Source organism: Schistocerca gregaria, chromosome 2, assembly GCF_023897955.1.
Source record: "Schistocerca gregaria isolate iqSchGreg1 chromosome 2, iqSchGreg1.2, whole genome shotgun sequence".
Classification (NCBI taxonomy): domain Eukaryota; kingdom Metazoa; phylum Arthropoda; class Insecta; order Orthoptera; family Acrididae; genus Schistocerca; species Schistocerca gregaria.
Genome location: NC_064921.1, coordinates 402,522,760 through 403,051,701, shown reverse-complemented (window position 1 = coordinate 403,051,701; position 528,942 = coordinate 402,522,760). Strand labels below are relative to the sequence as shown.

At 41.9% G+C, this 528,942-nt stretch overlaps 3 protein-coding genes across 12 annotated transcripts in view; 1 reads left to right on the top strand and 2 right to left on the bottom strand.

Annotated features, from left to right (window-relative positions):
• Positions 1-14,532, top strand: part of LOC126322655 (inositol polyphosphate multikinase-like) — a 347,524-nt gene extending 332,992 nt beyond the window's left edge. For 2 of the 4 annotated variants that reach the window (XM_049994513.1, XM_049994520.1), the window contains one exon: positions 13,595-14,506. In XM_049994513.1, the coding sequence (XP_049850470.1) occupies positions 13,595-14,289 (695 nt within the window). In that variant the 3' untranslated portion in view covers positions 14,290-14,506. Of the gene's footprint in view, positions 1-13,594 lie in introns of all 4 variants that reach the window. The other 2 variants (XM_049994508.1, XM_049994509.1) reach the window with 2 other exon arrangements.
• The window catches only part of LOC126322700 (uncharacterized), a 45,312-nt gene extending 17,815 nt beyond the window's left edge, over positions 1-27,497 (bottom strand). The window contains exon 1 of the mRNA XM_049994539.1: positions 27,219-27,497. The gene's annotated coding sequence lies outside the window, so the exon portion shown is untranslated. The remainder of the gene's footprint in view (positions 1-27,218) is intronic.
• Positions 27,498-42,603: 15,106 nt separating this feature from the next.
• On the bottom strand, positions 42,604-328,355 carry LOC126322600 (GTPase-activating protein skywalker). Of its 7 annotated transcripts, none has more exons than XM_049994473.1 (13): positions 328,090-328,314; positions 197,483-197,506; positions 120,743-121,127; positions 111,604-111,792; positions 108,563-108,687; positions 98,231-98,338; positions 97,894-98,067; positions 94,128-94,346; positions 79,309-79,395; positions 70,211-70,237; positions 60,928-61,086; positions 45,387-45,616; positions 42,604-44,148 (listed from the first exon to the last, which is right to left on the bottom strand). In XM_049994473.1, exons 3-13 carry the CDS (start codon positions 121,062-121,064, stop codon positions 44,007-44,009), a joined length of 1,782 nt encoding a protein of 593 aa, XP_049850430.1. In that variant the 5' UTR covers positions 121,065-121,127; positions 197,483-197,506; positions 328,090-328,314; the 3' UTR covers positions 42,604-44,006. The 7 variants fall into 7 exon arrangements, with proteins under 7 accessions (XP_049850430.1, XP_049850439.1, XP_049850447.1 ...); XM_049994482.1 differs by lacking the exon at positions 328,090-328,314 and adding an exon at positions 197,901-197,950; XM_049994490.1 differs by lacking the exon at positions 70,211-70,237 and having other exon boundaries at positions 328,090-328,330.
• Between the last annotated feature and the right edge of the window lie 200,587 nt (positions 328,356-528,942).

Genomic DNA, 528,942 nt, shown 5'->3' with positions numbered 1-528,942 from the left:
TAAGAAAAAGCTACCACTGAAAGCTATCCTTATAATTGACGATGCTTCCAGTCATCCTTCAGATGTTTCTCTAAAGTCTGATGGTATACAAGCACTCTCTCCCACCGAGTGTGACAGCCGTAATTCAGCCCATGGACTAGGGAATTTTGGAATCGGTTAAACGTCAGTATCGACATTCACTTCTTGTCTCCTTGCTGAATGAAAACGAAAACAACTCCATAGAGACTATGCTGAAGGTGTGGAAAACAATTAACATATGTGGTGTTGTTTTCCACATAACCGAAGCATGGGGTAAAGTGGAGAGCGCTACCATAATGAAGAGTTGCAGAAAATTGTGACCATCCATTGATGCCGAGTTGGATCCAGTAGTGAGTGACAGCGATGAGCCAGTCAATTCGGAATTATCAATTACTTTGTACACTAATATGTTCCACAACCTTCCAGGAGGAGCAGAAATTGATGATGAAGATGTTACTAAGTGGCTGAATGAGGAAAACTGTGATATGGACCGAACTTTAACAGATGAAGAAATAATCAAAACTTTGAAAGAAAGTAATGATGAAAGTGATGATGAAGAGGACACAGGAGGAGAGAGCATGAAGATTTCTCAACTGCTGGTGCTGAAGCTGCCGAGGTGCTCCTGGAGTACATTATGCAGCAACCAGATACATGCAGTACCGATGTAATGCTTGTGAAGCGGTTGCGTGATAAAGCATGCCACTGTCGTGTATCATCATTGCGACAGTTAAAAATTAGGGACATGTTTCATGGTGAGTGATACAACTGTATAATTATGTACAGTATACACTCAAGGACTAAGTTCCCTTTGAAAAATAATGTATTTTTGGATTTAATAAAGCATATCCTCTGTGTTTTAAAATTGTATCTTTCGGTTTAATTAAGTACAGTACACTATATCCCCTATGTTTTCAAAATAAATGAATAAAATAGATTTCAGACACTCAGTAATCCGGCACCCATAAGTACCAGGAATGGCTGGATTAGTGAGAGTCTAGTGTAGTTAGAAGAGGGGCTAACTGAGCCACAGATTCAGTATAGAATCTGACAGATTCCATTGAACCCTGGAGCTTTGTTCAATTTTTATGATTTCTGCTGTTCCTCAATACCACTGACACATCCATCTTTTCAGTGGTACAAAGATTAAATTGGGACAATTCTCCTGAGTTTTCCTTTGTAAAGGAACATTTGAAAATGGAGTTGAGCATTTCAGCTTTGCTTTGCTACCCTCAATTTCAATTCCTGTCTCATTGGCTAGTGACTGGACACTAACTTTGGTGCCACTAGGAGCCTTTACATATGACCAGAATTTATTTGCGTTTTGTGAAATACCATTTGACAATATTGAAGGCATTGATCTCTTGACACTCAACACTTTTCGTTCAGCATATCTCTATCTATAGCCCCACACTTTGTTGTACACCTATAATGCAGTATCCTCTGTTTCTTTAGAAGTTTCTTTACAGTGACTGTTTACCATGGAGGCTCCCTCCCATTATGAACTGTTCTGCTGTGTACACAACTATCCAGTGCTTGGTCAACCACAGTATTCTTCTAAACTTGAGCCATAGTTCCTGAACTTTCAAGGTTCCTCATTCAGATATGAAACTACTGAGTTTTTGTCTTTTACTGAACGTATACATCTTTCTATTTGTTGTAGTTATTCTTTGTAATTTGGTAAAGATTGTTGCCACAAATGCATCATGGTCGTTGATACCAGTTTCGATGTGGACATCCTGAGGTCAAATCTGTTTATTGCCTTTAGATCCAATAGATTTCCATCATGATTGGGGTTCCTAACTATCTGTTTAAGGGATTTTTCATAGAAGGCATGTAGTAACTGACAGTCGAGAACAAAAAAAAGGCGAGAGTGAGGCCGGACTAACCAGTTTGTCATCAACAGCAGTCTGCCAATTTTGAACAGGAGGTAAATAATGAGGATCATAACAAGTGAAGACAGCACTGCACATAAAGCAAGCCTCATGAGCAATACAGAAGGAGAGAACCTAGGACATAATAGAAGTGGAGGCAAAGATCTCTCCCATTGGAAACAGATGCTTATGGTCGGAACCACCTTGGACAATATTTCAGCAGGTAAACTGGTGCTGTGGTTGGTGCCCAGGCACTTAAGCTTGATGGCTGGTGTGAGAAGCTGGGAGCATCTGGAATTATAATGAGATATATATCGATATGGGCATTTCTGGGTTTGGTTGCAGATGTTGTGTGGAGATCTCCATCTTTATGTCTGTGTCCAATGAAATTGCCACTGGTTTTAATGGGTGCAAATTATATCTGTGAAGTTCTGGAACTGACAGTGGTGGACTTCCCAGTTCAAAGTGTACTGCTGGTGATGATTTAGGTGTGGCAGAGGTGTTTTGTACGATGGCACTCCAAATCATTTTGTGTGTTGACTGGCATGATGTAGCCATGGGTCTTAACGACTGTTGCTGGTGTACACTTCTTTTGGTCTAAGAGAAGTGTGACCACACTACTGTTACCAGCGAGTATCGCCCTGAGTACCAGGTTCAGGATTCCTGGGGCTGTGGGGCTAGGAAAAGGACCTTTCATGGTTGGTCCCCATAGAGGAGTTCTACCAGCCTAAGATCTTGGATGGTAGTCTTTCTGAACTTATCCAGGAAAAGTATGAGTGCCTGTATGGTTCCCACTGCTTAGCATTTGCTGCTTAAATCTCTGCACTGCATGCTCCACTTCGCCATTGCAGGCTGGCTGAAATTGTGGACTAAAATGGTGTTCCATGTTATTTGGTGGGCAGAATTGTATGAAAAATATTATGTGCAATGGAGCCCATTGCCCAATACTGTAATTTGGGGAACCCCTTTGACTGGTAGAGTCTGGAGTAACATATTTATTGCGGCTTCTCTGGTGGTGGACCAGATAAGGGTACTTAAAGAAGGTATCCATGACTATCAGCCACATACAGCCTACAAATGGGCGCACTAAGTTCAAATGAATTTGGTCCCAAGGTTGTGGCAGAGGTCATATGAAAAATTGGGGTGGTGCTGCCTTATGGCAGGTACTGACTGAACAGCTGTGCACTGTGGCTTCTGCAATCCTGTGTAAGCTTGGCTAGTGAATGTGTCATCTCACTAGAGCTGTCACTTGTTCTTTACCCCATGCCTGTGATGAAGTAGTTGTAAAATATGAATGTCGCAGGGTGGACGGGATGACAACATGATGTTCACCTGCCTCAGCATCTGTTTGGAGGATATTGCTGATTACTGACCGATGGTGGTAGATGTATGCAAAGTCTGGAGCTCTTGATTTTGGTGTTTTGAAAGTGGTGTTTCCTGCCCTTGGAGCATATAGTGCATTACTTGTCATAAGATCAGTTTGCTGTCCATGTCTGCAGAGATGCAGCCTTAAAGGACAGCCCTTAAAATGTGTGTGTCCTTTCTGCATCTATGTGGAAACACCAGATTTACTGCTGGTCAGAGGCTGGGTCTGTCACAGGGAAAGGCAAATTAGATTGCCTGTATTTGCATATTGTGCTATTGCCTTGTACATAGCAACATATCTAAGTACAGAACTTCGTAAATGCAAATATAACCAATACCTCCTTCTTCTCTGTCTGTCAGTAGCTTTTCAGTATCAACATTTTTGATGCATATGTGATAGATTGTTCAGTACCGTCGTCATTTCTATATGCCAGTACTGCTCCAATGACACACCCAAAGGCGTCCACAGCCAGAACCAGTGGATGTTATAGTGTAAGGCAGAATGCTAAGCACAGCATATGCTTTTAACTGTGCGAAGGTGTGCTTGTAGGCAGCTGTCCACCTTTACTGAACACCTATTTTTGCAACTGGCTGAGTGGTTGGATGCTATGGGACAATTGTGAGAGGAACTTTTGAATAATAATTCACTTTTCCAAACAAATTTTGCAGCTCTTATAAGTTTGTTGATAGATGTCAAGTTGCGATCAGTGGGCTAATCCCTTTTTTGTTTAGCAAATGTATGAGATGTAATCCTGGAAAACTGCCATTTATCTAAGCCAGTAATGTAATAAATAGTGCACAATGGTTTTGCAGTTGGTGTTCTTGATGTATAGTGCCTTTGACAGTTAAGTCATCTACCTAGGGCATGTGGTTGGAGATATGGTTAATTGTTCTAGTTACGTGTGAATATTGCAGGAGCCAAAGAGATCCAGAAAGGCAACAATTGCATTGGCACAAGGTGAAGGGAGCATTGATAAGTTCGATGTTTTGTGACTCCTCATCCAGTGGTATTTGCAAATATGTGTCAGCAAGGTCAGTTGAAAATTATTGCCATTTGACAAGTGTTATGATGTGGTTTTCTGGATGTGGCTTAGGGTAGGTTTCTGCGTGAGGCTGGACACTGACTGTTGATGTAAAATCATTGCATAGAGGGAGGAAGGCACTGGATTTCTTGACTGTTAGCAGCGGCATGGCACAGGCACTTGTTTTAACGTATTCAATCAGCCTAGCTTTGTAGAGTTGACAGAGTTCCTCTTTAAAGGCTACCCATAAGGAACTGATATGTGCTATATTTGGCAGAAATGGGGCACTGAATCTGGTTGCAAAGAGATAATAGCCTGGAAAACTGTGGTGCACCCTGGCCAGGGTTGAATATTGGTGTGAATGTGTGACAAAGATTATTAAGTTCCTGGAAGAGAACTGTGTTAGAGACAACCTTAACTTCGTCATTGATGGAGAATCCAAACAAGAAGAAGGCAATCAGACCGAAAACATTCCTTTCTTAGTAGTTAGTGGCAATTGTGAATTGACACATTCAGTAGAACTTACATGTGCATAAATGTGAAGGTTTACGGAGAAAGCTGTAGCTACTGTGTCCATCTGGAAACCATCGTCTTTGTTCAGAATTGTTTTGCATAGAAATAGTGGTTCATGGTGTGGGTTCCTGTTGTGATGTCCTAGTTTATGAACCACGGGCAACGTATGAGTGGCCAAGTAAGTGGTCCTGACAGTCAGGATACCAGTTGCTTTGGAATAAGGCTGGTCATCTCGGACATTTTCTGAGTCGTGGTCACCTTTGTGCTCAGACAGCAAAGACTACCAAATCCACCGGTTAGTCCCTCAACCTGTAGGGGTAAAACCCAATGGGACCTGGGGCAACTAAGGCTAGCAACCTGCTTCCCTGGTACTTAAAATATGATGCTGGCAACAAACAGAGCAAAATGCCTCGGACCTTTGGAGGTGACGGAGCCCCACCTCCAATTGACAAACCAGGGACTCCTAAGATACAACTCACCAAACGAATGGTAATGAGATGGGGAGCTATTAATATCAATGGGGGCTACTGTGGGAAGAAGGTAGAGTTGTCAGAGGCTGCAAGTAAGATGGGGTTGGACGTTTTAGCTGTTAGTGACATTCGGGTAAGGGGTGAGAAAGAAGAGGAAGTGGGAGAATACATGGTTTACCTGTCAGGAGTCAAAGAAGGAATAACACAATGGGGTGTAGGGCTTTACATTAGGAAAGAAATGAAATCCAGCGTAGTTGCAGTAAGATACATAAATGAACGACTGATGTGGATAGATTTGACAGTGTCTAACAAGAAAATTAGGATTGTGTCAGTATATTCGCATTGTGAAGGGACAGATAAAATGGATAGTTTTTATGACGCACTCAGTGACATAGTTGTTAGAGTAAAAGACAAGGACAGTGTTTTGCTCATGGGTGATTTTAATGCCAGGATTGGAAATCGAACAGAAGGGTATGAAAAGGTTATGGGTAAATTTGGAGAGGATATGAAGGCCAACAGGAATGGGAAACAACTCTTGGATTTCTGTGCCAGTATGGGTTTAGTAATCACAAACTCATTTTTTAAACATAAGAACATTCACCAGTATACTTGGGAAGGCAGGGGAACCAGATCTGTCATTGACTATTAAATAACAGAAGGTTGTGAGGGATACACATGTATTCAGGGGATTCTTTGACGACACTGATCACTAAATAATCTGCAGTTAAATTGGTATTGTGAGGCGGAAAGAGCAGCAGGCCAGGTCCATATGTAGGAGGGTAAGAGTGGAGAAACTTCAGGATAAGGAAATCAGGCACAAGTACATAACAGTGATCTCAGAAAGGTACCAGTTAGCTGAATGTAGGCAATTACAGTCATTGGAAAAGGAATGGACAAGGTACAGGGACACAGTACTAGAAGTGGCTAAAGAATGTCTTGGAACAGTAGTGTGTAAAGGTACGATGAAGCAAACAGCTTGGTGGAATGACACAGTGAAGTCAGCCTGTAAAAGGAAAAAGATGGCGTATTAAAAATGACTACATACTATATTTCAGGTAGACAGAGAAAGGTATGTTGAAGAAAGGAACAAAGCCAAACAGATAATTGCAGCATCCAAGAAGAAATCTTGAAGACTTTGGAAACAGGTTGGAGACTGTGGGTCAAGCTGCTGGAAAACCATTCTGGAGTGTAATTAGCAGTCTTCGAAAGGGAGGTAAGAAGGAAATGACAAGTATTTTGGACAGGTCAGGAAAACTGTTGGTGAATCCTGTGGATTCCTTGGGCAGATGGAGGGAATATTTTGAAGAGTTGCTCAATGTAGGTGAAAATATTATCAGTAATGTTTCAGATTTCGATGTACAATGTGATAGGAATGATGATGGAAATAGGATCACATTTGAGGAAGTGGAGAAAGTGGTGAATAGATTGCAGTGCAATAAAGCAGCTGGGGTGGATGAAATTAAGTCAGAACTCATCAAATACAGTGGAATGTCAGGTCTTAAATGGCTACACAGGATAATTGAAATGGCGTGGGAGTCGGGACAGGTTCCATCAGACTGGACGAAAGCAGTAATCATACCAATCTTTAAACATGGAAACAGAAAAGATTGTAACAACTACAGAGGTATCTCTTTAATCAGCATTGTGGGTAAAATCTTCTCCGGTATTGTTGAAAGGAAAGTGCGAGTATTAGTTGAGGACAAATTGGATGAAAATCAGTGTGGGTTTAGGCCTCTTAGAGGTTGTCAGGACCAGATCTTTAGCTTATGGCAAATAATGGAGAAGTGTTATGAGTGGAACAGGGAATTGTATCTATGCTTTATAGATCTAGAAAAGGCATATGACCGGGTTCCTAGGAGGAAGTTATTGTCTGTTTTACGAGATTATGGAATAGGAGGCAAACTTTTGCAACCAATTAAAGGTTTTTACATGGATAGTCAGGCAGCAGTTAGAGTAGCGGTAAATTGAGTTCATGGTTCAGAGTAGTTTCAGGGGTAAGACAAGGCTGCAACCTGTCGCCACTGTTGTTCATATTATTTATGGATCATATGTTGAAAACAATAGACTGGTTGGGTGAGATTAAGATATGTAAGCACAAAATAAGCAGTCTTGCATATGCGGATGACTTAGTTGTGATGGCAGATTCAATTGAAAGTTTGCAAAGTAATATTTCAGAGATAAATCAGAAATGTAAGGACTATGGTATGAAGATTAGCATCTCCAAAACGAAAGTAATGACAGCAGTAATGAAATATAAATGGATTGAGTGCCAAATAGGAGGAACAAAGTTAGAACAGGTGGATGGTTTCAAGTACTTAGGATGCATATTCTCACAGGATGGCAACATAGTGAAAGAATTGGAAGCGAGCTGTAGCAAAGCAAATGCAGTGAGCGCTCAGCTATGATCTACTCTCTTCTGCACTGTTCAATCTTTCAATCAACTTTTTTGTATGGGATAGAAAGCTGGGTGGATTCAGGTTACCTTATCAATAAGGTTGAGGTTACGGATATGAAAGTAGCTAGGATGATAGCAGGTACTAGTAGATGGGAACAATGGCAGGAGGATGTCCACAATGAGGAAATCAAAGAAAAACTGGGAATGAACTCAATAGATGTAGCAATCAGGGCGAACAGGCTTAGAAGGTGAGGTCATGTTACACATATGGGAGAAGCAAGGTTACCTAAGAGACTCATGGGTTCAGCAGTATAGGGTAGGAGGAGTCAGGGTAGATCAAGGAGAAGATACCTGGATTCTGTTCAGAATGATTTTGAAGTAATAGGCTTAACATCAGAAGAGGCATCAATGTTAGCACTGAATAGGGTATCATGGAGGAATTTTATAAGGGGACTATGCTCCAGACTGAATGCTGAGAGGCATAAACAGTCTTAAATGATGATAATGATGATGATGACTGATTATGATGATGATGATAAATATCTTGTTAGCAAAAAGGTCACCTGGGGGAACCTGTTGCGTGAAGCTCATGCTCTGTTCCTTGATGCATGCACATCACCCAATGTAATAGTCCTGACAGTTTACAGCAGACTGTTTGGAGATGTCCATCCTTTCCACAGTGGATGCAGTGAGTGTGACCAGCCATATGCATGTGGCGTGAAGCAGTCTGGGAATGATGGAATTCCCTGCTGTACATGAGGATGGAATAGGACTGGCTTTTCAAAGGCCACTGAATATTTACTATTGATCCATCATGATGAAATAGTTTTACATGCGTTTCACATTCATGGGCTCCTGGACCATAACGACTGTAATTGTACAAGAGGTGCTCATTTGCTACCTGCGTGATTTTGAAAGTGTGTGTAATTGTCATAATATTTTCCATTGATGGATTGTATAGTTTGAGAGCTGACGTTAACTTCTGGATCGGGAGTTAATTGGACCAGTGTCTAATTAAAGTGCCTTGTAGATCAGGTGTCATATGTATGTGAAGTTTTTCCCAGCACTACACAGGTAGTATTCACTAATTTCTTGTAATCTGAATCCACAGCCTCTATAAATCTTTTGAATGAACTTGTCTTGTTTCCATTTGTCAGTAACATGATTTCATTGTTTTATTTTAAAGGGTAGTATTCATGTCTTGCACACACAAAGTTTTAATTGGAATATGAATTGTGTGTTAAGCCTAACTATCATTTTATATCAGGAATGGCACTTTTAAAACACTTCGCTGCAGTATGTTTTTCATGAGGTAGAATTCCAAGTTAATATGCTTGTAAAAATTGCTGCAAACCAGATGCACATATAAGAGTATTGGTGTTTGGGGTTGATTCAGATTGTTTTGTCCGCACTTAGACATATGGTAAATGCTGTGAAAATGTCAGAAACTTCACTCCAACACATACAAATAATACACTGTGATATCTGTTTTTGAGACTAGATTATCATGCGTATTCACATCATGTAACAACTATTTTAGATAACAATTCCTAATGATGTAGTCCATAGTAAGCCAGAGAGCTACCTGCTGAATCACACCTGTATCAGCTTCACTTATTCATGATTTGAATTCAGTATTGTAATAACTTTTCCAGCCAGTGTTGGTAATATCATACTGTCCATCCTCCTTGTTAGTATGGAACAGCTGGTTAGTTATAGTGTTCTTACTACATCCCATCAGTCGAAAAAGTTTGAGACTGGATTTAAAAAATAATAAAGAAATGTTAGTATGGTGATTTTAATGCTTTTAATGCTTCAGGTGTTATACATAGTCTCCCCCTCCCTCCCCACTTGAGTACAATGCATAGAAAGTTTCGTACAATCGTGTGAAACATCAGAAAAGTCCTTCTTTGGGATGTTGTTCAACTCGTATGTCTCATTGACTTTAATGTTAGTTATGTTGTCAAAGTATTGACCCCTCATGAGAATTTCTGCATTTTATTGTTTGTGGCAGGTATGTATTCATAACAAGTCTCGTTGCCCATGATGACCTTTTCCAGAAGAGAATTGTGTGTGTTTTGCATTTTAGTAAAGTGTCCACGCACCATTGTTTTTCTCATCTTCAAAACATTGTGAGTTGTGGCTATCAAACACTTCTGTCAGTAAAAGTCGCAACTGTAAGTTGACAAATTCCGTAGGTACACCTTAGTAATAAGTTAGCAACTCTGCTAAAGGAGTAATTCAGCAACTTTAAGATAAATACAGTATTTAATGTTCTCTTATCATACAGCAAAACACTGAGAAGTCAAATGCACACCTTTTGTTTGGTCACATATATGAGTAGAGTGAAAAAAGACTCCCTATAAATTAAACAATGGATTTTTGCCTGAATCTTCCAGCCAAGAGGAGTGTGGGAAATGAATGAATTGGAGTATCAGATTGACCAGTGTGAGGTCAAGTTTTGCAACAAAAATATTCAGTTGCTTATAAGTAATCTAATTAGTTATTTGAGGGATAATTGAAATATTTAATGAACAGCTACTCCCTGATTTGAGTTGGTGCATAAGTACCTAGCATTTTCCCTTAAGTTTAATAAGAACAACAGATACACGTAACAGGGACTTTTAATATATTGTCCTCCACAATTTATAACAGTCTGCCAATGCTGGGGTAACTTTTCAATTCCGTAACTGTAGAAATTGCATTGTTTTGAGGCAAAGAACCTTATTCAGCCATGTTGGGAGTGCATTTTCATCCAGAAAGGAAGTTCCTTGAAGGTTATATGAAAGAGAGCAGAAAGCATAAAAATGTAAGAGTGCATGATCAGGCGAAAAAGGTGGGTGTGGAATGACTTCCCAACCCAACTGGTGTACAGTGTGCTCTGTCAGTCTAGTAGCAGAATATGGGCAGGGGTCATCATGGAGTAGTATCATTTCACACAATCTTCCTGGTCATTTTGGGTTGCGTCTGCAAGATGTCCCAGCTGTCGACAATAATTGTGAGCAGTGATGGTTACACCCCAGGGAAGCAATTCATACTACACCACACTGTCACTGTTCCACCAGATGCATAACATTATCTTTTGTGGATGCACACAGGTCTTTGTATAGGGAGTTGTTGCATTGTTTGGGCTCAGCCATTTCTTTCTTTTCCTTATGTTATCATAAAGACACTATTTGTCATCACCAGTAGCTTGTGTTTTTCACGAGCCAATTAATGATAAGCAAGCAGAGATGCACATATGACCACCCACAGATTTTAGTGTAGTGCATGCAGTGCTCATGCACCGGATTTTTTGACCTTCCCAATTGCATGTCACAAGACGGTGGAATGATCAGAATTCTTAACTACATTTATATGGAGCATTGTGGGTTAATTCGTTTAAACAATCTTCATCAAACCACAAGGGTAGTCTTGAATGTGAAGAGTCACTAACGTTAACTCAAATAGCAATAGTAAACTAAAAGTCAAAAATGGTGGTTGATAAATAAACCAATAGCAAACTGAAAGCCAATATGCAAACAAAAACACTATGAACTTGAGCACCAACCTAATAAATGAGGTGTCAGAAATTTAATGTCTTCAATGCCTATTATTTTGTGCAAGAAACAAACAAAAAAGTCGATGTGATTAACGATCAAAAACACTTCCTTTGAATTTAGTACTAAATCCAGGACATTTCAAGAATAGGAGGGCAAATGAGGTGTTGGTAAGAATATGCTTTTTGAATGAAACTTGAAAGAAAAAATTAGTAAAAGGTTTGTAAATTGATTTCTCTGAAAGTTGTTGTTGTTGTTCTTGTGGTCTTCAATTCTGAGACTGGTTTGATGCAGCTCTCCATGCTACTCTATCCTGTGCAAGCTTGTTCATCTCCCAGTACCTACTGTAACCTACATCGTTCTGAATCTGCTTAGTGTATTCATCTCTTGGTCTCCCTCTACGATTTTTATCCTCCACGCTGCCCTCCAATACTAAATTGGTGATCCCTTGATGCCTCAGAACATGTCCTACCAACTGATCCCTCCTTCTGGTCAAGTTGTGCCACAAACTTCTCTTCTCCCCAATCCTATTCAATACTTACTCATTAGTTATGTGATCTACCCATCCAATCTTCAGCATTCTTCTGTAGCACCACATTTCGAAAGCTTCTATTCTCTTCTTGTTCAAACTATTTATCTTCCATGTTTCACTTCCATACATGGCTACACTCCATACAAATACTTTCAGAGATGACTTCCTGACACTTAAATCTATACTCGATGTTAACAAATTTCTCTTCTTCAGAAACGCTTTCCTTGCCATTGCCAGTCTACGTTTTATATCCTCTCTACTTCGACCATCATCAGCTATTTTGCTCCCCAAATAGCAAAACTCCTTTACTACTTTAAGTGTCTCATTACCTAGTCTAATTCCCTCAGCATCACCTGACTTAATCCGACTGCTTTCTATTATCCTCGTTTTGCTTTTGTTGATGTTCATCTTATATCCTCCTTTCAAGACACTGTCCATTCCGTTCAACTGCTCTTCCAAGTCCTTTGTTGTCTATGACAGAATTACAATGTCATCGGCGAACCTCAAAGTTTTTATTTCTTCTCCATGGATTTTAATACCTACTCCGAATTTTTCTTTTGTTTCCTGTACTGCTTGCTCAATATACAGATTGAACAACATCGGAGAGAAGATACAACCCTGTCTCACTCCCTTCCAAACCACTGCTTCCCTTTCATGTCCCTCGACTCTTAAAACTGCCATCTGGTTTCTGTACAAATTGTAAATAGCCTTTCGCTCCCTGTATTTGACCCCTGCCACCTTTAGAATTTGAAAGAGAGTATTCCAGTCAACATTGTCAAAAGCTTTCTCTAAGTCTACAAATGCTAGAAACGTAAGTTTGCCTTTCCTTAATCTTTCTTCTAAGGTAAGTTGTAAGGTCAGTATTGCCTCACGTGTTCCAGTGTTTCTACGGGATCCAAACTGATCTTCCCCGAGGTCGGCTTCTACTAGTTTTTCCATTCATCTGTAAAGAATTCGTGTTAGTATTTTGCAGCTGTGGCTTATTAAACTGATTGTTAGGTAATTACTTTCTCTGAAAGTAATAAATCAAACAGATTAAAGAAAGATCTGATGTTATGTACCTTTGATGATGCTTGATATCATGTACAGCAAATGAGGTGGGTCAGATATTTCTTCCTTATAGACGAATCATTTCATAAAAAGTTTGATCTCTTTTTACAGTGGTTTTTAGTTCAAGCTGCCATAGTTACTGAACTGACATTGCTTATCTGCCAGGAATAAAATCAGTGTTGGAACTTTTTGGATGGATGATATACATTACTAAAAGTGACCACTGGAATTTTGTTGAAACCAAAGTAATCAGTGAATACCCTATAAAATACTATACATGTATCCAGCATTAAAAACAATTGGAAGCTGTTTAATGAAGAGTGAGATTGTCTAATCTGCAAAAAAAAAAAAAAAAAAAAAAAAAAAAAAAAAAAAAAAAAAAAAAAAAAAAAAAATTAGACAGTTGACAAAAAGATAAAATATTCTTGCTCTATTTAGTAAATGCTACTGTGTCTTTAAAGAAAGTAATGTTTATGTAATGCCACAAGCTGTTTGCTACCAATTTCAATTTTTCAGATCAGGCATCATAAGAATTATTTAGCAACCAGTATAGGATCATTGACACTGGGGAATCGAAATAAAATAATAAGATGCTGTTATTAATCATTTGAAATATGTTAGTATTTTGTTTGTTTCCTTATTGACTGCTGTTACGTGGAGGGCGTGCCACATAAAAATTACTTTCTTTAAATGTTCATAAGCTGTGCAGTCATCATGAGAGAGAGAGAGAGAGAGAGAGAGAGAGAGAGAGAGAGAGAGAGAGAGCGCTCTCTTATGATTTGTGCATTGTGAGGATTTATTCGTCATTATTTGTTCCAGCATTCCGTATGTTCCTGAATGCTGACTCGGGGTTGAGTAGACACTTAGTGTTGCAATTTGTGGCAAGACTGTGGCGTATCCTATGCTGGTGCAGGTCTCAGCGACTCTACCGGTTCTATTCAAGTTCTCTGTTGCTGATTTATGATGCTAGACGTTTACGCCAGACATTGGGCACGGGGCTGGCACGCCCTCTCAGCCCAACACTGTCAGCCAGCTGTAGTGCCAATGGCCGTTTCAACAGTCCGCCTGCATCTCCACTGTTTGAAGCTCCACTGACGCCAGATCGTCTTGGACAGTCTGTATTTTTCCCAGATAGGTCGACGCGCCTGTCCTCGTGCTCCAGCAGTGCCAGTACGTCTGCGTCTGGCACACCTACTTCATCTCTTTCCAGGCAGAATAGTTTCCTCAGTGATGACAGCTGGCATCCAAGTTTTGAAGAAATATGTAGGACACATTCACTTATAAATAATTATGAGAAAGATCTACAGTCAATGAAAGAAAATTACACATTCCAATTGGAGGATTTGCTGAGTGCTGAGAGGCGAGGTACACGAGAACCGTGGGTGAAAATTAAAATGATTGACTTTGCACACGCTTTCCCAGGGGTTGGGAGTGATCCAGATGTGAACTACTTGGAAGGGATTGAAAACCTTGTTAAAGTTTTTGAAAGCTTACTTGAGGAAGTAGTCTGCTAACATCGAATGACTGGATTATGAAATATGGTAGAGATTGAAGCCATTGAAACCTATTGAACTGTTTCTTTAATACGAATAATTTTTATCACATTTGGAGTACACTTTATAAATAAATTTTTAATATTAAATATTTTTCTGTAAATGACATTTTATAGTTCAATATGCTCTTTTATATCCTGTTACATTATTTTATATATGAGATATATATATTTAATAAAAAATATATTTTTGTACTCTGGAAAATATTTTGTTTTTTTAATTCAAGAAGAAACATTTACATTGCTTTTAATGTAAGATGACATTGTTTCAAAGAATATTTTACAGTCTGTTGATTCATGGTGATTTTGTGGTAAATGGAAAATTGATGGCTTCCCGACAAAATATTCACTAACATGAGGAGCACGTTTCAAATATGAGATGAGAAACCACTATAAGCAATAGGAAACCAATTTTTATTACACCAGCTAACTTACAATTTGGGGGAGGAGTGATTTTAGCTGTGGCCTAATAAGATGGTCAGTGTAATGTGCGCCTCTGAGAACCTTGATTGTTTGCCTTTGGCATTGAGAATGAGGGGAATATCAATAATATATGAAATCATGCTGATAGTACACCTTATTCTGTTCAAGCCTTCAGTCATAAGTGGGAGGGGAAGTAATGAAAGACACTAAAACGTCCGCACATACAATGATTCCTGGATCTTGTTTACCTTGGGTTATTAAAAATAAATACTGGTCACCCACACAAATGTTTTTTGTGATTGGACAGTGTTTAATGACATAAGATCGATCATAGTAAATGTCTCGCACAGTGTTCATGTGACATAATGAAGATGGACATGTGACCTAATATTAGTCCAATGTAACAAGATTTTAAGAATAAATCCATGGCAGCTGATGTCTGTTGGACCGTAATGAAGGCCCTGAGGTTAATGTGAGCTGCAATGCCCCACATGCATTTAACAAAAATTACATTGAAGACAACACCGAGCGAGGTGGTGCGGTGGTTAGCACACTGGACTCGCATTTGGGAGGACGACTGTTCAATCCCGTCTCCGGCCATCCTGGTTTAGGTTTTCTGTGATTTCCCTAAATCGCTTCAGGCAAATGCCGGGATGGATCCTTTAAAAGGGCACGGCTGATTTCCTTCCCTAACCCGAGCTTGCGCTCCGTCTCTAATGACCTTGTTGTCGACGAGATGTTAAACACTAATCTCCTCCTCCTACACTGAAGACATTAGAGTTAGCACTTTCCCTAGCTCATATTTATTGAGAATACCACCTCTTAGTGAATAGTCGGTGTGACTAGAAAACAATCCAGGTAACTCATGTTTGCAAAAATGTGTAGGAAAGGTTTATGAAATTATCAGAGAGTTTGCTACTGTCCTCATGTTACAGGAATGTAAGACATATTTCAGCCTCAACATTATGATCAGAGTCGTCATTCTTCTGGAAAAGCAGGAATTCTCTGGGAATAACATTTTACCTTCCCCCACCGAAGGGGGAGAGGGAGGGGGGATTACACAATAGGTGATAAGCCTCTACTGCCCACGACATCATATAGGCATAGTAGACACAGTTACCACTGAAAAGGCCATGTGATGTTACGCATATCCATGTGACACTCTTGTTCTGGCTGGAGAGATGCAATCGGCAACAGGCAGTATGAATTGCATTCCTATCTTGGTTTCAATAATGAGCACATTATTGTGGTTTACCATTATTTAAAGCTCAGAAGACTGGAAAAGAAAAGGAAGCAATGGGTGCACCTATACAGTGCTATAAATATCAAACATAGTTCAGTTGTGTTTTCTCATAAACTCTCTGTTCCAGTAATTCTCCTGAATAAGTCCAGACAGTTTTCACTTTTTGCAGTAACTAGTATCAGGTACTCTTACAAAGCAGGACACAAATTTGACTTGCCACTTCTCTTGCTGAGAAGCCCTCGTTGCAATAAGGTAAGTTGGTGCAAGTGTTTAACTATAAAAATTCCACTATCGAAAGTTTAATTTTTGTAAGACCACCTCGCGTGGCACTTTATTCATTGTGGTTCATAAGGTGGTATTTCTACAAGTGTTCAGTTTTACAAAAGTATAAAATTAGCTTCAGGTGTCTTGCTGGATTTGAAGGGAAACTAATCACCATTGATGGTGTAGCAGTGGATGGTGCACACTGCACAGGTGCAGACATCTTCTGAGCTTGAAAGCACACATGCAAGTGAAGGCTTTGGTTTGTAATGGCAGCATATGAAAAATATATAAAAAAAAGGTAGCACTGTGTAGCAAGCAGAAATAGCCTTGTATTTGGTGCATTGCTGTTAATGTTGTTGCAGAGACAATCTTTCATATGTGTACCACATAGTTAGTTGAGCCTGGAAAGTGGTATGATTCTTTTTAGTGTTCAAAACAAATTTGCTATATTAGCTACAAGCAAGGGGAAACTACAGCTGTAATTTTTCCCGAGGGCATGCAGTTTTACTGTTTGGTTTAATGATGATGGCGTCCTCTTGGCTAAAATATTCCAGAGGTAAAATAGTCCCCCTTTAAGATCTCTGGGCGGGTGCTACTCAGGAGGACGTTATCAGGAGAAAGAAAACTGCTGTTCTACGGGTCGGAGTGTGGAATGTCAGATCCCTTAATCAGGCAGGTAGGTTAGAAAACTTGAAAAGGTAAATGGATAGGTTAAAGTTAGATATAGTGGGAATTAGTGAAGTTCGGTGGCAGGAGGCACAAGACTTCTGGTCAGGTGAATACAGGGTTATAAATACAAAATCCTGTAGGGGTAATGCAGGAGTAGGTTTAATAACGAATAAAAAGATAGGAATGTGGGTAAACTACTACAAACAGCATAGTGAACGCATAATTGTAGCCATAAGATGCCCACGCCTGCCACAGTACTAAAAATTTATATGCCGACTAGCTCTGCAGATGATGATGAGATTGATGAAAAGTATGATGAGATAAAAGAAATTATTCAGATAGTGAAGGGAGACGAAAATTTAATAGTCATGGGTCACTGGAATTCGATAGTAGGAAAAGGGAGAGAAGGAAACATAGTAGGTGAATATGGAATAGGGGTAAGGAATAAAAGAGGAAGCCGACTGGTAGAATTTTGCACAGAGCATAACTTAATCATGGTTAACACTTGGTTCAAGAATCATAAAAGAAGATTGTATACATGGAAGAAGCCTGGAGATACTGACAGGTTTCAGATAGATTATATAATGGTAAGGCAGAGATTTAGGAACCAGGTTTTAAATTGTAAGATACTTCCAGGGGCAGATGTGGACTTTGACCACAATATATTGGTTACAAACTGTAGATTAAAACTAAAGAAATTGCAAAAAGGCGGGAATTTAAGGAGATGGGACCTGGATAAATTGACAGAACCAGAGGTTGTAGAGAGTTTCAGAGAGAGCATTAGGGAATGATTGACAAGAATGGGTGAAAGAAATACAGTCGAAGAAGAATGGGTAGCATTGAGAGATGAAATAGTGAAGGCAGCAGAGGATCAAATAGGTAAAAAGATGAAGGCTAATACAAATCCTTGGGTAACAGAAGATATACTGAATGTAATTGATGAAAGGAGAAAATATAAAAATTTAGTAAATGAAGCAGGCAAAAAGGAATACAAACGGCTCAAAAATGAGATCGACAGGAAGTGCAAAATGGCTATACAGGGGAGCTAGAGGACAAATAAAAGGATGTAGAGGTGTATATCACTAAGGGTAAGATAGATACTGCCTACAGGAAAATTAAAGAGACCTTTGGAGAAAAGAGAACCACTTGCATGAATATCAAGAGCTCAGTTGGAAACCCAGTTCTAAGCAAAGAAGGGAAAGCAGAAAGGTGGAACGAGTATATAGAGGGTCTATATAAGGGTGATGTTCTTGACGACAATATTATGGAAATGGAAGAGGATGTAGATGAAGATGAAATGGGAGATATGATACTGCGTAAAGAGTTTGACAGAGCACTGAAAGACCTGAGTCGAAACAAGGCCCTGGGAGTAGACAACAGTCCATTAGAACTACTGACGGCCTTGGGAGAGCCAGTCCAGACAAAACTCTACCATCTAGTGAGCAGGATGTATGAGACAGGCGGAATACCCTCAGACTTCAAGAAGAATATAATTATTCCAATCCCAATGAAAGTAGGTGTTGATAGATGTGAAAATTACCGAACTATCAGTTTAATAAGTCATGCAAAATACTAACACAAAGTCTTTGCAGACGAATGGAAAAACTGGTACAAGCCAACCTCGGGGAAGATCAGTTCGGATTCCGTAGAAATGTTGGAACACCTGAGGCACTACTGACCCTATGACTTATCTTAGAAAATAAGGCAAACCTACGTTTCTAGCATTTGTAGACTTAGAGAAAGCTTTTGACAATGTTGACTGGAATACTCTCTTTCAAATTCTGGAGGTGGCAGGGGTCAAATACAGGGAGCGAAAAGCTATTTACAATTTGTATAGAAACCAGATGGCAGTTATAATAGTCGAGGGGTATGAAAGAGAAGCAGTGGTTGGGAAAGGAGTGAGACAGGGTTGTATCTTCTCTCTGATGTTGTTCAATCTGTATATTGAGCAAGCAGAAAAGGAAGGAAAAGAAATTCGGAGTAGGAATTAAAATGGATGTAGAAGAAATAAAAACTTTGAGGTTCGCCGATGACACTGTAATTCTTATCAGACGCAGCAAAGGGCCTGGAAGAGAAGCTGAACGGAATGGACAGCGCCTTGAAAGGACGATATAAGATGAACATCAACAAAAGCAAAACGAGGATAGTGGAATGTAGTCCAATTAAATCGGGTGATCCTGAGGGAATTAGATTAAGAAATGAGACACTTAAAGTAGTAAAGGAGTTTTGCTATTTGGGGAGCAAAATAACTGATGATGGTTGAAGTAGGGCGGATATAAAATGTAGACAGGCAATGGCAAGGAAAGCGTTTCTGAAGGAGAGAAATTTGTTAACATCAAGTATAGACTTAAATGTCAGGAAGTCTCTTCTGAAAAGTATTTGTATGAATGTAGCCATGTAAGGAAGTGAAACATGGACAATAAATATTTTAGACAGGAATACAATAGAAGCTCTCGAAATGTTGTGCTGCAGAAGAATGCTGAAGATTAGATGGGTAGATCATATGAGGAGGTATTGAATAGAACTGGGGAGAAGAGAAATTTGTGGCACACCTTGACTAGAAGGGATCAGTTGGTAGAGCATATTCTGAGGCATCAAGGGATCACCAATTTAGTATTGGAGGGCAGCGTGGGGGGTAAAAATCATAGAGGGAGACCAAGAGATGAATACACTAAGCAGATTCATAAGGATGTAGGTTGCAGTACGTACTAGGGGGATGAAGCAGCTTGCACAGGATAGGTTAGCATGGAGAGCTGCATCAAACCAGTCTGGACTGAAGACTACAACAGCAGCTACATTTCATATGCAGCAATGTGTGACCTAAACTCCACCAAGCAGACTGGCTAGAAACTTCATTTTTCATGGCAAACTTTTCAAAATGGGCACCATGGTTTAATGTTGAAGTGACACAATAACTGTGGGCAATAGTGAGGAGGGGGGGGGGGGGGGGACAGTTCATTATCAAGCTGTAATGAAAGACATCTATTAAAAAATTGCTGAGTAGTTTCCTTAGAACCCAATGAGGGAGACTGGATTGCAGAGAACATGCAAATTTAAAGACCAGGGTTTTTAATTTTTTACTCAAGGTGTAGAAAATTTACAGAAAAACTGTGTAGACTCGTGGATGTAACTTTGTTTCATTTACATTGTGTCTTGTATGACGCATGGTGCAACCAGCACTGTGTATTACACTGCATGGTATGACTGACAGCTTGTCAGTGTGCTAGCACTGTGTTAAACAGTTAAATTACTTTAACTGTATTTCTGTGCACTCCACCAACAAAGGCTGCTTCAACATCTTATTAAAACTTGCATTGCATGTCGTATCACCTCAGTGGGTAAACATAAGAAGTGGGATGAAAATGTAAATACTTATAATTGTTGGGGGGGAGGGTGTTCTAGAAGAGTACAGTGGCACCTGTCAGGGAACATACAAACAGAATGTTAGTGTGCCCAATATTCTGAATACACTCTGGTGAAGAGTGCTTTTATCAAATAGTTATACCAGCAGACTTCAAACAAACTAATGCACACTGCTAGAATGATTGCAGGTCTTTATAGCCTATCCAAAAAAAAGTAACGGGGATGCTCAGATATCTTTAATGGGAACCTTTGCAAGAATGGACAGGTATTTGTGAAACCCTGCTGGGAAAATTTAGGGAACTGGTATTTGAAGAACAGTGTATGGTAGCAGAATGTGGTTATGATTCATGGACCTACATGCTGATAGTGTGTGCACATTTAATAAAGTGATGTAATTGCTACACTGTTAACACCCCCAAGGGGGGGGGGGGGGGGGGGAAGGTGATGACAAGTGACACTATCAAAAATTAAATGCACCCAAAAGAGTTTAGACCATACAGCAAAAGTATTTTAAAAACGCAAACTATGCAAACTTGTTTCAGAGATACCAATAATTATTTAAACACGCCCCAAAAGGAGTTCATTGCGCTTCCAGAAATTGTTGTAAAGCACCAGTAATAGTTTAAATCACAACACAGGGTTTACCAATGTAGAATGCCAAGGCTTGACCTGAAAAGTCGATCCAAAGATAGTATTTACGTTTGGCATTAGAAGCCAGAGGTCCCACTAATTTTACATGGATAGGATACAGTTTGTGTTTTAGAGCTCTAAAACATTCTGGCCCCCTTTCCACTCTAAGATGTAACATGGCAGGTGGGAGCTCACCATTAACTTCTGTTATATACTGGTGTCCAAAATTAAAGCAACAAACCACTGTTTCCTCTTCCTGTGTAATTTACGATATGATCATACAAACTGTCAATGGAGCCAAGTACAAGTATTGTGAAGCTTGGGAAATGTTTTTTGCTGTAATGAACGATACCATCGTGACAAATCCAACGTGTTGCAGTACCTCTCTTTCAACAAAGTTGAATTTTGCAAATCAATAATCTCCAATTGAAGTGATAAGTCATCGGGGGAAGCTGAAAAAGGAGTGCTGAACACCTTAAGTTCCATTTCCAAACTAGTGAGGTCTCGGAATCGTGTTTCAAACGATTTGATGAGCTGCTTTAACTTTGCTTGGTAATCGCCGAAAGTAGTACCTTCAGATAGTTTTAAAGAAGCAAGACTATTGAAGAACGTTAAATGCCCTTTACTCACCTGCCTCTCAAATAAACGTAACTTTACGATGAACGCTTTGATCTGGTCGTGCATATCAACGAATAGCTGCCCTTAGCCTTGCAATGACAGATTTAAATTATTCAGATGCATAGTTCTGTCAACTGGGAACACCAGGTCTGATATCCGTTTTATATCTTTCAGACAACGCATTTCTTCCCCTTTCATTCCAAGAAAAAGGGATATTTCCTCACGAATGGCAAATAAAACATCAAGAACTTTTCCCCAACTCAGCCAAAGAACTGTACTAAGGTATATCCCCATACTCCGCTTCCATATCTTTCAGGAACCTTTGAATTGGCGATGACGCTGCACAAAATTCACACACTTCACGACAAAATTCACACACTTCACGACGTCTTTCATTACGCCACCTAGCTCTACTGTTTCAGCACACAATGCCTCTTGGTGAATAAAACAATGAAGAGTCAAAATGTCTTTCCCGAATTCGTCCCTGAGTTTATTTTTCAAACAAGAAGCAAAACCTTTGTGATGCCCGATCATTTGTGGTGCAGCATCTGTCGCTACAGAATGGAGCTTATCCGACGGCGAATTCATATTGTCCACTGATTCACAAACAGCTTAAAAAATGTCACGTCCTGTTGCGGTGTAATCAAGTGGTACCACATCCAAGAGTTCTTCAGTTACTCACAGCTCCACGTGGACACCACGCACAAGGAGTACAAGCTGAGCACAATCCGATATGTCGGTGCTTTCGTCAAGCGCTAGCGAAAATGCAACAAAGCTCTCCGCTTTTTTCCTGAGCTGTGTCTCTAAATCCGCTGTCATGTCCAGGATGCGACGAGGCATTGTTTGCTTCGATAGGCAAACCCCTTCAATTGCCTGCACCTCCCTTGGAAACAAACATTTTGCAGCTGCTACCATGTACTATTTTACGAGTGGTCCCACCGAAAACGGCTTGCCACTCGTTGCAATGATGTGAGCGACCTTGTAGCTTGCTCGAATTGCAGATTCAGTAATATTTTCTCCGCTCTCATTCACCTGAAAATTATAAACGCATTACAGAGCACGAACTATGTTGGATGTTTTGATACCCTCCGTAATAGGAAACCGTTTTTAATCTTATGTCTTCTGGTATCTCGTTCTTAAGCCTGGCTACCAGTTCTCTGCGTGCAACGCCTTCTACCTGATCGTAGTGCGCTGCGTGAAGACGTGTATAATGTCGTATATTGTACCTCTTCGCAGAATTAAATACTTTATGACATACAAGACACGGCGGACGACTATCCCGCTCAATGAATAGAAAGGTATCCTCAATAGAGGTGCAGGGTTCCCTCGGCTAGTCATAGCTGTCATTGAACACGGATTATTGCGTCAGTTGTGGCTGTATGCGGCCAGGGGGCAGTGAGTTCGCTTTCCCCCTCCACGCGGGCTCGGTTGGAACAGCCTGCCATAGAGCATGTCTGGGATGCACTAGGATGATGGATTGCATCACACCAACCACTCTCTAAGACTTGCGAGCAGTTCTGCAGGGAGAAAGGTGTTATTGCCTGAACATGAGATTTATAACGCCATTCACAGCATGTCCTGTCACTGTCAGGCCTGTAATGCTTTCAGAGGTGATCACACCCCATACTGAGCTTATTAACCAGTTGCAGGAATGTGTGTGCAAGTCCTTTAAGTTGGAAGAAACGAAGAATGCATTAGGTAAACCTCGATGAAGTAGGCTACATTTGTGCTAGAGTCAACATCTGGCTCCACCACATTGAATGTTTCACAACAGTGATGGCGATTCCCAGAAGGAGTGACTACTTTATATGTGGCTGCCCTTCACGAAGTCACCTCCAAACAGAAAAACTGGTGGCCTTCAAAACCAAAACTTTCCACTGTCTGCTAGCAAACTCATCCCCACTGTACTGCGCAAGCCCCTCACTTTCTTCAGTGCTTATGTGTCATCTCCTCACCAAATGTTAGCAACAGTGCACTCTCACAGTGTGCCAAAAAACTCCAAATCAAAACACTGCCGCCTGCTTCCCCAAAACGTATCAATTTCTAAGTGCAGTATGAGCTACATTCATAAATGATTACTAAATGTTTTGAACGCCATTTTTCTTCTACTAATTGTGTTACAAACAACATTCTCAATTAAATTCCATATTCCTTGTAAAACAATAAAACATCCCCCTCCTCATATCCCCAACTCAGCAGAGACCACACTACTTACTCCTCTGCCCCTAAGGTAAGCGGTACATTTTACTTAGTTCACAACCCAATTCACGGACATCAGTTCAAATTATGTTCATTTTAAAACATTACTATATTTTTGTTTGTTACTGAGCAGCAACAACACACTCTTAAGAAACTTTTGACGTTATTTGACATTTCTGGATTTGGCTGTTAGTTGCTAAATGCAGATGATTGTAAAATATAGCTGAGAACAGCGACTGCATGGGTACTTGATCTGGGCCGCATACAGCTCGTAGGTCACAGTTTCATGATCACTAATGTACATTGTAGCAGCTGATTACAATGCATACTGTGTGGTCATCCATGAGGAATTTTCTTTACATTATCAATAATATTATAATTTTGACAGGCAGATGACACACTAAACAAAGGGTAGGTGTCTGGAAACTGACTCATTCTGTAATACTCCCTTGAGTTGCTGAGAGTTAAGAGAGTGTAATCAACGTGCTTGCAGAAGATACTATTTTTGTGTTCTAGTTCACCCCACTAGTTCTCCCACAGTTATATGGAAGTCTGGCATCTGGTTTCTCTACAGGGTGGTAATACAAATCATAATAAAGAAACTTTGGCAGACAAACCACAAAGATCGTCATTTCCTCAGTTCTTTCACCATCCTTTGAGGTCTCCTCATTAACTAGTATTGCCAATCAGTGTAAAGACCACACAACACTATATATCTACATCCAGAAGAAGTAAACAGTGTAAATATGGCATTGGTTTCCTCAGCATGTTATAGTCTTAGGTGGAGATTTCAATTTACCAGATACAGACTGCGACACTCAGATGTTTAGGACAGATGGTAGGGACAGATCAAGTGACTTTATACTGAGTGCACTATCCGAAAATTACCTCAAGCAATTAAACAGAAAACCGACTCGTGGAAATAACATCTTGGACCTACTAATAACAGACTCTGTAAGCGCAGAACAGGCCATTACAGCATCCCTGAATATGGAAGTAAACAGGAATATAAAAAAAGGGAGGAAGGTTTATCTGTTTAGAAAGAGTAATAGGAGGCAAATTTCAGACTACCTAACAGATCAAAACAAAAATTTCTGTTCTGACACTGACAATGTTGAGCGTTTATGGAAAAAGTTCAAGGCAATCGTAAAATGTGTTTTAGTCAGGTACGTGCTGAGTAAAACTGTGAGGGTCGGGAAAAACCCACCGTGGTTCAACAACAAAGTTAGGAAACTACTGCGAAAGCAAAGAGAGCTTCACTGCAAATTTAAACGCAGCCAAAACCTATCAGACAAACAGAAACTAAACGATGTGAAAGTTAGCGTAAAGAGGGCTATGCTTGAAGCGTTCAGTGAATTAGAAAGTAAAATTCTATGTACCGACTTGACAGAAAATCCTAGGAAGTTCTGGTCATATGTTAAATCAGTAAGTGGATCAAAACAGCATACACAGACGCTCTGGGATGATAATGGAATTGAAACAGAGGATAACATGCATAATGCTGAAATACTAAACACTTTTTTCCGAAGCTGTTTTTCAGAGGAAGACCTCACTGCAGTTCCTTCTCCAAACCCTCGCACAAACAAAAAATGGTTGACAGCGAAATAAGTGTCCAAGGTATAGGAAAGCAACTGAAATCGCACAACAGAGGAAAGTCTACTGGACCTGATGGGATACCAGTTCGATTCTACACAGAGTACGCGAAAGAACTTGCCCCCCCTCCCCCCCTTCAAACAGCCGTGTACCACAAGTCTCGAGAGGAACGGAAGGTTCCAAATGATTGGAAAATAGCACAGGTAGTTCTAGTTTTCAAGAAGGGTCTTCGAGCAGATGCGCAAAACTATACACCTATATCTGTTGTAGAATTTTAGAACATATTTTTTGCTCACATATCATGTCATTTCTGGAAACCCAGAATCTACTCTGTAGGAATTAACATGGATTCTGGAAACAGCAATTGGGTGAGATCCAACTTGCTTTATTTGCTCATGAGACCCAGAAAATATTAGATACAGGGTCCCAGGTAGATGCCGTTTTCCTTGACTTCTGGAAGGCGTTCGATATAGTTCCACACTGTTGCCTGATAAACAAAGTAAAAGCCTACGGAATATCAGACCAGCTGTGTGGCTGGATTGAAGAGTTTTTAGCAAACAGAACACAGCATGTTATTCTCAATGGAGAGATGTCTACATACATTAAAGTAACCTCTGGCGTGCCACAGGGAAATGTTATGGGACCATTGCTTTGCACAATATATATAAATGACCTAATAGATAGTGTCGGAAGTTCCATGTGGTTTTTCGCGGATGATGCTGTAGTATACAGAGAAGTTGCGAGCATTAGAAAATTGCAGTGAAATGCAGAAAGATCTGCAGTAGATAGGCACTTGGTGCAGGGAGTGGCAACTGAACCTTAACATAGACAAATGTAATGTATTGCGAATACTTAGAAAGAGGATCCTTTATTGTATGATTATATGATAGCGGAAGAAACACTGGTAGCAGTTACTTTTGTAAAATACCTGAGAGGATGCATACGGAATAATTTGCAGCGGAATGATCACATAAAATTAATTGTTGGTAAGGTGGGTGCCAGGTTGAGATTCATTACGAGAGTCCTTAGAAAATGTAGGCCATCAACAAGGGAGGTGGCTTACAAAACACTCGTTTGACCTATACTTGAGTATTGCTCACCATCCTTTGAGGTCTCCTCATTAACTAGTATTGCCAATCAGTGTAAAGACCACACAACACTATATATCTACATCCAGAAGAATTAAACAGTGTAAATATGGCATTGGTTTCCTCAGCATGCTCACCTGTGTGGGATCTGTACCAAGTCGGGTTGACAGAGGAGATAGAGAAGATCCAAAGAAGAGCGGTGCATTTCGTCACAGGGTTATTTGGTAAGTGTGATAGCATTACGGAGATGTTTAGCAAACTCAAGTGGCACACTCTGCACGACAGGTGCTCTGCATTGGGGTGTAGCTTGCTGTCCAGGTTTTGAAAGGGTGCGTTTCTGAATGAGGTATTGAATATATTGCTTCCCCCTACTTATACCTCCCGAGGAGATCACGAATGTAAAATTAGAGAGATTCGAGCGTGTAAGGAGGCTTTCCGCCAGTCGTTCTTCCCGCGAACCATACCGACTGGAACAGGAAAGGAAGGTAATGAACAGTGGCACGTAAAGTGCCCTCCGCCACTCACCATTGGGTGGCTTGCGTGGAGTATAAATGTAGATGATGCACTATACTAATTGTGAACTGAACTGATGGAAAACTGCTCTATTATTCCTAGCCAACAGATAAAGTTCCTGTAAGTGGGAAGCAGCTGTCACTTGGCAGCCATCCATTCCACATCAAACGCTCCCTTCCCTACAGCCTAGGTATTCGTGGCAAACGTATCTGCTCCAGTGACGAATCCCTCAACAATTACACCAATAACCTGACCAGTGCTTTCCTCTCCCGCAACTATCCTGCAGACCTTGTCCACAAACAGATCTCCCGAGCAATACATTCCTCCCCGTCCAACAACAATATTCCTACCCTCAGACCACACAGAAGCATCCCTCTTGTCACCCAATATTATCCTGGCCTCGAATACATCAATAAATTACTCCGCCAGGGATATGACTTTCTCAAGTCAACCCCTGAAATGAGATCATCCCTTGACAAAATTCTCCCCACACCACCCAGAGTTGCCTTTCGTCGTCCCCCTAACCTCCGTAACATCCTTGTTAAACCCTGCAATATTCCCAGACTACCTTCTCTACCCAGCGGTTCCTACCCCTGTAACCGACCCCGCTGCAAAACCTGCCCCATGCATCCCCCCACAACCACCTACTCCAGCCCCGCTACTAGGAAAACATACACAATTCAAGGCAGGGCCACGTGTGAGACTACACATGTCATTTATCAGCTGACATGCCTGCACTGCACAGCCTTTTACATTGGTATGACAACAACTAAACTGGCTGAGCGCATGAACGGACACAGACGAACTGTCTGCCTAGGAGATGTCCAATACCCAGTAGCGGAGCATGCCCTCCAGCATAATTCTAGGGACCTAGGAACCTGCTACACTGTATGTGCCATTTGGCTTCTCCCACCCAACACCAGTCCCTCTGAACTGCGGAGATGGGAACTTGCACTCCAACACATCCTTTCATCCCGCCATCCCCCTGGACTGAACCTACGTTAAACAACCTCACTCCCATTTACTTTTCAGTCTTCTCCTCTTTCCCTTTCCTCTTTAGCCATTCATGCATCTTTCCATCCTACATCTTTATACTATACACCTCTTTACTTCTGTATGCATCCTCTTTGGTTTGAAGCTGGCACAGTACCTGCAGTAGAATATCTTTGGCTTCCCTCTGGCAACCATGCCTCCATCCTTGCTACCTTCCCTGTTTTCCTTTCCCTGTTGCTTCATAACCTGGGTTGTGAGTAACTAAATCCACTTTCCCTTCTTCCCTTTCTTTCCCCTCTCTCCTCCCTGATGAAGGAACATTTATTCCGAAAGCTAGGAACTTAAATTTTCGGTTGTTTTTTGTGTTTCTATCGGCTGTACTGAGCTGAGGTAAGTACTGGCCAGCCCCTCTATCTCTTTGTTAGTAATTAGTTGTGTTAATTATGATATACTATGCAATAATAATGAGTGAAACTTTGTGCCGGACCAGGACCCAAACCCTGATTTATCACTTATAGCTAGTGGTCACCTTAAATTTTCACACATTACTATTGGATATTACCTGTATACCTAATACATATGATGTCAAGGAATTTGCAGTAGAAAATAAATTTCGAAGCAAGTAGATATAGTTACAAAAGTAACAAGAATGGAGAATTGTGGGAGTATACACTACTTGCAGTTGTTGTCACTGTAGAATAATTCATCCTACTGAAATGGAAAACCAGGTATGTTTGAAAAAGGAAACAGTCTTTCTGTGATAAATGTGGAGGGATTAAAATGGTTGTGTTTATGTATACACAAAGAATGTAACAAAACAGTTTGGAAAGACAGCTGTCATCATAAGGTAAGAAAATGCTGTTTTGGGTAAGGAAGGGATGCATATGACAGTGCTACTACTTACATTACACTTGTTCAATAAGTAAAACAAGATTTTTCTTTTTTCTCTTGGCCAATTTTGGTTGAAAAAATGCGTAATTTGTTGTGGGACATCGCATATAGCCCTTATAGTATCATAAAGTACACCAGATGGTGGCACTATACATAACCTACAAAAATGGCATTTGTGAAGGAGGTGTGTTCCAAGCATTGTGTTGCCATTGAGTTGCCGACCGGTGTGGCCGGGCAGAGGTTCGAATCCTGCCTTGCGCATGGATGTGTGTGATGTACTTAGGTTAGTTAAGTTTAAGTAGTTCTAAGTTCTAGGGAACTGATGACCTCAGATGTTAAATCCCATAGTGCTCAGAGCCATTTGAACCACTTTTGTCATTGAGTTTCTTTTGGTGGAAAACCTAATCATTGCTGATATTCATACAAGCTTACATAGTGTCTACAGAGCCTGGCAGTGAACAAAAGCATTGAGAGTTGTTGGGCAAATCCTCTGTCATCATTGCAACAAGGTCACGCAAACCTGTCCGATCTCCTGCATGCTGGCCAGTTGCCCAAGGCTGCGACACCTACAATTTTGTAGTGCTGACACACTTTCCACCAGTTCGGGTATTCAAAAGTGTCGAGTCTGCTAGGTTCGTGCAGAATTGCTTGTGCGTTACAAGACTGATCATGGCAATTTTTTGTCAAAGTTCATCACAAGCAATGAGATCAGGAAAAAAAAAAAAATTCAATACACGAGGTGATGCCACACCACTTCTCCTCCAAAGAAAAATTCCGTAACTGAACTCTCAGCTGGCAAGAGTTGAGGTGATGGTCGTCGAGCCCACAAAACTTCATTTAACTGCTCTTCCTCATTCTCTCTATAGCCCAGATCATGCACCTTCTGACGTCCATCTGTTCAACACAATGAAAGATGCATTTCACAGGAAGCAGTATATGGATGATAGGGAGATTATTGATGCAGCAAGATGTTTACTCCGACGTTGACCAGTAGAGTTGTTCCATGAGGGCATACAGAGTACTTCCCAGTAAGGTGGCATCAAGCCATCGCATTGATCGGAGATTGTTGAAAAATGGGATTTTGTATCCAAAAGAATCGGGAATAATATGGTGTATTGGGATCCTGAACAAAACCAAACTGATTTCAGAAAAAAAAGTGTTGCATAACTTTTTGAATGCCGCCGTAGCAGTAGTAGTAATTTTGTTTTTATATCCTTGGGTCTTATTACAGAATCTTATATTTGTCATGATTTAGCAGAGAGAAGTCCAGGATGGAATAACAACAACATGAAAAAGGTAAAATTACCATTCACCACATACAGGAGATGCAGAGTCGCGGAAAGGCACAATGAAAAAAACTATTAAATTAGACAGCTTTCTTTTGAAATAGAAAACACACACACACACACACACACACACACACACACACACACAAACATACACACACACAGTCTCCGGGCACTGCTCCTGTCCTCCACTTACTTATCCCCTTACCTGCTCCCACACCAGCACCCTACACATACCATCTATTCTGCCGATGCAAAGTGCGGAATGTAACTTCTAGAAGTCTTTGGCATTTCCTAAGAACTTTCCCCACATAGCAGTTCAATGTTTTCTTGGACCAGGAATGGCTTCAATATGTACTCGAAGACCTGTGGCAGAGAGCACACATTACCAGTTTGCACAACCGAGATGTCTCATCACTAGAGCCTCTCTTCTTTAGCACTAAAAACTGGCTTGCCATCTTGTGTTTTACCATGACTGCCATGAATCCTGTTTATCAGGGTTCCTTTGGAAATTTTATACACTCTGCCAGCTCTGTTTGATGCTAATTTTTCCATTTAAAATTTCTTAAGAGAGACAATTGAGGGGTTACCGGCAAAAACCTCACTTGTCAGATAACCACAGCTTTGGGTAAACAAAAACAGTAGCTAATTTATTTTTTTGTCCAAATATTCTGTAGGCATCAGAAATGTTATCAGAACTAATGCAGTGAAACCAAATCATATTCCCTGAGTGTGGAGAAGGGAGATTACTGTTTAATGTCTCATTGACAATGCAGTCGTTAAAGGCAGAGTGGAAGCTTGGATTAGGGAAGGTCGGGAAAGGAAATCAAAGGAACCATCCCGGTATTTGCCTGAAGTGATTTAGGAAAATCTAAGTCCAGATGGCTGGACATAGGATTGAATAGTCATCATCCTGAATGCAAGTCCACTGTGCTAACCACTCTGCCACCTCCCTCGATCGTTGTGGAGAAGGAAAATGGATTGGACTATATGTGCAATTAACTTTTCGCAGCTCATTGAATGGTCTATTAGATTTCGGGTATGCAGCCATGCAAATAAAATGTCTTTCACTAATATTTTGGCCGCATACTGTCCGGCCAATCTCACAGTTCTTCGGCCATTGTCCAGATTAACTGTGAAATAAAAGTAGGAAGCATTTAAACATTACTGTGAAAAGGAAAGCTGCTACTCTCCTTATAGCGGAGATGTTGAGTCGCAGATAGGCACAACAAAGACTCTCACAAATTAGCTTTTGGCCAGTAAGGCCTTAGTCAGAATTAGACGGGTTTGAAACTCACACTGTGTGTGTGTGTGTGTGTGTGTGTTTGCCGTCTAATACTGACAAAGGCCTTGCTGGCCAAAAGCTAATTTGCAAGAGTCTTTTTGTTGTGACTATTTGCGACTCAGCATCTCTGCTATATGGTGAGTAGCAACTTTCCTTTTCAGAATATTGGTACATTCCATACTGGATTTCCCATTGTTTGATTTAAGCATTTAATCATCATACATACAGGGTGGTCCATTGATTTTTAAAAAATAGGAACCCCCGTTTTTTATTACATATTCGTGTAGTACGTAAAGAAAAATGAATGTTTCAGTTGGACCACTTTTTTCGCTTTGTGATAGATGCCACTGTAATAGTCACAAACGTACAAGTACGTGGTATCGCGTAACATTCCTCCAGTGCGAACGGTGTTTGCTTCGTGATACATTACCCGTGTTAAAATGGACTGTTTACCAATTGCGGAAAAGGTCGATATTGTGTTGATGTGTGGCTATTGTGATCAAAATGCTGCTTGGTATCCTGGATGACATCATCCAAGTGTCCGGACCGTTTGCCGGATAGTTACGTTAGTTAAGGAAGCAAGAAGTGGTCAGCCACATGTGAAATGTCAACCACGACCTGCAACAAATGTTTATGTCCAAGTAGGTGTTTTAGCTGCTTTTGTAGCTAATCCGTGCATCAGTAGCAGACAAAAATGCACGAAAATCTCAAAAACGTTGGTGTTGAGAATGCTACATCAACATTGATTGCACCCATACCATATTTCTATGAACTAGGAATTGCATGGCGATGACTTTGAATGTCATGTACAGTTCTGCCACTGGGCAGAAGAGAAATTACTGGATGATGACAGATTTTTTTGCATGCATTCTATTTAGCGATGAAGCATCATTCACCAATAACGGTAACAAAAATCGGCAAAATATGCACTACTGGGCTGCGGAAAATCCATGATGGTTGCAACAAGTGGAACATCAGTGACCTTGGCGGGTTCATGTATGGTGCGGCATTATGGGAGTAAGGATAACTGGCCCCCATTTTCTCGATGGCAATCTAAATCGTGCAATGTATGCTGATTTCCTACGTTATGTTCTACTGATGTTACTACAAGATGTTTCACTGCATGACTGAATGGCGATGTACTTCCAATATGATGGATGTCTGGCACATAGCTCGCATGCGGTTGAAGCGGTACTGAATAGCATATTCTATGACAGGTTGATTGGTCGTCGAAACACCATACCATGGCCTGCACATTCACCGGATCCGATGCCCCCAGATTTCTTTCTGTGGGGAAAGTTGAAGGATATTTGCTATCGTAATCCACCGATAACACATGACAACATGTGTCAGCGCATTGTCAATGCATCTGTGAACATTATGGCATACTGAGCTGCGATAGGTACAATAAAAAGATTCACACAATTAAAGCTTTCGGCCATTAAGGCCTTTGTAAGTAGCACACACACACACACACACACACACACACACACACACACACACACACACACATATATATAAATGCAACTTGCACACACATCTGCTGTCTCAGAGAGCTGAGACCACACTGCAGAGTGAGTGTGTGTGTGTGTGTGTGTGTGTGTGTGTGTGTGTGTGTGTGTGTGTGTGTTGCTGACAAAGGCCTTACTGGCCGAAAGCTTTAATTGTGTGAACTACTTGCTGTTGAGAGGAATGTCGTTACACGTATTGCCAAATGCATTGAGGTTGACACATTATTTTGAGCATTTATTGCATTAATGTTGTATTTACAGGTAGTCACGCTGTAACAGTATGCGTTCTCAGAAATGGTAAGTTCACAAAGGTACATGTATCACATTGGAACAACCTAAATAAAATGTTCAAATATACCTACATTCTGTATTTTAATTTAAAAGACCTACCTGTTACCAACAGTCCGTCTAAAATTGTGAGCCATACGTTTGTGACTATTACAGCGCCATCTATCAAAAAGAGAAAAAAATCGTCCAACTAAAACATTCATATTTCTTTACATACTACACGAATATGTAATAAAAAATGGGGGTCCTATTTAAAAAAAACACAATTGATATCCGTTTGACCTATGGCAGCGCCATATCGGGGGCCAACCATAGTGACATCTGGTTTCTCCTTTCAAGCTAGACAAGTTTCATTCTTTGTAGTTTTTTAGTTTGATGCTTATTTTGTGGGATATTTGGTCCAGTCACGATCAATGGACCACCCTGTACATGTAATTTGTTTTGCAAAATTATCTTTATAGTAAAAATAAAAGAGGATCAAACAATGGAAAATCCAGGGTGAACAGTAACAATACCAGGGAAGGAAAGTTGCTACTCACCGTATAGCGGAGATACTGAGCTGCGATAGGTACAATAAAAAGATTCACACAATTAAAGCTTTCGGCCATTAAGGCCTTTGTAAGTAGTAGTACACACACACACACACACACACACACACACACACACACACACACACACACACAAATGCAATTTGCACACACATCTGCTGTCTCAGAGAGCTGAGACCACACTGCAGTGTGTGTGTGTGTGTGTGTGTGTGTGTGTGTATACTACTTACAAAGGCCTAAATGGCCGAAAGCTTTAATTGTGTGAATATTTTTATTGTGCCTATCGTGACTCAGCATCTCCGCTATATGGTGAGTAGTAACTTACCTTCCCTGCTATTGATAAATAAGAGGTACATTTTCTTATGACTTAAATCAAAGATAAAGACAAATACAGATAACACAGAAGTATGAGCTATTTCAAAAGAACTAGCTTTAAATTTTTTTAAATGGTCACCTTATGATGACGCATGTGATACCTATGTCTAATGACAATACAATAAGTACATAATATTTGGTACCAGTTTCCCGACATTGTTCTTCCACATGCACCTTAGCATCACTGATATTATCCTCCTTCATCGTCTTTCTAGCTCTGGACATTTTGTGTCTATATTACCATAAAAACTCTGAGAATAGAATAGGAGTATAGCCTAAAAGAATGAGGGCAGTTGTAAACCAAGTGTAGGTTATAATTGGTTTATTGATACTTGAGCAGAGTGCTCTTGGGCAAGATGCTTGAAGCACCACTGACTATGACTGTTCTTGCTAGCAACAGTCCGGAGCTGTGAGGTTTTTGCCGAATCTCCATAATTTTGGAGACTATACAGTACAACTTTACTTGTTTTTGACAGAAGCGGCAATTTTTTTTTTTTTTTTTTTTGCTAATGAGGTTTTTGCTAGCATCCCCTTAATTGTAAATCATGCCGGCTATACTTCTTCAGTTCACCCGATTTATGTACACATGCCAGATTTTCTCAGTTACAACTCTTACTATCGCAACTGCATGGTGCAACAAACAGAACTGTGGGCCTTTGTAACAAGTTCATAAGTTAATCTATATAAACACTTGCAACAATGGCTTCCTCACTCCATTACTAGAGTGTTATAGACAACTGGTTCCACGTCATGTAATATTATTGTTGGGTTCATTAGGTTACATTCTTGCATCGTTCAGGAATATCTGTTCATAAAAGAACAGCTCAAGAAAAGACCATCATCTTCATCCCAGGTTTCTCCGGTGGTCAACTTCACTCCAATTTCGCCAAGTAATTGCAAAGTTTTATTTGTGTGTCTATAAATAAGTAAGTATAACAGATTAAATTTTATTGCTGCTCTAACTGTCATGAAGAGTCAATGCAAGACATAAATAAGACTTAGACACAAGAGTTGTTTTATGTCAGTCATACGAATAAGTTTTAGCTTATTAAAAACTGAAAAAGTCAGTCACCCTGAAAACTATTAGTATTCAGATAGAAGTTTGGAATACTGTACATTTCTCTACTGCCACAAATTAAGAACTTTCAACAGTAAATACAGTAACAAAATTAAAAGGATTTATCATCATCAATGCGTAGTTACTTAACACAAAATGGTTTCTTAACTTTTCAGTTAACTTCATCCTATTTGATAGTATCAAAAACCAACGTGTTGTTCTCTTTGAAAATAAAAATCTTAAAACATGATTTATGCAACTTGTCTTCAGGTATACTCATCACTTTTATCAGTCTGCATATGCATGCAGAGTTTAAGTGATTCAGATCAGTTTGAAATTGTGTGTTATTATAGTGATCTTCACTTTTAGTTTCCTACATTAGTGTGTAGAGTTTTCTAATCCTGTGTATTATAATTTTATGTAAGATACATGCTTGCAGTCAAATTTTACTTTTTGATGAGTTGCAGTGTCAGTTACTGGTGCCGTATGAAATGGTGCATTTCGAAACCTACCACATTACAATTTCTGTCAAACTGAGTTACACATGCCACATAGGTATGCCAAGCCAAGCACACAAATAATTGCAGACCCAATCTTGGATTTGTACACAATTCCAAGTTATGATGAGAAATTCCCATGCAGAAAACAAGCATAACGACACATATACCACAAAACTGACTTTTTTTTCCAAAAACAACTTAATCAATGAAAATATCTTTGACATAAATTTTTATTCTCAAGGAACAGTAATGTATGTGCTATCAAAACAAACATTTTCAAGTTGAAGACAATACTGTCTCCTTGTACATTCATTATGTCTTAGTATGAACCACTGACAGAAAATGTACACTCTCATACTTTTGAACTAGATGTATACACTTTACACTCAGTCTTGTCAGGATATTTTAAATTTTATAATCAGTTGTTTAGAAGCATTGTCACAAATAAAAATATTAGTAATTCCAATTAAAGAACACCCATATTTCACTCCTTGGTCTTCTCTCAGTAAAACACGTGTCTAAAAATTACTGGACTGCATCACCATACACTTCTGAAATAAGTTACATGTAATGTTTGTACAATATCCACAATGATTGAACCAAAGATTTATTGGTTTTAAACAAAATCAACTAAACAAATATAATTATGATCCAATTACTTTTTTCTGTTGTACACTCTGTTGCTACATCTACCTTGAAAGATAACGTGTATAACATTAATGGCAGGTTACCTTACCTATCGCACATAACACCACTAAAAATTTAAAGCTATAGTATCAGTCACCAGCTAATAGATACAAAATGCAATTTCTTTATAACAAGTAATTATATTAGGCCCACCGTATGTTTTACTGACATAACTGTCAATGTAAACAACCTGGCTGATTGAAACACTATGAAGATTCTTGATGAAGCGATACATGGGAACAGCTGATCCTACAGAAATCAAACAATACTGTCCAATCCTGAATGACTTAGTTGCTATCAAGTTCAGCTAGCAGATTATTTAATACTCAATGACACATTCCATTTCAGAGACCATAACTGTGTGTGGCACTTCTGCAGTGGATGCACTACAAACAATGTTGTCAATGACTATAAAGGTGTCATTCGATTTTTATCTTTTCAACTACTTCCATCATGCACCGGTGTTTACTCAGAGTCTACATACAGTGCAAGGGTGTATGCGTTACCTTTTCCTTCATACCTGAACTGAAAAGCCATGATATATTTCATATGATGGATGTTAGGAAACTGAATTAATCCATTCATTACAGATGAATGTTGTTTACTATACACAAATACATTAGCTATGCTCGACTTTCAAGTAAATAGTTACCAAGCAACAATAAAGTAGTAACAAGTCACAACTCTTGACAGCACTGTCACAGAATTAATGTTCCTAATCTCTGGGGATTGTGTATTGTGTGAAAGGACCAACTTAATGCAGCAGGTTTTGTGCTGACAAGTAAAAAGAAATGCACCCAAAGATGGTCTTATATCTTAACATAACTGAGGAAATAAAATTTTCTTACCTTACAAGCCACATCATTTCAATTCACACAGCATTATGAATTTTATTCAAAATGGTGTGGATTAATTTCGAGAGGATTTTATTTAGCCACGCCACAGCAAAATATTTTGGGACACACGTCTGAGGGAAGCCTAACCTTTTATGTGGGAGTATGATTTATGTATGAACTTTTGATCTTTTATGAATGAGCATACAGATTTACATCCATGGAAGGTATAGTGGATTTCAATAACAAATAATTTAACAAAAAATATGACTGTGCACTGAGTAGTACCCCCTCGTAGCACAATGCAGACAAAAGCTAAAATGTGGGAAGTACTCCCAGTTTTTTAATAATGGTTTTTTCCCCTCCATGAAACATCACAAAGTGATTTAATAACTGCACTATATTACAAGTATCCCCTGTTCTACAAGACAATTTTACTTGTCACGTGACTAACATTATTCTACAGTTATCACTACTTCATAAAACTGAACAGGGACATAGTTTCATACATATTTCAAATCATAGAGAACTAAATTCAGTTCTCAGCACCCATTTAATTGGTGGTGTCTTCACAGCATAATTTTTATATTACTTTAACACAAGTGTTGATGTTTTATACTCACTGCAGGATGTAACTGAGTCTAACTTCTCAACTGAAACATTTCAATATTTGTTTTCTTGTGGCAGTTCACCAATTAAATATGACCAATAATATAAACTATCCATGGAGTTCTGGTTTTCCTCATTATTGAACGATCTGATTCTTAATACTGACACTTATTTCTAAGGCAAATCTCCTACATCTGTTCCTTCAGGGTACATTTTAGGATTTGCTGCAATAAAAGTTCCATGATTTTTGTGAATGTACATAAAAAACAATATTTCACAGCTTCAGTGTTAACATCAATCACTGTGAATACAAGAAAACCCTGCACTTTGCTGAAGCTACAATGACTCATCCATTTAATTCCCCGCAGAGACCATATAATGGCTGTGATTGTGTAAGCAAAGGAATAGTACAACACTGGTAAACATGTCAGGTTTGTATGTTTTGTTTTCATCAACATGCAACTGTTGTGTACATTCAACATAGTTACCTGAAATGGTATGTTTGTTTACCTATATGATGAATGAATGGTCATTCCACACTGCCCTGTTGTTCCCTGCAGCATTGTAATGTTTGCTGTGTACTTCCAGCAGTCGTCCAATACATACTATTTGGTTACTCAACTCCAGTTCATTAGTGACAGTTTGCACACCATTATTATGGTTCCAAGAGTGGAGATTTCCACAGACAAAGATGATATGATTGTACCACTCAGACAAGCAAGTCTTTCTATGCCCCAAATTGCCTATAAGGACGACCTCATAACACGACTCAAAGTCCTGACAAATTCATCAGAATTACACACAAGAGAAATGTATTAAAACAGCAACACAAAGTACACAAAACTGGTACAAATGAACATGAAAAACATATCTACTGCACCAGTAAAAAGGAGACTGTTTGGTGCTGGCTTGAAAGGGTGTGTGATAGGGAGGAAACCCCCTCTACAGACTGTAAATAAAAATAAGACACTTGAATAGGCTAGGTAATATAGCAAGTGGACACACAATGGGTGGAAGAAATCCACGATTCTTGGTACTAGAAGGAGACATTTGTTCATCAGTCTGAAGGAGAAAAGATGACCAGCAGTGCATTATACCTACAGTTAAACACAATGGGGCTTCCATTATGGGTTGGGCATGTTTTGCAGTTGGTGACATTGTGAAATTAAAAGGGTGTATGTATGGATCAGAAGCATTACCACTGCACATTTCAGTATCTTACAATACAATGCGGACTGTGCTCAATAGGTGGAAGGTTCACAATACGGCAGGAACATGACACAAAACTATGGTTGGTGTTATGAAAGAAGTACATTCCATCAAAGGAAAAACAGATAGCACTGAAATATATGGTGTAGCTGTCCCAAAGCCCTAATTGTAATCCTACCGAAATGGTCTGGGATGAAGTGGACATACACATCAGGAAAGTTTACACAAAAAGCAAGGAACATCTCTCAAATATTGTTAAGGATGTGTGAAATCATACTCAGAATGTCTACAAAAATTTATTGATCACGCCTCGAGTTTGAGGACAGCAATTAAATCCAAAGGTGGACACTGAATGTATTTGTTTTTTGGAGAAATAAAGTTTTGTTTGTGTTCACAATTGAAATTTCAGATAACAGTCACAGTTTATTGAAACTAATGAGTGGTACTGTAAATAATGGAAACAAACTTGAGGACAATATTACAGAAAGAGAGTAGAAAGTTAGGTGGAGATGAGATGGTACATAAATAGCAGTGCAAGAAAAATCTGACACAGCATTGAAAGACATACATCAAAACGAGGTGCTACGAGTAGACAACATTTCCGCAGAATTACTGAGAGCCTTGGGACCTAGGCACGACACAACATTACAAAATTGTTTCATCTGGTGCGCATGATGTACAAGAGGAACAAGGTACCCTCATGGCTTCAGAAAGAGTAAAAATTTGTCTTCCAAAGGAGGTAGGCTGTGACAGATGTGATACTATTGAACCGTCAGTTTAACACCTATGGTAGAAAGATACTGACAATAGTTTATTTACAAAAGAATAAAAAAAATGGTGTAAGCTGACCTCGGCAAAGGTCAGGTTGGATTCTAGAGAAATACAGGAAAATGTGAGGCAATACTGACCTACGTATTTTCCAATAAAAGAGTGTGAAGGAAAGCAAATGTACATTTATAGTGTTTGTAGATTTAGAGAAAGTTTTTGACAAAAGGCTAAACTCTTCAAAACTTTTAAGATAGCAGAGATAAAATACAGGGAGCAAAATGTTATTTGTAACTGCAGTCGCAAAAAGTCAAAAGGACATGAAATAGAAGCCCTACTTGAGATGAGAGTGAGACAGGATTGTAGCCTCTGCCTAAAGGTATTCAATCTGTACAATGAGCAAGATGTGAAAGAAACAAAACAGGTATTTGGAAAGGGCATTTAAGCCCAGGGAGAACTTAAAAGTTTGCCAATGGCACTCTAATTCTTCAGAGATGAATAAGGACTTAGAAGAGCACTTAAACATAATGGATACTGTCTTGAAAAGAGAAATCAGATGAACATCAACACAAGTAATTGAAAGTAGTTGAATTAAATCAGGCAATGCTGAGGGAATTAGATTAGGTAATCTGAGACTAAAAGTAGCAGACTCGTTTCCAAAGTAGAGAGGACATACAACAAAGAATTTATGAAAATGAACAATTTGTTAACATCTAATAATGTCAATTTAAGTGTTATCCTGTTTTCTCTGAAGGTGTCTGGAATGTAGCCTTGTATGGAGTGAAACAAGGATGATACACAGTTCAGACAACAGGATAAAAGAAATTTTTGTAATGTGGTATTATAGAAGTATACTGAAGATTAGATTGGTGGACAGAATAAAAAATAAGGTGGTACTGAGTCAAAAATGGAAAAAAGAAAGTTGTGGCATTGTGGCACCATTTGATTAAAGGAAAGGATCAGATGGTAGGGTACACTTAAAGCCTTAACAAATTGTCAATTTGGTACTGGACGAAGCCTTGAAGAATACAGTGCACAGTTTTAAGTGGATGCAGATTGTGGTAGTTATGCAGAGACGAAAAGGCTTGTACAGGGCAAACTAGTACAGAAAGGTGCATCAAAACAGTCTTTGAACTGAAGATGACGACAACAACAACATTACCCCGTAGAGACCAAACTGTGTTGGCAAAGGTAAAAATGCTTCTGATTTCATAAAGACATTAATGCATGAACTGGTTTCTGAAACAGCTTCACAACCACAGTATTCCACAAGTGGCTCTTTATGACCTAATGGCTATTATGCAAATATCTTTTCTGAAGAAATAAAAAATTTGTGTTTCACTGGACTGAAGCATATTGTGTTAGGAAATTTCTATCTTTACAGATTTGTGTAAAATTTTCTTATAAATCTGCCTTTATATATTGGTGAAAAATTTAAGAGCATACATTAAAAAACAAATATATTTATCACCTTCCTTTCCTGTTCTTTCCTCTTAGACAAAAGATATCTAAGTTACTGGATATTTGCACTTCAACACTACAATGGGATTCTTGAAGATTTCCCTGCTAGCCCCGGCCACCTCCACTTTGCCCCATGTTCCTAACTTCACTCATCCTGCACCCACAGCATCTTCCTTGCAGTCTCTCTTTCCACTATCTGTTACTTCCTCTTAAATCAGTCCTCTACATCACTGTCATAGTATACTCCATCAACTCACCAGTGCTGCTGCACGAGTCATATTCCTGTCCCACTCAACTACCTCCCTTTTAGCCATCACTGTGTATTTAGCCAAACACTGTAGCTTTGCTTCTCTCTCTCTCTCTCTCTCTCTCTCTCTCTCTCTCTCTCTCTCTCTCTGTGTGTGTGTGTGTGTGTGTGTGTGTGTGTGTGTGTGTGTGTGTGTGTGTGTGTGTGTGTGAGAGAGAGAGAGAGAGAGAGAGAGAGAGAGAGAGAGAGAGAGAGAGAGAGAGCGAGCGCGCACGCCCGCATGCGTGCACGTGCACCAAGGCCCACGAGAAGGTAGGCCCAGCAACCATCTCTGGCTGAGAACAAGTAACTATTTAAGATGAGTTACTAAATCTTGTCTGTGCATTTAAATGTATGCAAGCTCTTTATTGCACATGGCAAAATTAAGACCTTTAGTGGGTACCTTTTCAATTACATACTAGTTTCCCATAGGCCCTTCACGGAGCACAGCGTTCGCAAATTGTGGCAGACAACCTGACTAGTGTGACTTCAGAAGTTCATTGCAGGGCTCTCATCTCTTGCGGGCCCTGGTTTGCACCAAAAAGCATAGCAGTGTTTTCAGTCTTTGTTTCTGTGCTCTAAATCACTCAATGCCTCACTGTACAATGAGTTGTTATTTTTACTCCTTTCATCATTTATACTAATGTAAGAGGGAGACAGGCAATATTACCAATTCCTAAAACAATAAGGCCATTTTTATACATTCTGCAGCCATGTATACAGCACTACTTTCGAGGTATTCTGGATTAAACAGCTCATAACATAGGACACCAATAATATCTTATTATTCTCATTTTCTGGAAGGAAGTACTAGTTGAATTTCACTTTTCCTGTGCACCATGCAGGAAGGAAACAACTACAAAATCATTTACTACTTTGTAGATCAAAGATTTAATTTAGTTGAAGGGCGACAATTGGTACGAAGATCGTGTGTAATTTCAGTACAATGTCCGTTTAACTCCAGAGCCAAGTTATTTAAAAACAGCCCTCTACTCTCCATTTTCTACCAAGTGCAGTAGAAGTACAGGCAACTGTACAATGAAACGTAAATTAAGAGCAAGTAAACCACAAAGCAGCACCATTGCTATATTCTGATAGGTTTTTTTATTTGACAAATATGGAGAATTTGGTAAATAAACAGAAATAGGTAAATTGTCCTGCATAAAACAGAAAATGATCCCACAGAACCTGGCTGTTCTTATTTTATTAACTTTTTGTGAGCCTTTCCACATTTTTATCTGGTATTCTGTTGTTAATCAGAATTCTTTTGGAATGGATTTCACAGAAAATAGTCACATCACAGAAAACAGTTGATTTAAGCACTAAAACAATAGTAGGCGTTAAGTGACTGCTCGTTCCAAAATATGAACAAATACTAACTCGAGGCAAATTCCAGCAACAAATAGTAAATGTTTCATAGTTTCATCTTACCTTTTTTGTTTGCTTCCAGTCTCTCTCTTCATTCTAATTAAGTAATAACATTAATTAACTCATTACAATTAATTTTGTACTGTTTGAGAGATTTTTTTTTTGATAAATTGAATCCAGTAAGAAAATAATGATCTTATATTGTGGTAACTCATTAGCATGACAGGCTTGATTTGTGCACCCAGTGCAAATGAAATTTGCAATTACTACAAAGAAAAAAGTTATAGTGTTTCATTTGATTCACACTACTTGTAGTACTAAAACATTTATAAAAAATATATGACAGTTAGCTACATCATTCTTAGGTGCACACTACCCAAGCAATTATAGGCAATACATAAAGACACTACACTGTCCCAGTCACAACTTGAATGGTGGTGTTCTATTAGTGCTACATTATTGCAGGGAGACACACACCCTTAAATAACTCTCTCTCTCTCTCTCTCTCTCTCTCTCTCTCTCTCTCTCTCTCTCTCTCTCTCATGCCAATCTCAAGCGCACAAAAACACAATGGTCACATAATATACCAGTGGTAAACATATATTATCTTGCACAGCATTGAACTGCTGCTGAACTGTACATATATCTTATTATTTTTTTCTAAAAAAAATAATAATATTTCAATCGATAAGCGTGGCTGTGTAACATAACAATAAATTATTTATAGATACACAAATATGTAAACAGTCTATGAAAAAATGTACAAAGCATTTACACCAAATAGAAAGCTCATCAATAAAATAACTGAATAACACGCATAAAAATTGTATGGATAAACAATACAGCAACAGAAATATCTAACAACACTACAAACTGCAACAATTACAAAACAATAATTTAAATTATGAAACATATGTTACAAAAGAGGTCATAAGTAATGGCCATATAACAATTCACTATAGGTTTAATATTGAAACAGACTCCCAGGGTAATAACTAAAACTGGGAAATTTTCTTATAATAAATAAGAAATATGTACCATTTCACTGTCTGTGGAATGCAACATTTACACAATAGTTTGTACAAACAATTTCTATAACCTGAGATCAAAGAACATTAAAACATTCAGGCTCCAGAAAACCCATAAACTTCAAGCACTCTTATTTCGAAGTCCCCACTGGCACACAAGGGAGGATTGTTGAATGTGAGGCAACGATCTGTTTTGCCAAAGCGAATATTTTCATCCATCCAAATGGCTTGTCCCTCACTGTAATGAAGACAGAGAAATACATTTAACAAAGACACAATCTCTGAGATCAAAAAAGTATATGTATATTATGTGCAACTTATTTTGAGAAACACTGTCCCAGTTGCCACACCATATTTAATGAATTGACAAAACATTATCCTAACCTGATTATCTCTGTACCGGCATAATAAAATATTGCTCAGTTTGTTTCCAATGGTTTCCCGTGATATTTAATGTCCAATGATGGTGTAGTGTACAATGAGCAGTCACACAGAGGGATATTAAAAATAACAAAGAAGTGAATGAATAATAAATAAGTGAACTTACATCTGTTTTACAAAGAAATATAAATAATGAAAAAAGGAAACTCAAAGGCCTGGAATATTTCTTATTTTAATGTATGACAAAATAATCCTGACACACTTTTGTCACAAAAGCTGCGATATTTGACACTTTTGCCAATTATTTTGTATTAAACAGGTCATTGGAGGCCAAGTACAATGTTGGACTGGACCAGGATTCCAGTAACCATTGTAAGTGATATAGGGAAAGTAAAGGTAACTTAAGATTTAGATGACTGAACAGGAAATTGATCCCCACTGTTTCCATATGTGAGTCCATTGTTTCAACCACTGCAGCATCTCACTTGGTGTGAGCAAAAAAAGGAATTCGAATGTGATTATTAAGACTTACAGCACCAAGTCATTTTTGTTTGTTAAACCACAGGTTCTTCGTATTTGTTGACAATAACTCAAGAGCGTCAGAATATGAGACTTCATATTGGATTTAAAAGGAAGTACAAAGTACCGATACAAATGTTTTTGAAATGTTTATTATGGTTACACACATTCCTTTTACCACTCACCAAAAATCACAAGTATTAAATTATGAACACATTGCATTTTTAACAGTATCAGTGTTCTTCAAGAAGTTTCTGCATGGTGTCCATGTATATGCTTAAAGCAATCTCTCTGTAGGTTCAAACAACCTGACTACTAGATCAGGACTTGGAACATTAAGACCTTAGCATTTTAATCTACCAGGAAGTTTCAAATCAACACACACACAGCTGCAGAGTGAAAATCCATTCTGGAAACATCACTGTTGTTTATTCCCAAGAATCAACTACTTTCTCGAATTTTAATGGACTATCTAACTCTCAATATAGTAATCCGACATTTAATGAAGCTGGTTATGTTGGCATGTTTACAGATGTAACTTAGGGTCTATCATTACTTATGGATGTGTATACTTACCCTCCACCAATGGTTAACATTTTTGAATCGGCAGCCATGAAGAGCTCTGCTGAATGGTCAATATTAGGATCTCCATTACTGCAATCCATGCCTACCCACGGGTATTTGGCACGCTCTGGATATAAACTAAAAAGGAAAGTCTCACCGGTCCCAAAGTAGGCTTGCCTGTTGCCATGATTATCTTTGAGATTTCGCTCATACCACCGAGTTGAACAATATGCTCCAAACACCTGTAAAATGAAATACCCAAGTCAGATTTTTTAACTTTTCCCAGAGTGATTGATAAAATGGCTGTATCCGGATATTCATTTTGTTTGATGTCATTCTTCTTCTCAATATTCAACAGAATTTAGTCGGAATTCAGACAACGAATATATTCAAAACCAGCGATTGCAGCACCTAATAAAGACAACTACATCTGAAATGCTGTATAAGAATAAGGAACTTAGTTTGACATCACATACACCATGTTTCAAAATACATGGCTCATCGTTTCTATGTCCAAGAATACAGACCAAGCAAGAATATAGAGGTATTTGTGGAGAAAATAGAACGTTTCTTAATTGTGTACATCTAAAATGACACCCACTGAAAGGAAGCGGAATGATAATTAAAATTTATAAATCAGCTGCCAGGAGACTGTATCGAAAGCCAGTGTTTCAGTTCTCCCTATTTTATTCGGATATTTTCTACATAGCTCAAGTTATGTGTAAGTTCTCTAACTGAAGAAATTAGATTGATCTGCTTTCTTTGTTGTATTGCCGCCCTGAATGCATTTTCTAACAAAGAATGTAGCACATTTGTAGTTTTATTATAATGTGTATGGCCCCCACCATCACAGACAGGACACACTCAACATCAAGCTAGATTAAAAAACACCACTTATCAGGGAAAATAAATACCTTTCAGTGGAGTTGCTTGGCTAAAGTCACTAGTGCCATAGCTGCACTAATGGTGTCAAGCAGCTGGCACAGCATTTCATCCTCATGGTGATCCAGTTCATAACTTCTGTAGAGAAAGCTACCATAGTGTTACACAGAGAAGTAACATTGCTCTGCTGCCACCCACTGGAGCAGTCTTCAATGTCCACCACTGTATGGCAGAGCCTGCCATATGGTCCAGTGTCAAATTTTATGGCTGAGGGTTAAGCTAGCACCCTTCTAGTACACAAACTGATTAGTGACTACTGTCATCAGGTGCTGCCAGCCAGATGTTGGGGGTTGAAGTTCACAACCTCGGTGACACATTCTTTACCACAAGCCATTACTGGCTCAGCCAGCACTATCATTCTGCTGTGGTTATGCAGGACTGCATGACAAGCAGCAATTTAGCACCATCCCCACTGGGTGTCTCTCAAGCAAGCACACTGTTCTAAGCCACACTGCACTGTTTACAGCCATAAGTGGACAACAGTGCCAACCTGTGAGAGACTAAATTTACCCCCTGCTTCCATTGCAGAATGCGGACGCCTGGGACTGGAGGAATAAAGATCCTGTGAACACGTGTCTGCACATGCATTGTTGCCATGGTACATGGCACTGATGACAACAGTTCCTGTGACGACATGCCATCAGTTTCCTGTGCGTTGCAGGCTGTGTCATTGATGCAGTGTACTTTAAGCAGCAGAATGGTCTGGTTTTCATGTCAGGAACGAGCCGAGATAGTGTTTGTGTATGGCCAGGCAGATGGAAACAATTGAGAGGCAGCAAGGGTATACCAAAAAACAAGTACCCTCACAGACACCAACCACATCACACAACATTTCAAGCCCTTTTTTGTGTTTGTATGATCATGGGTTCTTTCAGAGAGACAAATGTGCAGGGAGCTGGCAAACTACTTGTACACAAGATATGGAGAATGGGGTTTTGCAGGATATCGAGATGAAGCTAGTACAAGTACAAGCTTCAGGCAAGTGGCCTGCCAACATTGTCTAAGCCAAAGCACAATTACTGTAAGCCAAAGTACAATTAAGTATATCCTGCATGACAATCACTACTATCCCTATCACCTGCAATCCCATGGAGGCCACTCTGAACATCTGTTACAAGGTGGTTGCGATGCAGCTCTGTACTGTATTCTGGGATGATTTTATGTTGTTGTTGTCACAAACTGCCCATGTTCACAGGACCTTTTCCCCCCATTTCCAGTCATGAATCTGCCTCTGCAGTTTGTCGGGTTTGTTAGTGTTCACTCCGTACATCATGAATGCTGAAACAGCCAGATGGATTTGGCTGAAATTTACAACGAAGACACATTATACCCTGTGTTAACAAATACGCTAATTTTTACCCCTAAAAAGTCACTGCTCTTGTGGGATGGTCATCAAGACTATTATTCCCGTTGGTTGGTCAACATGGTTACTGTTCCCTTGGAATGTCCAATGTGACTTTTTAGCCATCCATGAAAGTCAACTATCAAATGAATGCATAAAGTTTAGCACAGAGATTAGTTTTTAACTGTTTGCACAAGTGAAGTAAATATGTACACACATCCAGGACAACAGAAACCCTCCTGTAGGATAACGTCATCACTAAACTCAGTAACAATTTAACATATGCTCATGATACATTTCACACCATGTAACATGTTGTGGAAGTGTACTGAACTGTGATATTATCAGGATTCTTTAACACTGAATCGATCAAATCTGGACTGAAAATCCAAATCATAGTTTTTTGATGATTTTGTTTGTTTGGCTTATTTCTGGGATTTTTATATTTATATTTCGAATAGGTTTTTGGTTGTATATTCATAGACAATTCTTGGATTAATTATATTATTTTAGGGTTAGTTTAGTCAACAGGTTTGGTTGTTGAGGTAGGATATCTTTTGACATTAGTTCTCTAGTTTAGGTATTACTTGCAAATTCAAGCTGAATCTTTTGCAGAGCTCACAATGAGCTTGAGCTATAAAGATAGTCAGAGAGCAAGAAAGGTCAGTTCAAACTGAAGAGAGAAGAATCTAGCCGGCACAGCATCAGGCAGATGCTCGAGCAGCTGAAACCTTAGCATAGGCTGATACTCCACGTTAGCAGAATGCTCACTGCATTGCATCTCAGAATGCTGTTGAGATACCAGAGCAGTGTGATATTTTGACGACACAACATTGCAGAATGCATGACCTCTCAGCATGCTTCAGAGACAAGAGAATGTAGAGTGCATGGCTTCCTAGTGTGCCTCTGAAACAGCCGAAGAAGCAGATGCACACCAACTTGGTGCTGCTCAATGACAAGCTGAACGTTGGTAAATATCTGCAAGGAATACCTGGGGACTTTCTAAAATGTGCTTTCAACTATGATCTAAGTTTTAGATTTAGATAAGCTGGTTGATCCTTTAAAGAAATTATTTTCTGGCGAGATTGATGAGTCACAGCTGTTCCTAAACTCTAGGAGTTTATTCAATAATACAGTGACGGCATTAAATGGTTAATTTGACAGTAAATGTGTAATTATTACTACAGACAGTGTCAAACTTCAATAACGATCATCACGTACTGTTGCAACAGGGTCAAACTGCGAACTGTATTGTTTCCAATAGTTACTGTATACAGCATTTTCGTATTGATATGACTGTTAGACTTCAATGACAGTTAATTTAGAACTTTAAGAAGTGACTTAATTAATTATTTGTTTGCCACACATGAACTTTTGTGAATAGGTCAGTATTAGGCCACTGCATTCGAAAAATGATATTACAGAGCATAATCGAGTGTAGTATGTGGGTGGTCGATTATCTGTGCACAATTTAATTAAGAGAGGCTATCTGGCTATAAACATTAGTTCATTCAGCAATCAAAGTACACTTAAAGTCCTGGAGCTGTAACCCTACTTTTGAACATCAACTTTCCACCTAGATTCAACAGAGGTGCAACTGCCGAGGTCATATTTGTACAGGTGATGGTTATGCTACACCATGCTCGCCCCTCCTTTCCAAAATTTGTGATGCCCACATTAACGTGTTGTTGTGTAACATGGTCCAGGCAGTTAAATACATCTGTAAGCACATACACAAAGGCAATGACCAAATGATATTTACTATGCTGCAGCTACACTAATGCTGATTTGAGAGACGGAATGTAGATGTTTAGAACATGTGTAAGCAGTAACACAGTGGCATGGTGGATACTGGGCTCGCCGCTTCATAAGGCACCCAGTGACACCCCTTGTGGTGCACCTTCCCAATAGTGAGCGCATTTACTTTATGGAGGCCAACTTGCAAGACTGAGTAGTGACATTGTCCATGCACAACCACTCTCATTATGTTTTTCTGTCTGTAGCAGACGGATGACTTTGTCCAGATTTTGTTGTACACAGATGTGCTAAATATTACACATGGAACTTATCAGACAAAGAATGGGAGCACCATCTGCAGTGCACACACCCCCCCCCCCCCCCCCCACTAACAGCTAGTATGGTGTGAAGGCCTCAGATGCCCTAGGCAGAATTTGAACACAGTGCACATAACACACTTTCAGTGTTACAGTGCACAGTTGCTGCTGACATGCATCCGTAGCCCCATCAGTTTTTAGGCCTTCGAAAAAGTCGAAGGTCAGGTGAGATGATGGGACTATTGGAAGATGGTGGCCTATAGGATACTACAATGGAGGATGCTTATTGTGCCGGTCAGTGGCCAAGTGAAGATAGCTCTTTGTTATAATGTTGAGCACCTGTGGACCCTTGAGCCCCATATAACTTTGGGACAAATATAAAACAACATTATTGGGAGACATCACACACAAGTACCAAAGGACAGCACAGGCCGCCAACGGCATATATTTTAATCAAGCACTGAAACTTACTGAGGATAAAGTTTTCTCAATGGTGGGAAAACGGCTGTCTGAATTCGGCCTGCCCATTCTGCAATGAACAAGAGGTTTGTCCACTGATTTGATCAGGGAGCTCCCTTATGACATCACACTCTTGGAGGCTCTCGAGTCGCAAAAAATAAGCCGCACCTATTACCAGGGCAAAGGTAAATATTTAATAAAATTGTAGAAAGGCGTCTTTACTTCTTGGATGTCCCAGGGGGCGCTGCCAAGATGTTGCCGAATTTTCTGCTGGTGCAGTTGTGCAAGAACAGGAATGTCGCCCTAGCTGCTGCATCACCTGGGAAAGTCACAACCCTGCTCAGCGGAGGAAGAACTGCCCACTCGGTTTTCAAACTTCCACTGGATATTGTGAGGAAGAAAATGCCCTCTTGCGATATAGATAAGAGCAGTTTTTGCGGTACTCTGCTGCAGCAGTGCAAATTGACCGTGTGAGATGAATGCTCGAGGTCACACAAGTATTCTATCAATGTACTTTCTGAATGAAGAATGTTGATGGGTGGAGTGGTGGTCTCGTTTACAGGTGGCTTCTGACACTGTTCGTCACGAAATTAGCCACCGTGATAGACGAGATCAATATGTGCCTCAACACTTCACTGATGTGGGCACAGATAGAGAGATTGCACCTCACAAGTAGGATGAGAGTACAATCCTTCAACAACCAAGAGTATGTGCTCTTTGCTCAAAACCACCTCGGGATTGGCAAAGGCTGCAGGGCAACGAATGTGGAAGGCCTAATAAAATTTGAAAGGTGCTCCTGCAATGTTAGAAGCTTGGAAGGTAACATAATTAATGAAGTTTTTCCAAGCTTACAAACAAACTTGAGCATCAAGAAGTAGTTTACATGGAAGAGCAATTAGGGCCCCTAATAATGAATTGGTGAAAAACACCAATAAAAACATTATTGATCTAGCACCAGGCGAGGTGACCACCTACATGTCAATCAATACAGTGATGAGAAGTGATGACACAACTACAGATCCTGTATAATTTATGGACTTGTTTTAGTTGTCAGGAGTGTCTTCCCACAAGCTGGGGCTGAAGTTGGGTGTGCCTTTAATTCTGATTGGTATCCATGATGGACCAAGTTTGTGCAGTGACACCCAGTTACACAGTAAAGAGTTGAAAAGGCACATCATAGAAGCTCTTTCACCCGAACAGGGTCAAAGGAGAGACAGTATAGAAACCGCGAATTCCTATTATGCCAATAAACTCGCCTTTCCAGTTCAAATGCTTACAGTTTCCTCTGAATGTCACATTCTCAATCACTATAAATACGAGCCAAGGCCATACATTAATAGTGGCAGGTATTTATCTGGGCATACATTTGCTGCTCGCATGTATTGGGGAGAGCCAGAAATCTCCACATATTCACATATAACAACAATCTTGGAACTTTGTTTAGAGGGAGATATTGCAGGAGATTTCTGGCTCTCCATAAACACCAAGATAATTATGATCTTTTTTGTGTTGAGCACGTCACAAACAGTCGTGAAATTATTTACTCCCTTTCTTGCCACATTTTGTGAACTGCTACTCACTCACATAAAAATGTTTTCCATGAAGTAATTTACATTACATGCCTATCACAATCAGAAGTATGGATAGTATGGTCTCAGCGGAAATTCTAGATATACATAAACCATTAGAAAAACTAGCTGAATGAGCAAATAAACTAGATGCGATGCCTAATAAAATGGAGCAATTGGATGAACTATCTCAAAATAATAAAAAATAGCCAATTTACCTATAAAAATTTAGTACTGTCACACAAGTGGAGAAATAGTACAATACCTGATGATTGGAGAAGAGGAGACATAGTTCTCATCTTCAAAACAGGCAACAAAGGACTTGGTAAAAACTACAGAGGAATAACCCTTACGAGTCATACAGCCAAGTTTTTTGAATGAATTTTACTAAATTGAATAAGTGAAAGATAGAAAAGGAGCTGAGTGAAGAACAGCATGGGTTTAGGAAAGGAAGAAGCACAGTGCCTGATATTTTCTATCCGTCAACTTATGGAAAAAAGTTGGGAGTATAACAAAAGGGTGATAATGGTTTTTATAGACATATAAAAGGCACACGACTCAGTTAACAGGGAAAGACTCTGGGAACAAATGAAGATAGTTACAGAAGATGAATACATTAATGAAATAAAGACAATGTACAGGGGACACAAATGTAGAATTAGAACAACAGTGGGGAACTCTGAATACTTCGAAATAAGACATGGACATAAACAAGGAAGAATTCTACCTGCTGCACTTTTTAATGTTGTGATGGAGGGAATGAACAGGGCAGTTTAAATAAAAGATATGGTAAAAGAAAAAGACAAATGACGATTTTTGCAGATGATATGGTAATACAGGGCAATAAAGAGGTAAATGTACAGTTACAACTAGATGCTTGGAAGGAAATAATGAAAAGATATGGATTGAAAATAAAGAGAGATAAGAGTGAAGTAACAGAATTTGGAAGAGACAAAGGGTTCAATGGGACTATTACTCTGAATGGAGAACCTGTCAAAGTAGTACACAGTTTCATTTATTTAGGGAGTGAAATAGCTACTAATGGAAGAATAACCAATGAAATTAGCAGGAGGTTACTGAAGGGAGGCAATTTCTACCAAACGATAAAACACCTTATTTGGAATAAGGAAGTTTAAGAAAAAACAAAACTCATGTATAAGAGTCATTACTTACCTATTGACACGTATGGAGAAGGAACATGGCCAATGACAGAAAGGGACTGTAGCAGACTGCAAGCAGGGGAAAAGAAATTTCTCAGGGCAGTCAAGGGAAAAAGAAGAATGGGCAGAGTAAGGAATGTAGATATTACAAAGGACTTTAAACAAGAAAGTATGAAAAAGAGGTTAAGAAGGTACGGGCACATTAAGAGGATGTGTGGGCAGAGACTTCCAAAAATTATGGAAGAACTAAAGATGGATGGAAAAAGAACTAAGGGCGCCCAAGAACATGGTGGAAAATGGGAGTGAGAATATCTGTGGGAAGGAGACGTGTGACCTGGTAGCAAGTGGAGGAGGAAAAGTGATGGGAGGACCGAGCCAAATGGAGATGACTCGTCAGGATGCACCCAGACCTGGCAGTAGCTGGAGTGGGATCTGGATACCCATAAAAATAGATAAAATTTCCCAAATAGAGGAAACTTTAGATAATCTACCTAAGGAGTTTGAAACAAAAACAATCAAGCATTGTGATATAGCTAGAGAAGAAGTGAAAACACTGTTTAAAAATTTAAATGATAAGAATACACAGTTAGAGAAATCATCTTTGAACAATTACGAAACAATATGCAATCAAGTCTCAGAGATTCAAGATAGGGTAGAAATATTAGTACTATACAAAAAAACTTATTGAAGTGCTTCAAATACTTTATAACTGATTTGGAGAAGCATCTAGAGAAACGGTACAGAAAAAAGTAAATGAAAAATTAGGTACCAACAGCGTTACCTCTAATTCTATGGGCGATACTATTTACAATAAGGGTGAGTTACAGAAATTATGGAATGAATTAGAAGATACTAAACAGGGACTTAGAAGCACAATAGTTACATCTAACATAAGATTATTGCCCTTAGTATTAGAAGAATTGCAAATAGGAAATGGAGTTAGTTGTGCTCAACATATTTCATAAGAGTATTTTCTCGATCTATGCCTCAGAAATGGGGAGATGCTAAAAAATCAATTTTGCACTAGAACATTTACAATATAATACAGTGGAATGGGGAAGAATTTAAACGGTGGGAGAATTTCCAGGGAACATTTAAGAGAAAGTGTCGGTCCTCAAGTTAACAAGAAAAGTTGACACTACAGTCGTTAGGTACTAAGCACTACGATACCTTGTGGGGTACATTTAAATACCATATTGAGTGGCATCTGACTAGGTCTAAATATTTAGCTAACCCACTAGATGGAGCACACTTGGTCCAAGTGCTGGTAAGGAGACTGCCTTATTTCACATTTAAAGAAATATTACATAGTGGGTGGACTACTGTAGAACAATTATTGACATTTGCAGAAGGTTTGGATACCCTGAATAAATAAAGAGGCCATTTTAATCATGCAGAAAATAAGAATACAAGAAATGGAAATACAGGGAATGTGTTGGCAGTTACACATCAAAATTTTCCAGGAAAGGAGGGAGGGAGAGAGAGAGAGACTAATTTTTGTTGGATAGATAGGAGACCAAATAATGATTACAACAGAAAGAGAAATAATAGCAAAATGAATAATTCACAGGTTTTTGTAACCAGTGACTCAAGCGCCATTAACACTACAGTAGCACAGAATGCATCCCATGTCAAACAAAGTACATATACAACCAACTGTCCAATAATAGTATTGGAAAATGGGCAACATGCAGGGATGTGGGAAAAGATCCAGGAAGTAACAAAACTATCGTAGGCCCATCACCTGGAAAATTAATTGTATTTACTCATATGATACCTACAAGAGAATGATTATCACTAAGAGATAACATAAAAGAGGACGAGCAATTAAAACCAGTAATAGGGGAAAGGTATTACATATAAATGTAGATATTTATACAGGCTCAGGAGGTAAAATTTCATTAATTTCACAAGAACACCTGCATACTGTTAGAAAAAAGAATATATGTCCCATATTACTGTGACAAGGGCATTTATTGTAGGAACAGTGGATAGTAAAGGAAAGCAAATTAAAGGGGAAACTCGTCTGTCATTGGAGATAAGTGGTGTTGAATTTATGCAGACACTATTAGTAGTACCCAATGTGAACCTCCAGATACTGCTAGGCCTGCACTAGTAATTAAACTATAGAGGAAAACTTGACTTTATAATCAAAGTTTTATACTGGACCAAGGACAGTTCTAATCATATTACACTGTTTAAAATAAATAAGTTATTAACTAATAGGGATTTATTACTAGTTAGCAGATGATGACGAAGAAACAGAAAATCTGAAAGGGTGTTAGAAAAAATAATGACTAACTCTCAGCAATTTAACCTATTAATTGGAGAGCAACAACATGATTTGTATATGATCTTAATGAAATATGAGAGTATATTTTCTGAAAAATCAGCAGTGATTGGGAATTATGTTTGTCAAATTAAGATAAGAAATAAGGAACCATTTTTTGGAAACCTTACCTAGTTCCCTTAAACTTAACACCAGCAGTGTATGAGGAAATAGAGAAAATGACAGAAAATAAGTTGACAGAAAGAAATGTAAGTGCATGTAACAAACCTTTGCTTGTAGTATAGAAACCAGCGGGAGGGGTGCGATTAGTGGCATTTTAGTTTAGTTGTTTTGACTGCCCAGTATTGGCAGGTTAAATTACATGAAACCTCACAAAAATATACTGCATTCCGTTTCAATGAAAAGTCTTATCCATTTAAAATCTTACACTTTAGGTTCAGTATTTCAGTATCAGTGTTCATACAAGCACTAGATGAGGCACTACGTTAGGAACTGCTATAAGTATTATTATTTATGTAGATGATATATTAATAGTATCCAGGATGTGGGAAGAAGACCATGTATTATTAACTACAATGCTAGAAAAGTTTCAGGAAAAGGGTATCACAATTAAGATACTGAAATTTCTAGGAAATTTAGTACAAATGAAGAGAGAAAGATCAGATCCCAAAAGAACAGAGGCAAAGACCATCCAGAGCCACAAAATGTGAAACAATTACACTCGTTTCTGTGTTCAGCCGGATTCTATCGTCGCTATAGACAAGGCCAACTAATTATTATCATTACTAAAACAAAGACAAAGCAGCATCTGAAGCACTCTGTAATATTAGGCAGGTATTGATAAATGTACCAATTTTGCGACATCCAGTTATGCATCAAGCCTTTACGTTAGCAACTGACGATTCTGAATTTGATATCGCATGTGAACTTTTTCCAGGGTAAATGGAATCCCAGTCTTGATAAACTTGAATTAATTATATAGAGACAGTGAAGGAATTATCAGCTGTTATGTGGAGTATAAAAAAGTTTAATATGCTCATTTGGGAGTCCAAGATCCTAATATATTAAGATCATTGCCATTCTCTTTCCTTATGGAAAGTAGATTACTACACAACACATTAATGAGACGGGGATTATTGCAATAGGAATACTAAATAGAACTTAAATACAAAAAGGGTTGAAAAATTGTACTATCAGATGCATTATCATGAATACCTACAGGTGTGAACAATAAGTTCGCATTAAGAATACAGCAAGATATAAGCACAGATGTATATTTTACAGACAAACTACAAAAATGTGGAAAAACAGCACATTGGTAGAAGATAAATACATTTGGACGATAAGGGAAGAAGCACCATTCTGGAAGTTATGTAACAATAAAGCACAGTGGAAGCTATGTATTCCACAAACCCTAGAAAATGAATTAATACAATTCACACATAAAGAAAATGGACATTTTGGAACACACAAATGTCTTAAACATATGAGTAAGTTTTATTACTTTAAGAACTTTAATAAAATAAATAAGAAAAGTAATTAGAACATGTGAGATAAAACCAAAAAGTTAAAGAAGATTGCAACCATGTACCATTCAAGATAATACCAAAAGCTCTGTATGATCTTGCAGCAGCAAATGTTTTAGGATAGCTAGGAGGAGGAGGAGTAACAAATATTTTTGTCTTAGAGGAATGATGGCCAAAATATGAAAATTATATCTTACAAAGAAGGCAACCACGGGCACTAATAAACTGCTTGGAAGAATATTGTATAGGTACAAGAGAACCAAACAGATTACTGACTGACAATGGGTCACAGTTTATGAGTAATAGTTATGAAGAATTTTTAGTTTGCAAAGGAGTTAAACATGTATGTATATCAAAATACCATCCACAATCAAACCTGTGTGAGAGGATTAGGAAGCAAATTGGTCATTTATTTGGACTGTATTGTTCTGATAAATACACAACTTGGCATCAGAAGAGCCCAGAGTTCTAAGTAATACTGAACACACTATCATACATCAAAAGGACTGTCCCCTTACGATGTATTAGATAAGAATTTTACTGCAGAACTTCTGCTAAAGCTATTTAAATAGCCATCATTAAGAAATATAACTTCTGAGAAGCTACTGAGATAGTAAATGACAATTTGAATAGGCAGGCTAACTTAACAATATACAAATACAATGAAAGGGCACATGTACCATCAATTAATATAATTGATTAGTACTAATAAATGAGTACTGTCAGAGTTCAAATATAAATAAACAGATGAGTAAGATTTTCCCAAGATATGCTGGACCTTTCAAGACAACAGGGCTACCACATCCCAAAGTAGCATTTCTGATTGATTCCAAATTGGGACACAATAAAGAACTTGATAAAAAATAAATATTTAGATCCTCAGGATGATTTGCCCTCTTTGCAGGTTACGTGGAGTTAACACCCAGCAGGTTCTGGGTTAACTGCCTCATTCCCCCACCCCCACTCTACTTCCATATGAGGCAATTTCTTCCTCTTTAACTACTGTATTGTCTTTCATCTTTCTCCTACTATCTTGGAGAGATTTTTCTAACGTGAAGGGTGTCAGTTAAAAAGTTACAGATATACCTACAGAATTTAGAATATGTAAGTATAATGTAATGAATATAATAGAGGGAAACATTCCATGTAGGAAACATATATCTAAAAACAAAGATGATGTAACTTACCAAATGAAAGCATTGGTATGTTGATAGACACATAAACAAACACAAACACACACACGCAAAATTCAAGCTTTTGCAACCAACAGTTGCACGTCTGCAAGTTCACAGGTTGGCACTATGACACCAACACAGACGCCAACACTGGCACTGTGAAGATCTACGAGCAATGCTGCAGATTCTGCCCATTTGATGCCGAGCAGACGACCAAACAACATTGTTTCTATTTCATAGTGGGCGAGCCACTACTTGTAACTTTGTAACTTGATGTGCAGCTTTGCACCTACCTGGTCAGTACACAGCAAATCCACTTTTAATTGCAGTACCAAGTGTTCTACCTCACCTGCTCCTCCTAGCTTACTAAATTCAGCCTACCCTTCAGTTAACAGAAGCACACACACGTGCTGCCTGCTAGGCAGTATATAAAAGTGGTGACCCCAATTTATCCTCAATATGTTGGCGAAAACATACATTTAAACCCAGGGTATACTTAAAACATCATCCAAAATTGTGCAAAATGCATTTTCTGAAAATTATTTCAAGCAGTTAGTTCATGAGCCCACACAAATAGTAAACGGTTGCGTAAACACACGTGACCTCTTAGCACCATATAATCCTGAGCTAGTAACGAGCATCAAAACTGATACAGGAATTAGTAAACACAGATTTGTCATAGTGGAATTGAATATTGTAGCCCCCAAATCCTCCAAAAATAAACAAAAAATATACCTATTCAAAAAAAAAATCAGATTAAAATTCACTTGAGGGCTTCCTGAGGAACAATCTGCACTCTTTCCAAATTAACAATGCAAATGCAGACCAGATGGGACTTGAATTCAAAGAAGTAGTACTGAAAGGAATTAAGATATTTATACCAAATAAATTAACAAACAACAGAGCTGATCCCTCTTGGTACACAAAACGGGTCGGAACAATGTTGCAGGAATAATGAAATAAGCATGTCAAATTAAATCAAATGCTAAATCTCAGAGATTGGCAATTTTTTACAGAAGCTCAAAATTTAGTGCCAAAATAAACGTGAGATATTTATAACAGCTTCCACAATGAAACCTTATCTCGAAACTTGGTAGAAAATCGAAAGAGATTCTGGTCATATGTAAAGTCGGCAAGACACAGTCAGTACCTTCTCTGTGCAATAGTAATGGAAATATTATCTAAGACAGTGCTGCGAAAGCAGAGTTACTAAAAACATAGCCTTTCAAAATTCCTTCACCAAAAACGACAAAGTAAATACTCCAGAACTTGAACCAAGAACAGCTGCCAACATGAGTAGCTTAGAAGTAGAAATCCTCAGATTAGTGAAGCTACTTACATCTCTTATTAAAAGCAAGCCTCCTGGTCCAGAACGTACACCAATTAAGTTCAGAGTATACTGATGCAACAGCTCTATACTCATCAATCATTTAACTACCACTCACTTGACAAAAGATCCATATTGAAAGAAGTAGAAAGTCACACAGGTAGTAGGAGTAATCCACTAAATTACAGGCCCATATCATTATCATTGATATGCGGCAGGTTGCTGGAACATATATAGTGTTTGAACATTATGAATTACCTCGAAGAGAACAATCTATTGATGCACAAGGCAACACAGGTTTAGGAAACATTGTTCTTATGAAGCACAACTTACTCTTTATTCACATGAAGTATTGAGTGCTATTGACAAGGGATGTCTAATTGATTCTGTTTCGTACAACCTTTACAAGCGGCTTGTAGTGAAATTGCGTTCTTAGGGAATATCATCTCAGTTATGTGACTGTATTCGTGATTTCCTGTCAGAGAGGTCACTGTTCATAGTAATTGACAGAAAGTCATCGAGTAAAACTGAAGTGATTTCCGGCATTCCCTAAGGTAGTGTTATAGGTCCTTTATTGTTATGTATCTATATGAACAATTTAGGATACAATCTGAGCAGCCGTCTTAGGCTGTTTGCAGATGATGCTGTAGTTTATCGTCTAGTAAACTCAACACAAGATCAAAATAAATTGCAAAATGATTTAGCAAACAAAAGGTATGAAAATTGGAAATTGACCCTCAATTATGAAAAGTGTGTAGTCATCCACACACATGCTAAAAGGAATCCATTGAACTTCGATTACATAATAAATCATTCTGATCTAAAGGCCATAAATTCAACTAAATAACAATGAATTATAATTAGAAACAATTTAAGATGGAAGGAACACAGGAAATGTTGTGCGGAAGGCATACCAAAGACTGTGTTTCATTGGCAGAACACTTAGAAAATCTAACAGATCTACTAAACAGACTGCCTACACTAAACTTGTCCATCCTCTTTAAGACTACTGCTGCACAGTGTGGGATCCTTATCAGATATGATTGATAGAGTACATCGAGAACGTTCAAAGAAGAGCAGCACATTTCGTATTATCACGAAATAGGGGGGAGAGTATCACAGACATGATACAGGATTTGGGATGAACATCAATAAAACAAAGACGTTTTTCGTTACAGCAAAATCGTTTCATGAAATTTCAGTCACCAAGTTTCTCCTCCGAAAGTGAAAATGTTTTACTGACACTGACCGACATAGAGAGAAAGGATCATAATAAAATACAGGAAATCAGAGCTCACACAAATTTATATAGGTGTTCGTTTTTTTCCGCGTGCTGTTCAAGAGTGGACTAATAGAGAATTATTGTAAAGGCAGTTTGATGAACCCTACGCAGGCACTTAAGTGTGATTTGCAGAGTATCAATGTAGATGTAGATATTGCAATTTGTGAAACATTCACAGTAACTGTTCTCAGGAAGGAAATTTTAAACTGAGTCGTGTATGTGTATGTGACATTGGAAACATGGACAAGAGTGAGGAATCAAACTGAATGAGTTCACTCAGCCTCAAGAACACGAGAAAGCAAAATTCAGCATAGAAGAAAAAAGGATGTTTTTCTTCATAATTACAGTAAAGTAAATGAACAATGCAACACAAAGTGAAAAAGTTTTATGAAAACCAAACAAAAAAATTTTTGACAGTACAATAATACCTCATTGTTGCAAGTCTTTATCATCAGAAGTGTGGGTTCATGGTGTTCCACACGCACGAAGAAGGTAGTTAAGCTACAACCATGTTCCTCTGTAGTGTATAAAAGAACTGGCTGGTACATTGTTATTCTCACTGGCAGCCAAGACCACAGAGTAATGAGCTGTAAGAAAGAAAGGATAATGTTACGTATACATAAAACCATAGGAATTAATCCAAATACAAGTATAAAACACAAGTTTATTTCTTAAATTTCTAAGTAGGTGAAGACACCCCATTAATTATGAAGAAAAAATTTTTTGGGCACTTATGAACAAAGAACAGTTTAATCGTTTAGAATAAAAGTGTTTTAAGGTTCCAAAGATTTAGCTTAGCTTCAATCAACTGGATTCAGAATGATATAACAAATATGGAACTTCTCCGTATGAAAGGTTTTCATTCCTTAATGTTTTATATTATATACAACATCATATTATATACAGGGTGGTCAGAAACAGTCTGTAAAGCTTGTGCAAGTATTGCATGGTGTGGTGTGCTCAGAAGTAACTGTTAGGAAAAAAATGTGGTATGTTGCACGGTTTTCGAGTTAATTAGCATAGAAGTTAGCCAATCAGGACATTGCACAGGTAAATTAAAACAGCTCACCAGAGACAGTGCCACCAAATGTGTTCTTTAGTTGGTTTCTTAAACTCAACCAAGACAGGGATACAAAAATTGGACATGGGACTGTAAAAAGGATCAAACCTAAACCAAAGGCTGTGCATCCTCATGTGCTATCATCTACACTAAGAGTCTGATAGGCCAACTTCAAAACCAATTAAGTCTGAAACGACACAACATAGAGATTTTTTTTTCATAACAATTATTTCCTATGACAACCTACCCTGCAAACACCCCTACACGATTTTCAGGTTGTTTCTGACCACTTTGTATATACGAGGGTTGACTGAAAGGTAATGCCTCCACCTTCGTAACTCTTCAACAGTTGGCAGGACCGGTATGTGGAAGGTACTGGCTTGTTCCGTAGCCTCTTCTCTACAGCTCCAGTTGGTGGGAGGCTTTAGCATTGAACGGTTGTGTTGTTACAGTGTAAAGTACGGAACCCTGTGCAGATGAACAGTCAATGTGATTTAAGCAATGTGCAGTCACTCAATTCTTGACAGCAGAAGGTGTCACCCCACAGGAGATTCATCAGAGAATGAAAGCATTTTATGGTGATTGTGTGGATGTGAGTACTGTGCGTCATTGGGCGAGTAAGTCTAAAGATGTTCAGGTGGGAACATCTGACCTGTGTGACAAACAAAGAGTTGGACATCCTGTGACAGCAACCACTGCGTTTCACAAGCAAAATGTTGACAGACTGATTCAGAGAGAAGCTGAAACCAAAATCGGCATTTCACAAGAACGTGTGGGTCACATTATTGCTTTGCTCGACTATCTGAACACCTGTGCACGGTGGGTACCCCAGATGCCAACTCCTGAAATGAAAGCACACGGACTTGAAATTTGCCAGGAACTCCTCTTCATTACAACAATTAAGGTGACGCTTTCTCCATTCAATTGTGACAAGAGATGAAATGACACCCTTATGACCTGGAGACGAAACGGCAGTCTATGGAATATCGACACGAAGAATTCAAGACGCAGCCCTGGGGCGCAGGTGATTTTATGCATGTTGATTTCCTTGATTGTGGAACAACAATAAATTCAGAGCATTACATCACAACACTGCAGACTTTGAAACAACGACAAGCAAGGGTCCAAAAGGAAAAGGGAAATGTTTTTCTGCAGCATGACAATGCCAAACTACACACTTCATGTGCCACCACATCAGAACTTCAGGGACTGAATCTTACCACCGTACGGCATCCTTCATACAGTCCAGATTTAACACCGTCTAACATTCACCTGTTCCTGGTAAATGAAAGACAATCTGCGAGGTCGTCATTATGCTTCTGATGAAACTGTGAGACCGTGGTTGTGGAAACAGTGTGTCGACTTCTTCAGTGACGGCTTCAAAAAACTTGTTCATCGTTGGCAGAAATGTATCCAATTGGCTGGTGATTATGTGGAAAAGTTAATATTGGTAATTAAAGATCACATTCTAACAATTACTTCTGCATTTGATTTATTAAAATACTCCCATCCAAATCCAATTAACGAATGTGGAGGCATTACTTTTCATTCAACACCCGTACTAAGAATGATTATCTACAGTAGTATCCTATGTCACGTGATAATTTCAGTGACTCCAACAGAACAAAGTCATAAATGTGACGTATCAAGTAAATTGCAGATTTTGATACGATTTTTACACAGAAATATCCACCACAAACTACTATGTCAGAAAGAATAGCTACAAATAAACCACCTGCACTAACAACATGAAGCACCTTGTTGCTGAACATCCTACAACAACAGTAACACATTTGTTTACGTCATCATTTGGCTCATAAGAAATCCCTCTCAGCATTTGTGCTTCCAAGCTCCAACAAGTATTTGGCTCCTGATATACACGTATCTTAAATAATGCTACTGTCTGCTGAGAAAATGTATTTCTTAATTGTGCACAAACAATTTTCTATGATTCTCCACAATATTCCTTTCTCACTGTTTCTATTTACAATCTGAATTACGTATTTCACTGGCACTGGATCAGTCTGCAGTGGTTGTTTTTGTTTTCTCTTATTTTGAGCCCCTTGTGCCATTTTTCCATTATGATGCTTTTCTGCCGATGTTTATCTTACGTTTTCTTTTTATCCTGTAGTTTCCTCAGAGTCTATTTCTCACTTTGAACTGCTAGTTCTGGCAAATCATTGTTAGTTCTCTGGATTCTGAAGCTACAAGATTAGCCAAACCTAACTTCTAAACCTTTCCCTACTCTTTGAATCATGAAAATCCCCCCCCCCAGAAACCCACGCCCTTGGATGCTGGTCAGCCACAATCTTCTATTGTCTCTTTATGGTAGTTGTTAAGATGACAATCCTCAGCTGTTCCAGATACTGAAAATAATCAATGTTGACTTTCAACTTAAAATTTGAAGTGAAATGTTATTTGCAATGCAAAATAAATTAATGACAATACATGTTACAGCTTTGTACATTTATATTTCAATGAAATATTGGTAGGGAATGGCTCAACTTACACTGCACAAGAAGGTACTGTTTACATTAGACTGGTACAAAAATAAAGTGAAACAAAAAGATAACCACAGTGTGCATCACAGTAATAAACACCCAAGTAATAACACAAGCATGGTACAGGTATTATGATACCTGCTACTATTTTTGTTGAGTGATTTCAGTACACTTTCCCTAAATCTTTGTAGTTGCCTTGCATGGGCAAAGTGTATAAACTGGCAGGAATAATGAATCAGCAGGGAAATTCTGGTCAAACTCATGATTGCCCAACGGTGGCTTGGATTACAAAACAGATACAAAAATATTGGATGAACAGTCATCAGAGGTACTGCACAGAGAAAGTCTTGGAAGAAGAGACACCTAAGATACCATGGCAAAAGCAGTTCACAGCTAGCAATGCAAGTAAAAATATGGCAGTTATACAACCATTGTGTGAACTGGAATGGTGAAGCAGGCTTGGCAAACAAGTAGAAGTAATTGTATTTACAATGTTGCTGATGGAAAGTAAGCAGTACAGGTTGACTAACTACAAACATCTGAGGAGAGTGTAAGGAGGGATACAGCTGCAATAAAATATAATTTGTTGTTATATGTATCAACGAATGTGTCTGAACTTCTACTACAGGAATAATCTTGTAAGTCACCTATGCACTACTCATAATTCACCCACAGATGAGTGGTTGCCTCATGTAATTTGTGTCTACTGCTATTACAGCAGCAAGGAAAGTGCTTTCAACAGGCAAGCTTTAAGACTCTTCGTCAGAAAACAATTACACAGTCATGTTGCTGCCTACAAGAATACTGATAACAATGAGGAGGTAGTAGTGATAGATAAGGACATGGACATGATACCACTGCAGCGGTGCATCTACATCTACATCCATACTCCGCAAGCCACCTGCAGTTAGTATAATGTAGAAATGTGGAGGATCTTGACTCTTATAAGAAGAGAACGTAAATGTAGTGTCATGTCCAAAATAAAAAGACATCATTTTAATCCTGCGGCCACTATGAATCAAGACACAAAGGAATTATAGACAATGGCTGCCAATTGGGATTAATCAATGAGGCAAGCTCAAAATTCCACTAAGGTAGCCATGCAGATGGTGCAGTGGCCAGCTCATCTGCCTAATAAATCGGAGACCTAGGTTTAAAATCCAGGTCCGGCACAATTTTATAACTTGCCCATTGACATACACCAATGCCCCCGGCAGCTAATGTCTGTAATTCCTTTGTGTTTTAGAGGAGTGAATGCTCATCAGCTGGACTTGATCTTAATTTTGATCATGCAATGCTCTCTCCTACACCTTTAACACTTCAGTGTTTATGGCGGTACCATGATTTCTTTATGATCTTGTAGTCTGAATTTTTCTACTACTGCTGGTGTTACATTATGCAACAGACTTGGACACACTCAGACTTTCTTCAATTAAATTATCAGGTGCAATATCTGTACCACCCTTGCCCTACCTCAACTGCACTGACACTGTTATGTAGTAATGTGTCTTTTGCTTGAATGAATGATGATTTTTAAGTGTCTCCATCTGGAACAAGTGTTCATTATATTGTCCTACATTGATATTATAAGTATTCACACATGAAATAATGATCTGACGAATAATGTCATCAAACTGGATATTGGATGATTCAGGGGAGGGGACCAAACAGTGTGATCGATCATTGGTCCCATCAGGTTAGGAAAGGATGTGGGAGGAAGTCAGCCATGCCCTTATGAAGGAAACACCTAGGCATATGCCTGAAGCGATTTAGGAAAATAATGGAAAACCTAAATCAGGATGGCCGGATACAGATTTGAACCATCGTCCTCCCGAATGCAAGTCCAGTATGCTAATCACTGCACCACCTCGCTCGGTATCAATCTCTGGACATGATCTATATGTTGCAGAACAGCTTTACTCATCACCATCCATTTGTCTAATAGCTGGTATCACAGTTGCGAACTCTTGAGGTCCAGACTCATTTTTCATTGAGGGAATGATCTGAAATGAAGTCAACTCAGCCTTTGTGCACCAAATACAAAGACGGATAAAATGTTCTACCTAAACAATCCGTGTCAAATTTGGATAAAATTGTAATTTGAAGTGCCAAGTTTACTGATGACTTTTCCTCCCAGGTCTCTGTCGCAAAAGACTTCATATAACCATACAAACAAGAAGCTTCTTGACTAAGTGACTGAAGTGACTTGTAATCTGACAAGATGTCATCACACAGAAAGAGTTGCATAAGGCTGTGGAAACTACACGACAATTATTTATTTAAAGTTGTTTTTTAGTCTTGGAAAAACACAATATTTATCATACCTCAGCAAGGCTGATCCTCAATATAGATATTATGAGGTTACCAGGGAAACATGGTCTGTGTGTGAGAAAAAGTTAAGCAATACATTAGGAAAAAGGTATATTAGACAAACACAACACACACACACACACACACACACACACACACACACACACACACACACAACTCGTACCATGATGTGTCTCAAGAGTTAAGCTACTTCCATCAAGGAAGAATGCCATCATCAATCATGGTCTGAAAGAACATGCAACAGCTAGACTTGAAGTATGGGTTTCTAGTTTTCATCTACAGAGTTTTTATATTAACCATTTCTGCCATCAGCAACCCAAGGATTCTGGTTGAAATTTTCATGCCAGTGTTAGATTTCACAAACAAAACTGACAGGAGACATGCTGAAATAGTGGTAAGTTCTATTAACGAAGGGCTCATATTTACTCTGTTGCATACAACTACAGTTCTCTATTTTGTGCGTATGTCTGTATCCATGAAATACCTATTCATTTATAACAAACATAGAAGTTTGAATGACAATATTATCATTATCACTAAGCTAGCAATGTGCACGTGAGCAATAGCACACTACAATCTGTCTTCAAAGTAAGGAAAATTGGCCCCCCCCTCCCCCCCCCCCCCCCCACACACACACAGTATTACGTCAACATTGTTCTAAATTTAATGGACTTTCTGAAAAGTTCAGGATTTATTTTAAGTGATATACTACTTGGGACATTACAGAACTTATATTACAAGTGCTCCACACTGCACTGAAAAGTTTCAGTGCATAACTGGACCCTTGTTTGGGACATTCTCCCAAACACATTTAGAAATATCATGCCGTAGCAAGGAGATCAGAAGGTGGAGGGGCGGAAAAAAAGAGAGAGAGAGAGAGAGAGAGAGAGAGAGAGAGAGAGAGAGAGAGAGACAGGGTATGATAACAAGAGAATGAACTAAACATGTCTGTGGTGTCTGTGGATCTATAAGTAACAAATATAATGTTCTATTACAAGTACAGAAAAAGAAAACACTTCTCTATCATGGCATTTGTGCCTCATAGGTGAAGCGATAACAAATGTTTATACCTACGACTAAGTCTAATGTATTCAAAAACAAGATTTAACCCTAGAACGGACAGGCTGTCTCTCCCAGACCCAGGCGATTTATGTTTTAAAAATATCCACAAAAGTACACTACTTAAAAGTACGCCCATCATTGTAGCTTTTAGTTTTGATGCTCCTAGAGACCACTACTTGTTTTATAATTCCTCTTTGTTCATCAGTTGATCAATAGCATTGGAAGAAACATGTTCTGGGTTAGAGAGACGAACCCATCCGTTTACATTAGCTTTTTCTATTTAGGCACTTTTCTTGTTATAGTGACAGAGAGCAATAAAAGTGCTCAAAAATGGCTTGGCAGGGTCCACTAAGTGTGGAAGAAACTGAAAAACTGTTATTAAAACGTGATAATGACAATTTGGATGTAGATCCTAATTTTGTTCCTGAAAGTGGCCACAACAACAAAAGTGAAATGAGTTACGAACAAATGGACAGGAAAGATGATATCGTTATTTGCATTAGAAACATGTGTACACATCATCATCTTGCTATCTGTCAACAGACAGACAAATTAGATGGCTGAAAATGTTTCTAACCCAAATTTTTGTACCAGATCTCTCAATACAATTATGCATGTGTCAGTGGGGAAGCCAGAAATGCTACAACCATCATTGAGCTGGAAACTGTTCACTGACAATTATTTGCTTGGTTTGAAAATAGAGAGCACAAATACTTATTCTGATCATGTAAAACCTCTTCATAAAAGTGACTCAAAATACTGCAAGAAACTTGGAATAAAAGAAAGAGTACAACACATTTTTTGGTATTTTGTACATTTCTGGCATTCTTCACAGAGGTGAAATGAATAAGAAAGAATTTGGGGACACTTGTGGCAAAGGGACAGAAGTCTTCCCTGCAAGTATGTCACTTAAAAAGATTTAATTTTCTTTTGGGATGTGTCATATTAGATAATATTCACACAAGAGAGGAAAATAAAAATGTAATAAATTGACTCCTGTACATTATATTATGGAAGGATTCACAAAAACTGTATAAGGCCTTACACAACTTGTTAATACCTTACAGTGAATGAAATGTTACTATCCTTTTGACGAAGTTGTTCTTTTAAAATGTATTTTCTTTCAAACCTGGAAAGTAAGAGATCAAAATATTTATCACAGCAGATGCTAGAACATCCTCCGTACAAAATTTGTAAGTATATCTGGGACTACAACCTGCAGGTTTCTTCCAAGTGAGTAGCACAGCTGATGATGATGTGCTCAGACTTGCAGAGTCAATAAACAGTACAGGAAGGAATATTATCCTGTACAACTGGTTCACAAGCAACACTGTTGCTAGGAAACTTGTCAGAGATTGTAAGCTTACACTTGTTTGAACAATGTGCAAAAACGAAAGATAAATTCCTTTGGAATTCTTGATCCACAAGGAAAGAAAAATACATTCATCCATATCCGGATTTAGCGACAATTTCGGATTGGATGTGCCAAAGAAAAATAAATGTACAATTTTCCTCTCATCAAAGCACACAAGCAATGAAACTGGCAAAGAAATAAGTAATTTGAAGAAGGCAGAGACTATTATGTTCTATAATTCAACACAGAGGTGACTGCATGTTGTTGACGAGATGTGTTCACACCAAAATACTGGAAGGCACACAAAATGCTGGCTACTGCACATGTTTTATAGAACTTTGAACATTGCTGGTATAAATGCATTTGTAGTATAGGAAGCAAACACAGGACTGGTACTTCAAGAAGGCTACTCTGTAAGCAACTTTGTTTGGAACTTATAAAACCACAGAGAGCTAACCAGAAGAATTTCCTACACAACATTCAGCAGCTGACAGCATGCCTATCTAGGATTACCACTGAGAAGGAGGTAGTTCCAAAAGGCAAATGAGGTCATTTTGATAACTGCAAAGACAATAAAACTAAATATTTTTGTAAAAGACCTGGAAGGTGGCTGTGTCTGCCCCATTCTGCAATGTTATGCAAAGACTGTTGCATAAAGTACAGTTAAGTAACATGTATATCCTAATGAGTGACAACAATTTTTTTAGATCGTACTGTGCACTAAAATGTGTAACATTGTGTGACAATCCTAAATTCATAACTTGTAAGAACGTAAACTTCCAAAAAAGTTTTAAATGTTCAAGAATTTTTTTAAATGCCGAATAATCAGATTTTTAGGTGAACAAAACCTTCTTTTTAAATAAATGCATGGTAAATTTAAACACCAATAAACAATAAAGGAAGTATTTTTGGTGTTGTTGTAGAAATGCATGTCCCACATCCTCCCCCCCCCCCCCCCTCCCCACATGTCCGTTCTAGGGTTAAGAGAAAAGGGCTCCCTCGAAGCATTTTTTTCCCCCTACCACCCTCTGCAGGTAGAAGTGCAAAAGACAAATTGCTACTTAATTTTGTTTTGCAGGTACCAGTGATTCTCTATTATTTGATCCCCTTTTTTCTTAACGAGAAGTTTCATAGAAAGTGCATTACTAAAGTTAATTGTGGCTTCAAGCTGATCACTTGCAAAGGACAATGTGCACACTGAAACCAATATGGTGAAAGGTAAATTGGGGAGAAATAAATGGGTGGTATCAACATACAGTACACAAACTGAATTGTTAATTACAACATCCTCTCGCATCCTAGGCTTGTTCAGGGCTCTCTTTTCACAGATATCAGCATGCAACAAATTTTTAAATGTTGCAGGATCTCACGTTTGATTTATAATAGCATGAAATTACAACTACCTGCATGTTCCTGCTGTTTTCAGCACCCTGAAACAAAAGATTTTAGAGTGGGTCTTACTCACTAAGCAAGGCTTCTGTTAGGCACAGTATTAATTGCTGCTTGTTCACACAATAATTTGCTTCCCATGTTCCATGCTTTCTCAGATAATATTCATGTAAAATCAAGAATAATACTTTGAACACTTGCTGCTATCTCTTGGGTTCTGTTTCTTGTGACCAATAAATTCTTTAGTTCTGGAGGTGCAAATTTCAAATCTTTATTAATCAAGGTGTAAAAATATTAACACACTCAAGGCAGCAGCAAAATTTATACATGAACTTTAAAGACTTTGTAACCTATGATATTTTCTACCATACATATAAGCAGGAGACAATACACAAAAATAAAACTACAAGCAAATTACATAAAAAGGAAAATTAAGTTCAGAATATTGTTCTATTAACAAGGAGACAGATGACCCGGTCAGTACTTACCTTCAGAAAGAGCAACTCTTTATACAGACTACTGTAATACAGGTTCCTTTTCGAAAAAGGGAACAGGGTTGGATTGGGGAGTATGGAGGGGTGGAAGAGTAGGGGAAAGACAGGTTATTCAGAACCTATCTATAGGAGACCTACCTTGTAAAAGGAGGGTGAGACCAAAGATAGGGGAGGGAGAGAACAAGAAGTAAAGATTGATAAGAATAATGCAAATGAAGTGTGATAAATTGAGAATAAAAAAGGTGCATCTTTAGGGGGGGAGATAGATGCTAACAAAAGATAAGTTCAGGAGGATAGTGGATGATGTTGGAGAGCAAATTCCCGTTTCTGGAGTTCAGGGAAACTGATGTTGGGAGGGAGGATTCAAATGAATGGTTTCATACAAGTATTCAGATCTCTTGAATCTAGTTGTAAAGCTGGCTCAGCAACAATGCACTATACAATCTTAAGGCAGACAGTTTGCTTCCATTCAACATTCTGTCAATTGGTGATGGTGAAGTAATTGAATCTTCGGAATATTTATTATTTCTCTATTTGTATGCTACCATCTGGTAGCTGTAATTTGCTATATGGGAAACTATGTAGTGTACTTGTATGAACTGGCAAACAATATGAGTAGGTCGGCTTGCCCATGTGGCATTTCTTTATTGTTATGCTTACTGGTATGTTATCTTCAATCTATTCTTTCTGACACAGTTGTATCATTTTTGGCTCTCTTCTTCCTCGTATATGGCAAGGTAGGTTGTCCTCGGCCAGAGAGACAAGTTAACGCCCCCCCCCCCCCCCCATTTTGTTTCCACTCAACAAATAACCTTTTTTAGAACTGAAGGCAGCAACCCCCCCCCCCCCCCCCCCCCCCCCCACACACACACACACACACGCACACATACACATTCCACAGAAGTTCCCTTTCTCTTTCAAAAAGTCTCTATCTCAGTAGCTACCCTTGAGTTTTAACATTTGAAGTAATTGCATGTTCTGAGTATTTATTATTCCTCCATTGTATTTGTGTCTTATATACATGCTACCATCTTGTAGGTGTATTTTTTTCACCCATATTTTAATTTAATCTGAAATTTTGATAATGTTAAACTACTGCTTATCACTATTACTCATTGAAATTCAATATCTATGCTTTTACTGTAGTATCCATAATGTGTAATCTACATTTAGTGAATAAAATCTGTACACTCTTGTAGGCAGCTGTGCACTAGATGCTTAATATCAAAGCTTCATATAAAAGCTGCTAATTACAATTTCTTATTGTCACAATATGTTACTAGAAAAACTTCTATAAGCTATGGACACACAAGTTCTAGACAATGCTACAAAACTGCATTGTGCCACTTGCAGTTAAATTCTGATGACAGATTTAACTAATATTTTTCACAATATTTACTCAAAGTGTAATTGTAACTACACTACTTCATAACAACTGTTAGTGCAGTGTTATCTACCTCATGAAAAAACACCTGTGCAATTTTTTGAGCTTACAAATCACATTACAGTACTGAAACTAAAGCTGCACTATGACGTAAACTTAATTTCATTCCTCATACTTGAAGTTTCTGGAAGGCCTTTGACTGTTTCATTCACAATTTAAATAATGGAACACTGTACCAGTTATGTATTTTTTCCTGCTTAGTGCACAACTTGTTTTGAGAATTTATTCTCATTGTCAAGTGCAAATATTTGAACAATGCAAAATAAGGGAAAGGTAATCACTCACTACAGCAGACTGATGTGTGTAGCACAGAAACACATAACAGGAAACATTAGTCACACTAGCTTTCAAGCTCTTGCTTTTATTCTAGTTTAAGTTCAAACCTTCCCATGTACAGACACCCAAAGGCACAGTCCTGTGGCCACAATGAGACTAATGCGAATAATGTTCCTGCTATGTGTTTCTACACTCAGAAAATCAGTCCACTATAGGTGACATGTTGCTATTCCCTCATTTTAAGTACTGTTCCATCCAGGAATTCCCTTTAGTCTTAAATATTCACTTAAGTATGTTGTATGATGTTTGCAAGTGTGTGTGTTCTGTCTCTCTTGTGCTGAAATCATCTTTTTGTGTTTATAAAGTACTGTATCTCCTCTATGGCACAGAAAACCACAGACACACAAACCCTCACTCACACTATGTCTGTGAAAATATGTTAATCACAAAGATCTTATCTGTTACAAAGACCTTATCTCCATCACCAAACAGTGTGTGTGTGTGTGTGTGTGTGTGTGTGTGTGTGTGTGTGTGTGTGTGTGTGTGTGTGTGTGGTTTTCTGCATAATGGGAGAGAAAAAGTATATTATAACCTCAAAAGGATGATTATAGAGCAAGAAAGGCAGAACAACACACATGTAAACATCACAATGTTTGCTTAAATGTATGCACTGGACAATGAACATTAATTCTCCAAACCTTTCTTGCTAAGCATAGAAAAATATGGAGCTGGTGCAGTGTTTAAACATATTTTTGAAAGCAACACTGATTTAATATGCAAGTCACTCAAGACTTTGTAATTCATCATAAGATAACCCAAATGCGGTGAAATAAAATAAAAATTAAGTGTGTTCAAAGAAAGCACTGAAGTCCATCTCCCACAGCTCATTCAATGTATTTGGGTAACTTACATTCAGTGAGACCAAGGCTTGACCTTCTGCTACAGGATAATATGAATTGTCCAATATTTACGCCAAATTATTACCTAAGTTTCCATAAAAGAAGACAAACTATATTCCAAAGATACATTCACATATATTTGCAATATTTCTGTATGTACCCCGACATTTAACACTTCTGCCTAGAGTCCTAGACGAAAACGAATAGTAAGGTACTCTTCCTTCAGTTCACTGTTTCTGTTTCAATACCTGCCTGCAGGCAGCAGCTCAGTCTACATGACTTTTTTCTACTGTGGCAAATATTTCCAGCTAATGTAACTATGTACATAAGTCAGATGATGTCTAGTGTTATAATGGTTATTATCTCTTCAGACTTGTATTTTTTGCCATGCAATATCTTTGGTGTGCATACAATACGTGTCACTAGGCACACACTTTTTTCTCCGTTGTTCTCAGTTCTGTGTTATCTTCGATATAAGAAATTCTGAATAAAACTTTTTGGTAATTACCTGTAATACCTGTTTTCAAACCATAGTCCCGACAGTTTTCAGGATCAGCAAGGGTGACAACTTTCAGTCAGACAAAAGCTTCAACTTGCAAGTCAAACAGCACATTAAGGGGGGGGGGGGGGGGGCAGAACAGAGAGAAAAGAAAAGAAAAGCAAGCTCGTTAACATGATGAATATGGTGCATATGACTGATGCACACAGAGTTCAACTGTATACGCTGTCATGAAATAATTGTAACATTTTGAGAATACATGTTGAAGCATGACTCATCAAAAATGACACATGGGGATACATATCTGGAGACCTAGCACTAACTGGTGAAGGCAAAATGCTTGCTGTTGCAGAAGGTGGATACAAAAAATGGCTAGGGAAAGGCAGAAAAGAAAAGGCAGACTTCAATCTAGCCATCAATCCCACGGAGCTGAAACAATTTAAGAACTGCACTCGTGTCAGATATGGCTTAAACTAGAATCAATCGATACATCCAAAGGATCTGCTCGCAAAGAAACACTGTTGAAGTGTCTCGAGCTCCACAAAATGAAATCTAGTGGTGCTGCAACACCACACTGAATTCTTCAATGCTGCGGACAAGTTATAAGCAATGCAAGTCAGCATAAACAGTGGTCTACTGTCAATAAGATTGTTCCACAGTCTTCCAAATAGCTACTAAGATTTTAGATGTGCTATTGAATCCCATAACAATCTACCAAATATCAAGACGTTAAAAGTATAAATCTTGGAAGAACTTAACACAAATTCTAGAATGCTGAAAAACACATCTTCGTGCTAATGGTAACTTGTTTTATATACGAGAAAATGGTCCAGCAGCAATATGGCAGCCAAGAGTTAAAAAAAAAATTGATATGCACATATCAAATGTTCAATTTAGCCACTTGAACTCATGAGACAGAGACAGAATGCTCAAAATAAATAACTGATTTACCTGAAATTGCTTGATTAGATGCACTATGTATCTTTAAGAAAAAAATCAAGTCCACTGCGTTCATCAAATGAGAAGAGAACATCTCAAGCTGGAATGATTTATTTATTTATTTATTTATTTTTTGTGAACATTACAGATGACCACACGCAGAAGGTGTCAAGTCTATTTCCCTCAAAACAGAAAGGAGAAGTGGTCGACAAACTTGTTGGATTCAAAACCCTAGTTAAAAATCAGACTGGTCATAAAATTAAGACCTATCACTAAATTTTATCCATAATGAGTGTTGTGGAACTCCATGACTGTCACTTTATGGGTGTCTTAAATATCATCCTCAGTTGTGACTGGTCGTGGATTTTGTACTAAATCCTATAAATCGTCTCAGTCACACAATGCTAAGGAGTACTGCAATGGAAGAATGGACTCCTTTCTCAGAATGGAAGAAATACAGTGATGTCTAACAGTTTCATACAGACTGCAGCAAAATTATGGCACTAAACAAAACCATTCATTGGTCAAAGCAGCTCGTTGTATGCTGCTTGAGTCAGAACTACCACGTCACTTTGGTGAAGCCATCAACACAACTAACTACACCCAAAATCGTTGCTTAACTTAAGGGCTGTCTAATGGAACTCCACATGAGAAGTGGCTGAAGAGGCAAACTGACAAATCTCATCGTTGTACATTTGATCAAAAGATTTCCATTCCGGATAAATAATCAAACAAAGTTAAGTTCAATCCTAAAGCCTATTATGTGCGGGTAACCAAGATAAAACAGGATTCAAGTGTTGAGATGCTTGGTTCTTTGATCATGACAGTTCTGAGCTCATGTGGACTTCTATGAAGAGGAAACAGGTCACCACCAAAGAGGTGGCATCGACACGAATTCTAGGGAAGGAAGATTTCACTGGTGATACGAACACTGAATCAGAGCTATTATCAGATGACAAATCATTCACTCCTGAAGAGTCAGACTGGCTTAATGGTTTGTAGCAGCTGTAGACTCATCAGATGTTTCAACTCAATATATATTAACTTCAGTGCAAATGCAGTAGAGGTCAATGTCAATTACGCATTATGTATATGATAAAATCAAGTCAGTAATGAAAAATTCTACCTTGCACATTGTATGCAAATCAACAAATGAAAGGGTAATTGACAGCAGGACTGTTTTGAAGAATAATTACTGACGGTTCTTTGTTGAGGAGAAAAGAAGAATAATAGCTTGAGGATTCAACACAAGGCCTGGAGTTGACTTTGTGGAGAGAATCACTTGGCCTACTCATGGCTATGTCAGTCAAATTTGACTTGCATCTCCCACACAACATTTCTGAAGGGTCAAATTTACACAGAAATATTCAACAGCCAGACTCTCTGGTCGACGAAGAAAGATAAGCATATAATCAAGGATGCCAGCGACATGCTCCAAACATTGAAATCCAGTGATGTGTAAACTTAGAAAAGCCATTTATGAGCAGCGCCAAGCCGCTCAGTGGTGGTACACTGAGTTGAAAGTATACCTAACATCAATTGGATTGTGATCCATAGATTCTAATCCCCGTGTCTTTGCAGACAGTATAGAAAAATGTCTAGTCTTCCTAACCAGTCATGTAGATGCATAATAATCACTTCAGGAGCCCCAGAAAGGACAAAACAGATCAAGGACGAGTTATCTAACAGATTTGATATCAAGAATCCTGGTGCCACAATATGTGAGCTGAGTTAGAGGTAAACTAATCTGTTGAAAAAATTACATTATGTTTGACAAATTGGTTATATTAGAGAAGTTTGACACCAATTTAGAATGTATGCTGCTAGCCAGTATGGACTTCACTAGCAAATGGGTTCAAGTTAGATGCAACAGCTATGTATACATACGATGACTGTTGTTATCAATGCAGAGCAATGGCTGGAGCATTGATGAACATTGCCATTGGTACTCGACCAGACATACAGTGTGCCGTTAGTAAGCTAAGACAGTACAGTAACAGCCACAAATTTGTTCACTGGAAAGTGGCTAAACAAATCAATAGATACCGCAAACGAGCAATAAACAACAAACTGACCTACATGAAGGATAAAGAAGGAATCTTCAGTGTCACAGATGCTGATTGGGGAAGTTCTGATGGTGACAGGAAATCATATAAAGGCTACAACTAAAACTTATATGTATCAGCAAGCTCATGGTGTTCACGCAGAGAAAGAGCTGTTGCTATCCATCAACTGAAGCCGAGTATATGAGTGTCACTGAAGCAACAAAGAAAGTGATTCCCCCATCAATATGCTGGGTTTAGAGCAACTGTTACACATCATCTTGTTCACTGACAATCAGACAGCTGGAAAATTAGAACGTAATTCAGTTTTTCACTCACAGGCAAAACACATTCATATAAAATATCATTTCATACATCAAGCTCTACATGAGAGCTCACTGAAACTGGAATATCAGCCGACAGAAGACGGCATATATACTAACAAAGGCTTTCCTGCACTGAATCGTGAGAAACTTGTTGAAAAATTTAGACTTCAATTCTAGAGCCATGAACTTAAGACTTTATTCTTAATTTAGAACACACTGTAAAAAATTGAGGTGTTTTGAGATTCAAATTTTACTGCCATGTAATACCTTAAATTTCTATAGATGTCGCCATGTGCATGTTTTCATATCAATTGTTAGTAGTTTCGGGTTACTCTCCATACAGTAAAACAGGGCTATAGTAGTTCAATAATTATGTCGTACAGTTATCAGAACCTGTCACTAAAGGTTTGTGACAAGGTTGCAGTATATCACCCATCTTGTTCAGTTTATATGTAGAAGCGGCTCTCCGAAATTGGAAGAACAGCTGCACAGGAATGGGAATCACTATCAACGATGTATAGATATTTTCATTAAGTTTTGCTGATGATCAAGCTATTATAGCGCAAGATGATTACGGCCTTGAGTTCATGATATGGCGATTATATCAGGAATACAACAGATGGGGACTACAAATGAGTCCAACAAAAACAAGAGTATCTGGTGGTGAATAGTGATGCTAAATTTGATGTACACATCAACGACAAAGCAGTTGTACGGCAAGTAGAGAAATTTAAATATCTCAGGGCACATATTGATAAAAATAGTTTGGGCCATACACAAATAATATATAGACTACAGAAAAGCAGAAAAGTGTTAGGGTGTATGAATTCTTTTTGGTGGGATAAGAATATTTCCAACAGCAATAACAAAAGAGTAGGTAAGATAATGGTTGCTATGCTATGGATGAGAACTATGGATCTTAAATGCGGATTTCAAAAGATGATTAATAGCTGTGGAAATGGATTATTTGCGTAGGAGTGCCAGAATATCAAGAATCGAAAGAAAAACTAATGATGAAGTAAGAGCTAGAATGAAGGCAAATGATACACTGATTGACAGAATTGAAAGAAAATCATTAAAATGGTACGGACATAAGATGAGAATGAACGTTCTTGGACACACCACATAAATGGAGTAATGGAACATGGCAGCATCGACAAAGAAGATGCGCTGGATAAAGAGGCTTTGCAGATGATAACAGGAATACAACAAGATGTTATTTATTTGTACTGATTAATCCTCTAATAATAATAATAATAATAATAATAACAATAATAGTAATAATAATAACACAGCAAACATTTCAAAAGCAATAAGTTTCTTGAGACCAAAATTTCACTGAGACTGTCAAAAGGAAGAGAGTTGTGAGGAATTGTTCTGCTAATTGCATCGATACCCATGGCTAATATAGTGGATAATCTGACTGTCCCATAAGAATGAGACTGAAGGACATACCTGAAACGTCCAAGTATACTACAGCATTACTCATGAAATCAATATTAATTCATTAAGAATATGATACTAAACCCCTCATAAATTGAAGGGCGAAGAGAAGCATAGCGATGTTACTTCTTGTTATTGCTATTTTTGGATTGAAACTATGTAAGATCAAATGTATAGCAGACACTGACTACGAAGAGAAACAGTAGAACCACAAACCGTTAGACTGACCAGGAAAAAAATAAATAAATAATAATCAGACCATCAAATTATTATTTTTCAAATGGCACAATATCTAAAGGAAACCACTGTACAAAAAATGCAGACTATTCCATAAAAGTTAATTATTGACAGTATTCACTATGTTTCAGTCTCCCTGTACTTTGGTGGAACAAGGATGCTCTGTGGTTTATTTACTGTTCAACTGAAGAATGTAGCCTTAAACGTGTCTGAGCCATGAGAGTCCTCTCCTTCTTATTCATTTATACAGTTTTACAACCAATAAGCAGAATACCAACAAGTGGCATAAGTAATCAAACATACATACCATCAAAGTCTACACCTATGGGCAAATTAGCTGGAATTGCAGCATACACAGACAATAATAATGCATAAATTAACCTACGCAGCAAAAGTACTACACAGGCACAAAATTTACAAATGAAACAACAAAATAAGTCTGATTTTGCCAATTTAAGAATCATGCATCCAAAAAATAGCTGAACCTCACATTTAAAACATGCTCTTACTTACTTCATCTTGGTCTAATACATGAGATCTGATGTTATATATGGGATAAACACCCATAGAAGGGACCCGAGCACCAGGTGAATGAGATCCCTTCACAGCAGCAATAAAAAAACAACCAAATACATTCCCATTACCACATTACCTTTAAGAACAGTATGCAACCATAACTTTTTAACCCAGAATAAAATGCAATGTACCAGAAGCAATGTTCCCTGAACTCAATGGCAGAAAGATAGCCATATAATTTTTGAGTTAAATGAACTATGTTACTACCAAATTATTAGAAAATTAAAATCTGGCAACATGAATCACTAAATTTGTGAATTATTCATTTTTGGCGTGTAAGGACTTTTTTGATTATTTATTGTTAGCAAATAAGCCAAAACATGATCACCTTACTTCAGGTTTTCATTTTTACCTTTTAATATTTAGATGTTCCAATTTGAAACAGCAACTTCATGTACTGCCATCAAATCATGCATATGGGCGGAATTATGATTAACTATGCTGTTTATAAGTCCACACTATGTTTTTACTGGACAAAAAATTAGTCAGCCTCAGGAAACGCCATGTTAATACTTTGTACATATTGACTCTATCTTTGACAATAGCCATTCATTCACAATTAGATTCTGCAGAGCAATAACATTGTTGGGATTGTTGCATACAATATTTCATCTGCCATTAGAAATCTCTCAGATATTTTCTATGGGATTAAGATTGCGTGATTTAGCAGGTCAGTCAAGGTGTCATAGGGTGTCTAAATGTTTGTCAAACCAGTAATGTATGCATTCTGAAAACTGTTGTTGCCATTTTGGAAGATGGGAGCATCCCCAACATGCTCATCAAGAAGATGGGCAACACTCAGTCACCACAAAAACACAGGAAGAGAATTAATGCTACCTGACCCATTGTTTAGCATATATATATATATATATATATATATATATATATATATATATATATATATATATATATATATATATATATATATATATATATATATATATATTTCTGGACTCTCTCTTCAAACCGAGGTTTTAAATTCACTTGCACAGCACTTACCGCATTATTTTTGCCTTGAAAATTACAGGGTGTGCATCTGTCAAAATATTAGCAGTTGTTGATAATGTGACCTGGCTGCATTCCCAGAAATTATTTGTATATTAAAAATCTGCCTCCTATAGGGAGAAGAGGCAGTTGTGATAATTAATGTACTGGGAGTAAGGTTCCAAATGTCTTCCCCAGCAACACACAGTGGCTAAAGAATACTAGCTCCAGCATTTCTACGGCAGACACTGACAGGAAATATTCTCAGTCCAAGTACAGCAGTTATTGGAGACTGGCTACGTTAGTGTGTTCCAAATAGGTGCCCACAATTCATGTACCTCGTGAAATGATTTCTTGAGTCCTGCTATGACTTTTTTCTGCTCTCTCAGATTATTTTTCATAGTGATGCCCTCATGACCTGCAAGGCCAAGAGATTCTTAGTACATGGGTAATATTTGAAGTATTGCAGAGCTGCACACAAACCAATTGCAAAGTGTGATTTGCCAGACCACCATGGAACGGACAGGCTCCTAAAGTATACTGGGGCCTTTGAGATGGAAGAAGCATCACTGGTGTAGTGGATTACACTTGTAATGTAGTCCACCCAGTTGGATTGTTGTTTTTGTGCTGAAACATGGCAATTAGTTACATGGATTGAAGTTTTCTCTGCTGATAATACACCATGGGTGTTTCCTTTAGTGGACTGCCATGTCTGTTAAATGGATTCGCATGTTTTACCTCATCAGACATTCAGAGCACTCCTCTTGAGGTTCAGGGGTTTTGTAAGGGAGATGTACTACCATCACACCTAACAGTGGTTGCTACAGTTGGCAGTACTAGAGAAGCAGTGTCATTGTGGATCCACCAATTCAGTTCTCTTAGTTCACTCAGCTCATACCCAGCCATCAGCCATCACTGACCGAGGCCCCTGAAAGGCTACACTTAGGTTGATGAACAACAGTGTTTGGTTCATTCTAGTGGATTAAGTTTACAAGTACAGTCTTGTGTATTCACAACACAACAGTAAGTTTACTACATTTTATTTAATTACATTAACTCCACTGCCATGTATGCAGTGTTGTTTTCACATGTGGTGGAGCTATAAAAATAATGGAAATTCCTTGATGGAACAATACACAAAATAAGGGAAAGGCAACCACTCACCTATATCAGATTGATGCATGGAGCACAGTAACACATAACACAAAACAGTATTCACACTAACTCTTTTTCCAGCAGTAGTAAACACATTCAAACCCACAAGCATACAGGCACCCAAAAGCAAACTCCTGTGGTTATGGCAATACTAATTATTGATACTCGATTACTAAAAGCAGTTGGCTGAGCTGATGGATGTGAGGAGGGGGGAGGGGGGGGAGGGGGGAGGGGGGGGGGGGTAGGAGGTAGGAAAGGACGCAAGGAGGGGTAGCAAGAAAAAGGCAGTTCAGATCTTTTCACGGCCACACAACAAGACAGAGAGGAAGGGAGGAGAGTGGCGGGAGAAGGCAGAGCATGGTCTGGGCGGAGAAAGAATGTAGAGAAAAGAGAAGGAGAAGGGCAAGGTGAGACAGTGTGAACAGGTCCAAGGAAGGTTTAGGCCAATGAGATTGTGAAAGCACAGGATGCATTGGGAGAGAGAATTCCGATCTGCATATTTCAGAGAACCTTGTGCTGGAAAGAATTATCCAAATGGCCCGCATAGTGAAGCAGCTGTTCTAGTCATTTGTGTTGTGGGATGCAGCGTTTTCAACAACTGGATGGTGAAGTATATGGTTTGCCACAGTTTGGCAAAGGTATTCATGCAAGTAGACAGTTGTTATGTGTTACTGTGCCTACACGGTATGTTACACAGTAATTACAATAAAGATGATATATAACATGGCTGCTTTGACATGTGGCCCTGCCTTTTACTTGGTAGGAAATGCCTGCAACTGGACTGTGATGGGAGGCAGTGGGTAAGGGTACGAGACAGGTCTTGAAACTGGGCCGACCACAAAGGAACAATCAGTTGTGTGTAGAATTTTGGGTAGGCCATGATACGAGGTAGTTGAAGCCCTGGTGGAGGATGTAGGTGAGCTTTTCAACATTAATGTGATACTGGACGATCAGAGGAGTGCTGGTCAGTGGCTGGTTAACAGGTTTACTGGTGTCAGAGGAGGAGATGGCAGTGGATACTCATTTATGGATAGGCTGGATAGGATATTGTTTCTCAGTAAAGGCCCTGGTAAGGTTACTGGTATATTTCAACTCCTCTTTCTTTTCACTGTAAATGGTGAGGCTGTAAGAAAGTTACTATTTGACAGCTGTCAAAGTGGAGGTATTGTTTGGTCGGTGTGCTTGATATGGAGCCATCTGAGAGCTGGAGATTGACATCTAGGAAGGAAACTGAATGAGTTATGGAGTAGATTTGAGAATTATTGTTGAGGTTATAAAGAAACAAACAAAGGTGGTCCTTGCTTTGAGCCCAGATCATGAAAATGTCATTAATGAATCCAAAACAGACAAGAGGTTTCACGTGTTGCCTGGATGGAAAGGTTTCCTCCAGATGGCCCATAAGTAAGTTACATATGGTGGTGCAATGTGAGCACCCATGGCAGTAATGTGGATTTGTTTGTAGATTCGGCCTTCAAAAATTAAATAGTTATAATTCAACATGTGACTGGCTAGGAGGATTACGAAAGAGGTGGTGGATTTGGTATCAGGACAATGATGGGGGAAAGGGGTGTTCCGTGGCCACGAGCATGAGGTATGTTCTGCGTAAGGCCATGGCATTCACAGTGACCAACAAGGAGTTTGGTGGTAACAGGACAGGAACTGTGGAGAGGCAGTAAAGGAAGCGAGCAGTGTCTTGAACGTAAAGGATGTGACACCAATGTCTTGAATGTAAGATGGGAGGTACTGGCCAGCAAAGACAGAGGTTCATTCTGTGGAAGCATCGTACCCAGCCACAATGGGACAGTCAGTGACAGACATCTGAGGTTCGGTTTGTCGAGCTCGAGGAAATAGAAAAAAGGAAGGAGGGCTTGGGGTTGCTAATGTGAGGAGGGAGAGGGATCCTGGTATCACATTTTGGGATGGACCTAAAGGCCTTGAGAAGTATGCCTTACACCTTCACTAACCCATTCCCAATGCTCATCTTGCCTTTCCCCTTGTCTCTTCTTCCATACAACTTCTTCTCTGTCCAGATCATGCACTGTCTTCTCCCACCAATCTTCTTCTCTCCCCCTTTTCAACCCCTCTGCCTTCTCTCTCCTGTCCCTCTTAATCTTCATTGTTCTCTCGTTTTCCCGATCCTCCCCTCACTCCATCACCCTCTTTTTACCCTCTGTTGTAAATTCTGTACTTTTTCACCTTGTTGTGTGACAGCAAAGTCATCTGTCCAAAGACCCGACATCTTTCCCACTACCCCTTCTTGCCTTCTGCCCTACCCCCCTCCCCACTTCCCATCAGCTCAGATAACTGCTTTCAATAACCCAGTACCAATAACACCAGCCAACAGTGAAAATGTAAGTGAGATAAAATACACTACTGGCCATTAAAATTGCTACACCACGAAGATGATGTGCAACAGATGTGTAACTTAACTGACAGAAAGACGATACTGTGATATTCAAATGATTAGCTTTTCGGAGCACTCACACAAGGTTGGCCTGTGGCGACACCTACAACGTGCTGACATGAGGAAAGTTTCCAACTGATTTCTCATACACAAACAGCAGCTGACCGGCGTTGCCTGGTGAAACGTTGTTGTGATGCCTCGTGTAAGGAGGAGAAATGCGTACCATCATGTTTCCGACTTCGATGAAGTAAGCGTGTATTCACCATTGCCATACTGGCGTATCTCCCGGTGTGATGGTATGGGATGCCATTGGTTACACGTCTTGGTCACCTCTTGTTTGCATTGACGGCACTTTGAACAGTGGATGTTACATTTCAGATGTGTTACGACACACGGCTCTACCCTTCATTCAATCCCTGCAAAACCCTACGTTTCAGCAGGCCAATTCACAACAGCATGTTGTAGGTCCTGTACGGGCCTTTCTGGATACAGGAAATGTTCGACTGCTGCCCTGGCCAGCACACTCTCCAGATCTCTCACCAATTGAAAACATCTGTTCAATGGTGGCCGAACAACTGGCTTGTCACAATTCGCTGTCACTACTTTTGATGAACTGTGGTATCATGTTGAAGCTGCATGGGCAGCTGTACCTGTACATGTCATCCAAGCTCTGTTTGACGCAATGCCCAGGCGTATTAAGGCCGTTACTACGGCCAGAGGTGGTTGTTCTGGATACTGATTTCTCAGGATCTATGCAACAAAATTGCATGAAAATGTAATCACATGTCAGTGCTAGTATAATATATTGTGTCCAATGAATACCCATTTATTGTCTGCATTTCTTCTTGGTGTAGCAATTTTAATGGCCAGTAGAGTAAATGTTAGTTAACTATATCGACCACACTGATAACGAAAACGAGAATGGAATACATGAATTAGCTCTTGTTTCCAAGTTAAAGACAGGTGCATTTAATTATAATTAAATTTAATAGCATTCACTGCCAATCCCTTGCCATATAGGCTTTGAAATCCTGCTGATGACAGAGTCACGAAGTTTCAGGTAACAGCAACAACTGTGTGTATTTTGTTGCTTTAGCTCATACCAACAAGGGGAAGGGGAAGGGGAAGGGGAAGGGGAAGGGGAAGGGGAAGGGGCGGGCGAAGCACGTTTCATTTAATTATAGTTTTGGCCTGTAATAAGTTGTGTTCTGTTTGTATGCCAGAAAAACTTGTTACTGAAGTGTAGTTAGTGTGTGTTGTCATTGCAATTCCTGTGATTCAATATGCCTCGCAAATGTGTAAAGAGTGCTGACAGTTTTTGCTACATCTGCGGACAGGCTACATTGAAATCGCAAAGGAGGTCAATAATGTCATATATTAGTAAGGCATACAGACTGTACTTTGGCTGTGAAATTGGGGACCAGAACAAGAACTGGGCTCCTCATGTATGTTGCACATATTGTCCCAAGTCTGCAACTGTGGTTGAATCATAAAAGACCTTCATGGGCTTTGCTATACTCATGATCATGAGAAACTTCGAACCATGTGAATGATTGTAATTTTTGTATCACAACTCCATTAACATGATATTTCCAAGAAGAGAAAGTCTTCTCAACGTATCCTAACATACTGTTGACGCTGTGAGCACTGCCTCGTGGAGACGGACTGCCTGTTCCTGTCCCACTTGATGATGATGATGATGATGATGATGATGATAACGGCAGTACTGAACCTAGTGCTCCATCATCTACTTCAAAACCTAGTTCTTTAAACAGGGTGCATACGTGGATGAGGAAATAATAATAATAATAATAATAATAATAATAATAATAATAATAATAATACCTAGATTTTTCCCAGATTTCCCAGTTAAAAATTCTCTTTCTCCCAGGTGAAAACACACTTTTTTCATGTTAAGTGATAGTGTATTTTCCCCTGGAACCGCAAAACTTATCAATCCTTTGAATGGTTATGGATTTATACATGGGCGTAGAACTTCCCAGCACTTTAGAAAATGACACTCAGGGAAAAAGACATGTTTTGGAAAGATTTTTGATGTGCAACAAAATGTACCCTACGTATTTTCGTATTACGAAAGTATACATTAGAATTCCACCAAACACCATGTTACTTTCCAAATCATTGAAATCTAGATTTCGATCCGCTTTTGTAAGCCAGTCATAGCTCATGTCACGTAATCCCACCAGCAGATATTCAGAGTACAGGAAACGTGATTTGTCAGCCAACAGCAACATCACTGTTAAGTAGCATGAACACAAAAATAGGGAAAGTTAATAGTTTAAATTAACATACATAGTCTTGCTACAAGAAAAGCAAAGCTTTCACATATAATATTTGTCTCTAAGGTTAATACGCTGCAAGATGTAATGGAACTGGGAGAGGTGTTATTTTCTACCGGGTTTGTCGATACCAAATCTAATGAGGGAGGTTGTAAATGTTTTCTTATGTTTTTGTCAGAATATTTTTTGTGAATTGTAATTTGCCTTATTTTATGCTAATTTGCTTATATGTCCGAGAGTGACAGCATACTGATTAATATTGGTAGATGTGATGAATAATATCAAAGAGACTGGTTACAAGTGGAAGCTTGTGTGTTGTGTGAAATGTCTTTGACACTGGAGTCGTCTTTGACCATAGTCAGTCGGCAGTGAATGCTCGGTGTGTGATGGTGGAACAATGTACAGGTCCCCGTTATAATAATTTGCAAGTGACCAAAAAGGAAGCACTTTTTGGAAAAATGGTATTTGAAGCACCAAAAATGATGCAAACACACTGAACCAGGACATTTCCGCAGCCGACGAAACAGCATTATGGAATCATACTTTCACTAGACGACTGAAGCCAACACAAAAAAGTCAAATATCATCTTATAAACATCCACGGAACAGTGAGTACTGTCACAAAATATGCTAAATTCAAGTATATAAAAATAGTGAGCATATTTCAAAGAGAAGCTAGGCTTTTGCATATAATGTAGATCTTTTTTGCGTGTTATATTAAAAACAAAGATTCCAAGACTTACCAAGCGGGAAAGCGCCGGCAGACAGGCACAATGAACAAAACACACACACAGAATTCTGTGTGTGTGTTTGTGTTTGTTTGTGTGTTTTGTTCATTATGCCTGTCTGCTGGCGCTTTCCCGCTTGGTAAGTCTTGGAATCTTTGTTTTTAATATATTTTTCCCATGTGGAAGTTTCTTTCTATTTTACTTACATCATCATTAATTTTTTTGCGTGTTACACGCAAATGTGCCAGTAAAATTTTTAATAATTGAATAAAAGTCTGATCTTCAGGGTTTGAAATTCTTCGAAATGGCTAGTCATCAAATAGTTGATTTTTAAATGAGAGTCAAATGCTCTGGGATTTAAGAAATTCATAGTACATTCTTTCACACAGTTCAACTTACCTAAAAGGAAAGTTACTTTGAAAGTAATGCTTTTCAAAGCACCATTCGCAATATTTTCCTGCGACCTGTAAAAACAGTTCGTTTCAGCAGTTGCCACAGCGCAGATCAGAGGTGTCATTATGCTTGCGCAGCTACCATGATGTAGGTAGCCCGCATGTACATACGTGTAAAACATTAACAGACCATACATTACGTGATGAAAGAAACAAGACATCAGAGGATACTCCAAGGGCATCGGAATTTTGTGAACCATACTAAAATGCGTAATTCAGCTTAAAGTGTACATTTATGTGTCCAGATTCCCAATGAAGTAGGCCTCAACCTGATATAATGCTTTTCAGTGTTGTTTTTGGGATGTAAATTTTCTTGGAGCACCAGTACTGAATTATATAATGTTTGGTTCTTTATTATGCCATTCGTGCTAAAAGATGAAAATGTGCACTTGGAATGCAGCAAACAGTTCAAACTAGCCAGTACTGTGGGTTTAAACATTTAGTTTCAAATACACTGACTGCCTCTGTGGAAAAGGTTAATAAAAGTCAAGTTTCTTTGGCAACCAGACAAAAATTGCTTCATTGTTCTGGCGATTAATGCTTGACTGTCAGAAAGGTGGAAATAAAATAAAATCTGAAATTAATAACATATTTCAGCCTTCCATAATTATGTGAAAGTATTTTGATTCCCTTGATAGCTCCCGGCCACAGATATCTGTTTTGTTTTCATTTGACATGACAGTAAATGAAGGGGAAAACAGCAAAATCACTAAACGTGAACACGGGTCACATGGGGAATACCCACTATAACTCAGACTGCTCTGCACATCAGTCCCAGATCTACGATATTTGCGAACCGGGTCAATAGTAAAAAGAATCCAATTTTCAAATATATGTTCATCTTGTAGCGCACATATTTCTGGAAAGTCAGAACCATAAAACGTGTGTTCAAGGAAATGTAAGACATGTTACGAAGGTTAGAACTTAAACAGTAGCAACTATTTATTCACAACCGATGCAAAAAGAGTTACGTTTGCACCTGTTACTGTCTTTCAAAGTAGTCACCAGCACTGCGTAGAAAGCATTGCTAGTGATGTGGAAGGTGTAGTACAACGTTAGCAGAGCCTGTTCTGTTGATGGTGCAAATGGAGCCGTCTACTGCCTGTCGACTCACTGGAACAGTTCTGAAGTGAATGCCACAAAGTGGTTCCTTCATCTTTGGAATCAAATCAAAGTGACAAGAAATTAAATCCAGGGAGTGTGATGACTGGTACAGTACTTCCGAGTCCAATCGACTGTACAGAGCAGCCACAGCTTGCGCTGTATGCGCCCACACATTGTCGAGCAAAATGATGAGTGGGTTGCGCAAAAGTGTTGCCGCTTCTTTCGCAAAGCTGGTCACATGTGATGCTCCAAAGACAAACAGTAATACTGTGCATTGACAGTCTGCCGTAGAGGAACGTAATGCATTAGGATAACACCATCACAGTCGTACACGAGAATCACCATAACTTTAGACTGCTCCATTCGCACCATCAACAGAACAGTGTCTGCTAACGGTGTATTATGCCTTTCATATCGTTCCCAATGGGTTCTACACAGTGTTGGTGACTACTTTGAAGGACAGTAACAGGTGCAAGCATGTAACTTTTTTGCATCGGTTGTGAATAAACAGTTGCCACTATTTAAGCTCCAACTGTAGAATTATGTCTTATGTGTGCAGTGCAATGTCTCTTCATACAACATTCTTCTGTCACGCGTCACTGTATTTCGCTCTGTGAAATTAAAATGTGTATATTTTGTAATGGATGCCATCAAACTATATTCAGGACAGTGGAAATTGCAATGTCATGTGGTGCCTCTCATGCTCCCCCCCCCCCCCCTCTTTTTTTAACATCTCGCAATTAATAGTGTATGGGATTATTTGTAATCAGGAGATCAAGAACTCTTCAGAAAAGTTGCACTCTTTATTGCCTACTAGCTAATAACTTGCTGTTTTGTGTGACATAACCAATAAAGACAAGAGACAAGGAAGAAGGTATATTTCTTCAATCCTTAGCTCCTAGCATTTTTTTTCTCTCTAATCTTGCTACAGCTTTACATGGCATGCTTTCCTTTCTGTGAAAGAATCTATTACCTCATCAAAGTTCATCAAAAGTTTTGCTACATGAAAAATCGAAATGTCGTTATCTAACACTGAAAAAGTTGTTAATACAAATAATACCCAAGACTGATGTGGTTTCTCGATCTGATTACGTTTATTTTGTCACTGTCTGCTAGATAAAACAAAATAGGCCTTTCTAATACTGCAACAATTTTGTAACACACACCAAATAAATGAAACTGTTTTGGCACAAATAGACATTTTTATAACACTACAGAATATAATTCATGAAGTACCAATATCAAATGCCTATTAGGCCTACTACAAGCAAAAAGCTTTATGTTAGGAAACAGTTTCACATTTCATTCATAGGCACCAGTTTCTCAAGCATAAGATCGAAAAGTAGTATTACAAACTTTTTATATAAATTTGGAATCAACTTATTCTTCCATAATTTGTGTGATGTCCCTGTTTCTTTTCCTCTAACAAACAATCTTGTCACCAAAAATTTTGTAGGTATTACTGCCATTTTCAAAATTTGTTTGCCGATTAACTTCACTAACCCTACCAGAACCACGGTTCAGTTATCCCACGACTATTCTCTGGTTATGAGTTTTTACATGTTCCTACAACAAGTTTTTCGCATTACTTCCAGAATAGAACATAAGCGGCTGCTAGCTAGCCAGGGACTGTACAACTGGGCCTTACTAGTGTAGGGATATGGCCAAAAATTTTCTGTAAAAATTTCATTTTCTTGGATACACCAAGAAGACAATACGTAATCTTTCTCGCCTGTTATTCCTGTTAGTCATTTATTTCCATTCTGGTGGTCTGAATCTACGGATTTCACTAGTAATTATAACAACGCTGATCATTCGCTAACCCAATCAACCACATAATCTGACAGCGATTGGCATTCATCCGTTCGGCTTTACTCCACTCAGCTCGTATAACCCCATCCCCTTTTGTCTGCACAAAGTTTATTTCTAGATGCGACGAGGATTCACCTCACAGAGACATCACATATACTACTCACGCATTCAAAAATCAACTTATGATTCATTCAAAGATCAACTTAAAATGTGTTTAAAAATGTTCAAAAGCAAACAGGGATGCGTTTCACAATAATATGAATAATCAATAGACCAACGTGCACTGGATGCTTGGCGCTTTGTAGAACAAGGTTTTTTTCCCCATGTATATGAAAAAATTTTCGCGGTAGCATCTAGCTGCTTGTTGTAATTGCTTGCACAGCCAACAGCCACATTCCTGTAGCCAGAAGCGTGAGAATCTACTACTCAAACACGACTTAACTGCGCATGCGCACGGGCCCACTCGTAACTGCTAAAACGACTAATGTAAACAGTTGTGACTTCATGCTCATGGGAGGCAATATGTTGTTATGAAGCATTGCATAGTCTTCCTATAGCCTCTGACACATTTTGTTGTTGGCAAACGCTTGCGTGAGCACTATGTGTCGTTGTATATGGCGCATTTCCTTTGAAATTTAATTTATTTTTGTTTTTTTTATCTCGTTTATGTTTTATTGTTGAAGTACTGTGCTGCACTAGCAGGATACAGTAATGTCCTTCGTTAGAGTATTGGTTCTTACCAGTCAAAATTACAAAAATTTAACTGAAAACTAAAAGAATGAAAAATTCCCGGAATTCTAAAAAATTTCCGGGTTTTTATTCGTTTTCTGCCGGATGAAAAAATTCCCAGGTTTTTCCCGGATCTCCAGGTTGTCCCGGATTGCATACACCCTGTTAAAAGACCCTTATTTTGTGTTTAAAAATGAGTGTACAAAAATTCATAAAATAACACAGTGTGAACTTAGAGACCTAGTGAGAGATCTGGTATTACGAAAAGGAAAACCTGAAGTGTTGGCATCATGATTACAACAACAGTGGAATTGTCTTGATAATACAGTAATGTGACTGAATTCTGAAACTGCACATGCCATTCCTACCATTTTTCTAAAACGAAAAGAACTTTGTATTTTGTAGTGGGACTAATGGCAGCTATGCACATTGACTATAATAGTTATCAGTGGGGCTAAGTGTGTGCTACTGCATAATGGCAACATCATTCTTACTGGGTATGCACCTTACATGGAGGGGGAAAAAATAAATAAATAAAATAAATAAAAATACGATAACATAAAACAATTGTTATTGTGATTGAACAATGCCAAGTTTAATTGGTAGATTTCAAGGAATTTGATAGTCATAGGCATATTACTTAGGATACAACATGGCACCTCCAAATTCTGTTGCTTCCTGTGCCTCTGGGATAACTGTGCCAAAGTATTTCATAATAAAAAATAAGACTGGCCACACTTCAATCACTTGAAGCAGGCTCTCACAATGTTACACTGGCAAATCCAAGAACTTTATTCTCCCTGTTCTTCATATAAAATTGGGCCTAATGAAAAACTTCATTGAGGCCATAGACAAAACTGGGGAAACATTTCTCTATTTTCAAGAGAAATTTCCACATCTTAGTGAGACAAAAACAAAAGAGGGGTTTTTTCATGGGACCCGAGATACAGAAACTGTGCACAGATAAGCATTTCAACACCATCCAGACAGGAGGTGAAAAGTTAGCTTGGGATCCCTTTGTTCAAGCAAACTTTCTAGGAAATAAGAGGGCAGAAAATTATAAGGATTTTGTGGCAAATCTTCTGCATTGCTACAAAAGACTGGGTTGCAACATGTCTTTAAATTTATATTTCAGATTCTTTCCTGGCAACTGTGGTACTGTAACCAATTATCACGAAGCAAATTTTGGATGTGGAGATAAGATACTAGGGAAAGTGGAGTGCATCAATGTTAGCCATTACTGCTGGACACTAATCAGGGAATCACAAGCAGAAAATTGCAAATGCCAGGCGAAATGATTGTGCTTTCAACGACCTCCCTCTGAGGGTTAACACCAAAGTAAATACATGCATATGCTTATTTAGGAAATAATGTAAAGCTATCATAACTTAAAAATTAAAGCTAATCTTGCATTTTCACTAACATTTTTGTTATCAGCACACCTGAAACATAAAGATTGGCTGCTTTCATGACAGTTTCAGATAAAAAGTAAAATGTTTTTGGCTATTGTAATCAGTCTTGCCTTGGTCAAGGGAGTGTGCGTTTGGGTTTCTGTGTGGTTGTGTATGTGAATGTGAGTACCATTGCTAGAGAGAGAGGTAAGGCTTGAAAGCTAGAATGAATTCTGTTATGTGTTACTGTTCTCCACACATTGATCTACTGCATGTGAGCAATTGCCTTTCCCTTACTTTACATTGTTATAAACTTAAGATGATTGAGGAAAACTTGTTGACATTCAGCCAAGTTGTTTTGTAATTTTACTGCGTACTTTTAAATATGGTGGAATCATTGCAACTAATCTGACACATGCATCATCACTCTCGTTAAACTTGCTAAGCAACTACAGAATAGAAACTGTCTTATAAAATGTTTACTAATCATTTAAGGATGCAGAGAAAAATATCAGTTCTCCTGGTTAATACAAATTCTTGTTTCACTTTCAATTATGGTTAGGTAGTTTATTGTTTGACTGTAGTCAGGCAGCTGGGCTCATGTCAGATAACTTAATTCCATATGGACAAACATATTAGATCTGTGCATCAAACAATGGAAACTCTAGGTAGGAATATCAACAACACAGGAAAAGTCATCTTACTACTTACTGTAAAGAAGACATGTCAAGTTGCACACAGACACAAGTGTGTGTATGTGTCTTAATTGTGCCTGTCTGCAACTTGGCATGTCTTCTTTATGGTAAGTACAGATCTTTAAATCATTTACAGTTTGTGGTAATGCTAGATGTACAATGTAAAATATTCGGAAATTCTCCAGATTTAAATTTTCTGCCACTGCATGAATGAAGAAAATTGAAGCTTTGTTCATTAGATACATAACCAAGATAATATTAACTAATGATTTTTCTTACTGTTTAGATGGGTATTACAATGCAGTACTTCTTTCATTGTCAGATCTGTATACCAGAATAGTGGAGGCACTGTCGAAATGTAATAACAATAGCACATAGTTTGGCTCAAATGGCTCTGAGCACTATGGGACTCAACTGCTGTGGTCATTAGTCACCTAGAACTTAGAACTACTTAAACCTAACTAACCTAAGGACATCACACACATCCATGCCCGAGGCACGATTCGAACCTGCGACCGTATCAGTCGCACGGTTCCGGACTGCGCACCTAGAACCGCGAGACCACCGCGGCCGGCAGCACATAGTTTAACAGACTGTAAGAACAAAAATGGATCCCTCTCAAACATTAACTACGTGGATGTAAAGGAGAGAAGGTAAAGCTGCCATAACCAATATGCCTAAAGTTAAAAAGCAATATGATTTTGTCTCATTTGTCGGCCTCATCACGGTAAAACATGTATTAAAAATTAACACAACCTAAGTTATAAGAACAGCCCCAATATAACAGCATTTTATTTATGTTTTTTTTCCAGTGCGTTTGGCTCTATTTTGATTATCAAAAATAGAAGTTACTCCTGCCATGATAAGTGGAACATCGTGGGAAAAGGAATAGCACAAAATAAATTTATACCATTTACACTCTTCACAGAACACACACAACTATTGAAATATTACTACCATATTAACAGAGTTTAAGTTTACAACATTCATGTCTAAAATTACCTCTCTGATAGTAAGCGTATGAGACATCATTTGAATATTAACTTGAGACTGACTCGTTGGCAAGTTCTCACTAGAACGTGACCTCACAAGTTGGCGGGAACTGCTCTGAACAGATTTACTTTTCAAAATCATTTCTGTCTTCAAAAATACTTTTGATATATATGCTGAACTAAGCCCTCGAACACCAAATGCTGTCCTTAACATTTTTGCAGGAGTCACCTATGTAAGACAAACAGAAAAAGCTGTGATTAAAATAAACGTACTTTTTTCACACATATTCTTTTATATAACATCATCTATACATGAAACTAACTAAATCACACTATAGTATGAGAAGCCATAGATGGCACTTGCATGTGTAAGTGCCGACTATATGAATTGACACTATTTAAACGCTGAAAGTGAAGAAATAATTTCGCAGAATTAACAATGCCACCATTTACGACAGAGAATACATTCATTTAATGAATCATGCTGGTAAAAATCTAGTTACTGTAGAATATGTAACATCCTATTCTAATTTGCTGGTTGATCATAATGGAAGTATAAAACAATAGAAGCAAGAACATTCCAGTAAATATGGGTCTGTCAACGAGACATTTGTGATATTACAAGCCATTACTGAAGTGTTGTCCTAGTTGGCACAAATGTATTTGAAATATAAACTTTTCGCATAAGTCCGGATCCAAGGGAACTAAAATTTCACCCATGATTGGGGAATGAGATACATGCACCATGGGGCACAAGCACATTTTGCTGCTGATATAAAACAATATCTAATGTGCCAATATACTTCTTTATGGACAAGTGCCTTTTCAGTTTGACGATAAGCTGTGAAAGGACTGTGATCCGGTGAATGACATTGTAAATGGAATTTTCTCTTTCAAGAGAATGGAACAGTATATAAGACAACACTTTACTGAAACCCTGCTTTTTGTTGTTCTTTTTATATGTGACTTGGGCTCGAACATGGGGGAGATGGGAAACTAAAAGAGATGTGATAACGTAAAAGCTAGTGCCACAAAGCCAAGTGGTTAACAGATGGTTCCAATATTTCTGCCCTGATCAAAAACGTGATGGAACTGCACTGATTCAAACAACAATAAACTTATAAAAAGATTTATTTGAATTATTGTAAAATTGTTCTATTGTGAAAATACTTGCAGTTACATTAAAGTTATATATTGTAACTGCAGGGAAAATCACTCTTCACTTATTTGTTGAAAGACATTTTACTTGTGCATAGGCTGCAGTTTTGTTTACAAATAATCGGTTTACATCATACCTAGCACTTAGGTTACTTTGCCCCTGGGGCATTATGAAACTACATCGCAGTAAAAAGTTATGTATATAGAATGGTATACACGGAACAAAAACTTCTCAAAATTTTAATTCAAACAGTCCCGAATGAACTACTACACTATATAGATCAATAGATCACATTACATGGCATACTTAAGCAATGAGACACTTGTCATTATCGTAGTACTTCCCCCTTTGTGGCACTGAAATCAGCCTATTTTTCCATAAAAAGGCAAAACAAACTAACGGTTCACTGTCACTCCCCCCCCCCCCCCCCCCCTCCGCCTTTCTTTGTTTTAAATATCTTTTCTGAGGATGGTTGTTTCTCATTGCACCTTTATCATGTTCCACTATTCTTATCCATTCTTTGAGCGTGTTCTATTTCTTCTATTTTTACTTCCACAGGTCACTGATTAAATTCTTCTCTTTCCTCAATAGCTACTGTCAAAGTCTAAATTATACTTGTGTACTAAATGCTGTCTGTTTAATGCAGCGTCATATGCCTGTCTCCTCTAATTACAGCATCCATCATTTTCCTGCAACAAACATGAAATTACGAATGCCTGCGATACCCTTTTCTTTCATTTTACTTCCCTCCATTTTCTAATCCTTTGTCTTTCCTTGCAACAAATAAAATGTGTGACTCCTAAGCGCATTTCCAACTTTTTGTGGCATAATGAATATTCTATTAAATTTCGGGCATGCAGCCATACAAATAAAATTTCTTCCACTGATATTTCAGCAGCATATTGTCTGGCCATCCTCAGAGTGTGGCGCAAGACTGAAGACAAGGTACCAAACTCGGCCTTATATGCTCCACTGTGGCAGTATGCGCCTGTGAGTCCAGATGCTAATCGGCAGCAAAGAGATACGCTTACACATGCGCCACCTGTGGTGAAGGCGTACAGACATTCGATTTGCTTATCGATGAATGTTCAGCAGTGATCACACCATGATGACTACTCTGTAGTTTAGTTACCGCAAGAGCTGGATTCCACGCTTTGTTCAAATTAAAACTGTTATCTCTATTTATTAACTTATTAGCTAATTCAATCTCAAGGAAACTAGAGAGATTAGATTAGCTAAAAATTTAATAAAGAGAGATAATGGTTTTAATTTGGTCAAAGCATGGAATCCAGCTCTTAGGATAATTAAACTGCATGAAGTCATCATTGTGTCATCTCCATTGAACATTCATTGATAAGCAAATCAAATGTCTGTACGTCTTCGCCACAGGCAGCACTTGTGTAAGTGTATCTCTTTGCTGCTGACCAGCGCCTGTGACTCGCAGGTGCACACTGCCCTGGTGGAGCATGTAAGACTGCGCTTGGCACCTTGTTGTCAGTCTTGTGAGTCGCTCTGAGGATGGCTGGATGATATGCTGTTGAAATATCAGTGGAAGAAATTTTATTTGCACGGCTGCACGCCCAAAATTAAATGGTTTGATTCCTATCACTGTTACAATGAATTACTTAGTTTTGAACACAGGATGTTCAGAATTCCTGTTACAAGCTTAAAGGACTTGTATAGAGGAATGAATAGCTAATATTCTGAATTGGAATCTATGTTCAGGAACATACAGTTTCTGTGCTACAAGCATGTGAAAACATGCTGGTAATGTGACCACTTTTAGGAGTAACTGATTAGGCGTGATTCAGTACATCGCTTGTTTTACAATTCCACTCATTAATAGCCCAAGAAATTGCTCATGGACTTGTTGATGGGTTCTCTTCAATGAGATGCAGTATTGCCTCTTATAATTCAAGTGTACAGCGTCTCCTTGGAGCAATACAATCGTGCCTGCTGGCACTGAAGGTACCCTTTCTTGAAGCCGTTGTGAAACTGTGGTGAAAAGTGTACGCAATGGAGGTGAATGTTGTGGAGAACGATATTGATAAAGGTAATGAGCAGCTCTCCCATTACCGTGAGCTTCGCCATTCAGAAAGATCATTTCAGTGTATTCTGGAAATGTGTACTGAACACTGTAACACTCACAGATGCGTCAATGAGGCTCAAACTAGGTCAGAGAGGGAGGATAGATGTCAACCAACACCAGCCAATCTGATGTGAACAACCTCCTCCCTCCGCCATGCCAACCGCGACCACCCAGCAAACATGTTTTCAAACAGCTGCAGCACACAGATACAGTATGTTTCCAGACTTGGGTTCCTTTTCAAAATATTATGTACTCACTCCCCTCTTTAAGTCCTAGAAGGTTGTAATCAGAATTTCCAAATACCTTATATTTCACTTTTAATGCTATACTCCGAAAGAAAGCAACTGTCAATCCAACAAGTTATTTTAGGAACAGTTCAACTGAGGAATAAACACTTGCTTCCCTTGATCTTTTAACTTAAAGACATTTTGCTCATCAAATGCTACCTCTTATCAGAAATTTACTACTGAAAGATGATGATCAAAAGGAAAGCAAAGAATCCTTCAGATACAAGAAAAATTACTGTACCGGTATGTGCTTGCAGAAATTCATAAATGCTGTTTCAATTCCATGCTTCAGTATCTGATTCATCCACTCAGAGTTTTGAGGAGCAGAGTATTTGTAGAAAAGCAGCAGAAGAGCCATTGCCACACGGTACAGCACTTTAATACCTTCATTTAAGAAACAATCCATTACACGCACCTAAAATTAAATTAAAAAAAAGTACATATATACATGGAAGATAATCAGTTTACAACCTGATAACTATTGCAAGAGTGTTTGAGAGTAATATTTTTAATTGCAGTTTCTAATTCAATAATGACATTTAGTTCAATAAAGAGCATTAAACAGTTAATCAAGTTACCAAGTGGTTGAATGGAATCCCCTGCAGTATCCACCACAACCAATTTGAATATATGCGTTCAGATTGTGCATCAGGGCAGTGTCGAGCAAGATGAACAGCAGCACTTTTCTGTCAAGCACGAAATATGTATTACTTGTATTATTAGTGCCAGTATTGTTACAACTAGAAAAGAACACACTATAAAAGCAATTATTTCAAAATATGACAAAATGCACATGACAACTACTCCAGTTACTTACTGAAACCATGAAGCATATGAAAAGCATCTTACACAGACCAAATTTTGATATTATATAACAGCAAACACAAAATCACTTGTAACAGGTATTCAAGTATACAGTCCTTTAACAGAAAAATTATTTTAGGGCTACGGACTCCCCCCCCCCCGGAAGATATTCAGGAAATTATTATCTTTGATCTTTATGAATACCAATGCTTACTAACTTTCATTAATCGTTATCATGCTGTCAGATCTCAGGAAATGGTGTGGAGGTACACTGTCTACTGCAGTCAAGATCAATTAAGCGTACAGTGGAGCATATACAGGGCGTACCAAAAGCAATCATCCAATTTAAAGAAATCATAACTATTATGTTATTTGAGATATGTGCATGAACAACGTACTGTTGGAAAGAGTAAACTCTCGAGTTTTGCATAGTTCCCGCTAGTTAGCAGCAATCTGTGTCTGCTTCAATTCTAGTAAAAACGGTGTTGGGACAACAGAAAGTGTTTTATGTTCTACATTTTGCGCAGTGCAGGTCACTAATAACAGTTCAGCGTGACTTTCATACTAGGTATGGTGTGAATCCTCATACAGCACAGAGTATTAGCGATGGTATGAGCAATTTCAAGAAACAGGTTGTTTGTGTGAAAACAAATTGCCAGTCCATCCTCGAGTGTCTGACACAGATGTCGAACGCATCTACCATATTTTCACAAAGAGTCTGCAGAAATCTGTTTGCCGTGCAGCTCAACATGCCCCTGACATCTGTCTGACGTGTGTTGCACCAGCGTTTACAGAAGACCATACAAAATTCAGCTACTGCGAGCTCTTTGTGAGGGTAAAAACAACCATGTGTGGAGTTCTGTAATTCTGTTCATGGTAATATGGAGGATGACAGTTTTCTTCCACACTTAGTGTTTAGTGATGAGGCGACATTCCATTTAAATGGAAAGGTGAACTGTCATAATGTGACAATCACATGTATGACAATCACATGTGTGACATTAGGAAAATTACAGCAGGAACTACTTGTAAGGTTCATCCCCACCAACTTTTGGAGTATCAGTTGCCTTATCTATTAATGAACTTGGAAAAAAAAGTCTAAAATTGTGATGAATATAGTGACATACTGATGAAGAACACAAAATCTGTGTTATACTTGTAACTTCAGTTGACTATCCTGAGAGAAATGTTAGATGTATGAGACTCTGTATAAGCATATTATTGCATATGTGAAGGACACACTGTGTCCAACCAAAACTAAGGATTTAAAAATGCCTATCATAACCCAAACTGTAAAACTGTTCTTGTTATAACATGAATTAATACCTCTTAACAGGACTCATGATAGTTGACATACATACAGCATAATGACTTTTTAATTCCTTTAAGTAACACCTAGTGATGTTCTTTAAGCAAAACCTTTCATTTGAATGTCTTTCCTATAACAGGACCATCTGTTATGAGATTCTATGATTGACTATACAAAAACATCATGATACATTGTGAAGCATGATACAGAGCTCAGCCACTGCCTCATATATCAAAACACGCAGTAGCTTACACTAGAACTACAGGTATTATTTGTAACACATACAATGTATTATTTCTCAGAAGACTTTAATCCAGCAGGTATCTTCCTATTGGCAGGCACTATATTATGTAAAGAGAAAAGATTAAGATAGGGTAGTTAACTAACTCTATATGGTCCTATTTTAAACAGTCAAATACTTGTAAGTTTTACAGTTTACATTACCATGCAACATGAAAGAATGACAAGGCTAACTTGGGTTATGTGACGGGCATTTCTAAATCTTCAGTTTTGGTTGGACACAGTGTGTCCATTACATGTGCGAAAATATGCTTACACAGAGTCACATACTGCTAACATTTCTTTCAGGATAGTCAACTGAAGTTACAAATATGACACAGATTTTGTATTCTTCATCAGTATGTCACCATATTCATCACGGTTTTTTAGACTTTCCCTGTAAGTTCATTAATAGATGAGGCAACTGATACTCCAAAAATCAGTGGGGATGAACTTTTCAACAACAAGTTCCTGCTGTGATTGATTTTCTCTGCAATGACAACTGATCTGTCTATAATTACTGTTACTGCACTTTGGTTCACACATAATCATCTGACACCTCTCTTCAGAGCCATCTACATAAACCCTTTCTATATCATCACATTCAGTCCCACAACTTTGTTGAAATTGCACTAAGCTCAACATCAATGGATTAATCCTTTTTCTAAATCTTTCCACCCACCGTGACCATTCCTGAAACCAAAAATTCTTGGTTTTGGGCACTCAAAGGTAAGTTTATTAGGAGCATTACAATAACATTCTTATAAGAAACATTCTTATAAGAAAATCATTCCAATCACTCACTCTCTCTCTCCACACACACACACACACACACACACACACACACACACACACACACACACACACACACACACACACAGACGTGCAGTTGATTCTGGCTCTCTGCGAACCCATGAAATAAATCATTAAGTAATGCTGCTACAGCTCAACTCAACGGCTGGAGGGAGGAATGACAACAGGTTTTGGCATAACCATTTGCATGCCCCCTCCCTCCGATTTGATGTTCTACCACCATTCTTCCTACTGACACACTGCTCTGTTCTTGTGCCAGATACATGGGCTGGCAGCACTTCTGCTGCCTCTCCACTTGCCCATGAAGTCAGTTTGTTGTTTAATCAGACTAATTCCAGGTTTCTAGGCCTTACTAAGGACGTAGCCATTATAAAAAAAAAATGATTGGTGTTTCTCTTCTTTGAATCTTGACAAAGTCTTTAATGACAAATGCCCAGAAGTTAGACACCTGTGTCAAAACCTCTGTGTTGTTATAACCCATTCCATGTACTTCCAACAGGCAATGCTCCACAACTGCTAACTTATTTGGCTGCTTCACTTTGGTTTGGTGTTCTCAGCAATGATCTTTGACAATATGCACTGGTTGACCTATATTCATATTGCCACACTGGCAAGATGTCTTATGTACCCCGGATTTCCGTAATCCGATGTCATTTTTGATACTACAAAGCAGTGCCTGTGTTTTAGCTGGTGGATGGAGGTCCATCTACACTTGGTTTTTCCAGGTAATATGTCCTACCGTTCCAGATAATGGGCTGCAAAAAGGAATAAATGCAGAGGCAGCATCTTCGTGAAGTCCCTCTTCTGTTTCTGCTTTTTGTGCAGTGGATATAAGATGTAGAAGACTCTGAATTTGCTACCTCCTGCAGCTGATCTTGCAGAACACCATCCTCAGATGTTCAAGTTCTTGGTTCATGCTTACATTTTCAATGCTTCGAGAACACCATTTCTCTGGACCTGGTGGTGGCAGGTGCCTGCTTGCGGGTGTAAGTCAGTGTGCTTACTCTTCCGGTGCAAGCAGTGGCTCGACGTGCTGTCCGCACTTCTTTATACCATCACATACAGGAAGATGAAAGAACATGTATCAGACATACAACCTTCAGGTGCTCCATGCAAGACTATCACCAACCTCAGAACCAAGCCAACTGGATGAGGATGGGATTTTGGTTCTTAAGAAAGAACTCAATTTTGCACCCACTCCTAAATCCACTCCTATCACAGGCTTAATCAAGACAGTGGAACAACAGGCAGCTGCAACACTTCAACCTGAACACGTATGTCATGAAACCTATCATGCTCTCACACAAACAAGAACTATTAAAAAGAACATCTCTAGCAGGTACACGAGGGGGAGGAGAAGGTGATTAGCGTTTAAAGTCCCATCAACAACGAGGTCAGATTAAGGAAAGAGAGGGAAAGAAATCAGTCTTGCCCTATCAAAGGAACCATCCCAGCATTTGCCTAAAGCGATTAAGGGAAAAACAGAAAACCTAAATCACAATGGACAGACGAATGTGAGTCCAGTGCATTAGCCACTGTGCCACCTCACTCGGTCTAGATGGTAGAAGGCACCATACGGAATCTAAGAGAACATCCAGGTATGGCTGTCTTACCAGTATATAAATGCAACACAATTGTGGTCCTATCTCACCACGACTTCAAGTAGACAGTGTGTACTGAAAGACTGATATTTATTTTACCACGAGGGTGGAGAGGCAGACCAAGGTGCTCCTCAAAGAATTCAGCTTGCCAGAGGAGGTTGTTAAGAAGCTACGACCGACTGCATCAGCTCCACCAAGACTTTAAGGACTGCTGAAAATTCGCTAAGATAGGGCGCCTTTGTGCCCCACTGTTAGCATCATTGGTGCCCCATTTACGCATTCACTAAGTACCTGAAGAATTAGTGTACCCCTTACACCATGAAGTGTTCACACCACATTCGCAAGTACATGGATTTTTCGGGACACCTTAACAACTTTTGAGTTTAAGGATACTGACTTCCCTGTGCCTTTTGACATTCTCTGTCTTTTTACTGGAATGGCTTTACAAGAAACCCTAGTTGTGGCCATTGCATTTTTTTCCTTTTGGGGTACATTATACAGAAAGATGGTATGTATTCTCCAGACACAAGAAGTGAAGATGGTCTTCCACCCACCAGTAGATATACTGGCATTGCTTGGTAATGTTAAACTCAACCATCGACTAAAGAAATCTAGGGTCCATCAAAAGCCTTGCCAATGTTGCAGCACACATGTACATCAGACGGTGTGTACTGGCTAAGATTGTTGCAGATAACATCAACAGTGCAATGGATTGCAGCAGCTTAACAAGTAGGCAGTTGCTAAGCATTACCATTCGGCAGTCCACATAATGGATACAATGATACTAAGATTCTGAGGTAGTCTTCTAACTTTTGGGAATGTGCCATTAAAAAACCTATCTATATTTGAGAAAGGGCACTGCTAATCAACTGTGATACATCCTTAGTGAGATCTGGGAATCCAGAATTAGCCTGATTAAGGAGATGTCAGGTGCAGACGGCAGGTAGAATGTGAGATTGGAGGTAGCGGGGGAAGAGATGATAGCAATACATAAGCACCAAGTGGCCAATTCATCAGCACACCAGGTGATGGCATCATAGCACCAGCCTAAATATTGTGACCACTGGACACTAACATGTGGCCATTCAACCGTGAACTATTTCATCAAGTAGTACAACGCAGGAACCTGAATAATCACCTCTACTTTCTTTTCTGCTATGCAAAAATGCAAACAGATTTAAGTACACTAAGGTAGGTAGACCTCTCTGGGGGACACCACCTTGAAGTAGCACTGTCCGTGCGGGTGGAGAGGCTTGTGTGTTCACATGAAGCTGAGAGCTATGCCATCTGTGGGAACCTTCGGTCAGTAAGGTCTTGGCCGATAGACCAGACTAAGTGTGGCTCACACCAACCTGTCATCCCACATCCATTCCTTGTCCTTTCTCAACTCTTCAATACCCAACCCAAGATGTGATGAGATCTGTGCCAAGGGGTGCGTAGCATATGGGGAGATATATCGTGAATAGAACCTCAGGGATACCAGGCGACCTCCCTGAGTGATTAGCCTTGTACTACTTGGGGTTTCCATGATATGGGCCCATTAGCTCCCCAACTCTCGTGGGACCAAAATGGACACTAATAAAGACAGCAATACTGAGGGGCAAATTGAGATCTCAGACATCCAAACATGGGGGTTGGAACTGATGGAATACATCCCCTCAGCTGAATAGAGGAACAGCCTGTTCCAGAAGTGGTAATGGTTACTGAGAAACTGGATCAGATTAAGACCAAAAACTTACCAGGTGCTCAGAGGAGGAAACTTCTTAGAGAACAAAAGCTAAAGGAAGGAAAAGAGTGGCTTCCTAAACAAAAGTGGAGGGAACCAAAAGGGCTTGAGCCCAAGACCTCCCACAATCCCCTTCCACATCAATGGAAGGCAGTAATAGAACAAGGGTGGAATCTAAAACTCCCACTTCTCAGGATAAGTGCATCCAGAAAAAGCTGAAGCAAGAAATACGAAACAGACCTATAGTACTGCAGTCTCCGTTTTTAGGATGGCGGTTATCCTGCAAGGCTATCTACTGGCCAAGATCACCTTGTAGCAGGAGCAGCTCGTGCAGATGGCTCTCTTTGAGGAGACTGGAGGGGGGGGGGGATGCTGCTTCAGGTCCCAAAACTCCTTAAGGATACCTCTCTGGAGACTCTGATTGAGAAAATAGAGTCTCAAAACCTGAAAGTCTTGACAGACGTACAAATAATCATTTTTATCTACCTCATTTACATAGATAACATGACAGAATATAATTCACAAAGTATCAATATCATCAGCCTATTATGCCTACTACAAGCAAAAAGTTTTATGTTAGCAAATAGTTTCACATTTCGTTCATATGCTCCAGTTTCTCAGGCATGAGTTAATTTTTTTTTTAATACAAATTTGGAATTGTCATATTCTTTTATATAATTTGTGTGATGTCCCTGTTTCTTCTTCTTCCTTGTTCTAACAAACAATCTTGTCATCACGAATTCTGTAACTATTTCTGCCATTGTCATAACTTATTCTCCAGTTAACTGCACTAACCCTGTCAGAATCATCAATTCAGTTATCTCGCATTTATTCTCCATTTTGGCATTATTACAAGCTCCAACAACAAGTTTTCCACTCTACTCCAAGAACAGAAATTAAGTGGCTGCTAACTGGGGACTGTACAACTGGCCCTTAGTAGTGTTGCAATCTAACAAACATTTTCTGTCAATTTTTTTTTTCCTGGGATACACTGAGAAGGTTATATATTACCTTTCTCATCTGTTATTCCTGTTAAGTCATTTATTTCCACTCTGATAGTCTGAATTTATGCATTTCACTAATAATTATAACAACACTGACCATTCGCACACTCAGTCAACCACATAAACAAACTGTAATTGGCATTCACTCATTCAGGTTTGTTCAGCTCAGCTCGTATAGCCCCATCCCCTTTTGTTTCTAGATGTGACGGGGATGGCCCTAGCAGAGATATCATGTACACTATGCACACATTAGAAAATTGACTTACGATTTGTTCAGAATCAAGATAGAATGTGCTATAAATGTTCAAAAACCAACAGGGATGCATTCCAAAATTATATGAATAATTAAAAACAAAGATTCCAAGACTTACCAAGTGGGAACGTGCCGGTAGATAGGCACAATAAATATAACACACAAACACACACACAGAATTTCTAGTTTTCGCAACCGACGGTTGCTTCTTCAGGAAAGAGGGAAGGAGAGGGAAAGACGAAAGGATGTGGGTTTTAAGGGAGAGGGTAAGGAGTCATTCCAATCCCGGGAGTGGAAAGACTTACCTTAGGGGGGGAAAAGGACAGGTACACACACACACACACACACACACACACACACACACACACACACACACACACACACACACACACACACACATCCATCTGCACATACACAGACACAAGCAGACATTTGTAAAGGCAAAGAGTTCGGGCAGAGATGTCAGTCGAGGTGAAAGTACAGAGGCAAAGAAGTTGTTGAAAGACAGGTGAGGTATGAGCGGCGGCAACTTGAAATTAGCGGAGTTTGAGGCATGGCGGATATCGAGAAGAGAGGATATACTGAAGGGCGAGTTCCCATCTCCGGAGTTCGGATAGGTTGGTGTTGGTGGGAAGTATATAGATAACCCGGACGATGTAACACTGTGCCAAGATGTGCTGGCCGGGCACCAAGGCATGTTTAGCCACAGGGTGATCCTCATTACCAACAAACACTGTCTGCCTGTGTCCATTCATGCGAATGGACAGTTTGTTGCTGGTCATTCCCACATAGAAAGCGTCACTGTGTAGGCAGGTCAGTTGGTAAATCACGTGGGTGCTTTCACACGTGGCTCTTCCTTTGATCGTGTACACCTTCAGAGTTACAAGACTGGAGTAGGTGGTGGTGGTGGGAGGGTGCATAGGACAGGTTTTACACCGGGGGCGGTTACAAGGGTAGGAGCCAGAGGGTAGGGAAGGTGGTTTGGGGATTTCATAGGGATGAACTAAGAGGTTACGAAGGTTAGGTGGACGGCGGAAAGACACTCTTGGTGGAGTGGGGAGGATTTCATGAAGGATGGATCTCATTTCGGGGCAGGATTTTAGGAAGTCATATCCCTGCTGGAGAGCCACATTCAGAGTCTGATCCAGTCCCGGGAAGCATCCTGTGACAAGTGGGGCACTTTTAGGGTTCTTCTGTGAGAGGTTCTGGGTTTGAGAATGATATTAAAGTAAAACTGAAATGATAGCACATGCTCAATGATTAGTGGGTATAAATTTTCAGAGTGGATATGAATCTCTAGGACTGTTCCCAAGAGACAGTAAAGGAAGTGTCCCAAGTTGCTGCTTTGTTTAATACAGTTTCTTTATTTCTGCATATAGCGTCAATTGGTAATTAAGATTTCCTGTATTTTCCATTCCTTGGCATACACATTACAGGTCTCTACTCCACTCTGGATTGTCATTCAAGCAGTTAAACAACAGGCAGGTCAGCAACATTCAGTTTCAGCTTAATTTGCAAGTTTACAGTTCCCTCGAGTAGTCTGTCCACGAGATGCTAAGTAGGTATGGGGAAAATAGCAGTACCACACTTTAGGAGTGTAAGGATCATCTGCAACATGGAGAAATCTTACCATTACGTAGGAATACTAGCAAATTGAATTCGAGTATGAAGGCGACTGTTCTCCCTAGATCCACATTACTAGCTTCATTGTGTTTCATACGTCCATTACTCCTTAATTTAGACACACCTTTCATCACTGCTTGTTGTAACTTCTTTATGATAAATAGGCGCTTTTTACATTATTATAAGACACCTCCCAAGAGTAGTTGCGATCGACAGCTGTGTTGCCTGATACACTGTTACCATTTCAATTTGGCGAGTACTACTGCAAATCTTATGGTAAATTTAAAGGCTCCTGCAGTACTCTGTAACACAGATTATGTTCTGTAACTATTATTTTCTTGTACAACAGGACAACAGGACAACTTGACACTCTGGCTCTCTTAGGCCAGTGGGTGTCCGTGTTCCCTGGTGGTTCATTGAAATTTTTGGAAAAACTTTTTATTTCTGAACTCCATTTTTGTCCCACGAAATAGTACGGCAATGTAAGTCAACTTAGAAAGAGTTTCACGTAAATGAGCAAGACTGATACAATTGAGGTGTGGTAGATGTCTCAGCAGCTAATGAAGGTTTTGTCTTGGCAAGCACTCACATTACTGGTGTGTAGCACAAGCCATGTCTAGTTTCCTTGTCTCTGTGACACACACACACTTAATGTTCCACACCCCAACCTAACAGTAAGCACTGAAATACACCCAGAGCTAATGGCTACAGAAGACTTGTGGCGTTGACCACATTAACTTTGGAAACCCCAAGGACCTAAAATCTAAACTCTGCCACCGAAAAGTAAGTGCTCATGAGTTATACATAGCTAGTGGAACGCTACAGACACGGCAAGCCTTAACCCAAATGGTATTACTTTGGGTACAAAATGAGTTAAATTTAGTGCTATTATATGTCTCCATGTATCACTCACCAACATGCTGCAGGTGACTGCTTGCCTTTCTTTATGGAATTTCTATAATAACAACATTTTTTTCTTTTACTTAAGACTATTTGATGTTCACATCAAAAGGAAAGTATCATTAAATACTGCTTGTTAATATTTAGAGAGCACAATAACATAAAATGTTTGGTAAATATGCTGAACATTAAGGCAACAAAGTGCAACCCAGTTATCTAGCTGTACTGTGCAATCTTCACTTTCAAATTTATCACATTTTTGGCCAGTTTTTGAGAAAGAAGACTGCAAAGCTGAATAAATCACTACACTACTATTTTTTTTAAAATAAGGGTGGGGTGGGGAGGAAATGTTGGTATCAAAAACATGAAAGTCCATTAAAGTATGAAGACGCTTCAATAAATTTATGGTTGTAAACATTATGAATGATAATCATCCAGTTCAGCCCTTTGTCTAAAATTACTTGCATGAAGTCTTTATTTCACATATTTAACCATTTACAAAATATCAGGGACATTTTACAACTGTACACTGCAGGAGACATAAGTGTATACAAGATTTTTTTTAAATCTGATATTTATAAATTTGCTTTCAACTTACCACATGTTTTTTTGTAATCTGCATGACTGTCCGCCAGGTTACTTCATACAACTGTTTGGTTTGTGTCATGAACATCTTGTTTTTTGAAGCAATAAGGCTGGTTATGCAGTTGTAACACTCTTCTTCTGCAAAAACAAAAATGGGAAAAAATCAAACAAGGAAAGGGATGAAATCTTTGAAATGTCCATCAACTGGACAATTTTGGACCATACAAACAACACACAGTGAAGATTAAATGTGTATAATTACAAAGTAACTGACAATACAATAATGAGAATGTAAAAAACTTGTAGCTTGCACAAATTATCTTCACAGCATGATAGCTAACGAGGAAGGCACAGGAGTATGGAAGTGTGAGTTAAGACAAAAGACATACACATGACTTAAGAAGCTTAAATGTTTTACTCTTCCAAGAGATCACAGAACTTAATATTTGACATGACTTTCAACTTGATACTTCTACCTGCAATAAGAAATAAAAGAACAAACAAGTGAATCCTCAAATATCTTAACGACAACTAAATCCAAGGTATGAACACAGACAGAGCGGCACTTGCAAATATTTGTGAAATACTGAGTAATAAATAAATGTGAAAGGTGCAAATAGTCTATCTCAGGATGGCATACACAAATCATAGATATGTATTGTGTTTCAAACCAACTGGAGTAATGACAACTGATGTTAAATTATTTGGTAGCATTAGTAAACATTATTTTACAACAAGTAGAAACAATGAATAATTCTTGAAATCACCATGGCATAGCAATGCTGAAGAACTGAAATATTCATATGAGAGTCGTATTCATCACATAAAAACGATGAGTTTGATAATGTTTGAAATGTTGGTCACATGAATGCTAATACTAATATGAAGACCCTAGAACTGCTTGTACATCTGACAGCAGAGAAAACGAAAATGGGGTGTTAACATATTTATAGTTTTATTTGTTGCAAACGAAGTTTATCTTTGCAGTTGTTCTCCACTTGCCTTAAAGAAAGAATACTCAGGTAATCATTGATGATGAAGATGATGTCCCATACTTCGTGACAGAGCATAGGGGAATGATGTGAGAGACCTACACTGCCGTACTAGGCAAGGTCCTAGTGGAGATAGTTAGCCAATGCCTTCCTCCGAGGTAATCATTTGGCGGCTCAAAAGTGTACTTACTACAATCAAAGAATTTCTGTCTTTATAAAGCGATCCTTCTCTCTGTGCAGCATTCTGGCACTTTCTATCATCATAGAAGTCTACATGGATTTCATCTGGTCCTACACATCTTTAAAGTTACTGGATGCTTGATATAATAATTGACCTTTCCTTTCTGATAGCTCTATACAGTTCAAGATAATCTGGTTTTGCAGTGAATCCTCGTTCAAACTAAGTGACCTAGTTCACAACCAAGCCATCACAATGTCTAATAATTATGACCCAACTTCCAGTGTGCCATAGGCACCAGAGCTGCTCCATCCAGTGATAACACAGACATTAGCCTTCCTTCATTAGCACCAATGTCCACTTGTGGAATAACAGAAAAGTTTATTGAATGGAATGTGTCCTCAAAGCAGAAGTTAACCCTATGAAATATCTAAATATGGTGCGTCAATGTGGACAGTCATTTTGAAAGGGAAGGTATACTTCTCACTAAAGCTATGGATCTTTATTGGCCCTTGAGAAAAATATAGGGACCTCCCAACACACACACACACACACACACACACACACACACACACACACACACACACACACACACACAGTTTCATTTGAGACAATGAAGCTTGTCCTTTCACCTTGATAATAGTGACTCCTCAAGCCTCTGAGAGCCATACTGATCCATGACCGTACAATCACCACTCACAATTCAAGGAAACTGGGTGGAGATGTGTCTTAGGCTTTACCACCCTGCTCAATGACGCCCTAGGTACACTGAATATCGTGACTGTCAGGTGATCTAAGGGGAAAAGAAACACCCTGGGAAGCCATGGAATGTTTCTTTAAGGGTGTACCATGAACGTGTGTGTTTGGATGTCTTTGTGGTTGTGTTTGTGAATGAGTGTACTTCTACTAGAGAAAGAGCGAGAGCTTGAATGCTAGTGTAAATAGTTTCCTGTTGCCATTTCTAAGCACCACACAACTATCATCTATAGGTGAGTGGTTGCCTATTCCATCCAGAAATTTCCACGGTAATTAACAGATAATTGTTTACAGGACATCTACCATACCAACAAAAAATCGGAGAATGAACTCTTTAGTCATCCTTCTGCTCTTTTCACCATTATCATATAGCTGTGCTATATCAAATATTCATTAGCATAATTCTGTATCCAATGATATTTGCAGCCAATAACCTTACTGCTGTGGTTTATTTTCATTGTGTATTTTTCTTTCTCAGTGCAACAATTTTACTTTAAGCAAGAAATTGTCTGAAGCTAGCAATGAAAATGATAAAGTTATTATGAGCCTGCAAAGGAACTAATACCATACATAAACATACTTTGCACTGAAATGGACAGCAGTTGCTGCAACTGCTATACTGTGTGCATGGATAATGGTGAACCAAGAACATTACCTGCTCTACACTCAACTGTTACTCTGACCTTGGTGTACAACTGCATTTATTCAGTATAAATATTTCTGGAAATCTTTAAATCCAGTGATTTCTTCTCCACCTTTTAAGCACCTTACCTTAATTTAAAATTAATGACTTGGTATCTACAAAAAAAATTACACTCTTCCCATCTTAGCTTCTCCTTTTTCTTCTGATAATTACTCAGAACACAGTCTCTGGTTCTCTTACAAATCTAGAAACTCACAGTTTCTTATAATTTTTCTGTGATTTTTCCATCTCACTTTACTGAATGAAAGAGACTTAAAATCAGCTCAGGACAAACAAGCCACTACATGTCATCTAAGTACAAAAATGTGGCCATTTCCTCTGACCTTTCATCCTACACTCTCACTTACAGTATACACCACCTGTAAGTAATTACAGCATACCTACTTCCTTTTAACATCTTAGTGTTCTCCAAATGTTTCACTTACCAGTCATGAAGTGCAGCAAAATGGCAGTAACTGGATACAAAGCTGGGCTAAATGTAATATCTGGGCACGCATAGCCCACAACACACACAACTCTGTCCACAACACCACGTCCTTTCCTTGTCAAATGGTATGCCATACAATGGCTACTGTCTACAAAAGTAGGCAGCAGTATAGGCCTGTCTGGGAGTTCTGCAACAATATATTTAGTACCACAGTTACTGAATACTGTAATGATACAATAAAAGCAACAACAAAGTTGCACAACAGAGAAACAAATTTAAAATTACATTGTCACTAGCAGCAGAAACAGGTATTTTAATGGAGGAAACTTATTTCTTCCTGACACTTGTGTTAATGGCTATGAAAATATTAAGAATCAAAAAGTTCCCAAAATGCTTTGCTCCCAAGCCCATAGTGTTACACTCAAATCATAAATAAACTGATACTAGCAACAACTACATTAAAACAAAACACATTCTGATGAGCAGAGCCTTCGATTTCACAAAACCTGACAAACTAATCAGAGCGTGACAGTACCACTGAAAAAGCATTTCATATACAGAGCACAATTCTTTTTCGTCACTGACCTTTGCACTGGTACCCCTGTCATGCTCATTTGAAGACTATCTGCCAGACCTTTGTGCTCATTCGAAGCTTCAGCTTGGTGAGTGCATCACATACGGCTGTTTAGTCACTCTTCAAGCTCCTGGAAGGAGATTATTTTGATGACAGGGGGGAAATGAGTGTCCTCTGTTGTCCTATGAGTGTACTTCTTATAGCAAATGCATGAAACTATACTACAGTAATTACCAGTAATGATGGGAGTGGGTTAATGTTTATTCATAAAGAGAATGTCAAAGCTAGACAACAAATAATATTTTATGAAGATCAGACCACAACACCATAATACAGACTATGTTTAATTCAAACCAGGGATGTGTTCAATTAAACATTCAAGGAACTTTTTGATCCTTAACCCAAACAAGCAATTCTTTTTCCAAAACAAAATTGTATCATGCTAGTGAGCTATTTGTAGAAATAAAATGCTGAAAAATTTTGTTCCAAACAATAAAAGAGTATCTCCAGTGAACATCAATTTATGGAACACTTAATATGTTCACATTTAGTTCACATTCAGAATCCACCGAGTCAAATATGACTATTGGCTTCCTAATGATATGACTTACATCTTTATTCTTTTTAAATAATAGATCATGTCTTTAATGTATCTTCTTTTTTTTAGAGATATTTGGAGGAACATGTAAAGGTAAATATATTTGCAAGATACATTCACTGTCTGAAAGATGATCTCACTTGCATTACCATGCTCTATTTGGTCAACTTGTTAAAGGACATGCAGATCTGTACCAAAAACCCCATGTTACAATGTACACGGAACAGACTGTACAGCTTATATGACCTAATAAATATTAATGAGAAACCCATTTCAAGAATAGAAGTTAAAGGGATTTAATTCTATTTACAATAAATTTTCAGGATTAAAAACAATGGGGTTTATACAAATTCATTTTCTAGTTATGAAACACAATTAAGCATTATTGCTTCACCTCTGAGGTCCACAAAAAAGAAGAAAAATAGGGAGGAGAGAGAATTTGTGTTTCTTTTGTTCAGAGTTATAAGTGAAGATGTGGTATGTTGGAACATATTTTCCATATACAAGTTTCTAAGTAACATGCAAACTAAGCTACCAGCTAGTAAAATATCATAGCTGCAAACAAGAATTACTGCAGACATCACAAAATTTCAGAGGCAACAAAGAAAACAGTGACAGAAAAGCCAAACGAGTAATACAGGAAAATCTGACTTCTTCTACTTCTCAACATCTTGACAAAATACTCTTCAAACATCAAATCAAACAGAATAATAAGATTCAAAACAATTAGGGATAAACACAAATAAAACGCCTCAGTATTCCCAAAGAGACACTTAACTTAAAAAGACCTTTACTCAAATCTGAACCATAACTGGCTGTTGTAATAAATCCACATATAGCAGTGCTGAAGTAGACCATAAACTACAAAATCGCAAATTGACAGTCCAACAAAAGGAATATTCACAAAATGGCAAAAAATTAATTTAATGGCATATTTTAAACAAATTTCTGTACCTGCATGAAATGAACACCAATAGGCGTGGTACAAAGAACTTAATGAACGTTGGTTGGATGGTTGGTTTAAAAGAGAGAAGAAGGGACCTAACTACCAGGTCATTGACCCCTTGTTCCTAATAAAACAATGCCAAAAAGTGTGAGAATAAAACAAACGAGACATATAACACAAAATGGAAAGAAAGGAAAAAGCACAAGAAAGAAGGAAAGGCAATGAACATTAAAAGGAAAAACAGAAGACAAGAAAACAACAGAGATATGCTAGAAAAAGAAGAGAGTAAAACAAGAAATCAGATTACAGTGGCTGGCCGACCACGAGAATAAAAAGGAGAGGACAGCCACTCTGCAACATCATAAAACCTCCACCCTAAAAGCACTAGGGTGGAGGACACAGAGGGACAAAGGAGATCCGCTAAGACTTAGGTCAAATGATAAAACCCACCCTCACGAATAAAATGTAAAACTAAATCAGCCAATGAGGCATTGTCAGATAAAATGAGCGGCAACGAGTCTGGTAACCCAAGATTTTGTAGCTGGACGGTCAAAGTGGGACAGCGCACCAGAATATGGGCCACTGTCAACCGGGCGCCGCAGGTACACAGAGGTGGGCCTCCACGGCACAGGAGGTTAACTGTGGGTCACCCAAGCATGCCCAATGCGAAGCCGGCAAAGGACAACTGATTCCCTGTGAGAGGCCTGCATGGAAGACTTCCTCACATTCGTACTCTCCTTAATGACACGCAGTTTGTTGTGGGTACTGTTATGCCATTCCATCTCCCAAAGCCAAACAACCCTGCGGCGTAAGTCAGAACGCAGATCAGGTTCAGAGATGCCCATCTCCAGAAGCGGTTTCCAAATAGCCTTTTTGGCCAGCCTGTCAGCAGGCTCATTACTTGGGTTGTCGACGTGTCCTGGGGTCCTCACAAACACCACTGAATGACAAGAACCGATAGAAAGCGACAGCTGAGGACTGCAAGGTTAACTAAGTCCTTAGAGCCACACGGAAGATCCAGGCGAAGCTTCGGCCTACAGCTACACTGCGGAGGGGAATGTGAATGGACCTCGAGAAGAGGTGGTACAGGCAAGGACTCCAGTTCAGACAGAAGTGATCGCACATGAACTGCAATCGTTAGCCCTGGCCTGGGCCGCCTATGCAGGAGGTGAACTGGAATGCTTGGGAAAAGAAGACTGTAATTAAGATGTTCAGGAGAGCTATAAATGTATGCAACGTAACTGGCGAGCAGTTGTGCACGTCTGAGGGACTCCAGCCTCCACCAATACGATTGTCACCGGAGTTGTCCAAAAAGCTCCTGTCACTAGTTGAACTCTGCAATCGTGCAATGGGTCGAGCAAACGCAATGCTGAAGGTGCAGCCGAACTATAAATAACACTCCCATAGTCAAGGCGCGATTGAACAAGAGCTCAGTAGAGCTGCAGCAGTACGGAGCGATCTGCACCCTAGTTAGTGTTGCTCAGGCAGCGGAGGGCATTTAAGTGCTGTGAACACTTCCGTTTAAGCTGACGAAGATGAGGAAGTCAAACTGGCATTGAAAACCAGACCTAACAATCCATATGTCTCCACTACAGTGTGTGGATTGTCAATAAGGTGAAGTGCTGGTTCTGGATGAATGGTACGACGCCAACAGAAATGCATGATACACATCTTCATGGCAGAAAACTGAAAGCCGTGGGCTAGAGGCCATGACTGCACCTTGTGGGTGGCTCCCTGTAGGCAATGCTCAGCAACACAAAATGCTGAAGTCTTTTGCATACAGAGAAGGTGAGACAGAGGGCCCAACAGCTAATGCTATAATGTTAATGGCCACTAAAAATTGAGACACATTCAATACAGAGCCCTGCGGGACTCCATTCTCCCGGATATGGATGTAATTATGGGAGGTACCAACTTGGACATGGAAAGTACAGAGAGACAGGAAGTTTTGGATAAAAATCGGGAGTGGGCCCCGGGGACCCCAATCATACAATGTGGCAAGGATATGATGTCGCCAGGTCGTGTTGTATGCTTTCAGTAAATCAAAAAAGGTGGCATCAGGTGTTGGCATCCGGAAAAGGCTGTTCGGATGGCAGACTCGAGGAACACGAGATTATCAGTGGTAGAGCGACCCCAGCGGGAAGTCACCCTGACATGGAGCCAGTAGGCCACATGACTCGAGGACCCAACCCAACCGCCACACACCATACGTTCCAGCAGCTTACAAAGAACGATGGTGAGGCTGATGGGCTGACAGCTATCCACATCAAGCAGGTTTTTACCAGGTTTGAGCACTGGAATGATGGTGCTCTCCCACCATTACGATGGAAAGATGCCAACGCACTAGATCCGGTTGATGATGACAAGGATAGTAGTCAAATGAGAGATGTTTAATAATCTGGCTGTGGATGCGATCAGGCCCAGGAGCTGTGTCGGGGAAGTGTGCAAGGGCACTGAGGAGCAACCACTCTGCAAATGGGGAGTTATAGGATTCACTGTGGCATGTAGTGAATGAGAGGACTTTTCCTTCCAGCTGCCGTTTGAGAGTGGAAAAGGCTGGCAGCAATTCTCTGATGCAGAGGCTAGAGCAGAGTGCTCAGCAAAGTGCTTGGCAATTGCATTTGGGTCGGTAGATAAAACGACATTTATGGTAACACCAGGAACACCTGTTGGGGTCTGATACCCGTAAATATGTGATCTTTGCCCAGACCTGGGAGGGTGACATATGGCACCCAATGGTCAAGACGTATCTCTCGCAACACTCCTGCTTCCGTCATTTGATAAGTTGGCGAACACGGGCATGGAGCCGTTTAAAGGCTACGAGGTGTTCCAGGGAAGGGTGCTGCTTATGCCGCTGTAGAGCTCGCCGACACTTTGTAATTGCTTCAGCGACTTCCGACAACCACCAAGGGACTGCCTTATGCTGGGGGCACCCTAAAGAGCAAGGGATCACGTTTTCTGCTCCAGAAACAATTGATGTAGTCACCTGCTCAACCATTACATCGATGTTGCCATGTGGACGAGATTCAGCAGTTGAAGCGGCGGTGAAATTTTCCCAGTCCGCCTTGTTTGAAGCCCATCTGGGCAGGTGACCATGGGCCTGACGTTTGGGCAGTGTCAAGAAGATGGGGAAATGCTCACTAACACACAGATCGTGATGTGCTCTCCAGTGGATAGATGGGATAAGTCCTGGGCTGCAAATTGATAAAGCAATGACCGAGTAACTAACTCAAGCCACACTGAAATGTGCGGTGCCCGCAGTTTTTAAGAGGCAGAGGTCGAACTGAGACAGTAAAGTTCTGACATCTCTGCCTTGGCCAGTAAGCACGGTGCAACCCCACAAGGGGTTATGGGCGTTAAAATCTCCCAAAAGTAGGAATGCTTTAGAGAGTTGATCAATCAGTGCAGCTAATACATTCAGAGGTAATGCACCATCTGGAGGAAGATATACATTGCAGACAGCTATTCTTGTGTCGACCTTATTCTGACAACCACAGCTTCAAGAGGGGTTTGAAGGGATACAGTGTCACTACAGACTTAGTTTAGGACATACACACAAACTCCACCTGACACTCGATTATAGTCACTACGGTTCCTGTATTATCCCTTATAGCCGCGGAGGACAAGGGACCGCATTGCCGGGAACCAGGTACCCTGGAGGGCAATGCAGAGAGCAGGTGTAAAGCTTAACAGCTGCTGTAGCTCAGCTAGACGGTGGAAAAAACTGCCGCAATTCCACTGGAGGGTGACGTCATTGTGAGCCTGGGAAGGCATGGAAAATTCAATGAGGCATTTTATGCCTCAGGGTCACCTGATGCCACCAACTTTTTGCCTGAGCAGTCTATATCCATTGTGTCTGAGGGTATGGCGAGATCTAGGTCCTCAGTGGGCGCCAGAATCTCCACCCCGTCCTCAGACGCAAGCTTATAGGTAGCAGTGGTGTGGGTGCACAACAATTTTCTTGGTCTTAGGGGTCTTCTCTTTGGATTTCTTTCACTACTCCTTGGGTTTCCCTGGCTGGGAGACTTCACTCGCTCAGTTTCCGGGACTGAGATGAGGGTGAAGCTCTACAACCAGCTGCTTATGAGCTCTTCAGCCACTGGTGGGTGTCATCTTTCCCGTTAGCAGAAACCTGGGAAGGGAGTGGCCCAAAGGACACCTTCCTAGCAAGAGAAGCCAAAGAAGACTTATGCTTCTCTGGCTTAGAAGTGGGGACAGATGGGATTGACGGAGGACATCGAAAGAGTGCAAAAAAGGGCAGCTCGTTTTGTATTATCACGTTATAGGGGAGAGAGTGTGGCAGATATGATACACGAGTTGGGATGGAAGTCATTACAGCATAGACGTTTTTCGTCGAGACCTTTTTACGAAATTTCAGTCACCAACTTTCTCTTCCGAATGCGAAAATATTTTGTTGAGCCCAACCTACATAGGTAGGAATGATCATCAAAATAAAATAAGAGAAATCAGAGCTCGAACAGAAAGGTTTAGGTGTTCATTTTTCCCGCTCGCTGTTCGGGAGTGGAATAGTAGAGAGATAGTATGATTGTGGTTCGATGAACCCTCTGCCAAGCACTTAAATGTGAATTGCAGAGTAGTCATGTAGATGTAGATGTAGATGGTTGGGGGGGGGGGGGGAGGTGTTGCTCCCAAAATAGGTGGTGCGGGAGCAAAAGGGAGGAAGTGCCCTCCATCATCAAGGGCGCAGGTGTAGCCTTCTGTCTCTGAGAGGTGACTGGGGTCGGCGGAACTGATGGTGCCAGAACTGTTGCAGTGGCGGCGCGAGACGATGTCGTACATACAGGATGCAGGCGTTCAACTTTTCTCTTAGCCTCAGTGTAAGTTAGTCAGTCCAGGGTCTTGTACTCCATGATTTTCTTTTCTTTATGGAGAATCCTGCAGTCTGGCAAGCAAGGCGAATGGTGCTCTCAGCAGTTGACACAGACAGAAGGCAGGACACATGGAGTATTGGGATATGATGGGCGTCTGCAATCACGACATGTGACACTGAAGTACAGCAGGAAGACATATGGCCGAACTTCCAGCACTTAAAGCACTGCAACGGGGGAAGGATATAGGGCTTTACATCACTGCAGTAGACCATCACCTTGACCTTCTTGATGAAGGCACTGGTGGCAACCTGACTATCATTCAAACCCCGGTGGACATGCCGGACAAAATGTACACATCGGCACTCGTAAAGTGGCGCGCAGCTCGTTATCAGACTGCAAAAGAAGGTCCCTGTGAAATATGATACCCTGGACTATATTTAAGCTCTTATGGGGCGTGATGGCTTCAGAAACATTCCCCAGCTTGTCCCAAGCCAGTAACATTCGTGACTGGGCAGAGGATGCTCTTTGATCAAGACTGCCCCAGATCTCATTTTGGACAATCCCTCGACCTCCCCAATCTTGGCCTCTAAATACCCAATGCAAAACTGAGGCTTCACCATCATGAAAGATTCCACATCAGCTCTCGAACATACAAGGTAGCGGGGTGAAAAAGATCCTCTGCCATCCTTAGCCTGATGTTTCTCCCTTCCCCAACTGGCTGCTCTTCAGGAAAAATTTGAAGAATGGAGATCAAACCCTCACATAAAGGCCGAAACAGGTGCAACTCCTTTTAGTCACCTCTTACGACAGGAAGGAATACCCTGGGCCTATTATTACCCCCAGACCCACAGAGGGGACTTAATAGAGGTGAGTATTCACTATATAGAGTACTTTTAAGTAGGCATATATGTGACCTTAAGTATAAAAGAATGTTTGTTAGCCTGTCTAAACTGAAACAACAGAAATATTGCACATTTGGGCTTCTGAAACTACAACAGTAGTTAAGAAAAGCACATTCATATACTTCCATTAATATTTCAAATAATTTTGTGTGAAGTTAATAAGTCAAAATTGTGAAAGATGCTTTAGTTACATTTGCCAATATGTGTGTGTGTGTGTGTGTGTGTGTGTGTGTGTGTGTGTGTGTGTGTGTGTGTGTGTGGGTGTGTGTGTAAGGGGGGGGGGGGGGGCCTTGTATACAGAGGCACTAGGAGAGCAGGGATTTGTGTGCAAGTGCTGCCAAAACAAAAAATGTAAGACAAATTCCTGTTAATAACTGCTTCATCTTTTGCCTACACAAGTGAGTGGCTAAGTCGCACATTGAACCACTTACGTAATTCTTCTGCAACTGTGCGTGTTGAAAGAACTGTGCATGTTTCAGCAACTGAATCTGAGAGCAATAATTTAACAACAATGATGTGTAAGGTAAGCACAACTTTTAGAAGTGTGTGTTGTACAAAGCACAGAAGCTTTGCATACTTACGAAAATTAAAATAAAACAAATACGATATTTTCAACAGGTTGATACCACTGTTATTAGAGCTGCAATTCCAGCACAGTTTAACATGGATGGGTAGCACAAACAATCAGCCATGCTCTTATAAAATGAAACATATCAGATTTTACACGAGATTGTCAAAATGAGAAAGAAGAATATGACATATAAGAAGAAAAATAGAAAAAAGTGTTATGAAGACATCTGCTAAGGTGGTTAAATATTATCACATAAACTGAAAAAAACTTCTTAGCCTCCCAAGTACAAGAATGTGTTGAAGAGATGAAATAGTGTTTCACACGACTTACCTTAATCAACTTACTACAATGTTTCCCATCCTCATAAGGAATATGTAGTAGCTGCATTACCAGAGTTGTCAGTGACACTAGTATAATATTCACTATGCGACTGATGAAATACACTAAAATTTTAATCATGTATTTCTAAGATGTTTCATATTAACTAAGAGTTTCTAATGTGAATTAGCTATTACATAAAACAGTCTGTAAAACAACAACATATTTCACCACATATGAATAATAATAGAAATATTGCATTAATTCTATGAAAGTGGCCAACAGCAAACTAATTACTAGAAGCTGTGGTTGGCAAATGGATAAAATAGGTGCACTACATCAACATGTTGATCACAGAAGTTGAAGCATAAGCAATTTGTAGAGGATTTATCTTACCCGTAGTACCAAATAGCTGATTAACCATGTCCCAATAAAAGCCCTCTTGCATTGACCTGTCTGATCCATGTTGCTGACAAAGAGTTGGCCACAGCTGTGAGCGTATAGTGCTATTGATAGGCCATGCATTCTCGCGAATAATTTGCTTTACTTCTCCTTTTCTACCCAGCTGCAGTAAACTGTGTATGTCATTGTATGTCTTTAATGCTGGCTTCTTGTTTGGGCTATCAGCTTGGAGTGGTATGCTACTGGTGTCTACATGAGGCTGGAAACCCTCATAGATGTCTCCCTCTTCTTCAAGCACTGACAGCATATTGGGCATCACTTCTTATGAGCTCACAGTGGCTCTGCCAACTCACGTCAAGTCTTGAATCATCTCTGTAATCTGAAATGATAACCATTCAAATTAGTACATCTGAACAACAACATGAAACTAGTAAATCAGAGCCATATAGTGTTGTTCCTACATATCAAGTGGATGCCAGTGTTTGCAAATGTGGAGGACTGCATTTATTAACACAAAAAACTTGCATGATAAGCAGAACGTTTTAGTATTAACAGGTTATCGCATTTGTCCTAATGTAGATATTCGAACTGTGGGTTGTTACAGACAGAATGATATCTAAAACATCTTTCCAGCACTTCAGCAAGAAGATCTCAAACATCAGATTCCAGTTCTCTTTGTGAAACATATCATGGATGAGAAGCATGTTATCGATGAGAACAAAAACTGACAAGCTACATATGTGGTACCTAACACAGTAGTAAGTAGTAAAAACAAGAAGTAAATAAGTAAAAACAAGAAGTAAATAAGTAAAAATAATAAGTAAGAAAGTAAAAATAATAATAAGTAACAAAAGCAGTTTCCATACAGGCCACATGTTCTTGCCTACGGTTTGGAATGGGGTTTTACACTCTGGTGCAACAATGCAAAAACACACAAGCAATAAAAATTAGGGAGGAAATTGAAAATCCTTAGACATTCAAAAATAAAGAAAATACCAGTTTATTAGCTACCTATTATCATAAATCAAAATACTGGACTCAGAAATGTAAATGAAGGTTAATATTTATATGAAACTGGTTAGTACTTTTATAAAACAAAAAACTTCTCAGCTGCTGCTGAAGCTGCACAAAAAATGGTTGTTTTATACATTTTATAATACAGTCGCAGATCTCAACAAATTCCTTGCAATGTGGTCATTTGAGGTTTAGACCAGTACAGAGACAGCTGATTATGGAAAGGATAAGATTGCTGCTCACTGTAAAGATGGCATGTTGAGTAGCAGACAGACACAACAAAAAGACTTGTTACACACTGAGCTTTCAGCATAGCCTTCTTCAGTAAAGGCAAAAAGCACACATTCAGACAAGTAGGCGCATTTATCTCCTACCACTGCTCTGGTTGATGTTCCAATATGGTCTTTCCACTGCTTGAAATTAGAATACATTCTGGCAAGTTTAAAGTGAGACACCACTGAGACAGTAAAACAGTGTTATAACCAAGTTTCAGATTTTTGTTCTTCACAAATAAAGGTCGTGGTTCATGGTGTGGGTTCCTGCAGTCATGTCCTAGTTCATGAACCACAGGCAACGTTATGAGTGGCCAAGTAAGTGGTCCCGACAGTCGGAATACCAGTTACTTTGGAATATGGTAGGCATGTCGGACATATTCTGAGTCGTGATCACCTTTGTGCTCATACGGCAAAGACTACCAAATCCACCGGTTAGTCCCTCAACCGTTGGGGGTAATACCCAATGGTACTCATGGCAAGTAAGGCTAGCAATCTGCTTCCCTGGTACTTTAAATATGATGCTGGCAACAATCAGAGCAAAATGCCTCGGACCTTTGGAGGTGGCGGAGTCCCACCTCTAACTGACAAACCAGGGACTCCTAAGATACGACTTGGCAAACAAATGGTAATGAGACGGGGAGCTATTAATATCAATGGGGGCTACTCTGGGAAGAACGTAGAGCTGGCAGAGGCTGCAAGTAAGATAAGGCTGGACATTTAGGCTGTTAGTGACATTCGGGTAAGGGGTGAAAAAGAAGAGGAAGTGGGAGAATACAAGGTCTACCTGTCAGCAGTCAAAGCAGGAATAGCACAATGGGGTGTAGGGCTTTACATTAGGAAAGAAATGGAACCCAGCATAGTTGCAATAAGGTATGTAAACGAACGAACGATGTGGATAGATTTGACAGTGTCTAACAAGAAAATTAGGATTGTGTCAGTATATTCGCATTGTGAAGGGACAGATCAAGAAAAGAGGGATAGTTTTTATGACGCACTCAGTGACATAGTTGTTAGAGTAAAGGACAAGGACAGTGTTCTGCTTATGGGTGATTTTAATGCCAGGATTGGAAATCGAACAGAAGGGTATGAAAAGGTTATGGGTAAATTTGGAGAGGATATGAAGGCCAACAGGAATGGGAAACAACTCTAGGATTTCTGTGCCAGTATGGGCTTAGTAATCACAAACTCCTTTTTTTAAACATAAGAACATTTACCGGTATACTTGGGAAGGCAGGGGAACCAGATCTGTCATTGACTATATAATAATATACCAGGAGTTCAGGAAGGCTGTGAGGGACACACGTGTATTCAGGGGATTCTTTGATGACACTGATCATTATTTAATCTGCAGTGAAATTGGGATTGTGAGGACAAAAGTGGAGGTGGTCAGGTCCATATGTAGGAGGATAAGAGTGGAGAAACTTCAGCATAAGGAAATCAGGGACAAGTACATAACAGCGATCTCAGAAAGGTACCAGTTAGTTGAATGTAATCAATTACAGTCATTGGAAAAGGAATGGACAAGGTACAGGGACACAGTACTAGAAGTGGCTAAAGAATGTCTTGGAACAGTAGTGTGTAAAGGTAGGATGAAGCAAACAGCTTGGTGGAATGACACAGTCAAGGCAGCCTGTAAAAGGAAAAAGAAGGCGGATCAAAAATGGCTACATACTAGAACTCAGGTAGACAGAGAAAGTTATGTTGAAGATAATTGCAGCATCCAAGAAGAAATCTTGGGAAGACTTTGGAAACAGGTTGGAGACTATGGGTCAAGCTGCTGGAAAACCATTCTGGAGTGTAATTAGCAGTCTTCGAAAGGGAGGTATAAAGGAAATGACAAGTATTTTGGACAGGTCAGGAAAACTGCTGGTGAATTCTGTGGATGCCTTGGGCAGATGGAGGGAGTATTTTGAAGAGTTGCTCAATGTAGGTGAAAATGCGATCAGTAATGTTTCAGATTTCGAGGCAGAATGGGATAGGAATGATGACAGAAATAGGATCACATTTGAGGAAGTGGAGAAAATGGTCAATAGATTGCAGTGCAATAAAGCAGCTAGGGTGGATGAAATTAAGTCAGAACTCATCAAATACAGTGGAATGTCGGGTCTTAAAAGGCTACACAGGATAATTGAAATGGCCTGAGAGTCGGGACAGGTTAGGTTACTGGACTTAGGTTACTGGACGAAAGCAGTAATCACACTAATCTTTAAACATGGAAACAGAAAAGATTGTAACAGCTACAGAGGTATCTCTTTAATCAGAATTGCCAGTAAAATCTTCTAAGGTATTGTTGAAAGGAAAGTGTAAGTATTAGTTGAGGACCAATTGGATGAAAATCAGTGTGGGTTTAGGCCTCTTAGATGTTGTCAGGACCAGATCTTTAGCTTATGGCAAATAATGGAGAAGTGTTATGAGTGGAACAGGGAATTGTATCTATGCTTTATAGATCTAGAAAAGGCATATGACCACGTTCCTAGGAGGAAGTTATTGTCTGTTCTACGAGATTATGGAATAGGAGGCAAACTTTTGCAACCAATTGAAGGTCTTTACATGGATAGTCAGGCAGCAGTTAGAGTAGCGGTAAATTGAGTTCATGGTTCAGAGTAGTTTCAGGGGTAAGACAAGGCTGCAACCTGTCGCCACTGTTGTTCATATTATTTATGGATCATATGTTGAAAACAATAGACTGGCTGGGTGAGATTAAGATATGTAAACACAAAATAAGCAGTCTTGCATATGCGGATGACTTAGTTGTGATGGCAGATTCAATTGAAAGTTTGCAAAGTAATATTTCAGAGATAAATCAGAAATGTAAGGACTATGGTATGAAGATTAGCATCTCCAAAACGAAAGTAATGACAGCAGTAATGAAATATAAACGGATTGAGTGCCAAATAGGAGGAACAAAGTTAGAACAGGTGGATGGTTTCAAGTACTTAGGATGCATATTCTCACAGGATGGCAACATAGTGAAAGAACTGGAAGCGAGGTGTAGCAAAGCTAATGCAGTGAATGTTCAGCTACGATCTACTCTCTTCTGCAAGAAGGAAGTCAGTGCCAAGACTAAGTTATCTGTGGACCGTTCAATCTTTCGACCAACTTTGTTGTATGTGAGCGAAAGCTGGGTGGATTCGGGTTACCTTATCAACAAGGTTGAGGTTACGATATGAAAGTAGTTAGGATGATTGCAGGTACTAGTAGATGGGAACAATGGCAGGAGGGTGTCCACAATGAGGAAATCAAAGAAAAACTGGGAATGAACTCAATAGATGTAGCAGTCAGGGTGAACAGGCTTAGATGGTGGGGTCATGTTACACGCATGGGAGAAGCAAGGTTAACCAAAAGACTCATAGGTTCAGCAGTAGAGGGTAGGAGGAGTCGGGGCAGACCAAGGAGAAGGTACCTAGATTCGGTTAAGAATGATTTTGAAGTAATAGGTTTAACATCAGAAAAGGCACCAATGTTAGCACTGAATAGGGGATTGTGGAGGAATTTTATAAGGGGGCTATGCCCCAGACTGAACACTGAAAGTCTTACATGACGATGATGATGATGATGACAAATAAAGGTCACATAAACAAGAGTCATACCCATGCTGCACGTTCTTCCTTTCTCACAGGGAGTGCTACTGCAGCGAGGTACGGGTGAACACACATGTGGAGTATGGAAAGCAGAAGACTTATATTAGCAGGCTGAAGCCCTTAGTGCAGGCTGCGAACAGTGCTTGACAGCTCAGTTGGCATCAGGATTACATGTGATGCAAGGGTCCATATTTGAATACCAACCTGACGTACAGCTTTGACCAGTCACGAAACAGAGAAAAAGAATCCATCTGAAAAGTGAAAAGACTGAACAAAATGACTGTAAGCAGAATAAGACTAATAAATTTCTATTCCAAAAAGACTGGATTATGATGTATTAAGGCTACTCTAACACCAACACTAAACAGAAATATCCACTAGATTTTCATAGAAAAATTTGAAGGTTTTTTGTGAGCTATCAGTCTTCTGACTGGTTTGATGTTGATCGCCTTGAATTCCTCTCCTGTGCCAACCTCTTCATCTCAGATTAGCCTTTCCACCCAACAAGCTCAATCATTTGTGGGATATATTCCTACATCTGTCTTCCCTTATAGTTTTTACCCTCTACAGCTCCCTCTAGTGCTCCAGTGCCATGAAATTATTCCTTGATGTCCTACCATGCTGTCTCCTCTTCTTGTCGATGTTTCCCACATTTTCCTCTCCTTGTTGATTTGATTGAAAACCAACTCATTTCTTATATCGTCAGTTCACATAATTTTCAACATTCTTTTGTAGCAATATATTTCAAGCAATTCAGTTCTCACTTTGACTGGTCTTCCCACAGTCCACAGTTCATTTCCACACAATATTGTGTTCCAAATATACATTCTCCAAAATCACTTCTCAAAATTGGTGTTTGGTACTAGTAGGCTTCTTTTAGCCATGTAGCCACGAATGTCCCTGTTTGCTTGCTAGTCTGTTTTTTATGTACTTGCTTTGTCTATCATGTAGCATTTTCCTTCCAAACCAGCAGAATTTTTCCACTTCATGGCTTGAAAACACCCTTTTCACTAATCTCATCTCTGCTACTCATTATTTTTATCTTACTTCAGTTTACCCTCAGTCCATATTCTTGTGCTGAGTAGACTGTTCATTCCACCTAACACGTTCTCAGATTCTTTTGTGCTTCCACTTACGATAGTCATGCAATCAGAAATATTATCTGAGATATCCTCTCATCTTGAATTTCAATAGCACTCCTGAATCTTTCTTCTCCATCACCAATGTGTAAACTGAACACTAGATGCAAAAGACTATACACCCGCTTTATATATTTTTTAATTTGAGCACTTCCATGCAGCCATTTCGTCTTTGCTTCCTACACTTCCTATTTCCTTCACTACACTTACGCTGCTACTGTGATCAAAAGTATCCAGACACCCCAAAAATCATACGTTTTTCATATCAGGTTCATTGTGCTGCCACCTACTGCCAAATACTCCATATCAGCGACCTCAGTAGTCATTAGACTTTGTGAGAGAGCATAATGGGGCACTCCACAAAACTCATGTAGTTCGAACTTCGTCAGGTGATTGGGTGTCACTTGTGTCATACGTCTGTACGTGAGATTTCCACACTCCTAAACATCCCTAGGTCCACTACTTCCAATGTGATAGTAAAGTGGACACACGAAGGGACGTGTACAGCACAAAAGCGTACAGGCTGACCTCGTCTGTTGACTGACAGAGACTGCCGACAGTTGAAGAGGATCATAATGAGTAATAGGCAGAGATCTACTCAGACCATGACACAGGAATTCCAAACTGCATCAGGATCTAGTGCAAGTACTACGACAGTTAGGTGGGAGGTGAGAAAACTTGGATTTTATGGTTGAGCATCTGCTCATAAGCCACACATCACGCCGGTAAATGCCAAATGATGCCTCGCTTAGTGTAAGGAGCATAAATATTGTATGATTGAACAGTGGAAAAACGTTGTGTGGAATGACGAATCATGGTACACGATGTGGCGACCCGATGGTAGGGTGTGGGTATGGCAAATGCCCGGTGAATGTTATCTGCCAGTGTTTGTAGTGCCTACAGTAAAATTCGGAGGTGGTGGTGTTGTTATGGGTTGGTCGTGTCTTACATGGTGGGGCTTGCACCCCTTATTATTTCGCTTGGCACTGTCACAGCACAGGCCTACATTGATGTTTTAAGCACCTTCTTGCTTCCCACTGTTGAAGAGCAATTCGGGGATGGCGATTGCATCTTTCAACTCAATCGAGCACCAGTTTGTAATGCACGGCCTGTGGCGAGGTGGTTACATGACATTAACATCCCTGTAATGGACAGGCCTGCATAGAATCCTGACCTGAATCCTATACCACACTTTTGAGATGGTTTGGAATGCCGACTTCGTCCGAGGCCTCACCGACCAACATCAGTACCTCTCCTCAATGCAGCACTCTGTGAAGAATGGGCTGCCATTCCCTGAGAAACCTTCCAGCTCCTGATTGAACGTATGCCTGTGACAGTGGAAGCTGTCAGCAAGGCTAAGGGTGGGCCAACACCATATTGTATCCCAGCATTACCGATGGAGGGCGCCTGAAACTTTTAAGTCATTTTTCAGCCAGGTGTCTGGATACTTTTGATCATACAGTGTATATTCCTCTTTTTTCTTATAGATTTTTCTACTTTCTTCTTTCGTCCGTCAGTTGAATCATTTCTTCCATTACCCAAGATTTCTTCAGTTACCTTTGTGGTACTACACTTGTCTAACATCTGTGACTGCCCCTTTTATAAGTGTCTATTCTTCTGCAACTGGCTTCCTACTGTGGTATTCATTATAGCTATATTTACCGTCTTAGAGAGATTCAAACTCACGTCATTTATCCTACTTCAGTCACATCCAATTTCTTTCCACATTAACCAAATCGTCCGTAAGAATTAAATTTCAGTCTACTCTTTGTAATTACTAGATTGTGATTTAAGTCAGCATCTGCTCAGAGGTACTCCATAGAAGTTTTGCTACGCTCAAATTGAAGCAAATGGTGATTCCAGTACTCGCCAGGAATACTGTAAGGGAAATCACTGACACACTAAAAAAGGAAACACAGATAATAATTTCAAACTCCATTCACCTCGAGTGTGCCATCTCATTTTGTACCACTCAGTTCTTTTATATGCCGCAAGGGATGGTGATGTTACGTTTGATTGGGAGTTTAGAGGGCAACTGGCCACCTTGCTTCCGGAGTCGTCCCTGCAAGAGTATAATCAGAATAGAAAAAAATCACACATCTTTTTATGTGACTTACTCCTGACATTAGCCATCTTCTGATGGCACTGTTACTGATAAAATCTGGATGGACCTCATTGAATTCGGATTTTAATTTTATTTATAGGTTCCAAGTACTACAAGAACGAATGATAAGTCAAGCCACAGTCAAATGTGCTAAAAACAATATTACCGCCTATCTTACAACCGACAGTACCTTGGGTTTCGAAGTTCTGTCTGCGGTCAGTCGCGTCAAGAAAGCCTTCAATTAGCAGGAAGACATGGATTCGTTTATGTTCACAATAGACAAAAAAAATTGTATGTTTTCCATTGTCTATTTCGGAACTGATATTTGTTTTCCACATCGCTCTTTTGGCTAAACAAGTTTTAAGATGTGAGGATTTACACTTCTATGAGAACGAAGCACTGAGGCGCGCAGGTTACTTTATCGCCAAAAGTGGGACTGTTTGTTACTAAGAGAGAGAGGGAGAGACTATAACACGATAAGAAGCTTCAAGCATCTTTGTGTGTACAGAGGCCTAGCAAAACAATGTAGATAATCGAGTATGCCTATTAAAAGAAACTGTAAACAGCCGCGGATTATTATTAACGAGTCTGCTGGAACTAGCTTTCAGTCACACACTAATTCGACATAAACATTAATTTACACACGTAATTCAATTCGTCACATTATGATTCTGATACGTAGCGTGGATTCGCCGAGTTCAGCTTCTGGTGCACAAAGTCAAGGTCGCCCGGTGCATCGTAACTGCTCTTTTTTACTGTAATTTAGGAAGCTCCATTTACCTAACAATTCAAAGGGACTACGTGATAGCTGTTGTAAAACTGCAACTGTATTCTTATTTGAAGCACAACAAATCTTAAACATCGTTAAAAATGGAAGATAAGTGCTTAGTTCCTCGTTATCCAGCAATATGCTCTGTACCATTGCAGCTGAAGAACAAATCAGGCATTCGAATATATCCTTTCTTTTTGTCCCGATAGAAAACCATACACATCACATATTTCTGTCATAAATGCTGCAGCGTTACACGTTTCCATAGAATATCATAGCTCATTCAGCAGAAGCGTTTTTTCCCCCTCTTTTTTGGGTAGGGGTGGGGGGTGGTAGCTGGTAAAGATTCAATACAGCGATTTATTATCCACGAAAGTCGCAAGTAACGTATCCACCTTCGGTAAAAAAGTGTTAAAATTTGGTTAGGGCATCTCCGTACAAGTCGCTTCCCTGTGGAAACCGGAAAAAATGTTTTGCTACAGCACTTTCAAATAACAGTACTTCTCGTACCGTGCCTCTATTGGGTCGGCAGTGTTATATGGGTGGATGCAATGTTAGTTACAGCTGGTGGCGGTATGCACTTTCTGGCGCCACCACTTGCAAATTTGCAATTCGCTTATCTGGAAAAAATGTTATCTTACGAACTAAGACGAAACTCCATCTCTCTATCTATCTATACCATAGGCAAAGTAATACTGACTGTAGAGAGAATTTGTTGAAGGATACGAGTATCATTATTTCAGATCTAGTCAGCGCTACTGATATACATAGCCTGCCTATTCCAAAAAACGAGAAGCAGCAATCAGCAGGAGCAGAAGGCAGCAGCGGCGCTAGACGAAGCGTTCCGGCTTGTAAAAGACGCGCTCGCGTCCACCGTGCCGAGTATCGCAGGGTTATTTATACGCCTGGCTGCTGACCTGTTATAACAGCGGAAGCTCCGCGGAGACTACAAGTCGAATGTTGAAATTATTCTAGACGTCAGTGAACTGATTCAAGACTGTGACAAATAATGTTTCTGCACCCTTTTCGTCTAAACAGACGCAAAATCAAACTATTAGCAATTTCCGAAAACTTACTGTGATCGTTTACTTTTCATACACTTACGGAAGTGGAAAAAAGTCGAGCACTGTTTAAATATAGTAAAGAGTAACCAGTTGCTTCAGTTCTAAGTAGGTAGGTACAGCTGTCTTAACATAATACATAAGTAGGTACAGCTGTATTGGCAACATAATACATCGAACAATCGACAGATGTATATATAACTTAATAAGCTCGAGGACAACTCTGTACTGCTATTCCGCGATTCAAGTTACATTTCGTTGAAGAGTTCTCACTCTTGGGTACTATTCTTGGAACCAGATGAAATTTAATTTACATTCTTGCTCGGAAACGCAATGCAGTGAAACGATTTTTTCAGCCGATGGCGCAGGTCACACAAACGGCAAAGTCGTGTAAGCAAAGACCGGTGCAACAATACTTTATATGTTGTCATTTTTGTTCTGAGCAGCGCAAGCATGTAATAACTTGGGAGAAAGTGTACGGCAAATTCTAACGAATGCAAAGCGAAATGCATACTTTTCAACACTACTGCACGCTATAAATAAGAACTATGGTTGATGGCCTTAGTACTAAGAGTGGCAAGAGGACACGAGGGTCTACGAGGATGAGGAGTCTCTTGGGAATGTAATACTATTTGACGAAGTGCAATTCAAACAGGACGGTGTAGACATTGGCATAATTACACTGACGAAAAAGATCCCAAAAAAATAATTTAGAGTAATAAAATTTAGGGAATACATTTGTCTGAGTAACATATGTAAGTGATTAATATTGCAAGATCACAGGTTAATGTAAGCATGAGATAAGCCACATTAGTGTGAAATGCTAGTACATTAATAATTAGTGTAACCGCCGCAATGGCGAATGCAAGCATGCAAACGTGACAGATATCAGTCTGTGGAATGGAGTTCTCTGTGCACCCTCGCCAACTCGTACAGGTTACCTTGAACGTAATCCAGTGTGTTTATTTCAACATTCTCTGTTACCGTTTGCTTGCCCTTTGTTCTGTACATTGAGGAGACAAAGGACAAGGTAAAGTGACATGTGGCGGTAGTATCACGTACACAAGGTATAAAAAGGCAGTGCACTGCGGAGCTACCATTAGTACTTCGGCGATTCACTTGAAAAGGCGTTAGACGTGATTACGGAATTAACAAACTTTGAACGCTCGGAAAGCGGGAGGGATTTCAATACTCTAAGATCCACAGTGTTAAATTCCAGATACTACCTCTCACCGCGGACTACGCAGTAGAGGCCGGCTTCACTTAAAGACCAAGAGCAGCGGCGTTTGTGTAGAGTTGTCTGTGCTAACAGACAAGCAGCAGTCCGTGAAACATCGGCAGAAATTAATGTGGCACATACGACGAATGTATAAGTTAGGACAGTGGGGCGAAATTTGGCTTAAATAGGGTATGGCAGCAGACGACCGACGAAAAGTGTCTTTGCTAACAGCGCGACATCGCATGCAGTGCCCCTCCTGGGCTCGTGACAATATCGGTTGGACACTAGATGACAGGAAAACCATGGTCTGGTCAGATGAGTCCCGATTTCAGTTGGTATGAGCTGCTGGTAGGGTCCGAATATGGCGCAGACCCCACGAAGCCATGGACCCAAGTTGTCAACAAGGCACGGTGCAAGCTAGTGGTGGCTCCATAATGATGTGAGCTATGTTTACACGGATTGGACTGGATCCTCTGGTGCAACTGAATCGAAAACTGACTGGAAATGGTTATGTTCGGCTACTTGGAGTCGTCCTGCAGCCATTCACGGACTTCATCTCCGCAAACAATGATGGAACTTTTGTGGATGACAATGCGCCATGTCATCAGCCCACAATTGTCCGCGATTGGTTTGCAGAACAATCTAGACAATTCGAGCGAGTGACTGGGCCACCCAGATCGTCCGACATGAATCCCATCGAATATTTATGGGACATAATCGACAGGTCAGCTCGTGCACAAAAACCTGCACCGGCAACACTTTCGCAACCAAGAATAGCTATAGAAGCAGCATGGGTCAGTATTTGCACTACGCCGGATAAAAGGACGTCCGACACAATAATAGAAGGTATCCAACGACTTTTGTCACCTCAATGTATATAGTTCTGGTCAGAGGTGGTTATATTGTGGTTTGGGGATTGTCTTTCACACAGTCGCTTGGAAAAACTCTTCGGGTTACCGAGAACATAATCCAGGATGTCTATTTCAACTTTCTCAGTGAGCAGTTGTTTGCCCTTTTTCTACATAGTCATGATGAAGTTGTGTAATCTTTCAAGACGACAACCACCTTGTTCACAACTCACAACTCTCTCTCTCTCTCTCTCTCTCTCTCTCTCTCTCTCTCTCTCTCTCTCTCTCTCTCTCTCTCTTTCTCACTCACACACACACACACACAAATACTTATTGATGTGAATCCCTTAGAAAATGTCTGAGACTATTTGGAACAGCGGGTGAAACGTAGCAATCCACATCCATGCAGTTTGGTTTCTCTGTGGGATTGAATCAGCAGGAGTGCCTGGGGCTGGATGTGACAAGAAATCCGCGGCCCCTCTTCAACCCACATTTTGAAGACCATTAACAAAGGTACAGGGACTGTTGCACGGCATTAGCGTGATATCTCCAGGGAGTAACTAATTTTTTGCCCAATGAGCTTATATGACATAATGAAAACTGCGCTAGACGGGGCTCGGAATGCATTAAGCTACCAATCGCGCTATTCGAACACAGCTTACAGACTGATAAATCTTCAATCTGCTAAGGCTTCTTACCATTGTTTCTAAACTCTGCAACTAATTTGTTCCTAATATGCAGTATTTCTATGCAAATGTTACTCTATGGTAGGTACAAAGAATTTATAGGTGTCAGTGCATGGCCCTTAAATATGAAACCGATCTTTTAATTGGGGCTCCTTAGAGCGACGTAAATGTCCATGTTTCACTGCCTTCTGCCCAGTCTCTCCCCTAATCTAATTTTTGCCGGTTAAAAATACACTTTCTCCCCGATGAAAGTACACTTTTACCCTGTCACGTGACAATTTACTTTCCCATGAAACTATAAAACTTTTCAATCTCCTTTGAATGGTTAAGGTTTTACACACTTCATCGTACTTTAGAGAACGAAAACCCGCAAATAATAATAATAATAATAATAATAATAATAATAATAATAATAATAATTTACGCTGAATATTTACTATTGCGATGTGCCGCATATTTTCATATTACGAAAGTATAAATTCGAATTAAACCAAACACAGCACATTACATTCAGAAGCATTGAAATCAAGCTTGCGATGCCTTTTGTAAGCCAGTCATAGCTGTCACGTGATCTCGCCAGCCGATGAACAGCAGATGTTCAAGGTATAGGACACATGACGTAGCCAGCCAATAGTAACATCACTGTTAAGTAGCGCTAACACACAAACAGTGAAACTTAATGGTTTAAATTAATATACTTTGTGTCGCTACAAGAAAAGCTAAGCTTTTACATATAATATTGGTCTCGAATATTAATACGCTAGAAGAGAAGCTAAGCTTTCACATGTAATATTGGTCTTTATTTGCGTGTGTTACATTTTAAAATACCTCACACAAGTGTGCCAGTAAAATTTAAAATAATTACTTCAATGTCTGGTCTGCTGTGCTCGAAATTCTTCTAAGGGGCTGGTCCACAACTTTCAAACGAGAGTCAAACACTCAGTGATTTAAGAAATTCATCGCACATTCTCACTCGTAACAATTCATCTTGCGTAAAAGGAAATTTACTTTGAAAGTAATGCTTTTCCAACCAACATTCGCAATATTTTTCCGCGACCTGCTACAAACAGCAACTTTTCAGCAGTTGCCAGAGAGCGCCAGAAAACACGCGTTACTGCGCGCGCGCACCTACGATGACGTAGGAAGCCCGTATGTACGTAGATATAAAACATTAAGAGATCTTCATTACATTATAAATGAAACTTGACATCAGAGGAAACTCCAAGTGCATCGGAGTTTCGTAAACCATACTAAAATGCGTTATTCGGCTTAAAGTGCACATTCGTATGTCCAGATTAACAATGAAGTAGGCCCCAAACTGAAGTTAAGCGCTTCGGCGTGGTTATCGGGATGTGAATCTTTTTTAGTACCAGTTCTGTATTATCTCCTACTTGATGCTTTATTATGGTATAATGCCATAAGTGACATGATGAGAACATGCACTTGAAATTCAGCGAGCAGTCGAAACTAGCTGATGCTATGGAATGAAACAGAAGCACTTAATTTCAAAGAAATTGACTGCCTCTGCGGAAAAGATTAATGAAAGCCAAATTTCTTTAGCAAAACTGACAAAAATAACTTCAATGTTCTGCAAGGTGATTAAACTGCCAGAAACGTGGAAATGAAATAAAATCAGAAAACTAGAAGTAATAACATATTTTAGCCTTCCGTAGTTATGTGAACGTAATTTTAATTCACTTGCTAGCTTCCGGACACAGAAATCCGTTTTCTTTTCATTTGACCTGAGAGCTGTCGAACAACAGGGAATAGGAAAATCACTAGAAGTAAACATGGGTTACATTTAGTGTTCCTCACTACAACTCAGACTGCTCTGCGCATGCGCGAATCTGACAGCTTGTGCGCGCCAGAAAAATTTTTTCTGGTCAGCATCTGGCTGCTTGCTATTACTGCCAATACAACGAATAGGCAAACTTTAACTACCCAGAAGCGGGAAAAATTACTGCTCATTTGCGACTCAACTGCGCATGAGCCCACTGACAACTGTTCTAATGAGACTAATGTAAACAATTGTGACGTCACGCTCGCTGGAAGCAATTTGTTGTTATGAACCATTGTATAGTCTTTGTCCTACGAACTTCGACACATTTTACTGTTTTACTGATGCCTGTGTGTGTACTGTGTTTTGACGTTGTAAATGGCAAATTTTCTTAGCAAATTTAGTTTTATTTTCTTTTTTTCTCTCATTTATGTTTTATTGCTACAGTATTATTCTGCAATAGCAGGATATGGTAGTATTCTTTGTTAGAGAATCAGTTCTTACCTGTCAAAGTTACAAAAAGTGATACTGTACATGGTTGCAATATAAGGAATCAACGCTCATGGTATCTTTGCTACGAAACACATGAACATCTGCTGCCTCGTCACTGGAAATATGAGATTAAATGCAGCGGTCATCACCTTCAGGCAGCAATTTGGAAACGCTCCACAATGCTGCAAACTCTTCGTTTCCATATGTTGCAATGTCTTCCACATTGTCAATAAGAAACACCGGCTCTATCTTTTATTTCAACCATCCTTCATGATGTGGGAGCAGCATAGTTTACCATGCTATGTCCAGATTTCTGTGAAAGCCACTGGATCTAAACATGTTAATGTCAGTTCACCACCTGGTACAGATCTCAAAGTCACCATGGATAAAACAAAATGTATGGCGATGTACAAAGCTGTAGTCATACACTGCTTGGATGTGTTACAGCAGAAAAAACAATGTATCAAACTGCTTATGAAAGAACAATACAGCGACGCTTTCTTACAATTTTTAGTCTGTTGGATATGGTCCTCCTACAGCAGGGGCGAAAAAACTTTACACTGGTCTGTGTAAGCGGCTTCAATAACTCGCCACCGAATGGACCTATACCTGTATATTTAATAGGATTGTCACATATGCACGATGTCAGTATGCAGATGGTATTTGTTGTTGATATACTAGAAGAGAGAGACACGGTAATGTGTTATTCAGTTACCTACTGCGTGACGTTAGCGGAACATTTAGATTTCGTTGTTTTTCTCTGTTGGATGGTACAAAATATCGACGATAGAGATAATATTTGGGCGACAGGCATGAATGCATCCTGAGGGACGCAAATCTCCTTTGCACTGCAGCAGCTTTATATAATTTGGAGACGCACCGCAAACAGTAGGTAAATCCTCATCCTCCTTCCAGTTCTCATTTGATGTAGAATCTTCCTAATTTTCCTGTTAAGAAAATCTACTACAAACTGCTCATACTGCCTTCTCTACTAAGTTGTTTTGCTGGAGAAAGCTTCATTTGATGCTGTCCTTACACATTGTACACGGTTGGCAGAGTTCTGACATGTTCTCATTTTCACCAAGTGGTCATAACACGATCCAGTTACAAGAGGCAGGGGGACTGTCCACAACCATGCTGTATGTGGCCGTTAGCGGGAAGGTTCGAAAAATGTGACTTGTTTCGAGATATGAGAATGCCACGAATGTGATTCACTAGTGGCGGTAATCATTGAAAAGGCATCTCCATAGGATCCAACTTTTATTTCATTTGTTGCGAGTTGTCACGGCTAACGGTGGTAGTAAGCAACACATTCCGCTTAGGCAAGAGAGAGAGTCGTAATTTGCAGCATACACGTTTTCTTGAAGTACAGAGCAAATATATAAGTTAACTGCAATCGTCACATGCAACCCGCAAGAATAATATTCCTGTTCGTGTCTCAAGCTGCGCGAACCGCCATTGTTCGTGAGACTATAGTCGCTTTGGAGCGCCGTAGACGATTGAAAGGAGAGACTTTATTCCAAATCACAGACAGCAGTACTACCAGACAGCTAACACTATGGATCTGAAAAGCTAGTGTATTGGTCAAAAAGCTAGTGTATTGGTCATATGATTTAGTACATTTCTTATGACCTCAAACTTGAATTACATCTTTTAAGTGATTTTTCACATAGTACGCCATCCACTGTATGTGATCTTCTCAATCAACCATTATCCTCCCTCGCCTGTAACTTTGTACATATATTGCAGAAGTTCTGTTACACTTTCTACATGGCTATCAAGATAGAATGCTTTAGAAGAACTGTTAATTAGCGTGGGAAATATCTAGCAGCGGCAAGAGGGAGTTGGAAACATCGGCATATCATCATCTTCCTTAGCCGCATCACTTTCTAAATTCGGTGATACGGGCGATTTTATTAAGGGCTTACACTGTTGCTGACGTACACCCGCACTTTTGGTCTGTTAATACAAACCCCGTGATCACCATTCGGAAGCAGTACCATATATCGATTTGTAAAGCATGTACAGTTTACAACGTGGATATCATTAGCAATACCTCTGCGTGCCTGTAGAACAAAGAGGGCTTTTTAAAAAGGGTGACAGTGACATTCGTTGCGATCATGTTTTTAACATCTAGTTGCTTATAAGATGATTATGTCTTTCTTCCTACAGCACACTGGTACTACTAGCAAGAAAAACAAATGAGGAATGTCCATCCATTGTGGATTTTCGCTCAATATTGTTTGGTGCCACCAGCATTCAGTTATTGGCGAAGTGTTATACTTAGTAGGGGATATGTGATAAAGTCACTGTGATTGGCAGGCTTATAAAATTTGTGTAATGGTGTCATTGTTCCGACATGTGCAAAGAAATGACTATGTACGGTCTTAAGGCCTGCAAAGATTTGACATGGGAGTTAGTTTCAATGCACTGATAGCCGTAGGGGTGGGGGGGGGGGGGGGATGAAGGATTTTACAAGGAAAATTATGACGATTCATAAGAAGGATCTGGGCACTGGTATTTCCACAGCCACAGCCATGGGAGGGAGGGGTTATTTCCGATACTTTGCGCATTGTTGAAAGTCGCCAGTTTGAGGCTACAATAGTAATATTTAATTGTAATTACAACGATAAATATGTTGCTGATTTTCTAGGACGATACTGTCTGGCATGATCTGGATATCAATATCAAAGGGTTGTCGACACTTTGCGCTTTTGTTTGAGATCAGCTTTATATCTGGTCTGCCAGTTGTGGGGCCGGAGAGGGTGTAGTATGGCTTGCACGTGCTATAATATAGTATGTGAAGCAGCCGGCCCAGCGAAGAAGTCGGGGATGTGGCTGCACAATGTCCTGTGGTTGGTGCAAGAGATTTTTAACAGCATAATTACGAGCATTGATTTATGGTGACAGTATTCCTTCCATGTTCAGGATGAAGAAAGTTCTGCAATTGTTTAAATATTTCAAGCTACCTTGTCACTCTCAAAAGGGTTAAGTAAACAGTATTCCAGACACTGCACTCTATTTGCCAACAGATTCTTTAAATAGATGAATTATGACAATATTTCACATACTGCCTTGTCAACCAGAAATTGTTTAAACAATATTCCATACACTGCAACTGTTTCCCTACCAAATAACCAACAACTACCAAATAACCAACAACTGAGTCTCTTTGCCTTCAATCTTCAGAAGGGGGAGGGCTGAACGGTTTCACAGAGAGGGAGGGGTTAATTAATTGAGTCAATTAATTAGTCAAGCAAATCGGTAAAGTGGGAGGGGACTATTCAAATAACAGTTCTGAAAGTGACTTGTATCGGCAAGGGGGAGGGAGGGTTGGAGGTTTACTGAGGGGTGGTGAGAGGTGGGGGAGAGTTGGGGGCTTCTCAGAAGAGATTGTCATCCACTTCGCAGAACAATGGGTTAAGAACCGGTCAATGAAAAGAGAACAGATGTGCCCCTGAATATATGCTTGCCTCTGATATAGGCAACCCGCACAAACAAAATGCATTAGCACCCCGGTTACAATACTCCTCACGTGGCACTACCGAAAGTGAAGACCATGGTGGTCAGGGTATGGCTCTGGCGCATCATACTTCATCCACAGCAGCAATCTGAATGTCAGTTGGCTCCACAGTGCATTACACTGAGTACAAACCAATGCCATTTGCGACTTTGGTGATGTCAGGCAAGAGCTCACTGTAATGCTGTTATGTTTTCCGATGAAAGCTGGTTATGTTTCAGTGCTAGTGATGACCGTGTGTTGGTTAGGAGCCTTGTAACAAACCTGTTCTGTGTACTTGACACATTGAACCTGTACCTTGAGTTATAGTCTGGGGTGTGATTTTGTATGACAGCAGGAGCACTCTCGTGGTTATACAACACACCTTGATTGAAAATTTGTATGTCAATATGGTGATTCAATGTTTTGTGCTGCCTTTTTGGAACACCATTCCAGGGGGCGTTTTCCAGCTGGATAACACGTGTCCACATATCACTGCCTTAACCCAACATGCTCTACAGGTTGTCGACATGTTGCCCTTGCCTGCGCTATCACCAGATCTGTCACCAATCGAGCACATATGGGACATCATCGGACGACAACTTCAACGTAATCCACATACAACATTAACCGTCCATGTGTTCTCTAATGAAGTGCAATAGGCACAGAACAAATCAGTCGAATTCATTCACAGCACAGCAGTGGACACGGCCAAGCAGCATTGCTGCTCCTGCCTTTCTGCCAACTTTCCACATTGACCTATCTTACTACACCGATTCCGTACAAGCGACTGCCACATACAAACAACATTACGGGCTGGTGCCAGTTCTACACCGCCTACGGCGCTCCAAAGCTACTATAGTCAAATCCACGAACGATGGCGATTCGCACAGCTTGCGATACGAACTGGGATTTTATTGTTGCGGGTTGCATGTAACGGTTGCAGTCAATTTATATGTTTGCTCTGTGCTTGAAGAAAACGTGCATGCTGCAAATTACGATTCTCTCTTGCCTGTGCGGACTGTGTTGCTTACCACCACCATTAGCCGTGACAACTCGCAACAAATGGAATAAAAGTTCACAGAATAACTCGCTACGATCGCGTTTAATGCTCACGTTGGCTACAACATTCACAACAGAGTGCTGGGAACACTACTGAACGCTCGTTGGCTGTCGGAGAATACGTGTCGCACATGCGCACGACAGGTCTAAATTCGACCACCATCGTTCGGAAATCCAATTGTAGTATGCTCTTTCAAGTGTTGATTAGTATTTTGTTCGGTGAGCTTCATAATCAATATTTACATGAAACGCTTTTTTGCAGAATGAGATCTGCGTGGACATAATCAGGGCCAACACCAGAACTTCCTGACGGAGATTAATGTTCATTCTGTCCAGTCCCCTAGTGGTGGGGCAGAAACGCAGCAGTTCTTTGCTGCGACGCAGTTTAAACGTGGTGGATCGTCGCGTCGGTAATGTAAAACAAGCGGCACAAGTAGTTAATAGACAATTTCCTCGCTGGGCGAATGGGTGCGCTGGGGATGTCAGTCAGCTTACCATCTTGTGCGTCAGATTTAACGCTATGGGGCGAAGACTTCTCCCAGTCGCCTCAGACCAATTTCACTTTGTATGTTTTAGAACTTATAGGCAGATGCTGTCATCCAGTATCCTCGCTTCTCCCTTGAAGCTACTGCTCGCACTTCAATGAAAGGTGTTCTCACCTGCCTGAAGCCATTGCTTGTTACCAAAAAGTTGTACCCTTACGGGAAAATCGTTCCATCACAGAGGATATTGTAATCTTTTGTTTGCTATCAAAAGGAAACAACCTGGCTCTTTTAATTAAATATTTATTCCGAGAGAATGTGATTGTAAAATGAACGTTTCAAGGATCAATGCAGCGAAACACATTATGGAAGTCGGCGTAGACCTGCCACTAACAAACTATTTCTCAGCAGAAACAGCGACAGTCGAAAAACGAATACTAATAATAAACGAACAGAAACTGTGTCACTCACATCCTTAACGAAATCTTTCAGTATTAAATCACAATGTTAAGGCATCACAGTAGCCCAAGAGAGAGCAATGTAAATGGTTGTCACCTTGTAAGATATCTCCTGTCGTTGCAAATGCTATCACATCTTGTAAATATTTTTTTTGTGTGCAAAAGTTAGATAAGGATGTGATTTAGTCTATTCCTAAAACCTAAAATAAGAAACGAGTGTCAACGTAAACTTTCTATGCATGGCCATTCATTAAATGATTTCCAAGTAAGCTTTCGATGAAGTTCATGTATGCCCATTCCCGTGATCACGACGATGAGACACAGGAGACATTTTAACTAATGTGTATTTATTTATCACTGAAGAGTGTACTATTTGATGAATTATGCCAATGGTAAAAAAGGTCTTAGCTTTGCAACGAAGTATATCACCAGAATTTCCTGTGAGCATGAGCGTCACTTTCTTAAGGAAAGAAATTGATTCCATCTTGAAAGAAGAAGAACACACTTCAGCATAAGACCCTTGTATCTCCAGGGCATTGTCCCAATATACTTCGATAGTTGTTACTAAATAGCTTACACCATTAACCATAAAACTGAGCACCACACAGCATATAGTATGACGATAATATGAAAATTCGCTGTGGTGGTGTAATTCACTATAAAGTACTTCTGCGGAGAATAGTTCTCTAGTGTGTGAGTGAGTCTGATTTCTGTTTTTCTTGGGTTTACACTGTTGAATAGAACGCCTCTCGAACACTAAAGTGGTTTCGACTTTGAATTAGTTTTAAAATAATTATACTGATGGTTCTAACAAAGAACACATATTGATTATCGGGGGCAATGTGCGGAGAAATTGACCTCTGGAATGTACAGTATTCGAAACAGAGGTACAATAAATGTTACATTCCACTCAAGCATATGAGCTGTAGCCGTGTAATGACTTTCTTCAACCGATTCGACACGCTGAGTACTGCTTATACTATTCTGAGATGGTATGTAACTGAACACTGGTCCAGGGCAACTCCTTCAGTAGCAGTTTGAAGACAGCATCGTTCTTCTGCTTACCAGATTGCGAGTGTTCCCAAGTGCTGGAGGACGCAAACTGCCTATGTTCCCCTCTTAGGCGACGGTCCTAGAAGTAATTACTACACAACGGGGGTTATGCAGAACCATGGCTATTCAAATAGTATTTTTAGTGAAACGTGGATGTAAGTGTGATATACAGGGTGTCAATCAGTGAACTGTATGAAATAAAATCGTCATAACTTCTGAACGGTTTGCTTTAGGACGTTCAAACTGCACGGTTGGCCGCGGGGCATAATGTGAATTAGTATGCGCATGCATGGTTTGGTTTAGGGACGAAGCCCACCTTCATGTGGATAGGTTCGTCAAGCAACATCGGCGCATTTGGGGGACTGAGAAAGCGCATTTCGCGATCAAGAAGTCTCCTACCCTAAACGGTTGACTGTGTAGTGTATAATGGCCAGTCACGGAAAAATCTATGCGAACCTTCCTTAGTGGTATGGTGACTTCCGAACGGTACGTGAAGGTTTTGGAAGATGATTTCATCCCCATTATCCAAAGTGACTCTGATGTCGACAGGATGTGGTTCATGCAAGACGGAGCTCGACCCCATCGAAGAGGGATAGTGTTTGATGTTCTGGAGGAGCACTCTGGAGACCGCATTCTGGCTCTGGGGTACCCAGAGGACAATGACATGGGTCATCGATTGGTCGCCATTTTCTCGGGACCTGAACATATGCGACTCCTTTTCGTGGGGCTGTATTAAAGACAAGGTTTAGAGCAAAAACCTCAAAACCATTGCTGAACTGAAAACAGCCATTCAGTAGGTCATCGACAGCATCGATGTTCCGACACTTCAGCAGGTCATGCAGAATTTCGCTCTTCGTTTACGCCACATCATCGCCAATGATGGCAGACATATCTAACATGTCATAACTAAATCCGAATATCTGTAGTGGCGTTTACATGTTGAATCAAGTGTGTGCACGCTGTAGTTTGTAACTAATTTATGTATTTTTTATATAGTTCAATAATTGTCACCCTTTAAATACCTAGGGCAGTCAATACCAAGGGTAACTGACATAATGGAGGATAAGTAACAGTTAAAATACATGATATGTAATTTTCTGAAATGATAAAATCACTCATACGCTGAAACCTATTATCAAAATTTGAATATCAATAAAATTTTAATGTACCTTTACCATTCGGCCAGTTATGGTATGCATGCAAGTGGGCACACTGTACTCAGCAAACAAATGCAAATACGTCGGCATCCACACAAACACTCCACAAGCCACCGTACGGTGCGTGGCGAAGGATACCCTGTCACTATTAGTTATTTCCTTTCCTGTTCCACTCGCAAATAGAGCGAAGGAAAAACGACTATCTATATGCCTCCATATGACCCCTAATTTCTCGTATCTTATCTCCGTGGTCCCCAGGCCCTATGTTTGTTGGCGCCAGTAGGATTGTTCAGCATTCATATTCAAATGCCGGCTCTAAATTTTCTCAATAGTGATTTTCGAAAAAAAACGTCGCATCAGCGTCCTATTTGCGGTTTCCTCTACAGGGCAACCACTCTTTCTCCCAATGAACCGAAGTCGACCATTTGCCTTACCTATCACCGTTTTCACATGCTCGTTCCATTTCTTACCGCATTGCAACGTTACGCCTAGATATTTAAAGGGCTTTTGACTGTATCAATCAGGACACTAGTAATATTGTATCCGAACATTAGTGGTTTGTTTTCCCTATTCATCCGCATCAACTTACATTTTTCCTCATTTAGAGCTAGTTGCCGTTCATCAAACCAACTGTAAATTTTGTCTAAGTCGCCAAGTACCTTCCCACAATCACTCAACTTCGACACCTTGTCGTACATCATTGCATCGTCAGTAAACATCCGCTGACTGCTGCACAAACTGTCCGCCAATGTATATACAAAAGAGTCGTACTATCATACTTCTCTATAGCACTCCTGACGAGACTCTTGTCTCTGATGAACATAGCCGTCGAGGACAACGTTCTAGGTTCTGTTACTTAATAAGACTTCGAGCCACTCAAATGGTTGTCAACTTATTTCATATGCTTGTACCTCCGTTAACAGCCTGCAACGGAGCACCGTGTCAAGTCGTTCCCGGAGATCTGGAAATATAGCATCTGCCTGTTGCCCTTCATAGATAGTTCGCGGTAGATCGTGTGAAAAATGGGCAAGCTGAGTTTTCGCACCAGCGACGAACAGCTTGGCACTTTCCTACGTATGTACGGTTTGTTGACACTTTCACAGAAGACGAGGAATTTATGTACACGGAAATGTAAAATCATCGAAAGGTAGTGGAATCGCCATTATGGCTGACACGAACTATGAAAACCGTAGTCTTCATCATCCTCGTAGTACCATCAATTCGAAACACAAGCGGGAACACATTTATTGATATTTTTCTAGTTTTTGTGGGAAAGGCGTTTTTCTCATGGTTCGAGGCGACATAGTTCCCGGGGCACTCGACTCGTCCTCAGGATGATTCTGGTTTAAATCCCCAGACCCCATCCAGACTTCCGCTTTATATGGTGATTTGAATTTGACAGACAGAAATATTAAACCATGCGATTTTCGTGACTATTCTGTTTTTATTTTAAAAAATATTCTTAACTTTACTAATAAATCACATGTGGTTCTTTTCCTAAGACGAATATTTCTTAATGTAACTCGGATGCCAATAATAGCGCTAAAGCATTTTTGTAGAATTTAAGAAAAGTTACAAATACCAGCTACGTCGAAAGGTGTGCGTTAAATATATAATTCTGGAAGCACGACACGGTAAAAGTATACGAGCGGAGCGGAGACGAACGGGGTAACCATTTGTGGGACGACACGGCCGCAAATGGCGAAAATCCACTGGCATAAGCGATTTTAAGAAAGGGCAGATTGTTATGACCCGTCGCCTGGGAACGAGCACCTCGGAAACAGCGATGTCGATTGTTCACGTGCTACTGTCGCGAGCTGTTACGGAAAGTGACTGAAGATAGGTGAAACCACAAGAAAGCGAAAAGATTGAATACGTCCACGCCTCATAACGAACCGTGAAGATAGAAGGCTTGTTCGTTCTGTAAAGTAGCATAGGCTGCGATCAGTGGCAGATCTAACGATAGATTACCATGCTGGTGAAGGTGCCAAGTGTATCGGAGTATACCGTTCAGCCACACTGTTAGAACATGGGGTTCCGCAGTAGACATCGTGTTGCAGCGAACGACAACGTTAATTACAATTGCTGTGGGCGCGGGAGCAATGCTATTGGGCCGTGGATTAAAGGAAACGTGTCGCATGGTCTTGTTACGTCAGATAGATGGTCATGACCTAATACGTCGTCGTCCAGGTGAACGGCTTCTCGAAACATGCACCGGCCACGGACGGTGGCTATTGGGAGCTTTATTATGGAAACTAGAATATTCGCATAGACTTTCAGGAACATGTGCCAGTAGTAATCAAATAGACTACCTGACAACTACTGTCTAAGACTCGCATCCCTTCTGCTTGACGTCTTGCCCCAACGCCAGAATCGTGCTATAATGGTTTGAGGACCGTGATAATGAACTCACTTCCCTGATCTGAACCAATGGAACACATCTGGAACGCTATTGGATGCCAGCTCCGCGCTCACAAACCATCGGCCTGTAATTGACGGGAATGGTGTAACCTATGCATAGACATCTGGCGCCAGATACCGCCGAAAACCCGCGCCAAGCAAAATAGCTACTATAATGCGTTCCAAAGGTGAGCCAACACGCCAATAAGAAGGTGGTAATAATGTTTTGACTATCAGTGTATGTTAATCCACATGCCACCGAAACTTTTAATTTCCTTAACGGATTTGCGACGAAATGGCGTCATATACATACAATGTAATAATGTGTGATCTGTCAACCCTTACTAATTTCAAAAAATGTACAAATGGTGACCAAAATGTCCATTTTCGTCCTTCTGCATTTATTTTACGAACTGCAAAATATGAACAGCTTCAGCGGCAAGAGCGGCAAGAGCGGGCAAGAATAATCTGTGTAACAACAGTGACGGATACTGTTGGATACAGTCTGGAACCGCACGACCGCTACAGTCGCAGGTTCGAATCCTGCTTCGGGCATGGATGTGTGTTATGTCCTTAGGTTAGTTAGGTTTAAGTAGTTCTAAGTTCTAGGGGGACTGATGACCTCAGACGTTAAATCTCATAGTGCTCAGAGCCATTTGAACCATTTGATACTGTTTGACTATGTTACACTGGGTTACTATAAATGACTCAGTCGTTTGCAGAGTTATATACTTTCCAAAGTAGCATGCACAAATATGATTAATGCACGAATAGATCCGTGATCTCAAAAGATTGCATTTTGCAGTCCGCAATGTTCTATGAGTACCCCTTTGGTCACACGACACATGTCCAAACGGTAGTCAAATTCGTTCAATACCTTACGTAGTAATATCCTGTCTTCTTCGTATAGGTAGCGACGAACGCCGATGATCCAATGGTGGTGGTGGTGGAAGGGGGAGGGGGAGGGAGGGTGTGGGGGTGGCCCGTCTTGTTGGAAGATCCTCGGAATCAGTAGTCAGTTGTGAAAACAACTGAAATTGCAACATATCGAAAGTAAAAGGACTCGTCACAGTCTTCCACCACACTCTGTGCGGCTGCATCTGGCATACTTGATCGACTGGGACTTTTCAGTTTACACAGGCAACCACTGTCTCTAACCTGCCGATACTAAAGCACAATGACCTATTTACATGGCGATTCTTTTTCAAAACTCCAGAAAGCACGCTGCACTGTTCTAACGGATAAATATCTCGCATATTCTAACATACAAAAGCTCTGCTCTCGTAATTTCGACTGGTGGGCACACTGCCAACACAGGAGTTCACGATTCTATTCACGAATCAATCATATTTTTACATACAAACTTTGGAATACAATACAGAGCTTTGAAAACGAATGAATCATTTATAGACGCCCTGTTTATGCAACTGTGGCTAAATCTTAGTGAGGAAAATTCGATGGTTTCGAAAAATGTGTGTGTGTGTGTGTGTGTGTGTGTGTGTGTGTGTGTGTGTGTGTGTGTCCGAAACTCTTTCACACACAATTTCAGAGCTTTAAACTTGCCACTGGATCCTCCCCATTTATTCGAAAGTCCATAAAGGCATTTCAAGCTATAGTCAACCTAACAACTCTCAGAGAATTAATACAGCGTGGAGAGTGACCACCGCAGCGCCCGGATTATAAAAGAGACGATACCAGGGAGAAATTGGTGGGAGACAGTGGCAAGTTAGTCGGTTCATCAGGTGTACCTGGATTGCTCACAATATGACCATAGCTCGAGAACGGCAAATGCTTCAGCTTCCACCTATTGCATTATAACAGGAGAGCGTTCAATTAGTAATGCAATACATTTGTTTTTTCTGCATCCACGTTAGTTTTATTCGGGTTTCCAACACACTAAATTATTTCACATTCCTTTGGCTACAAAGCCCTACTTTTCAACACATCTCCGTTCAGTGCCACGGCCTTACGCCACCTTACTGGGAAAGCCTGTGCGCCCGCGTGGTAGCACTCTACCGAACGACGTCGGGACCAACGTCTTACTGCATCAATAACCTCCCCATCATCCACGCACTGTTTCCCGCAGAGTGCATCCTTCATTAGGCTAAACAGATGAAAGTCGGAAGGTATCACATTCTGGCTGTAGAGTAGATGTGCTCTCGCATGTGAAGACTTGTTATGCTCATGGAGAAGGGAAAGTTCGTTTGTATTTCTGTGGCGACGAACACGCCGAAGTTGTTTCTTCAATTTCCTGAGGGTAGTACAGTACACTTCCGTGTTGATCGTTGCACCGCGAATCAAGACATCTAACAAAATAACCCCTTTCAGAAGGCCGCTGCCCATGATCTTACCGGCTGAGGGTGCGGCTTTGAACTTTATCTTCGGAAGACAGACGGTGCGGCGCCACTCCATGCACTGACGTTTCGTTTCCGGTTCGAAGCGATTACGTTGCTGTAACTTTAAAGTATGTTTCTCGAATAATAATGTATGGAACAGTGAGAAAACCACTGAATGCAAACCGGAGATGCTCCAAAAGGATATTAAAAATTAACGTAGAATAAATTCTGAAATGAAAAGTTTTCATATAGATTAGGGGAATTTTTTTATATACATAGATAGCATCTTCGAAAAGATGGGGGATGGTTGGTAACAAATGTCACAGGTGGAGGCAAAAGTCTGTTGTTAACGAAGACTGAAATACGTTACATTAAGGCCAACCTAAGAAGGAAAGCCTTCTTTTACAGACTTTTACAAGCCGGCCTATGATTCGACAGACAGTTCAATCTTGATAAATAACTAAGAACAACACATGCTAATACAGATACGACTCAACAATCAACACAAGATCACAGAATTTCTACAAAACCTCTGTACTCTTCGGCATCACAACTCTAGCATGGCCACTGTTATTTAGAAAACGTAAGAAGTGGATGGAGACAAGCGCTCAGAGGACGTAAGCAAAACCTATACTCCATTTCAGACACCTCAGAATTAGGTTGGGTGGGTACTGTCTTAGCATTTGTGGTTAACCCTGCGATATCGGTACCTTTACTATAGTGCTCCAACAACAGCCAGAATAACTCTACAAACATAAGTGAAATAACATAAAATTAGAGATAAAACGACACAGGACAAAAAGGCGAATTCTAAAAATACCTTGCAGTGGATGGATATGAGAAACACTGACAAATATGGCGTGAGAGAACAAGTAAATGAAAAAATTTATGTGGATATCAAGAAAGGAGTATCTTGCCGAGATATGACATTGCCAGAACATTGTACGCTTTGCGGGTCGGACACATTAGAATACTGCGCTGGATGTACAAAACTTAGATACAGACAAATTAAGATGCTCGAACGAAGTATGATTGGGCCTTCCAAAAAACGAATACTGAGTCCCGGGAATAATGACGGAGTGAACAAGGATATAGAAAAGATTGTAGATTCCTTACGCAAAGGAAGTCTAACTTCCTACGACAAGTTTGGGAGCAAACTGGTAAAACTAGATGGCACAAGAAAATGATTACAGATTTAAAGCTGAGTACTGCGACATATCAATGTACAGTGATCAGTAGAATCTTTAAGCGGCACATCGTGGACTACAGAACAACGGAAGCCAAAGGGAAGCCACCAACGCACGGGATGCGGCGCGTGTGGGCAAAAATACGGGAACAGAGTTACAAACTGAAATAAACACGATCCACATAGGAATCAAGGATTAAGGATGAAATTGGAAGCCAAGGTTTACATAAGTAATAAATCTCTCATAATAAGGCATCAGTAAAATGTAATTAATTAAATGAATGTCGCAAACGAAACATTTTTAATTACACATTGTTAGTAGCAATCAGTTCCCAGTATATATCTTCAGAATACATATTTTCAAAAACAAAAAATGATATATTGCAAACAAGACAAGAACAATTAGAAAAATAGCCAATTTTCATGAAGTAACAAATATCAGTAGCAATTCCGTGAGGAACAGCAGTATTCAGAAGCGCATTTACGTTCCGTATATGTTACTGAACCGAGATGAGTTTAACCTTAACAACACCAATGCATTTTTTTTATGACGCACATTACCATGGAGAGTGTACTTTCTGCCCCGTATATTATTGACGATTTATATTAGCAACATACCTTCTAAAGAGATACTGATGTGTTGGTGGGGTCCAGAATATGCAAATATATTTTAGCACACTCTTAGCAACAACATCAAGGCATTTTTATTAACGTGTACTACAGACTTAGAGGGGGGGGGGGTAATTTACGCACACCCTTAAAATTTTAGAAAAGCAAATTTAGTTAATTATTGTTGGTTTTTACGTACAAAATACTTTTTATAAAGATACTGATGTGTAAGGTCCTGAACCTACAAATATTTAATATTATGTTCACTGGGGAAAGTGACATCTACTATTGAGACTTACATTTTTGGGGCAATTTTAACAGAAAAATTTTAAACATTTGTGGAATCAGGTGGAAGAATTCTTTAGAAGCAATAGATATTTTTTCAAAATTTTAAAACAAAATTAGCTTACTAGATTACAATATTTTCAAAAGGTATGCACAAAGTACACCCACACCACCACCCTACTCGGTATTGCGAGGATTAAGAGAAGGTAGGCAACAGACTACTGCTATAAACACAAATACGTTTCATGGAATGTTATTATACAGAAACTGAGTATCACAATGTAGTTTTTACGAAGCAACCGACGAAGTTCAAAGTTTTTCCCCATTTGTTACAGAAACAAGTCCTTCCAAAAATATCATGTCAAAGCTTTACAAACATGTGATTCTCAAACATTTTCGAAAACACTTCGCAGCCATTGGCGCTATTTAGCAACCCTTCGTCAAAGAAAAGACCAGCAGAGCGCGAAGGTCGTTCTAGAGTCTTGATTTGTGTACCGACAGCTTAAGTTTACAAATATGCTTACGTCTGTGAGCTGTTGATATTACATCGTCCGACTTGCAGATGTTGCGCCCACGAACATCTGCACACAGCACTAAGCAAGAAACATCTGTTTCAGAATTGCATCTGCTGCAGGAAACTTGCGAAGCGAACAAGTAAAGCATTGAAATTCTAGCCGTAGCCTAAGGTAAAGCAACATATATTTCCACTAACAAAAAGGGGCAGCTGCGCGGTTAAGAGTCCGCGAACATGGACACACTAGCGAAAGTCGGACACTATTCATGTCCAATAAATAAGGCGCTGTTTGGAAACATTGAAACACCTGGTAGCACCGAGATTTCTATAGTGCCGTTTACAACGTAGCTACCTCACACTGCTATCTACACAGACAATACCAGATAGTCTGTTGTGTGTTTATTGCAGAAGCTTGAAATAATTAGGCAAGCACATATTTAAAGTTTTGTGAGTGAAACTGAAGATACCTAAAAAAAAAAAACAAGCTACAGTCGATTACTGAGTTTTGTGTTTGGTGCTGCTACCTTTGGGCCCCCATTGCCCGCTGCAGTCATTATGCGAAGATAGCTGCTGTGTTTGCGGAAATACTAGAGTTTGCAAGTTTCGTCATCACATCGTGGAGGTCACTAAACACCTTACGTCTTTTTCGCATCAACGTATTTTTCAAGGGGAAAAAATCCGAGACTGTTCTCTTACATTCTCGAGCGTTTGATAATATTAACGAATATTGTACAATGTTTTATAATACAACTGAGAAACGGGAACATTTCGCATTATTATGCCGTCCAGAGTAATTTAACCGATGGGTTAAGTCAAGTAACACAGACGGAGGAATAATTCAGCGAAAAAGTGTATCCGCTTACAGATATTACGTAAGCAAATAATGGTTATATGAGCGAACAGTTTTAGAAACTTTTTCACGGAACTAATCAGCAGATGCAGAATATTATACCAGGGCAAAGGAAATATATTTAATTTCACTGACATCATGAAGAACCAGGACGAAAGCGTGAACTTCGCAACAGAACTACAATCGCACAACGTTCCCGGCATGTCCTCACTAAACAGCATTCAAACGAGACAAATCCGGAAATATTAACATGAAAGAAAAAAGGCAAGTCAGTATTCGTAGCAATAATTTCCTCCAATTAATTTACTCGTCATTCAGACCGAGCGGGTTGGCGCAGTGATAAGCACACACTGGACTTGCATTCGGGAGGACGATGGTTCAAACCCCCGTACGGCCGTCCTCATGCAGGTTTTCCGTGATTTCCCTAAACTGGTTCCTTTGAAAGAGCACGGCCGACTTCCTTCCCCTCCTTCCCTAATCCGATGGGACCGATGACCTCCCTGTTCGGTCCCCTCCACCAAACCAACCAACCAATCATCATTCAGCTTTAAAAAGCTCCAGTTCCAGTAAAGTCAGCGTACAGTTCGGCTATCAGTAAAACGCAAGGGCAAACATTCCAAAGATGCTGAGTAAATTTGAATGACTCCTGCTTCTCGCACGGATGACTATCTTAGCGTATTGGACAGCAGTCGACAGCAAAACAAAAAATATAGTTTAGAATAATGTACTCTGAATAAGTTAGATGTCATTTTAATCAGATTATTTACTGAAAATTTTACTTCTATTCAGAAAACAAATGGAAAAAAGAGCAAGCGAAGCGGGCGAATGTTTTTCAGCTTGTAATGTTATATTGTATATGAACGCACCATTTCTTTACATGTGTCTTTCAAATGAGGAGCCTTTCACAGGTGTATTGTTCTTTGTGTGTCAATTACAGTTTTGTTGGAAAAAAGCAACATTAAGCTCAATGCAACTCTTGCGGAAACGTTCACGACGAAATTAAGAAATACGCGAAACACACCCCCAAGCATTTTTTTTGGTGACAAATATCTGGATATAGTAAAATGAATTACTTGAATTAGAAACAATGGGAAATATTGAGTTTAGATTATCTTACAAAAAAGCTTCAAATGACATCTTTCTTTATTATTAAGGTGCTCATGAAACACGTGGATCCGAATCTTGCAGATGGTGCACTGCAAAAAATAAAAATAATAGAGGCGCCCGAAACACTCAGGAGAATGCAGCACTTATCAGAGGTGTTGGTAGCTTCATCCAGAATCAGCATCTACCGGCACGCGCTCAAGAACAGTTAGCCTTAGATTTATTAGCACAGCAATGGTATGATGCAAGTTCATGACATTAGGCGTTATGGGGTAAAACGATTGCAGGGGTGGATCCCCCCTCACACGCAAACCTAATGCTGATTGCTGCCTGTCCTCAACATCCTTGCCATATCGCCCTACCATCTGACTCCGAAGTCGTTCAATAAACATTGCACAGCACTCCGTACAGGTGCTCCGAAGCCCTAAATATAGGTTTCTTTATATGATATCTTTAACGTTTAGCTTAAGCGGTGACATGACATCGTGAACTTATTTCATCAACTTGCGTCCAAAATGGACTTCGTAACACGGGGGTCGGGCGAATGCACTGACAATGACAGGCGTGCAGGTTTGCGTCAAGTTTTAAGGAACAAAATTTTGTAGGAGGATTGATCGGTTCTGCGTAATTGTTTAGCGATAGACTGTCGATTCTATGCAACATGCCTTGGGTGGACGACGAGCCTATCAGCTGGGAATTATTTCGCAACACTTTCTCTTTTGTCAGATACTGTCAAATTGACGTGAATATGCAACCAAGTGTCTTGACACCGAGCCTCATTGAGAAACGAAAACAGTAACTTTTCTAACATGCACTCCGAAAATTATCTTATCGACAATCAACTCTTTTTCAAACTAAGAAAATTACTCTTACTGGAAGCCATCGTCCAAAGCACTTGTATATGGGTATTGAAAACATTATCGCTGAAGATACCAGTGGCTACCTCTATCCCTATAAGTACCAATCCGTTCCTTTTGCCAATGCATGCATACTTCGGCTCCTTTCAACAACTGCCAGCGGTGCTGTAGCAATACCCTTATTTAAATTAGTTGTCATCTGAAGTTTGGCGTCTCTGCAGACAACCTACACAGCGCACCGCTTCCCGGGTCGATAGGAAATCACTTTAAAGCCTTCATCTCTTTACGACCAGAGTTCTGTTTATTTTTTTTATTATTTTTTTTAACACGTCTGAAGCTTACCAGTGCGGAAACTGACTTCAAATGTTTCCCTTCAGACAACGAAAAAACACTGGATTCATTAAAATATTTTTTCTTTGATTAACAAAATACTTCGTTTGGCGACTGCGTTGCGTAACACTTTGCGTTTGATACACTATCTGATCAAAAGTACCAGACACCAGTGCCTAACCGAGACCAGGAATACCTCCTGTACTGACGGACTGGGACCGTCGAGCATAGCGGAGGGGAAGAACAAATCGACGGAAGGGTACAGTCGTGAATTCTAATGCGCGACCAGCAATCCAGCATAATAACTATACATATGTTATTAAAAAGAACTGGGGGGGGGGGGATGATGATGTTTGGTTTGTGGGGCGCTCAACTACGCAGTTATCAGCGCCCGTACAAAGACCCCATTTTTTACGGAGTCCAATTTCTTTCACAGCCCAATCTAGCTAAGGACACGAATGATGATGATGAAATGATGGGGACAACACAAGCACCCATTTACCGGAGGGGTAGAGTGTTTACAAGTGTCGAGCGCCTCCTCAAAGGCCACACATTTCTGTAGTCATTGCTAAGCAATGTTTGAGGTGGTGTTGAAGAGCGACGTCGCCACTGGACAACTGGAAAAAGTGATTTGGATTGATGAATCCTTTATATCTTGTAGAAACCGATGATATGGGTATGGTGAATGTCTGTAAACATAGCCTACCGTCATGTGTAGTGGCAACTGTTAAATTAGGAGGAGATAGTGTTACGATATGAGGGTGGTTAGAGTGTCGTACCCTTAAGGCACTTAAGAAAATGCTAAGTGCAGAAGCACAAGAACACATTTTATAGCATTGTGTACTGCGTACATTAGCGGAACAGTTCGCAAACGGTAACGAGTGTATCACATGACAATGCACCTTGTCAAAAGGCAACATTTTTGAAACAATGACTTGCGGGCAAAAAAAAAAAAAAAAAAAAAAAGGTTCAAATGGCTCTGAGCACTACGGGACTTAACATCTGAGGTCATCCGTCCTCTAGACTTAGAACTACTAAAACCTAAGGACATCACATACATCCAGGCCCGAGGCATGATTCGTACCTGCGACCATAGTAGCACCGCGGTTCCGGACTGAAGCTCCTAGAACCGCTCGGCCACAGTGGCCGCCGATCTGAGGACACCAACATTCTTAAAATGGTGGTGGTGGTTGTTGTTGGGATGTTTAAGGGGGACTAAACAGCTAAGGTCATCAGTCCCCCATTCCAAAAACAGACGAGACGAAAATTTACGGAGCAGGTAAAACCCCAAGGGGGGAGGAGACGCCCCTCCCCCCAGTCACTGAAAGAACACCAATGTGGCAGCGAACGCTAGAGACAAGAAGAGTACAGACGAACACTGGACAGAAAGAAACGGAAGAAAAGAAGAGGGCCGGAGACTGGTTGACTGACCATGAGGGAAAAAAAAAAAAAAAAAAAAAAAAAAAAAAAAAAAAAAAAAAAAAAGGAAAGGAAAGAGTCAACCATCCGAATACACACTAAAATCTGCAACCAATCAGAGACTCGAGGACAAGAGAGACAGAAAGGGAAAGGGGCAGGACCCCCCTAAATGGAACCATAAAAAGGACTACCACGGATAAAATTTAAAACGTCGTCAGCCATGGAGGCATCGTCGCTTAAAACCAAAGGAAACGTGCCCGGGAGATTAAAGGACTGCCGGAGGGTACACAGTCGGGGACACTCCAACAAAATGTGGGCGACCGCACTGACACGGGGGGGGGGTATCCTCCTGACGCAAAAGATGTCCGTGCGTCAGGTAGGTATGGCCCATGCGGAGCCGAGACAGGATGACAGAGTCCCTGCGAGAAACCCGCAGGGAGGACCGCCACACATCGGTCGTCTCCTTAACAGCCCGCAGTTTATTCGGAGAAGTCAGGCTACGCCACTCGTCATGCCACATCCCAAGCACCTTACGGCGCAACGCCAGCTGCAGATCACGAGCCGGGAGGCCGATCTCCAAAGTGGGGGCGTCGATCGCCCCTTTGGCCAGCCTGTCGACACGTTCGTTCCCCGGGATGCCAACGTGACCTGGCGTCCAAACAAAGACCACCGAACGACCAGAGCGGGTAATGGCAAAAATAAAGGATACCAGAGGAGAAGAGGTATAGCAGCGGTCGATAGCCTGGAGGCTGCTCAGGGAGTCACTGCAGATGACGATGGACGTACCTGAGGAGGAACGCATATGCTCAAGAGCGCGCAATATGGCCACCAGCCCTGCAGTAAAAATACTGCAGCCAGCCGGCAAGGAGCGCTGTTCAACATAGGCGGCGTGAGGAAAAGCGTAGGCAGTACGACCATCCACCAGGGAACCATCAGTGTGGACAGGCTCACAGCCTGAAAATGAGGCGAGGAGCGCAAGAAAACGGCGACGGAGGGCCACATGCGGAACCGAGTCCTTGGGTTCTCGTGCCAAGTCCAGGCGGACGGACGGCCGGGGCATACACCAGGGAGGCGTGGGTGCACGGACCCGGAAGGGTGGCAGAAGAGGGGACGACCCCAGTTCCGACAGGAGGGACTGGACGCGGACAGCAATGGAAAGCCCAGACCTAGGTCGCCGGTTGGGCAGAGGGAGGACCCTGGCAGGGAAAAGCAGGCGATGATTGGGATGGCCCGATGAGCAATGCACGTGGACAGCATAGTCGGAGAGCAGTCGGTGGCGGCGAATCCGCAGCGGGGGAACCCCGGCCTCCACCAGTAGACTATCCACGGGGGCTCGTACGGAAAGCGCCAGTTGCAAGCCGAACCCCACAGTGGTGTATGGGGTCCAACAACGTCAACACTGAGGGTGATGCAGACCCATAGGCCAGGCTCCCATAATCAAGCCTGGACTGCACAAGGGCTCTGTACAATCGCAACAGCGTGCTGCGATCTGCACCCCAAGACGCGTGGCTCAGGCACCGGAGGGCCTTGAGTTGCCGCCAGCACTTTTGCTTCAGCTGAGTAATATGAGGAACCCATGTGAGCCGGGCATCAAAGACGAGTCCTAAGAAGCGGCTAGTGTCCACCACTTCAAGTAGGTGACCGTCGAGGTAAAGTTCCGGATGAGGGTGGACCGTCCTAGAACGCCGACTTCACTCCAGAAACAGTGTCTCCCGTCTCTGGCTTCAGCTCTTGATAAGTAATGAGCTGCTCCACAGACATCCCGACACCTCATTTGCATTTGCAGTGTCCCTACAGAGTTCAAGCCATCATAAAGGCGAAGGATGGACACATCCTATACTGATGTCCACTAGAGGGTGTACAAATACTTTTGATCAGGTAATGTATACGTAAAAGCTTCGTCAGATTTTTCTTTTTTCAATTTTGACGACATTTATTTCTTAACATGCATAACGTTTTTTAAGTCACATCTACAAAAATCACGTAAAATTCTGAAATTTATGTATGGGATAAATATCTACAGTGTATCGCCTACGATCGTCTTTCAACTACTTTCATCGCACATCACACACAGTCAGCCTCCCACTGGTGAACTGATGAGTAGTAATCCAGCCATATAGTTGTCAAATGACAATCTATTTAAATCGGATAACAGACGATGATTCAGGAAATTTTTTATTGTTATTGTTGCTGCTGTTGATAACTATAATACAATTTAGAGCGATCGGTGTCTTTGTCTCCAAAGCCCAGTTACGACTGATTCAGACCATGAAACACAAACAGGAAAAGCCCGTGTTTCAACGCCGCGAGGCTCACTTTGATAGCATCAGAGGCACTTCTCTGGAATGGGTCACCAGCATCGCGTACTGTCCGCCACCCATCAAGAGGCGCTCTCTGAGTGGGGGCCGCCATTTAGCACCGCCATTGCTTCCTTGAGCGAAGAAACAGCAGTTAGCGCGAGACGCCTCTGCGAATAACACTTGGCAGCCAAGCGTGGCCACTTATCACTGCTAACAGACGGACGTGTGCTACGACGCCGCTTCCTACTGAACACGACGCTGTATCACATAGTGTTACCGGTAGCTCTAGATTGCTGTCTCAAGGTCTCGGGAGGGAACATCCCACTTTACAATCTTTATTAGTAAACAATATCACATTGCTTAAGAAAAGACTTGCACTACTTGCGTATCTGCCAAGATGTTTGGGCACAGATCCAAAGGGAAAGGAGAATGAAAGAATAAGCCTAATAACAGACAAAAACATAAATTTACTGTACAACAAAAAACTACGTAAGAACCAAAATAAAGATCGTCTGTCCGAAACCGTGCACGTCTGACGCGCGCGAAATAAAAATACGCAGCTGGTTAACATTCAATACCGCGTCGCTCCACCACATGCATTGAAGACGCTCGGATCCTCCTTGGCATGCTGTCCACAAGGTGGCCGGAACGTTGCTGAAGTCGTTTCACTCTTCGACGGCGGACCGCCTAACGTCATCCAGCATGAGAGGAGGCGTTTCCTGCGACGACGCACTGCAAATTTCAACTGGTCAGTGCATGCTTAATCGGGTTCATGTCAGCAGACACCGTAGGCCATTCCATTCTGCTGATTCCTGCGCGCTCGGTCTAAAGGCCCCGTAAACAACAACAAAAACCTTACTACGTTTGCCAGATACTTCATAGAGTACGGCTCTGTTTTGAGATGTTTGTCAAACACAAAGTGTGTGTGACAGGTTTGCAACAAATTTTGATTGGCGGAAAATTTGACAAGATGGTGGACTTCGTTTATGTTGATCTTTCGCTCTATATGTTTAATGAAAGAGATTATTACTATTTATTTCACTGTAAAACAAAGGCGTTTTTCGGCTCAGCAGTATCTTCTCATGACATTTCAATCACCAACTTTCTCCTTCGAATGCGACAATATTTTATTGGTATCCATCTACTTACCGAGAAATGATCATTGTAATAAAATAAGGCAAATCAGAGCGTGCACGGAAATATTTAAATGTTAGTTTTTCCTGCCAGCTCTTAGGGCATGGAACGGTAGAGAACTAGCTTGCAGGTGGTTTGATGAACCCTCTATCAGGCACTTAGTTCTAAGTCGCAGAGTAGTCATGTACACTACTGGCCATTAAAATTGCTACACCACGAAGATGACGTGCTACAGACGCGTAATTTAACCGACAGGAAGAAGATGCTGTGATATGGAAATGATTAGCTTTTCAGAGCATTCACACAAGGTTTGCGCAGGTGGCGATACCAACAACGTGCTGACATACGGAAAGTTTCCAACCGATTTCTCATACAAAAACAGCAGTTCACCGGCGTTGCCTGGTGAAACGTTGTTGTGATGCCTCGTGTAAGGAGAAATGCGTACCATCAAGTTTCCGACTTTGATAAAGGTCGGATTGTAGCCTATCGCGGTTGCAGTTTATCGTATCGCGACATCGCTGTGAACGCACATTCTGCGTGTATTCGTCATCGCCATACTGGTGTATCACCCGGCGTGATGGTATGGGGAGCCATTGGTCACCTTTTGTTCGCATTGGCGGCACTTTGAACAGGGGACGTTACATTTCAATTGTGTTACGACCCGTGGTTCTACCCTTCACGCGATCCCTGCGAAACCCTACATTTCAGCAGGATAATGGACGACCGCATGTTGCAGGTCCTATACGGGCCTTTCTGGATACAGAAAATGTTGGACTGCTGCCCTGGCCAGCATGTTATCCAGATCTCTCATCAATCACGTCTGGTCAATGGCGGCCGAGCGGTTTAGCTCGTCACAATACGCCAGTCACTACTTTTGATGAACTGTGGTATCGTGTTGAAGCTGCATGGGCAGCTGTACCTGTACACGCCATCCAAGCTCGCTCTGACTCAATGCCCAGACGTATCAATGCAGTTATTACGGCCAGAGGTGGTTGTTCTGAATACTGATTTCTCAGGATCAATGCACCCAAATTGCGTGAAGATGTAATCACATGTCAGTTCTAGTATAACATATTTGTCCAAAGAATACCCGTTTATCATCTGCATCATCGTCTAGTACCCTTCTTCCTCATAAATGACAATGCCGCAGTCAGTGGCCGGCCGCTGTGGCCGAGCGGTTCTAGGCGCTTCAGTCAGGAACCACGCAGCTGCAACGGTCGCAGGTTCGAATTCTGCCTCGGGCATGGATGTGTCTGATGTCCTTAGGTTAGTTAGGTTTACGTAGTTCAAAGTCTAGGGTACTGATGACCTTAGGTGTTAAGTCCCATAGTGCTTAGAGCCATTTGCACCATTTTTTGAACCACAGTCAGTGCTAGAAATACAGGGTGTCCCACATAAAACCGCTACCCCTCACGTACCGGTTAATCAACTTTAGTTGAATTGCTTGTGAAGTGGCCTTGATGCCCATGGCCACCACTTCCAGCGCCTCTTATAAACAGGTAACCACATGTTTTTAAAGTTACTATTAACTATTCTTTTTTAGTTAGTTCATTATCACTTGAACCTCGGGGGCGAGGCGTAACGGTTTTATGTGGAACACACTGTACTTTATCTGCATTTGTAGTCATTCCTACTTGTGCCAATATACAGCAAATACGATGAGGGTCTGCTTCAAAAGTCTGGTTAATCTGGCAGACTTGTTTGATCGTGTACCAGGTTGTCTGACAAATCCTTGGATAGGTAAGAGAGAATTTGACAAGTAGGTCTAATCGTATATGGGGGGCCTTACGCTTGAAATAGCACTTCTAGGTACAGGGAGATACTGAACAGGGTACACAAGCCGCTTTGTCACTTTCAGGATTGAAGGTGCAGTGCAGTCTACTGAACTGCACTGAAAGTGTCAATTATTCTGGTGGCTGTATGTAGCGATTCTGTGCTGAAGAATATTCGTAATGAAGTCTCCAACAAATAAACTGTAAAAAAAAAAAAAAAAAAAAAAAACGATGGAAGTCAGAAAAACGTGTAAAACTATCACAGAGCAGTTTATTTCTAGATTTGAGAAAACAAATTATCCTACTGAAATAGTTGTAATTTGTACACTCGACTCAAGAAGTTTACAGATGGCGCAAACGAAGACAGCAGCAGAGGATAATTTAACCTAGACAGGCTGCTCAGTGGGACCAACAAGGGTAAGAAGGGGGAGGGGGAATACTTGTCAACTATTGTTTTGGATGAATAATACTGACATTCGCCTTTACAGATTTCGAGAAACCAAAGAAGCACTACATCAGAGTGGTCGGGCAGGGATGCGAAGCCCGCTTCGCTGAAATGATCTACTTCCAATAAGAATATTAGGTTTGCAATTTATTAATTGCATAATGCAATAATACACATGTACTTCGTTTCTCATATTCTACGACCTACTGAATGAATGAAGTACCGGCAACTCCTCAGCGACCGATTTGAGACATAACTCCTTTTGTTGTTAGGAGGTGTTCAAGGATTGTCGACTGCATGCACATTAAGGGCTAATTTGATACGCTGTTTTTCGGTTTTCTGATACTTCTTCTAAAGGAATCTGATACGTCGTCAACCTATGTGTTAAAAATCGTTAAAATCCCTGCATACGCCGACTATTTCTAATTAGCATTTCAACTGGACTCGCAATTTGCCATAACTTGCTAATGCATTCTTTCCTCGCTGTTTTAATACGATGCAATACGACAAAAAGTCAGGTTATCACAGAACATTAATGAAGGCAACACAAGCCCAATTTTGAGTCGATGGTATATAGAATTAACTCTAATTACGACATCAAGATATTACTCAAGTCATCGGAAAACTCGCGTTCTATTAATTATGGTACAAATATACTAACGATGTGACAGGTCGTTTAAGGCCTTTACAGCAAATGTATCAATGTACTGATATGTATCAATGTACTGATATATCTTAAGTGGTAAAAGAAAGCCTGAAGTACGATGAAGGTAATGGTGAATGTGCATTACCAAACACGCTGATATGTTGGACTTAGATAATGTTGAAGTTTTTTTGAAATTGACAGCACGAAGTACAAGAATCACAAAAAATTAAAAAATCGCGGAAAGGATCTCTGTGGAATGAAGAAAATCGTGAAATTACTAGAGCAGTTCCACGTAGAGTAAAACTGAATGCAAATTCTGAATCTCTCGTCTGCCATTATGGATTAGTCCCTAAAAAACTATTCTCAAAGCCAGTAATGACGAGGCAAGTTTTACTGTACGCAGGCCCTAATCAGTTGTGTCGGACTGCGATTTTTCTTAGATTGTTCAAAGCAACAAACATTCCATCTACTTTTTACAATCTTATTTACGACAGAATTCCACTTTCCTCCACGTGACATGTGTAATTCAGATATAACTAATAGAGAGTAACTTCAATTACAATGGGTTCTTAAGCCACGTAGATGTAAATCGCGTGTGCATATGTATTGCTTTAGCACTGCTGTAATTTTGCGCTTCTTAGTGGCGTATTAGACCCCCTCGATCCTCTCCAGATGCAACATACAATAGCATTATTTTTCTCTGACCTCCTTAAACCTGGCATTGCCTCACCTGATCCTCAGCTCTCGCCCCATTCGAAAAAGTCTGTAGAGTACAACGCAAGGCACAAAGAATAACACAATCTTACGGAACATCAAGAAGTGATACATGGAAAAGAATCACGGTAAATATTTGTCAACGCCAAAAGGTGAGTAAGAGTGCTTCTAATAGCGGCTTGTCAACCAAGTACAAATCATGCTCATATTGGACAAAGTAAGGCCTTTGATACGTTTGTCGTATCTCTGTCAAAGACTTGTTCTTTTTGTGGGTTCGAATTTTTATGAATTTGCCGCGACAGTCGTTTCGTGGAACGTACACATTCGGAGCAGCGTGGACGTTCCAAGAAATCAAACTTCCTCATGCAGTGACCATAACGGTGTAGTCAAATTTACGCTTACACAGAAGCCCACCGACCCCCACTCCTTCCGTGTGTCATTCGCTAATGGAACAGAAAATGGGAATGGGATCATAGTGGCAAACGATTTACCCTGTGGCACACACCACAATGAAATTTGTGACGTGGAAGTGTAGATATAGACTTGGTACTGATCTTATTCTAGACACAGATCTGCATTCGCCTAGATACGCCCCTGCTACTATTGAATAAGACTCCTCCTTTTTATGTTGACCTCAGCTGGAGAAAAATGAGTTAATAAAACCTGTCTAGTAGCGCCTAGCACGTTCTTTCACACTGATGGTAGTATCGACTGTTCCAGATACTGAAAGCGCTAGAGGAACCATACTGACACACCATCAATGAACTACAGCCCGAAATAACATATCTTCGGAGCTCTGTCCAACATGGGCCCACTTCGCTGTATGCCATCCGCATTTTGCTCATAAAACGTAGGTCGACTGTCCAAAGGCATGGGGTGGGCGGACGGAATAGAACCTTAGTGCCCACGGAGAGCATTTTGATAATATTCGGGATTGATGGTGGCTTGTGTTATGTAGTGTGTTTTATGCGAATAAAAGCTGCACGTGATCTGACTAGAGATTCGAGTATAGCTCGTCCTTTAAAGACGTATAATGGGCTCTTTTTCAACCTACGTTAACATCTCCCATATGCGTTTAACTACCTGCCTGGACGGTACAGGATTCATAACCTCATGTAATTTTCTGCGTACTCGTACCTTAGTTGCAGATCTGACAACAATCCTATCTTGTGATCGCCCGAACTATTCTTTAACGTCCTGGCGACAACTCCCTCCCCCCCTTCAAAACATCAGCTGTCCCTGATTAAATTGCTTATGAGTTCATAGCTATGCTCATCTCAGAGTAACAAAGTAGGCCAAGCACGTGTAATGGAAAGTCCTCCACTACAGAGTACTCGAGTCGTGATAAGTTGTAGAATAAATCTTCACTCTGCAGCGGAGTGTGCGCCTATTTGAAACTCCCTGGCAGATTAAAACTGTGTGCCGAAACGGGACTTGAAACCTTTGCCCTTAGCAGGCAAGGACTGAGCTATCAAAGGACGACTCACGACTCGTCCTCATAGCTCTGCTTCCGCCCAGTTCGTCTCACAGCTTCCAGACTTCACACAAGTTCACCCTCATACCTTTGCGAATGATCGAGAGTCATACTTGGATAGCTCAATAGGTAGCGCACTTGCCCGCGAAAGGCAGAGGTCCCTCAGGTTCGAGTCCCGGTTCGGTACACTGTTTTAATCTCCCAGGAAGTTCCGCGATACGTTCATTGACGAAAACGTTGTTTGTTACATACACTGCGACCTACAGAAGAATTCAGAAAAGCTAGAAGATGAAGTAACAACCTTCTAGATTAGTACACTGAACAGCAACTATTACACATTGCACAGGGCGGATACCTGAGTGACACTGTACACGTATGGGTAACTTAAATTTCACATAAGGACACCGGCAAACGTGAAATCAAATAACGAAACCAATCGGTTTCCTCACTAACAATAGGTCGGCCTCCTGCGCAAATTGGCAGCACACACGGATCAGAAGACATACTGTTCTTAAAATAAGTTAGTAAATGTTATTTTAAAAAGTATCTCGCCCTGTCGACACAGGACTCCACTGCTGAAATCTACCTGTAGTTATGGTGAATACCATGTCGTCGTGTAACAGCCAACTGAAACAATATCCGCACACTTTAATCAAGGATGAGTAATTGGCGACTCGTCAACAATAAGGTAATTAGATACGGAACACAAACTCGGACAATCGAAGGATGGGGAAGGAAGCGATCGTATTCGTGCTGACCGTCCCAATGCTGACCAGAAACTGCTCAGGAAACTTCTGTCTCGATGACAGTACGAAGCTCCGCTTCGGCAGAAGTTTATCGATAAGCCTGCGAAATATACAAGGTGTACACCTCTGCTTCCGCCGTTTGCCAATAGGTGGCGACAACGGTAAGCAGCGGTCGAAAGAAACAGGTCGCAGACGTCAGGCAGTTAGCTTGGACCTCGGTCAACATAACCTCATTCAAACATTACTCTATTTCTGTCTACATCATAAAGTTGTTCTTGATTGAAAATGTCAGTTTACGAGCGTAATCCTAGTCATCTGCGAGAGGTGTTACTGTTTTGTTTCAGTGTGAATCTCTGAAGTCCGTATGGTAAGGACACTATTAGCGAAAGAACGTGTCGTGAGTGATTTCAACACTTCAAGAACAGTGATTTTAACGTCATAGACCGGCACAGTGGTGGAAGAGTGAATGTTTTCGAAGATGCAGAATTTGAGAGATTGCTGAGTAAAGACTCGCGTTAAACTCAGGGCTATGGGCATGATTCAGAAAGAAGGAACTTGGATCCCGTGTGAGCTGAAACCAAGAGACATTGAACAGCGTTTGTGTGTTTGTAAACAGTTGGTTCAGAGGCAAAAATGGAACGGATATCTGCATCGCATTGTGAACGAGAACGAAAAATAGGTTCATTATGATAACCCTAAACGCAAAAAATCATGGGGATATCCCGGCATGCTTCCACGTGGACGACCAAACCGAATATTCACGGCTCCAAGATCATGCTCTGCATTTGGTGGGACCAGCTCGGCGTCCTGTACTATTAGGTGTTAAAACCAATCACAGGTGCTCGTTATCGAACGCAATTAATGCGTCAGAGCAGAGCATTAAAAGACAAACGGCCGCAATACAGCGAGAGGCCCGATAAAGTGATTTTGCACCACGACAACGCTCGACCCCACGCTGTAGAAGAGGTCAAAACGTACTTGGAAACGTTAAAATGGGAAGTCCTAACCCACCGCCGTATTTTCCAGACGTTGCTCCCTCTATCACCTATTTAGATCAGTGACGCATGGCCTGGTTGACCAACACTTCCGATCTCATGAAGATGTCACAAACTGCGTCGAGTCGTGGATCGCTTCAAAAGATGAACAATTTCTTCGACGCGGGATCCGTACACTGCCCGAAAGACGGGAGAAAGTAGTGGCCAGCGATGGAAAATACTTTGAATGATACATGTGTAACCAACTTGTTTCATTAAAGCCTCAAATGTTGGGGGGGAAAAAACGACGTAAGCAAAGTTGTACACCTTGTAATCATCTCAGGACAACCCACAATGTTCCAATATTCTTCAAGGATTCAACATAAGGCAGCAATTTTATGTACTAACGTTTTGTAAGCAGTCTATTTCATGACCTACAGTATCCTAAAATCATCCAGGCAAAGTACAGGATTTGTGTAATCTGACTCCCGTGCTGAATCGATGTTTTAGTCAAATGCTAGGCTTCACCACATTCTGTGATGCGTTCACATTTATGTTTCTGTGATTGCCTGCATGTGCATTAATTCATCATTGTGTTCAATTTGAACTGGATGTTACTCTAACAAACTTTTCTTGAGGATAATCTCGGAAACGACTGAGATCGCGTTTAAGACACTCCACTATACTATTGATATACGACTTTAACATTAATTACCCTCTTAAACTACCCTGGGTAAACGTGAAATTACTTTCACTACTGTCCGTTGACTCTCCACGGAGATTTAACGTGCCATGTTCTATCAGTTTTCAGCCGATCCGCAAACCTGGCTACATAACCCTTATGACGTGTTTTATTTAGGAGGCACGGGTGTAGAACCGCTCTTATAGCTAAATGTGCAGCGCGCTAGCTAGCGAGACAGGGATGTGAGCCAAACTCTGATTGAATCCGCGTGGCGGGTTAACGACCTTTGGTCTTGTACACTGGCCAGGCTGAATATTGATTTTAGAGCGGTTTTCCACGCTCGTTTGGACAAATATTGAACTGACGCCCAATCGAAGCCCAACAAAATAAAGACACACCATAGTTAAAATACTTTAACACACAGAACGATGTTTACACGATTTATAGACAGCTGACGCATAGGAGTCCTATCCTTTGGGTTAACTGCCGATTGTGGCGATAGGTTCAACCACAAAGTTAAGCTAAATACATTTTCCAAATCATGAAAACAGCGAACCACGTACGGTGGCATGAACGGTATGAAATTCAATGGTGCAGTAGTGAATAGATAGCTTAAAACCACACACAACCAGCCAGCCAACGATATTCATACTTAACACTTAGGATGTTATGTCGTCCGCAAAGTATCCAACCTGGATACGACTGTAACATAATTTTATACAAGCAGGTTCACAAGTAATTTTGGAAAACACTGGATGCATTTGGAAAATACACGGAATGCTTATAATAACCATACGCGTCCAAAATACACACTGCATTATTTCCACAGCTACAGACGGATTCTACTCAGGTTTAACATTCTTTGTGGCTTTCACCGATTGTATATGTACTATATGACACCTCCCCTGGTTGCGATATAGTTTCGTGGCTGTATGTAGCATCTTCATTTTTCTCGTCAACTATCGGTTATTTATCAATTAGGTGCTGACTTGAGCAATTTTATCTCTGCTGCTGCCTCATTTTAGGTCGTCTTGAAATAAATGAGATGTGGATAAGCAGACCTAACCTGTCTTCTGCTGGGTTTTGAAGTGAGCGCAAGCACAGGCGTGCTCGCATCTGTTAACACATTATCTTAAACTGTGAATCTGAAAACACAATGGCCAGGACTACATTAACTAACAACTTTTCAACTATTTTACATTTATGCTATTAGGATGCTGAGAAAGACCATTTCCAAAGAAGCAACGAAAAGATTTTTGAGGCAAGTCGCACTGAAGGTGATCCGAGAAAGATCAACACGCTACGACCTCTCCTAACACATAGTTTTGTACTTCTACTATGGTATTTATTCAAGCAGTGCTTTCTGTCTAGGTTTTAGAAGATCCGTCTACAGAAAGGACATCTCCAGGACAATTAATATAATCCGCTGGGCTTCGTCTTCAGACTCTGTTGCATCATAAAAATCATTTAAACAACATCCACTTTCAAGATTCGGTTCGTCTAACAACGCTGCTCGATTTTCATTTTCTGTTGTTAAAATATGATTGCTACGCGCCATATTCACCCTATAGAATTCAAACACTTTTTAGTTGAAGAACGACGTCTTAGGGTGCCAAGACTATTTACAAAAACAATAAAAAAAGACAAAGACACCGCACGGTTCGCATTTTTTTTTTGTTTTCCCAAACTCTCACGGTATGTCCCTAGTCTTATACATTTACACAAAGACTTGAATAGTCATTTGGTTGGCACTTCCCCCTCTGAGTCTAAAATCTCGAAGGAATGTTATCTATACCTTCCACCTTAACTAATCTTAAGTCTTCCAAACGTCTTTAATTCCGACCTCAATAATGGATCCCCAATGTCTTCTACATCAACTCCCATTTCTTCTTCTGTAATGTCATCACAGAGTTCGTTAACCTACGTCTCTAATTATGCGAACCGTAGTTCATCAGCAGCGCGAACTGTGACTCTCAGTAATTAGATGTGGAACTGAAGATCACCTGTAACAATGGTCGAAACCTGTATCCGAGCAAACAAAGAAACTGTGCCAGACAGCGTCTATCTTTACTCATTACAGTTAGCAGAGAAGTTACTAAATATGTAGACCACGGTCACACGAACCCTTCAGTAGTTGTATCGTGTATTTAAACCGGGGACCTAGAAACGACGGAGAGGCTGCGTCCCGCCGTAGCCCTCAGTGGTTCACAATCCCAAAACAGGCCACAGCAGTCCACCCCCCCCCCCCCTTCCCCATACCGAACCGAGAGTTATTGTGCGGTTCGGCCCCCAGTGGACACCCCCCCCCCCCCCCCAACTCCTCCAGGAACGCCTCATACCAGACGAGTGTAACCCCAAATGTTGCGTGGTAGAATAATTATGGTGTACACGTACGTGGAGACTGTTTGTGCAGCAATCGCCGACATAGTGTAACTGAAGCGGAATACGGGGAACCAGCCCGCATTCGCCGAGGTAGACGGAAAACCGCCTTAAAGCCATCCACAGTCTGGCCGGCACACCGGACTTCGACACAAATCCGCCGGGTGGATTCATGCCGGGGACCGGCACGCCTTCCCGCTCGGGAAAACTAGCGGCTAGCTAGGCGGGCCATCAGTAGTTGCTACTACCGAATTAATATCAATAAATGGATGTTTAGTTAGACTTAGAGGACCAGTGTGAGCCTGGTTCGAAGTGGAACGTCAGTGGGTGCAGCAAGGGTGAGGGCCCGGCCAGCAGGTCTGGGCTGGCCTGTTGGCCGCTGCAGCGCGGCGCGGCGCGGCGCCGGACGCGGGGCGTGCCTGGCCGGGTGGCGAGGGGCGCCGACGGGTCGATTTGCCCGGCCGTGGCTGTGGCTGCCACAGCCGCTCGCACTCACTGCTGCGCCTCGTGCTACGGGTGAATGCGACTTCCGCCACTGCACTCGAGGCACACATAAGGTTGCGGGACTGGCTGATTTATTCGGTGAAGAAGAGGCCCGGGACAAGGGCTACAAGAATATAAGGTTCCGCAGAAATGTTTTACTGAAAATAGCAGAAATAAACAAACACAAACAATAAATTGTTCACGTCAAGAGGAGTCACGGTGCGGCTGTTTCGACAAAAATCTGAAGATATGTAGGACTTCGGACCCATATTGAAGCGGCCCCTGGACGGTCAATAATATTGACATTTCGCGGATGCGCAATAATACTGAAAACAAGAAAACCTTTGGAAATACAGGGTGTACATAAGTCTGGGAACACTTTCAATTATTTGTTGCTCAAGAACCAAACATTGTACGAATATAATACATATGTCATTTTGAAGAGAAACCCTAAAGGTTTCTTTTTCCCTTCTTCATGTACACCGCCACAGCGTAGTTTAGTAATTTGCCGATAGTCAGCGCTAGTCGCAAACAAGGCGAGGTCAGGTGCGGAGCGAGCTTTCTGAGTGTTGGAGTTCGACAAAAGCAAGTGTGCTACAGCTGTTCAACGGATGTTCAGAACCAAGTACGATAAGAAGTCACCAACAAGAAAGGCCACTTACCACCGTCACAACAAATTCGTTACGACGAGTTGCTTGTGAAGCGGGTACGCAAACACACTGAAAAGTGTCGTCTGCTAGCTTAAGTTGACTGGTATCTATCCCACGTCAAAATAAATGCCTGAGCCGGAATAGCTAAAACAAATTAACGCAATTGTTGTTTGCTACCTCCATGAATCACATCGATTTGTATTTCTATTGTACTGATTCTTATTAATTCCTTACTTGGCATCTCCGAATTTTTATTACTTCTTTTATATCAATTTATTTATTTATACTCTATGATTTCTGTAACCCATTTTTCCCCAAACTTTCCCTTCTGATGAATTTAGCCTTCGTCTTGTTCTCATGTCCAAGAGTTCTCTTACGTTCTCAACTTAATTGATTATTATGGATATGTTTTAAAAGTTTAAAGATAGCCATATGGGTGTTCTGTGACCTTTCTCTTGAGTCGTTATCTTACCAGTTTTTGATCGACCTAAAGCTAAACTTTTCAGTTAGCGGTATTTTGTTTCAAAATAGTCGGTTAAATGACTTTGGTTATAGTGGCGTCAATAAATTTAAGTAGACCCACCACAGCTGAAAATGTACTTAGCAAAAACATTCCACTGATTGTTTTTCTCTTGTAATTCTTCGTTGTTACTCTCCAGTTGTAGCATTGTATATACAGAAATATTTTGTCATTCCATTTATTTTCTTCTCATTACTGAAACAGATCAGCTGCTATTTTAGGCATGCTCAGGTAACCATTTTGCCTTCACCTCACACTCGACGAAAAGCGTTTATCATAAGGCTTCTGCGGCTTTTATCTCTGTGGCAAAGGAATAGACATTCATTTCTGTGATTTTCTTTGAACCTGGGTCTATAAGTACTAAGAATTTGTTAATGATTCTATACCGCTCCCAACCGTCAGTTTGTGGCCTACTTTTTCCAACTTATAATTTTGGCCCTGCTCCATTTTCAGTTACCTACGTAGATTTGCTGGCTGTAAGATTATCAAAGATTTGCGATGCCAAATATTGCCATACTGGTTTCTTATAAGTGTTGTACATTAAGCACGGCTTTAGCTTTGTAGTTCTGAATGCAGATGTCACATGTATAATCAAAACTGTACACCTATTAGTACCAGTGCGATGGCAGGATGTCACGAGGTTAACATCACACGTGTTACCAAATCATACTCGACAACATAGGCTACACTTCTCCCATTTTTGTACCGATATAATATCGCAACCGGAGAGTTGAAGAATTGCACACTTTTCCTGTTCGAGATATCCATGATAAGACAGCTATTAGACTGGAGACCTAGAAATGAAACGCAAAAATGGTAAATAAAGGAAGAAAATGGCTTTCACAATGTCAGTGGCCGGATGTTAAATTGAGGTAACTTGGTACCACTTAAATAACATGAAACCTTACCTGTAATAGTATGTCAGCAATTTAGAAAAAGGAAATAATGTTTATGTATACAAAAAAAGCTTTATTCAAACCATCATGTTCTTCGTATCTCATTTATTAATATTCTGAATGATCTACAAAAGTCTTATTGTAATGGGATTGTCACTACAGTGAGACACTGACGATAGGTTCAGTACCTACTGGATCCACAAGTGAAAAACATGTGCTAGCTTTCGCGTAATATCTCCGATAATTTTCTCACCCTATTACACCCCATTAGAGCGAATGAGGAGCGTTATGTTCTTTACGCATCTTGCTCTCTACTCCTTTTATTATTTCATAGTCTGGGAATGAAGATGGATAAAGAATCTTAAGTGAATTGTGAAGAACCAGAACCTTCAAATGTTGCATATTTAGGGTCATTGGTCATCATCCACGCCAGTTTTTCTAACGCTCAAAATGGTCCCCTCGGGTATTCAATGCACCATCAATACAACTTTACAATGCCATTTGCCGAGATATAAAACAAATAATGTCATTCTGTCTTCATGGTTAACAATGACTTGCAATAAGTTGTAGCGTTCTTAGACGTTGATCTCCTTCACAAGCAAGACATTGATCTCCTTCACAAGCATCCATCAGAGCCTGGAACTATGACCTTGATTTTTATGAAGTGTATGACCGTACTACTAAAACTAGACCGTACTACTAAAAGTACAATATGCATTTAAAACGTTCTGTGAATGCTATCACAAAGCAATAACAGAAATAATGGAATCGCACTCTTAGCTATCTCCATCAACTGGACACTATGAGAGGTTTCTTTTGGAGTATGTCGCACATCAAAAAATGGTTCAAATGGCTCTGAGCACTATGGGACTTAACATCTGTGGTCATCAGTCCCCTAGAACTTAGAACTACTTAAACCTAACTAACCTAAGAACACCACACACATCCATGCCCGAGGCAGGATTCGAACCTGCGACCGTAGCAGTCGCGCGTTTCCGGACTGAGCGCCTAGAAACGCTAGACCACCGCGGCCGGCCTGTCGCACATCGAATAATGATACAGACAAGTGCAAACTGCGACCGTACTGGTTGCATATTCTACTTCGTATGTAACTGGCGGACCAATTCCTCATCCGCTGTGACGACAGTCTGTAGAAGTTACGAGTCACACATGTCAATGAAATTTCCAGCAATTTCAGTCCAAGTTGCCATCTAGTCTTCAGTCAATTCATGCAACACAAGTCAGGAGCAGAACACCTGCTTTCCTGTATTTTTGCGAATGGAAGCGTCAGCTTCGTCCCTGCTAATCCGTAGTGCTTCAGATATCATCTTTTTCCTGGCCTCATCCCGTATCATCACGGGCGGCACGTTATTCTCGGTTTGCCCACGTCTGTGGCACATCGTAGCCGGATGCCCCTCCTGTCGCCAAGCCTTCCCCTCCGGACGGAATTTCGTGTGCCCCACCCTGTCTGTGTCTAGGGTTATTCCATGCGAAAGTGTGAGAACGGGCTCGAAATGTCTTGCGAATCGTGTAACAGGCTACGTGGGCTTTTCGACTGTCGTGTTTCAACCCTTTTGTAGGCGCCGCAGGTATCTGGACTTCCGCCCAACTAATGTGTTGTCGCCGTCAGTCGGTCAGTGCCCTCGCCGACAACCTTGGTTTCTTCATAATTTCGTAGACCTCGAATTCTATGTAATGTGAGTACGGAATACAATTGCAACAACGAAAGGGAAACAGTGGCTTCTCTAGGATGCCCGGGAAATGTGATGAGTATACGAACTGGTTATGCATGAATTTCGAACGGAGAATGTGCCGAATGTGCAGTCCAGTATAATGGCAGGGGCACTAAGAATGTAGTGTGTGGACTGTTAAGTTGAGAATGTTGGTCTCACGGGGAGCGTGCCGGCGATAAAACCCTGTAGCCGCACTACATCTACATCCATCCATACTCCGCAAGCCACCTGACGGTGTGTGGCGGAGGGTACCTTCAGTACCTCTATCGGTTCTCCCTTCTATTCAAGTCTCGTATTGTTTGTGGAAAGAAAGATTGTCGGTATGCACTAGCTCAATAGGCTCCTTCCAAATCAACCACCTCACCTTGTGTTTGAAGAGAAGTAGAAAGTAGAAAAAGTGTACGGCCGCCTGGGGATCTTAACTTCGCTTTTGTAATATGAATTGTTAAGAAACCTTATTGTGCGAGAGATTTGGAGTTTAGGACATTTTAGTGGATGTAAACCGTGTCTGCAGCAGGAGTTACCCAACTGAGAATCGGCCTTTGATACTTTGTATACACTGGATAAAAAGATGAAATTTTTTTTATCCTACTTGAGTTCAGATTTTTCGAAATGCTACCAAAAATATTGTGTGCTAAAATGTACGTCTCACTGCATGATGCCGAAAACTGTTGAGAATGACAAACAAGCGGCTGAGATATAAGGTGCCATGGCTATCACTCGTCACGCATCAACGTAGGTAATTGCAAGAGCTACCCTGCGGTTAACTTCAGAGATTATGTGGGTAACTACGCCTGGCACTAAGTCCGTCTCGGTCATTCACCTTCTCAGACGTCACGGTATTGATCTGGATAGAACGATGAGTAAACTGGAAGTCGCCCAGACAGGAAAAGACTACAAATAAAGCCACGAAATGACATCTTCACGAACGAACAGTCTAGCTCAGAGTAACGTAAAACCTCGCTGACCTACCTAGTTATGTTGTGAATGTGAAATTATTACCACGCACGAGTGAAGGTAAGATTAGAAAACTATATTAATCCTAGATACCCTTAGTGTCTGTTTTACTGTAATGTAACAAACTTCCATGGCGAAATCGTCAAGAAGCTGAAACAATGTAAAAGGGGTACGAGTATTGATCGTTTTGGCACGGTAACTCCAGATATTTTTACGAGACACCTCACACTGCTTCTTTGCTTTGACATCCGAAGCGGCGTGACGGAATACAGGAAAAAAGGAGTGACATCTATTCAGTAATCCCAGGGGCAGATGGCTGTAAAAATACATAGTAATTACAGGCATTCTGTCATCCCTCTAACCTAATTTCTGTGCGCAATGTTATAGTCATCCAATCTCTCGCTATATCTATTCTGCTAACACCTATGCCTTAGCATAGTCTCCGATAAAGAAAAATCACTGAACAAAAGCAGATGGGTCGGATTAGGAACTTCGTGGAAACTTTAAATTGGACTAATCGATCCGTATATGGGAGGCTATTTCTGCAAAATAGGATTCACGGGCTTAAAACTTCCGCTACACTGACGCGTTAGCAGCTCTCAAAGTGATTCTGCATTCTCCTATGACAACACCAACACAAACGCAACACTACAGTACACCATCACACATTAAAGATTTGTTTAAGGAAAAAAAAAAAAAAAAAAATAAACGGTTACACATAATGCGGCGGAATTGGGAATAGCGCACACTGCGTAGTTTCAGAAATACTGCGCCTTTTGGTTTGAAAATCATCAAAGCTCCTTTTATCTCCGACAACAAAGGATTTGTGTACGAAAGGTTCTGACACACTATGAATAGCAACGAGTGACGTACTTCGTGGCCATGGGCGGCGAACTGTAGCTACAGAATGTGTGTGTGTGTGTGTGTGTGTGTGTGTGTGTGTGTGTGTGTAACACTGATACATTTCTTCTAACTTCGATTATGCACTGTAATCGTAGTGTCTCACAGTTACATCTAAATGCTCTCTCCGCCATCGTAGTCCATGTAATTTGCGTTTGCCCAGCAGTGATGGTACTCGACTCTATAAAATAGAAGTGGCGGTGGCGTTTAATTTCTGATCAGCAAATTGTCGTTTCAGCGTTTTCTGTTTCTGTCCTTTGTAGCTCGTGGAGTCAGGGTAATCTGTTCGTCGTATTGTCGGTACATAATTTCCTTTTATTTCACACTACTCCACAAAAATACCATCACAACACTGTAAGGCACAAACGGTCATCCACAGGATACATACATAAACTATAGTCCCAGCAGAAAAGGGTGCTGGAGTAATGTGTGATCCCTCATGTGATTGGCAATTTGTTACAAGAAAACAGACCTTAATTTCCTCCTCTCCTTCTTCCGATTTTGCTGTCAGAATACGCACTAATTATTTCTATGGTGATATCACGAAGATCATCAGAGTCATAATTAACCAATGACAGTAAACTAAGGGTAGACAAGTCAAAAAGCCAGGCAATGGACCAACGAGTTACTTTATTAAATACCACGAGATAAGGGTAGACCGAGACGGCGATGTAGTGGAAGGTTTGTGGATGAAATAAGGAAGCATGCTGAAGTAACTCAATGACTAAGTTCATCAGCTGAGACCGTGAAAGTGTCTTCTTTCTATTCAGCTGCAGATGGTTTGTTTGGGTACCTGCCATTCGAAATCACCATACTTTTTAATTTCATCGTCAGTCAAAGCATGTTAAAACGGAAGGCTGTCATCAGTCCACAGGTTAGCTTGAAAACCAATGTGCTGGTCTCACTGGTATCACCTTGACTTCCGCTTACCTGGGGCTGTCTAGTAAGTTACAAAATTACATAAAGCTAAACGTGAAACTTAGCGTTTTCTCTCTTATAAGACTCACTGCCAAGTTCTAGGACCGAATGGGCAGTGAACTTCAAAATTTTGGACTTCAGTCTGACACTTCACAGCAAGGGACGTCAAGTAATCATCACACACTTATTTTAACGTTATCTACCGCTTTTCACCTAAAGTTACAACAGCGGAAGGAAAAAAAGGTAATTTAAGCCCTGGGTGATAGCTTTAGAAGTGTTACCTGCGTCGTTCAATGAACAATGCCCACCCATTTTTTTCTAAGGACTTATTTATTCCTAACAGTTAGAATTTGGAGACCGTATCAGTCAACATTTCTTTTACATGTACTATTTTTCTGCATAGTTGTATGGCCGTGTCGTGTGCTCGTAGCACATCTACTACGTGAATTACGTTCTTATCGTCTAAGAGTGTTCCACGACCAGAATCCTTACACGGGCCCAAACAGATAGAAGTCTGAGAGCGCCATGTTTCGGTTATACGATAGATGAGGCATTCGTGTAGAACACAATTCTGAGATGTGTTCCCGGGGTCTGAGACTTGTGTGTAAGGTGCATTGTGTTTGATCAAGATTTCTTTTTGTTTCTTGTAGAACTGAACGCGACGGAAGAGGTTCTTGCGTTTGCTCAGAGTCTTCACATGTGTGTCTCAATTAAAATGGTTCGCCCTTTTGACACCCCATTCACTATTTCAAAAACACTGTCACCATGACTGTCAATAGATGGAGCTGCCTTGAATTTCTATTTTTTTGCGATTACTTTTTTGTTTCTGGCTCAAAATTATGCGCCCAGGTTTCGTCACATGTGAAGTTCCATGTCACAAACTCATCTCAGCTGACCTCAAACTTCTCCAACGGTTCAAACGAAATGAAATTTCTTTAAATCTTGTGCTCTCTTATGAGTATTCGCAGAATCTATCTTGTACACACCTTTGAATCATTGCTCATGCAATTCCAGTGCGCATCAATAACTGTAGAGTCAATTATCGAGTTGTGATTCGCCACTCTGTATGAATAATGGCGTCTGCACGAATCGCCATGTCGGCTGTGACTGGATGTCCAAAGCGTGTCCGATCATGGAGCTCAGTTTCTGCACTTCCTGTCGCGTTAACTCTCGTTATCCATCGCCAAACAGTAATCATGTCAACTGCATCATTAGCATACACTAGCAAAAAACGTTTATGAATGTTTTCCACGTCATCTTTTTCCACAGCCAGGAAATCAATCGTAGCGCGTGGTTTGTAACGAGCGTCTTGCGTAAACGTACTTCTGATGGTTCACTACGGCTGAATTCAATTTTTTGTAACGTCACACACATACAGAAGAAATATCAAAATTGAAACCTACACCGAGGTGACAAAATTCATGGAATACCTTCTAATATCGTTCGGACCTCCTTTTGCTCGGCGTAGTGCAGCAACTCGAGGTCGTGTGGACCCATCAAGTTGTTGGTAGTCCCCTACGGAAATACTGAGCCATGCTGCCTCTAGAGTCGTCCACAATTGCGGAAGTGTTGCTGGTGGAGGATTTTGGGCACGAACTGACCTCTCGATTAAGTTCCATAATTGTTCGATGGGATTCATGTCTGCCGGTCTGGGCACCCAAATCATTCACTCGAATTGTCCAGATTGTTTTCAAACTAATCGCAAAAAATTGTGGTCCGCTGATAAGGCGCATTGTTTTCCATAATAAAAATTCCACAGTAGTTTGGGAGCATTAAGTCCATGAATGGCTGTAAATTGTCTCCAAGTAGCGGAACATAACCATCTACAGCCAATGATCGGCTCAGTTGGAGCAGCCCACACCATTATGAAGCTTGCACAGGGCCTTACTGACAACTTGGGTCAATGGCTTCGTGGAGTCTGCGCCATACTCGGACCCTATCATCAACTGTTACCAAATGAAATTGGGGATCCAATGGCCAGGCCATGGTTTTCCAGTCATCTAGGGTCCAACCAATATGGTCACGTGCTGTTAGCAAAGGCAATCGCGTCGGTCTCTTCTGCTGCCATTAAAGCCAGCTTTCGCCGCACTATCCTAGCGAATATGCTTGTCGTACGTCTCACATTGATTTCTGCGGTTATTTCGCGCAGTGATGCTTATCTGTTAGCACTAACACCCCACGCAAACGCCGCCGCTCTCGGTCGTTAAGTGAAGGCTGTCGGCCACTGCGCTGTCCTTGGTGAGAGAGGCAATGCCTCAAATTTGGTATTCTCGACACATTCTTGACACTGAGGACCTCGGAATATTGAATTCCCTAACAATTTCGAAATGGAATGTCCCAGTATACAAAGTGTGAATGGGTGTTTAATACTCAAAAAAAACGTATGCCTCAGCACACACACACTTCGATTCATCATGAAACTCCAGATTCGTAATCATGGCCTATCGTGTGCTCGTAACCACTAATCCATTCCGTTCCTTTAAAACGAAATAATTACACTGGATAAATATATTCTTTCACTGTTTCTTTGTTTCCCTTGGAGGAACAAGCGGTTAAGGTTAAAAGCCTTATCGACGAGGGGGTTGTCAACTGATCCTGGAAAAGGATTGCGAAGGAAAGCGCCACGAATCATCTAAACATTAATTTCAAGAGAATTAAGGAAACATAAAAAAACTAGATGTGTGTGCCTCACGGCGGTTTGAGCAGTCGTCCTCTCGGATGCACACCTGGCTTCTTACCACTACGTACCTCGCTCAGTACTTAAATTCTCTGCTTTGGTGGGTATATTGTCATTTCACTCACCACGTAATGCTATTCCGTATTTTGTGGCTCGCGAACTGTCGTTTTCAATACATTAATACATTGCTTGGCAAAAAAAGTGGAGCATCCAGAAGGAGACCGTGGCACGGAAGAAAACTTAGGGGGTTGAGAGGATATGTGATGTTATTTCGATGACTACATAGTCGAATCAAATTTACAACCTTGCTAGCATGAGTTCACTTACCACTACGGCGCGCTGCACACCCACTGGTCTGGGTGCGTGGACCGATTCGTTTAGGCACGGTGTCATAAAGCCGTTGTATCCTGTCCTCAAGCTCACCCACAACTCTTGTAACCGGTTGTTGTTATCTTTGGTACTGGCACTGGGACAGAACTGACGTCCGTCTTGGTTTCACACATGTTCTATAGGAGACACATCTGGTGGTCTTGCTGACCACAGTAGTACCTCAGCATCACACAGCAGTTCATAAATACAAGTGTCATGTGTGGGCTAGCGTTGTCCTGTTAAAAAAAAATGGCACCACGATACTGTTGCACTCGTACTGCGGAACCAAGATTCATTGCTCAAGACAATGCGACGTCTTTCATCGACAGCCCGTGCTTCCCGGTCACGGCACCACTCTCGCAGCCGGCTGCGTTGTGAAGTTAACGCAGTCTACGCATGAGCTTTCGGCTGCCGCTGGTCTCGAACCAATGGTGCGGGAGAGACAGAATGTTGGATGGAGCACATCACTTGTTCTCAGTTGGCAGGGGCTGATATGAAGGGATTACTAGGTGCTTGGTGCGCAATATAATATGGCGACCTCCGTTGTGGTGAAACCGTGAAGACTAGTCAACACCGGGTAACTGTCACGTCCGAATGAAGCACAACTCTGGAAATGCGAGGTTTAACTAGCATGCAAATGGAGACCCACAACCAGACCCTTTCAGTTTGTCAGGAATTGATAACGCTGTCTAAAAGGAGTACGGGGCATCTCCGTGCCCTTCACAATTGTCACTCGCGCTCTTTATATATGTTATGGTTTTAGGGCGCAAAACTGCTACAGTCATTAGCGGCTCTTTATATATCTAACTGTAATCATTCACGGTAATCATTCACATACCTAAGAAATAGCATTATGTGTACGATATTACATTTACATCCGACCAAGTCTACCGGGTGCTTCGCTTATTTTTTCAGACGGCTTATCTTGGAAACACGTTCCTTTACAATTTTCGTCACCACTCTCACTTCTTTTGGCTAATACTTAAAAACGACGAAAGCCAGCCACAGCACCTTTTCGTGAAATCACCTTTGTATCGCTCGCTATGCTTTTACCACAAAATTGTAGCGTACAACACGCTGTTGCCACCCTTTCCTGAGTAATGTTCGAGTGTTTGGGATCTCTGCTATGTCGGATTAAAGGAAGACTTCGAAACAATACAGAGACGTATTGCTAGATTTGTTACCGGTAGGGTCGATCAGCACGCAATTACCACAGAGATGCTTTGCGAACTCAAATCGAAATCCTTGGAGGGACACGCTGCTCTTTGCGGAGATTTAGAGAACCACCATTTCAGGTCGACTGTAGAACGTTTCTGCAGCTGTCAAAGTTCATTTCGCGGAAGGACCACGAAGATAAAATGCGAGTAATTAGAGGTCGTACGTGGGATTTTGAACAGTGGTTTTTCCCTCGTACTACAAGGTGGCGCAGGGAATCCGGAAATTTCGAAATAACGTCATTTCCATGAGTAAATTCATAAAACTAGTAATTTATTAACGAAAGTGAATGTATTCAGTATGCCATTATTCAGTATTTCTTTACAATCAAACTGTCCAGAAGTCTCTCTTTACTTTTTAAAGATGACATCGGAAAGATGTGCTCCCATTCGGCGTTCACATTCTAACAGCCTGTTATGAAACTCTGGAATGCGCGGTGTAGCAAATCTTGGGGAATGGGAGTGATTTTGTTTTCAATGTTCTCTTTCAGTTCATGGATTAGTGCAGGAAGAAGTCGCACACACTAAGATCAGGGGATTTCGCAGGCCATGCAGTGTCACCATTACGTGAAATAATGCGTCTTCCAAACAATTGAACTGCTGCCATCGATTGTCGAGCAGTGTGTGACGTGGCTCCACCCTGCTGAAACCACATGTTTTCGACGTTAAGATTAAGCTCGTACAGTCTCGGTGTAAAGAATGTTTGAAGCATTTCGACATATCGAGCGGATGTTACTGTCACTGCACTACCATCCTCACGTTCAAAAAAATAAGGGCCGATAACACCATGACATGATACAGCACACCATATTGTGACCTTGGCGCTGTGTAGTGGTCGCTGGTAAAACTCACAAGGATTGTCCTGTGCCCAATAACGAAAATTCTGTTTGTTCACGAATCCGTTCAGGTGGAAATGGGCTTCGTCTGATATCCGTAAGTTACCAAGGAAATTCGCGTCCTCGTTGATTTTAGCCAATATCTGGCTACTAAACTCCATACATGACGCTAGGTCTCGTTCATGTAAGTGTTGCATAATCTGCAACTTATAGGGATGGAAGTCTAATTCGTGCAGTATCCTTTGTAAGCTTCGTCGCTCAATCCTTAGCGAAGATGCATGCTGTCGAACGGAGCTGCGAGGACTTCTCTCGATTGCAGCTCTAGCAGCTGCAATGTTTTCTGGGGTACGTACCGTTGGAATGCCACCTGGAGGTTTCTTTTTCAAGGCAGATTCTGTTCCTTCAAAGTTACGCACCCACGTTGTAATCGCATGCGCAGATGAGACACGTCCATGACGTCCAAGCTGGTAATGCTGTCGAAATGTTCTCTGCGCGGCAGTCGCACTATCACCATTTATGTAAAACGCTCACACAGCTACTGCACGTTCCGCGCCAGTACAATTCTCCATGATTACAAAATGGAAATGTGTTCACATTAATTGTGCCAGGTTTCGAACATCTGCCGGCGCTACAGTGCTGAAAACTGTAACGTTCCCCTGCATTTGCCAGTGGAACAGGAAATGAAATGACTAGTAGTTGTACTTGGTATCTTCCGCCACGCATCGGCAAGGTGGTTTGCGGAGTATGTACAATATGATGTTGATGTAGTACTTTGAGCGATTTTCCTTACACTCGCGAGTATGTTTTACTTTCTAAAGTAAAATACGATTGTATCTTCACGTAAGGCCGTGATAAACCGCCTCCACTGGCAACTTAGCCAAAACGACAATATGCCCATACCAGTTTTCAGTGACATACGATAGTCTTTAGTGTGCAATCCAACTGCTTTCTGCGTAAGATCAGCAAATGAAAGTGAAACAAGTTCCTCCTATTATTATTTTCCTCTATCCGTTTTTAATCTAACGAGCACATAAACTAAAAGTGCAATAGTCACCAGGTTCCGAGAATCTTTGCTCCCACGCATCGCTAACGACGCCTGCAGTTAGAAAGCCACATGTTTAATATTTTGCTTAATCCTATATAAAAGATCATACCAAAAACACAAAAAGAGAAATATGAGATGAGTGCGCTGTATGAGAATAGAAAAAGCTTTACTGGGTGGAGGTTTCCAGAGAAAAACACAATGCGTTCGAGTGTCATAACCTCGTCACAACTGCACAGGTTAGGCAGAATTGGCAATCACAATTTTAGATTTTCTTTGGATCTTATAGTTCTTGTCCACAATCTGTTATGGAGTGGCAGGAGTTAGGTTATCTGATGGTTCCACCCTGTGATGGTCTTTTGCAATTGACCAAGTCCTCGCTTTCAACTAAGTTTGGTGTTTGTAGTTTTGAAGTCCCAAGGAACGACGTGTAGCGAGTGTAGTTTTGTTAGTTGCCTCCAGCAAAACTGTAAGTAGAAAGAACCTAGCCGCGTGGTAGGCATCCTGTCTGTAGGAACAGGTTTTGACAGCTAGTGACAAGTCATTCTTCCATTGAGTGCGACATAAATTTGCTTAGCGTGGGCGGATCTGTACCAGACGAAGAGTGTATTGATACAGTGGACCAACAAAGCGAAACTGCTGTTGTGTTTAACATTTGTATCTGACTGGGCAATTTCATATAAAGGACCGGTTGCATATCCGGTCGGTTAGAGAGAGAAAGCTTTAGCCACGTATCTGTTCAGGTGCGCGAGATATCGGGATGCGTCCGGTGACGCTGAAACGTGTCACAGGCCCACCGCGAGATACATCATCAGGCCGCGCGGGAGGCGTCGCAAGAAGATGAGCACTTGCGCAACGGCGCCCACGACGCAGGCCTTGCATCACTGCCGCCTGTACGCCCACAGCTCCTCTCGGTACAGCCGACGCACTACGCCACTGACCTCCGCACCAAGTAAAGCCTTCCGCAATATGTACAGCGCAGGCCAAATGACGGACTAGTACGCTAAACTAAATTGATTCCGTATTAACTGTCATTCTAATAAGGCAGGTATATACACTGGTGTGACAAAAGCCATGGGATAGATATATGCACACACACAGATGGCGGTAGTATCGCGTGCACAAGGAATAAAGCGGCATTTCATTGGCGAAGCTGTCACTTGTATTCGGGTGATTCATGTGAAAAAAATTTCCGACATGATTATGGCCACACGACGGGAATTATCAGACTTTGAACGCAGACGGATATTTGGACCTAGAAGCATGGGACATTACATTTCGGAAACTGTTAGGAAATTCAATACTCCAAGACCCACAGTGTTAAAAGTGTGCTGAGAAAACCAGGTTTCAGGCATTACCTCTCACCACGGACACCGCAGTGACCGACAGCCTTCAATTAACGACAGAGAGCAGCGGCGTTTGCCTGGAGTTGTCAGTGCTAACAGAAAAGAAACACTGCGCGTAATAACAGCAGAAATCAATGTGGAACCTACGATGAACGTATTAGTTAGGTCAGTGCGGCGAAATTTGGCGTTAATGGGCTACGGTGCCAGACGATCTACGAGAGGGCTTTTGCCAATAGCACGAGATCGCCTGCAGCGCCTTTCCTGGGCTCGTGACCATACTGGTTGGACCGTAGACAACTGTGAAACCGTGGCCTGGCCAGATGAATCCCGACTGCACTTGTTATGAGCTGATGGCAGACTCCACGAAGCCATGGACCCAAGTTGTCAACAAGGCACTGTGCAAGCTGGTGATGGCTCCACAATGGTGTGAACTGTGTTTACATGGGTCTTTTTTTATTTACACGTCAAGTTCTGTAGGACCAAATTGAAGAACAAATCGGCAAGGCCATTGACGTGTCAGTACATGAAATTACAACATAAAAGTAAAAATATATAGAAATAAAATGTTTATGAACCCGAAAAATGTCAGTCCATAAGTTTAGATAAACGCAATCAACAATACAACATAAATCAGCGTCATTTTTCAAGGAAATCCTCGACAGAATAGAAGGAGTTACCCATGAGGAAACTCTTCAGTTTCGAATTGTAAGGTCGTGGATTACTGCTAATATTTCTGAATCCGAGTGGTAGCTTATTGAAAATGGATGCAGCAGTATACTGCACACCTTTGTGCACAAGAGTTAAGGAAGTCCGATCCAAATGCAGGTTTGATTTTTGCCGAGTGTTAACTGAGTGAAAGCTGCTTATTCTTGGGAATAAGCTAATATTGTTAACGAGAAATGACAGTAAGGAATATATGTATTGAGAGGCCAATGGCAAAATACCCAGACTAGTGAACAGGGGTCGACAAGAGGTTCCCGAACTTACACCACTTATTGCCCGAACAGCCCGTTTCTGAGACAAAAATATCCTTTTAGAATGGGAAGAGTTACCCTAAAATATAATTCCATTCGACACAAGCGAATGAAAATAAGCAAAGTAGACTAATTTTCGTGTCGAACGATCACTAACTTCAGATACCGTTCGAATAGTAAAAATGGAAGCATTAAATCTTTGAACAAGATCCTGAACGTGGGCTTTCCACGACAGTTTACTATCTATCTGAACACCTAGAAATTTGAATTGCTCAGTTTCACAAATTATATGCCCATTCTGAGAAATTAAAAAGTCAGGTTTTGTTAAATTGTGTGTTATAAACTGAAAAAAACTGAGTCTTACTGTGATTTAGCGTTAGTTTATTGTCTACAAGCTATGAACTTGTATCATGAACTGCACTGTTTGAAATTGAGCCAATGTTGCACTCGACATCAAGCTGGTGTCATTACCAAACAGAGATATTTTTTGAGTTACCCATAATACTAGAGGGCATATCATTTATATAAATAAGGAACAGGAGTGGCCCCAACACTGATCCCTGGGGGGCCACCTCCCCCTTCCCCACATTTGACTGTACCCCATGTAGATCCCACATCATAGCCATTCTCAACATTGTTAATAACGACCTTTTGCTATCTGTTGCTGAAGTGTGAGCTACTCCCCATATTCCGTTATGGTCCACCTTCTGGAGCAATATTTTGTGATCAACACAATCTAACGCCTTAGTTAAATCAAAAAATGTGCCTAGCGTTCGAAACCTTTTTTTAAACCCATCCAGTACCTCACAGAGAAAAGAGAATATAGCATTTTCAGTTGTTAAACGACTTAAGCCGAGCTGAACACTGACAGCAAATCGTGTGATATAAAATGATCAATTATCATTAATACATAACCTTTTCAATAGCTATAGCTAACACTTATGGCACAGAAATAGGTCTAAAATTATCTACATTATCTCTTTCTCCCTTTTTATAAAGCGGCTTTACTACTGAGTACTTTAATCGTTCAGGAAACTGACCATTCCTAAAGGAAAAATTACAAATATGGCTAAATATAGACCTAACATGCGCAACACAGAAATTTAATATTCTGCTAGGCACTCCATCATAATCATGAGTGTCCCTAGTCTTCAGTGGTTTAATATATTGATTCAAGACTACCACTTGTCTGTATCACACAGGAGTATTTTAGACATAAATCTCGGAAAGTCATTTGCCACGAAAATTATATGATTCTCTGTAGAAACTAAATTTTTATTTAATCCACCAGCAATGCTCAGAAAATGATCATTAAATACTGTACATGCATCTAATTTATCAGTAACAGAAATATTTTTACTGCGAACTGACTTCATATCGCTTGTGCTGCTGACCAGACACTTCCTTCACAACTGACCATATGGTTTTAATTTTATCCTGTGAATTTGCTATTCTATTTGTATACCACATACTCTTTGCCTTCCTAATAACATTTTTTAAGCACCCTACAATACTGTTTGTAATGGGCTATTGTAACTTGATTGTGGCTACTTCTAACTTTTTGATTTAATTCCCGCTTTGTTCTACATGATATCCTTATCCCACTAGTCAGCCACCCGAGCTTCCTATTACTGCTAGTACCCCGTTTAGAACGTTCTAATGTAAAGCAACTCTCAAAGAGCATGAGAAATATGTTAAGGAAAGTATTATATTTATCATCTATGCTATCGGTACTATGAACATCCTGCCCCTCCCCCCCCCCCCCCCCTGTTCCTTGACAAGGTTTAAAAAACTCTGTATTGCTGTTGAATTAACTTTCCTACATAGTTTTTAATTATATGTGACATTTGTTTGAGTACAAAAGCCTTTTACTGTTAAAATTTGTGCATCATGTTCTGAAAGGCCATTCACCCTTTTGCTAACAGAATGCGCATCTAGTAATGAAGAATGAATAAAAATATTGTCCATCGCTGTGCTATTGTTCCCCTGCACCCCAGTTGGAAAAACACCACCTGCATCAGATCATATTAATTTAGGAGATCTACCAAAATCCTTTTTCTTGCACCATCATATACTAAATTTATATTGAATTCACTACATACAGGGTTTACAATAATTAGTGGCGTAAACGCGTACATTTGAATTACACGATACTAGAAGCAAAAATGTCTCCGTAAACATACAATCGAAAATGCAGACCTTAAGAGCTACGAGCAATTTTTCATCTTCAGTACTGTGAAACAAATCTCATCTACTGCACGTTCTTTGCTTTCCATATTTTTGGAACTGGTAGTATGGACCAAAACAAGAAAAAAAGTCCAGTAAACATGTGGTCTAAAATGCATTCCTTAAGAGCTATGAGCACTTGTTCATCTTTGCTACTTTGAAACAACTCTTCTAATGAAACTTCCTGGCAGATTAAAACTATGTGCCCGACCGAGACTCGAACTCGGGACCTTTGCCTTTCGCGGGCAAGTGCTCTACCAACGGAGCTACCGAAGCACGACTCACGCCCGGTACTCACAGCTTTACTTCTGCCAGTATCTCGTGGTTCGGTGGCTCAGTTGGTAGAGCACTTGCCCGCGAAAGGCAAAGGTCCCGAGTTCCAGTCTCGGTCGAGCACACAGTTTTAATCTGCCAGGAAGTTTCATATCAGCGCACACTCCGCTGCAGAGTGAAAATCTCATTCTGGACACTCTTCTAATGATCACGTGCTCGTAACTTTTACGGTATGCGTTTTAGAGGACATGTCTGCTGGACATTTTTTTTCGTGTTTTACCCATACTACCATTTCCCAAAATATGGAAAGCAAAGAACTGGCAGTAGAAGAGGTTTGTTTCACAGTATCGAAAATCAACAATTGTTCGTAGCTCTTAAGGTATGCATTTTCGACCCTATGTTTACTGGGGCTGTTTTGCTTCTAGTATCGTGTACTAGCAACTGTATGCATTTACGCCATTAATTATGACACACCATGTATAGCTAATCTGTGGTACTTCCTACAAAGTGAATCAAGAACCCTCTCTAGCTCGAACAGAAATGCTCTGAAGTCAGAGTTAGGGGACCTAGAAACAACAACAATTAGAAGTTTAGTTTCACTAAATTCAACTGCCCCTGCACAACATTCAAATATCTGTTCAATGTAGTGCCGTGATACATCTACGGACTCAAATGGAATACTGTTGTAGCCACTGCCCCACCCCACGAGGAACTCCTTCAAACCCAGCCAGTTAATCTGTGTCCTGGTAAAGGAAGTCTCTAAACTGACAAATTATTTAATTGGTGCTGCGACACACCAATAATTTCAGAGTCACCAGCTATAAGCAGTTCACTAACTTTATCTCCAATACCTTTTATATTTTGATGTAATATGCTAATTTCTTCTCTGTTTGGAAACATGACAGGCATCTGAAGGTGAGCCCTTAGAGGGACTTCCTTTAAGCAGGTATACCTATCAGCTGACATCAATCTAAAAAAAGGTACAGCTCTAACACCAACTACTACAGGAATTTTTCCATGGGTGATCCCACCACTATTCATTACACTGTCACCTGTAAGCTTTACCAGCCTCCCCTCCCCATACCTATTGAGGTGCAGGCCATGACTAGCGAAACCCGATCTACTGATAGACCCAACCACCTCTGGTCCAACTGAACCGATCTTTGACTGGAAATGGTTGTGTTTGGCTACTCTGAAACCATATGCAGCCATTCATGGGTTTCTTGCTCCCAAGCAAAGATGGAATTTTTATGGAAGACAATGCACCATGTCACCGGGTCACAACTGTTCGTGAATGGTTTGAAGAACGTTCTGGAAATTTGAGCGAATGATTTGGCCACCGAGATCGACTGATGTCACTCCCATCGAACATTAATGGGACATAATTGAGAAGTCAATTCGCGCACAAAATATTGCACCGTCAACACTTTCCCAATTACGGACGGCTATAGAGACAGCATGGGCTAAATATTTTTGCAGGGGACTTCCAACGACTAGTTGGATCCATGTCACGTCGAGTTTCTGCACTATGCTGGCGAAAAGGAGGTCGGACACGATATTAGGAGGTATCCCATGACACTTGTGACCTCGATGTATATCAACGTATACAGGAGTGTTCCCTTAAGCCTCACTGAGTATAGCTCCCAGCAAACAATCTAATTAGGAACTTAGCGTCTAGGTGGAAAAACCAAATCAACGTCATTCCAGAACCTGCTGAAACAAGAATTGAGAGGAATAGTTGCATGATTATGATTTTAACTGAGACTAGGACTTTACACTTTTTTTTTCTTTTTAATGTCACCCGGTGGACGGCTGCGCCGTGGGGCTTGCTGTTGGCTGGCTTGGTCCAGCTTCTGGAGGAATGGATTTTGTCTTCGCTGGAGCAGCTGGGTTGGTTTTCCCCTAATACGCGTGAACTGAGCTCTAACGGAAATTTACAATGAGAGCTCTGTTATGGTTCGATTCTGTTAGGGTGACTTCAGGACTAGATACTTTCCCATGACATCGGAATTTTTACATTCCATTCCCAAGTTGGAAAGAAACTTATGCCTAAACCTGGCAGAAAAAAACATTTTCCAGCGCACTTTTGTTATGGTGAGAAGGGGACGACCAATCAGAATACCTGATTGGCTAAAAGACCTGAAGACTGTAAAGAATTTAGGAAGTTGGTAGCTCGCGGAATTTGGGAATTGATCAGCAGTCCTCCATAGCGTATCGCATGGAACGTATTAAAAGTATTGAGTATTTGAAGTCGTGAGTTAATGACCCTAAGTGGATCTTGTGCCAGGGTGCATAATTCTGATTTTGTAGGTGAGTGTTGCTGTTTAGCGCTTGCGTACTAGATTGGTCGAAAAAGGTTCCGTGTCAAATATTGGAGCTTTTAATTCACTAGTGTTTGTTTTTGATGGAAGACAGGGACTAGACCAAGTGTTAATTAAAGCTAACAAGAGAGATTTTTACTAGTCGAAACATATATATTCTTAATGTGACATCCAAAACTGTTACTTGGGTCGTTCATGGTGAATAAAATCCGCCCCAGTTGTAATTTCGAAGTTTCTTCATTTTGCCTTTATCCAAATTAAGCAACTTCGTAACCACAACTGCAGCAGATTTCATTTACGATGAAGAAAGTTAAGTGTCGGGATTTTGGAGCTACTTTTGCTGTCCTATGTTTTCGTGCGTATTTCAACAGAAGGCGCGAGAAACCGGTTTGAAGGCGGTGTACTAGCTGTTAGTGTACGGTGTCCGATCCAGTGGTCGGATCTCGGAATCTCTTTGAAAGCAGCTGAGATTATTACAGGACATTTGTCACAGTTACTGACATTGTGATTTTGAACCTGTTTTGCGGTTCAAAATGAAGCTGGCGGACCTTATAAAGAATGTTTTACGAGTGTAGCAATCACGATAATTGAACCGGGTCCGCCCATAAACGTCTCCTAGCGATGCAGCCGTCAAATGCGTGATTTGTCTTGTGCACTCGAAAAGCAAGGATTTTCGAACATTATGTTTATAAGAACTTTTTTTCTTATTTTGATTTTTGGTATGAGAAACATGTCTCTGAAGTTTGTAACAGTATTTTTGAAATACCTTATATATCATTACTCTGTATATAGCTGAAGCTGGTCTACAATACAAAACAAATCAAAGGTGGTTCATGAGATCCCTTGTTATGACAGAAAAAATAGTTTTAGCGCACATATGTACAAAATGCAATCAAACGCTGTCTCCGAATATCCTCACGAAAACCTTTGTCTCTAAAACGCCTCTACTACTTATTTTTAACGAATATTTTCGTTAACAATGATTTGATTTAATTACTTTGATTTTAATAAATCCTGCTCTGTACACATTACTTCTCCTGTATCTATACAGTTTATAGATATGTCCTAGCCGCAGCTCTAGTTTGTAATGGTGATCTTCCACATACTGATACACATCGATATCCCACCTCATTATGTATTTCAACTTCTTACTGTAAGAGCGTTCATTTCGAGCCATAAAGTCTACCGAATAGCCACCATGTGGAGTGTGGCAGGCACAATTATTTCTTAATGGTCCATGCTATTTAAACTAGTCTTCATATGGCAAGATTTTCGCTTTACGCACATTTCTTAAGCTTCCTCAGTCCACTGTCTCCTATATGTCCTCGTCTGGTCGAGATACCGGCATCCAAGGATGTCTGCACATAGCAACAGTCTTCTACAATTCTAACTGAGGTGCAACTGCTTTCGAAGTGGTGAAAGACGTGACCATTGTCAAACCTCCGAGGCTGATCTACACGGTAAATTCCCGTACTGGATATGTGCCTGCAAATGATCACCCTGAAACGGTCATTCAACGTTTGTATGCAGCTGTATTCAGGTACCCTCCATGCTTCCTGCAATAGGAACAGCAGCACATTCTTATTTTTTGTTAAACGGAAACCTATCTGATAAAAGCTACGAGTATATAGGTTTATAAGAACGAATTGGCGCAGACGACCACTCGTATCCTAAAAACAAAAGAAAAAAATGTTACAGCCTATTTGTGTCCTAACTAGCAATTTATATTAAGGCTCACTATAACTTGTCTTCACGGGCAACGCGCATAGTAAAGGAAAACATTACACCACTCTGCAAAAATATGAATTTGTAGCAGAATAGCTCATCATAGAGCCTGACGTTCAAGAGCTGGATTTCAGGTTAATGAAGAACTACCACCACAACCAGTTTTGCCTCCGTGTTGTTTCTACATTTCCAATATGAAGACTGCCTTATGCTTCGTCCTTTGATCTTCCTTCCATTCAAATTTCCTCCTGAAGCATCAACTGCCGTACGCTGACAGTCTCTTAGTAACTGCATTTCCCCAAAGACCTTTTGAATAACTAAGCGCAAGCAGATTTTTTATTCATTTCTGTTAAACGGTTTCGGTTAAAGCGTCTTTCCGTCCTTTGAATATTTCCAGACTACCCCAATACATATAATCTACCTCCCTTCAGAATAAGGTTTCGAAAGATTCGAAACATTTCTTCGCAGGGATCTTTTTCAAACATCGTACACATCTTACGCCAACACCTCACTAACCCCTTTCTCGACGGCTTAACGAAGAAATCAGCGTTTTATAAGTTGAAACTGTTCTCATCCCGATAATTGTTTTGAATGCTATAGCGATTTGATAAGTAATTTTCTATTAGAAGTGGTATGCTTTTGCCTTCCTCCGATACGAGCCATTTAAAGTTGGACCTATAGTTCGACGTGAACTCCGAGCCGCGAGCAACACAACATTTTTTTCACATTAACAGACATTGCTACAAGCGAAAGAAGGGGAATATTCTCGATAAAATGATTCCTTCGCGGTATCTCGGGAAATAACGTATTCCATCACTGTTGGGAGTAATTCGAACGACGTGCGTGTCTCCAAAGTGATAAATTTCGAATGTAATTGTGTCTTTCTACCACGGCACTATACGCCTACATTCGACCATCCAGCCCAAGGCTAAGCTCATGAAACAGCTTTTTCAATGGAACCCAACACAAAACAACCTAACGTGGAGATATAATTGACTTCTGTAGACAATCACTGGATGGAACCTTTAGGAGAACTAGGATATATCCATCGCAAAAAAAAGACTATGTGGTAATCTCGTAATCGACTGTCAACAGGAACGATACGATGCAAAACGATTTACCTAAAGAAGAGATGTCAAGTACCATCTAAACTGCACAACTATGACGAGGTCCCGAATACTGAACGCATGCATTCCTACCCTGATCACTCTACACAGTGTAGCCTCAAGAGGCTCCTAAAGCAATTATTGATGCCGCCCACTTCTGGACAAAACTAGTCGAACTATTGTGTTGTTTTGTAATACTTTTTTTGTCTTTGTCCTAATATTTGTTCGAACGTCAGAAGTTCTGAAGAGTTCTGCTCCCTTGTTATTTGTAATTGATACTACCAACCTGATTTAAAACAATATAGCCTTCACTTCAATAGTGTAATCGAGTCAAATTTCCATGGACTATTAGAACGCCACCCTGAAAGAATTACCGTCTTCAAAAACGTTGAATTGCAATGGAAGGTCTATGTGCCGAATAACTTTCCAATCTCCTGCCACGTGCTATCAGATCCAACCACGACTGTAAACGGGCTTTTTTTATTTTTCAAGTAGCTGTAAATACATTATTAAGAATCATAACATTATAGTAGATACACTACTCTCCAAGATATTATGAATCCTGAAATATCCTGTCACGTAGGAATTTCGAAACAAAGATGTAAGCTACGTCACAGAGGAATACAGTGTTCAAGCACTGAGAGATAGGCCTAAAGCGGGACGACTACATGTAACTAACTGTAGGGAAAGCATACGTCGGGTTGAGATCCACTGAAAGAAACCTAACGACATTTATTTTCTGTGACTGTTTATCAGGTTGGGTTGATAGAAAAGAGAGACAAGATCGAACGAATAATGGAGCGTTAATTCATGAAATCGCTTAGTAAGCGCGAGAGCGGAACTGATATTCAACGAAGTCCAGCAGCACAAGGCAGCAGGAAAGCATTGTGCACCACGGAGAGATTTAGTGTTAAACTTCGGCATGAGTTCGTTCCAAGCAGGAAAGAGCAACGTATAGTTCCCACCACGTATGTCTCACGAAATGATCATCGCGAGAAGACAAGAGAAACTACAATTTATACGGAGGCTAATCTCCAGGCGTTCTTTCCATCCAGAAATCACGTTTAGGGGAAGGAAGAGGGGGGCGGGGAAGGGAAGATAGTGGTACCAGATGTATCCTTCCCTACACGTCTTTAAGATGGCTTGCGAGTACAGCTGTAGGTGTTGGTATTTCCTTTCTCGTATTTAGAACAGAACAGGCATTATTGTGTGAAAAAATATTGGAGGCTTCACAGTGAAATTTCTCGAAACACGTCAGTATTTAACAATAGAGTGTGAAAGAAAGAGAGAATAGAGCTTAATGTCTCGTCGACAACTGGATCATTATAAAAACAGCACACGGAAGGACTGTAGGAGAATGGAGAAGGGAATTAGCCACGTCTTATTCACTTAAACCATTATACGTTATGTGCCATAAACGATTTCGGAAAATCACAGAAAACCTATATCCAGACGGGAGTCTTAACCAAAGGCCTACCGCGCGATCTCACTCGGATACTGAACAAAGGAGAGTACAGTAACCTCGGTATTTTCGTCTGTGAGACTGCGAAAAGAAATCAGATGTATATTCACAGAAAGTGATGCAGTTAGTAGGCTACGATGGTATACAGCGCGGGACAAAAACAAACTGAAAACCGCTGGAGCCAATCGAACACTCCCAAATTTGTTTAAAGACAGATACTTTAAATAGTGACAGTTGTAAAAATTATGTCCGGATGCTGCAACTGAACATTTATCTTAAAAAGCAGGATCCTGCCTTCTGCTAAACCGCCGACACATTTTTTTCCTTCTTCTTTGGAAAATTTTGCCTAGGTTTCAACAAATATTGACTATGCTTAGGGTTGAAAGCTTTTGTGTTGATTTCACAGGATTCAATGCGCAACGCCAGTCTTTTACGAATATAGTACGTTGTTGTTACTCGTCTTTTTCACACGATACGACTGCAGCCAACTAGCACAGCAAGATTAACCATTGCACCGAGGATCTTAAATTTGTACACTATCATTAGAAAATTAAGCAGTCAGTGACAGCTAAGTTTAATGAGCAGGCCTAGCAACATGGCTGGAAAACAACTGGCTAATATGAAAGAGGTGCGTAGTGCTTAGTTCTGGAAGCGGGGCTGTACGATTACCGCGACGGCCACCGGCTGTTTACACATGCAGTCTCGGATTACAACGCAGGCGGTATCTCGCTGCGACATGTGCCCCCAGTTTGACAACAAAAATGCTACTGTCCACGATACAGCAAACCCTTGCAGCTGTTACAGATTATCTCGTCGACTTATCAGTATTCTATCAGCAAGCTCTACAAACGTTGTACGCAACTATCTCATTGGGTCTCTAAAACATATAGAAATTTAATCAAATAATGTATGGAGTAAATATATGTTATCTTGAACTTAAAAAGAATATAATGATTTTTGATCCGCACGAATTTTAATTATACGGTAGATATCGCAACTAAAGCTACTTTCCTGAATGACGTTCCGTTTCCCAGATTAGCAACAACGAAGGATAATCACAGACAAAATAGTCAAAGAATTCTATCAATCAAGAGTGATACCTATAAAGAACCTAAAACACTACTATGCGACCCTTTCTGACCATCCGCTTTAAAAAGGAAGTTGCACTGATAAACTACGTTACTTGGATAATTTTAGAGTGTTTTTTGGAGTTTCTGCTGCCCTTATTGAAAAGGTCAGATTTGCGGAAGGAAGGAAGGGCAATACAGTGCACATAATTCCTGAGTACACAGATATGAGCGTGCTGGGGTCCTATATGTGCAGATCTCGAAGGTTTTCTCGGCGTGACTGATTGTGTGCTTCCATTTATTTTCTCGATATTTCGAAGACTGGCTCAGCCGTCTTCTTCAGGTTATGCGAGTCGTGTTGTCATGTGTACTCGCTGCCACGAGTCCAGCTGCATATAACAGTACAACACGCAGCACCTGAAAGAGACAACTCGCTCGGTCGCTGAAATATTATTCATAAAATGGAAACAAATTGGCTGGACACCACGAAGAAGTCATTAACTTGGCAATTGCTTTGCTAAAGCTTCATCGCGTATTTATTCTTCTTAAGTATGTTGTTTCGTTGAGGGAAATAGAACAAAACATAACGAAAGAAAGCCTGGTAAAGCAAAACTACAATATTAACAAAGGAATGTCGAGTCACACATAACGCTAAGAATGCCACCAATTATCCTTAAGGAATGAAGAAAAATTAGATTTAATATCCCATAGACAACTAGGTCATTAGAGACGGAGCACAAGCTCGGATTGTTCCAAGACTGTGTAAGGAAGTCGGCCGTGCCCCTTCAAAAGAACCGCCCCAGTATTTGCCTCACGGGAAACCCAAATCTGGGTGCGCGGACGTCCTCCCGAATGCGAGTCCAGTGTTTTAAGCACTGCGCCACCTTCGTTTGGTACCCATGATACGTATCTAATAGTGGTCGGATTTGAAACAAGAATTTGCCGCGTTTATCTAATTCTTAAATATGGCCAGGAGTTCTAGGTACACATTGGTAATTACAGTGCAAAATACTAAGGCACAGTAATTAACTTTTTAAAAGCACGGTAGGCTATTCAGTATGTTGAGCATAACGAAAACCGTTGGAAATGTTTAAAAAAAATAGATGCAGGAAGAATAAGACATACCACGATGAAACTGCATTGTTATCGGCTGACTTTTTTTTTTTTTTTTTTTAAAAGACTAACATTGTATAGAAATACAGTGGCTTTTAGTTCAGGGACTAATGACTCGACATTAAGTAGTTACTAAATCAAACTTGACTTCACAATATTCGTAAGTCAGCGCAACAGTTAAAGAGTGTCAGCGAAAATTAAAAAAAAAGGACAAAAAGAATTCTAGTACCAACCAAGTCTCAGCAACACTGATAAAAAGAGCGTATCATAAAAGCAAGCAGCTTCACGACACCATGAGTACAAACTGTAACACCCGATTTGAATTTCGCATAAGAATGGTATGCAGGTAACTATTTGTTGCTCGTCTGCTACAGTGCGTGACGTGGGCTGCGGAATTATTCAACAGAACTCGGCGCCCCAGAATGCAAATCGCAATCTCATCACACAGCTCCACTAGCAAAATTTACAGAAACAAGCAGCAAGTGCCCCTGGTATTCGGCAACAGGTCGCACTTACAAGCTTGCCTGTTGCTCAGGCGACTTCTCGCAGCGAAAGCATCGCCGGCCCCTTCTTTAAAGGAGTATGCGTTCGAAAGCAAGATCTGCACAGGTAGCTAGTTAGCGCTTTTAGACGCATACGGGTTTTCTGGCATCGCTTTTCGTATAAGACAATGGGCAAAGCGTGTCCCTAAGTCGGGGAGTTGCGTAATGACAACTACAAGAGAAAAACAGTACGAAAATAGCTGTGGCAGAGTGGCGAATCATCTGAAGGCAGCGCTTAAAGATGTAGCGGCATTCCTGACGACGTGACTCGCCGCAGCCTTATTTCAAGAAAGACCCCACTGGTTATCGTGAAGGAATGACGAGATAAGAAAGACGCGCGCTCCGCTGAGCAATCTTACGCTCTCATTTAGACTGTCATCTGAAACAGCTGTTTCGCATGACCGATAAAGGCTGACGGGAAACGGACAGTCCGCGCTTTACACATGTGGCTGATGACGTGCTCTCCGTTCTTACACGTAAACCAAGATATTCTCGACAGTTGTAATCTAATGAGTCACCTAGTATTACTGCAAGAGTAAGGAAATACGAACTGGTTTCGAAATTCTTCCTGAAGTGTATCGTCGAAATAATAACAATGGCCTGATCCTTAGGCGACATCTAACAGTATGTACGTAACTCTTCGACAGGGGGACGTATTTCACCCTGACCTTCAAGCTCTGGCCACCTGATTCCCGTAAGGTACACCTTCATATAAATTTAAAACGATTCTTTCATGATCGCTCAATGTCAAGAGAACAGTTAGATTCTCAAAACGTTCATGCCTTATTATTTCTACTGGCACGCTACTAAAACCGCGACAATTTAGATCTAACACCACAACAGATTAATCTTTTATTATCTGCTATCAAAAGTTAGACAGAACAAAGTTGCAATAAAAAGTAACATGTGGTTTCACATGATACAGCTTGAAATATCACGCTAATCCATTCAAGTGGCTAACACGTTCTAATTCATTTTGTAAGTAATCCAGAGCCTGTGCTTTCTCAGTTTTTATCTTTAATGCACAACAATAACGCAGACAGTAATAAAGATGGTATAAATTAATTCGACGCTCGGTTAAACACAAGATTTTCTTTTTTGCGCCTTTCGTGATTGTTTAATTCGAAGGGCTGTGACTAGATGTTAGATCAAAATGTGAATTTCCTTACAACCTACTGGGTGAGATAGTTAACGGGTTGGAGGAAGTCAAGAGTATGACATCTGAAATATGGCAATATCTATCGAATCAACATGGTGTACAAATCAACGGTTGGATTGATGGCCGCTTTGATTTGCTCCAATATATACACATTTTTCAAATAAAATAAACGCAGCACAAGTACACGGTGAAACTCGTGGTTCGAGGCAAATGAGGGAGCAGGTGGTAAAAATACTAAAGTCGACAGTATAAACATAACGTAAACTACGAGTTAGAACCGCATGCAATGCTGAAATATCAGCTGTACAGCTTTATCATTATTTGGAATCAACAGACTTACAATGTTAAAACGCAAATTTGTGCCCTATGTAACACATGGATGTTTGTACTTACTTTCGTACTTGCTCTTCTTGGATACTGCAAAGGAAAAAGAAGTATTAGTGCACTGATCAAGCGACAGGAGTAATATACTAATAATTAATGCAATTTTACAGACATACACTACAGATTACAATTAATGAACTTTACCAGTTTAGTGTATATAGCAAATGTCAGTTTTTAATCACACGAGCCTTATTAAAATAGCCAAAGCATTCACTCTAACGAGCAAAAAAAGATGGCTTGATGGAAAATGTGATAATTTCGTAAAGAAAACTAACGATCTACGGAGGCAAACGCTTCTGGACAGACCAAAACAAGATCAGTCAATAACGCGCTCGTGTAGGATAATAGACAGTAGTCCGAGTCTTGTTTGAAGCGAGTGGCACTGAGCGAACGGGTTGTGGGCCAGAAACAGGTTGCCGGTACTTACGGGCTCAGCAGGCGGCAAGGACCGGAGCGGGCTGCGGCTGGCGCTGCACTGAGCAGCCACAGCTCCCTCCCTTCCCCTTCCCCTCCCACACACCTTCCCCCACCAGGCGGCCCACGCGCACTCAGCTGCGATACGCAGTGACGAAGACGAGCCCTGCGGCCGGACTTCCGAGGCCGCGCGTACTTCCTCCGGCCGCTCCGACCGCACCGCCCGCCCTTGGATTCGCTTTTTCATGTCCTTAGCGCTCGGACGTGCGTCTCCACAGCAGGAGCAAGTGCTAGTGTATGTACCCAGTTCGGAGCGTTACCAGTACGGAACGCTCAAACTCTGTCAGTGAAACACATTCCGAAAGCATCGATTGTGTGAAACCCTTTAACAGTCTTCTTTGATATATCTGTCTTACGATAGGTATCGACCTATCGTCCTTCCCTTTCCTCTGTTCTGTGCTTCTTTAATTAACCCAATCCGTAAAAACGGAATCCTTATACGATCGCTTTGTCGTACGTCTGTCCGTCCCTGTAAGCTTTAAGAACTCTTATTCTCATAAACGTATCAAGCTGATAGTTTGCTTTTATACCCTGTTGACATACTTCTTCATTCCTGATTCCGTCCGCCCATTTCACTTTTAGCATTTTCTCCACAAGCATATTTCAAGACGATCAAAGTATTTTTATCTGTTTCTTCTAGACTCTCCAACATTCGCTTTCATATACTACTACACTCCAGATAATACATCTGGTGAATTTTTTCCCTTAATTTAGGAAATTTTTTTGATATTAACAAACCTTTCAACATTTCAAGATATATTTTATTCGGTATTTCCTGCACACAGCTTCCATTTCCTGCAATCAAATTTCGTAATGACCTAAAAGATTTTATTTATTACATCATCTTTCCACCCCCTGATGTTTTGACGTAACCTTCATGTTTACTGATTGATACTACTTTGGTCTTTCCTATTTTATCTTCAACCATACTTTCTCTACCGATTTTGCGCTCCTCTCCACCATAAATTGCAGTTCTTCCGCTGAGTCAATCAACACTGCTTCAGCATATGCAGTGTGAACACTGGAAAACGTTTGTGACGAACACTCGTGCAGAGTTCCTCTGCAAATCTGTGGTAGTAGGTGGTACTTTATTTAGAATTTTCTCATACCCATGAAGAGTGGGGAATAAACTATGTACATTATTCAGTGTGAGCTCTTATTTATGATCATCATTATCGCATGTTCTCCCAGAAAGCACAGATCTTTTTCAGTGAAAGCTATAAATTTTTCAGTTCATTACTCGCTTCCACTTCCTTTTACTTCTCCAGTGTGACGGTTTTATCTGGCATCTATTAGTTGGTATCATTTCCGTCGTTTGAATATTCGTTTATTCACAGACCACCTGAACTATCTTTCGTTACGCTTTCTGTTGTCATCGGAGGCCCCTTATTCCTCTTTTCAGTTGGACGTTTCCTCGAGACCCACATTTCGAACGATGTGTCAGTACCACATGCGGTTACATTCCACAGGAGACAGTTCACTAATCTGTACTTGGTCGCTTATCCAAAAACTCACATGAGTTATTTGATCTATAAAAAGTTTCATTTACCTATGCTTCTTTCTCTGAAAATTTTTAAGTTTTTTGTGGGTCTAGCTTATGTTCATGGTATCTGCGAAAAATTAATTTAAAGGAAAGGCTATACGTAGATTTCGCCTTGAAAACACGTTTGCCATGCCTTTTTTTTTGTATATGATCTCTCTTTTCCCCCCGCCCCCTCCCCCCACGTCAGTTGATTCCAAGACATTTTAAAATATCAGAATTTGCAGTACAAGCATTTACATTCGTAGAAAAACGGCTGGTTTCGAGTTTCCCGACAATGAATCAAATGAAACTTCCTGGCAGATTAAAATTGTGTGCCCGACCGAGACTCGAACTCGGGACCTTTGCCTTTCGCGGGCAAGTGCTCTACCATCTGAGCAACCGAAGCACGACTCACGCCCGGTCCTCTCACAGCTTTACTTCTGCCAGTATCTCGTCTCCTACCGAGTTCGAGTCTCGGTCGGGCATACAGTTTTAATCTGCCAGGAAGTTTCATAACAGCGCACACTCCGCTGCAGAGTGGAAATCTCATTCTGGGAATGAATCAAATGTCGCAGTCTCGCTTTGCATACAACTATTCTCGCTTTACATGTAACTACGGAAACTACAGGAAACAGATAACTTCATGTAGAGGAATTAATGGTCCCTTCCATGACCTATCCTGAATTATGGTGTAAGTGTCCGTCCGGGACTTGAACCTCTGGTATCCTTTCCCTTTCTGGCTGCTTACTGGTGATTGTTTATCTACGATAACCTTCTGATCTTCTGGAAATATTTCGTTCTGAGACATACGCTGTTTGACAATCGCTGTGAGTGTATTATCTGAACTAGAGGTCTGTACAATACCAGATCAGATAGTTTTTTTGCAAGTGTAGAACACATGTGGAACGGCTTGATTCACTTTGAGATAAGAGTGCGTGGAGGTTACAATTAGTAAATTTATTATCCTAGTTTAGAACAGAAACATTTCGCACATGATGATGTCACATATGTTGAAATTTCACCGCATAAAAAGTGTTGTAATAGCCAGTCAGAACTTGAGAAATTATCAGTGTTGTCGAAAGATCGGCAGCTAAGGCTTAACGTAAAATGATATTTAGTTTGGCGTTTCGCGGAACGTAAATAAGTAGCAGAGTCACACTATACAAACAAGGCACAGCGTGGATACCTTTTACTTTTTCATTATCTGAGACAGTACATGGACATAAAATGTGACAAATATCGATCCGGAACAAAACTATCCTAAGGCAAAAATTTAATGGTGCAACGGACACATTGCGCTTACTGAAATGTATCTCGTACAAAACTTGTTATTCTTAGATTCAAAATATCTTCTCAATAAAGGTACTTGAAATCTTACTTTTTATTATAAACTTTAATTTTCAAAACACCTTTTTATCATCCTCCTATCAGTTAGAGCGTTTGAGACAGTGGCTGGTTTTTAAATTTAGTAATAAAAACATAATAGTACTCTTTAGTTTAACAAAGCTACACGTTGCAGGGAATGAACGCAAGGAAAATCACATGTTCGGGTACGGTCAGTAAGGGCAGTTTTTGTCAAATTGCAGAGTTCACATGCTGTCGCGTTAATGTAAGGCGGAACAATAACCTAATAAAAAGGACGAGGAAGAGAGACGTGGCGTCTTTTAGGGAACCTTCCGGCATTCGGCTAAAGTAACTAAGGAATACAAGTGAAATACAAACGCGGGTGGTAGGAAGGATGCCTGAGCCTAAGTAGGCCGGAATAGAAGTCCACTGCATTACCCATTATGCCACATCGCCCAGCAATGATGGCATTGGGGGGGGGGGGGGGGGGGGGGTATTTTCCATGAACAACTTCCTTTTATGCAAGTGACATATCAAGTAAGGTGTAACTGAAGAATACAAGAATAGTCACCATTGCTTTATGTATAGTCTCTTGTTCCGCTAACGACTGGAAATGAGCGCGATGCCCGAAACCTATGGAACACGAAGATGGAAGAACAGGGACGAAGAAGAATTACTGACTTGATTCGTATATCAACAATAAGGCTGTGGCACCACACAATGTCTACCACTACAGAAAAACACATATATCCCTCTGAGTACATTAATACGTTGAAATCTGTCTCCTCAGATCTCACATACCTGAGAATAATAACACGTAAGTACATAAATGTAGTAAATGAGAACCATCAAACATGTGTAAGTAAAGTAGTTACCACAATCCACTACAACAGTAGGAGTTTTATTCACGCAGGAATCTATGACGAACATAAAACTCATTTACGAAAGAGGCTGCTTAGCATAGCTTGTAAGACCAACTCTTGGATGTAATTTACGTGTGGGGGATCAGTAAAAAAAAAAAAAAAGTTCAAATGGCTCTGAGCACTATGGGACTCAACTGCTGTGGTCATTAGTCCCCTAGAACTTAGAACTACTTAAACCTAACTAACCTAAGGACATCACACACAACCATGCCCGAGGCAGGATTCGAACCTGCGACCGTAGCAGTCGCACGGTTCCGGACTGCGCGCCTAGAACCGCGAGACCACCGCGGCCGGCGGGGATTAGTAGCAAGTGATAAAACGGACGACAAAAAATGGGCACAATGAGTCAACGTGAATGACCAGATGCTCTTTTAACTCACTTGAGAGACCTGTAATTTTATGTAGCGAGGAAATTGCAAACTCTCCAAGAAAAACACTTCACTTGTCATAGCGGAATACCTTCCAAGGTAGCTTATTTTTAAAATACAGAAATGAAAATGAAGCTGACTCACTTAAAATAGAATAGAAACATCCGCAGGACATCAAGTGTAGTAGCTGTAAATGGACTGTGTTACTAAAGATAGGTTAAAAATGTAAATTCGGTAGTAAGGATCATTAATTGGTAAGAAAACGCACCCATGGCACCTCGCAAGTTAATCCCGCTATATAGTGTATTCGGAAATTCTCGTTACAAACTTCTACAACTTGTAAAGGAAGTGATTACATAATATTCTTAACAGGAATCCACGTTCGGAAACGTCATCAAACGACGCTACAGAGCGTCAAGGTTATAGGCGCCGGAGCCTCTAAATTTATGTATGTACACGATGATTCCGTCATGATGTTACAAAGTTTCTACTATGATAGAGGACAAATGTATTAATTTGAGGTATGGGCCCCTTTATCGGAAAAAAAGGTAGTCGAAAGTTATTAGTAAAGACCTTTTTGATATCTCTGGCAGTGGAATACATGTACCGGTTGGTTTGTTTAAGGGGGGCGGGGGGAGGACAAAACTGCGAGGTCATCGGTCCCTTGTTCCGGTAAAATAATTACACAAGGGGGAGAAGACAGTAAGGGAGACTAACAGCACAATAAGAGGTGAAAGGATGAATCAGAAGAACCACGGAAGGACAACCAAGACTACTATGGACAACACAGCAAAAGAAAACCACGGAGAGAAGCAGGAAACAGGTAGAAGGGGAAAAACAAGAGAGCAGATGACCGTGGTTGGCCGACTACGAGAATAAAAAGGAAAGCCAGCCACTCTGCGACACATTAAAACATCCATCCTAAAAGCATTAGAGAGGAGAACACAAAGGGATAAAGGACATGCGCGAAAACTTATATAGAATGAAAAAACCCACCGTCACGTATAAACTAAATCAGCCGATTAGACGTTGTCAGCTAAAATTAATGGCAACGAGTCCGGTAATTGAAAAGCCCGAAACGGGGCAGCCAAAAAAGGACAGCTCACCAAGATATGGGTCACTGTCAGCTGGGCGCCGCACCTACAATGAGGTGGGTCATCACGGCGCATGAAGTAGCCGTGTGTCACCCAAGCCTGGCCAATGCGGAGCCGGCAGAGAACCACAAAGTCAGTGAGAGAGGTCCGCATGGAGTACAGCCACACTTTCGTAATCTCCTTAATGGCACGCAGTTTGCGGCGTAGTACTCAACGCAGGTCAGCTGCAGAGAAGCCGACCTCCATAAGCGGTTTCCGCGTAGCCTGTTTGGCCAGCCTGTAGGCAAGTTCGTTGCCTGGGATGCCGACGTGACCTGGGGTCTAGACAGACCCCACGATTGGACCGTTCCAGGGCATAGATGCGACTCCTGGATGGTCGCTACAAAAGGATGACGAGGGTAGCACTGGTCGATAGCTTGAAAGCTGCTCAAGGAGTCAGTACACAGAAGAAACGACTCCCACAGGGCATGAAAGAATGTGCTCAAGAGCACGAGATATAGCCACCAGCTCAATAGTGAAAACACTGCAACCATCGGGCAAGGAATGCTGTTCAATATGTCCTCCATGGGCATACGCGAAGCCGACGTGAGCATCAGCCATTGAGCCGTCGGTGTAAACCACTTTGTGGCCTCTGTACATGGCAAGAATCGAGAGGAAGTGGCTGCGCAGAGCCGTGGGGTTAACTGAGTCTTTAGTGCCATATGAAATGTCCAGGCGAAACCTTGGCCTAGGTGTACACCATGGAGGTGTACGTGAATGGACCTAAAGTATAGGTGGTAAATGCAAGGACTCCAGTTCGGAAAGAAGGGATCGGACACGAACTGCAATAGAAAGCCATGACTGGGCCGCCGATGCGGGAGATGAACGGCCGTGGGTGGGAAAAGGAGACGGTGATTCGTATGCGCAGGAGAACTACGAACGTGTGCAATGTACTGGCCAGCAGTTGTGCACGGCTAACGTGCAATGGACGGACTCCGGCCTCCACAAGGACGCTGGTCACCGGATTCGCTCTAAAAGCTCCTGTCGCTAGGCGACCGCCACAGTGGTGCACTGGGTCGAGTAAACGCAACGATGAGGGCGCCGTTTAACCATAAACATGAATCCCATAGTCAAGACGGGGCTGAACAAGGGCTCTGTAGAGATGCAGCAGCGTAGAGCGATCTGCACCCTAGTTGGTGTTGCTCAGGCAGCGGAGGGCACTGAGGTGCTGCCAGCACTTCCGCTTAAGCTGACGAAGGTGAGGTAGCTAAGTCAATCGGGCGTCGAAAACAGGTCCTAAGAATCGATATGTCTCCACTACAGGGAGTGAATCGTCATTAAGTTTAAGTTCTGGTTCTGGATGAACGGTACAACGCCGACAGAAGTGCATCACACACGACTTCCGATCGAAAACTGGAGGCCGTGGGCGAGAGCTCATGACTGCGCCTTGTGGATGGCTCACTGTAGGCGCTGCTCAGCAACACCAGTGCTGGTGGAACAGTGCGAAATGCAGAACTAGTTTGCATACAGAGAGGGTCAGACGGACGGTCCTACAGCTGCGGTTAGACCGTTAATGGCCACAAAAAAAATGATCCACTCAATACAGAGTCCTGTGGAACTCAATCCTCCTGGATATGGGGGAAACTATGGGAGACACCAACTTGGACACAGAAGATACGGAATGACAGGAAATTGTGGATAAAAATCGGGAGCGGGCCTCGGAGACCCCAATCGTATAATTTGGCAAGGATATGATGTCGCCAGGTGGTGTCATACGCTTTGCGTAAATCAAAAAAGACGGCAACAAGGTGTTGGCGTCTGGAAAAGGCTGTTCGGATGGCAGACTAGAGGGATTATCAGTGGTAGAGCGACCCTGGCAGAAGCTGCCCTGACATTGAGCCAGTTGAGCACTGTAATGATGCTGCTCTCCCGCCATTGTGATAGAAAGGCGACATGGCACCAGATGCGGTCGAAAATGACGCGATGATGGCGCTTTTAGTCGGACTAGAGATGTTTAATCATCTGACTGTGGATACGATCCGGTCCAGAAGCTGCGTCAGGGCAATGTGCAAGAGCGCTGAGTAGCTCCCACTCCGTAAATCGGGCGTTATAGTGTTCACTGTGGCGTGCAGTGAACGAGAGGACTTCCCTTTCCATCCCCTGTTTGATGGTGCGAAAGGCTGGCGGGTAGTTCTCCGACACAAAGGCTCGAGCATAGTGCTCAGCAATCGCGTTTGCGTCAGTATATAGCACACCATTGATGGTAACGCCAGGGACACCAGTTGGGGTCTGGTACCCAAAAAGACGTCTGATCTTCGTCCAGACTTGGGAAGGTGACGTATGGCACTCAATGATCGACACGTACCTCTCCCAACACTCCTGTTTCCGTCGTATTATAAACTGGCGTACACGGACACGGAGCTGCTTAAAGGCTATCAGATGCTCTAAGGAAGGGTGTCGCTTATGTCGCTGTAGAGCCCGCCGACGATCTGGCGACCACCAAGGGACTGTCTTTCGCTGGGGGCGAGGGATCGCGTTTTCTTCCGCAGAAACGATTGTGGTAGTCACCTGCTCAACCATTACATCAATGTGGGGCAGATTCAATGTTGACAGCAGAGGTGAAAGTTTCCCAGTCCATCTTGTTTAAAGCCCAACTGGGCAGGCGTCCGTGGGCCTGACGCTGGGGCAGTGACAGGAAAATGGGAAAGTTGTCACTTACACACAGGTCGTCATGTGCTCTCCATTGGATAGATGGAAGAAGTCCTGGGCTGCAAATTGATAAATCAATGGCCGAGTAACTACCTCGAGGCACACTGAAATGTGTGGTGGCCGCAGTTTTTAAGAGCCAGAGGTCGAACTGAGACAGTAAAGTTCTGACATCTCTGCCTTGGCCAGTAAGCACGGCGCAACCCCACAAGGGGTTATGGATGTTAAAACCTCCCAAAAGTAGGAATGCTTTAGGAAGTTGATCAATCAGTGCAGCGACTACATTCAGGGGTAATGCAACATCTGGAGGATGATGTACATTGCAGACAGTTATTTCCTGCGTCGTCCATATTTTGACAGCCACAACTTCAAGAGGGGGTTTGAAGGGGCACAGGTTCACTACAGACTGAATTCAGGGACATAAACGCAAACTCCACCTGACATTCGATTATAGTCGCTACAGTTCCTGTAATATCCCTTATAGCCGCGGAGGGCAGGGTTCCGCATTGTCGGGAACCATGTTGATCTCGAAGTAGGTTGTGCGGGAGCAACAGGGAGGGAAGTGCCTCCCCCCACCATCAAGGGGGCAGGTGTAGCCTTCTGGTTCTGAGAGGCGACAGGAGTGCGAAGAACTGATCGTGCGACAATTGTTCTCGTAGCGGCGCCGTAAGAGGTGGTCACAGCCTCAGTATGTATGCGTTCAAATTTCCTCTTAGCCTCAGTGTAGGCCAGTCGGTTTCCCTCTCTTTCTGTAAAATCCTGCAATCTGGTAAGCAAGGTGAATGGTGCTCGCCGCAGTTGACACAGAAGGGAAGCGGGACACATGGAGTATTGGGCTGTGATGGATGTCCACAATCTCGACATGTGATGCTGGAACTACAGCAGGAAGACATATGCCCGAACTTCCAGCATTTATGGCACCGTATTGAGGGAGGGATATATGGCTTGACGCCACTGAGGCAAACCATCACCTTGACCTTCTCAAGCAATGTGTCACCCTCGAAGGCCAAGATGAAGGCACTGTGGCTACCTGATTATCCCTTGGACCGGGAAGGACGCGCTGGACGAAATGAACACCTCGCCGCTCTACATTGGCGCGCAGCTCATCGTCAAGACTGCAAAAGAAGGTACCTGGGTGTGATGGTAACAGAAACATCCCCCAACTTGTCACTGCCCATGACTTGACAGAAGATGCTCTGTTTTTATCAAGACTGACCCAGAGCACATTTTGGACAAGGCCTCCACCTCCCCTAGCTTGTCCACCAAATGCTCCACAAAATTCTTCATGGACATGAAATATTCCCCATCAACTCTCGTACATACGAAGTGCTGGGGCTAATAAGCTTCACTGCCATCCTCCCATGGCGTGGCCACGGAGAGGAACGATTTGGGGTAATATTTCTTAGCACTGAAGTTAGACTTTATCCACTTACAGACTGATGGCAGCGGACCACCAGCAAGAGATGACGTATTACACTTCATGGCGTGTCATCCGCCCTGATGCCACCCATTCCGAGCAGGGACCCACGGGCGCCACCCAGCCTCTGCAAGGCAACCTCGCATGATGGCCATTGCCGGGAGTCCCGATACCCCAGGGAGTTGGGCATCTACTCCATGGCATATGTGGGGAGTTAACACCGCAGGCATCAGCAGAGCGATCGCTATGTTGTCAGGTTACATGGCAGCCCCACCACAATGGACTGGCTACCATGCTGGATATCAGGTGCAAAGAAGTCCATGGTCATCGTCGGCGTAGAAAGCGACACTGCATAGTGCTTGGTGGAAAACGAACCCAGGGAGGTGTCCTCACCCAAGTGATGGAGAAAGAGTGGGACTGCAAGGCGACGATCAGAAATTGGGCTAAAGATCTCAAGACACGATGAACGCAATGCACTTTGTAAGGCGCCTTTCCCCCATTGGCTCGCTCTTCCGGAAAATTTAGAAAGATGGAGGTCAAACTCGACAAGGAACCATCACATAAAGGCCGAAAGGAGTGAGTCTCCTTTCAGTCGCCTCTTACGACAGGCAGGAAGACCTTGGGCCTATTTTAACCCCTGGGCTCGCAGGGGACATATACTGGTACTGCTGTTACTAAGAATAGGCAAATTTCAAAGGTGGTAGTATGGACCAAAACGAGGAAAAAAAGTCTAGTAAACATGGGCTCTAAAATGCTGAGGAACTATGGGCACTTGTTCATCTTCGTTACTGTGAAATACATATCTATTGAAGAATTGCTCATAGCTATCGAGGTATCAATTTTAGAGCCCGTGTTTACTAGACGTTTGTTCTTGTTTCGGTCCATACTACCACCTCTGAAAGCTGCTTACCCTACAATCCTAGCAACAACAGTGTCAGTACCTGTATTCCACTCTCAAGAGGTATCAGAACTGTTTTCACTTGCAACTTTCGACTCGTCCGTTTCTGGTGCAGGGACCCTTATCGCAAATCAATACATTTATCCTTCTCCGACATCCTACAAAATTTGTAACATTACCACGTAATCACACCGTATATACATACATTTACAGGCACCAGCAGGTGTAACTCTGACGCTCTAACGTCGTTGGATGACGTTTCCGGACATGGGTTCCTACTCACTCCTCTCTACTAGCCCTAGAAGTCTGTAACGAAAATTCCCGAACACCATGTACAGGTGCCTAGCTTATTAATACGTACGGCCTTTTCTGTGCCTCTGTTATGTTTACAAGAAATTTTTGTGTTTCTGGACAGCCAGTCGCGTTTGGTTTGAAAACGGGAGAGGCAATACACAGGACTGTTTTGACTGAACTTGTTCCTTTAGGTTCAAGTCTACACTAAAAGGTATTTGAACTGAGAATGAAACGGTGATGTGTGGAAGCAATACACCAAGGCTTTTTCGAACTATCTACACGTGAATCAGTTACAGTGGTATAGAGAATCAGAATTAAGCGAAGATTAGGACGAACTTAAAATCTGTCTTCTGTATCTTACCAATGCGCCTATTTGCCCTGTTCATGGTATAATCAATTCAGCTTCAACTTTAAACCTAAATTCAATTTAAAATCAATCCTGATATAATTTATATAATGAAAATTAATTCAAGTCAGTATATTAGAGGTATAAATTTAATAATAATATTGCTGATAGTTCTTAAAGAAAGCAGTCCTCAGTATTGGGAACATTTTTACTGAGGAATAATGACTGCAGTAATCGCCCGTTTTGGGCCGTTCAGTGCTGCATTTTACAAGAAAGGGACTACTTTGAATGCAGCAATGAAATTAAAATTCTAAAACATTTATTGTTTACGCGAAGTTCACATATCGTATGTTACAAATCTTTTAATACAGATACTACACGTTACTTGCTTACGATTATCGTAATTTATTTCTATGGCGGCTAACATTCAGGTACCTCACATTTTTGTGACAACTGAATACATGGCCTTTGAATCCTCTTTATGTTGATGCATCCAGTTGTGTGAAAGTCACGCACCGGGAGGACGATGGTGAAGATGAAAAAGATAACGACGATCATAGAGATTTGTTTCACAGTAACGAAGATGAACTAGTGCCCATAGCTCATCGGCATTTTAAAGCTCTTGTTTACCAGACATTTTTTTCCTTGTTTTGGTCCAAATTACCACCTCTGAAAGTTGCCTACCCTACAATCTCAGCAACAACAGTACCAGTGCATGTACTGAGCTGTCAGAGGTATCAGAAACTTTGTTTCCGGTACAGGGGCTCTTCCCTCAAATTAATACATTTGTCCATATCCGTCATTCTAAAAACTTTGTGACGTCATCACGGAGTCACCCTGTATATACATACATTTACAGGCTCCGGCGCCCACAACCCTCACGCTCTGTAGCGTCGTTGGATGTTCCTGCAGAATGTGCACATCCACATGTTGACCATTGCTCCCTGCCGATTCCTAAGTCCACTTGTAGAACTGGCAAACCACAGCAAGCGAATAACGACGGATAGTAAAGAAACGGCCCTATCCCAGTAATTATACAAAAATAACGAAAAATTACTTTCCGTATTTAGCCGAAAACCTGAGAGATACAGCAATTCCACTTATTTACATGGTCGCATAGCCAGTCTGCAGACCTGCAATTTTACTGCTCAGTGAAATACTGATAATGAGGCTGCACACCTCGATCGGATGATGTTTAAATTATAACGCTGTCACATTTGTGGCATTGTTATGATGTTATAATTCTTAAATTAATTACAAGACTCATAAATGCTTTTCAAATGCCTCTTTTTTTTATCAAAAGTAGTTCGTAGTTTACGTTAAAACGATTTTGATATTAACAAACTTATTTTTTAATGTGAAACATTTTATATTTGTGTTATTAAAATCAAAGTAAACTGTCTATTACTACAAAAGTAATAAAAATAACTTTTAAAACGTTTATCCCACTCTGAGGTAAGACGGTCAGTGCTTTCATGGAGAAACGTTCGCAGTTGCCTGCGAAACCATGACTGTGCCAAGACGTATACCTCTTCGTCCGAAGCAAATGGATGGCCACAATGTCTTTATTCAGGGTTCCAAAAATACTGAAATCGAATGGAGACAGGTTGGGGCTCTACTGAGGACGTGTAAGGATTTCCCAACGACAATTCTGCAGTGTAGTCTAAACAAAAGGCACGCCAGCTCCGGAAGAGTCGTAATGACCTTTTTCTATGACTGCAAGAGCCTGCTGCTCATTGACTTTCTGGAACACGGCGCCACAATTAACGCACAACTGAAGCGCGCCAAGTCCAAATGCCTCGGAATGTTGACTGTGGCATCATTTTGTTGCAGGATAGTGCCCGCCCAAGTGTTGTCAAAGTCGACTTGACTACACTGACTACACTGCAAACGTTTCGCTGGGAAGCCCTTAAACATCCACCATACAGTCCCATCTCCCCACATGCGATTTTCATTTTTTGGAGCACTGAAGGAAGACATTTGTGGCCGTCGATATGTTTCGGAATAAGAGATGCACGGCTGGTTACAATCGTGGTTCCGCCGGCAACCGCAAACGTTTTTTCATGAAGACACTAAGTCTTGTCTCACAGTAAAATTAATGTATACGAGTTAGGACGATTACTTTTGATTTAATAAATTACTTACTTTTTACGATTCCGTACCTTAATCGGTGAAAACGGAACGCTTACACGATCACTTTGTTGTCCGTCGGTCTGTCTGTCCGTATCCGACAGTTCAAAACCCTTTTTCTCAGGAATTATCAAGTTGAAATTTGTGTTACACATTAAGGTCTGTGGTCCCTTCGCGATGTGAGAACGTGAAGCTTCTAATTCAATGCAATCGAAAGACATGTCCATTCAAGTCACATATTTTGAAACTCGCAAACTCACTCATCACTCATCAGAACCTACTGGCACTTCCCGTTGACCTAGTACGAAATTTGGCAAGAAGCACGGTTTCACACTAAAATCAAAGGAAGAATCCGGAAATTGTTTATTTGATATTATATCACACGAGAAACTGTTACTTTTGCCATTTGTTATCAGACTTCAAACCTGAAATGAAAAAAATGCTCGTAAGTCTTGCTATCCCCGAGACTGATATCTATCAACGACTATAACAGGCAAAAGTTACCGTTACCCTCGGTTCCTGGAATAGATGGGCAGTCTACATACAGAATTAAGTTTGACAAAATCCTCAGTGCTTGAGTCCTAGTCGCACCTGGCCTTTTTTTCCCCAACTGTCTCGTTTTCATCTGACTGTCCTTTATAGAAGTGGCAATAATGGCCAATGTTCAGCGAAAGGTAATAGGATATGTTTTCTGATGCGAAGTCAAGAAAACTCCGAAGAGGAACACAGCATTAGTAACTTACGGCCCAGAGTTAATTTTGAACTGTCGATTTAGATGTCGCTATGAAGGTTTCTATAGGTGAATCAAGAATTCCTGGAAAAACTATTAGTGATAACAAATTCTTACTTCATATTAGTATCACGTACTAACATTGACGTCTGCGGCTTCACGTGGTGATAACACTCACTCAGACACTATGTTCGCATGGCTCTATTTCTCTTCGCCCGCCCTATTTTGTTAATTATGACAGCTGTTTTGTTTACAGAGCGCGGATGAATAAGGAAAAATGTTGTGAAACTTGGGGACAAACAGATTCTTACTGTCTTCAAGAGATATCGATCAAGACAGTAAAAATGAATAGAGGAAATAGATGAGCTAAGTAGAGGATCGGAGCACAACAGAAAAACTATACAACAAACTTGTACGGCGGAAGCATATGACCGGATAGAAATTTCTAACCGACGGTGTGCAACTATTGGAGAAACAAATTCGATATAGTTTCGAGTCACTCTGACGAACACTGCAAACGAGGGACACATCGGAGCAGTGCAAAGGAACTAATGTGAAATTAGTCAAACAGAAGGCATAAAATATTGAGGAGTACCAGGCACGCCTATTACAAACACGAACTTGAAGAAACAGTCCTATCGATGCGACAAGCAAATCGTCGGGGTAGACTGAAACGGAATATACGCAGTCCTCAGTTTTTTAATTAATGGAGTGAGAGGAAGGAAGAAGCGGGAGATAGCAGTACAGAGGTTTCCACAGGTAAGTCGGATGATTTTTTTATTTCTAAAGAAGGTATATACTTGGATTACCCAGCTACAAAAGAAGATTGTCAGTACATGGATACTGTGCCAAGACAGAATTAACATAAAGTGGTAGGGAATTGCTAACCCTCGAGTTTAAGCTAACAGCTGGTCCGAAAGACACAGCTGATGCTCAGAACAATACGCGAAAGGCTGAGGTCTGGACCTGAGTCACCTCTCATTAGCTTCCGTACAACAACATATTCATACGAAGACGCATGTTACAAACGCTCATACAGTTATGGCGAAAAAATGATCCAAATGAGATAAGTAATTCATTGCTATTTCAAATTATTTAAGAAAACTGAGCAGATGTGATAAGAGAACAGATGGAATTACATTCTAAAATCAGCTACGCATTATGCGTTCTTAAGAAATTCGAGGGCACCACACTCTTAAGAAATAGTGACAAGATTATTTGAGCAAAAGTGTGAAGACTTGTTTAATACTTTGGTCAGGTATTTTCCTTTCTTTTCCGTCTGACGTTAAAGTGCACATGCATAAATAATCTTCAGATAGAATGAAATCGGACTTAACAGTGCTGTGAGTTGTCAGTGTTGTTCTTAGCCCTCTCGACAACAGAAATTAACCGACAGTTAATTCTGAACAGTCCACATTAATACATGATGCAACTGCTGCTGATATTGCTGTTACAAGTTTGAGCCTGATTGCACACGGTACTCTCAACATCTAAATAACACCACCACGACCAGGCCATAAGACCAGTCCAGTGTAAAGCGGCACTCCTGACGTCAAATTCTTATTTAGGAAGTGACAGAAGAGCAGGCACGGTGACACAAGAATGAAACACTAGAGCGATGAGAATATGGAACCAGTGCACAGTTATGCGCGACAATGTGTGAAGGTACTCAAAAGTGGAAAGAGTCAGATATCTTGTGCGATGAACTGCTTTCTCTTATGGAATCTACCCGCTGTCCATGCCCAGTTAACTGTGAATGCAAAAAAGAGTGTATAAGGCTTTGAGCATGACTCCGTTGCATTATAATGATATCTAACGGATGTATGCTTCACGGAGGAACTTCCTCGTTCATATACCTGTTTGATCGTTGTGGAATATCAAAGATACTACTCGGTTGTGCATTAAAAATTCAGATTTGTTTACGCTTCCAGTGCCATTATAATTGTCAGTACGCAGGTAGAGCACGAATCCGCAATGCCACTCGTCATGGCTTTCGCAAATTACTCCCGCGTACACTCGTGAGCAACCACTTCGATCGTGCGTTCCACTCTAAAACCAATTATCCACAAATCTCATTTGCTATGCGCTCCGCGCGACCATCCTGATTAAACTGGAACTTTCTTCCACAGTCTATTTTCGCTGTAGTTGTTTAACTGAGGTCTCCCTTTCATTGCATTCACCACTGTGCCTCTAACTATAACTGACATGTTGTTTACGACATTAATTAACGTCTCTCGTGTATAGTGTAGTTGTTACAAAGAGAATCTTCCGACCACTTTACTCCTTCCCAGATATTAGATAATGTTGTCACTTACAATAAGCAAGGAGCTGCATGCTGGTCAATTAAATACGTAAATGAAATAATATGAGAGTCTGAGACAGTAGAAAGTTTATTATTTCTTTCACTGTTAATCAAGAATGTTTCTCTTGTTACATGTCTTTTATCACAACTGAAATGGTGAACTTACTCTTGCCGGTTTCGATTAAAGAATTTTTGAAGTTTTTATGCACAATGTAGTCAACACGTTATTAAGGAGACGTTCAACACATACGAGTAACAATCTTTAGAAGACAGAAGTTGCTCTTACAGCTTGTTTTTAGCTAAATTTGGTTAATTGTTCGATATATACTGCAAAACCGTTCTCCTGCTTTCGTCATGTATTGAGCATACGGACTAAGGCAAGTACGAAAAGGTATTACGGGTAGTATTCAGGTACCATTTTTCTTTCGTTCTAGTCGTGAATGGAATAGGAAAGTAATGATACGGGATATTCCGCCGTGGTTTTTAGTACTTAGACACATAGCAAGTTGTGGAATAATTCTTCAGAACATTAGTGTCTTGTCACGCTAGTGTTGGTATCTTTGCAGGTTTCCAACAACGACGGCTCTTTATATGACGTTGTTTTCCGTCCTATAAATTACATCTTGTTTGTTTCGGCCGCTTACAGCAAGTCCCGATGACGTCAGCGAAGCTTTCGTACCGCTAGTCTCAATTTCATGGTAATGCGATTCCTCTAGGAACATACATTGAAAGTTGTTAGTCAATGGACAACGAAACAATTTAGTTGAGGGAAAGTCGATTTTTTGGAAGACATCCTGCGTGAGGTTATTCGCTACTTTCCAGGACTAGAATTTCCCGAACAATACTCAAAGACACACCACACGCACTTTAAAAGTTTATAACCAAAAGGCATGGCTACGAGCGACTGACTACAAATGTAAGGTTCGAGTTTGTCACCAATTTGCTCAAGGATTTGTTTTTCCCGTCGTTGTGACATTCTTCTGACAATATACTGTGTATGTGACAAGTAGATGATTGCACTATGAACTGAGTTTCGCAATTCAAGGATGAGCTGGTTTCAGTGCGGGAGAAAGCAAGGCCAGATCACCTTCACACTCTTTTCTAAAACTAATATAGGACGCCAAAGATACTGTAACTGCTTAAATATAACGAACAATTTAATCGAATTATCGTGTATGACAATGCGTTTCTTATATAAGATTCTGAAATAGCTCAATGCTAACTGGACCAATAGGTGGCGAAAAAAGATAGCTCTTAGTATTAAGACTCGACTGGATTGATGGTGTTAAAGGAACCAAACTACTAGGTCATCAGTCCCTTCATTCCACATGCGTCAATCCGGGAAAGTCCTCAGAGAGGAATGATACACTGGATAAACCCTGGGGAACCAGTTCGTAACCGAAGATCAGTAAAACCTAAGGAATGAAGCAAGTAGGAGTGAGAGAGAGTGAGAGGCTCCCCGGACATGTAATGCGACGAGAAACACACACTCTGCATCCGACCGGTGTTTCCTCACCTTCCATTACCACAAGGTAACTAGCAACAGGGACAAATTGACCAAATATCAGGAAAGAGAACAACGACGACGAGACATTAAACCAACAACAGATGTAACAGAATAAGAAGAATCAAAAAGGTGGGAATGAAAGGAGCCATGCTGGGCCACTACGTAAGGATAGCCATGGAACCCTGGATGGGAGCAGGTGACGGGACTCCCTGAAACCCCTTAAGCGGCCGACGAGGCCAATGTGCACTAGCTCAAAGAGAGCAGCAGAAACCACCTTCACTGGTAACACATAATGCCAGATCAGCCATTTTGGCGTCATCCAGAAGCACCAGAGACAGCGTGTCAGCTAGTTTAACGTTTCGCTGTAAGGTGGCCAAAATGTGGCAGTCCAGTAGGAAAAGGGCAAGCACATCACCAGAGGGGCGGATCCTGATGTTGCAGTATGTGGCCACGGGTCAATATAGTGGTTTCCCTGTGAGAAGTACGAAGGGAGGATTGCCACATAGTCGTGGTTCTTTTAATTGTGCAAGGTAACCAGAGCACATCAATCCATGTTCCAAGCCTACAACATTGTAGAGTCGATTTAAGTCTTATTCCGGTACCCCTATGTCCAAAGCTAGCATCCTCGTAGCCAATTTGACCAACAGGTCTGCATGTTCATTCTCAGGGATCTCAACGTGACCTGGAGTCCAGACAAAGATGACCTATTGTCCAGCAAGAGGCAGCTCAGAAAGGAGATCCTGGATAGTCACAACCGATGCATGGTCGAATGTGGCTGGCTCGAGCGACGGCCACCAATCATGCAGCGAATATACTGCACCTGTTCCGCAGGAAGCTTTGTTCATTACATCTTGCATGTGTGCAGACAAAACGGTTTGTCCGTCGATTATATAGCCGTCAGTGTGTTTCAATTCTGTACCTAGAAATGCATGAAGGACGGCCAGGGACATGTGAAAAAAATCGCGGGGTCAACAGAGTCTTTTGATCCAAAGAACACGACAAGACAAATATGGGAAAGGGTACCATCATGCGGGCGTACGCGATGATTACCTGACAAGAGGCGACAATGGGAGAAGTTTTAGTTTAGGCTAGAGACACTATATGCGACCGCCATCGTGACCCAAGTCCTGGGACACTGCTGTGGAATGTGGATCCCCTACCAGGAAAAAGCACACGGTACTTAGTATGATCAAGGGAGTAATGATGTGTATTGCATAGTTGGGCAGCAGTCGGCGCCTGACCTATAGTGGAATGACCAACAGCTTCGCCGAGTAGTATTCTTTAGTTAAGTTATCTCGAAAACATTATTATGTAGTATGTAACAGAAGCTAAAACGTACATTTTGGCCTACCGAAAGAAGCAGTGCAATGGTTATGACACTTCACTTTTGATCGGAAACAATTTATTTTAATTCATAGTACAACCATCTCAAAGTTTAGCAAATTTTTACTCTTCAAGCAATGTCAATTTTTGTTATCCAACAGCGCCAATGATCTGCCTCTGCATCCTCCAACCAAGTGCTCGAGGTCGTATTCAAATAAACAAGGTGTATACGAGGACAAGGAAAAAAAATTGCCGGACTTCTCCCGGATATCCCGTTTAAAAAAATATGCTTTTTCGCGGGCGAAAATACACCTTTTCTCTGCTAAGTGACAGTAGGTTTTCGGTAGATTTTCCCTCGAAACTGCAAAACTTATCAATCCTTTGAATGGTTAAAGTTTTATATAATCGCGTAGAACTTCCCGGAAAAAAAGACGGGGCAAAGAAGTTTTGGAGAGACTTAATTTAAAGAAAGGAGAGAAGTTTTGGAAAGACCTTTGAATTGCAGCAACATATACGCTGCATATTTTCGTATTACGAAAGTATACATTCGAATTGCACCAAACACAGCGCGTTAGTTTCCGGAGCGTTGAAACCGAGGTTGCGATATCCTTTTGTAAGCGAGTCATATCTCAAGCCACGAGATCTAGTCAGCCGATGACAGCAGCTATTCAGAACATAGGACACGTGTTATAATCAGCCAATAGCAAGATCACTGGTTACATAGCGCGAACACGCAAGAGGAAAAGTTAACGGTTTACATTAATGTACACAGTACGGTATATCTATAAGAAAAGCTAAGCTTTCATATATAATATTAGTCTCTAAGATTAACGCGCTACAACAGAAGCTAAGCTTTCACATGTAATATTGATCTTTTTTGCGTGTGTTATACTTTAAGACACATCACACAAATGTGCCAGTAAATTTAAAATTAAGACATTAATGTCTCGGCTCGAAATTCTTGTAAGTGGCTGGTCCTCAAACTGTTCAGTTTCGACCGCTCTGTGATTTAGATATTCTTTCCACTTTCTCACACGTAACATAATTCATCTTGCGTAAAAAGAAATTTACTTTGAAAGTAACGCTTTTCTAACCACCGTTCACAATACTATCCGGAGACTGTTAGAAATAGGTTCGATTTACCAGTTGCCAGAGAGCGCCAGAAAACAGGCATTATTGTGCGTGTGCAAATGCAGTGGTGTAGGAACCCCTTATGTTCTTGTGTATAAAGCACTAAAAGAGTTTACATTACACCATAAAAGAAACAGGGCATCAGAGGATACTCCAAAGAGCATCGGAATTTCGTAAACCATACTAAAATGCATAATTCGGCTGGAAGTGCAAATTGGCTCTCTCCAGATTCACAATGAAGTAGGTCCCATCTGATATTAAGCTTTTCAGTGTGGTTTTTGGGATGTAAATTTTCTTGGAGTACCAGTATTCTACGGTCTCACTTTTGGTTCTTTGTTATGGCATAATGCCAAATATGGCAGAAGATGATAACGTGCACTTGAAATTCAGCGAACAGTTGGAATTAGCCAACACTGTAGAATGAAACACTTCGTTTCAAATAAAATGATTGCCTCGGCGGAAAGGTTAATAAAGCCAAATTTCTTTAGCAAACTTGCAAATATAACTTCACTGTTCTGCAAGGCGATTAATGCTTGACTGCTACAAACTTGGAAATAAAATAAGATCAGAAAACTGAAATTTAAAATATATTTTTGCCCTCCGTAATTATGTGAATATATTTTAATTCACCTGATAGCTCCCCGCCACAGATATGCGTTTTGTTTTCATTTGACGTGGGAGCTGTACACGAAGAGAAGCAGCGAAATCACTTACGTTAACACGGGTCATGTGAAGGTTAGCCCCCTCCCCACTACAACTCAAAACAATTCTGTGCAAGTGCTAATCTGGCAGCAAGGGCGGGCAAGAAAAATTTTTGTCGTTTGCATCTGGCTGCTTGCTGCTACTACCGATACAGCTAACAGCCAAACTTCAAGTAGCGGGAGAAGGTACTGCTTATACGCGAGTCAAATGCGCATGCGCAACAGACCGCTGGCAATTGGTCAAACGAACCAAATATGAACAGTTGTGACGTCATGCTCATAGCAAGCAGTTTATTGTTACGAAGAATTAGTCTGCGCCCTACGGCCTTTGACATATTTTTGCTATTTGCAGACGCTTGTACGTGCACGGTTTTCTGTTGTTTTAAATCGCACTTTCCTTTGCCACTAAAGTTTTATTTGTTTCCCCTCTCGTTTATATTTTATTGCTGCAGTATCATTCTCCAGTAGCACGATACAATAACATTTTTTGCTACAGAATTAATTCTGCAGTCAAAATTACAAAAAGTTAACTGAAAGCTAAAACAATGAAAAATTTCCGGGTTTTTCCCGGTTTTCTCGCGAATGAAAAAATTCCCGGGTTTTTCCCGCATTTCCCGGTTGTCCCGGGTCGTATACACCCTGAATAAAAGAAAAAGAAACGATTTGGAAATGGGTAACACTATTCAACAAGCTTCACAAATAACTGAGCGCACTCAGTGACAAATCAATTGTTTTCAAGCTTATTCTGAAGGCTTTGAAACTACTAATCTCCGCTTTAATACCTGAATCTCATTTGACAGTTACTACTATTATCCTAAATTAATACGATGAATGGAATTTAGGGAATATTGTTGAGAATTCTTGACTATATCTGATTCAGCTATCCAGGTTACTGTTTCCCATGGTTTTCTTTAATAGTTTCGTGTGAATGCAGAAGTGGCGACCTTCCTCATTTCCCGTCCATCGTTAGTACTTTACTATCATACCTTCAAAGTTAATCATTATTCACTTAATACCGTGACACGTTCAATGATCGCATGATAAAGTGGTAAAACTGAACGAAATGTGAAAAAGGACTAGGAAATTATCACGAAACATTTATTTGGAATGTATTTGTTCCACTTGTGTGTCCATATGTCTGTTCATGTTTCGTGTATTAAGTGTTTGGATGTCCCCTCATAAAGTATGCAACAGCTAATTCTTCCTACCATGTTTGTCAAATTACATTAGTACTTTGCCTCCTCTGACAACCCCCCCCCCCCCCCTCTCTCTCTCTCTCTCTCTCTCTCTCTCTCTCTCTCTCTCACACACACACACACACACACACACACACACACACACACACACACACACACACACACACACACACACAAGGGGGTAAAAGATTAGATGTAGCGTTAGTGTTTCCCAACTGTCTGCAGCAACTTGTATTGTTTCTCGTTTTGTATCTTCTCTGTCTTCATGTATGTAAGAATATAAAAAATGCAACATTAAATTGTCATGACGCTGAATACGAAGATAAAGTGAATGCATGTTGTTGTTGTGGTCTTCAGTCCTGAAACTGGTTTGATGCAGCTCTCCATGCTACTCTATCCTGTGCAAGCTTCATCTCCCAGTACCTACTGCAACCTACATCTTTCTGAATCTGCTTAGTGTAGTCATCTCTTGGTCTCCCTCTACGATTTTTACCCTCCACGCTGCCCTCCAATACGAAATTGGTGATCCCTTGATGCCTCAGAACATGTCCTACCAACCGATCCCTTCTTCTGGTCAAGTTGTGCCACAAACTTCTCTTCTCCCCAATCCGATTCAATATTTCCTCATTAGTTATGTGATCTATCCACCTTATCTTCAGCATTCTTCTGTAGCACCACATTTCGAAAGCTTCTATTCTCTTCTTGTCCAAACTATTTATCGTCCATGATTCACTTCCATACATGGCTACACTCCATACAAATACTTTCAGAAATGACTTTCTGACACTTAAATCTATACTCGATGTTAACAAATTTCTCTTCTTCAGAAACGCTTTCCTTGCCATTGCCAGTCTACATTTTATATCCTCTCTACTTCGACCATCATCAGTTATTTTGCTCCCCAAATAGCAAAACTCATTTACTACTTTAAGTGTCTCATTTCCTAATCTAATTCTCTCAGCATCACCCGACTTAATTCGACTACATGCATTACGCTGCCAAATGGATGAAGACAATTTTCAAGTTACTAATCAAAGCTCGGAGATTTAACATAACAAAAATCGGTTTACTCAAATGAAGTGTATGGACGTTTTCCTGCTGATTTTCTTCCTACGCAGGTAATATTTTGGAGTTCCAGTCTCACTAGAGCCTTACCAAAATCGGTAGAAAAAGAGCCTCTCTGATGACTGCAAGTGCAAGAAATTGAATTCACGAAGACTGGTGCCGGTATAGAAGCGGGTGCCTTATCAGCGCCAAAGAAAATACTGTGGCTTTTGTTTGCAGTCTACTGTCACACTAATTGTAATAAACGACGTCACTTGAAACGAGTGTCCGTGTCAAAGCTTTCGCCGCTCGTACACTGAGCTCGTAGAATATGCATCAGTGTTAATTTGCCGCCGGCCGTCATTTAGGTTGTATTTTTAGCAGCGTCGGCGAAGCTGCGCGAGTCCAGAAAACTGGCGCCTTGTAAACGGATGCGCGGCTGCGAAAGCGGGACGTTGCAGTGCGTTGAGAGTTTTCACGAGCAGGGGCCGCCAGCTACCATTTCTATATCCCGAATTACCACGTATACCGTTCAACTCCAAATAAAAAAATAATGCTTTGTGCCCGGTTAACTGCACGTACATCACAGCGTTACGGCTCTTCAGCATCAGTAGCTCCCAGCAAGCGGCTGTTTTTCCAATACTGTGTGTGTTGGGTTTCCTTTTGTTGGGTTTTACTGTGAATGCTGTTCATTGATAAAAAGGACTGGCTCATACATGCAAGAGGTTATGCATGTACGAGAGGATGGTCAGAGTTGTAATTGTTACCTCGAAGAAAATAGTTACATAATTTACTTTTGCTTACAAGTACATAACTGCGCCATTGTTTACAAGTACATAGCTCTGCCACAGCACTGCATCCCATTATAAACTTAAGTTCGTACGAGGGCCAGTCATACATAACGTTTGAAATATCATCTTGCAGAAGTGAAGTCTTTAATTAATTTTGTGTGTTTGCAGGGACACGCATGTCTCTGGACCCGGAACACAACGAATTTCCCGCTAGGGTAACCGAAACAAAATGGAGACCAACTCCGCTTAAATGAGATGCTAACTATTTTTTTGTCTTTACTATCGGCTTGGTTGGGGGATTTTAACGTGTACCAGGACTACAGATATGTACCTGCAAACAAACTAAAATTACTGATTACGTGATAAAATTTTGACACCCTAATTAAAACTTTACGACTATCCCTCGTACACTAAACTATCTGTCATTAAGTGTAAGTCAGAAATATGACTATGAAGCGTTCTCACTTAGAAATCACAGGGGCTGGGTAAAACGAAACATCGAGGTGACAAAAGTCATGGGATGCCAATATGCACATAATCATACACATATGGCATAGTATTGCTTCCACAAGGTATAAAAGGGCGGAGCTGTCATTTGTACTCAGGTGATTCATGTGAAAAGGTTTCCTGCATAACTACTGCCTCACAAAGGGAACTAAGACTTTCAAACGCGGAATGGGAGTTGGAGCTAGCCGCATGGGCCATTCCATTTCGGAAATAATAAAATAGTTCAATATTCAGGAGAGATCCATAATGTCAAGAGTGTACCGAGACTACCAAAGATGAGGCATTACCTCTCATCACGGACAACGCAATGGCCAATGGCTTTCACTTAGCGACCGAGAGCAGCGGCGTTTGTGTAGAGTTGTCAATGCTAACAAGACAAGTAACACTGTGTGAAATAACCGCAGAAATCAATGTGGGATGTACGACGAAATTATCCATTAGAACAGTGCGGCTGAACTTGGCGTTAATGTGCTTTGGTAGCAGACGAGAGATGCGAATACCTTTGCTCACAGCACATCGCCTGTCCTGGGCTCATGGCCATATCGGTTGGACCTAGTGGAAAACTGTGGTCTGGTCAGGCGAGCCCCGATTTCAGTCGGTAACAGCTGATGGTAGGGTTCGAATGTGTGGCAGATCCCACGAAGCTTTGGACCCAACTTGTCAACAAAGCACTGAGGAAGCAAGTGGTGGCTCTACAATGGTGTGTGCTGTGTTTACATGGGATGGACTGGGTCCTTTGGTCCAACGAACCGATCACTGACCATTTGCAGCCATTTATGGACTTCATGTTCCAAAACAATGATTGAATTTTTATGGATGACAATGTACGATGTCACCGGTGCACAACTGTTTGCGATTCGTTTGAAGAACATTCTAGACAATTCGAGTGAATGATATGGACACCCAGATCTCCCAACATGAAGCCCATCATTCATTTATGGGACATAATCGAGAGGTCAGTTAGTTCACAAAATTCTGATTTCTCTAGGGGATTTCCAACGACTTGTTGAGCCCATCCCACGTCGAGTTGTTACACTGTGCCGCGAAAAAGGAGATCCGACACGATATTAGAAGGTGTCCCATTACTATTGTCACCTCAGTGAGTGTATGAATCCTAGTATGAACATCTCATTTCATAACTTTTTAAAATACGTGTTTATCTTCAATGAATTGTGCAGTGCAACGAGCAAAAAAGTTGGTCCCTGACAAATGGAACTTGTAAAGTTACATGATGAGAAAAGAAGGATGAATTCTAACAGCTGTGTAGCATGGTGGTGGTTTTACGACGAATCCTACCCTCATATCAAGGACTCCCGTACGATCTCTTGCCACAGTAAAGGGGGAAGCTAATCAGTAAGGTCCACGAAATGCAATCAGGTGAATCTGCCCAGTCAATCAATGGTATAGACTTTGATGAGGACACGGAATTACATGTACCAACATGATAATATCCCAACTGAAATGAACAGAAATGTATAGCAATGATTATATGGGCAACCAAGAAGAAAAGTTACGATCTCAATGTCCCAGTGACGACGTGAACATTACTGAAAGAGCAGAACGTAATTGGACAAGAGAGGTGAAGGAAATACAGAGGTCGTGTCGTTTTAAGGGAATTACCCATGGAATTGCATTACGCGATTTAAGGAATTCACGGAAAACCAAAATCTGCAACGCCGGATTAAAATCCTATTCCAGCTGAATGTGAGTCCAGTATCTTGAACACTGCATCCATACGTTCTGCTACTCGTCGAGAGAATGTTTGAAAAAATAAAATGTATAATCTATAAAAATAAAGGTGACTTCTTTAAATATACCGCTGTTAAAAAGTGTAGCAACCAGGAGACGTGGAGGAATGTCATAGTAAATTCGTACGCGTACACACCATCGGCGGGTATGCAAATCATTGGAGCCGCAATTGTGTAATAGGTAGAATGGCCAGCAGAGTGTATCAACACTATTCGTGTTTAGTGATGTTACCAAGCTAGATAGAGAGCGTAAGCAGCGTGAATTGCATCAGAAGTTGAGTGATCACTGTGAAAGACACGGAGGTGTCACGTCCTCGTCCAATATCGAGATTTGTGGGGCATTCGAATATGACAGCGGCCCAATTTTGGATTGCAAGGGAGCATGGAGACAGGCATTGTCATCGTCTTGGTTCCAGGACGGTCACGTCTGATCACCGCAAGGGAGGAGGATTGCCGTGTTATGCACGAAGTACATTGTTAAACCATTCACATCTGCCCTGCCATTCGAGAATAAGTAATGAACTCCTTGCAACTTTCTGTTTCAGTCCGCACCAATGGTCGGAAAATAACAGTAGCTAGACTATAGGATTATCTTCCTATACATGGGCTGCCGTTAACACCACAACAGAAACGGTCTTGTTTAGAGTGGCATGGACTTCTGTTGAATGGCGCTGCATTGTGTTCAGCGATGAATCGCTGTCATGCACTTCCCCGCATGACCAACTTCGGCGAGTACAGCTGCAACGTGCGGAGATGTCCATCGGTGTTACTCTGGCCTGGTTGCATGCACTGATTTGTTCGATAAGTAAAGCCATTGAATTATCTCCTGAGGTTAGCTCAGAAGTGTTGTAACTGGTCCTTGATATCGTGAATATGTTCGAGCTTGTTCAACATGTTCTATTGGGGACATATTTGGGGGTGTTGGTGTAGAGAGTCGTCGGGTTTGGCTTCAGGTTACGACTGGTAGTGATTGACGGAAATCTGACGGCACAACGTTACGTCACGGACGTCCTGCGTTCTCATTTGTTACCGCTCATGCCACAGTATCCTGGAGCCATTTTGCAACACGATAATGCTCGTCAAACCATGTCCAATGTCTCTACAAACTGCCTGCGTGATGCTGAGGCACTCTGGTGGCCAGCAAAACCCCCGGGTATGTCCCCGATAGAACATATGTGGGACAAGCTCTAACGTCAACTCTGTCCCAGTGCCAGTAGTCACGATATCAAGGACCAGTTACAACATTTCTGAGCTAACCTCACAGGAGGATTCAATGTATTTACGTCATCCTTCCCAAAAGAATCATTGCATGCGTCCAGTTAAGAGGGAGTGCAGCCCTGCAAAGTGGACTCATACTGCCGCATCCTTTGTGCATTTGACACGATTTTGTAATTACCAAACTAACATCACATATGTTTTGAATTGGTGCAGTTTAATCTGGTTTCCTCCACCCCTTCGGCTACATCACTTTTTTGTAAGTATGCCTATGATTTATCTTGATATTTATATGTCGCACCTAAATCTAAATAAATTTAAAACCACAAATTTTGTGGAAGTTAGGGACTTGATCTCCACTCCTGCTGAAACTAAGTCCAGTGTCTGTGCCAACTTATTTACTCCAAACTGAAGGAGGATTAGCTCTTAGCGTCTCATTGTCGTGGAGGTCTTTAGAGCTGAAGCACAAGCGCGGGGTGGTGAATGAAATCAGCCGTATCCTTTTCAAAGGAACCATTCAGACATTTGCCTTAAGGGGAGCCGAAGGTGGTCAAATCCAAAAAATTACGATTTTTTTTGCTACCGAAAATTAATTGGAACACTCCTCTTTAATGTAAACTTTGAATTATTGTTCTACTCGCGCTAGAAGTGGAGTTATTACCATTTTCTCCCACGCCTGCAGAGGAAATGGGTGGCCGCTGAATGCATGTAACTCCCTCTCGTGACTTCCTGGCGAACTGCTTGGGATTTTCTCGGCCTGTTACGCATACATCGCCTTATGTTACGCATACAGCGAGTGTGCAAGGATTGGCTACATTGTTTTCTGTGACAAATGAAGCGCTAAAAGCGCGGAACATCGTCTCTTTGCTATTTACCGTTTCGAATTAGTTCAGTCGGCGGGGCAGAAAGCAACGTGTTTTCTCAGTTGTGCGCATGACGTCACGGTGGAAGCAGCTGTGCCAAACAGTACACAGTTCGAATTGTGTGTGATTGTTGTTGTTGTGTTGTGTTTGAAGGAGTATTTTTGATTGAGTTCTTTCTTCTGAGGTACTCAGCCAACAGCGCAAAACATTCGGGAGTGTTACGGTTTTTACTGTAATTGATATTTGATTCGGAACTGAAATAGTTAGCGATAGTGGACAGCGGGATCAACATTGTTTTCACCAACTCTATGGTTCGTCCCGTGAAATTCTTATTGGAGAAACTACAAGTGGGAGAATTAATTTTTACAATGCCAGGCTGTGCTGTTACGGGCTGTTTTTCCTACAACCGGAGCACAAAGGGAACTGACGTAATGTATCACAGTTTCCCGCGTAATGAAACATTACAAAAACTATGGTTTTCAAAATGTTGTAGGAAAGACAGTGTAAATGTTGCGCATGCACGAATATGCTCTCGACATTTCGCGGAAACAGATTACTTAAGGGATTTGCAGTTTCTTCGTGCAATTTGCCGTGCAGTAGTGCGACTGTCAATGTGTCACCCGCAACAGAAGACAGAACCAAACGGTATAAGAAACGCGAACTACATAAGAGATCTCTGGAAACTCTGGAAAAGCTGTCACCAAGTAAGAAACATCATAATAAAGAGTCCATGTACAGATGACAGTTTTTTTTTTTTTTTTCATACACAGATAAAGTTACTTTGATGAATACCATAGCGGCATTAGAAAGCAGGAATGCTGTTCTTACAAACAACTCAGCTCTTAAGTAAATTCATTTCAATGCGATTAAATGAATAGTTTATGATTTATTTGAGCCGAGGTTTCGAATTTCCGGTATATGTCAGTGTCGTTGTGATCTGATATTTTACCGATGTGTAAGGCATAATCTGCGTAAGAATATAACTCATCAGTTTTAACTGTAATATTTTAGCAGCAGAAAAGCAGTTTAGACGTCTCAATTTTGGTATAAACAAAATCTTCCGCCAAAAACTTGACGTAAACGCGCATGCCGTGTCGTCTGTTTGTGAGCGCTTGCTTCCACGCTGACGTCACTAGACCAGCCAATGGCAGAGCAGAGCGCTTACTGATTTAGTAACCTTGAGTTCAGTGTTGCGCCTGTTGTTGGTAGTATCATACTTCTTGTGTAAAGCGTTGTTCTGGTTACGATGCCACGTTTTAGTAACCGTATATATAAGAAGAGAAAGAACGAAGGGAAAAGAAAATTAACACTAATACCAAGTTGTGATGCTACAATTACTGAAACAGTGCGTTCTTCTGCTAAGCAAGACATGGCCGGCCATAGCCCTGTGACATCTTCTAGCAAGAAGCTGACTGGTGGAAGTGACAGATTTCGTGAATATGTTAGTGACAGTGATCATAATAACGAAGTACTGAATATTGGATTACTATCTTCTGTGCTGAAAGAAAGTGCTCTATGCAAAATGTGTTCAAGTGTAGGAGTGGGACTAGAGATAACAAAGCACTTTAGTTTAGCTTGTGAGATGAAGATAACCTGTGCATGTTGCACGTATCAAGTGACTTTCTACAATTCACATGCCAGTCTCTTTGGTGAAAATGGACGATCTAGAGTGTTTGATCTGAATGTTCGACTTGTGTATAGCCTTCGATCCATTGGAAAAGGGTCTGCTGCCAGTAAACTGTTTTGTGGTATTATGAACTTGCCATCGCCTCCAAGCAAATTTGGGTACTACTGTGAACTGGTAGGATCCTCTGTTGAAGATGTGCCTTTGAAAACCATGAAGGAAGCAGTGGAGGAATCTGTAGAAATGAACGGTGGTTCTAGGGATTTGGTAGTGGAATTAGATGGTTCCTGGCAAAAGAGGGGTCATAAATCCCTGAATGAGGTCGTAACTGCTACTTGTGGTGATAGTGCAAAAGTGATAGATGTTGCAATATAATCAAAACATTGTAGGTGCAAAAATAAAGTCAAAGGAGAGCACAGTGGAACCTGTTAGGCAAATTTTAGTGGATTATGTGGAGCAATGGAAGTGGATGGAGTGAAACAAATTTTTGAACGTTCAGTCACCAGATCCAATGTTAGGTACAAATACTACCTTGGGGATAGTGACTCCAAAGGTTTCAAGACTATAGAGGAACTGAAACCATATGGAAATGAATTTGTAGTTGAAAAGTTGGAATGCATTGGGAATGTGCAAAAGCGTATGGGTGCACGGCTTCAAAGGCTTAAACAAACTTTGGGTTCAAGTAAGCTCAGTGATGGAAAGACAATAGGAGGGAGAGGCAGGCTTACTGATGAGGTGATTGAACGTCTACAGAGATACTATGGGTATGCTATAAGGCAAAATACTAGTAATGCTGGTGACGTGCGAAAAGCAGTGTGGGCATTGTTCCTTCATACTGCCTCTTCCAATGAATACCCTCAACACAACCTGTGCCCGAAAAATTCCTGGTGCAAATATAATGCAAAAAAGGACTATGATCACAAACATGGTTTGCCAGCAGTTGTGATAAATGCAATAAAACCAATTTCTCATGACTTAGCACAGCCAGAATTGTTACACAAATGTCTACACGGAAAGACGCAGAATCCTAATGAGAGTGTAAACAATTTGATTTGGAAAGTGATTCCTAAAAGGGTGTTTGTAAGCATAAAAACACCGCACTTTGGCATTTATGATGCAATAGCAACCTACAACCAAGGGAACAGTGTGGAGTGGGAAGTTCTGAAGGCATTAGGATTTACAGCTGGCGTGAACACTGTACGAGCACTAAGAAATATTGACGAGAAAGGATAAGAGGAGCAGAAAGAAGAGAAAGGCATATGAAGTATGATGGAACAACAGGCCAGAAAAGAAGACAGAAGAGGAAGCTTTTGGAGGATGAAGAAGAAGACCCTGATAATCCATCCTATAGTGCAGGAATGTATTGAGAAACTTTGATAGCCATTTCCCGTAAATTAGAATTTTTCGAATATAAGGAACATTTTCTCAAAATCCACTCAAGCTAGAGAGATGAAATTTTTATACAGCGCTCCTAGTGGTCACACTTACATTGTAAAACAGCCATTTGGCAATATGTCCAGTAGTTTCATTTCAGTTTAATTATAAAGCAATTATTTGTAAAAAAAATTTGGTTCATTAATAAAAAAATTAACTGGAAGGAAACTAGAAAAGGTACTCCAATATCCCTCTGTCATAACTGCAATACTAAACCACTCTATATGAAAAAAATCAAGTTTTTCTATTTGGTAGTTTATTCATAAATGTTCCTCAAACTTAGTGATTTTAACGTGGGCAGTATAGGCACCTCCGGCTCCCCTTCAGGGAAACAACATAAAACTTACATCTAGACGGTCGGACAAGGACTATACCCGCCGTCTTCTCGAACCTTAAAATATTTCACATTTGACCAGTCTTATAAACGTAACGCCACCGCGCACAATCTCTCTTGATCCACTGTGGATAAGGGGCACCAGCCGGTCAAAAACTTACCATGGGAAATCGCCGAACAGCTGAATCTTTTGAGCAGTTATTCTATTTAGAAATGCAGTTTTAATGGCGTCTTCAGGTCCCTATCCACTATATCTGTAGACAAGCAGATATATCGCTACTTGCATAAATGGAGTGCTCGATATCTGGATTGATTTCTGAGATGCCGAAATTGGTGGTTTAAATAAAACAACTTTTTAAACATGCGGCATTTTGGAGATTTTCCTTTGTACACCAAGCACAAAGGTGGCGCATAAGGAAGACAAATGAGAAGACTGTGTCGCGACTCCACTGAGAAGGAATTTACGCGCATGTTTCGGAGAGCAATTATGCGGGGATAACAGTGAAGTGATACGGCTCTTGACACAGAGTGACTACAGTCAAACGTCGAGTGAACATTTGCCGGCACTCAGTGACCGGTTAGCAACTGTAGGCCCATCAAGGCTTTCCTAGCGATCGCCGCTCATCCGTTATTGGAGGCACAATTTGGCTATTGTTCCAGCAGCATTGTGCGGCCACGCTGAATGAAGAGCGAGGTGGTAGGGTGACCGACACGAGGTGGGGGGCAGAGGCTGTTAAGTATGCTTCGCCACGCCCTCGATTCACAAGCAGCCGTCTCCTGCTGCCCGGCCAGCCAGCCGCCGCCGTACACTGTGCAAATCGCCACCAGTTAAAACTGCCTGCAAATCAGCATCAAATATACGTAGGGCAATTCATTAGTTTACACTACATCAATTTCTTCATCTGTCCTCATCAGACCATCTTACAGGGTACAGCAGATGTTATGTTCGTACCAATGTCACATCTGCCTCTTCTCGTACCGGTCGCGCATGGTACGCCGTAACAATTATTGCTGATAAGCCTCCGTGTAGAGCTCGAATCTTCACAGTCTTTTCGCGAGATATATGTAGAAAGAAGCAATATATTGGTTGCAACCTATAAAATTATCTTTTTAGAACTTTTAGAGTAAACCACACCTTGATGTTAAACGCCTCTCTTGTGTCAGTCACTGGAATCTGATGGGCATTTTCATGCCGCTCTCGCACTCACAGCTACTAAACAAACTTGTGACGAAACAAGCTGCTGCTCTTTGGCTCTTTTCTATCTCCTCTATCACTCCTTTTTTTTTTATAGTGGTCCCAGGATTACAAGAACAGTCAATTATCGGTCGAACGAAGATCACAAATTATTACGAACTACCTCCTCCACCGGTGGACCACATTTCATGAGAATTCTTGCTGTGACTCACAGTCTGACATTCACCTTACCTGCGACTATTTTTATGGGGTCGTTCCAGATTGAACTGCTCTCTACGCTTACTCTCAAATTTTTACTGGATGTGACTCCATGCGGTTATGGCTGGAGAATCATGTAATCATACAATAACGTGTATTTTCCGCCTACTTCTTCCGAATACGTTACTTTTATCAATGTTCTAGTCGAAACAATAATCAGTAGACGTAATACATCAGTCACACATTGAGTATGGAATGTCGGATTCGAAACAAAATTTTCTTCGAGGAAAGGTCACATTTCACCATTCAACTTTGTACACTTTCGAGAACGACGTAATTATCACTTTTTACGAAGAAGTTGTTTAAAGGAGCTTTTGACATTTTTTGTGTATTTATTTTAATAAAAAACGACTTACTGTATATAATGGGGCAGTAGGTTCGATACGAGTGGAGTCCACGGCATGCAGAAGGAAAGACATGAAGATTTAATAGAAGTGTCGTGGCCCTCTGTAGTCACGTGTGAAGAAATAGTGCATAACTATTTGAATGGGTCAGCATTTACGTATCGTTTCGAATGCGCCAGACGATGATACGTAGTACTTTCCTACGTACTGTTATGGGGCAATGTCTACTACATAACGTTCATTGTCTCATTGTATTTATGTTTCTTGTATTTAGATTTAACCAAACATTTGACATGCGGTAACTCAAAACATGGTTTCTGTGGTCAGCGTTTTCTTCCGTTTTTCACGTTATTATGCAAACTTATTCCAATTATATACAGGGATAAGAGGACAGTACGTTTGGAATAATCAAACGAGGTAGTGTAGTTGTTAAGACGCTCGTCTCTAATGCGGGAGGACACTCAAGCACTGCCATCCTGACTTAGGAGGTTTTCAGTGGTTTTCCTAAATCGCTTCAGGCAAATGTCGGGATGATTCCTTCAATAAGGCCACGGCCGACCACCTGCACTTTCCTCAGGAAACACGTAACTATATTCGTATGTCCATCTGTATGCTTTCCTTTTATTAGGCTGAGAGATCCTAAACAATTGTAAAATGATAGATAAATCACTATTACAACAACACGAAGGCGGGAATATCGTTGGTACGTGAATTTTCAGTATTGATATTCCAGTCGTTAGGGTACCTGATGTTATGTAGCAGTAATCTTTCCATCTGTTGGCTAATAAGCGAATTTTGTCTAATATGGCTTAAGGTAAGTAAATAAATAAATATTTAGAAAAAAACACCAATTCGACGTGCAAGGCACGCTTCAGAAGTCACAGTTATATGTCCTTCTATTTAATAAAGATTGCTTGATTGTTGCGTGTAGTCGAGTCGCAATATAACGGGATCGAGGAGGAAACAAGGAGCGCGAATAAAATGTTAACGCAGCGAGTCAGTTTTAAACACGAAAGGCGGGCCACGTAACTGATGTTACACAATAGTAATTTCTTTTTCTTTTTTTCCGGATAAATTTCAGTCATCAGTTGCAAATAAATTTTATTATGACTACTATTTATTATTTCTGTAGTATACTTAGTATACTTCACATAAATGCACAGCCAAGGTCAAAAGATTTATAATATCCCTAATTTTGTACGTTTCTGAAAATAACAAATTAATTTGTCGAAACTGGTAAAGCACAATATTTATTTGTAACTGGTGATTGAAATTTATCCTGGGAAAATAGTCATGAATCAAATAACAACAGTAAGGATGTGAATACAGGGTTCCAGTCCAACATTAAAGTGACTGATCGTCACTTGTAAAACACATTCTGATAGCTAATTTATCTTCACTAATGCAGAATGGGACAGTAAGTAATGTCTCTTAAACACAGCTGAATATACGTGGGTGATGCCCATTGAAATGTAATGTCAGCCTTTCATACACACAACAATTGACTTAAGTGTGAAATGTGTTACCTATAAGCGCAAATATATATATTGGGTATAATTTGATATTTTCTTCTGGTTTTTATTTATTGCTTCCTCGGGAAGTGAGTAGTGCGTCGCGAAAAACTACTGATAACACGACTTTTTTTCCGACAATTTGGCGATATTATTTCGTAAAAATGGAACCATTGAATATAAAGAGTTTTTTCTCATTTTTAACAAAATTATTAACCTTCAAAATAAACACGGTGTTCCATGAAAGTACCAGGATTCATAAAGTATTCCGTCAGGGAAAAGGTCGGGAACCCTTGGTCTACAGATACCGCAGGCATCAGAAAACACGGTAAACCGTTGGTAGAATGTCTTATAGAACTACGGAGCCGCATACTTCAACAATGATAGGGGTGTAAAGTCAGGATACTATTTAACGATAGGCTATCGTCATCATGATGTCGCCTATGAAGTTCCATGGTGCCGTGGGCGGCTGTTAGAGTGGGAACGACGTGCTCTCGTCTCACAACGAACAGACTTATCCCTATTTCTGTTCTTCGTTCAGTACCATGTTACTCCACATTAACATAATGTGATTGCATTGCATGGTTTACAGGGCTGGCAGATAATTTCACGAAAGGAGATCATTTATGTTTGGATGTACTATACTTGCACTGAGTATTTACACGTGGGTCAATGTCTCATCAAATGTCAAAAATAAACTTCAATGCCTGCTATCAAGAAAATCTTACACGAAACCGGAGATAACGGTTGATAGGAAACCTTCCAGCGAGAACGACAAGCAGGAGACAGGGTGCGCTTAGTTCCAACTGGAAGTTATAACATGAAATGTATCCACACGCAAATTTGGACTACATTTACTCCTAACTCTTCACCTATCTTTGGTTTCACAATGTCCCTACGTATTTTTGGATGCCCTAATGGCGTCCGGTAAAACAAAGTACAAGTGGGTTATAACTGAATTTTCGCTACTTGAGAGAGTGTAGACGGAAAACTATTTCACATTATGGGCCCCCACTTTATAGGAATTATGTTGAGACTATGCGTTAGGTGCTGGTACTTGCACGGTGTCGAAGGGTTGGAACACAAGCATCAGTGTGCATTACAGTTGCAGGCAGTTTACATATGTCTGGGAAAGGCGAGCAAGGCTTTCCTTACACAGCTGTTTTATCAAAACAACGGCTACAAGCGCTACCATTCTTCGCGAGTGTCGACGCACTAAGGGTATAATTAGAGGTCTTCTTCCCGCGCCGAAGTTGAAGAACGTGATTCGGAAGCTCGAATTAGCTGACGATTTGGAAACTGGCGCTGGGAAAGGCTGATGGCCAACTGCGCCACAAATTTGTTAAGTTACTGTTGCTACGCCTGAAAATGCTGGACGCAATGTGTGATCTTCAAGCGATGCGCGAGTTGTGTCACGGCAGCCGAACATTCCATGGTCCATCGTTCGGAAAGTGCAGTAGAGCAATCTATAGTGAGGTTCCAGGCTGTAGAGGATGCAGATGGTCGCCACACTGATCAACATTTGTACATTCCAAGTAAACATATTACGCAATTAACAAATGTCACACTCTCGTGTAGAAATCAAAATGTGTTACTTTCAATGATTTATTCGTTATTATCTTCCGTATGTCCTTACAAATGCCTCCACAAAGTTTCTTTGTTCCACAATCACTCGTTTTTCATGAGGACCCTCTCAAGCAGCGAAAGTTTAATTATAATCACTTGGTACATCTTTCCGAGCACGGCTTGGGCACAACACTTTAGAATAACATCGGTAGAAATACAGCTATTAGACAGTGTATGTATCAGTTATAACGCACGACGCTGTAACTATAGAAAGGGCCAGTCGTTCGTAACTTATATTAGTAACACGAGACTCACTTTTCCCCCCAAAAAGCGCGGAACAGCGTCTATACTTAACATATTATCTGCTGGGAGCTTACAGCCGGCCGCTGTGGCCGAGCGGTTTTAGGCGCTTCGGTGAGGAACCGCGCTGCTGCTACGGTCGCAGTTTCGAACCCTGGCTCGGGAATGGATGTGTGTGATGTTCTTAGGTTAGTTGGGTTTAAGTAGTTCTAAGTCTAGGGGACTGATGACCACAGATTTTAAGTCTCATATCCTTAGAGACATTTTTTTTCTGGGAGCTTACAGTAATGTCAAACTGGACACGTACGAAGAGAATGGGGATATGCAACAACTTAACAATTAAAATGGGAACAACTGAACATTTAAATTCATCATAAAACAAACTCATAATTCTGATTTTGATTGTCCGTCGTCTTCAAATTACAAGCTGGTCAGAAAGCCTTGAAACACACAACTCAAATATTATGTAAAAATAATCGTTTCGTACTAACATTCTTTTCTGGCAACAGTAGCACTATGGTACCCTGCAATCTGTGTGTACTGAAGTTGAAAATTACTTAGTGGTTGACAACAATGGTGCCAAGAAATAATACACGAAATATCCTTAACGAAACAGAGGTTCTGTAATCTTGAAGTGTCTGAACTGGGGTGACTATCAGTAAAAAGAAACGGAAAGAAAAGGAAAAAGGAACTGTACCTATAATAGTAGAAAAGAAACGAAGCAGATAACTGATTCTCGGTTACAGAACGCTATAGTGGCGTTAACTGTTATCACCAGAATTAATGTGACTGTTTACTCTCATGCGCGTATATGATTACGCGGTTTCTCAAATTCCCAGAGTCAACAAGTAGCCGGAAAATTTGCGCAGACAGCTATAATTCCTTGCCGCTCTTACATATCAGAGTTTAAATAACAAGTGTAAGGAAAAAGTTACTCAACTTCCAGTGTCTGCGTTCGCTGTTGGCACACCTCGTCCTGTACTCGTCCATCGCGGTGCTCTCACCACAGCACTAAGTTGTCACACCTGATGATAGGCATGTAAGAGCCCGAAACCGGTCGTGGTTTCAACATTGGGAAATATAAAGAATCTTACAACTGAAGGGATAGTTTTAACCTTTGTTTCAGTACCTTCACTGAATTCGAGGTTAAGTTAAGAGCTAACGACATCATCTGTTTAATGACATAGGGTTCATTAATAACACTCCGTTTGAGACGTCCGTCACGCTTACGTTTTGTTTGATGTCTGTGAAAGTGAGTGCCATGCTAGGTATTTACAGACTGCACTACTTTTTTCTGGTAGGTAACGTAATTCACTCACATCACTCTGACTACATAGAAAAATTATTCTTGTCAATCTGTTGTCTTTGAGAACGATGAAATACGTCCCAAGGCTCGTTGTTACAATCTATTATGATTCTAGTTTTATGTGGTCATGCAGGTGTGGCGGGAACGTGGACTTTGAGAAAGCATGATGAGAAATGAAGTTTGTGAAATGTGGATATGGCATACAATGGAGATCAGCTGGGATGATAAAGTCAGGAATGAAGAACTACTGAGGAGTGTTGGGGAAAAAGTTGCTGTTAACGGTGAAGAACAGGAATCTAAACTGGAAAGGCCACAATCTAAGAAGAGGTTGCCTTCTAGTAGAGGGAATTGAAGGTTTCGTTCCGGAAAAGAGAGGGAAGAGCAGGGGGAGGTTCCAGATGCTGGATGTGTCAGCAGGCCACAAGGAGGGTACCAAAGAATGAAGAGGAAAGTAGACAGAGAAGCATGGAGGCTATGTAGTCAAAACCTGCCGCAATGCAGACAACCCAATGAATGAATGAATGAATGAATGAATGCAGGTGTGCCTCAGGTTCTGAAGATCTAGCGTCTTGGCCTCCCTCTAGGACCGGTTTTAGTATTTACAAATGGTCGTAATGAAACGTAAAAAGTTATAGTTATATTTTGCGTTGAAAATGGACTACAGCTGTTGCAATAATATTAATCTAGGATTATCTAAGTATTTGACGTGTGCTGGATGCGACTAGCACTTTTTTTGTGTCGTTCACGTAGAGTTGCAAGTGCTACAAAGGCTTGGACACCTAACCATGACCTCTAACGCATAACGCCAATAAAGCAAAAAGGCGTGCAAAGTATGTTGCCTACATCATGGTGGAATTGTCACGCGACGTGTGTATAATGCTGCTACCAATACATTTTGAGCTTTAATATTACACGTATTTACCCTGTTTCTACATCTCTCTTTACTAGTAATAGCAATGGTGAATAACTTACTGCAAATCAAAATACGCTAAAGGAAGAAAAGTTATTTTTGGTAACTAAACAAGGCAGAGGTCTAATTTGAGTTATACTACGAGACAGAGCCGTTTCATGTGTTGAAAATATTGAGTAGTAAAAGAGTTAATATCAAAGGAAATAAATTGTGACGTATGGTGATTTATGTAGGAGACAAATGGTAGATAAATCCAGTGTCAGTCTGCTGCCAGTCACTCGGTTGACTTCACTCACTCATTTCGAGCTATTCACACCCGCAGATAAAATAAAGGGCGTTCAAAAAGAAACGAGCCGGAGGCATAATTGCGGAAACCAGTACCTGTATGTTAGAAGTATTGACCCTGGCTGTTGAGACACTTGTCCCACTGTGACACAAAGCGTGAAGGACTGTCTCATAAAATTCCCGGGGCTGCCATGATAACCAGTCCCGCACGTACAGCTGGTTGTCGTCGTCCGAGGTGAATCGTTTGCCCTTCTGAGCCTTTTTAAGGGGACCAACAACGGCGCAATCACAGGAAGAGAGGTCCGAACTGTGTGGAGGGTGGCTGAGAACCTCCCATTTAAATTTCTGCAGGAGTGCCGCAACTGTGTTGGCCGTACGAGGCTTTTCATTGTCGTGGAGCAAAATAACCCCACGGGTGAGGTGCCTGGTCGTTTTGATTTGATCGCTTGGCGAAGGGTGGTCAAGGTTTGCGAGTAACGCTGGGCATTTACTGTTGTCCCGTGCTGCAGGAAGTGAATCAGAATGGGGCTATCTTGGTCAAGAAGAACGCCAGCATAACCTTTCCTCCACTAGTGTCAACGACGACGTCCAGCTGTGCGTGCGGAACTTGTTAACATTGCAGCACAGGGAAATTTATGAGACAGCCATTCACCGCCTTGTATCAAAGTGGGGCACGTGTCTCAACAACTAGGGTCAATACTTCTAACATTTAAATACTGGTTTCTGTAATTATGTCTCCGGCTAGTTTCTTTCTGAACGCCCCTTATATATACGTCAGTCAAGACGTTACCTCGGGATTACGCAGATCTCCGAACCACCGTGCTTGTCTTAAAATAGTAATAATACGACAATGAAGTACCAATACGTATGTCATGTAGAACGACTATCAAAGAAAAACAATTTATCCATCGTAAAATAAACGATGATTAAACATGTGGTACCTATTCAATGCATGTGATAGTACTATATTCGACGATGATTAAACATGTGGTACCCATTCATTACTTCAATGCATGTGATAGTATTATACTCGATTTTTTCCAGAAACATTCACTTTATTGTAGTAACAAGCCATTTCGCAAGCCCTTGTAGCATCAACTTCTTCACTTATAATTCCAACATTATGACTTTCAGTGATAACGCGTCTTTTGTAGCGTCTGCCACTGGAGTATGTTGACCATCCTCTTTGCATTTTCCTGTCTCTCCTCTCCATCATAGTTGGTATGGGACCCAGACTGATGAATGGTACTCAAGAACGAGAGTACTGAACGCCTGTTCTTTCATGGATGAATTGCATTATCTTACGATTCTACCTATAAATCTCAGCATAGCGTCTCCTTTGCGTACTAATTGTTTTATTTGACGATTCCACTTTAAGTCGCTGCGGATGGTTACCCCTAGGTATCTTACATTAGTTGTTTCCTGCCATTGGTCGTCTATAGCGAAATCGAACAGCAGTGTTTCCATGCAACCCCCCGCCCCTCCACCTCCTCTTTATCCACCGCTAGTCTTCACTGGCGTCTTGATGCGTCCCGCCACAATTTCCTCTCCTGCGACAACTCAATTTTAGAGAATAACATGTACCCGACATCCTGAATTATTTGTTTAATGTATTCCAGCCTGTCTTCTCCTATAGTTTTTACCCTCTACTTCTCCCTCTAGTACCATGGAGGTTATTCCCTGATGCGTTATGTCGTATCACCTGCCCCTTCTACTTGTCAGTGTTTTCCGTATGTTCCCTTCAACTCCGATTCTGAGGAAAATATCGTCACATTCCTTACCTTACCAGTTCATCTAATTTTCAATTGTCAGCAGCTTTGATGCATTAAATGTTAACGGTACGACAGTTTTTGCACCTATCTTCGGAAATGGGGGGATGTTTTTCTAAAGTCTGGCGGTACGTCGCCAGTCACATAGAGTCTACAAATCAACTTAAATAGCCATTTCGACATGTGGCATGCAAAGATGATCACTGTTGAAAAGGCGTTATTGCGGGAGTAAAGCCCTCCCAAAAATGACTTCGCAGGTAACGAAGTCGTAAAAACACATATACAGTATATAGGATAAAGTCCTTTCCAAGCATAAAGATGTATCTACGTGTATAGAATATGACACCTTCGTAACTCTAGTCAAGATTTTGAGTAAGACCCTTTCAAAAATGACTATCAGTTGCAGTTGGTGGTGATTACAATCTACACCCGATAGGTTGGCGAAAATACATATTTAAAGTTGGTGGGTGGCATAAATCTTACTGAATGCTTTTTCAGAAAATGATTTTAAACGATGATTCAGGAGCCCACTCGAAGTGTGAACTGTTGCGAAAACAATTAGCAACAAATAAACCTGACCAACAGGGAGCATCCTGACAGAAACAGAGCTGCTGTCGCTCGACTGACTGCTGCAACACAGAAACCCACCAAACACAAACGCAAAATACATCAAACTAAAAAGGCAGATAAAAATTCGCTTGACACACCCTAAGAGGCAGTCTCCACTCCTTCCAGTTTATGTAAGCGTGGACCTGATGTCATTTAAACTCAAAGAAATGGTAACAATGGCAAATAAGATGTATATACCAAATAAATTATTAAAAGAGAGTACTGATCCACCACGGCACACTGAACAGGTCATATCACTGCTGCAGAAGCAACGCAAAAAGCGTGCCAAATTTAAAAGAATGCAAAAACCTAAGATTGGCAAAGTTCTAGAGAGGTCGAAATACGTATGCAGAGTACACTAGTGACAAGACCCTCATTGCACGATACAATGGCGACATTACTGACAACAATGCCACTTTTCCCATATCACCAAAGAAGAGGAAGTAAATATTCCAGAATTCGAATCCAAAACAACTGCCAACACGAGTAACTTAGAAGTGGATCTCCTCAGTGTAGTGAAGCAGCTTAAATCACTTAATAATGACCAGGCCTCCTGTCCAGACTGTGTACCAATCAGTTCCCTTTCAGAGTATGCTGACCCAATGACTCCATACTTAGCAATCATATACAATCAATCGCTCGTTTAAAGATCCGTACCGACATATCGGAAAGCTGCACAACTTACACCAATACGCAATAAAGGAAGTAGGAGTAAGCCGCTGAATTACAGACCTCTATAACTAACGTCCATTTGCAGTAGGATTTTGGAATGTATACTGTGTTCAAACATTATGAACTGCGTTGAAGAAAAAGCTTTTTGACAAACAGCCAGCATGGACTCAGAATATATCTTTCTTGTGAAACACAACTAGCTCTTTACTCTCACGAAGTAATGAGCGCTATCGACAGGGGATGTGAAATTGATTCTGTATTTTTAGATTTCCAGAAGGCTTTTGATATCGTTCTTCACACGCGACTTCTAATCATATTGAGTGCCTAAGAGCTATCATCTCAGTTGTGCGACTGAATTCGTGATTTCCTGTCAAAGGTTATAGTTCGTAGTACTTGACGGAAAAACATCGAGTAGAACAGAAGTAATATCTGGTGTTTCCCAAGCAAATATTACAGGCCCGCTGCTGTTTCTGCCCCACATAAACGATTTAGGTGACAATCTGAGCAGCCCTCCTAAGACTGTTAGCTGATGATGCTGTCATTTATCGTCGTGTAACGTCATCAAATGATCAAATCAAATCGTAAAATGATTTAGATAAAACATCTGTATGGTGTGAAAAATGGCAATTGAATCTAAATAATGAAAAGTGTGAAATCATCCACATGGGTAATAAAAGGATACGCTAAATTTCGGTTACACTATATATCACACAAATCAAAAATCCGTGAATTCAACTGAATACTTAGTAATTAAAATTAAGAGTAACTGAATTGGGACGATCACGTAGATTATTCTGTGGGGAAAGCGAAACAAAGACTGCGATATATTGACAGAATGCTTAGAAGACGCAACAGTTCTACTAACGAGATTGCCTATATCACGCTTCTCCATCCTCTTCTGGAGTGTTGCTGCAAGGGCTGGGATCTGCATCTGACAGGATTGACGGAAGACACCGAGAAAGTTCAAAGAAGGCCAATTCGTTTCGTGTTATCGCAAATTAGGGGAGAGAGTGCTATGAATATGATAAGCGGATTGGGGTGGCGATCATTAAAACAAAGGCGTTTTTCGTTACGGTAAAATCATCTCACGAATTAAACCTCGAATTTGTTTCTAAGCGTGTGAAAATATTTTTCTGGCGTCCACCTACAAAGGAAGAAATGATCATCATCATAATAATATAAAAGAAATAAAGCTTTTATGGAAAGATTTAAATGTTCGTTATTCTCGCGCGCTCTTCGGGAGTAGAAAGATAGAGAAATAGCTTGAATGTGTTTCGACGAACCCTCTGCCAGGCACTTAATTGTGAACTGCAGAATAATTGTGTACAGGTAGATATCTTCTACTTTATTTGATCTCATGTCTTGCAGAGCTCTTAAATTCTAACTAATATTAGATCCCTTCTGACTTCCTGATCGACTCCAGTTTCTTCTTCTACCACCAAGTCACCAGACAAGTCCTCCCCCTTATATAGACCTTCATTGCACCTATCCATTCTTTCCCTTGCTTCTAACAGTGCACTTTCCATTGCACTCTTAGTGTCACCACCCTAACTTTTAATTTCATCGAAGGTTTGTTGGAGTTTTCTATATGTTATATCAGTCCTTCCCATTGTCATTTTTACATTTCTTCACTTTTCCTGTTGCCATCTCGCCTCGGCTGCCTTGCACTTCCTATTCATATCATTCTTATGTTATTTATACTGCTGTATTCCTGTCTTTTCCTGAACATTTTTGTACTTCCTCCTTTCGCTGATCAACTGAAGTGTTATTTCTGTTAGCCAAGGTTCCTTCGGAATTCTCTTCCTTGTACCCTATATCTGACTGTCTAACAGCTGTGATTGCCCTTTCTAGCCACGTCCACTTCTTTTCCATTAACTGCCTATTGTAATCTTCCTTATTGAAGTACCCACATCCCCAGCGAACTTCAAACGCGTCTCATCACATCAGCCAGTACTTCCGCATCCCACGTCCTTCCACATTGATTCTTCTGACGATTCTCTTAAACTTCGGTCTGCTCTTCATCATTAATAAATTACGATCTGAGTCTATATGTGCTCCAGGCTACATCTTACACTCCAATACCTAATTTCGCAATCTCTATCTGGCGATAATGAAATCCAGCTGGAATTTTTTCATGTCTGCGGGCCTTTTCGACATACACGACCTTTTCTTGTGATTCTTAAACGGAGTATTCGCTATTACCATCTCAAGTTTATTGCAAAACTCAACAGGCATTTCTCCTCTTTTCCTGCTGCATAGCCCATATTCTTCCACAACAATTTTTTTCCTATTCCTTCCTCTGCAAAAGTTCCAATCTACATCTACATCCATACTCCGCAAGCCACCTGACGGTGTGTGGCGGAGGGTACCCTGAGTACCTCTCTCGGTTCTCCCTTCTATTCCAGTCTCGTGTTGTTCGTGGAAAGAAGGATTGTCGGTATGCTTCTGTGTGGGCTCTAATCTCTCTGATTTTATCCTCATGGTCTCTTCGCGAGATATACGTAGGAGAGAGCAATATACTGCTGGACTCTTCGGTGAAGGTATGTTCTCGAAACTTTAACAAAAGCCCGTACCGAGCTACTGAGCGTCCCTCCTGCAGAGTCTTCCACTGGAGTTTATCTATCATCTCCGTAACTCTTTCGCGATTACTAAATGATCCTGTAACAAAGCGTGCTGCTCTCTGTTGGATCTTCTCTATCTCTTCTATCAACCCTGTCTGGTACGGATCCCACACTGTTGAGCACTATTCAAGCAGTGGGCGAACAATCGTACTGTAACCTACTTCCTTTGTTTTCGGATTGCATTTCCTTAGGATACTTCCAATGAATCTCAGTCTGGCATCTGCTTTACCGACGATCAACTTTATATGATCATTCCATTTTAAATCACTCCTAATGGGTACTCCTAGATAATTTATGGAATTAACTGCTTCCAGTTGCTGACCTGCTATTTTGTAGCTAAATGATAAGGGATCTACCTTTCTATGTATTCGCAGCACATTACACTTGTCTACATTGACATTCAATTGCCATTCTCTGCACCATGCGTCAATTCGCTGCAGATCCTCCTGCATTTCAGTACAATTTTCCATTGTTACAACCTCTCGATACACCACAGCATCATCTGCAAAAAGCGTCAGTGAACTTCCGATGTCATCCACCAGGTCATTTATGTATATTGTGAATAGCAACGGTCCTACGACACTCCCCTGCGGCACACCTGAAATCACTCTTACTTCGGAAGATTTCTCTCCATTGAGAATGACATGCTGCCTTCTGTTATCTAGGAACTCTTCAATCCAATCACACAATTGGTATGATAGTCCATATGCTCTTACTTTGTTCTTTAAACGACTGTGGGGAACTGTATCGATTGGCATCCAATCCCCCCTCCCCCTTTACGTGCTGAATTAACTGTTAGCAAAATAATTTACTGTACCTCTTCATCTCATGCTTGCTACGTCGATATTTATACCAAAACTGTCGTCGTAGGCGTTGGTTTGTTGTCTAATCTGACGAGACGAGAACAACCCTATCACGGAAAGGTTCACTATTGCTCACACTCTGCCCTACTTCCCCATTCGTAACGAATCCTGCTCCCGTTGTAAAATTTTCTGCTACTGTTGTTATTACCCTACATTCGTCTCCCAGAGAAATCCTTCTTTCTACTTCACTTCATCAATCCCAGTATACAGGGGACAGGCATTATGTGAACAGTGGTAGTAATGGGATAGTTGTTTTTGACGGTCAACAACGCAGGTAGGACATGTGTTGCGCTGGACTGTGCCTGTTCAGTACGGCCTTGGCATCAGTGCAGGTTGTTTACTAGTGGTGTCCACTTCGTATTTGCGTTCAGAGGCCTAGGTCGTCGTGCAATGAAAAACCTAACAGAGTTCCAAAGAGGGCAGATTATGAGGGCTCGATTAGGTGGAGCATCAGTAACCAAGACATCCAACTTATTGAATGTTTCAAGAGCAACTGTTTCAACAGCCTACACAAAACATGGAAGGACATCCTCGTGTAAACGTAATAGTACGAGCAAATCAAAAGTAAATCACAGAGATCGTTGTACGATAAATTTAATTGTGTGAAAACAACAGAAAACTACGGCGGCTAAAGTGACTGCAGAGCTCAATAACCATCTTCGAGACCCCGTATCTATCGACACTGTACGCCAAGAAGTGCCTGAAGCGAATACTCACGGACGAGCTGCTATATCGGCACAATTAGTGGTGACAACCAAGCCAAAGACGCGTAAAAATCCTGCACGGCTGATTAGTGGAAACGGGTCATGTGGTCCGGTGAGTCAACGTTTTCGTTATTTCCAACATCGGGCCGGGTTTACGTCTGGAGGATGCCAAAAGAAACCTAAAATCCCGATTGCTTGATTCCAACGGTTGAGCATGGAGGTGGAAGTGTGATGGTGTGGGCAGCCATGTCATGGTATTCTGCTGGTCCCATCGTTACTCTCGAAGACCGTGTTACAGCCAACGGTTTTGTGAACATTTTAGGTAATCAGCTGCATCTCATGATTGAAATGTTGTTCCCCAACAATGATGCCATATTTAATGACGATAATGCACCCATTCACACAGCCAGGACAGTACAATCGCTGTATGACGAGCTTGCATCTGAACTGTAGCGTCTTCCCTGGCCAGCACAGTCCCTTGTGGGGTGGGGGGGGGGGGGGGGGGGGGGGGTTATTGGAGCACGGACTCCGGAGCAGACTCCCGTCTCCCTCGACACTACAGGAGTTAGAAGAGGTTCTGATCGAATGGTGACTAACATTCCACTGGAGACTATACAATCATTATATGCTAGTATTCCAAGAAGAATCGTAGCGGTATTACGGGCAAATGGGGTCGAACCCTTAATTATTAAACCATTCTCAAGTAAGGACAGGTGTTCAATTTTATTTTGCCTATCCCCTGTATCTGTATTGAGCTTCTTCGTTTTCCTTTTCAGATGTTCTATCTCTATCTTGCCTACTACGTTCAAATTTCTAACATTTCATATTCTAACTCATGGAATGTTATCCCTTCGTTGGTAATTTCATCTTTGTCTAATGGCCACCTCCCCCTTGGTAGTCCCCTTCAGGATATCCGAATGGTGGATTAATCCGCCATCTTTAGCCAGTGGACAGGCCAGCATGATACCTTTACAATTACAGGCCACATGTCCTGTAGATAAAAACTAGTGTGTCTTTAATGCAGTGGTTTCCATTGCCTTCTGCATTCTCGTGCCGTTGATCACTGCCGATTCTTCCACCCTTTTGGGGCAGTTTCTCACTCCAAAGGCATAAGAGTGCCCTGAACTTCAACACGGAGGTAGTGCCGCCCCCCCCCCCCTCCCCCTACAAGTTTCGACCCATTTGGACACTCGGCCTCTGATGACACGTCGCTTCCTGTCTGGCACGGCGGAGGGGTAGCGGGTATCTTTGTCCCGAAAGCCACCCGGAAACTCTCTTTGACAAAGGCATTGGCAGATACAGAGTAACTCCGTATGCTGAAGTCTTCGGCCGCCATAACTAATTATTTTTTATCAAAATTTTAGCTGTGACATGGTTTCAATTCGGGACCCTTGACATTTGGTTCTTAGTCAAAGACGCAACCCCTACACCACGAGCTCCGGCTATTTATATACAAAGATTTAACCAAAGGTCATTAAAGATGTACAATGCAAGTTATTAAGATGCCAATGAATGTTTGCGACAAAATTACTGTGTGTACATCTGAAAGATCACCTCAACACGTAGATAGTGCCCCCCCTCCCCGTGAGCTCAAATCAAGAGATGTTGAACGGCGTTTGTGTGTTTGTGAACAGTTGCTTCAGAGGCAAAAATGGAAGGGATATCTGCATCGCATTGTGACCGAAAAATGGGTTCATTAACCCTAAACGCAAAAAACATGGGGATATCCTGGCATGCTTACACGTCGACGACTAAACCGAATATTCACGGCTCCAAGATCATGCTCTGCATTTGGTGGGACCAGCTCGGGGTCGCGTACTATGAGGTGTTAAAATCAAGTGAAACAGTCACAGGTGCTCGTTATCGAAAGCAATTAGTGCGTCTGAGAGGAGCATTAAAAGACAAACGGCCGCAATGCAGCGAAAGGGACGATAAAGTGATTTTGCAGCACGACAACGCTCGACCCCACGTTGCAAAAAGATGTCAAAGCGTATTTGGAAACGTTAAAATGGGAAGTCCTACACCACCCACCGTATTCTCCAGACATTGCTCCCTCTATCACCTGTTTAGATCAATAGCACATGGCCTGGCTGACCAACTCTTCCAATCTCATTAAAATGTCACAAATTGGGTCGATTCGTGGATCGCTTCAAAAGATGAACGATTTCTTCGACGCGGGATCCGTACACTACCCGAGAGATGGGAGAAAGTAGTGGCCAGCGGTTGAAAATACTTCGAATGATACATGTATAACCAATTTGTTTCATTAAAGCCTCAAATATTGGGGAAATAACGGCGGAAGCAAAGTTGTACACCTTGTACATTAGACAAAAGATCGTTTACATACACGAGGAACAGAAGTGGACCTAAGATTGAACCTTGGGGAATCGAACACGGGATTTCACCTCAGTCAGAATTACGTCGCTAAACACTATTATTTGACTTACAAAGTACAACATTCTGCATTTTTTTTTTTTTTTTTGTTAGATATGACATGTATTGGTTGCCTGTACCATCAGTCCCACAAAACATCAATTTATCTAGGAAATTACTATGATTCACACAGTCAAATGCCTTAAAGAGGTCGCAGAACATACCAACCAGCGCTATTTTATTATTTAATGCTTGTAAAACCCCAGTGAGTTAACATGTGAATGACATTCTCAGTAGAGCAACCCTTCTAAACTCAAACTGTGACTTGCTAAGGATACTATTGTTGCTAAGGTAAGGTACTATTCCGGAATACATCACCTTCTCAAAAATTCCCATACAAGTCAGTCACATGTCCAATCAGCGCGCGTGTGTGTGTGTGTGTGTGTGTGTGTGTGTGTGTGTGTGTGTGTCAGAGAGAGAAAGAAAGGTGGGCAGATGGGAGTAGCCTGGCCTTGGCATACCTGGCTGACCCTTCCGGTTATACCTGAGCCGGGCGCTCGTCCGGCGCACAGGAAGGGGCTCGCCGCACTCTTGTATGACGCAAGCGCGCCGCGTCCTTGCGGCCGTTACTCAGCAGCTGCAGGGACCACGTGCTCGCATTCACGCGCGCAGCTCAGCCCACACAATACCCACCTCCTGCTGCTCCCGGAAGACTCCCCCCGCCCCCCTCCTGCCACACAGCCAGCTTCACACTCTAGTAACCGCAAGGTTGTTTACTTCTGTCGGCATGTTATCACAACCAAAGCAGGGCACGATGTCTGTCGCGTCTAAGTACGCATTTGCACTTCGAGTGGATTCATAGAATACCACAACCATTCGCTCCTGGTACACGTGATGGAAGATTGTCGGCGACCGTCTTATTACTCACTGTGGTGGTCGAGATGCATCTCCGAGGAAGTAGAATGTTTCTGGACTAGTACTGGGAAGGAGGCTCTTTGGAATTCTGGAGAGCAAGATCGATCACAATATATAACGCTGTTCTCGAGGCACGTACTACAGAGTCTCTCATTATCGCTGGCTCTCACCCACTCCCACTTTCACCTTTTCCTTATCCTCTTCGTTACTCTTTTCCTAGCACTCTTCCATCACTCCCAACTATGTTCCACTACCACTATGTCACCACAACCACTGTCTACTCTCTTCCCGTAATTATTACTTTTCTCTCTCTTTCCCACCGTCCCTCCAACCTCTCTCAGGATAAAAAAGCGCGAATATGTTTGCATGCAAAAATGTTTGGAAACAATTTTTAAGGTACTTAGGAAAGGAAAAGTATAACGAGGCAGCTGGTACACCACTTTTCTGTCAGTCTTTTAGAACAGGAGAATATTAACCTTTTTATGCCCCAATAGGAGCATTTTTCCACTGGTTCCCCTCTTTTCCCTGTTACAGCAGGACATGTCGCCGCCAAGCTATTTTCGAACTCAGACAGGATTTTATGTGAACAAAAACTTTGCCTGTGCTTCAGTACTACAACACGGGGTTCACAGATTCCTTATGATAATAACGGGACTTTACAGCATGTTTCTCCGTGCTACATCATTTTCTAAACTACTTTTTCACCTCACACCGGATATTACGTGCGTATTTTTTGGTGTACAAGTAAGGTGACTTTGAATGTCTGTACCTCGGAAACGGATAAAGATACCAAGAAAATTTTCAGGACTGTTCGTGATCAGGATGTTAGGAATATATTGTAAAAATTTCAGCCGTTTGCTGTGCATAGCAATCTTGGGATATGCGGCTCGGTTTTGGTAACAAAAACCCATGTTTTTCGGGGTTTCTCAAGATGCGTCCAGGAGCTAAATGGTGCCTCCATATGTTCCCTAAGATGCACCATAGGTCGCATATAACACAAAATTACCCAATCTATTAGCTCCATTTGTCTAAGCTGGAGGAAGCGTGTAATATTCTAACTTTGACCCTATACTATCAGACAGTTACAGTAAGACGATCCTTCTGTTGGGTCTAAAAATCGTCCCTAGCCTAAGGGTTATCCAATACATTTGCCGCCACCTTTCTATCACGAACATAACCGGATGCATGAGCTCCGGAAAAATCGCGTTTATATGCGCGGCGTTTTGGGACATATTGTAGCACATGTCGAACATCAGTGTCCGACTCTCCAAGAGGTTCTGGCAATCTGTACGTCTTCCTTCGTTTATTTCCACTATCTAACGGCGTAGTTTCTGATTCCCGGACGACCCGACTCTCAAGTTATCTGGTACGTCTAGTACGTCGTCAGAAGTAATGTACCTTTCACATTATCTCGAAGCGTAATGCTTCGTTCGTTTCTGACTATCCCCATTAATGATGACATAGCATGTTTGTTTCTGAGAAAGTCTTTAATACAATCGCATACTTGTCCTATAATCCTTGCACACACAATTTATTCGTTAGATTACTGTGCGCTACTGTATCTAACGCTTTGAGGAAGGCAGGAAACACGGCATCAATCTATGCGCTGCCATTTACATCCTCCAGGATTTTGTGTACAAACAGACCAAGCTGAGTCCCACGAACAGGGATTGCGCCAAACACTAAAGTTATACATATCTATGTCACAAATCTCGCCAGTTACCCAATACATTTTGCCTATATTGTAAGTTACTGCTATCTACTAATTTCCGAAAGTTCAGTTGTAATTAGTGTTAGTGGACACTGGATGTTTTTCAAGACTGTTGGTTGGTCTTCCCACGAAACGAGCTATCTAATTTCTTTGAAAGCTACCAGAGTGGTCCTTAACCTAAGCCAGGGATTTCTTAAATGACAGACTGTTTCGTTTTCGAAACTAAGCGTGGCATGCGATGGTTACTGTCCATTAAAGATCTCTTAAAGAAGTGTCTAATCTCAGAGTTCAAAATGTTTCGGGAGTTTTTGCTTTAATGATCTTTGTTTTGGATATCGGTCTACAGTTTGGGGAAATTGGAAATATGAAAGTGTGGCTTTCCGCGGTTGTTTTTAATTTCACTAAGACTCTTCTGGCCATAAGACCGCCAGGTCTAATAAGACATAACGTTTCGGTCAATATACCAAGTTCCTTTTATCAGAGTCACGTTAGGACAGACCACAAAGTGATGTGGTCAAAATACTAGCCACCTAAGTTGCTCGACATTGCAGCTGTTCACTGAAAAAAAAATTCTAATCTACATATTAGCACGAAATATATCTGCAAGGATGTCCAGTTTCAAAACTGGTTGTTTGTCTTACTCACTTTTTGCGAGAAGGACGCTCACTAGTCCCGTCTCAAATGTACCGAGACCTTCCTACCGATGTGATTTCGTTTAATAGGCGACTATAACTGATAGCGTTTACACCGGGTTCTCTTAGTAGGTAAGTTTCATGATTTCATATTTACGTTGACAAACAGATCCTAAATAACTACGTGTATTGCAACAGAGGAATAAAGGGGCAAAAATAAATTTAAGTAGAAAGCAACTCATCTGTTTTGGAATCCGGAAATTCTGTTGTAAGCAAAGTTAGGAATTTTACTGTGTATCGACTATTCTGTCACTTCTGAAGCTTGAGTGGTTTCGGATACTTTGTACGGACCTCACGCAATGGACAGGCACTATTATACCTTCTTCGGTGTGAAGTAAGAAACCTACGGATCACGGAGTTTGTAACTACTCTTGCTGGTGATTGAGTGGCTAAGTTCCCGCCAGGCGTTGAATCTGTTGCAGTATCTCAGCACAGCTTTATGGCCGAACTGCCGATCAATACAGCAGCATGATTAATGCCATGGCGCCATGCGAACACTGCGCTATGAGGGCAGACGACAGGGAACCGAAGTCTGCGAAAGGCCCCATAAAAAATAAGTAGCGTGAAGAATCCAGTTAAGTTTATTCACTTTGAAAATCACAGTTATCAAGCAGTTAGCACTTCATTTTGCAATTTGTTCTTAGCAATCATGCTACATTTTCTCGACACTGAAATCATACTTGGTATAACAAATAAGATTGGTAACGTCAAAAACCCTATAAAAGAAGGAACGCAGCAAGCAGCTAGGAAGCGGAATGTTGTTAAAAAAAATTCTATTTGTGGTAACATCAAACTCGTTGCAGATAAAAGTCGCACCTCCAGCAGTAACGAGAAGGCGGAGTAAGAGACAGCAATTTCAGGTACTCTAGTTCGTTGGAATCCGTAAGACAAAATGTATTCAATGGTGACTCATCTTCAGCGCGAAGTCCACAGTGAGCAACGCATTGCAACACACTACTTTTTCAACGGCCACACTACATCGTTCCTAGCATACTTTCTGGAAAACACAAACGATGACAATTTCTCGCAACAGCGCATTAGCAAATAATATGTTCATACTGTGAAACACACCGTAAGAAGACGAATAAAACCTACAAGCTGTGTTGAAATACGAGAACTACAGAAAAATTGGACACAGCGTTTCCTGATCGAGTTTTCTAAATTTCTTCATAGCAGACAAAAAAAAGTCCTTAATGCAACACCACTTCGGCAACTTACTTACTTACACACACACACACACACACACACACACACACACACACACACACACACCAAAAAAAAGTTATGCATCACCACGGTTCCGAAACATGTACATACAATTGGAATAGAGATCAACATAAACATTATTTCCGCCATTTTTATTGCTCATGAAAACCACACATTGCATGTTGTACCATCATACAGCGAGACCTAAAGAGGAGGTGGTCCAGACTGCTTTACACACCGGTACCTCTAATACCCAGTAGCACGTCCTCTTGCACTGACCCATGCCTGTGTTCGTCGTGGCATACTAACCATAACTTCATCAAGGCACTTTTGGTCCAGATTGTCCCACTCCTCACAGCGGCGTACGTTGGCCCCATACACTACCACCCCAAAACCGCAGGGAACCTCCACGTCGCTGCACTCCCTGTACACTGTGTCAAAGGCGTTCAGCCTGACCGGGTTGCTCCAACACGTTTCCGACGATTGTCTGATTGAAGGCATCCGCGACTTATCGGTGAAGAGAACGTGATGCCAATACTGAGCGGCCCATTCGACAAGCTGTTGGACCTATCTGTAACGCGCTGCATGGTGTAGTGGTTGCAAAGATGGATCTCGACATGGACTTCGGGAGTGAAGTTGCTCACCATGCAGCCTATTGCACACAGTTTAAGTCGTACCACGACTTCCTGTGGCTCCACTAAAAGCATTATTCAACATGGTGGCGTTGCTGTCAGGGTTGTTCCGAGCCATAATCCGTAGGTAGCGGTTAATTCACTGCAGAAGTAGCCCTTGAGTGGCCAGAGCGATGCATGTCATCGACTTCGTATTTCTCCGTATCTCCTCCATGTCAGAAAAACATCGCTTTCGTTCACGCCCTGACGTCTGGGCACTATTTTGAGTGAAATGTTTTCAATGAACAGGGACACGTAAAACTGCTGTCTAATATTCTAGCAGCTAGATGAAGTTGGACTTCGGTCTTCCGGTAATAATCACTGGTGTGGTGCAATACTTTCTGATATAGAAAGTTTCGTAACCAACTAGTAAAAATCTCAAGGCCATCTAAAAAGATAACCGCGATTCATTGTTAACAAAGCGACTTAGTAAACGCTAATCCACTTAAAAATTATCTTCTGTAATGGGTGAGAATATTGTGTCGTTTAACAGAAACATACAGTTGCACTGGATACAGTCTACAACGTTATTAGTCCGCCCGTGACCAACATTTTTCCACGTAGCATACCTGTTAGCCCAAGTGACAAAACTATTTGCTGTATCGGGTTTGATGCAATAAAAATTCTTTCAACGCCAGCTGGAGATGTGACTGATGTATACGATAAGAATAAGTAGTAATTGCTTTCTAAATAGGAGAAGGCCTTGCACAATGGAACATTACACCTAAATGGAAACATTCTCTTCGGAATACAGGATACCCAGTGATTCCTTGCCTCAACTAAGATTAGCTACTATTTGAATTACCAATAACGGCAGTACTTACCCTTCGGTGGTTGCATAATAAGAAATTGTACCCGATAACATAAACGTGCTGAGAAGTTGATGCTCTATTGTAATCTAACTACTAACTCAAGACACGAATTTTACCTTTTACAGGAAAATAAGTCGTTTTGGAGAATAAAGTTCTGTAGGACTACACGCCCATCTGAAAGTCATCCATGAAACAAATTAATCTGCCTAAACTTTAAAATTCAAAGCTGCCTGGTACCGATGCTTTGCAATTACCATCCGTATAAAAGGCAACTGAAGTTAATGTATGGACCTCAAGCAAACTACCTCGAACTTAATCCTATTACGAGTTTCTACATTTGTGAAAAATCGAGGACTACCGAAAAAAAATTGTGAGAAGTAAAATATCGCTGAATACACACTGTATATACGCTGTAAGACAGTAAAACTGCCAACGGCAGACACGCATTTCACCATTTATCCAGAAGAGAACACCGTTGATCAATTACTTAGCCCTCACTGGGGCTTCAAAAATGGTTCAAATGGCTCTAAGCACAATGAGACTTAAAATCTGAGTTCATCAGTCCCCTAGACTTAGTACTACTTAAACCTAACTAACGTAAGGACATCACACACATCCATGCCCGAGGCACGATTCGACCCTGCGACCGTTGTAGCAGCGCGGTTCCGCACTGAAGCGCCTAGAACCGCTTGGCCACATCGGCCGGCACTGGGGCCTCAAGACGCGCTAACAGAAATGAGCGAACATTATGAATCAGTCTCTATAACGTGAAGGTAAGGGCTCTCGGCACGTACTAATAACATTGTTACTTTTATTTTGGTTTACAGACGATTTAGTGCGGAAATTTACTGATTTAAGTGATTAAGAAACCCTTCCGCATTTCCTGGTTGCGCACGAAGCAGGACCACATAGTCTACATGTGTACTAAGTACAGCAGCTACAATCAGAAACACATTCGGTCACAACTCCCAAAAAGAAACTATTCCCGCTTTTGCTGGTGCACACAAAAAGAAAATTTAGAGTTAAACGTCCCGTCGGCGATAAGGCTATTAGAGGCGGTGCAAACTTCAATGGGCAGGGATGGCAGTAGGGGAGGGCAATGGCGAAAACTAGCTATGTCCTTTTCGAAGGAACCGTTGTGGCGTTTGTCTTAAATACCTAGGCATCTATACTAGACAGCCAGACGCAGATTTGAGCCCTGATTCTCATAAATGCAACTGTAATTAGCATATGATGACCTACACGCCATGTATGTTTCATTATGTTTGATGGAGACACGAGCGTAAAATTAGGCGTTCACCTGTGTGTGTGTGTGTGTGTGTGTGTGTGTGTGTGTGTGTAAGGGCAACATCACTTCCGCTATAGTTAGTGTATTCTATTATCTGTCAACGATAAACTGTAGAGAGATCCGAATTTTACTCATGACATCTGGATCAGAAGAGAGACGAAGCCATAAAAAGCTCCTGCCGCCGAGATCAGACAATGCCAACGACGTAAACAAAGCCAACGCAGCACATCACTGTTCTGCAAATGTGCAACGTGTCAACCGACGTCCTGTGGTCGCTCCACAAGGGCATCTACCAGACACTTCGCTCAGCAAATGGTTGATCAGACAACTTGCTGACACAAGTGAGGTATCTGTCGACACTGAAAAAGCGAGCTAACTACAATATAAGAGCCAATTGCCACTCTATTAAAAAAAAAATCCCCGCCCATCTATTATGTCAGTATGCACTAATAAAAAGTAGTATTCCAGCTCACCTGAGAAAAACAATGGCATAACCCTGTATAAATCAAGACACCATTGTAATCTTGACGAAATAGTGGCGTTTTTCTCTGTGAAGTATCCCAATAATGTACAACGCCAAAGCAGAACAATTAACATATCTTCATCAAAGTCTACTCACACAAACGCTTTTCCTCGTAATTTCAGTGACAGTTAGAAAGGAACAATTTACAAATTAAGATTGAGCTATTTAAAAATCTACTGGTTCTCGAGACCGTTATCACTGATGGTGAAGTAGTCCGAGTTGTTAGGTAACGTTAAGTTGAAGGCGAATGTGATGCACAATAACAAACCAGAAGATTTTGCCGTCAAAAATGGAATTAAGTTGCATGCGAAAGCAAGAGTCCAACCACAATGTGACGTGACAATTTTGTGAAATGTATGGGCATATGCAACAATACAATGGAATAGTCGTTACCATGAGCATCGTTTGAAAAGAAGCACGGCAGAATCTGCGTATGTTGGACGACTTGTTGTAAGTATGCAAGTTTCATGCAATTATTCCATTTATTTAACAAATATTATCTTACATGGTTTACTTGTCATTGTACACGAAACTTTGCAGTTTAATGAGTTACAGGATGTTCTGGCACTGGCGTGTTCATCACGAGTCTTCTCCAACCTAAGAAAACCATTCCTCACACTATAATTTTGAATTTCAAAACATAAGGGTTTTAAGTATTTCTTTCGTATCGGCCAGTTTGTTCCCAAAGTATTGCGTAGTTTCTCATGGACTATTACCTCAACTATCAAGATTTTCTTACACAATCCTTAGACTTTCAAGAAGAATGCCAACATTTTACTTTGACAAAACCGGGTTTAAGATATCATTTTCTCCACTTTCCTTCTGTTTTATGTGGCACTACACTTTCATACGTCATCCAAGGCAAAGAGGTCTATTTGTCATCACTACAAATAACAGCGGCTGTGAAGTGGAACCACAGATAAGTGAAAGAAGGAAGTGAAAAGCTGTAGTGTGTACTATACCTTAATTGAGAAACATTCAAGAAAACGTGCATTTATTGTTACATGGATTTACATTCCGAGGATGAACCTATCAGTTTAGACGAGTATATGGATCAATGATTAGCTAGTTTTCCTTGACATAAAGCTCCCGAAATTCACTAACCATATATTATCAGTATGAGCGTTCGATCCAATCGAACATGCACAACGCTCATCTTGCTTGACCAATTTATTAATCTATTGACTATGGTAGGCCCTAAGGTCCGAAAGAAAAGAATCTCGTCCGCGCAATCAATTTTCATGAAGTTATCTGATCATCGAAACAACAGCAACGTCACGCGACTTACGATTATTTTTCATGGGGATGGGTCTCACTGAACTAAACCCGGTTCTACATGTTTTTGTTTTACCGTATCTCACAGAACACCTTCAGTCTGCTAATGACGTGTAAACTGATAACACTGGAAACAAAACAAAACAAAAAAATGGCTCTGAGCATTATGGGACTTAACATCTTAGGTCATCAGTCCCCTAGAACTTAGAACTAGTTAAACCTAACTAACCTAAGGACATCACACACATCCATGCCCGAGGCAGGATTCGAATCTGCGACCGTAGCAGTCGCCGGTTCCGGACTGCGCGCCTAGAACCGCGAGACCACCGCGGCCGGCAACAAAAAAATCTCTGAACGATAAACGAATTTGAACTGCGGTGTGTTGGAAGTAAACTAAAGAAAAAAAAGCCAAAAAAAACGGACTTTCTTGTGCCATAAATTTTTAATGAAGCAGGACTGTCTTAACAATTTCTCTCAGCTACTATGGAGGATGGCTCACAACGCTCCGCCAGCAGCACAGTTGCATAATAAAGAGCTCAGCTGGTACTTCATGTTCGTAAATATTTGGTTTAATAGTCTCGCAAAGCCTTCGGACCCTGCGGGGTAAGTGGTACACCTGCCAGGTGGAACCCTGCGGTTCGAGTCTTGCTTCAAGCCGGGATGTCAAGAACACCTCTTTATGTTTATCGTTTGCAGTGCTAAGAATAAACTGGGCTTACACTCCTCGCGGCGACGTGCCAGTGTGCAACTTCGCACAGGTGTTGCGATGAGAAAACCAGTTCCGTAACTCGCGTGACACCCTGCCTAGGCAAACAGCGCCAAAGAGGAAATAACTCCGTCCTCTGTAGTTCTGGTACTGCTGTGACAATCCATAGTCCCAAGTCCAAAGAAAACAGGACCCTTATTTCATCATTACTTGTCCTTTTACTCATGGCTGTTTAAATGCTCCAAGTATTACAATGTATAAGAGATCAAGGTTATTGCAGTAGACTGGTACTTCAGTGATTACGTCTTAGCATGAGTAACAAATGTTCAAATTTCTATACCCAGTTAACTTTTTCGATTTTGCTGAATTCGAACCAAACAAGTCGTTATGGAATGCTAATTGCGAGATACTGTCGGCGGTATCGAAAATACAACTGGCTCATTAACCGCCAATGTACATGCTTGCTGAGAGATTTGGGTTACCAATGAGGTAAGACCATTGAGATGCCAACACGGTGGCAAGCATGGCGAGATGTTCATGTGACTTTAAACGAAAGAAAGTGTATATAAACTGGCTTTATACAGTAATATTTAAATTCCTTATTTACTTAACGGGTTCAAACACTATTTCCTGTGCAAAATACAGACAAGTAAAAATTATAGCACCGCGAAAAAGTTTAATTAGGTGACAAAAATTTGTAAAATAGATCGTATTACACCTGAGCGCGGAACTTCGAATTAAATTCGCGGTGAGTTCGATATTCCACAACAGATACTAATTAGTTAGAATGTATTATTAGGAGCTTTATGTAAACAAAACATACATCCGTAATTTTTGCAACTTCCCCTCTAAAGATCAGCTTTCAGTGACACACTTTTTTTCCTTCGTAGTCTGACACCTCTTCAATACCAGGCTCAATTTCTGCGTGACACAGCTTATCAATAAAACATGAGGGCTTTAACCTCGTTCCTGAATCGATCCGGAATTAGCTCTGAGTGACACATGAGAAAACAAACGAAACCTTATTCGAGACGGCGAATGTATATTTTCTGCTGCGTCTTACGTACAGTGGTAGAGTCTGGGAGTTGTTAAATAATGGAAAATGCGTTATTAAGATTTAAGTTAAGAAGCCTTCCATATGCCTTCAAGTGACCCTTTTACTCACAGTACAAATGCCTTTCCAGAAATAGTCTGTATTAAGTTAAAACCGCAAATCCCTGGGCGTTGCACCACTTACCCAGATAAGCAGCGAGTAGCACGGCTAAACACAGGAGAAGATATGAGGCATGTTACGCAATGAAAGGCTGCTATTTCCCTTGTAGTTTTTTACAAGTTAATTACTAATCTACCACTAGTACGAAGATAACTGAATACTTTCTAAAAAAAAATGCAAATTGGTGAATGTTTGTTCCTAAAGACACACCAAGTTCCAATCTTTGAACAACAAAGTATTAACTTCTGATTTAACATTATTACCTTAAACAAGAAAATATGATCTAACAGTGAAAGTTTTGCTGCCCAAGAAATGGTGAATCAATGTTGGTCATCATATGCTCTAACTGAAGTTACATCTTGGTGAAACACGAGATGAGCAATCATTGTTTTCCGAAGGATGGGAGATTTCGATGTAACGTCCCGTTGACGCCGAGGCCGTTACAGATCAAGCACAAGTTCAGATATTGGAAATATATGTAAGTAAAGTGGCAGTGTGCTTTTCATCATCTTCTTAGGCGATTAATGCAGACCACAAAAACTTAAATCTCCGGATGAATCCAATGACTTACAAGTGCGTCACTCAGTTATGGAAAAAGCGTTCTGAATTACTATAATCGGAGAAAAATGACAGAAGCCGCGAAAGTTGCCTTTCATCTATGTAAATTGAGAAAATGGGAGCAATTTCTACATGAGTCCCATCATGAAGGCAACGCGCTGACGAAGCTATTAGGTTTTCCGACCTTGCTGTTGCATGTTGTAATGAAAAATAAATATATTGGGGAACATTTTTCCAAATTTCCCGGAAAGTACGATGAGTGCTTTGAGCATCAAATGCTCATACAGCATCACTGGTAAAAATCTGTTTCATCGCCGTGTAAAAATCACCCGACAAATTGTGTACTTCGTGTTACTTTATTTTATTATTTATTTTCCATGGGAGTTTTAGAGTTTATCCGAATTTTTGTGCAAATCAGGCAACACTTATGGAGAGACTTTATAGATCTTCCTGGCCTACTATTCACAATTTGGTAAAACTGACTGATGTCTACAAAAGGGTACAGGCATGAGAAACACAACGTTTATGCACAAAGAACTGGATACAATTTTATGTACTTACAGGCCAAATAGTTTACTTGAGAAAGGGTATCAGATCCGAACCTTTGGACTCATAATCGAGACAGAGTTCATCTTCAGAGTAGTCACTGCTACACACTCTGCAGAATACAAAATATTCTAATGAGAAATACCGGTATGAAGACTAAGCTGTGGCGAAGTTAATACTATTTTTTACTCCGACGCGATTTGAACGTTTCACTCATCACATGATAAGTGAAACTGATCAGTTCAAATTTGTAGGTGTTCAGGTAGACAGTAAACTGTCGTAGATAGCCCATGTTCAGGATCCTGTTCAAAGACTTAATGCTGTCATTTATGCTATTAGAACTGTATCTGAAGTAAGTGATAGTTCAACAAGAAAATTAGTCTACTTTGCTTATACGGGTAATATGTACTGACACCTAACAAACCACGTCCATTTCGCATAGCAGATTTGCAAGTTCACTTAGAGAGCTATCCGAAGACACAGTTATCTTACCAGAAAATGGCTTTGAAGGCTTGCACCAAATTAAATAAAGACGCCATCAAATAACTAACTTTTCAATAATAATAATAATAATAATAATAATATAATGCAATCTACAAGACACCACTGAACCAGGTGTCGTTCAAAATAGATAACCCGTAAAGCAAATGACGGCTTAATTATTTTACATTTTCCTCGCCAGTAGAATTGTTTTTTTCTTTTTGTAAACAGAACATCAGGTCCCACAGTCAGCCCCGGGAGAGTAACCCTCGATCGTACGCGGAGGAGCGGAATACCGATACATTTTAGATGAAATATGAAAACGGGAGAGAGAAAAGTAAGCTGGAGAAAATTTGTGTTTTAACGATTCCTAATGCTCAGAAGCTGCGTCTACTATAAACTACTGCAATCAAAGACTTCAACTGCTTCACGAAACAGGCCCCTTCCCCCGAAACACCTGTTGACACAAACCTGCATGTCAACAGCGGTGGCGAGATCATTAGAGCATTTAGAAGACCGACGATGCATCACGTGCCGCAGACACGCCTGGTGCTTCTTAAACAACGGGCAACTTAAAAATCTGCTGTTATAGCCGTATTACATTTTTCTTCAATTACGTCGAACGCTAATGTAATAGGCATTACTCTGCAGCAGAGTATCCCGGAACACTGGTGCTCCGCGGGAAGTGAATGAGTGCTCCGCGAAAAACTATTAGTAACACGGCGTTTTTATCGACATTTTCCTTACTTTTTTCCGATTTTTTTAAAATTATTAACCTTCGAAATAAGCATCAAAGTACCGGACTGTCTTAGTGTTCCATCGATGGAAAAGTTCTGAAATCCCTACTCTACACTGACCTAAGCGCCGGATACTTTAAAAGATAAAAATAATACTCGATAATACACAGAAACAAAGGACATAAGATGTTTGCTTCACGACCTTCAATTTGAATTCTCCATTGCTAAGAGTGAAATCTTGCTCGAATATCGCGAATTACAACGGAATTTCTTCATAATGGTGACACTACTCGAAAATGAGCCAGATTCGATCTGTGGATCAAGTGAACTGTCAAACTTGTGACCACTCTACTTAGACTGGCTGTTCAGTTCATCTGCTCTGCTATAGTTATAGGTATTTGCGAAATGTTGTATTTCAAGGGTGGAAATGTGTTACGCAGTAGTACCGAAGAAAAGACGAGTGGATAGGATTAAAGGAAGATAAAAGCGTAACACACCGTCGATGACAAAGTCGTTAAAGACGACGGTTACGCCCAGGTTTGGAGGGAAAAATAGAGGATATTGCTTGTGTTCTTTTTAAAGGTCATACCATCCCGGCATTTGCCGCAACTGATTCTCGGTAACCAAGGAAAACCTAAATCTGGATAGCCGAAGCGAGGTTTGAAACGCCATTTTTCAGAATGCGAGTACTTTGTACTAACCACTGGGCCATCTCGCACGGACTAAACCCAACTACACAAGTATGTGATAGTATTCAGTATTGTTTGTTTTAAACAACTATTCACTAAATATTCATCAGTTTTTATCAATTAGTTTAGACGGCAGTAATTGTGACAAGAGAGTGTGTTGTAGCCTATACTTATGTTACCTAACCTGTACATTGAGCAAGCAGTACAGTAAACTAAGGCTACACTCAGGAAATATACGCCGGTAAAATAAATAAAAATGTCCGTGATTCCTGATGATTTTGCAATTCTGTTAGGGACGGCAACGCACTTGAAAGTGCAGCTAAAAGGAATGGACAGTGTCTCGGAAAGAGGTTATAAGGTGATTATCAACAATCGCAAAAAGCGAGTAATGGAGTACTTTCGAATCAAATAATCCACTGTTGAGGGACTTAGATTAAGAAATCAAGCACTAAAAGTAGTATTTGATTTTTTACTATTTGGACAGAAAAGTACCTGACGGTGCCAGAAGTAAGCGAGAAAAACGTTTTTGAAAAAAGAAATATTTTAACATCTAAAATAAATTTGAATGTTACGAAATCTACTCTGATAGCATCTATATGGAGCAAAGCCTTGTACGAAAGTGAAACAGGGATAACAAATATTTACGACAAGCAGAGAACAGAAGCTTTTGAAATCCGGGGCTACATAAGAACGCTGAATATTGGGTAAATCGGATGAAGAGGTACTGAATCAAATCGGAGGCAAAAAAAATTTATGGAACTTTAGTAATAGAGAAAAAAAAATCGGGAACACCTATGGCCTGAACTACACCTTCCACGTCTCGGTGATTCGTCAGTGCACTCGACATTTTCATAATTTTAAAAGAGAAAAATAATGATTCGGACTAAATGCCTCTCGCCATTTACAGTTGAGTTTTTGTGTTGTTTGGCCCACTGAAGAAGCGCAGTTTAACGTGCCGTTGTAAGAAAAGGCCTGTTGCCCTTCATCGACTCCCAATATCCATTACATGCAGTTTCCTTCGCAATGTTCGCTCAGAAACTGGTTCAGAGGACCTGCATTCACTAACAGCTGCAATTAATGCCTGAAACCGATTGTATTGAAAAGACACGGTAGCTGTCTCCAGTCCCTGTCAGTTAGCCTTTAACCGAACACCATTCTTATGATGAGCTGCGAGTGGCACGCCATTCTTTGTAGATAAGTAAGGCAGTCTGTTGATACATCAACAAATCGGCCAACATTGTTCACGATGTGCTCATGGCCACGTTCAAGCGCGACAGTTCCTTTTCAGGCGTTTTGTTAGGTCTTCACGTCGACCCATCCCAATGGGCTGATTTCGTACATCCGATTAGCCTGTACATATCAATTCGCTGCCGTGACTTGTCGCCGCAAAGCGCCCCGTTTTCTCTTTTAAAGGGGTGGGTAATATTATGTCCAGTGAGCTTGTTTCTGAGTTACTGAAATGCAAAGTAGACGTATTGAGACCCTTAGGACACACACCTGCATTCCGAAGAGGAATTGGCAAAATTCGCAATGAGCTGAAAGACGGTCCAGAAGACCGTCACCGAACGACAAAACACTGTTCACAGACGTTGCAGCTGCAAATATTGTCCGGAAGGTAGGTGACCCGGCCGACGCCCCGTTCACTGGCAGACAGCACGAGGCTGCCAGACGGCGCGGCGCCGGCTGCGGTGCGGGTGGCGGCGCGCCAGGGGCAATCGATTGCCGGCGACGGCGGTCGAGGGGACGCGACGGCTCCCAGCAGACAGTCGGCGTCGTCACGTGACCGGCGCCATTACTACGCGATACGCTTTGCATTGTTTTCTAGCATTTCGTTTCTCGGAGAGTTCGCTGAAAGTTCACCGCCGCCAACTACCGTTTAGCAGTGGGAAAGTTAGTACCTCTTCTATCGAATTATGATGAGAGGACCCACGACAGTTTCGTGAGTGAGTGGGGCGTGGCGGATGGTACTCCGTACCAGTATCAATGACTTTCTATCCTATTCCAGTCGCGTACTGACAGCGAGAACCAAATGTATGCCTCTGTACGCACCCTGATCTCATATTACTCTCATGGTCTGTGCGCCACATACATCACACTACCAGCAGACTGGTCGCATAGTCTCCCTCGAATACAGGTTCCCTATATCTATTCAATAGTGTTTCGTGATAGCTTTATTGCCTTTCAACCAGAGATCCCCATTTAAGTTCCCCTAGCATCTCTGTTACCCTTTCATGTGAGCGAGACTGGCCAATTACTACCATAGCAGCACGTCACTGTATTCGTTACTTCTATGCAATCATGCTTAAATGATAAAGACTCCTAACAATGCGAAACTGGCCGTACTACCGCACAGTCCAACAGAACCCTTCAAATAAATCTGAACAATTGCACCCATACGATAGTTTGTAGCAGTTGGGAAGTTTGTGTGTATGTGTGTGTGGGAGGGGGGGGGGGACGGGGGGGGGGACAACCGGGGTATATGGAAAATTTTTAATATTCTGAAAGACGAACGGTGACTTCCAAGTAGACATAAATAGATTTAAGGTCCGACCGTGTTAAAAATCTACGTAATGACTTTTACGCCATTTTCCTGAAAGAAAAACACCTGACTACATTACATTCTTTTCCTTTCCCTGAGGCCGCGCGCAGTAGCCGAGCGGTCTAAGGGACCTTGTTGTCAAGGTCCGCGTGGCTCTCCCCGTCGGAGGTTTGAGTCCACCCTCGGGCGTGTGTGTGTGTGTGTGTGTGTGTGTGTGTGTGTGTGTGTGTGTGTGTGTGTGTGTGTGTGTGTGTTGCCCTAAGCGTAAGTTAGTTTAAGTTAGATTAAGCAGTGCGTAAACTTAGCGACTGATGACCTCAGCAGTTTGGCCCCATACGATCTTACCACAAATTTCCAAATTTCCTTTCCCTGAGAGCTAGCGGCCCCCATTGCCCCAGGGTTTGGGCGCCCTAGAATCTAAGTTTTTTTTTATTTTTATTTTTTTTTTGCTTATCGTAACACTCATCTTAATGCGTTCTTCCCTTTCCATACAGCTTCACAGCATTACTACGATACCCGGTATGGCAGCCCATCACGAATATATTCAGAATGCATAAATATTCATATAATGACGGGCGCTTTTCGCCAAGTTACAGCAGACAATGTGGCAAATTTCCCGAAGTTCGCATGTAATTTTTATCATTTATACTCGCAGACTTACGACGACAATTTTTTTCCTAATGGAACTACATTTTTTTACTATGCCGACTGAAAGAAGCCCCTAAGAGAACTTCAACGATATAACTCGTGTAGCACTTGGTCAAATACTCTTACTATTGCGATAACAACGCCGCAAACTACTAGTCGTCAGGGAAAGAGGTTCCACACATGTCTGCCGTATTATATCAAATGTAAGGAAGCACGTAATTAATATGGTCACTGAGTTTACGTGTGCACTTGGAGCCCATCAGTCTCTGTTATGCTGTTGCAGCAGTCAGAAAACTTGTTCGTGAACCTATTGAGACATTAGCAATGACATTCGAAAAAGTGAATATCGTTTATGGCGAATGTCACCAAACTTTTACAGCGCCGGTGCGTTGTATAACGAAGAATACCCGGATCATGAACAGCATTCACGGTCTGTCTTTGCAGATATTATTGAAAATGCCCGAGAAAGTGGAAGTTTGGAGAATAAAATACGCAAAGGGAAAAGAGGAGCGACTGATGTTAGAAATGCAACTAACATTTTAGTACCAATAACACACAATGGATATGTCACTAAGAGGCATCTTTGAAGTATGACAGGCTGGTTCAAATGGCTCTGAGCACTATGGGACTTAACATCTATGGTCATCAGTCCCCTAGAACTTAGAACTACTTAAACCTAACTAACCTAAGGACATCACACAACACCCAGTCTTCACGAGGCAGAGAAAATCCCAGACCCCGCCGGGAATAGAACCCGGGAACCCGGGCGCGGGAAGCGAGAAGTACGACGGGGATCAATCAAATGAATGTTTTGCAAACACTACACTCTATGTATTCCATTCTCTTCACATTTCGCTGCATGCACAGTTTCATGGCAATGACTTCCAAAATTGGTTACAGGACGCCGAATGTTATCTACGAAAACTGCGAAGTGATGCAGCATGTGTATGCGAAACTTTATTTAAGGAAGATGCATCGTTTACAAACCACGGGCAAGTTAATCTTCGCAGTGTGCACTAATCGTCAGATGGAAATCAACACTGACTCGGAGAAGTGATTAAAAACAACACTCTTTGTCAATCAACGGTTGGTTCCTGTTTTATTGGTGGAAATCCACACACACTCAAGTATCTACACTTGCTAAGATATGTTGCTGCCGCAGTTATTAGACACATTCCGCTGGACATAGGAATTAGTGTAGTAAAAAACATGACGGATGTCCCTCCCATTCCGCACATGTAATGAATGAAAGACCCTCCTAAGAGAGCGTTCAGAAAACGCAAAATGATCTGGACACTCATAAAAATTAACACTTCTACACTTTTACCTATGGCGAAAATTAAAACAAGAGGTCTATTAAGAAACAACGATGACTCCCGAAGGCACGAAAATCACTTATAATATGGGCCGGTGCTGCCGTTAATCCACATTAAATTCAACGTGCAGTATTGTGTCGCCAAAATCACTTTATAGCATGTAGCAATGGCGAAGGTCAACATTTTGAACCTTTGGTACATACTTGAGTAACGCTCTTGCTTACATTTGGTATCATAAGGCAGACATTTGTGGAACGTCTTTTGCCGACGGGACAATGGTTTGCGGCGCTGTTATCTTGATAGTATTTGATCAAGTCCCATGCAAGTTATGTCGCTGACGTTCTCTCAGAAGTGACTTTCAAAAGCCACAGAAAAAGTTATATAATTCAATTAGGAAAAAAAAACCTAAGTCGCTGTCACAATTCGACAACTATAAACGATGAAAAACACTTGCGAAAATCAGGAAATTCACCATATTGTCTGCTATAATTTGGCGAAAACAGCACCTCGATATATTTATTGATTCTGGAGATACAGTGGCCTGTCTTATCTGCCTCATACTGTATATTATTACAATGTGATGTGCTATAGGACTAATCTTGTGATCAAATGGTATTAGTTATTACTCTTTCAGCTAAGAGATACAACAACGTATGTTAAGCGTTTTAAGTATTTACTGACGATGGGAGAAGAGTGGACAGCGTAGTCCCTCTGTTTCTGGTCCTACCTGCGAACACAGGGCTGTAAAAGCAATAATGTATGAGTCCTAACACCATTAATCGTGTTCTTATGCCCGCCCACGAGTTATATGATGGACGCAGTAGAACCACTTTACAATGTCTCTAGTTTGCTTCCTTAAACTGGGCAATTAGTGTTTCATGTAAATTAACATCTTTCTTACGTGGAGTCCCATGTACGATCCAGTAACACAGGTGTACTAACTGAATAATCCTTTACAAAGTTAAAAGCACGATTCTGAATCCCATAGGATTTTTCCTCTAACCCAAACGGACGAGAAGCCACAAAGACATCAAGTTGCAGAAGTGTCTCGCTTGTAAAGATAGTATTTCCTGTAGTCATCTCTACCTGCTAATAATCGCCACTTCACCATGTTAGCCTACGTCTAATGTTTAACCGATATACACAACTCGTTTCGTAATGTACACCTACATACATAAACCGCAAGCGACGATACAGTGTCTGACGGAGTGTGCCCTGTGCCGTAGTTAATCATTCACTTGTCCCTATGCGAGATTGTGTCTGTGGCGGTAGAATCATTTTGTAGTCAGTCACAAATGTCGGTTATCTGAACTTTTTCAATGGTGTTTCGCAAAAAGAGCGCCTTCTTTCTTCCAGGTATTCCCATATGATTTCACGAAGCATTTTCGACCGAACCTACCAGTAACAAATCTAACAGCACGCCTCCGCTCCGATTGGCTTCGATTGTCTTCCTGTGATCTTGCCTTATGGGGATCCCAAACACTATATTAGTACTCAACAGTTGATAGCCTAAGTGTTTTGTATGATGTCTCCTGTATAGATGTTTTCCCATACCCGACATTACGTACTTCTTCCATTTCGTGTAGCTACGCAATTTACGCCTATATATTTCATAGGCGTGACTTGAGTCCAGTATCACACCACTAATACCGTATTTGAATACTACAGGTTGGTTTTTCCTACTCATCTTCGTTAATACACTTTCTCCCATGTTTAGAGGAAGCTGCCATGAAGCTACCAGATCATTAGACAACCTACATCGTAGAAATGTGCTCCTACTTTCATCGCATAACGCAAGATTAGTTTTATGTCAGCTATTTCCATTTTACACCTATCATAATCGCTATTCTCACTAGAAAGTGGAAGGAACAGTTCATAATCGTAATATATTTTCTGAGAAACATTTTGAAACATGCCGACGATTTACAAGAATATCTTTTATGTTGATCTCAAGCTACCTTTATTTCTTTTCGTCGCGTGACTTATGTGTAAATATCAGAAATTCCTGGAGGGAGTAGGAGTTGTCAAGCACATATGAGTTTAGTCTGCATTTATCGGTGATTTTATTATGTAATTTTTCGCATCACGGGTCAGTGGTTAAGGGCATGAACGGGTAAACATCTCATACCTTTTTGTGTTACACTAAGGCCGAAAAATGGCTAATGTAGGTCATGTCTCCTACAAGTGTTACGAGGGTGGTTTGATAAGTCTAGGAAAAAAATGTTTGTTTCGTAAAACAATTACCTTGCTTCTCGACACTTTCGCCTTTGGGGGACACAAACTTGGTCCAGCGATCCTCCAGCTTTTTCATGCCACAAGAAAAATAGATTCTGTCAAATTCCGCAAAATACTATGACTGCAGCAATCACTTCTTCATTCCATGATAATTTCCTTCCAGCAATCCAAAGTTTCAGGTTAGGAAATAGGAAGAAGTCTCTTGGCGCTAAGTCCCGTGAATAGTGTGGACGAGGAACCAATTCAAAGCCCAGTTTATGCTGTTTCGCCATTATTATCGCTGATGTGTTGGATGGTGGATTATCCTGGTGAAAGGGCACTTTTTTTGCGTGCTAACCTTGATCATCTTTCAGCTAACACCAAGTTTCAAACAATCCAACAATGAAACATAATAGAGTCCGCCTCTTCCCAAGTAATCTATAAGAATCATTCCTTAGTAGTGCCAAAACCAGTGGTTATTTACTTATCAGCTGACAAAACGGTCTTTGCTTCCTTCGGCGCACTTCCACCAGCATACGTCCATTGTTCTGACTGCCGTTTTGACTCTGGTGTTCATGATGGATCCATAAAAGTCACTTCGTCGCTGTTTAATTGCTGTAATCTACATCCACTTAAACCTGCTTACAGTACTCAAGCCTTTTCCTTCTTCAACAATTATCACTACAACCTACACTTTCCTACATTAAGTAACAAACGACTACCTGTAATGAAATAATAAGCAACCAGTTGCATAAAAGAAATTTAATATCTTCACCGGTTTCGGGCACTTAGTGCACTTCTTTAGAAGACTGTATAAGAAAATACACCACAAATAAGTAGAAGTCAGTCAAGGATATTAAAATTTGGGACAAAAAATTTTAAAAATTTAAAGATAAAAATGGAACGTACTTTTAACTGTCGCATTACTTGCGTGTGTCAGCAACAAAGTGCAAAATACCTTGCTCCTAAAAAATATAAAGGACCGATAAGTAATACTATACTGAATCCATTAAGAGTTCTTAGAGACTTACGTGTGGATAATAGCCTTTGCACAAAATTAGTATAAAGAAGCATAACAAGAAGTGCAGACATCATGCCAGAACAGGAGCTAATCAGCTAGTTAGATACATATTTCTAAGTTGGTCTCCGGGCGGTGGTGAAAATACGATAAAATAATAAAACAATATAGTTGTCATAAGGCACAAACGAAATTGTAAGTGGATATAAGCAGCGTAGTAAATAATACAAAAACCTAATGATAAATCAAAAGTTAATATGAACGACAAGTGGCGTCATGGATGGGAAATTTGGGAACTACTCTCCGTACAGCTGTAGCGAGATCAGTAGAATGCTTGTAGAGAACCAGTCAACAGAAACAAAACGCGAAGCGCATCTTAAGTGCAAAGACTATTCTCAATCATTAGCTAATATTAAGTATCTGAAAGTGACTTTAGAGGGAAAGAAGCGTGGGCACAACTATATAACGATGAAACAATAAGTACTGGAACACACGAAGGCGCCAAGTACGTTCCGATAAAGAATTGTATCTAGCGACGTCAATACCAATTGTATGGTACCGGAAGTTTTAGGACAAGTCGGTGAATTGGTGTAGAGATGTCAATGACGTGGCAGCAGGAAACAATGTCTGCGCAAACAGCGTGCGAGATGCATCAAGGGGCGAGAAGCAGTAACTGGAGTACACGGAGAGATAATTCTTAGTCAGTAGCAAAAACGAAGACTCAAAATTAACAATAAGAGAACGGAAACTTAAGACATCGTTGTATAGTTTTGATACAGTGAATAACTAGTTCATAAATGTATACAACGTCTTAAATACGCTTCTTGAAGTTAATGTAACTAGCGACATTCACATAAGATGCATTAAATAAGCACAATACGTTTGACTACCTGACCGTGAACGAATGAAAGTGCTTTACTCTACAATTACAAGTAGTGTTTACAGCTAGTAAATACTGTATCACAACACAAGAAAAGAATTATCGGGATATTAAATGATGTAATAGCAATGAAATGTCATGTTAAGCTAGGCTGTGACACAATGAACAGCTCTGCATGTCTAGACACACAAAGCCACACAGTCTAATCACTGTCACAGCAGAGGTAGTTAAAATATGAATTATCTGTTACATACTACGATAGAGGCAAATTTTGTAATTCTGATGAGTATGTAAGGCTGCAGATGTTCTAAGATTCTCAGTTTTTACTATCGTCCACGTTTGCATGACTCTATAAGTTTGAAAAAGGAAAGTTATTGCATCAGAAACACCTCGTTGTTGTACAGCGGTTCCATCGGAAGGCAACAACTCTACCGTAAAATGAACCGGAATGAGTTATCGATACCTCTGTAATGAGATATTAAAACAGTCCACTGTCACTCCAGCGATGTAATTGGCTCCATGGAAGTGATGCACAGTGCACTAAAAAGATGGAAGCGATGAAACAGGATGTACTCACAATATGGAAATCAAATTTATGAACTGCGCTGCTACCTTGCGCCTGTATTTTCAATAAAGAGCATGACGACTGAAAAAAGTGGTTTTATTTAGTGCAAATTTAATGGTGCTAAATTTGCAATACGTGATAATTTTATGACGTTTTTCGCAATGGACTGACCATCACAAAACAGCTGTCCCACATGTAGAATTATCCCCGTTTACAGCATTACAGGTTTTTAGGCTTGTCCGTCATACCGCCTGTGGTTTGAATATGCTGACGCCGGTGACAGACAAAGCTTGATAATGCTGTGAAGTCCCCTTCACCGCAGGTTGAGCATATGATGAAGTAGGCTGTCCGTTGCGTATTCCTGTCGTCCGCAGGTGCGCACAATGTGGGCAGAGTCCGCTTGTTCTCCGCATTCACAGTACAGCGAGTCCACTTTCCCAATTAGATGGAGATGATTGAAGCGTCTATGTTTGAATTCTAGGCGTGCTACTGTTACGTAAAATCTTACTGGTATGGTCCATTTAGTGTAACAGTGGACTGCACTAGAGCGAAGTCCTTTTATGCCACCATATGAGGCCAAAGCTTCCTTGAGGATCGGAGTCTACAATCGCAAAGACCAGAAGGAGCTCGATTCGGAGGTGACTGTTTCAATCCTAGTCGTAGAAAGATTCACATATGTAGCTGTGACAGACCCAGTATTACCAAACTTCGCGCTGATCTTCGGCGGCACACCACTCAGTAGCGCCTTAAGGGGACAACGGATACGGCAATGTTGGCTATGAAGGGGAAATGTATTACACGATTCACTCTTCCAGTGTTTTCGTTTCTTCATTAATTTTCAAACGCAAATCACGCAGTTACCAAGGGCTACACAACTTGATTTCTTCGGAAGCTCGTTCGTACGGAAACGTAGACGCATAAAGGCGACCCTAAACGATGTTTTTTGTGAGTAGTACACACCAGTGTTTAAATATTATAGATTTTTATACAATTCGTCTAGTTCGCACGGAACATAGGAAAGCAAAATTCAACCACCATAAAGATATTAAAGATATCGCATCTAGCGGTTTCAGTAATGCTTGGTTTATGCCCCCCCCCCCCCCCCACACACACACATTATGAACCTTGTCGTTGGTGGAGGGGCATGCGTACCTCAGGATACACATAGCCATATTGTAGGTGCAACCACAACGGAGGGGTATCTGTTGAAGGGCCAGGCAAACGTGTGGACGTATGGTTCCTGAAGAGGGGCAGCAGCCTTTTCAGTAGTTGCAGGGGCAACAGCCTGGGTGACTGAAAACGCCTTGCAACATCAACCAAAACACCATTGCTCCGTTGGTATTGTCAACGGCTGAAAGAAAAGGCAAACTTCGAGTACAGCCGCATTTTTTCCCGAGGGCATGCAACTTTAATGTACGGTTAAATGACGATGGCGTTCCGGAGGTAAAATAGTCCCCCTTTCGGATCTCCGGGCGCAAACTACTCAGGAGGATGTCGTTATAAGAAGAAACGAAATTGGCATTCTACGGATCGGAGCAAGCATAAGAAACAGGACTTTGGGTCGGGTAAATACAGGGTTATAAATACAAAATCAAATAGGGGTATGCAGTAGTAGGATTAGTAATGAGAAAAAAAGAGGGAGGCGGATAAGCTACTACGAACAGCATAGTGAATGCGTTACTATAGCCAAGATAGACACGAAGCCCGCACTTACCACAGTAGTGCCAGTTTAAATGCCAACTAGCTCCGCAGATAAAGAGATTAAGAAATGTGTGATGAGATAAAAGACATTATTCAGGTAGTTAAGGAGATGAAAATTTAATAGTCATGGGGAACTGGGATTCGATAGTACGAAGAAGAAGAGAAGGAAAAGTAGCGGGTGAATATGAACTAGGTGTAAGGAATGATAGAGGAAGCCGCCTGGTAGAATTTTGCACAGAGCATAAGTTAATCATCGCTAACACTTGGTTTAAGAACCATGAAAAAAGACTGTATACATGGAAGAGACCTGGAGACACCGGAAGATTTCAAATTGATTATGTAATGGTTCGACAGAGAATTAGGAACCACGTTTCAAAATATAAGGGGCATTCAAAAAGAAACGAACCTGAGCCTGGAATGCGTAAACTGGTGACAGGAGGGTAATATCGTGGCATGTGTAACGAGGTGTGGTTCCGATCAGAGCGTGGAAGTTCACAGACCGTCGCTAGCGGGCACGCGTGCACGTCACGTGATTATAAAGAGCTAGCAGCAGCTGTCAGTTGCATTGCAAAAAGTGACATGGCGGCTTCAAACGAAGAGCAAAGAGGTGGTGTTCGTTTTCTGACAGCAGAAGAAATAGGAAGAACGGACATTCATCGACGAATATCACAAGTGTACGGCGAACACTGCATGTCCCTTTCAAGGGCGAAGGCGTGACATAAGCCCTTCAGGGAAGGACGTGTGTCAGCCGATGATGAACGGTCTGGAGGACCACATCGCTTTACCGAAGACATCGTCCAGCTGGTGGATGCAGCCATTACCCACGACCACCGAGTGATAGTTGAAGCCATATCCGCTGTGGTCGGATTGAGCGTCGGAAGTGTTTACACCATAATTAAGGAACGACTGCACATGCACAAAATGTGTGCCCAATGGGTGCCCCACAGTCTTCAACCACACCAAGACCAGGAAGCATGTCGAATGTCCCACTGTCTTGCTCATCTGCAGCGCTTCTCTGGAAAGGAATGCATTCCTGGAACGAGTGGTGGCTGGAGGTGAGTCATGGTATCATCACTTCGAACCAGAATCAAAACGAAAAAGTCTCCAGTGGAAACATCCAGTGCCACCACCAAAAAAAGCGAAGGCCGTCCACATGAGTGCAGGAATGGTTATGCTGAGCGTTCTTTTTGACCAAGATGGCCCCAATCTGATTCACTTCCTGAAGCACAGGACAACAGTGAATGCCCAGCGTTACTCGCAAACCTTGACCACCCTTCGCCAAGAGATCAAATCAAAACGACCAGGCACTCTCACCCATGGAGTCATTCTGCTTCACGACAATGCAAAGCCTCATACGGCCGACACAGTCGCGACACTTATGCAGAAATTCAAATGGGAGGTTCTCGGCCACCCTCCATACAGTCCGACCCTCTCTCCCAGTAATTACGCCATTTTTGGTCCCCTTAAAAAAGCTCCGAGGGGCAAACGATTCACCTCGGACGACGACGTCCAGCTGTTCGTGAGGAACTGGTTAACATCGCAGCCCCGGGAATTTTATCAAACAGCCATTCACTGCCTTCTCAACAGCCAGGGTCAATACTTCTAACATACAGATACTGGCTTCTGTAATCATGACTCCAGCTCGTTTCTTTCTGAACACCTCTTATATAAGACATTTCCAGGGGCAGATGTGGACTTCGACCACAATTTATTTGTTATGAACTGTATATTAAAACTGAAGAACCCGCAAAAAGGCAGGAATTTAAGGACGTGGGGCCTGGATAATCTGGAAGAAACAGTGGTTGTAGAGACTTCCAGAGCGAGTATTAGAGAACGATTGACAAGAAGGGGGGAAAGGAATACAGTAGAAGAAGAACAGGTAGCTCTGAGAGATGAAATAGTGAAGGCAGCAGAGGATCAAGTAGGTAAAAAGACGAGGGCTCATAGAAATCCTTGATATATTGAATTTAATTGATGAAAGAAGAAAATATAAAAATGCAGTAAATGAAGCAGTGAAAAAGGGAATATACACGTTTCAAAAATGAGATCGTCAGGAAGAGCAAAATGGCTAGAGTACGAATGTAAAGGACGTAGAAGTATATATAACTAGGGGTAATATAGATGCCGCCTACAGGAAAATTAGAGAGACCTTTTGAGAAAGGAGAACCACCTGTATGAATATCAAGAGCTCACACGGAAAACCATTTCTGAGCAAAGAAGGAAAGGTGGAAGGAGTATATAGAGGGTCTATACAAGGGCGATGCACTTGAGGGCAATATTACGGAAATGCAAGCGGACGTAGATAAAGATGAAATGGGAGATATGACACCGCGTGAAGAATTTGACAAAGCACTGAAAGACCAAAGTCGAAACAAGGCCCTGGGAATAAGGCAATATTTCGTTAGAACCACTGATAGCCTTGGGAGAGTCAGCCATGACTGAAGTCTTCCATCTGGTGAACAAGATGCATGAGATAGGCGAAATACCTTCAGCATTCAAGAAGAATATAATAATTCCAATTCTAAAGAAAGCAGTTGCTGCCAGGTGTGAAAATTACCGGCTATCAGCTTAATAAGTCAGGGTTGCAAAATACTATCACTAATTCTTTACAGACGTATGGAAAAGTGGTAGAAGCCGACCTCTGGGAACATCAGTTTGGATTTTTTGGAAATGTAGGAATACGCGAGGCAGTACTGACCCTACGACTTATCTTAGAAGATAGGTTAAGGAAAGGCAAACCTACATTTCTAGCATTTGTCTTGGAGAAAGCTTTTGATAATGTTGACTGAAACTCTCTCTTTCAAATTCCGAAGGCGGCAGGGGTAAAACATAGGGAGCAAAAGGCTATTTGCAATTTGTTCAGAAACCAGAAGGCAGTTAGAGTCGAGGGGCACAAAAGAGCAAGCAGGAAACAAAAGAAAAATCTGAAGTAGGAATTAAAATTTAGGGAAAAGAAATAAAAACTTTGAGGTTTGCCGATGGCATCTGAATTCTGTAAGAGACAGCGAAGTACTTCGAAGAACAGTTGAACGGAATGGACAGTATCTTGAAAGAAGGATATAAGGTGAACGTAAAAAAAGCAAAACGAGGGTAATGGAATGTAGTCGAATGAAATTGGGTGATGCTGAGGGAATTACATTTAGACATGGGACAAAGTAGTTAATGAGTTTTGCTATTTGGGTAGCAAAATAACTAATTATCGACTAAGTAGAGAGGATATAAAATGTAGACTGGCAATGGCAAGGAAAGCGTTTCTGAAGAATAGAAATTTCTTGAGGCATCAAGGGATCACCAATTTAGTATTGGAGGAAAGCGTGGAGGGTAAAAATCGTAGAGGGAGACTAAGAGATGAATACACTAAGCAGATTCAGAAGGATGTAGGTTGCAGTAGTTACTCGGAGATGAAGAGGTTAAGACAGGATACAGTAGCATGGAGAGCTGCATCAAACCAATCTTTCGACTGAAGACCAACAACAACCCTTACAGTTGATTACAGCTTCAGCCCCACGACACTCTATACGTAGTCACAATCGGATGATGTGAATCTAATTAAATAAATGCACGACAGTCAATAACACGAGTTTTACTTGTATCATGTCTGTTGTAGCTGAAACCGAACATCAAGAGACCTCGCAGTATATGAATACGATGAATAATGAGCGGAGAACACTTTAATGGTACGATTTTACTCAAGAACAAACTACTGATCAATCCTTGACTAAACTAAGCATATAGCTTGTAGGTTACTATGAATTAGTCTCTTACACGTTCAGAAGATGGCGAAACTTTGTCGTTATCACTGCCATGTTCTAATCACGTTACTAAACAAGAAATGGGTGATAAGGCGGTGCCTGACGTTGTTTGGAAAATATTGGCCTGTAACAAAATGGTACAGAGTCTTATGTTCCACAGTATGTAGTTTCTTATGTTAAAATGTCTGCCTCATGTCGCACAAGAACTTGTACCGAACCACACAAGGATGATCACAGATACTTGGTACTTTCAACAGCGTTCATTCATTTCTGTCACAAATTTACAAGAGCTACTTATTGAAGTTACTTTTAGAATAATGTGCCGCACACTGAAATCGATCACAATTCCCGTAGTGCAGGTCTACCCCATTTTCAGGGTTCCGCAAGTCAGTCGGTAAAAGCGAAAATACTGTAGGAACGATTTGTTATTGTCTGTCCGATTGTTAACACCATCTTTTCTAAGGAACGGGAAGACGTATCAAACTGAAATTTATGTCACATACTAGGGTCTACGGTAAAATTTAAACTTAGAAGTAAATGCCTTCAAAAGACACGATCACTTATGTCACTTATTTTGAAGCTAGGAAACTCACCCATTAAAACCTGTACGGTAGTTTCCATTGACATAAAACAATGAAATTTGGCAAGAAACAAGGTTTCGCAGTACAATTGAAGGAAATAATATGCGAAAATTGTTAATTTATTATTATAGGTCATAAAAAGGTATTTTTTTGTCATGTGTTATCCGACTATCAGTCAGTCAGTCTGTTACGACCCTCTTTTCTCATGAATTTCAGTAACAAATGCGAAATTACACAAAAAATTTAAACTTGAAACTTAAAACATTCTGGAAAGCACAGGACTTCCAGGGACCAACATCTTGTCCGTATCGATGAACTATTATATACGCAATTAAGTTTGTAGGGAACCCTTAAAGCGCAAGTTCTACTCGCACTTTCACATTGTTTTTCTATATGGAAATCGCAGTATTACCACAAAGAGGGCGACACAAATGTCGCCATACAATGGGACACACCGACAAGGCGGAGGGAAACAAAGAAGAGCAAGCTAGAAGGTAGCGCGGAGCAGGTATTGGCTCTGGTCTGCCATCGTCTCCAAACAGGCCATGTTTTCCCGAGCCGACGTATGACTGCCTGTGCTAGCGTTCTATTTATACAAGAAGCGTAAAATTAGCGCGCTGCGCATCGAAACGGACACGATGCAGATCTCCCTGCCTGCTGAGGAGAAAACGTGCTAGACATTTATATGCGATGTCTTAATGACTGCAGTAGAAGTCGTGTCAAATGACCTCTGCTTTTTTCCTCGCAAAAGAAAAAAAAAAAACGTGTAATCGGAGGAAATCACATGGCTCAAATGAAAGGTGGATTAAATTCGTGGATATTATGGGTAGGCAGTTCTTGCAGCCCTACAACAATCAGCGACAACCTTTATTAATCTGATAGATAATGAAAGGCAGTAAACCTTCCGCAGACGATCACGGTTAGCGATGCATCCTTTTATGTTGTTAAGCGTAAATAATTGAAAATATTTTGTCATTCACGAAGGATAATAATGTCAAATCAATTGCAACAGCAGTCAAGTTACAATGGTGACTGTTTAGATGCATAGTATTCGTCTAATTCAGCAACAAGTTTGAAAGTGCTCCTATTTACTTTCTGCCTATCTACGCGTTCGGGGTCATGCATCCACTATCGTACATGCTGTGCAGCACAGTGCAGAACACTCAACTTGAAGTACAGTAGATAAGATAGAATTAAATTTAATGCTCTGGTACCTTAAAACTGGACCGCGTAGGTAATAGAAAACGCTGAATGAGAAATAAGAAGAGAGGGAGTCTGCAACACTCTCAGAATTAATCCACAAATACGAGCTCTATGACAAGGTTTAAAACACGATGGCTTAATGAACCGTATTGCAGTGATATGTGAAAATCTGGAACTTAATTGCACGTAGCTGCTGATGTTTCATAGATACAAAACCAACGAAATGAGCAAAACAGGGGAACAAACTTGCATACAAAAAGCACCACGCTATAAAGCTCAATTGGTAATTTTATTAATCTACCCTACTACGAGAGAAATCGAAGATGGAAAAGAAAGCGAACTAAAATTGTTGTGCGATTTCTTTAACCTACTACGGTAATTCGATTCTTCGAATGCAAGATCTGTGCTTTGTGTAATCTGTTATAGTTGCATGTCTGAAGAAAACTATGTAAACAGTTGGAATAAACTTTGGAGGCAACTTTTAACTGGGATAAATGAGGCGTCTGCAGGAATTGTGACGCAGCTCCCACAATTCTTTTTATGTTGTACCAATGTCAGCAAGGTTTTTTTTTTAATTTCATTTGACAGAAATTTATGGCAGAACAGAATACAGGGGGAAATAGGGTTAGGAAATCACATATCGACCGACAACAAGGTCCTTCGAACACCAGGCGGAGAAATATCGAAGGAGACCTCCGACATCGGTCGACAGTGATTTTGGAAAATTACAGAAACCATTTATCGGGATGATGGAATGCGGATTTGAACTGGGCTGTTCCCGGTTTAGATCTAGAACCCTAACCATTGCGCCGCTTCATCTGAAAAACAATTAGAACTCCAACGCACTTTCGATTTCACGTACAATTAGTATTTTATGTATACAATCTGTTTGTATTATGTAACAATGTTCTGTAGCTTCGAAGAGGATCCTGTGACTTTCCATCGAACAGAAAACTTTTCCGTATGGTACTTTAGAAAAACAATGGTTCCCAACATTTCTGAGATCATCAATCTCGTTACAGTCAGTTACTAGACAGTACCCCCACCCCTCCACCATCATCAACATTAACACATAACAAAATTGTAGAGTCTTCTCTGCGCATCGCGAGTACTACTACTACTACTACTACTACTACCACCACCACCACCACCACCACCACCACCACCACCACCACCCTGAAAAGAAACCTAATTATCCACATTGAGGCAGCATTTGGGAAAAAAACGTGCATCGTCTGCACCATTCTTCCACCTAGTGACACTTGCTTCACCCACACCTCTGCACCTCCATTAAATCAACCAAGTTAAAATGAGTTGACTAATGCTTACTGTTCGTAAATCACTTCAATGCTGGACACTATTTCTGAAATGGCAGAAATGGGAAGGCGCCAAGGCTGCTAATGCTTTCTGTGTCTCCGTTGCCACTAATAATTATCAGTTCGCTTATCAGTTTTAAAGCGAGTAACGAAGTAGCTTCTGGCCTATGACAGGAACTGCCTCAAATTCTGAGGAGTCATTTTCAGAAGATGCATAGTGTATGTAATGTATATGTCTCAAATTTTACTGCCATAGATACATTGTACAAAGTAAATGTGCTTGGATATGTGAGGAAAATAATGTTCGTATATTCATTTCACACGTTGTAACTTCCACCATAGTGTCGCGGTTTAATGCTAGTAATTGAAAAAATGTAATTACTGAAGCTAATGGAACTAATCAAAAAATGACAAATAACTGAGACAATATGTGAAGTACGTGTGAAGAGGTATAAAAAGTGCAAGCACATTTGTGGAGACAATAAATAGCCCTATCTGAGCCTGCTGTTTAACAAGCAGTTCGAGATTTCGTCCTTTCTTGCTGCAGTTACCAAAATTAAGCCTGTTCCCTACGTCTCGTTGGCAGTAAATCGCGAAGTACGCGATTACGTAAAGGTATTAGTAAATACGTATTAGTCGACAAAGGTTAGGGCATCTACGACTGGGAGAATCTATTGGCCGAAAGCTGCACTGTAGCAGCGGGCCTTGGGTGTACAGATAAGGCCGAAGGAAGAGAGCGTACTGTACCACTCATCGCTGATATCTCCGGCAAATAACACAATGCTAACACTCCGCGACACTGTTTGCTGCTTATCTCGGTATCGCAGCCGCAACAATAACCACACCACCATCTTGCCGTCGCGTTCAGCATAGCATGCTATGAACAAATATTACGAAAATTCTGCTTTGTTTCTCGTAACTAATTGAGTAAAAAGAAAATCATTTTGTATTTCAATTCATGATAGGAGCAATCTGTGCGCCGGCGTAGGTAGGAAACGAGAGAGTACCATACATCGTAGACCACCCAGCAATGAATTTAATGCGTAACTATATACTAAACAAAAAACTGTCTTCGATACACTAACACCTTTTACAAGTACGGGAAACCATTTACACTAGACGGCAAGAGGATGTCAAATGTGAACAAGAAAACTCAAAAATGAGAAATAATTTTAAATCCGTACCATACAAGTAATTCAAAAATCTGCCAGGGACTAAGTTACATGTGCTACTTCATAGCGATAGAATTCATGGAACACCAATATATGATTGCCGACACACAAAAAGGAATGTGGCAACCCCGATGCAGCATCAGGATCATTTCACTGAGAGTAAACGAAAGTTGAAATAATCTAATGGATACCTTTTCCGCAAACCTTTACAGTGTAGATTTTAGTTTGAACAGAAATATTTAAAACTTTTATCCATTCACATTTAAGTCTTTATGGAATATGAAACAAGGTGAAGTGACTCTACACAGTTTGACAAAAAAGGGGACTGCTGGCATAATTAGGGTACTGTTTGTCTAGTAAGGTATAAGCGCTGCTGCGTCCCTACTCTGTGACAAGTTTCATAAAAACATATAAACTCAGCGGTAGAGGGCGAGCAGTTTACTACGGGTCTATTCTGCGATAGTTTTCTTTCTTTTTTTCCTGTTTCCAGCCCTCCAGGATAATTTTTTTATTTTTAAGAGGACAATTTTATAGTAGGGGAAGAGGAAATAAATACGGATGAGAGAGGGAGATACGATACTGCAAGAAGAATTTGATACAGCAATAAAAAGGCTACTGAAGTAGACGACATTCGCTCCTCAAAGTTGTTGGAATCTTTGGAAGAGAGCCACGATAAAACCATTCAACACGATCTGCACGAAGAATGTAATAATTCTAGTTCCAAGGAGGGGCTGTACAGACAAGTGCGACAACTACCCAACCATCAGTTTCATAAGTAAAACAAATGGCTCTGAGCACTAAGCGACTTAACTTCAGAGGTCATCAGTCGCCTAGAACTTGGAATTAATTAAACCTGACTAACCTAAGGACATCACACACATCCATGCCCGAGGCAGGATTCGAACCTGAGACCGTTGCGGTCGCACGGCTCCAGACTGTAGCGCCTAGAACCGCACGGCCACTACGACCGGCTTCGTAAGTGAAGGTTGGGAAATACTAACAAGAATTATTTACGGAAGAATGGAAAAACTAGTAGAAACCGACATCGGAATAGACCAGTTTCGATTCCGGAGACATTTAGGAACACGCGAGGCAATATTTTGCCAACGAATTATCCTAAACATAATTTGAAGAAACGCAAACCTATGTTTATGTCATCTGTACACTTAAGAGAAAGCTTTTCACTATGTTTACTGGAATACACTATGAAATTCTGAATGCAACAGGGGTACAATATAGCGAGCGAAAAGTTACCTACAATTTTTACAGTAACCAGACTGCAGTTATGATAGTCCACGTGCATCAATGGGAATAAGTAGTTGAAAAGGGAGACATCGTTGTAGCCTTTTCCCGATGTTATTCCACCTGTACACTCTGCAATCTGTGAAGGAAATAAAGGTGAAATTTGGAAAGGGAATTAAAATTAAGGGGAAATAAATAAAAAGTTTACGGTTAGTCGATCACATGGTAATAATGAACATGCAAAGGACTTAGAAGAGCAGTTGAACAGAATGAATAGCGTCTTGATGGGAGGTGTCAGCACGAATAAAACATGAGTAATGAAATGTAGTTCAACTAAATCTGGCGATGCTACGGTGATTAGATTAGAAAATGATACAGTAAAAGAAGTAGAGTTTTGCTATTTGGGCAGTAAAGTAACTGGTGAAGGCTGAAGCAGAGAGGATATAAAAGACTAACTGGCTGTAGCAAGGGAGGCATTTCCGAGGAAGAACAAGTTTTGCATCACCTTGGTTCCGAGATTTCCGGAACCTGTACAGAAAATTGGAATAAGATCAACATAAACATCATTTCCGCCCTTTTTATTGCCCATGAAAACCACACAGCGCATGTTGTACCGCCACACAGCGAGTCCTACAGAGGTGGTGGTCCAGATTGCTGTATACACTGGTACCTCTAATACGCAGTAGCACGTCCTCCTGCACTGATGCATGCCTGTATTCGTCGTGGCAAACTATCCAAAAGTTCATCAAGGCACTGTTGGTCCAGATTGTCCCACTCCTCAACGGCGATTCGGCGTTGATCCCTCGGTGTGGTTGGTGATTCACGACGTCCAAAAACAGCCCTTTTCAATCTATCCCAGGCATGTTCGATATTCGAGCCATGTCGTTATCCAGAAGGAAGTCATTCACAAGATGTGCACGATGGGGGCGCGAATTGTCGTCCTTGAAGACGAATGCCTCGCCAATATGCTGCCGATATGGTTGCACTATCGGTCGGAGGATGGCATTCACGTATCGTACAGCCGTTACGGCGCCTTCCATCACCACCTGCGGCGTACGTCGGCCCCATATAACGCCACCCCAAAACAGCAGAGAAACTCCACCTTGCTGCACTCGCTGTACACTGTGTCTAAGGTGTTCAGCCTGACCGGCTTGCCTCCAAACACGTCTCCGACGATTGTCTGATTGAAAGCATACGCGACACTCATCGGTGAAGAGAACGTGATGTCAATCCTGAGCAGTCCATTCGGCGTGTTTTTAGGTCCATCTGTACCATGCTGAATGGTATCGTGGTTGCCAAGATGAAACTCGAGATGGACGTCGGGAGTGAAGTTGCGCATCTTGCAGCCTATTGTGCACAGTTTGAACCGTAACACGACGTCCAGTGTCTGCACGAAAAGCATTATTCAACTTGGTGGGGTTGCTGTCAGGGTTCCTCCGAGCCATAATTCGTAGGTAGCGGGTCATCCACTGCAGCAGTAGCCCTTGGGCGGCCTGAGCGATGCATGTCATCGACAGTTCCTATCTCTCTGTATCTCCTCCATGTCCGAAAAACATAGCTTTGGTTCACGCCCAGACGCCTGGACACTTCCCTTGATGACAGCCCTTCCTGGTACAAAGTAACAATGCGGACGGGATCGAACCACGGTACTGACCGTCTAGGCATGGTTAAAATACAGACAACACGAGCCGTGTACCTCCTTCCTGGTGGAATGATTGGAACTGAAACTGTCGGGCTCCCTCCTCGGTCTAATAGGCGCTGCTCGTGCATGATTGTTTACATCTGTGGGCGGGTTTAGTGACATCTATGAACAGTCAAAGGGACTGTGTCTGTGATACAATATCCACAGTCAACGTCTATCTTCAGGAATTCTTGAAACCTGGGTGATGCAAAACTTTCTTTGATGTGTGTGTCATACCTATTTAAGTGTTAAGAAGTATTTGCTGGAATATCTGTCTGGATTGTAGCCTTTTGTTGAAGTGAAGCTTTGACGATAATCGGTGCACACAAGAGAATATAAGCTTTTGATATCTTACTGCTATCCGCGTAATGGAGACACCATTTTATGCAGAAGATTTTATCAGCACTGTCCACTCATTTGCAAGCGAACAATGGCAAGATGTGCCTTGTTTGGAAGACCACGATACACTGTGTGTCCAATCCAACCCAAGATGGGTTATTATCACAAATGACATTCATCTAATAGGAATGTTAATTTCCCTTACTTTGCCACTTCGGTTTATTGGACAAGATCAATGAATTCCAAGTGCAAACTCAATTGCAACTTCAGAACTTAAACTGTAGGTTTTTTGTTTGTTTTGGGTGGGTGGAGGCACGTGAGAGGAGTCGTTGCAGATAGACAGAAAGAGGTCAGACATTGAAAAGAGAGGGAGTGAGAAGGGGGCGGAGTGGTTGATCCTGGGATTCTTTCTTGACACCTGTTTCTTTCACTTCTGGAAATGATTTGTACACAAGGGTTTGCCACCTCTTAACATGATCATACAGCACTCGGATATTCAAACCATATCCGGATTGGAGACAGTTCTGCCGACCTGAATTCATAAATATATTAGAGCCATGTCTAAAGGCAATTCCGACATCATCTGGGCCAAATCATTGCGATAATAAAGCTGTATATGGACTATATGGACAGAGAATTGGGCACCTTTTTTTTTTTTTTTTTGCTGTTCTGCATGAATACTACCGACCTTGAGATTCTTACATTACAGTGGAGCCAAAACACACACACACACACACACACACACACACACACACACACACACACACACACACACACACACAGAGAGAGAGAGAGAGAGAGAGAGAGAGAGAGAGAGAGAGAGAGAGAGAAGGAGAGGGAGAGAGGGAGAGAGAGAGAGAGAGAGATGGTGCATAGGTAGACAGGACTCTTATTCGTCGGAAGAATGGCGATTCAAATCCCCATCTGACCATTCAGCTTTAGGTTTTCCTTGGTTTCCCTAATGCGCTTAAGGTAAAGACCTACACGATTCCTTTGAAAAGAACACGGTCGATATCCGTCTCCAGTCCGAGCTTTTGCACTGCCAGTAATGACCTCGTCGTTAACGGAAGGTTACACGCTTTATTTTACTTGTTCTATATAGGCTCATCTAATTTGTTGTTACTGAGATAGCCAGTTCGTGACAGTTTGTTCACTTTTTCATCGTTGCTCAAGTGTCGTCGTCAAGATTGTGTGTGATTGCCTTATTACCTTTCGCACGAGTTATTCAGGCTCTTTCAAACGGTCGCCCGCTTTGTCGTGTACATTCTAGTGTCCCGAAATAAATCTGATGACGTCGTCGTGAAGATTTTGTGTGATAGCCTTCTTACCTTTCCCACGAGTTGTTCAGTTTCTTTAAAAGGTCGCCCGCTTTGTGGTGTGCATTCCAGTGTCCCGCAATAAATCTGATGACTATCACTGATCCTCTCATTGCCTCTTCCAAATAAACTTCACTTATGATGTATGCTGCTGATCCTGTATTCCATAACGTTACCACAGGTCGAATATCTCCAGCCACAACTGTTTCGATTCGGTTAATCTGTAAAATACCGTCAGCTCTCAAGGTCAACTCTCAGCTGTAAGCAATGGACACCTATACCTCAGTGTAGCCACGATTGATCAACGGAGCTTAGTTTTTTAGGTTTGAATACTCCCTGGGGCATGTGTGTGTGTATGTGTGTGTGTGTGTGTGTGTGTGTGTGTGTCCTTAGAATAATTTAGGTTAAGTAGCGTGTATGCTTAGGGAATGATGACCTTAACAGTTAAGTCCAATAAAATTTCACACACATTTGAACATTTTACTTTTTGAAAGGCATATAAACACCCAGAAATATGACCGCAAAATCTACGGGGTGTTCATAAAAATTTCAAATTCAAAGTACTGTTCACGATGTGCCAAGATCTTGTTCTGTTTAAAGATAGGGATTTACAAATATATCACATTCTACGTGTTCTCCCCAAGTACAAGGTGCGTCTGAAAAATTCTCTGAATGGTATCAGAAAACAAAGGAAACAAGAGTTGCAAAGAAATTAGCTTTACTGATCTTCAAAATAATCACCATTATCTACAACACCCTTCTGACACCTGTTGTAAAACTTTTGGAAACTCTCAGCGAACATTTCTTGCGGAATTGCTCGACGCGCCCGTTGTTGTTTTACATCAGCATCATTACAGGAGATGAGACCAAGCTTAAGTCAATGGCATGGTTTTGTCTTGCCCGCCTCCCAAAGAAAGTCGTCTGACGAATTCCTATTAATACGATGTTGATAGCCTTTTTCGACAGCAAGGACTTGAGTCAACATGAATTTCTACCTGCCGCAGGCGCTGAAGAAGATGAACGTCATACCATTGACTTATTTGGTGCCCGTATCATATTCGTAGCACTAGGTCTTATCTCCCGTAATGCTGCGGATATTCAGCAACACGTGACCACTGTGCTTCGAGTAATTCCACAAGAAGTGTTTGTTGACCGTTTCAAATACTTCTACAACCGACGTTAAGGAGCGTGCTTTAGCTAATGGTGATTATTTTAAAATCCAGGGAAGGTAGTTTGTTTAAAAAGTTTCTTCCTTTTTCTGAGACCATTTACTTTTTTTGACGCAGCATGTATTTTATTGCTGAAGGCCACCATGATCGAGCAATACGAGTGATATATGGCATTAAATCTGTCGTATAACACTCACTGGCGCAGCAATTTTTTAGGTCTTTGCCATTTGCTGCATTATGTCGATGTTGCCACTACTGTTGACAATTCTCCAACAGGACGTATGATTACGGCAAATACTACAGGCTTAAAAATGTGATATTCTCTCCATATTAGACATTATAGACAACGTGCTACGACGGAAAGTTGAAAAGTTTCGTCTCATGCCACATTACTCATGAACAAACGACGTGGCTCCAGCGTTCAACTAGCACGTCCATACGTATTTTACAAAAACTATAGCGTGGCACGACTGCTGCGGTACCGTTCGAAAAAACGACTCGAGTCAAGACATCATATAAGTTATGTTGCGGAATGCATTTAGATTCAACAGTGAGCTCCAAATATTCCTATAACTTTTAGGTAAAAATGTAGAGTAGACGTATAGACTAAAAAATTAATTGTTTACATAGCTTACTTTCACTTACCAAAGAACAGGAAAGAATGTCTGCCGAATCATGATTTTCTTTAACGAAGACTTCATGAATAAGAAATCTAACATGGCAAATGCATCTTCTTGTTTTAGATCTGCAGAAAACGTTGAGCAATGGAAGGACGGGTATAAATGCATGTAACAAGACAGCGGGGCTATAAATCACTAAATGCAGAAGGAGATCCTATTTTGGGAATTATTAGCGACGGTATACGAGCGCTGGTACGGGCAATTCTGCCTCACGTAACAAGATGACAATTCCTTGAGTGCACTAAAAGGCGCTAATGACAGCCAACTACTTACAGCGTTGAGTCAGGACGGTTCGTCTCGAGTTGGGACTCATTGTCTCAGCAGCTCGAAGTTTTACAGCTGTGATCTATAAACCACTTAAGCAATGCACTAACAATTTCGTGGAATAATACAGTCAGTATGAGTACTGCTGGCACTCTGTTAAGGCCATGCCCAAATTCAGCTTTACGACAAATTTAAGTCGTGAAAGACGCTTGGAACTTCTGTCAGTGAACTGTTTAACACATTTGTCTTCCTTTTTGTGATAACACTTTTCTGAAACTTAAGCTGATCTTTCGAAAATTACACATCTCATGTTTGCCATTAAATCATACAATAACGTGGGCAACTTACAGGCTTCAGTTTCAATTCATTACTGATTCTAGTATTGGATTTATTTATCTTTGTCGACGACTACAGGCACATGAAGTGAAAATGTTACGCCACGACTCTCGTTTACCGGTTTCCCAAAAAATTCCTGCCATTTTCGCTAATATTTAGTCAAGCTGTAAATAATCTCTAATTCACAAAAATAGTCGGGTTCTTTTTTGCAAATAACTGCAATGACGACACGCACAAATCTGCTATTTGCAAGTCTCTGTTCACACATGATTAACGACACGTACTCTTCAAAAAGAGCAAATGTGTACCAATGTGTACTACCAGTCCTGGCTGACTGATAACGAGATATGATTAATTTATAACAAAATAAAAAATATGAAATATCGAGGAAGAAATATTTCCTTCTTTGACTCATCAAGTATCAAATAACAAACTTATCAACTTTAATACAATGTGAATTTCAATTTAAGGATGCGTTACTTCGTTAAGTAATGGTGGCGGTGTTTCAGTCTCCTTTATCACAGATTAATCAACAACAAAAAAGAATAGCTTGTTTCATCATGCTTTTAAATCATAGAACCACGTGGATTTACACGCAAAGCGAAACTTCAAGAGCATTCCGAAATTTCCATGTATTATTAACTTTTGTCTTGTTACTTTGATAGATTATTAGGTTAACTCCGAATAAAAAAAGAACTTTAGTATTTTTACATGTGTGTATTTGTGTAATGCCAAATAAAGTCTTTTTAGCCGGCCGGAGTGGCCGTGCTGTTCTAGGCACCGAGACCACTACGGTCGCAGGTTCGAATCCTGCCTCGGGCATGGATGTGTGTGATGTCCTAAGGTTAGTTAGGTTTAAGTAGTTCTAAGTTCTAGGGGACTAATGACCTCAGAATTTGAGTCCCATAGTGCTCAGAGCCATTTTTAATATCTTGATTGGTATATCCAAAAACTTCTATATCTAACGAAACTTCCTGGGAGATTAAAACTATGTGCCCGACCGAGACTCGAACTCGGGACCTTTGCCTTTCGCGGGCAAGTGCTCTACCATCTGAGCTGCCGAAGCACGACTCACGCCCGGTACTCACAGATTTACTTGTGCCAGTAGTTTGGAAGGTAGGAGACAAGATACTGGCAGAAATAAATCTGAGTACCGGGCGTGAGTCGTGCTTCGGCAGGTCAGATAGTAGAGCACTTGCCGGCGAAAGGCAAAGGTCGAGTTCGAGTCTCGGTCGGGCACACAGTTTTAATCTGCCAGGAAGTTTCACATCAGCGCACACTCCGCTGCAGAGTGAAAATCTCATTCTGGAAACATCTTCTATATCTACTTACACACTTTGTTTCTAAGTCTTTTCATCAAACGTCTGGGGGTGACAGATCAGGTCGTGGGGAACAATTTTTGTTAGCGACAAAATGTTCGCTAATGCTTTCTGGTGACACTAGTCGTCGTTTTACTCGTATTAGTGGTTACGTTTCTGATAGGCGGCAGGGCGTGTAGACACTCTGTGACATACGTAGGCAATGCGTATTCCCTATACGCATTGATGCGTACCATCTTTAGTGCTGCTGATCCCATTCCGTAAAATAATAAGCGCATTGTCGACAAGGAATGGGAACAGGACTCCGCATTCCACTCGTTCACATGGGGCAACAAAGGGAAACCAACGTCTGGATGGGCAAGAGGTGGTTTGAAGCCAATTACTCCCGAATATGAATACCGTTGCAAATAAACTGCATCTCTCCAACGGGCCGGATCTGAAACAGCCCGCTCAACTCCTTCGATTCGAAAATAGTTTCTTAAAAAGGTGGTGTACATTAGACAACACATACGGAAACTTTAAGAAACTTTATTTATACGTCAACATCAACAGTGTCCCCTTCAAAATAATCCCGCTCAGATATAATAAAGTTGGACCAGCGCTTTTTCTGATTTTGGAAGCAGTTGTGGAACCCACTACTCGTTATGGTGTTCAACTCCTTCAGCGATTGTTCTTTAATCTCATTAATGGTGGCAAAACGACGTTTTTTCAGAAGCCGCATAGGGCCAAATCCGGTGAATACGGTGACTGAGGCAACAACGGTTTTGTTTTTTGCGGTTTTGCCGCAGTTCTGGTGGTTTTCTTCGGATTGTTTGGTGTAAACGGCGCATAACTTCCAGGTAGTGTTCCTTACTGACCGCACGACTATAAGGCAGGACCTCACTATGCATTATCCCATTGTAATCGAACAAACAATTGAGAACAACCTTCACATGTTATCGAACTACTCGATTTTTTATCCGGTCTTGGCTCTTCACACTGTTTCCATTGGGACGATTAGGGCTTGGTTTCAAGGTCATACCCATTTATACCCATGTTTCATCACCTTTTGTAATAATCTTTAGCAGTCACGGATCGTTGGCGACGTCATTCAGAAATTCCCGAGGGATGTCTATGCGACGTCGTTTTTGGTCAAAATCCAAAAATTTCGAAACAAACTTTTCTATTAAACGTTTCATGAATAAAACATTCGAAAAAATTGCTTGGAATGAGCCAAAGAATATGCCGACACCATAAGCAACTTCTCTGATGGTGAATCGGCAATCTTCCCGAACCATTATCTTTACTTCTTTCAAATTGTCGTCAGTAGTTTATGTACTAGGGCGTCCAGGGCGGTCGTCGTCTTCAACGTATTTGCAGCCCTCTCTGAAACGATTTTACCAGTTGTAAACTCTTGTCTTACTCGTGGCAGATTCGCCAAAAGCCACAGTCAACATTTACAATTCGGTATACACTTTATTTCATTTTTCAAGCAAAATTTAATACTATTTCTTTGATCCATCTTTTTAGAAAGTAAAAATTCGCCGACCACTCGAAAATACGAACAACCTTTCCGACTGTCAACGATGAACTGCATATTCGCAACAGCTGAAAACTCAAAAGTACCTCAGAGACATGTGTGCCAACAAGATAAAAACATCTGTAGATCACATACATGAAACCCGCGAAATTAAAGTATTCCCGTTACTTTTTGATCACAACTCTTGTACAGAGTTTCCTAGAACGATGGTGCACTAAGTCCAAACTGAGTTGCGAAAAACTTTTCACTAGAAACCACCAACCTAAGTCTGTAGCTATTGTCAGCAACTGCAGGGAAAAGCCAAACAACATTCACAGATCGGTAGCAAGCATAAGGTTGGTTGGCTGTTTCGGGGAAACAGACCAGACAGCGAGGTCATCGGTCTCATCCGGTTAGGGAAGGACGGGGAAGGAAGTCGGCCGTGCCCTTTGAAAGGAACCATCCCGGCATTTGCCTAGCAAGCATAAGGACAACAGGTCGCAGCGGTATACGTGGCTCTTACACAGAATCGACCGTGCAATGAAGTGGTTTGGATTCTTTCGGCATCAACCCTTTATTGTGGCGGTGTGCGGTCGTGAGACTGCGTCATGTGTACCTCTTCGGGACCTACCCGTTCCTGCTCTTTGCATATACACTGGAGGATCTGCAGGTTCGTCGTCCGATTCACACCGGGATGCAATAGAATTATTATCCTGGCATTTATCTTCATTTATTTCGAGAAACCGCGGAAAAATTTGATAAGATTGGGTAAATAGAATTTTAAACCTCTCAATTCCCGAGAACACCAGTGTTACTTAAGGAGGCAGTGACCCAATCAAGTGAAGCAGACGTTAGGAGAAGGCAGCAGCAGTTCAGAGAAGTATAACTTAACGCCAAATCGATTACTCTATTTTATGTGTGGTTTCCCTAAACCATCTGTGGTGAATGCTGAGATAATTCCGCAATGAGGCTACGTTCCATTTTCTCACCTGTTCTTGCCCATATGAGCTAGTGATCAATCTCTAACTGTATGTCCGATCATTCTTACGCGCCACCCCTTCTTCATTTGCTCAAACGACAAATCTACTTTGCTCACCACCACCACCGTCCAAGTTTTTAGCGGCTGTTCGATGGCGTAGTGACTGAAGACTGTGCACTCGACCTTTTTCGATTCAGATGGAGAATGAATCGACTGTCAGATTACTGAAGGAGATATCTTAGAACGATTCAGGATGAAAGAGGAGCGAGTCGGGATTCCAAGAATTCAGCGATTTAGTGCTGCCGAGTACGCTCAGTTCTCTGTTGACACTACTGTGGGGTAAGTTGCTCTCGTATTCCGAATGCTAGTAACCTACACCACGAGTTTAAGTAAGAGAGGCGATTGAACTTACAAACTGTTACTTTTGTACAACTCAAGATACCGCTGATTCTTATCTTGACAACATTATAAGATAACCGCTTATCGACATTTCTGATTTGCACGTTTCTTTTACTGCAAAAACAAATACTTCACATACAAGTATCACATGTACCCGCTCGATCGTGATTTGTACAGTGACAGTATTATTATTAAAACCTGAAATGATACTCTTCTGGTCTGATAATTCCTGTTTAAAGAAGGTTGACTCGTTCACTAAAAGGGAATTTATGTAAGCCCTGGAATGTTGACGGAAAACAGTCGCAAACTGATATTAGTGCGACGAGATTGCAATTGTATTAGGATTTACGAACGGAGCTTTTGAAGACTGGACATCAAAGTGCTGTAACGCATCAAATTTGCAAGAGGACGATAAACGCTATAATCAAATTTCAATGACTGACTATTAAAGAATATTTGCTTATTGTACAAAGTAAATCAGTATAACGAATGGAGTTTGAATATCAATAAATTAATACCAAAAGTAAGGCATGAAATTATTTTTTGCTGTCATGACAGTGAAACTGAATCTACCCAAACTGACAGAACTTGTGACTAGGAAGTAACTGACATGATTTCAAGGTGCAACCAGCTCTACACTTTTTCTACCAGGCAACCATTTAATTTACCTAATCACTCCAAGAAAACGCTTCTAATTAATGTCTTTCATACTTAGGTTGAGAACAAGAGGTGCGACGGAGCAGGAATGGGGAGTGGGGGATATATGCCTCCGGAAAGGAACCAACTCAACATTCGCCTAAGAGTTGTATAACAGAAGAATATTGTGTTCCATAAAGACTGCTACCATCTACACTGTGGAGCCTCTTCATTTGGTATGTAACGATAAAAGCGAAAAACAGTACTGACTGTAATCAAGACTTTAAAGAAGTTTTGAAAATGACAACAACTAATTTGTGTGAGCAGGATCGTCTGCTGGTCACATATCAGTGCCCACATCTAGAAACTGTCTGATTCTGTCAATGTGCTTGATATATGACAACCTTTTATTCTGGGGTAATGCACGACATCGTACCATTGGTCTGAATAAGGAACTATCCTGCCCACACAAATTAAGACGAGGCTGGCAGTTTTACATTTAATGTATTTTGCTATGATCTGAAGATCGCTTGTAGATAATCCGAAACTACTAATCAATGAAATTATATCTGCGATCTTGAAATTAGAGGTTGTTCTGAATCCACAGTGTTAACACATTAGATCACTTATCTCCAAATAATAACACCACCAAAAAGGACGACGGTAGTTTATAGCTTTTACCGTAGACACACCACCAAAAAGGACGAGGGTAGTTTATAGCTTTGATCGTAGACTTTCTTTTCTTCTCAACTTGCACTATAAGAAGCTTTCTAGAATTTGAAGTTATGATACCATCTTCATGGAGGTCTTAATATAGTCTACAGCAACTGTTACGATGTTTTGTGATCGCTGAGGGTATTTTGAATATTCACGTGAAATTACTCTAATCCTAACCACACAGCTGTAACTATTCGTGTTACATCGAGCAGCTTATCCAAAGATTTAACTGAGTTCAAAATAAGATGTCGAGGATTACGAAACAAGTAGATTTTTAACCTCATGTTAACAAGGAGATAACTTTAGACTGAACTGTAGTTCAGTGGGGAGGACGCATTTGATCTTCCTGAACACACATCAGTGTTAACCTACCGGGTTTTGGGAAACAACGGAAAAAACCGAATGAAGGTAATACCCCAGTACTTGAACACACCTCTTTCAGTGTTTCAAATGCTGTTCTCCTTTAATATGTGCAACATTTAATCTGGAGTAACTATTAAGACTTAATATACTTTTGCGTTTTCTTCACAGTATTTTTTGACTAATTTTCATATGGTACCTCTGGCATGCAGTACGCAGAGACGAACGTTCAAACAACGGAAAAAAACTAGAACATTAATGCCATCGGGTGGCTGTGGGACAATACGTAGTGGACCAGTCTGTAAGGACAGGTGCCTCCGTTGCACACGCTTTTTTTGAGTGCTTACGTAACCGATCCCGATGCTGCCACATCGACATGTTTGCGCTCCCATTTGGGGCCGAAGCCCCAAGATGCCGATGTGACGCCAGAGGCGATTAGCGGCTAAACCTTCAGAAATAAGCTAACAGAAAAACGTGCGTTTTCTGGACCTCGACTAGTTGCTCTGAAATAAAACTACAGTTCAACTGCAAGAAACTAATTTTGCACAATATGGAATATTCGTTTCATGATGCTAATGCGAATGATAGTCATTAGGAATGCCGCCAGTTCATATTAAGTGTACAGTAATTTTGAAATTTTATTGTCATTCTGACATCAAAATACAGATAAAGGGAAAGGTTTGAGGTAATTGCACGAATCTGCTTACTTCTAAATAATTAGGAGTGTCTCTAATCTCACTGAAGTTTTGACAGATGTGTTTCCTACAGTAGGTATAAAGAATCCTTGCAATTTCCGATTTGTTTGTCCGGAGTAATTCTGGGGAAGGAAGGCAATGCTATGGGAAATTAAAGTTGCGTAGGTACGATCTGGAGTAGAGAGGGTTCCACTAAATTAATAGTAGTGTTCAACGCCAAGTAAAGTAACACCCAACAGTATCTACAAAACAGTATTGCCTCGAATAATCTGTGGAAGATTGTACCTCTCACTTAAAGCTGACTATGTACTTCACATTCGCAAGATTGGCTACATAAATGCCACTTGCCAGGAGAGAAAAACATCCGCCTTTCACTGCCAACAACATCAACCATTCACACATAAGGACCAGGAAAACAATGACGCAAAAGAAGCTGCATCGGCTGAACAAATTAGCAGTGATGTATTCACCAACATTGAAGATGCAGGATAACCTACATATCACTGGAAATCAACGACCGCACAATTAAATTCCTGCTGGCTGCTTGTGCAATTTGCAAACTGAAAAGCCTGAATGCTCGCTAATTACTTTTATTACCTGAATACTTCAAATTCTGCAGTGGAAACTTTCAGTGGGGACCATACTGTCGTTGACCTAAATGGAAAAGTAATGACATGGTCAATCCACACTGGAATAAATCCCCTGTTGGCTTATGATTCGGTGTCTTTGGGCGATGTTTGTTGGGCGATTTTTCTCATAGAGAACGCCGAATCAAACATCTTTCAGCCGTCTAAATATCCAAATTGTTATTTTATTGGGCTACTAGTTTCGGCGATATATTACGCCATTTTCAGGCCCCCTTACCTATGTATAGGAAGAATTCCACCTTTGATCCAGTCAAAATAGGGGCCAGCGTTCAACAACTGCTATCCGTAAATTTGAAACAGCCTCCTCTGCCTGAATCTGGTAACCCAAAAAAACAATTTGGAAATTTAGAAACCTAAAAGAGGTTTGACATTCTGTACTGAATAGCCGAGGTTCCGCAACCATCTGCGAAAAGATGAACATACAGATTTTTCTCATGTTTCGCCAGCACGAGTGGCTGACTGGCACTTTCAAAATTTCACCCTCCTCTGCTGATGGCAGACTGGAGTCGAGCTCGCGGCTATAGATGTGTACATGACGCGCCAACGTCCGGGGGCTTTTCCGTGGTCCTTACCAACATGGTTCTCTCCTTGCAACCGGCAATGGTCGTTCGTTGCACGGAAACTCAGGATCCGTTCACCTTGTGGCTCTCCTCCTCGTTGAAGCTATTGCCATGTTTGTGGATTTCTATAGCTTGCCTGATGAAGCGGGGTTGGTAGCTCTTCCACACATCAAGAACTTCTATATCGACGAATGTTATGTGGTCGGTCTCAAAGAGAATGTGCCGATTTCTCCACCTGTCTCAAGCTGCAATGCCGCTAATGCTCGGTGATCCTGGCGTTGACCATACATTTTTGTAGATGTACACGGAATTCGCTACCGTTTCTACATGACGAGTGTGTGTCTTTTGTACTTTGCCTATCTGAGACACCCTTCGATCTTCTTTGAAGATTCATATACAGTCTTTACGTCGTATTTGCGCAATATGCGGTCACCTTGGGAATGTATGGCAGCTAACCAACATCTACGAGGGTAATCCCAAAAGACCTGTTTATTTCTACAATGGTTTACATCAGTTTACAGCTTGAACATTTAGCTATTTTTCAACATAATCACCATTTTTGTCGATCCTTTTTGTAGACCCTGTGGCAGTTTTTGTACGCCCATGTCATACCAGCTCGCTGCCATGCTGTTCAGAAAGCTATGAACCTCTTCTTTCACCTCGTAGTCGTAGCTGAATCGCTTTTCGGCCAAATGTTCTTTTAACCTAGGGAACTGGGCGCCAAGTCAGGACCATAGGGTGGGTTGGTGATTATGTTCCACTGAAACTGCTGCAGGAGAGCAACGGTTTGCCGAGCGACGTGTGGGTGACCGTTGTCATGGAGAATGTGTACGCCCTTGCTCAACATTCCTCTTCTCCGGTTCTGAATTGCCCGTTAGAGTTTTTTCAGAATCTCTCAGTACCTGTCAGTGTTAATTGTGGTCCCAGCTATTTGCTTGGCACAGAGAAAGAAGCTAACAGGCAATTTGTCAATAAGTGACCACAAAAGCCTTAACAATTTTGTACACTGGAACAACCAAAAAGGTTTCATTAATGACTGTCAACACTCGAAAAAAAAAAGCCAACTTCTTCAGCACGAACAGTTATAACAACTTAAACGTAAATATCTGAGATAATAAGCTCCAAAGAACAGTTATGATCGCAAATTGGATGTATCGAAACAGCTTCAAAGAAGCCGAGAACAAAATATGCCAGGATTATGAATCTTTTTCTCCAACATGGTTTATACATCTGCAAAACCTACAAAACGCAGTCCTGCAGTCCTGGATTTGAAGAGAGGAGCTGCACCAATTTTTTTCAAGCTCAGGCCAGGTACCATGAGCAATGATGGATAAAGTTACAGAAGAAATTGAAAGGCTAACCAGCGAGAGAATCTGGAAGCCAGTGAAGACCAGTTAATGGGCTACACCAATCGTGGCTGTGCCAATGCCAAATGGATCAGTATGAAGCTGTGGATATCTCAAAGTGACTGTAAACACACAAGTAGAAATCGTCCAGTATTCGAATCCAAATCATGGGTAGCTCTTTCAAAATATCAAAAATGGCACATCTTTTACAAAACCAGGTTTATCGAATGTGTATCTCTAGTTACAACTGGCAAAGAATTCACAAATGTGACGGTTTTCAATACTCCACTTGGACTGTTCGAATACCAGACAGCATCATTTAGCATAGTAAGTGCTCCTGCAACATACCGGCGATTTGTGGTAACGAATCACAAGCAGCATTCCTGGATGCGTCAATTACTTGGACAATACAAATGTGACAGCTACAGATATGGACCAGCCCAAAGAATTTGGGCATGCTTTCCACACAACTGGAAGAAAATGGTCTCAGATGCAACAGGAAGAAACATGATTTCTTCAAAAGCAACTATAATGCCTATGCTACATGACTGATACATGTGGAATCCAACCACCCGAAATTAATGTAGAAGGAACAAAATTGCTACCTCATTCACAGAGCACTCAAGTCTAGCATATTTCATTGGAAAAGTAAATGACATCAACTTCATAAAGGGATCAGCTGCAATGGCTGGACCATTGAAATAACATCGAAAAAAATGCACAATGCAAATGGACCAAGTAAGAAAAACCTGATTTTTTTTAAGTTCAAAAACGTAATTATCAAGAAAACTAATCTGGTACAGTTTGGCCCAACTCCTACTGATGCATCATGGTATGGGATCGGAGAAATATTGTCGAGCTGCACACTATTATATGCTAAATGGGTCAAAATTAAATTCTGAGACAGTTCATGATAGGGAAAAAAAGAGAAAGAAGATAATGCTGGTGGCCACAGATGTACAAAGAAATTGAAGAACTTCGTCAAATGGCAAAACCAAATCCCAAAAGGATTTTCAAATCTGGCCCCAAGCAACAGAATAATGCAAAGGCTTCAGATTGATTATGACGGACCATTATGATTCATACATATCGACGCAAACTCTCAGTGCTCATCTACATTTGATATGACATCAGCAACTACAGAAACCACGAAAAAAGCACTCCAACAAATTTTTGTTCCCTTAACCCACAGTTTCCAGCAATGGGAGACGATTTGTGGCAAAGGAATTCGAAGATTTCTGTGGCATGAATGGGAGATAACACCTGACTAGAGCTCCATTTTGTGCGACTTAAAGTGGTGAAGCAAAAAAGTTTGTCAGAGCTTTGAAAGAAGTCATGAAAAAAGGCTAGCTGGAGAGTAGTGAACCAGCGAGATGCTCAGCAGAAATTCCAGATAGCCTATCGCACAAATCCAAAAACTGGAAAAGCAGCTAAGGCCAACAACGAAGAAATGGCATTTTCACTGACATTTCCCTCAAAAGAGGAGGCAACGTTATAGACGAATACGAAGTTCCGAATTGATTATCATACCCAAGACAAAAATTTCTCACACAATTTGTCCATCTTATCACCTTGGATCATTGACAGTGTAATCAAACAGCTGGGAAATATATAGTACACCGTGAAACTGTCATATGAAACTGCCAAAGACATTAAAACCAACTCAGAAAATGCAGCATCTTGAAGAATAGCGGGTAACACATAACTAAAGATAAATGGCACTTAATTCGACTGGCCCACGAAAGGAAGGAAAATGGACCCCAGGATAATACACTATGCGATCGAAAGTATCTGGACATCCCAAAAACATACGTTTTTCATATTAGGTGCATTGTGCTGCCACCTACTGCCAAGTACTCCATGTCGGCGACCTCTGTAGTCATTAGACATCGTGAAGGGACACTACAGCACAAAAGCGTACTGGCAGACCTCGTCTGTTGACTGACAGAGACGGCCGATAGTTGAAGGTCGTAATGTGTAACAGGCAGACATCTATCCAGATCATCACACAGGAATTCCAAACTGCATCAGGAACCACTGCAAGTACTCTGACAGACTGGAGGTGAGAAAACTTGGGTCTCATGGTCGAGCGGCTGCTCATAAGCCACACACCACGCCAGTAAATGCCAAACGACGCCTCGCTTGGTGTAGGGAGCGTAAACATTGGACGATTGAACAGTGGAAAAACGTTGTGTGGAGTGACGATTCACGGTACACGATGTGGCGACCCGATGGCAGGATGTGGGTATGACGAATGCCCGGTGAACGTCATCTGCCAGCGTGTGTAGTGCCAACAGTAAAATTCGGAGGAGGTGGCGATATAGTGTGGTCGCAGTTTTCATGGAGGAGGCTTGGCACTCCTTGTGTTGCGTCGCACTATTATAGCACAGGCCTACACTGATTTTTTACGCACCTTTTGCTTCCCATTGCTGAAGAGCAATTCGGGGATGGCGATTGCATCTTTCAACACAATCGAGCACCAGTGCATAATGGTTACACGACAATAACATCCCTGTAATGGACTGGCCTGCACATAGTACTGACCTGAATCCTATAGAACACCTTTGGGATGTTTTGGAACGCCGACTTCGTGCCAGACCTCACCGACCGATCTCCTCAGTGCAGCATCCCGTGAAGAATACGCTGCCATTCCCCAAGCAACCTTCCAGTACTTTATTGAACATATGCCTGTGAGACAGGAAGCTGACATCAAGGATAAGGGTGGGCCAACTCCACACTGAATTCCAGTATTAGCGATGGAGAGCGCCACGAACTTTTAAGTCATTTTCAGCCAGGTGTCCGGATACTTTTGACCACATATTTTACTTCCGGGATTGAACCAGAAAGCACACAGGTTGAAGGGTCATCTACTGAACTCAGGTCAACAAAGATTGTCAAAAATGTGATACGCCACAGGGCATCTTCTAATCAACGGTGGAGGAAATATTGTATCTGTACTCTTCTGCATTTTAACAGAATTTCCATTCAGTTACTGAAGTGCACGAGCGTCAGTTTCGTGTTCAGTTGTTAATTTGTTTTGTTTTCAGAAGTTACAATGTCCTTTGTGTTCTACATTAATGAACGTGCTTGTTAATACACCGGCTGTTTGAAGAATTACAACTAACGTGAACGCTAAACAAAAGACATTAATTCCTTTGTAAAACCACTGGCCAGAAGGGTTTTGCCGATAGTTCTTGTGCAAATTAATACCTGCTTCTTGAAATGGAATAGGTACGTATGTTGACTGTACAGTTTTGCTTGAAAAATTGTGTACGAACGTGCCACATCTTAACGTCCTGAACTGAAAATTTTCATTTCCGTTTGATCAGTGAGTTCTTTGAAAAATACCTCTCGCAACATTATAATGTTGACCACTGCAATAGTTGTGTGAAAATACGATGATGGAAAAAATAACATAAAAAAATAATTAATGTAGGGCAGTAAAATTTCGGGAATACATTAAATTTTGCCTAGATAACATATTTAAGGGATAAACATTGCAAGGTCACAGGTCACTGTATGCGCGAGATAAACCACTGCAGAAGTGAAATGCTGGTACATTAATAAATAACCCGTGTGACCGCCAGACAGTTGCATGCAAACATGCATGCACCGTTTTGTACAGGTGCCTGATGACAGTTTGTGGGATACCTGTTGCACTTGGTTGGTCAATACAGGAATGGTTAATGTTGTTGTTGTTGTTGTTGTTGTTGGGATGTTTAAGGGGGACTAAACAGCTAAGGTCATCAGTCCCCCATTCCAAAAACCGGCGAAACAAAATTTATGGAACAGGTAAAACCCCAAGGGGGGAGGAGACGCCCCTCCCCCCAGTCACTGAAAGAACACCAATGTGGCAGCGAACACTAGAGACAAGAAGAGTACAGACGAACACTGGACAGAAATAAACGGAAGAAAAGAAGATGGTTGGAGACAGGTTGACTGACCACGGGAACAAAAATTGGGAAAGAGTCAACCATCCGAATACACACATTAAAATCTGCGACCAATGAGACACTCGAGGACAAGATACACAGAAAGGGAAAGGGACAGGTCCCCCCTAAATGGAACCATAAAAAGGACTACCACGGATAAAATTTAAAACGTCGTCAGCCATGGAGGCATCGTCGCATAAAACCAAAGGCAACGTGCCTGGGAGATTACAAGTCTGCCGGAGGGTGCGCAGGCGGGGACACTCCAACAAAATATGGGCGACCGTCAACCGGGACCCACACGTACACAGGGGGGGATCCTCCTGACGCAAAAGATGTCCGTGCGTCAGGTGGGTATGGCCGATGCGGAGCCGACACAGGATGACAGAGTCCCTGCGAGAAGCCCGCAGGGAGGACTGCCACACATCGGTCGTCTCCTTAACAGCCTGCAGTTTATTCGGAGAAGTCAGGCTACGCCACTCGTCACGCCACATCTGAAGCACCTTACGGCGCAACGCCAGCTGCAAATCACGAGCCGGGAGGCCGATCGCCAAAGTGGGGGCGTCGACCGCCCCTTTGGCCAGCCTGTCGACACGTTCATTCCCCGGGATGCCAACGTGACCTGGCGTCCAAACCAAGACCACCGAACGACCAGAGCGGGTAATGGCAAAAACAGACTCCTGAATAAAGGATACCAGAGGAGAAGAGGTATAGCAGCGGTCGATAGCCTGGAGGCTGCTCAGGGAGTCACTGCAGATGACGATGGACGTACCTGAGCAGGAACGCATATGCTCAAGAGCGCGCAATATGGCCACCAGCTCTGCAGTAAAAATACTGCAGCCAGCCGGCAAGGAGCGCTGTTCAACATAGCGTGAGCAAAAGCGTAGGCAGGACGACCATCCACCAGGGAACCATCAGTGTAGACAAGCTCACAGCCTGAAAATGAGGCGACGAGCGCAAGAAAACAGTGACGGAGGGCCACATGCGGAACCGAGTCCTTGGGTTCTCGTGCCAAGTCCAGGCGGACGGACGGACGGACGGGTCATACACCAGGGAGGCGTGGGTGCACAGGCCCGGAAGGGCGGCAGAAGAGGGAACGACCCCAGTTCAGACAGCAGGGACTGGACGCGGACAGCAATGGAAAGCCCAGACCTAGGTCGCCGGTCGGGCAGAGGGAGAACCCTGGCAGGGAAAAGCAGGCGATGATTGGGATGGCCCGGTGAGCAATGCACGTGGACAGCATAGTCGGAGAGCAGTCGGTGGCGGCGAATCCGCAGCGGGGGAACCCCGGCCTCCACCAGCAGACTATCCACGGGGCTCGTACGGAAAGCGCCAGTTGCAAGCCGAACCCCACAGTGGTGTATGGGGTCCAACAACGTCAACACTGAGGGCGATGCAGACCCATAGGCCAGGCTCCCATAATCAAGCCTGGACTGCACAAGGGCTCTGTACAATCGCAACAGCGTGCTGCGAGCTGCCTCCCAAGACGAATGGCTCAGGCAGCGGAGGGCGTTGAGGTGCTGCCAGCACTTTTGCTTCAGCTGAGTAATATGAGGAACCCATGTGAGCCAGGCATCAAAGACGAGTCCTAAGAAGCGGCTAGTGTCCACCACTTCAAGTAGGTGACCGTCGAGGTAAAGTTCCAGATGAGGGTGGACCGTCCGACGCCTGCTGAAGTGCATAACTCGAGTCTTGGCCGCAGAGAACTGAAATCCATGAGTCAGAGCCCATGATGCCGCCTTGCGAATGGCTGCTTGCAGCCTGCGTTCGGCGACTCCTGTAGTCGTTGAGCTGAATGAGATGCAGAAGTCGTCGGCATACAAAGAAGGAGACACCGACGACCCCACGGCTGCAGCCAGACCATTAATGGCCACTAGAAATAAGGAAACGCTCAACACCGAGCCCTGCGGGACCCCATTTTCCTGTATATAAGATGAACTAGAGACGGCACCGACTTGCACCCGGAAAGAGCGGCGCAGTAAAAAATGTTGAAGAAAAGCTGGGAGCTGACCACGAAGACCCCACTCACGCAACGTAGCAAGGATGTGATGCCTCCATGTTGTGTCATATGCCTTCCGCAGATCAAAAAATACAGCAACGAGATGCTGACGGCGGGAAAAGGCCGTACGGATAGCAGATTCCAGCCGCACTAAATTGTCCGCAGCAGACCGGCCCTGACGGAAGCCACCCTGGGATGGAGCGAGGAGACCGCGCGACTCAAGGACCCAACACAAACGCCGCCCCACCATACGTTCGAGCAATTTGCACAAAACGTTGGTTAGTGTAATGGGACAATAGCCGTCCACCGCCAGAGGGTCCGCACCGGGCTTCAAGATGGGAACGATAACACCCTCTCGCCATTGCGACGGGAACACGCCCTCGCTCCAAATGCGGTTAAAGATGGCGAGGATGTGTCTCTGGCAGTCGCTGGAGAGATGCTTCAGCATCTGCGCGTGGATGCAGTCCGGTCCTGGCGCTGTATCAGGGCAATTGGCGAGGGCAGCGAGGAATTCCCTCTCGCTGAAAGGAGCATTGTATTTTTCAGAACGACGTGTGTGGATCGATAACGGCGTCCGCTCGGCGCGCTCCTTTAGAGAGCGAAAGGCAGGAGGGTAAGTTGCAGTTGCAGAGCTCGTAGCAAAGTGCGTGGCAAGGTGGTCAGCAATGGTGGCAGCGTCCGTGCAGACAGCGCCGTCCAGGGAGATTCCAGGGACATCCACAGGGGTCTGGTATCCATAAATCCGCCGGATGCGGGACCACACGAGCGACGGGGAGACACGGGAGCCCAATGATGAAATGTACCTCTCCCAGCATTCCTGCTTACGCCGTGCAATAAGACGACGGGCCAAGGCACGGAGCTTCTTAAAGGCGATGAGGGTCTCCAGAGACGGGTGCCGCTTATGACGCTGGAGAGCCCGCCTACGGTCGCGAATAGCCTCAGCAATCTCCGGCGACCACCAGGGGACAGACTTCCTCCGAGGGAGTCCAGAAGAGCGAGGGATGGCAGTCTCGGCCGCAGAAATAATTGACGAGGTCAAGACACGGACCACCTCGTCAATGTCACCCTGTGGGAGAGAAGCAATGGTGGCAGCGGAAGTAAAAGCCGGCCAGTCAGCCCTGTTGAGAGCCCAGCGGGGCAGGCGCCCAGAAGAATGACACTGGGGCAGTGACAAATAGATGGGAAAATGGTCACTACCACACAGATCAGGATGCACTCTCCAGTGAAGGGATGGGACAAGTCCGGGGCTGCAAAGAGAGAGATCGATGGCCGAGAACGAGCCATGGGCCACACTGAAATGCGTGGGAGCACCGGTATTCAAGAGGCTAAGGTCGAGCTGAGCCAACACATGCTCCACAGCGCGACCGCGGTCATCGGAGACAGTCCCACCCCATAGAGGGTTGTGGGCATTGAAATCGCCCAGAAGCAGCAATGGCGGCGGGAGTTGAGCTAGCAGCGCAGCCAAGACATGTCGGGGGAGTTGCCCATACGGAGGAACGTAAACAGAGCAAACAGTAATAGCCGGCGAGAGCTCAATCCTGACAGCGACTGCCTCTAAAGGCGTCAGAAGGGGTACTGGCGAGTTACAGACAGAGTGGTGAACAAAGAGGCAAACTCCATCTGAAGCTCGTTGACAGTCAGCGCGGTTCTTATAGTATCCCCGATAACCGCGAAGGGCAGGGGTCCGCATTGCTGGAAACCAAGTTTCCTGAAGAGCAATGCAGAGAACAGGGGAAACACTCAGAAGCATCCGGAGCTCAGGCAGGTGACGGAAATAACCGCCGCATTTCCACTGCAGAATGGAAGCAGGAAGGGACTGGGAGGGCGTGAAGGCGACTAAGAGGCAGACGGCGTCGCAGAGTCAACGGCCGCCACTGAGCAAGAGTCAGCTGTGTCCATAGGAGAGGTCCCCGAGGGTTCCGTGAGGGCGAGATCCGCGGCAGAGGCGAGGATCTCCACCGCATCCCCAGAGCCAGAGCTATTGACAGCAGGCGGTACTGAAACTGCCGGAGCGTCCTTCTTCTTGGACACGTTCCGTTCCTTCTTCTCGCGTCTGTCCTTTGGCTTAGAGGGCTGGGAGAGTTTCTCTGAAGGAGCGTCGGAGGCTGACGACGACGCAGAAGCCCTACGACCAGCAGGTGGATGAACCTTCAGCCACTGGCTGACATCCGGCGGGGTAGCAGAAGAAACGGAAGAAGGGAGGGCCCCGAGGGACCCCTTCCGCGAGAGAGGAGCCGGAAGAGACGACGCCGGCAGAGAAGGGGGAGGGGGAGGGATCGAGCCCCCTGGTTTTGGAGCAGATGTCACTCCTGAAGCATGTGCGGGGGGAGTGACAGAAGGGGGTTTGCCCCCAACTGCTAAGGGGGCAACAGAGGAAGGCTTGCCCCCAGACACGAGGGGGGCAGACAGAGATGTACGGCCCCGAGGGCCAACTGAAGGCGGCACAGAGGAGGCGAAAACTGCCGCCCGCGAGGGCGACGATAACGTAGCTGCAGCATAAGAAGTTTGAAGAGGGACAGGATGCAACCTTTCAAATTTCAGTTTTGCCTCGCGATAAGTAAGCCGGTCCAGGGTCTTAAATTCCATAATCTTCCGCTCCTTATGAAGAACGGGGCAGTCCGGCGAGCATGGAGAGTGGTGTTCCCCACAGTTGACACAGACAGGCGGAGGCGCACATGGAGAATCGGGATGAGAGGGGCGTCCGCAATCCCGACATGTGGCGCTGGATGGGCAACGGGAGGACATATGCCCAAACTTCCAGCACTGGAAGCACCGCATCGGGGGAGGGACGTATGGCTTGAAGTCACAACGGTAAACCATTACCTTGACCTTCTCAGGCAATACAGCACCCTCGAAGGCCAAGATAAAGGCACCGGTGGCCACCCTGTTGGTCTTGGGTCCTCTGTGCACACGACAGACAAAATGCACACCACGTCATTCCAAGTCAGCTCTCAGCTCGTCATCGGACTGTAACAAGAGGTCGCGATGGTAAATAATCCCCTGGACCATATTTAAGCTACTGTGGGGAGTGACGGTAACAGGGACGTCTCCCAGCTTATCACACAAGAGCAACGCCCGTGACTGGGCTGGGGAGGACGTCTTGAGGAGGATGGACCCATTCCTCATTTTAGACAAACCCGCCACTTCCCCAAACTTATCCTCCAGGTGTTCCACAAAAAACATAGGCTTTGTCGAAAGAAAGGTGTCACCATCAGTCCTGCTGCAGACAAGGTATTGTGGTACATAAGGCTCCTGCTTGGCACTAGATCTGCGTCCCTCCCATGGTGCAGCCAACGAGGGGAACGACTGAGGATCATATTGTGCAGCATCGAATTCAATTCTGCCTCGCTTAGAGACACTGGTGGCAGTGCGACCACCAGCTTGGTGAGATTTATTGCGCTTCATTGCGCCACATCCACCCAGATGCCACCTACTCCGAACGAGGGCTCTCCCCAAGGGCGCCACCCAGCCAAAGCAACGGGTACCTGGCCGATATCCCATTGCCCGGAGTCCCCGTGCCCCAGACAAGATGGGCACATACTCCTTGGCATGCATGGGGAGGAAACAGCTCTGGCATCTGTAGTGCGATCCTTGCGTGGTCAGGGGGCTACCACCAAGAGGGTACATGACGACCCCACCACAACGACTGGCTACCGTGCTGGATTTTAGGTGTTGAAAGGGTCCACAGTTGCCGTGGGCGCTAAGAAGGGGATTGTGCACAAGACGAGGAGGCAACCCAGAAGACATGGGGGTGTAAATCCCTCCACACGACAATAGATAGCATGCAAGATGGAGGTGCACGATGGACCAATAGAAAAAACACCACGTAAGGCGTCCTTCCCCAAATGGCACGCACTAACAACGGAAATTTTGAAAATGGCAGGTCAAACCCAAGTGGGGACCATCACATAAGGCCGAAACTTTGGAGACTCCTTTTAGTCGCCTCTTACGACAGGCAGGAATACCGCGGGCCTATTCTTACCCCCGAACCCTCAGGGGGAGAATGGTTAATGCTGTTTGTGGATGAGTCTGGATTTGTCGTCCGAAGATGTCCCACATGTGCCTGGCTGGAGACAGATCTGGTGATAGAGGAAACACTCTGTAGAGTATGTTGTGTTACTATTCATGACTGGCAGGAAGACAGGTCGAATCACCAGAATGACGCACAATTTTGCACTCAGCATGCGTGGGATATCCAAGAGACTACTCCTTCTGTCATACGAAATCACACCCAGACCACAACTCCAGTGTGTGTGGCACGCATGCCGGTCGGTTGCAGGTCCTCAACTAGCGTCCTCCTAACCAACACACGGCAACCACTGGCACCATAGCGTTACCAGCTTTTATCAGAAAACACAACAGACCTCCACCCTGCCCTCCAATGAGCTCCCCCTTGATACCACTGAAGTCGCAAATGGTGGTGGTTTGGGGTCAGCGGGATGCACTTTACAGGGTGTCTGGCTCGGAGCTGTCCTTGAAGTAACCGACTTGTAACAGTTCGTTATGTCACTGTGGTGCCAACCGCTGCACAAATTGCTGCTGCAGATGCAGTACGATGCGCCAGAGCCATAAGCCGAACACGATGGTCTTCCCTCTCGGTAATTCCACATGGTCGTCCGGAGCCCCGTCTTCTTGCGACCGTACATTCGTTTGACCACCGCTGCCGGCAATCATGTACAGAGGCTATATTCCTGCTTCTCGCAGCCCTATTACACGAATTCAGTGAGGTGTTGATATTAGCGTCTTTGTCGCCTTTAGGACATTCTTGACTAACATAAAATCGCCAAATCCAATCTGAAGGGCAACTAAAGCTCAAGACAGCTTCAGCGATATTTAAGGTAAACCTGATTAGCATTCTAATAGCGCCGCTACTAGCGCCACTCTTATAGGACTGGCGAGAAATTTGAATAGACATCATCTTTCAGATGTAGAAATACGTCTACCAACTTTCGCTTATGTCACACAACTTCCTCTTGGTGCTGCTCTTTTTTTCCGTCTGTGTACATCGCAATTAAGTCCATCCTAAAAAGTTTAATCTGAAGTACACAGTTGAAGAGATTTCACTGGACTGGAAACCCGACCCAATTATCGAATCTTTTTTTAATCAGTGCGGTCGGATTAACAGATCATCCACAAGCTGATAAAAAATTATCTACGCACACAGTATCTTATCGACAGTGTTCGAGACAAAACACCGTTCAAAGAAAGAATGTCCGACGGCCTACATGAGAGCTCACTGTTCACATTAAAACAATGTGATGTAGCACGCAGCAAGATCACTGATTTTCCCGTTGACACTGTAGAAGAGTCGGCGCAAGAAGCTCCCTGACAGCTGCAGTGGGCTTGGCGCCGCTGCCCCGTGCGTCAACCTCAAGCCATCATTCGTATAACGCGATCTTGTGTACGTCTCCAGGGCAGTGTTTCCGCAGCTGTAGAGATAACTTGTTTTCGCCTGCAGCCAGACGCGTTCCGTAGTTGAAAGGTGCCAACGGCGCTACCGGCACTCGGGGATCTGTCGCCGACTTTACCATGGTGATAAAAAACCAACTCAAATGCATGAGAACAGCCTGTTCCACAGAAAACATGTAACTGTGATGTGTACTTTTCTTACTATCCAACTGATAAAACTAGTTTCAAACAATCATCTTCAGTGTTGACTAAGTACTGTGCTATCAGAAGAACAAATCGCTGAATTTCTCATCTTTACTGCCTACAATTCAATGTTCCGACTTCGCCCAGACTAGAACTGGTCATTTCCGCTAATGTTTCTTTCATGAATGGTACTCCACCAAAACAAATGGAAAGGCCGCTTACAAAACGTAGGACGGTTCTGGGTCGAGTAAGCTGGACAGTTATTTACAGACACTGGAGTGACACAGAGGTGATACACAAAAAAGACTTTGAACGTCAATAATATGTAACTGACACGGCTTTAGGTAACAGAATAATCTTGCGAGTAGAGCAATGATAATTGTGAAATGATCCTCCAAATCAAGTGCATCTTAGTTTTGTTTTTGTAGGAAAAGTCTTCCACTGGGAAGTCCAGTGCCCAATGTGACCTAAATTGTTTATTATATTTGTTAAGTGCACGAAGCTCCCTCAGAATGACTGCATGATAGAGGCTTGACATTCAGTATTTAGGTAACGCATATGATTACTTGTGGATTGGAAACACAGGGTTTACACAACAAGGCTAGCAAAGGTCTACTAAATGGGGTTGCAGTTAAATAGTAACATGCTGTAAGTAGATATCAAAGTTCTGTCCAGATGCATCGAGGCACGCCTGATATCGTTGCATGGAGCGGTGCAACCTCTCAAGGGAAGACATCCTGTTGCCACAACAATCCTGCCCACCACATCCTCCTGCGACGTAACAGGTGCTTCATACATAAGGCCCTTCAGATGCCCCCACAGGAAATAGTCATTGGTGCCGGATGTGGGCGATTGTAGTGACCATGCGACTAACCCACAGTGACCAATCCAGTGTCGGGCAAAGGTTGCTTGCAGATGTGCCCTCACTTGTCGGCTGAAATGCGCGAGAGCTCCGTCGTGCTGAAATCGAATGCGGCAACTAATAGGCACGGGACCATCACCATATTAAAATGCAAAAAAATCAGGGGAGAGTTACAATGATCAGCGGCTTTGAAGCAATAAATTACTACAAAAACAGTATCTTTCAAATGGCATCGAATCATATGCTAAAGAAAGCACAAGATATTCTGCATATAATATACAAAAGTAAATCGGTAGTTCAGTCTTCCTTGAATTCCGAAAGGCATCCTGCCGGAGTGGCAGTGCGATTCTAGGCGCTACAGTCTGGAACCGAGCGACCGCTACGGTCGCAGGTTCGAATCCTGCCTCGGGCATGGATGTGTGTGATGTCCTTAGGTTAGTTAGGTTTAATTAGTTCTAAGTTCTAGGCGGCTGATGACCTCAGAAGTTAAGTCGCATAGTGCTCAGAGCCATTTGAGCCAACCGAATGGCATCGTAGATTGATAACAAGATAGGGTCATATCGAATATTCTTTCTGATAAGCCACATGTGCAAAGAGATTTTTTGACTGAAATAAGAAAAATACGGTATATTGGTCAGAAAATGTTCAACAAGACTGGAGGTTAATATCCAGTCCACGGAGAAGTCGAAACAGTGAAGTAGAAGTTTCCGCTAAACAAGGACGAGGAGGGAATCCGGAATTCGCCATAAATAATTTAAGAAAACCACAGAATCCTACACCTCGATAGCATGAACTACACCACATCCCTCAGTAAACAGAAACTAATGGAACACCGGGTGTGCCCGACGAATGGTAGTGGGACTGCTAGCTAAATTTTAGAGGGGATCTGCAGTACTCTCGGAATATTCGTTAACACTGCTGTTATCCACGATAAAGATTCGCCATCTTACACTGCACAACAAGGCAAACGCTGAACAAGATGACAATATGCGCACTTTGTGCACTGAATGGTAGCTCTTTATAAATGCAAAATTATGTCCGTAGCAGGCTAAGAGCAGCTAATTGGTCCGCCCACGACAATTCATGGTACCATTATGTTCCAAAAACTCGCCCATGGAAAAGTGATTTTTTTTTAGGGGGGGAGGCATATCTCGGGTTCTATTGATTGCAGAGATAACGGGTCAAGTGTTTTGGATAGCCCGTGGTCTAGCCATCATTTGTATATCTATCGCAAGAACGGGTATACAGCAGCTATCATAAAGTACTTGGTCAAAATACAAACATTACGCACTTACACCTGCGCAGGCAAATAGCACATCGGTTGGTTCTTTTGCAAATGGGTGAGGTCTAGAGCGGATCTTAGTCAGCTTATAAACACACTGTTTGTTCGTAGGGTGTTGCTGAGAATTCCCCCCCCCCCCCCCCCCCCCCAAAAAAAAACATGATTTTCGGGTGCCTACAGTATAAACTGGCAACTTCTTTATTTTCTATTCATGGTAAATCGTCGAAAATTTTTCTGTATGTTCTTGGGGAACTTTGAAACTTTTTTCTTTACCATTATCCGAGACCCAGAGGTTCAAAGATATAGCACTTTTTTTGCACTGTGGGCCGGAATTAACTAAATATTAACCATAGTAAATGGCTCAAATTTTACTGTACATTCTTTAGACATTTATATAGAAACGTCATTTTCCCGTTTTCTGAAATCTTTATCGTTTATCGAGATACACCTGAGATTTTTAGTACCAAAAGTACCAGTTGTGGGAATGGCCATTTATATAATTTATATTCATAGAAATGGTAGAAATTTTTACTGTTGTTAAGATAATGTTCTCGGAGAACTTTGGAAATTTTTCTGATATCATTATACGTTGCCAAGATCTGCGAATTCAAGGTTCCGTGTGTGTGACGTATGCAGGTAAAACACGCAGGTAACGTCCGGTCTGAGGAGTAAATGTAGTTTTAACTGACGCGATGAACACATGGCAAGAGTTTGGGGTCATTGCAAGGATTCTGAGGCCATTAAATTATGTTTTAAGTCGCCATTTTCCCCCGACAAAGATTTATGGTGCGCTGTCTCTGTATAACGCCCATACAAGTTGTCTTGACCTGCAAATTATTCGATGGTGTTACCTGGTAGCGTAAGCGCCTCACAAAAATTATTCTGTCATGCGAAATTGTTTGTAGTTGATAATTAAACATCGCGGTTTTTTTGTTATACTGTAGGTGTGTTCTAAAATGTTGCGCCTTTTTAAGTAAAGAAGTGCAAAGTGAACTTGCGCTGGATGGGAGACGATTTGTGTTGCCCTTATATTATGTGTACTTGTTTATATATGTCAAATTATGCAAAAATTTCGCCTTATATAAACAGTCAAAATTTATCTGTCCTACAAAATTCGTTTTACGTAAGTAGCACACCGTGCTGTACCAGGGGAAAAACGGGAACCAGCTGAAAATGCTCCTGACAGAGCAAACAAAAAAAAAGGCGAATACGCTCCTCTCTTAAAGATGACATAAAAGTGGGGAATCGGTTGCCTCAAGCCTCATTCCACCTTCCTCACTAAAAATTTTAGCATCCGAACATATTGTGCTTTTTTGTGATGAAAGTGAGTAGCAGAGAGATGCATAAAGACAGTAGCAGTAGGAGCCAAAGCGAGAGGACACAGCCACCTCCTTCGTCCAAGTTTTTAAGTTCCCGGTCTAGGGGTCAAAACTCTGAGCAAACTATCCCCAACGACATGTGTAGACAGCAGACAAGGGTAGTTGAAGAGAGAAAGTGGACTATATGCGGGAAAGAAAGAGATAGTGGAAATGGGAGAGCAAAGGAATGGGACATATACAATGATTGGGGGCAGAGAGACTGTGAAAGTATCGAAGAACGAGACAGTGGTAATGATGAGCGAGACAAGGAAGTGAAGACAGTGACAGTGGGCGAGACAGACAAGGTAAAGTATCAATGGGAGAAGAAGAATACAATAGGGAAGAGAGACAGATAGTATGTGGCAAATGAAAGGGAGATGCAGAGTACGAAGGCTTCACTACAAAGAGAGACTGGGTGCAATGATTTAGAATGTTCTGTGTTAGAAGAGCGGGAATATGTTCGTATGCCATTTTTTTTTGGTGAGAAAAGCGGAATGAGAAGTAAGGCAGCAGGTTCTCCATTTTTCTGCCTAGTCTTTTAAAGAGGAACATATTCGCCGACAGGTGCACTTTCCAGTTGGTTAAAAGAACTGATAATTTAATTTGCTAGTATCGTTCCACGAGATCGTATAAGGAATGTTCAAATAAAAGGTATGAAACGTTGTAACAACCAAACCGGTTGAAATTTGCATATGCCGCTTTGGCATAACGTAGTGCGACCTGTAGGGTCACGAATGTGGTGTCGTCAACTCCCATACAGAGACCTCTACGGAACGAATGGGGTGTCGTCAATCCCCCCCCCCCCCCAAAAAAAAAAGATTAAAAAGCTGTGCCCTCAGCAGGCAAGCTGATGTTCGCCGTCTTTTTCGATACGCGTCGAATTCTTTGAGCACAGAATTTGCATTACAAATGACATTTACTGTGACACACTCAATTGCCTACATAAGTCCGTCAAGAGCAAACGGCCTGGGCTGCTGATTGAGAGAAGATTCTGCTCGACGATAACGCGTGGCCATACACCTCCCCAAGGTCACAAAGTGTAATGGTCAAGTTCAAGTAGGAGCAGCTTGATCACCCACCCTGCAGCCTGGGAAAACAAACAAACAAACAAAAAAAAAAACAACAACGCTTCAAAGGGAAGTGCATCAACTACGACGACGAACTGAAGTACACAATGGAAGACTGTCTCCTGTCAAAGCCACTGGAATTCCGTGAACAGGCAAGTCTTCAGCTCGTTAAAGAATGGGAAAGTTGTGCTCAGGCCTCTGGTAATTACTTTTTAATTAAGACTTCTGTTACACCCACAGTGTTGCTGCATATCTTTTATTTGGAACATTCTCAGATACTCATGTAAGATGCTAGAACGATCTTCCTACAGAAATGGTCCTGTGTTTTGTATCTTATCAAGTAAACCTAACACTGAAAAAAATTAGAACCATGCTGCTAGGATTGTAATAAGTAGGTGGAGCCAATCCGAAATTGTACTAAGATGCTAAAAGAACACAAGTGGAAAACTTCGGACGAAAAGAGACACAGCTCTTGAGGTTACGTGTACGGGAAATTAAGAGAACCAATGTTCGAGGAAAACCACATAATAATTCTGTTGCTTCACCCGTGGATCTCGCTTAGAGGCCACGAAGATAAAATACATTACGGCACGTACGATGGTGCAGATATTCTACATCTACATCCATACTCCGCAAGCCACCTGACGGTGTGTGGCGGAGGGTACCCTGAGTACCTCTATCGGTTCTCCCTTCTATTCCAGTCTCGTATTGTACGTGGAAAGAAGGATTGTCGGTATGCTTCTGTGTGGGCTCTAATCTCTCTGATTTTATCCTCATGGTCTCTTCGCGAGATATACGTAGGAGGGAGCAATATACTGCTTGACTCTTCGGTGAAGGTATGTTCTCTAAACTTTAACAAAAGCCCGTACCGAGCTACTGAGCGTCTCTCCTGCAGAGTCTTCCACTGGAGTTTATCTATCATCTCCGTAACGCTTTCGCGATTACTAAATGATCCTATAACGAATCGCGCTGCTCTCCGTTGGATCTTCTCTATCTCTTCTATCAACCCTATCTGGTGCGGATCCCACACTGCTGAGCAGTATTCAAGCATTGGGCGAACAAGCGTACTGTAACCTACTTCCTTTGTTGTCGGATTGCATTTCCTTAGGATTCTTCCAATGAATCTCAGTCTGGCATCTGCTTTACCGACGATCATCTTTATATGATCATTCCATTTTAAATCACTCCTAATGAGTACTCCCAGATAATTTATGGAATTAACTGCTTCCAGTTGCTGACCTGCTATTTTGTAGCTAAATGATAAGGGACCTATCTTTCTATGTATTCGCATCACATTACACTTGTCTACATTGAGATTCAATTGCCATTCCGTGCACCATGCGTCAATTCGCTGCAGATCCTCCTGCATTTCAGTACAATTTTCCATTGTTGCAACCTCTCGATACACCACAGCATCATCTGCAAAAAGCGTCAGTGAACTTCCGATGTCATCCACCAGGTCATTTATGTATATTGTGAATAGCAACGCTCCTATGACACTCCCCTGCGGCAAACCTGAAATCACTCTTACTTCGGAAGACTTCTCTCCATTGAGAATGACATGCTGCGTTCTGTTATCTAGGCACTCCTCAATCCAATCACACAATTGATCTGATAGTCCGTATGCTCTTACTTTGTTCATTAAACGACTGTGGGGAACTGTGTCAAACGCCTTGCGGAAGTCAAGAAACACGGCATCTACCTGTGAACCCGTGTCTAAGGCCCTCTGAGTCTCGTGGACGAATAGCGCGAGCTGGGTTTCACACGACCGTCTTTTTCGAAACCCATGCTGATTCCTACAGAGTAGATTTCTAGTCTCCAGAAAAGACATTATACTCGAACATAATACGTGTTCCAAAATTCTACAACTGATCGACGTTAGAGATATAGGTCTATAGTTCTGCACATCTGTTCGACGTCCCTTCTTGAAAACGGGGATGACCTGTGCCCTTTTCCAATCCTTTGGAACGCTTCGCTCTTCTAGAGACCTACGGTACACCACTGCAAGAAGGGGGGCAAGTTCCTTCGCGTACTCTCTGTAAAATCGAACTGGTATTCCATCAGGACCAGCGGCCTTTCCTCTTTTGAGCGATTTTAATTGTTTCTCTATCCCTCTGTCGTCTACTTCGGTATCTACCATTTTGTCAACTGTGCGACAATCTAGAGAAGGGAGCACAGTGCAGTCTTCCTCTGTGAAACAGCTTTGGAAGAAGACATTTAGTATTTCGTCCTTTAGTCTGTCATCCTCTGTTTCAGTACCATTTTGGTCACAGAGTGTCTGGACATTTTGTTTTGATCCACCTACCGCTTTGACATAGGACCAAAATTTCTTAGGATTTTCTGCCAAGTCAGTACATAGAACTTTACTTTCGAATTCATTGAAAGCCTCTCGCATAGCCCTCCTCACACTGCATTTCGCTAATTTTTGTTTGTCTGAAAGTCTTTGGCTATGTTTATGTTTGCTGTGAAGTTCCCTTTGCTTCCGCAGCAGTTTTCTAACTCGGTTGTTGTACCACGGTGGCTATTTCCCATCTCTTACGATCTTGCTTGGCACATACTCATCTAACGCATATTGTACCATGGTTTTGAACTTTGTCCACTGATCCTCAACACTGTCTGTACTTGAGACAAAACTTTTGTGTTGAGCCACCAAGTACTCTGAAATCTGCTTTTTGTCACTTTTGCTAAACAGAAAAATCTTCCTACCTTTTTTAATATTTCTATTTACGGCTGAAATCATCGCTGCAGTAACCGCTTTATGATCGCTGATTCCCTGTTCTGCATTAACTGATTCAAATAGTTCGGGTCTGTTTGTCACCAGAAGGTCTAATATGTTATCGCCACGAGTCGGTTTTCTGTTTAACTGCTCAAGGTAGTTTTCAGATAAAGCACTTAAAAATATTTCACTGGATTCTTTGTCCCTGCCACCCGTTATGAACGTTTGAGTCTCCCAGTCTATATCCGGCAAATTAAAATGTGCGAATAGTACTGTGTAGTGATTTGCTGGGCCAAGAAGTATTTGTTTATTTATTTTATTTTGATGTAAAAGTGAAATAACTTGGAATGTAAAGATTATAAACAAACAGAACTGAGAGCCGATAAATATGTCGCCTTGCTCCCATCATTACCGGCTATTAGACAGTCTTGTTCCCTTCCTAAAAATTGTCGAGTTTCATGTATCGTTCACGATTCATCCAAGAACATGGGATACTTACCTTTTGAAAGGTTAATTGACAAAAAAGAGACAGCTGTGGCAATAATTTCGCAAGAATCGCATTTGTGTGTGCAAATGAGACAAAGACCTGTGGCTGACGAGACAGTTTTATCCGTAGACCAGGCACTACGTCACGTTCTAAATGGTCAAAATCGAGACTATTGTCATCACCTTTCTCGCAAGGGACCGGGGACAGTATATTACCTCGTACGATTTAAGAGATTTACCCAATTCCACTGTTAAAAGTATGAGATTGTAAGAAACTCTGATACAAAATTCAAAGAAGAAACAAGGGAATACCTTAATTTCTCTTCAGGAAACAAGTGGCAAGGAAAAAAGTGGGTGTAAAGAGGTCCTGGCGGCACACTAGTACAAGAAGAAGAATGGGCATGTTCACAAGCCGCGTCATCGCATCGATCAACCAGTGGCACTGTCTGACCTCGTCCGTAACATCACAGTTAATTAGATGCGCCATATGGACGTACATACTAATACCGTGCCAGCAAATTCAGAACTGGTTACTTTATTACTAATCAAGGAAGGAGGTACATATCACATGCATTGTAACACGTTTTACATTAGGTTAATTCCACTGACGTCTAATTACACTTTTGTTGCCCAGAGTTATAAATCGATTAAACAACACACAAGACGTAGAACATGCAATATGCGTGCATTGCATGAAGCTTTTATTGTGGTATTGTGGTACAAAATTTTTACCTGCATGATTCATTTTACTGCTGCATTACCGTCCCAAAAGACGATCAAGTACTGATGCGGAAAGGAGTTTTTACTTGCCTACACGTAACAAAATTATATATTTTTTTCTACCTTTTATACAAGAAACTGATGATACAAAAAGCACACATGGTCTTCACCCTATCGACCAATTACGAATTTCTCTTTTTATGTGGTGTATCTCTTCCTATTCTATTACAAAACGAAAATGCATTGCACTATTAACAACAATTAAATAACACACAGATCCTGAGAATGTGCTACCTGGATGGTGAATCGTTATTTCATACTTAACGCAAATGTATTAAAACGAACTATACATTTGCTATGAATGCGTAGTGTGCTTTATTCACAACATTTAAAACTTGAAGGTGGTAAGCTGCAATCTTATGGCTGCCATAACCGCTTACCTTATCCGCGCAGTGGCAGAGAACGAACAGCAGTTATAAACACCCGCGATTTCAGTCCTTTTAAATGTTTCGCACCAGCAAATCCAAAACCTTTTCACATCCTCAACAAAATATCTCCACATTTTTTGACAATAGTTGTATTACTCCAGGACAACTATTCAGATTTGGGTTTTCCGCCCAGAAATCCCTTTCTGTAAAAGAATACGGCAGATTTCTTTCCCGAATCCCTGCCTGTGCTCCGTCTATAACAATGTCGATGTCCATGGCACGTTAAACACTAATCTTCCTTCCTTGTGTTACACAATGAAATCTGCTCATCAGTTCACGATTACTATGAAATTCTTTGTCCTGAATGGAAGCTATATTATACAGTGAGATGACGAAAGTGATGGGATGGCATTATGCAGATATACAGATGGCGGAAGTATCGCGCACACAAGCTACCAAAGGCCAGTGGACTGGCAGAGCTGTGATTTGTACTCAGGTAATTCACGTGAAAAGGTTTCCGACGGCATTATGATCGCACGACGGGGATTAACAGACTCAGAACGCGGAATGGAAGTTGCAATTATACGCACGAGGCATTCCATTTCTGAAATAGTTAGGGAATTCAATATTTAGAGAACCACTGTGTAGAGCATGTGCCGAAAATACCAAATTTCAGACGTTACCTCGCACCACGGACAACGTACTGGCCGACGAGTTTCAGTTAACGACTAAAGATAAGCGGCGTTGGCGTTGCTTAACAGAAGACAATCAACACTCTATAAAATACCTGCAGAAATCAATGTGGAACGTAGAACAAATGTATCCGTTACGACAGTGCGGCGAAATTTGGCCTAAAAGGGATATGGCAGCAGACGACCGACGCCAAGTGCCTGTGCTAATAGCACGACATTGCCTGCAGCGTCTCTCCCAGATGAGTCCCGGTTTCAGGTGATTAAGAGCTGATGGTTTGGGTTCTGCGTGGCGCAAACCACCCGACGCCATGGACCCAAGTTGTCAACAAGGCAATGTGCAGGCTTGGGGTGGTTCCATAATGGCGTGAGATGTATTTACATGGAATGAACTGGGTCCTGCGGTCTAATTCAGCCTATCATAGACTGGAAATTGATATGTTCGTCCACTTGGAGGCCATCTGCAGCCATTCGCGGAATTATTGTTCCCAAACAAAGATGGAATTTCTATGGGTGACAATGTGCCATGTCACCGTGCCACTATTGTTCGCGATTGGTTTGGAGAAGGTTCTGGACAGTTCAGGCGAATGATTTAGCCCAAGGTATATGGATTGGGCCACCTAGATGGCCCAACATGAATCCCTTCGAACTTTTATAGGACGTAATCGATAGGTTAGTTCGTGCACAAAATTCTGCACCAGCTACACTTTCGCAATTATGGACAGCAATAGAGGCAGCACGGTTCAATATTTCTGCTGGGGACTGACACGATATTAAGAGGTATCCCATGACTTTTGTCACTGAAGTGTATTTCCAATTGCAATCTTTCTCCTGCTGGGTAGTTAATCGACCTTCTCCTATGGCCCTCATTGCTTCATCTATTATTTACAGTTTATCTTTTCAGTCATAAACACTGAATAAAATACCCTACGGTCTCTTATGGTACATCAGTATTTGCAAATATGCCTTCCCAATAGGAAGGATATTTTGGGCAACACTGTTGCTTACTAAGCCTGCTTCTATTAATGTGGTGTGCCTCTTCCTCCATCTTGTGAACTGACTATCCCATGCAGTTGCACAGGAGCACTGAATTTAACTTGTAATCTGACCACAGTTCAAGTTGGCATTTTTCATGTACACAAACTAAGTGAAAGAAGTGATACATGACAAGAACAATCTTACGACCAACAGTGGGTTGAACTCTGAACCTTTACATATGTAATTTGATGTTAAGTCACAATCCATCACAAAAAATCTTCCTCACTCTCTTTAACATTATTTTGCCTTCTTTCATTTTCAGTAAAAAAAACAGTGCAACTTTTAAAATTAATGCAGTAGTTAGTCATCATCACCATCATCTAGAAAAGCTGTGATATCTTTTTCACAACAATCAAACATGTGACAAAAAGGAGCAATGCTGAACTTGATATTTCCCACAGATCTGATGGTGGCATAACCGAAGTGATGGCAACTGTGAGGCAATAAGAAAACTCAGTTTCATGTCACCCTGTCTGTCAGACGTAGCACATGTCAAGGATATCTGTTCTCTGATAACTGTAATGTATATGCACCAGTCGTGTCTAGGAAAATTGAGGAAAACAACATGCACCGTAACATGTGGTACTTTGACAACAATGCTGTTTTTGAGGTTATTGGCAAGAAGTATGACTAGATATGAGAAATCTCTACTCTGAATGCTAGCATGATTCATTATGCATTTGACATGGTCTCAACAAATTTCTGTTATGTGCATATGAAGTACAGTGAAAGTGCTTCATTATAAGTGTGATAACTTAGGTAAGGATTCTGATTTTGAGCGAATAGCTTAATCTTGGTTGCACTTGCTTAGGTTTACCTACATCACAATTGTAATAACTTCTTAAAAAAATCTTCAGTGGTTACCAGCAATAAATACTTAATCTTATTACAGTTTTACTTCAGTGTAATTTGTCCCCCTGTACCAAAACTGTTTCCCCTGTTAAAACTCCTATAAACAGCTGACTCATCATGAGTGAAGATCAGATCTCCCTCACTTTACCTGATACATTTAGATGTAACACAGCTTTAGATAGGGCCTGTTCAAATACTGAAAGATATTAGCAACTGCAGTACACAAAACATCTGCTAATGAGAGTACAGAAAAACACCTCAAATTGGCAAATTTTTGAACACACTAAAATGCATAATGAGTTGCCACTTGCATTTACAGAATGGTAGCAATAATAGATCAAAAAAATATTGGATTCTCACCCAACACTTACAGATTCTATGAATAAATCATAAGGTTGCTTTGAACATCTCTCATTTTTACTCTCTCCCCTTTTACTGCCATGTACAAAAAGAATGAGGGCGAAGACTATGACAAACTATTAACCGTAGTTAACTAACAGTTATACATAATTTAGGATGATTTTAGGGACACAAATCTAAATTTAAGGGCGATTTTGAGATAACAGCACAATAAAACAATGATGACTATTTGCTCTGGTTCCTCGTAAATGACAGTACAGTTTAACTGACTTTTTGTTTATTTTACATGTTTTGAGGTTTTGTTTATGCCATTATTGGGTACCATTATCAATTAGTTTAGCACTTCCTGAACACACACACACACACACACACACACACACACACACACACACACACACACACACACACACACACAGAGAGAGAGAGAGAGAGAGAGAGAGAGAGAGAGAGAGAGAGAGAGAGAGAAATTTAATTCATTGAGCAGTGGGATTTCATTTAGCAAAACGTGGAGAGCCTGAAGAGTGCCTGAGATCTGGCTACTGCTGCTGCTGTAAATGTCCCTGTGTCCTTGGTAACTAGATGAAGTGTGTCATGTTTACAGGCAGCTTACTGTGGTAAATGGTTTACAGACACACTGTCCATTCTGCATCTACAGCTCAGTCATTGATCTGTCATAACACACACTGCAGTGTCTGCCAGGCTATGTTTTTTGTCTGAAAGCTGAATGAATGCTTCATCCTACCTCCCATCTTCTGTGTCTAGTATAAGAAATCTGCTGCTTCTGTGTCTACAAACTGAATGTCCCATCTTGTTTCTGTTCTGTTGTCTTATCACTAATATCATCTCTTCCTGTGCTTGAGCACCACCACATGTACCATTTCTTAATGCCAAGATCTCTTATTTTTGCAATTCTGTTTCCAGCACTTTTTGCCTGCCAGTCAACACAGAGTATGGCAGCAATCGCCTGGTCTCCAGGGTCTTCGAGTATATAATAGACTTTAGTTCCATAGCTGTTGTGGCAATTCTCAGCATTTTCAGGTGGGCATATTTTCCAGAAAATGCTGTAGAGACTGCAGAGAAATAGTGGTGTGGTTGGGGTATTTACCATGTGGCTTAAGTAACTATTCTGTCTGCTGGGCTTCGTGATTCTGTATCCTGTCAACTAGCAGCTGTCCTCTACGGGAAATGGACAACACGGATATGCATCCACTGATCTCACTGTCAAAAGTCCATCAACTCCGGCTCCCTCATCTTATCCATCTCCCTTTCTATGCATTTACTTATCTTCTGTTTATATTCATTTCTTCTTATTAAGGCCATCTTTGGCACAAAAAGGTGTGCACAATGCTGCAATAAAACTTTTTTTAGACAACTCTTACTCCACAGAAAAATTTCCACTATTGTAATGTGTAAAAGGTGGCACGTAGGAATTGTTAACTCATTACACTATGAAAAAATTGATAGTATTATTTAGTCATACTTTGACAATTTATTGTACAGGTGGATTCATTTACAATTGCCCTCTGCAAACCATCAGATGGCTCCTGGTAGAGTGTGAATATTTCATCCGTAAGTGATGGCACTGTGAGGGCTGTGACTGTTGATCAATGCAAATAAAACAGTTTCTGTGTCAGTCACTTGTTTATTTCTGCCACTGTGTGTTTTGATGGTTCACACTATCATCTTCAGGTGGAGAATTGATGATTTACATGCCTGGTCTTTGTGAAGAGTACAGACGTCTTTTCACAATCGCAGGGCAAGGGCAGTGTAGGTTATTTTGTGTCTTTTGCTGATGATAAAAACTGTTGATTTAGAACTTCTAAAGCGCCTTTTCAAAATTAACCCAAAGACATAACATGTAGTGGCAAAATAAGCAAGTAACTGACGTAGAAAACTGTTGTATCTGTCCTGGTAGAGTGTGACTCAAACATCTCCCCCCCCCCCCCCCCAATTCCCACAAAAACTGTCCCATCTTACCACATTCATAAATAGGACATTAGAGGAAATATAATCAGTTCCTCAGAATAAGTGAGAAGTCATTAATTTTGCTGACATGACAGTTGGCTGGGATGTTGGCCCTTATCTCTGAGTAAGTAAAAAGCTTCTCCATTTGTACTGGAATGTGGGATCTTTGATTTTTAATAATATTTTCCAGGATGCACAATGTCTTTCTTTCTTGTAAAGCCTGCCACTGGAATACATTGAACATTTCTGCGATGCTCTTCCGAAAACAAAAATAACCTATGACAGATCACACAACTCTCCCTTAAATATTCTCTATGCCACTCACTGATCCATCTCGGTGAGGTGTCATCTAAGGAGTGGGTTCGCACCTCACAATGAAACCAAAGAATAGTGCAGTCACTGACAAATTTGCAACACCAGTGAAGGCACGCCTTCTACAGCTTCACCACACCACCACAATTATGGTCTACTTACAGCTGAGCAGAGGAATACTTGGCCCAGTTTGCAGTCAACGATCAAGATAACTGCACCTTCTTAGATAGACCACCGATGTATTAAAAGCCTTATCCAGAACATTAATGTGAACATCATATCAATAATCCTTAAAGTGAAGAGCTCTGTAAATTATTTGTAGGAGACATTACCTGACTATTTAGTGACTGTTGTAAATACTCAGAGCATTCCTGTGGAAAGGGATTATACAAAGTTAAATAAATCTTCCTATCTATATTTAATAAAAGTTAACTAATGTTTTATATGTTAAAGTTCCAGTTCGTCTCCTTCTGGGGCAAATCAAAGAACCCACTGTCATGGCGGCGAGTGTACTTTTGTATGGTATATGAGTTCGGGGTCTAGATTCAGAAGGCTATACTGAAGAATTGCTCAAAATGTTTTGTAAGTGATCTCCTTTATTAAAATTATTTCAATAAGCCTCAGTATGCCTTACAAGATTTAATTAAATTAATTTAAATGATTTCAATTGTTTGTGCAATGATTCAACAACACAGTCCACAAAGTATCAGAGAATATACTCACAATCTCAGTATTGAGTTTTGTGATAGAAATCTCCACCTATTATGAGACCACAGTCAACAAATCTGCATCATGATTAGAAAGACTTGTTTGCAATCCATCTGCATAAAGTTAATAATGAACGAGAAAAGGCTGTTCTTAAATGAAATCCTTTAAATTAATAGCAACGTATTTTCCAACTCAGGTGGCTGAACTTGCCAATTGGGGTAACCCAGTCACTTGTGCCATACAACTTTACATACTCCACATATGCAAAACTCTCATACAACTCTCATATCTTTTTATGATAATCATCGTCCCCCTTCTTTCACTGCAAGATGTAATGCATATAACACAATGTACACAATCTAGTATACAATTAAGCAGCAGTTCATGTTGCTGACAGCAATTTGAATGTTGAACTCTAACCAAACAATTTAATATTAAACTATACTCAAACTAATTTAGCAGATACCTCTCCATGTGGACATACACTATATGGTCAAAAGTATCTGGACATACCTATATCTAGTCATTGAACATCACCAGTGTAACAACATTTCAACCCTTCTAAAGCTGATCAAGTTGAATGCTGGTGATGTGATTGTGATGGGCAAATGTGAAGGAACAACAACAGCAAAACCAAGACAAGACAGACCTCACATACTGACTGACAGGTACCACAGAGCACTGCACAGGGTAGCCGTAAAAAATGGCATGCATTCAGTGGAAGGTATTACTTGTGAGCTTCAAAGTGCCATCAGCTGTGCAGTTAGCACAATAACTGAGCATAGTTAAAACAATGGGGTGCAATCATCACACAACTCCTAATAAGCCACTCATACTTATACTCAATTCTAAGCAATACTTGACGTGAGTGATGCCACTGGACAGTAGATGCCTAGAAATGAGTGACGAGAGAAAATTTTTCTGTGGAAATCTGACGAAAGAGTTGGGGTTAGGCAAATGTCTAGAAAATGTTATTTGTCACCATGTGTATGCTCCGCAGCAAAAAACAGAGAAAGTGGTGTTACAGTATAGGTATGTTTATCATAATTAGTATATGGTCCCCTTACTGCGCTTAAGGAGACGTTAAATCTAGCAGGTTATGAATACATTTTACACCGTTGTGTACTGCCTACCTTAGAGGAACATTTCAGAGAAAACGATGGATTGTATCAGGCCAGCAGTGCACCCTGTCATGAAGCAGCATCAGTGAGGCAATGTGGAAACAACATTCCTGATCCCCATGGAACTTCCTTGGGATAAGTTGGAATGTTGATTTTTCTCCTTATGTCTACATCTACATCCACAAGGATACTCCGCAAATCACATTTAAGTGCCTGGCAGAGGGTACATCGAACCACTATCACAATTCTTTACTATTCCAATCTCGTATGGTGCATGGAAAGAACAAACACCTATATCTTTCCATACAAGCTCTAATTTCCCTTATTTTATCATGATGGTTGTTTCTCCCTATGTAGGTCAGTGTCAACAGAATATATTCGCATTTGGAGGAGAAAGTTGCTGATTGGAATTTCGTGAGAAGATTCTGTCGGATTGAAAAACACCTATCTTTTAATGATGTTCAGCCCAAATCCTATATCATTTCTGTGACACTCTCTCCCATATTTTGCGATAATATACAATGTGCTGCCCTTCTTTGAACTTTTTCGATGTACTCCGTCAGTCCTACCTGGCAAGTACCCCACAATGTGCAGCAGTATTTTAAAAGAGGACGGACAAGCGTAGCGTAAGCAGTCTCCTTAGTAGATCCAAGTGTCCTGGGAAATTTCAGTCTACATCACTATCTTTTCTGGATTCAGTTGTTGAAGAAGTGTGGCTGCCATTCCTCAATAGACGTTTAGACACCTCATTGAAAGTGTCCCCAGCAGAGTTTAAGCTGTCATAAGGGTGAAGGATGGACACACCTCATACCACTGTGCACTAATAATTTGCAGGAGCTTTTTGAGCAATAGTATTTGTTGTACTCCCCCAGTGTACTTTATGCATCCCCCACTGTCCGAGAATTTATGGTTGTGTACACTGCACATGAAGTTTTCAACAGAATGAGGGAAGAGTATCTTTTCATACCCTATCGGCAACAATTTTACTACTTCTTAGAAGCACGAAGAGAGGTTCGATTATCATTGGGAATTGAAATGGTCCACACTTTTAACAGCAAACAACCACGAATTTGTTTCAATGGATCACAGGACAACAGAGGTAATATATATCTGGATGGCCTGAGAACACTCTTGCTCCATGTTCAAACTCTGAGTCACCTTACACAATGGCTTTCTGCAGAGGAACAAGGATGCATCATCCAGTGATATAGGTAGCAATTAGTCCTTTGCATTATCAGTGATTTCATTTATAAGAACACAAAATTAAGTCAATGCCACTTTATTACTTAAGAAGTATTGCAGTTCTAATCTGGATATATCAATACCTGTCTGGATAAAACGTAAGAATATCACATACACCAAATATGTACCCTTTTCAAAAAGAATTAGTGCAAGTTCTTCAGAAACTGTATTCTTGGTGTAATGTATAACTTTATGTAAGGAACACAGTTTTCTATGACACTTAGGATGAGATGAAAGAAAAGGGGGAGGGGGGGAGGGACTGGAATGCGATGGTCAGAGGTTAGAAATTTCAGTAACAATTAATTTCGGCTTACCTAATGCTAATAGATGATTATGAGATATTTATGTGGTCCATGTAAGTGCAAAATTAAAAATAAATAAATAAAGCAAAGAGGAATCACTGAAATTGTGAAAGAGCTCAGTAGAAGTAGGAAAAAACAAGTAAAGAAATACTTGCAGTAATCTGTCAGCACATGCATGACTACCACTCTGGGTTGGAAGTTATTGTTAGTTCACTTGTTTAATGTGTTCAACAAAAAAAGTATGATTATTCCATTACATGCAGATACTATGTAGAGCACAATTAAAATTACTGCCTTATTTCTTACAGTCTTTGTGATGTCAGAAAAGGGCAGATAAGACAGCAGTTATAAATAAATATTGAGTTAATGCATTTTTACAGTAAGCTGGCCATATCTACCAAATTCACTGAATGATAGAAAATATTGCAACCACAGAATAGGAAAATTTATCAAAATTCCAGACATAATACTTTCCAGAGATGCCAGTTTCGTATATGTACTGGATAAAGGAGCTATTAGCAACTAGCCCTAACAGAGCAAGAAGCATCATAGAAGTAACATAGCTATTGTATAAAAGAAAGTGCAATTTGAAGAAAATTATTCACAATCTTAAAACTATTCACTTGCATACCATCCAAATAGGACAGCCTTAAAAGAAATTTCCTTCGACGTATCTTTGAAGATAAGTGTGGCACATCTGAAAATGTACGGCGACTGTATAAAGTGTACATCATTTAAGGGAGGTAGGGCGTCAGATGGGCCGACTTGGAGCAGAAGAGTCACCACAGGACATTTTAATTTCTACTGTCTATACTTTCACAAATAAAGTCATAAAACTTTGTCACCATGACCAGGAAGGATTGAGGACTCCACTCATCACAGTGAAAGTTCAAAAACATAGCAAAATACCTTTATTTTTTACATGTGAAATTTCATCATTTTTTCACTTATTACTGGCTGCATTTGTTGCTATAGGTACACTTTTATTCCTAAGTAAGAGATATTCTTTGGTGAATTTTTCATAGCATACAAACAGTAGTTACAAGTGTATGACACTCTAGAATTTTTCAAATCTATTATAAAACTGTGGAAAAAATTGAGATAATTAACTAACTGAACAACTTGATTTTTTTCGAAACACGTAGTTTAAAATGTAACAGTTCATTTATTTTTTCATAAATTAAACACATTAAATTCATACACCTGTAACTATGGTTTGTATGCCGAGCAAAAGACATCAAAGAATCTCTCTTACTTAGGAATAAAAGTGTACCTATAGGAACAAATGCAGCCAGTAGTTAAGTGAAAAAATGATGAAATTAACATATTTTAAGAAAAATGTGTTTTGTTATGTTTTTCAGCTTCCACTGCTATGAGTAGGAGTCCTGAATCCTTCCTGGTCATGCTGTTAATGTTTTATGAATTTATTTGTAGAAGTATAGACAGTGGAAATTAAAATGTCCTGTGGTGCCTCTCCTGCTCCAAATTGGCCTGTTTGACATCCTACCCCCTTAAATGTGATATGTGGATGCCTTAACCATCATTTGAGCAAAGCAACAACAGTTTAAGTGTGCACTGGCTTCAAATGTGCGTCAGCAGTATGGGATGTTGACAATGTTCTTTCACCAACATGAATGTAATTTATTCATTTAGTTGTTGGTTCATCTGAAAAGTAGTATTTACATCAATTATTATAGAACAAAAATTAGTTATAAGAGTATTTGAAGAAACAATCTTCAAATTTTTTGGTAAAAATGTGTTATTTTCGAATGCAGAAGTACAACTCATAGGACTGCCAACAGACGTAACCACATACAAAGTATGCACAAATAAGACCATCACAATGCGTGTTCTGACTCTCTTCAAAGGTAAACAGTATCACTGCAATTAATTCCATCTTGTGTCCATTGGGGTATCAAACATGTAATTTGAGACATTACTGTAAGATGAGGTCAGATGTGGGGGACCAGAAAATATGAGGACTCTTCAAATGCAGCAAACACAAAAAAAAAAACCAGTTACACATGTATGACAAGGTATATAAAAGAACAAATTAGGCACAATACTTTTAAAATTTTGCCATTATAGGTTGCACACAAAAGATTACAGTAGGAGCACAATGTGTTGTCTGATATATATTGAAGCCCGTATTTGTGTATGCTGACTTCACATACACCATGCTCAAAATGTTCAATGCTGTGCACATCTGTGAAATAGAGTGAGTGATTTGTTTTTATATACTAATGAAGTAGACGAACAAGTACCTACAAAACTGTAGATGGTTTCTGTCCCAAATTTATACAGCAATGATGTCATGGTCTGCATGAACCTCAGAGTTTACTACCATTAAATACTAATGCTATCAAGACAGCAAAACAGTGTGAAGGAACTAGGAACGTAGTTTCACACAGACAACAGAAATGGATCATGCTGCCCTTGGGCGTAAACGAACTCCAGAAAAAAAGAATAATCTGTTGTTTACTTGAAATGGATACAGAACTATATTTTGAATAAACTGTTTTCGTGCAAATAAAATTTAATTTCCACATGGGCGCTTGCAATATAGATTTCCCATGAAGACATTAGAATAAACGGTAAGAGTATTGTAACACGACGAAATCATCTGAGCAAGATTAACGCACAAAAATTATAACATGCACAGAAACCATCTCCTCAGCATACAGTTACACAAAGTTTTACACAGGAGTCGGAGGAAAAAATCTGACTAAAAGGAATAATTCTATAGCGTACGGAAAGTATGTACAATATGCAATTTTCAAATCGGGCTGCAAGTTTCTTTTTTGTTTGTTTACATAATACATCTGAACATGTTGGAAGTCCACCAAGGAATCTAAGGAAATACGGTTGAACACTTGTAGTGGCCAGCTTCTATCGTAGATAAAAGTTCGAATGCATAACTAAACTTACGCTGCTGCGACAGTACCGCAGCCGACAACGCCTACTATGTGTATGGCACGAGCGTAAATTTAAATTCAAACGAGAAATTTCGGGACAGTGAGAAATGTCTGCGATAGTAAAATACACAATAAAAAGTGCTCTAAACTATTACAAGCAGTTTTGCGCAGATACTTTTACTTTTCTGCAAGTCTACTTTCTACAGCCTAACTATTAATCGACCGCGTTTTTAGTCCGTTTCCAGTAACTCATTGCCCTTTTTAAAGGAGGCACATTACGCTTTCTATGCGTATGAGCTACACTACGCTAAAAAGTTAAAAAATGCACTTACTTTTTTCTTCACGAGTATAACAGTCCGTGACACAAAACTAGCTGTCACTTCTTAATCAACTAAGGCAGCACTACAGTCAGAAAGAATAATTAAATTGCAACAATTCACTGAAACGAAGTCAACAATCGCCATTACCCTTCCGAGATCACGAGCTTATACATGACTAGCCGCATTTGTTTACGCAGCCTATCCCGCAGATGAGAACAAACGCGAGATTCTCCCGTAAAAAATCGCTATTCTTGAATGTAAGATCTTTGGAGCGACTGCAGCGTTCGTAGCGGTGACCGTGTAGAACTAAAACTGGCGGCAGTTTGGAATAGACGGAGTTTGCTGCTCCGTGCGTTTCAACACGTATTCCTGAAATTATTGCTACCACTAAAAACTATGAAGAGTTGCTCATACTGTTTCATATTTTAAATAATTCCAAAATCAAACGTGTGGCAATTCAATGTGGAAGACGAACACCGAAAGGAAGAAAATTAATTCGATTTGAAGATAATAATATGGGCTAGAGAAGTGTTCATAAGAAATCAGCCTCATTAGAAAAGCGCAGGTAGCGTTAAAAAAAAATAGACAGTTGGATAATGTATGTCAACTGAATAGCTCGCAGCAGTAGTAAATAGAGAACTTAAGTAAAGATACACACTTCCGACAAAATTGCTATACAATGCAGACTCCAGTTATGTCATTAGCCTGATATAAAAGGCGATATAAATTAATTTAAGTAAGGCGATAGAATTAATTAATGGTATGTTGCTTCTCGCAAACAAGTAAAATGCGCTACATTCCACAAAGATGACTGACAGTACTATTGAGACTGCACCAATTCACTGAAACGAAGTCAACAAACGCAATTGCTCTTTTGAGATCATGAACTCGTACATGACTAGCCGCATTTGTTAACGCAGCATAACCTGTAAATGAGAACAAACGCGAGATTTGCCAGTGAAAAATTGCTGTTCTTGAATACGAATCAATAATTAGTTTGTGCAGTTCCAGATATTTCAGAATCTCAAAATTTGTTAGATTTTATTCCAAACAAATGGAGTAGTTCGTCATCGTACCGTGCAACTGAATCATTGGCAACGTTGTAACGAAGTAAAATATTTTGATTCTAATGTATACACTCACTAAAAATGGAGGATTCATGTTTCAAAGGGTGACATTTTTAGTTAGACGCACTCATTTACACATCCACAGGAAATGTGATACTGTGTACGGAACTCATTTGTTTACAGAATCTCTCGTAAATGAGTATAATTCAACCGTTCCTTCTAAATGTAACATCCTGCAGCCTTATCTAAAGCATTTATAGAAACGCTATACAGTATGACTCTTTGACATCTGAGAATATGTTACACGACCACTTTGTTTGCAGAATTTGTTGGTCAGTGTTTATATTAATAAATTACATTCACTGAAGATGTAATGTTTCGGGTCACATTCTTGTGAATCGTGCATTGTTACTCTTGCATTCGTTGTATTACACGAAGCAATGTACTGCAGTTTTCAATTAACAAAGATAAAAAAAAAAACCATGCATACATGACTCTAGTTCCAAATATGTGCAAGCCACGCTTAGCCTTAAATGAGAAGGCACGTAAGCTATGAAAATGTTTTCATTTTAAGGAGGGAATATAGTTTCCGTTGACACGTTGACCTCTAATCGTGGACTTCGTAATCATGCCTTTGTCACTAGGCTTACATGAGCTCTCAATACCGTTTTACATAAACTGATATCCCTCCTGCGTTAGTGATAGTCACTGCGCTTTGTTGATAGTCATACTGTATGCTAACCTTATCGGAAATTTGAACACTTTGAAGCTGAATGGTAAGTTAGCTGAAAAGAGTGGTATTAATTGTATGAATATTGGCTCTCCTTTTTTCTTTTACGGTAAATATTGGATTTTTTATGATGTTATTTAGAAGCTTTTTTGAGTAGACATGCAGGAAACATTGGCCAGATTTAGGAATTCTGTTGGGGAAATACACACTTTCGTCATGGTTCATCATTATATCAATAGATTCAAAAAAATTTCCAAATATTCTGAATTCGCTGATTTGTTTGTTAAAGTACATCATTTTGTTGTTGTTAATATCGTTCGCTGCTACAACTCTTTTTTTGTGTACGAAGTTTCTCCCTGTAAGCTGATACGCATTTTCGAGTTGTTCTTCTGTTTTAACTACTCTGCACAATTCATCGTCTAAGATAATTTTGCTCGAGCGCGGATCAGTGCGATACGTGGCGTTTTCAAGTTATGTTCTAGAATATTTGAGAATATTCAAGAACATTCGAAAACATTCATTAACATTCGAGAATGATCGTGAACGCCGGAGAACATTATAGAGCAGTCTCGAATTACTAGACGAAATAACCAATCACTTGCAGTGGTTAGTTTTGGAGCTATCGTAAACTTCATATGTATATTGATTACGAAGGTACTGATAACTTGTGTGTGCTAACGAAATTTAAGAAGCTGATTTCTTTTTATTTCCTTATTTGAGGATTATCGAAACCGTGTGTGTAAAATAACAGAAGTCGTAAAACGGGTGTCTGATTGGGCTAGCAAAAACCATACTGGTCTAACACGTAAACACTAGAGCGAAAGTATGTTTCCAATATCCGATTTTCGTGTTTCATAAGTTGTATATCGAACGTGAAAGTGGTGCACGGATGTTTGATATTGTTTATGAAAATAAATGATGCTGAAACTAACGAATGTAATATATGACAAGAGGACAGGACTATGTAATACGGAAGGTCAATATATTTAATTACTTTGAACGTAAAGGTACGCGACATGTTTTCTCTTTGTATCAATCCGCGCGAATCTTCGCGAAGCAGCATTACTGTATGTTTCTGCTACATAACAAGTGAAGTAGTTCCTCGTCGATGTGCTGTCGTCCGATTCCCGAGGTGAAGTTTTGTCATGCCGATGAATTCGTGAAGAAGAGATGGTTAACGAGCATATGAATCGTGGTAGGGGAAAGCGGTCACGTTTCGCCCGATGGTTCTCGGACCCAAATAGAACTATTTTTAAGAGGACTTATTCTGAAGTAGGTAAGCAACCATCAAACAGTAAATATTATTTCACAAATGAACGTCGGAATAAAATAATCTAAACGTAAACGTACAACAGCTTTTACTCACAGTTTAAGATGTCTCAGAGTTTGCGACTTCTAAGATTGTATTGCATATATGTGTGTACATAGTTCTTTATACTTGTCCCACTTTTTTATAAACTCTTAGAGAATATTTACAGCTGTTCATGAACTGCGCAAATGGCGGACTGCGAACCATGCCTCATAGAACTTCATTTATAGCTTTTCGCATAACGAATATCACAGTAACTTCATGTAGTAATGCGAAATCGGATAAGCAGCTCAACTCACCCTGCAGGCATGGAAGGGGCTGTATTTTCGTGCCGGCCGGTGTGGCCGAGCGGTTCTAGGCGCTTCAGTCTCTAAGCGCGCGACCGCTACGGTCGCAGGTTCGAATCGTGCCTCGGGCATGGATGTGTGTGATGTCCTTAGGTTAGTTAGGTTTAAATAGTTCTAAGTTCTAGGGGACTGACGACCTCCGCTGTTAAGTCCCACAGTGCTCAGAGCCATTTGAACATTTTTTTTGTATTTTCATAACAACACCAGGCAGCCAAGGTGTTCCTTATAGATTTCCAGTTCAGTAACATATGTAGGTAACGTAAACAGCATAACACAGTGGAGCGGCACACTACTATTTGATGATGCTACTGTTTGCCTGTCATCTCAATAACATTCCACCGATCCAACAGGTTGTGAAGTCCTAACACGTTTACTGAAGCTCTCCTCTCCTAGGGAATCTTGGTAAGGCAGCCCGTCAAAATCTGAACATAGATCAAGCATGGATACTGGAAGATGTACCGAACTGCGAAAAAAAGCAGTGAATGGTCCAAGGACAAGAAGTGCAATTTGGAGCAACCCAAATCAACAACGGCGCCGCGGTTAAATGGTTACGGTGTTGGACAGGCGAGCCGTGTTCAAACGTCCATCGTGCCGATTTTTTCCCCCCTCTGTTCGCTGTATTCAAATTTGTTTCTGTGTTTGCAACAGAGAGGTGTAAGGACGGGACTTGAAAAACAGTTCATTTTGCACAATTATTCTATTAGCTGCCGAACGGTAGTGGCTTTTGAATGGGAACCGCAAACGTTTGATGACAGTGCGACAAGTCAACCGAATCGCCCACCGGAAACCGCGTCCAATGTGTCATACACGGCATTGGTGACAGTACGTGTGTCATATGATAGGAATCTCCTACCGACGCACCTAAGTTGTACGCCTTGTAAGTGAGCGACATACGCCTCCTTGCCCGATTTAGGTGTTCGTTTGAATGTAAATGCGATCACTCCCAAGGAAATGATGAAAACATAATAGTTTGTCACATAACCTGCAACAAATGAACCCAACGCTTTGTTTTTTTTACAGTACACTACACATTCTTTCTTTTTTCATGCTTGATCTGTATTCGGTTTTTGACGGGCTATCCACTAGGCCATCTTACCAGTAAATCTGGGAGGGGCGCGATAGGGAGTTTCCCTTGTTAGAAAGATTCACCATTTTCATGGTTCTGTAAAGACAGCATAGCTAACATGTCATAAATACAATTTTAGTCCTCCATTAGTTTTGCGTATAGCAAACACTTCGGCCCAAACAATAATCGATATCTCGCAACCCTTAAAATTTCTAGAGACAAGCCTAAGATAATATCAATGTACTGCCGCAGATTAAATTAATATTCTTCTTTTAGTACTGTAGACCATTTTTGTGCTAAAGTAACTACAATTTTCCCCCTATAAACACTCTGCGAGCTCTATAAGTACTGGTTGTTTATAATTAACGTGCACCTACTCAGAGAGGTCCATTGTAGGCTGTAATTACATCGCTTACATTCGTTTCATATTTAATACCCGTCTCGTTATAAATACGAGGGGCGTTTGAAAAGTCCGTGCAAAAACAAAAAGTGCTTACGTGTTTGGGGTAAATCTTTTTTTATTTTTCGTCACAGTCTCCTTTTGGACTTATGCACTTCGTCCAAGGCTGTTCTAATTTGTTGATCCCTTCCGAATAATAGGAATTGTCCAAGTCTGCAAAATAGCTATTAGTTGCTGCAGTCACCTCCTCGTTTGAATAAAATCTTTGTCCCGCCAACCATTTCTTCAAATTGGGGAACAAATAGTAGTCAGAGGGAGCCCAGTCTGGAGAACAGGGCGTATGTGAAACGAGTTGGAATCCTATTTCCAATAATTTTGCGACCACAACTGCTGATGGGTGTGCTGGTGCATTGTCGTGATGGAAAATGACTTTTTTGTTGTCCAATAGCCGGCGTTTTTCTTGCAGCTCGGTTTTGAAACGGTCCAATAACGATGAATATTATACATCTGTAATAGTTTTACCCTTTTCCAGATAGGCGATGTGGATTATCCCTTGTTGTTGTTGTTGTCTTCAGTCCTGAGACTGGTTTGATGCAGCTCTCCATGCTACTCTATCCTGTGCAAGCTGCTTCATCTCCCAGTACCTACTGCAACCTACATCCTTCTGAATCTGCTTAGTGTACTCATCTCTCCGTCTCCCTCTACGATTTTTACCCTCCACGCTGCCCTCCAATGCTAAATTTGTGATCCCTTGATGCCTCAAAACATGTCCTACCAACCGATCCCTTCTTCTAGTCAAGTTGTGCCACAAACTTCTCTTCTCCCCAATCCTATTCAATACCTCCTCATTAGTTACGTGATCTATCCACCTTATCTTCAGTATTCTTCTGTAGCACCACATTTCGAAAGCTTCTATTCTCTTCTTGTCCAAACTAGTTATCGTCCATGTTTCACTTCCATACATGGCTACACTCCAAACAAATACTTTCAGAAACGACTTCCTGATACATAAATCTATATTCGATGTTAACAAATTTCTCTTCTTCAGAAACGCTTTCCTTGCCATTGCCAGTCTACATTTTATATCCTCTCTACTTCGACCATCATCAGTTATTTTACTTCCTAAATAGCAAAACTCCTTTACTACTTTAAGTGTCTCATTTCCTAATCTAATTCCCTCAGCATCACCCGATTTAATTTGACTACATTCCATTATCCTCGTTTTTCTTTTGTTAATGTTCATCTTATATCCTCCTTTCAAGACACTGTCCATTCCATTCAACTGCTCTTCCAAGTCCTTTGCTGTCTCTGACAGAATTACAATGTCATCGGCGAACCTCAAAGTTTTTACTTCGTCTCCATGAATTTTAATACCTACTCCAAATTTTTCTTTTGTTTCCTTTACTGCTTGCTCAATATACAGATTGCGAATCTCAAAAGATAGTCGCCAAAAACCTTTCGGCCGAGGACTGCTTTTCGCCTTTTTTAGTGCAGATTCTTTCTTGGTAACCCTTTGTTTAGATTGTTGTTTGATCTCAGGAGTATAGTAATGTATCCATGTTTCATCCACAGCGAGGAAACGACGCTTAAAGTCCTGCGGATTCTTCGTGATCAGCTGAAAACCAACCGTGCAACACTTCACACGATTCTGTTTTTGGTCGAGCGTGAGCAATCACGGAACCCATCTTACGGATAGCTTTCTCATGTCCAAATGTTTATGCAAAATATGATGTAACCATTCATTCAAGATGCCCACAGCACTAGCAATCTGCCGGCCAGGGTGGCCGAGCGGTTCTAGGCGCTACAGTCTGGAACTGCGCGACCGCTACGGTCGCATGTACGGATCCTGCCTCGGGCATGGGTGTGTGTGATGTCCTTAGGTTAGTTAGGTTGATGTAGTTCTAAGTTCTAGGGGACTGATGACTTTAGAAGTTAAGTCCCATGTTGCTCAGAGCCAGCCACTAGCAGTCTGTTGCACCTTAAATCTTCTGTCATCCATCACCATATCATGGATTTTATCAATGATTTCTGGAGTAGTAACCTCCCTAGGGGGTCCAGAACGTTCAGCATCACTTGTGCCCATATGGCCACACCGAAAATTTTGAAACCACTTACAAACTGTTCTAATCGAAGGTGCAGAATCACCGTAATGCGTATCAAGCTTCTCTTTATACTCCTGAGACGTTTTGCCTTTCATAAAGTAATGTTTAATCGCCACACGAAATACTTTTTTGTCCATTTCTTGACAGTCACTCGACTTCTTTGATTCACGCGGATGCCAAATACAAAGTATTAGACCAATATGGCTGAAACTCGGTGTATGTTTTTCCAAAGATGCTACTAACTAAAACATGACCTCGATACGCGCCGGTGGTGCCTTCTCTTGGACTTTGCACTAACTTTTCAAACGCCTTTCGTAACTAAAATTGCAAGGTAATATCAGAAACGTTGTTTTATACACTCCTGGAAATGGAAAAAGAACACATTGACACCGGTGTGTCAGACCCACCATACTTGCTCCGGACACTGCGAGAGAGCTGTACAAGCAATGATCACACGCACGGCACAGCGGGCACACCAGGAACCGCGGTGTTGGCCGTCGAATGGCGCTAGCTGCGCAGCATTTGTGCACCGCCGCCGTCAGTGTCAGCCAGTTTGCCGTGGCATACGGAGCTCCATCGCAGTCTTTAACACTGGTAGCATGCCGCGACAGCGTGGACGTGAACGGTATGTGCAGTTGACGGACTTTGAGCGAGGGCGTATAGTGGGCATGCGGGAGGCCGGGTGGACGTACCGCCGAATTGCTCAACACGTGGGGCGTGAGGTCTCCACAGTACATCGATGTTGTCGCCAGTGGTCGGCGGAAGGTGCACGTGCCCGTCTACCTGGGACCGGACCGCAGCGACGCACGGATGCACGACAAGACCGTAGGATCTTACGCAGTGCCGTAGGGGACCGCACCGCCACTTCCCAGCAAATTAGGGACACTGTTGCTCCAGGGGTATCGGCGAGGACCATTCGCAACCGTCTCCATGAAGCTGGGCTACGGTCCCGCACACCGTTAGGCCGTCTTCCGCTCACGCCCCAACATCGTGCAGCCCGCCTTCAGTGGTGTCGAGACAGGCGCGAATGGAGGGACGAATGGAGACGTGTCGTCTTCAGCGATGAGAGTCGCTTCTGCCTTGGTGCCAATGATGGTCGTATGCGTGTTTGGCGCCGTGCAGGTGAGCGCCACAATCAGGACTGCATACGACTGAGGCACACAGGGCCAACACCCGGCATCATGGTGTGGGCAGCGATCTCCTACACTGGCCGTACACCTCTGGTGATCGTCGAGGGGACACTGAATAGTACACGGTACATCCAAACCGTCATCGAACCCATCGTTCTACCATTCGTAGACCGGCAAGGAAACTTGCTGTTCCAACAGGACAATGCACGTCCGCATGTATCCCGTTCCACCCAACGTGCTCTAGAAGGTGTAAGTCAACTACCCTGGCCAGCAAGATCTCCGGATCTGTCCCCCATTGAGCATGTTTGGGACTGGATGAAGCGTCGTCTCACGCGGTCTGCACGTCCAGCACGAACGCTGGTCCAACTGAGGCGCCAGGTGGAAATGGCATGGCAAGCCGTTCCACAGGACTACATCCAGCATCTCTACGATCGTCTCCATGGGAGAATAGCAGCCTGCATTGCTGCTAAAGGTGGATATACACTGTACTAGTGCCGACATTGTGCATGCTCTGTTGCCTGTGTCTATGTGCCTGTGGTTCTGTCAGTGTGATCATGTTATGTATCTGACCCCAGGAATGTGTCAATGAAGTTTCCCGTTCCTGGGACAATGAATTCACGGTGTTCTTATTTCAATTTCCAGGAGTGTATAATAAAGAAGCCCCCAACAAGTATCTTGGAGTATATTATGTACGTGCACTGCGGTGACCAAAGCGATATACACATGTACAGATGGTGGTAGTATCGCGTACACGAAGTATAAAAGGGCAGTGCATTGGCGGGGCTGTCGTTTGTACCCAGGTGATTCATGTGAAAAGAAGTCCGACGTGATTTTGGCCCCATGACGGGAAGGTCTTCGAACATAGAACGGTAGTTCGAGTCAGACGCATGGGAATTGTTAGGGAGTTCAATATTCCGATATCCACAGTGTCAAGAGTGTACTGAGAACACCAGATTCCAGACATAACGTCACGCCACGGGCAACGAAGTGGCCGACGTCTTTTAGCTAACGACCGAGAGCAGCGGCATTTGCGTAGAGTTGTTAGTGCTGACAGACAAGCAACACTGCGTGAAACTGCCACAGAAATCAATGTGGGAGTAAGGCAAACGTATCCGTCACGACAGTGCGGCAAAATTTGGCGTTAATGGGATACGGTAGCAGATGACCAATGCGAGCGCCTTTGCTAACAGCACGACATCGCATTCAGCGCCTCTCATGAGTTCATTACCATATCGACTGGGCCCAAGACGACTGGAAAACCGTGTACTGGTCAGATGAATTCCGATTTCAGTTGGTAACAACTGACTGTAGGGTTCGAGTCTGACGCAGACCCCGTGAAGCCATGGACCCAAGCTGCCAACAAGGCACTGTGCAAGTTGGTCGTGGGCTGCATTTACAAGGAATGGACTGAGTTCTCCGGTCGAAATCAACCTATCATAGACTGGAAATTGTTACGTTTGTCTATCTGAGGACCATTTGGTGCCATTCATGGACTTCATGTTCCCAAACATCCATGGAATTTTTATGGACGACAGTGCAGCGTGTCACCGGCCACAATTGTTCGCGATTGGTTTGAAGAACGTTCTGGACAATTCGAGCGAATCATTTGGCCACCCAGATGGCCTGACACGAATCCCGTCGATAATTTTTGGGACATAATCAAGAGGTCAGTTCGTGCACAAAATCCTGCATCAGCAACACTTTCGCGATTGTAGATGGCTATAAAGGTAACGTGACTCAGTATTTCTGCGGCAGACTTCCAGTGACTTGTTGAGTCCATGCTACGTCGAGTTGTTGCACTACGCCTGGCAAAACTGGGTCCGACACGATATTAGGAGAAATCCCATAACTTTTGTCACGTTAGTGTATGTCGTTCATCAACTGAAAGATACTAGGCAATCCATAACGTAATTCTTTAATTTCAGATTTGGATTGGGACGCAATTTCAAATCACAATATAGTGAAAACCCTTCGATTAAGCATTGCTACACGCAGTATGTCGCATATCACGTTGCTCCATAATGGGAATGTTGAGCGCGCGTGTTTGTGTGAGTGTACGTCTCTCTCTCTCTCTCTCTCTCTCTCTCTCTCTCTCTCTCTCTCTCTCTCTCTCTGTGTGTGTGTGTGTGTGTGTGTGTGTGTTAACTTCTCACCAGCTGCTTGTAGCAGTGCTACTGATTTTAGGACGATGTTGCGCAAGACACTACACAAGGGCAAAGTAAAAAATTCTCAGCTGGACAGTGAAATATTAGGTAAAAATTTGTTTAGTTTTGACACAGTCTTCTTTCAGATCAATTTTATGTGTGCCGAAGTGTTTGGGAAAGTAAATTCCATTCGTGAGGTACGATTCGGAAAGGTCTGTAAAATACTCGTACACTTGTCTTGCTACCATAACCGATTCATTAAATTGAAAATGTTTTCTGCCCGAACGTTTCTGTAGAATAATTGGAAGCCAAAGGATGGCAAATCCAATGGTTACGATAGATGTTCCTTTGGTTCGTAAGTCAGATCTCTCTATTTTGTCACTGCGGTAGCAACTTTTTGAGTAAGATGGGTTTTTTGTTTTATAATTGAGTTTTCTTTTCAGATATTAATTCATACCGTTGGTGCAAAGCTCTCACGTAATGCCCACAGCTGAGGTTTACTTTTTGCTGGCTAATCAATAATAATAATAATAACTATGATCCCTTTTGCGGTGGAAAAGTCGCCTACATCTTTTCGGTAGATGAAACTGGTTTTTTTCATAGATATCGTCTTTGTTGTTTCGCAAATAACTTCAAGTGATGAAGTCGTATCTTATCCACATAGACGCACAAAACTATTAAAAAATGACGAATAATTCGTTCTTGCGCTGCCTTGAGGGCACTATAAAAGAAATGTTCCACTCATTGTGCGGAAAATTTCTTCATAGTTAATGCTCGACGTAAAATGTATCGTACTCTTTCACCAACTTCCAGTGAATTTCCGTTGGCGATAAACCATCTGCAGCAATATTTTTTTATGATAATGTATTCCACATTATTGTCTGAACAACTGTTTTAAAAATTCTTACAAAGGAAAACATTCCGCTGATGAATCTGATACTTAACTTACATTGTTTCTCAACATTTGCTAACTTAGTAACGACATTACATTGATATAAACGCCATCTCTGTACTAGGCTAGGAACTTTCATACCTGTCGTTGTTCAGGGAATGACGGGGGATTTCCTGAGCCAATATCAGCCACTCCCTCTATTCATTTCAAGCATGGAGAGAACTCAGTCTCTTATCTTGTTCTCTTCTTCCTTTCCCTGCATATACAGTAAGAGCAGCGTAACGGCTTACATTCTTACTCACCACCAGTTCTACAAATTTACGTAATTGTTTCACAAGGACGATATCGACTTTCTTCCAGTGATTCCCATTTAAGTTTCCGGAGCGCTTTTGTTACTCTTATGAATGGACTCTATTGATTATCACGATTTTAATGTCGCGTCTTTGAATAAACTGTGTGTTCTGTCTTCTTCGATAATGATACCGAACACTGGGGCAGCGCTCTGCATAATCTTATACCCGTAGCAAGTGAAAAACTGGCGGAACGTTAAATGTATGCCACTACACCAAAACTGACAAATGCGATAAGCTGAATACCTAACAAAGGAGCCTACAGCACACAGACGTATCAAAAGATACTTATCGAGTCCCGATAATCGAATATATAAAATTACCTTCCTGCAGTTGTCGTCTCATGTTTCACTTTCTGATAACATGCTGCACAGAATGTGAGTGGCGATAACTCCAGTGTATATTTTGAGGAGTTTGTTTCTTTTATAATTTCCTTTTCCCCCTGTTGGCTGTTTAAAACAGGTAGAACGGCAATATAGTTTGTCAAAGCAATGCAAATTCTGTGGGGAATAATTTCGTAATTTCAGCACATGGATCACTGATCAAATACCGAACTGTTTTCATCTAACGTTCTCCTTGTAACGACAGAGGTTTCGACGCCAAATTACACATGTTTGTAGCAAAGTAATGCCAAGCATATGAATAGGAATAACTTGGGAGACGTAGAGTTGAAGTTTTTCCTCTATTCTTTGAGTGGCAACACTTATTTGTGTTGACAAAATACAATCGCGTTTGTTTAGTAAGACACTAGAGTCGATACGGACATACTTTCCTTCTTAGAGCCAGCGCTTTCAACCAGACGTTACAAATTTTTGCACTCATTCCTCGATAGCTTCAAGTCTGCTGTAAGCAGTTTTTCTTACTTCTGTTGTCACCGCTCTGTTGTAGTTGTCTACACACAGGACTTCTATTCCAGCATAGTTGAAATTACCGTTCGCCTTGCTTATTTAGGCTCAAATAACTCCGGAGAATGGCATCACTGTACAGCGATATCCAGCTCTGCAAATACTTTCTTTCTCCTGGTACCTCACTTTTACTCGTGCTACAAACACTTACTTTCTGATACCACACTTTTACTCATCCCCCCCCCCCAGAGCCGAGGATGCTGGGAGCGGAACTTGGGATCGCTCCGTAGCACATTGGCGACAAGCCCCGGCTCCGTTTCCCAGAGCAGACAGCTTACAGTTTATAAAAGAAACGAACATGTAATAGGTTAATGCGTCCCAAAAGTGACACGAAAGCTTATGGCGAGTCGCTGGGTATCACTAACAGCATCTTCGCTCATTTTGATAAATAATATTAACAATCACTACCCACAGCACCGCACATGGATCAACACACTATTGATAACGGCTGCTTATTTTTACGGCGCACAATGCTGTTACGTAGTTAGTGCTGGCAGCATCCGTTCACATTCCGGAGCGGACCGAAGTCAGCCGACTTCCACCGTTCAAAGAGGGACCACATAAAAGTGTGCGATTAGTAACCAACCCTATGTCAGCAACTTTCTCTTTTTTCTCATCCTTCGCACTTTAGGTCTTAACATGATGTTGCGTTTAAGTTTTTCTCCTTTGTATTGTTAAAGTGTACCTACAACGCATGGTTAATTTGTTCAGTGCAATGCCCTGCACTTAAATCTACTGTGATTGCCTTGGACGTCTGAAACTTATCGATCGGAGCTAGTGGGGAGTCTTAAGTGCATTCTTACAGTAGCGGTGTTCAGGAATAAGAAAAAGACGGTCGCAAATTAGGTTTCTTATTTACCGGTTACACGGAGTATTTTCAACAACTAAATAGTAGCATATGTAGAACAGCTCTACAAATGTGATGGACATAACTAATCAAGAACGTTTACATCACATGCTTATCTATGAACTGTGTGGGGTTTAGATTCAGGGTGAGCAGGAAATGACAGAATAAGCTTCGTGAAGCTAAAAAAAAAAACACACTAGTGTGAATAACAATAAAACAATACCCAAAACGAAGACAGTGAAAAAATGCAACTCAGAAGTGCACATCTGTGAAATCAAAATCTGCTGACGGGTAACATTTAATGCGTTGCTCCACGCTGTGCGATGAGTCACACTCGGATCTGCCTTGGCATGATGTGTACAAGATGTTCGAGGCGACACTTCTCAAGCCTGCCCCGACCATTGCAGGTGGCCCTCCTGCAGCAATCCAGTTTATCAGGTGGGTTTCGCCGAAGACGCACTGCAAGTTTCAATTAGCCACAAGCTTGGTCAGTTGGGTCACCTCAGCAGATACCATCACAGGCCTTTCCATTTCAGCCTCCTGGAAGACGGTGTTTACGAGGTGAGTGTGGTTGACGCTTACGAAATTGTCTGGGACGACGAACCCATAGCTGAAATGTTAATAGGACTGGATAATAGATTTGAGGACCTTGTCCCCATAGCGCTCAACCCTCAAATCACCCTGGACAGTGACGGCAGGCGTCAAACATTCGCACAAATTACTTAAACCACGACTGACCCGGATATTTGAAAACTGCTGCCAGCGAAACGCCCAGAATTTCTGGAAACTCCCTGTTCACTACGTCACGACCTGCCTGCAAACTGAGACTCTTCGTCTACTGTAAATTCTCCATAAGTCGTCAGTGAGGTCGAAATGACGTTCCACGATAGGCCCCTTTAAATATGCATATTGCTATCTTTGTAGTTGCTTTAATTTTAAATCCCACTTTTTACTTTTTATGATAGCCAATATACTGTATCACAATGTGAAAAACTGTATTGTGCATTGTCATCGTAAAAATGTTTTGCTTGTTATTTTATAAGTTACTTTGTGATGCATACGCTGTCCTTTTACGGAATATCTTACTTTACATACAATTTCATAGTGCTTATACGTCTCGCACTTGGCAATAATGTCAACGATAAGCAGAATTTTAAATTATAAAAAAAATTGTTATCCTGCGTTTTAGTCCCACACAGGGTGCCCCAGGACGAATGATCAATATTCTGAAATGCACACTTAAGTGCCATGATCATTTCTTCATCTTAGATACTGTATAACAGATCTCGTCTACTACAGGCTCTTTTCTTTCCATATTGTAGTATGAACCGAAACAAAACAAAAAAAGAAAAAGTCCCGTGAACACAGGCTGGAGGATGTGTAAGAGTTACTAACATTTGTTCAGTAGAGGAGATACGTTTCACAGTAGCGAAGATAAATAAGTGCTCATAGCTCAAGGTATGCATTTCAGAGCGCAGGTTTACTAGACCCGTTTTACTTACAGTGATCGTTCCTGTCATATCTGTGACTATTAATTATTCTTCCTGACACACCATATATAGAGGATGCGGGCATGTGGCTCTAGGAGTCGGAGGAAAGCTATGTACAGCTTGTGGCGCTCATATACATTAGTAACCGTGGTCCTTTATTTAGCGTGACAACGGATCTTATGTACATTACATGTACCATCTACTGATACACGGCTATGTACCATATTTTATTTTCTATTCAAAGTGCACTCTGTCAAGGAGAAGAGATGGAGATTTTTAAATTCCGAGTTTGTAATCTAGTTTTATGCTTGGAGTTTCTGGAGATGCGGTCATAAATAAAAATCTTGTTATTGCTTTCGACTGAAAATGAATTATGGTCACTTCGAACTGTAAAAATTTCAGCTTAAAAGTTCATGTTATAGCATCTTCAGCCCTCTTCATCAGCTCTCTACGAAAGAACCCATGCTCTTCTGCCTGCCAAGGAAGCTGAGTTCGGATTTGGCTGGGGGGGGGGGGGGGGGTTGATGGTCCTCTCCCCCACCATCCCCGGGTATAAATTTCACTGGGCGCTGTTTTTATATCGGCGGCTGACCCATATCCGTGATAACCCGGGGGACCATGTCTGAGACATGGATCCCTACCTGACCGCCTCGTCATTCTTCTACGACGACCATCTGGCAGTAGGCAAATCCTGCACTCGTTGGGGAAGAGTACACGACGACACTGATCGGTGTTCCATTCCCAGTTTTTTCTCGCCCTCCTCCTTAGCGAAAAGGCGCTAAAGGTTTTGTACTGTTGTCCGTAGTGGACGGCTAGAGATCACACTGATTGTCTGGAGACGGATGTGTGCACTTTGGGCTAACATTATCCTTTCAGTTGTCCCCAAAAAAGGTAGTGCTCAGTTACTTTACATTTCCCTTGGGCTACCTACAAGTCATAATTTGCAAGCAGCGGTCGTTAGGTGGTGATGTTGATCAATGGGCGACCACCACGAGTTGGATCTCTATTGTTTTTTGCCTCACGATATTGATTGCATATTAAAATGAAGTAGCAATGACGTGGGGCAAGTACTGGCGACCCTTCTTACCATTAATTGACGATGCTTGCAAGGTATAAGCATGAAATGATCCTCCGATGCACGTGGGCAGAGTGATCACTGTACACAAGACGCATTGTCCCACGTACGATTGGAAACACAGCAAGCTCTATTGAAATGCACTGAGAATGTTCAGATTTACAGACCAGTGTTGCGGCACTTCTGCGTGCTCGCGGGGCTCTACACGATATTAGGCAGGTGTGCATTCTTTGCCTCTTCAGTGTGTAAGCGACGACAAGTAGGCAAGGAATTAGGGTGGCATTCGTATCTTCCGAAGTGCACACGGTAAATGAGGACACGTGAACTGTGGCAACGTTATTAACAAATGTGCCTGTTACTCTTTCCGTGGCTGCCTAGGAGCAAACACCGTCAGACATCCATCGTGGGTTGAAGAATGTGTGTGGGGCAGCATGTCTGTCGAACACCACCGTTGTGGACAAGGAGACCTGCTGTTCCATAGTAACGCATGTCCGCACATCCGAAATGTCGTAACAAACGTTACGTCAATTGAAGAGGGAGACAGTCGACGAGGTGCCCTAAATCCTGATCTCTCGCGATGCGTTTACCACGTCTTCGATCCCTTAAAAAAACGGCCTTGAAAGGTCGACGATTCCCGTCGGACAGTAATGCACAGCAGGCAGTTAAGGACGTCTTCACGCAGCAGAACGCGATGTCGTACCAAACAGGCATCTTCAAACTGGTGAATCGGTGGGATGACTGCCTCAGTGTTCACGGCGATTTTGCCCAGTAGCCGTCCCGATTCTGGTCTGTACGGCCTTCGGACGGGCACTCTTTGATCGCCCCTTATATTCTTCTGTGGCCGAAACAGTGTGAGAAGGAAGTTTCCGAGAAACAGAAAAAATTGCGAGCCATGAGGTTCATTCACAGCTACTATTCACTTCTACGTGACAACTCATCCACGGTGCAGCAGGAGTTGTCAAGACGAAAGAAAAGATTTACAATCGCTTCTAAACGATTTCTGCAGTTTACTATTTTTTTCTTGGGAATAGTTTTGTAACTGAGCGCTTCTCTCATTTGTCAGAGGATTTAAATCTAGCAGAAAACAACAGAGATCAATTGTCCTCCTAGTAGGTTTTGGATACTAGTTATTTTCAAATTCTGATTATGTTGTGTGGCGTCGTTAGTAAACGTATTTGTTTAAACGATATCTACTTGATATACGCATCTCGATCCCAGCAACAACACCAGTTAATTTATTTTGGGGCCCTTTTAAGTCACAATAAGTGTCTTACGCAGCTGAAGAACAGTGAAGGAACTTGCGACATTCCTTAATTTTCGAGCACCTTTAATTGGCAATCTCTATGGTGACGTATTTGATGACGAGAATACCTGGAACTATGCTCCTTAGAATATTTATAAAGTATTTATTCCCATTAATTTCTCATTGAAATCTACGAATGGTAAGTCGTCGTCAACGCAAAGATTGGTGTTATTACCACAGCGCTTTTTTTTCCACCGATGTGAATATCAGTTCATTCAACTATTTACCTATAGTAGAACGAGCACTGAGGACCGCAGCGTAGTTTGACATTTATCAAATACAAAAATCAATAGCCGGCCTGTTGGCCGAGCGGTTCTAGGCGCTACAGTCTGGAACCGCGCTACCGCTCCGGTCGCAGGTTCGAATCCTGCCTCGGGCATGGATGTGTGTGATGTCCTTAGGTTAGTTAGGCTTAAGTAGTCCTAAGTTCTAGGGGACTGATGACCTCAGAAGTTCCATAGTGCTCGGAGCCATTTGAACCATAAATCAATGGCAGCATATATGCAAAGCGGAAAACATCTGTTCTTCTCGGGTACTGAACAGTGATCTTTAGATTAGACGTTAGGTCATTCTTGAACAGCAACTACAGGAGAAAACAATTTATGATCGATTCTAGTTGAAAACCCTCTGCGATTTTTTGTCTTTGTCGTCGATAACCATCCTGTCGAAATATCGGCGATTGTCGACGATGTCACCATGCTGCATTCCCGTAAGTTATTGTACACGCCGATAACTTTTACTTTCGTTCTATATATATTCTGCCTTTATAGCTCTAAAATATCTCTGCAACAACTGCACTCGAATATTCATATTTAGCTCTAACTTCTCACAAACTGTATCGTGTCGTTCTGTTTCCATCCAAAATAGTTCCCTTCCATCATCTTTACGTCTCTGTCAATAATTTTGCTAGACTAGGCTCCTAAAAATTTAATTTCTATCCCTCGCATCTGAGGCGTGATTCGTTTACAACACTGAGTCTCTGCAGAGATAATTCCAAACACAAGCTTACGGCTGCTTGTCTGCAGTACTTCACACGTTTTACATTTTCTTCATTCATCTGGAAAGCTGTTTCTGCTCCAAACGAGGAACCAGTACTCCAGACTTGTTCGTAGCAAGATTTTGTATGCGATTTATGTTTAACAAAGTACTACACTTTGCCCGAACACTTTCAAATAATTCTTCCAGTCACCTCCTGTACTTCAGATTTTACTCGTGGCCTTTTAACAAAACTTTAGATCGATCGGCACAACTGTGGAACTGCAAGAGTCACCATTGTTAAGTTGTCGGTGGATGTCTCGCCATTTAATACTACTCTTTATCCACATGGAAACATAGAAATATAAATATTTCTGTATTGGAACAGAACAGTAAGGTAAAATCAGACGTACCGCGACGGCATGTTGAGCTGTTTTAGCAGCGACAAAAATGTCGCCACGCTGTGTTTACCTCTGTGCGTGACACCGTGCAGCCAGTAAACAAGGTCGCTTCGGATTGGTATGCTTGGTGCCTGGCGCGTAGGATACGCCCGAGCTGTGACCTTGAGGTGCGAATTTGTAGCGTTGTTTCAGATACCCCACCACGATACTCTACGTGCTGTACGGTTCGTCGCCGTGGAACATAAAACTGTTTTCAACGATAGCATGTTAGCAGCTCTCTTAAGTTCCGATAAAGAACAGAGCATTTCTATCCGTTTATAACAGCAAAACGCCATTCTCTTGCTGTTTTGAAGTTAGGAGGTAGGTATTTATATACTTGCTGCGGAAAATTACCACAGGAATGGAAAGCCAGTTCATTTCTGTAAATCATACATACTAACAGTAATGATAAAAATCTATGTGTATAAAAGAAAGTCGTGTTAGTTGCACTATTTACAACTCAAGAACGGCTGGACCGATTTGGCTGAATATTGCTGGAGAGGTAGCTTAGGACCAGGAGACGGACATAGGATACTTTTCATCCAGTTCGACCGCTATAAAACGTGGTATAACAAAAACGCACGCAAATGTCAGCTAAACGTCACTATAAAACGTGGTATAACAAAAACGCATCTGACTTGGAATAACAAAATGCAAATGACAGCTAAACGTCTCATCGAATCTATGGCACTATGTGAAGGAACTTCAGCTGACAACAAACATGAGAGTTGCATTGCTTAAGCCGGCCGGAGTGGCTGTGCGGTTCTAGGCGCTACAGTCTGGAGCCGAGCGACCGCTCCGGTCGCAGGTTCGAATCCTGCCTCATGCATGGATGTATGTGATGTCCTTAGGTTCGTTAGGTTTAATTAGTTCTAAGTTCTAGGCGACTGATGACCTCAGAAGTTAAGTCGAATAGTGCTCAGAGCCATATGAACCATTGGTTTGCTTGATGATACATTTGCTGAAGATTTCTCTGAGCAATTGCCGACTATCGGTAATGATCGAGTACCTGCCGAAGAATCGAGCGGATTGATTTCATCTCCTCATTCCCAAACATCATTACTATCTACAAAAGTAATGAATGGTTGGGTGAGCGAGCAATTTTAGCGGCTAAGAATAAAAATGTAGATGACCTAAACTACTTATTTTAGAATGAGATCATTGGTAAAATGCTTTCATTGAAATATATTGACTGTGTAACAAATGAAGGTGAAGCCACCAACTATCCAATTGAATGTTTAAACTGATTGGATGTGCCTGGATTACCACCGAAAAATTTATGCCTAAAAGTTGGCTCCGTAGTAATCATGCTTCGAAACATAAACCAACCAAAACTATGCAACGGTACACGTTTGGTGGTAAGTAAATTGATAAACGATGTTATTTACGCGACGGTACTCAAAGGAAAATTTGAAGGTGAGGAAGTTCTCATTCCTAGGATCCCGATGATCCCTACCGATATGCCGTTTGAGTTTAAAAGACTTCAATTTCCGATCCGCCTTGCATTCGCCATGACATTAACAAATCACAAGGCCAATCCTTGAAAGTTTATGGTTTAAATCTGGAATATCCATTGAAACGTCCCCTTCGAACAATTATACAAGACTGACACACAATATTTTTAGCGCAACGCAATCTGACTTTCAAACATCCCTACAAAAGAATGGCCCTGACTTACATTAACCTATACGTTTCACATATCACTTACCTCATAAAAATCTTGGTTACTCGAACTACTGCAATACAGCAAGCGCCACTACTGCCAGCTAAATAAAAGATTCAAACTACGGAAGGCACTAACTACTGATAGGTATAGTCAGCAAATGAAAGATTTTGATACAGAACAAACAATGTATTTACCTTAATAGTCATAATATATATAGCAGTTCATGACATCCATTCTTACAAATTTCAAAACTCCGCCATCTCTCTCCCCACATCCACCACTGCTGGCGGCTCACCTCCAACTGCCAACGCTACGCGCTATTCACTTCCATCTGCCCAACGCTATAATGGCAGACAACAATGCAAACGAGCCACAGACTGCACACAGCACAGCCAGTGATTTTCATAAAGAGAGCTACGTGGCGTTACCAATATAAAAACCTAAACAGCCTACTTACACCATGTTTTTCACATGGCCAATTATATGTGGCATGTTCACGGGTCGGAAGACCATCTGCGTTGTTGTGTATCACAAGGTACTTAATTGAAGAGTGGAAGCTATGCACCAAAAAACATAAAGAATGAAGAATCATTAAAATACTAAAGTTTTTACTTGTATTTCCTAATAAAAAATTGAACTTAACATCCAAAATCTGATTATTTATTGGTTTCAAGGCGGAACAGAGTTCGCCGGGTCAGCTAGTATCATATAAATAGCGAAGAATGTTCAAAATTTTCGGATGTATATTCACGAAACTTTGATCTGAAAGGAAAATATATTGGCGTGCAAAACCCAAGGATGAAAGTAGATTTCGTATGATGTCTCACTGCCAAGTAACACAGCTCTTTGAAACTTAAACCATACGTAGAAATACACTGCAACAGTGTAGTGCAAAAGGTAACAGAACGAAATACCCAATACGGCGAACAGAAATGACAAGACAGTAAATGTGCAAAGACAGTAACTAAACTGAAGTCACCTGGACATTGCAGCAGAGAGGGCACGGTCCTTAAAGGGTGTTCGATCACCACTGTGAGCAATGCGTGGTTCGCAACGTGCTCTCATACTAACCACAAGATTGGTAAGGAGTTTTTGCGGTTCGCCGTTCCATTTGTCCAACAGCGCTGTTGAGAACTGAGGAATGGATACGTCTCCCAACGCATCTCTCACGTGCTCGGCAGGATTTGTGCCGACATTTTCTTTTTCTTTTTTTTTTTTTTTAAATCTCATTTTGTTCGTTTCACCTGCTCGGGGCGGACGACGCAAGACATCCGTTTCAGTTCGTCGTTGATCCATTAACTCAGTTTTTTTTTTTTTTTATTCCAGAGGGCAGCTAACCCTCTGACCGAACACGCTGAGTTAGCGGGCCAGACCATCGTCAAATATATCCTGTTTGACGCGGTCGCGCATTGTCATCCACAAAAAAGAAGTCAGGGCCGAATGCACTCTTTTCAGACGCACATCTGGAAGGAGTATAGTGTCACAATAAGGCTGACCGGAGAGTGAACCGTGTTCAAAGGTTTGTAGGTCAGTACACCCATGCAACATTATACCTCCCCACACCATAACGCCTGGACCACCAAAACGGCCCTGTTCGACAATGCTCGATGTACTCTTATATGGCGAGAGGCGGGAATACTTAATGCATCCAAGACAATGTCGAACATGATCGTTCAGGTGGTCCAGATGTTATGGTGTGGTTAGGCATAGTGTTGCATGGGCTTATTGATCTCCAACTCTTCGAACACGGCAAACTCACGGGTCTACGTGAACATCCCCTTAGGAAAATTTATATTTTACTGTGCTGATAAACCTGAGCAGAGCTGAACGTGCTCAGACATTTCGCTCTTTTCTTATTCTGATCAACACTAAACTGACACACAATATTTTTAGCGCAACGCAATCTGACTTTCAATAATACCTACAAAAGAATGGCCCTGACTATCAATAACCTATACCTTTCATGAATCACTTACCTCACAAAAATCTTCGTTACTCGAACTACTGCAATACAGCGAGCGCCAATACTGCCAGCTGAATAAAAGATTCAAACTACGGAAGTCACTAACTACTGATAGGCATACCTAGCAAATTAAAGATTTTGATAGAGAACAAACAATGTATTTACCTTAATAGTGTTCAAAGGTCATTATATATATATATATATATCAGTTCATGACATCCAGTCTTCCAAATTTACTCTTCCAGATCGTCCGCTCTCAAAATTCTGCCATCTCTCTCCCCACATCCATCACTGCTGGCGGCTCACCTCCGACTGCGCAACGCAACGCGCTTTTCACATCCAACTGCCCAACACTAGAAGAGTAAATATTCCAACAGTGCAAACCAGCCACAAACTTCACACAGCACAGACAGTGATTTTCAAAATGTGTCAAAATGGCATTGAACACTATGGGACTTAACATCTGAGCTCATCAGTCCCCTAGAACTTAGAACTACTTAACCTAACTAACCTAAGGACATCACACACATCCATGCCCGAGGCAGGATTCGAACCTGCGACCGCAGCGGTCGCGCGGTTCCAGACTGTAGCGCCTAGAATCGCTCGGCCACCCCGGCCGGCGATCCCATACAAAACGGTGCCGAAATAATGCCCTCAGTCTTTTCTCTGGAACCTTTTCGTAATGGTCTTATCGAGCTGCGGAAAGGAACCGATCCAATACCCTGACACGCGGGTTACCAGCGCAAGAGAGCCATGGCAGCAGTAGCTGTGCCCGCCATCCGTCCATAATCCTCTTTAGCAAAGAAATAACAAATGGTATGAAAATAGTAGCGTAATCCAGTTACAAATTTTCTAAGCAAGTGAAGTGTTGTAGATGGCATCAAGTCTTTTCTAATGTTTATTCATGGTTTTATCAGTTCGAGAAGTATCTTTCACTCAACTATTCTTACTTTTTTTGCTGTTTCCATGTCAACCTGTCGTTATGAAATTATGAAAAAAATATTTCTCGTGGGTATTTTACAGCATGTTGGATATCGAAGCTTTAATCATGTGAGGATGTAATTTCAAATCGTTGACTCAAGAAGGTGAAACCATATTCATATCAATAATATGAAAAGATATATTTTTATATACCCTCGAAGCAAGATTATTCTTTAGGTATCACAGCAATCTATCTTAAAAATACTAAATGGACATTAGTCGTTTGAGATACAGTAAGATTCGTGTACGTCTTATGTCTTGGCGCAGACATGTTTTAAAACTCAACGAATCACTTTTATAAAAACTGCCAATTTTAGAATCTTTCCCCATCTTGGCAAAATTTTTTCAGACGCCCAAGATTCCACGATCGATCACCAGGTTTCTTCCTATCGATTACGTATGTACTCACAAGTTACAACACTTCCCTCCATTTATGTATTTATATCTACATCTACATCTACATCTACATTTATACTCCGCAAGCCATACAACGGTGTGTGGCGGAGCACATTTTGCGTGCCACTGTCATTACCTCCCTTTTCTGTTCCAGTCGCGTATGGTTCGCGGGAAGAACGACTGTCTGAAAGCCTCCGTGCGCGCTCGAATCTCTCTAATTTTACATTCGTGATCTCCTCGGGAGGTATAAGTAGGAGGAACCAATATATTCGATACCTCATCCAGAAACGCACCCTCTCGAAACCTGGCGAGCAAGCTACACCGCGATGCAGAGCGCCTCTCTTGCAGTCTGCCACTTGAGTTTGCTAAACATCTCCGTAACACTATCACGGTTACCAAATAACCCTGTGACGAAACGCGCCGCTCTTCTTTGGATCTTCTCTATCTCCTCCGTCAACCCGATCTGGTACGGATCCCACACTGATGAGCAATACTCAAGTATAAGTCGAACGAGTGTTTTGTAAGCCACCTCCTTTGTTGATGGACTACATTTTCTAAGCACTCCCCCAATGAATCTCAACCTGGTACCCGCCTTTCCAACAATTAATTTTATATGATCATTCCACTTCAAATAGTTCCGCACGCATACTCCCAGATATTTTACAGAAGTAACTGCTACCAGTGTTTGTTCCGCTAACATATAATCATACAATAAAGGACTCTTCTTTCTATGTATTCACAGTACATTACATTTGTCTATGTTAAGGGTCAGTTGCCACTCCCTGCACCAAGTGCCTATCCGCTGCAGATCTTCCTGCATTTCGCTACAATTTTCTAATGGTGCAGCTTCTCTGTATACTTCAGCATCATCCGCGAAAAGCCGCATGGAACTTCCGACACTATCTACTAGGTCATTTATATATATTGTGAAAAGCAATGGTCCCATAACACTTCCCTGTGGCACGCCAGAGGTTACTTTAACGTCTGTAGACGTCTCTCCATTGATAACAACATGCTGTGTTCTGTTTGCTAAAAACTCTTCAATCCAGCCACACAGCTGGCCTGATATTCCGTGGGCTCTTACTTTGTTTATCAGGCGACAGTGCGGAACTGTATCGAACGCCTTCCGGAAGTCAAGGAAAATAGCATCTACCTGGGAGAGCGAGTTTGGTCTCACACGATCGCTGTTTCCGGAATCCATGTTGATTCCTACAGACTAGATTCTGGGTTTCCAAAAACGACATGATATTCGAGCAAAAAACATGTTCTAAAATTCTACAAAGGCTTATTTATACGTAGAAAACAATTTAGAGTATAATATATACAATGTAATATCTTATAAAGAAACATCTGTTGTATTTATGTAATCCATCGACGTTGGAGTCGCCAGCAGGACATTTCCTGGTCTGTCATCGCATAATCTTGTGGGGCATTTTCTTTAATTTACCTGATGATCTGTGGTTCTCCGCAGTCACAAAGTGCGTATGGTTGCTTACCCCATTTGTGTAAAAAATATGCACATCTGCCATGTTGGGTTATAGTTCAGTTTAGCATTCACCACATTTTGCCTATCGTGTCAAATCCCGGAAATCCCGCTGTTTTTGGGTGGTACACGGCAAATTATTATTTTGTTGTCCAATTCACTATTGAGTTGATGCAGTAGTAAAATTAAACTGATCTTCCCCAGCGACCCTTGCTGTTATTACTGATGGTCGTCTAGAGCGGAGTCGGTTAAGGTTTGCATAATCGATATACTCTGTAGATGGACTGGTGGATTTTTATTCTCCATGTTCTTTTTGTACTCGTTCGTGAGGTCATTAATGCGTTGTAGTTGAGGCGGTGGAGTGTGGCTTAGTACTGGCAGCCTTTCCGTAGGTACTGATTTGATAACACCAGCAGTTACTCTCACGGTGTTACTTAGTTGGACACCTGTCATTTGTGCGTATGGGGTTTTTGGCCAAACTGGGTACAATATTCAGCGGTTACGGAGACAAGACTCAGAGGAACAGACGGATGGGGGATGACGATGGTCCCCAGGCTGTACCACATAGATATTGAATGACATTTCTTGTTTTCAATTTTTCTGCTGTTTTTGTTAGATACTCTCTGAAAGAAAGAGTTCTACCAAGGGTTCCACTCACTTACTTAGATGTTTTACTGTGAGTAACTGTAGTGTTTTCGAACTGTATGTTGAGTTTGTTTCCGGTGAGTTTATTATTTATGTGAAAGCAAGAAACTTCGGTTTTGGTGGCGTTTGGTTGGGGTCTCTGTTTTGGAAATACTTTCTCATTACATCTAGGTCCTCCGTTAGGATTTCTTCTGACTGTTCAATCGAGATACACTTCTTGCAAGTATCTAGTCGTCGGCGTAACCAAACTTCCTTGCTTTTTTTGCCATGTCTCAAATGCACAGGCTAAAGAAAAGTAGAACAAAGAGCGACCCCTATAGTAGACAGATTTTTAATTTTTTTCGGAGCTGATATTGTATCTCATGACTACTTGGAACAGTCGGCCGATTAGCTTACTGTCGAACAGATAAGTGATTCGTTTACAAGAAATGTCGTGAAGAAACTTGTATATCATTTCTTCTGTCCACAATATACCGTAGGTCTTTAATAGCTTAATGGATGCAGTCATGTTTTCTTTGAAATCCTGCCTCTTAAGTGGTGAGGGGCAGAACTTGAGGCTGCGCGTAGTGGCAGCGCGGTTTGATGCGACATGTCACGGGCTGCGCAGCCCCTCCCGCTGCAGGTTCGAGTCCTCCCTCGGGCGTGTGTGTGTGTGTGTGTGTGTGTGTGTGTGTGTGTGTGTGTGTTGCGTGTGTTTCTTAGCATAAGTTAGTTTATGTTGTGTGTAAGTCTAGGGACCGATGACCTCAGCAGTTTGGTCCCTTAGGAGTTCATACACATTTGAACATTTTTTGCCGAACTTGATCTGTGCAGATTCGTTTTGCCTGGAAGCCTGCTTGTTCGACTAGGACTGCTTCAAATTATCTTGTACTGATTCCATCATGTATAAGCATCTCTAGTAACATAAAGGTCGTAGACAGCATGGTTAATAGTCTGTAGCTCTTAGGGCTATCAGGTTTTAATACAGCGATTATCTTCGAGCATTTAAATTTTTGTGGTATATTGGCGGTTTGCGTAATGTCTATGCAAAAATGAGCCATCCATACTTTTGTGTATTTACCGAAGTTAATTAGGGTTTCAGGGCGGATATTGTCAAATCCTGGAGCTTTTCCTGTCTTAATATGTGTAACCGCTGTTGATATTTCTTCCCAAGTGTAGGGACTGGACTGTTCGGGTTTGTGGCTTCGGCTGTTAGGTTCCTGAGTTCTCGTTTCACCTTGATTGCACGCGCTTTGTCTTTGTGCGTTATGGATGTTGTTACTGGGCGTGAATCAATGACATTTGTATTAACTGTTGTCCTATTCCTTCGTGTAGGAGCTCCGCTTCCTAATTTCCTTAATAACGTCCGTTCTCTTTCAAAAACTGGAAAACTGCTCAGAACTCCACGTACTGCATCTGCATATGGCACACACGCCTGCCTGATTTTGTGCCACTTTTTACATTTCCTGAAATTGCTTTCAGCTCTCAGCGTTGTCAATTTCCGGGTGGTAGCTTTCTTATTTTCACTTTCATCTGTTTAGAAGGATGTTGTTTATTAGATCATTGTTTCACCTCCGACTCGTGTCGGCTGGGGAGGAGAAGAGGATTACAGGGTGGGGGACGAGTGCCTCTCGCCGCGGGTGAACTCTGATGGGTTATTCATTTTAATTCAAACGTGAGAATTGTTATAGGTCACCAGATTCTCATATTAGATACACTTTTCTTCACTGAAGATCCAAAGAAAGTGTTATAGGCAAGCTTATTCAAATACAGAAATATGTAAGCAGGCAGAATACGGCGCTGCGGTCGGCAACGCGTATATAAGACAAGTACCTGGCGCAGTTGTTAGATCGGTTACTGCTGCTACAAGGGCAGGTTATCAAGATTTCAGAGAGTTTGAACGTGGTGCTATAGTCGGCGCGCGAGCGATGTAACTCAGCATCTCCGAAGTAGTAATGATCAACAAGTGTTAGTGTGCGAACCATTCAACGAAACGTCATCGATGTGGGCTTTCGGAGCCGAAGGACCACTCGTTTACCCTTGATGACTGCACGACACAAACCTTTACGTCTCGCCTGGGCCGTCAACATCGACATCGGACTGTTGATGTCTGGAACATATTGCGTGATCGGACGAGTCTCGTTTCATATTGTCGAGAGGATGGATGTGTACTGGTATGGAGACAACGTCATGAATACGTGGACCCTGCATGGCAGCAGGGGACTGTTGAACTTGGTGGAGGCTCTGCAATGGTGTGGGGCGTGCGCAGTTGGAGTGATACGGGACTCCTGATACGTCTAGATACGACTCCGACAGGTGACACGTAAGTAAGCATCCTGTGTGATCACCTACATCCATACGTGTCCATTGTGAATTCCGACAGACTTGGGAAATTCCAGCAGGACAGTGTGACAACACACACGTCCAGAATTGCTACAGAGTGGTTCCAGGAACACTCTTCTGAGTTTAAACACTTCCGCTGGCGACCAAACTCCACAGACTTGAGCATTATTGAGCATATCTGGGATGCCTTGAAACGTGCTGTTCAGAAGAGACCACCACTCCCTAGTACTCTTACAGATTTATGGACAGCCCTGCAGGATTCACGCTGTCAGTTCCCTCCAGCAATACTTCAAACATTAATCGATGCCACGCCACAGCGCGCTGTGGCACTTCTGCATGCTCGCGGGGCTCCTACACGATGTTAAGCAAGTGTATCAGTTCCTTTGGCTCTTCAGTGTAGAATGTTTTAATGAAAGTTCCGCCATTTGACAGTATAGATTCTTTATTATATTGTACAATCATGATTTCGGCATTGAATGAATGAAAAACACAGTAGACAGGCAGATAGGTAACATTACTCCAATACAATGTAGAATAAAAAAATAATTAATCAATTTTTTTAGAATTTAATAATTATTGAAATCGTGTTACTTGCATATTAAGCACCATCAGACTTCCGTAAACTAAGTCATCAGCGAAATATTAAACTTGGTTATATAGGGTGAGTCAGGAGGAAAGGTACATGCTTTGAGGGGTGATAGAGATTCTGAACAAAAAACTTCATAGGGATGTATGCCCTATTCCGAATGGCTTCCGAGACAGTACACATTTAATATCATTTTTGTACGTTTTTCTTAAATAACTGCAAAACGGCACCCTCCAGTGAAAACGTGTCGCAGTTCAAAATTAAATTAAATTCAATTTACTCCAAAAAAGTCATTTTTCCCTAGTACTAATGGTTTGTGCGAAGAGAGCGCGAGAACGTTGAATAACTCGCTCGATCCGCATGCGCTAGAACTTACTCAGTTTTTGTAGGCACAAAAGTGCTTTACGAGGCATAGGATTTTTGTAGGTGGTATGCTTCTTTTGCTCTTGCTTTACTTCGACCTTTGACGTAGACTCGGAAGCACGGTGCAGCTGTGCGTTTTTCACATTAACACATCGTTGTCACATTTGGTAGAAGCAATTTATCACAGAAAAAAAGTCAAGACTGTGGACTGAACCCTAGACTTTCGGATTTGTTGTCCTATACATAACACTACGTCACCAAGCTACACAAGTAGTAACATGTATTCTTTAAGTCACGTGATGGTGTTTATAATTTGTTAAATTGTCTTTGTTTACAGGGAGCGATAGTTTGTCTACAACTTCTCCAGATACTAGGTTGCAGTTATAAGAGCTAGGAAAGAGAAGTAGTGAACAAGGGAGTGAGACCGGGTTATAGCCTATCCTCGATTTTACTCGCTCTGTACGGTGACTACACAATAAAGTAAATCAAGGAGACATGTGGGAAGAGAATTAAATACCAGGGAGAAGAAATAAAAACTTTTGAGTAATGGTGTGCTTCTGGATGTTCTGCGCCGAAAAAGCCTGAGATATCACTAAAGCTTTGAGATCTACCAGTGACACAACCATTCTATAAGAGATAGCAAAGAACTTCGAAGAGCAATTGAAAGGAATGGATACCGTTTTGAGAAGAGATTGTAAGAGCAACATCAACAAAAGTTAAACAACAGCAGTGGCACGTAATCGAATTAAATTAGGCAATTCTGAGGTAAATAGATTAAGAAATGAGATACTGAAAGCAGTGCGTGAGTTTTGTTATTTGGGAAGCTGACTAGGGGCGAATTGAACAGGATATAAAATGCCGATGGGCAATAGAAAGAAAAACTTTCTGCAGAGAAGAAATTTGTTAATACCTGTATTTAATGTCTATGTTGGTGAGTCAAAAGACTTTTTCTGGAGTGTAGCCTTGTATACAAGTGAAACGTGGAGAATAAGTAGTTCAGGCAAGAATACAAGCTTTTGAAATGTGTTACAGAAGAATGCTTAAGGAGGCTAGATAGGATAACTGAGATTCTGAATCGAAATGGGAAGAAAAGAAATTCGTGGTACAACGCGACTAAAAGAAGAAACCTGTTGATATGACACGTACTGAGGGATAGAAGATTTATTTTGGTAAGATGGAATATTCCGGGGTTAAAAATTGTAAAAAGAGACCAGGACTTGACTACAGAAAGCAGGTTAATATGGATATAGGTAGGTCGCAGCAGTTCTGCAAAGGCGATGAGCCTTGCACAGGATGGTCTAGCATCGAGAGCAGCGTCAGCTGACTGAACACCACAACAATAATAACAACCACGCCTGTATCTTTCTTGTCACCATTAAACAGTGTTCATACCATACACGCCGTGCAGCGCACAAACGCACGGTGCAGAGCAGCGCACAAACGCACGGTGCAGAGCAGCGCAGAACGGCAGCAATGTTCCAGTGTGTGCGTGCGTGCGTTTTAGTAACAGTGGAAAACAGGAAACACCGTTCAACAGAGCCATGCACGAACGAACCTTTCCTTTCATGTACCAACACTGTATGGAACTTCTTCGTTGCTGCGCAGAGCGGAGCGATTTAACATCCACATCGGACATACCACGCTGCGCCGAACCTCTGTTCTTGGTTTAGCGCGGTGTGTGTTGCAGCGGGTTGCAGCCGGTGTAGAAGCGGTTTTACATGTATGGCGGCGAGTATAAGATGTATCACAAGCATCCCGTCCCCTTTTCTTGTTTTATTTACATGTGGTGAGTGGGAAAAAGACAGTCGCTACTACACCTAAGTGTAGGCCCGAATTTCGCCACTTTCACCCTCATGCTCCTATGCTTTATGTTTTTTAATTCGTACTAGAAGCTGAGCTCTCGGTGTTTTGAGAGTAATTTTCTCTGTGATGATTAAACCATTTCTAAGCAAGATCTCCCACAGGTGTTTGTTCAGTATCTGGGTGACTTCTCAGAGCTTACCAAACAAACCTGTGAAGAAGAGTGTGGATCTTCTTTGAATCTTCTCTAGGTCTTTCGTAAGTCCATTTTGAAACGACTCCCCTATGGACAAATATTCCTCAAGAATTAGTCGAACGAGAATTTTTATAAGCGGTCTCCTTTCTACGTTAATTACATTTTCCTTAGGATTCTTCCGATATATCAGGGTTTGTCATCCGCCTTTCCGCCCCCCCTCCCCCCTCCCTTCCCGCGGCCCGTGGGTTTGCTAGCTTCATGCGCCCTTTCCACCTTCAACGTTCTAGACAGTGGTAGCTTATTCTACATGGAAGTTACTCAATCGGCTATCGTGTCTCTCATTTTGTAACAATTTTCTAATGCTATTACATATATGTTTGAAATATGCTTCTTCACGATTTAGGCCCTTTCATAAGTATCTCTTGAATCATATGTCCTGTATAGTGCCGTATCTTTACTAATACAAAGAAATACAGTGGACCAAAACCAGAACCAGGTAGCAACTCTAAAAGTAGACGAAACTACTTTCCTGTTTGATGACACTGAAAAATAAATTTGACTTGACTGTTTTCTAGATACGAAAAACATTCTCGATGAGAGGACGTAATTGACAGTGATCTTACTCAAGGACAGCCCCAGCACTTTTTTAAAATGAGTTTTTAAAACTATTGGAAACCCCTAAATGGGACACGTGTGCACTACACATCACAGACTGCTACTCAGCTAGCTGGCTGTGTGTGGGGGGTGCACGCAAAGTGTTTTTAGATTAGACGACTCCAAATCCGATCCAGATAACGACAGGTGAAGGAAAACCAGAAGTATCAGTGTAAGATCGAAAGAAATGCACACCACAGGCGATAGTATCAAAATCCTAATGCTTAACAGCCGAAGCATTCGTAACAAAGTGCCAGAGTTTGAAGCGCTCCTGAAAAGCAGTGAAGCTCACATAACACTAGATACAAAAAAACTGGTTGAAATCTGAAATTGATAACAGTGAGATTTTTGGGACCGGATAGGCAAATGGGAAATGAAGGATGTGTATTTGTCGCAGTGGACAGGAAACCCAAATCCACCGGGGAAGAAATTGAAGCTGTATGTGAGATTGCTCGGGCAAGACTTATCAGGGGTGAGCATAAAATAATAATTGACTCTTTCTGTCGCCAACCAGACTCATTTCCTGATGTAACCGAAAACTTAAGAGAAAACCTCTGTTCCCTTGTACATGAGTGCCCCAATTATACTGTTATCACCGGAGGAGACTTAAATCATCCACCGATTAATTGGAAAAATTACAGTTTTGTTAGTGGTGGGCGTGATAAGACATCCTGTGAAACATTACTGAATGCCTTCCCTGAAAACTACCTACAACATATAGTCAGGGACCCAACTCACGATGAAAGTATATCGGATCTAATGGTAATAAATAATAGCCTCTCTGAGCCTGTCCACATCGAAACTGCTGTCAGTGACCGTGACGCGGTTATGGCAACAGTGATAACCAACGTACAAAGGACAATTAAACCAAGCAGAAAAATATATATTTTCAGTAACCTAGATAAAAAATCAGTAGTGTCATGTCTCAAAGAAGAACTCGAAACTTTCAGCACGGGCAGGAGCCTGTAGAGGAACTGTGACTCAGGTTTACAACAAAATACTTGACCATACATTGGGTAGATATGTACGCAGTAGAACTGTTCACAATGATAGGGAACCTTCATGGTATACAGTCACTATACAGAAGCTTCTGCCGCGCTGGGTAGCCGTGCGTTATAAGGGCGTCTTGGTTCTTGGGGCTCCCCACGTCGGAGGTTCGAGTCCTCCCTGGGGCATGTGTGTGTATGTGTGTTGTTCTTAGCGTAAGTTGTTTACGTTAGATTAAGTAGTGCGTAAGCCTAGGGAACGATGACCTCAGCAGTTTGGCCCCATAGGAATTTACCACAAATTTCCAAAATTTCCAGAAACTTCTAAAGAAACGGAGAGTACTGCATAATACGTGTAAAACAAAGCGTAGAGTGTTAGACAGAGAGATATGAATGAAACGTGTTTGGCTGTCGAGAGAGCAACGCTCGAAGCGTTCAGTGACCACCGTAGCAGAACACTCTCAAATGATATTCCACAAGACCCAAAGAAATTCTGGTCATATGTGAAGGATATTAGTGGCACCAAGTCAGTATCCAGCCCCTAGCGAACGAGATAGGAACTCACATTGACAATAGCAAAGCGAAAGGTGAAAAGATCAACTTCGTTGTCAAATGTTCCATTACAGAGGAAAACCCAAGAGAACTGCCCCTGTTTAATCATCGTACCACTGGAAAGATGAATGAAATAAATATTAGTGTAAGTTGCCTTGAGAAACAGCTGAAATCATTAAAATTGAACAATCCTCCAGTGCCCGATGGAATCCCTATCAGAATCTATACTGAGTTAGCCCCTCTTCTAACTATAATCTATCGTACATCCTTCGAAAAAAAGAATTGTCTCCAGTTCCTGGAAAAAAAGCACAGGTCACACCCGTCAAGACTAAAGGTAGTGGATGTGACCCACGAAGCCACCGTCCAATGTCCTTGACATCGATTTGTTGTTGAGTCTTTGAACATATTCAGAGTTCAAACGTGGCCGGCCGGAGTGGACGAGCGGTTCTAGGCGCTACAGTCTGGAACCGCGCGACCACTACGGTCGCAGGTTCGAATCCTGCCTTGGGCATGGATGTATGTGATGTCCTTAGATTAGTTATGTTTAAGTAGTTCTAAGTTCTAGGGGACTGATGACCTCAGAAGTTAAGTCCCATAGTGCTCAGAGCCGTTTGAACCATTTGTTGAGTTCAAACGTGATGAGGTATCTTGAAAAGTATGACCTTCTCAATGCCAACCAGCATGGATTCCGAAAACATCGATCATGTGAAACGCAAATCGCATGAAAGCTTTGGATGAAGGGAGACACGTAGTTGCAGTATTTCTTGATTCCCGAAAAGCGTTTGACTCAATACAGCACATACGCTTTTTGTCAAAAGTACGATCGTATGGGACATCAAATGAAATTTGTGACTGGTTTGAGAACACAACATGTTATCTTGGATGGAAAGTCATCGTGAGATGTAGAAATAACTTTAGGTGTGCCTCACGGAAGTGCGATGGGACCCTTACTGTTCATATTGTATATTAATGACCTTGCAGATGACACAGTTATCTGTAATGAAGTACTATCTGAAAGAATGTGCATAAATATTCAGTCAGATCTTCATAAGATTCCAAAGAGCTGCAAAGTTGGCAACTTGCTTTAAATGTTCAGAAACGTAAAATTGTGCAGTTCACAAAACGAAAAGACTGAAGTGGAAGACTCTTAAAGGTAGACGGGAACTATCCCGAGAAAGACTATTAACAAAGTTTCAAGAACCGGCTTGAAACGATGACTCTAGGAATATACTAGAAACCCCTAGGTATCGCTCACATGTGTATTGTGAGAATGAGATTAGAATAATTACTGCACACACAGAGGTGCTCATTCATTAATCATTAATGGAACAGAAATAAACCCTAATAACTGATATAATGGGACGTTCCCTCTGCCATGCACCTCACGGTGGTTTGCTGAGTGCAGATGCAGATTTAGAATAAATGTAAATGTAGAGTTTAAAGACGGACATATCCTTGTGGTTCCCTTCGTGGAGGAATAGCATGTTGTGTGACTACCAGGTAGAGGACTCGGTTTCAACCTCTGGTCCTGCCAGGGACACTTCTTTGTTGACAGAAATGGAATGGACTCCGTTCAGCCTCGTCAAAAGAAGAAGCAGTGCTCCTGTTTCAGAAGTCGACATTTTTGGTCGGCAGAGCGGTGTGCTGGAACCATGCTTCTCCAGTACAGCATCTGAATGGCGTCTTAGGTGGAAGATAAAACAGTGATAGATCGGCAGGCCAGTGTCCAACACGGTAGAAGCTCTAAGGAGCTCGATGTTTTTAAACAACCCTGTCCCTCTTTGACGATTTTTCGCCGCTCATTAGGAAAATTACGATAACGAGCTGGTGCAAGAAGGTCGTTAAGAGGCCAATACAGCTAACAGACGTCGACATAGCACACAGCTTTGATGTCACGAAGGTATACAGTTGGTATTGACTCACCTCTGATTAGAGGGGAGCGAGGAACGGGCGTCGGACAATCTCACCACAGTGTCTACAAGAGAACTAACACCAGAGGCGTTTGTGGTCTCAACAGAGCACCAACATCGGTGAGTGTCCTGTCTAATACAACAGAATCATTGACCGCCACTTAATTTTTCTCATAATAAGTAGCTGACTGATTGTTCCATCACAGCTTTTTCAATTCTAGTTCGTAGTACATTCACAAACAAAAATGACATTGTTCCTCTAAGTTACATGTTCAATGTTTGGGGACAGTTTTGAAGTTATCGGATCACATATTCAGATCGTACATAGTAAACCACGCGACGGAAAATTTTCTAAGTTACACAGTATAGGGCACGTAACTCAGGCGCACAATCCATAGTTATACAAAAGGGATCTGTTCTTGGAGTTTTTGAAACAACTGTAGTAAGATTTCTAAAAATAATTTATTGGTAAAATTCTGTCTACGCTCTGTGTTTTGTGTTTTTATTTACCTAGATATGTTTCAGAGGTTTACAGGTTTGAAACGAGACGTCTCGTCAGGGCCTGGTGAAGTTGTTGCATTTGAGGCAGGTTACGTTGATAAATAAACGGAAAGACATTTCATTGAAGTAATTCTACACTACAGATTTATTATATTGTGGAAACGGAACTGCTGTTAATGATTTCACAATTTTCTATCAACAACAAGTGAGGGCGTAAGGACTCTTCCGTCAGTATTTATTTAAAAAGGGCGAATTTAGAGCTAACGGAAGAAGATAAGAAGAATGTGAAATAGGAATCTACGATATGTGTGATTCCTTAGGCCAAAGTTTTCAAAATATGAAGAGAATTGCAGTGCATTCAACGTGTTTAGTTTAAAGTCAGTCTGTTGAGGACCATACTTTGGATGGGTTGACTTATAGAACACCAAAGGGAATTAATTTAACACTTGTAGCTGATTGTTTGGTAAATTATGATTTTAGAAACAAACGAAGACAACTTACAAAACATAAGACATGAAAAACAAAATTTTTATTGTAGCTATTGTTCACACTAAAATAAGATCTTGAAAGGAGCAACACTTGATACATACAGGATACTTTACAATACCTCTCAAGGTGAAAACCTATCCCACTTGCACTCTGAGTAACCACGTGGCGAACTACAACCAAACTCATCTTCTACTTGCCGAATATTTTGAACGAATATTGAACACTGCAAAACAACGGGGAAAGAGGACCTGTGATTCCACACATTATACAACGAAATGCAGAAGGAACACCAATTGCAGGAGCAGAAATTATTAATATGATAAAGAAAGTATGAAAACACACCGGATCACACAATGTAAAAAATGTAGCGTTGCTAATGCGGGAAATCGGTGACAGTGATAAAATCACTAGGGATTTGCAGTGAAACAACTTCCGCATAAAAAGGGAACAGATCTTAATTTATATCTACACAAATAAAAAATCAACTGAAAAAGCCCAACAGAATAAAGACCATTGGACCTGTTAGGATACTAAAAGTGTTCTACATAGAATGTGCGAAAGAACTTGCTTCTTTTCCAGTAGCTAAGTACCATACGTCGCCAGAGGGTTCCCAACGATTGGAAAAAAAGCGCATTATTTCCGTTTTCAAGAATGTTTGTCGAACAGACATACGTAACTATAGGCCTCTATCGTTGAAGTAGACCTGTTGTAGAATTCTGGAAAATGTTTTATGCTCACGCATTACGACATTTTAGGGGACAAAAAACTGGTATGTAGAAATCAACATTGGAAAACGCGATCGCGTGAAACCCAACTCGTCTTGTTCCACACGAGTTCCAGGAAACAGTAGGTACCGGTGCAAGAGTCCCTTGATTTCCAGAAAACGTTCAATTACAGTTTCAAACTGTCGTCTAATGAACAAAACACGAGCGTACGGAGTATCAGACCCGTTGTGTGATTGGGTAGAAGAGTTCTACATCTACATCTACATCTACATGACTACTCTGCAATTCACATTTAAGTGCTTGGCAGAGGGTTCATCGAACCACAATCATACTATCTCTCTACTATTCCACTCCCGAACAGCGAGCGGGAAAAACGAACACCTAAACCTTTCTGTTCGAGCTCTGATTTCTATTATTTTATGTTGATGATCATTCCTACCTATGTAGGTTGGGCTCAACAAAATATTTTCGCATTCGGAAGAGAAAGTTGGTGACTGAAATTTCGTAAAAAGGTCTCGCCGCGACGAAAAACGTCTATGCTGTAATGACTTCCATCCCAACTCGTGTATCATATCTGCCACACTCTCTCCCCTATAACGCGATAATACAAAACGAGCTGCCCTTTTTTGCACCCTTTCGATGTCCTCCGTCAATCCCACTTGGTAAGGATCCCACACCGCGCAGCAATATTCTAACAGAGGACGAACGAGTGTAGTGTAAGCTGTCTCTTTAGTGGACTTGTTGCATCTTCTAAGTGTCCTGCCAATGAAACGCAACCTTTGGCTCGCCTTCCCGACAATATTATCTATGTGGTCCTTCCAACTGAAGTTGTTCGTAATTTTAACACCCAGGTACTTAGTTGACTTGACAGCCTTGAGAATTGTACTATTTATCGAGTAATCGAATTCCAACGGATTTATTTTGGAACTCATGTGGATCATCTCACACTTTTCGTTATTTAGCGTCAACTGCCACCTGACACACCATACAGCAATCTTTTCTAAATCGCTTAGCAGCTGATACGGGTCTTCGGATGACCTTACTAGACGGTAAATTACAGCATCATCTGCGAACAGTCTAAGAGAACTGCTCAGATTGTCACCCAGGTCATTTATATAGATCAGGAACAGTAGAGGTCCCAGGACGCTTCCCTGGGGAACACCTGATATCACTTCAGTTTTACTCGATGATTTGCCGTCTATTACTACGAACTGCGACCTTCCTGACAGGAAATCACGAATCCAGTCGCACAACTGAGACGATACCCCATAGCTCCGCAGCTTGATTAGTAGTCGCTTGTGAGGAACGGTGTCAAAAGCTTTCCGGAAATCTAGAAATACGGAATCAACTTGAGACCCCTGTCGATAGCGGCCATTACTTCGTGCGAATAAAGAGCTAGCTGCGTTGCACAAGAACGATGTTTTCTGAAGCCATGCTGATTACGTGTCAATAGATCGTTCCCTTCGAGGTGATTCATAATGTTTGAATACAGTATATGCTCTAAAACCCTACTGCAAACCGACGTCAATGATATAGGTCTGTAGTTAAATGGATTACTCCTACTACCCTTCTTGAACACTGGTGCAACCTGCGCAATTTTCCAATCTGTAGGTACAGATCTATCGGTGAGCGAGCGGTTGTATATGAGTGCTAAGTAGGGAGCTATAGTATCAGCGTAATCTGAAAGCAACCTAATCGGTATACAATCTGGACCTGAAGACTTGCCCGTATCAAGCGATTTGAGTTGCTTCGCAACCCCTAAGGTATCTACTTCTAAGAAACTCATGCTAGAAGATGTTCGTGTTTCAAATTCTGGAATATTCCATTCGTCTTCCCTGGTGAAGGAATTTAGGAAAACTGCGTTCAATAACTCCGCTTTAGCGGCACAGTCGTCGATAACAGAATCATCGGCACTGCGCAGCGAAGGTATTGACTGCGTCTTGCCGCTTGTATACTTTACATACGACCAGAATTTCTTCGGATTTTCTACCAAATTTCGAGACAATGTTTCGTTGTGGAACCTATTAAAGGCATCTCGCATCGAAGTACGTGCCAAATTTCGCGCGTCTTAGGAAACGGAACAAATCTTGTCATTCTTAATGGAGAGAAATGTACAGACGTAAAACTAACTTCGGGGTACTCCGAGGGAGTGTTATGAGACCATTAGTTCTCAGTATATGTTTAAATGACCTAGCATATAACTTCAGAAGTTCGATGACGTTCTCCGCAGATATATACACTCCTGGAAATTGAAATAAGAACACCGTGAATTCATTGTCCCAGGAAGGGGAAACTTTATTGACACATTCCTGGGGTCAGATACATCACATGATCACACTTACTGAACCACAGGCACATAGACACAGGCAACAGAGCATGCACAATGTCGGCACTAGTACAGTGTATATCCACCTCTCGCAGCAATGCAGGCTGCTATTCTCCCATGGAGACGTTCGTAGAGATGCTGGATGTAGTCCTGTGGAACGGCTTGCCATGCCATTTCCACCTGGCACCTCAGTTGGACCAGCGTTCGTGCTGGACGTGCAGACCGCGTCAGACGACGCTTCATCCAGTCCCAAACATGCTCAATGGGGGACAGAACCGGAGATCTTGCTGGCCAGGGTAGTTGACTTACACCTTCTAGAGCACGTTGGGTGGCACGGGATACATGCGGACGTGCATTGTCCTGTTGGAACAGCAAGTTCCCTTGCCGGTCTAGGAATGGTAGAACGATGGGTTCGATGACGGTTTGGATGTACCGTGCACAATTCAGTGTCCCCTCGGCGATCACCAGAGGTGTACGGCCAGTGTAGGAGTTCGCTCCCCACACCATGACGCCGGGTGTTGGCCCTGTGTGCCTCTGTCGTATGCAGTCCTGATTGTGGCGCTCACCTGCACGGCGCCAAACACGCATACGACCATCATTGGCACCAAGGCAGAAGCGACCCTCATCGCTGAAGACGACACGTCTCCATTTGTCCCTCCATTCACGCCTGTCGCGACACCACTGGAGGCGGGCTGCACGATGTTGGGGCGTGAGCGGAAGACGGCCTAACGGTGTGCGGGACCGTAGCCCAGCTTCATGGAGACGGTTGCGAATGGTCCTCGCCGATACTCCAGGAGCAACAGTGTCCCTAATTTGCTGGGAAGTGGCGGTGCGGTCCCCTACGGCACTGCGTAGGATCCTACGGTCTTGGCGTGCATCCGTGCGTCGTTGCGGTCCGGTTCCAGGTCGACGGGCACGTGCACCTTCCGCCGACCACTGGCGACAACATCGATGTACTGTGGAGACCTCATGCCCCACGAGTTGAGCAATTCGGCGGTACGTCCACCCGGCCTCCCGCATGCCCACTATACGCCCTCGCTCAAAGTCCGTCAACTGCACATACGGTTCATGTCCACGCTGTCGCGGCATGCTACCAGTGTTAAAGACTGCGATGGAGCTCCGTATGCCACGGCAAACTGGCTGACACGGACGGCGGCGGTGCACAAATTCTGCGCAGATATCTTCCATTCGACGGCCAAGACCGCGGTTCCTGGTGTGTCCGCTGTGCCGTGCGTGTGATCATTGCTTGTACAGCCCTCTCGCAGTGTCCGGAGCAAGTATGGTGGGTCTGACACACCGGTGTCAATGTGTTCTTTTTTCCATTTTCAGGAGTGTAGAAAAGTCACACTGCTAGGAAATTGTAGCCAAATGCGGGAAGAACTGCAGAGGATCGGCACTTGGTGCAGGGGGTGGCAGTTGAGCCTCAACATTACAAAAGTAACGTATTATGCATCGAGAGGCAGAAAGACCGATTTGAAGGGGATGTGGCTGGGGAGTGGTAAGCTGTTGGGTGAACTTAACAGTATTTCAATAAATAACGATTTATTATCTCTTAAACAAAAAATCTCTTAAAATCAAAGGATAACAATTAAGGAGGAAGAGTCACTGACGTTTAACCAAAAAAACTCGAAAACAATTAAGTACATTTTCCAAAATTTTAGAAGCACAATACAATTGTAAGTTCGGCAGTGCGTAAAATAAAATACAAAAACGAGTTAAGGCAACATCAGCAATCTCCAACCAAGAGCTTCAGATCAAGCAACGACAACAATAATAATCTTGAACAACCATATTAGCGGCTTAGACCCACTCAGGCTGTTACAGGATATTTCAATAGAATAAAAGAAGGCTCACCAGAAATACGTTTATAATGTAATCCAGTCCCCTGTTGCCAGCGGACAGGCTACTTTATTTAGAACAACAATTTAATTTCCTTCCCACGATCAGTCAGATGTTAGTGATAAGTAAGACCTCTCTAATTGTTAAGCATACACAGAATACTGAACTTAGGCACAGGCGAGGCCCAGTGTGAACGCGGAAATGATTTGAAAATTTTAAATATTCTTCTGTCGGCAAATGCATTAATATACCAACAGCCACATCTCGATTGCGCTATCAAAGGTTTTCACAAATAAATTTAGCAGAAAGATTTGGCATCAAAGGCCGTGAAGTACCATTCATTCACGTTATTATCAAAGATATAAAATTAACTGTGAGCACTACTATATATGATAGCAAAAGATCATCTGTCAGCACAACAGAGAAATTAAAATAGAACCACCTTGAGGCAACTAAATTAAGTTAAATGCTCAATTAGAGAAACTAACAGTTGGAACAGTTAATGGCTGTCTGCAGCCAGCAATAGAGGCACTGAATACATCATATTAAGCCCACTGAGACTGCAGAGGGAGATAAACAAACAAACATCGCGTTAGAAGCACGAGAAGCGAACGCATTTTAAATGCAGTGGATTAGCTGTGAACTTAGCTCCACTCGGAGGCACACAGGACCATACAGCAAGGCTCGCTTGAATTCAATATAATAATAATAATTTTGAAATGACTATTAGCTCCTCTGCGATATACAAACTGCACTAATCCTGTTATTACTAAAACGAGAAAACACAAGCACCAGTGAGTGCGGCAATGTTGGTGAACACAAAAAATACAAACGCCAACAAAGTTCTAGAGTGATTATTCGAGAACGCAATTCCCTAGACAGTATAAAAACGTGGAGCTTGAACAGATACTAACAAGCCATTCCACTCAGCAATATGCGAATAGAATGCCAGAATTTCCAACAGTAATTTTTAATAAGTAGACCATGTTCGTCACTAGTCCCGAAACATGTGCAAAACGGCTGGAGATAGCCCAGTACAGAAACAAACGAACGCATACACGCCCCACAGTATATCAGGCCAGCCACAGGAAAATCACTCCCAAACTAGAAAGATATGCGGAGTACTCAGGCTCAAAGCTGTAGTTTATGAAATTCGAAATTGCTGTCCGTAGCTAGGAATGGACGATCGTCATAAAATCCACAGTCCTGAGATGAGGCGGATTCCCAAGCCAAGTTTGTAGCCTACAGTTAGTTGAGTGGCTGAGAGTGTGGACTCCAATACGCTTCTCAGTGCCACCGCATACACGCGAAGCCAGACTGCCGACTTCAGTTTATGTTGAGCTCCCAGGGATGTTAACACATTTGCGGCAACCGTGGAATCTGGCCTATACCCAGTTTCGCTGATAACATCCGAGAATGCTGCCTACGTCCATATACTGCCGCTCGGCGCTGCCACCCTGTCCCGTGGTAGGAAGACATCCATCGGTTACCCATCAACTGGTTGGAGACATGAACGACTAAATTATAAGTGAGCAGCCATAATATGAAATAAGCACAGGTGAAGCCTCTCCCCTGAAGTTGGTGGGCGAGGGGGCTGACGAAGTGGGTGGGGGTCCCCCATCATCTTGGTTAACAGAATAGTTTTTGGTTGCCTAATATGAGCCCTGGATGAGCCCTCGTAAGATGTATCAAGAAGTTCACGGGGCAGCCATCTTGACTACCTTGTAAGGTCCCACAAACTGTAGCAATATCTTAGAAGCGGCCTGTCCTCCTTTGCTTTGCGTCCAGAAGTTCTTTAGGGAGATTAGGTCTCCTTGCAGTAGCGAGGTCGGACTTCTACCGTTGTTGTATCGGACGGCCCCCCTCCAGCTTGCTAGTCGGATGTTGTTCCTGGCAACTTCCCATTTATTCCTGATGACCTTAGGATCGTTATCGTCAGGCAGAAGGAGCATTAATATACCACAAATTCGACAGTAGTGAATTAACAGCGAAGGCCGACATTAACTTGGTGGGAGTGGTCCTATGAGATTCATATACAGCAGTGTTGAAAGCGAAATTAAGCCATCCAATGGTCTCATCTCACTTCATCTTAAACTTCGCGTGATAGATTTTAAATTAGTATTAACACGCGTAGCAAAGGAAGCTTGCGGGTAGTATTGGGTCGTGGTTACGTGGGATGTAGTGTTGTGTTCTGCCCACTTGTCTAATATAGAGTGCCTAGGAACCCTGCTTTCTCGGATCGCTAGATAACAATTCGAGCAAATCGCATTAATGAGATTTTATTACAGTAAGATAATTGACAATACTTAGAGAAATTTACAATGGGATATCGCAAGCAAAGGGCGACATGAAACATGAGCTGTATCTTCAATATATATAGTTCGTAACACAACACAGGAAATACATCTCCTAAGTCCTAAGGGACAGGTATACTTTGTTCTTCCCATCACAGTGGTTACAGTAGTGAAGTATCCACTTGTAGGCTGAGTATCCAGGCACCTCTTTACTCTCTGTCAGTTATTGCTTTATGTCCGTTAACCGACGTTCAGTATCCTGTTTCTCCGCTGAACCTCCAGACAGGCCCAGAATCTGCGCGAAGGCTGCTCTACACAAGCAGGTTCCTCAGTCTTTGTGGAACGACCTGTACCTCCTCACCAGGTTGAAACATTCGACTAAGGGCGTCAGCCACTCGGTTATCCACTCCTTTTATACCCGCACATCTAAATGTAAGGTGGAGATCCTCATAGTCCATCTGGATATTCTTCTGGTCTTCTGCAGTGTAGCTAACACCTATGTCAATACATCAATGCCTAGTTGCCCATTTCTAAACAAGCAGCTTATGCTCAAGATAAAACATGAAACGTTCCAAGCCGAAGAACATGATCAACCCCTCTAATTCATACGAAGGGTACTTGCTCTCCGCAAGTCATAATGATCACGTCTCTAGAACGAGCGCCACTAGCCCCACAAAGAAAAGATCTGCAACAATTTATAGTTATTATTCCGTCACCATAGCGTGTAACATAAAGTCGTAAACGCGGCTAAATTATAATGTATGTTCGTTGTCACTGCATAAGTACAATCATTATATGACTAAGGTAATCGTAAGCTCCAAAGGAACGGACTTCTGTGTTGTGGTACACTAAACGAAATGAAATACGAAATTTCTTATTTCTATGCCAACGTAAATAATTTGTTGAATTAAATTGGGCACAACATCGGTAGCATACACGCAAGAATGACATTTTTATTGTAGAACATCATACAGGATTCAGACGCCGACCATAATTCCTCAGCATGTAAGGTAGAAAATTTGAATATAATCACGTGTACTAAGACGCGAGGCAACACTGACTCTGTGACTTACCTTAGAGGAGACGCCAAAGAAAGGAAAGCCCACATTTATAGCTTTTTTAGATTTAGAAAAAGCGTTTGATTGTGTTGCCTGGAACACACTCCTTAGACGTGTGAAGTTAACAGGTATATAAATAGGGAGCGAGGGTTGTCTGTAATTCATATAGTTACCAAACTGCTGTTACTAGAGTCGGAGGACTTGAAAGGGAACCAGTAGTTGAGAAGGGAGTGAGACAGGACTGTAGCTTATTCCCGATATTATTCAGACTATGCATTGAGTAAGCTGTGAGGAATATCAAGGTGAAATTTGGAAAAGGAGAGAAATAACAGAAACTCTAACGTTTATGATGACGTTGTAAATGGTCAAATGTCTGAGAGGAGCGAATACAAGGTTCCCTGTGAATTATTGTACGGATTTTCATAGCCAAACGAAGAGTGGAAGTGAACAAATGGGGTATCAAACTGAACAGAGTGAGGTTTAGTCTCGCAAAAAAGGGTTTATTTGCTTGAAAGTTAGCAGACTGATTAAGAAGAAAGTTATTAGAAATTTCAGAGAAACAATTTTTGTCAGAATTTTCATAGCCAAAGGAAGAATGGGAAATGGGCAAAAGGGCATCAAATTGGCCATCTTGAGGTCTAGTTACGCGACAAAAAAAAACTGTTTTCAAATAATAGCGATAGCTAAGAAGAACTTAATAACTTCAAATAAAGCACGGAAATGCAGCCGGGTGACGTCGTCGACAAGCTCCGATATTTCGGCAGCCTCTTCATCTTCGAGTAACTATTGCAACCTACAGCCTTTTTGCATCTGCTTTCTGGATTCATCTCTTGGCCTCCCTCTACGATTGTGCCGCCCCCTTATAGTAAAAGAATGGTGACCCTTGATGTCTCAGAATGTGTCCTACCAACCAATCTCTTCTTCTAATCAGTTGAGGCACAAATTTCTTTGCTCCGCAATTACATTCAGTACCTCCTCATTAGGTACGTGAACTACCCTTCTAAATCTCAGCATTCTTCTACAGCACCACAGTTCAAACGCTTCTATTATCTTCTTGTCTAAATTGTTTATCGTCCATGTTTCCACGTACATACATGCCTAAACTCCATATGAATACATTCAGAAAAGACTTCCTGGCACTTAAATCTATACACGATGTTAACAAATTTCTTTTCTTTCGTATCAGTTATCTTGCCGTCGCCAGTCTGCATTTTATACCCTCTCTACTTCGGCCATCATCAGTTGCTTTGCTGCCCAAATAGCAAAACTCATCTACTACTTTAAGTGTCTCATTTCCTAATCTAATTCCCTCAGATTCACCTGATTGAATTCGACTACATTTCATTGACCTCGTTTTGCTTTCGTTGGTGTTCATCTTATATCCCCCTTTCAAGACGCTCTCCATTCTGTTCAACTGCTCTTTCAAGTCCTTTACTGTCAGTAACAGAATTACAGTGTCATCGATAAACTTCAAACTTTTTATTTCTTCTTCTTGACCTTCAATTCGTGCTCCATATTTTTCTTTGGTTTCCTTTATTTCTTGCTCAATATAGAGATTCAATAACATCGGGGAGAGGCTACAGGCCCTTCTTAACAACTGCTTCCCTTTCGTGCCCCTCGACTCTCATAACTGCCATCTGGTTTCTGTGCAAGTTGTAAATACACTCCTGGAAACTGAAATAAGAACACCGTGAATTCATTGTCCCAGGAAGGGGAAACTTTATTGACACATTCCTGGGGTCAGATACATCGCATGATCACACTGACAGAACCACAGGCACATAGACACAGGCAACAGAGCATGCGCACTGTCAGCACTAGTACAGTGTATATCCACCTTTCGCAGCAATGCAGGTTGCTATTCTCCCATGGAGACGATCGTAGAGATGCTGGATGTAGTCCTGTGGAACGGCTTGCCATGCCATTTCCACCTGGCACCTCAGTTGGACCAGCGTTCGTGCTGGACGTGCACACCGCGGCAGACGACGCTTCATCCAGTCCCAAACATGCTCAATGGGGGACAGATCCGGAGATCTTGCTGGCCAGGGTAGTTGACTTACACCTTCTAGAGCACGTTGGGTGGCACGGGATACATGCGGACGTGCATTGTCCTGTTGGAACAGCAAGTTCCCTTGCCGGTCTAGGAATGGTAGAACGATGGGTTCGATAACGGTTTGGATGTACCGTGCACTATTCAGTGTCCCCTCGACGATCACCAGACGTGTACGGCCAGTGTAGGAGATCGCTCCCCACACCATGATGCCGGGTGTTGGCCCTGTGTGCCTCGGTCGTATGCAGTCCCGATTGTGGCGCTCACCTGCACGGCGCCAAACACGCATACGACCATCATTGGCACCAAGGCATAAGCGACTCTCATCGCTGAAGACGAAACGTCTCCATTCGTCCTTCCATTCACGCCTGTCGCGACACCACTGGAGGCGGGCTGCACGATGTTGGGGCGTGAGCGGAAGACGGCCTAACGGTGTGCGGGACCGTAGCCCAGCTTCATGGAGACGGTTGCGAATGGTCCTCGCCGATACCCCAGGAGCAACAGTGTGCTGGGAAGTGGCGGTGCGGTCCCCTACGGCACTGCGTAGGATCCTACGGTCTTGGCGTGCATCAGTGCGTCGCTGCGGTCCGGTCCCAGGTCGACGGGCACGTGCACCTTCCGCCGACCACTGGCGACAACATCGATGTACTGTGGAGACCTCACGCCCCACGTGTTGAGCAATTCGGCGGTACGTCCACCCGGCCTCCCGCATGCCCGCTATACACCCTCGCTCAAAGTCCGTCAAATGCACATACGGTTCACGTCCACGCTGTCGCGGCATGCTACCAGTGTTAAAGACTGCGATGGAGCTCCATATGCCACGGCAAACTGGCTGACACTGACGGCGGCGGTGCACAAATGCTGCGCAGCTAGCGCCATTCGACGGCCAAGACCGCGGTTCCTGGTGTGTCCGCTGTGCAGTGCGTGTGATCATTGCTTGTACAGCCCTCTCGCAGTGTCCGGAGCAAGTATGGTAGGTCTGACACACCGGTGTCAATGTGTTCTTTTTTCCATTTCCAGGAGAGTAGCATTTCAAATGGCTATGAGCACTATGGGACTTAACATCTGAAGTCATCAGTCCCCTAGAACTTAGAACTACCTAACTAACCTAAGGACATCACACATATCCATGCCCGAGGCAGGATTCGAACCTGCGACCGTAGCGGTCGCGCCGTTCCAGACTGAAGAGCCTAGAGCTGCTCGACCACACGGGCCGGCTAAATAGCCTTTCGCTCTCTGTATTTTACCCCTGCTATCCTCAGGATTTCAAATAGAGTATTCCAGTCAACACTGTCAAAAGCTTTTTCTAAGTCTACAACGCTACAAACATAGGTTTGCCTATCTTCTTTGAGAAGTCATAGGGTCAGTATTGTTTCGTGTGTCCTTACATTTCATCGGAATTCAAACTGATCTTCCCAGAGATCGGCTTCTGTCAGTATTTCCATTCTTCCACAGAGAATTCGTGATAATATTTTGCAACTATGACTTATTAAACACATTCGCATCTGTCAGCATGTCTTTGGAATTGGAATTACACAGATGAGCCAAAGAAACTGGCACACCTGTTTAATATCGTGTAGGGCCCCCGCGATCAAGCAAAAGTGCCGCAACGCGACGTGGCATGGACTCGACTAAGTCTGAAGTAGTGCTGGAGGGAACTGACCCTATGACTCGTGCAGGGCTGTCGATAAATCCGTAAGAGTACGAGGGGATGGAGATCTCTCCTGAACAGCACGTTGCAAGACATCCCAGATATGTTCAATAATGTTCATGTGTGTGTGTTGTTCTTTGCATAATTTAGTTTAAGTAGTGTATCAGTCTAGGGAGCGATGACCTCAGCAGTTTGGTCCCTTAGGAATTCACGCACATTTGAACAATGTTCATGCCTGGGGAGCTTGGTGGTCAGAGGAAGTGTTTAAACTCAGAAGAGTGTTCCTGGAGCTAGTTTGCAGCATTTCTGTCCCATTGTCCGGCTGAAGTTGCTAAAGTCGGTGGGAATGCACAGTGGACATGAATGGATGCAGGTGATTAGACAGGATGCTTACATACGTGTCACCTGTCAGAGTCGTACCTAGACGTATCAAGGATCCCGTATCACTCCAACTGCACACGCCCACACCATGACAGAGCCTCCGCCAGCTTGAACAGTCACCAGCTGACATGCAGGGTCCATGGATACATAAGGTTGTCTCCATAAGTATACACGTCCATCCTCTCCTTAAAATTTGAAACGAGACTCGTCCGACCAGGCAACAAGTTTCCAGGCATCAACAGTCCAATGTCGGTACCGACAGGACCAGGCGAGGCGTGAAGCTTTGTGTCGTGCAGTCATCAAGGGTACGCTAGTGGGTCTTGAGCTCTGAAAGACCATATCGAATATGTTCCATTGAATGTTAGCACGTTGACACATGTTGATGGCCCAGCATTTAAATTTGCACAGCAATTTGTGGAAGGGTAGCACATCTGTCACGTTGAACGATTCTCTTCAGGCGTCGTTGGTCCCGTTCTTGCAGGATCTTCTTTCGGCTACAACGATGTCGGATTTTTGATGTTTTACCAGATGCCAGATATTCACGGCACATTCGTGAAATTGTCGTACGCGAAATTCCCCACTTCATCGCTACCTCGGAGATCCTGTGTCCCATTGGTCGTGCGCTGACTATAACACCACGTTCGAACTCACTTAAAGCTTGATAACCTGCCATTATAGCAGGAGTAATCAATCTAACAACTGCGCCAGACACTTTTAACAACTGCGCCAGACACTTGTCTTGTAAAGGCGTTGCCGACTGCAGCTTCGTATCCCTGTATTTGAATACGCATGCCTACACCAGTTTCTTTGGCGCTTTGGTGTATTACGTTCTTCTTGAAGTCTGAGGGTATTTCATCTGTCACATACATCTTGCTCACCAAACAGAAGAATTCTGTCATGGCTGACTCTCCCAAGGCTATGAGTAGTTCTAACGAAATGTCGTCTACTACTGGGGCATTGTTCCGATTTTGGTCTTTCAGTAGTCTGTCAAATACTTCACGCAGTACCACATCTCCTATCTCATCTTCATCTACGTCATTTTTCACTTCTCTAATATTGCCCTCAAGTATATCTGCCACCTATAGACCCTCTATATACTCCTTCCACCTTTCAGCTTTCCCTTCTTTGCTTAGTATTGGTTTCCATCTGAGCGCTTGAAATTCATACAGATAGTTCTCTTTCCTCGAAAGGCCTCTTTAATTTTTCTATAGGTTGTTTCCATCTTTCTCATAGTGACACATGCTTCTAAATCCTTACATTTGTCCTCTAGCCATTACTGCTTAGCCATTTTGCGTTTCCTGGCAGTACCATTTTTTAGATGTTCGTATTTCCTTTCGCCTGTGTCATTTACTGAATTTTTTTTCCATCAATTAAATTCGTTATGTCTTGGGTTACCCAAGGATTTCTACTAGCTCTCGCCTTTTTACCTACTTGATCCTACGCTGCATGCACTATTTCATCTCTCAAAGCTACCGCGCCGGTATTCCTTTCCTTTGTTCTAGTCAATTGTTTCCTAAAGCTCCCACTGAAACTCCCAACAACCTCTGGTTCTTTCAGTTTATCCAGGCCTCAACTCCTTGATTATCTTACTTTTTTCAATTTCTTCAGTTTTAATCTACAGTTCATAACCGACAAATTGTAACCAGAGTCCACATCTGTCCCTGAAGGTTACCGTTAGTGAAATTAATAATCAAAAGTTGAGGTCGCATAAAGTCTGTCCCTATATCTACATCTATAGAGATGGTGGTTTTTGTTTAAAATCTGCATGGAATTCTAAATAAAAAAAAGAAAGGGACAGAGTTTATACGACCTCACACATTGATTATTAATTTCTCTTTCGACGACTTCTGACATCGGTCATCTTTGGTTTGATAGCGCTAGTGTTTACAGTGTGTGTGTGTCTGTGTGTGTGTGTGTGTGTGTGTGTGTGTGTGTGTGTGTGTGTGTATCTTTACGCAGTTTCCCTGAAAACCGAGGTTTTAAATTTGCTTGCGTAACGCTTACTGGTAGCAGTTTTGCCTTGAAAATGGCAGGATGTGCTCCCGTCGAAATGTCGGCGGTTATCAACGGCAGCATTCCGGTATGTTGACTGAATATTGGATACACCGGAGAAAGTAAGGTCTCATATCTTAAATAGTGTTTCGAGGGAGAGTACCACAATGAATTTTATTCCGAAGTCTCATTACCAAACGAAGAGTGGGAAATGGACGGCTAGGTTATCAAACTGGCCAGCGTGACGCCCGGTTTTGCAGAAAGATGCTTAATTGCTTGAAAGTAAACAAATGAGGTGTCCGTGACATCAAAACTTAAAAATAAAAAAACTGGAAAATCTGGCAAACAGTTGTGGAATGATTTGTCTAAAAGCAAGAAATAAAACAGATCAGACAAACATTGGACATGCATTTCAGTTACGCTAGAAACCATGCACATCAACTAAGGGCCGGCCGGAATGGCCTAGCGGTTCTAGGCGCTACACTACGGTCGCAGGTTCGAATCCTACCTCGGGCATGGATGTGTGTGATGTACTTAGGTTAGTAGGTTTAAGTAGTTTTAAGTCTGGAGGACTAATGGCATCAGATGTTAAGTCCCATAGTGCTTAGAGCCCTTTGAACCATTTCGGTTTTTTAAACCGGTTATTGTAAGCGGTTTCAACACTGAGGTTAAGATGGCGTTGAAAAAAAAACCGGATATAACTGAAAACCGATTGTTTCAGCGGTAACCACCATCCCTACTGCAGATAGCGTGCAGCCTTTCATTCGTCACGGCATTAGAAGGGGGAGGGCCCGGCAGTCTCTCGTCCCCAAGGAAGATCGGCAATACTCAGGCTGCATGCCAAGGTCACGTGCCGGGCACTGGAACAAGGAAAAATCCACGGGACCTTATGTCTGGACTATAGCTCCTTGTCCACTGTGCAATACAACATTTCTGAAAAAGAGAAATTTTCCAACACCAAGGGACAATTTATGTATTAGAAAGTCTATTCCGAAGGTATTTCTCTTGAGTGCAGCCTTCTACAGAAGTGGAACGTGGACAACAGACAGTACATACAAGAAGAGTCCGGAAGCATTTGATGTGTGGTGTTACAGAGGAACACTGACTCAGTCTGGAAGAAAACTCCATATGAAACAACTTGACTAAAAGAAGAAAGAGGTAGACAGAATACTTCCGGAGGCGTCAAGCAGTACTTGATTTGGTCGTGGGAAAAAGCCTGGCGTGTGTGTTAATTGGAGGCCACAATTCGACAACGTTCTAAAATGGATGTAGGCTGTAGTAGTTATGCGAAAATGAAGATACTTGCGCAGGACAGTCTAGCATGGAGAGCTGAATCAAACCAGACTTCGAACTGAGGAGCCCAACAGAAACAACAACTGCGACACGGACTAATGGAATTGTGGTTGGCGAGTAATTAAGCAAGCTAACTAAAGGTTTCATAACGAGGCGGGAGGCTTCCACCGGCTGCACGAAGGCGCATCGTAAAGCGGCTGCTGGAAAATAAAAGCCCGACCAGCAATGAAAATTAAAAGGCAATGTCGTCACACGTCAGCATAGTCAGTCATATAATGCACTGGCCAGTCGCAAAGTTACGACCGCCTCTGTAATAGTGGGCTGACTCAACTGCGCCACGAACAGTTGTCATGGCACTGATTCCACAAGCCCTTGGTGCTTGGAGGTAGATCACATCAGCTATTAACACAGTCCTCTAGATTACAGTAAAATGAGAAAACTTGTTTCCTCTCTCCTCAGACAAGTGTTACATAGCTATATCAGGCGATTTTGGAAGTCAAATCATTTGTCGTGATGCTCGTACCGGGTGACAATTACTGTACTTATGAAAAAACGCAAATTGGTCACAAATTACGGTGTGCACACTCTTTATTCAACATGGAAACGTCACTATAGATATTCGGATTTAGGTTATGAGATGTTCGATCTGCCAGCTATCATTGGCGATAATGTGGCGCAGACGAATAGCAAAATTCTGCACGACTCGCTGAAGTGTCGGAACATCGATGCTGTCGATGATCTCCTGAATGACTGTTTTAAACTCAGCAGTGGTTTTGGGGTTATTGCTGTACACCATATCATTAACGTAACCCCACAAAACGGAGTCACATGTGTTCAGATTCAGAGAATATGGGGGCCAATCTCGGCACATACCAGTGGCCTCTGGGTATCCCAGAGCCAGAATGCCGTCCCCAAAGTGTTCCTCCAGGACATCAAACACTATCCTGCTTCGATGGGGTCGAGATTCGTGTTGCATGAACCACATGTTGTCGAAATCAGGATCACTTAGGAAAATAGGGATGAAATCATCTTCCAAAACCTTCACATACCGTTCGGTAGTCACCGAACCATCAAGGAACATCGCACCGATTATTCCGTGAGTGGACTTCGCACACCACACAGTCACCCGTTGAGGGTGAAGAGACCTCTCGATCGCGTGATATGGATTCCCAGTCCCCCAAATGCATGAATTTTACTTATTGACGAACTCATCCAAATGAAACTGGGCATCGTCGCTAAATCAAACCATACTAATTCCCATCATGCCCCGCGGCCAAGCGTGCAGTTTGAACAAACTAGCACAAGCAGTTCAGAAGTTATGACGATTTAATTTCATACGGTTAATAACTGACACGCTGTATAATGATTATACAACAGTTCCGGGTTTCTGAACGTCTCTTTTGTTCTGATGGAAAACTGAATCATCAGTGGGACTTTATCTGCCACGAAGAGGTGCAATTGATTAGAAATAATGTCGACATGTTCCATACGTTTCCCTTGCACCTGTCAAAAGTTCAGGAACTAGTACACAGATATTTTTCAATCTAACACAATGTTCTTTCGCTGTGATAACTTCCATAAAAAGTAAGTCAGAGGCAGTGACGAGTAGCTCACTGATTTAGTAAACAGGTCACATGGTCACCCGGCCCCAGTTGTAGGTTGGCTTCCACGGTCAAGAAAAACATTGCTTTTCGTATGGTTACTCACCGAATTTAAAATGCTGTTACAATTTATTCATTAAGAGATGTAATCTTATGACAAAGGTTTAATACAATAAGTCCAATATTTGGATACGTCCTGATATCACGCCGGACCTTCTTTTGCCAGGCGAAGGGCAGCAACTCTATGTGGCATGGACTCAACAAGTCGTTGAAAGTGCCCTGTAAAATATTGTGCCCTGCTGCCTCTACAGCCGTGCCAATCAATGGCCGTTTTAGTTGGACCTGAGTGCAGCCAACACTATTATGGAGCTACCACCAGCTTGCACCAGTGTCTTGCTGACAACTTCGAGGGAACTGCGCCTCACAGGAACCGTAGCATCAGCTCTTAACCAACTGTAATCGGGATCCCTCTGTCCAGGCCACGGTTTTCCAGCCGTTCTCGTCTGCTGCCGTGGCTCTTTAACACGTAACGGATACGTTCGTCGTACGTCTCAGATTGATTTCTGCGGTCATTTCATGCAGTGTTGCTTGTCTGTTAGCACTGACAACTCTACTCAAACACTGCTGCTCTCGGTCGTTAAGTGAAGAGCGTCGGCCACTGCGTTGTCTATGGTGAGAGGTAGTGCCTGAAATTTGGCACACTCTTGGCACTGTGGATAACGGAATATTGAATCCCCTAGCGATTTCCGAAATGGAATGTCCCATGTGTTTAACTCCAGCTACCATTCCGTGTGCCGGCCGCGGTGGTCTCGCGGTTCTAGGCGCGCGACTGCTACGGTCGCAGGTTCGAATCCTGCCTCGGGCATGGATGTGTGTGATGTCCTTAGGTTAGTTAAGTTTAAGTAGTTCTAAGTTCTAGGGGACTAATGACCACAGCAGTTGAGTCCCATAGTGCTCAGAGCCATTTGAACCATTCCGTGTTCAAGGTGTTAATTCACGTCATGCGGTCATAATGACGTCGGAAATTTTTTCACATGAATCACCTGAGTACAAATGACAGCTTCGTCAATGCACTGCCCTTTTATACTCGTACCTTGTGTATGCGATACAGCCGATATCTGTTAATGTGCATGTAACTATGCCATGACTTTCTGTTACGTCAATATACATTCATCCAGTATGGTATTTGAGAATGAGAGCACTTAGTGACTTGCAACAAACTTTACACATAATTTCAAACCATTATGAAAATTTCGCTCGTTAACACTTCCCACAAAACAATAAAAGGAACAAAAAAGTTTGTAGCATATTGCATTCTCCCTTTTCACGCAGAAAAACTGTGGCATCGGGCGTGATATTTCTTATTTACTGCTAATTGTATTCGAAATACATTTTTTCAGACGGTTTACACATATAGCACTAAATGTGTGTGCGAATTTATATCATTGTACGATACGTGGTTCAGGGGATATGACTTCGTAAATATTTAGATGCCTGAAAAACTAGCTTCTGCTTAATACTGAGCTCAAATTACCCAGACTATACTCATCCCGTGTTTGATAATGAGACCACTTAGTGACGTCCAACAACCTTTAAACATAATATCAAACCTTTTCCAAACTTTGTCATTGGTGTAAGGGTGAATAATCCGTAACTAATAAAACCAACATAGAGTTTTTGTCTGCAATCGTAAAATTTTTTATGCTTAATCTCAAATACTTCATACATACTTTTATTTGTAAATTAACGAGATGTTTGAAAGGGTTTTGTACATAAGTGTTCGATTCATTAAAGAATTCGGTGTGGGTTTACGATTTGTAACTAATCTTATCAAGTACCGTACGTCGCTGCTATTAGAAAGGCTGTGTCAAAAACGAAGCCAGCTTCCTGTATGTTTTGAAAGAAGTGTTATGAAACCATTGCCGCTAACGATGTATATAAAAGGCCAAGCAGACAGCGTTTTGTGCTCACTCAGTCTGTTTGCAACCGAAGTAGCTCTACGCTGGGAAGTGACGTCATTTGAAAATAGTAACAAAATGTAGGAAGACTGAAAACAACTAGCGCTTGGTACAAACACTGTCTGCTCCCTCAGAATAAAGAAATGTAATTGTTGTTCGAAACAGACTAAAAAATCCGATATCGTTTGCCCACAAGATCGGCGGCTACTCGCTAGTCTAGAAGTGTCTGGGACCATTTAAGATAAAACGTCGGGATAAAATTTGGTGTGGAAAAGTCAGATTCAAAAGTGACATTTATCGCAATAAATTTAATTCACCTACAAATGTGGACATTCGCAAAATCATTGCCGATCAATTATGTAGAAAATTGTTTTCTGGTTCGGAACTCTTACCGACAGAAGAGACTGAGAAGCTTCACAGACCATCTGCGTACTTTGTCATGGGTTTGTCTTGTGAGCGAAAGTGCAGCACAGAAACACCCAATTCCCAAAGGTACCCGCAACAAGAAACATGCTGGCCATCGCAGAAAACGTATTATCAAAATTATGAGAGTAAACATTCCAATTAGTCAAAAAACCGTAAAAGTTACTCCGACTTTTATATCATGTAATGACTACGAAGGAAAAAAAAATTAAAGAAACGAAGGGGTTCCGATAATCTTTCTTCCCGCACACTGCATGCCGAAGGAACAGAGAGAAAGGAAAATGATTTAGTTGGACCATTCATCCTTCGCCGTCATGGACCAATGGACTGGATGAGCCAGAACTCACGCGACAATGTTTCAGAGGTGCTAGTATGGATCAAAACAAGAAAAAATATTTAGTAAACACGGGATTTAAAATGCATCTATGAGTACTTGTTCATCTTCGCTACTGTGAAACACATCTCTTCTGCTGTAAGCTATTTGGGAACACAGGAGAACAACTTTTCACTTGGAGAAATGGGAATAAGCGCAACTGTGAACTATCTTATGTCACTATATCAATTGCAAGATCAGCTCGGTCGTTTCCTAGGTGTGGAAATTGCAAGTGGACTGCTGTTATTTTTGTAGTCATTTAAAAAAATCGAAATATTTCTCTGCAGTAGAGCCAAAAAAGAACCTAGCTTATTAAGTGATTAATTTTCAGTATTTTAGGATACAGTCCCAATTTCAACACGCTCAAGTGAATACAGTGGTTAAATGTCTTTGTGGATGTGTACATGTCATGATTACACAATTAGTAATTCATGAAGGCACATTTACGTAGCTTAAGAGCTACAACAAATAGAAGCAATGTCTCATTCACTTGTTCACCGGGATGTAAAATATAGGATGTTTCTAAATTACAATCATAAATCACTAGGAAGTGCAGAAGACACTGGTGCAAATTTATTTAAATAAGAACTCATGTCCAGACACAGTCTATTCCCGTGCAACAGGAACGAACATGGAAAACAATGTTTTCTGCAGCCCTGTATCTGATAGCCGAAAGGGAGATAGCAGCTTATTGTGACTCTGGTAATTACAGAGTCGTAAGAGTTCCGAGTACTACGGCGCATATTAAACACAGAGTAGAAACGTGTTACACCGAACGATCTGCGTTTCTTCTTCCCGTTCCTCCATTAGAGCAGTGGTTGGCAGTATGCATTGTTACTACATTACTTAGGACAATATTTTATCTATTTCTTTCTGGTGTACGAAAATAGTGTATATTTGGACTTACTATTTATTCAAACTACTGTACAATCTAGCGCCCTCCGTAGTCCTGGAGATAAGAATAAAATAAGTACATCTTGTACAAAATAAAACAAAGCAGGGAACGATGAGAGAACAGACAGAGAAAAGCATTGACATTTTAATTATTATGGAAGTTTAAACGTGATTTGTATCACTGTAAAAGCAATAAGCTAATGCAAGCAGTAATACATATTATTTCTATTAGATTTCTTACCATGTAATTCAATATTGACTAATTATCTGATGCTGATATTGATCTCCTCTTCCGTGTCGGTACTCAATCTTTTCCAATTGTTGCTTCGTGTGAAATGTCTAAACCGCTTGAACTAAAGCATGTACCTCTGTTCATACCAGTTTTCAGCAGAAGCAAAATCTGCTGACTAGTTCTTTTTTCCGGATAGGACCAAGCACTTCTTTGCAGAAATGTTCCACGTTGGACTGATTCAAACAAAATCAGAAAGAGTTGTTTTGTATTTTGCAGAGTAAAAATGTCACTGTCAGGAAGGCTGAAAAATTCAACACAAGACGTTGTGTCTAATAAAATACATTTAGTCTGGTCTTCGCTAGTTGATTTTTTCGGTCTTTCCTTCAGCAGCTGCCTTGGGAACAGTCTAGATTGAAGCGTTCGTAGCCAGGAAAGTGTAATGAACCTTCTAAGAAGCGTCTTAATGTGCTGGCCTCCCGGATAACAGTGAGTCATCAAACACAGCCAGTAAAGTCGTAATTTTTAGAACAAGTATTATTTTCACCCTACTTTTGTTGGAAATTGTGATCAAAACTAAAACCAGCCATATGGAGGCAGCATCTCACACATTCAGTTTTTCCGTAAAGGAAAGCTGTTTTGATACTTTCGTTTATCTGCTTCTCACATTATTCGATGTATAGTCACGTCTCAGAGTTGTCCTCCCTATGTTTCAAGCAAGTTGGTGTGCAGAAACAGCTATTGCAAAGTCATCACACTAAAACACACCGTCACACTTCCTACAGGAACAAAGGATCTTGAAGGTAATTACTGTGAGCTACTTTTATCCTTCACCTTGAAGTTTCGAGCTGCCACAACGTCTCAGTAATTTCACTGAACATGGAAGTCATATTTCAATTGGCCCAACATCACCCCTCAAGGAATGTAGAATATTACACTATTTTCTTATCGTTCTGGTAGTTTTAAAAGTTCACATTTAATCACAGTTAATATTTTACACAGTTCACAATACATGTTGCACTTAGAACAGTTCTTGCACATCGGTACGCATACTGAAATCAACTTTGATGTTGATTCTGATTTCATACGATTGCCAGATCACTATCAGTGACAAGCAGAACTTAAACGTAACACAGAACACTAAAAAGCTGCCGAAACGAAAATGTCAGCCTCGAATGTCTTCCTGAACTTAGCGACACGATAGAAAATCGCGAACTGAACGGTGGCTCGTCGCTAGTACAGCGCCTGCAACACACTCGTGCGGCGGCGAGGCTGTCAGATAAAGTTAGACCAATTTTCCAATTCATCTGACAATAAAAACTGTAATTGAGGGCAGCGCTATTTGTAGGGACCTACGTGCCATTTAGAAGCACAGAAGAGACGATGACCTCATTCCAAAACAGTTGTCGAAGTGATCACAACAAATGAATAGCCAGACGCAAACTGAAGACAATGGTGATAAAAAACGGCATAACTTGAAAGTACGTTTCATCTTTGATTTGACTATCACTGCTGGAATAAAAAAAAAGTTTCCTCTACATTCTGCAAGAGTGAGCGACTTCACAGTGGAGTGAATGTGTGTATTCGGGTTTCCTCATAAATTTCAAGTATACCCGATAAAGGGTGAAAGATTAGGTAGCTGTGACCTTTGTCACTATCCTTGTAGCTGTATTTCACTACACGTACTCGTATTACATCGTCGGTATTTTCCTAGCTTCTAGGGCCTGTATTTGCTACACAACGGCTCAGTTGGAAAAGGAATAAAGAAAATCTGAGGTGGCGTTGTTGAAAAGAATCTCCTGACATTCATTTTATTGATAAATCACATTTTTCCAGACTGAGGTATCAGGTAGATTTTCAATTTAACATGAAAGTTTTCTGCGAATAGTACCACTTTGTACCATACCTACAAGTTTTCGTGTTAACTGACTCTAGCCAAGGAAGACTTCACAATTAGATTTGCAATTATTTTTCTATACACACTCCTGAAGAAAATTTCCAACCAGTCGTTACCGTAAATAAGCGTTTTAGTTTACTGTAAATGACATTTAGTTCAGAACTGACTAATACTTTCTTGAAAATACACGGATACGACAGATGAGAGAACAGGGAAGAAGATACTCGAAACATCTGAAGTTTGATGCTACTCAGTGGTGCTACAAAATAAGTTTCAGTCCAATTATGGGTCAATGGTGAAGACGTCTATGGTAAATATTTACAACAAGAAAGGACAGGATAGCAGGAGACGTTAATTTCCTTATGGAAATAACTGAAGATGGGGGAAAAATGACTTAGAAGACAAATATTGCAAATAAGTGTAACAGCTTGTCGATGACGCAAGTGAAGTGAATATGTGAGGAACTCAAAAGAATAAAACAATAGAAAATATAAAGAACATAATAAAATCAGAGCATGAAGAATGCAAAAATAGAGCTGTCTTAAGGCAGAAAAAGTACTTCTGCTACTTTCGTTCAAGCTGTCCGAAATTCTTACATCTCAGTGCTGAACTGAATTGTTTCTTTAAGAAACTACACTACTGACCATTAAAATTGCTACACCAAGAATAAATGCAGATGATAAATGGGTATTCATTGGACAAGTATATTATACTGGAACTGGCATGTGATTACATTTTCTAGCAATTTGGGTGTATAGATCCTGAGAAATCAGCACCCAGAACAACCACCTCTGGCCGTAATAAGGGCTTGATACGCCTGGGCATTGAGTCAAACAGAGTTTGGATGGCGTGTACAGGTACAGCTGCACATGCAGCTTCAGCACGATACCACAGTTCATCAAGAGTAGTGACTGGCGTATTGTGACGAGCTAGTTGCTCGGCCACCATTGACCAGACGTTTTCAGTTGGTGAGAGATCTGGCAAATATGCTTGCCAGGGCAGCACTCGAACGTTTTCTGTATCCAGAAAGGCCCGTACAGGACCTGCAACATGCGGTCGTGCATTATCCTGCTGTAATGTAGGGTTTCGCAGGGATCGAATGAAAGATAGAGCCACGGATCGTAACACATCTGAAATGTAACGTCCTCTGTTCAAAGTGCCATCAATGCGAACAAGAGGTGACCGAGACGTGTAACCAATGGCACCCCATACCAACACGCCGGGTGATACGCCAGTATGGCGATGACGAATACACGCTTCTAATGTGCGTTCACCGCGATGTCGCCAAACACGGATGCGACCACCATGATGCTGTAAACAGAACCTGGATTCATCCGAAAAAATGACGTTTTGCCATTCGTGCACCCAGGTTCGTTGTTGAGTGCACCATCGCAGGCGCTCCTGTCTGTGATGCAACGTCAAGGGTAATCGCAGCCATCGCCTCCGAGCTGATTGTCCATACTGCTGCAAACGTCGTCGAACTGTTCGTGCAGGTGGTTGTTGTCTTGCAAACGTTCCCATCTGTTGACTCAGGGATCTAGACGTGGCTGCACGATCCGTTACAGCCATGCGGATAAGATGCCTGTAATCTCGACTGCTAGTGATACGAGGCCATTGGGATCCAGCACGGTGTTCCGTATTACGCTTCTGAATCCACCGATTCCGTATTCTGCTAACAGTTATTGGATCTCGACCAACGCGAGCAGCAATGTCGCGATATGATAAACCGCCATCACGATAGGCTACAATCCGACCTTTATCAAAGTCGGAAAAGTGATGGTACGCATTTCTCCTCCTTACACGAGGCATCACAACAACGTTTCACCAGGCAATTGCTGTTTGTGTATGGGAAATCGGTTGGGAACTTTTCTCATGTCAGCACGTTGTAGGTGTCGCTACCGGCGCCAACCTTGAGTGAATGCTCTGAAAAGCTAATCATTTGCATATCACAGCATCTTCTTCCTGTTGGTTAAATTTTGCGTCTGCACCACTTCGTGGTGTAGCAATTTTAAAGGTCAGTAGTGTACGTTAGTTCAACTGACGCAATTAAAGACAAATCTTTTCTAAATAGGCTAGATGTTTTGTTTTGTTCTCTTCGTGTAGATTTCATTAAGGTACTATAATGATTGGACATGAGGCGTGAAGGCATTGTCAGTTTGGTACTGGAAACATATGTGTGTGTGGGGAGGGGGGCGACTAAAAATTAAAAAAATTATAAGGGGAGACTAAGACTTGAATACACTAAGGAGGTTCAAATGGATTTAGGTTATATGTAGTATTTATGTAGAGATGAAAAGACTTGCACAGGACAGGCTAGCATGCAGAGCTGCACTAATGCAGTCTTCGGACGAAGACAACAACAGCAACTATATTGATACCGTTTTGTCAGCGTGTTCTTGACTATAAGAAACACACTGATAATTGTAATACAGAAATGAAGAACAAAATATGCAAAGAAACTAAAGGAAAGTTCTGGATGAATACACAATCGATCATACTGGCATCACACAGAAAATACGAGCAGAAGCTGAAATAGCTACATTCTCTCACAAAGACTGAAAGTAGAGGCCTGAGAACTACAAGTGAAATAATGATAACCGTTCTTTCAGGAAACGTGCGGAAGTTACCAGAGTTAATAAACCTTTAATGCTGTCTCTAAATAATTTCAGAAATTCTAATCCACGAAGGAAAAAATTGAGTTTCTAAGGGATGATAAACTACAGTGAATATATTTATTCTATTGTGTGACTCGGTGGCTCTGAAAACGAGCCGTTTGCCTTGAGTACGAAATATTGATCTAGTTAGTACAAACGTGATCCAAGATCGAGGAAGGACAGCATCGGTCGTAAGTTTTTAATCCGTTTATTGCAGTTCGATATCATCTACTGTGTAGTTACCGGATGTTTGTTACCTGTAACGTCAAGTGGTACCATGTGCGATTATATGTACGATGAGTCATCGTGACTTGGATAACTTGGATATCACTGCACTGGAGGTAGCTACACAGTAGCTGAAATCGATTTGCAATAAACAGATGAAAAATTTACGACCGATGCTACCCTTCCTCCGGCCTTGGATACAGTCATGGAGCACGCTATTCCTGATGGAAACAAACCTGGTGTACAAATGTATTTGAAATATAAACTTTACGAGTAAGTCACCACCTAGTTGGGCTCAGAGATCACTCATGGCCCGTGGTTGGCGTAGGATAGTTGGCGGTAAGAGTACACATTTTTGGTTTTACTAAACATTTAAAAAAAAAAGAATGTAGCAATATTATATCATTAACGCATGCAACACGTATCATGACATCTTGGTGGCATGGCGTAAAAGAGCACCTCTTCTCGTGAAGCAAGTCGATGGCCACTATCGTCTTTCTTCAGGGCTTCAAATATATGGAAATCGCACGGGGGGAGATCGAGACTGCGTAGTCGATGTGTAAGGATTCCCAACGAAACTCCTGCAACGTGGTGGAAACAACCTTTGGCAGTATGTGGCGTGCGCATTATCCTGCCACAGAATGATGCCGTCTGACAATATTTCTGGGCCTTTGGCCTCGATGGCGCGTTCCAGCTTTTGTGGAGCATCGACGGACCGCTGTGTGTTAATTGTGACGCCGTATTCCAGAAAGTCAATGAGCAGCGGGCCCTTTCAGACAAAAAAAGGTCATTATTACTTTCCCGGAGGTGGCGAACCTGTTGCTTCGACTATGCTGCAGAAGTTCCGCTGAAAGTCCTTAGACATTGTCCACACAGTCCCTATTTCTTACTATGGTTCAGATGGATCTGAGAAGTATGGGACTTAACATCTGAGGTCATCAGCCCCCTAGACTTAGAACTACGTAAACCTAACTAACCTAAGGACATCACACACACCCATGCCCGAGGTAGAATTCGAACATGCGACCGTAGCAGTCGCGCGGTTCCGGACTGAAGCGCCTAGAACCGCTCGGTCACCGTAGCCGGCCTCTTACTAAGTGATTTCCATATTCTTGGTACCCTAATGAGAGACATTCGTGACCCTCGAACTACTTCGGACGAAGAGTTGAGGTGCGCTCTTGGGTACAATCATGATTTCGTGGGCAACCCTAAACGTTTTTTTGGTGAAGATATTGATCTTCTTGTGTCACAATGGGAGATACGTGTTAACAGTTATGGTGATGACTTATGAAATAATAAACAGTTTACTTACTTCTTTTTCCTTATGTCTGGTTTTCATTTGACTGTACCCTATACTAGTCTGATCCGACTAGTCCAGTTACTCACAGCGAAACTCACAATGGCGGTGAAGATTCCGTTGTGCTGAAGTCACTCAGGCTGCAGGAGTACTTTTCAGCTCCCAGAGCAGTGCTGGTGCGGTTTTTGTTGGTCTGTGTCACCTTTCCTTAATAGTTTCTCTTTTTCATCTACCAATATTCGTCAGTCCTTGCAGAAACTCCAGAAACAAACTCTTATCTCAAATTTTCTTTTTCAACTTATCTTCTGTCGTCTTTAGAGTGCGCTTTCTATACGATGAAGGGCTTCATTTGCTATACCTACTAAGTTTTCGACTGATAATTTAGAATTTATTTGCTTTATAATTTTCATAGACTGCGATTTAGAAAACTAATACAGTTTCAGTTCCTGATTTTGTGTACACTGTTATAATGGTAATGCAGAATGAGTGAACACTTTATGGTAAAGGTATCAAAACTTTTGAAAATTGGAACTCCCATAAAGAAAGTCTCGAAAGAAGCCCAACTCGGAAACGTGTAGAGCAGTCTACCAACAATAAATGCTTTAGGTTGCAAAGATAAAATTTTGCACCTCCTTCATGACTTTCGACCACAGCGAACAGTTGCATACAGCCACCTGTGTAATGCAGGTGAAAGTAAATCTGCATTGACAGTACTGTATCTCAATTTGTAAATGGAAATGGAAATGCCGTGTGGCTAGAGCCTCCCATCGGGTAGACCCTTCGCCTAGTGCAAGTCTTTCGAGTTGACGCCACTTCGGCGACTTGCGTGACGATGGGGATGAAATGATGATGGTAAGGACAACACAATACCCAGTCCCTGAGTGGAGAAAATATCCGACCCAGCAGGGAATCGAACCCGTGCCGTTAGGCATGACATTCCTTCGCGTTGACACTCAGCTACCAGGGGCGGACAGTTTGTAAATGGTACAACGCTACCTGTGTACACTATTCCGTCTAACATGGCTTGCGGCATGATTTCGAGGTTATAGATCGTTTCGATGAGCTTTGGTATAATAATCGGGAGCACTAGAAAGTAACGCCTGTGAAAAGATTCAGGTCACAGCGCTTGCATTTTCTAAAAAGAGCGAGGTCAAATGTCATGAAATAGTATTCGTTTAGGAACTGGTGGAATCGTTCAAACTCTCAAAAATAAGGAAAATTTATTATACTTACGACGCCTGTCACCTAATAGTTTCCGAGAAATCGAAGCACTAGTAATTTCGGTATGTTACAGACACACTTTTAAACCGAGGCATAGCGTAAGTGGTGTAAGCTCTGCGTACAGATTACAGTTGACTCTCACTGCGCATGGGCTCGATCACTCTTTTTTTGGTATATATTTTACTCTTTGGCAAAAAAATGGAAGTTGTAGAGAGTTCTGTGTATAGTTATTTTTAATAAAATAAATTTTATTGTGAACAACGTAAAAAAAAGAGATCAGCTTGTGTGCCTACGAACTTCGACGCTACGTGTTTGGTCACCTGTGAAGACTGTGTGGTTTTCTGTGTTATTCACAAAATATATTATTATTTTCAGGGAAAGTGAAGATGAAAAAGCGGCCACAAGGGCTGCGCAATTATTGTTGATAGCTGTCTCCCTTTCTTCATATTTCTCTCTAATTACGAGATTTCTTCGCCAATCGTGTAAGATGATCGCAGTAGCACACCACGGATGTACGATCGTGGAAGTATTACCACAAATTTACGAAAGTAAGGAAAAGTGTCACACATTTATCGAAACACTGCGGCGGGAACCACTTAATTGAGCTGATACTATAAAGATCCTCCCCCCATGAACCATGGACCTTTGCCGTTAGTGGGGAGGCTTGCGTGCCTCAACGATACAGATAGCCGTACCGTAGGTGCAACCACAACGGAGGAGTATCTGTTGAGAGGCCAGACAAACGTGTGGTTCCTGAAGAGGGGCAGCAGCCTTTTCAGTAGTTGCAGGGGCAACAGTCTGGATGATTGACTGACCTGGCCTTGTAACACTAACTAAAACGGCCTTGCTGTTGTGGTACTGCGAACGGCTGAAAGCAAGCGGAAACTACAGCCGTAATTTTTCCCGAGGGCATGCAGCTTTACTGTATGGTTAAATGATGATGGCGTCTTCTTGGGTAAAATATTACGGAAGTAAAATAGTCCCCCATTCGGATCTCCGGGCGGGGACTACTCAAGAGGACGTCGTTATCAGGAGAAAGAAAACTGGCATTCTACGGATCGGAGCGTGGAATGTCAGATCCCTTAATCGGGCAGGTAGGTTAGAAAATTTAAAACGGGAAATGGATAGGTTTAAGTTAGATGTAGTGGGAATTAGGGGAATTAGTGAAGTTCGGTGGCAGGAGGAACTTGACTTCTGGTCAGGTGAATACAGGGTTATAAATACAAAATAAAATAGTGATAATGCACGAGTCGGCTTAATAATGAATAAAAAATCAGGAGTGCGGGTAAGCAACTAGAAACAGCGCAGTGAACGTATTATAGTGGCCAAGATAGACACGAAGCCCATGCCTACTACAGTAGTACAAGTTTATATGCCAACTAGCTCTGCAGATGACGAAGAAATTGAAGAAATGTATGATGAGATAAAAGAAATTAATCAAGTAGTGAAGGGAGACGAAAATTTAATAGTCATGGGTGACTGGAATTCGAGAGTAGGAAAAGGGAGAGAAGGAAACATAGTAGGTGAATATGGACTGGGGGGAAGAAATGAAAGAGGAAGCCGTCTGGTAGAATTTTGCACAGAGCATAACTTATTCATAGCTAACACTTGGTTCAAGAATGATAAAAGAAGGTTATAGACATGGAAGAATCCTGGAGATACTAAAAGGTATCAGATAGATTATATAATGGTAAGACAGAGATTTAGGAACCAGGTATTAAATTGTAAGACATTTCCAGGGGCAGATGTGGACTCTGACCACAATCTATTGGTTATGAACTGTAGATTAAAACTAAAGAAATGCAAAAAGGTGGGAATTTAAGGAGATAGGACCTGGATAAACTGACTAAACCAGAGGTTGTACAGAGTTACAGGGACAGCATAAGGAAATAATTGACAGGAATGGGGGAAAGAAATACAGTAGAAGACGAATGGGTAGCTCTGAGGGATCAAGTAGTGAAGGCAGCAGAGGATCAAGTAGGTAAAAAGACGAGGGCTAGTAGAAATCCTTGGGTAACAGAAGAAATACTGAATTTAATTGATGAAAGGAGAAAATATAAAAATGCAGTAAATGAAGCAGGCAAAAAGGAATACAAACGTCTCAAAAATGAGATCGACAGGAAGTGCAAAATAGCTAAGCAGGGATGGCTAGAGGAGAAATATAAGGATGTAGAGGCTTATCTCACTAGGGGTAAGATAGATACTGCCTACAGGAAAATTAAGGAGACCTTTGGAGAAAAGAGAGCCACTTGTATGAATATCAAGAGCTCAGATGGAAACCCAGTTCTAAGCAAAGAGGTGAAAGCAGAAAGGTGGAAGGAGTACATAGATGGTCTATACAAGGGTGATGTACTTGAGGACAATATTATGGAAATGGAAGAGGATGTAGATGAAAATGAAATGGGAGATATGATAGTGCGTGAAGAGCACTGAAAGACCTGAGTCGAAACAAGGCCCCGGAAGTAGACAACATTCCATGAGAACTACTGACGGCCTTGGGAGAGCCAGTCCTGACAAAATTCTACTATCTCGTGAGCAAGATGTACGAGACAGGCGAAATACCCTCAGACTTCAAATGGAGAATATAATAATTCAAATCATAAAGAAAGCAGGTGTTGACAGATGTGAAAATTATCGAACTATCAGTTTAATAAGTCACAGCTGCAAAATACTAACGAGAATTCTTTACAGACGAATGGAAAAACTGGTAGAAGCCGACCTCGGGGAAGATCACTTTGGATTCCGTAGAATTGTTGGAACATGTGAGGCAATACTGACCTTACGACTTATCTTAGAAGAAAGATTAAGGAAAGGCAAACCTACGTTTCTAGCATTTGTAGACTTAGAGAAAGCTTTTGACAATGTTAACTGGAATACTTTCTTTCAAATTCTAAAGGTGGCAGGGGTAAAATACAGGGAGCGGAAGGCTATTTACAATTTGTACAGAAACCAAATGGCAGTTATAAGAGTCGAGGGGCATGAAAGGGAAGCAGTGGTTCGGAAGGGAGTGAGACAGGGTTGTAGCCTGTCCCCGATGTTATTCAATCTGTATATTGAGCAAGCAGTAATGGAAACAAAAGAAAAATTCGGAGTAGGTATTAAAATCCAGGGAGAAGAAATAAAAACTTTGAGGTTCGCCGATGACATTATAATTCTGCCAGAGACAGCAAAGGACTTGGAAGAGCAGTTCAACGGAATGGACAGTGTCTTGAAAGGAGGTTATAAGATGAACATCAACAAAAGCAAAACGAGGATAATGCAATGTAGTCGAATTAAGTCGTGTGATGCTGAGGCACTTAAAGTAATAAAGGAGTTTTGCTATTTGGGCAGCAAAACAACTAATGATGGTCGAAGTAGAGAGGATATAAAATGTAGACTGGCAATGGCAAGGAAAGCGTTTCTGAAGAAGAGAAATTTGTTAACATCGAGTATAGATTTAAGTGTTAGGAAGTCGTTTCTGAAAGTATTTGTATGGAGTGTAGCCATGTATGGAAGTGAAACATGGACGATAAATAGTTTGGACAAGAAGAGAATAGAAACTTTCGAAATGTGGTGCTACAGAAGAATGTTGAAGATTAGGTGGGTAGATCACCTAACTAATGAGGAGGTATTGTATAGGATTGGGGAGAAGAGAAGTTTGTGGCACAACTTGACTAGAAGAAGGGATCGGTTGGTAGGACACATCCTGAGGGATCACCAATTTAGCATTGATCGTAGAGGGAGACCAAGAGATGAATAGATTAAGCAGATTCAGAAGGATGTAGGTTGCAGTAGGTACTGGGAGATGAAGGATCTTGCACAGGATAGATTAGCATGGAGAGCTGCATCAAACCAGTCTCAGGACTGAAGACCACAACAACAACAACTATAAAGATTAGCAACATTGCACAAAATCAGTTGTCAGCCTCAATATTTTACATAATGTTATCGTACGCGTGATATGTGTCTAAATTGGCCACCGAGAGCAGTGTTTTTACAAACGTAAACCAAATTTGCTGTCCATTTCATAATGGGCGGGATATAAGCTGGGTGAGGAAAATAGGAAGACATGTTAAAAAGTAATACCTTCAAATTTATATGTGAAAACTCTTAAGGCTAAGAAACCATTAACATTCGACATCTTTATTCTTCATGTCTACATATTTATTTCTCAACATAGTAACCCTGGCGACAAACACATTTCTTCGAACGAGTGACTAGTTTGTTGATGCCGTTACTGTAGAATGTTTGGCTTTGTTGATGGAGCCACAACCTCACCTCTGGTTGCATCCCTTCTTCACTATCAAAGTGAAATCCTCTCAGGTTACGGAAGCAGATAATAGTAATGAGCGTCTGGCATTGGTGGCCAGGAGACCCCACGCGGGTCGGTTCGGCCGCCGCTCCACAAGTTCTTTAGCGCCACTACGGCGACGTGCGAGTGAATGAGGATGAAATGATGATGAATGACACACAACACCCAGTCATCTCGAGGCAGAGAAAACCCACCCGACCCCGCCGGGAATCGAACCCGGGGCCCTGAGCGCGGGAAGCGAGAATGCTATCGCAAGACCACGAACAGCAGACACGGAAGCAGATGAATATTGTATAGAGCCAACTCGGGACCTCACGGAGGATTATCGACGACAGTGTGAATCCAAGGTGTCGGATTGTTGCAGATGTCGCAGCACTCGTGTGTGGTCTGGTATTGTCATGCTTATGGAGAGGGTGTTCTATGTGTGAACGAACTCTTCGAATTCGTGCTCTGTTTTCTGAGCGTCACGCAGTAGTTTGCAGAGTTTATGGTGAAACGTTTAAGCATAAATTCCAAATGACCGCCCGTTAAGTATCACAGAACATTGTGAGCATGACTTTGCCTTATTACGGTATGGTCTTGACCTGTTTTGGCGTCGGTGATCCTTTGTGGAGGAACACCACTGATAGTCTCTTGTTTCCGTGGACGAAACGATGTACCTAGCTTTCATCACCTGCCACAAATATGCTATCTCCTCTGTTTCATGTCAGAAGTGAGCTTTCGAGGCACCCATAGTGCACACAGCTTTTTGTACAGCAATTCTGCAATGATGGCCTGTACATGTCGTGGTGACATTTCACACTTACCCGAGAGCTGTGTCTGTGTTATCCGATGATTTTCTCTGATGAGCTCGTCAACCCGATTCCAGTGAGACTCGTCGGTTGCCGTACACGGTCGTGCACCCCGGTCTCTGTTACGCAAGTTGAGGTCAGCACCACTGTTTGCTTCATTACGAGCTCGAACAACCCAGTGTCGCACATTACTAACGTCGATACAATCATCAACGAGACAGCTTTCATTCATGTATGAATTTCAATATGAGGCACGTTTTATGTGGATAGGAACTCGATTACAGAATTCTGTTTCTTACGTACCGACATAGTTACGTTAAACACCGCTATGTTACACGTTACAGTTCGGAGCCCTCTAGCGGCAGAGGGTTGCGACTTGCATCAGCGAACGGGAAGTCGCCCAAGTAATATGCATGACAGCAAATTACATATACAAATAAGTGACTATATTTTTTAGCTAAGATTCGCCTAGTCATTTAGGATTCGAGATTATAATTGCTAAGAAAATGTGCACTGGACAGTATCGATTTATTTTGATCAAAATTCTACGCGAATCAATGAAAATGGCTTTTATGTAATTACTATCGGGCTAACGTCAGTTTTCTGAACATTAACAGCAAACAGTGGCTCGCTAGAAGTTTAATTGCAGCTACATGCTGTAACGCCCCCTCAGTAAAATCACGAATGACAGTGCTGGAAAAGCTCTTACGTTATTTGATTTTCAAACAGTTGAGAAAAACTCAACGTACTCAAACGGGTTTCTCTTTACTTATTCTGATCATCACTAAACTGACACCGCGTGGGAATAGCTGAGCGGTCTGAGGCGCTGCAGTCATGGACTGTGCGGCTGGTCCCGGCGGAGGTTCGAGTCCTCCCTTGGGCATGGGTGTGTGTGTTTGTCCTTAGGATGATTTAGGTTAAGTAATGTGTAAGCTTAGAGATTGATGACCCTAGAAGTTAAGTCCCATAAGATTTCACACACATTTGAACATTTTTGAACTAAACCGACACACAATATTTTTAGCGCAACACAATCTGACTTTCAATAATCCCTACAAAAGAATGGCCCTGAATAACAATAACCTATACCTTTCATGAGATCACTTGCCTCACAAAAATCTTCGTTACACGAACTACTGCAACACAGCGAGCGCCAATACTGCAGCGAAATAAAATATTCTTACTACCGAAGACACTAACTACTGATAGGCATAGTTTTAGCAAATGAAAGATTTTGATCGAGAACAAACAATGTATTTATCTTAATATTAGTTCATGACATCCAATCTTACAAATTTCCTTTTTTTGACGGACACACTTCCAGATCGTCCTCTTTCTTTTTTTTATTTAAAAAAATACTTTATTGATACAACACAACATATTAACACAATTGAAAACAAGTGTTATGATACAAGTGATTCACACACAACAAAATTATATTATACACGCTAACCCCCTACCTTATTTAATTAGTGGGTCCTATTATTACACATAACAAGCAGCTTATACTAATTGGTTAATGGCACTTGCTATGGACAGGGTTAATCTAACTATTTGACTACTCTGGTTATGCTAAAACTAACTACCCTGCAGCATTACAGGCGTGCCAGACGCTATACAAACCTACTATTAAGGCCAGCTCACTGAGCTAATCCCAGTGAACGTGCCCCTGGCACTGCGGTGGCCATCTACTTTAAAATCGCCGCAGGGCCTACCTACACTCCTGGAAATGGAAAAAAGAACACATTGACACCGGTGTGTCAGACCCACCATACTTGCTCCGGACACTGCGAGAGGGCTGTACAAGCAATGATCACACGCACGGCACAGCGGACACACCAGGAACCGCGGTGTTGGCCGTCGAATGGCGCTAGCTGCGCAGCATTTGTGCACCGCCGCCGTCAGTGTCAGCCAGTTTGCCGTGGCATACGGAGCTCCATCGCAGTCTTTTAACACTGGTAGCATGCCGCGACAGCGTGGACGTGAACAGTATGTGCAGTTGACGGACTTTGAGCGAGGGCGTCTAGTGGGCATGCGGGAGGCCGGGTGGACGTACCGCCGAATTGCTCAACACGTTGGGCGTGAGGTCTCCACAGTACATCGATGTTGTCGCCAGTGGTCGGCGGAAGGTGCACGTGCCCGTCGACCTGGGACCGGACCGCAGCGACGCACGGATGCACGCCAAGACCGTAGGATCCTACGCAGTGCCGTAGGGGACCGCACCGCCACTTCCCAGCAAATTAGGGACACTGTTGCTCCTGGGGTATCGGCGAGGACCATTCGCAACCGTCTCCATGAAGCTGGGCTAGGTCCCGCACACCGTTAGGCCGTCTTCCGCTCACGCCCCAACATCGTGCAGCCCGCCTCCAGTGGTGTCGCGACAGGCGTGAATGGAGGGACGAATGGAGACGTGTCGTCTTCAGCGATGAGAGTCGCTTCTGCCTTGGTGCCAATGATGGTCGTATGCGTGTTTGGCGCCGTGCAGGTGAGCGCCACAATCAGGACTGCATACGACCGAGGCACACAGGGCCAACACCCGGCATCATGGTGTGGGGAGCGATCTCCTACACTGGCCGTACACCTCTGGTGATCGTCGAGGGGACACTGAATAGTGCACGGTACATCCAAACCGTCATCGAACCCATCGTTCTACCATTCCTAGACCGGCAAGGGAACTTGCTGTTCCAACAGGCAATGCATGTCCGCATGTATCCCGTGCCACCCAACGTGCTCTAGAAGGTGTAAGTCAACTACCCTGGCCAGCAAGATCTCCGGATCTGTCCCCCATTGAGCATGCTTGGGACTGGATGAAGCGTCGTCTCACGCGGTCTGCACGTCCAGCACGAACGCTGGTCCAACTGAGGCGCCAGGTGGAAATGGCATGGCAAGCCGTTCCACAGGACTACATCCAGCATCTCTACGATCGTCTCCATGGGAGAATAGCAGCCTGCATTGCTGCGAAAGGTGGATATACACTGTAGTAGTGCCGACATTGTGCATGCTCTGTTGCCTGTGTCTATGTGCCTGTGGTTCTGTCAGTGTGATCATGTGATGTATCTGACCCCAGGAATGTGTCAATAAAGTTTCCCCTTCCTGGGACAATGAATTCACGGTGTTCTTATTTCAATTTCCAGGAGTGTATATTAGTAATGTTAGTGTTCTAATTTTACATTATTCTAGTGTAACTACTTTCTAAGGAATCTAGTGTATAATGTCAAGTCCGGGAATGGTACACCTGCCCTCCTAGTCCTGCAGCGCGGCGGATTCCGGTCGTGAAGCGGCCGGCCAGTACCGCGCTCGGCGGCAATTGCAGGTGTACCTGTGTCTTCCTCGGTTTACTTTTAGTCTCTAACCATGTTGGTTTCTAATAAAATCCCTCAAGATCTTTTGGGATATTTCATTTGCCAAACAGTTTAGGAAATTAGAGGTCTCGGCACGTCGTAGTAGTGTATATGTATCTCTGTTCGGTAATTGGTTCCTGAGTTAGAGCGCCACATCGTCATATAACGTACAGTCATAGACGACATGTTCGGGTGTTTCTTCCGGAGCACCACAGTCGCACGCTGGTGTTGCCCGTTTTCCAAATCGACATAGTTATGTTGGATATGGCCCATGTCCTGTAAGAAAGTGCAGCAGACCCCTGCTCGGCTCAAAGTAGCTCATCTGAAGCCTTTCCCTAATGTTTGGTAATAGCTGGAAAACCCTTCTTCCCGTTTCCTCAATTTCCCACTGCTGTTGCCACAGCTCTTCAAATCAAAAATGGTTCAAATGGCTCTGAGCACTATGGGACTTAACAGCTGTGGTCATCAGTCTCCTAGAACTTAGAACTACTTAAACCTAACTAACCTAAGGACATCACACACATCCATGCCCGAGGCAGGATTCGAACCTGCGACCGTGGCAGTCACGGGGTTCCGGACTGAGCGCCTTAACCGCGAGACCACCGCGGCCGGCCCACAGTTCTTTTCTTAATTGCATATCTATCCCCAACTTGTACCCCCATGATTTCCCTAGTCTTGTCTATTTTCCCTTTGGAGACCCAATACCACGCTCCCTGTTCTCGAATTTTTATGTCCAACGGACATAACCCAGTTATTATCAGTAAGGCTCCCCCAGGTGTTGTTCGGTATGCCCCAACAGAACGCAACAGCATGTTCCGCTGCACCCTTCTCACAGTCCTGGCGGGACCACCCTCTTGAGCCTGTGTGCCCACACCCCGCTCGCATATCCTACTAAGGACGTCAGGGTATGGTATAGCGTAATCAAGTTGGAAGGTAGGTGGAATCTTCTATGGCCTATATTGATGAGATTCTAGTGCTTGCTGCGTTATGTTTTCTATGTGTGAGTTATAGTTCCATTTTTCGTCTATTGTGACTCCTAGGTATCTAGCTTCGCGACGCCGAAGAACTGGAGTTCCTACAATTCTAACAGTCGGATTTCTGACTTGACTGCCTTTCATTAACAGATATGTGGATTTGTGTGGTGCTATTTTCATTTTTGTCTCTTGGCACCATTCCTGAAGCACTATCATTGCTTGCTCTACCTTAGGCTCGAGTTCCTCCCGGCTACGGCCGCCTGACAGCAGAAGGAGGTCGTCAGCGTAGGCTGTTACGTCTAACACGTCCTCACTAAGTTGTAGTTTCTCTAAGAGGGGTTCTATATTTATATCACAAAAGAGTGGAGTCAGTTCCGCCCATTGGTCGAATGCATGGTCTTAGACAAGATTCAGAGGATCGGGTAACCCGACTTTGTAGAGAAGGCAGCAAGTTTTCTCAAGATGGGCTAGCGGCTCCATGTCAGCCTCTTCTGCCATCCGTGTACAGGAAGGTGATTTCGTCACGCAAAGCAATCATTTGGGGGCAAGTCGGCAACTGCTTCCAAAAGAGAAAACTGCCTTTTTGCCGAAACGGACGACCAGATGGTTACTGCAGACGATTCTGCGAAAAGCACTGTTTCCCTCCTTTCACCAGAGCGTTTCTGACGCACCTGCTGTGGGAAGTCAGGCGATGGTTTTGTTCGCTTGATTCCCACCGTTAGTCAAGTGAAAGCTTTCTCCACAACTAGCCAGAGCTTTCCTCAAACATAGCCGAAAATGACCAAATGAAATTATTGTACATCACATAGCGATATGTGATTGCAGTGTAAAACTGTGTATATTTCTTTCCATAACTAATTTTGTATTTCCTTTTTTGTCGACCAACTGAATTGTTTCTTTTGTCACCCAAAGCTTCTTCGTTGTTACCTCCGTTGTACATATACTAGACTGTACAACTTCTGTAATTGCCCTTTTTAGGAATGTCCGTTTCTCATGAAATGAGCTGCCTACTACGGTATTCATTAGTGCAATATCTACAGCCTCGGAGAATTTCTATCGCGCATCATCATTTCTCAGTACTTCACAAACCTGCTCCTTTACACATTGATTCTTCCTTATGATTGTCTTAAACTTCAGTATTCACTTCATCGTTACTAAAGTGCAAGCTGAATCGATATCTGTTCCTGGTACGTCTTATACTTCAGTATCTGATTTCCGAATCTCTGTCTAACCATGATCTAATTCAGCTGGTATCTTTCCATGTGTCTAGGCCGTTTCCAAGCATACATCACCCTCCTGTGTTTTTTGAACTCTAGTATTGGCTATTACTAGGTGAAACCTGTTGGAGAACTCAAGGAGACTCTCTCCCCACTCATTCCTGCTACCGAGTCCGCACTGCCACATGACTCTTTTTTCTATTCCTTATACCACTAAAGGTCCCAACGCTCCATTATTAATCCACTTTGGCCGGCCGGAGTGTCCGTGCGGTTCTAGGCGCTACAGTCTGGATCCGAGGGACCACTACGGTCGCAGGTTCGAATCCTGCCTCGGGCATGGATGTGTGTGATGTCCTTAGGTTAGTCAGGTTTAATTAGTTCTAAGTTCTCGGCGACTGATGACCTCAGACGTTAAGTCGCATAGTGCTCTGAGTCATTTGAACCATTAATTCACTTTCACCTCACTTCACATGCTGAATCACCTATTGAAAGTCCTCACGTACTACTTTTTGAGCCTCTTCATCTTCTGTCTATGTCATCAGCATTTATACCTTAACTGTTTTCTGACGACTCTGGTGAGGATAATCTTATCACTGAAATGTTTATAATAATTAACTTTTTGCCTTAGCTTCCTGTTCATAACGAATCCTACTCTCTTTATCATCTTTTTGTTGCTGTTGATCCTATCCTATATTAATCTGACGTTAGTGATATAGGCCTGTAATTCGGGGGATTACTCCTACTTCTCTTTTTGGGTATTGATGTGACTTGAGCAATTTTCCAGTCTTATAGGTACGGATCTTTCTGTGAGCGAGTGGTTGTATATAAATACTAAATATGGAGCTATTTTATCAGCATACTCTGAGAGGAACCTGACTGGTGTACAATCTGCACCGGAGGCCTTGCCTTTATTAAATGATTTAAGCTGCTTCGTTACTCCGAATGTATCTACTTCTATGTTTCTCATAGTGGCAGTTGTTCTTGATTGGAATTCAGAAATATTTATTTCGTCTTCTTTGATGAAGGAGTTTCGGAAAACAATAATAATAATAATAACACAATTTATAAGAAATAAATGTCAGAAAAAAACGAAAAAGGTTAGGTAAAATCTCACAACAAGAAACGATAGAGCAGTTAGATGAAAAGAAGCAGAAATTACAAGCATTGGCCAAACGACTTAGAAAATACAAAAAAAGTGAAAATAGAAGGAAACAAAACCAAATATTCAACACAAACCAAAAGAAATTTTACCAGACAATAGATAACACACACATTAAAATAGACAATCCACCAAACATAACAGACATGGAACACTTCTGGAGCAACATATGGTCAAACCTGGTACAACATAACAGGCATGCACGGTGGATACAAGCAGAAACAGATACATACAAGATGATACCACAAATGCCTGAAGTGATAATTTTGCAACATGAAGTCACCCAAGCAATTAATTCTACTCACAATTGGACAGCCCGTGGAAGAGATAAAATAGCAAATTTCTAGCTATAGAAGTTCACCTCAACACATTCACATCTAACTAAATTATTTAACAGTTACATTGCAGACCCATACATATTCCCTGATACACTTACACATGGAATAACTTATCTGAAACCTAAAGATCAAGCAGACACAGCAAACCCAGATAAATATCGCCCCATAACATGCCTACCAACAATATACAAAATATTAACTTCAGTCATTACACAGAAATTAATGACACATACAACACAGATCAAAATTATAAATGAAGAACAAAAAGGCTGTTGCAAAGGAGCACGAGGATGTAAAGAGCAACTGATAATAGATGCAGAGGTGACACATCAAGCTAAAACATGACAAAGGTCGCTACACTATGCATACATTGATTACCAAAAAGCTTTTGATAGTGTACCCCACTCATGGTTACTACAGATATTGGAAATATACAAAGTAGATCCTAAATTGATACAGTTCCTGAACATAGTAATGAAAAATTGGAAAACCACACTTAATATCCAAACAAATTCAAATAATATCACATCACAGCCAATACAGATTAAGTGTATAATATACAAAGGAGACTCATTAAGTCCTTTCTGGTTCTGCCTTGCTCTGAACCCACTATCCAACATGCTAAATAATGCAAATTATGGATACAATATTACTGGAACATACACACACAAAATCACACATTTCTGTACATGGATGGTCTAAAACTACTGGCAGCAACAAATCAACAATTCAACCAATTACTAAAGATGACAGAAGTACTCAGCAATGATATAAATATGGCCTTTGGAACAGACAAATGTAAGAAAAATAGCATAGTCAAGGGAAAACACACTAAACAAGAAGATTACATATTGGATAACCACAGCGACTGCATAGAAGCTATGGAAAAAACAGATGCCTATAAATATCTAGGATACAGACAAAAAATAGGAATAGATAATACAAATATTAAAGAAGAACCGAAAGAAAAATATAGACAAAGACTAACAAAAATACTGAAAACAGAATTGACAGCAAGAAACAAGACAAAAGCTATAAATACTTATGCTATACCAATATTGACCTACTCATTTGGAGTAGATGTAGAAGCACTCAATACACTTACACGATCACAATGCCACAAATATAGAATACATCACATACATTCAGCAACTGAAAGATTCACATTAAGCAGAAAGGAAGGACGAAGGGGATTTATCGACATAAAAAACCTACATTATGAACAGGTAGACAATTTAAGAAAATTCTTTCTAAAACGAGCAGAAACTAGCAAAATACACAAAGCAATCACTCATATAAATACATCGTCTACACCACTGCAAATTCATAACCACTTCTACAACCCTTTAGATCACATAACATCAACATATACGATGAAAGTAAATTGGAAAAAGAAAACACTACATGGCAAGCACCCGTATCATCTAACACAGCCACACATCGATCAAGACGCATCCAACACATTGCCAAGAAAAGGCAATATATACAGTGAGACGGAAGGATTCATGATTGCAATACAGGATCAAACAATAAACACCAGATAAATGCAGACTTTGCAAACAACAAATAGAAACAGTAGATCACATCACAAGCGAGTGTACAATACTAGCAAATACAGAATACGCCAGAATACATGACAATGTAGCAAAAATAGTACATCAACAGCTTGCCTTACAACATAAACAAAACAACACGTTCCCACATACAAGTATGAACCACAAAATGTACTGGAGAATGATGAATACAAATTATACTGGAACAGAACCATTATAACAGGTACAACAACACCACATAACAAACCTGACATCATACTCACCAATAAAAAGAAGAAGTTAACACAACTAATCGAAATATCCATACCCAATACAACAAATAAACAAAAGAAAACAGGAGAAAAAATTGAAAAATACATCCAGCTGGCTGAGGAAGTGAAGGACATGTGGCATCAGGATAAAGTTGACATTATACCAATTATACTATCAACTACAGAAGTCGTACCACACAATATCCACTAGTACATCAAAGCAATACATCTACATCCAAACTTATATATACAACTACAGAAATCCGTAATTATTGATACATGTTCAATTACCTGAAAGTTCCTAAATGCAATATAACACATACCGCACAGTTAAAGGGAAGTCACGCTTGATCAAGGTCCGCGTCACTTTCCATTTTTGACAAGACATAAAGTCTGAGAAAAGAAAGAAAGAAAGAATAATAATAATAATAATTTCTAGTAATTATTTAGTAATTCATCAGCGTGTGTATTGCTATATATGGATTACATTTCGCCTTATATTGCCACGTTGCTTCTTAGTGCAGCATCCAGCTTTGCTTGAGAATCAATGTAATCCATCGCAATATCGTTATCGAGTGCACCTAGAAACAAAAAAAAAATCTCAAAAGCAATGTGTGCAGGTTTAAAATTACTGTTATTGTAGAGAAGATAAAAGCACCTAGAAACAAAAAGTCTCAAAAGTAATGCATGAATGTATAGAACTATAATTACTGTAAAAAAAAGAAAAAAAATGAATTACTACTGACATGTCTGACCCCCCGACAACTGGTGTCAAATCCTACGAACTCGCACTGTAAACAGGTGTCCTGGCGTAGGATGGGATGAAGGAAGGATCGTTCAGTTGGGTCTCTGCATCGGTAGTGTCAACACATTAACGCATAAAACAGTCTTATGTGAATTACTTATGTATTCAACTACCTACACAAGGGATATCATCAGCCCTTCGTATTTCTATAAAAACACATCAGGCAACGTCATATATAGGTATCACGTACAGATATACATACATAGATAAGGAGCATATTTTTTTTTCTCACCCTGGTGTGCTGCTCCAGGTGGACCGAACACTGTATCAGCTTCACACATAGGTTACATTCATAATACTAGGGTTGTGCTCGATTTCATCCATCTCCTTTTCTGCATCCTCACTCGAACATTCTGTGAGAGGAAATAAAAGCACTACGTTAGATAATAACATAATTATTCCACACTCACACACACATACAAACAGATAAATTTACAAGTCATTTCCGTAAGAGCGTGCAATAAGGTAACAGGACATAGATAATGCTCAAGTGAACAGTTTGAGATAGGAAACCTGGGATCGGAGAACCCAGCTTACGGAGATGTTGGAATAAACGTGTCTACCACTTTGTCTAGTATTACTTTTTTCCAGCTAACTAACATGCCTACAAGTTCACATGCACTGTGCTGTTTATTGACACGCACATTCTTTATTTCCTGTAAGGAAACAAGGAGGATAAGCTTGATTACTAGGAAGTCATGCTGCAGTGCAACCTACGGCCTCTATTATATTCCAATATCTGTCTTCCTCTACAGTTTTTCTCTCAACAGCTACCTCTAGTACCATGGAAGTTATTCCCTGACGACTAAACAGATGTCCTACCATTCAGACCTTTCTTCTCGTCAGAGTTTTCCATATACTCCTTTCCTCTTCGATTCCGCACAGAAACTCCTGATTCCTTACCTACTTTTTATCTTCCGTCTCTAGCACCACATCTCAGATGCTTCGATTCTTTTTTGTTCCGGTTTTCCCACATACCTTGATTCACTACCAAACAATGCGGAACTCCAAATGTACATTCTCAGAAATTTCTTCCTCAAATTAAGGCCTATGTTTGATACTAGTAGATTCCTCTTGGCCAGGAATACCCTTTTTCCCAGTTCCAGCCTGCTTGCACCGTCCATCATTGGTTGTTTTGCTGTCCAGGTAGCAGATTTCCTTAACTTCACCTACTTCGTGATCATCAATTCTGATGTTAAGTTTCTCGCTGTTCCCATTTCTGCTACTTCTCATTACTTTGGTCTTTCTTCAGTTTACTCTCAGTCCATGTTCTGTACTCATTAGACTTCATTTCATTCAATACATCCTACAATTATTCTTCACTGAGGATAGCAGTGTCAACGACGAATCGCATTATTGATATCCTTTCACCTCGAATTGTATTTCCACTCTTGAATCTTTTTTTTATTTTCATCATTACTTCTTCGACGGATAGACCGGACAGTATGGGCGAAAGAATACATCCCTGTCTTACACCTTTCTCAATACGAGTATTTCGTTCTTGGTATTTCCTCCTATTATTCCCTCTTGGCTCTTGTACATGTTGTACATTACCCCATTTTTCTCATAATTCCGTCTGACATTGTCGAGTGCATTTTCCAGGTCGACAGATCCTGTGAACGTCTCTTGATTTTTCTTTATTCGTGCTTCCATTATCAACCGCAACGTCAGAACTGTCTCTTTTTCCTAAAACCAAACTGATCGTCATCTAACATATCCTCAATTCTCTTTTCCATTCTTCTATGTATTACTCTTGTCAGCAACTTGGATGCATGAGCTAAAAAGCTGACTGAACAATAATTCTTGCATTTGCCACCTCTAACTGGAAACTTCCTGTATCTCCCGTTCTTTTCCAAATATGTCTTCTACTCTTGTGATTCTTGAACAGTCCGCCCCTGATAGCTGAATGGTCAGCGCGACGGAATGTCATACCTAACGGCCCGGGTTCGATTCCCGGCTGAGTCAAGGACTTACTCCTCTCAGGGACTGGGTGTTGTGTTGTCCTTATCATCATCATTTCGTCCCTATCGACAAGCAGGTCGCCGAAGTGGCGTCAACTCGAAATACTTTGCACCAGGTGACCGGTCTAACCGACGGGAGGTCCTAGCCACACGGCATTTCCATTTCCATTCTTGAACAAAGTATTTTCCATTCTTGAACAAAGTATTCGCTTACCACTAGCTGAATTTTATAGCAGAAATCAGTCTTTCTCCTGTCCAGTCCCCAATGATTATTGCATTTTCATCTGCCTTGGCGGTCCGCCTGCTTAGCTGCGTGGTTACGTGCTTGCCTCCCATGCTTCGGGCCCAGGTTCGATTCTCGGCCAGGTTGGGGATTTTCCCCGCTTGTGGACTGGGTGTTGTGTTGTCCTCATCATCATTTCATCCTCATCACCGGTACGAAATTCGTCCAATGAGGCATCGACTGAAATAAGACTTGCACTCGGCGGCCGAACTTCCCCGAATGGGGCCTCCCCGCCAACAATGCCATACGCTCATTTCATTCTTATCTCCCTTTACGTACTGAATTACCCTTTCAATATCCTCATATACTTTTTCAGTCTCTTCATCCTCAGCTTGCGTCGTCGGCATGTGTACCGAACTATCCTTGTCAGTGTTGGTTGGCTGTCAATTCTGATGAAAACAACCCTATCACTGAACTGTTCGCAGTAACACACTCTCTGTCCTATCTTTCTATTCATAACGAACCCTACTTCTGTTAACCAGTTTTCTGCTGCTGTTGATGCTTATCTATACTCATCTGACCAGAAATCCTTGACTTTCCATTTCACTTCACTGACCCCCCCCCCTATATATAGATTGAGACTTTGAGTTTCCGTTTTCAGATTTTATAGCTACCCTACCACGTTCAAGCTTCTGGCATTCCACGCTCCGACTCCCAGAACGATATCCTTTCGCTGGTTATACAATCGTTTTCTCGTGGTCACCTCCCAGATATCCGAATGAGGGACTATTCCGCAATCTTTTGCCAGTGGAGAGAGCATCATGATTCTTTTTCAATTAGAGGCCATATGTCCTTAGGATACACATTACGTGTTTGTAATGAAGTGGTTTCCATTGCCTTCTGCATCTTCACGCCGTTGATCATTGCCTCCACGAAGGGCGGTTTCCCACACCAAGGATAAGAGACTGCCCTGAACCTGTGTCCTCTTCTAGTCCCTCTTTGATAAGGCAGTTGGCAGAATGAGCGTGACTTCGTATGCCGGAAGTCTTCAGCCGCCAATGCTGGTCACTTTCATTCAAAATTTAAGTGATGGCAGGGTACAAACCCGGATCGAGAACGTTTTGGCTACTAACCAAAGGAGATACCTTTTTTTTTAAATCTAATCTTGAACGTTATTGCTCTTTAGATTTGTTCGGAGCGGATGTCCCATGTTCAACTTCATCATTTATCCATTCACTTAGTAGTTTATTATTATTATTATTATTATTACAGAGGGCTGCGCTACCGACTGCGGGTCACCTGACTGCTCGGAAATTGCAGACTGTCGTGGACCTGCCTTTAATTTCCAATACGCTTCGTCTATCGGTATACCAGGACACGACAACTCTTCATAATCGGTCGTCATCTTTCTCTCAATGTACTCCAGCATGCTTCATAGATAGACCCACTGAAACCATGTACACTGCACTTCACCACCAACAGGCTGTGAGCTTGCAATTTATGTTACTAAACGACAATCACTGTCTGCTTCTATGCCTATATTTACGAGTTTAGATCCACTTCCAGTCAAGTTACAAGTATGTGCAAACAGCAGTATGCTGGAACCACTAAATTGCAGCTCTGTGGATTGAGGAAACTCCGACGACAGTTGCTGCTGTGTATACATGTGATACATTTCCTGAAATGAAATGTCATGTGAAGAGAGCCTCCCGTCGGGTAGACCGCTCGTCTGGTGCAAGTCTTTTGATTTGACGCCACTTCGGCGACTTGCGTGTCGATGGGGATGAAATTATGATGATTAGGACAACACAACACCCAGTCCCTGAGCAGAGAAAATCACCGACCCAGCCGGGAATCGAACCCGGGCCCTTAGGATTGACAGTCTGTCGCTCTGACCACTCAGCTACCGGGGGCGGACGACACATTTCCTGATCGCGTAATTCAGGTATCTGTTGCTGCTGTGGTTACGCAGAATACTCGAACGGCAGATACGATGAGTCAGGTAGACAGAATGTGGGATGATGCTACTTTGTTGGTGTAGACAATAGAAACTTGAGCACCTGCGTGTCTTGGTCCGCATCATGGTCCGTGTTAGAAAGAACAACAGAGTAATTAAAAGCGCATGAAATACTAATAAATGATTAATAATGCGGTAGATGGATGGACTAGTACTTACTTTATTTTTTTATTGTGACCGGAGGTGACGGTTGATTTCTACTGCTAACGTTTCACGATGCTTTCACTACAGCGTACAGAGCTCGAATGACGAAAGTCTCTCTATTGGCAAAGTAATACGAGGGGTGGAAAGGGGAGGGAGACTTGATTTAAGTGTTCATATTGGTATAGACAAAGAAGGGGAGGGGAGGAAGGGAGAGAGAAGGTGATCTTGATTTTGGAGCCAGAACCCACATGGAGGATGGGAGACCTTGAATTTCCTCACATCTTTGTCATACAATTGCCCAGAAGACATGGGAGTACACGTGATCGCAAGTGTCCTTCTTGTTAAGTTTTCTGTGTACATTAGTATACCTTCTGGTATAAGGAGGGATTGAAAGTTGTTCATTTTGAAGCGGTCGGCCACTATCTTAATCATTAGTGTATAAGGGAGTTGATGTGTTACTATGCCCTCGACGTCGTGGGTCTTGGGTGTAGGTGTAATTCCTCGACTAAAGCCTCCCGTGTGTATAGCCTGCAGCTGGAAAACGTAACTTGGATGTGTGATCTTCTATTTAATTGCAGGAACAGCCGTTATTAACGGTTGCTTTGTTGTTGCTCATGCTAATTCAGAAATTTACCTTCACTGTTGCAGCACTCTTGGTGGCCTTTTATGCGAGTTTCACTGGCATCATTATGGTCCTGCTGTGTCTGAAAGTATTTGCTCTACTGATTATCATCGGACATTACGGTTCACCTTGGCTGCCACTCTATTCCTGCCTTGGATACAGTCCTGGTAAGTGGATCATCTATTTGTTTGTAAATTCAGCTATAATTGAGATATTTGAGAAATATGCTAAATTTATTACAAACGTAATATCGAACTTTTGCTTGACGTAGAAACTTGTTGTTTGTTTTGGAACGCGAGAAACCTATAAAACCTGTTATTTACAGTGAGGTGACAAAAGTCGTGGGGTACCCTCTACTATCGTGTCAGACCTCCTTTTGCTCAGGGTAGTGAAGCAGCGCGGTGTGGCATGGACTCAACAAGTCGTCGGAAATTCCCTGCAGGTATATTGAACCATGCTTCGTCTACATCCGTTCATAACTGCGAAAGTGTTGCCAGTGCAGGACTTTGTGCACGAACTGACCTCTCGATTATGTCCCATAATGCTCGGTGGGATTCATCTCGGACGATCTGGGTGGCTAAATCATTCACTCGAATTGTCCAGATCGTTCATTAAACCAATCTCAAACAGCTGTGGCCCAGTAAGATGGTGCATTGTCATCCATAAAAATTTCATCGTTGTTTGAGAATATGAAGTCCACGAATGACTGGAAATGATCTCCAAGTAGCCATAAATAGCCATTTCCAGTCCATTCCATCTAAACACAGCCCACACTACGAGGTGCATTCAAGTTCTAAGGCTTCCGATTTTTTTCTAATTAACTACTCACCCGAAATCGATGAAACTGGCGTTACTTCTCGACGTAATCGCCCTGCAGACGTACACATTTTCCACAACGCTGACGCCATGATTTCATGGAAGCGGCGAAGGCTTCTTTAGGAGTCTGTTTTGACCACTGGAAATTCGGAGGCAATAGCAGCACGGCTGGTGAATGTGCGGCCACGGAGAGTGTCTTTCATTGTTGGAAAAAGCCAAAAGTCACTAGGAGCCAGGTCAGGTGAGTAGGGAGCATGAGGAATCACTTCAAAGTTGTTATCACGAAGAAACTGTTACGTAACGTTAGCTCGATGTGCGGGTGCGTTGTCTTGGTGAAACAGCTCACGCGCAGCCCTTCCCGGACGTTTTTGTTGCAGTGCAGGAAGGAGTTTGTTCTTCAAAACATTTTCGTAGGATACACCTGTTACCGTAGTGCCCTTTGGAACGCAATGGGTAAGGATTACGCCCTCGCCGTCCCAGAACATGGACACCATCATTTTTTCAGCACTGGCGGTTATCCGAAATTTTTTTGGTGGCGGTGAATCTGTGTGCTTCCATTGAGCTGAGTGGCGCTTTGTTTCTGGATTGAAAAATGGCATCCACGTCTCATCCATTGTCACAACCGACGAAAAGAAAGTCCAATTCGTGCTGTCGTTGCTCGTCAACATTGCTTGGCAACATGCCACACGGGACGCCATGTGGTCGCCCGTCAGCATTTGTGGCACCCACCTGGATGACACTTTTCGCATTTTCACGTCGTCATGCAGGATTGTGTGCACAGAACCCACAGAAATGCCAACTCTGGAGGCGATCTGTTCAACAGTCATTCGGCGATCCCCCAAAGCAATTCTCTCCACTTTATCGATCGTGTCGTCAGACCGGATTGTGTGAGCCCAAGGCTGTTTCGGTTTGTTGACACGATGTTCTGCCTTCATTAAACTGTCGCATCCACGAACGCACTTTCGACACATCCATAACTCCATCAGCACATGTCTCCTTCAACTGTCGATGAATTTCAATTGGTTTCACACTACGCAAATTCAGAAAACGAATGATTGCACGCTGTTCAAGTAAGGAGAACGTCGCCATTTTAAGTATTTAAAACAGTTCTCATTCTCGCAGCTGGCGGTAAAATTCCATCTGTCGTACGGTGCTGCCATCTCTGGGACGTATTGACAATGAACGCGGCCTCATTTTAAAACAAGGCCTTAGAACTTGAATGCACCTCGTATTATGGAGCCACCACTAGTTTGTACAGTGCCTTGTTGAAAACTTGGGTCCATGGCTTCGTGGGGTCTGTGCCACACTCGAATTCTACTGTCAGCTCTTTCTAACTGAAACTGACACTCACCTGACCAGACTACGGTTTTCCAGTCTCTAGGGTCCAACCAATATGGTCACAAGCCCAGGAAAGACGCTGCTGGTGATGTCGTGCTGTTAGCAAAGGCACTCGCGTCGGTCGTCTCATCCCAAAGCCCATTGACGCCAAATTTCGCCGCGATGTCCTGATGAATATGTTCGTTGTACGTCCCACATTGATTTCTGCGGTAATTTCACGATGGTTTGCGTGCCTGTCAGCACTGACAACTCTACGGAAATGCCGCTGCTCTCGGTCGTTAAGTGAAGGCCATCGGCCACTGCGCTGTCCGTGCTGAGAGGCAATGGCTGAAGTTTAGTGTTCTCGGCACGCTCTCGACACTATGGAGCTCGGAATATTGAATTTCCCAACGATTTCCGAAATGGAATGCCTCATGAGTCTGGTCCCAACTACCTTTCCGCGTTCGTAGTCTGTTAATTCCCATTGTGCGCCCACAATCACGTCGGAAACCTTTTCACATGAATCACCTGAATAAAACTGATGGCTCTGCCAATGCGCTGCCCTTTTATACCTTCTGTTCACGGTACTACAGTGATCTGTATACGTGGATATCGCTATCCAACGACTTTTGTTAACCCAGCGTATGTGTTTCATATGGTATCTGGGGATACTGTAATATGGCCAGAGGAAAGCGACGGTTACTCTGTAGATGGCATTGTTTATTGTTTAAGCATCGAAACGTATAAGATTTGGCGTCAGCTGCATACTCCTTACTTTTCGTGTAATATGACTACCTTCCACGAAGTACTTAGAAGCGCAAACGGGGCATTATTTACATAACACTTGTTTCTTTTCTTATTTGTTACCTTTGGAAGACCTTATGTAACCGGCTTACATTTTCGCGGTCGTCCAGTATAAACAAGTCGCCGACAAAATACAAAATTCTAATAACACTGCTCCTAGAAAAATGGGCTGTTATAATTGTTGGGTGCAAACAGAATGTACGAGCAGAAGAGAAGTAAAGACGGATCACTAAGGCTTAACTTCCAGCAAGGCCTTTACAAATTGGATCGAAGCTCTGATTGAAGAAGTACTAGCTGGAAATCGCCCGTGACCTTCTCATAACAGTATCTTAGCATTAATTTGAACAACTTACAGAAAACACGGAAAACAAGAATAAAGGCCAGATGGGGATTTGTAAGGAACTTCTGCATGAGAGACGAGTAATTACTCTGTGAACCACTTCTCTCGCTATGAAGTTCGAAGCAGTCGACTCCTACAGAGAATACACACACAAAATTAGTACCTTCACTCACAAACTATCCATATTGTGTCAAATGCAAGTGTGGCCCTGAACTTCCTTCTTCATGAGGGAAATGCAAATGTACAACCGACGAACGTTTTGTAACTTAAAAGTTATCTACCAAGGAAACTAGGATTTCACTTATTTTATTCGTCAGCCAATTCTTCAGCGTGGACAATTCAGAAAGTGTAGGCAACCGGGAGCAATCTTTTTTAGGGTTCCGTGTCTCATTCTGTAAAAACGGGACGATTACAGGACCACGTTGTTGTCCGTTTGTCTGTCCGTCCGACTGTTAACAACCCTTTTTCTCAGGAACGAATAGACGTATCAAGTTGGAATTTATGTCATGTATTAAGGAAATGTAAAAATTTTAAGCTTTCAAGTCAATTCAGTCAAAAGATACGGCCATTTATATCATATATTTCGATACTTGAAAAGTCACACATCAAGACCTACAGGGTACTTCCCGTTGGCCTAGAATCTTGTCGATGCAGCATGAGCAACTGTCTGTCGTTTCGCACCACAGTAACACGATGGTGATGGAGACTTGCCCCGCTTGTAGAGTGTCTGTACATCGTCGATAGCCCGTTCGGATGCGGTTCAGAGTAATCCAAATTGTCCGAGGCTGGTCGAATTCAGGGTTTTTCTTCTGGATGCAAGGCAGCTTCAGGCATTGGGGGGAACAGTTTTGTTGCCAGCAGGGTTTTTATTCATCGATGGTATTGAATTAAAATTCGATGAGAATCCCGGTTGTGCGTTCCGCAGGGAATACGTTGTCCATTATTGGAAGGTCGGTATTATAAGCAGTCTTTTGATACCCACGCAGTAGTGCGCTCTTCCGTCCGATATTAGGAGGTGGAATGTCGCTCAAGATAGATAGCCAGTAGTTGCCCCACTAACAATGCGCATGGTCTCGTTAATTTGTACGTCTATCTTTTTTGCATGTGGATTATTAAGCCAGACAGGTGCACAGTAATGTTGTTTCTGGTTTTCAACTGAGCAGATGTTCGTGTCTAATGCTCCTCGAAAGAAAGTGTCCTATCTAACATGATCTCAAGGTATTTTGAATGCATATTATGATGTTTATCTCGTTCGAAATAGACATTGAGGACTCTGTGTGCCAATCTGCTGCACAAGTGAAAACATGAAACTTCTGTTTTATTTGAGTTTGGTTGTAACCTCAATTTATGGAAATAGTGCTTATGAAGTCTAGATCAGAAGTTAGGATTTCTTCAGTTGTTTCAAAAGTTTCGCGTTGGATAGCTATTGCCCAGTCGCCCGCACAGACAAACTTTCTGGACTGTGTTTAGGAGGATGTCAGACACACACAGATTAAACAAGAGAGGAGCAAGGACGGATCCCTGTGGCGAACCATTATTCAATCCTTTTGGGCAGCTAGTGTCTTAATGTCCTTCCAGTTAACATGTCGTAAGTTACTTTTGTTGTCCGTTTGCATGGGACAAGCTGTAATAATTTATAAAGCAGTCCATGCCTCCAAACTGTGTAGTGCTCCACTTAGATAAACGACAGCAACTGATGTTTTCTGCTTCATTTGGCATCTTGTTTCAATAAATATTGTTAAAGATGAGACTTGATCAGGAATGACTGTTGCGTTCGTGACATACCATAAGTTAGACGTGTCGCTGGGTGGTGTTAAAGAACAATCACTTTAAGGCAAATATCTAAGTCCAGGAAGCTGAGGCAGCCAGATAATCTCAAAGATCTCTGTCTAAAATGAATTTGTCACAAGACATGGGCTGACGCAGTTCTTCTCAGGACCTTCCGGCTATAAACTTTGGACCTGTCTTTAAGATATGTCAGACCAACATTGAGAGACTGTTGAGTCACTCAGTTTTCAAACTTCAAGTTGAAATGCATGGTCATCACTAAGGAAGTTGGATGGAAACAAGATTAAGGTAAGGAACAACACTCGTCAATTACCTAATAGGATTGCATCACATTTACTGTCCACATCAAGAGCGCCAAGAAATAAAACTCATACAAGATACATCAGACGCGAAGTTACATTGCTCAAAAAGAACGCAAATGAATCTGACTTCTCAAGGACTTTCTCTTTGCCTGAAATTTCTGCTGCTCTTAAGCTTTAAACCCCGGAGAGGCACCGGGAAGTGACAGAATCAACCCAGAATTTCTTCTGCATATTGGGAACTACGCCAAAAGATAGCGGGCGGATTTCTGCTCTGACATTATGATATCTGGTTCAGTCCCACAAAATATGAATCAATCAAAAATCATAGCAATACTCAACCTGGCAAGGTACTAGACCAGTCTAAGAACTATCGTCCACTCGCGAGTTCCTTGAAGGAGTTCTATACAGATCTATTCACGTAATTAAGTTTGTACGGGACCCTCAGTGCATGGGTTCTATTCGCACCTGGCCAATTTTCTACCGTAGCCATGATACGCACTTGATAAGTCTGTTACAAATATTGGCAGAGTGTCACACTGAACAGTTCCGCCAGACAACCCTAAATTGTCGAAGTATAGTTACTCGGTCTCCCGATTGGCCCTCTCTCTTAACTGAGGATTTCAGAGATTTATACTCTCACTCGTCGTTCTAGGTCTTCAAATTGAATGGTTCCAAATTCGTGATCTGTGCCTTTTTTCGTAGTTTTATAAGACTTCCAGCCGTCAGTTATAACTTTGGTGCTTGGCAAAATGAAGTGCTTTGTAGGGGGCACTAAGGTTTTCTTACCCTAGTGTATACCTACAGTATAAAGCACTTCCAAGATGCCCTTTCAGTACCTCAGAAAACCCATATATGTTCTATTTTGTTTTTTAGACAATGTCATCTCTCGTACTTCCGAATGGCGATATGTGACCAACCAATTTCTGCAATGTTGTTCTCACTTTCATTAGTGAGAATAATTCAACATGCCTCATGACAAAACTGTAGTAGTTGGAAGTAGCATTCTCTGGGACTTCCGTTTTGGACGCAGCGGCTTGTAACCTGCACTGTTTTATCCAGTATGAGACTATAGCTATTCTTCTCGATAGTCAATCTGGAGCTATGAAACCATGTGTTTTTCCTGATGGAAGTTCTTTTCTTGAATTTTCTATAGTAAAACTGAAAAAGGAAGTCTACATCAGTGATCTTCCTGTGACAGTCAAAGCAGTTCCTCAGACCATGGTTCGCAACAACCCATACTCCCAACAAAACTGGAAAAAACTGTCTGCGCTACACAATCGCATAGTTAGCTTGCCCAAAGAGCGACTGTGTTGGTGCAAGCTGTCGCCAGCACACCTGTCAGCAAAGAGGTTGCAAGAAGATCGATAATAGGGGCTGAATAAAGCGCACCTATCAGGAGAGAGGCCAAAGACAGACTCGCAAGCAATGAGCCGCCAACCTCTCTTGACCGCCAGTATTTAGATCGCCGCCGTGGACTGGAGGGCCAGTCAGTCACAGACAGTCAGCCTAGTTGCAGAGAGAGTCAGTCGCAGTCAGCTCAGTTACTAGGTCAGTTACTATTCTAGCTGGCGTCTGTCAGTTCACACCATTGGCTACGAGAGACTAGAGTACATAGCGGGACATATACTTCAGCAACAGTGAGGCTAATGTGCACTATTATTTGAAGAGCTTGTACCACATCACAAGAATTTGCTTAAAGATAAGTAGCTTCTTATTCTTATGAATAAAGAACCCTGTTAATACATGTATGCAGTTGTGTTGTAGAGAGAGGATACCGGCCACCAAACAACGTCCTCTCCTTGCTTCCCGTAGTACAAGACTCTACAATGGCAACGACGAGACAAAAGAGACTATTCGACCTTGATACTACACTGGGTTCAGTCATCACTATAAACAACGTTATAAACATTCTGTTGTCAACACAGAAAACAATATACATATTTGCCGCTTCTTCGGTATCTGTGTACAGTCGCGAAACACGTTCATAACGCTGCCGCATCCCACTTGTCGCAACTGCAAAACTGTCAATGAAGGAACACTTAATCGGTGTACCCGGGACAGTTATCTGCACCGTTGTATTAGAGAAATACTTTCTGATAACGGTTGCCAGTTTTAATCCAGCTACGACACAATTCTGGCATAGATGTTGTCCGAAAGAACAGAAACCATATCCATATAAGTATTTCGATCTGGCAACACCGGCCATGACCTCCTTCTTCTGTGAGGATGCACACATATTCCCCGAACTCTTACAGAACTTGGTAAGAATGCCTTCCACAAGTAATTAGTGTATTGGTGTGGGACACTACGAATGTAGTGTGTGGACATACAAGGTGAGAATGTGGGTCTCGCGGGAGGCGTGCGCGGGATAGTCCCTGCAGTCACGCTATCCTCTGTGCCCTCGGTGACTCAGATGGATAGAGCGTCTGCCATGTAAGCAGGAGATCCCGGTTCGATTCCCTGGCACACATTTTCACCTATCCCCGTTGATATATATCAACGCCAGTTAGCAGCTGAATTCTAATTTAATTCATAATGATGTCTTATGTTGGAATTTACGTTTCAGAAAATGGGTTACAAATAGTGTGTAGTAACACACTGAACAAAAACATCTATAAAAACTCCTGGAAAATTGTTTGAGTGTTCCAAAGAATCTGAAGACGAGTAATATGCTAATGCGCTGTACTGGCAAAATGCCACCACGTCTACGTACAAGTTCCCTAACTTAATTGACAAAATCTTGCGCTTTGAAGTTAACATTAATTTACCTCCGAGATATGCTTTCACACTGTTACAAGGAAGGATAGCGTCATTCAACGAAATTACACTCTTAGTGGAAGCTGTCGGTAACTCAGTTGTTTGAGGGGCACACCTTCGAATTTTATCATATGATATGCCAGACATGCCAACTCTCCCGATTTTTCCTTCTTCCTCCCGATCTCCCGACAGTGAACACCGACCTCCCAATTTTCAGAGCAGTTTCAATACTTTCCTTACTATTTGAAAATCCTGCGCCTTCGATATATTGGTGGATGACAAGGTATGGCTGCTACTTGTCTATGTTAACTTGGTAGATTGGTGCGATGGCTGTCGGGAGCGGCAGTAGGCGGAGCTCGCGCTTCGTATTGGTAGCACCAGCGCTGTCGTAAAGTTATCGTGGACAAGGAGTAGTCGAAAGTTGTTCCAAGCGAAGTGATTTGCATTGTTGTGTCTAAAAGGCAGTGTTGTCAAGTTAGGGGATTTCCCCCTAAATTTAGGGGGAATTAAGCTGCCTAGGGGGAAGTTACAGAGATAAATGTTTCAGGGGGAAAAACGTTTAGGGTTACTACCCTCCCCTCCCCGCCCCTCCGCTCGACAATTTCATTCTTGACTCCCTTTTACCGCCCCACTACCCCGCTTGCTTACCCGACGGTTATTTAGCGGAATTTGAAGTGCAATATAGAGGGAAACACTGCGCGAGGGTTGGCATCACTGCTACAAGGCCATTGTCTAGAACGTAGGATCATTGTGTTCTCAGTTCTGTTGCGCGATTTGTGTACTCAGTAGTAGGTGTTGGCTGCGTATCTTGGAGGTGTTGATTAATATTCGTGCAGAATGGCGAAGAAATATGATGCAGTGTTCAGAAACGTGTATAAGGAAGAGTTTCAGTGTTTAAGTGAATCGACGAAGGGACAAACTTACGCATTTTGTAGTGTATGTAGATGTGACTTTTCAGTAGCTCATGGCGGGAAATGCGACATACTTAAACATGTGCAAACTAAAAAACACCAGGAGTGTGTCCATTGTGTATAACGGAATCAGAAACTTAACTTCTCGTGTAAACCCCAGAATGTAGATTCTGTGACGAATGCCGAGGCTTTATTTACCGCATTTATTGTAGAGCATAACTTGCATATAAACTGTGCCGACCACGCTGGGCCTTTGTTTCGCAAAATGTTTCCCGATTTTGAAATTGCGAAACGATATGGGGTCGCCAAAACAAAAACGATCGATACCGGTATCCTTACGGAAATGTGCGTGGAAGAAAAAGCGAAAAGTTATTACGCACTTGCAGTCGAATCCATTCGCTATTGCTACCGATGGTAGTAATAAAACGGACTTTAAGTTATATCCTATTATCGTATCGTTCATCAGCCCTGAATTCCGTGAAATTCAAAGCTGTCTACTCTCTGTGCCTAATTTAAAACGGGATGTCACTAGAGCTAATATTGCTGATCTACTTTCAACTTTACAGGAATTCCGTATTCCATTAAAAAACTGTCTGGCTTTTGGAGCCGATAATGCTCCTGCAATGGTAGGGCTAAAAAAGGGTGTGGCAGGATGTTTGAGGCAAGAAATTGCTAACTTAATCATTGTAGGTTGTTCTTGTCACCTAATTAATCTTGCTGCTGAGAAGGGGGCGGCATGTTTGCCTTTAAACGTTGAAGGAAATATTATTGGCATATTTTATTATTTGGAAAGGAGTGAAAAAAGGAAAGAAAAATTTAGAAAGTTTCAAACTTCGCATGACACAGAAATGAGGAAAATTCTGAAACATGTGCCTACTCTCTGGTTATAGTTGAAAAGATGTTTGGATAGAATTTTGGAGCTGTGGGACCCTTTGGTTAGTTTGTTCAAGAGTGAAATTGTTAGTAAGGATTCTGAAGTGGAAGCTTTGAAGAATTATAAAATTCCAAAACATACTCAAAATGTAGATGTGTCTACTTCATATCACAAGTCCAAGCACTGTGATAACATTTCACCACACTCCTCACTTAAAAGAAAAACCCAATCATCAGTTTTACAGGAAACAATTGACACTGTGGACCATGCTTTATCATGTGAGGGACGACTGTTCATGTTTCTGTCATCAAATTTACATGAATCTTTATACCTTTTCCTTTCAAGTTTTATGCCTGTCTTTGACAGCCCAAATGTAGCTCTTCAATCAAGTGCCCCACATACCACTTATTGAGGTCAATTTTTGAGGAGCTATTGAAGAATGTGATGGCAAGATTTGTGAGACCACTCATTATTAAAACCTCCAGCTCTCTTATTGATGTAGATTATCACATTCCAACAAATCAAAAGGATGATTGTGATCTGATGATAGGGAATTCTACATTTGCTTTGGTGACCACTTTGAAGCCCGAGGAAAAGTCTATATTCTGTAAGTCTGTAAGAAAATGTTTCTTATCATCATGTTATTACATGATACACAAATTTCCATTCAAAGATGAAGTTTTAATGCATGCAGAAGTTGCAAATATTGCTATAATTGACAAAACATCATTTTCTAGCCTTAGATTTTTCATAAACAGATTTCCTAATATTCTGACTGCCGAAAGTGAAGACTTAGATACAGAAGTTGATATTCTTCACTCTCAGTTCTGTACCTTTCAGCTGAAAGAAACCAACTTGGCAACAGAGAGAATTGATGTTCAGTGGGCGTTGGTAGGTCAGAAGAAATCGGCTGATGGGATTCGTCAATATGATAAACTTGCAAAGGTGATGCTCGTTGTCAATGCCACATAGTAATGCGGAATGTGAGAGAATTTTTAGCACAGTTACAAAGACCAAAACTCAGTTCTGGCCCATGCTTTCAGAAACGTCTTTGGAGAAATATTTGATTTTAAAATCAGTTCAAAAAGGCAAGTGCTATGAGCAGAAATTTAGTTCAGAGTTTTTGAAGAAGGCTAAGTCAGCTACGGGTGTGCTGAATAAGTAACTACCGTAATCAGACAAATTCAGACTGATAAACTATTCACTGTTTGCTAAGCCTAACATGTACATCCTGTATAAAATTGATTTAAATTTGGGAAAGATGTCTTACGGATATAAGATGCCATGAATATATGGGTTGCATTATGAAATGAAAACGTGTGATCATTTAACAGTGATTTATTCATGCAAAAACTGTGCAAATGTCAAAACAGAAATCTAATATACGTTAATTTGTTTCCTCGGATCGTAATTTCGAACTGTAGTACTCTCGAGAGTGCTTCATTCGAATGTGTATGAATCCAAAGAAACCTGCAGAGTTCATCATTCATATTGTTCAACATGTTGAATGATAAATTATACAGTCCGAAGGCTCAGGTATGTCCATTATTTAGTATTTACATGTAAATAATAAAGCAATGTAATTGAATTGTTACAGTTATTGAATTATTGCAACTTTAATCGTCAGGGATGTGTTGTAATTCACAATAGTACAATGCTAAAATTCTTCTGATTTTTCACTTTTGAAAGTTGGCATGTCTAGATATCCATAGACTGCTGGTTCGAATCAGCCCAAAAGGATATTTTAACTTATTAGTTAAACGATTGGACATTCCTCTGGTATGAAAACAAAACCATAATTACATAAATTCACCACAACGATCAGAAACAGAGTATTATTGTGTTTTCCTTGCCATATCATGATTTTACATTTGCAGTCGCTGTTCACACACCTTATGTTCAAAAAGATATTTTTTAGTTTGTGACCACAAACTTTTTACTTTATTAGATAAAAAATTAGCTCCGTACTGTCCAGCTTATTGTTTAAACGTTTGAAGTTTCATTATCTTACACTCTGCGTCAGACACTGACATTACTATACGCTCACAAACATCATAGCCCTTACATTTGTGTTACTTGCACGTTGTACACGCTTTATATCTCTCCGTATAACCTCATCGTTGTACACCTCGTTGTGGTGTGGATATTCGAGAATATCTTTACTACTACCAAAGCTTCCCAAACTGTTTGTAAATGCATTTATCCTCAGTTGTCCATTTCTCATGTTAAGAGTAATGTGGAGGTATCTGTAGTACATTACGCCATCGAAACAAATGCTACAATGGAGTTCTTGCTAACGCTATTTTCGCATTTCGTGCAAAAATTTTAAAAATATGTGGTTGGGGTGTACACAGATTCGAATCCTGGAAGGACCATACTTAGTTACGCTATGCATTGCACCACAGAGCACCTGCTCGGAGCTGAATCTCTGCTGATAATATTGTGCAGAGGAAATCAGCACTAAGAATTGGTAAGAATGTTGTCTTCTTTGTTTCTTGGCCCCTTTTTCCGCAGTTGCTCATATACAAGTTGTACAGCTTAATTGCCGTCTTTAGCAAGTGTAATACAAATCTTATTAAGTCCAGACGCGTTTTGCTTTATTTTAAAACATCTTCATTGGCCAGGTTTTTTTTTGTTGTTTTTTCCATTCCTCTTCGTCTTTCAAGTGTATGTGTTGAGTATTTGCTACTGAACACAGCAATTTCACTGCACTTACAACATTTACACATCTGTGTTGGAAAGTATCGCTGTCCGCTAGTCATTTTGGATATTTTGATGAGAGGACAGTGATACTTCCTGACACAGAAGTGTAAATGTATTAAGTGCAGTGAAAGTGCTGTGTGCAAATGGTGATATTCAATACATACACATGGAAGACGAAGAAGAATGGAATAAACAACAATAAAACCTGACCACTGAAGATGATTTAAACTAAAGCGAAAAGCATCTGGTCGTAATAACCCTTTTAATACAGTCGCTAAAGACGGAAATTAACCTCTACAACTTGTGTTTAATAATGTTGCAGCGAGTAGGGAAAACAATGTCCGTCGTAGCGCATATCGCCCCCTTAAATGGGTGGAGCATAAACGCAACCACTTTCGAAAGGGTTCCACTATTAGCATTCAAAAAATTCTTTAAATTACTTAAAAGTTGTAATTGGGTTTTCCATCACTGTTGCAGAAAAAGCACATAAAAACCTAGTAACTTCCGCGAACATGTCTAGAACACACGTATAGCTTCGTCTTCCTCCTAGGCTGTGACGTCACCAGAGCTTCAGCCAGTAATAGAGCGTCTCTACTGCGTGAACCAAAACTTGATATCTGATGATTTTTAAGCTGTAATTACATAAAAATAACTGATCTTTTGTGAGAATATTGACCGTAAATGCAATTTGAATGTTATAATCATTTCCAATAACAACGATCCGAACCATAGTTTTGTTTGTTGTTGTTGTGGTCTTCAGTCCTGAGACTGTCTTGATGCAGCTCTCCATGCTACTCTATCCTGTGCGAGCTTCTTCATCTCCCAGTACCTCCTACAGCCTACATCCTTCTGAGTCTGCTTAGTGTATTCGTCTCTTGGTCTCCCTCTACGATATTTACCCTCCACGCTGCCCTCCAGTACCAAATTGGTGATCTCTTGATGCCTTAGAACATGTCCTACCAACCGATCCCTTCTTTTAGTCAAGTTGTGCCACAAACATCTCTTCCCCCCAATCCTATTCAACACCTCCTCATTAATTATGTGATCTACCCATCTAATCTTCAGCATTCTTCTGTAGCACCACATTTCGAAAGCTTCTATTCTCTTCTTGTCTAAACTATTTATCGTCCATGTTTCACTTCCATACATGGCTACACTCTATACAAATTCTTTCAGAAACGGCTTCCTGACATTTAAATCTATACTCGATGTTAACAAATTTCTTCTCTTCAGAAACGCTGTCCTTGCCATTGCCAGTCTACATTTTATATTATCTCTACTTCGACCATCATCAGTTATTTTGCTCCCCAAATAGCAAAACTCCTTTACTACTTTAAGTGTCTCATTTCCTAATCTAATTCCCTCAGCATCACCCGACTTAATTCGACTACATTCCATTATCCTCGCTTTGTTGATGTTCATCTTATATCCTCCTTTCAAGACACTGTCCAGTCCGTTCAATTGCTCTTCCAAGTCTTTTGCTGTCTCTGACAGAATTACAATGTCATCGGCGAACCTCAAAGTTTTTATTTCTTCTCCATGGATTTTAATACCTACTCCAAACTTTTCTTTTGTTTCCTTTACTGCTTGTTCAATATACAAATTGAATAACATCGTGGAGAGGCTACAACCCTGTCTCACTCTCTTCCCAACCACTGCTTCCCTTTCATGCCCCTCGACTCTTATAACTACCATCTGGTTTCTGTATAAATTGTAAATAGCCTTTCGCTCCCTGTATTTTACCCCTGCCACCTTCAGAATTTGAAAGAGAGTATCCAATCAACATTGTCAAAAGCTTTCTCTAAGTCTACAAATGCAAGAAACGTAGGTTCGCCTTTCCTTAACCTGTTTTCTAAGATAAGTCGTAGGGTCAGTATTGCCTCACGTGTTCCAACATTTCTACGGATTCCAAACTGATCTTCCCCGAGGTCGGCCTCTATCAGTTTTTCCATTCGTCTTTAAAGAATTTGCGTTAGTATTTTGCAGCTGTGACTTATTAAACTGATAGTTCGGTAATTTTCACATCTGTCAACACCTGCTTTACGCTGGGCAAAAGGAGGTGTGACACGATATTAGGAGGTATCCCATGACTTTTAACACCACAGTGTATAGCCTAAAACTTTATTTCAGGATAATCCTATCTCTACTTAAAGCAGCTTATTTCCTGGTGGCTGTAAGTGCGATTCAAGTAGCGGATGTATAGTCGAGAAAGTAGCTCTTAAATGAATACATATGGAGATATGGTACACGTATAAGATTAACTTAAACGAAGTCCAGGGGAATGAACGTAGGTTTATAAGAATACCAGATTACGTTCACACTTAATATAATATCGAATTATTGACTACAAGGAATCATACTTCATATATAAATTCCATTAAACGGTCCATGTGTCTTTACAGTACCTTCCGGATACCATAGACAAAATAAATGACCACATATCAGTATAGAAGCCCAAAAATTATTTGATGAGCGGAAGTGCACGAGCGAATATACTTAGAGCCTTGTGTGACTGGAATAAAGTTGGATGTTGATTCCATGTGTTCTGAAAGTTTGACTGTGCAAACGAAGACCTTGCATTTCCCACGTTAAACTCGACTTCGCGTTAATATTTTGCATCCGTGACTTATTGAACTGATTGTTCGGTAATTTTCACATCAGTCAGCACCTGCTTTCTTTGGGATTGGAATTATTATATTCTTCTTGAAGTCTGAGGGTATTTCGCCTGTCTCATACATCTTGCTCACCAGATGGTAGAGTTTTGTCAAGACTGGCTCTCCCAAGGCCGTCAGTAGTTCTAATGGAATGTAATCTACTCCCGGGGCCTTGTTTCAACTCAGGTCTTTCAGTGTTCTGTCAAACTCTTCACGCAGTATCATATCTTCATCTACATCTTCTTTCATTTCCATAATATTGTCCTCAAGTACATCGCCCTTGTATAAACCCTCTATATACTGCTTCCACCTTTCTGGTTTCCCTTCTTTGCTTAGAACTGGGTTTCCATCTGAGCTCTTGATATTCATGCAAGTGGTTTTCTTTTTTCCAAAGGTCTCTATAATTTTCCTGTAGGCAGTATCTATCTTACCCCTCGTGAGATAAGCCTCTACATCCTTAAATTTGTCCTTTAGCCGTCCCTGCTTAGCCATTTTGCGCTTCCTGTCGATCTAATTTTTGAGACGTTTGTATTCCTTTTTGCCTACTTCATTTACTGCATTTTTGTATTTTCTCCTTTCATCAATTAAATTCAGCATTACTTCTGTTACCCAAGGATTTCTACTAGCGCTCGTCTTCCTGCCTACTTGATCCTCTGCTTCCTTCACTACTTCATCCCTCAAAGCTACCCATTCGTCTTCTACTGTATTTCTTTCCCCCATTCTTGTCAATTGTTCCCTTATGCTCTCCCTGAAACTCTGTACAACCTCTGGTTTAGTCAGTTTATCCAGGTCCCATCTCCTTAAATTCCCACCTTTTTGCAGTTTCTTGAGTTTTAATATACAGCTCATAACCACTAGATTGTGGTCAGAGTCCACATCTGCCCCTGGAAATGTCTTACAATTTAAAACCTGGCTCCTAAATCTCTGTCTTACCATGATATAATCTATCTGAAACCTTCTAGTATCTCCAGGGTTCTTCCATGTATACAAACTTCTTTTATGATTCTTGAACCAAGTGTTAGCTATGATTAAGTTATGCTCTGTGAAAAATTCTACCAGACGGCTTCCTCTTTCATTTCTTACCCCCAATCCATATTCACCTACTACGTTTCCTTCTCTTCCTTTTCCTACTGTGGAATTCCAGTCACCCATCCCTATTAAATTTTCGTCTCCCTTCACTACCTGAATAATTTCTTTTATACTATTATACTTTTAACATAGGGGAATAGTCAAATAGGACGTAGGTTTGAAGTGCTACTCTATCATTGTTTCCCATATTGGAGAAGCAGTTGCTAGTAGAATCTATTACTTATGACTGAAGCACACTTACTTAATCTACGAATGAGAATTTTTCATGACTTGCATTGATCATTCTAAGCGCTGAGCACAGCGAAGTGTCCTCAGTTTCATCTCTGCGTTGGTAGAACACCAGTTCGTAAGTGGGACTGGTAACCTTAATTTGTACTGGCACAATCTTCACCATATTTGCTTACAAACTGACGTTTAGCGTATTTATCTCTCCAAAGAAAATCACAAGGTATGCCATTTTGGGAATAAATACATTAGTTGTTATTTTGACTCTCTCAAAGAGCAAAGCCAGCCTAGCCAAACAATGACTGAAAAGTGATCTGATGAATCGGCTGAACTAACAATTGGCCATTTGCGTAAGTTGCGGGCTTCATCAACTGTGTTCAAATTTGCAATATGTGGCTGCAACCACTGTGGGCCAACAGTCATATCCCGTTGAATACACTGGTTCTCGACAGATGGCCGAAGTTTGGCTTGACTAGTAATTAGGTGACTGTCTGGGTAAGCCACGTGCTGCTGGCTTGTTTCCTATTGCCTTTAGAGCAAAAAGGATGACGGTTGACGGCGTAAAATTCCTGAGCAGCAGAATTTTCGCCGATGTCCTTGATTAAATTCCAAACGTCTTCGCAGTGTATAATGACGTTAAGATCGGTGACTCCCTCGGCACTATTCGAGAGTAGTAGTCTACATGCCGGAACCGGATTTCACCCTCTCCATTGCCGCGCGGGGTAGCCCAGCGCTCTGAGGCGCCTCAGCACGTTTCGCGCAGCTCCCCCCTTCGGAGGTTCGAGACCTTCCTCGGGCATGGCTGTGTGTGTTATCCTTAGCGTAAGTTAGTTTAAGTTTGACTAAGTAGTGTTTAAGCCTAGGGACCGATGGCCTTAGTAGTTTGATCCCATAAGAACTTACTACAAATTTCCAAATTTCCACCCTCTCCATTCTCTCATCATGATCTAACACAAACATTACACCACATTACAAACACCCATTAAAGTGACCGGCACTTATCAGAGACACTTAAACGCACACCTCTCACACTTAGCGAAGGAAACGTGGCATGTGTGCGAAGTACAGAAAAGCCTTTCCAATTAGGCGGCTGAAGCTGTCTTTCGGGGTCTCCGAGCCAATAATGCCACATAACTTTACTATTTTTGAACCACTCTGCGTCACTTTCTAGTGATCTTATTTCAAAACTTTAGTTGATTGCTTTATAGACTGATTCTTACAAGAAAGTGAAAACACCAACCACTGTTCATGATGTTATTTGTTGGAGCAAGTAGCACCGTTACCGGTTTCGAACCGACAGTGTCGTCCTCATGCAAGTGTTCACGTTTAATATTACATTTAGCTTATACGGTACGTACGAGGCTGGTTGTTTTTCGTTGTGCGGAAAGTTCCTCAAGGTGGTGCTGGTGCCCTACACCAGAAAACGGTATAAGAAAATGGTTACTGTGCCTTAAATTGATCTACATATGAACTAAAGCATTGCAAACAACTTTCTAAGATAAGAACTAAGTCTTGTGTTACTTATATTCAAAATCGTTCATCATTTTGTAGCACTCTTTACTGTACTGCAAAGTGTAGAAGGGTTTTAGGAGTAAGTATCACAAAACTCATTCTGTTCCAATCGTGGAAAGTTGTTTATGTACTTTAATTAATTGTTAAATATTAATACAAACTATGGAAAGTTACTATCCTGTTGTGTGATATATGAACATTCACTCTCACCATCCGCGAAGATCAGGCAGTGTTTGATGCCACTATCCCATCATACGATATAGCTACGTCGCGTTCGGCAAGCAAACCAACGTACAGGCAGACCGAGATAAACTTCCTTCACCAATACAATCATCAAATTGCCCTAATAAAATGGTCGGCGACCCCTCTTTGACCCTCGAAACAGGGTTAATTAGCCTCCACTTCTGCACCAACAATTGAGCCCCAGTGTTACCTGCTTGCACTCGGAAAACTCTGCTTCGGCCGTTGAAGCAGACGATATACGCTGTCTGCTGTCTAGAGCAATGTAACTGCCATTTATTTCCAACAGCGTCCTAGGATCTCTGGCGAGAAAAATCTCGAGATAACAGTTAAAAGTAAATAGTCAAGACAAGCTCAATAGCAAGCAATCAGTTTTCCACATAAAGCCATGTTATATTGCTGCGTTAACAAACCTTGCCTTATGTGTTCCCTCGTCATACCTTCGAAAGTAATGCACTTGTTCGCTAAGATTCTGGCTTTTCTGTTATATAGGCCTATTTCACTATCACTGCCTGTTTTAGAAAAAAAAAACTTCCTGCTGCCACTTTGTTTTTACATCATAAGCTCGCTGGTATCTCCGGACTGTATGCTCAGCTAACTACATAAGAAAACTCATGACACTCTACCACTACTTTCCCCCCCCCCCCCCCCCCTCCTTATTCCCCACCCTAAATCCCATGACAACAACCATGTGAACTACATAGTGCTGTTCGCTCGATCTTCCGGAAATACAGCCTTTCAGCTGTGTGTCGTTCAGTTGTGTGTCGTTAGAGATTCATTGTCTTTTAGCTCATATATGAAAATTCTCTTTTGTTGTACTTTATACTCTTCTATACATAGTAACGCTTTGAACAGGAAGTCTCCTAATCATTGTTCTTGACCTAACTTCCGGTATGGTTTCGCTCGACATAATGTAAAATGCTCTGACGTTTAGGTTACGCCAAGAACCTTTTCTGTGTCTGTTTGAGAGTCCAAAACATGAAGACAACAGTATATGTATTAGGAAAATCCACAATGTGCCGAATACGACTAAACTACGGAAGATCAGGACTGTAATTGAGCTACGGCAACCGAGGCAATGCCACACGTCGAAGGAAGAAAAAATATAATAAAATGAAAACGGGAAGAGGGAAAATAGAAAACACGACATGCATCGATATTCGTTCTCTACCGCCTGTGTTACGATGGAGGTAAACAGCTGTATTCAGCTATGCATAAAATGATTGAAAAACGAAACTTGTAGAGATGAAACCACAAGATTGTGTTTGTTTAGACTCAGCTTTTGGCAGACATGAGCTGATAGTACAGTAGTTTATACTGAGAGGCTACAAAACACGCCAATCACACTGTTTGACAAAAAAGGTGGAGCACCAGAAGAAATGTTCGGATGTCAATTTATCTTCTTACACGTACATAGCACTGGTGGGTGTGTAAATGATTAGGCAAGCCACCAGAGGGCATTACTATTGTTTATGCTTAGTGTTGCTATCAGGTCTGGTGGGACATAAAAGCAGCGTGGACAGCGCCGGACGTTGAGTGATCACTGTGAAGGTCACGGAAATGCTGCTTACTCGTGTGAGACAGTGTTATCAGCACTGACAGAGTTTGAAAAGGGCCTCATTGTGAGTCTCCGTTTGGACAGATGGTGGAATCGTATAATATGAAGATTTGAGAGTCACTCGGATGTGGCAATGGATCGATATTGTCAGACTTCCGGCTGACCATGTTTATGACCATCAGAGGGAGGATGGCCGTATTGTGCACCAGACACATCGTAAGCCCTTCACATCTGCATTTGACATACAAGCACAAGTAACGGACTCCTGCAACATTCTGAGTCATCCCGCACCATTGGTCGGAGACTATCAGCAGCCAGACTAGACAGTCTAGTGACTAGGCTGCCATTAACATCGCAACACAAACGGCTGTATTTGGAGTACTCCCATGATCAGGAAACATGGAGTGCTAATGAATGGTGTCGCATTGTGTTCAGCGATGAATCACGAATCTGCACTACCCTGGATGACCATCGTTACAAATATGGCGGCCACCTGGTCAGATGTCTCATTCTTCTTATGTTTTGGAGAGGCACAGTGGTGGTACTCATTATATCATGGTGGGGGAACTTGGCATCGTGTATGAATTCACGTCACAGTTCACGATACAACGGTACTTCGCAGACATTCTGTGTCCTCATGTGTTACTTCTTATGCGACAGCATCATGACATTTTCCAACAGATCAGTCCTCGTCCACACAAGGCACTTGTCTGTATGAACTGTTTACGTGGTGTTGAGGTTCTCCTGTGACCAGGAAGATACGTGCTTTCCAAAAGATTTCCGCATAAAGGCCATAAGGGCTGCAACGTCATATCGATAAGTTGCGAAGTTGGATTACACAGGCCATTCTTTTTTATAAAATTGTTTCGATTTTTAATCACTGGAATAACATCACATACTGCGAGGTTCCATTTCGGATCCTACTCCCCATTTGGATGCCTCGCTTTTTTTTTGTCAGGCTGTAGATTTTAATCGGAAAGATAAAGATGTGAAAGTTGGTGATACTTGGTTCTTGATTATGAAAAGGATGTGCACCGTCGACCAACTACTTCTAAAAAAAAGAAAATGGTTCAAAATGGTTCTGAGCACTATGGGACTTAACATCTGAGGTTATCAGTCCCCTAGAACTTAGAACTACTTAAACTTAACTAACCTAAGGACATCACACACATCCATGCCCGAGGCAGGATTCGAACCTGCGATCGTAGCGGTAGCGCGGTTCCAGACTGAAGCGCCCAGAACCGCTCGGCCACTCTGGCCGGCCCTACTTCAAAAACAAGTGACGTCTAGTATACTGTTTAACTAAATTTTGTAAAGTTTTGCCCCTCTTCCTAAACAATCACTTTGTCACAGATGACAGGCTATCCACGGAATTAATATGCTACAAACCATAAAGCCACTACTTAAAGTTAAAAGGGTATCACAGCAGTAACAACAAAAATGTTCAAGCTAAATTTTCTATCGACATTGTCAATGAACAAACATTTAAAATAATGAAGGAAGAATCTACTGAGGATCGCACAGATATGTGTAGGTAAATAAATCGAGAAAAAATCTTTAGATGATCACAAGCGGTTTGAACCTATCTTCGTAATTATGTCTGCAAACATGACCATTTCAAAACACGAAGTTGGAAGGATGATCAGCAGTTACTTAGTAAGTGAGGTGGTTTCCCTACTCACAACAGAATATAAACTCCGTAAAGAAGACGGAAATCATTTTTAGCGCATAAATTTTTGTCTCGATTCTAGTTATTTTACCTTTCAGTTTTCCTTCTAACATGCTCCGGAATCACCATCATGAGACCAATAACGACGCGAATGATATGAGTACTGATATACCATACCTCCTAAAAATGCACAAATTAGTTGTCGTCTGAAAACATCGCTGCATGGTCTCAGAACACATTTAACCGTAAAAAAGTAAGAGACTGGGAACATTTGCCCAAAAGGATTCCAACACATGACCATTCTCAGTCTCATGTGAATTCCCGCGTTACCTGTGAGCAATGGAAAATGCACGGTGCGATAATCAAACATAACACTAAAAATCTAAAAGAGAGCAATTCCTGGCGTAATATTTTGGAAACGATGATTTATGTCCCATAAACATTAGTAACAAGCATGCCAGCAACAAGGGCGGGCCGCGCAGAGTGGCCGCGCGGTTTGAGGCGTTATGTCACGGACCGGCGTAAGTTAGTTTAAGTTACTTTGAGTAGCGTATAAGTCTAGGGACCGATGACCTGAGCAGTTTGGTCCCTAAAGAATTAACACACATTTCAACATTTGAACAAGGGCGGCAAGGAGGCCCAAACACGTACCCACCTACCGCTCAATGATCCAACCATCGGCTAAGAAGTAATTTGACTTATGGAAAATGATACAACTGTCGAAACTGATTTAGGAAATACACAGTGTTTGTGAGCATAGCCTGTTAACCTTTTTATTTTTTTCCAGCCTCGGGTCACATAAATGGTATATTAAAACGAGAGTAGTCTTTCATACTGTCGAACTCCGACAAAAACTGTGGCATAACGAAAGAGCAACTCATAATAAATATTCATTCGAGTGATATAAGGATAAAATGTTCCACCTGTCCGAATTTTTACGTAAACCAAATTGGCAGTTCTTTTTATCTTCGCTTTAGAGTATATTGTTATAATAATGCAGCTTTTGGTTTTCGTGTGAAAAAAATCGTCTTTAAGTTGGACCCACAGATCAACATCTTGGTATTTGTCTTTATTTTCCTAGAGAATGCCATTTAGGTTCACTTGAAGAGCTTCAAATTTATACTAAGTTACCGAATCACCCATATCAATATTGTATATTAATAAAGGACTTGCCCCATTGTACGTTCATGGTGCACAATCCTAGTTGTATGTTACCTATCTAACGGCTTCGAGGGGCAGTAAAAATTGAATATCAGTATTTAGTGAATTGTTAACCGATTTTAAATAGTAAAAATACTGTCGTGGTGAACTCATTAACAGGTATAATCTCACGTTAAAGGCTTGACACAGTGAGACAAGTATTACAATTGGAAACTGTTTGTCTTGAGCCATCGCATTTCACGGCACGTCAGTTACGGCTGACAAAGCTGACAGTCCTGACCCAGCCTCCCGGTCTTCCATTTGTTTGGGCCATTAAAGGATGCCATTCGTGGAAGACATTTTGAGGACGATGAGGAGGTGATCACACAGTGAAGCACTGGTTCCGCACAAGGACAAAGTTTGGCACCGACAGGGCAGAAAATGGTTCAAATGGCTCTGAGCACTATGGGACTTAACATCTGTGGTCATCAGTCCCCTAGAACTTAGAACTACTTAACCCTAACTAACGTAAGGACATCACACACATCCATGCCCGAGGCAGGATTCGAACCTGCGACCGTAGCAGTCCCGCGGTTCCGGACTGAGCACCTATAACCGCGAGACCACCGCGGCCGGCGACAGGGCACACACACCCTTGTTTCGCGCTGGAGGAAGGCCATAGAACGGGACGGAAATTACATGGAAAAATAGAGTGTGTAGATAAAACACCATTCTTGTGTGTAGATAAAACATCATTCTTTCGTGTGTTTGATTCTCATTATATTCAATAAAAAATTGTTGAGAAAAATAATGTGGTGTATTACTTTCTGGGCAACGCTCGTACTTTCCGATGCCGAACCTTGTGTGGTGAGGGAGAAGTGGTTTGTTTTCTACTCGACCCGCTGCCGCGTTTTGGGGCGCTGAGCCGCGTCAGCTGTCAGCCGCTGACGGGCGTCAGTCATCGGCGCGCCCTCCGCCTCTGGTTCTCGTTGTTCGGGGCCCGAGGTGATCCGCTGTCCTGACCTCGACCGATACCGCACCACACGTTCGCTCTCCATCTTAAAGATGCTCGTCTACCCTACATTCGTCTAGCAAAGTCTGCTTCCACATACTTCACTGTAGAGCACCAAACAGAAGTAGGTTAAAATTTTCTGGATCTCTGCTAAGTAGCTCCAACAACAAACACAAATTTCAAGTATACAGGAAACCAACATACACAGACAACACAATTAATAAATCATCCTGCCACCCGGATAAACATAAGATGGCTTCATACAGAGCTTCTAAACAGAATGCACGAAATACCACTAGAACCAGCTGACCAAATAGAAGAACTAAACACCATCAAAGCAATTGCTTACAATAATGGTTACAATCCAAAATTAATAGATGAACTAAACTCGATGATAAATCATAACCAAATACAATAACAAAACAACATTAAAGAATACCACAACACAGCCAAAAGAAAAATATGTAAGCTTGCCATTTGTAGGAAAACTTTTATATAAAATAGCAGACCTGTTCCGAGGAACAGATATCAGAATCAGCTACTATACAAATAACAACATAAAGGACAAAGCTGTCCATAACATTAAAAATAATACCGAACCGTACAATCAATCAGGAATATACAAACTTAACTGCAACTCATTTCCAAAAACATACATAGGCCAAACAGGGAGAAACTTCAACATACGGTTTCGAGAACACATGGATGCTCTTCGTTTAAAAAACTTAAATAAATCCACACTCGCCCAACATGTAGCAGAAGAAGAACATCAAGTAACAGACATATCCCAGGCCATAACCTACAAGTTCTCCGCCTAGCCAACAAAGGAAAAAGAATGAACCTCCTAGAAGAAATCGAAATTTATTCACATAAACATGCATCCCCTTCTGACATACTTAACGACCAAACAGAGCTACCAAACCGAATATTTCTGGAAAACTTCCACACTCTACTTATCAAACCACTTACTAGGCACAATCAAGAAATAACATAATCTATTATAAACCCAACAAATGCATGTAATAATATAAAACATAAAAATCTTAATTCTATCTTTGTTATATTGTAAATGTATGAATTACTGCTTTGTATAAATGTGTTATGTTAGTTCATTATCTTCAATACTGCCTAAGTACAAAAAAAATTGTATACATCGTACTTAGAATACTTCTATCACCAAGTCAATGTTTAGAAAACAGTAGCTTATCTAGAACCTCAAAACTTTCGTAAAATATAACTCTGTCCATAGATAAACCGCTTGTATGTGAACAAAAACTGTCAGTCGACAACATGGCGGATAACGCAGTGCGCCTGTGTAAAATACGTGACAAAAAGTATTTGTGTTGTTGCAAAAAAAGAAAAAAAAGCCAAGAAAAAAACAAGGAGAGGCGAATGTAAGTAAAATGAACAACTAATAGTGCGTAACTTTAAATTCGCGAAATTTAAGTGAATGATTGAAATCGTTGCTGTTGCACAGGCCAGCTGCAGCATCCAAACTGCTGTCGAGATTGTACCACTGTAGAAACTGAAGATACATGTAATTTGCCAGCTGAAGAAATGCACATTGGCATAAATAAAACGCATTAAAAAGTGGCTGGTTGCTGTATTTTTATAGTGAAATATCATTATCCACGGCCACGGAGCTCAACAGTTCAAATAAAATGGACAAATTGTTATCTACATACCTTTCCAAGCGGACTTCTGCACCACACACTGCTGGATCACTGTGCTCTGTTGGAGCTCAAATTTTTGTTGCTGCCTTCTTATATTGTATTCTTTATCTCTTCGGTTCTACGAAAGTAGGAAAAAAGCAAAATTTTTAATCCTGGCACGAGGTGGCGTTGTTGCTATTCAGATATAAGATAGGGTCAGTTGCACGGTCTAGCTTAGATTAGTTCTCTCAATCCCCTCATTAAGGTATCGTGAGAGCGCCTATGTGCGGGAGTGACTTTCTAGCTGTCCTTACCAATGAATCTGAGTTCGCTTCCTTACAATGGATTATTTAAAATACCTACTCCTCAATGTCGGCTTCAACCAATTTTCATCCAGATTTTACTCGACATCGAATTTTATCAGAACGTAGCATTCTGTTTTTTAACACCTGACATAGGGAGACAGTAACGAAACAAGAGCCTCTCTAATATTACGTCTACCAGAAATGAGTGTTTTTGTGTAGAAAAATTATCAATACAAATAACTGATGTTTAGAACTGTAGCAGAAATCAAACAAAAGCTATTAAAAGTGAGGGAATGCTGATACGTTCCCTAACGAAAACGGTGTGACATCTTGGAATAAGTAAAGGCGTAAAATTCTGGCTATTCCCATAATTCCCTGAATTTTACACTCACTCGGACTGAAACAATAGTTTATATTCATCAAAAGTAATAACCAAGGTCCCACAATAACTTTGGAACATGTAATAAGATGAGTTCAGAGACGTTAACGAACGCCAGCTGACGCTCGTCTGTCGGATTTAAAGTGCTCACGAACCACCGATGAAAATCTACCTCCTCTTACCACACTGGCCGTAATGAATTGCTTAATGGCAGCACTTACAAGACGCCGGTATTTTACTAGCATATGGCACAGAACAACGCATAATTCGACATGCAGTAAACATGCAAAACAAAACAGTAACGCCCACAAACACTGCACGTACATATTTACATGGAGTAAAAGTAGAAAAAAACATAAAAAATTGTATCACTGCAGATAAATGTATATAGGAATTAAATACTACAAAAACAAAACCAAGTTGAAGAAGAGTATTCGAAAATGTATAACATTTTGCTACAAAAATTATATAAGAAATTAGTTTCTTTTTGAATTATGAGAACTGTGACTTAAAGTGCCTGGGAATTAAGTTACTTGAGATACGTAACAACAATGATGAACTGTTGTATGTTATTACGTAAGTCCTTAAGAGGCGACAAGAGAGCATGCTAACAGCCGTAATGTCCGTTGAACAAACATTTAGCTTTGAGAAATGGTGTGTCGTCATTCCACATTAGCGGATCACAACCCAGAAGTGTAATACTTATTAAGAATGGCCACTGTGATTGTTGTATTGAAAATGGCCGCCCGTACATACTCTGAAGAGCCAAAGAAACTGGTACACCTGCCTAATATCGTGTAGGTCCCCCGCGGGCACGCAGAAATGCCGCAGCACGACATGGCATGGACTCTACTACTGTCTGTCCGCCCCCGGTAGCTGAGTGGTCAGCGCGACAGAGTGTCAATCCTAAAGGCCCGGCTCCGATTGCCGGCTGGGTCGGATGTTTTCTACGCTCAGGTATTGGGTGTTGTGTTGTCCTGATCATAATTTCATCCCCATCGACGCACAAGTTTCCGAAGTGGCGTCAGATCGAAAGACTTGCACCCGACGAAAGGTCTACCCGACGGGAGGCCATAGTCACACGACATTTTCATTTTTTAACTAATGTCTGAAGTATTGCTGGAGGGAACTGACACCACCAATCCTGTAGAGCTGTCCATAAATCCGTAAGAGTATGAGGGGGTTCAGATCTCTTCCAAACAGCACATTGCAAGGCACCCCAGATATGCTCAATAATATTCATACCTGGGGAGTTAAGTGGCCAGCGGAAGTGTTTAAACTCGGAAGAGTGTTCCTGGAGCCACTCTGTAGCACTTCTGGACGTGTCGGATGTCGCGTTGTCCTGCTGGAATTGCCAAAGTTTGAGTGTATGGTCAAATAGACCATTGCCTACTGGTTTCACAGGTTAATCACAGCAGGTTGTCTGGTTTAAAAACAAATTGTCAATATTTGTTGCACTATGTTCTTCAATTCTCGTAGGGAATTTTACTGCGAAAAATAATCCAAAACGTACATCAACTAAATGTTTCAAATTGCTCTAAGCACTATGGGACTTTCATCTGAGGTCATCAGTCCCCTAGACTTAGAACTACTTAGACCTAACTAAGCTAAGGACATGCCAGAGGCAGGATTCGAACCTGCGACCGTAGCATTAGCGGGGTTCCGGACTGAAACATCTATAACCGCTCGGTCACAGCGGCCGGCGGACGTCAACAGCTCTAGGCGCTCTCAGTCAGTACTATCTGACAGAAAATCAATGTCACAGTCTCCACAACGATTTTCTTGTTGAGTCTGAATAGCCTTATTAAAATTGTTTCTAGATAATTCCTGCAGCTTAAGATATTTCCTGCTGGTGGTCATTACGTGCTTGTGTGATTCCAGGCCCAGTACTGTGGCACAGTATTCAAAAAGCTGCTCAACAAAATACTCGTTAACGTGAACAACCTCTGACTTAACTCCATTTTTGCAGATGTAGCCACTACCCTCCCTTTTAATTGGTTCTACAGTAATGTGCAATTATTTAACTGTTTCACGTTTTGTGAATATATGTTAGAATCAGCTACAAGTGAGAAATGAAAATTTGCGGTGGACCGGGACTTGAACTCTGATTTCCCTTTTGCCACGAGCGGTCGCCTCAGCCTCATCGGCTGTCCAAACACACCCCCAGATACGGTTCCAATCTCCATACTTCACGCAGTCGCAAACCAAATGTGCATTCGTGTAACCAAGCATAGAAAGGCCACTGTTATTTGTATCGTCATTTTAGCCCCGCCAGGCGTGATTATATCGGTGTTGACGATAGTGTCTGCGTTTATGCAGCAACTGCATTTATTATAATACAGTGTCCTTCAAGCATGCAAACATTTCTGAATGACACTGTATTGTAATAAATAGAGTTGCTGCATCAGCACAGGCACTGTCGCTATTAATAGTATGGTATTAGCTTGTATTCATCAAGATGACACTGATCATCTAGTATGGACAACAAATCTGCTGCAATTCCACTATCCTTTTCGTTTTCCTGAGTGGAAAGAAATTATCTTTTTTATTTGTTAGGATTCTGATGTTTCGATGAAAGGCTCTAAATGAATTCTCTTTAATATCCTTGGCTTTGCTTAAATCGAGGTATTTAGTTTTACTATTAGTTATTATCAACTGTAACTATATTTATTGTGCAACTCAGTCTTTTGGATAAATATTCTCTATAAAGGAATGGTGAGTACACTGGAATTCACTGGATAGGATGGAGGCTGCTTTGATCAGACTGGATGTTTCTGGCAATCATAATAATCTCCACTTCTCTCCATACTCCTTTCTTATCACTACACTTAGCGGCCTATTCATTCCGCGTTAAAGATAGGCCCTTAGGAAAATAACACATTTGTGAAAACGGGGTTCCACTGTTCGCACTTACCATAAACGGTTCAAATGGCTCTGAGCACTATGGGACTTAACATCTGTGGTCATCAGTCCCCTAGAACTTAGAACTATTAAACCTAACTAACCTAAGGACACCATATACATCCATGCCCGAGGCAGGATTGGAACCTGCGACCGCAGCAGTCGCGCGGTTCCGGACTGAGCGCCTAGAACCGCTAGACCACCGCGGCAGGCACCATAAACGGAATTACTTTCTTTGCAGTACCGGACGTATCGTCAGCCTTATCTATCGACGATTTCTGTCGGTATTACAGTTCTGTATTATGACGATTAGCAGAACATCATTATAAAACACCCATTCTGGAGGCGTTGTTATGGGCCTAAAACCATGGGTACAGTTATTCGCCTACAAAATCCAGGATTTTGCACATCTGCAGAATTCGATCTCCCACGGATACTATGAATTACATCTAGATAACGAACAACTGGAAGCAAAAGATGACTTTCGCATTTAAGCACTGCCGTTCGATCATGATCTAACATGGTTGTAGCACATACTTCAGCTGAACGCAATCTTTATACCTAAAGCAAACTCCTTAACTCCCGTGGAAATACTTCCTGGAAATCACATCGAGAGGTTCTAGAAATATTTTATCCTTCATTGATTTTAACAACACTGCACTGCAGAAATGTCGCGTATGGCTCTCTAGATCCTTCTCTTTTAGGCGTACTAGACCTTGTGCATCACAGTGGAGTGCATATTGCGACTAGAGCTTTCCGCACGAACACTAAGTCCTTCGGAATGCACAATGGGCATGAATGGATTCAGGTGATCAGGCAGGATGCTTATACACGTGCCACCTGTCGGGGTGGTATCTAGACCTATCAGGGGTCACGTATCACTCCGCATGCACACACCCCACACCATTACAGAGCCTCCACTAGCTGACATGCAGGGCCATTCATGAGGCTGTCTCCATACCCATACACAACCCTCTGCGCGATACAATTTGAAACGTGGTTCTTCCGACCAGGCAAGATGTTTCCAGTCATCAACAATCCAATGTCAGTGTTGACGGGCCCAGACGAGGCGTAGAGCTTTGTGTCATGCTGTCATCATGGGTATATTAGTGGGCCTTCGGCTCCGACAGCCCATATTGACGATGTTGTGTTAAAAGGTTCGCATGCTGACACTTGTTGATGGCCCAGCATTGAAACATGCAGCAGTTTGCTGAAGGGTTGCACTTCTGCCACGTTGAACGAATCTCTTCAGTTGTCGTTGGTACCGTTCTTGCGGATCTTTTTCCGGTCGCAGCGATGTCGGAGATTTGATGTTTTACCGGATTCCTCATATTCACAGTACACTCGTGAAATGGTCGTACGAGAAAATCCCCACTTCATCGCTACCTCGGAGATGCTGTATCCCATCGCTCGTGCACCGATTGTAACACCACGTTCAATCTCACTTGAATCTTGATAACCTGCCATTGTAGCAGCTGCAACTACGACAGACACTTGTCTAGGCCGACCGCAGCGGGGTATTATGCCTGTTTACACATCTCTGTATTTGAATATTCATACCTCCACCACTTTCTTCGGCGCTTTAGTGTATTTGCTCTGGGAATTCTCTCTTCCCGCGATAACTTCCCAGCCTACCCCACAGGAGGAGCTCTCACATGATACATATTTTGTGCTGTAATATAAATGGATCTCTTGTGTGGCAATAAGGATAACGTATAAATTTTTAGACAACATAGTTGTATGGAGATAAACAGCGATTAACTTACTTATAATCAATTAATCAAAATGACAGTCACAATCGCATTACTTATTTTGCCGCCAACCGGTTCCAACCCGCGATAGTTACCAACCGTGCACAGGCAGGTTGACGACTCCAGCGAGGAACCAAATGGTGTAAATTGCCCTGAAGATGACCCCATCCCGGATTGAAACCTGTTGGCGGCAAAATAAATAATGCGATTGTGACTGTCATTTTGAATAATTGATTATAAGGATAACGTAGATTCTAATATTCATCGCTGCAGCTTCTATTTGGTGCTCCACGGCTACTCGAGACGAGTCCTATATATACTGAATGCTCTAAGGACTACGAGAAAGTCGCCAATACATTTATCGACGAAAATTTTTATGAACAACATTCCGTTCCCAGTACATGCAGCATCTGCACGGCAGAATTAGCAGCAGTACATAGAGGCCTTAGAAACGTACTTCAACGGCCAGAAACCTTTTCCTATGTAGTGGCTTTCTCTGTAGTCTAAAGGCAATTCAAACTTACTCAAAACCACTCACGAACTTTTAACCACCGCAGTACAGTAACCTTCGTGGTATTCCTCTGCAAGCCGAACCACATAGATATCCCCGGCGATTTTGATGTTGATATATTAGCCAAAGACGCCTTTAAATTGGAGCTGCTGCCAGTATCCCAAAAGCTGACACTAGTACATTTCAGATGGCACATATTTCAAAATAGTGAGAGGAATGGATTACGAACTTCCGACTCAACAAGCTTTAGAACAGAAGCTGTATGCTTCTGTCGATCCATATTGATCAAAAACAGTTTTGCATCATTCTGGTTCTCAGAACTCCTGAAGATAAACGTTAACTGTGGATATTGCATCACAGACACAGTCCCTTTGACTGTCCAGAGATGTCACTAAACCCTCCAAAAGATGTAAACAACTATGCATGAGCAGTGCGTATTACACGGAGGGGGTCCGAGAGCAGGTCAGTTCCAGTCGTTCCACCCGGAAGGAGGTACACTGTAGTTAAACCATGCCTAGACGGTCAATACTGCGGTTCGATCACGTCCGCATTGTTACTTTGTGCCAGGAAGAGCTCTCAACAAGGGAAGTTTCCAGTCGTTTCGGAGTGAACCGAAGCGATGTTGTTCGGACATGGAGGAGATACAGAAAGGCAGGAACTGTCGATGAATGCCTCGCTCAGGCCGCACAAGGGCTACTACTGCAGCGGGTGACCACTACCTACGGATTATGGCTCGGAGGAACCCTGACAGCAACCCCACCATGTTGATTAATGCTTTTCGTGCAATCACAGGACGTCGTGTTACGACTCAAACTGTGCGCAATAGTCTGCATGTTGCGCAACTTCACTCCCGCTGTCCATGGCGAGGTCCATCTTTGCAACCACGACACCATGCAGCGCGGTGCAGATGGGCCAAACGACATGCCGAATGGACCGCTCAGGATTGGCATGACGTTCTCTTCACTAATGATGACATCGAAAAAGTACAAAGAGGGGCAGCTCGTTATGTATTGTCGCGAAATATGGGAGATAGTGCCATTGACATGATACGTGAATTGGAGTGGCAATCATTAAAACAAAGGCGTTTTTCGTTGCGACGGGATCTTCTATGAAGTTTCAATCACCAGTTTTCTCCTCCGATTGCGAAAACATTCTGTTAGCAGCCACGTACATAGGATGAAATGACCATCACGATAAAATAAGAGAAATCAGGGCTCGCACAGAAAAATTTAAGTGCTCCTTTTTCCCGCGCTCAGTTCGAGAGTGGAACGGTAGAGAGACAGCTCGAAGGTAGTTCTCTGAAGCCTCTGCCAGGTGCTTTATTGTGAATAGCACAGTAATCACGTAGCTGTAGATGTAGATCTTACCTTTGCAGCTGCCAAATCGCGAGACTTGAACCAACTACAAACATTTCTTATTGCTAAAAACCGACTGCAAAGCGCATGTATACTGACGGAAAAATACGGGTTCGAATGATCATTACTATAAATATCAAAGCACACCGTTAACCAGTTTCTGGAAGGACTGAACGGATTAGTGTTAACGAACACGCCTATCTGCATAAAATATGGAATTTATTCATCATCATAACGGTACGACATCCCCCCGCATTGAAGTGCGAATTGTAATATGATGGGAAAGTTTACAATAAGACATTTGTAAATACAGGGTGTCCAGCGAAGGAGCCCCTAGTTTAAATTAAATATCCCAGAAACGAGTGCAAAAAAAGCTGTGTTAAATGTCTAAGCTGTAATAATTTTATAAGGAAGTTACACGGAAATTTCGAAATAGTTCGAAAAGCTGCTAACAGGTAGCGCTGTACGCTCTGCAGCTTGTGCAGTATGAGCATGCATTATTAAACTCATATTCTGTAAGCAGTGTTTGCAATCACATCACAATTTTTCGAGATGTCCACTACTCGCAGTACGGAGGTACGAACAATGAAATTTTCCATCACATCATGTAGTGTTTCCACGGAAATAGATTCAGATGCCACGCAGATCGCCCATTCAAGATCGTCCAGTGTGGTAGTCTCCGGTAGAAAGTGTCTTTCGATGTCCCTCACAAGAAGTAGTCACAAGGAATCAGATTCCTGCGATAATAAATTCGCAATCATCCAATGCAATGACTCTGTTCCCGAAGTACCGGAATTCAACAAGAAAGCGAAATACCTGTTTGGTTCGATGTGGTCTGGCCCCATCTTGCATGAACCACTCGGCGCTTGATCAATCCTCCATCCTTCGAACGACAAATTAAGCCAAAATTGAAACTTAACATTAACTGGAAATCATTTCTCGCATGAAAAATGAGCTAATAATGCCTACCACGCAAGGGGGCATGGGTTCGATTCCCAGCAGGGGACTGGGTGTTGGATGCCCTTCATCATCATTGACACGCAATTCGCCGAAGTGGCGTCAGCTAAAAAGTCTTGCAATACGGCGGCCGAACCCCGAAGAGGATATCCCAGCCAATAAATGCCATACGATCATTTCATTTCTGTTTCACTGCCTCTGCTGCTCATCGCACCACAAATAATAATTTTCGGAGAGTACAGTGGTTTCACTTCTTACAAATAGGGATTATCGGAACTCCAAAATCCCCAGTTTTGTTTATTGACAACTCCACTCCAGTGGAAGTCCGCTCTATCTGTGAACCAGATGCAGCCAGCATAAAATCCTTCATTATCAATCATTGTGAGAACCGCAGAGTCACTTTTCTGTCGCACAGTTCGTACAGGAATGCCATGGTGGCTTTGGATTTTGAATGGAAACATGTATAGGCTCTGTCTCAGTATTTTATGCATGCTGAAACGCTTGAAACCTGTCTCTGTTGCAATTCTTCGGACTGATATCCTTAGATTTTGCTGGGTAATTCTGAAACCGTGGCGACATATTCAAAAGTAACTACAGTTTGCCTGAGGTCAACATTACCAGCTAGGTCATCAGCCACGCTGTTTGTCCTTTGGAATTTGGCGAAGAGCTTGTCAGTGGGTTTCACATCTGGCTTTTTTGGAACATTAAATCGTGTTCTAAAACTGCGCCATGTGGCCGTAGCAGTGTATTCTAACCTGTGGGAAGTATAGTAACCAGAAAAGCACTTTTTTCGGTGGCACACAAGATTTCAACCTCTTCCACTACACGCTATCCTGTTATTACGTTTCAGCGATGGAACTGATCGCTCTGAGCTGCGGCGCGCTATTTTTAGGCACTACGTACTGCGATTACAGCACCAACTGTTAGCAGCTTTATGAACTACTCCGAAACTTCTGTCATAAAATTTTGTATGGGAGTGGCGCAAATAAAAGAGAAAAATGACTCCGTCAGTTCTTCTGGGGTTCTGAAGTCAAGTTGTATGGTGTACCGTTGGTTGAATTTGTAGGATGTAAGGTCCATCAGTTATGCAAAGCACCGTTTCTTCCAAGTACCCAAACATGTTTCAGCACTACTGTGCCATCATCAGTGGGTTTCCGTTTCATTCAATCTGTACTGTGAACATTTTTGCTAAATGACTACAAAATTATGTTGATATTTAGTTCAAATAATAATTCGTTTCTTTTTGTTAGTACCTTTACACTTGGTGTGCATGATTTTTCAGGACCACTTGTGTAGTATTTATTACAAGTAGCCTGTCATCTGCAACCAAACGATGTTCAAATGGTTCAAATGGCTCTGAGCACTATGGAACTTAACATCTATGGTCATCAGTCCCCTAGAACTTACAACTACTTAAACCTAACTAACCTAAGGACATCACTCACATCCATGCCCGAGGCAAGATTCGAACCTGCGACCGTAGCAGTCGCACGGTTCCGGACTGAGCGCCTAGAACCGTGAGACCACCGCGGCCGGCAAACGATGTTGATGACCCATTTAGTTGGGACTTAATCTATCATCTAAAATGTAATATATTTTTTATCGCGATAATTCACGCATTTATTCGTTTTTACTTACGTTTTCGTGTGGCAAGCCCTTTTATCCTCAGCATTATGGTGAGGTATTTGAATTGTTTCGAAAAATTGTTAACTGTCCCATCCATGAGAACAGTTCAATTTTCATTCGCAACCGAACAGTAGGATTTCTTTATCGGGAGCAGACCCACCGTCAGTTTCCTAAAAACTAATGCTTTCAGTTTGTTTCAAGATGTCATCGCTCAGTCGCACCTCCGAACTAGTGCCAGGATTCTGGATCGTCCCAATAGCTTCCCTTCCTCATTTACTCATTGCAGTTTTGGGCTTCTCGTAATGGCACATTTGCGACGAAATCTAAAACTGTATCTTTCAAAACTTGAAATCCCTCTAAAAATTTGGAAAACAGGCACTGTCTTTTTCTCGTCGATAATTTTCCTGCAGCTATACATTCGTTTCTTGCCTGCACATTTGCTTCGTCAGGTGGGAAAGAATGTTGCTGTTCAGCCACGTTACTGCCATTTGCAATTTTCAAACGGCCTCGGTACCTACGTCGTGCGGAATTCGCGAGCACCCAGTTCATATAGTCATCACATTTCCTGTGCTCCCGGTAGCGATGGTCGTTCTTGAGAAGACACGGCTCCTTTTCGTCGTTTTAGTTATTTCCGTTACTCGCAGTGTATAGAATTCAAGTAACTTAGGTTTACGGACCATACGGGAGCGAACAATGTCGGCGAGAACTGCCTGACTGGAGGCGATAGCACAGCCGCTGCTGGTGACCGACTGGCGTAAACAATAGTGGGGGGAGGCTCTGGTCGGAAATCCCGCGCTGTAAAACTGGTTGAACAGAAGTTACACGGTACTTGCGGCACCTACGAAAGAGTCGGCAACACCAAGTAGTCGACTGTACATAAGTTTACAAGCAATAACGTTCGCAAAAAACCGGAAAATCTCGGCATCGTACCATGCACTGCTTTAACCACTAATGAACTACTCTGTCGCTCTGCCTCGTATCTCCACGCTTTCTTAATGCCAGGTCGTTGACTGACATGACTGACGCGATTGGTGACGTGAAACCAAACTGCACGTGAAACGGACAAACGTATAATTCACTTATTTCAGATCTCAGTACTGATATCTTGATAAGATCTGACTGCATCGTTGTGCAGCCTTACTTTCTATCTTGAGAACTTTTCGTCATAGATAACCGCGTCATCAGCGAAAAGTACGAGATTGCGACAACATTATGTGCTTAGTCATTTATCTGTAACGTGTAGTGGCTTGGTGCCTAAGCTCGTGGCGTTTCTACATACACAGCAAACACACGTCATCAACAGTATATTCTCCTTCACTATTTAGAACCATCTGCTAACGCTGGCATACCTTTCCGATTCCGCGACTATAGAACTCGCGTCGTTTTGAGTCGAAAACTATAGAAATCACGTCGTTTTCAGATGAAGAACTTGTCGAGCCATGTTAGGAGCGTATTTTCATCCGGAAAAAAGTCCCCCGAAGATTGTTAGACAGAGACCGTTAAAGGTGAAAATAAGAAGACACAAGGTCAGTTGAATGGGGTGGGTGCAGAGTGATTTCCAAACCGAACTCCAGTAAACTGTTTTTTGTCAGTCTAGCAGAATGAAGGCGGGCGTTATCGTGGAGTAGCGTCACTATACGTAATCTTCCTGGTCGTTGTTCTTGTATTGCGCCTGAAAAGCGTCTCAGTTGCTCCTGTTAAATATCAGCAGTTGTGGTTGCAACTCGGAGAAACAATTCGTAGTAGACCGTACCGTCGCTGTTCCACCAGATGCATGACATATGTTTTGGGGATGTGCACAGCTCTCTGTACCTAGAGTTGCTGCTTTGTTTGTGCTTAATCATTCTCTTCTTTTCGTTATGTCAGCATAAAGACTTCATTTCTCGTCATCAGTAACAATACAGAACATAGTGATGAGGAGCAAGCAGAGATGCACATATGGCCATCGCAGATTTTTGTGATTTTGGCCAAGAGCATCCGGTACCTATACACCTGACTTTTGAAACTTCCCCTTTGCATGCAAATGTCGCACGATGGTGGTACAATCACATTGCATTCAATTCGCCAGTTGTCGAGTATAATGACGAGGATAATTGTGAATTAGTGCGTTTAAACAAACTTCAGCCAACCGTTCCTGAACGCAGAGAGTCACTAATGTCAAAACGATGTTCTTTGAAATAAGAACACCATTTTCTTGCGTGTTCTGTCCAGTGGCATTATCCCCATACACGGCGTAAATGTTCTGACAGCGTCCGCTGCTGCTACCCCTCTACTGAACTCAAACAGAAGAATATGTCGGAAATGTTCCAATTGGCACTCCATTCTCTAGCGTCCACAGCTCCGCTCACTATATCCAAATGACAAAATGACAGTATGTTAACTCAGATAGGAACTGTGAACTACAAATAAAAATGTCAATTGATAATTAATCCCACAACAATAGGAATACGAACATGCAAAACAAAGGCACCAACCTACTGCAATAACGATTTCTTTCATAATTACCGTGGGCACAAGACAGATCACTTTTGATCTTGTTCGTTCTAGAAATATCGGATCCAAGGGGAGAGGGAAGGGTCATGGGAGTCAAGAACAGTCATGCCCTTCCCCGCCTCCCACGTTAAACATTACACCAAAAGCGTTCTTGTTTTTACGTTTATCAGTCTCCGACGCATGTAAAGTCTCACCTCTGAGTTTAGTATACAAGCGTCTGCATGTGACATTTTAACATCTGAATCTGTTTGATTATTCTACTCTGTACATTTAAGCATTTTGTAGAGGGTTCATTTCCCGACTGTTCCACTCTCGAACAACACATGGGAGCTGTGATATGCCTTACTTTTTTTTTTAGGTTTTTGTTTCTCCCTGCATAGGTGGAGAGGGCAAAATATTTTCGGATTTAGAGGAGAAAGTTGGTTTTTTAAAATGTCGTGAAGAGATCTAGCCGCAAAAAAAAACACCCTTGTTTTAATGATTGGCACCCCAGACCTGCGCAACGTGTCCCTGACGCTCTCTCCCCTATTTCGTGATAGTACAGAATGTCCTGGCGCTTTTAAACTTTCGCAGTCCTGCCTGATGTGGATTATCTACCGGGCAACTATACCCCAAAAGAGGACGAACAAGCGTAGTGTTGACAGTCTGTTTAGTATATTTGTTGCATATTGTACGCGTTCTTTCAGTAAATTGAAGTCTTTGGTGCGCCTTCCCCAAAACATTTTCTATGAGGTGGTTCCAAGTGAATTTGTACACAACTGTAATCCTTCGGAATTCAGTTGAGTTGATGACTTTTAAATTTGTATGCGTCATGCTGAAACCGAAATTTAACGCTTTTTAGTAGTGCTCATGTGGAGGACTTCACACTTTTTGTTGTTCAGGATTAATTGCCACTTTTCGCGTTACACAGGTATCTTGTCTAAATCGTTTAGCAATTTCGGTTGATTTTATAATAACTTTACTAGACTATAAAATTGTGGATCTGGTTTACGAGTGTTCTAGCGTAGTCAGAAGCCAAACTTCCTGGCTCTTTCTTTGGCTACTGTCTTATTAACCGTGTACATAGTGAGAATTTCACATGTACTTGAACTACCATCGTTTATTGCATTGTCATTTAAAAATCTTTCGAGTGGCACCACGCGCAGTCGATGCCTGCCAACAGCTTAAATGTTGCTCTCCGTGCTACTCTATCCGGTCCAAGCCTCTTCATTTCCGAATAACTATTGCAACCTTCATCCTTCTGAATCTGCTTGCTGTATTGGTCTTTCCCTATGATTTTTAGCCCCCATACTTTCCTTCAGTACTAAACTGGTGTCCACTTGATGTCTCAGAATGTGTCCTATCAATCGATGCCTTCTTTTAGTCAGGTTGTGCCACAAATTCCTTGCCTCCCCAATTCTCTTCTGTATCTCCTCATTAGTTACGTGATCTACCAATCTAATCTTCAGCATTCTTCTGTAACACTACATTTCAAAACCTTCTATTGGCTCCTTATCTAAACTGTTTATCGTGCATGTTTCAGTTTGACACATGGCTGCATTCCAGACAAATACCTTCAGAAAAGACTTCCTGGTAGTTCAGTCTATATTGAATGTTAACAAATTTCTCTTCTTCAGAAACGCTCTTCTTGCCACAGCCAGTCTACAGTTTGTATATTCTCTACATCGACCATCATCAGTTATTTCGCTGCCCAAATAAAAAAATTGATCTATTACTTTAAATGTCTCGTTTCCTAAACTAATTCCCTCAGCAATTCGACTACAATCCATTATCCTTGTTTTACTTGCATCCTCCTTTCAAGACACTGTCCATTCCGTTCAACTGCTCCTCTAAGTCCTTTGCTATCTCTGACAGTATTACAATGTCATCGGCAAACCTTAAAAGCTTTTATTTCAACTCCCTAAACTTTAACTCCTACTGAAAATTTTCTTTGGTTTCCTTTACGGATTGCTCAGTTTATGGATTGAACAACATCAGGGATACACTACAACACTGTCTGACTCCCTTGTCAACCACTGCTTCCCTTTCATCTCCCTAAATGTTAACTCGTACTGCAAATTATCTTTGGTTTCCCTTACTGATTGCTCAGTTAAATCTGACTCCCTTGTCAACCACTGCTTCCCTTTCATGCCCCTTAACTCTAATAACTTCGATGTTGTTTCCCTACAAGTTGTGAATAACCTTTCGCTCCCTATATTTTACGGCTGTTGTCTTCAGAATTTCAAAGAAATTATTCGAGCCAACATGACGAAAAGCTTTCTCTAAGTGTACAAAGGTTTGTCTTTCCTTAACCTATCTTCTATGAGAAGTTGTATGATCACTATTGCCTCGCATGTTCGTGCGTTTCTCCGAAATTTCTGATGTTCTCTTAGGTCGGCTTCTGCCAGTTTTCCCATTCTTCTGTCAACAAATAGTGTCAATATTTTGCATCCATGTATTATTAAATTGATAGTTCGGTAATTTTCTTTCAAAGTCTGAAGGCATTTTTTTTGTCTGCCTCACACATCTTGCCCAACAGATGGAAGAATTTTCTGATGGCTGTCTCTTCTAAGGCTATCAGTATTGCTGATGGAATATCGTCTACTCCTGGGCCTTGTTTCGACTGAGATCTTTCCGAGCTCTGTGAAATTCTTCTCGCTGTATCGTATCTCCCATCTCGGACTCATCTACGTTCTCTTCCATTTCTATAATATAACCTTGCAGTTCATCTCCACTGTATACTCCCCCCATTTTTATGAAGGCTGTACAAATCTTTTCTCTAGGGGAATATGCTTCTAAATCTTTACGTTTGTCTTCTAGCCATTCCTGCTTAGCCTTTTCGAGCTTCCTGTCAATCTCATTTTTTAGCCCTATCTATTCCCTTTCGGCTGATTGATTTGCTTCACTTTTATATTTTTTCATTTCATCAGTCAAACTGTGTTACACAAGGATTCCTACTCGGATTTGTCTTTTTACCTATTTGATGCTGTGCTGCCTTAATGTATGAGAAATTTCATTTACAGATTACCGTTTCTCGTCCGTGCACGGCATAATGATTCATATGCAGCCCGCGTGTTTGTATTTGACTCACATGAAGGAAGTGATCCGTATTGTGGTGCCGGAAGCTGTGACACATCGGTTACGGCTGCTACGGCGAAGTGAGAACTAAGCGGAGCTGTCCCTCGCAAGGCCACCCGGCTGACTCGGAGTAGAGGAGGCGGTGACGCAACGGCAGCGGACGGCGTACAGCCGCACCTGCGCAGACGCCGGCGATAACCGGCCGTGGCCCGCCGCCAACGCCCTCTTATTAATGCCCCTGCACTTGCCAACGGCGCGAGCCCAGCCGAGGCGCACGCCAGCTATTCTCTCTCTGCAGACAATCGCGCACTCTCTTGTTCTCTCTTTGTGCCCACGCCGAATGTAAGCACAAACAAGCCGCCCAGTGTGCTCTGTATGCTGGTGTGGGACTCACTTTTGTTGCAACGTGCAACGAAGGACAATGGAGTGTTCGTGTTTGCTTTCGTTTCGCACACCAACGTGAGTGCACGGAAAGAGGTTACTTAGCAATCACTCATCTTTATCGCTTCCATTAGTCAAGAGTGATTCGACGGCCCTGCTTCATTTTCAGTGTTCCGTACCTAAATCGGTAAAAACAGAACTCTTAAGATCACATTTTCTTTCCCCTTTGTCTGCCTGTCTGTCTGTTAGAATGTAGAAACCCTTTTTCTCAGGAGCGGGTAGACGTATCAAGCTGAAATTTATGTAGCATACTAATATCGACGGTCCTATGGCGACGTAAAAAACTGAAGGTCCAAAGTCAGTGCAGTCAAGAGATACAGCCATCTATGTAATATCTTTGATACTCGCAGACTCACACATCAAAATCTTTGACCTAGAATCATGAAATTTGTCAAGAAACAAGGTTTTCGCAGTACAACTGAAGGAAAAAATTCGGAAATTGTTAATTTGTAATTTTATCACACGACAAAAGAATTTTTTGTCATTTGTTATCCAACTGTCGGTCTGTCTGGCTGTTAAGGCCCGTTTTTCTCAGGAACTGGTAGACGTAACAAGTTGAAATTTATATCACATACTAAAGTCTATGGTCCTCTGAGTTGTAAAACAATTAAAGTTTCTAAGTCAACGCAATCGAAAGATATGGCCATTTATGTCATATATTTTATTACCCAGGGCACTTGGCTCTGGGCCGGCCGCGGTGGCCGCGCGGTTCTGGCGCTGCAGTTTGGAACCGCGGGGCTTCTACGGTCGCAGGTTCGAATCCTGCCTCGGACATGGGTGTGTGTGATGTCCTTAGGTTACTTAGGTTTAAGTAGTTCTAAGTTGTAGGGGACTTATGACCTAAGATGTTGAGTCCCATAGTGCTCAGAGCCATTTGAACCATTTGAACTTGGCTCTGGCGGTTTACTACGAATCGAGACACTGACGGTGCTCGATCTTTCAAATGGAAAATCTCACACATCGGCTGCCCCGGTCTAGCTGCGATCAAATGCACTGATATCACGAGTGTTGCCCTCCCTAGGCTCGACTATCACGTCGACGATCAATACGGGTTCAGACGACAGTCACGTGAAACCCTACACGTACCATTCACTGAAGCACAGGAGCATATACTCACTAGCGAAGCACCTACCCCTAATTCAGTTTGACATGAATGTGGATTGCCTTAATACTCCGAAAGCCATCTTACGTCATCTAGCAGAAACTATAAAGTGGATCCGTATCATTTCATCCCCTTCTTATTCCATTATCACAAGATGCGCGGAAAAAACGACTTGAACACACCTCTGTGTTAACCCAAGTTATTATTTTGAGATGCGTGGTTAGTAATATCTTGAATATTTTTAGAACCAGCATTCATCTTACAGGTTGATTCTTGCTTGAAGAAATCAGCGAACAGGCACTGTTAATAATGGTATTTGTTTACACAAATAGCGCTGTTACCGGTTACAAACCGACAGGTTTATTTTCAGAAGGCTGTTTACGTTTACATACACACTTGTGATGCAGTCATGTGGCAAAATCTTTTTGATGTGTGTGCGTTGCTTTACATTAAGTGGATATAGGGTATAAACATCAAAAAAGTGCTTTGTATGCTCTTCACTATTTCGCGAACACTGGCAGTCAACATAGCAACATAATGACGCGGCATTTTGGCGACGGAAATAAAGAGCAGAAAACTAATGTAAACATCAACAAATGTGTATCTGAAGGTGAACAGCCATTTGAGGATGAAACTGTCGTTTCGAAACCGGTAACGGCGCTATTCGCAGAAGTAAATAGCGTTGCTAACGGTGACTGGTTGCTGTTTTCTTCCTTGCAGGAATGAACTTGTATTTTGTACCCAGCCACAATCTCAAAATGTCAATTTTCGACAAAATAGGATTAGTCTATGGGTAACAACGGCTGGAGTGATTGGCTGCACGCTGATCACATGCCCAGGCCACTGTCGGCCAGTTGGGCAGGCCTAAGGCCTAATCCCTGAGTGACTTTTACGTTTTTTTTATGTGTTTGGAACTAATGTGCTCTATATTTTAACAGAAAGTCCTTACGTGACAACACATATCCCCTAGCATCTCCCACTGGACCATTATGAGCCTTATTATTACTTGTGACAAAGGAAATCTGTGAATAACTCCGTGTCCCCTCTTTGAATATTCTGTCTCTCTCACTGATCTAACTTGGTCAGAATCCCATACTGGCGAAGGAAACTCAAGAGCCAGTCGCACGACTGTTTTCTAGGCAACCTATTCAGTGGATGAGATTCAAATCTTTAGTGTTCTTCCAACGAATCTTAGTGTGTCGTCTCTCTTTTCCCTGTAGCTAAATTTGTGTGATCGTTCTACTTTAAACCATGACACGTAGAGACCCACCGATATTTTGTGATTGTTATTGACACTGGTAATTCGTCAACTCTAATTTAATCAAACAATATGGGTCTCTTCGACTGTTTATATTGATATACACTCCTGGAAATTGAAATAAGAACACAGTGAATTCATTGTCCCAGGAAGGGGAAACTTTATTGACACATTCCTGGGGTCAGATACATCACATGATCACACTGACAGAACCACAGGCACATAGGCAACAGAGCATGCACAATGTCGGCACTAGTACAGTGTATATCCACCTTTCGCAGCAATGCAGGCTGCTATTCTCCCATGGAGACGATCGTAGATATGCTGGATGTAGTCCTGTGGAACGGCTTGCCATGCCATTTCCACCTGGCGCCTCAGTTGGACCAGCGTTCGTGCTGGACGTGCAGACAGCGTGAGACGACGCTTCATCCAGTTCCAAACATGCTCAATGGGGGACAGATCCGGAGATCTTGCTGGCCAGGGTAGTTGACTTACACCTTCTAGAGCACGTTGGGTGGCACGGGATACATGCGGACGTGCATTGTCCTGTTGGAACAGCAAGTTCCCTTGCCGGTCTAGGAATGGTAGAACGATGGGTTCGATGACGGTTTGGATGTACTGTGCACTATTCAGTGTCCCCTCGACGATCACCAGAGGTGTACGGCCAGTGTGGGAGATCGCTCCCCACACCATGATGCCGGGTGTTGGCCCTGTGTGCCTCGGTCGTATGCAGTCCTGATTGTGGCGCTCACCTGCACGGCGCCAAACACGCATACGACCATCATTGGCACCAAGGCAGAAGCGACTCTCATCGCTGAAGACGACAAGTCTCCATTCGTCCCTCCATTCACGCCTGTCGCGAGACCACTGGAGGCGGGCTGCACGATGTTGGGGCGTGATCGGAAGACGGCCTAACGGTGTGCGGGACCGTAGCCCAGCTTCATGGAGACGGTTGCGAATGGTCCTCGCCGATACCCCAGGAGCAACAGTGTCCCTAATTTGCTGGGAAGTGGCGGTGCGGTCCCCTACGGCACTGCGTAGGATCCTACGCTCTTGGCGTGCATCCGTGCGTCGCTGCGGTCCGGTCCCAGGTCGACGGGCACGTGCACCTTCCGCCGACCACTGGCGACAACATCGATGTACTGTGGAGACCTCAGGCCCCACGTGTTGAGCAATTCGGCGGTACGTCCACCCGGCCTCCCGCATGCCCAGTATACGCCCTCGGTCAAAGTCCGTCAACTGCACATACGGTTCACGTCCACGCTGTCGCAGCATGCTACCAGTGTTAAAGACTGCGATGGAGGTCCGTATGCCACGGCAAACTGGCTGACACTGACGGCGGCGGTGCAAAAATGCTGCGCAGCTAGCGCCATTCGACGGCCAACACCGCGGTTCCTGGTGTGTCCGCTGTGCCGTGCGTGTGATCATTGCTTGTACAGCCCTCTCGCAGTGTCCGGAGCAAGTATGGTGAGTCTGAACACCGGTGTCAGTGTGTTCTTTTTTCCATTTCCAGGAGTGTATAATAAGAATCAGTTGCCTTGAACCAAGTGCTGATCATCTGCCATCCTTCCTGCATTTTGCGACACTCTTGTAATGATGGAGCTCCCTGTTTACATCTATGTCTGCTGCGAACGGTCTCAGAGAACTACTCTCGCTACTTACCGGGTCATTTACACATATTAAGACTAGTTACATTCTTGGCGCACTTCTTCAGCTTAATTCAATGCTACTTTCACTTCTGTCAACTTCCTCGACTGAAAACCCGTTTCTGACCATTTGCAATCACATACAACTTGAGATTTTTGAAAATCCCTGTTTTGTTTACTTCTTTTTCCCTTCTGCTCTACCCAGCGTCGTATCGTTCTGTACTTTCATGTACACTTTTGGGAACGTCCCGCCACACTGTCATCCTGCGTACTGTTTGAAAACAACTGAAGCTCTGAAATGGGCTGCATCTCAGATTGCTGAACCCTCCGAGGTCAACCATGACAAGTACACTCCTGGAAATGGAAAAAAGAACACATTGACACCGGTGTGTCAGACCCACCATACTTGCTCCGGACACTGCGAGAGGGCTGTACAAGCAATGATCACACGCACGGCACAGCGGACACACCAGGAACCGCGGTGTTGGCCGTCGAATGGCGCTAGCTGCGCAGCATTTGTGCACCGCCGCCGTCAGTGTCAGCCAGTTTGCCGTGGCATACGGACCTCCATCGCAGTCTTTAACACTGGTAGCATGCCGCGACAGCGTGGACGTGAACCGTATGTGCAGTTGACGGACTTTGACCGAGGGCGTATACTGGGCATGCGGGAGGCCGGGTGGACGTACCGCCGAATTGCTCAACACGTGGGGCGTGAGGTCTCCACAGTACATCGATGTTGTCGCCAGTGGTCGGCGGAAGGTGCACGTGCCCGTAGACCTGGGACCGGACCGCAGCGACGCACTGATGCACGCCAAGACTGTAGGATCCTACGCAGTGCCGTAGGGGACCGCACCGCCACTTCCCAGCAAATTAGGGACACTGTTGCTCCTGGGGTATCGGCGAGGACCATTCGCAACCGTCTCCATGAAGCTGGGCTACGGTCCCGCACACCGTTAGGCCGTCTTCCGATCACGCCCCAACATCGTGCAGCCCGCCTCCGTGGTGTCGCGACAGGCGTGAATGGAGGGACGAATGGAGACGTGTCGTCTTCAGCGATGAGAGTCGCTTCTGCCTTGGTGCCAATGATGGTCGTATGCGTGTTTGGCGCCGTGCAGGTGAGCGCCACAATCAGGACTGCAAACGACCGAGGCACACAGGGCCAACACCCGGCATCATGGTGTGGGGATCGATCTCCTACACTGGCCGTACACCTCTGGTGGTCGTCGAGGGGACACTGAATAGTGCACGGTACATCCAAACCGTCATCGAACCCATCGTTCTACCATTCCTAGACCGGCAAGGGAACTTGCTGTTCCAACAGGACAATGCACGTCCGCATGTATCCCGTTCCACCCAACGTGCTCTAGAAGGTGTAAGTCAACTACCCTGGCCAGCAAGATCTCCGGATCTGTCCCCCATTGAGCATGTATGGGACTGGATGAAGCGTCGTCTCACGCAGTCTGCACGTCCAGCACGAACGCTGGTCCAACTGAGGCGCCAGGTGGAAATGGCATGGCAAGCCGTTCCACAGGACTACATCCAGCATCTCTACGATCGTCTCCATGGGAGAATAGCAGCCTGCATTGCTGCGAGAGGTGGATATACACTGTACTAGTGCCGACATTGTGCATGCTCTGTTGCCTGTGTCTATGTGCCTGTGGTTCTGTCAGTGTGATCATGTGATGTATCTGACCCCAGGAATGTGTCAATAAAGTTTCCCCTTCCTGAATTCACGTTGTTCTTATTTCAATTTCCAGGAGTTTACATGAAAAATAGCCTACGGGAATAAGCTCATACATAGCTTGTTTCAGGAAGTTCATGACACTTGGTTGCATTGGAATAATTTCTTTGAATTGCTACCGGTTTCGGTGACTGACCATCGTCTGGCACCTGAACCAACGTCAGCAAACACAACTGGCAACAAAATCTCATGTGCAAAACGTCGTAAAGATATGAAATCCAAAAGAGTAACTTCGAAAAAATTGGATTACCTTTTTGGATTTCGCATCTTTATGACGTTTTCCACATGAGATTTTGTTGTTATTTGTGTGTTTTGATGTTGATTCAGGTGCCAGATGATGGTCAGTTACAAAGACCGGTAGCAAATTAATTTTTCTGATGCAGTCAACTGTCAGGAATTTCATGAAACATGTATCTGCTGCTAACAGATGCCTGAAGAAAACAGTTTTTGTTATTCATAGCTGTCGCATATCCGAACAGGGACTACAGGATAAAGAGTTGTTTTGCAAAATTAAAGTATTCAGTTTCTGAGAATACTTTCTTCAACGTGATTTCAAGCAGTAGAGGTGAACCTTCATACCACGAGTTCACTATGCTTATTTTATCGTCTTAAAAATAGGCTTAGCCAAGGGTAATTATTCTGTTCTCACTGCCGCTCATTACTACATACTGATGTTTTAACAAGGAACCAGCAGGTGCCTCTGTTTTTTGTATGATACCTCAGAGAGAGTGCGCTTTACACGTGCTGTACACTCACATTCCTGGAAGGGAGTTCAGATAGTAAGAAGTTTAACTCTGTCGGTCATCAGAGTCAAGACTAGTTAGCAGTCCAGCAATGACATCAGGTATTGAAACCCAATGGCCCATGTTTATTGTTAGAGAACTATATTCGGGATCAAGGTGAAAAGGTCAAGAATTTAAGGCTGCCAAAATCTGCTGTACAGAATGCTTATGGTGTTGGGTCTTGCCCACTCGTCTCGTATAGGGGATACAACTTTCTCGGAATGCTATACAGCAATTCAAACAAATAACATTAGTAGTTTTATTTCTATAAATCAGATTGACAGTACTTAACTTTAATGTACAAAAATGTCCAAATGTGTGTAAAATGTTATGGGACTTAACTGCTGAGGTCATCAGTCCCTAAGCTTGCACACTACTTAACCTAAATTATCCTAATGACAAACACACACACCCATGCCTGAGGGAGAACTCGAACCTCCGCCAGGACCAGCCGCACAGTCTGTGATGACTGTGTAGACAGCTCGGTTAATCCCGGGGGCCCTTTAATGTACGAAATATTGTCGCAAGCGATGAGCGACATGCAATATAACTCAGTCCTTGGCTGTATGCAAAGTTCCTGCAAGTTGACACATGTCACTGATAACTGATCTGTGAGTGCGGGTCTACAAATGGTTAAAATGGCTCTGAGCACTATGGGTCTTAACATCTGAAGTCATCAGCCCCTAGAACTTAGAACTACTTAAACCTAACTAACTTAAGGACATCACACACATCCATGTCCAAGGCAGGATTCGAATATGCGACCGTAGCGGTTGTGTGGATCCAGACTGAAGCGCCTAGAACCACTCAGCCTCTTTGGCCAGCTCTTAAGCGGGTCTACAGCTGTGCCTATACTGTCCACTCATGTCCATACTGAGCCGATCTGAGCGGCTGAGGCTATTTTTTTTCTTTATTGTTATTTCACTCCCCAAAATGGGGTGGGCTGGCAGCGGCACAATACGCTGCTCTTCAGCCAAGAGAGTTGCAGAAAAACATAGTCAAATGAAAAAAGAACACATAACATAGAATAGTATAAATTGGTGAATAAACACGAACAAAAACAGATGACCATAAATGGTAGATTTAAAAACAACATAGACGAGAGCCACACACACATGCAGAGAATGAGCACTGTGAGTCGATGCGAAAACAAAAAAACACCACAGTGGGAACACAAATGAATGATGCTGGCAACCCTATTGGTGCTGGTGGAATGTAGCACTGCACACGGCACTGGAGAAACACTGACACCACGACGAAAACGTTAAAAGTCACTGCACTGAAGAGGACCTACCACCGGTTGAAGGGTGGGAGGGGGGAAGAAAAGGGATAGGGGAGAGATGGTGTGGGGAAACCAGGAGGGGGTGGTGGAGGGGAGAAGGAAAGGAGGCGGAAGCCTGGGGGCGGGGGGTGAAAAGGAGAAAGAAGGAAGGTGGTTGGCAAGGGTAAAGGAGGAAGAAGGGAATGGGGAGAGGGAGGGAGAGAGGGAGTCCTGAGGGAGGGGGGGGGGGAGAAGTAGGGGCCGAGGCTAGCAGGAGCGGCGCTTATATTCACTTCTTGCAGAGGTCGCTCCTGGTGTGGCGCGGTCCTTGTCGGTAGGCTATTGGCTGACATTCCCTCACCGCCTTCTCTGGTATTGCGTTCTTTGTCTTCGTTCCAGCGCTTGTAGTCACGCCATAACATACAGCAAGACCACTATTTCAGTCAAGCAATCATCTTAAATCATCTGCTTTTGTATAGTAATATATAACAAATATTACGGAAGGATACTTGGCATCAAATTTAAATTTCCTTTTGTGGTGTCTAAACAGACTGAAAAAATAGAAAACAAAAAGAAAAAAAATGAAACATGTGGGAGGGGAGGAGAAAATGAAATCAAACTTCATTGGTTGAGAGGGTATATGATTGTATTTCAGTAATTATAAAATCGAGACAGTTAAGAAAGAACTTGGTAGTTTAAGCCCACTCATCGATATGATGTTGCACCCTCTCTGGCCTGGACGCATTCACTGATTCGGCTGTATCTTCTCCTCAGACAAGACCATCCGTAACTGGTCCTTGAATCCAGGATACTGACACATGTTCAGTGGCAAACGGATCTGGGCATCTTGACGGTCATGGGAGTGCCTCAGCATTACTCAGACAGTTCACATAGACATGTGCCATGTATGAATGAACACTTTCCTGTTGAAAAATTTCACCGAGGTACTGTCGCTTGAAGACTAACACATGAGGACGCAGGGTGTCTGTGACATGCCGTTATGCCACACCATCAATCACCACCAGCTGTGACTTGAAGTCGGGTAGTTCACGCCCCACACCATGACACTACATCTCTCCAAAACATTGGCAGAATGGTACTGCTCCCCAAGTCGTCCCTATAATCGCTGGCGATGATCGTCCAGGTTGGCGCACAACCGAGACTCATCACTAACATAGTGCGACGCCATTCATCAGCAGTCCATACCTCCGGCCACGGACCTACTCCAAATGCAGCCGTTTGTGTTGTGATGTTAACTGAGTCTGCACATGAGGAGCTAATTCCCTAATTTTGTACGTAACTTTACTTTTTTGCAGTGGTGATTATAACTTCGTGATTTCTCCGCGTATATATTTGACGCCAAGAAACCTCCCTTAAACTTTATGTAGTGTTAATGCACGAGTATTTGAATACATACAACGTTTCACAGTATCTATTTTACCATTTAATGTTTCTTACAAATGTTTTAACGATATGTAAGTGGATAGAAGATGACTGGTTGTACGAAAGTGTAGTAGTTGTCTGGACATAAATATGCATTACAATAGCTATCGAGTGTCCGACAATGTCGCTCTTCAGACACACTCAGCCTTTACCAATGATGTTTAGTGAAAATATTTTGATTACGAATTCAGTAAAAACAAAATTAACACAACAGATATTTCGACCGTTTTGTGTGTTGCAGGTTTGGGGTACTTGCCAGTGCTACATTTGCACTCACCGCTCATCTGGTACAAGTGGACGCGAGACGAAATGTACTACACCTCCTACGTCCAGGCCATAGAGCTCTTCATGCGCAGTAAGTGCTCCTTACCGCTTTTCTCGTTTGCCTCATTTGTCATGTGATCTGTAAGTAAAACAGCAAGTAGCAACGTGCCTACAGCTCACAAGCTTGGGTAGCTCCGACTTGCTTGTTGCAGCCAAACTATTTTCCCCTTGGGAAATGTGAGGCTGAAAACTACACTGGAAGCAGTTCCCGATTGCGACGTAGGCGCGTACTCTATTAGGTCGGTGCCAAACCGCCAGCGGCGCTGAGAATAATTTGGCATTTAATTGGCGCACGCCCGCCACCTTAACGAAACTGTTGACGAGCGACATTGCTGTCCTAAAGGCATCTAGTTACCGCATTACTCGTACATTCACCAACAAGCCACAAAAGAACACAGCGTGTTTTCGATCAGTAAAATTTTTCTTCCTTTTTTATGAAATTGACTCTAAGACAGAAGGTTCGCAAAACTAAACGGCCTGACACACAAAATTGAGGTTTTATTAGAGTTAACTGTACAGCTCTGTTGCTGCTTGGTTAGTTTGGATTGATACACACACTGTAAACGATCATCTCTGGACGCAAACCGGAATAAACCATTCCACTGCGGATCGCTAGCTCTGTGCTGGTCATTTTGACTGTGTTGAAGTTTTTTTTTTAGAAGGTGTCCCAAAACTAATGGAACTCCCCGATGCAGCTTTATTTCTGAAACATCATAGCGCGTCACAACGTAAGCACAGCTCAAATAAGAACAGTAAGCGACATGAAGGTTGATGTGACCACTATAGCGCTGTGCTATTCATAGTTTTACTGTACGTGCTTTCCTGCGACCTCTGAAGTTTCTGAATCTACAAGTTGTTATGGCACCTAAGATTTAAAGTGGAATTCGAATATTACAACATTTTTCTTTTTATAATACATTGCGAGGAGTGAAATCCATTTTAAACCCCAAATGCAGTTGTATAACAGACCCTATATCGAATCCTATACCGTCCAATTTGTACGAGGGTGTTCAATATGTAATGTAACATTTTTTTTTAAAGCAAATTGTTTCATTCAGGCTCCCTATACACCATACTATTCCACATTCTTTTGGCTGCAAAACCTTGTTTTTCAACATAACCTCCGTTCAATGCGACGGCCTGCAGTATTAAGACGTCCCAACATTGCAAGAGTTATAGCGGTGTGCGGCCGGCCGGCCGGCACACAGGAAATCTAACAGGTTTGAGCAACTTTCATGCGATGATGACAGACTCCTCGCCCAAAGACTCACCGTGCTTTTATTGACTGCCAGGTCTCCATAAACATTCTACAAGAGCCTGTGAATATATGCAAGACCTAGTTTTCCGCCAATAGAAACTCATTGACAACTCTCTGTTTTGAACGTACTCCCGTTACACACGCCATTTTGAAGGCTACATATAGCGCAACCATCTATCGGAACTTCGTGACACTGCAGGGCCTGAAGCAGGAATATTCCGTAATTTCCTACAACATGTCCGTATTTTTTCAACAGAAATCCGCCGAGAAAGAAAACGTGTTCGCCAACTTATTGAATCCCCCTTGTAGTTTCAGAACCACTCGTCTAACCAGCTAGAGCTACTTGTAAGAAATAGTAGACATTGATTCAGTTGTTGGATCTCAATGGAAGCATTTAGTCTGCGTCACCACTTGTATCTCAATGCAGCATCTGGCCAGCGAAAAAGAAAGAAATCCGGGGGTGGACTGTTGCCTCTTTAGCGCTTTAGTTTATCCTTATACGATTGTTATTGGTTATGAATCTGTCTTACACCTCGCAGATGTTAATAAAATTATATCCTTTCACTCACCATAAGAAAAAGTAACAGTAACCATATTAAACTCGAAAAGTTACGTTAACGGTCATCCGAAATATAAAAACTGCATTGTGAAATTCTAAAGAAATTTCTGTGGCCATTTCCGAACTGGCAAGTTGGTTTGTTATCTTCTGGCTACGTACTGCTTCACCTACGTTCGTAGAAGAGGTTACTACTGCAAGCTAGTAGTAAGGCTCTTAGCTCGCAGTTAGCCGTTTCGAATCCTATAAACGAAACAAACCATCTCTGAGACTTGATCAGGAAGGGAGAAGAAGTGGGCGCTATCAGCTTCCCAAGCAGAGCTGCTGTTGATTCGTCTGCCGGATTGAGGTGCTGCGTTGGGGCGACACTGTTTGAGTCATATGAGGGCAGAGAGTTTCACCCTCACCCTTCACCATCAACAATACGAACTCTGCAATACAACCAAGCGACGTGTAGCATCGAAAATAAACTGGACTCGTTACTGGGAACACCGGTGTAGAAACAGCAATCCAACCATCCAGAAATGGTTCAAATGGCTCTATGGACTATGGGACTTAACATTTTAGGTCATCAGTCCCCTAGGCTTAGAACTATTTAAACCTAACCAACCTAAGGACAGCACATACAGCCATGCCCGAGGCAGGATTCGAACCTGCGACCGTAGCAGTCGTGCGGTTCCGGACTGAAGCGCCTAGAACAGCTCGGTCATAATGACCGGCCGACCATTCAGATTTGTATTTTTGTGGTCTCCCAAAACTGATAAACGCAAATGATGGGATGATTCGTTTGAATAGGATGTGGCTAATATCCTTCTCTACTCTGAGTTTGAGCTCCGTCACTAATGAAGAAACTAAATGGGAATCTTAATCTCCTGTTTTCCTTATTGCAATATTCGATGATGTGGCTAAGCTATTTCTCCGTAATACCCTTTCTTCCATTAGTGCTATTCAGGAGTGCTATGAGATGTGCAAGAGAGCTTCTGTGGTTGTTTCGTAGGTATGAGAGAGGTACTGTTGAAATGAAGTTGTAACAGTGGGTCGTGAACCGTGGGTAGACAACTCAATCGGTGAGATTATTTGATGTATTCGCCAAATAAGTGTGGCACCAACTACAAAGGTAGCAGGAAGTGATCTCCCTATCACAGAAAGTAGTTGGTGTATCGGGGTGGCGTGCTTCAACACGGTAGCTAGTCTTATCACAACGCAAATTAGACTACAATAAAATGATGTTGGCAACACAATTATTTATTGTTACGAATGTCAGCCAGCTACACTTCTCTTTGCATGGTTTTTATTTTACGAAGAACTCACGAAGAGCCCATTTAGGCATATTGCCGTCACCAGGTGCTGTTTAAATACATAAATAAGCGATAGTTTCAATATAATGGTCTGTAACGATGATCAGAAAAGTTATATCGTTAGATGTTTTTACCTTACGTGTAATGACGTTGCTGCCACGTCCTGTCTTTTTTAGAGTCATTTATTTCTCCTTAGATGTACACTGGAGTTGCGCATCTGATCTTAGTGATTTTTATGTACGCTATTTTTCTTGACATCTTGGTTGACAGTGGATCAGCAATATTACATATTTGCATACTTAACGTTATAAATAAGTGATGTGTGGAATTTCGGTTGTTTTTTGTTATTTTCGTAAGTTTGACTTTAATTGTGTTTTCGTCTGGAATTTGGCTTGGTTTTATTTGATATTTATATTTCATATTTTTATTTTTTAGTAATAATTTCGTCTATGATTCATGTTAGTGCTATGTCTTTGTTTTACACTCCACATATTGTTATCGCTGCTACTATGGATATGTATAATAAAGCGTCTCTGATTTATTTCTCTACCCATTTTCTTGATTTATAATATGAATAAAGTTTTCTATGTACCTTTTGTGCTCTAGTAGGTCGGTTTGTTCGTCCAGTTAATTTGCAGGGTTGCTGTATGCATGTGGATACATTTCTATTTCCTGAAGGACGTTCATGAATGCTCCCTTCTGCGGGATATGGAGGATTTCTAATGCTTCGTTTATAGGTTTGATGTCGTGTTTTCCTATTCGTAGATGTTGAAAAAAATGTGGATGGGTTATTTTCACTTTTTTTTGGTGCGCTCTTTGTATCTAATTTCATCGTTTCTGCCGTTTGTCCTATTATAATGTTTAGATAAAAATACTCAACTTTAGCGACATGATGATGATGATGATGATGATGATGATGATGATGACGATGATGATGAAGTGAAGGTGTGGCACTGCCTTTCTTTATTTAGGTGGTCAGAGGCTAATAACCGGAAGCTGTGAACTGTTTAGAAATTGAATGAGGATTTTATGAAGAGCCTGGTAACCCACGCAACATCTTTGTTCTACATAGTTATCCTTATGTCTCTTATTTAAAAATAAACGGTATTTATAGTAAAACTGAAACTGTCGATGTTTAATTCAGGTTTTATTCGAAAGTCGTTTATTTGTAACGTGGAACAACGAATGTTGCAATAAAAACTGCAAAGAAATAAAATGAAAACAGATTTGCCACATAGTGCTAGAAAACGCAGTTTCCTAAAAAAAAAAGGAAAGAAAAAGAAAAAAAACACGCGGAACAAAAATATATTAAAATTCGCTTCAGTATATAATACATCTGTCTGTCATCCATAAATAAGTATTGCATTTATCAATAATTACAGAAAACTCTTGCATGTTTGCTCATGATGAAGAGCGTTCTATTAAGTATAAAATAACAACAATAATAATATACATTCTTTTAAACTAGTGCTTGTAAACTGTTTTGCATCAAAAGTAATTGCTTGCATAAGAATCCAATTTTTGCTGTCAACTAATTTTTATTATTTATAAACTTATTGTAAGGATATAAAATATACAACGGACTAAAAGTAAATGATGTGCGGTTCTAATTGTGTGCAAAACAAACAACAACAACAAAAAACTAAAAACAAAGAGAAGTTTCTCTCTTACACATTCATTTATGTTTTTTTCCATTCCAATATTACAGATTCCTATTATTTACTTCATCATTTATTTACTATGACATAAGTGTAGTTTTGGTAGAGCGCAACTCTAATTCAGATTGCCATGTGTACCGGTTGACGGTAGATGTAAGAGTTGTCTCTATTATTTTGCGCAAAGACGATATTTATACCATGCAATATACCTTACAATAGAACCATCGAGCTACACCCATACAGCAATGTGCCCCCAACTATGGAACCTCATTTCCTCAATTTTGAATTCTCGAAATACCATGTGGTCTCTAACGTTATAATCTGTAAAATTCCTCTCATTCCCAACTCGAATGCTAATATTACAAACGAAATTCTACAAAGAACGAAAGGTGTTGCACTCGGTGAGTCGTTGCTTACCTCGAAATTAATTCACTGTATGCAAATAATTTTGCTTCAGCTTTGCTAGGTATTGGTGTACTACGTATTGGTGACATAAAAATATGTGCTGGACCGGAGCACGAACCTGGGTTCTTCAATTTCTGTCTTCAATTTTAAAAGGAATAATTGATAATTTTAAAAACTAAAATGAAAATCAAAATTACAAACATCAAAAACGTTTTGCATCCCCTCGGTTCCGAGAGTTCCGGAAGCTGTACAGAAAACTGGAATAGAGATCAACATAAATATCATTTCCACCCTTTTATGAAAACCACACAGTGAATGTTGTACCACGATACAGCGAGACCTTCAGAGGTGGTGGTCCACATTGCTGTACACACTGAAAGGTACCTCTAATACCCAGTTGCACGTCCTCTTGCATTGATGCATGCCTGTATTCGTTATGCCATACTATCCACATGTTCATCAAGGCACTGTTGGTCCAGATTGTCCCACTTGTCAACGGCGATTTGGCGTAGATCCCTCAGAGTGGTTGGTGGGTCACGTCGTCTATAAACAGCCCTTTTCAATCTATCCCAGGCATGTTCGATAGTGTTCATGTCTGGAGAACATGCTGGCCACTCTAGTCGAGCGATGTCGTTAACCTGAAGGAAGTATTTACAAAATGTGCACAATGGGGAAGCGAATTGTCGTCCATGAAGACTATTGCCTCGCCAATATGCTGCCGATATGGTTGCACTATCGGTCGGAGAATGGCATTCACGTATCGTACAGCCGTTACGACGCGTTCCATGACCACCAGCGGCGTACGTCGGCCCCACATAATACCACCCCGAAACAGCAAGGAACCTCCAACTTCCTGCAATCGCTGGACATTTGTCTAAGGCGTTCAGCCTGACCGAATTGCCTCCAAACAAGTCTCCTACAATTGTTTGGTTGAAGGCCTATGCGACACTCATTGGTGAAGAGAGTGTGATGCCAATCCTGAGCGGTACATTCGGCATGTTGTTGGACCCATCTGTACCGTGCTGCATGGTGTCGTAGTTGCAAATATGGACCACGCCATGGACGTCTTGTGAAGTTGCGCATCATGCAGCCTATTGCGCACAGTTTGAGTCCTAACATGATGTTCTGTGGTTGCACGAAAGCATTATTCAACATGGTGGCGTTGCTGTCAGTGTTTTTCCGAGCCATAATCCGTAGATAGCGGTCATCCACTGTAGTGCTCCCTGCCGCCGTTGAATAAGCAGGTGCCAGCAGCAAGTCGTGTACTCCTAGCTCACTTATTTGTTACATAGTTTAATTCTTAATTTCTTTGCTTGTTTTTGGTACTTTCATTGTTTAATTCATAAATTTCGGGCGTATTATAGTATTTGAGAGTTGTAGCATCGCGTTTTAGTACCTGAATAGTGTAAAACCGCGTAGTCTCCTTCCGCCGCCGAGCAGTGAGTCAGTAGTGCGCAAGTAGCAGCATTACTTCATTTACTAGGCAATTTTGTATTTTAATAACCGTTTAAATTTTGTGTCGATTTGTTTATGCTCTCTGTAGATTAGTTCAGACGTTCTTTGCACAACAGTTTTTAGCATGGATAGGGACTGCAACTGCTGTGTTCGGATGCAGGCTGAGTTGACATCCCTTCGCTCCCAGCTTCAGGCAGTGTTGGCTTCAGTCACACAGCTTGAGGCTGTTGCCAATGGGCATCACTGTGGGGGTCCGGATGGGGGTTTGTCGGGGACGGCCAGCTCGTCCCACGCATCCCCCAATCGGACTACAGCTGTGGCTGCCCGGATACTGCCCACATTGAGGCTGATCCCTCACCTGTGGTAGAGTGGGAGGTCGTCTCGAGGTGTGGCAGGGGACGAAAGACATTCTGGAGGGCTGAACGAAAGGCCTCTCCAGTTTGTCTGACGAACCGGTTTCAGGCTCTGTCACAGGCTGATACTGATCTTCGGCCTGGCGTGGCTGCTTGTCCTGTTCCAGAGGTTGCCCTTCAGTCTGCAAGATCCGGGCAGTCTCAGAGGGTGGGCTCACTGGTAGTTGGGAGCTCCAACGTCAGGCGCGTAATGGGGCCCCTTAGGGATATGGCAGCAAGAGAGGGGAAGAAAACCAATGTACACTCCGTGTGCATACCGGGGGGAGTCATTCCAGATGTGGAAAGGGTCCTTTCGGATGCCATGAAGGATATAGGGTGTACCCATCTGCAGGTGGCCGCTCATGTCGGCACCAATGATGTGTGCCGCTATGGATCGGAGGAAATCCTCTCTGGCTTCCGGCAGCTATCTGATTTGATGAAGGCTGCCACTCTCGCTAGCGGGATGAAAGCAGAGCTCACCATCTGCAGCATCGTCGACAGGACTGACTGCGGACCTTTGGTACAGAGCCGAGTGGAGGGTCTCAATCAGAGGCTGAGACGGTTCTGCGACCGTGTGGGCTGCAGATTCCTCGACTTGCGCCATAGGGTGGTGGGGTTTCGGGTTCCGCTGGATAGGTCAGGAGTCCATTACATACAGCAGGCGGCTACACGGGTAGCAGAGGTTGTGTGGCGTGGACTGGGCGGTTTTTTAGGTTAGATGGCCTCGGGCAAGTACAGAAAGGGCAACAGCCTCAAAGGGTGCGGGGCAAAGTCAGGACATGCGGCGACCAAGCAGCAGTCGGTATTGTAATTGTAAACTGTCGAAGCTGCATTGGTAAAGTAAAGGGAACTTCAAGCGCTGATAGAAAGCACCGAAGTTGAAATCGTTATAGGTACAGAAAGCTGGCTGAAGCCAGAGATAAATTCTGCCGAAATTTTTACAAAGGCACAGACGGTGTTTAAAAAGGATAGATTGCATGCAACCGGTGATGGCGTGTTTGTCGCTGTTAGTAGTAGTTTATCCTGTAGTGAAGTAGAAGTGGATAGCTCCTGTGAATAATTATAGGTGGAGGTTACACTCAACAACCGAGCTAGGTTAATAATTGGCAGAACAACTAATAGAAAATCTGGAAAACATTTCAAATAAATTTTCTCAGCATGTTATTGTCTTAGGTGGAGACTTCAGTTTACCAGACATAGACTGGGACACTCAGATGTTTAGGACGGTTGGTAGGGACAGAGCATCTAGTGACATTATACTGAGTGCACTATCCGAAAATTACCTCGAGTAATTAAACAGAGAACCGACTCGTGGGGAAAACATCTTGGACCTACTGATAACAAACAGACCCGAACTTTTCGACACTGTAAGTGCGGAACAGGGAATCAGTGATCATAAGGCCGTTGCAGCATCCCTGAATATGGAAGTCAATAGGAATATTAAAAAAGGGAAGAAGGTTTATCTGTTTAGAAACAGCAATAGAAGGCAGATTTCAGACTACCTAACAGATTAAAACGAAAATTTCTGTTCCGACACTGAAGATGTTGAGTGTTTATGGAAAAAGTGCAAGGCAATCGTAAAATGCGTTTTAGACAGGTACGTGCCGAATAAAACTGTGAGGGACGGGAAAAGCCCACCGTGGTTCAACAACAAAGTTAGGAAACTACTGCGAAAGCAAAGAGAGCTTCACTCCAAGTTTAAACGCAACCAAAACATCACAGACAAACAGAATCTAAACGATGTCAAAGTTAGCGTAAGGAGGGCTATGCGTGAAGCGTTCAGTGAATTCGAAAGTAAAATTCTATGTACTGACTTGACAGAAAATCCTAGGAAGTTCTGGTCTTACGTTAAATCAGTAAGTGGCTCGAAACAGCATATCCAGACACTCTGGGATGATGATGGCATTGAAACAGAGGATGACACGCTTAAAGCTGAAATACTAAACACCTTTTTCCGAAGCTGTTTCACAGAGGAAGACCGCACTTCCTTCTCTAAATCCTCGCACGAACGAAAAAATGGCTGACATCGAAATAAGTGTCCAAGGAATAGAAACGCAATTGAAATCACTCAACAGAGGAAAGTTCACTGGACCTGACGGGATACAGTTTTGATTCTACACGGAGTATGCGAAAGAACTTGCCCCCCATCTAACAGCCGTGTATCGCAAGTCTTTAGAGGGACGAGAGGTTCCAAATGATTGGAAAAGAGCACAGGTAGTCCCAGTCTTCACGAAGGGTCGTCGAGCAGATGCGCAAAATTATAGGCCTATATGTCTGACATCGATCTGTTGTAGAATTTTAGAACATGTTTTTTGCTCGCGTATCATGTCTTTTCTGAAAACCCAGTATATACTCTGTAGGAATCAACATGGATCCTGGAAACAGCAATCGTGTGAGACCCAACTCGCTTTATTTGTTCATGAGATCCAGAAAATATTAGATACAGGCTCCCAGGTAGATGCTATTGTCCTTGACTTCCGGAAGGCGTTTGATACAGTTCCTCACTGTCGCCTGGTAAACAAAGAGCCTACGGAATATTAGACCAGCTGTTTAGCCGGATTGAAGAGTTTTTAGCAAACAGAACACAGCATGTTTTTATCAATGGAGAGACGTCTACAGACGTTAAAGTAATCTCTGGCGTGCCACAGGGGAGTGTTATGGGACCATTGCTTCTCACAATATATATATATATATATATATATATATATATATATATATATATATATATATATATATGACCTGGTAGACAGTGTCGGAAGTTCCATGCGGCTTTTCGCGGATGATGCTGTAGTATACAGAGAAGTTGCAGCATTAGAAAATTGTAGCGAAATGCAGGAAGATCTGCAGCGGATAGGCACTTGGTGCAAGGAGTGGCAACTGACCCTTAACATAGACAAATGTAATGTATTACGAATACATAGAATGAAGGATCCTTTGTTGTGTGATTATATGATCGCGGAACAAACGCTGGTAGCAGTTACTTCTGTAAAATAACTGGGAGTATGCGTGCGGAACGATTTAAAGTGGAATGATCACATAAAATTAATTGTTGGTTAGGCGGGTACCAGGTTGAGATTCATTGGGAGAGTCCTTAGAAAATGTAGTCCATCAACAAAGGAGGTGGCTTACAAAACACTCGTTCGACCTACACTTTAGTATTACTCATCAGTGTGGGATCCGTACCAGATCGGGTTGACGGAGGAGATAGAGAAGATCCAAAGAAGAGCGGCGCGTTTCGTCACAGGGTTATTTGGTAACCGTGATAGCGTTACGGAGATGTTTAGCAAACTCAAGTGGCAGACTGCAAGAGAGGCGATCTACATCGCGGTGTAGCTTGCTCGCCAGGTTTCGAGAGGGTGCGTTTCTGGATGAGGTATCGAATATATTGGTTCCTCTTACTTATACCTCCCGAGGAGATCACGAATGTAAAATGAGAGAGATTCGAGCGCGCACGGAGGCTTTCAGACAGTCGTTCTTCCCGCGAACCATACGCGACTGGAACAGAAAAGGGTGGTAACGACAGTGGCACGTAAAGTGCTCTCCGCCACACACCGTTGGGTGGCTTGCGGAGTATAACTGTAGATTTAGTAGTAGCCCTTGGGTGGCCTGAGCGAGGCATGTCATCGACAGTTACTGTCTCTCTGTTTCTCCGCCTTGCATCGCTTTGGTTCACTCAAAGACGTCTGGACACGACCCTTGTTGAGAGCCCTTCCTGACACGAAGTAACAAAGCGGACGCGATCGAACCACGGTATTGACCGTCTAAGCACGGTTGATCTACAGACAACACGAACCTTATATCTTCTTCCAGGTGGAATGACTAGAACTAATCGGCTGTCGGGCACCCTCCGTCTAATAAGCGCTGCTCAAGTATGTCCGTTTAGTCTTTGAGCGGGTTTAGTGCTATCTCTGAATTGTCAAAGAGACTGTGTCTGTGATACAATCTATTCAGTCAACATCTGTCTTCAGGAGTTATGGGAATAGGGGTGATGCAAAACCTTTTTTTATGTGTGTTTAGTTCCCCACTGGGAAACTGAATTATTTATGAGATATATGTAGTTCTTTCTATGGTATCTGTCAGGAAGCAACAAGCTGCTAATAGCCTGGAGTGATTTAAACGTAGATTTTCTACAGGATCCCGATAACAGGAAAGACCTGGACAACCTCTTTCTTGCTGAAAGATTGCGAGATTTTCTCCATTTGGTCTATTCCCAAAAGGACGTAACCCAGCACAGCTGTCACTAACGATTTATAATTGACATTCCACGTTTCACCAGGGGAAAACATTTCTTCTTGGCTGGCGAGAAGACGTAGGAATGGAGGACTCAGCACAGTGGTGCACACATTCGTGATGTGTGCCACCCACTTTGGGTCGTGTCACAATGCTGGAATGACACAGGGAGAGATCTATAGCGGAGAACGAGCCAGTAGCCATACAGAAGTGCGTCATTTCCCCAGTATTAGGCATGTAGACGTTCTCTAACACTAGCAGCCTCTCAGCTAGCTGACCTCTGGGGCTGCAGATATGAGAGGCCCAGAGCACATGGTGTGCTTTGATGTTACCAACTAAGAGGAATGTGCGGGGAGTTTTCGCATGACATCAGTAAGTGCTCTGCTATCTAGGGCTTCCTGCGTTTGCTCCTACACGGAGCACATTATGAAACATGGTGACGCCACTGCAGCCGCCCTTAACTTAGTCGAGAGGGTGATGGGCGTGTAGTGGTGTGTTTCGTTGATGAACACGGCTACAGCACACATTGCTCGGTCACCAGATCGTCTTTCCTGTGGAATCTAAATTCTGGCAACAAAGGATTTTCCGTGCAACAAGCGGGAGTCAAATCATGGGAGAAATATGTTGAAAACATTAAAGTAAGTTGATTCGGTTACGGTTCACTTACTCGTAAAATCAAAAATTTGAATAATTTTCAAACAGTTTCCTAAACAAAACGATGTCACCATACGAAGGAAGGCTTATCACATCTTTTGCGGGAGTTTCCTCTTCGTCGACAGTTGAGGAGGCCTGTTTGGTATGTCAAATAATGTGAGCACTGCATTCCATACGAGTTTATTATTTTCTGCATTCATAAACTGGTTTGCTTTGAAGAGTAGCAAATAAAACTTCACTTTATTAAATAGGTAAACAAAGTCTTACTTCATGAGGTCTTCTCTTCTGCTATTCACCAGCCACTTTCCACTCCTAAAAGGTAACTTTATTCATGAATACATTTATGTAAGTTACAAGCGAATATTGAAGGTAAAGCGAAAATTGAAGGTACAGTTTAATAATATGATGGCCTACATACATCGCAGCGTTATAAGGCAACATAAAAAAAAGGATAACGCTGATGACCTCTCCTTGGAAAATGGTTCAAATGGCTCTGAGCACTATGGGACTTAACTTCCGAGGTCATCAGTCCCCTAGAACTTAGAACTACTTATACCTAACTAACCTAAGGACATCACAAACATCCATGCCCGTGGCAGGATTTGAACCTGCGACCGTAGACGTCACGCGGTTCCAGACTGTAGCGCCTAGAACCGCACGGCCACACCGACCGGGAACAGGAGAACAGTCAGACTCCATGTGGGAGGTCGTGGATATTCAGCATTAACCCTGCACCGAAAATCATCAGGTGACATTGTTTGGAAAAAGCATTCAACCTTGAACCTGACGTCATTTTAAAAAATTATGTGTAGGTTTCATTTGACACATTCTTTGGTTACTGCAAATTCGGTACAAAAGGATTCTCCACCGAAGAATTAGTTTTCAGGAAAACAAAAGTAAAACGATTGCCACATATCATTGAGACACTGGGCCAGTTCATCAAATGTTTCATCTGATAATTGTGCTGTCTCACTAACGACAACATTCATTGTTAAAAGCGTTCTAGTTCTCTCTCTCCAACACAAACAATACATAAATCTAATTTTTTATGAAGGAGATTAGTTTCTTATTACTACTGAAAACTGTCTTTTGTGCTTGAAAAGATAGATTAATTTCATTAATTTCTCCAGATGTATCTGCGAAAAAAGCTAGTTCAACAATAAATCGCATCAGTTAGACGATCTTTTAATTTAAAAGAAAACGTCAGTGTGGAGCAGTAGTGTTTTATGTTTGCTCTTATAATCTTCACACAACACTGAAAACAATCAACGGTGAAGAGGTCCTGATTTGACGTTACTGAGTATGGCTGGTTCAAATGGCTCTGAGCACTATGGGACTTAACATCTATGGTCATCAGTCCCCTAGAACTACTTAAACCTAACTAACCTAAGAACAACACACTACACCCAGCCATCACGAGACAGAGAAAATCCCTGACCCCGCCGGGAATCGAACCCGGGAACCCGGGCGCGGGAAGCGAGAACGCTACCGCACGACCACGAGATGCGGGCCGTTACTGAGTATTTTTACTGCTTCATCAATAACTAGTTTTGGATTTGGTGGAATGTTCTTTATCGTGAGTAGTTGTCTATGCAGAATACAATGGCTAACACTGCAGTTTGATGCATTACCATTTATTAATGATACCGCTCCTGCTGTTTTACCAGTCATTGCCTTGTCCTCGTCTGTACAAATATCGATACACTCGTTCCAGTCGAGATTGTTTATTGAAGAAAAAATGGTTAATCGTGTTATAAATTTCACTCCTGGAAGTGTTAGTGTGCACATAAGCAAATCTTCTGTGAATGAATGTTTATGTGGATATCGTACAATTATTAACAAGATGCTCAGTCCAACAACATCAGTCGACTTGTCCATTTGCAAGACGAATGTGTTGTGTTGAAGGCGATCAACTAATTCTCGTTTGATATCGCCTGCGAGATCGTTAATTCGATGCTACAGAGTGTTATTCGAAAGGAGCGCTGAAGAAAGATGCGTAGTAGATTTTTCATCGAGCGTGGGTTGTGTTATGTATGCCACACATGGGATTTATTAAATTCTCAGTGATAGTGTATGCTTCGCCTTAAGGGTAAAATCACCTGCCCCTTGTCACAACTGGCGTTAGGCAGGATACTTTAGTTTCACTATTCTAAAAGTGTCATGACGTTATGTAATGAAGGGGGCATGTATTTTATAAAGCGGCAGTGATTGTCGATTGGGGCTTGTATTTGCGTTCTAAGAATTCTTGAGAAGCACTCAGTTCGCACACAACTCTGAGAGTGACAGACGAGACCACACGGCAGTCAGAGGCTTTGTTCCGGCTTACGCGTGTCAAGGAGCCGCCAGACTGGGTTCACGGAACTCCCCTGTCAATCAAGCTGAGCGGGGTTCGCGGAATTCGGTTCTGTAGATGGCTGACGGCGGTAGTCTGAAGTGCTGGCTGTCACCTAATGATTTATCGCGAGAAATCTTGGAAAAGTCTTGGAATGTCTGAGCCTACGCGGTGGGACGAGAAGCCTCGTGGAGTTCCCCTACGTTGGTTAGGCTTCTGGAAATTCAGAAGTGTGTAAACAAAGCTCTAATTCGCCCAACGCCTACAGATGCCAGACGGGAACTTCTAGAGCAAACTGGCGGGGTAGATGCGCTCTGACTGGCCCACACCTGGGAACATACCGTGGTGCGAGCCGATTAAACGTGGCAGTTTTCACGCTCTTGGCGGAAACAGTAGGTTCGTATGAGCAGTTGCAGCGGGCTCGTGCGCATGCGCAGAGCTGAATTCGAGTATGAGCAGTGCCTTCCTGCCACCTCCTGGCAACTTGAAGCATGGCTGATTGCTGTATGAGCAGTAGCAGCAAGTAGCCATATGCTACCCGGAAAAATTTTTCCGACGCGCCCAAGCTGCCAGATTCGCGCATGCGCAGAACAAGCTGAGTTATAGTGGAGGGGGGGATCCTTCCCCACGTGACCCGTGTATATGCTTCGTGCTCTCGTAATATTGCTGGTCTCTTCGTTTACAGTACCCACGTCAAATGAAATCAAAACAGATTTCTGTGGCCGGGAGTCCTCAAGCAAATTAATACACGTTCTCATAATTTTCTGATTTTATAATATTTCCACGTAGTTAGCAATCTAACATTAATGTCTTAATGAAGCTATTTCTGCCTGTTTTGTAGAGAAATTTGATTCTATTAATCTTTTCCGCTGAGGCAGTTAGTTTATTTGAAATGAAGTGTTTCATTCGCACTTTTGGCTACTTTCAGCTTCGTTCAATTTTAAGTGCAAATTTTTATTTTCTGGAACGAATGACTTTATACCATAATAAAGAATCAAACGTGAGAATACAGTACTGGACCTCCTAGAAAATTGGTATCACGATAACCACATGGAAAGCTGAATATCAGGTACTTCAGAGTGCATCTGGACCTAGAAACGTGCAATTAGAGCGGAATGAAGCATTTTAGTATTGTTTATGAAATTCTGATGCTGCTGGAGTAGTCTCTTACGTCGTGTTTCTTTCATGACACTATAAGATCTCTTAATATTATACGTACGAACATACGTAAACATTTACTTGAAGCTGACTAGTAGGCAAATTTGGTCAGTAGCTTTGAACTAAATATTTTGTTTAAAATATAATGAGAGCTGTACCAGAATTTTACAATTCTGCCTTCTGTGAAAGTGTTTTTCGATCACAAGGCACTTGTCTAGTACTTCCTCTAGGCCTGAAGTTATTTCTTAATTTTTGTTTACGTCTTAAATTTATAGAATGCCATTCTACGCTAAATTGTATGCTGGCGGCACACCGTGTTTTATCGTTTTAACTCCCCACATGGCTTCATATTTATTCCTTGAGTAGAATATGAACTGTCAGTTGTACAGTTTCTTTGCCTCACAGACAACCTTGTTAATTTTTTGCAAATTTTGAAATACTCATGAAATTTATTGTCCTTTTTCCTGTGTAAACTACACAACAAACTGTTTGTTTTATTTTTTGCAAGAAATTTGTATTCCATCCAACTAACTTTTTGCAGTGCTGTGTAGATGTAAACTGTTTCTCGACTTGACAAGCCAAAAGAGTACTGTACCGAATTGTTCTTCTCGACATACTTTATATCGGTGATACAGTGTGCTACGCAGAGCCCATAGGCTCGCAAATGCCTTTGTGACAGCTCTGCCAAAATAATATCAACCTGAAGAGCGAAAGTAAGTACTGACGCACACTTAGAAAAACAGCTTTTGTAAACATCATATCAATGATAGTTATATAAAATGTATTTTTACCCTCAGTGCGCAATAGACGAAAATGAGCAGCATAATAATCTACAGTAATTCTACAAACAAAAGAGTTTAACTTTTACACAGCGGCCATGCTGACGTTTCCTCCCTCCCTCTCTCTCTCTCTCTCTCTCTCTCTCTCTCTCTCTCTCTCTCTCTCACACACACACACACACACGCAAACACTGTAATTTCTCATCTACACACTCATGCCACGAACGTACCACTACGCTCTCTCCATCCACGAACACCTCGACTGTCCCGATGGATTTTGGCGCTTTGTTATCCACGCTTCAGTGCCTGGAGATACACAAAGCCACCGCACGCAGCACATACTACAGTTCCTAATCGAGTTTGCGATTGCAAAGCGCAGTCCACTTTGGCGCCGTGAAACTGCGCACGGCTCTCACAGTTGGCACGTCGAGTTAGCGAAGCCACTGACGACGACCGCAATGCACGCACGACCGCGGCAGCCGCCCCAGTCGCCCAGGAGTTGGTCGATGAATATCTGGCGGTATTAGCTGCGTAGGCAGCCTCATCGGCCGCACAACTTATGACAACCCTGAGTTGTCTTTAGTCCTGAGTGGAGGCAGGACATCCGAGTACGACGACCCAGGCAATGGCCTCCCGACGACCGTGTGTGACAATACCAGTTGTGGCGGAAGGACAACTCAGTACGACGACCAATGCCGGAACGGCACGCTCTGCAGTCATTACAGATGTAAATAACGGAAACCCCAGGGCTCGGTCGCCGGCCGGTGTGGCCGAGCGGTTCTAAGCGCTACAGTCTGGAACCGCGAGACCGCTACGGTCGCGGGTTCGAATCCTGCCTCAGGCATGGATGTGTGCGATGTCCTTAGGTTAATTAGGTTTAAGTAGTTCTAAGTTCTAGGGGACTGATGACCTCAGATGTTAAGTCCCTTAGTGCTCAGAGCCATTTGAACCATTTTGAACCAGGGGTCGGTCGCAGCCAGCTAGCCCGCGTCCTCCACGACACCACTCCAAATCAGGACTAGCGCACCAGCCTTCGAACCGGTATTGACTTCCGTGTTCGAACCAGCTACATCACTGCAACAGCTAGCACCGCAGATGGACGGCACCTCCGCCCAGCGAATTACCAACCTAGATTCCCAACAACGAGACAAGAAAGCGCTGCCTGTTGGCACGAGGCGTGCAGCCGCCACACCAGATTACGAAGATTACAACTCTTCAGTGGAGAACTTCGATGACGCCCCTGAAGACTTAACACCACCAAATAAACATGGGAGAACAAGGATTCCAACTCGTCATCTGACAAAAATGAAAAAACTCTCAGCATGTCGAAGAACTTCACCAACGGCAGCCGCCAGTACTGATATATCCAACAGATTTGAGTCACTTCAAACCGACTCCATGCAGACGGACACGACGTCGCCCACAGGCCCAGCAGGAACGGATGTATCCAGCATTACCGAACTATCATCAGCACTCCCATTGGCGTCCAGTGTGTGGCCACCAAAGGTACCGCTGATCACCATGCAGTATGCCAGTCACTATCTGGCACTCGACTCAAACAAAATGTCTTAGGCCTTCAAGGTGATGTACCAAGGAGAAACCATTAAATACCAGTTCCTGACGCTCGCTGACCAACGAGCAGGCCGTCGAGCTTCGCTGCAACCTGTCTTGAAATAAGTTGTTCAGTAATTTTAGGCAGTAGTTTGGGATGGTGTGGGTATCTTGAAGCTTCATGAGGAATTTGGTGACCAGATTTTATCAAAAGCTTGCTCTCCATCAAGAAAGGCTGCCGCAGTTTAGCTGGAATGCGATGAATTCAGACACTCAGGTGAGTTGGATCTCTGGTGAAAGTGTTGGCTGGAGAGCGAATTGATCAGGGTGGATCATGTCTTGGTTAGAGGTACACAGCCACAGATGACAAAGGTAGTCCTTTTAGATAATATAAACATCATCAGAAGAAGCCTGATGTGGTTAGCCAGATGCATCAGATCCTTGCCCAGTTTAGCTGTCCACTTGAGAAGGACCGGCAGCTTTTGTGGGAGGTGCTGTAGCTGGATGTGGCAGTTTCATCTGGATCAGGAGCAGAGTGGCTGCCAAGGTGGTTCATGAGTTGTCTTAGTTCTGCTGGAGTTGTTAGAAGTGGCTCATCTCACAGGCCTCTGTCTTGGAATCCATGAAGTCTGCAATTTATTTCAACCTTTCATAATCTTCGAAGTCTGGGAGCTAATTTTGAGCCTCATAGGCTGTGGCAAAGAGTTCTGCTTACCCCATTGGATTGTAGATAAATCTGGTTGGTCCCTTAAACATTTCTTTCAGCGAACGCGAGTTCCATAAAGTCTGCACCAAACTCCATTTATTTCTGGCTTGGAGGATGAAGGAGTCCATTTTGCCCTCCCACATCTCGATTTGGTGGTGGACAGTACACCAGTGAAGTTCCTGCGAAAGACATTTGAGTTGCTGGTAATCTTCAGCGTTGGGGAAAAGCTGCCATCTTCGCCAGACACTGTTTTTGATGGCCTCCAAGTTTTGCAGCAGTGGGGAGAACTTTTCATGGTAATGTTATTGGCGGACTGTGGTGGTATTCACTTGCCTGTACGCTGTTTTTATTTTGCCAGTAAGGGAAGTAATTGCTCCATCAATGCTCACCTTGGTGGAGACATCAATGGTCTGGCGAACGTTGTCTAGCCAGCTGGTATATTGGTCGAAGTTGGTTTGGTGGTGGTGAGATGGCTGAGATTATTGAGAGCCACAGTGATAATCCCAATGACTGAGGATGGTCGGAAGTGAGATCAGTAACCATCTGAAGACGGAGGTCGAGATGAAAATTCTTTAGTATTGCTAAATTCAGGACATCATACGCGTGGTTTGGGTTCAATGGAATGTGAGTGGATTTCTCTGGTTCAAAGGTTCACCCTGAGTCGTTTTTCTAGGTCGGGAAGGTTGTTCCCACATGGGATGTTCCTCCTGGAGTGCTATGCAGAGTACTTGGCATTCAGGCCATTGCAGAGGAGGATCTTCTCTGCATGATTGAAGATGGCTGCAAGGTCGTCATATTCAGAATGGCTTTGTGGGCTTAAGTAGGGTGCTGCCACCATAATGACTCCGTGTGACGTGAAAATGTGAAAATGGTGTGTGCTGCAGCCTCGTGGGTGGACAGTTGTGAAAGGACCAGCTTGAAGCGTTGTGTGGGAAGAATGTGGGTTTTATGAGGAACAAAATATCTATCCTGTAGCGAGATAGGAAGTCTTCCAGTTTGGACTTCCTGTTGTAGACACCATTAGCATTGAAGATACAAAATGAGAGGTCTGCTATCCTTGGATGCCTAAGATCCATTGTGGAATGCATACAGTTTCATTGTTCTGTCAGAAAGAACTAGTAGTTTGGAGAAAAGGTCTGGTGAGATACGGAGCTTTTGGAGAGCATCTTTGATGATAGTGAAAATGTTCATGTGTTGAAATGTCTAAAGGAAGCTGTAGACCTTGGAGAGCAGTGACAACAGCTCAGAAAAGTTGAAGGCAGAGTGTTGTGTTTGAGTTGGGTTGAGTTGATGTCTTGTGACATGGGTGTTTGTACATACCATACCGATGTCTGCACAGGTGTCTATGTCTTTTTGTAGTGCTGGAAATGTGTGTTGGTCACCAATTGGCGGATGTGGTGGGGCTGTAGGTGATGGTTGGAGGCTGCCTGCAGTGACTGTCAGTGTGCAGTATATGTCAACAGAGCCTGTCAGGGAGACTCGCCAGGTGGCAGGATTTTCATCGTTGAAGTTGATGCATTGAGGTTTCTGCAACAATGTTTTCGTGCGTTCCTTGGAAGGGCGGAGGCCAATACATTTCGCACACAATGCTAGCAGGTGACAGTAGTTGGTGGTGTGAAAAAACACTGACATCGTTTGCATTGAGGCTGGGCCTCCCTGGGACCGTGCGTTTCAGCTGTCACTTTCTTGCGGATAGGTGTTTGATGTCATAGATGGAGTTACTCTCGATGCCAGTTGGCACGGGTTGGAGGATGTGTTTGTTGCTCTTCTCGTCCTGTGCCTTGAAGTGATGGACTCTGGCCTGGTGAAATGTAATTCTCGCTCAACTTCCTCTTCTTTGATTTAAGTTGGCAGGTATTTGATCATTACACAAAGACGCCTGTCATTAAGCATTCGGTGAGTGAAAAACGGAAACTGTTCTGTCTGGAAAAAGCGAAGCGAATTTTTATAAATTTTAGCTCACAAATGTTGTGAAATTTAATATCATAAAATCAAAAACGAAGTCGTTCTGTTTATCTGGCCCTCTTACTACAAAACTACTGTTCTTAAGACGATTAAGCTTAGGTCGAATTGTGAATGTAATTAGTTTTTGTATAGCATTTACAAAAGTCTCTTTTCCTTTCATTGCCCTCATGGGAAACTTTAATAATGTTAATGAAGTAACCGACTAGCTGCTGAACACTAAAAAACGTCGAATATGGGAAATAATTCATGTGGCCGCTAATTTGGGCACAATGATGAGAGGGAGTGCCATCAATAATATACTAAAAATCCTGATTGGTTACGGATGGGGGTGGGTGTAGCGGGGGGCTGAGTGTGGGGTGAGTTTAAGTGTCCCTTTTGTAGGTTACTCTTGAATAACTCGAGAACCCAAAACGCATCCCTGTACAATATTAGACTAATTAAATCTCCTACAAAAAGGGTCCTATTCATTCTTTCTCTAGGGCAAAAAGTCTGTGCGAAGAGAACAAGAGAATACTGAAAATCTGCTTTAGTTTACGTGGTTTTTGTAGACCAATTTCAGGTAGTTTCCCAATTAGATAAACTAGAAGTGCTCCATTTCAAACTGTTCGCCTCAACAGCCTGTATGACTGCGTTGCTGCCTCCGGATCACGGGGTGCTGGAAATGGAAAGATTGGGAACAAGGACGCTGATGACCACGATGTTTAGCGCCCCACAAACCATCATCATCGTCATCATCATCATCATCATCAACAACAACAACAACAACAACAACAACAACAGCTTGTACACCACTGTGGTGCATTGTAAAAAAGTTATAGTTCACGCCGCCCTTTATGCTGATAAGGTTTATTTCCTTTTTGGTGTTTTTTGCCATATCTAGACTTAATAAGTCCACAATTGGTTGGAGACTAACAACCAGCTGATAAGGCAATTACCGTCCCACGCGTAGGTTGCAGTTAACACCGTAACAAAAACGGCTGTGTTTGTATTGGTGCCGAGACTGGGAAATATGGACTGCTTATGAATGGCGTCACATTGTGCTCAGCGATGAATCGCGGTTCTCACTACTTTGGATGACCATCTTCAGCGAGTATGGCAGCGACCTGAGGAGAGGTTCCTTTCTTTCAATGTTATGGGGAGGCGCAGTGGTTATACTCCTGGCGTTACGGCTTTGGGAGCCATCGCGTATGGTTGAAATGGCTCTGAGCACTATGGCACTTACCTTCTAAGATCATCAGTCCCCTAGAACTTAGAACTACTAAAACCTAACTAACCTAAGGACATTACACACATCCATGTCCGAGGCAGGATTCGAACCTGCGACAGTAGCGGTCGCGTGATTCCAGACTATAGCGCCTAGAACTGCTCGGCCACCCCGGCGGGCCAGGCCATAAGGGGGCAACTTCTTACTGATAAGTGCTTTCACACTGACAAGTTCTTTGTAAAACTGACTCGAATTTGTTATCACTGATATAAGAAATAATACCCTCTCAATCCGTAAGATTTAATTTCGTTTCCTCTTTCCTTTCTGGGTGCTTCACTTTTTTCAGGCAGTGTATTATGAAACACATTTTTGTGTTCTTTGGCAGCATTATCGTAGAGCTAGCCGTAGATGTCGGCGGCGGCAGTATACTTTAGGAGCACACCGTAAATTCTGTAACGTTGCGGTGCTGACATAACTGTCACACCTGTAGGCAACTGGTGGCCACGCTTTGCAAATTCGTCTGACACGACTGCAGTAATTCAACGTCGTGCGGACGCCCTAAGAAAATTTTGTCTGTGTTCTCCTCTTCTCGACAAGAACAGAAATATTTGTCCGCGATGTCTTTCCAGTGTTTGCGGAAATTCCTGCGGTTAAATATGTTTGTAGCTGGTGAAGGAACAAAGTGCTCAGAGACTATTTAGCGGCCCGCGGAACTGTTGGGTGAATTGTTGCATAATTCATAACTATACAACTATACGTATGTTTTTGGATAGGGTCAGCCATTAGCAAAACACAATTTTGTTTTTTAACCCAAACATGTTTCACTGCAGTTACATCTTCAGTAGGCTTTTACGAGGGTCAGTCAAAAAGTAATGCCCCCTATTTTTTTTCCTACGTTTAATTGTCAGGAAATTTAAATGCAATTACATAGGTTGAAAACCACAACATTGAGGATCATTTCGTCATTTTTCAATGTAATCTCCGCCCATCTCTACAGTTTTGGTCCATCTTTGAACAAGGGCATGTATCCCAGCACGGTAAAAATCACAGCTCTGCTTCCTAAGCCATTGACGCACGGATGTTTTGACGGCCTCCTCATCTTCAAAATGAATCCCACGATGAGCTTCTTTTAGTGACCCGAACAGATGGAAGTCTGATGGTGCCAGGTCAGGGCTGTATGGGGGATGAGGCAAAACTTCCCATCCAATTTTGACAATCTCGTCAGAGGTGTGACGACTGGTGTGTGGTCTTGCATTGTCATGCAAAAGAAGAACATCTGCCATTGATTTTGTTGGGCGAACTCGCTGAAGACGTGCTTTAAGTTTTTTGAGGGTTGTGACGCATTGAACAGAATTTATTGTGCATCCCTGCTCCAAAAAATCAACCAGAATCACACCCTCTGTATCCCAGAAAACTGTTGCCATAACTTTCCCTGCCGATCGCACAGTTTTGAATTTTTTCTTCCTCGGCGAGCTTGTGTGACGCCACTCCATTGACTGCCTCTTTGATTCGGGTTCAAAAAAATGCACCCATGTTTCGTCCCCGGTCACAATTTTTTTCAGAAACTCATCTCCCTCCAAACGGAAGCGCTGCAAGTGTTGGGAGGCTATTGTTTTCCTTGCCTCTTTATTCTGATCGGTTAACATTCTTGGAACCCATCGTGCACAAACTTTTGAGTACCCCAATTGTTTAATAATCGTGATCACACTGCCTTTACTAAGAGAAATAATGCGACACACTTCATCTGCAGTCACCCGACGGTCACCACGAATGATGTCATCAACTTGCTGAATGTTGTGTGGAGTCACTGCACTCACCGGCCTGCCGCTCCGCTTTTCGTCAGTCAACGGTGTTTGCCCTTCAGCTTCCTTACAACGACGAACCCATCGTCTAACAGTGCTGACATCCACTGTCACAACACCACACACCTTCTTCAGTCTTTCATGAATGCGTATGGGCGTTTCACCTTCTGCATTCAAGAATTCAATCACACAACGCTGTCTCAAACGAACATCGATGTCGGCCATCTTACAAACTTCTGCTGTGCTGCCACCTGTTGACACAGAAAGTTACTACTGCAGTGGATTGCAGAAGAAGGTTTGAGGAATGGCGCCAAATTCAAATTTTTCACTTCACTTAATTTTTTTAAGTAGAAAAAAAATGGGAGGCATTACTTTTTGACCGACCCTCGTACTTTTCATTTGTTAAAGATAAAGAGTGTTCTTTGCTGTTTTTATGAGACACTTAAAGTAGTAAAGGAGTACCACGTGTTGTAGTTTTTATGATGTGATGTGTTTCTACAGTGACCGTTTTGTTCCACAGTTTATCTGCAACCACTTATACCTTAAAGTAGATAAATTGTTTAAGCCTAAGTTACGATTTGAAAACTTGTTATTTCTACGCCTGAAACTATTTAATCGTGTGTGTGTGTGCGTGTGTGTGTTTACATAATTTTCAATTAAATTTTCTTTTTATTCCTCATCATCACTGTCAAACACTATATATTGAGTTGTCACTGTCACTGTCAGTGTTTCATTGCTTTACCAGCTATAAAACAAACATGGCGGGCAGTGAAACAATTGAAGGTGTAAAAGCAAGTTGGCTGACAGTGGACCAGTTGAAGGTGTTCCTGGCGGTTGTTCTGAATCTTTCAGAGGTGCCTGTGACTCTTTATGTGTCTGAAAATGGAGAGCCGGCCGGTGTGGCCGAGCGGTTGTAGGCGCTACAATCTGGAACTGGGCGACCGCTACGGTCGCAGGTGCGAATCCTTCCTCGGGCATGGATGTGTGTGATGTCCTCAGGTTAGTTAAGTTTAAGTAGTTCTAAGTTCCAGGGGACTGATGACCTGAGAAGTTAAGTCCCATAGTGCTCAGAGCCATTTGAACCATTTTGAAAAGAGAGAGAGAGAGAGAGAGAGAGAGAGAGAGAGAGAGAGAGAGAGAGAGTCACAGTAGGTTTTAGGATTTTTGTGTGTGTGTGTGGGGGGGGGGGGGTGAGAGCTCTATAGGTTTGTCTTGTCTAATAACAAAATAAAATTTTATTTTGCTAGAGGCGGACCGTATCCAAAAAATACGTATTGTTAAAGCAAACGCGAAAGAAAAGAGATTCAGCCCCAAGATGATTACACAACCATAAGGCGTCGTTGGGGTTTCAGACCAAATTACGTTTTTGCGTCGTTGGACAGGCGATTAGGAACTGCATTGTAACTAATTCTATTACGTGCTTTCATCTATGTGAAGATAAGATATTTACCTTCTTCTCGCATCGATTCCAGTGTTGCAGTAATACTGCGTGCAATAACTTTTCGTGTCTTGCAGGCGATAAAATTCTTGATAATTGTTAGAGCAGGCAGTGAATCACTGGGTAATAATTAAGTCTGAGTTCCGCGGTCATGATGCTTATCTACATCTACATCTACATGACTACTCTGCAATTCACATTTAAGTGCTTGGCAGAGGGTTCATCGAACCACAATCATACTATCTCTCTACTATTCCACTCCCGAACAGCGAGCGGGAAAAACGAACACCTAAACCTTTCTGTTCGAGCTCTGATTTCTCTTATTTTATTTTGATGATCATTCCTACCTTTGTAGGTTGGGCTCAACAAAATATTTTCGCATTCGGACCGTTATTTGATTGAAACTGTTCTCTGCAAACTTGTAATGCTGTACGCGCTTCCAACACAGTTGTAGGTTTTCGAGCCATCACAAAATGAATACGTACTCGAAAATTTCGCCAAATTTTTTTCTTACTGTAGTAAGCAACATTTCGGAAGGAATGGGAGTTCCTACGTGCACTCTAATAACTTTAATGTGTCTGTTAAGTGACAACTGCTAAGTATGTATGCGTTGTCCTGTGATATATCATATTCTATTTCTGACAGTATATCTTCGTGTCTCGAAGTCGTGTCTGTATTGTTCAATATAACTTGTTTCGTAATTAGTGACTTGCGCAAATGAGTTTCTGGATTATTTTTGATGAGTCTACGAGACAAAAGACTAATAAAGGACTAAATGAAAAGAAAAGAGAGAGTAAGACTTTCTAGAAAATTCAAGTTGTGTGCCGGACTGAGACTCAAACCTGGGACTGTTGACTTCAGTTTTTGTAGTTTTTATACTTTATATTTGCTTGTACTGAAGTAAAATGAATTAGAACGTTAATATTTTTGGTCATGCTGTGTTAATGCATCGTTTAATTACTTTTAGATATAAATTATAGAAATTGAGAAACTAAGTTGTAACAACAGCGATGTGATCTGTGTTTTTCCGTAAAATAAGAGTTTTATATTGTATTGTGCTTGTAAAAACATGTTCCTTGTAGTCGAGGTCCTGAGCTATACATGGAGCTACCCTGATTAAATTTGCCCTCTTTACTAAGTGAATAAAGCCCGAAAAGCTAATATTATCAAGTGATATGACTGGTCTTCGGGTATTATTCGATACAGACACTCATACCTAGCAATGCTCATATTTTTTCGCGTATGGAATGATTTACCATCCTCGACTGAGCAAATTTCGCATCACAAAAGTTAACCTTGTATCTAATAAGCACAATCTAGATTACATCTGACAGGTCAGACGTGTACGACATAGTAGGTTCAATTATATTCTGAAACAATTGAGTGCTTGTGACTGGTAATACACCGTCCCCACCAAACATCGTACCAATATGGCCAGCAACTTTTTGTCTCGAATTCTCGTGGCGAACTATTCATATCGAATGTGGAACCAAATTATTGAGATAATAGACAGCCTTGCTAGGCCCATAAAATTCGCTAGACATGTGTAATAGTTATCATCGAAGTAATGAGTGAGCTGAATGCATAAAATCGTATGTCTTGTTATTCCTATGCGAGACAACAGTGCCAAGCCTCATTTTTACTCAATACTTCCATCTTGAAAACTTGTATTTCAGCTAATTAAATTGATGAAGGGATCAAAGTAGAAATAAAAATATGAGATTTTCTGTTAATCTGTGATTATTAGTTCCCAAAGAAAACTAGTGTTTTTATATAACACAGTAAGATTTACATGAACCACATGGCACACACGCCTTTATCATAGAGAGATCTATTCTTCTGGTATTTCGCGCAATTTCCAGTGTCACTCCATGGATAGAAACTGTAAGTTCCTTTTGATATCACTCTTCAACTTTCTCAGCCTCGCTCAAAAGCACACCGTACCACACGCAAGCAAAAACCACTTTCACTCCAGAACTGCCCAAATGGAGTAGACATGACGTCTCAGGGCCCTCAGTTCTCATTGGTCGAGGCCGCTCCCACCTCTAAAACCTTAAGCAAAATAACTCAGCATAGTAGATGCAGCAGTTAGTATGCGCAAAATCCATCACTGGGTGCAGATATGTCAGCAAAGATTGCTCGTGACTAGAAGACAAATAACATTTATTTTATAGAGTTGGCAAATCACAACAGACAATTTTTAAAGTGTATCACAACTGGGTTTCCATCTGAGCTCTTGATATTCATGCAAGTGCCTCTCTTTTCTCCAAAGGTCTCTTTAATTTTCCTGTATGCAGTATCTATCTTACCCCTAGTGAGATAAGCCTCTACATCCTTACATTTGTCCTCTAGCCGTCCCTGCTTAGCCATTTTGCACTTCCTGTCGATCTCATTTTTGAGACGTTTGTATTCCTTTTTGCCTGCTTCATTCACTGCATTTTTATATTTTCTCCTTTCATCAATTAAATTCAATATTTCTTCTGTTACCCACGGATTTCTATTAGCCCTCGTCTTTTTAACTACTTGATCTTCTGCTGCCTTCACTACTTCATCCCTCAGAGCTACCCATTGTTCTTCTACTATACTTCTTTCCTCCATTCCTGTCAATTGTTCCCTTATGCTCTCTCTGAAACTCTGTACAACCTCTGGTTCTTTCAGTTTATCCAGGTCCCATCTCCTTAAATTAGCACCTTTTTGTAGTTTCTTCAATTTTAATCTACAGTTCATAACCACTAGATTGTGGTCAGAGTCCACATCTGCCCCTGGAAATGTCTTACAATTTAAAACCTTATTCCTAAATCTCTGTCTTACCATTATATAATCTATTTGATACCTTTTAGTATCTCCAGGATTCTTCCATGTATACAACCTTCTTTTATGATTCTTGAACCAAGTATTAGCTATGATTAAGTTATGCTCTGTGCAAAATTCTACCAGACTGCTTCCTCTTTCATTTCTTCCCCCCAATCCATATTCACCTACTATGTTTCCTTCTCTCCCTTTTCCTACTGAAGAATTCCATTAACCCATGACTATTAAATTTTCATCTCCCTTCACTACCTGAATAATTTCTTTTATCACGTCATACATTTCCTCAATTTCTTCATCATCTGCAGAGCTAGTTAGCATATAAACTTGTACTACTGTAGTAGGCGTGGGCTTTGTGTCTATCTAGGCCACAATAATGCGTTCACTATGCTGTTTGTAGTAGCTTACCCGCACTCCTATTTTTTTATTCATTATTAAACCTACTCCTGCATTACCCCTATTTGATTTAGTATTTATAACCCTGTATTCACCTGACCAAAAGTCTTGTTCCTCCTGCCACCGAACTTCACTAATTCCCACTATATCTATCTTTAACCTATTCATTTCCGTTTTTAAATTTTCTAACCTACCTGCCCGATTAAGGATCTGACATTCCACGCTCCGATCCGTAGAACGCCAGTTTTCTTTCTCCTGATAACGACGTCCTCTTGAGTAGTCTCCGCCCGGAGATCCGAACGGGGGACTATTTTACCTCCGGAATATTGTACCCAAGAGGACGACATCATCATTTAATCATACAGTAAAGCTGCATGCCCTCGGGAAAAATTACGGCTGTAGTTTCCCCTTGCTTTCAGCCGTTCGCAGTACCAGCACAGCAAGGCCATTTTGATTAGTGTTACAAGGCCAGATCAGTCAATCATCCAGACTGTTGCCCCTGCAACTACTTGAAAGGCTGCTGCCCCTCTTCAGGAACCACACGTTTGTCTGGCCTCTCAACAGATACCCCTTCGTTGTAGTTGCACCTACGGTACAGCCATCCGTATCGCTGAGGCACGCAAGCCTCCCCACCAACGGCAAAGTCCATGGTTCATGGGGGGGGGGGGGCTTTTACACTTAAAAAATGTAAAAAGTTACCTATAGCTGTGAAGTCGGATAGGAGTCGTGCTTGGATAGCTCAGACAGTAGAGCACTTGTCCGCAAAAGGTAGAGATTCCAGATTTGAGTCCTGTTCCGGCACACAGTTTTAATCTGTCAGGAAGTTTCAAAATCAGTGCACATTCTGGTGGGAAGACAATTCATTTTGGAAAAGAATGAATGACTGGGCATATTGTATGATACGAGTAGTAGCCGAAAACAGTAGCTGAAGGGGTGGCAGAACGAAAGCGTGACAGGAGTAAAGCTAGGTATGAGCCTATAAAGCAGATGGTAATTGAGGAAGATGTTGCAAGGTCCCACTGAGTTCTTGATCTGTTAGTAGCTGCCATTCTGATCTTCTTCGATTGAATTCCATCGCAGTGCTAGCCCGCCACAGACTCAGATGTGAAATGAAAATCTGTCGCACAACAGAAACGTTTGAAGGTTAAAAGTCCTAAAATATTAATCCAGAGTAGTGGACTTAAAGAATCAACAGTAAGAAGGTGGTATGGGGGAGGGGGGGGGGGGGGTTCACCTAACTATTGAAATTAAAGAATGTCAGAGGTAACCAAATTGGTTGGTTCAAATGGCTCTGAGCACTATGGGACTTAACTTCTGGGGTGATCAGTCCCCTAGAACTTAGAACTACTTAAACCTAACTAACCTAAGGGCATCACACACATCCATGCGCGAGGCAGGATTCGAACCTGCGACCGTAGCGGTCGCGCGGTTCCAGACTGAAGCGCCTAGAACCGCTCGGCCACTACGGCCGGCTAACCAAAATGTCTTATAATCACAATTTAATGCAAGGGCAAGAAGATGGTTCGATGATAACAGAGCATTAATTCTGGATGATCAGAGAGAAAAGGAAATTGAAACATTAATTCTCCAAACGAGTTCGCTCGGAAGCGACAGTGGTGCGACAAAGTCCGTTTGGGGTAGGTAAAGGAAAGGATTAGATTATTAATTTGCAACTCATCGAACAGACAAGTAAATATAAGATTCCTAACCATTCTCATCTCATTCCACCTCGGCAGCAATATCTACCACTTTCCTCTCAGCTGCGAGGTGAGCTGTATTTGCTGCCTTGCCACTCATGTTTGCATTTTAGGTCATTCATTTGAGCTCCATCTCAAGACTGCAGTCTGCGAATGTACTTCTCTCCGTCATCCCGATACTTACTCGTCCAGACTCTAAGAGCTAAGTGCAACTGTAGTCTCTGTCAATCATTTGGCCACTTCCGCGTCTATAAGTCCAAAACGTAGTATCTGAAAATCCTCTCTACTCCTAGTTCTTCACGTAAACCCCACGACAACACATTCACCTTCCAATTACAAAGATTATTAGCTGTTCTCTCCTTCGAAAAAAGCTGGCCAAACACTTATTTTTCCAAGCTGGCGAAGTATTGACATTTTAGCAACAATCTTGCAGCCTTAAGAAAATTTCTATGCTGGCCAAAGTGAGCAGCGTCTGTGTTGTCTTCTTTCGGAAAACGGCGTCTGGTCCCCCTACTCAGTCTCCTCTTTTTTGCACTGTCGAATCCTTTTCTTACCACTGTTTTCTGCAGTGCTCGGGTCAATACACTCCGTGGTCTGGCGACAGAGTAATGGCTCTTCGCAAGACGGCTAACATTCTCCTCTCAAACACGAGATTTGTCCTTTCGCGAGCCTTATATAAGATCTAACCTGCCTTCCCAACCATCCTCACATTATTATTTTATTACCTCTAGCCAGAAGTCCCTGTTAGATACCATTTTAGCTGAATAGGGCACCATACACAGAAAATGCACAGGTCCCGCGCTATCCCAGTTTTCTCTTTACTGCGCACTGCTAAGGGCTGTTTGGCAACGTCAGTCGCCAGCTGCCTCAGTAGTTTCTCCGGAAAGCCAGCATCGTGCGCCAACTCGCCACCGAACACGTAGCTTTGGCCAGCCGACTTTCTGCCTACATGGCAGCTCGCTACAGGGTGTTACCCCGTACTGCATGCATGGTGATGGTCTTCTCAGGTTCACTTGAACCCTGGTGGTATCTCCCTGGCCCCTACCTAGCAAGTTGTTCCTAGCCAGACGGCTCCCTAAGACTCGGCAAAACTTTCCAGCACAGTTCTTCGTAAAAACTAAACACTCATAGTTAATAGACTTACTTTACAGAGCGGCGGTTTGACCTCTGCAAATATATGTGTCACCCATTTTATTGCCAAAGTTTGAATTAACAGAGGAAAAGGGGGAAGTGTCTCCTTGTCACACAGCCCATGAACAGTCCACTTCTCGACAGGCAGGAGCGCTGGCAGGACAAATAATATGCAATGGCCACTTTTCCTGCCCTGTTCACTTTACCCCACCTTCCCCTTCAAGTTTACTATGTGAGATGTTGGTCTACTACTGGGAGCTCTTCAATATATTTATGTTTTGACTTCACAATCCGCAGTATACAACGAAAATAGTCTAAGGCTGCTGCTGCAAACACGCCATTGCCTGGAGCACGCTCAACAATAACGGGTCTCTGCTGCCCTCCACAGAGTCCTTTGCTACCGCTTCACATAGCGACCTCTCGACAGATTTCAAAGCTTCTCTATAGCAAAATATCACATAGATTACAATGTTTTAAGTTTTCAATCTAAATTACAATTTTATGCACGTAGAAATATCTTAAAGACCTGTTAATAATTAGGTAAGCCGAAAAAGAAAGATAATAATTTCTTTGATTGCAGTTGAAGAACGTATATAGAAAGAGCCCAAAACCCGCACCATTGCAACTCTTTTGGCATAAATTTAAGAATAAAAAGAGAAAAAGTTGTATTGAACTATAACACGAGAATCTTCACAGTATGTAAATAATTATAATCAGTTGTTGCACTGGAAAATGTTACGAACAGTCGTAGTTGAGAGTACTCATCTTGCCTGATAGTAATTTAGTAGTTCATATCGTTGAACAGTATCATGACATAGATATTTACGTGGCAGTGTAGTGTCTATTCTTTCAGACATGTCCGAAAGAACAGTAGCCACGCATGCATGTAATTAATTTCGTCTTGATGAGCAGTAATCCACCTTCTTCAGTACGGATGTGCAATCAGTCCGAGCTGCTGCGGGAATCACAGAGTAGAGAGCATGGAGAGCATGGGCAAGGACTGCGGATAGGTGGAGCTCGGTGGGAGTGTGGGACGGCCGAGAAGCGCGTTTGCGATAAACACTTTGTTCTGGGTGGCGCAGTGGTTAACAGAACTGCCTAGTAAGCAGGAGATGGTGGTTTCGAATCCGGGTCTGGCACACATTTTAACTTGTCGCCGCTGAGTCAGCGTAAAGTCCTGCTGCAGCTGACATCAGTGTCCGCTCCCTTTCCTTTCCTTTCATTTCGTCCTCCTGTAACTTTAATTTGCGTATAACATAGATATTTGGTTGACAATGGCGAAGCACGGCCACGCCAGCGCGGGCACGCTTTCCCGCAGGCGGCTCCCGACAGCGGGCTCTGGGGCGGCCGACGGCAGCGCTCAGTGACTGACAGCCTCTGCGCGTGCGTTCATCGTCCGACACGTGGCGTAGCTGTCTCTCGCTGCCGATCTGCATATCTGCGCTATTGGTCACCGAAATTTGGCACGTTCATGCCTGTGCAGTTTCTCCTCTGATTTTCATAAATAGGAGGCTTCGGCCAAATCCTGAGCCCCCTCCCCCTCACTCCACTTTCGTCTCCCCTCTTTTTCCCTCCGCTCAAGCCTCCCGTCCTTCGGCAGGTCCCCAGCAGCGGTTTTTATTCTTCGTGTGTGCTCCGTCACTTACAGTGTTTTTTTTTCAGTGTAACTCTCTCTGTGTGTTTTTATACTATTGCTGCCTTTTTATTAGTGTGTGTTACTTTAGTGCCTCTTAAGCGCTCCACAAATCGCCGACTGTTTTATTTTAAATGTGTGTCGAATTTTTTAACTGTCCCCCAATGAACGTCCCCATGCTAGCGTATATTTTAACTTCCATTATCTCCATTTACTGTGTTTTTATATCCCCTCTTTTCCTCCCTTTTTGATGTATAAGTTTGCTCTTTTATTATTTGTATGCTACTGGGCTGAAGAGCGGCGCACTGTGCCGCTGCCTGTTTGGGTAAAAAACACGAAAGCCTGAGCCGTGCTTTCGCTGCACCTGAAGATGTCGATGTCGGTGAGTTGCGCCGACGAAATATTGTAGAATTTCCACAATACTATACGACGTCTCGCCCGTGAACTATATTGACAACCAGTCTGTTGGGAAAGCCTCAAGCAACACAAAACGATGCATGCTGGTGATGGGGATGCCACATTTTCTAAATAATGTGTCATCTTGAGTAGCTTTGTGTTAGGAGCAGCTAATGAAGTGTTCACTAAAAAATGGACTGCAGTGGTTGAATGGCTCTCTGCTCCAGGCCAGAGAGCAGTCACACTACTGGCGATGATTGCACATGAAATGCGACAACCCCATCATGATGTGACACTTAGATGGTAAGGCATTCATTCTGTGAATCTCATGATCAGCGTCATGTAGTGGTAATAGTATGTAATGTCTGAGGAACTATATACACTACTGGCCATTAAAATTATTACATCACGAAGATGACGTGCTACAGACACGAAATTTAACCGACTGGAAGAAGATGCTGTGATATGCAAATGATTAGCTTTTCAAAGCATTCACGCAATGTTGGCGCCGGTGGCGACACCTATAACGGGCTGACATGAGGAACGTTCTCAACCAGTACACAAACAGCAGTTGACCGGTGTTGTCAGGTGAAATGTTGTTGTGATTCCTCATGTAAGGAGAAGTAATGCATACCAACACGTTTCCGACTTTGATAAAGGTCGGATTGTAGCCTATCGCGATTGCCATTTATCGTATCGCGAAATTGCTGCTCGCCTTGGCCGAGATCCAATGACTGTTAGCAGAATATGGAATCGGTGGGTTCAGGAGGGCAATAAGGAACGCCGTGCTGGATCCCAATGGGCTCGTATCACTAACAGTCGAGATGACATGCATCTTATCTGCATGGCTGTAATGGAGCGTGCAGCCACGCCTCGATCCCTGAGTCAGCAGATGGGGACGTGTGCAAGACAACAACCATTCGGCACGAACAGTTCGACGACGTTTACAGCAGCATGAACTATCAGCTCGGAGACAATGGCTGCGGTTATCCTTGACGCTGCATCACAGACAGGAGCGCCTGCGATGGTGTACTCAACGACGAACCTGGGTGCACGAATGGCAAAACGTCATTTTTTCGGATGAATCCAAGTGCTGTTTACAGCACCATGATGGTCGCGTCCGTGTTTGGCGACATCGCTGTAAACGCACGTTCGAATATATTCGTCATCGCCATACCAGTGTATCAACTGGCGTGATGGTATGGGATGTCACTGGTTACACGTCTCGATCACCTCTTGTTCGCATTGACGGCACTTTGAACAGAGGACGTTACATTTCAGACGTGTTACGACCCGTGGCTCTACCCTTCATTCGACCCCTGCAAAACCTTACATTTCAGCAGAATAATGCACGACCGCATGTTGCAGGTCCTGTACGGGCCTTTCTGGATACAGAAAATGTTCGACTGCTGCCCTGGCCAGCACATTCTCCAGATCTCTCATCAATTGAAAATGTCTGGTCAATGGTGGCTGAGCAACTGGCTCGTCACAATACGCCAGTGACTACTCTTGGTGAACTGTGGTATCGTGTTGAAGCTGCATGGGCAGCTGTACCTGTACACGCCATCCAAGCTCTCTTTGACTCAATGCCCAGACGTATCAAGGCCGTTGTTACGGCCAGAGGTGGTTGTTCTGAATACTGATTTCTCAGGATCTATGCACCCAAATTGCGTGAAAATGTAATCACATGTCAGTTCAAGTATAATATATTTATCCAATGAATACCCGTTTATCATCAGCATTTCTTCTTGGTGTAGCAATTTTAATGGCCAGTAGTGTACATTACTGGTGTCAAGTCATTGTCACCTTGGACAGGATCGTGATTCTTTCATACATGTTGCAAATCGTGTATCGTACAAAAGCCAAAGAAAAAGGTAAGAGTAATTAAGAGCATACCTGACAGTTGTCAGCTTAAGCGAAATGGGACAGGCTGCTTTCAGATAACATTCATTTAGAATAGAACAGTGTGTTCTAACGTTCATGGTGGTGTCTGTTTGTTCTATATCGTGTCTCCCTACCACTTCCGCGCAACGACGCTCTGAGCGTGTTTTTTAGGGAACTGACTAGTTTGAACCTGAGACCTGTTGCTGGTAAGGAGACGCCAGACCACACATGAGTGTAGAATTCAGAACAGTTCAGTGTGACTAGCGATGATATAACCAAATACTTAATGATTTCAGTGTCAGCTCCACTGCACTCCCTGTAAAAGAATTTTAATACTAACTAAATTTAGTGGAAGGGGTTCAAGGCTTTCCTATTTTTAGTTAGCTGGTAAAATATCGTCGAAAAACGAGTTAAGTTTACCATTGAAAATTTTATTCTACTCACAAAACATTGTTTATAAATTGCACTATTAATAAAAGGAAGTGTTTTAATACAGGATGTTAAAAACCAACTGCGTTCAACAAAAATGTGAACGAATATTCCCTGAATGGGTTTACAAGTTCTACAATGTATCGAAGGATGACCTATGCCATATCACATCTATAATCTAGGTTTAAATTAAGTTTCACAAAAGAGCAAACTATCAGAATGGTCTACAGTGACCCTCAATTATCTCTGATTGCTTATCTAACTTGTCGTACATTACAGTGGCTGATGTGGCTTCTCAATAACTATATAACGGAAAAATCATCGCGTTTCAGATTTTTACTTCAAGTGGCAAATGTGAACACCATGAGCTTTCATTTACGATCGACACTAGTATTACCCAAAAAGGGGGTGTAACAGATGAGACTTCTGCAGTTCTGAGTGAAGCCTTATGCGCTCAAAAATGCTGCATCGCGTGCGTTCATTACCTTGTCGGTGTTTAGGCAGAGAGCGGCGCGCAGCACAGCTCCGCTCACCTCGGCGTCTCCGAAGTGACTCCTGTCCTAATTTCTCCTTACTACCATTTTCCGAAGTTCGTTTAAAAAAAACTATCTGGCTGTGTTTTCATCTGACCAATCAGGGTCTCAATGTTAACCTTAAGCTCCGCCTACAAAAATTCTGTCTATCCAATGAGAAACGTTATACTTTTCGTGGTGGGGCAATGTTTTTAAAGTTTGCAGCGTAACAGAGACGCGAAAAAGTCTCACGCTAAAACTTGCGGGTGGTGTGGCCTTTTTTGTGTTATCGAAAGATCTATACTGTTTTTCTGGAGGGCTCTATCTTTTAACATGGGCTGAGGTGTGGGGGGGGGGGGGGGGGGGGTGTGGTCCTAACGTAACAGAGACGCGAAAAAGTCTCACGCTAAAACTTGCGGGTGGTGTGGCCCTAGTTGTTAGCTGGCGACGTGGGTGTCCAGTCCGTCCCCTATCGTAGGGCCTTCCAGCTTAACACGGTTCTGCTCTCGGCTTCTGTTCTCGTTTCTCCCCTCGGAACTGCGTCGGTCTCATGGTGGGAAGGTATGACATGCATTTAGGCATTATTGTGTTAGTCTGTGGTATTCCATTTGCTCACTCGTTACTCGTATTACTTTGGTTAATTTAATGTCACGATTTATTCGGACCTATGTGACATACTTCTGGATTTGCTTATTATGTCAGGGTTTTCATGAAAGGTGTTGGATTTGCCTGACACCTTACACTGTTTGACATATGTACTATTTATATGAGCTGATTAAAGTCAGTACTACTAAAATTAATAGTTTGACGAATTCATGAGTAGAAGTGTAATCCCTGTATATGGGGTCTTCATTGCTTGAATCTAGTGATCCTGGTGCGGGCAATGGACGCTATTCGAGTCATCTTTACTTCATAGACATAAAAGGAATCCGGTTTTCGTCACTTTCTCTCTTCTGTACGAATGTTGAACAAAGTTCTACAGCAACAAGGCATACGGTAGTAGGTAGTGGCTGAAAGGGCAGCCGGTGGAAGGGGGAGGGAGCCGGGCAGGGGAAGCGAATGCACTTGTCCCACTCCGAAAATGCTACGATTCCGCTGCAAAGATCCGAGTTCTGCAACAGATCGCTTCGCCCTGATGACTAGGCGACGAAAAATGAAAGAAAATTAGCTAATTGTCTCCGTGGTTCAATAGTTAGTGTTGCTGCCTACTGATGCAGAGCTTCTAGCCTCGATTCTCAGTGACAGCATCTGATTTTCCGTGTTTGGAGAGATCTGGAATGGGATGTACTCAGCCTCGCGAGATTAGACGACATGCTATTTGAGTGAATGAGCAGCGCAACAGCTGCGGACGTCGCCGAAGAGACGTGAAATCGAAACCCCTGCTCGTAGCTGGGAACAGCTCGACAATTTTTCATTTAGCTTTCGACATCCGTGGGTGTTGTGCTGTCAGAGACAAGTTCGTTGAGGCTTAACTGTGTAATAAAAATAATGTAAGCGTCCTATCAATATCGCTCACGATTGTCAGTTTCTTGCAGTGATTAGTGCTTTGTAAGACTAGTTGTCTTGTTAACTCTACAGGCCGTCTGGCAAATATTTTCCCCAAGATTCGTTTTTAAACATTTTTAGCCCTTCCTACCTCTCTATGAAGCGTGTCAATGCATAAACGCTCGTTTTAAGAGGACTCTGCCCTTGTGCCAAACGTGTTTTCTTACTCCATATGCATTCGGTAGGCACGGGGACTGTGTCTCCTAGAAAGAACGATATGATACACTTCATAAAGAGGTAGCAAGAGCTACATTAAAAAAACTTTCTTTATACACTCCTGGAAATGGAAAAAAGAACACATTGACACCGGTGTGTCAGACCCACCATACTTGCTCCGGACACTGCGAGAGGACTGTACAAGCAATGATCACACGCACGGCACAGCGGACACACCAGGAACCGCGGTGTTGGCCGTCGAATGGCGCTAGCTGCGCAGCATTTGTGCACCGCCGCCGTCAGTGTCAGCCAGTTTGCCGTGGCATACGGAGCTCCATCGCAGTCTTTAACACTGGTAGCATGCCGCGACAGCGTGGACGTGAACCGTATGTGCAGTTGACGGACTTTGAGCGAGGGCGTCTAGTGGGCATGCGGGAGGCCGGGTGGACGTACCGCCGAATTGCTCAACACGTGGGGCGTGAGGTCTCCACAGTACATCGATGTTGTTGCCAGTGGTCGGCGGAAGGTGCACGTGCCCGTCGACCTGGGACCGGACCGCAGCGACGCACGGATGCACGCCAAGACCGTAGGATCCTACGCAGTGCCGTAGGGGACCGCACCGCCACTTCCCAGCAAATTAGGGACACTGTTGCTCCTGGGGTATCGGCGAGGACCATTTGCAACCGTCTCCATGAAGCTGGGCTACGGTCCCGCACACCGTTAGGCCGTCTTCCGCTCACGCCCCAACATCGTGCAGCCCGCCTCCAGTGGTGTCGCGACAGGCGTGAATGGAGGGACGAATGGAGACGTGTCGTCTTCAGCGATGAGAGTCGCTTCTGCCTTGGTGCCAATGATGGTCGTATGCGTGTTTGGCGCCGTGCAGGTGAGCGCCACAATCAGGACTGCATACGACCGAGGCACACAGGGCCAACACCCGGCATCATGGTGTGGGGAGCGATCTCCTACACTGGCCGTACAGCTCTGGTGATCGTCGAGGGGACACTGAATAGTGCACGGTACATCCAAACCGTCATCGAACCCATCGTTCTACCATTCCTAGACCGGCAAGGGAACTTGCTGTTCCAACAGGACAATGCACGTCCGCATGTATCCCGTGCCACCCAACGTGCTCTAGAAGGTGTAAGTCAACTACCCTGGCCAGCAACATCTCCGGATCAGTCCCCCATTGAGCATGTTTGGACTGGATGAAGCGTCGTCTCACGCGGTCTGCACGTCCAGCACGAACGCTGGTTCAACTGAGGCGCCAGGTGGAAATGGCATGGCAAGCCGTTCCACAGGACTACATCCAGCATCTCTACGATCGTCTCCATGGGAGAATAGCAGCCTGCATTGTTGCGAAAGGTGGATATACGCTGTACTAGTGCCGACATTGTGCATGCTCTGTTGCCTGTGTCTATGTGCCTGTGGTTCTGTCAGTGTGATCATGTGATGTATCTGACCCCAGGAATGTGTCAATAAAGTTTCCCCTTTCTGGGACAATGAATTCACGGTGTTCTTATTTCAATTTCCAGGAGTGTATAAAGCCTCTGAGAACATAATATATTCTAAAAGTTTAACTGGTCTTTAAACAGTTTATGTTGTTACATCTATTACACGAGGGCAATATAATAGACCAAATTCGCGATTGTGAATAAGTACATTTAATAACAAAAAATATATTTTCTAAAAGCTCAGTTACAATTCGCTACTCCCAAATATGTTACCCCAGACTGCAAATAAATTTTGTTTACTTTCCCAATCTAATATCGGACCCTGGAGAATGTGTATCCATATAATTTCTTGGTTGTTGTTTATTCTGAAGAAAAAACTACTTAGTCCGCGTTTTAATAATTGTGTAGTGTACATTTACGCCGTTTGTACCGAGATAGGCATTTGTTTTCGTGTGAGTCGTCTTTTACAGTTGTCAAACTCGTTAGCTGCGTTTCCTTTGTGAGTTATAACGAGCTCCTAATTATTAGAAGCAATTTACTTACTATTTACTTAGTGAATTTTAGACTAAATTCTTAAATTTCTTGCGTGTGCTATTTAATAGGCAGAGTTTCCCATTTTAATGACTGTGCAGTGTATATTTCCGCAATTTTTGTCGCAACAGGTGTTGTTTTCACGTGAGCAGTGAGTTGCAGTTGTTGAACTCGTTATTTGAGCGACAACTCCTGTCTCTGCAGTAGCAGCATGTTTACACCCACAATTCCGCTCTTCGATAACTGACTAGTCTATAGTTCCGCCATCTTTAGTATGGGCAGAGACTGCGATTGTTGCGTTCACGTGCATGTTGTGTTTATGACCGTTCTCTCACAGCTATAGGTAGTGGTGGCTTCGGACATGCACCTTGAGGCTGTTGTCATAGGGGATCGCCGTGGAAGATCAGACGTGGGGATGCGAGGTACGTCATCACCTCCCTCGTGTCCGCCAGCGGTCCACTACTGTGACTGCCCCAGTTACTGTCTGCATTGAGGATGAACCCTCATCCACGATTTGAGTGGGACTCGCTCAAAGGTACGACAACGAGCGGGGTATCACAGTGGTTAGCACACTGGACTCAGATTCGGAGGACAACGGTTCAAAACCGTGGTAGGCGATCCAGATTTAGGTTTCCCGTAGTTCCCGTAAATTACTTAACGCAAATACCGCGATGGTTCCTTCGAAAGGGCACAGTCGCTTTCCTTCTCCATCCTTCGCTAATCCAAGCTTTCACTTCACCTCTAATGACCTCATTGTCGACGTGACGTTAAACACTAATCTCCTCCTCCTCCTCCTCTTCTTCCAAGATGGGGCAGGCAGCAAAAGACTTTCTGGGGGACCAGCTTCTCCGGTTCGTCTGAAAATCAGGTTTCCGGTGCTGTCTGTGGTTCCAAAGACCCTGAGCCACATGCAGTCACTTGCCCTTTCCAATGGAAGCCTTTCAACCAGGAAAAAAGGTTCAAATGGCTCTGAGCACTATGGGACTTAACATCTGAGGTCATCAGTCCCCTAGACTTAGAACTACTTAAACCTAACTAAGCTAAGGACATCACACACACCCATGGCCGAGGCAGGATTCGAACCTGCGACCGTAGCAGCAGCGCGGTTAGCTGGCGACTCCAATGTCAGGCACGTAATGGTGCTCCTTCGGGATATGGCTGCCAAGGAGTGGAAGAAATCCAGTTTGCACTATGTGTGCATACTGAGGGGAGAGCTTCCGGATTCAATGAAGAGCACAGAGGGCAGCCAACTGCCGGTGGTGGATGGCGTCAGTACTACGATACGTGCTGCTCTGGACTGGAAGACATTCTCTCTGGTCTTGTGTGACTCGCTAAAGTGGTAAAGACTCCCAGTCTCGCTCCCGTGATGAAGGCACAACACCTCATCTGTAGCACTGTCTACAGGACCGATTGCGGATCTTTGGTAGAGAGTCGAGTGTAGAGGCTGAATCAGAGATAAAGGATAAACAGAATAACAGTATTGTAGCTGTAAATTTCGTAGCTTTGTTGGAAATGACCATATCTCCAAGCACTAATGGAAAGCACTGAAGCTCAAATCGTTGTACATCCCAAAAGATGGTTAAAGCCGGGAATAAGTTCAGCCGAACTTTTGGCAACGACCTAGCAGTGTTTGGAACGGATGGATTCAAAACAGTAGATGGCTTCTTGTTTCTTGCTGTTATAAATGGTTTATCTTGTAGAGAAACTGAAGTAGATAGTTTCTATTAGTTAGTATGGGTAGACGTTATACTCGACAGTCGAAATAAATTAATCATTGGTTCCTTTTATCGATCTCTCCGATAGTTCAAACGAAACTTGAGTATCATCTCAAATAGGTACCCCCTCATACCATTATGCAGGGTGGGGCAAATAAAGTGGCCCGGCCGGGTGGATATGATTGGACTTGAATTTATGCATATAAGCACACCCCGTGACGCACACACCACGTGCACCCACACCACGAGATCCACACTGGGTAAGAGCGTAGTGCGGGCTGTGTCAACGTGGCTGGAGCAGTACAAATGGGACGATGGTACGCACAGTGGAGCAGCGGGTGTTCGATATGGAAAGTTGCGTGGCAACAGAGTCGTGGAAAAAACGGTGTGCTCAGTTGTCTGCTGAGAAGTTTAATGTCGTCAAAGTGCTAACAAAGAGTGCCATGCGACGCTTAGTCCGGCAATGTCGTCAGACAGGATCTGTTTTGAACAAGTCATACTCGTAAAACATTCCGAACCAGGGCCCAAAAGTACCAAGAGGTGAATGGAGGTTACTTTCAACGTATACTGTCGTCAGGTTCGTATTATATTTCCTTTCCTCTGCTGTGTTTCTATGTACCCTGGAACTCTATTCTCCAGACCACTTTTATTTGCCCCGCCCTGTAGCTGGTGGTGACTTTAATCTAACCTCGATGTGTTATTGAAAATACATGTTCAGAGCCGGTGGTAGGTATAAAACATCATCAGAAAATGTACTAAATGCAAGCTCCGAAAATTATTTTGAACAGTCGGTTCAGAAACCCATTCGGAGTGTAAATGAATGCTAAAACATATTTGCCTCTTAGCAAAAAATAATCCTGAGCAAATAGGGAGCATCATGACGAATATAGAAATTAGTGATCACCATATTGTTGTAGCAAAACTGAATACCGTAACATTCAAATTCACCAAAAATAAAAGCAAAATACATCTATTTAAAAAAGCAGATAGAAATTCGCTTGACATGTTTCTAAGAGACAAACTCCACTGCTTCCAGTCTCACTATGTAAGCCTACACCAGATGTAATTTAAATTCAAACAAATAATAATGTTGATGGCAATTGAGAGGTTTATACGAAATAAAGTAACAAGAGGTAGTACTGACTCCATATCGTACACAAAAGAGGTCAGAATGATATTGCAGAAGTGTCGAAAAAAGAATGCCAAATTTAAAATAACTCAGAGTCCTCTAAATTGGCAAAGTTTTACAGAACTGGAAATTTAGTTCAAATTTCAATGTGAGGTGCTTTTAAGTTTCCATAACGACACCAGCGCCAAGCACAATCAATGACTTCACTACGCGATACCAATGGTAATATTACCAATGACAGCGCCACTTAAGCGGAGGTATTAAACACAGTTTTAGAAATTACCTCCAGAATTATAATCAAGAGCAGCTGGTAACGTGAGTAAGTTATAACGTGAGTAAGTTAGGATTAGAAATCCTCAGCGTAGTGAAGCAGCTTAAATCAATAAAGACGTCTTCTGGTTCAGAAAATATACCAATTAGGATCTTTGTAGAGTATGCTGATACAATAGCCCATCTCTTAGCAATCATATACATCTGTTCGCTCGATGAAAGATTCGCGCCGAAGCATACGCAGGTCACACCAGTACTCAAGAAAGTAAATAGGAATAATCAGACGAGTTACAGACCTGTGTCACTGACGTCGATTTGTAGTAGGAGTTTGGAGCAAATACTATGTTCGTACATTACGATATACCTCGAAAGCGTCGACAAGGGATCTCAAATTGATTCCATGTTTCTCGATTTCCAAAGAGCTTCTGACATCTTTCCTCATCAATGACTTCTAATCAGATTCCGTGCGTCTGGAGAATCGTCTCAGTTGTGCGGCTGGGTTCGTTATTTCCTGTCAGAAAGTCAAATTATGTAGTACTCGACGGAAAATCATAGAGTAAAATAGAACTTACATAAAAGTAAGTTACTCTCGATGTATACTGTGCACTGAAAGTTGTGTGGGACTCTGCACAAATGGACCATAAGTCAACAAAACAAAGCAAAACCTTATACGTCGAAAACATAACGCAAAAATGGCGTAGTACAAAGAGAAAACGCGCCTGAGAATGGAAATCGTTTCACGAAAAGCTTCGTCTAAAATATGAGTAAAAGAAAATTGTGACTGGTGGCAGAAAAGTGATACAAAAAGAAACCCATTGTTTTCACAGTCTCAGGCTTTAAAAATATGAAAAACCATTTATAATGGCCAAAATAAGATATGTGATGTTTTTTCAATGATTGCCAAAGGAACAAAATTTATAAGGAATCTAGCAGTATTTCCAGAATGAGATTTTCACTCTGCAGCGCACACTCCGCTGCAGAGTGAAAATCTCATTCCGGAAACATCCCCCAGGCTGTGGCTAAGTCTTGTCACCACAACATCCTTTCTTCCTGGAGTGATAGTTCTGCAAGGTTCGCAAAGGAGCTTCTGTGAAGTTTGGAAGGAGGGAGACGAGGAACTGGCAGGATAGAAGCTGTGAGGAAGGGTCGTGAGTCGTGCTCGGGTAGCTCAGATGGTAGAACACTTGCCGCCCGCCAAATGCAAAGGTCCCGAGTTCGAGTCTCGGTCTGCCACACTGTTTTAATCCGTCAGGAAGTCTCAATTAAGCTGTAGGACATAATTTATCAGTATGACTTTGCACACACACTGGCCTTGTTGTGTGTGCAAATTCGATTGGAAAGAGTGTCATAAAGCCGTTGAATTCTCTCTTGAGACAAAATGGCTCACAGCTGTTGTACCTGGTCCTTGATGTCCTGGGTACTGTCGCTGGGACATAGTTGATATTGGAGCTGGTGCTACACATGTTCTGTCGGTGACGTATCTGGGGACCTTGCTGGCCATAGGAATACCGTAACATCACGCAGATTGTCCATAAAGACAAGAGCTATGTTTGGACGAGCATTGTCGTGTTGAAAAATGACACCAAAATATTGTGGCGTGAGATGTAACCCATGGGAACGCAGGATCTCCATTTTGTACCGTTTCGCTGTCAGAGTTGCCTCAATCACTACCAGCCATGACCTGAAGTCATACGGGATGGCTCCTCACTCTCCTCACACAATGATGAAAGGAGTGAGACCGATGTGCCTCTACGAGACATTAGAAGAGTGGGACCTCTCCCCAGATCGCCGCCTTACTCAAGTACGATGATCGTCCGGAGTAGTGCAGAGAAACGACTCTGCGCTGATTGCAATGCGGTGCCCTTCATCGACAGTTCGTGCTAGCAGGTCACGACACCAGACAAAACGAATCAGTTTGTGTTGTGTTTACGGCAGCCTACACATGCAACAGGAATTCCCTAATCCGGCTGCTGCTAGCCTCTGACCAGTGATGCGTGATGAATGTTACACAGAGTTCACTGCTTGTTCTCTGATGGCAGGGCTAGATGTGAAGAGGTTATGATATGCTCGATGCACAGTATGGCAGTCTTCCCTTGTAGCCAGACAGGAACCTTGAAGACGATTATGCCTACTCTCACATTCCATTGTAGTTCAACACGGGGCCACTGTTACGTTCCAACGTCCCAAAAATCTTGATATTGCACGATTCGTCGTGTGGGCCAAGTAGAGATCCATAATGAGGCTCCTTTGAAACTCTGTCAGCTGCTGATAACGCTGTCTCAAAATAGTATGCGGCATCTTCCTTTCCAGCTCAGTGATCACTCAACATCTAACGCTACTCGCACCCCTTATATACCCTACGAGGCCTGGTAACAACTGTAAACACGAACTATACTATTCCACTCTGATAATCATTCTATCTGTCACAGAGAATTGGCGTTGTAGTATCTGCCGGTGGTGGTGGTGGTGGTGGTGGTGGTGGTGTGTGTGTGTGTGTGTGTGTGTGTGTGTGTGTGTGTGTGTGTGCGTGTGTATGTATGTATGTGCTAGATACTTCAGGTTTTTTTGTCAGGCAATGTTGTGTGTGTGTGTGTGTGTGTGTGTGTGCGCCCTGGGTACTTCAGATTTTTTTGTCAGGCAGTGTTGTGAATGATATGATAGGTTAAGGTATATAGTTCCTTTGCCGCTGTAGTACAGGCTGACCCAGAATTCTGTTAACATTTGAAAATTCAATGTTTCACGGAATAATGTAAGTAGAGAGGTTACTATTGACACAAATGTATGGAAAAAAACAGAGCTGCAGAAAATGACAAACAGATGGCGCTTTGTATAGTACAAAAGTGATAATTAGCGAAACAAATGATTTTTTAACAAAGACGATGTTCTTTATAACAAATATTCACCATGTCGGCCACCGTTGAGTACCTGTGGTCGCGGGAGAATGTTGTGAACAGCACTGTACAGCATATCAGTACATATGCTGAGAAAATGGTATAAGATGTTGTATTTTAGCATTCGTAATGAGGTTGGACGATTGCGATAAACTTGTGACTTCAGGTAACCCCAGAATTAATAACCACACGGATGGAGGTCGGGGGCTTCAAGACCGAAAATGACAAAAGTGAAGCATAGCACGTAATCCTCAACAAACGCTGTGCACAAGAAATCGTTCTCGTGTGTAGCAGTATTGGGTGGAGTGCCATCCTGCCTAAAACTGTCACCTTGCAGCAGGTGTTTACCAGCCAGGCTGGCGATGATCTTGCCTTCCTTTCTAAGTTCGGCTCATTTATACACCACTCTCATGCGGTGTCACTGACGTGTTGCTGTGCTGTGCCGCCTGTTGGCCATGTTGTGCTCTTCTTTTGGTTTCAATAGAACCCATTGTCAGTTCAGGCACGTGTGTCAATTTTTACCTTTCTGCCTGTATTATTCCGTGAGTTAGTGCATTTTCAAATGATAGTGGACTTCCGCGTCACCCTGTACTTCCTATTCGGATTTGGGTGGCACGAGTGAGTCGGAAAGACCGGCGTTTATTGACGAGACTGCTTGCAGTCGGCGTAACGACGACGGAAAATCCGCTCGGCCTTGGCGTGCGTGAATTGAGCGCCGGCGATCTATACTGTGTGTAGGGGCAGGGGAACAGAGGGGGGGGGGGGGGGGGGGGTGTCGCGTGCCGTGGAGAGCCGCTGGCCACTGGCGAAGGCGGGAGACTTAGGAGCCGGGCACGGGGCCCCTGCTCTGGAGAGCTGGCCGCAGCGGTACGTCTCCTTTAAAAGTGCTTCACACCACGCGCTGAAACCCTTGCCCTTGTAATGCTGTCTGGAACAAAGATGTTCCTTAAGCACCATAGAAAAGACTGTATTCAGGCACGTTTAACGATCACAACGCTCCCTGAGAAATTTCTTTTATCGTTGACACATCGCCGTGATTTAAAGGTAACTGTTAAGACGAAGCAGAAAAAATGGGCCTAAGCGCTTCTAAGAGAGAACTAGGCTTTTTCGCTCTTGGGTGTTTCGAAGCCGAAACACGTACAAAGAGCAAAATTAATGTCTTGTTGCAGTTTCTGTAGCGCTAGACATCATGTAAAAGTCTGTACTAATCACAGATCTGACGGTTTGGAAGGATGTAGCAGCATTCGCGATCGATTTCTCACAGAGGATTTCTTATTTGACAATGAGCAGAGAGAGTATTCCGTCAATTTGCCTCAACTAGAGCAGTGCTGTTTTGTTACAAGCGAGTCTGAATCGGATAGATTTAAATTAGAAACGGAATAGTTATTTGCTGTTACTGTTACCAATCGTTGAGATAGCACTTTCCTTTTCTATTCATAGGGTTACGGTGTTCTAACGTCATCCAAGAACGAATATTGGTTTTTGTTTAGTACTCGAATACATGAAATGTCATGCCACGATTACTGCCGAGGCTAGAAGAGGCAAGTAACTTGTACATTCTTAGAGTCTCTAGTCAAAACTGTATAAACGTGGCCTGCGTAACACGTTTGAAAAGTCTACAAAAGAAGTTTCAGCAGCCTCGTGATGACTGGGTGTTGTGTGCTGTCCTTAGGTTAGTTAGGTTTAAGCAGTTCTAAGTTCTAGGGGACTGATGACCATAGATGTTAAGTCCCACAGTGCTCAGAGCCATTTTTTGAACCAAGTTTCAGCAAGGGCACAATTTCTTGAGTGAATTCTTACCACGCGTGTTTTTCCTCTTCATTAAACGCAATTGATCTTCGAATCCTAGCAATTGCTTCAGGGAATATGTTTTTACTTTCAGCAGTCCTAAAGAATTCATCATACATTTGAAATCCTCTCCTCATCCTGATATTACTAAGCCGTTACAATCATCTTGAACCTGTGCTTCTTTTTTATTCAGCTTTTCCTTTCAGAACAAGCTGTAGCGCATGATGTTTGTTTCCATGCGGTATATGGCCGTGGTATTTTATAAGTGAAACAAATTATTTCTCTCTTACCAAAGCACTTTTTGTCAGTCCCATATTTCAAATGCCTTTAGGTGATTAATCAAATTCAACCATTCCATTTCATATCCCCTCAAATTGTTATATGTACATATTTGTACGAATAGATAAATTCCAATTATAACGCATTGACATTTTAGTCATGGGATACATCTTTACTTTTTGTGAAGTGCACAGTTTTAAATTTCTGAACATTTCAAGCAAGTTGCCAGTTCTGCACTCCTTTGAGAACTGTATTAATGGCTCTGAGCACTATGGGACTTAACATCTGTGGTCATCAGTCCCCTAGAACTTAGAACTACTTAAACCTAACTCACCTAAGGACATCACACACATCCATGCCCGAGGCAGGATTCGAACCTGCGACCGTAGCAGTCCCGCGGTTCCGGACTGAGCGCCTAGAACCGCTAGACCACCGCGGCCAGCAATCTGTATTAATATTTGTGCAATTTTTGCAGGCAATACTTGATTATATATAAGCGCATCAACTGTAAAATATTTGAAATTACTATTAATATTGTTTACCGGATCATTGATATACAATGTCAAAAGCAACGGTCTCAACTCGCTCCCCTGCGGCACCCCTAATTCTTCATATGCCAACGACCCTTCATCCGAGAAAGCATGCTGCACCCCCTCACCCCCGCCCCTCCCGCCGGCGTCCAGAATAAAAATCTTAATCCAGTCATAAATTTCGTTTGATGCCCTAAATGGCCGTATTTTCATTAATAGCCGTTGGCGCCATACCGAATTAAAAGCTTCGAGGAAGACAAAAGATACGCCACCTACCTAAGTGCCTTGATGCACAGCTTACGAAAAGTCTTGAGAGAAAAGAGCACCTTAGGTTTCACATGGCAACGGGTTTCGGAATTAATGCTAGATTGCATGGTGGACGTCATTCTGTTGGAGAGACCTCATTACGTTTGAGTCAAGAACATGTTATCAGATCTATAACAGCTTGTTATCAGTGATAATGCATGAAACTTTGGTGGATCAGCAAAGCTACCTATTTTTAGACGCGTGTGGCCTGTGCTTTCTTCCAACTACAGGACACGAATTTTTGTTCGAGGGATCGGCGATATGTTGTGGTTAAAAGAGGTGATAACTGTCACCAAACTATGCATAGAATCTTCTAGGGATTCCGCTGGGCTCTGGGCTTTGTTCAGTTTTAGCAGTTTCAGCTGTTTCTCAACTAGCTGGAACTAAGATCTACACAACCTGTAAGTCCGACTGGTTCCCTGCTGCATTTCCAATACACAACGATCAATCAATTAACGTGAAACACAGAGCATGTTGCTTAGGAATTCACTTATCGTGATATTGTGCAATCTGTAGAGAACAGACTTGTGGGTCCACGACGTACGCGGAAAACCAGTGAAACTTAGAAAGTGGTAAACTTAAGATTCAGTCAAAGCAGAAATCTCTATGGGGACTGAGCAAAATATAATTAATATCTATTAGTGCAATGAAGAGACAGATTTGACCTACGTGTATCGAATCATGCAATTACTGAGTAGTGGTCAATGAAGCTTGTTATTGGTCTTTACAGACATGCTAGAATTCCGTCAGAGATGCTGGAGGACAATATCGTGTTCTAACAGGTCTTTCCAGAGCTCGACAATATCCAAACTTGACAACTGTAAGGACGAAGAAAGACATTTTATTTCATTCCAACATCCATAAACCAGTTTTGGACATTTCTAGCGGTGTGAGAGGGGACACACATCTTCGAAGAGGCAGCACTATGGTGCACCGAGCGAGGTGGTCCAATGGTTAGCACACTGGGCTCGCAGTCGGGAGGACAACGGTTCAAACCCGCTTCCGGACATCCTAAGTCAGGTTTTCCGTGACTTCGTTAAATCGCTTGAGCCAAATGCCGGAATGGTTCCTTTGAAAGGACACGACCGATTTCCTTCCCCATCCTTCCGTAATGCGAGCTTATGCTCCGTCTCTAATGGCCTCGTTGTGGCGGGACGTTAAACACTAATCTCCTCCTCCTCCTCCTCCTCCTCCTATGGTGGAAGGGACAGCAATTCCACTGAATAAAAATGGTCACTAATATTTTCCTTTCAGAATGACCATAAGCTCCATTGAAAACACTAAATTACAGAGACTGCGCCATGTTTCACAACAGGAAGAAGGCGGTCTGGATAGCACATTTTCCGTTTTGTTCTGCTCACATGGAAAGGTCCTGCGTTGGGGAACAGTCTAATTGCAGGTTCACAGAACCACATTACTTTTCCGTCGTTCGGTTTGAACTTCTTGCGCTGTTAAAACTAATTGTTTATGTCCGTCCGCTTTACAAGAGGATTGACAGAACAGTTCTACCTTTTGTTGCTGTATTATCCACTGCACTATGTTCTCTGTACGTGGTCACGTTCGACTGTAATATTACGTGACCGTGGTATCGGAGTCAGCGTTCCGTTGTGGGTCTGCGTATAACATGTCGGATCAGTCAGTTCAAATGTCGGTGGAAGGTAACACTACACCACATCCGACGCGGCCATGCCTAGCATAGCTCTACGCTGTTCAAACCAATCTTTGTGATGATGACAGTTTTATCTTATCTCTGTAAGTAGCATTTAGCATATTAAGCAAAATCATTAACTCTTTATGGCCGGCCACTGTGGCCGAGCGGTTCTAAGCGCTTCAATCCGGTACCGCGCTGCTGCTACGGTCGCAGGTTAGAATCCAACTCGGGCATAGATGTGTGTGATGTCCTTAGGTTAGTTAGGTTTAAGTAGTTCTAAGTCTAGGGGACCGATGACCTCAAATGTTAAGTCACATAGTGCTTAGAGCGATTTAAATTTTGAACTCTTTATGCTACAATAACACTTGGTCGTTACGGCAGTCGTGGATACCCCTAGAAGATTTTCTAGTGTTGCTGGCTGAATCAGTTGCGTGAACACCAACAGTTTGCTCTGATGGAAATATCTGCTGTGCAATTTCGGAAAATATATCACGCTCATTCGGCTTGGTTTTGAATCGCACTAAAGGAGAGATAACAAAGCATGAGCTGGGTACTGGGCCATTTTTCACCGTAAATGAACTAACAATTGCACAAGCTTGACTTTCAGCAAGAATTAGAAACTACAGTCATTTACAAAATTTACCAAGTGTCCTCCTGTTACGAGTTCATACATTACTAACGGAAGCGTTTTTCGATCTAAGGTGAAATAAATAGGCGCGATGTAAGACCAGTATACTGACTTCCTCCGCCGATAACTTGATACGAACTACGTCACAGCATACCCCTCGTTGCGCAGCCTCCTCTGCCTGCCTCTTACGTTCTCCGCCCTCACTTGGAGGCAGTTCTCGGCGGCTCCAGCCAGTACACGCACGTCAGCGGCACAGATCTCTGCTATTTTGGCATGGCTCAGGGCGGAATGGATTCCTGAAACCTCTGGATCTGCTCAGTTTCCATCGAATAGACGAGTGACTGTACTCAAAAACGGCAGCTGCACGCGTTGGCCCTATGTCAGCATCGTCTGTAGTTTCCACTGTACACCCTAGATCCCTAGAAATTGTTTTAGAGGACTTTTCTCATCAATTCTATTCAGTACCTCCTCATTAGTTACGTGATCTGCTCGTCTAATCTTCAGAATTCTTCTGTAGAGTACATTACAGTGTTTTTACGTAAACATATGGAAGCTGCACAAATAATTAGAGCCAGTGGATGGTGTGGATGAAAAACACGGATACTTCGATAGTACAGCATATCGGGGTACATGTAAATAATTTTACGTAAATGTTGTATGAAATGAAAGAATGAACGAAATAACCAAACAAGTATTTTTAAAACCAGGAGCACCATAAATGCACACAGTGCCGGACAGTGAGCAGATGAAGAGAAATATAAGCACTTCTTTACGAACAACCAACATAAGTCAACGATATGTAGCGAATGCAGTATTATAACATGTTCCATTTGGTATATAAGGACTAATGAAACAAACACAGCAATTAAAACAGTTCAAGAATAATGTTTTATAAATGTAATAATCACAGAATCTTCAGTTTGTAAAACGATGGATAATAACTTAGTCTGACAAAACAAACAGTTACAGTTATGCACTCCGTTGTACATTGTGTGTGGATCGATGTCTACGTTTTACTATGTTGGCCGTAGACTCTAATGCCAACAACATGTTCACTATGGAAAGTAATACCAATTACGTAGAATGACGGTAGAAACGTTGGATATGGAGGCAGATATAAGCAACCATTATAATTTCATACCTTACAGGCAAACGCTCAGGATGTACATACTACAGAAGTATACGTAAATCTTAACATAATATCAAAAAACAATTTTTTTGTCAAGGGAGGAACAGATACGTCTGTTAAAGAATACAGAAAAGATGTACAATATGAACTTAATGTACTGTTCTGATTTCCTGTCGTATAGTAAAAATATTGAAACATAAGAGACCTATGTTGAAGTTAAGATGATCGCAGATAGGAAAATTTTCCATATCAATCTTGTTATGAAAGCATGTAATGTATGATCTGTTGTCCGTTTAATACAATTACTCAATAGTAAGGCTGTAGAAACAGCTGAGGACCTATTTTGAGCCGGCCACGGTGGCCGAGCGGTTCTAGGCGCCTCAGTCCGGAACGGCGTGACTGCTACGGTCGCAGGTTCGAATCCTGCCTCGGGCATGGATGTGTGTGATGTCCTTAGGTTAGTTAGGTTTAAGTAGTTCTAAGTTCTAGGGGACTGATGACCTCAGATGTTAAGTCCCATAGTGCTCAGAGCCATTTGGATCATTTTGAACGTATTTTGAAGCATTAATGAGATATGCGATACGTACCTCGATGTCTACGTTATATTCCTCCTTACGGAGGATATGATACGTAGCCTCATACTGTTGGTTATGTTGTGCTACAGCCATAAATAACATAGCATGTACTATATATCGTGCGCAAAGGGATGTATACGGGCTGGAAAGAATACCGTTACGAGCCTATATACTATCTGGAGCATCGTCAAATTGGTCAAAAGCTTACTATATACTTAAAAATAATAAGCATAGAAAATAAACTGACATGAGGAGGACGCTCCGTTGGATGCATAATGGTACCGTCTTGTATCAGTCCGCAGATATCGTAAATACTTTACATCAAAGGTAAGGTTCTAATTTTGTGCACTGGGCGAGTTACATATTGCAACAAACGTTTATCCAGCACAGCAACTCAGTTGTCAGATAAATCTATGCGGGTATAGGACTTCCCAAAGATCGCCTCTAAATTTTACATAAAAAAAATGGTTCAAATGGCTCTGAACACTATGGGACTTAACATCTATGGTCATCAGTCCCCTAGAACTTAGAACTACTTAAACCTAACTAACCTAAGGACATCACACAACACCCAACCATCACGAGGCAGAGAAAATCCCTGACCACGCCGGGAATCGAACCCGGGAACCCGGGCGTGGGAAGCGAGAACGCTACCGCACTTTAAATTTTATACTAGACGTACTTGATTCGTAGCGATTATGCCGCCCATGTAGTATTGCAAACTATCAGGGGAGTAGTATTTTTTTTCTCTTCCTTGTATTACGAACATTGGCCTGTAGCCTTCAGTATACTTTCAGATCTGAAGATGGCCATTGAAGTGGTCGAAACTAGTAATCACTGAATCCTTCCCTGAGATCGTGGGGAAAAAAAAGCTCTACTGAAGAAGGCTACAACACTATATTTAAAGATCGCTTCCTACAAAACTGACAACGTCAGCTTATTATCGTATTTTATTAGCCATTGTATTGAAGCTTAAGGCTTCATCTGATTTTGGAATGACCATTGCCGTCTCAACGTGATGGGAACGAGTAACTGTGTGCTTTGCATCTTCCGTGTATATGACATTAAAACGTCGTTCTCTCTTCATGTAACTGACACTGCAGAATTAGGCTAACTTCTCGCCTTTTTTCGCTGACTTGCGAAAGGACAGTGTGATAATGTCGAGTATTGTGTCCAGATAAGAAACGACTCTCTGAAGAGTTGCAGCGACCGGAAAGTGTAACGCAGTTATTCTGAAATCAAAAAACTTGGAGAATATTAATCCATGTTCATAATGGGTGTAGTTTTGCACTGGACCCACGGAAACATGTATTTGATTACCTTCCCTAGGTCTGAGAGAAAATGATTTACCTAGCAAACGAGCTTTTAAAGACAATTTTTGCATTCCAGACGACCCATGTGTTTCCTTTTCTCACTGCCACAGACTCTGAGAAAACGCTAGAGGCACAGAAAGAGAGAACAAATAGAAAAACATGGTGGGTAGTCGAACGAGGTAGGATTACGTGGAGGACATGAACTGCATATAATGCCAGTTGTTAAATGTCGGATTATCTGGTAAAGACGATGGCGTGTTACTCGTAGCCGTCTCAATTTATTCAGAGTCTAGGTAAGACAATAAAATCGAAAATGTCTTTCACATTTTTTTATTTTATCTGTTAGGTTGGTGCGCAGTGCCTTTGTTATTTCACACCCCCTTGAGCTCACACAACGGAAGATTATTATTCACGATATTGACATAGATACACAAGAAAAAGCAATGTAAAAAGTAATATTACGAAAGAGTAAGTACAACAGACGACGCTCAGAGATCCCAAGACCCTTCTAGGCCTCGCTCAGGAGAAATTTCCCAGATAATACTTCTCGACTTTGAAGCATCACCTAGAACAAATGTGAAATGCATATTGTAAAATAAAGTCACAGCTTATCGTTCTTACAGTTACGTGGTAAATGTTGTACATAGCGAAGCACTCTGCTGCTTCGTTCACAGTGATATACAGAGCGCAGTAGCAGATGTAGATATTAGATTCCATTTAAGAATGCTTTATTAACTTGTTGTAGTTCTCATCGCTCAGGAAGCTACTCAGGCAGTCGCTCTCAGCTGTTATTACTCCGTCAACCCTTTTTTGTACCGGTTTAACAACTCAGTTCTGTCAGATTCATTAAAAACGGATAAATGAAGTCTTCGGATTTTCAATATTCTACCTACCGCACTGCTGGGATATTGCAGTCAGTTTCGTTGCAGTTTATTAGCTTACAGTTTAACTCTGTCATCTATCAAATCCGTATTTGTCAAATGCGTATAGTAGTAGCATGTACTAAAATATTCATGGATTTAACAAAGAGAGGTTGGTAATTTGGATACATTAGTTCACTGGTGAAATATAGAGGATGATTCAGCTGCGGCAACCTATGGGTTCCATACAATCTGCAATACCTTCAAAAGTCACACACGAGATTTGCATATTCTCACGCTCGCTATGCGCAAATTATTAGTACTACAGAAAAATGAATAGGACCTTTTTGTAGGAAACTTAATATAGTTAAAGTTTGTAATGGGATACGTTTCCGCTAGAGGCGACAGTTTTCGAGTTATTAAAAAAAATCCTTTGATGGTCACTTTTGTGTGTTTTTCTTGAATTATTAGAAAACTACAACTTCTAGCGAAAACTTATGCCAGTACAAAATTTAACTAAATTAAATTTATTAAAAAAAGGTGCTGTTAATTTTTTCAGTAGGACTATAGTGCATTTAAAATTAGTAGCAACTTTTGACGTTCGGCTAACTGGAGGAAGACGTGCCACCGTTGCCCAGGTAAGACCAATCGCCTTCTGGCTTTCCTTACTACGCCGCTAGCGGTTCAGCTGATAAAGCGCCCCTGTTGCTACACAGTGAGTAAACAGTACCATGTGGTGTTACGCATTAGATGCATCAACGATCAACAGTTCTCGTTCTAAAGTCGTATTTTGTGGCACTGATGCGTTTTGTAGTCGTCAGGTATTTTGAGCAAGTGTTTTGTGGTTGCATTGCATTAATATCAACAGTGCAGTATATCTGAATACGAGATTTGCAATAAAAGTGTCATCCAGAAACACGTTCTCTGTGTGGGAAGATAACTTTCTACTGCAAAACATTCCTTGGAATTCGACAATAGCAGTTGACAAAACGCCATACAACTCCGTTATGATGCATGAATTTCCAACAATACAGTGGAGGAAAGCGGATATTTTGCTCTGGGTACGACGAATTATTCCATGAGATTCAGTCGAACCTAGCGAAGTTAATGGAACTTGTAGTGCTTTATAAGCCAAAACTTCACTCTACAAGGCCGACCAACTGGCTAACCGTGAAGAGCATAATTTACTCAGGATTCCTCTCTATCATGGTCATTTAAATCCTATAGAATATAAGGGCCTAGATGAAAAGGAATGTGCGAAAAAAAAAAGTTTACGCTCAGTGATTTTCAAATGCTTACAAAAGAAGTCCATGCAAATGTTAAATACAGGACTGGCCTTGATTTGTCATCTCCACCAAGAAGGTAGTTGAGCAGACGTTAATTCATGAAGGACTGTGAAGAGGAAACGTAACTTCTATTGTTGCCATGTTAAAATCTGCTTTTTTTGGGTTAAAACACAGCAGAGTTAAGAAATAGTCATCTCACTAACAATGTAATGAAGTTGAAATTGCGACAGAATCCTGAAATAGTGTATTAAAACTAACAACAGACTGCAGATCAGGTCAATAGTTCATGAAACAGCTCATTCTCACTACAAAAATATGATGTTGCAAAATCCACAGCAATACTCGTTTCAACAGCTACCGATGCCCCCCCTCCCCCCCCCCCCCCCAATAATAACGTTATTTCACTGAAAAATTCCACCGATGCTTGAATAACGGGGTAGATATGGAAGCTTCGCATACAAATCGTATGGAAAGACACTCTCATCTTTGCGCGCTATCAGTTGACAAAATCATGTTTCGACATCTCAAACCATTCATGAGATACAAGGAGTTTATGAATATTTCATTCTAGTTTTTTCACTGAAGCACGTTTTCGTGAGGGAGCTCTTTATATACGTTCCATTTTCTCGATATTGGAAACAGGCAGCGATATCCTTCCTAGTTTAAAGGATAATTCAATATATTATCTACATTTAATACGAAGCAACATGAACACGCATCAAACACAAATTCGTAGCACCACCCATTCTCCACTTGTGCATGTACATCTACATTTAAGTGCCTGGCAGAAGGTTCATCACACCACCTTCACAATTCTCTGTTATTCCAATCTCATACAGAGCACCGAAAGAATGAACACCTATATCTCTCCGTACGAGCTCGTCTTCCCCTTATTTTATCGTGGTGGTCGTTCCTCCTTTTGTAGGTGAGTGTCAACAAAATATTTTCGCATTTGGAGGAGAAAGTTGGTGATTGGAATTTCGTGAGAAGATTCCGTCGTAATGAAAAACGCCGTTCTTTTGATGATGTCCAGCCCAAATCCTGTATCATTTATGTGACACACTCTCCCATATTTCGCGATAATACAAAACGTGCTGCTCTTCTGTGAACTTTTTCGATGTACTCCGTCAGTCATATCTGGTAAGGATCCCACACCGCGCAGCAGTATTCTAAAAGGGGACGGATAAGCGCAGTGTAGGCGGTCTCCTCAGTAGGTCTGTTACATTTTCTAAGTTTTCTACCAATAAAACGCAATCTTTGGTTAGCCTTCCCAACAACATTTTCTATGTGTTCCGTCCAATTTAAGTTGTTCGTAGTTGTAATACCTAGGCGTTAGTTGAATTTACAGCTTTTAGATGAGGCTGATTTATCGTGTAACCGAAGTTTAACGTGTTCCTTTTAGTACTCATGTGGATGACCTCACACTTTTCGTTATTTAAGAATTTCTTGCTGCAGTTTACCTACCATTGAAATATAACCGTTAACGAAATGATAGGCGGTTCATCATGAAGCTGACGACTTAAACTATAAGATGTGCAAGAGTCACAGTTTTTTTTTTTCAAATCATTTTAGAAAGATAGCAGATCGGCTGGCTTGCGCGGCCTGACAGGTTCCGTGCCGAATAGGTTCAAATGGCTCTGAGCACTATGGGACTTACCATCTGAGGTCATCAGTCCCCTAGAACTTAGAACTACTTACACCGAACTAACCTAAGGACATCACACACATCCATGACCGAGGCAGGATTCGAACCTTCGACCGTAGCAGCAGCGCGGTTCCGGACTGAAGCGCCTAGAACCGCCGAATAGGTCTGGTATTATCGTCACCTGCTGACGCGCCCAGCACACGCTAGCAACTACGCTTCCTTCCACTCGCTCCGTACTGAACTGTCAAAAGTCGCAACTTATTTTAAACGCACTGTAATAGTTTGCACGCAGGAAGCGAGAGAATACAAAAATCGTGCGTATGGTATTTGAAGGCGCTACGGGTTGCATGGAACCCATACATAGGGGCATCTGAATCACCATGTATGTAGATGATCGTAGTGCAGCTGTCCCGAAGCCTTCGTAGTAAGAGCAGATTAGTGCAAAAGGATCTGTGATGTCAAGTGCCATGTTACACAATTCACGGGTCTCAGTTGCACTAGGAATCTTAGAGAGGATGACGGTTCAATCCCGCGTCCGGCTATCCTGATTTAGGTTTTCCGTGATTTCCCTAAATCGCTCCAGGCAAATGCCGGCCGGGATGGTTCCTTTGAAAGGGCACGGCCGACTTCCTTCTTCTTCCTTCCCTAATCCGATGAGACTGATGACCTCGCTGTCTGATCTCCTCCCCCAAAACAAAAAAAAAACAACAACAAAAAACAACAACAACTAGGAATCCATAGTAGGTGCGTGAAAGAAACAAAGAAAGACGGCTGGTATTTAAATTTTCTTTAGCATCTAGTTGGTGAAACTCAAAACATTATCTGAGATCGACAGTAAACATTTGATTGGCTGTAAGTTGTCTTAAATCATAGGTGTTAGGTGTTGCCCAATGCTGAAAGTGCATCCGAGCCAGTAAGAGAAGCCTCACTCACTGGGTCTAGGCATGGCCGAAGAAGCACAGAAGGTTAGTAGGCTGGTCAACAAATCTCCAACGCTGGCCGCGGTGGTCTCGTGGTTCTAGGCGCGCAGTCCGGAACCGCGCGACCGCTGCGGCGCAGGTTCGAACGCTGCCTCGGGCTTGGATGTGTGTGATGTCCTTAGGTTAGTTATGTTTAAGTAGTTCTAAGTTCTAGGGGACTGATGACCTCAGAAGTTAAGTCCCATAGTGCTCAGAACCATTTCAACCATTTGAAAAAGAAAGAACAAGTTTCAACTGTTTATTACAGAGAAACTACGAAAGATAAAAACACAATGCGTATATCACTTGGTAGAGGACAGTTAAAAGTTTTATGTTCGCTCAGATACTATACCATTCGCTCAGCATGAGCACCATGTGCTACTCGTGAAACATCGAAATGGTAGTCCATTTCATTCCACACACCCGTTTACTGAACAGACAGCTACAACAATTGGAGTTTTCAGTTCTTGAAGAGTAGCTGAACTAGGTGGGACAGACTCTCTTAATTTTATGTAGCATGACAGAAGAAATTGCAAGGTGTGAGGTCTGATGACCTGGTAGGCGAAAAGCAATGAACAGTATCAGGTAGTCCACCTCTTCCAATCCAACGTTACGGTATGGTGTTGCTAAGATAACGACCCACCTGTGTGGAAGTGAGGCGGGGCGCCGTCATGCATGAAAAAGAAATCAATGGAACCTTCTGAAATTGAGGAAACAGGTATGACATTCCTCCGCGAAAAAGGATCTTAAACTATGTGAACAGAAACGACACATTCAGTTTCGATGAGTATCTTTTATGTTCGATACGTAACGCACGTTGCACATGAAAGATTGATTGATCTGGCGTAGATGATTTCTCTTCTGGTCAAATCGCCATGTTGCTAAAAACAACAGCGTGGCTGTGTTGAAACTTTAAACCTTTCTCTGCCCAGTGACATCCTCAGTGTATTTCTGTCTTCTACAGTTGGTCTGCAATAAACAACGGAAATCTGGTCTTTCTTTTTGTTCGCCATGTACAATGCAAAAAATTATTCTTAACAGACAGAAATCTTCAGGCATAAAAATAACCTTGTGAGTACGCCAAGAGAATGTTAGAGAACCATCATTTTTCACAGTATATTTAAATGACTTAGAGGATAACGTCAGAAGATCCACGAAGCTGTTCGCTGATGATATAAGTCGCCGCAACGCTGGAAAGTCGCAACGAAATTCGGAGAGACGCGGAAAGATCGATGATTGGTGAAGAGATGGTAGTTCACCCTCAACTTAAACCGGTGCTATGTCTTGCGCATAAATAGACGCAAAGTCCATTATTTTACGATTACAAGATTGCAGAACAATCACTGGAGGCAGTCACGTACATTAAGCATCTGAACGTATGTACAGGTAGCAATTTAAAGTGGAACGACCTCATAGAACTAATCTCCGCTAAGGCAGATACCACATCGAGATTCAGAAATACCGAAATAATTTCAACAATAAGAAGAAAGATGTCAAATTAGATAAAATATGGATGTCGACTTTGCACCGATAGAATGACGATCGGTTACTTTCAATCGGGAATGATGTCACCGCCTGAGATCATCTCGTAGTCGGCATCACGTGATGCACTGTGGTGCTCTCTGTACTCCCTCTATATCCAGAGATCCCTCGAGTATTGAGTGTAGTTAGACGCTTCGCCCCTGAGCACGCGCAGACGGAGACGAAACACTAGGGGAAGTCTTACATATCGACCGTGGCCTGTCAGTCCGAAAGTTTTAAGTGAAGTTAATAGTAGCCGTGAAAGCCTATATTGCCAGGTTCAGATTCATTGGAGGAATTTGCAGGAAGCGTAATTCATCGAAGGAGATATCTTACAAAAGTTATTTGGCCAATACTTTAATGTACCTCGACAGTCTGGGCTCAATACAAGATAGTATTGATGGAAGAAATAGAGCTGATCCGAAGGAGAGCAGTGCATTTCCTCATAATTCATTTAGAAAGCGTTACGGAGATGTTCATCTACCTATAGCAGCAGACACTGTAAGGGAGGCTTTGTGCATCAATGTGTGAATTACTGTCAAAATTCTGAGAGCGAAAATTCCTAGAAGAGTCAGGCAATATATTGCTTCCTCCTACACATCTTCTGCAGAAGGGGCATGAAGGTAATACCAGAGAGATTCGACATCACGCGGAAGTTTGCCAGCAATCGTTCCTTCCGTGGAGCATTCGTCACTGGAACAGGTAAGGGGGCAGGTGACAGCGGTACACGACGTACCCTCCGCCACACGCTACAGGGTGGCTTGCGGAATATTTTAGTCGGAAGTCTCGTTAGAGCTACGGAAGAGATTCCGACAGCGAATGCAGGCAGATGGAAATTGTGGCTCACGTCGTAGCCAGTGATACTTGGTGCCTGTATTCAAAACCAGTTCTCATTCGCGGCACGCGATTTACAGCGCTGTCCCAAGACCGATCGCTGTCCATTGGTTTGGAGTTAGATGGCTTAAACCAGGCGCTCCGACGATCGTGGATGCGATTATCTTGACTTTTGTTGGCGTACTGTCGGTTGTCTGAGTAAGTCTGGCGGGCACTAGAGCCACACGAAGAGTCTATTCAGTTAGTGATGTTGAAAGTGGCGTACACGGGTAGGATTTTTAGTTTATCAAAAACTACAAAAGAGTAGATGACCAATTACGTGCAGAAATGAATTCCTCAGTATCAGTTATATAAGAAAAAATTGCTGTTTAAGCACCAGAAATAGAAAACAAAGTACTTGAAACGGTTCTGCATCACACTTATGACTATCATAGTTTGTTTTTCATCTGAAGCTGTTTTGAACACACAAGATTGCCGCGGACAGCTATCTGTGCAAGGGAGGTATTAGCAAACCTTGATACTCAGCAAAGGTGAGTGGAGCAAGCTGGTCTCCAATAATGGACGGAACAGTGCGGCTTGCTTACAAAATGGTTCAAATGGCTCTGAGCTCTATGGGACTTAACATCTGTGGTCATCAGTCCCCTAGATCTTAGAACTACTTAAACCTAAGTAACCTAAGGACATAGCACACATCCATGCCCGAGGCAGGATTCGAACCTGCGACCGTAGCAGCAGCGCGGTTTCGGACTGAAGCGCCTAGAACCGCTCGGCCACACTGGCCGGCGGCTTGCTTACATTTTCAGTCTCTCAACATGCCTCGAAGGGTCTTCAGAAACGTCAGTCTTTTGACAGCAAGAAGTGTTGTCACCACGGGAATTTGTTCGTCGAATCGGTGTATACCACAGAGACGCCGTCCGATCATTCAGCCGCTGTGGTGATACACAAAATATTGAACAGCTACCTCATAGTGATCGCCCGATTTCAGCAAACCCAACCGACGACCGCACCTATAAATGATGTCTCGTAGGTACTCTAACTGGAATGCGACAGAACTTTTTGGAGACAACTTGGAGGGATATATAGACGCAGAAAGTATATATCAGTCTCCACACGATCAATTTGTTCTTTAGGCGTACATTACGCCGTATGCCGTACCACACTAACGAGGATAACAGACCGAGTGAGGTGCCGCAGTGGTTAACACACTGGACTCGCATTCGGGAGGACGTCGGTACAAACCCGAGTCCGACCATCCTGATTTAGGTTTTCCGTGGTTTCCCTAAATCGCTTGAGGCAAATGTCGAGATAGTTTCTTTGAAAGGACACCGCCGACTTCCTTCCCCATCCTATCCTGAACCGAGGAGACCGATGACCTCGCTTTTTCGTCTCTTCCACGAAATCAGCCAACCAACCGAGAACACGGCAAGTGCAATCACCCGATTTTTCAGGAATTTCGCCCAGTGTAGTAGGAGTGAAAATAAATGAACACGAGTCTCTGCTTATCCGTAGATACTTGACCGCTTCTGAAAAAACAACGCCCAAAGTTTTCGAGGTATTTTTGAAGTCCATTGTGTGCCTTTTACCGCATGGTGTCCTCAGACGAAAATGTTTTCGAAACCCGATTATGGTTTGTAACTACATCTTTTCATTTTATTTTTATCATTTTCATTTATCTATCCATGCCGCATAAGGTTATTACATGAATGTTTCTTATCAAATTAGGGGAAACAAGAGCGGTATATTAATTAAAAATTACAACTAAATTTCTCAGTAAATATCAAACATTCATCATATAGTATATATGTGTGTATGGTACAATCATTGCAATTTTTTTAAACTGTCATATTGTGATATTTCGTTCTCATAGCAATTCTTATATTAATTCTTATACGTTTATCCTTCAGGAAGATTTGGTGCATTCCTTCGGATGATACCGATAGTAGAAACATTCGAGACACAGATGTTCCGGAGGCTACGAGCATTACGCGAAGGCGAGTTTTACGCAGTGACGTTTCTTAATTAACTCATCTGGCATAGGGTTAGTAGACTAATAAGGACGACGCTATACCAATATACACTGGAAAACATTCGTATAGTAATCTTCAACAGACATGGCTACATAAATGAAAAACAAAAATAAAAGTAGTAATCGGATTTCGAACACGGGGTGCAAAATCAGCAAGCTGCTTTACTAACCACTGTGCCACCATTTCGTCCGAGGATATCTCCCGCTATAAGGTACATAGAGTAAGTCGAAAATACCTTGCAAACTTTTATCGTCGTTCTTTCAAAAACGGCCAGTATCCACGAATAAACCGAGACATGTGTTCGCTTATTTAGACCCCTCTTCCACTGAACGAAGTTTCTGAGAAATAGAGTGATGGCGTTTGCGGTGTATTCCTTGTAAGACGGAGCGCATGTGAACACGAGAGTGCGTTCTGGATAAATGACGTCAGGGTCTCTTTACCAACGAAAACACCATTCGCCTCACGCCCGATGATCGTTACAGGAGAGTATGCTGGCGGTCCAGTGCCAATGCATGTCTCAGGTGTGTAGTCCCATGGATTCAGCATAGATTCAGGTGTGTCAGTCGTGCTTTGGGCCAGTATGATGTGCTAATGTCGGACGCGACTCTTCGCTATATCGAAGGTAGTTTGAGGGCTGTCCAGTATTGAGACAAGATACTCTAATCAATTGCCGTGCCCTATAAACAACATTTCGCGAATGAGGTCGTCTTTCAAGACAATAACGCACGACCACATCGCACGCACGTCGTGAACAGATTCCTCCAGTATGTAGCGAGCAACATGACATTGAATGTTACCCAAAAGCAGATTATAACTTCACAGCTGTGCCAATATGTACACTTTCGAACAAACTGATAATATTTAATTTTTATTTCACAATAAAATTAGTCATTTTCACTTTACTTACTCTCATTGTCTGCTCCTCTTGAATCTAAGTCCACACACGTTCGTAGATATGTAAGTGGTGCGGAACTTGTTTCGAGTAGTTTGTTTTACTTTCACAGCAAAACATTCCAGGAGGAGGCCCCAAAAGTGGTAGTAACCGGTTACGACTAGGCACAGAAATTTTGCTGCAACCAAATTAAGATACAGTGAAATCTGAAATCCTAAATAGAATGAACATCGTAAGAATCAGCTGGACGCCAAAGTTAGAGTCGTGTTTAATGACATAGATTTGATCGTATCTGGTGAGGTTGTTATTCATTCCGAACGCGAACGAATTTGGGTGCATATGAAAGGCAAGGCGGGCCAAATATGGAAATCGGCTGCTTTCATAAACTGACTGCCTTACGTGACACAGTGACAAAATACTATTTGGCTCACAGATTTCTTGATCAGGCCGAGTCAATTGAATTAAATTGCGATTTGCCAGTTACAGTCTAGGATACCAGCAGAACAGTGGCAGGAAAAGGACATACATGACACTGCATGAAACGTATTCTTCTAAAATTACTTCTAGCCGTTGGCTACAGAATCGAAGGGACAACGTTTTTTATCTCCTGGTTATGTGGAGACCTACATGTTTCGCTTCCCTTAGCGTAGAGTAGGTAATCAGTGATCGTGAGTCTGTTACAGCATCAGGAAGGCAGGAAAATATTTGTGTTTAACATGTGAACAAGAAACAAACTAGTGATTAGCTGAACAGTCAACATCAAAGTTTCACTTCTACAGAAGAAAATGTGAATAATAAAAAAATGTGAATAATAAAAGGTAGAGAGTATTGTACAACACACTTTACAGAGACATGTGCCCAGTAAGGTTGTAATAGATGAGTAAGACCCTCATTGCCTCAACAACTATTTTAGGAAGTTGATACTGCGTCAAGAGACAATACGTCAATTTTTTATGGAAGAGAATGAAAATCTTGTCAGTAAACAAAAATCGAAGAGAGATAAAATGAAATTAGGGGAGCTGTGCGAATAGTGTTTTGTGAATTCGAACGATAAGTCTTATTGACCGAAATGAGGAAAACTCTAAGATACTTTATGTGAAGCCGGTCAACAGATCAACATCACTGATTATAATCACTTTGTCATGAATCATGCTGATAACTGACAATAATAACTGACAATAACAGAGCGTAAAAGTTGAAATCCTGAATACTAGTTTCCGAAATTCTTTCACTAAGGTATTGAGAGGTTCATCACAGACTCAAGAGAAGTCAAAACCTAGCAGACAAACAAAAGCCGAATTAAGTGAAAATGAGCGAAGGTGAGCAATGAGAGAAGAGTTCAGTGTCTTGCATGAAATCAGTAAGCGATTAGAAACCATCCATTCACTCTCTCTAAGAGCACACTGGTGTCGAAACGTAAGATAACACATAGAAGGCCGAAATACTGGAGTCGATCTTCCGAAATTGTTTCACCGTGGAAGATAGTAATGTGGTTCCTTCTTTCAACCATCGTATGATCGCCGAAGTGGCAGCTTGTGAAATAACCGATCGTGAAATAGAAAAGCATCTACATTCCCTTTGAAGTGGAAAGGCATCATGACCAGGTAGGATACGTGTAAGAATCTACGAAGATTATGCGAATGGACTTGCTCCTCTTCTAGCAGAGTTTATTGTAGTTCGCTGGAGGGACGAAGAGTACCTATCGACTGGAAAACAGCACAGATAATTACCGTTTTCAAGAAGGGTCGTAGGGCAGATATATATAATTTAGGCCTATGTCGTTGACGTCAATTTGTTGTACAATCATGGAATACGTTTTATGCTCAAGAATTATGGTGTTGTTGTTGGAGAACGAATATCTCTCCTATACAAATCTGTAAGGTTTCTGCTAAAAGAGGTCTTGCGAAACTTAGCTCATTCTGTTCAAAATGGTTCAAATGGCTCTGAGCACTATGGGACTTAACATCTATGGTCACCAGTCCCTTAGAACTACTTAAACCTAACTAACCTAAGGACATCACACAACACCCAGCCATCACGAGGCAGAGAAAATCCCTGACCCCATCGGTAATCGAACCCGGGAACCTGGGTGTGGGAAGCGAGAACGCTACCGCACGACCACGAGATGCGGGTCGTTCTGTTACTCCATGAGCTCCAAAGCGCTGCAAATAACGGCGCTCAGGTTGATTACGTGTTCCTTGACTTTAGGAACGCACTTGACACAGTCTCTCTCTCTCTGCCGGTTAGTGAAAAACGTACGAGCTTATCGCGTATCGGACCAGATAAGCGAATGGATTCGAGATTTCCTTGCAGATAGAACTCAACACGTCGCTCTTAACGGAGCAAGATTGACAGATATGAAGGTAAATTCCCCAAGTACCACAAGTAAGTGTGATAG

Excerpts from the sequence above, each read along its gene's own strand:
- LOC126322600 (XM_049994473.1), bottom strand. The coding sequence starts at position 121,064 with ATGCCCAATATGCTGTCAGTGCTTGAAGAAGAGGGAGACATCTATGAG. Across the intron at positions 98,068-98,230 it reads GGATTCCATTCAACCACTTG|GTGCGTGTAATGGATTGTTT; the intron begins GTAACTTGATTA and ends ATTTAATTTTAG. Across the intron at positions 94,347-97,893 it reads ATTTCTGCAAGCACATACCG|GTGACTCCTGCAAAAATGTT; the intron begins GTACAGTAATTT and ends TGTCTTACATAG.